At 50.2% G+C, this 500,486-nt stretch overlaps 2 protein-coding genes across 2 annotated transcripts; one reads left to right on the top strand and one right to left on the bottom strand.

Annotated features, from left to right (window-relative positions):
- Positions 1 to 76,561: 76,561 nt before the first annotated feature.
- Positions 76,562 to 352,475, top strand: Ulk4 (unc-51 like kinase 4). The gene is made up of 38 exons (XM_051202614.1): positions 76,562 to 76,663; positions 89,320 to 89,422; positions 89,804 to 89,986; positions 94,222 to 94,321; positions 94,637 to 94,776; positions 97,106 to 97,274; positions 97,993 to 98,094; positions 98,622 to 98,705; positions 99,588 to 99,663; positions 101,764 to 101,856; positions 105,018 to 105,139; positions 105,287 to 105,356; positions 106,908 to 107,001; positions 107,934 to 108,038; positions 110,251 to 110,311; positions 111,657 to 111,838; positions 113,141 to 113,187; positions 115,976 to 116,054; positions 129,560 to 129,667; positions 131,928 to 132,011; positions 138,655 to 138,816; positions 139,215 to 139,397; positions 148,897 to 149,024; positions 155,874 to 156,007; positions 159,940 to 160,061; positions 160,226 to 160,282; positions 163,791 to 163,842; positions 163,940 to 164,034; positions 170,020 to 170,071; positions 170,272 to 170,416; positions 178,475 to 178,567; positions 196,174 to 196,222; positions 233,373 to 233,478; positions 254,348 to 254,514; positions 261,018 to 261,116; positions 286,360 to 286,545; positions 351,025 to 351,110; positions 352,404 to 352,475. Exons 3-38 carry the CDS (start codon positions 89,849 to 89,851, stop codon positions 352,465 to 352,467), a joined length of 3,834 nt encoding a protein of 1,277 aa, XP_051058571.1. The 5' UTR covers positions 76,562 to 76,663; positions 89,320 to 89,422; positions 89,804 to 89,848; the 3' UTR covers positions 352,468 to 352,475.
- A 3,279-nt stretch (positions 352,476 to 355,754) lies between these two features.
- On the bottom strand, positions 355,755 to 365,306 carry Ctnnb1 (catenin beta 1). Its single transcript, XM_051202604.1, has 14 exons — positions 365,279 to 365,306; positions 364,567 to 364,794; positions 364,155 to 364,408; positions 363,800 to 364,038; positions 363,515 to 363,716; positions 362,341 to 362,485; positions 359,918 to 360,021; positions 359,494 to 359,832; positions 359,182 to 359,340; positions 358,799 to 358,918; positions 358,316 to 358,466; positions 358,099 to 358,220; positions 357,450 to 357,510; positions 355,755 to 357,012 (listed from the first exon to the last, which is right to left on the bottom strand). The coding sequence occupies exons 1-14, from the start codon at positions 365,289 to 365,291 to the stop codon at positions 356,804 to 356,806; spliced, it is 2,346 nt and encodes a 781-aa protein (XP_051058561.1). The 5' UTR covers positions 365,292 to 365,306; the 3' UTR covers positions 355,755 to 356,803.
- Positions 365,307 to 500,486: the final 135,180 nt, after the last annotated feature.

Here is a 500,486-nt window from a genome sequence, read left to right as displayed (position 1 = left end):
GGAAAAGGGTCAGTGCACAGCACGAGCTACCCAAGATTCCTCCCTGTTTCAAGAGCAGCCCTGCATCTTTCCGGACAGCGCTGGCCCCTGAGAAGTTAGCCTTCCATTCGGTAGGGGTCCTTCACCCACCCCAACCTCCACACACATCGCAGGGCTGCACACACGCTCAGACACATGGCAGTGTCTAATGGGAGTGTGAAGAACCTACACCTACTGTAGTGCCTGGGGCAATGGCTCAGAGGATCAAGTCCTTGCCAGTCAAGGCCTGAGTTCAAATCCCCAGAGGTCATGTAAAAGTCAGACATGTAAGTCTGGGATCCCAGCATTTTTAGTGGGGTGGAAGGAGGAAGAGCCTCACACGCCAGACAGCCCAGTGTACAGAGCAGAGAGCAACAAGCAAGGCGGGGGTGGAGACTGGCGCCCAGGCTGCCCTTTGACCTCTACCACTGTGCTGTGGTACACACACTTGCACACACACACATACACACACATACATACACACTCATACATATATACACACATACATACACATATAATACATATACATATACACACATACATACACATGCATACATACACATACATGCATACACACATGCATACACATGCATGCATACACGCGCATACACCCACACACATACATGCATACACACGCATGCATACACATGCATACATGCACACACAAATTCAAAAAGGGGTACACACCCTCCTGAAACTCCAGAGCCAGGGGCTCTGACACAGCTTCCATAGGCACCACATGCACATGGTACACATGAACTCACACAGACGCGCGTGCGCGCACGTCAACAGGATTTAAGCAGCTGAGAAATACAAAATTGGAAGAGAGATGCTTCCATACACAGCGAGAGAAGCCTGGAACCGGGGTGCTTCCGTAGGGTGACATGTGAACCACAACTTGACCATCCCTCCCGGTCAGGAGTGGAGAAGCAGCCTCATGAGAAAGCGCAAAGCATTCTGGGCACCAGGGCTTGAGGGCAGCATGGCAGAGGTCCCCCACTAGCTGCCAGCCATGCTCAGTGTGCCAGGATGGGGATCAACCCTCTCGGGAGCCCGTGCTCCCCATGGCTGTCCTGAGCGGGAGGTGGCTTCCCCTGTGCCCGCTGTGTCCTGACCCTGGGTCTTCACAGAAATGGGGGAAAGGCTGAGCTCCCAGACGCGGAACCGTGAGGAACTTGAACGCGGGGGGGGGGGGGGGGGGAGAAAGGAAAAAAAAGTGAAGGCAGAGACGAAAAGGAACAAAACACAAAAGAAAAAAAAGCACAATGAATTTCCTAATTTTCCTAAGATTCATTTATTCCATGTGCATGGATGTTTCCGCTGCATTTTTTATTCCATGTGCATGGATGTTTCTGCTGCATGTCTCCTTGTGCACCACATGTGTGCCTGGTACCTGAGGAGGCCAGAAGAAGACGTCGCATCGCCTGGACCGGCTGTGTGGGTGCTGGGGATCAACCCTGGGTCTTCTGGAAGAGCAGCCTGTGTTCTCAACCACCGAGTTTCACCATCACTCAATAACCCATGTGATCCCCCCATCCAGTTACTGGTCTGAACAGTCAATCGCAGTACCTGGGGTTGTCCCAGGGATCGTGGGGAAGGGTGTGAGCCTGCTGACACCGTATGTCAGCGTTTCTACTCAAACCAAGCCTTCTGCTAATGACTCAAGATCTCTAAGAACTCAGAGAGCAAAACAAAGCAAACAGCCAGGATGGTACAGCAGAAGAGGTCAGAGGTGAGGAAACAGCTGGGTGGCTTCTCAGGACCTGAGTTCCCTCCCCAGCACTGGCGCAAGACCCCGGTGGCGCCTACAATCCTAGGGATGGGAAGGCAGAGACAGGTAGATCTTTGGGGATCACTGGCCAGACCACCTCCCTTAGAACTGGCAAACCCCACGTTCAGCGAGAAACGTCTCTAAACATACAGTGGGAAGAAACTGGTTGGCACCTGACATCAACCTCTGGCCTCCTCACGTACACATGCGGAGCACGTTCACACTTGCACACACAACGCTTCTTCTGGCACCTTCTGTGGAGACCAGAAGAGGGAGGAGCTAAGCTTCCGGGCTGCGGAGTGAGACACAAGCTCAATCTCCCCAGGCGGCTGAGCCCAGCGTCCTCTGCTCATGCCTGAGCCTGTGGTGCGGATGATGACCGTGTGCGGCACACAGCAAGCTCATAAGCTCTCTGTGCCAGCACACAGCTATACACCTGTGCCACCACCAACCCTAGCGGAGCTCATGGCGAGCACAGGGAGAGCTGGCCATGGAGGAAGCTTTAACTGCCCACCATCACTACCCCCATGTGGCCAGCTCTTCTCAGCGGAATGTAGCTCCCAACCCCACTTGGAGGTAAGGAGAGAATTCCCAGACATTCAGTAACTTTCAAAGGCCATGGAGCCAGCAGAGGGGGTGAGTGTGAAGCTGGCTTGTGGCCCTCGGCTGATGCTGTGTGTCCTACCTTCCCCCGCACTCAGACAGGCTCAAGAGAAGCCCCTGACGGCTCCGGCCACAGCAAAGCCCGGCACACATAAACATACACACATACACACACCCAGAGACATACACACATATACACATACTAACACACACACACAAACACACATACACATATACACATACAAACACAACACACAGACACACAACACATGCATACAAATATACACACACATAACTACTGTAAAGATACCAGTCGTGGCTTTCTTGGGAAGCCCCCCCCCACATACATGTATATGTATGTATATGTATATATATAGTCGTATGTGTATCACATATATGTATGAAATCTTTTTCCTAAGCGTGCCTCTCTCGTCTCCATCCCTCCCTCCTTCTCTCTCCCCATCAGTTTCCCCTTGAAACACACGCTCTCCCTTATCTGTATTTAATAAACTTAAAAAAAAATAATCTCTGCTCACTCCCTCACTCACTCCTTCACTCTGATGCCTCCTAAAATTCCTTTCTGCTAAGAAGCCAGGGACCCGGCTTTACCTCAGCAGAGGTCGCTATGGGGAGGGGACTCCAGGCCGCCAGCAATGCTGGCCGCGTCTCCCTGCTGGCCTAAGGAACCCTGGGATTGCCTCCTTCTCCGCCCGCCCGTGGCCAAGCTTCCTCTCGCCACTGCATGGCCACTGCTCCTGGCACCTGTCTCGAGGTAGCAAGGCTAACTAACGCCTGGAACTGGAAGATGAGCTGCTGTTGGAACGTGTAGTGTTGTCTAACACTCATAACCCACCAAGTGGCACTCACATCTGCTTTCTACGGGAGAACCTGGCTCGGGGAGGTAACCCGGCAAGAAGTTGAGCCTCGCTCTGAATGGATCCAAATGTGTGCCTGCTCTGACTGAGCTGTACCTAAAGGAGAGTCAGGTACACCGTGTGGCCCCTAAAAGTGAACCACTCTGTTCCCTCTGCCCGTCTATACAATACACTCCTGCCACAGCCGGGTCACAGGACCTCCATGAAGACCCATGGGACCACACCTGTCAGCCAGAAGGTGGGGCTCCAGGAGCCACACAACGGGTGGACAGCTGGTGGGCAGCCACTCGGGCACTGGGGCCTCCCATAATTGCCCGTGTTATCATACTCTGTTACCGTCTATGGCCTTGCTGGCACTCCCATGAGTCCGGTCTGGCTCCTTAAATAGCTGGGCAAGAGGCTAGTGGAGCTGCCACCTCCGCAATGAATGGTGGCACAGGAGCCACGGATGAGTCACAGGAGCCACGGATGAGTCACAGGTTTGCAGGCAGGTGGGGTCAAGAGCCTGACCGACGAGAAGCCACCAGCTGGCAGAACACTCACACCACCTAGGACCCACGACAGAGCCACAGCCGAGCTACATGCAGGGTGCTAACCGTCCAGTTCATAAAATGGTTTTAAGTTAGCTCCCAGTAGAAGCAGCTTCATATGAGAGGGCGCGTGGAAAGGTTTGGCGAAGTCCTTGGAGTCACGGCAGGCGGAGGGCTAGGCGGCGCCTCTCTTCAGTAAAAGTGAACCTGTGCTATGCCACTATGCCATCTAGGTTAGCAACACCTTGGCAGGGCCACTCGTGTGACCAACCACAAATGACAAAGACGAGAGGGACCCATATCAGACTAAGCGGCTGGCAGAGGCCATGGTGCAGGCCTGTAATCCCAGCCCTGAGGAGCTGAGGCAGGAGGATGAGCTGGGGCCCAGCTTGTCTCACACAAAGCAAAATGCTATCTAAAGAAGGGAGCTGGTGATCATTGTGGTCACCAAGACACAGACACAGAGCTGACGCACAATCTCAGTGACGGCTCCTGGAGCTTCTTATGACGGCTGTGGGAGTCCCTAGGCCCTCAAAGGAACAGAGTAGGGCAGTTGAGGCCAAGTGGACACTGTTTCGAGTTCTGCCAGGGGGACTTTGGGACAGCCTTGCACCTGGACAGACAGCCATTTAATTTACAGCAGTTGTCCTGAGTGCCTCTCCCCCACCCCACTGGATGTCCACACACAAATTCAATGCCACTATTTGGTTCTTGGAGACGGGGGTCTTACTCCACAGCTCAGGCTGGCCTGAAATTCATAATCCCCCTGCCTCAGCCTCCCAAGTGCTGAGATGACAGGCCCGTACCACCACGCCAGGCTTAATGCCATTTATTGCGTATGTCTCTTGCTGTACCCAGAGCTTGTCATTGCATCTGTGCACCCCTGCACTGTGGCTACGGGCAGCTGCATGGCTGGCTCTCACAAGGGCTCTGGGAGCCTGAACTCAGAGCCTCACGGTGGCCTCTCCAGCACCTCAGCGCAGTCATGTCTATGTAGTTATTTTATTTTATTTATTGAGATGGGTTTTCGCTCTGCAGCTCTGACTGCCCTGGAACTCGCTCTGTAGACCGGGCTGGCCTCAAATTCACAGAGACCCACCTGCCTCTGCCTCAGGGCGCTGGGATTAAAGGTGTGCGCCATCACCCTCTGGCTATGATTAATCCTTTTTAAATTATGTGTGTGAGAGAGAATGAACATGTATGAGTGTGGGTACACATGTGTGCATACATGTGGAGATTATGGACCAATTTTGAGCATCATCCCGAGTAACACCACGAAGTCTCACTCACTGTCCTGGAGCTCATGCACTAGGCTCGGCTAGCCAGCCAGCCCCAGGGATCTACCTCCCTGTCTCTGCCTCCCAGGGTCGGGACAGTATTCCATGCCACCACAGTCAGCATTTTTACAAGGTTTCGGCGATCAAACCCGGGTCCTCGTGTGTGCATGGCTTGCGCTTTGCTAGCTGAGTCATCGCCCTCAGAGCCATTTCAAAGCCAAGCCTTTCTCTAACTCTAGAGTGTCTGCTGCCCCCGGTACTAAAGCAACCAACATCACTCATTTAAAGAAGGACGTGACTGGCCTAGTTTAACCCCAGCTCTCCTTCCTAACCCAGAAGCAATTTCCCCAACACGCACAGGCACAGGGCAGGACAGACAGACGGACAGCTCCATCGACCCATAAAGGATTCATGAATGAGCGCGCTGCTGTCACATGACCAAACCCCCCATGTCCAAAAGTAACTGTTGCAGTTGAGAGGCCGGAGAAGCCCAGCTTCGCATCTCTGCCTTCTAGAACAAGGGAGAAAAATGAGAACAGGCCCAGAACAGCTCTGCCTTACGTAACAGTCTCATCTCCTTTTTAGCTGCAGCAGCAGATTTTTCAAAGCCCCACAAATAGCTCTCTCTCCTGCAGGAGGCCATGCAGCCACAGAGCCTGGGGCAGCCGGCCTCTCCTCTTTCTTCTGCAGTGGAACCTTCACAAGCCTTCCAGCACAGAGTAAGGCAAGCTCACCTGGTCCAGGACAGACATGTGTCACTGCAGATCCCTGAGAGCTGGGCAGGAGATTCAAATCTTGGCTAAGCAGCGTTTCCAGGCTGGCATTGGCAGCAGGGACTGAGGGGCCCTACACAGGGGCTTCTCCTGCACACCTGGCCAGAAAGGTGCCCTTCGGGATCAACATCAGCCCTTGGACATTTAATCCTGCCAATCAAGGGGCACAAAGCCAGCCTGGCAGGCAGCAGGAGGGAGGCTCTAAAAGGCCCAGCACTGTGATAATAGGTCAGGGCCTACTGCAAGCCACAACCTAAGCCCTTCACATCCCAGAATCGAGGAGGAATCTTGAAGACTGGTCAGAGCTAGGAGAAGATGGCAGGAGAGACAAACTCTTACCCCCAATCCCTTAAAAACGCTCATGGACACCAGGGACGCCAGGTTGGAAAGTTCTTGCCTTGAAAAGTTTGGCCTGAGATGGGCCCAAGGACGTCAGCTGGGGAGTACTGCCGTCACCTTGAGGGGTCGTTGTTTGGAATGGACAGAGAATCCCTGGAGGGGATGCAGGCCAAGATCTATAAGAGGTAGGCATGCGGGCAGGGGTCACGGCCTGCCCTCAGTCTGGGCCTGAGTTAGTCACCGACCTCACCCAACCAGGAACAGTGGCTGCTGAGCCTCAAATACCGGAACAAAAGGATTACAGGAGTCTGGGAGAGGATGAGGGCAGCTCTGTCCATGACGCAGCCTTTAATGTACTCACAACTCTCAGTGAAAAAAAAAAAAAAAAACTCCCAAGAGTCCCACCCACAAAAAAAAAAAAAAAACACAAAAAAGATGTCATGACTGGGTTCTGCCAGGTGGGGGCACTGCCAACTCTAAAGTCAGCTGCTGGAGGCTGGCACGCCCATTCTCTTCCCAGTGGCTGCTGGGGAAGCTGGGATTGGAAGTCAGATGCCCACAGTCCTAAGAAACTCCGGGTTCCACAACCCAGGGCTGGCAAAAGGGCTCAGAGGTGCTTGCTGACAAGCTGAAGCCTGAGGCCAGTCTCTTGAACCCACAGGGAAGGACAGAACAGATTCTTCCGAGTTGTCCTGAGTGCTCACACTAGCGCTATGACATGTGCACACACACACACACATGCACATGTGCGCGAACACACATACTCGCGAACGCACACATGAACACATACACAGAGTAAATGATTTTTTTTTTACCATTATTAAAACCACAACCCTTGGCATATTGAGGAAATCCTGACAAAGCTCCCCACCCCTCCTTACTGTGTACATAGACTTGAATTTTTCAGAACATGCTAGGACACCGTGAAGAGCAACCATACATGGAAAACAGCTTTCTCGGGTGCAAAAGGTGATGCCAGTTTCAAGACAAGTGCATTCAAGGAAATTACCCCAGCACGGGCCACCCCAGCACAGGGCATGCTATGTCTAAGTTGGAAGGAGAGGACAAGCTTCTCCAACAAGCCAGTATGGCTCTCAACCTCCTCTGAGAAGCTTCCATTCGAAGCGACGACGGTGGTTAACTCAGCGAGACATGGCTACCCAGGAAATGAGAGCTCTCGGCATATTCAGTGCAAAAAGAACATACGTACTGCACACCACCAGCCCCCCCCCCCACCCCCTGGCAAGGCTCAGGGATCCCTGCAGAAGAAGGGGCTGGGAGACTGCCGGCCAAAGGCAGTGGTGATTACACGTGAACATCTGGTTATAGCATGAACTCACAGCGCTTGCAACCTGCCCAGGTCCAAGACAGACAACACGCTAGCGTGGGGAGGTGGGTGGGCACAGGGTCCCACCACTAGACACGGAGCTATGGAGCTAATGGCAACTGTTAGCTCCTGGGGGGGGAGACATTTTCCCCTGGAAAGTTGACTACATGCCACTGGAAGACCACATATCTCAGTTAGTTGGGCAGCACAAAGTAATCTTGAAGGGAACAGCAGCTTGGGTGGGCTAGGAGGGGGTGACAGATCAGGCTGGGGATGAGGAGGGGGAGGGGGTGAATCAGATCAAACAGGTTGTGTGGAACTCTCAAAGGACTAACTTTTAATAAGACCTAGGACGGCGTGGCTCACGTACCTGCCCAGCAGAATTGCATCACCACCAGCCCCACCCAGCGGCTCTCCGTGACCCCTCCTTATAGGTCCTTGGTCAGCTTCCAACACCAAGGTCCTGCCCTCTCCTCTCACAGCTGAGTCACCCTTACAGTGTACCCCACCCACACCTTTCCAGCAGCCTGGAGGTGAGCAGGGCTCCTCACCACAAGAGCACACACACTCCCACTCGCCGCGGAACGGTGATCACGGTGGTGGCACCAGGAAAGTCAATGAACACCTCCCCACCCCCACCTCCACAACACTAGCTCCTCCCAAGAAAGTGAGGGGCAATAACGGTACCAAACAGTAGAGGGCGCTACAAGGAATAAACGAGGTAAGTATACAGTAGTTGTTGCGTAAATGACAGCTCTGTAGTTACCAGAGATAAAACCCACCCCCCAGAGGAGACGTCACCACGAGGGAAAAACAGACCGTGTGACATTGAGGTAGGCATTTTCCTACAATCAGAGAGAGGTCTGCCCTTGATGGCCGGGACTGGGTTTTTTAAAAACTCACTCGCTCTTGCATGTTTCGGTCACCATTGGTCCCTCAGTGCCTGGAGCACAGTAAAACTCAATGTCCCGTGACATTCAATGATTCACCCTTTATGCCCACCCCTGTTGAAGAAAAGTCACCCAGCCTCCCTGTCCTTACGCCGTGTGACAGGTCAATTACAACCCCAGTAATCACTGGTGCACAGACTGTCACTGTGTCATCGGTCACAGCAGGAAATGTCTGAGGGGCTTCCTGAGTGACAGGCTTGAATGACATCAAGCTCGAAAAGGGAGGGAGGGTTTCCCACACAGATACCCAGAGAGGCCGCGAGTTTGTTTTAGAACTCGTTTTCCATTTGTATATCGGCCCTCGATGTGCCTGAATAACAGCAAAAATCCCAGCCTGGTGTTTTCCAAAACAGATTCTGCCGCTATGGAGACGCTGGCTCGCTATGACTTCAGTGTCGGAGACTGAGGGAGCAACCCAGCGTGGCTATGCCACCCACCCACCCACAGTAAGATATGCCTCACCATTCAGCACACAGACCCCTGACCTGACTGGCATGAGTACAGTGTGTGTGTGTGGGGGGGGGGGGGTCATCTCCTGATCCACCAGCTCTAAATGACCCCCGGGGAAGCCAGTGGTTCTTCCATGGACTGAAGGCAGGAACAGATTCTGGATGATCCAGTCTGATGAAAAGGAGGAAGGTTCTAGAAGCTCCCATCAAAGGCTTCTGGGAAGAAAGGGAATGGTGGCTTAGGGTTTTTCAGCCACTTTGAGGAAATAATCTAAAGCAGATCTTAGGAAGGCCTCAGAGTGGAGTTACTGGGGAATGATAGCTCAGAGCCTCAGCATAGGAACACCCAGGAAACAGGCCGAGGCCAGAGCTTCCGGGAGCTAAGGAGGTACAGCCCACTCGGGCTCAGCCTGTATTCACCAGGGAGAAGGCACTGGCCGGCCTTTCCTACTGAAACAAGCAGCTGAACATAAGGAAGAGGTGGAAACTGCCGGCCTGGCCGCTTGCTGTCACGCACTTCCAGGACAGCCTGATCGCCTTAGGGTGTGCGGTCTGAGCAATCACAGCCCGGACAACACAGTGATCAAGCAAAGGCAGGGAGAGACAATGGTGGGAACAGAGGGGTGGGGAGCAGGGGGACTAAGTCATCCCCAGCAGCAGAGTGCTCCCGGCACCAGCACCCCCAGGCACTAACAGCAAGGAGCTCTACGCTGGCCCCTACTCGGGGATGACAGCCATGACAGTCATGACAGCTGCTCACGGGTTTTATAACCTTGACCGCTCCACCTCGCTCTCCCTGTCTCTGTCGGTCTGTCTGCCCCCCCACACACAAATTCTAACTTTTGAGACACACACACACACACACACACACACACACATACACACTCACACACACGAATTGCTAACTTTTGTAAACCTTAGGACGGGGGACGTGGCTCAGTGGGCGCCCAGTAGCCCAGCATGCATGAGGCCCCGGGTTCCATGCCCAATACTGGAAACCCTGGACTCACACGTCAGCGGTGCCAGGGAGGCATGGACAGGAAAAGCAGGAGCTCTCAAAGTCATCCTCAGCCAAAGAGTGAGCCTGGGCCAGCCTGGGCTACGTGAGACCATGTCTCAAAAAAAAGAAACACTAAACAAATAAACAAAAAGCAAAGGAGGAGGAGAAGCAAGAGAAACCGTCCACAGATACAATCACAGGCCCAGAAGCAAAGAGAACTCAGCTACACAGACAGTTAGATCCACCCCCAAAGAATCCTTATATCCATAAATAATAACCAGGTAGAAGAAGAAAATAAATCCCACACGTTACTGCCTAAGTAAGAGACTCAGAAGCAAAACGAGATGTGTAATAAATAAAAAGACAGAAAATTCTCCTGAAGATCACTTTGGAAGAACCTGCTTAAAGAGCTGGCTCAGAGGTTAAGGGCACCTGCTACTCTAGCACAGGACCCAGGTTCGATTCCCAGCACCCATGTGGCAATACATATACACCTGTAACTTCAGCTCCGGGAGATGTGAAGCCCTCTCCTGCCCTCTGTGGGCACCGCACACTGTGGCATTCACGTATAGAGCAGCTAAAACATAAGGACACATGAAATAAACAGATCTAAAAAACACTTGCTGGGTACTTTGTTACATCCTTCCCTCTGGTCGTTTCAATTGAGTATTCAAAGGTCCCCGGGATCTGTTGCTAAGTTAACAATGAAGGGATAAAAAGACAGAGGGCTTCTGGGGCCAGAGAGCGCGTTCATCGTGGGAACGTGCTTGCTGCCAAAGCCTCAGGACCTGGGCTTGATCCCTGGGAGCCACATGACGGAGGGGGGAGAACTGACTCCCGCACGCTGCCCTCTGGGTAGGAAAAATGAAACCGCTAACATGTAAGCAACATGAACCAGCCACTGGGCCGAGTCGGGGGGAAAAGAGAGGGCGTGGGCGGTACATCACAAGCTGCGTGTGTAGGAACAATGTAAATGTGTTGTTTATAAACAGATTTTTTTTTCTTTTTTTCCCGTGGGAGGAGGGGTGGGCATTAGTTGGAGGGGCAGGGGATGTGTTGAGGGCAGGAGCAAGAAAATCCATAAAAAGTGAATGCTGAAGCCAGGCGGTGGTGGCGCACGCTTTTAATCCCAGTGTGTGGGAAGCAGAGGCAGGCAGATCTCTGTGAGTTCAAGGCCAGCCTGGTCTACAGAGCAAGTGCCAGGACAGCCAGGGCCACACAGAGAAACCCTGACTCAACCTCACCCCCCCACACACACACACACAAAAGAATTCAGGAAGTTTCTGACACCAGGAATGGGCAGCAGAGCTGACCCCAACAGGCTGGCTCCTGTGGAGGGCACGGTTCCAACGGCATGATCCACCTCAAGGCGCTGGGCCTGGCATCCACTGTTAAAGAGACCCAGGCCTTGCCCAAGTAAGCAAATAACCCACCATGGGAACCCTGGAAACGCTCAGAGATAAAGCCCGCAGGGAGATGCTCGGTGAATTACAGGAAAGCTTGGGCTCTGACAAGAGAAAGCCTCAGGCCCACGGGGTCAGGAGTGCTCAGAGCAAACAGGGCTGTGGGAAGACACAGCCTTTAGGAACTCCCCTGTCTCCTCCCCATCTCCAACCAGAATCAAACACAAAAGCGCACACCCTCGGTATTGGCCTGGTGCATCTTAGATCACTTCCAGGATATCTAGTACAAACACTTCAGCCTTGCTTTTTTAGGAAGTGTTCCCCAAGCTGCCGGAACCATCCATTCGCCTTTGCCAGGCCCTGCTTCCCAGGGTGAGCTTATCACCACGCCATGCTCCTCTGTGCCTATGGGCGGGGAATCACATGTCAGCTCTTCAGTCTCCAGTTAGGAAGGTTCTAGAGCCCTCATCTGGGCAACCCAGCAAGTCCAAACACCTGCTTCACGGGCTGTCAGCGGTAAGAGCCACAGTTTTGCTGCCTAACGCTCGCTGGCCCTTCAGAATGCACATTGACCTTCCCTAGGCCCCGGGCCTCAAAACCTGAGGTCTTGAGTCTGAAGCCAGCCGGGCTGACAGAGTGAGACCCTCCTCTCCACACTCACTCTATCAGTCAATCAGGGGACAACGACAGCCATCTCCCAAGCTGGTTACAGGTGTTGAGTGTCCAGAGGTGAATGTGCACTCTGCACCCCCGGGGCAGCACACCCCTATCTCCAGGGGCAGAGTTTGAAGGACACACGGCTGGTCCAGGGCGAGGGACAAGGGACAAGGACTTCCAGGCACTGCTTTCCCATGAAGCAAACCAAACCCTTCATTAGGGAAGATTAGATTTTACAGCAGACTGAGCAACACTTGTTAGAGACCTGAAATTGGACTGCGCTTTCTCAACAGCAGAATATCTCGCTTAAAGTATCACAGACGGCCCGGACGCGACCACGTCCCACAGCTAACCAGGATGTATGGTTGGTGGCACCGTCAAAAACAAGCCTCAAAGGTCAAATGTCCTCGGAGCCACAGCAGTGTCACATGATGTACGTGAACAAAGACCCCTGCCGGATGCACAGCTATGCTTTTGTGGTTGTTCTGACAGGGAAGCATAAACTTTTTCCTCAATTGGCCCTGGTAGAAAAAAATCTCTCTCTCTCTCTCTCTCTCTCTCTCTCTCTCTCTCTCTCTCTCTCTCTCTCTCTGTGTGTGTGTGTATGTGTGTGTGTGTGTGTATGTGCACACATTCCTGTGAATGCACGGTGTGGGTGTACTCGTGCACACGTGCAGGTCAGAGGTCAACATCACGGGTCTTTCCCGTGCCCTCCACCTCGATTTTCAATACAAGGTCTCTCTCGCTGGGATCTGGGCTCACTGATTAGGCCACACTGGCTGGCCCAGGAATCTGCTAGTCTCCACCTCCCTGGGATTATAAGTGCACGCCATCGTGCCTGACTTTTTAGGTGGGTGCTGGGAAAAGACTCAGGTGCTCATATTTGAGCCGATAGCACTGTGTAGACTGAGCCACCTTACCCCAACATTTTCATTTCAGTCTAATGCTCAGCCCAATGGAGCCCAAAGCCCTGGTGTCCCTGTCACTCCAGGAGTCACCAAGAGTCTATTTCTACCACTGGCAAGAGGACATTCTAACAGCTGAGAGCTGCAGGGTGGCCACGCCCAGGGGCAGGGACCCTCTCCGCTCTGACTTCTTTCTGCAGCTTTACTTTCCCTGAGCAGGCCCAGCCAGGAGCAGCGGCCTCACGCTGTCACACACAGAGCTGCATTCTAGAGGAATGCAGTCACAGAGTCCTGGAAGGGAGGGAGTTCATTTGACAAGGGTGGTCATCATTTGAATGCAAAACAAGTCCTTTCCAAAAGAAAAGACTACTGGGCAAATCCACAAGCCCGCAGGGGGAGGGCAGAGGGCGGGCGGGAGCTGAGGATGGGAGTGTGGGTGAGAGTAAGGACTGCCGGACGGACGGACAGCTGAAGGGATGGGCAGACAGACCGGGTGGGTGTCCTAGGGCTATCATTGCTCTGATGAAACACCATGACCATAACAACTTGGGGAGGAAAGGGTTTATGTGGCTCACACGTCCACATCACTGTCCATCACTGAAGGAAGTCAGGACAGGAACTCAAGCAGGGCAGGAACCTGGAGGCAGGAGCTGATGCTGAGGCCACGGACAGCGTGGCACAGAGGAACAGTGTTCACTGGCTTGTTCCCCATGGCTTGCTGGGCCTGCTTCCTTACAGCACCCAGGACCACCAGCCCAGGGGTCACCACGCCCACAGAGGTCTGGGCCCGCCCCCATCACTCACTAATCAAGAAAACTCCCTACAGTCTTGCCTGTGGCATTTTCCCAGTGGAGGCTCCCTCCTCTCAGATGACTGGAGCTTGTGTCAAGTTGACACAAGCCCTTCCAGCACAGTGGGTGAATGGATGGATCGATGGGATGACTGAATGGGTGGGGGGGGGCGGGACTGATGGATCGTCTGCTCCTAAGTTACAAACTGGCATTTTTGTTGGTCTCCTGGTTCACAAAGGAGATGGGAAACGAGTAAGGTGACTTTAGCACCAGCAGAGACACACATTCCTAACTTCCCTGTCCTCACACTGGGGCAGAGTGGAATTCTCACAGGACAGCAGAGCTCCATCTATATTAAGCATCTCAGGCCAAGCGTCCACTAAATAAAGTTCAAAGTGGCTCTGGGTTCACATGACCCCGAGATCACATGACCCCAGACAGCCTACTGTCCTTGAATCTCCTGCTAAGACCGATGTCCTGAGCTTTCCAGGACACTGACTATCCTTGGATCTCTGCTAGGGCTGCTGGTTCCAAAGTAGCTCGCGGCCTGATTTCTCCCTGGACACAGTCTGTGCTGGACCCAGGTGAGCGTGACACCTTCAAAAGGGCGTCGGAGCCCGCCTCACCCTCAGTGAGCATGGTCACTCATAAATGAGGTCAATGGTCACACTAGATGTTAACATTAGGGGAGGCTGGGTCAAGGGTCCATGTCTGTTCTCTCTCTCTCTAAATTTTCTATTAAACTGAAATTGCACCACAATAAAGATTTTAACATGTCCAATGAACTCCAGGTCAGCCTCCGAGCCTGGGGTGACCATTCCGGTTTTTACAGGGTCCATTCACTAAGTCTGGAAGCTCACTGAGGTCAGGGTTTTAGCCCTAAAATGAAGCTGAAGGTTGCCCTCAAAGGACTGACAGGCAGATGTGACACTGGTATGACCCTGTTCACATTGCGCTGTGCTTCCAGAGGGCTAGAGAGGTGGCTACGAGGTTACGAGAGTTCACTACTCTTGCCAAGGACCTGAGTTCAGGTCCCAGCACCCACATCCGGCAGCTCAGAACCTCCTGCAACTGCAGACCCCGTGGTTCCCTCTTCTGGCTCCTGTGGGCTCTGCACTCACGTGTGCGTGTGCGTGCGTGCGTGTGCGTGTGTGCACAAAGCGTACATAAAAACAGAAGCCAGATCTTAAAGAGTTCCAGGTCTTCCTCCTGACATCCTCGCCTCCTCCCTCAGGTAACGCTTCTGCATCTCTCATATCTCACGGCACGTCCTGAACCTGGGCTAAGCCTGTTTAAGCCGCCACACCCTTCCTCACGAGGGATCCTCTTCCCTTCTTGGCCTTCCATAAAGTTAATCCCTCCAATTTTCTCGTCAATCACAGCATCCTGCATAGGCCGGGCCGCCTGTTTGTTCTCTGCCAATGGGACTCCTTCACAAGCCTCTATGGGCGTCTTTCTTCTTGTCTTGGTCTCTTGGGATTCTGTTTGTTCATTGGGGGACAGGGTCTCATGTAACCCAGGGTTGCCGTCAACTCGCAGTACTGTCTAGGACAGCCTGAGCTCCTTCCTCCACTTCCTGAGATGACGGTGTGCATGCCACACCATCAAGAAGAGTACTTTCCCAAAAGATATTCCTTATAAAAGTGTGTGTGTGTGTGTGTGTGTGTGTGGTGTGAGTGTGTGTGTGGTGTATGTGTATATGGTGTATGTGTGTGTAGTATGTCTGTGTCTGTGTGTGTGTCTGTGTGTGGTGTGAGTGTGTATGGTGTATGGGTGGTGAGTATGTGTGTGTCTGTGTGTGTAGTGTGTGTGTGTGGTGTGTGAGTATGTGTGAGTATGTGTGTGTGTGGTGTGTGTGGTGTGGTGTGTATGTCTGTGTGTGGTGTATGTGTGTGTGTGAGTGTGTGTGGTGTGTGTGTGTGGTGTGTGAGTGTGTGTCTGTGTGTGGTTTGAGTGTGTGTGTGGTGTGTGAGTATGTATGTTTGTGTGTGTGGTTTGAGTGTGTGTGTCTGTGTGTGGTGTGTGTGTATCTGTGTGTCTGTGTGTGTTGTGTGTATGTGGTGTATGTGTGTGTGGTGTATGTGAGTGTGTGGTGTATGTGTGTGTCTGTGTCTGTGTGTGGTGTGTGTGTTTGTGTGTGTGGTATGGGTGTCTGTGTGTGGTGTATGTGTCTCCTCCCATATCCGTGGCATGGGTGTGGGGAGTCATCACCACTCCGGTTCCGCACAGGACAGAGGTGGCAGCCCATGACGACACCAGACACCAGAGTTAGAACCCATCACTCAAGGCCCTGCCTACCACGTCCCCACCATGTGTAGAGAGGGAAACTGGAAACTCTGAAACCACTTACCACCCTTTCCCAGAGAACACCAAGCTTTCTGAGCAGGATGAGTATCTGTGAGTTGGCACATACCCCGCCCCCACCCCACACCCAGACGACGGTGTTCTGGAAACCCGAGGTCTACTGACATGGTCGGGAACAGGCCACCGCTCGGTGATCTTCCTAGACTCTGTGAAGACCGCCCACCAGAGATCCTACGGGCAAAGGCAAGCTGTATGTTTTGAACAGTTAACTCAGCCCTTATTCGGGTGGGAAGAGGGGGTGGGAACCATCAGAGACACAGAAGGGGACAGCAAGATGCAAGCAAGCCGGGTCATATGCCACAGCCGACCACAGGGTTCCGCCTCCCAGAGCCCACGTGGCCAGGTAGAGAATGACTCCCACAATCTGCCATCTGACCTCCACCCTTGCACCTTAGCCCACATGCAACCCACATATTCATATACACACAAACATACAAATACATGTAAACATGTTTAAATAAGCGAGGCCTCCACGTCTGCATGCTGGTCAGACAGTGGCTTCAGTCACTTTGACTGGTTCCCAGGCACCGCAAAACAAACATAAGGACTGGAGAGACGGCCGGGGGTTAAGAGCACTGGCTGCTCTTACAAAGGACCTCAATCAGGGTCTCAGAGGGTTCTGAGTGATGGCTGCTCGCAACGGCCTGTTACTCCAGCTCCAGGGGATCTGATGCCCTCTTCTGACCTCTGTGGGCTCCGTATACACATAGCATGCACGTGCACACACACTCACACACACACATACATTCATACATACACACATACCACCTTCACACATATACACACACTCACACAACATACACACACACATGCACACACACTCACACAATACACATTCATACACACTCATACACTCACACACATACACACACTCACAGATACATACCACCTTCACACACATACACAAACTCACACACACACATACATACACACATATACACACACTCACACAACACACACACATGCACACACACTCACACACATACACACTCATACACTCACACACATACACACTCACAGATACATACCACCTTCACACATATACATACATACACACATGTACTCACACTCACACACATACACACACACCACCTTCACACACATGCACACACACTCACACACACATACACACACATGCACACACACACACACACACTTTAAAAACAAAAGGCACGCATGGTAAATAGAGCTACACCCTGATGCGCTCTCACAGGGCCAGGGGACAAGTGCATGGCCTACACTTCCAAGATGGGGATAGTGGTCTAAGAGCTGGACACTGGCCCAATTCTCCAACCACATGCCCACTGTGGCAGAGACACGAGCCGAGTCAGAGAGAGCAAAGGCGGCCTGGAAAAAAACGTGAGGCAAAGGGTAGCTCCAGGCAGACGGGGAAGGAGGGAGCTGGACCTCGGCCTCAAAAGGAAGCTTACACAACACCTTGTTCCGTTTTAGTGGCGTGTAAAATGAACTTTTCTTTGGGTTGGTTATATTCTGGTTTATTTGCATACTCAGAGCACAGCTGTGGGCGAGGTGGCTCGTCACTCAATGAAGTGTCAAGGTTACAGATCACTTTATGGAGTGAGGATGGAACCAGCCCTGAGTCCACCTTCACCCCGCCCTTCCCACTGGGCCACAGACAGCAGGTTCCTGCCAGGTCACAGTGGGAAGGAAGCAGATAGGACACCACCCACAGTCCTGTGGGAGTCTCTGCACACCTCCTTCCCAGCTGGGATGGGGGCGGGGAGCACACCTGGCCTCATCACCACAGCCGGAGCCAAACCACAGCACAGGTGGGGTGGCTACGCTGGGCTAAGCATGCACTCCATCGAGCTTCAAAGGATGCCAAGGTGTGGAACAAAATCTACCTTCCATAAGGGAAGGAAAACGCGGGGCAGAGGCGGTCAGTCTGGGACACGGCCATACCTTCATTCTTTAGTCAAGTCTGCATTCACTCAGGAGGCATGGCTGTCTCCTGTCACCTCTGCGATGGACATGTCCAGTGACGCTTAGAAAAGAATATCCAGGTAGCACTGGGGATCTCAGGCGTTCTTGCCATCGGGGATACTCACTAGCTACTACAGTGACACACCTTGCTGTCCTGTTTCCATCCACAAAGCATGGCTTCACCTGACTGGGCCCCGAGGACAGAAGTTGCCCTTCAGCATGCCCAGAGCTCTATTAATAGCTGCCTGTGGGACTCGGGTTACAGATTGGTTCCGATCCACACAAAACTGGCTCCGACAGCAGAGGCAATTCCAGTACTTAACTCTGTGTCCCATACACGATTTTTATTTTTAAAATGCCAGTATTATAAATGGAAAGGCTGTGGTTAAAAGGATTAAGAGAGATATGTCTCCATTCAGGATGGCAACGGCAGGGGTGTGAGGGTGTGGAGTAAGGGCTGAGATTTTTTTTTTTTTTTTTTGAGGCAGGGTTTCTCTGTGTGGCCCTGGCTGTCCTGGAACTCACTCTGTAAACCAGGGTGGCCTCGAACTCACAGAGATTCAACTGCCTCAGCTGGGACTAAAAGAGTCCTTTCGAGGGCTGTGAATTCAAGGACTGGAGGAGATGTGACTTGGGAATTGAGTGCCTGCTAACAAGTAAGAAGCCCTGGGTTCCATCCCTGGTACCTCAAAAAACAAACAAGCAAAAAACCCCCAAATGTGAATGCCAACTATTCAATGTGGCATCCTAACACAGCAAACACTTAAAGCTTTATACAAAAACAAAAAGACAAACAAAAACCCACCATACTCTGGGGACAGAGAACACCCACATTTAAAAAAAAAAAACTAGGGTGTGGTGGTGGCACATACCTAGCCATTGGGGGAAGGTGGAGACAGGAGGGTTCCTGGGGCTCAATGGTCAGCCAGCCTGGCACACTTGGTGAGTTCTAGATCAGTGAGAAACCCTGCCTGAGAGAGAGAGGCAGAGAGAGAGACAGAGAGAGACAGAGAGAGTGAGTTGGCTGGGATTAAGGAATGACCTCCAAAGTTATCCTCTGACCTTCATACTTCACATGCTAACTCACACGCGCACACACACACACACACACACACACACACTTTTTTATGGTTGTACATTAATGTTGCATTTGGGACAATATTAAAACAAGGGAATTTTTACTCTTTTCCTAGATTTCTGAATGATGAGAATAAAAATCAATGTTTTAAACTTTGTAATTTCTAGCCAGGCAGTGGGAGTCTTTAATCCCAGCACTCAGGAGGTAGAGGCAGTTGGAGCTCTGTGTGTGAGGCCAGCCTGGTCTACAGAGTGAGTTCCAGGTCAACCAGAGAGTTACACAGAGAAACTTTGTCTCAAAAAACAAAACAAAAACAAACACACAAACACAAGATAAATGAATAAGTAAACTTTGTAATTTCTAATATTCACCCAGGTGAAGTAATCTGGTATCAACTAATTCTTATTCAATACAACTTAAAGAAATGAGGGGGAAAGATAGTGAGATAGTGACTTGTTCACACTTAAGAATATAAAGGAAAGGAAACGTTGAGAGTCAATAAACACAAGGAAAGAGGCTCAAAGCACAGATGGTGAGTACTCTCCAGAAATCCCAGCCCTGCAGAGGCTGACTCGGGAGCATCTGGGCCAGCCTGGGCTACAATGGTGAAGGGAGAGGGGGAAGGGGGAGAGAGAGAGAGAGAGAAGTAGGTGGATAGACACCCATCAGGAAATCAAAAATCCAATCCTAAGACACTGCTTTACCCTGGAGGATGGGCCTAAGCGGTGAAACAGATAATAACAAGTGTTGGCAGAGAAACAGCATTATCTCACACAGCTGGTGAAGATGTCAGGGGTGGCACCGCTGGCCTTTTTGGAAAACATCACAGTATTTCTTCAGAAGGCTCCCAGAGTGAAGGCATCCCCACAGATTGTCTCATTGCAAGAGGAAGGAAGATGTGTCACACAATAGCTTTCCTCTGGACGTCCATGGCAACACAGTAGACAAAAAAGAGAAACAGTTAAAGTTGTTATGTCATGCGCACCGTGGACTATTCCCCTGTAATAAAAAGTACAAAGGGCTCGCACACACCACAGCATGGACAAACGTTGAGAACATCACGCTGAGAGAGAAGCCATCTCACAGGGTCTTATGTTATGACTCCATCTCCAGGAAGTATCTTATCTCAAGGCCTCTTTGCAGAATCGCAGAACCACACACTAAATGGGAAGGGTGAGGGAAGGAGGGAGAGGGTAGGAAAGGGAAGGAAGGAGAAGGAGGGGAGGAGAAGATGGAGGAGGAGGGGAAGGAGGGGAGGAGGACGGGAGGAGAAGTCTGTCCTTCTGCAAGATTGTCTGAAGAAGAAAGTTCCCAGTGCCCCGGGCTCTGGGCACACCCCACTGATGTATTATTAACCAATGTCCAGAGATGATCCTGACAATAATTAATCTGAAACCTGGGGATGATTCGCCTCTGGCTGACCTGATTATATCTGTGCAAGTGAATAAAATGACCCCACTTCCCACGACACATAAAGTTCCACACATAAAACATTTTCCACTATACCGAGAAGTACTGCAGCGACAAAGAGAAGAAAGTCATTTTAGTTACTTAGAGTATGCCGAAGGACGCTGGAGACAGACTCTCCAGTTTGATTCCCGGGGCACATATAAAAAGCCAGGCATGGTGGCAGCTGGTCCCCAGGGCTCAGTGGTCAGTCAGTGAAGCCTACTTACAAGCTCCAGACCAATGAGAGAACTGTTCTCAAAAACAAGGCGGGCAGGGCTGAGCAACAGCAGCGGAGGTTGAGATCAGGTCTCCACAGACAGGTACCCACACGGATTAGTAGCCCAGTCTCCCGTGGGGCGTTTCTCCCACCAGGAAGCATGCAAGGTGTGTGAAGTCCCAGGCTTAGGCGGCGGGTGGCCTGAGGTGTACTAGTCCATATTTAGTGACTGTGAAACACTGGCTTCCGGGCAGCTGGTAAAGCGGCTTCCGTGGGTCACAGGCTCTCAAAGCTCTGTGTTCAAGACTGGGTAGTCCACTGGGAGGGTCCCACAAGGCTGCTCCTGGATCTCCTCACACATTCCACAGGCCACGCGCTCTTAAACACCTCACCCACCCCTGGGAACCGAGCCTCCAACCTTGACCTGGGGACACACTCAAACACGTCCAAACCACGTCAGTGTCCAAGTCATTCCTCGCACACCCTGTGTCCTCCCGTGATTCCCATGATGCTAGAAGTAGGTAGAAGCTTCTTGCTAGTCAGCTTGCACCTGCCTGCCCTTTCTTCACTCAGTTTACCAGGCTGGGACGCCAGACAAGGCAGAAAGCAAGCTAAGACATACCCATTTCTCCAGCCAAAGGGCGCGAAGAACTGAGCCACTCCACAAGTACCAGCTGGTCACGCCAACGTGCTTCGCGCGGTACTTGATACTCAGCAAGTACAGCATACATGCCAGCTGCCATGACTGCTATAGAAATACACCACTTAGCATGTGCTCCCAGACACAAACACACCCCCAACATCCCCCATCTCCCCGGCCACCAATCCCACCCGGCATTCTGGCTTTGGCATCCTCTCAGAGTTCATCTTAGGTACGGCAGACTGGTTATTTCCCATTATCCCCACAATGAAAAGCCGGGTCAGGCTATCACAGTATGCTAACAGTCAGCATGAGATAAAATCAGGCAGACAGCACCCATAAGGCCCACGGGTGGACATAGAAGCAGAAAAAAGGACCTCATTGTGTGAGCACAGCCTGGGGAATAAGAATGCCGAGAGGCAGCCATTGTCTACGGGAAAGAATGTGCAGGCTCAGTGCCAGCATGAGAAGCAACACTGAGCCTTGTGCCGCCAGGGAATCCAGGCAGGGGCGTGGCCTCCGGAGGCCCCCTCCCCACAGGGTCACCTCCACCCAAACACCATATGAGGATGACTGCTGGAGGGTCAGGACACTGGCCCCAACTCCCTCTGGACCCAGGGCCCTGGATGGATGGGTGGTCCTTGAGCACCTTGCCCTCAGCACTGAGAGGTGGACGGTTCCTCCCCGGAACAGTGCTCCACTCTGCTCCTCCCTGGACTAAATCTCACAGCCATCATGGGCATCTCCACACAGACCCTATTCTTTCTCCATCCAATGCACAAGACCGACTCATGTGCCAGGCAGGGGGGCAGGTCTATCTTCCAAGTGTTCGGAAACTAAAGTCAGAAGTTCCAGCTTATTCTGGGCTTCACAGTGATTTCAAGGTCAGTCTGGGCTATGTGGATGGAAGGAGAGGAAAGAGGAAGGAAGGAGAGAGGGAGGGGAGGAGGGAGGGGAGGAGGGAGAATGGAGGGAAAGAAGGGGGGGGAAAGAAAAGGGAGAACTCTCTCAGCAAGGGCATGAGGAATTCTCGGGTGTTGGGAGGGACTGGCCTGGAGAGGCCTCAGGGGAGCCCTCCACATCCTCCTTTCAGACTTGTGCAGAGGAACCAACCTGAAAACTCCACCTGCAAGACCATGGAACCCAAATAGACACTGGACACACATACATGCACACACACGCGCACACAGACATGCTCACAACATACACTCACACATGCATGTAACACACTTGCACATACACGCACACACTCACATGCACATACATGCATGTACACACACATACCTGCACACACCACACATGCACATACACATTCACATGCCATACATACACACATGCACACATACTACACATGCTCACACATATACACACACATGCATACAAACATGCACACACACCACCCACACATGCTCACACACTCACACACACATACATGCATATACACCCCCCCAACCCCTTCCAGGAGTCTTGTGAAACACAGAGGCTGAGCCCTACCCAGGTCAAGAAGTCTGAATAAAGCCAAACACTTGGTTTGTGTTTGTTTTTTAAAGAGATGGTTTCTCAAGTAGATCAGACTGGCCTCAAACTCCCTAAGTAGCTGAGGGTAACCTTGAACTTCTGACCCTTCTGCCTTTACTTCCCAAGTGCCAGGATTACAGGTCCTGGGACACCACATCTGGTTTATATGGAGATGTTGACGGTACCCAGGGCCTCATGCATGCAATCTATCAACTGAACCATATACCCAGCCCAAGAATCTGACGGTCTGTGAGATGATGCTGAGGATGCTGGGACCACACGGAGACCACTGCCCAGAAGCATCACTCAGCCCATATCCCACACTCCAAGAAAGGTCAGACACCATCCCCTCACCGCACCCCATTTCCCAGAGGGCAGTTCAGTTATCTTTACTCAGCTTGAGCCCCATGTGCCTGGGCGGTACTGATGGTCCCTGTGTCTTCGGGGGTCTGGAACAACCATCACTCAAAGCCAGGTGTGCTCTAAGTACTATATTGCAAAAGCACGGGGTGGCTGGGATGACAAGCGATGGGTTAGGAGTGACGCACACTCGGCCAGCCGTGAGGTTCTGAATGCGGAATGAAGCAGCAACCAGACCTCTGTCGTCTCTTCTGCTCTCCAGTCAACCCACACCTTCTGCCTTTCCACATAACTGCAGTGGCCACCGGGTGTCCTCCCCTAGGAGCCTCTGCTGGCTGGTTCAGCTCAGGAAGGTGCAGGGCAAATGGATGGCCACAGGCCACACAAGCCGGTGCAACAGCAGCAATCAGCTAAAGAGAGCAGGAAGGAGGCTGGAGACAAACCCTTGCCCTTGGCACAGGCGCAATGCCACGGCTTCCTTGGTGGGAACTGAGACGGGGATCCCCTGAGCTGGCTGGCTGCCTGCCTGCCTGCCTGGGACACAGAAAGGAGTCTCCATGCTGAACTGTCAACACAAACAACAACTGAAGACCCACACAGCCTGGCTTTCAGAGGCTAACTCAGCACGGCCAGGGAAAGCCGTGGGGCCCTCCTGTGATGAGGAGCTAGGATGGGTGAAGAGAGATGCATGGGCCCCAAGGCCTGTGGCTCCTGTGACCAACCCAGAAGAAGCACAGGGTGGCAGCTGCCATGAACCCAGCTAAATGAACCCGCTGGTCTGTCTGTACGTAGAGGAAGGCGGAGTGGGCAAACTGCTTGAGGCACAGCCACGGGGTTAATTTGGAAGCAAAGCACCCAGGAGAATGTTGCTGGATGCAGAGCGCAGGTTGGCAACCCTTAGCACCAGGAAAATGGAGGGGGACCGGCTCCAGGGCCTGGCCAGGCAGCAAGTCTCACAAAATGACTGAGCTCCAGGTTCCTGTGGAGAGTGGCAGAGGAGCTACCATGCACTGATCTCTGGCTACACATATGCACATGCACACATGCACACACGCATACACATACTGCAACAAAGACAGAGACACATAGAGATATCAGACAGACAGACAGACAAACCAGGAGGCCCCGCAGCTTCACTTAATTCTCAGAAAAGCATTTAAGAACACGGAGGAAGCTGGGCAGTGATGACTCATGCTCACAGAGGCAGATGGATCTCTGAGTTTGAGGCCAGCCTGGTCTACAGAGTGAGTTTCAGGACAGCCAGGGCTACACAGAGATATGTGTCTTGAAAAACCTAAAACCCAAACAAAACAAAACAAAACAGGGCGTGAAGCCTATGAGATAGAACACATTTTTGAACCACGGGAAGTCAAAGCCTGAGCCGCCTGGGAGAAGCAAGGGCTTCAGGACCTGGGGGACCACGCTTTGGAGGTGCTGAGGAGAACTCAGGCTGTATACTGAAGGACTGGCCTGAAGTCCACAAGTCCTGAGCCACCATTCCAGCTTTGGAAGGTCCCGTCGCGTCCATGAACGTCTGGGCAACTGTCCAGCAGAAACTGAAATGGAATCTGTGGGCTCTGCTACACCAGACACAAAAGCAGCAAGGGGTTGGGGGTGGGCATGGGGTGGAGAGGAGATGGGGCAGAGAGGGGTGGGCAAGGCTGAGGAGGGGGCAGGGCTGGGGGACATAACTCAGGGTAGAGCTTTTGCTTAGCATGCACCAGGCCCTGGGCTGGATCTCCAGCACTGCAAAAAACACAATTAAAGAGTAAAATAAGTAAAGAGAAAGGTGAGCCCAACAATGCACAGTAAACAGAGTACATGTAAATCTACATACTTGACATGTGACTCTGGGCACACTTCCTTGTGCAAATCAAACCCAGAAGAGAAGAGGCAGGCAGGATACAGGAGGCGTTCCCTCGGGGGAACTCACCAGTCTCGGATAAAACAGCTACCCACCACTCCCAGAATCCCCAGTGAAAACCGGCAGAGTACCTTCTCGTTAAGGCCCAGCCTGCCCCCACCAGCCCCATCCTGATCTAGCAGCAGATCCCTGGAAAGCCTACCACACATTTGGGGAAAGCTTGAGGTTACAGACAACAGAAAGATGGAACTCACAGACCAGAGACAGTACAGGCAGCAGAAGACAACGTCAAACAAAACACCATCCTTATGATTTCAGAGTCAGGAAGGAGGCTGTAACCAGCAAAGGTGTGGGCGAGCTTTTAGGAACTGACAGTGTAAGGGTCTGGGGAGACGACCTGAGTTCAAATCCCCAGCACCATCATAAAGAGGCTGGCCATAGCTCCCTGGGATTGGGGGACAGTGGAAGGTGGATCCAGTCACCAGCCAGAGAGAGAGAGAGAGAGAGAGAGAGAGAGAGCTTCTAAGTCAGAGAGAAACACTGTCCAGGGCCAACGAATGACAAGATGGCTTAACAGGGGTGTGCGCCACCAGACTCAGTTGCACACGGTACTGAATAGGAGCCCAGGGCCTCAAGCATGCTAGGCAAGCACTCCATCCACGCCTCCAGCCCCAGAACAAATCTCAACGAGCCCCTGCTCTATCCTCTGCAAGGGTGGCTGTTGTGCACATACAAACTTGTAATGCTTCTCTGTGAAGCACCTGAAGATCACTCAGATGCTTTTCAGACCACCTTGCTCTGTCCAAATAATAATCTGATATTTGGCTGCATTCGTTAAAGAATCTGACTCTTTTGAGTGTCATAATGGTTTATGGGTGGGTGAGCATAGGAATACTGAATTTCAGTCAAGATCCTCAATGCCCCATCTCCGCGACAACAACAACAAAAAAAAAAACAATCGAACTAAGGCAAGCCTAAAAAAAAGTGCCTGTGACGGGGCATTGGGGGGGGGGGGTGATTTCCAGGCACTTCGGAAAAAGCTGAGGACACACTTGGGATCAAGAAGCTGGAGGGATGGCTCAGTGGTTAGCAGCACTCACTGGGCCTGTGTTCAGTTCCCAGCACCGGCATGGTGGCTCACAATGTACCTGTCATTCCGACTCCAGGAGCTCTGGTGCCCTCTTCTGGCCACCGCAGGCACTGCAGCATACATGAAGGCAAACATACACACATAACCGAAAGCATACACTTACAAACTACAAAATTTGAACAAATATGACCCATTGGTGTGTGTATATAGGGGGTGTTAGGGCTTCTCTATGTGGTCCTGGCTGTCCTGGAACTTGCTCTGTTGACCAGGCTGGTCTCAAACTCTCAGAGATCCAGCTTCCTCTGCCTCCCGAGTGCTGGGATTAGTGTGTGCCACCACCAAAAGCTAAGATTAAGCATGTGTCAGTTGCCCAATGGCTTAGCTAGAGGCCAGCTGGGCTACGTGAGACCCTGTCTACAATCAACCAAAATAACAGTGCAGAGGACACCCAGATGCAGAGTTTCACATCTACAATGCTGGACTCGAAGCTACATAGGGAGACTGTAAAAAATAAAGTAACAATAGCAAATTTTAAAAGTAAAAGTTGTCCTCCCACCAACCACAAGGCGTTTGAAAAGGGCGGGGACAGCTCTTTGTCAACACATTCTTAGCAAGTCACAGTGCTGTCCTAACAGGCAGAATCCTACAGGACACCTTTCCAGCATGGAAACCAGAGTCCCTTGTACGTCCCGCCACAAGACAAAACAAAACCAGGAGTCTGCCTTCAGAGAGAAGAATGGGCAGAGAGCCGAACAGAGCATGCATCAGGAGCTGTGAAGTCTGCTCACAGGGCTGAGCATGGTGTGTGTGTGTGTGTGTGTGTGTGTGTGTGTGTGAGTGAGTGCCTGTGTGTACATGCATGTGAGTGTGTGTGAGTGTGTGTGTGCATGCATGTGTGTGGTGTGTGAGGGGGCGTGTGTGTGCAGGACAGGGGTCACAGCAAGGACAAAGGACTGCCAAGATGGGGAAGGAGAGGGATTAGGGGAGAAAAGGGGAGATGGGACCAGGGGAATACAAGTGAGGAGAGACTGGGCTGGGGGAGGGGACAGTGACAAGCAGGGCAGACAGCCTGAGGCAGACAGCTGTGCGCCTGCCAGGGTTGCTAAGCTGCAGCCCGCCTGCTGCCCACAACAACTAAACTTTCTGCAGAAGCTGGTCAAAGTTTCAGTGTTTCCCTGAAGGGGGAGGGAGGTTAGAGCGCTGTCAAAGTCAAGGACAAGTTGCTGTCACAGAGGGGGCCTTCCTGACGGATTTGAAGTCTGGCTCCTAATACAGAGCCAGACTCCAGACAATGGGACCAACCCCTGACCGGCCACAGTATCCTGATTAGATCCCCAGCAAAAATAAGATAGTGTGTATGTGTGTGCGTGTGTGCGTCTGTTTGTCTGTCGAGTGGGTTTAGTGGGAAACTATTCACTTCATGGAAGCCCTGAAATAGTATTTAAAAAAAAAAAAAAAAAGCAATGAAGAAACAATTCAAAAGCATCATTAGGAGGCTGGAGAGATGGCTCGAGGGTTAAGAGCACTGGATGTTCTTCCAGAGGACCTGAGTTCAATCTCCAGCACCCACATGGTGGCTCCCAACCATCTGTAATGAGATCTGGGGCCCCCTTCTGCAGTACAAGACAGAACACATATACATAAAACAAATGAATAAATCCTTTTTTAAAGATCATTAATAAGATTAAAACAAAAGTGTATGACTGTGTCAGTAGATAGAGCACTTGAAGTAGGAGGCCACATTTTCCCATCCTTAACGGGACATCTGTGACATCACAGTCAACAGGATGTGTACTCCTAAAATCAGGGACAAAACACTCCTGCCTAATCCAGTCAGCATCCAACCATGGTTCCCGCCATAATACTGCAATTACACAAAAAAGAAAAAAGTCACCGACTAGGAAGGTAGGTGACACCACTTACAAGGACCGCCCATGGTGCAGCTGACCATCCCAGAAGGCTACAAGTACAGGCCCATCCTGCCTACAGAGCAACCTCCAGACCAGCAGGGGCTGCTTAGGAAACTGTGGGGGCCCATAAAGATGGGATTGCTTCATCTTGCCTCAAGAGCAGAGAGTTCAAAACTGTCCTGAATAAGTCAGAAGACCTAAAGGTCTCAGGCCTGACTACTGTAGGATGTTTCGGCCTTGGTAGCAGATGTCAGCTATCTTATCTAAACAACAGGCTTGGGCTCAGGTGTGTTTACTCTTGACCCTCAAGGCCAGATAACAGGTGTGGTTAACAAAAGCTTGGAGGATTAAGGGAAGAAAGTCTATTTGCTCCTTGTACATGATAACAGAAGTCTTCTGCCAACTCCCCCCCCCCCCCAGACTTTTTGGCTGAAGAATAAATTTGGCGAGTTCAGTATTCACTAGATTGCCCTCATGACTCTATCCTGTGTTTCTGTCTTCTTCTTTTGGTCATTACCTGCTTTTTCTCAGGTACGAGCCGGGTAAGTTGGCGAATTCTGACTGAAGGTCCACAGAGGAAACCCTGTCTCAAACATCCAGGGCTGTGCTGGGCAGGGCCGGGAGGCAGAGGCAGAGGCAGGTGAGTTCCAGGCCAGCCAGAGACACAAGTGAGACCGTGACCATAAGGAGTTAGAGATGATACGGTGGTGACAGCACTGGGTTCGGTTCCCAGCGCTCACACGTTAGCTAAGGACCATCCGTATCTCCAGTTCTGGGGGCTCAGATGCCCTCTTCTGGCTTGCACGGGTACTCTATGCACATGGCGCACAAACACACACGCAACAAAACACCAATACACATAAAAACAAGTAAGTCTTTAAAACATAAAATACAAATAAACAAATCCAAGGGCTGGGGATGTGGCTTAGTATAGAACGTTCGAAAGGGTAAGGCTCTGCGTTCTCTCCACATATAGGGCAGGAAAAGACCAGTCTCGCTGACTCTAACCCAATGAGAGATCCTCCATGGCATCCGAACAGGAATGTTCTGGCGCACACACGTGCATGCACACGCACACACACAGAGACACACACACACACTGGTGTGGAATGCAAGGCATTAGAACAGGCAAGCCAATCTTGATGAAGAACAACAAAGTTACAGGATGCACACTGCACACCCTGTGCCACTCTCTAGCTGACTGGTCCAGGTCCAGGCCGTGTGCTACCCACAGTGCTGTGCAGATCAATGGAGACCGCATCGACCACTAAAATCAATCCCTTGTTTTTAGCTTTTCACTGAGACAATCGGCATGGAAGGAAAAGGCTTCTCCATAAACATGCTAGGACCAGGCATGTGGAGGTGGAGGAGAGGAATTCAGGCTCACCCTGAAGTACACAGTGAGCTTGGAGCCAGCCTGGGCTACGTGAGACCCCACAGTAACCAAGTGCACAGACCCTAAGATGGATGTTTAACGTGGAGTCTACATGGCTGGACCGTGAGCGCTGCAGAGCGAGAGCTGTGTCTGCTCATCACTCCCAGACTTGTCCCCAACGCCACCCCAACAGCCCTCCAATGTTACAGGCCCAGGGCACCGCAATGAGAGCTGAGGACAGACCGCAGCAGCCAGCCTTATCCCAGTTCACCCATCACTCAAGTGGAAACTCCCAAAGCAGCTTGTTTTGTATCACAATGTACTAATAGTACATATCTGGGATTCCACAGCGATATCTCTGGCATGAAGTCCCTAGAAGGCTAACAGACACTGCACTGCACACAGTCTGCCCTGACATGCCTCTAGTTCTCAAGAGCCATTTCCAAAATGGCACAGATGTGGGCTTGGAGACAGCTCAATCAAGAACATGCCCGACACATAAGCAGGAGGATCCGCATTCAATCACCCAGACACATAAAAGACCTGGTGTAGCCCAGCAGTGGTGGTGCACGCCTTTAATCCTAACACCTATGGGGGCAGAGGTGGGTGGATTTCTGTGAGTTTGAGCCAGCCCGATCTACATAGTGAGTTCCAGGACAGCCAGGGCTACACAGAGCGACCCTGTCTCAAAAAACAAACAAACAAAAAATAGAAGCATTTGAGTAATGGCCTCATCCGCTTCTACCCCATATGACAAGGTCAGGAATGGCCTTCCCGTTAAGTTCTAGATGCTAGTTCTAGTCAGCCACCTGGGTGTCCCCTGATGACCAGTGTCATCTCTTAAGATGGTCTTCACCTTCAAGTGATCACAGACAAAAATAGCAGAGCCACTGTCAAAATGCTGATACCGACAGGTCACCTGGGGTCAGAGAGCTTCCTGGGCCAACTCCAGGTCCGCCCTCAAAGGCAAGCAGGAGTCAGCTAAGTTACTGGAAGGGGGCGTGCTGAGAAAGAGGGGCACGGGGCACAGGCAGAGGGGACAGGCGGGGTACTGGCTGCGGGGGGCGGCTGCACAGGCAGAAGTAATGGGAAGGAAAGCCCTAGAGGACAGGAAGCATGCCGGATGGGAAATGGAAAGGGCGTGGGCTCCCTCAGCGAGTGAGGGAGAAAGGGCAGGCTTCGGAGCCCCTGGGGCGTCGTGAGTTTATTTCAGGCACAGGGATGATGGGGTCCGCTTTGTTCTTCAGGGTGCTTGTATTATCTTAGCACCCGAGCTGCATAAGAAGAACCTCTCTCCACCTTCACATTACACACCAAAAAGGACAGTCCCAGGGGGATTGGGGACCTCCTGACCAGAGGGGCAGGTGTGGGACAACAGGAAGGGCCTAAATGACAACCCAGGGCTTCCTCTAGTCTCCATTTGCACACATGCGCAAGCACACACATCTGTATACGTGTAGAGACACGTGCATGCAATGCACATGTACAGACACATAGACACATACACACACACACCTACAACACATACATAGACACAAACACAAATACATGGACATACATCTACACACACATATCTACACACATGCACACACATCTATACATATATGCACACACACATACACACTTGTATGCACACAGGCACACATGCATACAGATACACAGACACACATATACAGCTACACACATGTATACAGACACACACACACACAGAGACAAGGATTCAGATAACTCTAATGACTATGCAGAGGTCCAGAATGCCAGGCTCAGAGATGTGTCCTGAACTTGGAACAGGGTTTGCTCTCAGCCAGTGGCAGAGCAATGGCTCCCCTGTCTGCTGGTGGCTGGGTCAAAGAGAGGAGGCAGGGGGCATTGCAAAGAGATGGGAAATGATAGGAAACAGCTGTGGTTTGGGGACTGCATGAGAGGTCCAGAAAGTGGGTCCAAGACATCGTACAGGACAAGGCTGGCTCTGGGCATGATCTTCAAGGGACTCTTCCATACAAAGGGCAAGCCTTCCAGTCAGGTGCTATAGAAAGGCTGGGAAATAAAACAGTCATCACAGGAAAGCCAGACAGCAAGAGAACACTGGAGGAGACCAGCTGACGGCTTTTTACCAGACTCAAGCAGAGACATCTGAGGTTGGCCCCTGGTCCCTGTGTGCACAGGCACACCTGCATACCCATACAACACTCACACAGACACACAGACACCTGCACACACACACCCATAACACACTCACATACACACACACACACCTGCACACCTACACACCCATACACACACTCGCAGACACACACACCTGCACACATGCACATACACACACTCACACACCCATATACACACTCACACACACCCATACACACACTCACACACACCTGCACACCCATACACACACTCACACAGACACACACACCTGCGCACCCATACAACACTCACAGACACACACACACCTGCACACACACCCATTCACACACTCACATACACACACCTGCACACCCATACACACACTCACACACACCTGCACACACACCCATACACACACCCATACACACTCACACAGACACACACCTGCGCACACGCACATACACACACTCACACACCCATAAACACTCACACACACCCATACACACACTCACACACACACTCACAGACACACATACCTGCACACCCATACACACTCACACACACCCATACACACACTCACACACACCCATACACACACTCATGCAGACACACACCTGCAGACACACACACCATACACACACACTCACACAGACATACACACTCACAACACACCTGCACACACACACACACACACACACACACGGAATTGTAAGACATTAGAACAGGAAGGACAACAAAGTTAGAGAAAGGAAGAAAAAGAGGGATGGAGGGAGCAGGGGCTGGCTGCATGGTTGAACGGGTGAAGGTCCCTGCCACCCAAGTCTCATGAACTATGTTTAACACCAGAACCAACGGTAGACAGAAAAAAAAAACCTCCCAAACCCTTGTGCCACACCATGTACAATGCACCTGACCACACTCGTGTACATGCATGAGTAATAAAATAAATTGGAAAAGTCTGGGTTGTTCTGATAGGCCCTGGCTTCCATCCTCTGCACGCATGATACAAACAGGGCCGTGCGGTACTGGGCGGCAGGGGCAGGAGGAATGTGTGAAGTGCCAATGAGCACAAACAGGCAGACTCCGGGTCTCCCCGTCTAACGGCCTTGCGTGAGCACGGCCTTATTCTGTAGATGGAGACACTGAGTGAGGCTCACAGGCTAAGAACTCTACCATGGCTTCACTAGGACTGCAGGTCCCGGCTTCCTGACTCCAAAACCACTGTGCCAGCGGCAGCCACAGTCTCTGGGAGACAGGGTAGATTGCATTATTTATGGCCCAACAGTCACTTAACCCCATCCAAAGCCCCTAATTGCAGCTCACACCAGTCACAAGGCGGAGAGGGTCGGGGCCCTGGAGGCTGGGTAATGAGCCCCGCTGCCCTGTGGAAACCCTTCCTGTAACTGGCTGAGATGGACCACGAGGCTGCACTAACTACCTCCACCCTGTTCTCAAGCTGGGTGAGCTAATGTTTCCAGAAGGAGCACATCCCTGCTGTGAGCTTCTAAGGAAAATGCTGGAAAAGCTGTGCCTCTAGCAGAACTTTCAGTCACTCACTCATTGCCGTCTGGCTCTTCCTTTTGAGAAAGGCAGAGGCTGTCGCATTTAGTTCCAGGTACGGTCTTCAACAAAACCCAGGTGGCAGGAAGAGGGGAGGGGTGTCTTTCTTCTGTTGTTCTGAGATGGGGTGGGGAGTGGTCTGGTGTAGCCTGGTTGGGACTCCGGTTGAGGCCAGTCCAGTGTCGTCGTCCCCCCCCCCCCCCCCCCCCCCCGCCACAGTCCCATTTCACATACTGGGGATCAAACCCGGTGTCCCAGGCTGGCACTCAACCCACAAAGCTGTATCCACGGCACCCCAGAAAGACAAAAACTGAAACAGACACACCTAATATTGAATACAAAAGGCAAAGGTCCAAGACAGTTCTTGATGATTTGGGGTTTATCTGGTTATCAGGAAAACAAAAGATCTAGAGTTCTTTAGCGTTTCTGAAGTCTCAGTGAGTCTAAAGTCTCAGGGAAGCCTGTGTGGGGGCAGAAGGGTGCAGAGAGGAAAGGGGGGAAATTGCCCTATGCTCCTGTGCAGCAGGCAACTGTCAGAATTAACTGGCTGTTTAAAAGAGTTGCTTGATTCTGAATGTTCCCAACTGTGCATGTCAGACCTAAAGCAAATGAATGGAGGAAAGGGTTTATTTCAGCTTAAACATCCAGCATCGAGGTAAGTCAGGGCAGGAACAGCCCTGGAGGGACGCTGCCTGTACAGCCCTGGACAGAGCTTCCTGTACAGATGTGGAGGGATGCCGCCTGTACAGATGTGGAGGGAAGCTGCCTGTACAGATGTGGAGGGAGCTGCCTGTACAGATGTGGAGGGAGCTGCCTGTACAGATGTGGAAAGAAGCTGCCTGTACAGATGTGGAGAGAAGCTTCCTGTACAGATGTGGAGGGAGCTGCCTGTACAGATGTGGAGGGAGCTGCCTATACAGATGTGGAGGGAGCTGCCTGTACAGATGTGGAAAGAAGCTGCCTGTACAGATGTGGAGGGAGCTGCCTGTACAGATGTGGAAAGAAGCTGCCTGTACAGATGTGGAAAGAAGCTGCCTGTACAGATGTGGAAAGAAGCTGCCTGTACAGATGTGGAGAGAAGCTGCCTGTACAGATGTGGAGAGAAGCTGCCTGTACAGATGTGGAAAGAGCTGCCTGTTCAGATGTGGAGGGAGCTGCCTGTACAGATGTGGAGGAAGCTGCCTGTACAGATGTGGAGAGAAGCTGCCTGTACAGAGGTGGATGGAGCTGCCTGAATAGATGTGGAGAGAGCTGCCTGTTCAGATGTGGAGGGAGCTTCCTGTACAGATGTGGAGGGAGCTGCCCATCCAGCCCTGGAGGGAAGCTGCTTGCTGTTCCCTCTCGGGCTCCGCTCTAGCTGCCTAGGGACTGTGCTGCCCACAGTGGGCTGTGCCTCCTCCCTCATCAATCAAGATAACCCTTTACATGCACACAGGCCAATCAGATGGTGGCCATTTTTCAGTGGAGATTCCCTCTTTCCAGGTGACTCTAGTTTTCTGACAATAAAAACAAATCAGAACGCACACACAGAGAAGAGATGTCCCAGCATGGTGGTCATGCCAGATGCTCTCATCTGGCCACTGTACATGTGGATTAAAAGGGGGTGGGGAGTGGAGGAGGAAAGAGGTGGGCAGGCATGGTGGCACATGCTTTTAATCTCAGAACTCAGGAGGCAGAGGCAGGCAGATCTCTGCGAGTTTGCCCTAACCCTAACCCTGAGTCCAGTCTGGCCTACACAGTGAGTTCCAGGCCAGCCAGAGATATACTGAGACCCTGCCTCAATAAACAATACATGCACATATTTTTTTTTTTTTTAAAGAAAACTGGGAACCCCACAAACAGCACAGTGCAAAGGGTAGTCTAGTCCTTCAGCATACAGAAAACAGGATTCCCGTTTTCCACCCCTGGCCCTGTCCGGGAAGCAACAGAATATTCTTGAATAACCAGGCAAAACCTTAACTCATTCAATTTCCCAAGGAGCTCATCTCTGTGGTGGACACCCCACCAGTCCCCACAGGAAAGCGGGGCCTTTCTCTCCCCACGGCTCCAAGGAGAACCAGCTCCTGCCTGAAGCACCCCTTGGCCCTGCCAGCCATTCTGCCCACGGGTGCAGCTGCTAGTCCCCTCCTTGGCCTCTTAAGGAAGAGCCTTTCCCGAAGAGGAATGAATCTCCACCCCACTTGGTAAAGCGAGGCAGCTTCCAGCAAGCTAGCAGAATTTTCCAGTCTCCCTGGCCACTGAGTCTTACTGGAAACCCACTATCCCCGAGCAGGAGGGAAACGGCTCTGTGCTGTGAGGAAGATGGTAGTTCACAGGATAATTTTAATGTAGCGATTGTGGGTGGTGGTTGGTTGGTTGGGTTTTTTTGTTTGTTTGTTCTTGTTTAGTTGGGGTGTTTTGTTCTGTTTTGAGGCAGGCTCCCTTGCATCTGGGGCTGGCCGGCCTCAAACTCAATGTACTCAAGGACGACCTTGAACTGGACATTCTCCTGCCTCCACTTCCTGAGTGCCAGGATCACACGCCTGCACCACCACACCCAGTTCATGTGGTTGCTGGGGATCAAACTCAGGGCTGCAGGCAAGCTAAACAGGCACCCTGCAGACTGGGCCACATTCCCAGCCCCCAGGGTGAGGCTCCGATCAGACTCTGTACCCAAACTTGGCAATGCCACAGCACACATGAAACATCATTACGGAGCCGCTAAGAACCTCTGGAAAGCTCTCAACTTAGATTGGCCGACACCAGCTGTCACTGCTAATGCCCTCATCGGCGCTCAGTCCCTTTCCTGTTTGTGATTTGGTCAACGGTCACCTCATCAGCGATGAAGGAGGAAGTCTAAGATTTTTTTTTCTTCTTCCTTCAAGAAAACTTTGTTGTTGTTGTTGTTGTATGTTCATACTCTAGTTTTATTTGGTTGCTGGGATAAAACACCTGACCAAAGGACACATGGGAGAGGAAGGAGCTTGTGAGGCTTACACTTGCAGACCACAGTCCACCACTGAGGAAAACCACGGGAAGAATTCAAGCAGATCAAGCAGAGGCATGGAGGGCCATTGTGAGCTGGCTCGCCCTCTGGCTCATGCTCAGCCAGCCTTCGTACACAACCCAGGACTGCTGCCCAGGGAATGGTGCCGCCCAGAGTGGCCTCAATTAATAACCAACACAGGCCAGTCTGACCCAGGAAATTCCACCACCCAGGCTCAGGTGGCTGGTCGAGCTGACAAGGCCAACCAGGGTAATGTGTTGTGTGTGACCTGTGCTAGCCTGGAACTCTTTTTATGACATAGGCTGCCTTCATAATCCTCCTGCCTCACCTCCAGAGTGCTGCCAGGATCTAACAGTGTGGCCACCACACCCAACTTCAGCTGCAAAAGGGCATTAGGTTCCCAGCTCACCAGTGTCCCAGCTCTACCCTGAGGTAAAGACACCATTTGCTTCTTAGATACATCTGTCCCCAAGACAGCCTTGCTAAATGCCTGATCAGCAATGCCACAGAACACCTACTGTCAAACCATTGGGCACCAAAGGTAAACACACTCTGATGTCACACACTCCATTAGGAAGGTACATGGATTCAGCTCTGATGCTAGACTCTCTATGTCCACAGCCAGGCACCCCGAGTCCCCACAACCTCCCTGGTCATCCTCCCTCTGAACCCCTCATAGGGCCTGTTCCCACCTCACTCTCCTGGCTCTCCATAGCAACAGGGACCAAGTTTCTCCCGATCACAATCTAAATTCCTCATCTCCTGACCAGGAGTCATAGATGGGATTCACTTGTTTACTGGGCCTGGAAACCTCCGCCTGCAAGCTTCCCACGATTCACCCCATTATTCAGTCTCTGCTCACCCCAACCTCCCCACAGACACCTGTACTGCCTGGCACTCAGTCGTCTCCCCTGGCTGCCGTGTGGCAGCTCCTCGGCAATCACACCATACTTCACACCGCCCTGTACCTTCTCCTCACTGTGCCAGGAATCCCCCGGCTCCAACCGCGGGTGATTCATACCCACTTTACAGAGGTGAAATAAAGAAAAACCATGGAGGCCAGAAGAGGGTGTCAGATCCCCTGAAAATGGAGTTATAGTTGGTTTTAAGCCACCACTCCATGGCTACTGGGTACCAACTGTGGGTTCCTATGGAGAGCAGCCAGTGCTCTTAACTGTTGAAACATCTCTGTGGTCCAATGCCTGGACATTTAAGAAGAGGGGCAGTAACTGCAATCAGAGGCCTCGTATTCTATGATGCAGACACAGGAAACCTTAGAAAAGGCAAGCACTTGCTCCCCGGTTAAGAGGAGTTAACCACTAAACTCCGTTGCTGGGTTCAGTATTTGTTCATCTCACCACATAGTCAGGTTTGGGGATTTTACCCCCCCCCCAATCTTTGAAATTTTTTTTAATAATTCAACAATATTTTTAAATGCATAAGTATTTTTCTAAACCAGATACACTGGCTTCTCTTTGAAATTCTCCTTGCAGCGTCCTTCAGACAGCTGTGACCACAATTAGTCACAAATACTACACATTTGTGCGCGGACCACTTCCTTGTTATCTATGATCCAGAAAGTTCTGCCATAGTTACAAATTTAAACTGACCAAAATTCCTGAACTTTGAAATAAACATTAGGGAGCACCTACAGAGAAGCTGGAGCCTATGGAGAGGCTGGAGCCTATGGAGAAGCTGAGCCTGTGGAGAAGCTGTAGCCTATGGAGAAGCTGGAATCTACAGAGAAGCTGGAGCCTAGGAGAGGCTGGAGCCTACAGAGAAGCTGTAGCCTATGGAGAAGCTGGAGCCTAGGAGAGGCTGGAGCCTACAGAGAAGCTGGAGCCTATGGAGAAGCTGGAACCTATGGAGAAGCTGGAGCCTATGGAGAAGCTGGAACCTATGGAGAAGCTGGAATCTACAGAGAAGCTGGAGCCTAGGAGAGGCTGGAGCCTACAGAGAAGCTGGAGCCTATGGAGAAGCTGGAGCCTATGGAGAAGCTGGCCCCACTCTGGGCTTGGAAGAGGCTGTGCCCAGGCTATATCACATCATAGTCCCCAGACAGCGGCCAGTGGGACCCAGGACAACAGCTGCGGGAGAGGTGACCAGCTGGCTAATGTCACACAGGCCCCAGGCTCACTTCTCAGCCTGCCACACTGTGCTAAGTATGAGCACAGGAAGGAAGACAACCTGCAATTCAAACCAGGCAGGCTCCTGTTGAGCGCAGCTCCAGCCCAAGATGACCCGAACTCTCCCGGCACATCTGACACTTCCCGTGCAAGGCTGAGGGTCGCAGTTAACCCAGGACGGGCAGACTTTGCGTCTCAGTGACCAAGTTCCACACAGGGTTAAATAAAAAAGGGTCTCAAGGGAGAAGAGAGGCTGCAGAAAGGGGCGGGGTGGGGGAGGGGCGGGGTGGGCGAGGGGGAGGGGCGGGCAGAAAGAGAACTTGGCAAATGAAGTTGGAGAGGGAGAGGGGGAGAAGGACAGACGGAAAGACAGAAAACGGGGAAGAGTGTGAGAAAGACAAACAGGAAGAACAGACAGAGAGAGCGGAGCGGGGAAGGTCTGGTAAAGCATCGCGGTCCCCTGGGGACGCTATCGACTTGCATGAACCCCTCGTTTCCACACGGTGGGGGCCACACGTGGGAAACGAGCGAGGCTGGAACCTCGCCTAAGAACATCTGTCCGGGGCTCTAAACGCCCTAATAATAGCACAGCTGGTGTCCCAGGCCTAATGAGCTCACCCCCACGTGACTGCGTCTGCCTCCTTCCTGACGGTCCAACCCTCCCCCACTTCGTCTCTAAGCCCTTCCAGAAGCCACGCCCACCGCCTTCCCGAGCTGCGCCGCTCAGACCCAGTAACTCGGCACCGAGCGGCCTCAGCGTGGAAGGGCATCACCGCAAAGATGCGGCCAGCAGCGGCCAGCACGCGGGAGACGCTACCCAGGCTGGTGAATGGACCAGTTCCTTGAAACAGCCAACTTCCCAAAGTAGTTGTTACAAGAAGGATGCAAATAACTGTGTACACGTCTACAAGTAAGGAAAGGTTAGTCCCGAGACTGAGATGGAGGGGGCAGGTGCAGCACCCCCTGAGTCTGAGTCCCAGCACCCACAGAGACAGGCATACCGAGGGTTAGTGAGAGGCTACCTCAAAACACAAGGCAAAGCACTGGTGGTCCACGCCTTTAATCCCAGCACTTGGGAGGCAGAAGCCGGCGGATCTCTGTGAGTTCAAGGCCAGCCTGGTCTACAATTCGAGTCCCAGGACAGCCAGGGCTACACAGAGAAGCCCTGTCTCAAAAGAAAAAAAAGAAAGAAAGAAAAGAAAGAAAGAAAAGAAAGAAAGAAAGAAAGAAAGAAGGAGGAGGAGGAAGAAAGGCAGAGGTCCCTGAGATGGCTCCGCGGGTAAGGGCACTCACCGAGCCTAATGACCTGGGCCCACAGGACAGAAGGGAAGAGCCCATGTGCCCTCACATACATAGGTGAATAAACAAATAAATGTGAAAATTGTTATCCATATAATGAGGTAGAGAGACTGAGGAAGACACGGAGACAGTCTAGGGGTCTCGCTCCGTCAGAACTGTCTTCATTGTTGGTTAAAGATGAACCGGCAGGGAAAAAACTGCCTAGAGGAAAAAACTGCCTAGACTCTATCAACACCGCACCGGACATCAGCCCCGGACCGCCCCGCCCCCCGACACACACAAGCAGAGGCATTCACACACAACTGAAAGAATTGAAAAGACAAAGGACAGAGGGGGGAAAGGAAGGAGGGAGGGAATTCCCAACTAACTAGGAAAGGCCAGGAAGTCCCAAGGGTCTGCTGGCATAGCAAAACATCCCTCCAGGAGCCCTGGTGATGGGTCTGGGGCAGCCCAAAGCTCACCAAAGCTCATTTCCCACAGATTGAGAGCATTGCTATGGGGACCAGCACTCCAGATGAGGGAAGGGGGCTGGGAGGTAAACAGAGCAGCATGGCGACAGGCTGGTTAAACTCTGGAAACTAAAAACAGCACCTAAGCACAGGGATGGGGAGCCCTGGCTAGAACCCACAGGAGGGGATGCCTAGTGGTGCTGAGGTTGTCTCCACGGCAACACATCCTGACTGCCATGCCAGACAGACATCCAGCACACATAGGGCTTACTCACTGGAGAAAGACAAAGAGCCCTTTGCAAAACCGCACTCCGTAACACACAATAGCACACACAAATGCAGCCTTAAGGTTAACAAATTACCAGATTCCACCCTGTCTACCAGGTAATTATACCCATAGCAATCACACAGCTACCCAAAAGGTGGGCAATGATTAACCACCAAATGGTGTTTTCACACTAAAACCCATAGTGTTGCCCTCTTTGTTCAAGCCCTGGCAAAGCTCGGGTTTTGATGTATAATATCCTGGCAGCTCACACGTTAACACTGAAAAAGAAAGAAACAAATAAACTAAATAAGAAAAGGCACATCTCCAAGACAGTAACTGCAGGGCTGGGGACACAGATGGGCAGAGGAGCTCTTGCCTGGCTCGGGTGAGGCCCTGGGCTCGGGTCTTTCTACTGCAAACATTTGTTTACATTACTTTAAGGACAGCATAAATACTAAGCTGGACGGTGGCGGCACATGACTTTAGTCCCAGCACTGGGGGGGGGGGGGTAGGGGGGAGGCAGAGGCAGGTGGATCTCTGTGAGTTCGAGGCCAGCCTGGTCAACAAAGCGCCACAGAGAAACCCTGTCTTGGGCAGGGGGAGGGGGGATATCATACATACTTTGTACACTTCAGTCTCTTTTTGTGGAATGTTTAACACACTGGACGGAACCTGCTGCTGGACCCTACACAGGTGTCTCCCTTCACAGGACACAGCCAGCCCGATCACGGAACATCGCTATTTCGGTCTCTGTCCTTCCAGTCTTACCCTTTCTCTTTCTGGGTCACATTTCCAGGCCAAGCTTCTCTTTCTCAAGTCTTGCAGACTCCCTGGTTGTGTCTTCAGTTCCTACTGGGCTACACTGGACACTGAGCCAAAATTAAAACCAACAATGCCGACCCTGTCACGAATTAAGCTTCTTTATTTTGCACCCCATGAGGTTGTCTTCTGTCTGTCTTTTAGACTTCAAAGCATCGTATTAAAAGCACCAGTTACCCTGGGCTAAAGATGTAGCTTCAGTAGTAGACTGCATGCTTAACAGGCTTGAAGCCCTGAGTTCAATTCCTGACTCAAAAAAAAAAAAAAAAAAAAAAAAAAAAAAAAGCCTGACCTTAATTCCTGAGATTTCTGTCATTCTCCTTTAGATTCTGAACCCTAGGCAAGTACACAAGAACAAAATGCCCTGGAATGGGAAAACAGGGAATAAAGAATAAACACTTAAGGTTCATTACCCACTCCAGAGATTGAATAACAGCTTGCCCATCTGTCAAAGAGTGAGTGAGTGTGTGTGTGTGTGTGTGTGTGTGTGTGTGTGTGTGTGAGGGAGAGAGGGAGAGAGAGGGAGGGAGAGAGGGAGAGGGTTTGTGTGTGACTGTGGATGACTGTGTGTGACTGTAGGTGAAGGGTGTGTGCCTATGTGTCACAATGTGTGTGTGTGTGTGTGTGTGTGTGTGTGTGTGAGGGAGAGAGGGAGAGAGAGGGAGGGAGAGAGGGAGAGGGTTTGTGTGTGACTGTGGATGACTGTGTGTGACTGTAGGTGAAGGGTGTGTACCTATGTGTCACAATGTGTGTGTGTGTGTGCGCGCGCAAACCTGCCAGCCATAGTATGTGTATGGAAGTCAGAGGACAGTTTTGGAGTTGGCGCTCCTCACACATTGTGGGTGCCAGGGACAGAACTCAGGCCCTCAGGCTTGGCTGCAAACACCTTCCCCTGCTGAGACACCTTGCCAGTCCCTTGTCACCTCACCACCTGCTGGGTTCCCACCTGAGAGCTGACAAATTAACTGGAACTACCTTACAGGCTTTCATGGCATCTTACACTGGCAACGCCCCTTTGTCTACTGCATTGTGTAACACACCCACATTTCCGGCCTCCATCAGTGTGAAGATGGCGTTGCCTCCTCTGAGATCCTCCAGCACGGATTTGTACATCCAGCCTCCTTTGCTCAGCATTTTGTCTGTGACATCCAGGTGTTGGTTGAATGCGACTCCACTGTGTAGCCGCACCACACACAGCTTGTCCCTGTAGTCGTCCGCTGGAGGGTGTTTGGGGTCCTGTAGTCGTCCGCTGGAGGGTGTTTGGGGTCCCTGTAGTCGTCCGCTGGAGGGTGTTTGGGGTTTTAGTTTGGGAGGTCTGCAGAGTAAAGCTGCCATGGCGTAGGTACAAGCACCTGCTCCTGTTAGGAGACGCTCGGGCTCATTGCGCCACTGGGCACAGGGGCAATAGGTTTCCTAGCTGCTGACGCTTTTGTTCATTTTTAAAGACAGGGGCTTCACGTATAGCCCAGGCTGGCCTGGAATTCGCAAGGTAGATCACCCTGACAGGACTGGAGAGCTTTCTAACCCTGTCTCCAAAGCACTTGCATTCCTCATGAGAGGACGCCACACCCTCCCCAGCTGTTCTTTGTGGGCCCAGGAGACACATTCCACACCCTCCCAGCACTCGGTATTGTCAAATTTCTCATTTTATCTGATCTCTTGGGGACTGCAGAGGAACCTTTGCTAACACCGCTTCTGATTGGCTCTGACTTAACCATGATTTCACAGGTCTACCGTGAAGCTCTCCAACCCCCAGGTCACAGAAAAGGACAGGAATGTCCCTAATCCGGGCTCTATCCTCCAGAAACCAGACAAGCATGGATGATGTCCGAAAGGAAACCCCCATGCGCCACAAGCTAGTGTAAAATGGCTACAAGGCTGAGGCTCAGAGAGCCAACTGCGTGGCTAGCACACAGAAGACCCTGGATTCAACCCCCAGCACTGCATAAACCAGGTGTGGCAGTGTGTGCCTGTAAACCCCAGGATTCCAGGAGTGGGGGGAGAGGATCACAAATTTAAGGTCATTCTTGACTACATAGTGAATTTGAGGCCAGCAGGGTGCACCCAGAGCCAACTGTGATGGTCTACCAACTCACAAGCTCAGCCTTGACCCTGCCTCCTCCCCCACCCTCTAGGACTTCCTGCACCTCCCAGACTCCTCTCTTTTCCTACAGATCACCTAACCTTATCAGCTCCTTCCCAACTGGCCAGGGCCCACCACTCAAGCTGAGGTCACAACTCCCCTTTCTCAGCGGGTCTCAGGCAGAGATGGACGGAGCTGTGGACACTCACACTGGCCTGGAACATTTTTACCACAGCAAAGACAGCCACCTCACTCCACCACGAGGCTTTTGTTTGGTTTCTGTTTATTACGTATTTTATCTTATTTTTTAATCTGCAGATTCAACCACTTTGTACCCCAGGGACCAAGTAGGGATCTGGTTATTGAGGTGGCACTGTCTGCCACGACGCTTGCTGTCCTCTACCAAACAGAATTTGACATGTACGGAAATAACCAACCTCTAAGGAAAATTTATAAATTCCTTTTCACTTTCTTTTGTGGGGCTGGGACTTGAACCCAGGGCCTTATGCAAGCTAGGTTAAGTGTTCTACCCTAGCCGATGCACCCCCAGCCCTGAGCCACAAATACAGCCCTTATATAAGCATCACTGCTTTCCGTCTAACAGCTGGGCTGGGGGGTGGGTCAAACACTTGCCGTACAAGCTGAAGACCTGAGCTCAAACCCCAAGAATCACGTGACACAGAGCACAGAGGTTGTCTGTAGCCCTTCTAGTGAGATGATAGAGAAAGACAGATCCCCAGGAGCTCACAGGCCAGCGAACCTGGGGCACAACAGCAAGGAACAACAAAAAAGAGACCCTGTCTCAAATAAAGCGATGTCCGAGGTTGTCCTCTGGCCTCTCCGTGCATCCACCTGGGAGTGTCTCCAGGGACCATCGGTAACAAAAGCACCTGCCACAATATTAACCTCTGCAGTACTGATCATGTTTACGTTATTCAGTTGATCCACTGAGTCACTCCTCCTGCTTCTCGGCCACTGGGATAGACACCAGAAACAAAAGAATGTGGGGAGAAGAAGGCGCATTCACCTACACGTCCAGCTCCCACGCCGCCACTGAGGGGAGCTGGGGCAGCGTCCTGGAGGCAGGAGCTGAAGCAGAGGCCATGGAGGAATGCTGCTTGCTGGCTTGCTCTCCCTCTGTGGCTTGTTCAGTCTGCTTTCTTAAAACACCTAGTAGGCTGGTCACGTCAATCACTGATGAAGGAAACGCTCTACGGACTTCCCAGTCTGACAGAGGGGATTCCTCAGCTGAGGTCCCCTCTCCCAGGGTGTACCCAGTTGACAAGACTAACCAGAACCGCCATTATGCCCACCTTAATCATCTCTATGATGCAAATGACTCCTACCGCTCATACACAGCACAAAGACATTTACCGCAAAGATTAACATTTTGTACGTTGCTTTATTTCCCCAGCGATGTCTTCATCTGCTGTCACAATAAAAACATCAGGATTGTTTTCTCAAATAGCAAGCTGTCTCCTTAAATACAAGCAGGATGCTTCCCACAAGAGATCTTTGGAATGTCATCCTTTGTATCCAAGTATCATGTCCAAAGGGATTTTCCTATCGTCTTGGGACCAAGGCAATGTTAACCCTCAAAGCCCAAATAGGGAAGCTGTCAAGTAAACAAAAATGGCGTCCACACCAATGCCTGACAACGCCAAGGCCTTTTCTTGTGGTTGCATCGAGGGAAGACAGCGCTCTGGCCAAGGGATAACAGAGCAGGTGCCCTTGGGGAGCCAGAGCCAGGTGTAGGTACCAACTCATGTACTGGTGCAATCCTGACCTCTCTCCCAGATTAGCACACCAGGTAGATTCAGGAGCTGTCAAAGAGTGCCAGGTGTTGGTGACAAGACTTTCCTGGGGACCCTGGGGAGATGTAACACACACATATGCTCACCCCAGACAGGGAGCCACAACCCCCGAAGTGTGCATCCCACCAAAGTCCAACCTGGTGAACCAGGGGTTTTTTGGGGTTACTTAGAGGAATACGGTGATGGGTCACTTCCAAGAGCAAAAATGACTCAGTCAACTGCATCTGCAAAGCCCACCCCGGCACGGGTGCCAGCTCACAAAGCTGGGACCGTGGGGCATACACTGCACAGGCTGCAGGCTTCTGGGCAGGCTCTCCCAGGCAGGTCAGCAGGCTTCTGGGTCTTCTTTGAGGCTCAGCCTGAGATGGTCTCTCGGCTTTTCTGCTTGTTTGCTTGCCTTTGTAATCCTCGCGCACAAAGTTCACTAATTCCATCTGCAGAACTTGGCAAGCATCTGCCCATCCACCGTAGTCAAAGCTGAGCTTCAATCTTCTCCCCGGGGTTTAGCAGTAAAACAAGGCCTCCCATATGTGGACCCATGGAGAAAGGCCCCGGATATCATGATCAGACTCCCCAAGGCCCCAACTCAAAGTCACAATCTAACAGGTTAGTCCTATTTGCCAAATGAATAAGAACAGGTAGCTGGGGTGTGGCTCATGTTCAGCCCGTGAGAAGCAGTGGGCTCCATCCCCAGGATTGCAAAATGAAAATCAAAACTCATAACAAACTAGTTTACAGAACTGCCTTTGCTTCTCTCCTAGGCCCACCAACTGGAATTCTGGGCACATACCAAAAAAAAAAAAAAAAAAAAAAAAAAAAAAAAGAAAAGAAAAGAATGCAAAGACCCAGTGTTATCCTTACACCAAAGGCCAAATGATAGGGAGCCCAGGTGTCCATTGTTGGGGGAAATATTCAGTCTTACGAAGGAAGGAAATGTGACAGAAACTTCAACATAAAAACAAGAACAACAGCTGGGTGGTAGTGCACAGCTTTAATCCCAGCACTCGAGAGGCAGAGGCAGAGGCAGAGGCAGATCCCTGTGAGTTCAAGGCCAGCCTGGTCCACAGATCCAGTTCCAGGACAGGCTCCAAAGCTACAGAGAAATCCTGTCTCAAAAAACCAGACAAACAAACAAACAGCCAAAAACCCTTGTGCTGGGCAAAATAAACCAGATGTCGAGGAAAGACTGTAGTTGCGTGGAATTTCTAGTTCAGAGAGATTGGGGGTGGGGGGTGAGGGCAGGGAATAGAGACCGGAGTGCTACAGTGGGGAAGATGAAGAAGGTTCTGGAAATGCAGGTGATGGTCTCCACACAACAGAGAAACAATCAGTGCTACACACTGAGAGTGATTAAAATGGCACATTCATGTAATTTATAATTCGTCAGTGTTTTTAACTAAATAAAGGATGGCTAATCGAAAGAACTCTAGGTCCTTAGTTATCTCACATTAAGGGACTTGGACAGAGGTGGTGACAGGAGTTGGCATTGGGTCTTCTTACCGACCCATTCTGCCACTGTGCTGTGAGCCACCTCTGCTAATAGTGTGACTGACCCAGAACTTTAGATCCACTCAACAGCAAAAGGGGTGGGTGGGCCAATGACCCCGCTAACAACTAGGCAGACCTGGCGAACCCTTCAGAGCTCAGGAAACCTGAGCTGGGGCTGGAGCTGGGGCTCGGTCACCGGCACTGCATAAAACTGCACATGGTGGTGGACCCAAGAGGATCAGAATTCAGTCATCCTTGGCTACACGACAGGTTTGAAGCCAACCTGGGCTACATGAGACCCTGTCAAACAACAACAGTCTGTCTATCTTTGTGTATGTGTCTCTACATGTGTATATATGTATACATGCGTGTGTGTGCACATGTATATCTGCATGAGCATATATGTATAGGCATGTTTATATGTGCATATGCAAGTGTACGTGCATGTGTGTGCATGTGTAAGTATGTGTGTGCATGTGTAAGTATGTATACGCATGTATAAGTAGGTATACATAAACTGTGCATATCTTGCTCATGTTGTAGATCCCTGTTGAGGCATGGGGAGAGGGACTCTCCCGGCTGCTGACAATGGTGGTTGGTCATCCACTCTCAGCTCCTCCCACTTCACAGAGCACCGAACCCCAGCTCTGTCAAGCAGGGAGGAGGCTGATGCTAGGGACTTGGTTTTTCCCAGCAACCACAAGATCTGGCCAGCTCAGAAGAGAACCCGTCTGTGTAAATACAGAGACAAGCCTGCACAGCTGCCTGGAGACGTGTTTAAAATGCAGGTTCAGATTTAGCAGCGCTGACACGCCAGGCGGCGTTGATGACAGTGATGATGTTGACAATGGTGGTGGTGGCGATGCCCTCTGGCCGTGTTCTGAACAATGAACCCTCTAGGTTCCGGCAGTCTGCCTGTGACAGGGACCAAAGAAACAGACAGCAGAGACACAGAGACCGCAGAGACATCAGAGACACAGAGCCGGCAGAGACACCGAGACCGCAGAGATATCAGAGACACAGAGACTGCAGAGACACAGAGACTGCAGAGAGACCAGAGACGGCAGAGACACAGAGACTGAAGAGACAGCAGAGATACAGAGACTGCAGAGACGGCAGAGACTACAGAGACACCAGAGACACAGAGATGGCAGAGACATCAGAGACACAGAGACCGCAGAGACGGCACAGACACAGAGACAGAGACACAGAGACTGCAGAGACGACACAGAGACAGCAGAGACTAAGCCCCTCTCATAAACACCACCCTCTCCAACCGTCTCCTCGCCAGGACACAGCCACCCCTTCCATCACAAGCTGAGCTCTTGATGTCCTTGGCACAACAGACCAGCCCTCTGTGGCCACTCCTCTCTGACACTCCTGCAGGTTAGAAGGCTCTGTCCTCCCTACTCCCAGCGAGCTTCAGAACCTCCTCACTCAGGTGAGGCCACACCACTCCAGCATCGGGGAGACTTCCTCTCTGTGCCCGTACCCCAAACTAGAAATATTTTCTTATGGATCCACAAGAAAAGGAGGCAGCCTACGCCAGGCAGAATGGGTTGTACTATTTTCTAAAACCCAATGCTCAGGACTGGAGAGAAGGCTCAGCAGTGAAGACTGGGACTCAGGTCCCAGAATCCACATCAAGTGGCCACAGCCGCTGTAACTCCAACTCCAGGGAACGATGCTCTCTTCCGGCCTCCACGCATACTGCTCTCGAGAGCAAGCTCACAGAGAGATGCACCTATTATACACACCACTTTTTAAATTAAATAAAACCCTGACAGCTCCCAGGATGTTACCAATGCAAAACGTTGAGTCCTATGGCATGCTTTGTTGGTAAGAAAGAACTTCCTAAACTTCCTCATAAGGACTCACTCGTTCTATCAGCCAACCAGGGAACCTACAGAGGGCACCTACAACCCAATGGCTCCTTCTATGTAGACGGCTCTCCAAATCCAGAGGAAGTAACACCAGAGTCTCACATCTCTAGTCTAATTAACAGGTAGTCAGTTAGGAGCAAGATGGTTCAGGTTGAACTTTCCCATCAGCTTGTTTCTGGGAACCTGTCAGTAGATGGTGGATTATTTCAATCAACATGATCGTGTTATCTAGTACCAAAGTCCTGGTACTAAGGTGCAGTGTGATTAGGAGTGAGGTGCCGGAAGGTGAGCTAAGGACACAGTTTTCAGAAAATGTCAAAGCATGCAAGGCATGCATTCAGGGTTATCTCCAACTAACTGTGTGTGTGTGTGTGTGCGCGCGCGCGTGTGTTTCCTTAGGAACTGTCTGCTTCACAGGGTCTCTCAATAGCCTGGAGCTCTACTACCAAGCTGGAATAATCGGCCAGAGAGCCCTGGGATCCAATTCTTCCCTGCTAGAACTTATCGACTCGGGCCACGTACCGCATTTCTGCCTGGGTCTGGATGGAACCCATGTTGTACTTTACTGATTGTTGTTGTGTTGTCTTTCTGTCTGTGTAGCCCTGGCTGTCCTGGAACTCACTCTGTAGACCAGGGCGGCCTTGAACTCACAGGGATCCGCCTGCCTCTGCCTTCTGAGTGTTGGCATTAAAGGTGTGCGCCACCACCGCCAGGCTCCTTCCTTAATTCTTGAGAGAGATGAGATGAGGTGAAAGATAAAAGATGAGAGGAAACAGAGAGCCAGAGAGAGCCCATGACCAAGCTAGAGGGAGGTTGATCTCAAAGTCCCCTGAATACACAGAGCGTGGCCTAACGTTGCAATCCAAGCCGCTCCTATCTCAGTGGCTACTTTCAATACGTATCTCCCCAAGCTATTTACCGCATCCACAACACTGCCTCTGGTGAATTCTCCTCAGCTCTTGAATGTCATGCAGTCTAGAGCTACAGGAATGAGCCACCCCAGCAGGCCTCTCAAGCTGGGGGGACATGAATGCATCACTTTCTACTGATGTGACAAAACACCGTCGTCATGGCAACTTAGGGAACAGAGTCATCTTTGGGCTCATGTCCAAGAGGTGAGGAGTCCATCATGGCAGGGAGGCATGGTGTGGTAGGAGGTGAGGGAACCGAGAAATCACATTTTCAACCACAAGCACAAAAAAAAAAAAAAAAAAAAAAAAAACAGAAAGAACCGGAAATAGGACAGAAAGTCCCACCCCCACGTCCAGTGACGTACTTCCCCCAGCAAGGCTGCTGCACCTCCTAAACTTCCCCAAACAGCACTGCGAACTGGGAACTGGTGTTCAGAAGCCTGAGCCTACAGGGACACCCTCGCATTCAAACCATGCAGAATACTTACTAAGCCCAACAGCTTTCAGTGCATCAGAGCAGGCAGGCAGGATGCATTTTCCTAAAGCACATCTCAGCTGGGACAGGGAACCCAAGTCCCAGCGGGGGCACAGGGGCTCAGGCATGCAGGGCTGCAGCGGGGAGCCTGAGGCTGGAGCCCTACAACCTGCTTGGAGCAACACGGACATTCTCAAAGAGTAAACGGGGAGGAATTCCCGTGGCCTGTATCCCAGCCATGGGAGGTAGGGGCAATTAGGAGTTTCAAGATTATCCTTGGCTCCATAGCAACTTTGCTGTCTGCCCCGACTGCAGGAGAACCCATCCTCACCTCCAAAAGATGAAAACTACATCCTGGCTTTCATCATAGGAATCATTAACTCAGAAAAGCATGGCGGCTGGGGCTGAGCTCCCAGCCCCTCTGATGGTCACAGGAGGTAAGGCCTCCTGAACAGGTGGCCCACCCGGGAGCTGGCAGGCTGGCCCAGAGCCTAGGCAAGGCTTTCTGAGACCCGCCATCCTCCATCTAACCCTGGCGCACCTTCTGCCTGTGAGTTGTGCCACACAGTCCGTCTGTCTGTCCGCCCAGAGGCAGCTCAGCAGCACCAAGTCTCGTCCACCTTCAGACAGGCGTGCGGGCTCTCACGTACATCACGTTCTCAGAGAGACCTTGGGTACCCTTAAGAGGTCAAGCTGGATCAAGAAACATTGTTCAGAAAGAAAAAGAAAAGGGGGCGGAGCCAGAGCACTCATTCATCAGAGCTCTCCCCAACCCAGCAGAGGCAAGCCCCAGACTGCAAAGGAGTCAAAGGCCCAAGGGCCTTCCTGTGGAGACTGCATCTCTGAAAATGAGCATCCTTTGCCCCTCCCCCAAACCACACAGGCCCGAACAGATGGGGTCCATTTTCAAAGCAGGTCACAGACCCAATCTGGAGAGGCTGGCCTCCGTAATATATTCTCAGTTTATGGAGCTCCTAAGACAGAGAGATAAAGTACTTTAAAAGGCCAGGCCGTGGAGCCATCTGGGAAGCCCTCCGTGAGGTGGAAGGAGATGACCTCTGACCTCCATACGATATCATACACACTATCATACACACAGTAATAACTGAAAGAAAATGCAAAAGGTCCGATTGTGTGCGTGTACAGGCTGCAGCGAGTTTAAGGGAGTACCTCATTCAAACCGTGCTCACCTGAGCCCTGAAGGAGAGAGAGAAAGGCCCTCCCCTGGCCACCCACTCTCTTATCAGATGCTTGGGTTAACTGAACAATCAGGCCTTTATAAAACTCCCAGAGGCCTGCTCTGTCCCTGGGGAGCAGGAGGTGCAGGGCAGGGAGCCCAGGAGGCTCACGCCAGAACCATGTAGCAATGTAGATGACTACAGGTATACAAGACCAGAGGCACCCTCGGAATGGCAAGAGAGGTGTGTTCATTCAACTCACTGCGAGTCATTTGGAAACTGAAAGTTTGAAACCCCTTTCAGTGTGACCCACATGCCAGCCTCTCGCTCTCAAAGCCTGGCTACACTACCTGACCCACACCCTAAACCTAGAAAAGATTTAACCGCCATAATGTCCCTTAATCATTCACATTAGGACGTGCAAAAAGTTACCAAGCTACCAGGACAGCCAATGTCACACTTGGCGGAATAGCACCAACTCTATTCCTCCCATTGGTCCAGCTGAGTTTGGGGGACAGCCAGGTAAGAAAGGTCGTCGGGGCAAGGTCACACAGACTGCAGAGGAAGAAAGAAGCAAGGCTATGCATGTCAGCTTCCCCAACATAAGACCAGAGACCAGGGTCCTTACCTCACCAGGGTGGAGAAGCCGGGCTCTGGGCAGGAAACCGGACCCCAACCGTCCCTGGGGCATCAAACAGGAAATGGGGCTGGTGCCTTGCCAAGTGGCCAACAGCAACCCAGCCCTTGGCAAACCTACTGTGCCTTGACTAGGCTTTCTAAGTCACTTCAGCATCCCCCGGGGCCAGCCCTGATCCTCAGCTACTTCTCAGTTTGCCTGGGCTTCTCTGTGAGCAACTGGGAGTCAGAGATCACAGAGGCTACAGCCTTTAGTGTGACCAAAGGGGAAGGCAAGCTGTCTGTCATCCAGGTCCACTTCACCTGTCATCTCCACCCCAACAGGGAGGGTGCCCTGCTGCACCTGCGTGCGCAGACACACACACACACACACACACACCCTCAGGGTCGCTGGAGGCTGGTCAGAGCTCAAGCTGCCCTCTCCTTCTTTGGCTGTTCTGGTAGATTAGAAAATGGAAAAGACCCTGTAACTAGCCTCTTTCCTTAAGCTCCCTCCCACCTCCCCCAGACCAGAAAGACCAGGTAGGAAAGGGCATGGGTTCTGGCTACAAACCGCAGACTGTACTGTCAACGTTCACACACCGTTTCAAAGTTTGGAGAAACAGATCAGGAAACAAACAAAATAACACCAGAGGCCTGGGCACTCAAAGTGGGCAGTAAAGTCTCCGTCTAACCAGCACGGCAACTGACTCCAAAACTGAGGCTTAAGGGGTTGGGGAGGGGCACCCAACACCCAGCCAGGGAACTTTTAAATATTTCCTTAATAATAATGAGACACTTCATGACGTTTGCTTTCTACGCGCAGGAGGCTGACCTTGGAGACGACAGAGAATTGTAAACCAAAAGTCAAAAAAAAAAGTGATCCAAAGTGAACTCCTGCACTCTCAGGATGGAAAGAGGGGTCCCTGGGCGCCTTTACACCAAGTTCCAGGCGGCGAGTGGAAACGTGCGTGCTGCGCGCGCTCCGGCCCGGGGCTCTCTGAAGGTCGCCCGACTGTCACCCAGGTTGCCGGGGGCCCGGGATCCGAGTGCGTGCACGCGGCGCGGCGGGACACGGTGGCCTCAGGGCACCTTCCTGGGTATCCCTGGCCCTGCAGGTGCCACGGGGGAGCGGTCGGGCCGTGGCCCCTCCCCAGCCGCAGGCCGGGAGCACCGGCGACTTACCCGCAGGAGGCGCGAGGGCGGCGGGCGCGGTCCCGGGGCCGGAGTCGCTGCTCCGCGTCGTGCTCGGCCCGGCCCCGGCCGCCGGCGGCTCGCGTTCTCGGGGATGCGGGGTTCGGCGTAGGCGGGTGCCCGGGCGATCGGGGACGCTCCTGGGGGACCTCGCGCGCGTGTCACGGGCCGGGGGCGCGCGGGGGCGGGGGCCGAGTGGGCCCCGGAGCGGCGGGCGGGGGCGCGGCCGGGGACTGGGCCGGGGCCGGGGACGGTGTCGCGGGCGCCGCAGCGCGGCCTCTCGCCATGGCTCCGCGCGGCCCGGCCTCGCGCCTCCCATCGCGCTGCCGTCACCGCCCGACGCGCGCCGGGCCGGCCCCGCCCCTGCCCCGCCCCGCCCGGCCCGGCCCGGCCGCCACCTGAGCGACAGTCCCCGCGAGCGATGCTCCTCGTCCCCCGCCGCGAGAGGCTCCGGGACCCCCGAAGCGCTGGCACACTCGCCACCCGGAGCGTGCGTCACGACACGCGCGCGCGAGGGCTGCTTGGGGTCCCCACTGCCAGCGCTGCCGTCCTGGGGAACCTGCCCCGGAATCAAGCAGAGTTACGAACGTAGGAGGGCGCCTGTGGTGGGGGTGACAGAGGGGACAATAAAGCCCTCGGGGAGCTTTCATGAAAATAACGCGCAGACGTTTAACTCAGCCCAGCCCACTCGTGCGAGCTGGTTTCCAGTGGCCCCTTCCAACCGATCAAAACGGACTTGGAGCGGACTCCAACCTTAACAGAAGATGCAGAGGAAATACCCCTCCAGACCCTCCAAGTTTCAGGGCTGGATAGGAACTGAATAGGAAAAGTGTTCAGGCAAAATCTTGAATGCTGGGAATGTGTGTGTGTGTGTGTGTGTACACTTTGACCTCCTGTGAGCTAGGTGGATATGGTCCTGTCTATGCGGCATTCCCAGGAGAATGATGTGTGTGTGTGTGTGTGTGTGTGTGTGTGTGTGTGTGTACACTTTGACCTCCTGTGAGCTAGGTGGATATGGTCCTGTCTATGCAGCATTCCCAGGAGAATGATGCTCCAGCAAATCCCTTATGAGCTAAATCTGTTGAAATGGGGTGAGCTGCGTTCTGAAATCACAATGCCATAAAAAACGAAGAAACAAAAGTAGATACCTGAGACCTATCTGGAATAGGAGGTCCGAGTAAGTGACTGATTACATGATTCGCCTCTATAGCGCTGGGTGATGCACAGAGCATCCTGACCAAGCTGGAATCTGTGCTGTAGATCTTAAACTATTGGGCCAGTGGTAAATTTGCTATGTGCACAGACAAGACCACCTTTATTTTATTTTGTTTATTTTTTATTTCGTGCGCATTGGTGTTTTTGCCTGCATGTATGTCTCCATGAGGGAGTCAGATTCCCTGGAACTGGAGTTACAGACAGTTGTGAGCTGGGTGCTGGGGGTTGAACCTAGGTCCCCTGGAAGAGCAGCCAGTGCTCTTAACTGCTGAGCCATCTCTGCAACTGTCTTCTTCAGAGCCGCATACATGTAAACAATGAAATACGGTCAGATATGTCACCATGCCCGTCTTCCAACTCCCTCCATGGCCAACTCAACACATTCCTCTCACAATTTCACGCCTTTTTTCTTTCAATATCCCTGTAAATCTAGTCGGTGCTACCCCATGAGTACAAGGTGTAGGACATCCACAGTAGCAAGAAGGGATACAGCTACATCCTCAGAAAAGAATGGTACATCTTCCCACCCCCACCCCCCCACCCCACCCCCACCCCACCCCCCACCCCACCCCCCACCCCACCCCGAAGCTGTCAGCGGCCACGAGCTCCACCGCAGGGGTGGGGTCTGGAAATGATCCCCTCTCTGCCCACTTCTGTGCAGCTCCATCTTGTGCTGTGAATCCATGCGTATGACAGGCAGGCTGTGTCCAGAGGACAGCACTCCACACAGGGCCCTCCTCCTCTGGCTCTTACATTCATCCTGCTCCCTCTAACGTGGTGTGAGCCTTGGGGAGGGGCTGACATGAGACAGGGTCTCTCACTGAACCTGGGGCTCACTGATGAGGCTCTGCAGGCCAGCAAGCCTTTGGAATCAGCCCGTCTCTGCCCCCACCCACCTCCCACACTGCTGTGACAGTCACACACAGCCATACCTGGCTTTTTATGTGAGTGCTGGGGTATCTGTGCTGGGGTTGTTTTATTTACATGGCCAGGATTTGTCCACTGAGAGTCGTCTCCCCAGGCCAGTTTTGGGTTCCAGGGTGGTTGGTGGGTTTGGGTTTTTTGAGACCATTTCATCTCATATAGCCCGAGCTGGCCTTAAACTCACAATGGAGCTGATGCTGGCCTTGGATTGGCTGAGCATCCTGCCTCTATTTCTCAAGTGCTGGGATTACAGATGCACACCACTATGCACACACAAAGCATTATTTTTTTTTTATGATGGAATGTAAGTGTGTAATTATCTTAATAAAAATTTCAATCACACACATACACACAATCATCAGACAAGGGACATGGCTGGCTGCCAGGGTGACACGGGAAAGCTTCAGAACCCAGTTTTCAGCAGGAAAGGCCCTACATCCAGCAGCGAGGGTCTTAAAGCGGTACAGTCAGATTACCTGAAGAGAAACCGGCAGATCGATTGCCTTCCAGTTCGGGGAATTTAAGAACAGAGATCTGGCCCAGCCCACCTCCATTCCCTTGGGACATGGCCGCCGTTTGAGGGGCAGACCGAGGATACCCCTAGTGTTTTGTTACTGCCCTCCTCAACTACTCCCGACTCCTCACTCGTTGCAGGGTCCCCAGGAACACCACAGCTACAGTGCTTGACTGGGGTCCAGAGCAGCGCCTTGCTTAGAGAGGCTGCTCCTCACAGTGGATGAGAACTCACAGGGAGAGCACGAGTGGTCAGTGTGCAGAGAGAGACCTGGAGCACCCAGCTATGAATGGGATGTCTGCATCAAACCCCTCCCTTCAAGGCTCAAGGACCTCTGCAAAGGTGGAGCCGGGTGTTGGTGGCTCATGCTTTTAATCCCAGCACTCGGGAGGCAGAGGCAGTGGGAATCTTTGTGAGTTCAAGGCCTGCCTGGTCTACAGAGTGAGTTCCAGGGCAGCCATGTCTACACAGAGAAACCCTGTCTGGGGGAAGGGAGGGACAGTGGGAGAGAGGGATGAAGGGAGGGAAGGAGGGAGGGACAGTGGGAGGGAGGGAGGGAGGGAGAAGTGAGGGAGGGAGGGATCGTAAGACCCAGAAGTGATGGATGACTCCAAGAAAAGGGTGTCTTCCAGGCACAACTGGAACTAATGCAGATATGAACTTCCAGAGACTATGGTAGCAAGCACTAGACTTGCACAGGTCCCAGACAGACAGAGTCCCAGCCCTGAATGAGGGAAGTGAACACAGGCTCCCACCTCTAACCCAGAGGCTATCTGTAACCAGTTTACATGGCTGGTAAAGACAAAATCAGTCAGTCAGCTGGGCAGTGGTGGTGCACGCCTTTAGTCCCAGCACTGGGGAGGCAGAGGCAGGCGAATCTCTTTGAGTTCGAGACCAGCCTGGTCTACAGAGCTACACAGAGAAACCTTGTCTCAAAAGGTTAAAACAAACAAAAACAAGGAGAACATCAGACTTCTCCAATAGAATGTCACTGGGTGCATCAACCACACTCCAAGACAGGCTCCTTGTCCCAGAGTAGTTAGCCAAGACAAAACTGACTTGCACACTCACGCACACTGGCACACGCACTTTTAAGACAGAAAGAATATGAAACTGGATAGATTGGGAAGGGGAATCCTGGAGGATCTGAGGGGAGATATGACCAAAATGAATATATAAAAAAATAAAAACAAAAAACTCTAGGACTGGATGGGAACCAGTGTCCTCTGAGCCCTTTGTATCCTGTTTTACACATGCCTCCTGCAAACGGCCATGCCTGCCAGAGGACAACCCGGTATGTGGGCAACACGGAGTGGTAAGAACTTACCAAAAACACAAGGCGTCTTTGTGATTTTTTTTTTCAGTTTAATTTTTTGTAAGATGACTGTGCTTGCTAGAGCACAAACTCTGTAGATGACAACATCATGTCACAATGTCACAAAAGTCAGGACACCTCTCATTTGCAGGAGACCGCGGGCAGAAAAGTATCGCAGACCCACGGAAGCATCAAATTAGTGGTCAGCCCTTAACTGCAGCTGCCCCGTGTTGCTGCATTCTTAGGAGCTGTCTGAGACTCGATTCCTACAGCCATGAGACGCCAAGCTGGGCAGAACTGTGAGCTCGCTCACTCACTCGGTCCCAGTCCTTGTCTGCGGAGGCGGAGGCAGCGTTTTCTATGGGCCGGGCCCTGATTCTTGGTACCAGAGCACAGACACATAGTTCCTGCCCCTGATGAGAAGGAGCTCACTCCCTTTTCCCAGCATGGAGGAAGGAGGTGGAGGCAGAGCCCCTCAACAAGTGCCCAAGCCACTGTCCTGCTGACACAAGCCAGGAGCACAGGGATGAGGAAAATGGTAAATGCCCTGGAAGGTCTCATCTTTACAGAAGGCTAGGCAGAGTGTCTGGCTTCTACTGGGCCGAGAGAGCCACTGTACTCCTTGCTTTTGTTGAATTCAACGAAGACCAGCCCGTTGGGGTTAGTTGTGGCATTTGTTATTGGTCCCGGCATTCGATGGGTGGTGGCGCACACCACTAATCCCAGTACTCAGGAGGCAGAGGCAGGAGATCTTCATGAGCTGGAGATAGTCCTACTCCCAAAGTTCCAGGCCAGCCAGGGCTACGTAGTAAGACCCCGTTTCAAAAGAAGCCAACACATGTATTGGTGTTTTCCAGGTTCTGCGGTGGTAACTATAGGCAAACACAAAAGGAGTATCTGCCCTATGCTGGTTAGAAACCTGTGACATGTATGGCCTGGGAACCAAGATCAAAATGCAGACCATGACTCAGTCATGTCTTCACTGTGTTAGCCTGGGCCCCAAAAGCAGCCTTTCTCCGGGGCTAACACATAGGAAGTTTCTTCAGGAAAGTCAACCCACAGGAGGGGAGGGAGAGGAATTAGGAATAGAAAGAACGAGAGAGGGTTATGGGAGTCACACCAGGGCTTTGAGTCATCTGAACACCTGGGGCTCTGTTCTGCTAACACCTTGAGGAAATGGACAAGATGCAGGAGGGAACATCCTTCAGTCTTTAATCCCTCGGCTCCCAAAGCAAAGGGATGCCTAGAGAAATAAGTAAACATGATGAAACATGGGACAGAGGAAAACAAACAAACAAAAACCCGCTAGGATTCCTGTTTGTTTATTCATGGTCCATTCCCAGCACCCAGAACCGTGCCCGACTCACAGCCAATGGACACTGGCGGCTGAAGAGACAGAAGAAGCAGGTGCCGCTGGGCATGGAGCTTTCAGGGCTGGGGTTTCAGCACCACAGTGACCAGAGCACAAGGGATGCTTGGTGTCAGGAGTTAGACCAGCCTGAGCACTGTGATGAGATCCCATCACGTAATCTGCATGGCATGTGTGTGCTGCTTATGGGGTGCATTAGGTCAGGCTAGTGTGTGCAGGTGTGTCCTTCTACCTGGAAATTCCTTTGCAGAGATAGGAAGGAAGCTCGGAAGACTGAGGAGGCTAACGATGCTGACAAGCCTCAGGAAGTTCACAGAGTCAGGCCGACTCGATGGCTCAGCTCTTGCTGCCAAGCCTGACAGTGTGAGTTCAGTTTCCCGGAACTCACATTGTGGAGGGAGAGAATCGATCCCAGAAAGTTGTCCTCTGACCTACACACACACACACACACACACACACACACACACACACACACAATATATATATATATATATAATATATACATACAGATATATACACACATATACAAAAACAGACACAGAAACACACACACACATAGACAGAGACACAGACACACACATAGACACATACATGCACAAATACACACACAAATATATACACACATACATACTGACACACAAACATGCAAACACATGCACACACATATATACACATACAGAACACATATATGCACACATACAGACATACACATATACACAGACACAAAAAAAATTAAAAATGGGCCAGGTGTTGGTGGGGCAAGCCTTTAATCCCAGCACTCGGGAGGCAGAAGCAGGCGGATCTCTGTGAGTTCAAGTCAAGACTGGTCTACAGAGCTAGTTCCAGGACAGGCTCCAAAGCCACACAGAGAAACCCTGTCTCAGAAAAGCAAAACAAAAAATTAAAAATGGGCTGGTGCCTTAGGGTTTCTATTCCTGTGAAGAGACACCATGACCATGACATCGTATAAAGAAAAACATTTAATTGGGGCTTACTTACAGTTTCAGAATTTCAGTCCATTACCGTCATGGTGGGGAGCATGGTGCATGCAGGCAGACATGGTGCTGGCTACATCTTGATTAGAAGGTAATGGGAAGTGGTTTGTAACAGTGGGAGCAGCTTGAGCATAGGAGAACCCAGAGCCCACCCCCACAGTGACACACTTCCTCCAACAAGGCCACGCCTCCTAACAGTGCCACTCCTTTGGAGCCATTTCATTTATTTCAAACCACCAGGGCTAGAGAGAGATGCCTGGGTGGTTAAGAGCACTCGCTGGTCTTTCAGAAGACGTAGGTTTGAGGGGCTCTGTAAAATCCATAAGTACCATGAGAATGGCATACAATTCTGCCTTTTGTACAGAATTGTAAGGGCTTTGAACCACTTTACTAATTTTTCCTGATTTATATCCTGCCTTACTTGATTTGTTTGCATCAGTGTAGAATGTAGGAACTCCAGAAATAGGTGTTTTTCTTACAATGCATGGAAGAATCCAAATCGTTTTCTTTATGAATTTGATTCTCTCAGTTTTGGGATAATTGTTGCTAATCATTCCCAAAAAATTACTGCATGCTCTCTGCCAATATTCATTATCTTTACATAAGGAAGAAATTTCCTCATTAGTTAAAGGTATTATAATTTCTGCTGGGTCCCTTCCTGTTAGCAGACGAAGTCTTAATTTACCTTTTATAATAAAGTCAGAGATCTTTTCTATATACGTTTTTAGTTTTTTATTCTGTTTATTTGGTAGGAATATCCATTCTAATATGATATCTTCTCTCTGCATCAAAATCCCTTAAGGATACTCTCTAGATGGTAATATAACCAGAATACAGTCTAGGTTTGGATCCACACGGTCCACATGTGCTTCTAGTAGCCTCTTTTCTACCCATTCTAATTCCTTTTCAGCTTCAGCTGATAGTATTTGTGGACTATTCAAGTCTTTATCTCCTTTTAGGGCCATTTTCAAGTTTTTCAAGTCATGCCCTTCTATTGCAATAATGGTTTGCAATTGAGAAATGTCTCCTAGTAATTTTTGAAGATCATTAAGAGTCTGGTAGTGATCTCTTCTGATCTGTACTTTTTATGGTCTAATTTTCTGTAGACCTATTTTATATCCTAAGTAGTTGATAGACTCTCCTTTTTGTATTTCAGGTGCAATTTGTAATCCCCAGCGAGGTAAAACTTCCTTTATTTTCTCAAACATTTTTTCTAATATTTCTCCTTTAGAGTCAGCTAACAATATATCATCCATGTAATGATAGATTATGGATTGTGGAAACTGTTTACGAATTATTTTTAGCGGTTTTTGTACAAAATATTGGCACAGGGTGGGGCTATTTAGCATTCCCTGTGGCAAAACCTTCCATTGCTATCTCTTCACCGGTTGAGAATTATTGTAATTGGGTACCGTGAAGGCAAATTTCTCTTTATCTTGTTCTTGTAAAGGTATAGTGAAGAAGCAATCCTTTAAATCAATAACTATAATAGGCCATTCTTTGGGTATCAAAGAAGGCAAGGGCATTCCAGGCTGTAGAGAGCCCATTGGCTGGATAACTTTATTGATGGCTCTTAGGTCTGTAAGCATTCTCCATTTACCAGATTTCTTTTTGGTCACAAAGACAGGAGAATTCCAAGGGCTGGTTGATTCCTCAATATGTCCACCATTTAGCTGTTCCTGAACCAGGCTATCTAAAGCTTCTAACTTCTCAGAGATCATAGGCCATTGTCCTACCCAGACAGGTTCATCTGTTAGCCATTTTAAAGGTAGGGCTTTTGGTTCCTCTGTTTGTTCAGCACTTGTATTCTGTTTTTGTACCGGCTGGATATTTGGTATGTCTTGTATAGTACTTTATAATATTTTTCCACAATCATGAGGTTGTTTATGGTTCACATCTAATACTGGAGGAATGTTAACCTGTGTATTCCATTGCTGTAATAGATCACGACCCCATAAATGTATCACTACATCAGCCACATATGGTCTCAGCCTTCCTTTCTGTCCTTCTGGTCCTATACATTCAATCCATCTCGTGCTCTGTTTTATCTGAGACAGGGTTCCAATCCCAAAGAATTGAACATTTACCTCATGCAGGGGCCATCTTCGAGGCCAAGATTTATTAGATATGATAGTTACATCCGCCCCTTTGTCAAGTAACCCGTCAAACAGTCTATTATTCATCTTAACTATCAATCTAGGCCTTTGACTATTTATAGAGATTTGCCAAAATATACGTTTTTTTATTTCCTTCTGTCATGTTTGATTCAACTTCCAGCACTAGTTTGTCATCCAGAGCAGTATGAGTTTTTATAATAGGCATAGAATTTTTTAATTGTCCTGTGGGAGATTGTCTTCCACTGTGACTGGGAATGTTCGGCCCACCTGTGACATGGGGGCCTTCGAGAGGCCCCCCAAGGAGTTTCCCGATGTTTGATCTACACTCATTTGTCCAGTGTCTGCCTTTGCCACACCTTCTACATAACCCAGGAGACTGAGGCCTTATGTTTGATTCATTCCTGGAAGTGTTATTTCTAGGGAAGCTTTGTCTATAATTTCTTTTTAGATGTCCTATCTTACCACAGTTATAACATCTGACATGTTGATATCTCTTCAAACCTTTGGAGGTGGCTTCTCCTACCCAAACTTCTAAGTCACCATAGTAAGGAACTCTGTTATCTTGATGTCTTCTCTGACCTTTAGATATGGCTTCTCCTACCCAAGCTTCAGTCTTATTGTCATTATATTCAATGTTGCCTGTATATAGGACCCATTCATCCAAGGGTGCTGATCGCATTTTTAAAGGACAAAGCACCTGTTTGCATTGAGGATTTGCATTCTCATAAGTTAAAGATTCTATGAGTATTCGACTAGAATCTATGTCTGCTACCTCTAATGGTACTGCCCTAGATAATCTTTCTAGAAAGACACTAAAGCATTCTCTAGGTCCTTGCCTTATCTTGGTATAGGGTTCTATCCTCTCTCCTAATTCATGAACCTTATCCCAAGCATTTAAAGCTGCTGTACTGCATAGAGACAAGATATGTTCATCATAGGCAGCTTGAGTTTCTGGGTCAGCATAAAGACCCTTACCAATAATTTTATCTTGGGGAGCTTTATAACCTTTCTTTAAGCCCTGAAGTTCAAGAGTTTTGCTTCCTCTCTCCATAAAGCCCTCCATTCTAATTGAGAGGAGCTTTCAAGGACAGCTGATATTAATTGATCCCAATCCTTAGGGGTTACCTTGTTATCCCTTGCCCATGATTCTACTAATTGCTTCACATATGATGAGTGCATGCCATAAGAGTCTATTGCTTCCTTTATACCTTTTAAATCTTTCATACGTATTGGTTCCCACAGATATGCAATGACACCTTTTGGGTGTTTTTTCGTTGCTGGTTTTTCATGAATAGATACAGGGAAAGCTCCTCTGACCCTAAATTGTGTGGAACATTTTAAGTCTTTTTCATGCCCTGTTACCTGTAGTTCTTCTTCTGATGTATCAGACTGAAGGTCTTCTAAAGCCTGAAATCTATTCACCATTGTTTCTTTGAGTGCCTGAACTTCTTGAATCAAATAATTTTCTAGAGACTTCATTGCATCAGTCAGTTTCTTACTTTCTCCAACTACAAATGATTCCATGTTTTTAATCTTCTAGTCCTTAGATATTATCTGAATGGCATGTAAACTGCCTTCCAGAAACAATGTTCTATCCGCTAGCTTTACATTATCCTCAGACATGGAAGAGATTCTATCATCTAGTCTTTCTATCTGATGTTCCAGTTTTTTAAACTTATTAGTAGCTTCCTCCAACCAGGAACGAGCTGTTTCTGCTAGCGTGTTAATGCATTGCATTGTTTCTGTTCTGGTTATTGAGGTATCTGACATGAAACAAATTCTGTTTTCTACATTTTTATGTTCCATGGTTTGTATTCTACCTGTCAGCTCTCCAATGCCATCTGAACCTTTTTTTTCTATGCTTTCTATGCTTTGAATTCTATCATTTTCAATGTTTTGAATCCTTGTTACTAAGTCTCCTATGGTTTGTACAAGTTCTTTATTGTTTGCTGTAATCTCAAACCATTTCTTTAAGGATATCATGTTAATGATGAAACCCATTGCTATTACAAAATAAAAGTACATATTGGTCCAGTCATAAGTTTCTTCTGCTAAAATCTCTTCTACATATGAAGTAAAATAATTCCTAAAGTTCTGCATAGTAAAATTATCTGCCATAGTTATGGAACAATTTATCTCAGATATTATATCAGCTTAAATTGCAAAGGATGTTACAATTACCTTAGGTGTAATTCTGCTGTCCTGGAACTTTGATGCTTTTAGTTGTAGATCTCAGCTTGTGGTAGTTACGCCTGGAGGTGTGCCACCAAATAGCATCCAGCAGCAGAGGACCAGGTCTGACCCCGGTTCTGCCCGGAAGTGTACCGCCAAATATCATCAGGCAGCAGATGATCCTTCTGATCCCAGTCCCTGTAGAATAGCTCTTAACAAACTATGGCAAACGAAATTTTGTTAGACAAATGAGTAAAAGGAGTCTTGTGGAACTGCTGGGACCGCAGGGCTAACCGTGGGAAACGCACAAGAAGGGTGGGTGGCTCTGAGCGACTGCAAAGTGCGGAAATGGGCAAAAAAAAATGAGAAGCAGTGAGTGCGTTCTCAGGGTTGCTGTGGCGGCAAAGGAGAGGCAGATGTCCCAAAGCTGTGGTGAGTCTACCTGGTTAGGCAAGGGACCCTGCCCATTGGGGATGGTGGGGGAGGGGAGTGGTGTCTGCCGCCTGGGTGAAACCCAGGTCCCGTGAAAATCCTAATCCCGCTTCTGACACCAGATATTGCAGTTAAATAAGGATCAGGATAAAGAAATAGGCTGAATAGATGTTTATTCAGGGAGAAATAACTTACAACCTAGACAGATGAACACCAGCAAGTTCCGGATGCTCTCCTGTCCGAGTGTGCCAGCAAGAGAGCATTCCCCGCTCTTCCTCCTTCCACATGTCACTTCCGCCCATGGCTCCACCCCCAATGGGCGTGGTCAGTGCCACAGAAGGAGACAAAGTAACTATCTCACTACAGGAGCGAAGACCCAAGATGAACAGACTTCCATTTTTCTGGGATTCAGGAACATGTCAGCCAATGAGATGCAGCCCCTGTTAACATCAGCAAGAAGCAGCCTGCATTGCATCGCCCCGGACAGTGATGAAGGCGGTTTCGTTGGGGAAGTGTGACCAGGGAAGGCAGTTTACTTTGTCCCTCAATCATCCAGTCCCAGAGAATGATGACACCATAGTAGAAAAGACCGGACCAGACAGGATCGGACAGCTGTGGAGATGATGGCCCTTGCCTTTCAGAAGGTGATATGGCAAGGCAGCAAGGAACATCCACCTCACAGAAAAGGACACTGCTGATGATAGCAGCACAGAGCCAAGAACAGCCAAGGGCAGGCTGTCTGTCCAAGTGTTCCAGTTGCTGCTAACAGATGGATCTTTTCCTTAGCACTGAGTCAAGCTTGGGTTTCCATCTAAGCAGTTTCATCTTGGAAGGCTGAGGCAGGAGGGTCGTGAGTTCAAGGCCAGCCTGAGCCACACATCGAATCCCAAGTCATCTCAAGCTATTAAGTAGACCTTTAGAAATCACTGGACGATGGTGGCGCACACCTTTGATCCTAGCACTCAGGAGGCAGAGGTAGGGGGAATCTCTGTGAATTTTGAGGCTGGCCTGGTCTATAGAGCTAATTCCAGGATATCCAGGCTAAACAAAGAAACCCTGTCTCAAGAAAACAAATGCCCAATGGGGGTGGGGTGGGGAGTTTCCTTTCAGGTTGCCCAGTCCCCTGTTGGGCAGAGGAAGCTGCTGCAACATTATGACCCACAGGAACCTGTTGTTTACTTCCCCTGATCTCCTTCCAGAGTTTGCTTGGCCTGGCATGGTGATACACACCTGTAATATCAGCACAGAGGAGACATAGAAAGGAGGATCAGGAGTTCAAGGTCAGCCTCAGCCACGATTTAAGTCAGAAGCCATCCTGAACTACAAAGGACCCTGTGTCAAGAGACAAGCAGAAAAAGTTATGTTTAAACAGAAAAATATCAGTGCATTTAACACTGTACTGGCTTCTATTAGCAACCTGTGCGGTTCCTGTGGGAAGAGTGGCTGAGAGATCTAAAGGGTATGGCAGAAGGGTTTTCATGTGGCGCCTGGGTCAACAGGTAGAATAATGCTAAATGGGCATTTCTTTCTGCGTTATCAATGCCCCTCTGTTAAAACAGAAGACCCCAGGATCACTGGGCCTCATCTGGTTGCTTACTTAAAACTCCCACATTTAGGAGAACTTGTTTGAAGTTTAGCTTCAGATTTCGGGTGTGTGAGTCAACGTATGCTACTGTCCTAAAGTACCTGAACTTGTCGGCCAGACATGGTGGCCAACATGTGTAATCTCAGTACTCGGAAGACAGAGAGGGGAGGGTTACAGGGGTCAACACCGGCCTGGGATGAAGAATAATTGCATTTTGTATCCAAGACAAACAGGACGAATCATCTAAAATGAAAGCTAAGCATGGTGATTCATGCTTGCAATCCCAGCCTTGGGGAGGTGGAGGCAGAAAGACTCAGTGAGCTGAAGGCTAGCCTGGGCTACGTGAGACAGGGCTCGGGGGTAAAAGTGCTTGCTCCCAAGCCTGAAGACCTGAGTTTGATCCCTGAGACCTAAATGACGGAAGGAGCAAAACTAGTTGTCCTATGACTCCCAAACACACACACACACACAAACACACACAAACACACACATACACCACACATACCACACACACACAAACACACACAAACACACACACACTCACACACACAAACACACAAACACAAACACACACACACACAAACACACACACATACACCACACATACACCACACACACATACCACACACACACACAAACACACAACAAACACACACACACACTCACACACAAACACACAAACACACAAACACACACCAAATAATTTTTAAAAAGAGTAAAGTTCTTCCAAGTAGAGCTCCAAAAAATTATACAGATTTCTGTTCTCAAGAGGTAGAGTAAAAAAAACTAGGCAGGGTGATGCTGTTGGGAGGTAGAGGGAGGAGGATCAGGAGTTCAAGGCTACCCTATGTAGCAAGTTCAAGTACAGCCTGAGCTACATGCAACCCAGTCTCAAAAAGAAAGAGTATAGTTCACCGTTCTTTAACTGTGAACCATACAGGCGCATCCCTTGAAAGAGGTAAGAATAGAAACAGGTGAGAAGATGCAGAGGAGATACAGGACACACACACCACATGCGTGCAGTGCCCACAGAGGCCGGAGGAGCGCATCAGGTCCCCTGGGACTGGAGTTACAGGCTCTTGTGATCCTCTGTGAGAGCATTAGTGTCTTTAGCTGGTGAGCCATCCCAATCAGTGAAATTTAAACTATAGGTGTTCTGAATAAAATTAAGAGGTTCAGTATACTTAATTAGCAAATCACTTATTGAATATAAAAAATGATCATAGCTTGAAAGAAGGCAGTTATGACAGCTTCAACTCTGCGCAACGGGTGATTTTTTTTTTAATGGAGAAACGCATGTTTTACCTGTGTGTGGGGGGGGTGTATGAGAAGTGATGTATCCTTGCTGCAACTGAACATAACAAAAAACATCTAGAAGGAGAAAGGTTTGTTTGGGCTCATGGTTTGAAGGTGCATCTACCATAGTGGGGAAGATTCCTGGGAGGAGCAGCTCCTGGGCATGGGGGCAGGCCGAGGATGCTTGCTCACGACTGAACTGACTAGCAGACTCGGGGCAGGAAGTGACATCCGGCTATAAACCTCAAGGGCCAGCAATTCACATTGTCCAGCTTCCTCCAGGTTAGAGCCACCTCTGGCAAGTTCCACAAGATCCAAAGCCAGCACCACCTGCTGGTGACCGAGTGTTCGAATACGAGCCCGTGGGACACCTCACACTCAAGCCATTAGAGAAAGCTCATGGGGAAAGCTGCAAGAGATCCATTAACAAAGCTACAAGAGATCCACTAACAAAGCACAACAGAGTCAGACACAGAAATGTGTTATGAGCAGTTTTGTTTTTGCCAGCCTGGTCCCACAGCTGTGTCAGCCCCCAGATAACACACAGATGCTGTATTAATTATGAAACGGTTGGCCAGTGACTAGTGTTTCTTATTGCCTAGCTCTGTCTTAATTATTAACCCATAATTACTAATACATGTATTTCTACATGGCCTTATCTTAACTGAGAATGCCAGACTCTCGTGTTTTCTCCTCCTGAGATCACATTGCAACTCCTCTCTCCTACATCTCCCAGAATCCTCCTTGTCTCCTACTCCCGCCTATCTTGTCTCCCTATTGGCCAACAGTGCTTTATTCATTAACCAATAAGGGAAACATATTTATTGAATGACATCTTCCATCAGAAATGTGCCAACAAGACCAATCCTGATTCTGGGGTTAAGAAATGACAAAGGTTGAAATCCTATGTTAGACGATTCCTGGAGCTAGAGAGAGGTTCAGAGGTTAAGAGTGCTGTTGCTCTTCCAGAGGACTCCAATTTGGTTTCCAGGAAGACACATCGGGCAGCTGACAACCGCCCTTAACTCCAGCTTCAGTGGACCTGATGTCCCCTTCAGGCCTCCACAGGCACATGAGAAATCTTTAAAAGTCTTTTAAAAAATATTGCTTGTTGTTGCCATGTCTACAATCCCACCATGGAAAGGCAGAGGCAGGGGGGTCAAGGGTTCCAGGTCATCCCTGGCTACGTAGTGAACATGAGGCCATCCTGAGCTACATAAGGCTCCATCTTAACCAACCAGTCAATCGGTCAGTGAGTAAGACTCTCAGTGTGTGTGAAAATGGAAATCCAGATGTGTGGTGTTTACACAGATGTGTCTAAAGACTATTGCACTTAAAGGTGATAATAACGAGAAGAATAAAAATGCAATAAGAGAAGATACGATCAGGTTGGAGAGGTGTTCCTGTGGATAGGGACACAGGCTCTCTTGCACAGGACCCAGGTTCTTTTTCCAGAACCCACATGATGGCTCACAACTGTCTGTCACTCTAATTTCAGTGGATCTAATACCCTCACCTCACCTCCTGGGGCACCAGGCACACATGATTGTGCACAGACATACATGTACACATACGTGTACACATAAAATAAAATAAGTTAAAACTAAAAAATAAAGCATGTGTCAAAGCCACACACACACACACCACACACACACACACACACAGACACACACACACACAGACACACACATGAAGAAATGAATGACACCATTGCTAAACATCAGGACCCCATTATTCTGCATTTGTCTGCCTCAGGTGTGTTCTGCTCTTCCCTATTCCCCATTAAAACTGAGAATCTTGGGAAAAACCAACATCTTCAGAGATCCTTCCCATTGTTCGCACTGCCCCCTTCTCTAGGCCTGTGAATGATGCAGGTCTGGAGCCCTCTGCCTGTCCACCGGGCTGATAGGAGACTGCCGTGGCTTATTACAGTTGACTAAGACTCAGGATAGCAATGGATGCCAGCCAGGTCAGCCGGGCGGACGGGCTTGGGGCCTCTCATCCCGGGCTCAGTAGGTCTTACGCAGTTCCGTTCAGATGTCAAGAAAAATTTAAGCCAATGGCTGTATGTTCTACAATCTAGAGGGGACAGGAACATAAAACCTTTCACGACAACGATGTGTAAAAGTGCCAGAATGAAGGCCATGTGACTTCACAGGATGACTTTAAAAAGTTAATAATAGAGCTGGACAGTTGGCTCAGCAGTGGAGAACACTGGCCACTCTCAAAGTAGACCGTGTTCAACTCACACCCCACGCACAGCAGCTCGCAGCTGTCTATAACCCCAGTTCCTGGGGACCCAATGGTCTTTTCTGCCTCTGTGGACACCAGGCATGCACACAGCACACAGATATGTATGTAGGGAAGGCATCCACAGATAGAAATTTTAAAAATTATTTAAAGTTAATGATGGGAGATGTCATTCTGTAAATATGTTTCTCATACTGGTTAATGAATAAAGCACTGTTGGCCAAAAGGAAAGCAAGATAGGCGGGACTAGGAGACAAGGAGGAGACAGGAAGGAGTAGGGAGGAGTCAAGATGGAGAGACCGGGGAGAGCACAATGCCAGCCAGCTTTCTGGTAAGATGAGACCATGTGGAAATACGTAGATTAACAGAGATGGGTTAATAATTAAGACAGAGCTAGCCGATAAGAAACTAATACCTGGCCAACAGCATAATATCAAATACAGAGTCTTGATGTGTTAATTGGGGCTGTTGTGGCGGCGGCGAGACAAGACCAGAGCTGCAGGAGGAAAAACCTTACTCCTTACTTATGGCGCCTCAACATGGCTAATATGAACTTCCATTTAAAACTTAACAGAAGTTAGAAAAAGGGGTTTTACAAACCAAAAAAGCAGACAAAAGCAAGGTTTCTTGTTAGCGGCATTTTTCTCGATTGGGTTCTGTTTTGCTAAAGACAAACAGAGATTTGTGCGGCTCCTTTAAGGGAAGTTTCCTGACTCAGCATAAACAGAAAAACAAAACAAAAAAAAAAAAAAAAAAAAAAAAAAACTGCTTATGTTAAGAAACGCTGCTAACAATTCATTGGTGTGTATGAGAGCTGGCAATGGCAGTGACCACATCTCCAAGCTGGCAACATGCTGCTGGATGGCAGCGTAGACCAAGGCAGTGAGCACAGCTCTCAGTGCTGGCGGTAAAATAACTCCTTACAAGTTAATAATAAAAACACGATGAAAAACTTATAGAGGTATAAATTATGTGGAACTTATAAGAGAAACAGTAGTCAGGGTAACTTAAAGAATGGGTCTTGCCTAGAAAGCAAAATATAAGTCATACCAGTCAAGAGTCTCTCAACATTGCCAAACAGAGGCTGAGAAGCCGCTACGAAAAGTGGATGTGTGTCTAGGCTCCTTTTCAGTAGCCAGGTTCTGTGGACAGGAGTAAAAGATTTTAGTTTGCAGAGCAGGAAAGGGGCAGGAGAATAATTCTTGCAAGCGGAATATAGAAAATCATAAAGCGTGGACGTTGACATGGGAGGAGAGAACAGAAGATATGAAAACAAGAAATTTACTATGGTGAGGGGGCTATTGGTCATGTTAGGCTGATCTTGTTAAATAGGGCGAGTTATTAAATCATCAAACCTTTGTGGAATAACTGAAGGCTCTAAATGTACAGCCAAGAGAAAGCCAGAGTGTGAAAAAAGTTTCTCACAGGTCTTGGCCCACAACAAGGAAATCAGCCCCCAACCATGGAACAAATGATTCCAGATGAGCAGCCCTGTTTGGGTCACTCCTGGCCAATGGACAGTGTGGGAACTTTCCAAGTCATTCTATGGTTTATCCTTTGAATAAGAACAGGTCATACCTGGGTGATCTCTCAAACATGAGATCATACTTTGGAATCATTCACCTTGTTCCCCATGCATGTGTGCTGATTTGCAGTTTGTCTCTATAAAAAGGAGCCTGAACCCTTTGAGGGGTGTGCAGCTTTCCCGAGATTGCTCTCACCTGAGTGCACTCGTTCAATAAACACCTCTTGTTTGTTGCATCTCCTGGTTTTGGTGTTTGTGTCTCGGGGCTCTCCCACCGGCCCATCAGGACCCCAGAATTAGGGTCCAACAGAGGGTTAGGATTCAACTCATGGAAAGTACATTCCAAAAGGAATTCTTTCTCTCCATTACTCCCTAACACCTTCCCAGATCTTCCTGTGGTAAAAGAAACGAACCTGGTACTATATGTCTAGGGAATGTGGCTCATCTTTTGGTGTCCTGAGATTGAAATCACCACATACAGCAATTGTGTGTGTGTGTGTGTGTGTGTGTGTCTGTATGTGTGTGTGTGTAGCTAATGCATACTAGACAAGCAGTCTACTGCTGAGTTACACCCCTAGATATTAAATAGTTGTTTCTGAGACACGGTTCTCTGTGTAACAGCCTTGGCTGTCCTGGATCTCCCGCTGTAGATCAGGCTGGCCTCAAACTCACAGAGATCCGGCCGCCTCTGCTTCTTGAGTGCTGTGACTAAAGATGGGCACTGCCACTGCCATACAAAAATAGATTTTATTATGACATCTTTCAAGGGGGAAAAAATCAAGGCTACTGTATTACATTCAAGCACACATCACAAGCTTAGACTGTTTGCTTTGGTCTCTCTGTGCCTGCCAACCCTGTGCAGCAGCAAATTCTGACCTCAGACCCCAGTTCCGTCCGTAAGCACTGCAGTGTCTCTGGACTGTAGTAAGTCCTTCCAGGACATGCTCTTATCCATGGTCACAGGCTGAGAAGAGTCACCCGGATGCAACTCCGAGGCCCTGGCAAGGGTTCACACACCTTCCTCTTCTTCCTCGGTTGTTGTTTTCATCTTCTGATCTCCAGTCTCTTTTTTTCCGGGCTATGTGGTTAGTTTGCATTTGGCTAAGAATATGTCACCTTTATCAGATTTTCCTCACTCACTTTTGGGAAATGGCATTTAGCAGGAAGAAAAAATCCAATATAGCAACTTACCAGGGCTCAGTGGCTCAGAACATAACTCCAGCCTCCTGGGATGTGAGGCAGGAGGATTGCCACAATTCTGAGGTACGCCTAGGTCATATAGTAAGTTCCAGACCTTCCTGAGCTACAGGGTAAGGCTCTGCCTCAAACAACAAGGCGAAGAGCTGTAGATATAGCTCAGTTGGTAGAGAGTTTGCCAGCCATGCACAGAGTCCTGGGTTTCATTCCAGCACCACAGAAAACAGGTATAGGAGTGTATACTTACAGTCCCAGCACTCCAGAGGAGGGTGGGGAGTTAAATACCAGCCTGCGCTTCACACATAGCAAGTTTGAGGCCAGCCTGGCATACACTAGACCTTGTTGTAAAACAAAACTAATGAACCTGTAAGCAACACTTCCCTCCCCTCCCCCCAACCAACCAAACAAATAAAAGTGCCCGGTGTAGCAGTGCTATCCTTGATATAAGCATCTGGGAGGCAGGAACAGGAGGGGCTCTTGTGAGTTAGACTCCACCTGTGCTGCACAGTGAGTTCAAGCCCAGCCTAGAATTCGTATTAATATAACACACAGTGATGCCTCTAGGCTACACTCACCGCGGCATCTCAGCCACGCCACATGTGTGGAGGTCAGAGGACAACATGCAGGAGTTGGTTTTGCCCTTCTATCATGTGGGACCTGGTGATGGAACTCAGCTCTTCCGTCCTTAATGACGCCACCCACATGTTACGAGTATCCCGCCATCCTGGTCTCACAGCCATGACAGCCTCAAATAACACACAGAGATGCTGTATTAGATATAAAGCTGTTGGCCTGTTACTAGCGTTTCTTATTGGCTAGCTCTGTCTTAAATAATAACCTATTTCTACTAATCTAAGTGTTTCCACCTGGTCTTATCTTACCAGAGACAGGGCCTGGACCTCTGCTCTCTTGGTCCTAGATGTTGACTCTCCTCCTCTATCCCCAAATCTTCCTTGTCTCTTAGTCCTGCCTATCTTGCTCTTCTATTGGCCAACAGGACTTTATTCATTAACCAATAAGAGAAACACATTTACAGAATGACGTCTCCCATCATCTCCTCTTTTCTGTCTAAAAAAGAAGGGTTTTAACCTTAACATAGCAAAATATATAACAAATCAATTATCAAATAAGAACCACAGTTAACAATATTTAGTCCACTAACATTTAGCAAGATTTAAAGAAAATATTCCATCATCTATTCTGTCTTTGTGAGTCTAAAGTCTTATATGTAACTCATCTTTAATCCTAACTAAGGAAAACTATCACCATAACTATCTGTCTTCAACTCCATCAAAGAACACAGAAGTATAATATATAAACTGTAGAAATGACAGAGACATCTTGCCTTGTCAGTCACCTGAAGTTCTGTAATCTTCCTTCTTCAGCTCATAGGCCATAGTGTGTCTGGCAGACTCCTCAGCAAAGCAGGAAACTTTAAACTGTCTTCTTGTATTGGCAGTTTGTCAGTCACTTTTCTCTGTGTCCTGCAGACTGTCTGGCAGACTCTTCCATGAAGCAGGAACCCTGTAGCTTTTCAAAAATGTCCTCTGGGGGCTGGGAGAGAAGGCTCAGTCACCACAAGCACTTGCTGCCTTGCGTGGTCTCCAAGGTTTCAAGGACCTTGGTGTCCCCAACACTCCTGCAGAAGACCTGAGTTTTTGTGCCAGCACTCACATGGTGGCTCAGCTCTAGGGGATCTGATGCTCTCTTCTGGCTTCATGGGGACTGCACACACACACACACACACACACACACACACACACACACACACAGGATCTTGTTTTTAATGAAAAAGTAATGGCTCTAAGAGGTTTCTTTCCCTCCCTCCCTTCTTTCCTCCCTGGAGTGGTTTTTCTTTGTTTTAGCCTTCAACCCCCAATCTCTCTTTGTTTCTCCTATTCTCAGAATCTGGCACTCCAGGTTGGTTGACTTCAACAAATCATCGTGCAAGGCAAGCAGTAATCTATCCATGATTGTTCCCCAGCCATCTGGTGAAAGGGAATGAATCCCCCATGGAGAGATGCCGCAGGGCAGAAAAGGATGGCCAAGCACAGAGAGAAGGCCTAGAGGAGGCGAACAGCCTGCTGGGGAGGGGTGGATGGCATGATGGCACTGTGCACGGACATCTTCACGGCTGATGGATGACACAACACACTTGATGACTGACAGCTCGGTGTCTCAAGGGCCCCTGGTAGCTAACTGTGTCTACTACAGCCTTCTTACAGGAACTGCCCGTCAAAGGGAGTCGCAGAAGAGCAGATGCACCAAACCATAGCTTCCGTGCCTCCGGGTCCAGTGGACATCTTGTGTGATGACAACTAGGTCAGTATACTTGTACTCCAAGGCTGCGAGCTCTTCCCTGTATGTGGAACCTGAAGACGCTTATCTCACAGAGGTCGACAGGAGGCGGAGGCTGGAGGACTGAGGAGAGGGCAGAGATGGGTAAGGGCTGCTCAGCAGGTGCTGTCATAGGCAGATAGGTAAGAGCTGGTACCCTGTTGACCAAAGATGGGCTGTCCATAGCCTCAGTGTGGTCCTTATAAAGCCTAGAAGGACCGATTTTAATATTTCTTTTTTTTTCCCGACAGGTGTGTTTTTTTTTGGGGTGCACATTTGTTTTGTGTACGTGCGCATGTATGTGAAATCCCAAGGCTGCTGTCTTCCATCTTATTTGGTGAGTTAGGGTCCCTCGGTCAAACCTACTAACTTCTGGATATGGTCAGTCTTGGTAGCCAGCTTGGAATGCACATGGGAGACCCTACATCCCAAGCCTGGGATGACAGGCAGCCTGGGACACTCGCTAAGCATTTAGGTGGTGTGGGTGGTGTGGTCGTTTGAGTGAGAACGATCCCCAGGGTCTCCAGACCACACTCTGTCTCCAACAACGTGGTGTGCTCGGAGGCAAGGGTCATTGATTACTGCTGTTTGACAACAGGATGGTCTCTGCCAGGATGCTAGCCCAGCTCAGTGCTTCATTGTTTCCTGTCAGATCCTCAGCCACTTCCCTTCCCTTCGTGTCTTAGTGGCCACCCCACGCCCCTCCTCTCCGCAGGTAATTCAAGTAATTTGAGACAAGGCCTAACTATGTTGCCTAGGCTGGCCTCTAACTTGTGGGCTCAGTCCATACTTCTCTCTTTGCCTCCTAAATATAGGAACACCGTTGCAGATAATTTTCCTTCCTCTTTTCCATTATAAATATTTAAAGCTGAAATTAAGAACTTTCTCCTGCAAGTACAAAAAATAGCTCAGAGGAGAAAAATGTAATATCCTGGAAATAGACTTCAGTGCCTATATTAAAATTTAGAGCTATAATGAGGGAGATATCAAAAATTCCCGAAGAGAGGGACAACCTTACTGCTACCATAATTGCCTAATTATTCCTAGGAGTAACGAAGGTATATTCTAATTTCCTGTGCTTGTCAAATAAATTCCAGGTGGATTAAGTCATTTAAAGTAGAAGTGGAAACAATAATAATTTGAAAGGTAGCCGGGCGGTGGTGGCGCACACCTTTAATCCCAGCACTGGGGAGGCAGATGCGGTCAGATCTCCATGAGTTTGAGGTCACTGCATGGCCAGCTGACTACCTATATTCCTTCATAGGAGGGTACATACGGGTCTTTGGACCTTCACCCGCGCTTCTGGCCACTGCTCCTAGCCTTTATATGCATTTTTGTCCTAATTACAAGTGGAGGGGGTTTACTGGAGAGGGCCTAGATATACAGGGGGCGAAGAGCTCCACATATGTGGCTATGGGGAAGTCATCTTCCATGCTGGGCAAAGACACTTAACAAACTCACTCTTTCCCTAGCGTGAGCTGAGCTGGAATTATTGTATTTTTGTTTATCCGTAGAGATTTGGGAGGAACGTGTAGACATCGATCCCATCTTGCACGCTCCCCCCAACCCACCCAGGAATGAAATTTTAGCCCCTTCTTCCTCACTCCCGATTCTGTAAGCAGAATTCTGGATCAACGGGAGCGGGCTTTGTTACTTCCACAGACACTGCCAACTTGCTCTTTAGCCGGGACGCAAGTTTTAGGTGTGGTGGCGCACTGGGGAGGTCGAGGGAGGAGGACTCCAGTTGGAGGCCATCCTGGGCTGCACAGTTCCAGGAGGACACGCGCGTGGCACAATAAGGATGCGAGGCACCAGATGTGCGGAGCCGGCAGCTCGGTGGCTGGAACTACACGATCAGGCTCCTTCTCGGGCGGGAGTCGCCACTGCGCGCCCTGGTTTGGAAGGCCGATCGCTCGTTCCCAGGATCCGCAGACCCAGGGCTCCAGGACAAGAAGTTTCCCGAGGAAGCGGAGGGAACCGCGCCCCTGGAGATACCGCTAGGCATGCGTGCAGGGCACCGGCTCCAGGCTGCCTATCTCCGGCTAAACTCAGCCAACCAACGCCCTGCGTGCCTCTCGGCGTCCTGCGTGATGCCATGGAGACGGGAGGGCGAGCAGACGCCGAGCGGGGCCGAATGCGGTGCCGGGTGAGCCTCGCATTTCCTCCCAGCTTAGCCTGGGTTGTTTCTAGATAGGATGCGCCGGCCTTAGGGGTTGGGGGGGAAGGTGTGCCCGAGGAGTCCCACTTCCGGCTCCAGCCCATGGGACCGGAAGCTCTGCGCCACTCAGCATCCGGGTGTATTCCGGTGTGCGTGTTGTCATGGAGACGGGATGGCGGCGTCCAAACTCCGTGGGGGTGGGATGGTGGGTGCTCAGACCTGGGAGCTGCCCACGGGCCTCGTCTCTTTCCAGCTGCAGATCTCCGCTTAGGCAGCGAGATCATTCGATAAAGGGCGCGAGGGCCTTAGTGTAGCCGGAGAGGCGGGCGCGCGAAGCCGCTCACTTCCGGGTAGCGATCAGCCAATCAAGGCCTCGGTCCTCTTCCCGCGTATCGCCGGTTGCTATGGTGACGCAGAGGCCGCATCCACGCGTCCAGGGAAGCCGGTGCCCAGGCTGTGGTCACGCAGTGGCGAGGCAGAGGGCGTGGGACGCGGGTCCCCACCATCGCACAGGTGGGTGGGTACCCGAGGCTCCATCGTCCTCGGGCACCTTCATGGCCCGGGATCGCAGCTCCCGCTTGGCTGATGCCGGTGATGCAAGCTGGTTGTGATGGTCGTGAGCTCCAGCGTGGTTGATGACCATGGTGTGCGCTGCTGGTGCGGATCCTGAACTACCAGCCTGCCTGCCGTCCATGGTCCACGTTGGTTGTGCTGGCCACCAACCCCAGCCTGGTCGATGCACATTTCCTTGCTGGTGTTGAGTTGGAAAATGCTCGCTCCTTGCCTCAGGCTTCCCGTGGCCTGTGGGGCAGATGGTGGGAGAAAGGGGATTCTGGCCTGCAGGATTAGTCTCGGGTGATGTGAGGAAGGGCACCTTCTGGCTTTGCCTGCCCTGCCTGACACCTGTAAGTCTCCAGGAAGGCTCCAAAGGGCCAGCAGAGCAGAGATAAAGAGATCCACACTCAGAGGCTTGTGGTAATCTCTCTAAAGCCTTGTTTTGTTTTGCTTTTTGAGACAGGGTTTCCCTGTAGCTTTTGAACCTGTCCTGGAACTCACTCTGTAGACCAGGCTGGCCTCGAACTCACAGAGACCCGCCTGCCTCTGCCTTCCAAGCGCTGGAAATAAAGGCGTGCGCCACCGCCACCTGGCTTTAAAGTCTTATTTTTTTTTAAATCAGATTTATTTATTTTTTAAATCAGGTTTGCTTATTTATTTATACTTATTTATTTGTGTATGCATATGTGTATGTTGAGTGTTTGTGGAAGCCAGAAATGGAGCTGGAGTTGCAGGTAGTTGTGAGCCACCCAGTGTGGGTGATGGGAAGAGAACTCCAGGTCCTCCGCAGAGAGAGCAGTATTTGCTCTTAACAACTGAGCCATCTCTCCAGCCCATTGACATGGTTTTGACATGTGTGTGGGGGGGCATGCACACATGTGTAGTACACACATGTGGGCTGAGCAGGATGTCAGGAGTCTTCATCTGTCCCTGTCCACCATTTTCCTTTGAGACAAGGTCTTTTCCTAAGCAGAAGCTGGTTGTTGAGACTAGACTAGTCTGCCAGTAAGCTCTTAGGGTCCACCTGTCTCTGCCCCCCAAAGCTGAGATTACTGGCACAGGCATTCACTGTGAGCCTCTCTCTCTCTCTCTCTCTCTCTCTCTCTCTCTCTCTCTCTGTGTGTGTGTGTGTGTGTGTGTGTGTGTGTTGAGTCCTCAAGCCTGCAGGGGAAGCACTTTCCACTTGAGCTATCTTCTCTGCCTTGTGTCTGTTTTTTAAAATTATATTTTAAACGATGTGACGGGCTTCATCACGCCATGTCCCTGTGCAGATATCATTGTGTTTTGCTTATATTTGCCCCTTACCCTGCCCTGCTTCTGTCACACCTGCTGCTCACCCTCTTCCCTTTGTGCCTTCACAGCCTTAGGTTTAAGTCTAGATTCCGCCTCTGAGAGAGAGCATGTGGTGTTGTGTCTTCCCCGCCTCTCGCTGCCCTTTGTTCCTTTGTTTCCTTCCCTAAGGCTGCCTTTTCTCTCCTAGAGTCCCCGTCTACTCCCATGTGCTATAGATAGTTCGTGTTTAAATCTAGATTATATACTGTACCGTATATTGTGTATGTTCACATCTAGATTCTACCCAAGAGAGGAAACGCACAGTTTGTCTTCCTGGCTCTGCCTTGTCTCACACAGTCACCAGAGTGATTGCAAATCCTACTCACCTTCCTGAAAACGATGTCATTTCATCCTTCCTCACAGCCGAGTGGCACTCTGTTACTTGTGTAGAACACATTTTCTCTGTCCATTCATCTGTGCAGGGGCGTCTAGGTTGAGTCTACATTTTGGTTATTGTGAGCAAGGCCTCGGTAAACAGAGATGCAGAGTGCTCTTGTGTGTGCTGCTTCAGCTTCCTTCGTGTGTGCAAGTGTGTCTTCACGTACGTGTGCACGCATGTGCACGTGTATATGTTCACATGGGAATATAATGGCTGTACCATAGATCTGTCTGCCTGAGTTTGGGGAATTCTCCATATTGATGTCCTTTGACCACACTGGTCTTCTGTGAAGTACAAGAGCCCGGTGCAGGTTTGCCCAGCTCTAAGAGCACCTCATAGACCAAACTAACTAACTAACTAACTAACTACTTTGTTTCTCCTTCCTTCCCCCTCCTCCCCTCCCTCCTCTCCTCCTGTTTTGTTTTTTGTTTTGTGTAGCCCCCGCCTGCCCCAGAACTCACTTTGTAGACCAGGCTGGCCTGGAATGCAGACATCCATCTGCCTCTCAAGTGCTGGGGTCAAAGGTGTGCGCCATCACCGCCAGCCAGAATGCTGTCCCTTACATTACATTCTCTGCTCGAGGCTCTCTCCTTGCACACACCTTCCCTCGCCGGTGCCTCCTGCCTGGGATGAATCTCGGTATTCTTTAGACTTTCATGGTGCCGAACATTCCTTCATTTATTTATCAGCCATCTGTGTTTCTGCCTGTGTGAACTGTCTGTCTTTTCCCTTCGTTCTCTCATTTGCTCGCTGGTGGCCTGTATTCTTCTTGGTGCTTTTGATGAGTTTTTTGCAGATTGTAACCCTTGATCTTGTGCGAGATGCATTGATAGCAAAGAGCGTCCTGTTAAGCTGCCTTCTCGCTGACTGGATTCTGGCTGCTTGTCAATGGTTATACCTCGGGCTATAGATTTCTTTCCAGAACGTCCTTGCCTCTGCCTGCACATTAATGTTTTCCCTGAACTTTCCCAGAGGTTGCTGCTTCAGCTTATGGAGTAATATCTGGCTGGTTTTATGTCAATTTAGCACAAGCTAGAGTCGCATGAGAGGAAGGAAGGAACCTCAATTGAGGACATGCCTCCACAAGATCAGGTTGCGGGCAGGCAAGACTGCAGGGAATTTCTTTTTCCTTTTCTTTTTTTTTTTGGGGGGGGGTTTGAGTTTTTGGTTTCACTGTGTAGCCCTGGCTGTCCTAGAACTCGCTCTGTAGACCAAGCTGGCCTCAAACTCACAGAGATTTGCCTGCCTCTGCCTTCCTGAGTGCTGGGATTAAAGGTGTGTGCCACCATTGCCCTTCTAGGGAATTTTCTTAATTAGTGATTGATGGGGGAGGACAAAACCTATTATAGGTGGTTCCATCCCTGGGCTGGTGGTCCTGGGTTCTATAAAAAAGCAGGCGGAGCAAGCCATGAGGAGCAAGCCAGTAAGCAGCTCCCCTCCACAGCCTCTGCATCAGCTCCTGCCCCCAGGGCCCTGCCCTGTTTGAGTTCCTGTCCTGACTTTCTTCGATGATGAACACTGATGTGGAAGTATGAGCCACATAAACCCTTCTCTCCCCAGTAGTCAGAATTTTTTCTTTGGCCCACCAATCAGCTTCCAAATAAAGACACAGACTTATTATTAATTATGAATATTTGGCTTAGCTTAGGCTTGTCCCTCCAGCTTTTTAAGCTTACTTTAACATGCTTCTATTCATCTATAGTTTGCCTTGGGGTTTTTTACCTTCCTTTTATTACGTACATCCTACTTTTCTACTTGTGTCTGTCTGTCTGTCCCCTAGCATCTTTTTCTTTCTTCCCCCAGCCTAAATTCCTCCTCCAAGTTACGTTCCCTGTCTAGAACTCTATCATGGTTTAATAAGGGTCAGGATAAACAATTAGGCCGAACAGATGTTTATTCAGGGAGAAATAACTTACAACGTAGACAGGTGAACACCAACAGGTTCCTGCTTCCAAGAATTCCTCTGGAAGTCCTCCTGTCCCTGTGTGGCTTGCCAGAGAGCGCTCTCCCGTGCCTCCTCAGACCTACTTTCCCATGTCACTTCCACCCCTGGCTCCACCCCCAATGGGCGTGGTCAGTGCCACAGAAGGACTATCCCACTACAATTCCCCTTTTAGTCTAAAGAAAATATTTAGGCTTTATACAAAACTATACAAAACAGTGAATAACAAGTGTGCTCTAAGAAAAGGAAAATCGAGAACAAAATGACCTACATATCTAGTCCTAGGGTGAAGGCATAATGGAGTTTACAATAGAGTTGTCCTAAGCTGGAAAATGTAAGTCTAGTACCTAATATATCTAACTAGGAAGATAGAATAATAGTTGTGATAGTTTAATCTCCAGACCTGAGAAAGAAGATAACGATACCAGGGTAGACAGGAAGTGAGGAATCAACTTCCAAAAGGTGCAGCGAGGACAGAAACAGCAAGCTACCTGGACAGTCACCCTAGGTCTCACAGCAATGTTGGTACACCCAGTTTTGGCTAAGGCTAAGAGTACTTGACAGACCACAACAACAGCAGGGAGGTAGAAAGGCTGTCTTACCCTGACTTGGCAAGGTTCAGCAGTCTTCAATATTTGTCTCCTGCAAGCACATAGGACCACATGTCCAAATCAGTGGTCAAGGTGGGGGCAGTTCTTTGCCCAACAGGCCATTAGCTGAGGCGAGAATGAACTCCAGCAGGAGCAACAACATATTTTTGGGAAAGTGCACGGTGCTGTCAGGATCAACAGTGTCTCATGTCAACGGAGTACTAATATTAAAAACATTTAAATGCCATGTTCTGCATGTCTATGAAGTGATTGAAGATTAAGCATCTATGTCTGACTAATCTCATAGGTAAAGGAAACATGGGTGAAGATAATCTGTAATACTCAGAAACTTAGCTAAAAAAAACTTATTGAAACTTCCCTGAGTAAAGCAGGGACAAATACCTAAACAATATAACTATGCGCGCGTGCACACACACACACACACACATATATATACATATATATGTAAATCCCTAAAATAGAGGTAGAATAGAAATGTCCAGACAAGAGGTAGAACTATAAAGGGCAGCATGATAAATATCCCAAATTGTATAAATATACAAAATGTCTTGAATACAAGAAAAGTATACATACATAGACTATGGCAAGAATAAATATGCATAAATTGTATCAATATATGAAATGTCTTGAACATAAGTAAAAGTATACAAACATAGAATATGGTAAAAATAATGTGCATAAAACATCATAAGTGGATAGATTTCACACAATATAACATACAATTCTTCCGGGAAGGGAATATAAACTTAATTTTACATAGCTTACCACAAATAAGAATATATAACAATGTAAGCTGTACAATACTATTATCTTACTCTTACTCAATAATTCACAAGATAGGCTAATCTACCTATAGCCCATCTAAACCATATCTTTCCCAACCATACCCTAATCCTGTCCAAAAGATAAAACAGAGTTTAAGCATCACCTTCCATACCCAACCCTAAGTAACTAAAAGCAACCCAAAGAAGATGACTATTATCCCCAAATTCCAAGGGTAGGGAAAGGGGGCGTCGTTATCTTAAGGTTACTTTCTGCTGAAATGGCACGATGATTGCTCCAATGGATCCTGTAGGAAGAAAATTTTTAGCAACCAAATTTCTCAACAGAGCTGGCTGTGACATATGTAGCTAGTCACTGTGTGGCAGAAAATGCTTGACTGCAGTTCAATTTGAAACTCTGGCCAGGGTGTAATAAGGTGCACCATTGCAGCTAGCTAGTCATGAGCTGTCTCGAGCAAAACAGTCTTAAACCGGTTTTAGGGTGATGTTTGTAGTCCAGATGTATCAGGTTGAGTCAAGTGGAAACGATGACGTGGGGCCCCATCTTCTTTCCGGAGAGTTCAAAGATTGCTGTTAGGAATTGTTAGTATTTCTTGTGGAAAACTTAAACACCAATATTACAGTAAAATTTTTAAGTTTTTAAGGTATGCATTAGGGAAAGGTAACAGTAAGCATTAAAATGTATATGAGGAAATTAGGATTTCAGAGAGAAAATTGTGTATAAGAAATGAGTCCCCAGATTTTGTTTTCTTCTGCCTTACACCATTTGGCTTCCTGATTTAAGGCAGAAACCGTGAATTTAATCTTAACAACATGCTTGAATTTAGAGAAGGAAAGCCAAATCCAACTCCAAAGCCAGCATTGGTTTACATGAGTTGGGACTACAGGAATACTAGATAGTAAAGAGAAATAGATTTCTGTATAGAGATAGTTTACTAGAATTAAATATTTTTACCATTAATCAGATTCCTCTTCATTAAGTGATTGTTTCTGAAGAGCTGTCTTCTCTCTGTAGGTAACTACATGTTTAGTGTCTTTTGGCTGTTTGATGATAGGTTTTCTCTGTTTTCCTGTAAGAACAAGAACAGAAAACTTCCCCTACCTTTGAGAGGTTTCCGCATACCTCATGGGACCTAATTTGTTGGATGACTTGTCATTTCTCTTCATTAAGATGTTTCTCTTGTTCAACTTGGATCTTGATTAACTTAGATGGTATCCATAGTTTTTCTTCTCCTGTAGATACAAATGCGAAACCTCTATCCCAAAGTAACACGTATCCTGGTTTCCGTTCTGAGGTCAATACATCCTTGAAGTACACTGGCTGATTTAGTTCAGAAGTTTTTTTCTATTGTCCAGTGTCTTTCTGCAGCTGTTTTTCCTTTTTCATCAGCATTAAGAAAGTTTAATGTTAAAAGAGCATTATGTAATCTCTGTTTGGGTGTCTTGGTTCCTCCTGCCTGTTTATGGAGCATTTCTTTTAAAGTACAATTGGATCTCTAAACTACTGCTTGTCCTGTAGGATTGTGTGGTATACCAGTTATGTGCTTTATGTTATAATACTCAAAAAACTGTTTCAATTTGCTGGAGACATATGCTGGAGCACTGTCAGTTTTTATTTGTGCAGGTATGCCCATAATGGCCATTACCTCTAATAGGTGTGTGATAACAGAATCAGCCTTTTCAGAGCTCAGAGCAGTAGCCCATTGAAACCCTGAAAATGTATCTATAGTATGATGCACATATTTTAATTTTCCAAATTCTGTAAAGTGAAACACATCCATTTGCCATATTTCATTTCTATTTATACCTTTAGGGTTACTGCCTTTTGGTAAAAGAGTTTGGTTATAGAATGAGCAAGTAGGACGTTTCCTTACTATTTCCTTAGCTTGTTGCCAAGGGATAGAAAAATCCTTTTTAAACCTTTGCTGTTCACGTGGTGTTTCTTATGAAACTCCGAGGCTTCTAGCACACTTCCTATTAATAACTGATCAGTTTCATCATTGCCTTGTGCTAGAGGTCTGGGCAGACCAGTATGGGATCTGATGTGTGTTATATATACAGGATGAGTCCTCTTTCTGCTACTATCTTGTAACTGTATAAACAACGAAGTTAATTCTGTATAATCAGGAATAAATTCTGCAGTCTCAATGTGTAAAACGACTCTCTCTGCATATTGAGAGTCAGTAACTATATTGAAGGGTTCTGTAAAATCCATAAGTACCATGAGAATGGCATACAATTCTGCCTTTTGTACAGAATTGTAAGGGCTTTGAACCACTTTGCTAATTTTTCCTGATTTATATCCTGCCTTACCTGATTTGTTTGCATCAGTGTAGAATATAGGAACTCCAGAAATAGGTGTTTTTCTTACAATATGTGGAAGGATCCAAATTGTTTTCTTTATAAATTTTATTCTTTCACTTTTGGGATAATTGTTGCTAATCATTCCCAAAAAATTACTGCATGCTCTCTGCCAATATTCATTATCTTTACATAAGGAGGAAATTTCCTCATTAGTTAAAGGTATTATAAATTCTGCTGGGTCCCTTCCTGTTAGCAGACGAAGTCTAAATTTACCTTTTATAATCAAGTCAGAGATCTTTTCTATATATGTTTTTAGTTTTTTATTCTGTTTATGTGGTAGGAATATCCATTCTAATATGATATCTTCTCTCTGCATCAAAATCCCTGAAGGATACTCTCTAGATGGTAATATAACCAGAATACAGTCTAGGTTTGGATCCACACGGTCCACATGTGCTTCTAGTAGCCTCTTTTCTACCCATTCTAATTCCTTTTCAGCTTCAGCTGATAGTATTTGTGGACTATTCAAGTCTTTATCTCCTTTTAGGGCCATTTTCAAGTTTTTCAAATCATGCCCTTCTACTGCAATAATGGTTTGCAGTTGAGAAATCTCTCCTAGTAATTTTTGAAGATCATTAAGAGTCTGGTAGCGATCTCTCCTGATCTGTACTTTTTGTGGTCTAATTTTCTGTAGACCTATTTTATATCCTAAGTAGTTGATAGACTCTCCTTTTTGTATTTCTTCAGGTGCAATTTGTAATCCCCAGTGAGGTAAAACTTCCTATACTTTCTCAAACATTTTTTTCTAATATTTCTCCTTTAGAGTCAGCTAACAATATATCATCCATGTAAAGATAGATTATGGATTATGGAAACTGTTTACGAATTATTTCTAGCGGTTTTTGTACAAAATATTGGCACAAGGTGAGGCTATTTAGCATTCCCTGTGGCAAAACCTTCCATTGCTATCTCTTCACCGGTTGAGAATTATTGTAATTGGGTACTGTGAAGGCAAATTTCTCTTTATCTTGTTCTTGTAAAGGTATAGTGAAGAAGCAATCCTTTAAATCAATAACTATAATAGGCCATTCTTTGGGTATCAAAGAAGGCAAGGGCATTCCAGGCTGTAGAGAGCCCATTGGCTGAATAACTTTATTGATGGCTCTCAGGTCTGTAAGCATTCTCCATTTACCAGATTTCTTTTTGATCACAAATACAGGATAATTCCAAGGGCTGGTTGATTCCTCGATATGTCCAGCATTTAGCTGTTCCTGAACCAAGTTTTCTAAAGCCTCTAACTTCTCAGAGATCATAGGCCTTTGTCCTACCCAGACAGGTTCATCTGTTAGCCATTTTAAGGGTAGGGCTTTTGGTTCCTCTGTTTGTTCAGCACTTGTATTCTCTTTTTGTACAGCCTGGATACTTGGTGTCTGTCTTGTATAGTACTTTATAATATTTTTTCCACAATCATGAGGTTGTTTATGGTTCCTATCTAATACTGGAGGAATGTTAATCTGTGCATTCCATTGCTGTAATAGATCACGACCCCATAGGTTTATTTCTATATCAGCCACATATGGTCTCAACCTTCCTTTCTGTCCTACACATTCAATCCATCTCGTGCTTTGTTTTACCTGAGACACGGTTCCAATTCCTAAGAATTGAACATTTACCTCTTGCAGGGGCCATTTTGGAGGCCAAGATTTATTAATTATGATAGTTACATCCGCCCCTGTGTCCACTATTCCTTTAAACAGTTTATTATTCATTTTAACTATCAACCTAGGCCTTTGACTATTTATAGAGGTTTGCCAAAATATACGTTTTTTGTTTCCTTATTTCATGTTTGATTCAACTTCCTTCACTAGTTAATCATCCAGAGCGGTATGAGTTTTTACAATAGGCAGACAATTTTTTAATTGTCTTGTGGGAGATTGTCCTCCACTGTAACAGGGAATGTTCGGACCACCTTTGACATGGGGGCCTTTGAGAGGCCCCCAAGGAGTTTCCCCATGGTAAAGGGTTTCCTTGCTTGTCTCTGGTCGATCTACACTCATTTGTCCAGTGTCTGACTTTGCCACACCTTCTACATAACCCAGGAGGCTGAGGCCTTCTGTTAGATTCATTCCTGGAAGTGTTATTTCTAGAAATAATTTGCCTACAATTTATTTTTAGATGTACTATCTTATCACAGTTAAAACATCTGACATTTTGATATCTTTTCAAAACTTTGGAGATGGCTTCTCCTACCTACCCAAGCTTCTATGTCACCATAGTTAAGACCTCTGTTAACTTGATGTCTTCTCAGGCCTTTAGATATGGCTTCTCCTACCCAAGCTTCAGTGTTAGTGTCATTATACTCAATGTTGGCTGTATATAGGACCCATTCATCCAAAGGTGCTGATTAGAGTTTTAAAGGCCAAAGCACCTGTTTGCACTGTGGATTTGCATTCTCATAAGCTAATGATTTTATGAGTATTCGCCTAGCATCTATGTCTGCTACCTCTAATGGTACTGCCCTAGATAATCTTTCTAGAAAGACACTAAAGCATTCTCTAGGTCCTTGCCTTATTTTGGTATAGGATTCTATCCTCTCTTCTAATTCATGAACCTTATCCCAAGCATTCAGAGCTGCTGTACTGCATAGAGACAAGATATGTTCATCATAGGCAGCTTGAGTTTCTGGGTCAGCATAAAGACCCTCACCAAAAATTTTATCTTAGGGAGCTTTATAACCTTTCTTTAAGACCTGTATTTCGAGAACTTTTGCTTCCTCTCTCCATAAAGCCCTGCATTCTAATTGAGAGGAGTTTTCAAGGACAGCTGATATTAATTGATCACAGTCCTTAGGGGTTTCCTTGTTATTCTTTGCCCATGACTCTATTAATTGCTTCACATATGGTGAGTGCATGCCATAAGAGTCTACTGCTTCCTTTATACATTTTAAATCATTCATACGTATTGGTTCCCACTGATATGCAATGACACCTTTTGGGTGTTTTTTCATTGCTAGTTTTTCACTAATAGATAGAGGGAAAGCTCCCTTGACCCTAAATGGTGTAGAAAATTGTAAATATCTTTCATGCCCTGTTCTCTGTAGTTATTATTCTGATGTATCAGAATGAAGATCTTCTAAGGCCTGAAATCTATTCACCATTGTTTCTTTTGAATGCTTGAACTTCTTGAACCATATAACTTTCTAGAGACTTCATTGAATCAGTCAGTCTCTTAATTTCTCCAACTACAAATGATTCCATATTTTTAACATTCTCATTCTTAGGTATTATCTGAATGGCATGTAAACTGCCTTCCAGAAACAATGTTCTATCCGCTAGCTTTCCATTATCTTCAGACATGGAAGAGATTCTATCATCTAGTCTTTCTATCTGATGTTCCAATTTTTTAACCTTATTAGTAGATTCATCCAACCAGGAATGAGCTGTTTCTGCTAGCATGTTAATGCATTGCATTGTTTCCATTTTGGTTATTGAGGCATTAGATATGGAACAAATTTTGTTTTCTAGTTGGTCATTTTTATGTTCCATGTTTTGCATTCTACCTGTCAGCTCTCTATTGCCATCTTCAATATTCTGAACCTTTTCCTCTAAGCTTTTTATATTTTTCATTCTAATTTTAAGCTCTCCATTGTCATTTTCAATATTCTGAACCCTTTTTCTAAACATTCTATGTTTTGCATTCTAATTTTAAACTCTCCATTGTTATTTTCCATATTTTGAATCCTTATTAATAACTGTCTTATGGTTTGTACAAGTTCCTTATTATCTACTCTAGTCTCAAACCATTTCTTTAAAAATATCATAACAATGATGAAACCCATTGCTATTACCAAAAAAAAAAAAAAAGTATATATTGGTTAAGTCATGATTTTCTTCTGTTAACATTCCTTTTATACAAGAATTAAAAGAATTCCTTAAGTCCTGCATTGTAAGATTATCCGCCATAGTTATGGGACAATTTATCTCAGATATTATATCAACTTAAATTGCGAAGAATGTTGCAATTACCTTAGGTGTAATTCTGCTCTCCTGGAACTTTGATGGTTTTAGTTGTGGTAGTTACGCCTGGAGGTGTCCCACCAAATAGTGTCTGGCAGCAGACGATCCTTCTGATCTTTCTTGGTCCCTGTAGAATAGCTCTTAACAAACTATGGCAAACGAAATTTTGTTAGACAAATGAGTAAAAGGAGTCTTGTGGAATTGCTGGGACCGTAGGGCTAACCGCAGGAAATGCACAAGCAGGGTGGGCGCCACACAGCTCTGAGCGACTGCAAAGTGCGGAAATGGGCAAAATATGAGAAGCAGTGAGTGCCTTCTCAGGGTCGCTGCAGAGACAAAGGAGTTGTAGGGCAGAGGCAGATGTCCCAACGCTGTGGCGTGTCCACCTGGTTAGACAAGGGACCCTGCCTGTTTGGGGATGGTGGGGGAAGGGAGCGGCTTCTGCAGCCTGGGTGAAAACCAGATCCTGAGAAAATCCAGATCCCGCTTCTGACACCAAATATCGCGGTTTAATAAGGATCAGGATAAACAATTATGCCGAACAGATGTTTATTCAGGGAGAAATAACTCACAACATAGACAGGTGAACACCAACAGGTTCCTGCTTCCAAGAATTCCTCCGGAAGTCGTCCTGTCCCCTTGTGGCTTGCCAGAGAGCGCTCTCCCATGTCTCCTCAGACTTAGTTCCCCAGGTCACTTCCGCCCCTGGCTCCACCCCCAATGGGTGTGGTCAGTGCCACAGAAGGAAACACAGCGGATATCCCACTACAGAAGTCCCTCTTATACTCCTCCCTCGATATCGGCCAGTCAGGTTTTATTAGACCAGTCAGGTGCCTTAGGCAGGCAAGGTAGAACAGCAATGCATTTTTACATAACAAAACAAAGGCAGCAGATCTTTGCATAGTTAAACAAATATTCTGCATCAGTGGTGTTTCATTATAGCAATAATAACATTAAAATACAGGGCTACATATTGAGACTGTCTCAAAAATAAAAAGGGTGGAGGAGAGACTAGAGAGAGGGTTCGGCAGTTAGGAGCTCTGGCTGCGTTTCCAGAGGACCTGGGTCTGATTCCCAGCAACTATGTAGTGGCTAACAATCATCTGTAACTCCACTACAGGAGATCTGATGCTGTCATTGGGTCTCATTAGACAGCAAGCATGCATGTGATGGATAGACATAAATTCAGGCAAAACACCCATAAGCATAAGATAAGTGCATTTATTATTTTTTTCTTCTTTTTTCTAGAAACAAGGCAAACAACCCAAATCACACAACTCTCCTCAAGCACCAGTGGTGGCATCTGAATTGGTGGCAACGTCTCCATTTTCCAAGGCAGACTCTGGGGCAGGTCTCCATTTTCTGGGGCAGACTCTGGGGCAGGTCTCCATTTCCCGGGGCAGACTCTGGGGGCAGGTCTCCATTTTCCTGGGCAGACTCTGGGGCAGGTCTCCATTTCCCGGGGCAGACTCTGGGGCAGGTCTCCATTTTCCGGGGCAGACTCTGGGGCAGGTCTCCATTTTCCGGGGCAGACTCTGGGGCAGGTCTCCATTTCCCGGGTAGACTCTGGGGCAGGTCTCCATTTTCTGGGGCAGGTCTCCATCTTCCGGGGCAGACTCTGGGGCAGGTCTCCATCTTCCGGGGCAGACTCTGGTGCAGGTTTCCATTTTCCCGGGAAGACTCTGGTTCAGTCAGCTTGCATTTGTCACCTTTGTTTCTGTTTACTTTCCAGGTGCTGTAGATGCTGTTTTACCATACATGAGAAAGCTACCCAGACATGGAAAACTTTATCCTGTATGAGGAGATTGGCAGAGGAAGCAAGACCGTTGTGTATAAGGGGCGTCGGAAGGGGACCATCAATTTCGTGGCCATTCTTTGTACTGAAAAGTGCAAACGGCCTGAGATAACCAACTGGGTGAGTCCTGGGCGTCTCCAGCTGCCTGGAGGTGGCAGAATGCCAGGTGATGGGAGCGTGCAATCCCAATAGTCTTGAGGAAGAGAGGAGGACCGGGAATTCAAGGCTAGCCTGGGCTGCATAGTCTCAAATGAGAAGGGATGGTGTAGAATGCTTGCCTACCATATGCAAGACCCAGGATTCTGTCCCTAGCTCTCAGACAGACAGACAGACAGATGATAGGTAGATGATAGATATAGACAGATGATAGATAGACAGACAGATGATAGTGAAAGACCCGCGGAGGGCGTGGACCCTCATGCCCCGACTCAGGAAATCACTCACGAGAAACGGTCTTGATGCAAAAGCATGAGGTCTTTTATATTTCAGTGCACTGGGGTCCACAGCCATACTCCACATGGGGTAGAGAACTGGGAACCCTGGGTACAGGGTTAAGACAGCTTTTATGGGGTTACAACAAAGCCCGTGCATCACAAACCAATCATCTCATAGCATCCAGTGTGGACCAATCAATTTGAACTATCCAAGCCCACGCTTAGCCCAGGAAGTCTGCTTTTGCTAGGGTTTCTGGGAAGTGTGACAAGGCTCATTTTTTGTTCATTCACTCACAGGTGCTGTCGTAAAACCGCCCTGTTGTAAACAGTCAAGAATGTGACCTTTTGCCTACTCCTGGGGTCAGTGGAGAGTTATGCTAAATTTTTCCATCCTTACAATAGATGATAGACCGACAGATGATAGATATAGACAGACAGACAGGTAGATGATACAGAGATGATCGATATAGAAGACAGATAGATAGATAGGTAGCAGAAGCTATTGGGCATGTTCTTACCCTGCAATGAACGCCCTGTTTCTCTTTCTGGTGCCATTAGTCTTGAGCAATGAGTAATGAACATGACTAGGAAGTTGCCAGCTCTTTTGCTTCTGGGTACCAAGGGATCTAAAATAGATATTTATTTTAAGAGGGTTGGCAAGATGGCTAGGTGGAGAAGCACCTGCCACCAAGCTTGATGAACACGAGCTCCGTCCCAGGGACCAACGTGGTGGAAGGAAATGCCAGCTTCTAAAAGTTGTCATCTGACCTCCATACACATGCTCCAGCATGCAGCCCTCATGCACATACAACATTCCTGCAGAGGTCACAGGCTAACTTTTGGGTTGTGTGTGGTACGGGGATTAAACTGCTGCCATCAGGTTTGGTGGCAAGCACCTTTGCTCACTGAGCCATTTTGCTGGTCCAGTGTGTATTTCACATTAGAGGGACATGTTTGCACTTTATTCTGTGGGAAGGGATCTGCTCACATTGGCTGAGAAGGAATACAGACCAGTTGGGTTGTACAGGGTGATGTGACGATGAGAGCGGATGAGAGACCACCTAAGCAGAAGGGCAAAGGAAGGGTTGGTAATGCCTGCTCGGGCTTCCCAGATTGCCAGCTGTGAATAAAGCACAGATTACGCCCTCCACTCCTGGCTCTGTGCCGGTGGCAGCAGGGCCGGGTGCTCATACCCCGCTGCTCAGGTAACACAGGCAGTGTTCTTGACGCCTGCCTACAGCCTTCCTGGCCCGTTTCCTCCCCGCCTGCCGACACTCCCCTCTCACAGAACTGATGAGTCTTGTGGATTTTCGTGTTGTGTAAACAGGGAGCCTGGATCCCCTTGTGACGCGTAACTGATGTTTTGGACATTAACAGGATATAAGAATTGGGAGAGAAGCAATGGTTACGTTGGGCATCTTGCCAGATGCCAGTTACCGAGAGGGGAAAGGAAGCCCAGGGAAAGGGCAGAAGGGGTCTGGGCTCCTGCATTACGGCACAAAGAATGTATAAAGAGACAGAGATGGTTGGAGACCCAGCAGGGGAGAGCAGAAGACAGTTCCCAGCAGGAGCAGAATGGCGAGGCAGTGGGCTTACCACACTGAGTGGCTTCTCTGCTCCTTCCGAGGCTACTGACTACAGTCTTTGGAGCTCATATTCCGGGCTCCACCCTGCTTCTCTTAACTGATGTGCGGGGAGGAGATTAACGTTGAACATTGATACAGCTGAGGCACAGAGGTGCCTTCCATCCAGAGATGCAGGGGAGAGAGAGAGAGAGCTAGCTCTGCTGGGCAGCTGACAGGGCGTCTGCGGACTTGGGGGACCAGTGGCCTTCAAGGCCAGGCTTCAGTGGAGACTAACACTGGAGCTCGGGCGTTCAAGATGGGAGGAGAAGGTAGGTACTGCTCTTAAGTTCCTCTGTGTGAAGAAGGACGGCGGGTGTGTGTGTGTCTGGGTGAGCATCTGAGGCTATCACGGAAACTTGAAATAGCACGGCCTGAGGCAGAGTGTTTGTTTTCTCCCATGTGAGGGGGATCCAGCACAAGTAAGCTACTCCCTGCTGCTATCACACACACCCACCCCCCCCACCCACCCCCGGTCCTGGCTCTTGCTCCAGGAGTCTCTTCAGCGGCACCTGCTCAGGCAGTTTGCCGGGAGTGCGGGAGAGATCTGCTCAGGGTTGGCATCTTGAATAAAACCCCTTTGCAAGTTTCCTAGGAAATCTCAGGCAGTGCCTCCCTCCCCCATCCCCCCAGACAGGGTTTCTCTGTGTAACAGCCCTGGCTGTCCTGGAACTTGTTCTATAGACCAGCTGGCCTCTAGCTCACATAGAGCCACCTGCCTCTGTCTCCCGAGTGCTGGGATTAAAGGCCTGGGCCACCACAGCCCTGCTGGGCCAGTGAGTTTTAGTAACACATTTCTGCTGTCTACTGGAGGCGAGGAAATGTTTTCCAGCTAGGCACGGGGTTGCCTTGGACCATCCAAGGCTTCTCTTGCTACCACCATAGGTGAAGCGGATGTCAGGTCAGCCACCAGGGGCCTTTGCCAGGGACTTAACGCTGGTGGAGGGGACAGACTGTGTAGACGGGTGGGGAGTGCAGACAGCTGAGACCCGTGGGTCTGCGGTAGTCTGTCCTGTGTGGCCAGGCAGAGGCGAGATCCACAGATATGGACAGGAGGGGAACACCCGGGCCACATTTTAGACGTGTGGTTTCTTTTTCTCATTCCACCATGTCTACAACACACCCGTGTGTGTACGTGAACCATGAGACAGTTTATTGTAGAGTAGACATCGTGCCCGGGTGTGCTCAGGGCTGGTGAGGCGGACACACTGAATTCAGATTAGGCTCTCTTCAGCCTCCATGGAGGCCATCCAGTTGGGATCCTGTAGATCTGACAGGTCATGTGAAGTAGGGACTAGGGCTTCTCTCCTGTCTCTAGATTAAGGCAGTTATCCCTCCATGGGGGATGTGTTCGCAAAGTCCTTTTGTGCACCAGGGATACATCCTGGCTCCACTGTCTGAGGTCCCTTAGACTGCTCAGACCTTCTGGCTGAGACCCATATTCAGGGGGGCCTGAGTCAGTCCCATGCTGACTTCCCAGCTATCAGTCTAGTGGCCATTAGCTCCTCCTTGTTCAGGTAAGCTGTCTGTATGTGTTTCTGCCGCATGGTCTTGTCCTCTCCATCTGCATCTGGGTTCTAGTCCGACTCAGTGTTTATGTATGGGTGTTTGATCCTGTTTTCAACAGGCATTAGTTGAGGGCTCCATGGAGAAGTTAGTTGTTGATCTCACTCTCCGGGAAGGGCATTTATGATAGCCTTTCCACGGAAGCTCAGATTGTTAGTTGGGAGCAGTCTTGTAGTTCTCTAAACCTTTCTTTGTGTTCAATTATATCTTCAAACCAATATTGTCTCCCTCTTTTATGTTCTCTCTCTGTCTCTGTCTCTCTCTTTCCTGTCTTCTATTCCTAACCAGGCTCAATCTTCCTGGTCGCACATGTTTTCCTTTCCTCCCCCTCATTTTCTCCTACTTCTCTCTCCATTCGCTGCCCCCCCCCCACTTCCCCTGAGCTCTGGGGGACTTGTCCCTTCCCAGTTCTGTGAGGGACTTTATATGAATCTCTTAGAATACACCTTGTATCCTAGTTCCTTTTGTGAAGTGAATTATAGGCTGGTGATCCTTTGATCTAGGTCTAAAATCCATATATGAGTGAGTACGGCGGTCCCTCCCGCGGTGGCCGTGTTCCCATGTTACTTTCCCGCATCTGCCATGAGAAGCTCTTTGCAGTTAGCGCCTGCACACTTTTGACTTCGAGACCGCGCTTGAGAACCCCCGTTCTGATGACTCGATAAGCCGCACCCACGCACAGTTGGTCTGCTCTTCTGGTCAGATGCCCAGGGGACGTTGCGTGTTTTTGTAGGTCCGTCTTACCCACAACATCCAACACAAGAACATTGTGACTTTCCACGAATGGTACGAGACCAGCAATCACCTCTGGATGGTGGTGGAGCTGTGCACAGGTAGAAGCACCAGAGGTGGGCGGGACACAGCGGGGCTAGAGGGCTGCCAGGATGGGTGGTGGGTGTGGCTGAGCCGAGCTCACTACCCATAGGTGGATGGGTGGTGGGTGTGGCTGAGCCGAGCTCACTACCCATAGGTGGATGGGTGGTGGGTGTGGCTGAGCCGAGCTCACTACCCATAGGTGGATGGGTGGTGGGTGTGGCTGAGCCGAGCTCATTCCTATTGGTGGATGGTTGGTGGGTGTGGCTGAGCCGAGCTCATTCCTATTGGTGGGTGGGTGGTGGGTGTGGCTGAGTCGAGCTCATTTCCCATAGGTGGTTCTTTAGAAACTGTGATTGCTCAGGACCAGAACCTCCCAGAAGATGTTGTAAGAGAGTTTGGCGTGGACCTGGTCACCGGGCTGCACCATCTCCACAGGCTCAGCATCCTCTTTTGTGACCTTACTCCTGGGAAGGTAACGCCCGAGTTCTGACTTCCCAATGCCTCACGTCTCAGTGCCAAGGCCTTCTCACTGAATAAAAGGACCCGTAGTGCCTGTGTGTGGCCGCCCTTCCTCGCTGCAGAGCTCTCTGATGTTTCACACCTCGCTTTGTGTGCCATGAGTGATGAGCCCAGTACTTAGGGATGGCCACGCCTTTGGTTTGATAGTGACGTTCCTGACTGCATAGACCGCGCTCTGTTTTCCACGAGTAGATGCCTCTGTGTTTGTTTTCAAGAGCAGTCATCTCCGGGCTGATCTGGAAGCTGTGTGTGATCTTGCCCGAGTCACTTCCTTACTTTGTAGCTTTCTTCTCTGTGGCATTTGCAGACCGTTCAAAGTTAGTGCCATCCTGCACTGTTGCATAAGTCACGTTCTTAGGGATTGCACGCATCGCTGGCCTGAGTTTTTCTTGTCCCTATGTAGCAAAAGTGAAAGCTGGGTGTTTGGTTTTGTGGCTTTGCTTTGTCAGCCGTCTGTATATGAAGAAGAAACTAAAAACGGAGGGGCGGGAACCAAAACATCAAAGAGTGAAAGGAAAACTCAATGGAGATCTTGTAAAACACACAGTAATTCTTGCTTGAAATATTCACAAACGTACCCAGGTCTGAAGCCACGCAGCTGCCACTGTAGTGCAGAAAGCAAATGGGGACGATATGCAAATGTGCAGGTGTCTGTCATTTGTAGACTCTGAAATTTGAATTTTATAGAATTTTTCTTGTGGTGGTGGTGCACACCCTTAATGTCACCCCAGCACTTGGGAGGCAGAGACAGGCAGATCTCTTGAGTTCCAGGTCAGCCAGGACTGTTTCACAGAGAAACCCTGTCCTGAAAAACAAAACAAAACAAAAAAGAAATGAAATACCATTTATAGCTGAGCATGATGGCTCATGCCTGCAATCCTAGCACTTGAGGGTTGAGGTGGGAGGATCGTCATAAGTTCAAGGCTAGCCTGATGTACACAGTGAGTTCCAGTACAGCCTGGACAATGGTTTGAGACCCTGTCTCAAAAAAACAAAAACAAAAACAGAAACAAACAAACTCTAACACCCCCCCCCCCAAACCTGCTCAATGTTTACTTATCTTTACAAACCTCCTCACTCACAGCTCTTTGAAAGCAGGTGGGAATATAGGCTTTGGGCCCGAGGCTGTGGGGCCAGTGGGACTTTTCTTTTTTTTGGTAGGGTTTGATGCAGAACTTTGGGGGAGGGTCTGTCTGCCCTGGTAAGCCGGGGTTTGGAGAGAGTTGCAGGCTCTCTGTTCCTGCCAATGAAGGGTTATTGAAACACTACCCCGCTCTGTAGCTGTGGATGCAGGACATGCTGTGTTTAAACAGGGTCTCCAGAGACTCTGATGGCAGCTTAGCTGCCACCTTTAGGGAGCTTTAGTGTCCGGGAGGTAAGGCTGACTTTAAACTACACTCAGCAGGAGATCACCAGCCCCACTGCGGTTGTCCAGCAGCCTTTTAGAATGACGAGATTGGAAATGACGCAGTTTCCTGGGCTGGTTCAACAGTTCACAAGTCAACGTCTGATCACACAGGGCACTGGTCAGCTTGAGTCAGGCCCAGTTCTTTGTCTGTGAGACGTCCACAACTCCCACAACTGAAAAAGCAGGGCCCTAGCTTCCCTGTTGTACACCGTGTGAGAAGCAAGACTCCAGGGGCTTCCATACCCCCTGGGCTCAGGCAGTGGGTAGCAGGTGACCCGGGCCAAGTCTCCAGGCCAGCATTAGCTATGTCCCTCAGTTTGGCCTTGAGTCCCATCAGATACCCACATCCCACAATGCTCAAGGCTTGCACACTAAATAGTGTGGTTGCCTCATATAACTTGTGCACATCAGAAAATCCCCACCCCCATTATTTTCATCCCCAGTTGTTTGACTTTGTGGGCTCAGAGCTTGGGGATACTGAGCGCCGGCCATCTCTATCTTCATTCCTTATCTGCCTAATGAGTCCTATCAGTTGCTATCTTTCCTATCTTTCCCACTGCCGAGGCTCCCTGGTGGCCCTGTGGTGCCCGGGAAGGGACACTCGAGAGTGGGCGGTGTCGCCTTTGATCCTGCTGTTACTGAAATGTCATGTTGGCTGTTTTTTTTTTTTTTTTTTTTTTTTTTTTTCAGGGGGTGGGCAGTGTCCAAGTTCTATCTAAGCCACAACTCTCGGGGTAACTTCTGTAGTTCATTGGGTTCTTCTTTAGAAGCACGCCATGTCGGCATTCTTGAGAGCCGTGCGCGCCCGGGCACTGTGGGGAGAGGTCCCTCAGAGCCTGTCTCTGAAGACGCTGGTGCTCCCCCACCCTCACAGATCCTCCTGGAAGGACCCGGGACCCTGAAGTTCAGCACTCTCTGCCTGGCAAAGGTGGAAGGCGAGAGTCTGGAGGACTTTTTTGCTTTGGTCGCGGCAGAAGAAGGAAGCGGCGATGGCGGGGAAAGGGAAAGCACGCTGAAGAAAAATGCGAAAAACCGGGTCAGAGGTAGGTGGGGGCCAGGCGGCTCACGCACCGTGCATCAGTTAACCGTAACCCCAGCTCCCAGCCTGGGAGGTGGCACTGGCCTTCTGCTCTGCTTTGCCACTCGCGCACCGACGGGATTCAGGACACAGAGTAGCTTCATCCTGGGGCTATGACGGCGAGTCAGCATTAGAGGTCTTGGTCAATGTGGGCACCTTGTTGCCACCCACCAGAGCCCGGGCCGGCTCAGTCAGCTCTCAGAACTGGCCTGGCACACACCAGGGGCTCCTTCAGTGTAATCCACCCTGTCGAGGGGTTGCTCTTTGCAGCCCAGGCAGATCTCTGGGGCGTGTTCTTGGCAGGTGGGTTTCACAGTGAGATGGTGCCAGCGGAATCAGGTTCTTGTGCTTATGGCTGGGGCTGGGGTAGCTCAGGGAGTAAAATGCTGGCTGCAAAACCGGGAGGACCCATGTGAAGAGAGCCAGGGGTCCCTGGGGCTGGCTGGGCAGACAGTCCAGTCAGACCAGTGACTTCCAGTGAGGGACCCTGTCTCAAAAGCCAGGAGGAGAGTGACTGAGGACGGGGAGGTCACCAAATGCCAAGTCAGCGTTTACCCTCTACCTGCATTTGATACACGTGCGCCCACATTTCTCTGTTGCATGAAGTCTTTCCATCACCGTGGCTCTTTGTGCTGGAAATGATTCAGTTGCCTAACCAGGCTATTCTTGTCTTTGGTTTTCAGGCTCCCTGGTATATGCAGCCCCAGAAATCGTGAAGGGAGCCGACTTTTCTGTCGCAAGCGACCTCTGGTCTTTGGGCTGTCTGCTTTATGAGATGTTCTCAGGTTTGTGTCTGGTTCATCATGAAATCAAAACCAAAACCCAGGACAAACTATTAGCTTAGGGTGTCATTTGCCAGGTCCTGACCTAGCAGGTATCACAAAACTGGCTTGAGGCGATTTTTGTGTAGACAGTTTCAACTTAATTGCTTGATGCTAGACTCAGGGAGGCTCTTGGGCATGCTGACATGTCTTCTTAATTATCTGCAATGTTGAAGTGTGCCTGCCCACTGGAGACTATAAGTGGAAAGTCTGACTGCCCTGTGAGCAGATGGCTCTGGATGTATTAAGGGGCCGAGGAAACTCTTGATCACAGTGCTTGCCCTGTGTGACCTTGAGTGTGGACTTGGAAAGTTGATTTTGCATTTGAGGAGGATGGAAGTGCATGGTCTGGTGTACTAGTCAGGCATTGCCCTTCCCCCGTGAGTCATGTGAATCTTGTTACAATGGTGTAAACTCTCCTGGCATACCTGTAGTTGAGCTTGGGATTGGTGCAGATGGCAAACTGACTGTGCAAGCTCATGTGATTTCAGGTACAGCCCCGTTCTTCTCAGAAACGGTGTCAGAATTGGTTGAGAAGATTCTATATGAAGACCCGTTGCCGCCAGTCCCGAAGGGTAGGTGAGCACAGCTGATCATCTTCCCTGACTGGGAGCCCACCCACCTTCACCCAGTTCTCACCAAGCAACACTAACAGCTTCCCTCACTAAAAAACACAAATTAGCACAGGAAGTCTGTTTAAAGATTTAAAGGTGTGTGTGAGTGTGTGTGTGTGTGTGTGAGAGAGAGAGAGGGTGTGTGTGTGAGAGAGAGGGTGTGTGTGAGAGAGAGTATGTGTGTGAGAGAGAGAGAGAGAGAAAGAGAGAGAGAGAGAGAGAGAGAGAGAGAATGTGTGTTGCTTCTCAGTAGGAAGAAATGAGGCATTTCTCAGTTCTATTGGTGAATCCAAATACTTACAAACGATGCCGGTGGCTCATGGCACAGAGCGTGTCCTCGTCCTCAGACTGTGGCCATGGTGCCCAGCACTCTGTAGGGGACTCAGCTATTTATTCGGTCTTACTGTCCCGGCCACTTCCTCCAGCCACAGACTGGAGGTGGCCACCGTGCATACTGCCCTGTGAGACCCACGGTGTGGGGACAGCACTGCTGAGCCAGGGATCATTATTTCTCTGTTGAAAACTTTCCAAAGAAAGGAGGGTTTCCGGATCAGGGCAAAGCCTCAGAGCGTCAGGTCCTGCTAACCACTGGCTGTGAGGCTCCGGCTGGCCACACTCAGTGCCGTTGTTTCAGGGAAGGGAATGTGAGTCGTGGAGATGCTCACGTGTCTCTGCTCCGCACACCCGTCCTCTGTGGTTCGCCCTCTGTACCGTGTGGTTCATGGATTCAGTGCTGTCCTTCTGTTAATCAGTCTGAAGACTTGTGCTGTTGCTTTAGACGTTGCTGATGGACAATAACATGAAGTCGATGTTTATGGGCTCCTCTCAATCATTTGTCCACAGATTCTACATTCCCCAAAGCATCCTCAGATTTCATTAATTTGCTGGATGGGTTACTGCAGAAGGATCCTCAGAAAAGGTATGGACAGTGCTGTGCGTGTGAGAAACTGAGACCAACTTTCCTTTACATGGCTGTGAAGCTTTCCCCTCCCTCCCTCCGTCCCCCTCCCTGCTCCTCCCTCTCCCTTTCTCCCCCCCCCCCGAATGTTTCCTTGTGTGGCTCAGGTTGGTCCCTCCCCAGCCTCCTGCACTGTGATCACAGATCGACACCACCTTCACCGCCCTCCCTCCCTCCACTCTGTCCCTCTGCCTCCACCTCCTCCTCCTCCTCAGGCTCCTCTTTCTGCTCCCTGTAACCCATGGGTGTTGGAGGAGTGTCCTCCCCTGAGCTCAGCGTGCAGTGCACACTTGGACAGTAACGGGGCTGCTTCTTGCCGCAGTGACAGAACCTTGGAAGGGCAAGAGAAGGAGGCAGGTTGCTTGGGCTCACAGTTCAGGAAGGCACAGAGGCTTTCATGGTGGGACGAGGACAGCAGCACGAGACAGCTGGTCACACTGTGTCCCCAGCCAGGAAGCTCCAGGCAGACAAGGAGTGGGCCCAGGTCATGGAATGTCTAGGCCTGTCTGCCAGCCCGCATGACCCATTTCCTCCCAGCTAGGCCCCTCCTCCTGAAGGCTCTAGAGCCTCCCTGAACAATCATCAGCAGGGGATGAGCGTGCACACCAGCAGGGAATGAGCGTGCACACCAGCAGGGGATGAGCGTGCACACCAGCAGGGGATGAGTGTATACACACCATCAGGGGATGAGCGTGCACACCAGCAGGGGATGAGCGTGCACACCAGCAGGGGATGAGCGTGCACACCAGCAGGGGATGAGCGTGCACACCAGCAGGGGATGAGCGTGCACACCAGCAGGGGATGAGCGTGCACACCAGCAGGGGATGAGCGTGCACACCAGCAGGGGATGAGTGTATACACACCATCAGGGGATGAGCGTGCACACCAGCAGGGGATGAGCGTGCACACCAGCAGGGGATGAGCGTGCACACCAGCAGGGGATGAGCGTGCACACCAGCAGGGGATGAGCGTGCACACCAGCAGGGGATGAGCGTGCACACCAGCAGGGGATGAGCGTGCACACCAGCAGGGGATGAGCGTGCACACCAGCAGGGGATGAGCGTGCACACCAGCAGGGGATGAGCGTGCACACCAGCAGGGGATGAGCGTGCACACCAGCAGGGGATGAGCGTGCACACCAGCAGGGGATGAGCGTGCACACCAGCAGGGGATGAGCGTGCACACCAGCAGGGGATGAGCGTGCACACCAGCAGGGGATGAGCGTGCACACCAGCAGGGGATGAGCGTGCACACCATCAGGGGATGAGCGTGCACACCAGCAGGAGATGAGCGTGCACACCAGCAGGGGATGAGTGTGCACACCAGCAGGCGATGAGTGTATACGCACCAGCAGGGGATGAGCGTGCACACCAGCAGGGAATGAGTGTGCACACCAGCAGGGGATGAGTGTGCACACCAGCAGGGGATGAGCGTGCACACCAGCAGGAGATGAGTGTGCACACCAGCAGGGGATGAGTGTATACGCACCAGCAGGGGATGAGCGTGCACACCAGCAGGGGATGAGTGTGCACACCAGCAGGGGATGAGCGTACACACCAGCAGGGGATGAGCGTGCACACCAGCAGGGGATGAGCGTGCACACCAGCAGGGGATGAGCGTGCACACCAGCAGGGGATGAGTGTATACACACCATCAGGGGATGAGCGTGCACACCAGCAGGGGATGAGCGTGCACACCAGCAGGAGATGAGCGTGCACACCAGCAGGGGATGAGCGTGCACACCAGCAGGAGATGAGCGTGCACACCAGCAGGGGATGAGTGTGCACACCAGCAGGGGATGAGCGTGCACACATTCCAACCACAAAACCAACTGAAACAGTCTTGCTCATTTAGTACGGTGAAGGGGGACAGGACTGTGATTTGGTAATTATTTACTTTAAAACCCTCGTTCTTTGCTGTATAGCTGATAATGTTTCTGACTTCCTTTTGCTGAGGGAGATGAATTTCACACAGCCCCAGAGGTGGGGGTCTGATGCCGCAGTGCGCTGTGGGTCAGCTCTGGACTCCCCTTAACAAGCTGTGCCCCTGTGTGTCCTGAAGGTTACCGTGGGAGGGCGTCCTGCAGCACCCCTTCTGGAAGGATGCCCTGCGGAGAGAAGACTTGGACTTGGCCTCCGAGGACAGCAGCTTCAGGTAGCATGCCTGCCTCAGGGCTGCTCACTCTGCCCTCTGGTCAATGGCACCCAACATTTGCTTAATTAAGTATTCATCTGAGTCGTGATGTTTTAGTCTCGTTTTTTGTTCATCCTCTGCTTTGTTTTTTTTTTTTGTTTGTTTTTGTTTTTGTTTTTGTTTTTTTTTTTGTTTGTTTGTTTGTTTCTTGTTTTCCAGACAGGATTTCTCTGTAGCTTTGGAGCCTGTCCTGGAATGCGATCTGTAGACCAGGCTGGCCCCCAACTTAGAGATCACCTGCCTCTGCCTCCCGAGTGCTGGTTCAAAGGCGTGTGGCACCAATGCCTGGCCTTTTTTATTTAATCCAGTCAGGGGTGTAATGTGGCTGTCGCAGTCCGGCTTGCTCCGCTCCCATGGTGCCTGCCCTCTGAGCACGGGCAGGACGACGTCATTCAGTGAGGTGTGGTCATGAAGCGTGCATAGGAGTGACTAGGCTACTGCTGTGTGGAAACCGTAGAGCCAGTGTGTGGCCCGCCAGCACGTATGCCCCTAATGGTCATGTGACAGGGAAGTACAGGGGCTGTGACAAACTTGGCTTTCCTGCCAGCCTTCCGTGGCTGTGTACCCAGGCGACCCCCGAGTTAGGAGATTGTAAGCTCGGAGGATGTGGTGGCCATGTGTGAGCACAGTTGCCTGGTGTTGCCGGACGACTCCCCCCACCCCACTCCCCATGTAACAGTTGCTATTGTTTAGAGAGAAGCCTCATTCTCATCCCCTGCCCCCCGCCCTGGGGACCTTCAGCCGGGCTGGAGCTCCACCTTCAGGGTCAGCCTATTGTCTCCAGGCCTTACTTATTGGTGTCCACAAGTCAGGACACCTCCGACCTTTAGTTCTTCATCTGAAAAGTGTGTGTGCACATGCGCGTGCAGGCGTGTGTGCACGTGAGTGTGTATGTGCGCGCGCACATGTGTGCATGGTGTGCGTGTGTGTGCACGTGAGTGTGTGTGCATGCACACGTGTGTGTGCGCGCGTGTGCTTGTGGTGGGTTGGGGGAAGAAAGAGTGGGAAGGGAGAGGAGGGATGGGGTAGAAAGGGAGAGAGGTGCCCCACCCCATGCTGTCCCGCCACAGCTGTAGGGTATAAATACTACACAGCACACACACACGCACGCACGCACGCACACGCACACACACGCACACACACACACGCACGCGCACGCACGCACACACACGCACGCACGCACACACACACGCATGCACACACACACGCACGCACACACACACGCACACACACACGCACGCACACACGCACACGCACGCACGCACACACGCACACACACACAGCACACACACACAGCACACACACACGCACGCACGCACGCATGCACACGACACTTAGAAAGTTGTAAGAGGCCGTTGATTGTGACTAACTGGAGACTCGCCTACCGATATTTGCCTGTATTCTAAATAAGGAAGACATGAAAGTGTCCCCTTTGCCGCTGTATGGTGGCCTTTGTCCCTGCCTGTCTGTGTGTCCTGTTTGTTTTTCTGATGAGCTGCTCCTGTGAGGACTTCCAGTGACACGCATGTGTTGCCAGCCTCCTTCCTTGGGTTTTGGGCTGAAAACACTCGGCCTCTGCTCGGTTGGTTTGGCGATGTGGGCTGTGGGCTTGTGGAGCCACTGTCTTTCAGACTGAGGGAATGCTAAGCAGGGTGAGATGGGTCATACCCCTGTCCTGCAGTTACTGTGAGAGAGTAGGGTAGCTGGTCTTTAAACATGGAGCCAACCTGATATTCTGGCCCCTCGGGGGTGTGTGACGGTTTGTGTGTCTTGCTGGGTGCCTTTGGAATGATAGGGAGGAAGGAGGAGGGATGGGGGAGGAGGGGGGTGTGGCTGGTGTTCCTGGAATCCCAGCTCTGCAGAGAAAGGATTCCTCTTTCAGGGCATCGGGTAGTGGCCATAGTTACTGCTGCCCCCAAATGGTGGTTTCCTGGCTGCCAGGGACAAAAGCAATGTGAGCAAACGAGGGGATTCTCTGCGCTCTTCAGCGTTAGAGCCCCCTCACTTCTGTCCCTTGGGACACCCGCAGGCCAGTGCAGGCAGAACCTTCTGTCCTGCCGGCAGCTCCCAAATAAGGACACTGAGGCTCATATCAATGTAACACGAATAAATGAGCGACCCAGAGAGTGGTACTGGGGTTCAACCTTCAAGCTGAAGTTCAGAGAAGCAAAGTAGCCGGCCACTAGCTTCTACCTCTCCCTCAGGCTGAATGGGCTGGTCCTGTCCCCACGGGCTCTCACCAAGCCTCAGACCGTAACCTCCACTCAGCGTGGCTGGGGAACGGATGCCTCCTACCGACTCTTGCTCCTGTCATATATACCTCCCTAGTGCTGGGATTAAAGGTGTGTACCACCACCTCCGCCTCCTAGCTTCTGGCTGCTGGGATTAAAAGTGTGTGCCTGGTTTCTGTGGCTTGTGGCTGACTTTGCTTTCTGAGTCCTCAGACAAGTTCTAATATATCATAGATAATATATCATCCCATATTAATTATAAGTGCCTGGTCAATAGCTCAGGCTTATTACTAACTAGCTCTTACATTTTAAGTTAACCCATACTCCTTATCTGTGCTTTGCCACGTGGCTTGGTACCATTTCTCCGTACAGCATGCCCATCTTGCTTGTCCCTGCAGCTGCTGGTGAGAACCCTCTGACTCCACCCTTCTCCCCCCCCCCAGTAGCCTCAGTTTGGCTCTCCCACCTAACCTTGTCTAGTTCAGCTATTGGCCAGTCAGCGTCTTTATTAACCAACGAGAGTAATACACACTCACAGTGTACAGAAGGATCAGCCCACAGCAGGCCAGCTTCTCTTACAGTTAGTTCCCATGGCTTGTAGACTTTGACCGCAGGCCAAGTAGTCAGGAAGGGAAACGTGCTGGTTTCTGTGGTACTCCAGGCTCTGGTGTCTGTCTGTCTGCTACTATTTGTGAGAGAAAGGGTTTTTAGGTACAGATGCCTGACATCTAGAAAGGGCTCATTGTAGCTGCCCCGTAGAAAGCCGTCCTAGCCCAGTTCTGCTACATTGTTCGATAAGACACACAGTGTAATTATGCCCTTACGCCTTCCGTGCTATTTGCAAAACCACAGGCAGTCTGAATTGCGTGTGTCTTGATTTCTTCCATCAAGCAGTAGAAATGTCATGGAATGTTCAGGACCACATGATTCCAGGGAGCGTTTGCAGAGCCCTCAGAATGGACAAGGGAAAGGGCAGAAGGGAATTCATCGACTCAACCAATCTTTCCGGCTAGGTAAGGCTTGGTTGGGGCAGCTCGTGGGCTGTGGTCCATTTGGAGCTCCAACCTGTGCATGTGCTTGCTTTCCATGTCTCTGTGTGTCATGCTCTGTTCATGGTGATTTCTGTCACTTGTGGTTAACATATTTCTCTCCTACCACAGACACCCCGACTGAGCTGAGGCCCAAGACTACCACAGGGGGCCAGCTGAACGAATCCGTATTTCTCCTCAGGTGTGTATAACCCTGCTCTGAGAAGAGCCAGGTCTGCAGACCAGTGCTTGGGGGGGCTTAGAGATAGAGAGAGGGTGGTGTTCGTGCCACAATCCACCTCCACCCCACTGTGAACGCTGCCCAGGGGACTCTAATTTTTGTATGTTTTAAACGTTACGTGTTTTGGGTCTAAAGAGATGGATCAATGGTTAAAAGTGCTTGATTTTCTTCTAGAGGATCCAAGTTCAGCTCCCAGGACTCACACTGGGCAGCTCACAACCACCTATAACTCCAGCCCCAGGGCATCAGATGCCCTCTGCTGGCCTCTAAGGGCACTGAACTCATGTGCATAGACACACTTATGCATACAATTTTTAAAAGCTGCTTTGGTGTGTGTGTGTGTGTATTTGTAAATATTAAAATCTTTTCTCTCGAAACTTTATCTTCTGGTAAAAGTGAGTTTAAAATTTCAGAAGTGCAGCCTCCTTATTTGGGCAAGGTTTTATAGAGAGGAGGGGCTGTATTTCTCCTTTGTCTGAGTCCCCTCCCACCTTCCCTCCCATCCTCTCTTCTTTTCACATTGCCTTTCTCCCATTCACGCTGGGTGTCTTACATGCTAAGCAGAAGCTGTCCTGGTGAGCGACACTGTGGCCTGTGTGTTTTTCCTGAGATGTATTTTCTGTGAGACGCAAGCAATATTTATAACCATTGAAAGAATAAACAACACCCGATTAAACAGCAGCTGCTGGAACAACCCAGTTTGTCTGTGAGTGATCAAAGGCAGTGAATTCAATAGACTTAAGATTATCTGGGCGTGCAGGTCTCTGTCTTTCTGGTCCAATCCAATCCTCGGTGTCATTAAAGGGAAAGACAGCCCTTATACAGGAGGAGTATTGTTTCATTTAATCTATAACGATGCACTAGCATTTATTGATCTGTTTTGTGCATATTTGAGTGTAAAGCACGATACATCCATTTATATATACTTTAGGCACTCTAAGCCGACTCTCTTAGAACCAGGTACAACCTCTGGTGTTTCATGTTCAAAACTCACGTAGTGACTGAGTAAGCGGGAAGTGGAGGAGACGTGAACCCCGGGGATTTGAAAGAGGTTGTGATGGGAAGGGTAGAGTGGGGGCCGGACCAGGAAGTGACAGGTGTGTGTGCATGCCTGGAAATGCCACTGTTAATGTGATTAACAGATGCTTGTGAGGCGGGAGACGTGAAACATGCAGGACATTACAAAAAGGACAAGACCGGATGTAGCATGCATTCTGGAAACAAGTAGCTGGCTACCCAGAAAGTTACCCGCAGGGCAGTTACGGGGCTGGTGAGGGGAGGGGCTCAGCGCGTGAAGGTGTACCCACACGTAACGACACTTTTAAAAGAAGCAGCTACGAAAATTATAGTCATTAAACACAAATTAGGCTTGAAGATTTTTATGTGCCGAGTGCCCGTGCAAGAGGCGTGGGGTCCAGCCACCTCCATGCCGTCCATTCTTCCTGCCAAGACGGGGTGGAGGGTCGGTGTCGCGCCTGCACCCTGCTGATGAAAAGCTGTGGTGTTTTCCAGTTCACGGCCCACTCCAAGGACTAGTGCCATGGTGGGACTGAGTCCCGGAGACGGTGAGGACGCCAGCTCGCCACAGACCTCTCCTTTATCCAAGGTGAGCAGCCGTGGGATTTATGGTACATTACAGAAGCTCGTAAAAATAATTAAAGTGGAGGTGTGAGCCCTACCGCGATGGTGACATTGACCATGACCGGGTCCCCGGTGGTTGCTTGGAAAGTGATTGTTTTTCCGCAGTGATTATCGAGTTCACCCATATGAAGTGGACGTTTGGTAGGCTTTTCCAGGATCCCCAGGTTGTGTGGACATTATCACAGTCAGGCAGAGCTTTCTCGTTACCCTATGAAACAGCCCTGTAACTGTTTGCTGTCAGCCTCCCTACCTCCGCATCTCCTCTCCTGCCCCGTGGGTCTTCCTCAGTCTGCCAGCCTGTTCTGGACATTTCATGTAAATGATTACAGAACACGTAGTCATTCATCATTTTATTATCGTTTGTGTGTGTGCATGCATGTATATGTGTGTGCACCTAGTGTGTACCTATGCACGCTCCACAGACACAATGCAAAATATATACATATTGGTGTTAGCACTTTTGCCAGAACTTTTAAAATACTAGAATTTAATTAATTTTGTGAATATTCAGTAAGACAGGAGTAGTTGTGTGTTTTGTGGATGAAGGATGGGGCGGGACCCATCCATCATAAGAAACAAAACTAAGCCAAACTCCAGCTAGTGTGAAGTTGCCTTTCCCTTTACCTCAGTGTGGAAGGTGTGCACTGCAGGCCTGACCAGCCCCGTGGTGAGAACGCCTGGTGTGTCTGACCAATCAGCGGTGAGAACTCTTGGTGTGGCTGAGCAGTTGCTTTCTGAGACGTTTCCGTGTGTGAAATGGGAACAACACACAGCGTTCAGGATTTGTGTGACCATCAGCCAGGCTGAAGGTGTCTCCGCGGCACTTGAAGTCACTGACACAGGTGCCCTGTCGCTCTCCATTATACATGCAAAGTGTGACTGTTGTCCTTGTTCCAGATGGCGTGTGGGCATCTGAGCCAGGGGGCCCTAGAATCCCAGATGAGAGAGCTGATCTACACAGACTCGGATCTTGTGATCACCCCAATCATCAACAACCCCAAGGTGCACAGAGACGAGAAAACTTGGGGGCAGCGTGGGGGAGGGGAGGTCACGTCTCTCTCATTTCCTCGTCTGCGTGTCCCGTGTGCCCACACTCTGCATGTGGCTCTCTGCTCCCCCCCACCCCCCTTCGCTCGCACACCTGTCACGTGCCGAGGTGGCCACCGACCTCAGCCCCATCTCGTCCCCATTAGATGCTCAGGTCCCTAGCGTGCGTGTGGCTGAGCAGAGCTCGCTGGCTGGGGAAGAGCAGGCAGGTCGCACGGACCCAGGCTCTCGCGTGGTGTCCACACTGATGGGGGACAGCCTGGCCCTGAGGTCTCCCCGTGTGCCCTCGGCTTCTGTATTAGCGGTGTGTTGCTGAGCGTCACAAGGACTCACTGTATGGCATCCTCCGTCTGTCTGTCTGCTCTGACTTCCAGCCCCACACACTCACCCTCTACTTCCCACTCTGTTTCGTTCTTCATTGTCTGAAAATGTCTTTCCACATTGATTTGTGGTGATTTCCCCTGCCCTCAATTGGGAGGGAACGTGTCGATTCCCTAGACAGACAGCCTTTTCCTTATACAGCCTTCTCCCAGAATGGAGTCCTTCCATTAAGTCAGACTCCGACAGAGAGCCGGGATCTGCTAGGCCTGATGGGTAATGGCTTGTTCTCCCAGTGGGCTTTCCAGAGCAGCCTGGGGTTCCGCTGGCAGTGAGCCTCTTGTTTCCTTAGTTAAGGTCTCTGGGAAACGTCAGCAAGTAGAAATTTGTTTTCTACATTACTTTTTTCTTTTCTTTCGAGACAGGGTTTCTCTGTGTAGCCCTGTCTGTCCTGGAACTAGCTCTGTACACCAGGCTGGCCTTGAACTCAGAGATCCGCCTGCCTCTGCCTCCTGAGTGCTGGGACTAAAGGTGTGCACCACCACTGCCGGGCCTTAAACTATTTTAATCTAAAGCATTTTAAGCTGTATTTTAAAAATGAGTTTTACACTCAGGGAGAATATTCAGGGTTTGAGGAGGCCTTGCTTGCCGTTAACCCTGCCTGCTGGAGTCACCTGAGGCCCTCGGATTGGCAGGCCCAAGTTAATGGCGCCAGGCTCCCAGTAATTGCATACACCGTGGCTCTGTTGTCCATTGTTCGCTCTAGGCCCTCCCCCACACCACACTACCGCCCCCTGTAGTCTGTTCCTTCTGTCACGGCTGCTGAAACTCAGGGTTTCCTGGTTAAAGTTTATCTGAGGATTTCTCGTGGTTGGAATAGAGAAAGACTGTCATTTTATCGTTTTTGTCAAGAATGCTGTCTGTCTGTCTGTCTGTCTGTCTGTGAGGGTTTAAGACAGCAACACAGAGTTCTGCAGAAGTTAGACTCGATCAGCTCCCAAAGCGTAGGACCCACTCATCCAAATTCCGTAACCCCCGCTGGTCTCTTCCACACCATTTCTTAAATGAAGCGTGCGATAAACTATGTATGTGTTAGTATCTTCTGGAATGTCTCTTCCCTTCGCAGATATAGCCAAGTCCTGACAGTGTCTGATCCCCTGTCCGTGTCACAGCAGCCTAACCTCTGGCCTCTTTACTGTTCTCAAGAAATTGCTGCCTATGAAGTGTCTGTCTATGGTTTTGTTCTTCCTGTTTTGAACTGTTAAACATTAAGGATCTTATTGTTTAACAGACATTTTACCTTGTTTTTCCATTTAGAGTTTCAGCTCTCTGAGAGTAGGGTCATGTGTTTTCTGACCTCCTTAGGGCAGGACCCAGTAGGTGCTTTCCAGATGCCTTGATTTCTTTTTAATATTTATTTGTTTTACGTATGAGTGCTATCTGCATGCACACATTTATGCCCAAAGAGGGCACCAGGTCCCATTAGAGATGGTCGTGAGCCACCAAAAAGTGTGGTTGCTGGGAATTGAACTCAGGACCTCTGGAAGGTCAAGCAGTGCTCTTAACCACTGAGCCATCTGTCCAGCCTGCCGCCCTGGATTCTAATGAGAGGCAGATTGAGCCAGTTGAGCTAGGAAGACTACGGGCAGATCTCTCTGAGATAAGGTCTCATTTGCCCTCCTACCTGTAGGCCCCGGGGCTGGAGCCACAGGGTGTGCCCCACACCTGGCCTGGATCCTTTTGATGACAATTAAGTTTCATACGGTTCTTTTGTGGCCTTGTTGACCTGTGGATACAGAGACAACTGTTGAGTTGAAGAGGTTTCTCAACAGTGTTTTTCCTGCCGTAGATAATCAAGCAGCCTGCAATCAAGTTTGATCCAAAAATCTTGCACCTACCGGCATATTCTGGTAAGGTCACCCGGCTCCTCACACATGCTGTGTGAGCAGATGTAAATATGAACTTTATTTGCTTGCCAATGGAGTGTCTGTGTGAAGAATAACTCATTACCTGTTTTTTTGTAAGAGATTCCGGGCTGCATCCAGCACAGAAAGAAGTCAACTGCAAATGTATCTTTGCCAGCTGTTGGCTTTCCTCTGGGCCAGCGCCCTCTTGTGGTAGGGGGAAGCTCCTGGGGTGCTGGGATAGATGTGGACTTAAAGAAAGCAACTTAAAGGTTTGTATAGGTCAAGCAAGCCAGGAGGGAGCCTCAAGGAGGGGTGTCTTGAGGGACAAAGGGAAGCAGAATCATAGTGTGGCCAGCACCAAGGACCTTTATTATGAAGACCCAGGGAAGCATTCAGTCTTTCCCTGAGAGTTGGAGAACATTTGTAATTTTAAAAAACGATTTGTTTATTGTGTGTAGTGTTCTGCCTGCCTGTGAGAAGGGGGCAGCAGATCTCATAGATGGTTGTCGGCCACCATGTGGTTGCTGGGAATTGAACTCAGAACCTCTGGAAGAGCAGCCAGTGCTCTTAACTGCTGAGCTACCTCTCCAGCCCCACATTTGTAATTTTGTAAATGAATCATCTATAGATGGAGATCAGCCCAAATCAGAGCATTTAGATGCGATTCCTGTGTTTGCCTGGTTTGTGTGGGAAACTACAGGCTAGAGTCCAGGTTTTGACAGCGACACTCCTGACCTGGGTATGTTTAACAGTAATTTGATTAGACTTGTAAAATATGTGTAGATGTGTGTGGATATACCTGTGTGTGCGTGTGGGGGGGGGCTTACACATTTGCAAGTGTGGGTTCCTATGCCTGAGGATGTGTTATCCTTAGACATATGCTGCCTACCTCTTTTGAGACAAGGTCCCTCATTGATGTGGAACTCATCCATTAGGCTAGAACAGCTTGCCAGTGAGCCCCAGGGATGCCCATGTCTTCACCACCTGAGCGCCAGGATTACAAGTGCTAGCTTTTTTTTATGTGGACTCTGGTCCTCATGCTCACAAGGCCAGCCATCTCCCTGGCTCTCTGACGTCTAAAGATGTTGCTATTATTATTATTATTATTATTATTATTATTATTATTGCTGTTGTTATTTTGCAGTTCACTGACATAGTTAAGAAGTGTCTCTGGGCAGAGGACAGTCAGGTGGAGTGTCTCCTCAGGATGGGTGTGGGGTCTGCTGCCTTTCCGGCTGACGCTGTCGTGCAGGATTTCATCCTCATCACAGCTTCTCGCACAATGGCTGCCCAGCCTTCCCCGTCACGCACCACGCATGCTACCGCCTCTGTTTGCTCCCTTCTGCAGTGGACAAGTTGCAGCTCCTGAAGGACCAGAGCTGGAACGAGTTTCTGCAGCAGGTTTGCTCTCAGGTCGACTCGAGCGAGAAGAGCGTGGGGACATCGCGGGCCAAGCTGAACCTCCTTTGCTATCTGTGTGTGGTGGCTACTCACAAGGAGGTGGCCACCAGGCTGCTCCATTCCCCGTTGGTAGGTACTGCAGGGTGATGCGCCCCCCCCAGAGATGCCCCCCCACCTGCCTCCAAGGACACTAGTTCAAGAGCTGGGGGCCCGGGGTTCAGCTCAGCCATGGAGCGGTTCCGTAGCCTGACCACAACATGGGGTTCTGCCCTGGGCACTGAAACAGACAATAACAACAGTAAACCACGGACTATTTATGTGGTGACTGAGGACTGAACCCCGGGGCCTTACACAGGCTAGGCATCTGGTCTTAGCTTTTCTTTTGAGCTGCTGTGTGAATTTCCCACGCTTGCCTTGAATTCACTCTGTAGCCTAGTTGGACCTGGAGTATATGACCCTCCTGCCTCAACTTCCCAAGTAGCTGGGATTATAGGCCCATCTCACTAGGTCCAGCTGGTTACAATTATAACTTGATTACAAACAAAAAAGGTGATTTGTTGATATCGCAGTTTCCTGAGAATTACCCGCAACTCCTTCTTTAAAGCAGTAGTGATTTCCAGCTGTGGCCTTCGTAGTATTCAGCTTTCCATTTTTGTTATGTGTTGATCGGGAGCCACTGTACCTGTCCTGGACTCCTGCTCTGGGTCACCCGGTAGACAGCGGGGTTTCTGATGTATAAAAGGTCATAAACCTTCTGTGTCTTCTGTTTCTCCTGGGAGAATTATGCCTTGGCGGGCCTCGTTGGTAACCCCTGGGAATTTGCAGAGTTCCTCAAGCCACCCTCTGGAAGGAGCAACAGGGGTCAGTGGCACACTCCATTGGTCCCCACAGTCGACTTGAAGAAGTTTCAGTTTATTTTGCTCCTAAGTCAGTGTGACAGTTGCCTGTGGGTGTCTGTTGGGGGGTGGGGAGTCAAATATTAGGGAGCATTAAGTGGAAGGACAAACCAGACATCTTGCTGTTTTGCTTTTTAATGATCAGTTTTGTTTTTTATTTGTGTGTGTGTGTGTCTGTGTATGTCTGTGTGTGTCTGTGCCTGTGTGTGTCTGTGTGTGCACTTGGAGGACAGAAGAAGGTGTTGAGTTCCCCTGGAGCTGAAGTTACAGGTGCTTGTAAGCCACAGTGTGGGTGCAGGAAACTGAACCTGGGTTCTCTGTAAGAGTGCGTGCTCCTAATTGCCGAGCAGCCCTGTTCTTAGTTTCCGTTTATGTTTATCTTGTTGGTCACTGGCTGCGTTTGCTTGTCTGTCATCTGCCCCTGGGGGCAGGTCCTACTCTCCACTGTACAGATTTCCCTGTTAATATAGACATTGCTTTGGATGCCCTTCTGAATAAAACTTACATTTTGATGTTTTTGTTTCTTAAACTCTAGTTCCAGTTGCTAATCCAGCATTTGCGAATAGCTCCGAACTGGGATATGTAAGTAGCATTTGTATCTTAAGACACATTTTTGGGGGTTTTATAGTTGTTGCCATTGCCGGACTAAGCCACCCTCAGTGAACCTGAGGCGACCGTGTGTCCCTCACGGATGAGGGTGGAGAGAGGTGAAAGCAGCTGTCTCCTTCTCCCAATCCCGAGTGTCGCACCCTGAGTGACCATCGTTGTGAGGAGGATCCAGCCCTTTCGGGTTGAGCCATCTCTGCCTTTCCGTTCCCCGGGCAGGAGCTTCCCCCGCGGTGTCATGGAAACCTACAGGGCTGTCCTGCAGTGTTTCCTCTCTGGGTGCTGCAGGTGCTGGCTGCCCTTGCTGGAGGGACTCGAGCATCCCCACTTTCTGAGGAGTTTATGTGGGATACACAAGTGTGGGGTCGGGACCCAGATCTGCCCCTGGGCAAATCTCGCTCACTGTGGGGGTTGGGCCACCTCCTCAGTAGATCCTTGTCCGACTGAGTGAGGCCAGAAGTCGGAGCTGCTGGTTCTGAGTGTGGTCCACGCTGGGGAGTGTTGTGATTATCTGGTCACTGTCACCGTGGAGGACTGTGTGGCTGCTGTGGCTGGCAGAGGTGTGACAGTACTTACTCCTCCATGCTGGTGAAATACTTGTGCAACCATGGGAATTTACAAAAGGCTTTGGAGATGGAGGGGATTTTTTTTTTTTCCTTGTATCTCAGCTGCTGCTCTCCACAGACAGAACTGAGATGCTAGGTTAACAGCCGACCATTTGGCAACCATAGAAACTGCTGCTGTTCATTGGGTTTTTTTTTTTTTTTTCCTGGTCTGAAGCGCCCCCTGCTGACCTGAAAGTGCTTCTATTCTTTTCAGGCACTGTTAAAAACCTTTTTTACTATTTAAATTGAACTTCATTTGAAAAAAAAAAAGTGTTTTAATATTTCCTTTTTTTTTTTTTGAGGTTTAGGGTCTTACTATGTAGCCCAGGCTGGCCTTGAACTCCTAGCTTTATGCCTTCGTGAGTGCTGGTTTGAGGTGGTGTGCCACTTCGCCCAGCCTCGGAGTGTTTTGATTGGGTGAAGCAGTCAGTGGACGGTGGGCAGCTCCCTGCTGGGCCTTCGCGTTTTCTTTCAAGCGCTGCTCTCTGGTTCCTCCCCCCCCCATCGGTTTTCCAAGTTTGTCCCGCATAGAGGAACACAAGCTTAGTAAGGCATGCTATGATTTTTATGTCTGTTTCCCACAACACCTGTGTTGTTAATACTGTTGACCGCTTGAGACGGTTCCCATCCTCCTGCCTCTGCCGCCCTCCCCCCCCCCAGCACTGGGGCACAGGTGTGCACATCACTGATCACTGCGTCTGGCTTGTTACATGCGTGCTGGGGATTTGAACTCCGGCCCTCAGATACCGCAGGCATGACTCCCCACATCTACCCCTGTGCCCTCCCCAGAACAGATGGCCAGCTGGGGATGCCTCCTGTTTTCCCTGAAGGCTGCTCCTCCCAGTGGCTCCTAGGAGGGTTATTTTTCATTGCGCTCTGTCAGCTTCAGTCCTCCGGGTCACATAGGTTCCTCCCCCACTTCCAGCCTTTCCTTTGGTTGACGGTTATCTCACAGCCAAGCGGACCTTTCTTCCATCTCCGTAGGCTGCTGAGGTCTGCGTCTATAGTCAGCCTTCATCAAGGAGAGGGGTTCCTTGTGTGTCTTCACCTGTGGGACTTACTTGATTGTGCTTTAAAGTTTTTGGTTTTTGATGTACAAGACACACAGAGGTAGCCAGGCATGGCAGTGCTCAGCTGCAATCCTCAGGAAGCTGAGGCAGGAGGATCAGGGGTTCAAGGCCATCCTGGGAGTTGTGTAATAAGACCCCATCTCAAAGAACCAGCAAGAGTTGAAGAAGCCTGTCAGGGCCGGCTCTGCTGTGGGAGGTGGACACATGCAGCCATGGCCTCACTTCTGAGTCTGACTTGTTTCCTTGAGAGAGTCTTGCAAAGCTTTTTCTAAGAGACCAAGAAATAGAGTGTGGCTCCTCACTCTCCACCATGCTAGTTTTCAGTGAGAAAAGGGTTTTAAAACTTACTTATCCTGTTAGCATTTCATACTTAAGCAATCACCTCCCCCGCCCGCTGTTATCCCTTCTCACGCCTCTGCTTCCCACTAAGCCCCGTTCCCAACAAGTCCGTCCTGCTTCCACGCTTTTCCCCAGTGAATTAATGTAATCAACATGACTTCCCTACATTGCTTCTTTCATATCACGGTGGAGCATTGCTGTGTACTTTATCAGTGTCCTTTTCTGTGGGACACCAGAAGCCACCTCGTTAAAAACCAGTGTTTATTAACAGAGGAAGAGAGGCCGGAGGGTTACCGTGCTGCAGGTCAGTGTCCCAGCTGTCACAGAGATCCAGGGTCACATGCCCCCTTCCGGCCTCCAAGGGCATTGCAAAATAGGAAAGCATTTATAGACTGCTATATGATTTATAAGCCAGACTGTGTAAACTTGGACACTGATTCATGATCTCTATGCGTGTGGTAAGGCATTTCCCCGGACCGTAGGCCTGACCTGTCACTGTGTGTGCGTGAGTAGGCGTGTGCAGGCTCTGGAGGACAACCTTCAGGAGTTGGTTCTCTCTTTTTTCTGTGCGTGTTCCGGGACTGAACTCAGGTCACCAGAGTTGGTGGCAAGTTCCTTTACCACTGAGCCCTCTTGCCAGCCTCACCTCACCATCTTACAGCTAACTGGGTGTCATCCGTGGCGGCTAGCGTGGTGATTGTTTGATGCCTGACTGCACCTCTCTCTCTCTCTCTCTCTGCCTCTCTCCAGACGGTCCAAGGTCGCTCGAGTGATTGGCTTGCTGGCCTCACACACGGCAGAGCTTCAGGAAAACGTGCCCATTACTGAGGTGATGTCCCATTACTGACACATTGAGTGTGGAAAAGATCGCCTTTGGTTTTGTAGTTCAGAGTGTGCAACTGTCACATTCAGACACATGTAGAATGTGGCCGGGCTGGTTTGGATTGTAGCTCACATTTAAGTCATTTTCTTCTGGGGTTTCACTCTGAATTTAATATCTTCCCTCTTGTCCCAGGACAGCTAGCTGCTCTGTCAGGTGAGCCCAGTGTTTGGAGGACATTTCTGGTTGCCATCCCCACCCTTTTTTAGTGCTGTTAATCTCACCTAGGGCCCCTGCTCGCTAGGCGAGGACAGGTATTAGAAAGGGTTTTGGCAGGTGTGGTGGTGCAGGCCTTTAATCCTAGTAGAGGCAGACCTGGTCTACATAGGAGTTCCAGCTCAGCCAAGGCTGCGGTGAGACCCGGCCTCAAACAGCTGAGAAAGGAAAAAAGGAAGTGAGGATGCCACGACTGTGGTCACCGGGGACCCCAGGCCGCAGGGAGGGTGCCACCACTGTGGTCACCGGGGACCCCAGGCCGCAGGGAGGGTGCCACCACTGTGGTCACCGGGGACCCCAGGCCGCAGGGAGGATGCCACCACTGTGGTCACCGGGGACCCCAGGCTGCAGGGAGGATGCCACCACCCGGGGACCCCAGGCCACAGGGAAGGTGCCACCACCCGGGGACCCCAGGCCGCAGGGAGGGTGCCACCACTGTGGTTACCGGGGACCCCAGGCCCTCAGGGAGGGTGCCAGCCAGCTCTGGGCACACTGATAGCTCCCTTCTGTCTAGTCTCGCCTGCTCATGGCAATTGTCCTTGTCCTCAAGAGCCAAGTAGCTGAATGAAACTTGGGTAGGTGGAACATTTGAGGGCAGAAGCCGGGATGTGGTGCTGAAACTGTAGGAGGATCTTGTAGTGAAGACGAATTCCCGTGGTGATGGTTTCCCCAGTGAGGCTGAGGGATGGAGTGTGAAGGAATGAACGTGCCCACAGGGTAAGTGACCACCGAGAAGACGCGAGCGTAGGTAAAACTGGCTGTGGGGACCGGAGGGAGGGCCAGTGAGGTGTCCGAGGCACGCTGTAGAGACTTGTGGTGGGGTCTTCCTGGGGCTCAGGATTTGATTCTGAATGAGAGGGGGGATCCAAGTGGGTTCATGAGCCATGAATTCCTGGGCGTGGCTTCCGTCTGGTGTAATCCATCAGCTAAAGTGATGGTGAAGGCTCAGTCAGAGGATAGGGACACTGGTGAGTTGCATCATGTTAGCATGGTCCAGGGTGGGTAAGTGCTGTGAGGAGGGGTTAGACCGACTTGTCTGTGTCAGGCTGGCCTCCACAGAGTAGCTGGCTACACTCAGGAGAAGCTAAGAGTTTGTCGTCTTCCTATGCACGAGGCCGGACCAGATGAGGCTCAGCCGTCCTCATCTGGTGCTGAAGGCCTGGAACATTCCTGGAGAGACACTAGCCTTTAGTCCTCTTTGGAAGACTGATGGAGTGTGATGTCAGCCCAGGGTGGCGGCGGCGGCAGCAGGGTAGCTGAGCCGGCCAGTTGTGGAGGCAGCAGGCAGAAAGCAGAAAATGACGGGGGGGGGGGGGTTGGCTTTTCTGAGGACCTCCTCATGCCAGGTTGCTGGGACGGTTTGCGCTTAGGGTGTGCCATCCCACAAGTAAGCTAGCTGAGAAAGCCCTTACAGGTCTGCCCAGAGGCTTGTCTCGGCCTTGACGCCAGCTCCCGTTGATAGCCTAGGCTAGCATCACTCACCTACCCGGTCACTCTGATGGCTGCTGACAGATTTGCTAATCACCATGATAACGTTTGAAAGCAGTGTGAATGCTGTGTTTAATATTCAATGCTGCATCTTCCCATAGACCTGCAAATGAAGCCAGGGCATGTCAAGTAGTCACCTTGCCTAAACTCCGAGCTCCGCACAGTCGTAAACGCTGGCAAGTGCCGGGAGGCGGTGAATTTCCCAGGCTGCTGGTGGGAATGCATAAGGGCCAGCCATTCCAGAAACCCTGCGGTGTCCCCCATGGCTCAGTGTCCCCCATGGCATTGTGGGGGATGTGTATCTGTGGGTTACCTGTACCATCCCCGCACATGACAGGACAGACAGAGTGTGTGTGTGTGGGGGTGGCATGCTTGCCCCATGGGCCCCAGCAGCACTGACGACAGGGACTGCAGCTCTGGGGACTTACATGAAATGACATTCGTGGTATCGAGAATGTCCCGGGCTATGGCTGCGCTTTGCACAGGGAAGATCTTACTTCCTCTTTCAGGGAGCTGAGCTGTTGACTTCTTGCCCTGACCCTGACCCCCCTCTGTGGGGACAGCTCCCCTCCTTAATGGAGCACATGGCTTCTGGGGACACACACAGAGCCATGAGGGAGAAAGGGGACACCCGCCTCTCTAGCCAGGTCAGCCGGATCAACCCAGGCTGTCAGTGAGGTGACAGATGCCACGGCCAGGTCCCCCTCACACCCCCGGAGGTGTCTACAGGGAGCTATCACGCCCATCTGAAGATGAGGGCTGCCTGGTGGCATGATTAGGGGAAGCCAGGCCAGAGATGAGCCCTGAGCTGAGAAACACACATACAGTTGTAGCACAAATAATAAAAACCCGGACACAGATATTGGGGTTAAAGCTGGAAGATCAGAGACTAGCTCTTACCTCTGCCTCAGACCGAAGGGGAAGCCAGTACCCACGAACCCTCAGACTGGATCTGACTACATCTGTCTCCACCAAAGCTCAGGGTGCAGTGAGTTCCTGTGTTCTGCCTTATAGTCCTCTCTCCGCCCAGTCATATCACCTGGCTCCACCTCCCTAGTGCTGGGATTAAAGGCGTGTGATCCCAAGCACTAGGAGCACCTTTGTATGAGCTGTTTCTCTTTTAGACTGATTCACTCCCGGGGTGGCCTCGAGCTCACAGAGAACCATGTGCATCTGTTTTCCAAGTGCTAGGATTAAAGGTGTGGCCATTACACCACGCTGAATGGACATTTAAAATTTTATTTCTTTTATGCTCTTTTAAGCACTTTTAAGTACTTTTGTTGCAAGTAGTTGGCTGTATCAATTTCAGCAGCCACTAGGGGGCAGTCAAGCACCGAGGAAAATGCGGTAGGTTGGCAGTTTGGCTCTGGTGTGGGAGTGGGGGTGGGGTTAGCAGGCACAGGCATTGGTTACATTGTACCTTGTTTAGAAGTTTCTGCTCAGTATCTGGCTGTTGCGTCCTCAGTTTCCGCTTGAGGGTTACCAAGATCAGCATGATGCCTGGCAGACTTGGCTGCCTGCCTGCCGTTCCCAGGGGTGCTGCCAGCGAACCTCAGGCTCAGAACTCTTGAGGTCCAGTCTGCAGAAGGACGATGGCCCAGCCCAAGTTTTCTTCTCCTGCAGTTTAACATGCTGACCAGTCTGGAGCCTCCGAGGTTCCTGGGCAGCAGCTCAGGATGAGCCCTGGTGTGTGTGTGTGGTCTGTGTGTTCAGTCTCAGGAAGGCACTGGACGCATTAGGGTGCTGAACATATGGCCTAGCTTAACCCTTTCATGAAGATTTTCCTTCTCTCTCTCTCTCTCTCTCTCTCTCTCTCTCTCTCTCTCTCTCTCTCTCTCTCCTTTCCTCCCTCTTTCTTCTTCTTCATTTTATTTTTGTTTTTGTTTTGTTTTTCGAGACAGGGTTTCTCTGTAGCTTCCTGGAAGTCACTCTGTAGACTAGACTGGTCTCGAACTCACAGAGATCTACCTGTGTCTGCCTCAGAAGTGCTGGGGTTAAAGGCGTGGGCCACCACTGACCAGCTTCATGAAGATTTTCTTACTCTGGAAAGTTTCAGAACAAAAGTACAGTGTGTAGACAGAGGCAGCTCACTCGGTAACTGTTGACGCCTGGCCATCCTGTGCTCCTCTGTCTCTGTGCCCCGTCCTCCTCCTCCCTTCCTCTCCCGTCCTCTCCCCTCCCCTCCTCTCCTCCCCTCCCCTCCTCTCCCGTCCTCTCCTCCCCTCCCCTCCTCTCCTCTCCCCTCCCCTCCTCTCCTCTCCCCTCCCCTCCTCTCCTCTCCCCTCCCCTCCTCTCTCTCTCCCTCCCCTCCCCTCCCCCTCTCTCCTCCCCCTCCCCCCCTCCTCTCCCCCTCCCCTCCCCCTCCCCTCCCCCTCCCCCCCCCTCCTCCTCTCCTCTCCTCCCCTCTCCCTCCCCTCCCTCTCCCCTCCCCTCCCCTCTCTCTCCTCTCCTCTCCCTTCCCCTCCCCTCCCCTCTCTCCTTCCCCCTCCTCTCCTCTGCTCTCCTCTTCTTTCTTCCTTCTTTCTTTCTTGTTAGAGAATTTTAAAGAAAATAATACCAGTTTACTTACAGTTAGCCTTTGTTTATTTATTTTTTTATTCATATTTGTGCGACTTTGTGTGAGTACAGATGTCCTGGAGCTGGGATTGCCAGGTGGTTGTGAGCCTCTTAGTGTGGGTGCTGGGCATCAAACCCTAGGTTCGCAAGAGCGGCCGGTGTGCTTACGCTGAGCCACTTTCCCGGGCCACGCTAGGGTCCCGGGCCGCCACTTCGCGCAGCCTCTCCGACTCTGCCTGAAAGAAACCCCCTTGGCGCTGAGTGGTGTGTGCCACACTTTTGGGGATACCTGTGTTTCATATGTACACGCTTGAACCAATTCCTGTACATTTTTTCTTTGCAGCGTTTATTATTGTAAATATTCTGATTATAAAAGTGTGTTTTTCTATTTATGACAATTTACCTATGTAAATCTTCCAAACATCCCCCTACAGTAAACCAAGAAAAGACATTTGGAGACGCAGGATAACCTTGCAGTCGGCTAGCCTTGCAGTCGGAGCTTGGGCGCGATCATTTACAGCCACAATGTGACTAATTTTAGTGAACTTGTCCATGGGTTTTTCTGGTAAACAAGCTTTTGTTTGTTTTCTGTTGAAAATATGTTCAATTAGTTAATTACACCTCAGTAAGCTGGTGAGGGACAGGACATAGTTATTGAAAGCCAAAGAAGGCATGAAACAAAGAGACAATAACGCATTTTATTAATTCTTTGAGAATGCCATCAATGCATTTTCACCCCCGTTCCTAGCTTCCCACCTCAGCTTTGTTTCTCTCTCTCTCTCTCTCTCTCTCTCTCTCTCTCTCTATCTGTCTCTATCTGTCTCTCTCTCTCTCAGCCCCATAAAACCCAGTTTGTGCTGTGTACTAAAGGGTGTGGAATCATCCACTCGAGTGTGCTCGGCCTAGCAGACAGCAAACATCCCCGAAGGGACCATGTGGTCAGAGCCTCCCACCCATGATGAGGTGACCGTTCAGCCAGTGAGAATAATGCACAGGGCTCATGGCCAGGGCAATGACTCACCTAGGGCCCCTGGGGGTGGGGTGAGGATTGCTGTTACTCAGGTCCATGGTGGTCGATGGTGGTGGTGGGGTTGGAACCCAGGGTGAGCCGTGTGGTGGAGGTGAGCATGTGGATAGTAGGACCCGGCCTAAGCTCAGTCGGTAGGGATGTCTGACCCTTTCTGTCCCCTCCAGCATCAAGGTCTGTGACATCACTAGCCTGCTACTCGGGGGCCTCATGGCGGCTCAGAGGCCCAGGCTGGCCTGTTCTCCGTGGGTTAGGCACTCCACAGAGGCTGTGGCCGGGTCAGCTGGAGTGAGCACAGGCCTTGCTTTCCAGCTCTCAGAGAGCCCCAGGCTCCCATGAAGGACGCTGGCCATGTCGGCTCTTGCGCCTGACCGTGTCCGCCCTCTGGTGGCCGCTCGTGTGTAGCACCAAAGTCTGCAATGTGTGCTCTCATGGAAAGGCTTCCTCCACACTGGGCTTAGCTTGTATGTTTAAATGTATTCAAATGCAGATTCTCTCTAAGCTTGTGACCCACTGGCTGCAAGCCACCAGAGCTGGCCCTCCTCTGTCCTGCTGTCTAGTATAGATGTGTGAGTCCCAAGGTTGTGGCTCTCAGGGTGCCTTTCTCCACTGTCTTTCTGTGCCCTGTTTGTTTGTTTGTTTTTTTGGGGGGGGGGAGCTGCAGAGATGCAGCCTTCTGATCTCCACGGATGTCACCATATTGTGCAAACGCCCCCTATGACCAGTGCTGTTCCTTTGTGTGGGGCTGGGGACAGCCACGCAAGCGATGGCATGCATACCATGGCATGAGGGTGTCAGCTGTGCACGCAGGCAGTGCGGGGCTCTGCTAGGCCTGGTCTTACAAGCAGTGTTTGTGGTTGGTCCACGGATCGGCCCAGGCCCTGTGCGCTCGAGGCAAGTGTGCATTGCAAGCTGTGTCCTGACCCTCACTCCTTTCCAGTGGAGCAGATGGCGCGGCCTCCTCCTGCCCCTCGTTACGGTGACAGCCGGTGCACGGCGGGTGCTTTTGTTCCATTTTATTTCAGGCTGCCATGCTCTCTCAAAATGGCAGGCTCACCAACACACCAACGCTCAGCAAGAGGGGGCTCCTAAACCCAAAGGGACCCCCCCTCCCGTCGTGGTGGATCTCCTTATCGTGGAGGGCAGCACACAGCCCAGTAATTTCTCTTTTAATATTTATTTGTGGTTTTTTTCAAGACAGGGTTTCTCCATGTAGTCCCGGCTGTTCTAGAACTCACACTGTAGACCAGGCTGGCCTTGAACTCACAGAGGTCAGCCTGCCTCTGCCTCCTGGGTGCTGGGGTTTTAAGGTGTGTGCCACTGCTACCTGGCTGTTTTTGTGTTTATTTTCATTTGTGTGTGTATGGGGTTTGTATGTACACCGCCTGCAGAGGCCAACAAGGGCGTCAGATCTCATGGAACTGGACTTAGAGGCAGCTGTGAGCCATCTGATGCGAACGATGGGAACCAAATCCAGGTCCTCCGTAAGAGCAGCAAGCGTTGTAACCACTGAGCCATCTCTCCAGCCCTTGTGCGCCAGGCAGGTCTCTTGAGGTCACGTCCAGTGCGGACACATGGTCTACCCGTGTGTCACGTGGTACAGGGTCCTGCTCTCCAGGTCCAGTTAGCAGAGTGATAGACATGAGATGGATTGGTTAGGGTCCTGCTGGGTGGGCACACTCATCTCTGGCCTGGAAGGCTGGGGCCCTCAGAGGCCTTCAGGCCTCCGCTCCTAGGCACGCCCGCCACTTCTGCAAGGCGGCTCAGAGGGTGGCAGGGAAGACAGTTCTGGATACTCAGAACAATTCCGTCAAGAATGTCTCCAGACCACTTAGGATGCACTGTGCGGGCCAAATGAGCCCCTGCTCAGTGTCCCCCCCCACCCCCCCATGTCATTTCAGCTGGGCTGTGGGAGGCCCTGGGGATCCAAGCACTCTTGACCTCAGGAGTCCGAAATCGTGTTTGACCCCCCTTGCCGCCTAGCCGTCCCCTCGTGGCTCAGTCCCTGGGGGGAGGGGAGGGAGGCCCTAAGTGGGGGGTGCATGAGGCCTGCTTGGATGGTGTCTGGGGAAACGTTTCCCTCCCCGCTTCCCTCGCGCCAGGGTCCTGTGTCTTGGCTCTCTTGCAGGCTGGCCCGTTTCTTATACAGAGTGAGGGTCTCTACATATCCTTTGAGGATGGGGGGAGGGTTGGCAGCACAAGCCTGCAGCCAAGCTCTCTGGTTTCCAGGCAGGCAGACGGCAGGGAAGGGGTTGGACGCAGGGCATGTGGCCACCAGTAACCACTAGAGTGGGTGCCTGTGTCGTCGGTGAGAGGAAGGGATGCTGGCCGCAGGGGCCCGTGCTCGGGCAGGCAGGCGTGAAGACAACTAACCCGTTTTACCTTTTCACTCTGCTTTGTAATGGCCTTTCTTTCTCAAATGCACTTGTACCTCAGTCAAGAAAAACACATTTCCTCCTTGTTATTGTCCATTTATTTGTTCTGTTTTTTCCTTTTAAAAAAGAACCTGGCTATTTTACATGTGTGGGTGTTTGCCTCTATCTATGCATGTGTACCATGTGCACGCGGAGCCTGAGGAGGCCGGAAGAGGGAGCCAGATCCCCCTGGGGCTGTGAGCTGCCGTGTGGGTGCTGGGAATTGAACTTCCGGTCCTCTGGAAGAGCAGCCAGTGTGTTTAACCACCAAGTCACCTCTCCAGCCCCTTTCCTTCCTTTTTAATGCTAATACTTATTTAAAATGTGAAGGTAACGGGAAACTGTTATCACGACACCGTTAGCTATGTTAACTTTTTACGGGTGGGATGTGAGGTCACCGGAGTGACTCACCTGTGTGATTGTTTACAGGACGCTGGTGACGGTCCCTCGGGGTTATGGCTTTAATTAGAATGGTCTCGATTTCCAGGGGCACTTTCCTGCACAAGCACCAGTGGATTATAGAGGGGGAAAATGCTGTAAACCCCAGCAACTTCCTTCGGGAACAGTAAGATTTGAGTGTAGGGCATGTTTGACTTTTTGAAAATTAGCCTTTTAATTCAGGGTTATTGCTGATTCTCCGTGCAGTTATAGTAATTCTGCCTTCCAGCGGCGTCCCATCCCGCGGAGGTAGCGCCTTCGCCTTGGGACGCTGCCTGGAGGAAAGCAGCCTCTGTGTTTCCAGGGCCCTCCGGACCCTGCCGCGCCTGCCTTCACCGCGCAGGTGCACCGCGCAGGTACAGGCCGCCAGGCTGTGCCCGTGTCTCTGTTTCTCCGTTTGAGAGGACTGCATAGGGAGCACACATGCGCACCCTGGCCTTTCTTCCCCTGCAGCTCCGGCAGTCGGCGCCCGCTTTTTATTTATTTAGTTATTCGGGTTTTTCTGAAGCGGTTTCCATGGCACAGCCGTGCCACACTGTGTGTCACCATTAGCACTTTGATTGACAGACATCTGGGTCCTTTCCAGCTTTGGGAATCACAACTACAATGGCTACAGACAGGCTTCTTAATAAACCCTTTCTTGGGGTAAATGTTCAGGGGAAACAATTGCCAAGGTTTAGTTTTTCTTTTTGGTTGTTATTTACTATTTCTGCAGTGTTGGAGATTGCACCCACCACCTTTGCGTGCTAGGCGAAGGGTCCACCACCGAGCTGCACCCTCAGCCCCTGGCTTCTGACGTGGGGTTTTATGTACCGCACAGACTGGCTTTGAACTCATGACAGTCCTGTTACTGCCTGTACAAGTGTGCTGCAGTACACACTCTTGACTTTTAAAGGCACCAAGCTGGTTTACAGCGTGGCTGCCTGGTTCACACCCCACTGTCAAGGTGTGAATCAAGTGGCTTCTCACCACCCCAGTTGGTTCTGATGCTGCGTCTGGGTTATATTTTGGCTGTCCTGATGGGGGTTGGTTTGCATTCCCCTGATTTCTGTGGTACCGAGTTTAACGGCTGTCCATCCTCTTTGGAACAGTGTCTCTGTGCCGTCAATGTTAGATCAGCCTTTACTAGCCCTAGACAGTGAATCTTCACCTCATGATCCTTATCCAGACAGTTTGAAGTTTGTTCAGGTTTAAGCTGGCGGTCCATTTGCGTTAATGGTTTGTACGTGGTGTTGGGTTGAGGTTGAGGTTCACCTGTTTTTCTTGGTGGGCTGTCCAGTCTCCCCGGCCGACTGTGACTGTGGGTCTCCCTGTGGGTTTGTTACACTGGTTGGATCCACTCTTGTGGGTTTGTGTGTGTCCGCCTTTCTGTCCGGCCATGGAATCTGCTCTCCCCGTAGTAAGATCTGTGTCTCTCGAAGCAGTGTTGTGTAGTTTCACACACACACACACACACACACACACACACACAGCCTCTCTGACCCTCACTCTAGTCTGTATTTCAGTGTCTCATGTCTGTAACGAGTACGGTTTTTCTGCCCGCCGCCGCTGGTCTTGTCCCGCCGCCACGCCGCCAGCCCCAAATAATGCACAGAGACTCTGTATTTGATACAATGTTGTTGGCCTGGTTACTTGTTTCTTATCGGCTAGCTCTGTCTTAATTATTAACCCATTTCTGTTGATCTATGTATTTCTCTTACCGGGGAGCCGGCGGCATACTGCTTTCTCCAGACTCTCCATCTTGACTCCTCCTTACTACTTTCTATTTCCTCCTTGTCTCCTAGTCCCTCCTATCTTCCTCTCCTATTGGCCAACAGTGCTTTATTTATTAACCAGTATGAGAAACATATACAGAATGGCATCTCCCATCATCTCCTCTTTTCTGTCTAAATAAAAAGAAGGGTTTTAACCTTAGCATAGCAAAATATATAACACAACAGTTATCAAATAAGAATCACAGTTAACAATATTTAGTCCATTAACATTATCAAGATTTAAGAAACTATTCCATCATCTATTCTATCTTTGTGAGTCTAAAGTCCTATATGTAACTTATCTTTAAACCTAACTAAGGAAAACTATAACCATAACTATTTGTCTTCAACTCCTTAAAGACCACAGAAGGATAGTATATAAACTCTAGAAATGACAGAGACATCTTGCCTTGTCAGTCACCTGAAGTTCTTCTGTAATCTTCCATCTTCAGCCCATAGGCCATAGTGTGTCTGGCAGACTCTTCAGCAAAGCAGGAAACTTTAAACTGTCTTTTTTGTATTGGCAGTTTGTCAGTCACTTTCCTCTGTGTCCTGCAGACTGTCTGGCAGACTCTTCCATGAAGCAGGAACTCTATAGCAATGTCTATCTTGAATCAGCAGTCACTTTTCTGTGGATCCTGCATGTCCAGTTTATACAGTCAGACAGTCCAGTTTATACAGTCAGACAGTCCAGAGCAGTATCTTGTCCAAATGGCTAGTCTTGCCATATTGGAAGCAAACTTCATAATGCATTTCTTTGATGTCCATCTTCCTTTCTGGTGCAGGTGGTATTGCCAAGAGCAATTATGTCTCACTGTCAGGAAAACCCTAAACCATTTTAAATGCCATATTCTGTAGGTCTTTGAAAGGTTTGAAGAATGCCTATCTATTTCAAATACATCTCTGTGTATCTTGAAAACCTAACTAACTTAACTCTAAGCTTTGACTATCATACGTAATTATCTATAATCTGTACTACATTATACAATATGTTTCTGAATGAACTATATAAACACAATGCCTAAACAAAAGGAGAAATATACACATCACAAAATTGACCTTAAATTATATCAATAAATGAAAATCCATTCCAAAACAAAGTAATCATATCAATACCATATATATATGTCTCTGTATAGGATATATGTATGTGTGTATTATACATGGACACTGATATATTTTTATGTATGTATATTATGTAAGCAGTATGTGTATATATGTCTGTGTATGTGATGTATGTACATATGTATGTGTGTATGTGTATAGTTTTGCTGAACTGACTACTATAGTTTATCTTGGTCTTTAACAGGTTTTGTTTTGTTCTGAAGTCTCTGCATTCAGTATAGCCATCATTGCTTCCCATTTACTACTGCTGTTACATAATTTTTCATCTTTCACAGTCCATCTACCAGTTTTACTAAATTTTTATATGAGTTTCTTGTAGGCAGCTTAGAGTTGGGTCATACTTTAATTCTACTCTTCCAGTCTCTGTCTTCTAATCGCTGTATTTATGTCATTTATATTTAGTGTAATTATTAAAATATCCGATCATATGTGTGACAATTGACTTTTGTTTCCTGTTTTTCTTAAATACTTTTCTTCTTTTTTTTACTGCCTTCTTAGAGTTGTTGAACATGCAGTTCCATTTTGACCTTTTTTCCTGTGGCATTACTAAATTATCCTCTTGTGTAGATTTTGTTTTAGTAGTTGCTCCTAGTTTTTAATTATTGTGGGTTTTCCTTGTCCTGCCAGGTCCTGTGGCTGCAGCTGCTTCAGCCCCAAATAAGCACACAGATGCTACATTAATTGTAGGGCTTCTTATTGGCTAGCTCTGTCTTAATTGTTAACCCATTTCTATTAATCTAATTATTTCCACGTGATCTTACTTTACTGGAGAATGCCTGGGCCTGTTACTCCTTTGTGGTCTCCATAGCGACTGTCTCTGGCAAAGTCTCCTTCTAGTCCTGCCTATCTTTCTGCCTCATTGGGCGGACAGTGTTTTATTGTCAACCAATAAGAGAAACACACACACAGAAGGACATCCCCCATCATTTTATACCAACACGTCAAAGTCCATTAGTGTCATCTTTTTACTAATCCAAGTGGGGTATAGAAAATTCCTCCCATTATGGGCGCTGGAGAGATGCTCAGAGGTTTAGAGCACTGGCTGCTCTTCCAGAGGACCTGAGTTCAATTCCCAGCACCCACATGGAGGCTCACAGCCATCCGTAATGAGATCTGGTGCCCCCTTCTGGCCTGCAGGCATCATGCAGGCAGAACACTGTATATGTAATAAATAAAAATAAGTAAATAAATTTAAAAATATAAAACCCTCCCTTTTAAATACTTTATTTTTTTGTGTAATTGTCTAAATGTAATTCCACAATTGTTGCCTTAGCCATCAAACATCATCTAGACATGTCCACCTCACCTCTGCACCTTGCTCTCCTCCCTACACCCCACGCTTCCTCATTCCATCTTTTGCTCTCTCTTTAGAGTTCCGGGCTTTCACCATCATCTGGGGTAACCCGTTAGCGTCCATATTGCGTGGTAAATAGGAATCCGGGAAACGATAGGGGAGAAACCACTTTCCCGGAGACAGATGGTTCCCGTCCCCAGGGTGCCCCACGCTCTCTGCGTGCGTGCAAGGACGGTGCCCCACGCTCTCTGCTCTCTGCGTGCGAGGGCGAGCTCACCTCGTCCCCCAGGTCACCCCCGCCCCGATGGGCGCGGTCAGGGCAGCAGGCGCGGGCGGACGGGCGGGCAGCCACCACACGGCCAGTTTGCTACTTTTGCAGCCGTCTGTGTGTCCGTCTCACGGGACTGAGGGTAACTTAATGGCGGTCAGTGGAGACGGAAAGGAAGCCTGACCCCACCGCCGCGCGGTTCCCCTCCGCAAGCGCCGTGTGGCGAGTCCGTGCAATGGGAAATCATGTGACATCGATGTGTACACATCATGGGCAAATCCCAAGTGCGGGGATACGAGAGGCCGGGAAGAGGGCACACGGGGCACGGGCACGCGCACTGAACTTTACAGACTGAACTGCAAGCTAGAGGCAAAGACTGTCCTCGTCGTCATCGTCGTCGTTGGAGCATCGGGGCCTGAGTTGCCAGTGGTGGATGCCTTGCGAATGTATCTCACTGCAGACTTTACAGGGGCTGGCGAGATGGCCCCGCGGGTACAGGAGCTTGCCTCCAAGATGAACCTGAGTTAGATACCAGGACCCCTGAAAGCTGCCGGCTGTCTTCCTGAGCGCTGTGGCGGGTCGTGCCCGCACTGACCAGAAACAGCAAGGACACACACGCGTGCACACACACGCTCGCGCACGCGCGTGCACGCACATGCTCACGCGCACACGCACAAACTCACACACGCACACACAGGCACACACGCGTGCACACACATACACACACGCGAACACGCACACGCGCACACACACGCACACACACACACCCGTTGCTTCCTCGTCAGTTCTGCTGTGGTGTGGCTGCATGCAGGTGCCTCGGTCTCCAGGCCCCGCAGTGAGGCTCCCTGGAGTGACCCCTCCTCCCCCCTTGCAGGCGATCACGCTCCTGACTGAACTGATCCGGGAGAACTTCAGGAGCAGCAAGCTGAAGCAGTGCCTCCTGCCCACGCTCGGGCAGCTCATCTACCTGGTCGCCACGCAGGTGAGACCGCCGTGGGCTCTGGGTTGTCCCGTCTCCATCTCACTGGGGAACTTCAGATACTCACAGGGTTCTCCACTCTGAAAGCTTTCTTCCCCAGCCTTGCCCTGCTGAGGCCCCGAACCTGTGCCCGCGCTTTCTCCTGCTTGTGCATTTTCTCCCTCCCGTGACACCTGCCTTCCCCTCTCAGGAGGACCTCGCCAGCCCCGTCCCCCCCTGGACGTCCTTTGTGACGCTCATGTCTGTCTCGATCCATCTATCTCTTGAGTATCCGTTTCTGTCTGCGCTGCCTCCAGCACGCACGGCCTCTTCACGCTCGCACAGCTGTTTGGGAGTTGCAGGTCGAGGGACATGTTAGTTACATGTCCTGTTGAGGGTTGGGGACATGCCCCAGCCTCTGAGAGAAAGGACGGAAGAGAATCTCCTGGGTGGTGATGTGAAAGTCACTGGGGACCTGGGTCTTGGGAGACAGAGTGATGGCTCAGCTCAGCAGCCACGTAAATGCCAGCTGGGCGTGGTGGCCGTGGGATCCCAGTGTGGGAGCCGGGCTCCCCAGAGCAAGCTGGGTTCAAGTGAGAGACCGCCTCAGTGTGGAGGGTGCAGGCTCAAGAGGTGATGCCGTCATACACGTATGCACGTGAACACCAACACACACCACAGAATGGTGGGGGCCGACCACTGTCTGCTCGTGCATTTTCACCTGGAGTGGGATGCGGACGGAGTCAGGTAGAGCGGGCTGAGGAGACCAAGGAGCCAGCAGAAAGAAGGCGGTTCTCTGAAGAGATGAAGCGGAAGGAGGCGGCTCCCCGGAGCCCAGGTGGGCTGGGAGCACACTGTGTAGCCCAGGGTGTCCTCAAACTTCTGACCCTCTGGAGAGGGAGACAGTGAACTTCCTGAGGTGGAGATTCATCGGAGAGAAGACATGTTGTCTAGGAGAGACAGGGCTGGCGGTCACCCCTGGGCCTGGAGAAGGATGGCAGAATGGGAGAGAAGCCCTGAGCGCAAGCAGGAGGAGGGGGCTGTCCCTCTGGACAGTGGGGAGGAGGGGGCTGTCCCTCAGGACAGTGGGGAGGAGGGGAGCTGTCCCTCAGGACAGTGGGGAGGAGGGGGCTGTCCCTCTGGACAGTGGGGAGGAGGGGGCTCTCCCTCAGGACAGTGGGGAGGAGGGGAGCTGTCCCTCAGGATAGTGGGGAGGAGGGGGAGCTGTCCCTCAGGACAGTGGGGAGGAGGAGGGGGCTGTCCCTCAGGACAGTGGGGAGGGAGGGGGCTGTCCCTCAGGACAGTGGGGAGGAGGGGGCTGTCCCTCAGGACAGTGGGGAGGAGGGGGCTGTCCCTCAGGACAGTGGGGAGGAGGGGGCTGTCCCTCAGGACAGTGGGGAGGAGGGGGCTGTCCCTCAGGACAGTGGGGAGGAGGGGGCTGTCCCTCAGGACAGTGGGGAGGAGGGGGCTGTCCCTCAGGACAGTGGGGAGGAGGGGGCTGTCCCTCAGGACAGTGGGGAGGGAGGGGGCTGTCCCTCAGGACAGTGGGGAGGGAGGGGGCTGTCCCTCAGGACAGTGGGGAGGAGGGGGCTGTCCCTCAGGACAGTGGGGAGGAGGGGGCTGTCCCTCAGGACAGTGGGGAGGAGGGGGCTGTCCCTCAGGACAGTGGGGAGGAGGGGGCTGTCCCTCAGGGCAGTGGGCATTGGTAAAGCAGTGTTCCCAGTGTGTGTGACAGGTACACAGTGGACGTGGTTATTTCGTTCTCACAGATTCCCTGAGGAGGGGAGAGGGCACAAAGTGTCAGGAGGGTTAGGGTTGGGGTTGGGGTTGGGGTTAGGGGTTAAGGTTAGGGTTAGGGTTAGGGGTTAGGGTTAGGGTTAGGGTTAGTGTTAGGGTTAGGGTCAGGGTCAGGGTCTGGGTCAGGGTCAGGGTCAGGGTTAGGGTCGTCACTTTCCCAGCCACTGTGTGTTCCCTCCCTCTAAGTATGTGTTTAGGGGTTGCACAGAGCGAGTGGCCCGGCCTAGACTAATCACCCCAGATAACAGGTGCTGCTCGGCGGGCTGGGGGCACAGCCGGCTGTGCGAGGGTCTGCAGGGCACCCTATGCAAGACAAGAGGCAGACGTACCGCGTGTGCACATGGGAGTGAAGGCGTAAGAGGCCCCGGGTCGGGAGTAGGCGGTGATCTCGGAGGGACCTGGAACGCTTCGCTTCGCTTCGGACGTGCGCTTGGGACCCTCAGCTCCAGTGTTCACTGTCTTCCCTCACTGTCTGTCACCTTTTCAGGAAGAAAAGAGACAGCGTTCCAGGGACTGCTGGTCTGTCCCCTTGGCTGCATACACTGTGCTCATGAGGTGCCTTCGGGAAGGGGTAAGGAGCCTTTGTTGTCCTCTGTAGACGGGCAGCTGCGGGCACCCTCCAGGCGAGGAGTGAGGAGTGTAGCCACGGCAGCGCAGGCTTGCTTCTCAACCAAGCGCTGCTCCTGATCTTAAATAATTCGGGCAAGCTGACATCCTCATTCCTTAAGTGTCCCGTGTAAAAGAGGACGGGAAAGCCAGGTGTGGTGGTGCTCGCCTTTAATCCCAGCAGTACAGAGTGAGTTCCAGCACAGCCAGGGCCGCACAGAGAGACCCTGTCCCTGGTGGGTGTGGGGATGGATGATGGCTGACCATATTCTACAGCAGTGGTTCTCAACCTGTGGGTCACACATCAGATGTCCTGGGTGTTGTGTATTTACATTATCATTTATAACAGTAGCAAAGTTACAGTCATGAAGTAGCAACAGAATAATTTTATGGTCGGGGTCAGCACAACACAAGGAACTGTGTTAAAGGGTCGCAGCATTAGGGAGGCTGAGAACCGCAGCTCTATAAGATGCTGTTAATATCCTGCCTCCGTCCAAGATTTTTCTAGGGCAGCCCAGTAGTCAGGATGTGTGCAGGACCCTCTGTGAGCCACCTGCCCCATGATGAGCTTGTATGAGCTTGTCACAGCTGTCCTGAAGGCCACACAGATGGCCGCCCTGTGACCCATTGTCATGTAGCTTCCCCATGACCCCGCAGGCAGAGTTCCACCCAAGGAAAAGCCAGAGGCTAAAGACGTTAATTACCGCAAGAATGAAAAAGACAGGTCAGGATGAGCGGTTTCCTTCCGTGTCCCACGGCATGGAGGACGGTTCCAGCAGAGCGTGTGCAGGCTGAGGCACTCCCGAGTGGTCGGTGTCTTGGCCCGTGTCCTGTTGCTGTGAGGAAACGCCATGACCACAGCACTCTTATAAAGAAAACATTTCATTGGTGCTGGGTTACAGTTTCAGAGGTTTGGGAAGCATGGCGGCGTGCAGGCAGATGTGACACTGGAGGAGGAGCTGGGAGTCCCACATCTGGATCCTCAGGCAGCAGGAAGAGGCACCGGGTGTGGTTTGAGCTCCTGAAACCTGAAAGCCTGCCTCTTGTAACACACACACTCCAACAAGGCCATGCCCACTCTAACAAGACCACGCCCACCCCAACAAGAACACACCCACTCCCACAAGAACACGCCCACTCCAACAAGGCCACACCTCCCAATAGTGCCACGCCCTGGGGACCAAACATTGAGATCCACTCAGATCTGCAGGCTCTTAGTCTATAGGTCTCGTGTCATGATGGTGCGTGTGACATGATGGTGCATGTGACATGATGGTTCATATGATACAATGGTGCTTGTGACTTGATGGTGCGCATGACACGATGGTGTGTGTGTGACACAATGGTGTGTGTGTCACGATGGTGTGTGTGACATGGTGCGTGTGACATGATGGTGCATGTGACATGATGGTTCATATGACATGATGGTGCATGTGACATGATGGTGCATGTGACATGGGTGACTACTTTATCAGTACCATGATAATGCGGTCCTCAGCTGCAGCAGGAGCCGTGCTTGGGCTTATCACTCAAGGCCCTAAGCTAAGACCCCGGGGAACACAGGTGGAGAAGGGGACAGTCCTGATGACATGCTAGCCTCACCCTGTGGGGAGACGATGAAACAGGAAGGAATAAAAACTGCAGGGGTGTGAGGACCAGAGAAGCTGGTGTGAGCCCTCAAGCACCATGGTCCTCTGCCAACAGTGAGCAGGGCAGGATGGCCTGTCTTTATTTCTAAAGTCGACATTGACGCCTCCTGGGAGGTCAGTGCCTGTGGGTGTTTTCTCACTGTCTGATTGCTGAGGGGGACAATAGCCAAGTCGAGATGGTTTTAAATATAAAAGTTTTCATGAACAGTAGATACTGCAGGCAGAAACACAGTGTGTGTGTGTGTGTGTGTGTGAGAGAGAGAGAGAGAGAGAGAGAGAGGGAGAGAGAGAGGGAGAGAGAGAATGAGAAGTCGTGAATTACCCGTCTCAGGGGAAATGGGGATTCTCTGTGACACCATGTCCATAGTGTGTGGACTTCTGTCACTGTCATTTGGGGTAAATCATCTTATGTGGCCACTGGTCTCGTTGAGACTGGACATTTTGGGTGGGGACTTGGAGACTTTAGGAATCAGGCTTTGTTTGCATGGGCATCGCGGTCACTGGCACGGTCACTGGCGTGGGCTCCGTGGCTATGAGGGAGGGTGTGGGCATCACGGTCAATGGGTGGACTCCGTGGCTGTGAGGGAGTGGATACTCTGCTTTTTAATTTTTCTTTTGGTTTCTGTGTGCAAGTTTTGCAGAGGACAGAACGTGTGTGTGTGTGTGTGTGTGTGTGTGTGTGTGTGTGTGTGGTGTGTGTGTATGTGTGGTGTGTGTGTGTGAGTGTGTGTGTGTATATGTGTGGTGTGTGTGTGGTGTGTGAGTGTGTATGTGTGATGTGTGTGTGGTGTGTATGTGTGATGTGTGTGAGTGTGTGTGTGTAGCTTTGTGCACATTAGTGCAGGTGTCCACTGTGGCCAGCGGAGTGCATCAGATCCCTTGAAGCTGGAGATACAGGCTACCCCCACCCCCCCACATGGGTTCTGGGATCACAGATGCTCTTAATAGCTGAACCAACCTTCCAGTCCTATATTGTGGGTACTTTTAGTTTGTATAATCTGCTCTTTACTCGTTTACAGTATCTGTTGACAGCAGAAGGTCTTAAGGGTGGATGAGGTGGCTTAGAGGCAAGGCACTTGCCACCAGCCTGATTTCTGCAAGTTGTCCTGTGACCTCTACATGGTACATATACACCATTTTCCCAAATAAATAAGCATACAAAAAAATTAAGCCCTTATGGTACTGACAGGAGCGTGGATTCCCAGGGGCAGCTCATCTCCAACGACAACCCCCCACCCCCAGCATCTTTTAGTTTTTGGTTAATCTCCATCACCAGCGAACACTGCATGCATTCAATTCTACAGTATTTCCTCTCTTCAATTCACAGTTAGTAGTCCATATTCTGTGCCTTAGAGGGCCTCTTGGTCTTCTTCCCCTTATGTGGTGGTTTGAATAGGAATGACCCCCATACTACAGGGAGGAAGTGTGCCATTGTGGGGGTGGGCTCATATTTCCTGCTGCCTGTGGATCAAGATGTAGAACTCACAGCTCCTTCTCCAAAACCACGTCCACCTGCAGGCTGCCATGTCCCGCCACGATGATAATGGACTAAACCTCTGAAACTTTAAGCCACATCCAATTAATTGGTTCTCTTTATAAATGTTGCCACGGTTATGGTATCTCTTCACAGCAATAGAAACCCCAACCAAGTCACCTTATAATTGTAACACCGACCTGCCCTTGTGCAATTATTCAGACAGCGCTATTGCAAAGCCAAATCCTTCTGTTTAACGATCTAGAGGCAGTGGGACCTGGTGGAGTGGAACCTAAAAATGCGGTCTCACGTAAATAAATAAAAATATAAATAAATAAATAAAACTATAAAAAAATAAAGTCTCACATAATAGCCAACTTTATTCATCGCATCAAACAATTTGTAGTCTGGGGGGTTAGGGAGAGTCAGCCAAGTAAAGTGTGCACTCACAAGGACAAGACACGTGGTAAAAGCATGTTTTTCCATAGGGGCATATCAGTCAATAATAGCCAATCGTAATAAATAACCCAAAGTAAGCTCACTCCTCTCCGCTGCACGGGGGGGGGGGGGTCACAGAAGCACATTCCAGGGGCAATTCTGTGCTTTCCATGAAGCTGAGGCCACGAGACTCTTGTCTTGTTTTCTTGCGGTTTTCTCGAAAGCACGCAGAATTCCCTCACAGAACCTCACCCTCGGACTGTGCTCCACACCCATCTAACACTCCATCTGGATACAGACACGCGCATTTCTGGTCAGGATGGCGGCGTGGGTATGAGGCCTCCTCTGTCCTGCAGCACAGGCATCTATCTTAGCCCTTGGTAAAAAAAAGTTTCATTCCCCACGGGCACACTCCTCAGCTGAGGAGTCATGCCGGGTGGGCCATGGTAGCTCAGAGCTGTGTTCTCCGTCGCTTTGTTGAGTGAGGGCTACCTGGTTTCTGGAAACTTCCCCTCTTCCTTCTTCATACGATTTCTTGTAAAGGAAGATTTCATTTTAAATAACAAGGACATCTTTTACTGATATCTTTGTAGCTTTCTTTTGTGTCTCGTCAAATGTTCGGTAAAACAAACATCTCTGGTCAAATCCCGTTTGTGTCTTCTCCCCCGTATGATTTTCCTGGTGTTGGAGATGGGGCCAAGTGCCTCCTACCAGACTCACCCGCACTCATTGCGTGTGCAGGACCCCACTGTGCAGCCCAGATGGATAACGGGAAAAATTCCTACAGAAAGCCCTCCCGCAGTGATCACATTTGTAGGGTTTTCCTACTTCTGGGGATTCTCGGGTGTAAGATAGGGAAAGAGCTCTTTATAAACGCCGTCCCACATCCATTTCACCCGTATGGCTGTCTCTCTCCAGCACGAGTTCTCCTTCCCGTGTGCGGTGAGTTGAGAGCTACGGAGGGTTACATTTGTGAGGCTCTCACCATTATGACCCCCCCCTCAGAAAAGCGTCAAGGTGCCAGCTCTGGCTGAAAGATTCCCCACATTTACTAAATCCATAATTTTCTAACAAACAAGCAAACTTTGTTTCCTGAAAAACTGGGCCATCTGGCTATAGAGTTTCCCATATTTTTATTTACATTAATCGCTATTAATTTCAGAACGGCTTCCTACCCAGTGAGGGCTGAGCATGCTCTGAACAGCCTGTCACACTCCAGCTTTTGAAGGCTTTCCCACATTTAGCACTTTATTCCAAACCAAGTTCTTCTGTGCTTTGCTACGTCACTCACCTTTGTTGCTATGATAAAATCCCCGGCTTCTGCATCCTGAGGGAGGAAGGGTTGTCTTGGCTTGTGGTTTCAGGGTACATAGTCCCCCAAGCAGGAAGGCCTGGTGGCAGGCGGCTCCACAGTAGTGGGAACTCGTGGCTGGGCCTCCCGAATTCTTCACCTCTCAGCGCATCAGGAAGCCGAGAAAGAAGATGCCAACTTTCTTTTCTTTCCATTTTTTTCTGTTTTAACTTTTATTCAACCTAAGATCTCAGGTCACGGTATGGTGTCACCAGCATGGTCAGTGGGACTTCTCTCCTGAGTTATTTGTCTCTGGAAATGCTCTCATAGATTTGTTCAAAGGTGTATCTCCTAGGTGATTGTAAATCCAGTTAACGTGACAGTGAAAATTAATGATTATATTTTCTTAGGGTTGGGTTGAGTTACCCTAGAAACCTTTCCACATTTTTTTTTTTTTTTTTTTTTTTTGAGACAGGGTTTCACTATGTAGCTTGGCTGTCTTTAAACTCGCTTTGTAGACCAGGCGGGCCTCGAACTCGCAGAGATCCGCCTGCCTCTGCCTCCTGAGTTCTGGGACTAAAGTGCGCCACCACCGCCCAGCACCTTTGTTGTTTTTAAAGAGTCTTTCTCCAGCATGCTTGCTTTTCCATGTAGTCCCTAGCGCGGGAGTTCCAGCTGCAGCATTTTTAAGATTCGGTGCATTTCAAAAATTCATTTCCAGTGTGAGCTCTCTGGAGTCCTGTAAGCGGAGAGAGCTGTAGCTGAAGCACCTCCCATTTGCTGCCCGGCATGTTCTCTTGTATGAATCCTCTGTGTGAAGAATTCCACCGGAGCCGAGCCCTCCCCACATTTGTTACACCTGGCGGTTTTACTCCACTGTGAGTCTGTTCATGTTTCAAGCGAGGGCCGAGTACGCCCTGCAGATGTCTCTGCCCTCATCACGGTCACAGGGCTCTCTGCTGTGCCAGGTTTTCTGGTGTTCAATGGGACGGCAGCTAGCTCGCAGTGAAAGACCCTCCACAGGCATCGCACTGCACGCACAGGGCTTCTCTGTGGTGTTACGCTTGCGTGTTCGCTCAGGGACGGGCCACTCACCAAGACCTTTCCTTCCCCGCTGTTGTATCATTTTTTTTTTTTTTTTTAGCAGTACTGATTTGTGATGTCCCATCAAGGAGGGCTACGATAACGTAGTCTCATACGCTTTGTAAAAGCCATGTCGTTTTTAGTTTTTTAAAATTATGTTTGAGTGAGTGAGTGTGTGTGAGTGAGCGCAGCGCCCAATGGGGGCCAGAAGAGAGCAGTGAGCATTGTGTCCCCTGGGTTTGGAATCACAGGCAGCTGTGAGCTGCCCAGTGCGGTTGCTGGGAACAAAGTTGGTTTCTCTGCAAGAGCAGTTCCTGCTCTTGTCCTCTGAGCCATCTCTCCAGCCCCAACCAGAGTCTATGAGCTAGAACATTATCGTTGGATTTTTTTTGCTGGAGTCTTTTTTCTTTTCCCTGAGACAGGGTTTCTCTGTGTTGCCCTGGCTGTCCTGGAACTCACTCTGTAGACCAGGCTGGCCTCAAACTCACAGAGATCTGCCTGCCTCTGCCTCCCGAGTGCTGGGATTAAAAGTGTATGCCACCACTATTGCCTGAGCGTTAGTTATCTGCATTGGTTCTGAGGAAGCCGCAAGCTGGTTTCTCACTCTGAAGAAGACCCTCTGCAGGGTGAAGCGGCATTTTTTGAATCTTCCCGCTGTTCGTTGGTTCTCCAGGAAGAGCGGGTTGTCAATCACATGGCTGCGAAGATCATCGAGAATGTTTGCACCACATTCTCTGCCCAGGCGCAGGGTTTCATCACGGGAGAAGTCGGGCCTGTCCTGTGGCACCTGTTCAGACACTCCACCGTGGACTCCCTGAGGATAACAGCCATATCGGTAAGTAAAGCATCTCTGGGGATGTTCCCAGGGGCACAGGCGCTGTGTCTGAAGAAATGCGCCCGAGTGAGGTGGATTTAATGGGAAAGGCAGAAACGTTGGGGAATAGATAGCTCAAGAGGGCCTGGGAGAGTTTGGGGCCTCGTGGGATGTGACATCCATTTCTGGTCAGACTACCTGGAGCTGAGTGTGGACGTCCTTGATGGCCGGCTGGTGGGTCCCAGTCATGTGCACTCACATGTCTGACATTAAGGCTCTAAAACGAGTGCCCTCTTTTGAGCAGGGCCCTGTGGCACTTGTAGGGGTGGGGATGCCCGGTACCCCTCCCCTTCTCCCCTCCCCCCCTCCTCTCCCTCTCTGCCCCAGTCTGTGATGGATCTGCGCTCCTGTTCCCACAGGCCCTGTGCAGAATCACACGCCAGTCTCCCACGGCCTTCCAGAACGTCATTGAGAAGGTGGGACTCAATGCTGTCATCAGCTCCCTGGCCTCTTCAATCTGCAAAGTGCAGCAGTACATGCTGACCCTGTTCGCGGCCATGCTGTCCTGTGGGATTCATCTCCAGCGGCTGATCCAAGAGAAGGTCTGTCTCTGCGCTCAGCTTTGCTGGAAAGGTCCGTCTTCCTCCCACAGCGGTGCACTTGACACGGCATGTCATCCCTGTAGGGTTAGGTGTCATCCCTAGGAGGCCTTTTGGCCTTTGCCAGACCCTGCATGGGGCCACAGAACACCCAGTCAAAGATGCACGCGGCCGCTTTCGGTGATAAATGGACAGGGGCACCCGGCCCTGCCATCTTGCTTCAGTGAGAGGCCTCCTCCACACTGCCGTTTTCACGCGGTGTCTTTGCAGCCTGGCCCTCTTCCCGGGTGCTCTGTTGTTAGCGGGAGGGGCTCCCCTGTCTCTCTTCCCTCTGACCGCGTCCAATCCTCCCCAACCCGTGTCACCTCTTGAGTCGTCTTCCCCTGTTTTTGGTTTCATCTTCCTTGTGTCTCTTGAGGTTCCCAGTGTGCACGGTAGCGATGACTGGGCCTCTGTACCAGCCTTCCTCCACCTGTCCCTTCTTGCCCTGATGAAGAGTGGTGTCTGCTACCATCTCCTCTATGGCTGTGGCCTGTTGGGAATGCAGACACTTTCGCCTGCTGCACGCTCTGCTGCCTCGGAGCCCACAGGAGCATGCTGTGTCTGCTGAGTATTTATTTTCCCTAGTGTTTTAGAAGCCCATGTGCAATGTGTGTACAGCGACCTGCCAACAGTTTAAAAAAAAAAATAAAATAAAATAAAAAGAAGACCACGCTTGTATGCAGGTTTGTAAGGTAATGAGTCAAAGGGTGACGTGTTCTCGGTTGTGTAGTGTTTCTAAACTGTAAGTGGAGTTCTTAATTGGTCCAGATAATAAAAAGCCACAGTCAGATATAGAGGGAAATGCCACACCTTACCTCCTTAGTGTCTCAGCAGACAAGAGAGCGGTTCCTGTTTCTCCCTGCTTACATCCTGTTTGTGCCCAGCTACGTCATTTCCTGTCTGTCTGTACAGACCTCCAGACCTCTATGGTTAGCTAGTGGCAAGTTCCATCCTCCGACCGCCAACAGGCTTTATTTGTACAAGCGAGATATCACCACACCCAACTTCTTAAAGAGAATGTTCCTGTAGCTTTCTATACACCTGAGTCATTTGTCCGTCTGTCCATCCACCCATCCTTCTGTGTTGGGAATCCTTTTCTCTCACCGTTGCTCCTGCCCTCTGTCACAGAGCTGCACCCCAGTCTCAGATCAGAACTTTGTAAATCTCCATGGAGGACCTTGGAGTGCGGCCGTTGAACCCACTGTTGGCTGTGGCCCTACTGCATTAAATATATATATATATTTATATATATATATTTAGAAGCTTTACATTAATAATATACTTGCATGGCACCTTAGTTTCTGTGGCTGTGATAAAATTCTCTGACAAACACACTTAAGGAGAAGGATAAGGTTTATTTTAGCTCATAGCGAAGGTTATAGTACGTCATGACGGGTTTGTGAAACTCTAAATAGAGAGCAGAGCGAGGCACACTGGTGCCTTAACTCCAGTTTGAGGTTCAGATGGCTGTGGCTGCAAGCAAGCGTTGTTCAGCAGTCTGCCTATCTAGGTCTGCTATTCAGTTTCCCAAGTTATTAAATGCTACGATCATTTTGTAGAAATAGTCACCTTTGGCAACTTTATTGTGAGAGTTGTGGTTGGGGAGGCTGAGGGTCTTAGCAGAATTAGTTTTAAACTCTCAGTACACTGTATAATATGTTATACATTGTATAATATTTTAAAAAGAAAATGAGATACATTGTTTCATGCTATGTAACTATGTTTCCATGTCTGTTAAATGAATGAATGGACGCAGGAGGGTGAATGCTCACTTTTAATTAGTACTGGCCCTTTCTCCCACCCAAGTACCAACAGGTCCCACTCTGCCTTGCTTCTGAGATCAGATGAGTTCAAAGTATTGTGGCTAAGGCATGGTCCGACCTTTCTTTCTTTCCTTTAAACTTCATTGCAGTGTGTGTGTGTGTGTGTGTGTGTGTGTGTGTGTGTGTGATCACATGTGCACATGCACCATGTCATGTATGTGAGGTCAGAGGCATTTCATGGATTTGTTCCTTCCCTTCTTGCAGGTTCTAGTGACTGAATCGCCCGTCTTGAGTTCCCCACAAGTACCTACCCACCGAGCCATCTCGTGGGGCCAGTGTTGGCAGGTCACTTCCATCTTGAATACGGAAACTCAATATGTAGACAACATCTTGGGTGGCATGTCGTAAGACTCTGATAACAGTTAAGCTCATACTTCTGTAGGCTGCCTGAGGCCAAACTAGCACGGGGAAGGAGATGTTGTTTCTTCACTGCTGGGTTGGGCAGCTGTTCAGGTTCCCCGTTGAGTTCACTGATACCTGATTAGGGCATGAGTGAACGCCTTATGCCCCTTTGTCTTCTCTGATTGGTCACCCGCGTGACTGGTAGATAGCTGGCTCCTGGAGATGGCCTGCACTAATGCTGGTGTCCGGGAAGGGACTTTCATTGCTGTTTGTCCTATTGGCTTACTATTGCTATTAACTAGCTCTTTCAACTTAAATTAACCCATTGCTACCTCACATCTTGCTTCCTTGGTGGCTGCCAGCATCTCCCCGTGACTTCTTTCTCCCTGTATCTCTGCATGGGGTTCCCCACCTAGCTATATTCTGCCCTGCCACAGGCCAAAACAGCTTCATTCATTAACCAAAAAAAGCAACACATATCTGTGTTACAAGCAGATTTTCCACCAGCCTGGCCCACAGCCTCGCCAGCCCCAAATAACACACAGAGACGCTGTATTAGATATAAAGCTATTGGCCTGTTACTAGTGTTTCTTACTGGCTAGCTCTGTCTTAAATATTAACCCATTTCTATTAATCTAAGTGTTCTTATCTTACTGGACAGAGGGTCGGGACCTCTGTCCTCTTGGTCCTACATGTTGACTCTCCTCCTACCTCTTCCCGAATCTTCCTTGTCTCCCAGTCCCACCTAACTTGCTTTCCTATTGGCCAACAGTGCTTTGTTCATTAACCAATGAGAGACTTATTTACAGAATGACACCTCCCATCTTATCTGTAGCAAGCAAAGGGCATCCCACATCATACTCTTCCTTTTTTAAGAGGCCCTTTCCCAAGTACTTTATTTTTGATAGCATGGTTTATTATATTAGAAACCGCTGCAGTGCTAGCGAAGTGCCCAACGGTGGCTTGTGGCGGATGTGCCAGGTGTCAGAGCTGTGCGGGGGTTTATGGTCAAAGCCTCTTTCTCCCCTTCACTGTATTTTCCTGTCTCCGCCCAGACACACAGTGGTCCCGCAGTGAATCCCGGTTCTCTTCTCTTGGCGCGCCCTCCGTCCCTGTGACTTGAGTGAGCCACGGAAGTTAGTTTCAGGATGTTGACAGCTGTGGCTCTTCTGACATTTTGCCCAGAAATCACGCAGGTCTCAAGTCCTCTCTGCCCTCTCGCGTTAGCACTCAGGCAGAAGGCTGTCCTTCAGAACTTAGAGGAGAAGGGTCCGGAAGGCTGCTGCTAGGGACACGGGTGCTGGCATCCAGCCTCGGAGGAACTTGGCATGCTGGGTAGTTGTTACTGAGTGACACCATTAACTGCAGAAACAGAACCACCCCCTGAGAGAGACTGCCGGAGCTAACTGTGACAAGGACCCGAACACCGGCACCAGGTGTAGCCACAGCCATGGGTGCTCAGAGGTGTGTGTGTGTGCCTGGCAAAAAGCTTCGCATATGAACTTAGTAGAATAATTCAAAATTCCATTCCCGTGCACATCTGTCACTAACAGTCAAACGCACACAACTAATGTCATTTGATTCAAGTACATTCTTTTCCCTCTGCATTACCGCTAGGTTTTAAAAAAAAAAAAAATCCTGGCACCACCTCAGTGTTCAATTCAGTAACAACTTAGGTCTGTCTTACACGTATTTGTGTGGGTGCATGCCTATAGTTATGTCTGTATAAGAGACTGCATACCTCAGCATTCATGTAGAGGTCATCATACAACTAACACCATGTGGTTCCCGGGGGTCAAATCATCAGCGTCAGCTGTAAAAGCCTTCACCGTCTCGCCGGCCCTGCCAGGCCTTGATATCCATCGGGGTCTCAGTTTCTTCATTGTCTTATACGTGACTCTTTGATCGAGATTTGAAGTGGGGTCTAACCAAGGATTCTGCCCCAGCTTCACTGATGTGCTTATGCCTCTCTGCACTCAGGTCCCCTACATATTTTTCCTCCTCCATAATGGATTTTTGAGCACAGGATTCAGAGTTCTGGGACTTTGCCATACCTGACCTTTTCTGGTTGGATCTAGCAAACGCCGTAAGAACACGGCATAGTTTGACATGGTATATATGCGTGTGTATGCTTCTTGTACTGTGTATTTACAGGTTTGGGTTCCTGGGGGAGGGTAAATTCTACCAGGGAGTAGATTGCTCCCAGGAGAAGAGACAGCTGCCGCTCGCCTGCCTGTTTTCTCTCGTGTGGAGCAGTAGTGGCTCGGGGTACCAACCCATCCGCGTCTGGCTTTAGGAGGTTTCGGCAGCCTTGAGTGATGCTCGCCTATGCTGGGGTCTGCTTGGTTCGAGCTCCAGCGCTTATCTCCTTCACTCAGGGTTCCTCCGTTGGAAAGATGTCTGAGGAACAATCTGGTGCGTTTTACTGGAGCAAAGGCAGGGTAAACACTTTGTTCATGTGTTTACTGGTTTGCAGAATAATGAGTTGGTTGCTTAGCGGTCTCCAAAGGCTGCTTCTTTGAGCATTCTTGAGCTTGCACAGATTTCACGATTGGGCTGTCAGTGCAGCATAGAACGGCTTCCTTTTCTAAAGACTGAGTTGCCTCCTGGGTCTTTTTGTCTTGACTCCTGTGGTCCTTGCATCTTGCTGTGTGATATGACAATAGTTTCCGACTTGGATGTCTTGTCTCTGGATCTGAAGCAGTCTGTCTCTCTAAGGAGTCTGACAGGGGCTCTCCTTGGGCTTGGGCCAGCTATTGTCTCCAGTCTTTTTGATTGACGAAGCCAGCGAGCATCTATTTAAAAATATGTCACCTGCTTGTGGTGGCATTTCTAACTTCATTTTTATGTTAGTCTCCTGTTTTTTGTTTTTGTTTTTGTTTTTTTTAATTTAAGCCGAAAATCTTAGTTCCTATTGTGGTAAAATTTTACTGTTTTCTAATGTTTGGTCAGGATGGTAATACTAATATAATTCCAGATACGATTCTTATTTTCGCGTGTATGCTTGGGACACTTGCATAGGGATGTGTAATTATGCTTTACATTCTCTTATGCTCTACTCTGTGACGCCAATAATTCCATACACACTGAGGTATTTACTTAACTTTTTAAATTAGGAGTGTATTTAAAAGTAGTTCAATTTGATTTTTCCTTTGAGGCAGGGTTCCTAGAATCCTAGGCTGGTCTTGTCCTCCGTAGCTCAAAATGACCTTGATCTGACTCTCCTGCTCCCAAATGCTGGGGTTGCAATTGTCACTTCCAAGTCAGGTTGTGTGGCACTGGGGATGGGACCCTGGGTGACCCAATGCATGCTGGGAAAGCACTGTAACACTGAGCCACAGCCCTAGCCCTTCGCGTGTCTTATAATCATTTAAGATACTAACTTGTCAGCTGGGAAATGGCTCAGTGGGAAAGAACACTTGGTTTGCACTTGTGAGGGCCTGGGTTTCAATTTCTAGCACCCACTCACAAAGCCGGGCGTGGCTCCTCCGTTGTCTGAGGGGCTTGGTGGCTACAAGTTCAGACAGGCGACATTGTCTCAAAAGCAAAGATAAGGCTGGCACTGAAGCCTGCCTGCAGCCTCCATGTACACACACAGGCATGCGCACTGCCCCACCCCCAACTTTGATTGACGGGTCACTTGACGAATCACGAAAGAGCCATGTGGATCCTGTGAGACTGCTCAGTGGTTAAAGACACTTTGTGCCAAACCTGAGGACCTGCATTCAATTTCTAGAATCCACACAGAGGAAGGAGAGAACCAGCTTGCAAAGGATATTCTCTGACTTATACACATGTGTGCTGTGGCAACACATGCACACACACACTCACACACACATGCACACACACATACATACTACATACGCACATGTGCACATACGCATACACATAACCACATATACACACATGCACACATACACTACATACACACACGCACACACAGACACCACATACACACATACACCACACACATATGCTCGCAAACACACATATACACAAACCACATATACACACTACACACACACACAGAGGCACCCACACTACACACACACTACATACACACACACCACATACAAACATGTACACATGCGTGCGCACACACGTGCACACACACAAATACACTACATACACACGCGCGCGCGCGCGCACACACACACACACACACACACACACACACACACACACACACGTGCACTGCCTCTATCAGATTGGCCTGCAGGCCCATCTGCAGAACATTTTCTTGATTGATGGTTGATGTGGGAGGGCCCAGCTCACGGTGGGCGGGGCCACCTCCTGGCTGGTGCTCCTGGGTTCTACAAGAAAGCAGAGTGAGCTTTGGAGAGCAGTTCCCCTCCAGGGCCTCAGCCTCAGCTCCTGCCTCCAGGGTCCTGCTTGAGTTCCTGCCCCCTACTTCCTTCCTGAGGGGACTGTAAGCTGTGAGATGAGATTAACCCTTCCCTCCCTCAGTTACTTTGGTTGTGGTTTTTTTTTTTTTTTTTTAGCTCAGACACTTGTTTCCTTCCTCAACTGTAAAGCTTTCTGTTGGTTAACCTGCTTTAATCTCCCATTAAGAATATAAACACGCGGGCTGGAGAGATGGCTCAGAGGTTAAGAGCAGAGGTCCTGAGTTCAATTCCCAGCACCCACGTCCATGGTGGTTCACAGGCATGTGTAGTGAGATCTGGTGCCTGCCCTCCCTCCCTCCCGTCTTTCTGCCCACCCGTCCGTCCGCCCGCCCGCCATGTGCTCACGTGGCTGCTCTTTTCCCTGTCTCCCCCGCATCTCACTGTGCTTCTCTCCTCTCCTCTGCATCTCTGTGGGGAAGATGTTGATGTAGCTCTCCCCACCGCTGCCCGGAATGGATCAGGCACTGGCAGAGCCCAAGCTGCTCTCTCTCACCAAGCACGACTTCTTATAGAAAATGGCTCTGGTTGCCAAGTTCCAGTGGGCTGGAAGGACAGCAGTCTGTGTGGGAAGACAGCTTTGCGCAGTGTGGACCCTTGTCTCTGGAGATCCCGTCACTGTGGCATCTGTGCCTGGGGTGCACAGTGTCCCCACGCCCTCTTGTGTCACCCAGCACCCTGTGGCGACAGTCAGGGATGTGGACTCCCGTCCCGCAAGCCCTGGACCCTGGGCTAACTGGTAGGAAAGGCAACCAGACTTGTGCTCTGGGCCCGTGTTGAGCTGAAGCCGAGATCTTTGGTAGCGGCTGTGATGTTCTCCCTTCCTAGGATAAAAGGCGGCATAGGCTGCCCCATAGACACCCATTTCTATGGTTTGTGGTGGGGTACAGGGTGACAAAGAGTCTCCTTCAAAAAAATCCTGTATTTACTAAAAGCTAACTGAGTTTACCACCAACATTATTAATAGGAAAACACACAACTTGTGAGTTCGTACATGTATATTTTTTAAATGAGGAATAGGGTCTCAAAAGCCAGCAAAAGAGTCAGAGACAGCCCCTGCTGCAGCTGTTGGGAGCCCCCTACAAGAAGACCAAGCCAAACAACTGTCACATATATGCAGAGGGCCTAGGTCAGTCCCATGCAGGCAGGCTCCCTGGTTGTCGGTTCAGACTCTGTGAGCCCCTGCGAGCCCAGACTAGTTGATTCTGTGGGTTTTCTTGTGGTGTCCCTGACCCTTCTGGCTCCTACAGTCCTTCCTCCCTCTCTTTAGCGGGGTCCCTGAGCTCTGCCTGATGCTTGGCTGTGGGTCTCTGCATCAGTTGCCGGATGAAGCCTCTCTGATGACAGTTGGCCTAGGCACCAACCTATGAGTGTAGCAGAAAATGGTTAGGCATCATTGCATTGACACTTTTTCTCCGGTCATGTTTGGTTCTCTCCTAGGTCTCTGGGCCATCCAGCCTCTGGGTCCTGATGCTCCAGGCAATGTCAGGCGTGTTCTCATTCTCGTGGCATGGGTCTCAGGCTGGACCAGTCACTGGTTGGCCACGCTTAACCCCAGCACATCCAAAGGCAGGGCAGACTGTAGGTCGAAGTTATGTGGCTGGGTTGGTGTCCCACCCCCTCCACTGGAAGCCTCTCGTGGTCACAGGAGATGGCCAGTCCAGGCCACATGTCCACTGTTGCTAGGAGTCCTTGCAGCAGGCTTCTACCTTCCCCTGAAATCCCCCCTTTCCAGTCCTCCCTTTCTCTACTCTCCCCCTTCCTCCCTCCCCCACCTGATCCTTCAAGTTCCCGTTCCCACCCACCCCCAACCCACCCCCAAAATCTTTTATTTTCAGGAAGTGCCCCCACCCCCGTCCTCCTTGTTACCTAGCCTCTGTGGATTGTAGCCTTATGAGTGAGCCCATACCATGTTTGTGTGTGTGCATGTGTGAGTGCATGTATGTGGTGTGTGTGAGTGTGCACGTGTGAGTGTGTGTGGTATGTGTGGTGTGAGTGTGCATATGTGAGTGTGTGTGTGTAAGTGCATGTGTGTGCATGTGTGAGAGTGTATGTGGTATGAGTGTGTATGAGTGCATATGTGAGTGTGTGTGTGTGTGAATGTATGTATATGGTGTGTGTGTGAGTGTATGTGTGTATGTGGTGTGTGTGTGCATGCACACCTTTGCTATTTGCATTTGGGTCTAGAACCTGCCATAGTTTTATTCTGTCTAAAAGCGTCACTGTCCATTGCTCGGTGTGGTGAGACCTTTAAGTAAAATGTTAGGACCGTGTTTCTGTTTGTGTCGGTCACCATGTGCGACTCTTATGCCGTTTGTTAAGCTCTGTCACTGGAGGTAGGAACTGTGTCTGTGTGGGCACGTGTGCCCCTGCTGAGACTCGGGTCAGCATGCTCCCCGGGCCTCCTGTGCGTGGTCCATCTACTTCCTCCACTTCCTGTTGTGTACCCGAGGCCTTGTTTTCCAACTGGGCTGGATTTGAACTCAGCTTAGAATTTGAGCAAATCATTCACCATTTGAAGATTTACCTTTTTATTAAAATTTTTGAATATTTTTAATTAAAATATCACCTTTTCCTCCCTTCTCTTCCCTCTAGCCTCTCCATCGACCCCTCTCAGTAACCGCTCTGATAACTCCCTTACAAGATACAGTCTAGGAAATAGGATTCCCTAGTCCAGGAACTAAGGCTGACAATCATCAAGAGGGACCGTGTGAAAATGAATTGCTTTTGCCAAGACACACGGGCTAATTTCAGGTTTAAGTGAGAGAGTACACATGGGTTTGGACCAAACTAAGAATGCAGATGCAGCTGAAGGGTTTTATCTTCTGCCTCCTGTTTGACCACTCTAACCCGTGAGCTATTGGGTTGACCTTTCCATTGTGTCTCCTCCAGGACTTTGTGTCTACGATCATCCGTCTACTGGACAGTCCGTCCACGGCCATCAGAGCCAAAGCCTTCCTGGTGCTGCTTTACATCCTCTCTCATAACCGGGACATGCTGCTCCTGAGCTGCCAAGCGAGGTACGGTGCCTCCCAGAGTGTCTGCCTGCCGGGCCCGGCCATCCCTGGTTTGTATGTGTCCAGGGGACAACTTAGTGGCCTTTAGGTGTCTGATATTGAAAACATTTGCTCAAGTTTTCCAAGAGTTGAATCTGCCTCTCTGGTATCCTCATCTTGGAAGCCCAGAGAGAACCCTGAGCATAGGCAGGTGAGGTCTCAAGGCTGAGGGGTGAAGGTCCCTCTGTAGGGGAGTGGTTTCCAGAACAGTCTTGGACTAGTGTCTGTCTGTCACGTTGAGATTTTCTATTTTGTTTGTTCCTTTTAGAAAGGGATTGGCTTTGTAGCCCAGGCTAGCCTTGAACTCCTGGGCCTCCTGCGGTGGCCTCCCCAGTCCTGGAACTGCAGGTGGGAAGCACCATGCTGGGCTCTCTGTTCCACCCTTCCTGTCACAGGAGGAGCTGTCCTGGGTGGCCCCAAGTTCTGTCTGTGCTGGGCTCGTTCTCACAGACATTTCTTCAGTCCCTCAGCCCTGCTCCACTGGGATCCAGAGAGTCCTGGGCAATCTAGGCGATGCCTTTTCATTTGGAGCTTGGAGATCCCTGTGTAGCCCAGGCTGCCCTCGAGCTCACTGTGTAGCTCAGGCTTGAAGTTGTGATCTTCATGCCTCAGTCTCCCCAAAAGGTGAGATTACAGACTCCCTGGAAACCCAGGGGCATGCTCGGTTAGGGCTAGGGTCCTCCGCCCCCTCCCACGAGGGGGTGTCACCACTGTAAGCAGCTGGTGACCTCGGGGAAGATGGTGGCAGTTCCTCGTGGAGGATTCTGCTGTGTGAGTTCTCCCAAGGCAGTCTCTGCTGTGACCCCTAAGCTTCTAGTAGTGTAAGGATTGCGGCCTGAAGGGGCGCAGCTCTACACACTCTGGAGCCACACAGTGAGCGGGGTGGCCTGGGCACAGGGTGCAGACTGCAGCAGAGACGGCCCCACTGTGACACCAGCCCCCGAGGCCATGCAACCCCCAAGCGTGGCTCCTCCTGTGGAAGGTTGCGTGACCCAGAGCAGGACTCACTCACGTGGCCGAGGGCCGGTCTGTGAGGGATGGTACCTCACCTCGTCCTTAAGCTGAGAAGTTTCCTCAGCCGCTGAGCTGTGAGGACACCAGCAGTCTACATCCCCGTGCACGCAGGAAGCCTCTAGGAGAAAGAACAGCGTGAACATGCAGCCTCCAGCAAAGCAACTGACCGAGGAGACAGGGGAATCCCAGCTGTCAGTGTGACCCAGTGAGAGGTTTTATCAATGTCAGAAGAACTGAAAAGAGATGGCCCCCCACAGGGACGGCCCTGGGACCTCCAAAGGCCACGTGAACCAACGGCAAAGACTCAGGGGTCAAGATTCAGAACAGGTCCTGGAGGCCTCAAGCACCAAGTGCTAGGGATTGTGGGCGGGGCCTGGGGCAGGTGACTTGTGACTCAGGAAGTGGTGCAGGATTCTTCCAGATGCAGCCGCTCTGTTGATTTTACTTGACCTAGGGGCGACGTTAGAAAGACCAGTGAGAAGAACTGAGGCAGAGTGGACGATGGTGGCCAGGTGGCTCTGTTACCACAGCTGTGCCTTGAATGCTGGGAGGCAGCTGACAGCACACTCTCCCCCAGCGGGAGGAGGAGGCATCCCTCTTGCCCTGGGCTCCGCTTTGGAGACTGACACACGAGGAAGGGAGGCAGGCCTTAGTTAATTGTCCTGTTGCTACCAGGCCCTCTGCTTTTTGTTCACTCTGGGTTTGGGGCTTTATAATTTCAAATGATCGCTTTTCAGATTCCCCGGTAGAGCAGCCTTCTCTTCTCCACACTGTTGAGTCGAGCCCATCTGGTGAAGGGTTTGCATTTTTCATCTGGCTCATTTTCATGAACTTTTAAAATAACATTTAAGACGTTAAATTCTTTCCTTTAAGAGCATTTTCAGTGCTTCTCGGAAATTTTATTTTTTTAAGTATTGGGACCACGCATGCCCCTACCACTCACATAGAGGTTGGAGGATACTTTTTGGGAGTCCATTCCCTCCCTCCACCTTGTGAGTCCTGAGGAGGGAACCTGGTCGTCAGGCATTGCAGCAGCCGCCTTTACTTGCTGACTCCATTGGTTGGATGCTGCCATCAGCTTCCTCCCAGCAGGGGGAAGCAGTCCTGCTGCAGCTGAGGACCTGGAGGGGAGGATGGGGGAGAGGTCCTGCCTGGCTTCCCTTTGATCTGTCAGCTCGGGACTGTTCTGGGATGGAGGCCTTGGGAACATGGCGGCGGTAATAGCTGAGGGACCAAGGGAATGAAGGGGACTCAGGCTGCACTGTCCCTCACATGGGCCCGTCCCCCCCCCACCGCGGTTCTCCAGGCAGGACGCCTCCTGTTTACTCTTTGGAGTCTAATTAGGCTTGTGTTAATTCTTTAAAACTTACGTTACCGCGATGTCCAGTGGTTCTTGGTTGTGATAGAGAACTCAGAAGAGCGAGGCTGCTCCATCTCAGCAGATGAGGGAATTAACAAGTCACTTTTGAATATTGCCCGTGGAAATTGTAGTTGCTGCAGCGTTCAGGGATGGGGCAGGAAATGTCCTTGACAGTAAACACACCATCACCTTGGCCTTGGCAGTTTTACATTTGATACGCAGCCACTGTGGATGTAAATGGCTGAGGCTCCATGCCCCAGGGTGTCCAGTGGGTGTTGTTACAGCCAGTACTGATGGTGTGGGATCCTGGGAGCCGTAGTCATTGATTTACCTGGAGTCCTCATTAGGTTTCGATAAGGAAGGCAGGGAAAGGCTGGTTCTGTGTTAATTGTGAACATATTTTGGTAAAAGAAGACCCCTCAGTGACAGAACACATCTATTTTCATGTATCTGTATAAAACCCTTCAAAAGTAGGACCCAAAGGATGATACCCAATTGATTATCTGGGGCGGGTGGACAGGGGTGAGCGGAGGGATCACTAACCTCCACTCACCTGTTTTTAGGCAGTTACACTAAGTGTGATGATTTCAGTGTGAAGGGACCATAGTAGCTCAGGGCTCTAAATACTTTGTCCCCAGGTGGTGGGGCCAGTTTGAAGGCTTGTGACAGGCAAAGCATCCTTCCCCTGGTTCTGGCCTAGCTTCCTGCCTCCTGTGAGCGGGGAGAGCTGTCTCCAGCGCCTGTTGCTGTGAACTCTGCCCTGCCGTCTCTACTGTGTGGGGCTCTCTGACACCAGGTGCCCAGATGAGGAAGGTCACTAAGCGGTGGCGGTGGCACTCCTGTAATTAAAAACACATCCAAGCCAGGTAGGGGAACAACATTAGCAATGGCAGTAACTGGTATCAGGCAGTCATAAAGGACTAAGGGGAGGGCTTTTGAGGGGTCTCAGCAGGTGAAGACACTGGCCCCCAAAGCCTGATGATCAGAGTTTAGTCCCTGGGGCCCACATGGTGGAGGGGAGAGCAGATCCCTGCAAGTTGTCTTCTGAGCTCTACACATGTGCTGTGGCTTGTGTGTAGCTGTGCCCCACACCCAGATGATCAAAACAAACAAACAAACTTTACAGGACCCTCGAGACAGTAAGATTGATTCTTTTTCTAGACTTGGAAGTTTGACTTTGTTCTCAGAGAGAGGGAGAGAAAGAGAAGGAGAGGGGGGGGAGAGAGGGGAGGAGGGAGAGAGGGGAGGAGGGAGAGAGGGCGAGCGCTGAGGTGGACAGTGGCTGGCATTTGTTGCCTTTGCCCTGCAGCCCAGGCGCTATGCTGTGTCTGTAAGAGTTGACAAGGAGAGCACACACTATGGCACCATTAAAGCTGCTGTTTGTACGGAGCAGTGCCCCCCCCCCCTTTCCTGGCCCCTGCCGCTTCACCAGCAGCAGCTGAGCCCGAGCATGTCATCTTGTCTGTCTGTCTGTCACTGATGGACACTTCCCAACCTCAGCCTGCCATAACCTTTATGGCACTTGGTGGATATTTGTTCTGAGTCCTGTCATCACCATCATCTCTCGATGGTCTGGATTGCAGCCCTTTTCTGTGACGTCAGCTCTCGCATCCATCTACCTTGGAGCTGAGCCATCAGCACCCGACAGGAATGACATGACAGCCCCCAAATGTCCACCCATTTCTTCAGATTGAGTGTGGCAAGTGATAAAATGCACCTTCAGCATCTCTGGGTGTGACTGGTACTTCAGAGGATGGATACTCCTCCAAGTTCACGGTGAGGTGTGCAGTGAGCTGGGTGTGAGAGCCTCCTGAGGGATCAGACTTCCTGGAGGCTTTCTCCCCCCCCCATCCCCTCCCCTGCTTTGATCTTAAAAAGAAAGGTTTTCTTAAAGAAATATTTACTCTGGATAATTAGTTAACTGTGTGGGAAAATTTATTTTCTATGCTTATACAAAAGTTAATTCCAGATGGATTAAAGAATTCTTTCCCCCAAAGAAACCACAACCAGCTGGAAGAGAAAAGAAAGCAGAGAAGCAAATGCTTAGCTTGCTTTTGTATATCCTGGAAAATTTCCTATCCCTTAAAACCCATAGGCAAAGCAGCGGGTATTCCCGCAGAGAACCGGGGTTCAGTTCCCAGCACCCACGTGGCGCCTGGAACGGAAAGCGGGGTGAGGTTGTGAGGCCGGCCTTCATGTCCTAAGCATTCCACAACTTCCCTAAACAGCGCCACCCAGCACTTGTGGGGACATTTCTCCATGTACATGTGTGATGCACATGTCTGCCTTTGGGCACATGTAGATGTGGTTGTGTGTGCATGTGTGTGTACTTGCATGTGTACACATGTGTGTGCAATGCAGTATGGGCATGAGTGCGTGTGTGCGTGCGTGCTTGTGTGCGTGTGCGTGTGCATGTGTATGTGTGTGTGTGTGTAGGCCCAAGGCTGAGGCACTAGGCTGACTCAATCAATCAATCCCAGAGCTCCTTTGGTAGGGCTAGACTTTGGATCCCATCTTGGCCCTCTGAGGCTGGAATTGCAGGCGGGTCACTACGCCCCCTTGGCGTAGTCTCTGTGGGATCTGAATCTGGTCTCCTTGCTTCCACAGCGTGTGCTTTGCCTACTGGACGGTCTCTCCGGTTCTCCCCCCTGGAGCCTCCGGTCACCGGTATTAAGTCCCGAGTTTCTAACGCCTGTCAACTCTTTCTTGCCCAGTGCATCAGGCACCTGTACGTTAGTCATGCTCACCTGGAAGGCAGCCAGCTGTGGTTTGCAGTCCTGCTCACTGGACGGTGTCTCCCAAAGGCCACATTTGATTGGGTCTGAAGTGTGTTGTGTCTGCCCACTCAACACACAGACTCTGGATCTCAGCAAACAGAAGGCTGTTTTCTTATTTGGTCACTCTGCAGTAGGCTTTCAAAAGGTGTCTGCATCTCAGATGAAGGAAAGATACTTTACACTTCAGCAATTAAACAGCACATCATTAAATTTTGTGAACAATTTAGATTTTAGAGAAAAATTGAACCCTTAAAGATATGTAATAATGTAATTTTGTACACGCTGTGGACTTGGGGGTCAGTGCTGGGATTAAAGGGGTGAGCCACCACTGCCCAGCTTTGGGGGACAGTTTTTCTTTTTATTCTCTGACTACCAAAAGCTAAGCTTTGGCCTGTCTCTACATCTGGAATAGCCATTATTAGGGGGCTTTCCAAGGCAGGCGGAAAAACTCACTTTGAAGTTAGTCCGGTCTTCATGGGTATTTGGGTGGGCCTGGCCCGGGTGTTCTCCCTACGTTCCAGAGGCAAGTGTCAATGTGGTCTGCAGAAGTCTGATACAGGCTGCTACAGACTGGGGTCCTCTGGGACCCGTATTCAAAGTCAGGGGGATAGAAAGAGCAAATATGGAACCCAAGGAGCCTGGGGGTGGGGGTGGGCCACCGGAAAAGGTTGGTGCTGCTTTATGTGAATGTCAGTGGAGGAAAAAGACGCCTCTCCCTAAGGTACACCATGCAAGACCAGGTAGACAGGTAGTACCTTTGTGAAGGGGTGACAGCAAATCAGACTCACGACAACCGTGGGCTCAGCTCATGATTCTGCTGACAGGACACACAGGCACCAGCCTAAAGGAAATACTGATACATATTAACTTAAAGTTGGGGATCTCTGTTAAAAACAGAGTTAAAAACAAATAACGATTCAAATCAAGTTGTAGACCAGGGAAGACACTTGCCACACAAATAATTCCCCAAAGGGCCAGAGAGTCCAGGAGAAAAGCAAACGTGACTTAATGGGCCCTTCACATATGTATCTATTCACACACACGTTCAGTCAACTGGCTGACTGGCTGCTTAGTCAACACACAAGAAGATGCTGAGCTTCATGAGTGATCAGGACAGCTCATGGCACATCTGTCTCACGTGCGTGCCTGTGTGTGTGTGTGTGTGCGCGCATGCACGCGCGCACACACACACATGCACAGCAGACATCTTACACTAATGAATGGAGATGTGCAAACGTAACTGTTGCTTTGGGTCCGTGTCCATAGTTTCCCAAAAGAACTGAGTTCATTTGAAAGGCCGGGACTTCCAACCAAGTTTTAATATTAATGACCAACCAAAGGGCTGGCTCTCCCTTGATCCTGGGACACCGAGAGCCTCTTGTGTGCAGATGTCTTGGTTGGCCACCATCTGTCACTTAGAGAATGTGTCTTTGCATTGGGCAAAGGCGAATGGCATCAGGGTGGTGTTTACCACACAGGCAGAGACCTTTAAAACAGCCTTTGATGCTGCATAATTGTCTGAGCTTGAGCTTGTAAAGCACGGCTGACTAAGCCTGGCCCATCAGCCTGGCTAGGATCACAGCTCCTGCCTCAGTGGCATCTGAGACGGACGCGGCATCTATCTGGTCGTGAGCAGTGACCTTTGCCCGGTGCTCTTTGCAGGCTGGTGATGTACATTGAGAGAGACAGCAGGAAGACATCGCCAGGCAAGGAGCTGCAGGCCGGGAGTGAGTACCTGGCCAGGTGCCTGGGCCTCCTCATCCAGCACATGGTACAGGAGCCACCGCGGATCCTAGGTAAACCACAGCCACCTTCTGCAGGCCCGTAGCTGTTTATTTACCTCTGCGGGTGGCTCTGGCGTCCCCTGTTCTTCATTCTTGTTCTCTTCTGTTTTAAAATAACTTTAAAGGTTAACTGCTTGGGAACTTGTATGTTTTGAACACGTTCCCCCCTCAGCCCTCCCTTCCCCTCCCATCTGCCCCGCCCTTTGGCCTCTCCCTCTTCTGTGTGATCTTTCAAGCCTCCCCCTCCTCCTTTGTTTCCCAATCAAGCCTGGCTTGCATTGCCCAGTCGGCCTTGCCTTGCGTTTGGGGCTCTTAGGTGTGATCAGCCCACCAGGATATTTCAATAAAACAAAACTGTTACGAGCAGTTTTCCCGCCAGCTTGGTCCCAGAGCCACATCAGCCCCAAATAACGCACAGGGACTCCATATTAGATGTAAAGCTGTTTGCCTGTTGCTAGCGTTTCTTATTGGCCGGCTCTGTCTTAAATGTTAGCACATTTCTATTCATCTAAGTGTTTCCACGTGGTCTTACCTTACCGGAGAGAGGGCCTGGACCTCTGCTCTCTTGGTCCTACATGTTGACTCTCCTCTATCTGTCCCTGAATCTTCCTTGTCTCCTAGTCCCTCCTATCTTGCCTTCCTATTGGCCAACAGTGCTTTATTCATTAGCCAACAAGAGAAACATATTTACAGAATGGCATCTCCCATCATCTCTTTTCTCTCTAAAATAAAAAGAAGGGTTTTAACCTTAGCATAGTAAAATATATAACAAAACATTTATCAAATAAGAATCACAGTTAACAATATTTAGTCCATTAACATTTAGCAAAATTTAAAGAAAATATTTCATCATCTATCCTATCTTTGTGTGTCTAAAGTCTATGTATCTTTAATCCTAACTAAGGAAAACTATAACCATAACTATCTGTCTTCAACTCCATCAAAGACCACAGAGGGATAATATATAAACTCTAGTAATGATAGAGACAACTCACTACCTGGTCAGTCACCGGAAGTTCTTCTGAAAAGTTCCATCTTCAGCCCATAGGTCATAGTGTGTCTAGCAGACTCCTCAGCAAAGCAGGAAACTTTAAACTGTCCACCTGTACTAGCAGTTTGTCAGTCACTTTTCTCTGTGTCCTGCAGGCTGTCTGGCAGACTCTTCCATGAAGCAAGAACCCTGTAGCAATGTCCATCTCATATCAGCAGTCACTTTTCTGTGGGTCCTGCATGTGCAGTTTATACAGCATAAAGTCAAACAGTCTGGACAAGAGCAGTATCTTGCTCAAATGGCTAGTCTTGCCATATTGGAAGTAAACTCCATAATAAGTTTCTTCGATGTCTATCTTCCTTTCTGACGCAGGTGGTGTTGCCAGGAGCAGTTATGTCTCACTGTTAAGAAAAACCCTAAACCGTTTTAAATGCCATATTCTGTAGTCTTTGAAAGGTTTGAAGAATGCCTATTCATCTCCGTATATCTAGAAATCCTAACTAACTTAACTATAAGTTTTGACTATTATAGGTAACTATCTATAATCTGCACTAAATTATACATTTCTAAATGAGCTATATAAACACAATACCTAAACAAGGAGAAATATACATATCACAAAATTGACCTTAAATTTGTATCAATAAATGAAAATCCACTCCAAAACAAGGTATTCATTTCTATACCATAATCCCCTTTTTACATTTAAAGAGATTGGTTGGAGTCATTAACCATTTATAACCAACCCCATTTAAATGAAAACAAACATTTATAAATAATATTTGGGAATTTGGGCATCGTTCTTTCTAAACTGCTTCCTCATGGTAGGGGGCTCTGTCGTCAGGGGGATCCTAAGAAGACACAGAAATCGTAGCAGTAGTGGTCTGCAAGGCTGCCTTGTCCCAGCTGTTTTGAATGTTGGATCACCAGGAACGCTGTTTCAGGGGGTCTTGCTTGATCAAACCATGTTAGTCTGGAAGGAATCCACAGCTTTTTATTTTCTGTGGAAACAAAAATAGAAGTTCTTTTCTCCAATAACCTGTCCTGAGACTTAAATTTGGAAGTCGAAACATTTTTAAAATATATAAATTGGATTAATTTAGCAGCATTGATAATCAAGTGTATTTCTCGGGAACACATGGCTTCAAGACTTACATTTGCCTAGTGTGCTTCATAGGATTGAGATGTGTCACATTTGGGTGTTCCCTGAGGTGGACGGTTTCAGTTAGGGTTTCTATGGCTGCGAAGAGAGTCCATGAGCACATCAGCTTCTACGCAGAGAGTATTTAATTAGTGCCATTATCATCATGGCAGGAAGCATGGTGGAATGCAGGCAGACATAGTGCTGGAGAGGTGGCAGGCAGCAGGAAGAGACTGCCAAGCTGGGCCTGGCTTGAGCATCTGAGACCTCAAAGCCCGCCCTCAGTGACACACTTCCTGCAACAAGGCCACACCCACTCCAACAAGGCCACGCCTCCTAATGGTGCCCCTCCCTATGAGCCTGCGGGGGCCATTTTCACTCAATCCATCACCATGGCAACTTAAGAGAATTATGAAGTGGAAACCAGGACATGGTCAGTCTGTGCTCGGCTCACATGTGTGAAGCCTTGCGTCCATCCCCAGCACTGCGTGGTGGACTGTGGTAATGCCACCACCGCCCTGTAATCTGGCATATGGGTGGTAAAGGCAGGAGATCAAAGTTCAAGGTTACCCTTAGCTACATACTGAATTCTCAAAATAGAGAAAATAAAACCCCAAACAAAAACCATGTCCAACAGCAATAGCTCAGTACTGGATCTCATATGGTCAGTTTGAGTGAATTCTTTCTGCCCGTATATGCACTTGATCCTAACCAAAAGACTGAAAAGTGGTCTGCCCATATCTTAAGAAATAATTTTTCTTGAAATTAGAGCCCTAAATATATTTATTATTATTAGTATTATTAAAGGAATCTTTAAGGTGTGTATGTCCTTTCTTTGGTTGGATTTGTTGTGGTTGTTGTTGTTTGAGACATGGTCTCGTTATGTAGCTCAGGCTGGCCTAGGACTCTGAGATTCATCTGCCTCTGCCTCTCTTGAGTGTTGGGATTTAAGGTGTGTGACATCAGACCATTTGTTGTTGCTGCTGCTGGTTGTTTTTTGTTTCACTTTGTTGAGACAAAGTTTGGGTTGCAATTGATCCCACTATGTAGCAGAGGCTGGCTTTGAACCCCTGATTTTGTGCCTCCATCCCTCAAGTGCTAAAATTTCAGATGTACAGCACCATATCCAGAAGCAGTTAGGTTTAAGTTCCTAATATGAAACCTTAAAAAGTCTGATGTCACAGATTTTGGTGGTTTGGCTCGTTTGAGGAAGTATCTTTGATGTTAGAGCGTGTAGGGAAGATCTGCAGAGGATGCTAATTGCGCCGAAGGAAATGCCTCGCTTGTTATTTTTGGAGATTAAAAGTGACGTGAGGAGGGTTCAGGGCTGCCCTGGCTCCTTTCCCTTGTGACCCCAGCAGGCTCTAACCTGGAAGTGTTGAGCACATTAAATTTGATTCAAGCCATCTTCGCGGAGATGCTTCAGAAGTAAAAGGAAAGACAAGGCTCTCATAACTGCCAGTAACTGTTTCCTATAATCAACTGGGAAACATTTTCCGTCTAACGATGGAAAAGACAGCACCTCACAATTAGCCAGCAAAAATGTTGGAAATCGGTGGTGGAGGCGTCAGAATGACCCTCAGCTACATATTGAGTTGGAGGCCGGCCTGAGCTACATGAGACCCTGTCTCAAAAAAAAAAAAAAAAAAAAAAAAAAAAAAAAGAAACGTGTGAACAACAAGGCTCGGTGGCTACTCACACCTGAAGTCGGAGGCGAATTACCTCACCTGCTGGGTTGTGATGGAGCCGCGGCCAGAGGTTCCTGTCCCTCTGCGGCCTCTCAGCTCCATACCTCCCCGATGTGCTTCACAGGTGACATTCTCAATGCCCTGGCCAATGTGTCTGGGCGGAAGCATCCGTCCACAGTCCAGGGGAAGCAGCTGAAGATGTATCTACCCATGATGCCTGTGGTGCTCCACCTCGTCATGTCTCAGGTATCCCCGTCTGGGTCTGGGGAAGATGTCGCACACGCACACACTGGCCGCATCCCTGCCCCCTGGAGTGGAGCCACCCCTGCTGGGATGGCTCTTCCCCTTTGTCTTTGAGTAAGTTTGCCCGTGGCTGTTGGGATCTAATCCAGGGAACCCTCGCCCCTCAGGTGTTCCGGCCTCAAGTCGTGACGGAAGAGTTCCTGTTCAGCTATGGGACTATTCTTGTGAGTAGCAGGGCTCCTGTCTGGCTAACAGTGCTGCCGTTGCTGCGGGCTGTGGGACAGGCTGTGAGAAGGAAGGGATTAAAGGTCTAAATGGCATTTGTTTGTAGGGAAGTGACCTTTTTACATTTTTATCTGTTCACTGTGATAAAATTTGACATTTGGGGAAAATGCATTCTCTCCTGATAATGTATTTTGTTCAGGGACAGCCCCTCATAGGGTATAAAAAGCCCACATAGACACTCGGTAGACACCAAGTCATGGACTTGAGAGGACCTGGGTAAGCGTGGGGCCGGAATTGCTGCGATTAAACTTGGGCTCTCGTCCAGCCACACACTGGCTGTCTGTGATGACCCTTTGTGAGGTTAAACTCAGCTTTGCTCCTTCCTTAACTTGACTTTGACAACGTGAGAAGACGTGGAAACCAAGTGAGTGCGCTACTTTCCACTCTGGTTCTGCACACACGTGTCTTCCGGATGATTCTGTGGTCCAGGAATACAGGGTGTGCTGAGGGTGTGTTGTGGTGTGATGAGGGTGTGTTGTGGTGTGATGTGGGTGTGTTGTGGTGTGATGTGGGTGTGTTGTGGTGTGATGAGGGTGTGCTGAGGGTGTGATGTGGGTGTGTTGTGGTGTGATGAGGGTGTGCTGAGGGTGTGATGTGGGTGTGTTGTGGTGTGATGTGGGTGTGTTGTGGTGTGATGTGGGTGTGTTGTGGTGTGATGAGGGTGTGCTGAGGGTGTGATGTGGGTGTGTTGTGGTGTGATGTGGGTGTGTTGTGGTGTGCTGAGGGTGTGTTGTGGTGTGATGTGGGTGTGTTGTGGTGTGATTGGGTGTGTTGTGGTGTGATGTGGGTGTGTTATGTTGTGATGTGGTGTGTTGTGGTGTGATGTGGGTGTGATGAGGGTGTGTTGTGGTGTGATGTGGGTGTGTTGTGGTGTGATGTGGTGTGTTGTGGTGTGCTGTGGGTGTGTTGTGGTGTGATGAGGGTGTGCTGTGGGTGTGTTGTGGTGTGCTGTGGGTGTGTTGTGGTGTGATGTGGGTGTGTTGTGGTGTGATGTGGGTGTGTTGTGGTGTGATGTGGGTGTGTTGTGGTGTGATGTGGGTGTGTTGTGTTGTGATGTGGTGTGTTGTGGTGTGCTGTGGGTGTGTTGTGGTGTGATGAGGGTGTGTTGTGGTGTGATGAGGGTGTGTTGTGGTGTGTTGTGGTGTGATTGGGTGTGATGTGAGGGTGCTGAGGTCAGATAAGCCATGGAAAAGTTAGTCACTTCGCTAGGCACTTGGAGCCTGACCTTGACATCCACGAGAAGCCCTTAGTAAGACTCACAGAGCCCCACGGACGGAGTACAGTACCGTTTCATTGTGGATGAGCAAAGGTCGCTCGCTGCTCATGAGTGAGAAGGGGTTTTCTAGAAGGTTCATCCTGGAGGATAAGGGTGATGTTTCTCAAACACACACTGAGTGACATCTGAGGTCAAGTATCATGGCGGCCACGAGGGGCTCCGGCACTTAGTTTTGACTTTATCCTCGTGCTACGAATCCTGAAGTCTAGAAAATTCCTGCCGCGGGCTGTGCTTTTCCCTGCATCTGCAATCCTTGCACTGGTCACCGTCTGTCTTTGCACATTTTCTGTCTCGTAGCAACGGCAGAACACACGTGTCCAGGTCTAGAACAGCCTTGGTCCCTGTAGCCCGCTACGGAGTGCTTTGCAGTGTCGAGTAGACACACGTGGCCTGTGTTTCTAAGCTTCTCTGCCCCCCCCCCTCACTGCCCCCCCCCCCCCGCTCCCTCCCTCCTCCTGACTCTTCTCAGGTTTTTGCCTGCAGTGAGCTCACTTGCATAAGTGTCCTTCCTGGGGAGGCGGAGGCCTCTGTGGACTTGCAGGAGTTCAGGGAGGGAGACCTGCTCGGGCTCAGAGACAAGGCCAGAGGCCACACTGGGGAAGGGCCTCCTCGCTCCTCCAGGAACGGGTCTGCTGCTTGTTGGTCCTCTGTAGGGATGCCTCCCTCCGTGCAGGTGTGTGTGGAGAATTGAAAACAACTTGCCTGGTTCTCTATGACAAAAACCTCCACGTTTCTTTGCCTTTGGTTCTCAGGAGGGAGTTTAAACAAATAGAATGGTGAACATTGTATTTTGAGATGGCCCGGTGGTTAAAAGCGCTTGTAGCCAAGCTTAATTGATCTGAGCCCCAGGAGAAGGAGAGGCCGGACTCCTGCAAGTTGTCTAAGTGCACACGTGTGTGCATAGGTGTGGGCACACGCATGCGTACACACACCGTGAACTCAGGGTGTCTGGCTTGGTGGCAATCTCCTTTACCTACAGAGCTACCTCACCTCCACGTCTCTTCTCAAAAATATGTAGACGCTTCTTTCTGAATTTTTAGTTTGGCATCAAATTAGTAATCATTTTAGAAATTATGTCTCATTTTGGAAAGTTGTGAATATTTCAACCAAGTCACACTAGAAAGCTTCTGTTCTCCCCTGTGCAATGTGTTAAAGTCCTTTAAAACCCTTGCTTGCTGGTGATCTGAAGGGGATGAGCTTTTGAATTTCTGCGTTTTGAAGAACTCCGGTTTCCTGGATTCTCGGGTTTTGTTTTTGACAGACACCTTCACCTTCGATCTCTCCTCCTTCCCACTGAGCAAAAGCATGTGCAGGCTTGGGGAGCCCAGCCACTTGTGACAGGGGTTTTCTCCCGGGATTCCCCCATGGTCACATATTTATGAGTAAGGTGCTCACACACATGAAATAAATATTAAAAAGTTAGAATGTTTCTTTTAAATTAAGTATGTATATATATATATGTGTGTGTGTGTGCGCGTACATGTATGTGTATGTATTTATGTGTGGGTGTGTGCACATGTATGTATCTGTGTGTGTGGATGTGTGCACATGTATCTATGTATTTATGTGTGTGGGTGTGTGCACATGTATGTGTATGTATCTGTGTGTGTGCACATGTGTGTGTATATATCTCTGTGTGGGGTGTATGCACATGTATGTATCTGTGTGTGTGTACATGTATGTGTATATATTTATGTGTAGGTATGTGCACATGTATGTGTCTGTGTGGTGTGTGCACACGTATGTGCATGTATCTATGTGTGTCTGGTGTGCACATGTATGTGTATATCGGGGGGGGGTATGTGCATGTGTATGTATCTGTGTGTGTGTGTTGTGCACATGTGAGTGCAGGTACCTGTGGAGCCCAGACGAAGGTGTCAGATCTGGAGCTAGAGTTAGCTGTGAGCCATCTTTGGGTGCTAGGAATTGAACTCTTACCCACTCAGCCACTTTTCCAGATATATGAAAGGTATGCTATATGTATATACTATGTATAGAGTTTGTACAAGCACGTTTTTAACTGATTGCAACGTTTAATGTTTGTATATATTATTTAATTTTTTTCCCATGAGTTTAAGAATCAAATATGTGTTTTTAGGCAAAATGTTAACTATTCAAGTTTTCCTTCAGAGTTATTGAAACCCGTTTATGGAACACTGCTTCCTTTTCAGAGTCACATTAAGTCCATTGACTTGGGAGAAACAAACATAGACGGAGCCATAGGTGAGCGGACGCAGTGGGTGTGAGCGGACGCAGTGGGTGTGTGTGAGCCATGAAGGCCACCGGTGCACACCTGCGCTAATGACCTGTGTGACCCTAGGGCTGGCGGCGTCGGAAGAGTTCATCAAGATCACCTTGTCGGCATTTGAAGCGGTGATTCAGTACCCCGTTCTGCTGACCGACTACCGCTCTACGGTCAGTTTCTGGGAAAGCCCTCGGCCGTTGACTTGATAATCCTGTGTTCACGTTGTGCCAGATCGTCAGTACCATGGAGGAACCGTTCACAAAGGCAGGGGCACCCTTGCACAGTGGGTTCCAGTTTCGTTGGCTGGAGAGGTTTTGCAGGCACCGAGGACGTGCCGACTCTGCCGCGCAGGGGTTTCTGGCACTCCTGGTTCCTCCCGTGCTCCAGGTCCCGCGCTCCAGGTCCCGCCCAAGCAGCCGCTGACTGGGTTGTTCTCTTCTGAAGTAGGAAGGCACTGTAGACGGTTTGCTTGTGTTTTCTCTCCACACCCACACTGCTGTTATGTTTCCTGACCCCTGTAGACGGGGGTCCCACTTGGTGACGTGTTTGTTTACATTTGTTTCACAGTTGCTAACACCAGCATCCGAAGACAGCCTTTCTCTACGGTGTCAGTGACACAGTGCTTCTGGCTCAGTGGTCCTGTGTCTGTGAGACTGCTTTGTTGGGGCCCCGCGTGTCCTTCCTCTCAAAGCCTTCTATGTGCACGCCTCCCTCCTCGGATGCCTGGTGCTGGTCTCTGTCAGGAGCCTACTGTCCTCATTGAGACCCTGTCTAAGCACAGGCTTCTCTGAGGACGCGCTCTTCCGCGTCCTGGGAGTGATGTGTGAACAAGGTTTGCTGGAAGAGCTGGCGTTCCCGCTCTAGAGTCAGATCCCATCCTTGCCACAGACCCACCCACCTACCGGTGGCTCAGTAAGTGCTGGGCTGGCAGGAGCCGGTGACCCCGGCAGCCCTGTGTCACAGTTCATCACGTCCCACTGCAGACTTGTATGTAGAAGTAGGTCTGCAAGCCCCGCCACGTCGTTTCAGGCGTCGGTAATGTTAGGCCTTGGGGCTTTTGTATCTCGTCCCTGTTGTCAGTGATAGAGTTGGGCCACATTCCCGTGCACACCTACCATAACCGGAAGGAGGAGGTCACCTCCCTTCAGCGGTGAGTCCCAGGCCTCCGATTGAGATGTCACTTATGGATCCTGTTGCTTAGTAAACGATAACCCTAGGCCTAATTTGTGCAGACCCAGTGTTTATAAATATCTGTATTGCATTTAAATAGAAATTCAATCAGTGTGTTTTTTAATCATGAAAACAGGAGTGTAATTGCCGCCACAGCCTCGATTGTGATAGAAAAGACATCTCGCAACTCACCACTTTATAAAAAATGATCCCTAGTGCCGCAGCTCATGGGGAATCTTCTAATTATCTCTTCTTGGGCATGGCTGGAATGCTTGAGGAAAAAGACCTGTACCCCAGGGAGCCTCTGTGATTGTTTTAGATTTCAGTACATACCTCCTTCAAGGCTCCTGGTCGATAACCTGCTTACAGGGAAGCAGCTGACTGTGTTTAACTCTTGCTGAGCTGGGAGCCTGCCCAGGAGCTTCTGCGGGGGTGTCTGAGCCCTTTACCCCAGAGCCTGCCCAGTTTCCCAAGGAGGGGTCACTTAGGACAAGGCAGCACCAGGCCTGCCCTGATTGCCAACGGGGAACTGTGGAACTTTCTAGATCAGGCTCCCTGTGGGCGTGTCTGTAGGGATTGTCTTCATTGCGGCCACTGTGGGGGGTCGGGGAGAGCAACCCTGGGGAGGGGTCACCATTCCTGGGTCTGTGTCCTGGGAAAGTGAGGGTGAGCTAGCTCAAATCAGCATCGGGAAGGAGGAGGGAGTGGCCCCCGGCCTCAGGTTTGGGTGTTCCTGCGATCTTCCAGGAACGGGAAACACTGGTTAGTTCTAATCCAGGCTTCGGGGTAGGACGTCAGTCTAGAGGGACCGTGTCCGGGATCCTGACAACTTCTGTCAGCAGCCCAGAAGCTCCCACCTGAGTGGGATGAGGTGCCCTTCCTGGCTGACAGCGACGAGACTTTCAGCAAAGGTTAAGTGCAGCTAGTGGTTTTCTAAACTTCTCTCTTACCCCTCCTCTCTGGCCCCTGTAACTTGAGACAGTTTGGAGCTCCTTTTACCTGTATTAAAGTTCTTGTGAACCAGACCTTTAAAGGAAGGCTGTGGAGTGCAGTGAGTTGAGGCATGCTTGCTTTCTTCCGCTCTCATCCAGCCTGGGCCTGTAGGGGGATGGCATGTGCGCACGCGTGTGCGTGTGTATGTGTATGTGTGTGTGTGTGCGCGCATGTACGCGCACACACACACTTCTAAGAAAGATAGAGAGCAGGCTCAAGGTATACAGGGCATAGTATGCAAAGGGGACCCTCAGGGTGTGGGCAGCCTTAGGCAGTCTGTTGATTTGTGTCTGATTGTGTAAGAATGCAATTCTTCTTTTTGGGCGTTTCTCTGTGTATCTCTGTCTGTCCTGGAACTAGCTATTATGGACTAGGTTGGTCTCGAACTCACAGAGATCCGCCTGCCTCTGCCTCCCAAGTGCTGGGATTAAAGGCGTGTGCCACCACTGCCCAGCTAAGAATGTATTTGTTTTTTAACTGAGTGTGCAAGGGGATTTAAGTGTTACTCAGGATGAGAAGTGTCTGCTAGAGGCAGAGGGTGTGGGTGGGAGTGTGTACGGCTCTGCTTGGCCTGGCATCCTGTCCCTTGGGAGAGCTGATTAAGAAAGGACTCCTGAACAGGCTGTCCTAAGGTCGGAGCCACTTGCCCAGAATGATCTTGCCCGGGAGCCGAGGAGTGATATCGTGGGCATTTTGGGGTGTGTAAGGTGGTGGCTTCTCATATGTAATCATGGAGTGTTACGAGTAAGGTTTTCCCCTCCCGCCGCTGGTCCCACAGCTGCACCAGCCCCAAATAACACACTGAGACTCTGTATTTGATATAATGCTGTTGGCCTGTTACTTGTTTCTTATCGGCTAGCTCTGTCTTAATGATTAACCCATTTCTATTAATCTAAGTATTTCCACGTGGTCTCATCTTACCGGAGAGAGGGCCAAGACCTCTCTGTTCTCTTAGGTCTCTCCATGCTGACTCCTCCCTACTCCTTCCTCGAATCCTCCTTGTCTCCTAGTCCCGCCTATCTTGCTTTCCTATTGGCCACCAGTGCTTTATTCATTAACCAATCCCAGAAACATATTTACAGAATGACATCTCCCATCAATGGAGGTGCGGAATTAGGTGCACAAGTTGTTTTTATGCTCTGCCCGAGGAAAGGCTAGTTAGAGGCGAGGGCTGCTGTGCTCAGAGAAACGCCGAGGGTGGGTGGTGGATTACCATCTGAACCACTCAAGCCTGATGTCACCTCACCTCGTGGAGACGTCTCTATCTCAGTGACCCTTTGTTAGACACACTGGTGACACCGGTCCTTTCAAAGTGTGTGTGGATTGTGAGGACCGCCACCTATCCCCGTGTGGGACAGGGCCGAAAGCCCAGCCAACCCTGCAGAGTGGTTTTACTGGCACTGGACATTGATTCCTTTCGAACTTTCCTTCTCACGATGCTTCCTTACAAATAGGCACTACAGTGCGTGCAGCTCCAAGGAAAACCACCACCCTGGATTGTCGGTTGGTGGCACGCTTGCCCCGGTGCTGGGTCCATGCCGCCACACACTGCGCTCCTCTTTGTCCGAATGACGTGCCGCCGTGGCCTCAGCACCCTGTGCCGCTGCCTGTTTCCCGTCAGCGCCTGGGGGTGTGGGTGGGAGGAGGGACGAAAGCAAGAGCTTGCGGGGTCACGGCGAAGGGCCAGGCCGCCTCCTTGTCCGGTACCTTCTGGACGGTGCCTCTAGATAACTGTTCTGACTCTGCCTGGGGCATTTTCAAATGAACACACCTAGTACTTCCATCTGCAGAACTGTACCACCAGAAAACAGTGACGGAAGAAAGACCAAGTGGCCAGGCCGGCCCACGGCCAGGTCATCAAGTGGCTCCCACGGCCGGGCTGCCACAGGCTCTAAAGGACCTCTGGTGTGATCCCGAGTGGCTGTGTATTTCTGAGGACCAGAGTCAAGCCACTGAGTCACACATGCCTGCCCTTCCCAGGAACCCTAGCTCACCGGCCCTTCATCGCTTACGTGTGTGCACGTGTGTGTGTGCACATGTGTGTGCACGTGTGTGTGCCCATACTATAGGTGATTTAGCACTGAGTAACTGCTGTGTTCTGAGAGTATCGGTGTGAGTCCGTCGGCTCATCTACATAATTTACTTTGTGTTTGTGTGAGCAGTGTGGCTGACGGTGTTAGCACAGGGGTCACGTGATCATGTGTCGGTTGCCACATCCTTCAACCAATATCGTCTCCAAAGTAGAGACAAAGATGCTTGAGAAACGTCTGCAAGATTGCTTGTTGAACATTGTGTGTGTGTGTGTGTGTGTGTATGTTTGTGTGTATACAACTCCAGGGACCAAAAACATTTCCTTGGCCCTGCACCCTGAAGATTACAATTACTTAATATTTTAAATTATGTTTTCACATTTTCCTTTTTGCTGGGGTCACTGTATATTAAGGTGCTCATTCTGTCAAAAGAGAAGTGGTCTTTTCCTTTTGGGATCTGAAACACAATGACCTGTTGTGTTGAAAACCACAACTTATGAAATCAGATATTAACAAAAGCTGGCGACCAAATTGCTTTTCTACTCTTCCAGTCCTTTACCGTGAATTGCTGAGTGGACACCCTTTTCTTCACCTAATTAACTTTTTATTCATTTCCTTATTGGTGTGTTGTGTGTGCATCCTTGCAGGGGTACGCACACATGGGTGTGGTGCCCACAGAGGCCACGAGAGGGTGCTAGATCCCCCTGGAGCTGGATTACCGGTGGCTGTGAGTGATTCAACATGGTGCTTGGAACAGAACCCGGGTCGCTCTGCAGGAGCAGAGCTCACAACTGCTGAGGCGTCTCTTCAGCATGCGCGCGCGCGCTTCTGTTTGTAGACTTCTGACAAAGAAATCCATGCATGCGGTAGAGTAGGAGGGCGTAGTCTTCTCATTCACGCATTTCAATTCTCGCCTGCTGCGGGTTTCTCTGCACAGGTTTTCTCACTTGCGAGGGCGGGGTTTGTAGCTGTCCACACTGCTACACTGGTCTTGAGACAGGGAAGAAAAGCAGAATTAGGTTCTCAAAGTATTTGACCACGTGCACAGGGCTGCCAGCAGCCGCCTCCATTCACAGTGGGGACTTCTGTGCCTTCTGCCTTCTCTGGAGAATTGATCCCCCCACCCCCCCCCACCCCGCCAAGTACAATAGTGAGATTTCACCGCCGCGTAATCAGGTCACAGAGGAGTGGAACTGGCGAGTCGTCTGGGTGTGGTGGTGGCGTGGGGCAGCTTTCTGGCTTTCTGTGTTGCGTTCTCATTAATTGTTTGTAGTTTCTGCCTCCTGGCTTTGCATTGCGCGGACTTTGCAGGCCCTGGCCCTGTTTTGTCTGGGTTTGAACTAGCCGCGTTGAAGTGTCATCTCTGAAATCCCACGTGTCTGACGCCACTGGGACTGAGTGATTCTGTGTGTCTGCCGGCTGCGGAGGCTGCTTCGCTTTGGGCATTGCGCTCTTCTTATCTGTTGTCTAGTTCTTGGCCTGCCTCCTTCACAGAGTTTGTGTGAACGTATTTTACACAGCCATGCACCCTCAGTTCCCGGGCTGCAGACAAATTTCCAGCCCTTGCTTCTCCATTAGCTTAAGGGGAGCGCGATGCTTGACAGGATCCAGAATGGCTGCTGGCGGGCCTCTGGATGTCCATGAGGGAACATCTAGACCAGGCTGGCTGACGTAGGAGCACCCACAGGTGGGCGGCACATTCCTCGGGCAGCGTCCTCTGCCAAGCAACCTGAGCACCAGCGTTCATCTCTCTGCTCCCTGACGGTGTTCATGTGATCAGGCCCACCATGGGGAACCGCACCATCACCCCATTGCCCCTCCCCCCCCGTGACCTCTCCCACCCACGTCACCTTTGGCCTTCTTCTCCGCCCTTTGATAGTGATTCTGCTGGTGGACGGATGGGGGCTTGTGCCCATAACCATTTTCCGTACGGCGCTCTGAGCCTCTTGTCCTTTCTTCCAGGTCATCGATTACATTCTGCCACCCTTGGTCTCCTTGGTTCAAAGCCAGAACGGTGAGTGCGACTATGGTACTGAGAATCTGGTACACGTTCTTGGTTTTGTTTTTTGGAGATAACTGGGTGCTGCTGGGGATCTGGGGAGGGCCTGGGGGGACCTGGGCCTCACCACCCTCCTGCCTTGGAGATGAGGACACATCCTGTCTTGACTCTGTCGGCGTGGACTCACGTTCTCGGCATTCTCTCCTTCATTCCAGTGGAGTGGAGGCTCTTCAGCTTGCGGCTGCTCTCCGAGACCACAACCCTGCTGGTGAGCCAGGAGCCAGAGGATGGCGACGAGGAGGCCAGCTGTGATTCCGACAGCAGCCTTCTGGTGCTCCTCAGGGACGAGCTTCTCCCCCAGTAAGCACCATGCTACCCTCTCGCATGGGGATGCTTCTGTCCAGCTGGCCCGACGGTGGGGTCAGGTCTTATGCACGAACGCTCCTGGTCTCCAGCTCGAGAGGTCTAGACACAGGCTGTGGCTGTCCTACTCACTGTGAGGGGCTCAGAAGAGTCTCAGCCTCACTGCACAGCCTCTGTGGGGCGTGGTGTGCTGGGTATGGTACTGTGACACACACCGAAAGGTGTTCCTAGCTGGGGGCGGATGGAGTGCTGGTTAGGACTCAAGATCATGGAACTGAGACTTCTGGCACAAGAAGTCTGGACAAGAGTCTTTCTTTCCTTCCCCCGACTCTTTCTGGAGGGGAGTCAGCAGCCCCGCAGCCCCGGTATCCCCGGCGAACGATAGGAACACAGGGGCATGCTCTTCCTTACCCTTGCTGCCGCGTGGCTCACACAGCAGGGTCACAGCGGCAGATTCCTAGGAGCTGGGGGGGGGGGGTGCTGGCGAACTCTAAATGGAGTCGTGTGGTACAGAGAATCCTGAGTTTGGTCAAACAGAGTATTTCTTGTTTTATTTATTTATTTATTTATTTATTTATTTATTTATTTATTTGAGAGGCTCTCTCTGTGTAAGCCAGGCTTTCCTGGAACTTGCTGTGTCACCCAGGCAGGCCTTGAGTTGACAACTTCAGCGTCACGCTGACGTTGCAGGCCACACCTGTGAGCAGGTCTTCTCCCCTAAGACTGTTGTGATGGGAGATGCCATTATGTATATATGTTTCTCATACTGGTTAATAATAAAGCACTGTTGGCCAATAGGAAAGGAAGATAGGAGGGACTAGGAGACAAGGAGGAAATAGGAAGTAGGAGGGAGGAGTCAAGATGGAGAGTCTGAAGAAAGCAGTATGCCGCCAGCTCCCAGGTAAGAGAAATACATAGATCAGCAGAAATGGTTAATAATTAAGGCAGAGCTAGCCGATAAAAAACAAGTAACCGGGCCAACAGCATTGTATCAAATACAGAGTCTCAGTGTATTATTTGGGGCTGGCGGCATGGCGGCAGGACAAGACCAGGAGGTGGCAGGCAAAAAAACCCATACACGTTACACTGTTGTACACGGTTAGATGTATGGTTGTGTGTTTCACATCACTGTGCCTGGTTATGGCTTCCCTCAGGCCCGGGCTGTGGTTAAATGAGCGGGTGTTCCAGAATGGCAGCCTCGCCCGAGGCGTCCCTCTGTCTGTTCAACAGTTCCCTGTCTGTGGCATGGAGGGCAGTTGCCACAGAAGAGACCGGTGGAGAGCTTGAAACGCCTTACGTAGAGTTGGATCCACTCTAAAATGTGAAATCAAAATCTAACATTTCAAGTGGGGTCTGTCAGTCCTTGCCTGACCGCTGAGCAAAGTGCATGATGGAAGCTCCTCCAGCCAGCTGCAGGGCAGTGAACTGCCAGCCTCTTTGTGTCATTCTTCAGTTCCTACAGTTTGTGTATGTGAGCAACTATGTGGTGTGTGTGTGTGTGTGAGTGCCTGTGTATGGGTGAGTGCCCGTGTGTGTGTCTGTGTGTGTGTGTGTGTGTGAGTGCCTGTGTATGGGTGAGTGCCCGTGTGTGTGTCTGTGTGTGAGTGCCTGTGTATGGGTGAGTGCCCGTGTGTGTGTCTGTGTATGTGTGTGTGTGTGTGAGTGCCTGTGTATGGGTGAGTGCCTGTGTGTGTGTCTGTGTATGTGGTGTGTGTGAGTGTGAGTGCCTGTGTATGGGTGAGTGCCCGTGTGTGTGTGTGTGTGGTGTGTGTGTGTGAGTGCCCGTGTGTTTGCCCGTGTGTGTGTGTCTATGTGTGTGTGTGTGGTGTGTGGTATGGGTGTGTATGAATGTGCACCTGTGTGTCCAGAAGTCAGAGGACAATTATCAGGAACGGATTCTCTTCTACCCTGTGAGTTTCAGGGACCTTGAGTCATCAGGCTTGGCAGCAAGCCCCTTTACCCACTGAGCCCTCTTGCTGAACCTTCTGCTCAGCTTCAAACACAGCTGAAGCCTCATTTTGCCAATGGCTCCCATCTGAGGGCTGTGGGGGAATCTGCTTCCGGCCTCGATGAGCTGTTCCTCCTGCCTCATCTGTTCCATATGGCTTCTGTGAGATGTCACCACAGACCACTGGCGTGGGGTGACAGGCATGTGCTCTGTGTTACTGCACAGGCTTCTGGGCGAAGCTCCTCAGGCCATAGCTGTTCCATGACTTCCTGCTGGGCTCTGATGGCTGTGCCAGACCCAAGCCACACCCAAGCCCCCTCCCCCTCATCTCCAAATCTCACATTCCCATTCCGTCCATCTGAGATTGAGTGGCAACAGCCCGAGATCCTTAAGGTTTGGGAGAGTTTCTCCATGGTGGGGCCATTCACATGCTCTGTGCTAGGAGGGGACAGGACCTTTGCTCCTGTAGCTCAGCTGCCCTCGGACACACACTAAGCCAGTGGCTGCCACACCCCACTGTGCTCAGGGGTGGGATTTTAACCTTAGGGTAACTAGGCCACACCACACACGCGCGCACACACACACACACACAGAGACACACACACGGGCACTCACCCATACACAGGCACTCACACACACACACACACACACACACAGACACACACAGACACACACATGGGCACTCACCCATACACAGGCACTCACACACACACACACACACACACGGGCAGTCACCCATACACAGGCACTCACACACACACACACACACGGGCACTCACCCATACACAGGCACTCACACACACACACACACACACACACACACGGGCACTCACCCATACACAGGCACTCACACACACACACACACACACACACACCACATAGTTGCTCACATACACAAACTGTAGGAACTGAAGAATGACAAAGAGGCTGGCCGTTCACTGCCCTGCAGCTGGCTGGAGGAGCTTCCTTCCCATCATGCACTTTGCTCAGCGGTCAGGCAAGGACTGACAGACCCCACTTGAAATGTTAGATTTTGATTTCACATTTTAGAGTGGATCCAACTCTATGTAAGGCGTTTCAAGCTCTCCACCGGTCTCTTCTGTGGTCCCCAGTTTTTATTCCCAAGCGGGGTCCTTTTTACCCACTTGGAATTGTGGAACTGGAAACAAGACCCAACAGTTGCTGACCAATTGGAGTAGACATTGTCCTTGTCCAGGAATAGAGGTGGGAGGTAGGTGTTTGGGTTAGCCTCTCTTTAGGGAGGAGGTTGTGGAAATGCAGGGGTGAGGTTGTGGATACAGGGTGGAAATCCAGGGGCTGAGGCTGTGGATACAGGGTGGAAATCCAGGGGTGAGGCTGTGGATACAGGGTGGAAATCCAGGGGCTGAGGCTGTGGATACAGGGTGGAAATCCAGGGGTGAGGCTGTGGATACAGGGTGGAAATCCAGGGGCTGAGGCTGTGGATACAGGGTGGAAATCCAGGGGTGAGGCTGTGGATACAGGGTGGAAATCCAGGGGTGAGGCTGTGGATACAGGGTGGAAATCCAGGGGCTGAGGCTGTGGATACAGGGTGGAAATCCAGGGGTGAGGCTGTGGATACAGGGTGGAAATCCAGGGGTGAGGCTGTGGATACAGGGTGGAAATCCAGGGGCTGAGGCTGTGGATACAGGGTGGAAATCCAGGGGTGAGGCTGTGGATACAGGGTGGAAATCCAGGGGTTGAGGCTGTGGATACAGGGCAGTGTAAGGAGTAAGGTTTTTCCTCCTGCCGCCAGTCTTGTCCCAACGCTGCGCGAGCCCCAAATAACACACAGAGAATCTGTATATGATATAATGCTGTTGGCCAGGTACTAGTTTCTTATGGGCTATTATTAACCCATTTCTATTAATCTATGTATTTCCACATGGTCTTCTTACCGGGAGCCGGCTGCCTTTCTGCTTTCTCCAGACTCCATCTTGGCTCCTCCTTACTCCTTCCTCTTTCCTCCTTGTCTCCTAGTCCCGCCTATATTGCTTTCCTATTGGCCAACAGTGCTTTATTCATTAACCCGTATGAGAAACATATTTACAGAATGACATCTCCCATCATCTCCTCTTTTCTGTCTAAATAAAAAGAAGGGTTTTAACCTTAACATAGCAAAATATATGACACAACAGTTATCAAATAAGAATCACAGTTAACACTATTTAGTCCATTAACATTTAGCAAGATTAAAAGAAACTATTCTATCATGTATCCTATCTTTGTGTGTCTAAAGTCTAAGTAACTTATCTTTAAGCTTAACTAAGGAAAACTATAACCATAACTATCTGTCTTCAACTTCATCAAAGACCACAGAAGGATAGTATATCAACTCTAGAAATGATAGAGACAACTCACTGCCTGGTCAGTCACCTGAAGTTCTTCTGTAATCTTCCATCTTCAGCCCATAGGCCATAGTGTGTCTGGCAGACTGTCTTCTTGTATTGGCAGTTTGTCAGTCACTTTTCTCTGTGTCCTGCAGACTGTCTGGCAGACTCTTCCATGAAGCAGGAATTCTGTAGCAATGTCCATCTTGAATCAGCAGTCACTTTCCTGTGGGTCCCGCGTGTCCAGTTTATACAGCATAAAGTCAAATAGTCCAGACAAGAGCAGTATTTTGCCCAAATGGCTATTTTTGCTATATTGAAAGCAAACTTCATAACGCGTTTCTTCGATGTCCATCTTCTTTTCTGACGCAGGTGGTGTTGCCAGGAGCAATTATGCCTCACTATCAAGAAAAACCCTAAACCATTTTAAATGCCATATTCTGTAGGTCTTTGAAAGGTTCGAAGAATGCCTGTCTATGTCAAATACATCTGTATATATCTAGAAATCCTAACTAACTTAACTCTAAGATTTTACTATCATAGGTAACTCTCTATAATCTGTACTAATTTATACATTGCATTTCTAAATGAGCTATATAAACACAATACCTAAACAAGAGGAGAAATATACATATCACAAAATTGACCTTAAATTGTATCAATAAATGAAAATCCACTCTAAAACAAAGTAGTCATATCTATACCATAATTCCCTTTTTACCTTTAAAAAGAATTGGCTGTGATCATTAACCATTTATAACCAAGTCCATTTAAATAAAAACAAACATTTATAGACACTATTTGGGAATTTGGGCGTCATTCTTTCCAAACTACTTCCTGCTGATAGGGGGCGCTGTCATGGGGATCCTAAGAAGACGCAGAAATCCTGGCTGTAGTCTGCAAGGCTGCCTTGTTCAAGCTGTTTTGAATGTTAGATCACCTGGTACTCTATTTCAGGGATCTGGCTTGCTCAAACCACATTAGTCTGGAAGGAATCCACAGCTTTTTATTTTCTGTGGAAATAAAAATAGAAATCCTTTTTCCCAGTAACTTGTCCTTAGACTTAAATTTTGGAGTCAAAGCATTTTTAAAATATATGAATTGAATTAATCCAGCATCATTTCCTTTAACAGTTGTTGGTTCCTCAGCAGTCAAACAATACAAAGACAATATAATACCATACAGTATCCAGATTCTCTCCATCTGTGGCTTTTTTATTACTGTTTCTTTTACTTCTATTTTATTATTTTTTGAGACAGGGTTTCTCTATGTAACTCTTATCTGTCCTGGAATTTACTCTGCATACCAGGTTAACTTTGCAATCACAGAGCTCTGCTTGCCTCTGTCTCCTGAGTGCTGGGATTAAAGCTCTTCCCTGTATTTTAAAAACCATTTTATTTCTTTTCTCTCCCAAGGCTACATATATTTTAGAACTGTAAACCGTTAGTGCTTTTTCTTAATGTGAATCTGTCTTTACTGTGAATCTTTCTCTTTTTTTTTGGCCACGAGTCTTTATCTGTTAAACAACAACATTGCTAAAATGAAAGTCATAGCTGTGTCAGCCACGGTTTATCAAAGATTGTGGCGGCTATTTTACCGTCAGCACTGAGAGCTGTGCTCACTGCCTTGGTCTACGCTGCCATCCAGCAAGCATGCTGCCAGCTTGGAGATGTGGTCACTGCCATTGCCAGCTCTCGTACACACCAATGAATTGTTAGCAGTGCTTTTTCTTAAAAGCCTTGTGGGTTTTTTTTTTTTTTTTTTTTTTTTTTTTTTTTGCCGCTTATGCTGAGTCAGGAAACCTCTCTTAAAGGAGCCCCGCAATCTACTTGTCTCTCGCAAGTCAGAGTCCAACCGAGAAATATGCTTCTACCAAGAAACCTTGCTTTTCTCTGTTCTTTTGTTTGTAAAACCCTTTTTAAAGCTTTTGTTAAATTTTAAGTGGAAGTTCTCATTAGCTACGAGGGCTCCATATGTAAGGAGTAGAGTTTTTCCTCCTACCACCGGTCTTGTCCCACCGCCGCGAGCCCCAATTAACACACTGAGACTCTGTGTTTGATATAATGCTGTTGGCCAGGTACTAGTTTCTTATCGGCTAGCTCTATCTTAAATATTAACCCATTTGTGTTAATCTATGTATTTCCATGTGGTCTTCTTACCAGGAGCCGGCTGCCGCATACTGCTCTCTCCAGACTCTCCATCTTGACTCCTCCTTCCTACTTCCTCTTTCCTCCTCGTCTCCTAGTCCCTCCTATCTTGCTTTCCTATTGGCCAACAGTGCTTTATTCATTAACTAGTATGACAAACATATATACAGAATGACATCTCCCATCAGGGTGGAAATGCAGGGGTGAGGCTGTGGATACAGGGTGGAAATGCAGGGGTGAGGCTGTGGATACAGGGTGGAAATGCAGGGGTGAGGCTGTGGATACAGGGTGGAAATGCAGGGGTGAGGCTGTGGATACAGGGTGGAAATGCAGGGGTGAGGCTGTGGATACAGGGTGGAAATGCAGGGGTGAGGCTGTCATTGTCCTGTAAGCACCCCACAGAGGTGGCTGGGTTCTGCAGGGCTGCTGGGTTTCAGTCTCTCAAAGATGGCGCCAAGGAAGAGGCAGGGGCAATGGACCCGATGTGGGCAGGGAGGGTGTGAGGAGCAAGTGGGGAGCTTCATGTCTGGAGTGAGCGGGCGGGCGGGCTTCAGTTATTTATGGGGCTGCAGGGAGGATGATACATGATGTTGGTGGAAAGGCATACGGAATGACAGTAAAAGCATTTCTGTCTCAACCTCGCAGTCAGGGTGAGTGAGCAGGCCTGGGGGAACGTCTGCTGCTTGGCCTGACTTTGGTCGTGTGTGTGTGTGTGTGTGTGTGTGTGTGTGTGTGTGTGTGTGTAAGCAGTGTTGAGCATGGAAGGGTCATACTGATAAAATGTGTTTGCAATATGACAGAATGGCACCCAGCATCCCTCTCCCGGGAAACGTAAGCACAGCCTTTCTTTCTTTTTCATCTTTAAAAAAGAATCCTCCCGTGACCCATAACATCACCAGGGCTCCGTTCTTGGGAATGCAGAGGAGGAACATATTCCTCCTCGGAGGTTAGAAGGCTTTTTCTGTGAGAATTTGGGATTCAGATGGATTCCCAACACACTGTAGGTTCGTTTAGCTGTTGTAGGAAATCTGTCCCGCAATGACCGTGACTTGCACTTTCTAATTTCTGTTCCTGTGGCTCAGAAGACATCTGGAAGTTTCTCTGGTTCCCTCAGATACAAGGATAGCGCTCCCATGTGCACAGCTCCGTGTGGGGGCACTTGCCCAGCAGGTGCAGGGAGACAGACAGACAGACAGGAGAGAGAGAGAGAGAGAGAGAGAGGGAGAGAGAGAGGAGGTGAATGGGCCCAGCAAGAGAATGCAGTGGTGCAGTGAAATGCGGGTGGGATTGTGGGATTCTTCCCTCACCTTCGTCTTTCCCCTTGTGACTGAGCTGAGCTGAGAGCCCTGGCTGTCACCGTGCTGTGTCTTAGCCAGGGATATAAGTGTAGGCACAGCCCTGGGTGGGATCCCAAAGGCGGGGTGGGTGACTCAGCGACAGCAGCACCAACGCCTCCTGCTGGCTGCACCGCTCAGTGCCGACTTTGCCGTGTCCCAAGGAGTGGGTGGCACCACCCAAGGCTCCCCTGGTCTAACCTGTGCTCACACCCAGATGTGGGCATGTTACAGCCTGTGAGGGGGAAAGCAGTCACTTCTGGAATTTTATTCCTCAGGTATGAGCACATCCTCACGGAGCCCGACCCAGTTCCCGCCTACGCTCTGAAGCTGCTCGTTGCCATGACGGAACACAACCCGGCTTTCACCAGGTACTGGGAGGCCAGCGCCGCAGCGCAGCTGCCGAGGGGGTCACTGCCCAGGTCCCCTGCTCCGGGCTGCCATCCTTGCTGCCGTCTTGGCCCGAATTCACAAGTTTTAACTCCTTACTTGAGTCTGTGCCCCCATGGGATGGGTGATTCTTCAAAGTGAGTGATGAAGCTGGGTCACGGGGAGATGGCTCAGAGGACTGAGTTAGAGTTCGAAAACTTAGGTAAAACTCAGATTCACACACGAGTGTCTGTAGCCCAGCACTCCCAGAGCCAGGAGAATCCCCAGAAGCCGGCAGGCCAGCTAGCTCAGTGTACACGTGGGAAATCGACGGAGAGACACTTCATGAAGCAGGGTAACAGAGGCCGGAGCAAGCTGGGCTTGTGTCCTGTGTGACAAGTGTGGCGTGGTGCATGTGTGGCGTGGTGCATGTGTGGCGTGGTGCATGTGTGGCGTGGTGCATGTGTGGCGTGTTACGGGGTAGGAGCATGCTGGCTCACACACAAGTGCACACATGCACATCTTTCACACACACACAACCCAAACTCTTTAAAAGTAAAAAAACAAAACTCAATACGCAGGCAATAGCATCTTTTTGTGTGCATGGTGATTTGTGTTTTTTCTTTTTTTTTTTTTTGACACTTGGTCTCACTCTGTAGTGGAAAGCTGGCCTCTAACTCCCTGTGTCCCCCAGGGCTGGCTTCAGACTGGCACCTGTCCTGCCCGCAGGCGTGTGGCGTGTGCCACTGTGTCCAGACTACAGTACACGGTTTTAAATGTCAGGGTGCCCTGCTCCTCAGGGGAGGGGCCGTTATGTCTCCGTGCAGTGTGTTGGTGTTTTTGCTCTACCTGGTTTAGCCTGTGTGCCTTTGGGCAGTGCAGAGTCCTGGCCTGTTAGGAGCTCTCAGACAATGCAGGCAGGCCTCACTTTCTTAGGGCCGTACCCAGGCACGGCACCCAGGGGGCACCAAGCCCGTGCCCCGTTCTTTTGCCCATTTTGAAGCTGTGTCGTGGGAAAGGAGCCCCTCAAGTGAGCACCAGCCTCCCTCACTTTAGCCCGTGGGCGCATCTGTGGGGCGTTTCCTGGTTGATAATCCCTGGAGGTCTCAGACCCCTGCGAGCAGCACCGTCCCCAGCAGGTGGCCTGCGTGCAACATCCCACTGCGGTTTCTGCTCCCAGCTCCTGCCTGAGGTCCTGCGCTGGCTCCCCTCCCTGACTTGTAAGATGAAATCAGCCCTTTCCTCTTGGCTTGCTTTGGCCACGGTGTTTATCAGCCACCGGAGGGGACAGGACAAGAGTGTCTTTTCAGGCCCTCACCCTTTGCCCATCTCATGTACTCTTTTCTGGGCTGGGATCAAGGCGTGGCAGGCAAGTGCACAGCCCTCGTTCCCATGAACTGGGGTCTCTCTGCACCGCAGGCTGCCCTCAGACTCGCCACCACCACCGGCAGGCCATCCTCCCCTCCAGACCTGCTGGCCAGTCTGTTCTTTAGTAAGGCTTGCACTCACTCCCTCTGCTCAGATGAGCCTCCCCACCCTGAAGAAGCAGGGACACACAGAACTGCCTGATTTTGAGAATGGTTACAGCAAGGCTTAGACGTGAACTCACCGTGATCCCCCCCCCCCATCCCATAAGCATTTTAAGCACAGGAGTCAGTGGGCTGGTTTTTTAGAAGCGGTTTGTTTTGATCTGAACATGTAAACGTTAGGATGTATTGTCTCTGTCTGAAATTCTAACAGCAAAGCCCCGAGGTTCTCTTGCCATCACGTCCATCACGTTCAAGTGCAGGAGTTGGGATTTTGGCATGTGGCCACCCCGGACAGCTCATATGTCATATGCATACCCTCAGGGAGACATGTGAATGCTCTGAGTCGTTGTAGCTTTGCATTGTGGTGGTTGATGTTTTTAAAATGTAGACTATCTTTCCTTGTTTTCTTGAAAATTGATTTTTTTGTTTAATTTATCAAAACACCTCGTTGCTCTTTGCCCTTTGCACACCATTGTGTATTTGCAGTCATGGTGATGTCTTTGCTAAACTAATATGTAAAAATTGGATTTCACTTTATGTAGCATTCACCCACCTACTCATAATATTGAATCTTCTCCTCGGTTTTTATTTTCCGCGTCGGATTAAAATAAAAGAGCTACGTTGCCGGCTGGGTATGGTGGCACACTTCATTAACCCCAGCATTCTGGAGGCAGAGGCAGGTGGACCTTTGTGAGTTCCAGGGCAGCCTGATCTACATAGTGAGTTCCAAAAGAAGAAGAAAAAACGTTGAGCATTGCACAACTGAAAGCAAGTTGGGGACGTTTATTTACACTTCCACATCACTGTTTATTTCTAGACAAAGTCAGGACAGGAACCCAAGCAGGGCAGGAACCTGGAGGCAGGAGCTGAAGTAGAGGCCATGGAGGGTGCCGCTTACTGGCTTGCTCCTCATGGCTTGCTCAGCCTGCTTTCTTATAGCACCCAGGAGCACCTGGCCAGGGACGGCCCCACCCACAATGGGCTGGGTCCTCCCCCATCAATCACTAATTAAGAAAACGCCTTACAGCTGGATCTTACAGAGGCATTTTCTCAGTTGAGGCACCTTCCTCTCTGATGGCTCTAGCTTGTGTCAAGTTGACATAAACCCTTATGGGCTGGAGAGATGGCTCAGTGGTTAAGGGCATGACAGTGTCTCTAGAGTAGCTAGGTTCAAGTCCCAGCACCCACGTGACAGCTCACGACCTTCTGTGATTTCAGTTCCAGGGGTATGATGCCATCTGCTGGCCTGTGTGGGAACTGCATGCACACACCACACACACACACACACACACACACACACACACACACACACACACACTCTACAGGCAAAACACTCATGTAAATGAAAAAGTCACATTCCCTTCGGTCTTTACTATGTCTAAGAATGTTCCTGGGGGGGAGGGGAGGGATTCACAGGTTTCTCCTGAGGCAAGTGATTTTTAAAATGGGAAGATTTTATATAACTCATAAAGTGTATATAGATATAAAATTAAATGATGACATAGCCATGACTCCGTTAGGGGCAAGGCATATTTTAAATACTAATACGCAAGAATAGCTGAGTCATTTTATTAAATGAAGTAAGTTATTTGCCTCCTCATTTGTTGATTGGCTGATTGACTGATTGACTGATTGACTGATTCTGCTTGAGAGGCGTCTTCACGTGTAGCCCGTACTGGCCTTAGATTTGCGGCACTCCCCCGGCCTCAGTCTGAGGCTGCAGGTGTGCACCGCGTGCCTAGCACCCCTCCTCCCCCAAACCACCACCAGATGCTGGGATCAGAGCCTCCAGGAAAGTGCTCAGACCTGCACTAAGCGTTCAACACGATGCCTTCCCGTCTCCCCCTTACCGAGAACCTGCGTGCAGTTTTTAAATGTGCATCCAGCAACTCTGAGGGAGGGAGAGGCATCAGAAGCATGTAGCTAGACTTTGGGTTTTGTTTTTATTTCCAGAACTTGGTTAAAAACACACTTTGAGTAGAATGCTTTGCAGTTATTTTTCTGGTTTTTGTTTTTGGACTCTCATGTACTCTAGGTTGTCCTTGAACTTGTGATCTCCCTGTGTGCACCGGCCTAGGCTGCTGGCCGGCCGCCTGTCCCTGCACCTGCTGTGTACCAGTGAACGCTAGGGGTGTGCTTTTGCGTAGTTGTTACCCTGCATGAAAAGTGAGTGGCGTTGCTTCCAGCATAGTTGCAGAGTGGTGTTTGTCGTGTCTCACTCCAGTGTGTCCTTGTTTGCTTTCTTCTCTGTGTCCGAGTGGCGTGTTGACCAATCTTCTGTTTCTGTTTGGGACCTGTGCTGAGTGAGGAGCTGTCAGCCCTAATTCTGCCAGGCGTCTGCAGGCTCATTCTGTTTCCACTGACTTGGTGGCCATGGGCTTGTGTAGATGTGTGCCATGAGAAGCGGTCTTTAAATGTTGTGTGCAGACGTGTTTCTTGTGAAATCATAACCAGGAGCCGTTTGTAATCAACACACCGATTGGACCATCACAGGAGCCATTTGTAATCTACACAGTGATTGGACCATCACTCTCAAGTCTCAAAAGAGCATCTATCTTGTCCGTATTGAGAATCAAATCACTGTCGGGGTTTTTAACTACCCCATGCCACATGGACATTTTTTTACTGTATTTATCTATATTTTAATTTCCATGTGTGCACGTGTGTAGCGCGCAAGCGGACTTGGGCTGTCTCCTTCCGCTGTGCTGGTCCCAGGGATTGAACTCAGGTCCTCAGGCTTGGCTGCAAGTGCCTTTGCCTGCTCAACTGTCTTCATCCTCCTGACACTGATTTTTTTTTTTTTTTTTAATTTTATTTTGTGGAGTTTTTAGCGGGTAAAGCAACCCTTAAACGCTTGGCATCTTGGCATTAGTACCGTCGAGGATTTACTTTCCTCACTTGTAAACAGAATCTCATCCGTGATTGCAGTAGTTTGAATGAGAGTGCCCCCACCCCACCTCACCCCTGCCCCACCCCACCTCACCCCTGCCCCCACCCCACCTCACCCCTGCCCCCACCCCACCTCACCCCTGCCCCCACCTCACCCCACCCCTGCCCCCACCCCTGCCCCCACCCCACCTCACCCCTGCCCCACCCCACCCCACCCCCTGCCCCCACCCCACCTCACCCCTGCCCCCACCCCACCTCACCCCTGCCCCCACCTCACCCCACCCCTGCCCCCACCCCTGCCCCCACCCCACCTCACCCCTGCCCCACCCCACCCCACCCCTGCCCCACCCCACCTCACCCCTGCCCCCACCCCACCTCACCCCCCTCCCCCACCCCCCCCCCCCTGCCCCACCCCACCTCACCCCTGCCCCCACCCCACCTCACCCCTGCCCCACCCCACCTCACCCCTGCCCCACCCCACCTCACCCCTGCCCCCACCCCACCTCACCCCTGCCCCACCCCACCTCACCCCTGCCCCCACCCCACCTCACCCCTGCCCCCACCTCACCCCACCCCTGCCCCCACCCCTGCCCCCACCCCACCTCACCCCTGCCCCACCCCACCCCACCCCTGCCCCCACCCCACCTCACCCCTGCCCCCACCCCACCTCACCCCCTGCCCCCACCCCCACCCTCACCCCTGCCCCCACCCCTGCCCCCACCCCCACCTCACCCCTGCCCCCACCCCACCTCACCCCTGCCCCCACCCCACCTCACCCCTGCCCCCACCCCTGCCCCCCACCCCACCTCACCCCTGCCCCCCACCCCACCTCACCCCTGCCCCCACCCCACCTCACCCCTGCCCCCACCCCTGCCCCCACCCCACCTCACCCCTGCCCCCACCCCCACCTCACCCCTGCCCCCCACCCCACCTCACCCCTGCCCCCACCCCACCTCACCCCTGCCCCCACCCCACCTCACCCCTGCCCCCACCCCACCCCACCCCCTGCCCCCACCCCACCCCTGCCCCACCCCACCCCACCCCTGCCCCCACCTCACCTCACCCCTGCCCCACCCCACCCCCACCCCTGCCCCCACCCCACCTCACCCCTGCCCCCACCCCACCTCACCCCTGCCCCCACCCCTGCCCCCACCCCACCTCACCCCTGCCCCCACCCCACCTCACCCCTGCCCCCCACCCCACCTCACCCCTGCCCCCACCCCACCCCACCCCTGCCCCCACCCCACCTCACCCCCTGCCCCCACCCCACCTCACCCCTGCCCCCACCTCACCCCTGCCCCACCCCACCTCACCCCTGCCCCCACCCCACCCCATCCCTGCCCCCACCCCACCTCACCCCTGCCCCCACCCCACCCCCACCCCTGCCCCCACCCCTGCCCCCACCCCACCTCACCCCTGCCCCCACCCCACCTCACCCCTGCCCCCACCCCACCTCACCCCTGCCCCCACCCCACCTCACCCCTGCCCCCACCCCACCTCACCCCTGCCCCCACCCCACCTCACCCCTGCCCCCACCCCACCTCACCCCTGCCCCCACCCCACCTCACCCCTGCCCCCACCCCACCCCACCCCTGCCCCCCACCCCACCCCTGCCCCACCCCACCCCACCCCTGCCCCCACCTCACCTCACCCCTGCCCCACCCCACCCCACCCCTGCCCCCACCCCACCTCACCCCTGCCCCCACCCCACCTCACCCCTGCCCTCACCCCCTGCCCCCCACCCCACCTCACCCCTGCCCCCACCCCACCTCACCCCTGCCCCCACCCCACCTCACCCCTGCCCCCACCCCACCCCACCCCTGCCCCCACCCCACCTCACCCCTGCCCCCACCCCACCTCACCCCTGCCCCCACCTCACCCCCTGCCCCCACCCCACCTCACCCCTGCCCCACCCCACCTCACCCCTGCCCCCACCCCACCCCATCCCTGCCCCCACCCCACCTCACCCCTGCCCCCACCCCACCCCACCCCTGCCCCCACCCCACCCCACCCCTGCCCCCACCTCACCTCACCCCTGCCCCACCCCACCCCACCCCTGCCCCCACCCCACCTCACCCCTGCCCCCACCCCACCTCACCCCTGCCCTCACCCCTGCCCCCACCCCACCTCACCCCTGCCCCCACCCCACCTCACCCCTGCCCCCACCCCACCTCACCCCTGCCCCCACCCCACCCCACCCCCTGCCCCCCACCCCACCTCACCCCTGCCCCCACCCCACCTCACCCCTGCCCCCACCTCACCCCCTGCCCCCACCCCACCTCACCCCTGCCCCACCCCACCTCACCCCTGCCCCCACCCCACCTCATCCCTGCCCCCCACCCCACCTCACCCCTGCCCCCACCCCACCCCACCCCCTGCCCCCCACCCCACCCCACCCCTGCCCCCACCCCACCTCACCCCTGCCCCCACCCCACCTCACCCCCGCCCCCACTCCCACCCCAGGCTCCTATGTTTGAATGTTCAGCTCATAGTTCGTGGAAGTCTTTGGGAAGGACACGGAGGTGTGTCACTGGGGGCTCTGTGATTTCAAAAGGACGCAAAGCTCTCAGCTACTGCTCCGGAGCCATGTCCGTTTGCTTTCTTTTTCAACAGTTGCCTTGGTCAAGGTGTCTCTTCACAGCAGCAGAACAGTAACTAGGAAATGGCCAAATCCATGTTCTAATTTGCTGTGGTTTGAGTGTTCTCAAAGCCCATGCACTAGGACTGCGCCTGCGACTGCTCAGGGCTGTTTGTGGGGGGTGGGACCTCCGGGAGACGCTTGAGTCAGTGGGGCGGGTCCCAGGGACTCGTCTGTCTCTGTGGGATGAGACATTGTGGGACATTGGCCCCTTTTCTGTCGTCTGCATAAGCCCCTGTTCCTTCTGGCTTCTGCCACATTCTAGGGCCTAGAATCTTGGCCTTCACCATCATAGCCACCCACTCTGGGCTTCCCAGTTCTGTCCTTTATTAATCACCCGCTCGTGGGTGCTCTGTTAAGGCAACATAAGGTGGACTAAGACATGAACGATGGGGATTTGATTTTATTTTATTAGCACTGTTGCCCTGGTAAATCTCACGTGCAATTGAGTTCATAACAACGGTAAACCGTTTCCACAGTAGCTCTTTCTGACCATCAGAGGGAGGAGCAGACTCCCCCGGGCCCTGTCCATTTGCTTCTTAAATTGGCACCGGCTGCAGCGAACCATCCCTCGGAGAGAGCAGCGCTCTGCTTCCCTAGCCTGTTTGCCTTGCCAGCCCATTGGCTCCCAGTTGCTGTCTGAGTCCTTTTGTGGCAGGACTGAACTTTTTCCAGAATCATGGCGAGGTCATTTATGTTCTGTATCTGAGAAGAACATCGTCTCAGTTTGTTCAAAATGTTAATGGTGCTTTGTTTTATGGCAAGATTCATAAAGATGCTTTTCTAGAGAAATGAAACCTGATGTCTTGTAAATGGAGCCCCCAGGAAAACGCTCAACCCTGCTCCCTGCCTCATGTACTCAGGATGTGTGGCTGTGGTCCCCGGTTACAGGGATTGGGGGTGGGGGTAGGGGCTGGGGGCCCAGTGATGGAAAATGATGATAGTGGCTGGGGTTACGTTCTCAAGAGGTCTCAGTTCCTTTGAGATGAGGTCTCCCTATGTAACCCAGGCTGCCCTCTACCAAGGTCGAGGTCCTCCCGCTTGGAGCCAGGTGGCATCTGACCTTACTGCTCATGGATGATAAATTGTTTATTCTGGAGCCAAATTCGAGTGGCCATAGCCAGAACCCAGAGTTAGACAACCCTAAAGAGCAAGTTCCAACACAGTAACAGTATTAGTGAGTTTTCATAGTGATGGATAGTGACGAAACCTGGAGGGTCACCTTCCAAACACACCGGTGGAAACGTCAGGCAGACATGTGACAGGGATGCAGGAGATGTCAGCTCCAGGCATTAGTAGCCTTCTGTGGTGGAGCTAGGGGGCTGTTTGTACACTCGTAAGGATTTACCTCATGGTTGCAGGATGTTAGGTCAGACTGCCTCTTAATAGGATTGGGCTCCGTGCTGTTTTGGTGCGATATGGTGACAGATGGTTCACAGGCTGCCTTGTGACCAAGGTTAGGTCATGGACTGCATTTCTAATGTTTCCTAATAATTGCCAGCCTGTGTGTGTTCGACAAACTTAATTTTATCTTCAGTCCAAGAAGCAAAACTGTTGAAATTATTCACAAAAATAAGAGAAGCACAAAAATATTTTAATTTTGTTAACTTTTCACATCTGAGTTCAGCCAACCTCATAGAGGAAGGTAGGTACCTTGCAGGCTCATGAGACTTTCTTTTTTCCACATCCACCCCCAAAGCCAGGGACAGACCCAGGTTAGAAATGAAACAAACCTCCCCTAAGTTTCCATTGGATGCATCGTGTCAGACATGGGTGGGAAAAAAGGATGGAGCTGGAGAACTATCTCCTGGATGTTGTGTTCTGAGCTCATGCACACACACCCACACACACGCTACCTTCCCCCCACCCTCCACACACACACACCCACACACATACACCACCTTCCCACACCCCCCACATACCTCTCTCTCTCTCTCTCTCTCTCTCTCTCTCTCTCTCTCTCGATAGCTGGCAGAGGGAGGAGATGTTATCGGCGATGGGGAGAATCCCCACGTTTGCCTTCAGCGCACCAGCATGAGATTTAGATTTCAGTGAGACAGAATTACAGCAGAGACAAGAAGCCCCTGAGCAGGGGGTGGCAGGTTCTCCCATCGGAGCTCTGGCCCTGTGTGCGGCCCTGCAGAAGCTGTGAGCCCATTTAGAAGAGGCTGATGCTACACTTGGTGCAGATTCCCTGCCCTGGGAACTGGCCTGGCCAGCAGAGTGCCTTCACCGGCGGCGGGATACTTTCTCTTCCGCAGAGGCGGGAGTTCAAGGTCATGCAAACACCAAGCAGTTACTCTGGGCCAGAAGTGGTGTGTGGTTTACAAGGAAACCACCTAAGCAGTCATTGTAGACGAAGGTTGCAGCTGTAGCTCAGTGGGTAGAAAGCTGGCTGTGGCCTCAGTGTGGACGCTTTAAAAAGAGTTCATTGTAGACAATCACTGAGAGCAAACTACAGGTGTGAAATCGTCTAGCGCAAGGACTGCATCTTCAACTGGAATCGGAAGGCGCCTGGATGTGCAGGATGTGGGATTCTCCGTGATCGTGCTGGTCTCCCCCGGACACACTGTAGGATCCTCCATGACTGTGCTGATCTCCCCCCACAATGTCTCTAGGATTCTCCATGACCTTGCTGGCCCCCCCCCCCCCGCCACTGTGGCCATGTCTCCTCCTAATAAAATTCCTGTCCACTTGTCAGCCAGCTCCCCAAGTCAGCCGGGATATGCCCTAAGTTCCGCCCTTAGTCCTCTCCGATTGAGCCACCACTTACTCAGACTTGCTCTCCTCACTTACCTTGGTGCAAGTGTCAGCATCTGTGAACCCCATGTCCAGCCGTCCGGCCGTTACGGCCCAGGGTTGCTACTTCCTGTACTCCTGTGTCTCTGGGAGGGTTGAGGGAGAGGCACCCACCACCCAGGAGCGCCGGCGAGTGAGCAGCTGACTGTGCTCACTCTGGGGGTCAGTGTGGGCCACTGCTCAGACAACCAAGAGCTCTGTCTGTCATGCTCAGGTCTCCTCCCTCCCCCCTGCCCTGCAGGTGATCGGGTTTGAGGTTCTGCCAATGGGGCGGTACGCCTTGTTAATGCATCCCAGCTTGCCTCTTGCTGTGGGTCCTTGCTTTGATTTTAGCAATTTCTTCTTCTTCTCCTCCTTCTCCTCCTCCTTCCTTGTAGCCCTGGTGATTGAACCCCAGACCCTGACACGCTGGGCGAGTGCTCCCCCACCCTCTACCCCCCCCCCCAGATCTACAGTACAGAGCTCCCAGCACAGCAGGCTGGGTTTCACTACAGTGTTTATGTATGAATTTCATGTAATTTCCATGTATTAAAAAAGACATCTTTTGATTTCTTTCAGTCCTTTAAAAAGCTAACAACGGTTTTCAGCCCCTGGGCGGCAAGCTGGCCAGGCTGGCTAGCTGGGTGTCTTGGAACCTTCCTGGCTCACCCCTCAGCCCGGCCTTTGGCTCTACCATCTTTCTTCCTCCTCATCTCAGCTAGCGAGCTTGTGTTTTAAACAAAACACTCAATTTTTAGAAATTTGCATGTGTGGGTTCATATGCTACGCGAGCTTATATTCACAGCGTGAGCACGGTGCCCATCGAGGAGGACACTGGATCTTCTGGAGCCGGGGTTACAGGGAGCCAACTGATGTAGGTGCTGGCGACCGAACCTGGGTCCTCCGCAAGAACAGGTCAGGCTCTTCACCACTGAGCCATCTCTCCAGCTCCCTGAATGTGTATTTTAACTGCCTCTCTTTGAAGGAACAACTGTGTGTGTTGAGTATGCCAGGCTCCCCTAGTGCGATCTGTGAACCCTCCGGCCTCCGGGCCTCCTGCGTCTTCCCACCGCTCTCTCTGAGCTACCTTTTGCTTTCGTCTTGTTTTTCTTCACCCCAGCCACACTGATGCGGTCTGCTGCCTTTTGCTTCTGCTGTTCCCTGTACCCCGTGAGCGGCCTGTCCTCCCCTGGTCCTCCTGCAATTCCCATCACAGCTCAGTCCACCATCTGCTGTCAGACATTCTTGTTTGTGCCTGGATTTCTTCTCCGGACGGCAGAGGACCCAGCGCCTCCCACCCTGCCCTGTGAATGGTAGAATCTCACTCCCACAGACACCTGACTGTATTGACCTGCTGTAGCACCTGTAACGGTCAATGCGTCTCTCACGCACCCTCGTGCGCAGTGCGTGGGGATCGCCGGCTTCATGTTTGTTGACTGAGTGTCGAGAAAAGGCAGAAACTTAGCCTGACCACAAGTGCAAGTAGATTCCAAGCCCCGTACTCCAAACATTTCATGAAGTAAATGGAGACCAAAAAAAAAAAAAGGAACTGAATAGCTGGTTAAACTGAACACATGTTGGGAAACGTTCATTATATTGGTTAGTTAGTTACTCGTTTATTGTTGCTGGGCTCCTATGTGGAGGCAAGGGGACACTGCTGGCAGTGTGTGCAGCTTGGGGACTCCCCCCCCCCCCCCCCCCCGTCCTTACTGCCGCTGATGCTGTGTTTCTGTTCAGTGTCTTCTCACCTCACCCTGTAGCAGGGTCATAGTCACCAGGGAAGGTCACCAGCTGCAGAACCCAGTCCAGAAAGAGGGTGAGCATGGAGCCCATGGAGTGTGGCGCTGGCCCCACAGCGCAGCACTGTGCAGTAGGGTGTGTGACTGGTGAGCCCGGGACCTCCGCTAATGACGGAGAGGAAGGCCCGGAGGTGCATCATGGCATCTGGTGTCCAGGGGTGACTGGGGGTGCCTGTGGGGTGCGGCCCACTGTGGGGAAGCCACCCTGACTGCAGCTTCCCTTCCCTTCCCCCTTCAGTGTGTGCCATGAGGAACAGCCTCAAGTCACTCAGCAGATGTGGCTCATCCCAGAGCTGGGTTAAGTGCCCGCAGCCGGCTCGGCTGTGCCATGTTAGCGTAACATAGAATTCCCTCCCGTCTTCTCCTCCTGTGTCCTTCCTGCTGGAAGACATTTACTTTTAACCTGACCAAACTTGGTCCTGTGGAAATTGTTATTCTTTCCACCATTTTGGCCGTGGGAGATTCCCAGTGTAGACTGGTGCTAAGGTTTTCTCAGAGGGTGCGGCCTTCAGCGGTAAGTTTGTGTCCCCTGGGGTGTGAACTTCCTCCAGGAAGGACTGCCCTGCTTGGTCAGATGGGTCTCTGCAAGATGAACATGCGTTTGAAACCGTGGAAACCTCAACTCTGACATTTGTGTATGTATGTGAAATATATTTTACACACACACACACACACACACACATGCACACACACGCACACAGACACGCACACAGACACACACACACACACAGTGAGATCCCTGCAATCCTCCGCAAGTGAATTAAGAAGCATGTCAAGGAAGGGCAGATGTTTGAAGGAGAAAAGCCACAAATATTATTGCTTTCATGGTAGACGACATATTGCCCTGTAACTTAACATTAAGAAGCCATTTCTTTTTGAAGCTGACTCACTGAACAAATAATTTGAAATGCTGCTTGATGTTGGAGATTTTTAATTTAAAATGGCTGTCACTGGCCCACTACACTGGTAAATTATGTAAACAAAAAAGCTTTGTTTATAGTCTACTATTCCTTCAGTCAGAATAAAAATAAAGTCTAAAACTCCCAACCGATGTTGTTGGAATGTTAAGCAACTGTGCCTCTAGCTTGGTGTGAGCCTTCGGCTCGGTGTGCTCACAGATGGGCTAGGAGCAGTGTCTCCAGAGGAGGAACTTACAATTGTTCTTTTAAAAGGAGGCAGAGGTGTGGTGGAGCTGAGTGGGGTGAGGTGGGGTGAGGCCCGCGCAGCTTCCCAGTCTCTGGAAGATGCCCCTCACCCAGCTTTACATTTACACAGTAATTTAAAGCTGTATGGGGTTATCGGAGCTGTAATTAAGAACCCTAATAAAATGACCATAAAATATAGAGAAGGTCACAGACCCCTCAAATCTGGCCCAGAGTTCAGGGTCAGGTTCAGGTCAGTGAGATTTGAAGCTTGCAAAGGACTGGACACACATGAATGGGTCCTTTGCTGACTTGGGAGATGAGGAGGACCACGTGGCAAGGGCTGGGGTAACTCTTGGAAGATATCTCTAGAGAGACATTTGTGGAGTCCAAGAATAACACTTACCCAGAGATCCTGGGGGTGGGGCAGGGAGGGAGGGAGGGAAAGGCTAGACCCTCATGACAGTCAGACGCACGCGCACACACACACACACACACACACACACACACACACACACACACACACTTCTGAGACTTGTCCGAGCTCCTTGCAGGAGAGGCAGAGCCCAGATGGTGATGACCAGGACTCCTTAGCTCTGCATATCACCTGCCATCTATTTAAACCCAGGCCTCGGGTCAGACTCTGAAGATGGACTTGGGGGTCCCTGGACCCCTTGATTTGTTAGTCTTCACATTGTGGTCTCCTTGAATAAATCACCCTTTTCTACCTTTCACTATTAATTATTTCCTTGATTGGTATAGGGGAAGGGTGGCTGAACTTAGCTTATTGGAACTGTGTGGGCCCAGGCTCTGACCCTAAATTAAACTCCAGTTACAGCAGGAACTTACTGGGAGTCTTTGGCTGGTAACCAGAAAGCATATGGGGACCCGAGTCCTCCTGCAGAAACTTGACCCCTCTGAGGGATGCCCCAGGCATGCATAGCTAACTGCATGCCCAGAGAGCACAGAGCCCATAACTGGGCACCCTTCAGCTCTTAGTTGGTGACAAGCTGTTATGTGACCACAGATCGTCATGGGTCACTGTCTCTCCAGTTCTGTGAACCGCTGCTACTCGGACTGAGGGTTCTCTCTACTTCAGCGTCACAAACGGACGCTGAAGAAGTATGTGTTCCACAAAGACAGCAGCGTAGACCTTTCCCACCTGGGCCCACAGTAGCATGACTATGTCACGCCACCGGCAAAGGGGTCTGCTCTGGTTTCCATCTCTTTAGTTGGAATGCTTCTTACCCAGGCTTATTGCTTGGGCATTGGCTCTGGGTTCCCAGCCACCATGCCGTGTCCAGGTCCCATAGAGGGGACATGGTAGATGCCCCAGCAAGTAGAGTTAAGCAAGGATATTTTAAACCACGTGCAAGACTTGTGAGTGGGGTTCTTTCCCATACCCTCAGCTCTCCTAGGCACCCATCCCCTGTCTTCCCAGCTGTGGCCTCAATCACTGGGGATCGAAGGCAAGGCCTCCCTTGTGCCCTTGATCCAGATTTCTGGCCCATGGAGCCTATGGACTTTGGAAAAGAATCGTCTTATGTAACCACATTTCTAGTAGTTACTTGTTTCCCTAAAATACCATAACAGAAGGGGAAATTACAGATGACCAGCCCATGCCACCTCATGGGTCAAAGCAATCACTACCCTGTCTAGATTCAGGAGGCAAGGCCTGTCCCGGGGACAGCGCAGATGCCTAAGATGGAGAGGTGGGTGGAGGAGGCCCTGGGGGAAGCCGTGTTCCTCCTGGATGGAGCTGGATCGTGGTTCCAGGCCTTGGCTTCAAGCATCTTGCTTCTCTCATTGCTGGCCTGGTACCTAATGGGAATGACTTAAGGATGAATGATTAACTTCAGGCACTTTTTTATTATGAAGGTTTTCCTCTTGTATGGTAATTGCATGCATGTAATGTATCTTGACCATGTCCACCCCAGCTCCCTCTTCTACTCCTGGGCCCTCCCCCTCCTCCCCTCCCTCTCACCTTACACCCTCTTCTTGCTTTGTGTAACACACGAGTCTGACTGTGCTGCCTGCCTGGCCTCCAGGGACATGAGCATCCCCAGCCAGGTACCTTTGACCAGGTTTACAGTGCCAGGCAAAAATTTCCTCCTGCGAGGTTGGCTTCACATCCAACCGGAGCAGGTCTGGCCCCTGCTCTCTACATCTTTGAGTGTGACTTCTTAGATTCCATGTGTGTTGTGGAATATTATTTTAAAACATGTTGGATTTGTTTATGGCTGTGGAAATTTGTTTAGTGGTGCAAAGATGTATTGCATTCTTTTATGCTGCATCTGTTTAACTCTGTCTGCCTAAAACATATGATTGATCTAATTAAGAGCTGAACGGTCAACAGCTAGGCAGGAAAGGCTAGGCAGGGATGGCAGGCAGGGAGAGGAAACGGGAGGAGAAATCTGAGAGGAAAAAGGAGCAAGAACAAGGAGAGGAGGTTGCCAGGGGCCAGCCACACAGCCAGCCAGTCAGTCAGCCAGCCAGCCAGTCAGCCAGTCAGTCAGCCAGCCAGTCAGTCAGCCAGCCAGTCAGTCAGCCAGCCAGTCAGTCAGCCAGCCACACAGCCAGCCACATAGCCAGTCAGCCACACAGCCACCCAGTCAGCCACATAGCCAGTCAGCCACCCAGCCAGCCAGCCATACAGCCAGTCACACAGCCAGCCAGCCACACAGCCAGCCAGCCACACAGCCAGCCAGTCAGTCAGCCAGCCAGTCAGTCAGCCAGCCACACAGCCACCCAGCCAGCCAGCCAGCCAGCCAGCCACACAGCCACCCAGCCACCCAGCCACACAGCCAGCCACACAGCCAGTCAGCCACCCAGCCACACAGCCACACAGCCACCCATCCAGCCAGTCAGCCAGCCAGCCAGTCACACAGCCAGACACAGAATAAGAAAGAAATAGAGAAATAGAGAAAAATAAAAGCCCGAAGGCAAAAGATAGATGGATAATTTAAGAAAAGCCAAGCTAGGGCCAGGCACTCATAAGTAAGAACAAGCCTCCGTGTATTCATGGCCAGCCCCTCAAAGAATAAAGAGAAAAACTAAAAGCAAAACAACCAACAGCAGTGAGGTCTTGCAGTGTTTTCTTCACTGAATATGGCATCTCCCCTTGAGCACCAGACAGACCGGCCCTGTCCTCTTGATCCCGCTGCTTCAGCCTCCCCCAGTCTGGGATTGTGTGAGCCTGGCCACCACGTGCAGCCTCCCGCAGTGCGCAGTGCGTGTCTCTGCCCGATTGAGCATCGTCACCAGCGACAGCTTCCGTCCTTTGCCTTTGCTGACTGGCATCCCGTCACATGCCCAGGTCACCCCTCCGTGCTCTTACCCTCCGTGAGGGGAGGAGTGTGGTGATCATATTCACTTGTGCCAACACTGTGTTTCAGCCTGGGAAGTCCATGTCTCTTGTGCCCATTTGGAGAATAAAGTTTTATTGGTACCCAGCCTGTCTGTTTCAGCATCACTCACGGCTGCTCTCACGTTACTCTCACTGAAATGCCTCTTGTTAGTTTCACAGACACTTCTTGTATTTGTGTATTATCGCAGACAGACAAGCTCCTGGGTGTGGGGAGATACTGCAGCCCTGTTTCTACCTGCCTGGTACTGTCTGATTCAAACAGTGTATGTCTACAACAGAGGCAATATGGTCGACTCATTCCACAGAATAGATTCTAACAAGATATTTTAAAAGAGCATTTTTTTGAGATTTATTTTTAATAATTGTGTATGGTGGGCGTATGTGGTTGTGTGTGTAGATGCCTACAGAGGCCGTTGGATCCCTTAAAGTTGGAGCTAAAGGCCACTGTGAGCTGCCCAGTGTAGGTGCTAGGACCTGAATGTGGACTCTCTGCAAGATCAGTATGTGCTCTTAACCACTGAGCCATCTCTCCAGCAGCCAAATATAGGACCGTTATTAACCAAAGTAGAGCTTTAGCCTGTGGCCCCAGAGTGGCCCATTTGGAGAATGAAGTTTTATTGGTTCGCAGCCTGTCTGTTTCAGCATCAGTCACAGCTGCTCTGAACGTTCTTTGACCGAGCTATGGTTGCTATAGAGACTGAGAGGCTGCACAGCGTCCAGTACCTACTGTCTGGCCTGTCACCGGAGAAGCACCTACCCTACCTTGGACTAAAGGGGTGCTTAGAAATAGAAACACTGTTTCACTTTGTTCCTTAAAATTACCTTTTGTAGCTCTCAGTGTTATTACCACCGAGCTGTGTCCCCGGCCCCAGATTGTCAAGCTTCGTAAACCCCGAATGACTTGGATAGTTCTGGTTTCATCTGGCAACTTTCTCTGAAATCTCATGAAATAATTATTCTGTTGTAACTGATGACAATTTGTAACCAGATTTGACGAGAGAAAGTGCCTAGAGTAGACTGGGTGATTGGTGTCCAATTTTTTAAAAATTAAAGGCCATTAAAATTCATTGTGCATTAATTTATTTATGCTGAGAAGACAGCTAACAGGGCAGAGATAAAAAATGACGGTGTCACATGCCAGTGGTTCTGCGTGCAGTGAGGACCAGATACATTATTTCACCCGGCATTACCTTGGTTGGCTGTCTTTATAATGATTGTGAATTTTAATTAATTTCCACATTAAAATAGCAATAATATGATGGCCACGAAGATGTCTCATGTGATGTGTGATTGCTGGAGTTCTGTGTGTTAAAGTCACCATGTATTTACTTAGACTGTTTCTCCATCAGAGTCTGAGTAGTTAGACGGGGGGGGGGGGGGGGGGGGGGCTTCTGCCACCTGTTAGGCTAGCGGTTTGAAGGTGTACTAGCTCACATGTACTCACCCCCCCTTTCCTCCCCCCACAGGCTTGTGGAAGAAAGCAAACTGGTCCCGCTTGTTTTTGAAGTGATTCTGGTAAGAATGCAAGTGTGTCTTCTGGAATTCAAGTGAGCATTTCAAGTTTTAAAGTTGTGGGGTGAATTGTCGGGTTGTCTCTCTAGCCCAGACTCTGTCTTGTCCTTAACTTCATCAGGCCTCTTCTCTCAGACCCGCGCAGGATGCCACATGCTCGAGTCTCTAGATCGGCCCTTTGAATGCAGTTTGCATTTTTATTTCTGTTGAATTAAGCAATGTGTGTTTTTTTATTCTTCCTTTCCTCCTTCCCTCTCTCCCTCACTCCCTCTCTCCCCCTCCCCCTCCCCCCTCCTTCCCTCTCTCCATCTCTCCCTCCCCCCTCCCTTCATTTCTTTGACTAGAGTCTTACTCTGTAGCAGCATGGCTCCACTCTTGGGAATCCTCCTGCCTCAGCCCCTGAGTGCTGTGCTGGGTTATAGGTGTGTCCCACACTGCCCAGATGATACCTACTTTCTAGCACAGGACACTACCTGGTCTAAGGCTGGCTCGTGGAGGGTGACTCGGCTCCTGAGGCACTGGTGTGTAAGCCTTTAGCGTGGACGCCGCCCATCAGATCAAATCTTTGCTCTGTGGTTCCTGTGAGGAGAATGAAATGTCTTTCTTTGTGAAGAGCCTTCTCACATCCGGCTGATCCGAGAATTGGGCTGGAAAGAAAGAGGACAGAGTGTTGCCAGCCAGGGGCAGGTTCCCTTTTTTACCAGTACCCTAACCTGCAAGGCTCAGAGATGGCTCAGGGCATGGGGAGGGATGAGCTTCTCTCGCTCATTTCAGACATGCCTGCCAACTGTGTGTCTACGTGGGAAAAGCAAACCAAGCGGCCCCTCCTCAGCCCTGGCCAGGGGGGCTGGTCGTGTCTCCTTGAAGGTGTCTGTGGTGTTCAAGAAAACACCACACCACACGCTGGGGTGCGCACAGAGAACCGAAGGCCAGTTCTCAGGGTTCTGACGGCTGGGCAGTTCCAGGCTCAGGCCTGCGGAGGGCCCTGCTGTGGCCTCACAGGGCAGAGGGTGGGGAAGCAAAGACCGGGCTTTGTGGCGCCCCCTAGTGGGATGGAGGACTGGGGAACTCCCAGTCGGCTCTTAGAGGCACGCCTCCTAGTGCTCTGACTCACATCACTTGCATCGGCCCTGTGTGAGTAGAGGCGAGGGTAGGCGTGTTACTGAGCATAGATGGGGGCCAGCTGTCAAGGGCTACACGGTAAGTGCCATGTACAAGGTTGGAGGAATTGCTCAGTATGCTAGAAGGGGGTCCAGAGGCAGCGCCAGAAGGGAGAGAGGAAAGGGAGAAGATGTGTGTTGTAGAGCAGCCCAGTGGGATTTGTAGGGGTGGCCACGCCCTCCCTATGCGTGTCTCTTGTGAAGACTGATCTTGGCGAAGTCTGCCTGAGTGTGTCTGTGAGGGTCTTTGTTCCCAGAGGGGTTGAGACACAGTGGACAGCTTAATCTGTTGATGAGTTAAAAACTTGGAAAGACCGTTGGAAGGTGGTGGGACTGTGGAGATCTTTATCGAATTCTGACCCTTAGTCTGTGTCCTGCCGCCATGGTGGGGGCTTCTCTATCATGTGCTCCCTAGAGACAAAACCTCCTGGAACCATGAACAGGACAGAACTTTCCTCCTTGGATCCATGTCTGAGGTTCCCAGTCAGCACGACTCCTTCCGCAGAGGCAGAGGCAGAGGCAGAGGCAGAGGCAGGCAGAGGCAGAGGCAGAGGCAGAGGCAGAGGCAGAGGCAGAGGCAGAGGCAGAGGCAGAGGCAGAGGCAGGCAGAGGCAGAGGCAGGCAGAGGCAGAGGCAGAGGCAGGCAGAGGCAGGCAGAGGCAGGCAGAGGCAGAGGCAGAGGCAGAGGCAGAGGCAGAGGCAGAGGCAGAGGCAGGCAGAGGCAGAGGCAGAGGCAGAGGCAGAGGCAGAGGCAGGCAGAGGCAGAGGCAGAGGCAGGCAGAGGCAGAGGCAGAGGCAGGCAGAGGCAGAGGCAGAGGCAGAGGCAGGCAGAGGCAGGCAGAGGCAGAGGCAGGCAGAGGCAGAGGCAGTTCCTTGCTTTGGACGACACTGGAGGCAGAGAGATGCTGAGTTTGGCCGTAGAGTTGGGCACAGCATGAGAAGCAAAGCTTCACAGCGTGAAGAAAGTAGTGAAGCAGAAACCCCAGAGCTAGACAGGTCTATAATGTGTGCTAACTATACACTGCATTTCTAAATGAGCTACATAAACACAATACCTAAACAAGAGGAGAATATACACGTCACAACATTGACCTTAAATTGTATCAATAAAGGAAAATCCATTCTAAAACAAAGTATTCATATCCATACCATAATCCCTTTCTTACCTTTAAAGAGAGATTGGTTGTGATCATTAACCATTTATAACCACCCCATATAGATGAAAGGAAACATTTATAAACAATTTGGGAATTTGGGCGTCGTTCTTTCCAAACTACTTCCTGCTGGTAGGGGGCGCTGTCATGGGGATCCTAAGAAGATGAAATCTTGGCTGTAGTCTGCAAGGCTGCCTTGTCCCAACAGTTTTGAATGTTGGATCACCTGGGATGCTGTTTCAGGGGGTCTGGCTTGATCAAACCGTGTTAGTCTGGAAGGAATCCACAGCTGTTCATTTTCTGTGGAAACAAAAATAGAAATCCTTTCCCCCAGTAACCTGTTGTTAGACTTAAATTTGGAAGTCAAAGCATTATTAAAATATGTAAATTGGAATAATTTAGCAGTATTTCTTTTAACAGTTGTTGCTGTTTCCTCAGCAGTCAAACAATACTAAGACAACACAGTAGCATGCAGTATCCAGACTCTCTCTGTGCTTTCCATCTTTACGTGGCTTTTAATTACTCTATTTCTTCTACTCCTATTATTCATTTATTGAGACACGATTTCTTTGTGTAACTTTTGCCTGTCCCTAGAATTAACTCTGTATACCAGGTTCGCTTTGAAATCACAGAGATTTGCTTGCTTCTGCCTCCCGAGTGCTGGAATTAAAGGCATGTGCCACCACACTCAGTTACTCTCTTTCTTTCTATTTTTTTTTTCTTTTAAACTACTTTATCCTGTTTCTTTTTCTCTCCCAAGCCTACGTATTATGTTACAACACACTGTAAACCTTTAGAGGTTTTTCCTTATCTTAATCTGTCTTTACTGTAAATCTTCATCTTTTTCTTGCCGTGAGTCTTTTATCTGCTAAAGAACATTGCTAAAATGACAGCCACAGCTGTATTAGCTGCCATCTATCCAAGACGGCGGGGGTACATTTACCGTCAGCACTGAGAGCTGTGCTCACTGCTTGGTCTACGCTGTCGTACAGCAGCATGCTGCCTGCTTGGAGATGTGGTTACTGCCATTGCCAGCTCTCGTACACAACATTAAGTTGTTAGCAGGGTTTGCCGCTTATGTTGAGTCAGGAAATCTCCCTTAAAGGAGCCGAATAAATCTCTGCTTGTCTCTAGCAAAACAGAGCCCAACTGAGAAAAATGCTGCAACCAAGAAGCCTTGCTTGTCTCTGTTCTTTTGTTTTTAAAATCCCTTTTTAAGCTTTTGTCAAGTTTTAAGTGTAAGTTTCCGGGCCCTACATTGTACGCACCTGTGGCGCGCCCAGCCCGACCCGCAGGACAGACGGCAACCACACGAGGATTCTTCTCAGATCACACTTTATTGGAGCACTTCTTGGTTGAAGGGAGAGCTGAAGGTGAGGGGCCCCGGGGAGGAAAAACAGCTGCTTATATATGCTACTAGGCAACGGGTCGCAATCTCATAGGCTCAGAGGACCTCGCCACAGCATTGGAGCCACGGCATTGGCTAGGGAACGAGCAAGCGCACCGCACCAGAGTACTACCATCAGGCAGGCATATGCCCAAATAAGGTAAGGCACCGAGGGTGCAAGAAGGAGGAAGTTCGCCATCTTGTAATGGTGTTCTGCTGGCGGCTGCCCACAGTTCCCCCTTTTTATTTTAATATGAGCAGAGCAATGAAAGATGGTCTTATTCCCGTTCAGGTCCTCACCTCATGATGTGAAGACCGATCAAGGGACGCCGTAATCATAGATGGCACACCTTCTCCTGTGCAATGGAACCTTTACTTTGTGCCTTCCCCAGTGCAATGGGGTGGTATTATTCCCCAGGGGGTGCAAAGGCCACGTAGAGAGGTCCTATCTGCTCTTTAGGGGAGGAGCAAGCAATCTTGACCCACACCAACCCTAGTGCAATGAGCCTTACAAGGCTCTAGGGGTGCAATGGCTGTGTGTTAGAGGTATTATTCCTTAAGGGCTGTAAGCCAAGCCTGTGGAGACACTCCAGAATCCAAGGCCATAAGGGCCCGTGCAACTAATTTTCGATCCCTTGCATGCTGGGCCCTGAGTCTACAAATGAGCCAGAGACAAAAACAGCACCCGGCCATAAGAAAAATGCCAAACATCCCCACCCCCACCCATTCCTTAAAGTGGGAAAAAGCTGACGCAATCCAGGACGAAAATCCTCCTGCGAAGGAAAGGTCCACTCGGGTGGCATTAAACTTCACGATCTCTTGTCTTAGCTGTTGAACCAATTCATCAAACTCTTCTGACCACTTTCCTGCTAGATATTGGGACAGATTTCGAGATAATTCAGCAGCATGGGAAACATTATGGAAAGGCACACTAGTTATCCATACACAATCCAGGATTTTTCCATTCACAACCTAATTGAGCTAATTGCCAAAGTGCATCCACTTGTTCTTGCACCAACAGCATGTCAGCTGACCAATGTTGATTCCCTTGTTGTACATTGACCCTAGCTTGTGCGTGGGCTCTATCCGTAACATGGGATCTGAAATCTAAATATTGCCCCGTGGAAAGACAGGCTTTCGCTATCTCAAACCAATCTGCCGGTGTCATGGCTTGAGAAGCTAATCTGCTTAATAACGCCCGAGTATAGTTGACGTTCACTCCATATGTTCTTGTGGCTTCAACCAGATCTTTTAACTGTTTATATGGTATAGGGTCATAATACCGCTGTCCCTGAGCATCCTGAAAAACCGGGAAAGCGGCAGCTAATTGTGATCTGGCACGGGGAGTGAGGAAATGAAAATCCTTGGCTGAGCTTCCGCGATAAGGCGGTGGAGGACGGCGCTTCCGCATATGGCGGTGGCCCATAGCGTTCTTCCTCATACTTAGCAGCCCCTCACCTTCAGCTCTCCCTTCAACCAAGAAGTGCTCCAATAAAGTGTGATCTGAGAAGAATCCTCGTGTGGTTGCCGTCTGTCCTGCGGGTCGGGCTGGGCGTGCCACACGCACCATTTTGTTAGATCAGTTTTTCTGCCAGCCTGGTCTCAGAGCAGACTGGGGGGTGGGGGTGGGGGTGGGGGTGGCGGTAATCTTGACACCTTAGCTCTGCCCTCAAGTGCAAGGGAATCTTGGTGAGAAGAGGTGTGTGACAGTCTCTGACGATGTCTGTGAAGAGGAGTTTCGGGGCTAACTCATGGGTGTGGGACCATCCACTGGGGCATGGTCAGCCTACACTCTTAAAAACCCTACTTCTCTTCCAGCAGCAATCAGCTGCCCATAGCTCCTCCCTGCGCACGCTGGGATTCTGACTGGCTTGATCTTGTGTAGGCAACCGCTGCAGCTGTGTGCTCTGAGTCCATGAGCACCATGGTTTTGTCGTGTTCTGAAGCCCCGCCCCCGCCCCCGCCCCCACCCCGCCTCTGGCTAGTTCAGTCTCTTAAGCCCCTCCTCCATGATGGACTCTGCGGCTTGGGAGCAGGGGCGTGGCTAGTGTGATGCTCTGAGTCCAAGAGGACATTCTGTGGCTAGCTTCCTTGTTGGACATTAGTTGTGATTTTTACACTTATTTGTAGTATGTGTATGGTCACCTACATGCCACAGCCCCTGTGTGGAGGTCAGAGCACACAGTTCCTGGCTTTATCCTTCTATCGTGTGGGTTCTGGGGATCAAACTGCGATCCTCGGGCTTGGCAGCGGCACCTTTGCCCACTGAGCCACCTTGCTGGCCCAGAGTCTTATTTTTCAGGGGGTTCTGCTGCTGTTGCCACCAAGTAAAGAATAAAAGTGAAACCAGCTGCTTTATGAGGTCAGACTCGGCATCCTTGAAGGGCGTTGTTCAGTTCCTGCTCTGCTTCTGTGTTTAGTGCACAGTTTGCGCCATTCTCACAAGCACACGTTTTAATCGGTGCCGTGCCGTGTGGAGCAGTCGCCCATAGCCACACCACATCCTCTGGGGATGTCACCTTTGCTTTCGGCCGCCTGGGTGTTACGGCTGTAGCCAGTTTATTTCACAGCCCGAGAGTGATGTATTATAGAAGTCTGTATCTACACATTCTGAAGAGAACTCTCAGTAAAAAGAAGCAATGCTAAGCGGAACTGTGATATTTTTCCCTCTGAGTGTCTGAGAAATACTTGTGCACTTTAGGACTGGCTGTTCCCTGGAGTGACAGAAACAGCACATAGCTCTGTGTGGTTTGACACCTGAGCCTGAGGGCCTGTGGGCAGGCGCATGACATGTGTATGGCAAGTTTGGGGCAGCCTCTGTCAGTGGTGGGACCCATGAGGCCCAGTGGGAAGATGGTGAGGGGCCCTGTGCAAGTACTGTCTCCTGAGATTCACGGGGAGACACAGAATGGTGGCTGCCTGCCTGCGGGCAGGAGCAGAGTCCGCAGGGGGCGGGAAGGGGGGGGGGTGAGCAGGGCGGTGCCTCCTAGAAAAGTACAGCGAGGCTAGAAGGGTTGCTTGGCCATTACCCTGAGTCACGGGTGGGGCAGGCCAGAGGCAGGGCCATCTCCACCGGCCCGATTCCCTATGCTCCCCTTCTGCGAGTGAGCAGGACTTGCTAGCTGCTTCTCTGCTGCGATGGCAGCCATTGCTGGGGAAGCGAACAGGGCTTTGAATTTGTTGCTCTGTGTGGAACCCTTGAGGGAAATGGGAGTGTCTGGGGTTGTGTGGTAGAACAGGGTCTTCTGTGCTGCTAGACTGCGGTTCATGACCAAGTCAAAGCAACTCGTGTTTGGGGGAAACCCTCACAGCTACCTCTAACTGCTCTGGTTGCTCAGGAGGTGCAGCCCTCCTTCCTCAACAGGGCTGGTGTGTAAGTCCTTGAACCAACCTCTAGGAGAGGTGGGGAGGGAGGGAGGGGAGACAGGGGGAGGGGTGGGGGAGGGAGGGGAGGGTGGGGAAAGGGAGGAGGAGGGGAGGAGGGGAGGGTGGGGAAAGGGAGGGGGAGGAGGGGAGGGTGGAAAAAGGGAGGGAGGGGAGGGGGAGGAGGGGAGGCTGGGGGAGGGGAGGGGGAGGGAGGGGAGGGGGAGAGGAGGGGAGGCTGGGGGAGGGGAGGGGGAGGGGAGGGGGAGGGAGGGGAGGGGGAGAGGAGGGGAGGCTGGGGGAGGGGAGGGGGAGGGAGGGGAGGGGGAGGGAGGACCTTCTATGAGTGATTCACTGGGTAGGAGCTGTTGAGTCCGGGCTGAAGTTATGTGCCAGCTTGTCAGAATCCCGAGCCACTGGGGAAATAAATGGCTCTGTGGACATGCCTGTCAGGGAAGGTCTCGCTTACGTTACCAGTGTGGAAAGACTCATCTTAATTGTGGGCCCAGGAGGGATCCTAGGCTGGGAAGACGAGAAAGCAAGCTGAGCACGGTCAGGCGTGTCCTCCTTGTCCTTGGTCACATGACACCCCTTCCCCTCCACCCCTCTTCCTGAGGCTCTAGGGTCAATGTATTTAACAACACAGGCAGGAAGAGAAGTCAGGCAGAGGGTCAGACATTAGCTTCCACCCCGGAGGAGGGGCTGGTACTGTGCTAAGTGAGGGGGGCAGGGCGGGAGTCCCCCAAACTGACCTTGACCAGGACCCAAGGGTGAGGAAGGGGGCTCTGGGTGACATTGGGAGGCTCAGCTGAGTAGTGAGTGTGGGGTGCGCCCAGACAGGTGTGCCGCAAGGGGCTACAGGACAGGCCTTTGTGCTGTGTTTGCCCTTACTGGTTCTGCAAAGACACCCTTCAGACTCACATGGCAGCCTCCGCTTGGGTAGAACCATCTGTGCCGCGGGAGAAGCGTTCCACATAGGCAGATCAATGGCCTTAGGTTCGGGACTCCATCGGCCTCCGCTGGAAAGGAGTCACTGTGGTCCTCTGTCACTGGAGGATGGGCAGTGCCTGTCCTAGGTTCCATCAGTGGGCCTCATGGGAGAATCACAGGGGCCGTGGGGAGGGAGCACAGTGGGATGCTGGTCCCTGAGGTCTGTCTGAAGCTCCCAGGACACGAGCAACGGACTGCCTCAGCCCTGAGCTTCAGCGGCAGAAGGCTGCCTCACAGAGAAGGCGGCTAGGGACCTGCTTAGGAAAGGGTGCCGCCTGCTGGGGGAGCACTCCTACCCGGCATCGCCCACCCATGCCCCCCTCCCCGGCCTGTGCACCCGAGTGCATGCGTTGAGGTTATCGGGTGGCCTTTCTCATTGAGCCTGGAGCTGGGCTGGCAGCCACAAGACAGCTTCCCCCTGCGTCAGCACCAGGCAGCCATGTGTGGCGGTGACAGAGGGCCAGGCCGCATCATTACATGAGGCGGGGCTGGTTCCCATTGCCGGTTTTGTGGGCCCACGTCTCTAAAGCCCCTGGATGGGACCGGACCGGTAAACATGGCTTCCGGAAGGCTGTGAGGCAGCACCTACCTGGCTTCTGAGCGTAGAGTTGTTGGAAGAACAGGATGGAGGGTGGGGGATGTTCTTTCTCTTTGCCAAGCATTACATGCTGCATTAAAATGTGTTTTAAACGTGAATTTGGATGTAGCAGCCTTTGAACGTTGCTGTAACTCTAATCTCTCATTTTATTTCTGTGGTTTATGTCGTGGCTACTTCAGTAAATCATTTTAATGCCAGGCGATATAGGCAAACTCTATTTTATTGGAAGAAAAAAATCTTTATTCATGGCAGATTTTCCAATATGTGCCCAAATACTGCTGCCATGATATTTTATGCGCCTGTTTCAAAACAAACAGTTGCAAAGCAATTTCAGTGGCGAATGTGAACAATAAAAACTTGATTAGCAGTTCACGAGCCTTGCGGTCAGGTTGCTCTGACAGTTCCCTGGCAGCACAGTGGAACTGAGCCGTAGTCCACCTCTCCAGTCAACCCCGCCTTCAGAAAGGCATTTCTTTATGGACCCCTGGTGCCTAAAGGATGGCGGCCTGGCACAGCCCCGCCATGTTTAAGGAATATCTTGGGTCCCACACACTCATCAGGCTTTTACCTCTGCATCTCGGCTCCATTGTCTCCAGCTCAAGTAAAGTGAGTGCTCCTTGGGATTTCATAGGCTCCTTGGAACATCAGGAATCCAGATGCTTGTGTGATATACTCTTGACAGGACTTGCCTGTGCAGATGGGTAGAGATTTCCCAGCACAGCAAGCAAGTTTGTAGTAATGTAACATTTCTGAGGGCTTAGAAACTTGTCTTTGGAGGGCACCTCCAAATGGGTGTCAGTAATACCTGGGGACAGGGCAGGCTCATCCAATTCTAAAACCCACATCTGTGCTGCTCAGGGCGTCTGTGGCTCGCAGATGCTACAGGCTACACACAGGGGTCCACCTATCGCTAATGTACGGTTTACTGACATGTGGAAATGGGCTGGCAAGGTTGACTCAGCAGGTAAAAGCTCTGGCTGTGCCAGTCTGGCTGTGTGAGCTTGGTCCCTGGCACCCCCATGAAAAACCCTCAGCCCCGAATTCACAGGCGGAAACAAGAGAGACCCTGCCTCGTAACAAGAGTGGACAGAGGAAACTGAGCCCCAGAGTTGTCCTCTGACCCGGACAGGTGTGGTATGTGTGCCTGTGTATCACATGTCACGCACACAACAACAGTGATACATTTAAAAACGAAGTCGGAATGCAGTCTGTGTGCCCACATCACACGCATCACATACAGCAGTAATAAATTTTAAAGTGAGCTTTGAAGGTGGGTTTGGACAGCTATAAATGCATGTTTGAAGAATGCATTTCTGTGGCTGGGGTACGACCTGGAAGTTGGTCATGCAGCAACTGAGCATGTGCCAGAATACATGTAGAATGCATGTGCCAGAGTAACTACAGTATGTGCTATAGTAACTTGTCCCGTTGCTACTATGATTTGGACCTGGAATGTCCCCAGAGCCTTTGTCCCCATTGGTGACACTGACAGGTGATAGTGCCTTTAAGATGTTAGACGCCGTCAAACCCTTGAAGAGGATATTGGCCCATCATCCTTCCCTCTCTGGCCCCTCCCCTTCATCATTTTACCAATACCTGCCTCACCACAGCCAGGAACCCGAGCTCAGAGTCAGCAACGACTCGTGGGAAGGTGGGGGTCTTCAGTGACTTCAGCCGGTGGGTTGCACTTGGGATCTGTTAGAGGCATCAGAGTGTATCTTGGAGCCAGGCTGTGACGAAAAGCCTCTCGAGGCCAGCTACAATGTGGGTGGGGGCTGGCGGGGAACTTCTGAATTTGGAGTTTCAGTAACGTAAGTCACAATGCTCATAACTTAATACAGAAGTCTGACAGGTTGTGAGGAGGATCCTGGTTTCCTAGCCTACAGACCGAAGCGTGTTCTTAGCATTTTACACGTGTAGGTGTAGTGTACTTGTTCAGAAATGGAACTGTGTTAAGGCCTTGATTTCTTCTCTCTGTAAGAGTGTCAGTAGCCATAGTGGTTGAGTGTGAGTGTGCATGTATGTACATTATGCCTGTGTGTGTTCATCATTCAGTGATGTCGTTGTATCGGGGTCTCTAGTTAACCTCACTCGGGGGACATTTTGTGTCTGTTTTATTTTCATGCCCATCCCGCAGTGAAACCAATGAGACAGCTCGCTCCTCTCCTTGGTTAAGTTTACACTTACATTTTGTTTCTGTTTTTGTTGCTTCGTTGTATTATTAATGGAATTCTCTTAGTTTAAAAATGTTTTCATTGACTGAAGTGTATGCATGGTTGTGGGTGTAGGCAGGGGGGACCTGTGCATACACGTAGTGGCCACAAGAGGGTGCTGCCGTCCTCCTTTAATTCTTCATACTCCGTTTGATGCAAGGTCTGGCCCTGGGGTTGGCAACTGGTGTCTCCTTGGCTTGGCTGGAAGCCAGCCAGACCCAGAGACCTCTGTCTGATCCCTTGGAACTTGGGTTGCAGACATTTGTCAGGATGCCTGTTTTATTTCCTGCATGCTGAGTTCCGACTCTGGTCCTCATGTCTGTAGAACGAGCCCTTCTAATTGCTGGGCATCTCTCTATCTCCTTTACAGGCTTTCAGTAACTCATGATTAAAGTGTAGAAATGTAGGAGATTTTTTAAAATTCCGCGTCCTGCAGTTCTACCTAAGAGTTCACAGTGCAGTCAGGCATCCTCCTGTGCAGTTTATGAATCTTTATTTTCTTGCCTAGTTAGTTGCTCTGGCTGCCCCCCCCCCTCCCCCAGTGACGTGTGCTGTAGTGGACATCACCGCCTTGTTCTGCTCCTGGCAGGAAAGCTTTTAGATTTTCGTTGTTGCCATACGTGGGCTTACTTACTTATATCGAGGTACTTTTTTTTTTTTTAGGTCGATGAAAGTTTCTGCTGAGAAAGGATATTGAATGTTTTTTCTTCACCTGTGGAGAAGGTGTCATTATTTTTGCCCTTTATTCTGTTACTTCAGTCTGTTACATTTGTTTCTCTGTGGAGGTTGAGCCATCCTTGCATTCCAGAGTCAGTGCCATCAGTGCGCTGTGCGCTATGCGGCTCTGTACCATTCACTAGTGCTTTGCTGAGGATGTTATTTACCTGCTTGCTCTTCAGGGACAGAGGCCTATAATTTCTTTCTTTCTAGTTCCCGGTCTGACGTTGGTAGGATGGTAGTGCTGGCCTCATCAGATGAGTTAGGAGCATTGTATGATATTTACAAGTTGGAGGAGTATTACATGTTTGCTGACAAAATCCGGTCCTGGGCTTTTTGCTGCTGGGGAGTTTCTTAGTCTCCTCACTCACTGTTGCCATACTTAAGAGTCTTTACTTCCTGTGGTTTACTCTTGATAGATAATACGTTTCTGGGAATTGATCTGCTCCTTGTAGATTACTGAATTCTTGGTATAGAATCGTTCTTACATTTATTAACTATATTTTGGATTTCTTTCTCTTTCTCATCTATTTATTTATTCATTTATTTATTGGTACGGGGTCTCCATATACCCATGGCTGACCTGGAACTTGATATGTAGCCAGGCTGGCCTTGAAATCACAGATATTCACCTATCTCTGCCTCCAAGTGCTGGGACTAAAGGCGTGAGCCACCACCACCCAGATTGATTTTTAAAATGTTAACATAGGTATTTGCAGCTACATAAAACTACATAGATGCCGTAAACATGTGCCTGGATATCTGGTACTCCTGTTTTCTTCCAGTGTGCCTCTTGTGCTTAATAACGTGGTACGTTTGGCTGCTGTTCTGTTCATTGCACACGTGTTTTCTTCGTGTGTGGTGCATCCCCAAAGCATCATACATCCCAGTATCATCCATATCACCCCACCATCTGTGGTCTGCGTCATAATTAAATACTCTTAAATGTTGAAATGCATGGCTGGGTGTAACTCACAGGTACAAACACAGGGCAAAAGAAACCTTCAAGTCACATAGGAGCCAGGCAGTGGCGGTGGCGCACGCCTTTAATCCCAGCACTTGGGAGGCAGGGACAGGTGGATCTCTGTGAGTTCGAGGCCAGCCTGGTCTACAGAGTGAGTTCCAGGGCAGCCTGGGATAGACTGAGGAACCCTGTCTTGAAAAAGAAACTAACAGGAAGGGAGGGAGGGATGTATTTCGTACCGTCTCCTGTCCACCTAGGAACTTTTCAGCACTATTTCCCTTTTGAGTGGCTTCGGTTATGCGCATGACAAAGTGGACTCATGAGAGCCCTTGGTTGCTCCCCACCTCCCCTCCCTAGCCCGGCTCTCCTGGCAATGTTTGCCTAGGGTGACGTCTTGGTTACTGAAGGGACTGTCCACCTATCTGTCTTCTTCCCACCATAGGGCCTTTGTTTCTGCTGTCCTCTCCCAGACATTTGCGCAGAACTTTTCCTCCTCTGTCATCTGAAATGGCCCCACGAGGATGAAGGCTCACGCCTGTCTCCCATCCTCACCCTTCACTCGGAGCACACACACCTCCCACTGTGTGTCTGATGGATTATTACAGACCGGCGCAGTCACTTTTTAATGTTTTGGTGAACTTCATGTATGGTTTCTCTAGTATAAGCAATTCTCCAGGTTGCTTTTTTTCTTTTGGTTTTTTCAAGACAGGGTCTCTCTGTAGCTTTGGAAGCTGTCCTGGAGCTCGCTCTTGCAGACCGGGCTGATCTCAAACTCACAGAGATCTGCCCGCCTCTGCCTCCCTGGTGCTGGGATTAAAGGTGTGCGCCACCAACGCCCAGCTTTCAGGTTGCTTTTGTCCAGCGTTTCCCCACAGCGGCAGGAAGGGAGCCAAGATGTGCGTCTTCCTGGCAAACTCAGTCTGTGTGTAATTTTCCCAGCTTCATTTCACCGTTAGCCAGCGTCCTCATCCCCGCCATTTTCTTCCCTGTGCCGCCTGCTTCTGATGTCCGTACGTTAGTGTTTTCTCCTGTCTGCGCTTTGTGTCCCTTCGACCTACCTGTGGCATTGTATAGTGAAAGGAGTTTCCCGCAGGCAGCGTGCAGTTGGGTCCTTCCCACCCATGGTCTGTGTGTGAAATTGTTTCCTTTCAGCAGTCACTTCAGATCTTTTATACTTAACATGGTGAGTGATGCTCGTTGTTTTACTTATTGGCCGTTTTGTTTGTTTCTGTCCTTCTCCTCTTGGTTTTCTGTGCATTCCTTTAACAGTTTGTCTAGAATTCCATTCCTGCCGTAGACTGTAGAATTAGTGAGAGCCCAGCTGACAGAACCAGGAGGCTGACCCACCGGGGTTGTCCGATGGAGGAGGCCCTGTGAAGCTGTAGGGCTCCCTTCCTATGGTGGGATTCACCCCAAAACTCCAGCAGTGTATTAATCACATTTTCCCCTGTGTATTGGTATATTGGGTGACTCCCCCCAGCAATGTGAGATTTGGGAATGAAAGTAATCACAGTCAATGCTCATACTCTCTCAACCAGGTCTTTGTACAAACTCAGAAGCCTGCCCCGCCCCTGCAATTATCTTCCTTGGCGGTCAGTTGGTCGGTGTTAGTGTCCAGGCAAAGACACCTCAATTGAGACATTCACAGACTCTCAAGGACAAGGATCACATCATATATGAACATACTGAGCCATAGATCTCAGAGAGGCAGAGAACAAGGTTGACTGGGATTCACTCCGTCAGTGGATACGGAAGGGCCATCCCATGCTAACCCCACATTAACCTTTAGCTTATTTACCTAGTCACATTTAAGAAAATAGCTAAGCAAAGATATTCTCCTCTTAGATTTCTTGAGTAATGTACTCTCTCTCTCTCTCCCCCCTTTAAGAAGTTCTTGAAGACCATTCCTACCTTGAGCCATAGAGAAAGACCGACAGCTACTGCTTTGTGTAAAACTTGTGCCTGTTACTCTGACCCTGAAGAAATAACTCCAGCCCTGCACCTGGCTAGAGCTGCAGAGCTGCTGGTTGTGAGTGTATATTGGTTGGAAACTTTGGCAGCACAGCAGGACTATAGGAGAGCAGGAGAGAAGAAGCAGGACAGGATTGTTAGAGTGGGATCAGAACGACAAAGAGCACAGGAAATAAAGCACGACCTGAGCTCAGATCGTGTGTTGTTACCATAGAAATCTTTGCCCCTCCTTGGCTCCTGAGAACCCTTTCACCTTTGGGACCCCGGGTGGGGGCTGCAGCTCGCCGGTCTCTTGGCCTTTATACATTTTGGTTTATATGCAGTCGTTTCGATGAATTGCTTCATAAGGACTTGTAAGTGGTGTGTGTGTGTGTGCGTATGTGTGTGTGTGTGTGTGTGTGTGTGTGCACGTGCATGCTCCGTTCCCTCCCACAGCACACAAAGCTGCCTGTTTTCTCTGTGCATGGACCGTGTGCTCTCCCTCTCTCTCCTCCTCCACTCACTCCCCTTCTTGGCTCTCAGGCTCTCTGTCTTCCTGACCTTCCCCTTGCCTCTCTTGACTCGGCCACACGCCTCTGTAGTTGGAGCTCAGGGCACCCTATGCATCTTACAGGACAGGCCAGCTGGCAGCTTCTCGTTTGTGGAATTGGTTGAGTAAAGTCCCTCCTGACTACAACTTCCCGCAGCCGCAGGAACTCACTCTTGTTGGTCTCTACCATGTCACCGTCACCACACTTAGATCACCGAGTGTCGGTAGCTGGTACTCAGCAGACGCCTGTGTGAGCACGTGTGTGCACAGTGGGTCCCGGCTGTGATGAGCTGCGGAGAATGGACTCCCCTTTATGACCTCTCAGGTGCCATGCAAGCATAGTAAGCTGAGAACCGCCATTTGGAAAGTTCACCCGAGGGTCTTTTTTGTTGGGGGTGGGGAGGAGAGCATTTTGGAGCACACGAGTTAACCGGTGGTCAATAACCAGCCACCTTCCCTTTGTGTGCCTCTTTTCCTGGAATGTTGACGTGTGTGGATGGACCTTCCCGTGTGGAGCTCACAGTCTGTAGCTGAAGAAGGAAGGATCATTGTATTCCTTTCCCAGCAGGGCCATGTCTTAGCTCCTGTGACTGGTGCAGGAGCTTAGGCTCTGACACTGCAGTGAGGGTGGACACGGGACCAGGGAGCTAAGTCAGCTGACCCTGAGATAAGGGGCTTCCCTGGATGACCCCGTGAGTCCTCAGTAACCAGGAAGGTCCCAGAAAACATGCAGGGGGAGGGGCGTCTGAGTTTTGCATGAGAGAGACCCAACTGGCCAGTGCAAACTTTGCTGTATAAGCTTGTGCCTTCTCTTGCTGCTGTGAAAGAGCATCTAGCCACAGCAAAGGACGTGCTTCCTCTGCTGGTTTGAGAGGGCACAGTCTGTCGAGGCAGGGAAGGCTTGTTGGAGGGATGTATCCAGATGTGGAGGGGTCGTGAAGCTGAGAAGACAGGAATTGGGGCCGGAAGGTAACCCTCACAGCCTTCCCCAGTGACCCACCCACTTCCTCCAGTGGCCACTCCCCCCCCTGAAGGTTCCACAACCAGCTGGGACCAGGTTCAAACCCACGGACCCGTGGAGCCACTTCACAGCCAGGATGCCACGGGCTCGAGAACAGAGCCACCCTGGAAGCTGGAAACGATGAGAAAGTGCGCATCCCAGGGACTCCAGAAAGGTACTCAGACCTGCGGACAGCGTTGCGTTCAGTGACATGTCTCACCTCTGACCTCTAAAACTATAAAAACGGTTCCTGTTGTTCCAAGCTGCGAGGCTGCTAACTATTCTTGACGTCAGCAGTGGTGACGAGGACCCTATCCTCTTCTTTAAAAATTATTACTTTGTGCGCATGGGAGTTGGTCACATGTGTGTCTGTGCGCCACACGTATGTGACAGGTGCCCGCAGGGACCAGGGGTGGGCATCAGATCCTCTGGAACTGGAGGTACAGACACTTTAGAAGCTGCGTGCATGTGTGTGTGTGTGTGTGTGTGTGTGTGTGTACACATACACATACACATACACATACATACATACACACACATACATAGTAAGTGAGCCACAAAGGAGACTGTGAGTGGGAATTAAAAAAAAAAAAAAAAAAACAGACTCAGAAACTTCGTCAGAGATTAAATACGAACTTGCTTGGCTCATTTTGTGTGTATTTTGTGGGAAATGAAAATGCCACATACGTTTGATGATGTTTGCTAAATTTAAACCCACAGTGTGATCTTTGCTCCACACTGGCCACAGCAGAGCTGACGTGTCTTCCTGTGTTGTCCCCAAAACTCACGAGTCAGGAGTTTCTGCTGTGCGGAGCAATGGGACAGTTTCTGTGGCACTGTAAAAAGTGATTCGTTGGCTCACCAGGATAGGCTTGCTTTTGAAAGCCATCACTTGTGTGCCCAGGAGGGGAGCCTGCTCACATGTCTGTTTGTCTGTCCTATCTCCTGAGATGCTCCGTATTCACTGAAAGGCTGGTTTTTAATTTTACTTCCCTGTAAACATTCAATAGTGTTTCCGCAGCTCTGATCCAGCTCCATCACAAACACCGTTGATGCCTGTGTGCAGATGCATGCCAGGACACTGCTGTGGCTGAAGCAAGGTTGGGTCTGTGGCTTGTAAGAAGTAAGGTTTTTCCGCCCGCCGCCTGGTCTTGTCCCGCCATGCGCCAGCCACAATTAACACACTGAGAATCTGTATTTGATATAGTTCTGTTGGCCAGGTACTAGTTTCTTATCGGCTAGCTCTGTCTTAAGTATTAACCCATTTCTATGTATTTTCATGTGGTCTTACCAGCGAGAGGCAGCTGGCGGTTCTGCCTTCTCCTGACTCTCCATCTTGACCCCTCCTATCTACTTCCTCTTTCCTCCTCGTCTCCTAGTCCCTCCTATCTTCCTTTCCTATTGGCCAACAGTGCTTTATTCATTAACCAGTATGAGAAACATATTTACAGAATGACATCTCCCATCATCTCCTCTTTTCTGTCTAAATAAAAAGAAGGGTTTTAACCTTAACATAGCAAAATATATGACACAACAGTTATCAAATAAGAATCACAGTTAACACTATTTAGTCCATTAACATTTAGCAAGATTAAAAGAAACTATTCTATCATCTGTCTTATCTTTGTGTGTCTAAAGTCTAAGTAACTTATCTTTAAGCTTAACTAAGGAAAACTATAACCATAACTATCTGTCTTCAACTCCATCAAAGACCACGAAGGATAGTATATAAACTCTAGAAATGACAGAGACATCTATTACCTGATCAGTCACCTGAGTTCTTCTGTAATCTTCCATCTTCAGCTCATAGGTCATAGTGTGTCTGACAGACTCCTCAGCAAAGCAGGAAACTTTAAACTGTCTTCTTGTATTGGCAGTTTGTCAGTCACTTTTCTCTGTGTCCTGCAGACTGTCTGGCAGACTCTTCCATGAATCAGGAACCCTACAGCAATGTCCATCTTGCATTAGCAGTCACTTTTCTGTGGGTCCTGCATGTCCAGTTTATACAGCATGAAGTCAAACAGTCCAGACAAGAGCAGTATCTTGTCCAAATGACTAGTCTTGCCATATTGGAAGTAAACTCCATAACGCGTTTCTTCAAGGTCCATCTTCCTTTCTGACACAGGTGGTGTTGCCAGGAGCATTTGTGCCTCACTATCAAGAAAAACCCTAAACCATTTTAAATGCCATATTCTGTAGCTCTTTGAAAGGTTTGAAGAATGCCTATTTACTTCAAATACATCTCTGTATATCTAGAAATCCTAACTAACTTAACTCTAAGTTTTGACTATTATAGATAACTATCTATAATATGCACTAAATTATACATTACATTTCTACACAATACCTAAACAAGAGGAGAAATATACACATCACAAAATTGACCTTAAATTGTATCAATAAATGAAAATCCATTCCAAAACAAAGTATTCATATCTATACCATAATTCATATCTATACCATAATTCCCTTACCTTTAAAAAGATTGGTTGTGGTCATTAACCATTTATAACCAATCCCATTTAAATGAAAACAAACATTTATAAACAATATTTGGGAATTTGGACGTTGTTCTTTCCAAACTACTTCCTGCTGATAGGGGGCGCTGTCATGGGGGATCCTAAGAAGATGAAATCCTGGCTATAGTCTGTCTGCAAGGCTGCCTTGTTGAAGCTGTTTTGAATGTTGGATCGCTAGGAACGCTGTTTCAGGGGGTCTGGCTTGCTCAAACCACATTAGTCTGGAAGGAATCCACAGCTTTTCATTTTCTGTGGAAACAAAAATAGAAATCCTTTTCCCCAGTAACTTGTCCTTGAACTTAAATTTTGGAGACAAAGCATTTTTAAAATATATAAATTGAATTAATCCAGCAGCATTTGTTTTAACAGTTGTTATTTCCTCAGCAGTCAAAAGATACAAAGACAATATAACATCATACAGTAACCAGATTCTCTCTGAGCTTTTCATCTTTACTTGGCTTATTATTACTCTGTTTCTTTTACTTTTTATGTTTTCATTTTTTGAGACAGGGTTTCTCTGTGTAACTCTTATCTGTCCTGGAATTCACTCTGCATACCAGGTTTACTTTGCAAATCACAGAGACCTGCTTGCCTCTGTCTCCTGAGTGCTGGGATTAAAGGCGTGTGCCACCACACCCAGCTCCTCTCTGTCTATTTAAAACCATTTTATTCCTTTTCTCTCCCAAGCTTACATATATTTTAGAACACACTGTAAACCTGTAGTGCTTTTACTTAATGTGAATCTGTGTTTACTGTAAATCTTTATCTTTTTCTGGCCACGAGTCTTTTATCTGTTAAACAACAACATTGCTAAAATGAAAGTCATAGTTGTTTCTGCCTCGGTTTATCAAAGATGGCGGCGGGTACTTTTACCGCCAGCACTGAGAGCTGTGGTCACTGCCTTGGTCTGCACTGCCATCCAGCAAGCATGCTGCCGGCTTGGAGATGTGGTCACTGCCATTGCCAGCTCTCGTACACACTAATAAATTGTTAACAGTGCTTTTTTAAAGCCTTGTGGGTTTTTTGCCGCTTATGCTGAGTCAGGAATCTTCCCTTAAAGGACCCGCGCAAATATCTGCTTGTCTCTTGCAAATTAGAGTCTAACCGAGAAAAATGCTGTTACTAAGAAATCTTGCTTTTGTTAAATTTTAAGTGGAAGTTCTTATTAGCTACATGGGTGCCATATGTAAGGAGTAGGGTTTTTCCCTCCCTCCGCTGGTCTTGTCCCGCCGCTGCGCGAGCCCCAATTAATACACCAAGACTCTGTGTTAGATATAATGCTGTTGGCCAGGTACTAGTTTCTTATCGGCTAGCTCTGTCTTAAGTATTAACCCATTTCTGTTAGTCTCCACGTGGTCTTACCGGAGAGCCGGCTGCCATCCTGTTCTCTCCTGACTCCCCATCTTGACCCCTCCTTCCTACTTCCTCTTTCCTCCTTGTCTCCTAGTCCCGCCTATCTTGCTCTCCTATTGGCCAACAGTGCTTTATTCATTAACCAGTTGAGAAACATATTTACAGAATCGCATCTCCCATCAGTGGCTTCTCAGGGAGGGCGTGGACACTGAGAAGCCGGTCCAGAGCAGCTCAGCTCTTGTCAGTCACTCTGTATCAGAGGTTCTTGGGTCCCCTGTGTCTACTTGCCCTTCGGGGGTCTTACACTCGTGTTCTCCAGAAAGGCAAGAATGCCTGTCGTGAACAGTGTGTTAGAAATGAGGTTTATTTTTGTAATCAAAATGTTATTAAATGCCAGGTGGCGGCAATGCCTTTAACTCCAGCACCTGCCTGAAGCAGGCAGATCTCTGTGAGTTTGAGGCCAGCCTGGTCTACAGAATGAGTTCCAGGACAGCCAGGGATACACACAAAAACCCTGTTTCAAAAACAACAGAGAGATATTAATTGACATGACTCAGAAAGATTCACTGAAGGTGAAGGGTTTTGGCAACAAATTTTAAACACCGTGGAATGGTGAGTTCCCTGTGGGTTCCAAGGGCTCCTCTGGGTTCAGCTTGTGGGTCAGCCCTCTAATCCTGCTATTTGCAGTCTGTGGTTGGATATTTGCATGTAGCACACATGCATACCTCCACAGGTACCACACATGCATACCTCCACATTACCACACATGCATACCTCCACATGGACCACACACGCACACCTCCACAGGGACCACACATGCACACCTCCACATTACCACACACGCACACCTCCACAGGGACCACACATGCACACCTCCACATTACCACACATGCACACCTCCACATTACCACACATGCATACCTCCACATGGACCACACACACATACCTCCACATGGACCACACACGCATACCTCCACATGGACCACACACGCACACCTCCACATTACCACACATGCATACCTCCACATGGACCACACACGCACACCTCCACAGGGACCACACATGCACACCTCCACATTACCACACACGCACACCTCCACAGGGACCACACATGCACACCTCCACATTACCACACATGCACACCTCCACATTACCACACATGCATACCTCCACATGGACCACACACACATACCTCCACATGGACCACACACGCATACCTCCACAGGGACCACACACGCACACCTCCACAGGGACCACACACGCACACCTCCACATGGACCACACATGCACACCTCCACAGGGACCACACACGCATACCTCCACATGGACCACACACGCACACCTCCACAGGGACCACACACACATACCTCCACATGGACCACACACGCACACCTCCACATGGACCACACATGCACACCTCCACAGGGACCACACATGCACACCTCCACAGGGACCACACATGCATACCTCCACATGGACCACACATGCACACCTCCACAGGGACCACACATGCACACCTCCACAGGGACCACACATGCATACCTCCACATGGACCACACATGCACACCTCCACAGGGACCACACACACATACCTCCACATGGACCACACACACATACCTCCACAGGGACCACACACGCATACCTCCACATGGACCACACACGCACACCTCCACAGGGACCACACACACATACCTCCACAGGGACCACACATGCACACCTCCACAGGGACCACACATGCACACCTCCACATGGACCACACATGCACACCTCCACATTACCACACATGCACACCTCCACAGGGACCACACATGCACACCTCCACAGGGACCACACATGCATACCTCCACAGGGACCACACATGCACACCTCCACAGGGACCACACATGCATACCTCCACAGGGACCACACACGCACACCTCCACAGGGACCACACATGCATACCTCCACATGGACCACACATGCACACCTCCACATGGACCACACACGCATACCTCCACAGGTACCACACACACATACTTAAACATGTACCACATATTCATTACTAGTTTTACTTTACCCAGGATCTCACCATGTAGCTCAGGCTTTCCTGCCTAGCTTCTGACCATTTCACTAGTCCCTACCTGCCCCCTCCCACCTACACCCCACCCCCATCCTCCCTGCAAGCTAGAAAACTTGATATATGGTCTTTTCATAATGTATGTGTATGGGTGACAAATTCCTTCATATTTTTCCTCCCTCTTCCTCTCTTCCTCTCTTCCTCTCTCCCCCTTCCTGTGCCAGGGATTAAGCCTAGGGCATGGCATCATACACAATAGGCAAGCTATCACTCTACTGCTCAGCCATGTCTCCAGCAGGATGCTCACTTTTTGTTTTGAGACAGGATCTGGCAGAAGTCATCTGCATCTTTTTATTTTTACTTTTGGAGATGAGCCATCTTTGTCTTTCTTCCTCCACCTTGAGTGCTGGGATTTTGGGTACGCAGTGGCTCCCTGTCTGCTCGTCTTCTTTGAAGGGTATCTCCAGAGTCTATACATCGTTCTAATCTTTTTCTTTTACTAGAGCAAACCCACTCTTCCAGTGTCCCAGGGCGGGCAAGTGCTGAGGGCATGCCTGGTCTCATGTGGCCCTGGTTCTCATCTAAAATGCTTCCCTCTTTCTCTGCCCTTCTCCCTCTCCATGTTCCTGCTCTCTTAGAGATTACAGCCCTGGGATCCTGCTAGGAATTGTATGGAGTCCTTAGTTACTTGAGGGTTGTGTGGACATTTGACAATGTCAGCGCTTCTCTGACTTCTCTTGTTTAGTGTGTGTGTGTGTGTTTGTGTGTGTATGTTTGCACATGAAAGAGTGTGATCACATGTGTGTGTCCATGCTTGCACATGCTTGTGTGTGCATGTGTGTACTGTGTGCATGTTCACACGTGTGTGTGTATGTTTACACATGAAGGTGTGTGATCAGATTGTGTGTCCATGCTTGCACATGCTTGTGTGTGCATGTGTGTACTGTGTGCATGTTCACAGGTGTGTGTGTGTGTGTGTGTGTGTGTAGGACATGGTTAATTTCAGGAGCCTGTAGCCCAGATCTTGCTGATACAGGCCTGACTAGCTCAGCAGCTTGTTCCAGGGATCACCTGCCTCTGCCTCCCTAGCAAGTACTGAAATTGCAGTCAGACCACTGTCACCACCCAGCCTGTGGGCGAGTTCCAAGGGCCCAAGCTCTAGTGCTCAGTCTCCAACCACTGAGCGTCTTTCCATGGCTGAATTGAAACTTCCATGTGTAAGTCTTTACTCCCTCAGGTTTCTTTTCATACACGCTGTTTTTGCGCTATTTTGAAATTCATGAGATTGTGTTCTTAGCTCTTTTGTAAGCAGCTGTGTCTTCGTTTGGTTTCTGTTGCTGTGATAAAACCCTGATCAAACAAAAGGCAACAAGGGGAGGAAAGGATTTTTATTTCATCTTATAACTCTCAGATAATACTCCATCACTAAAGGAAGTCAGGGCAGGATCTCGAGGCAGGAACCTGGAAGCAGGAACTGAGGCAGAAGCCATGGAGGACACTGCTTACTGGTGATGGGAGATGTCATTCTGTAAATGTGTTCCCCTTATTGGTTAATGAATAAAGCACTGTTGGCCAATAGGGAAGCAGGATAGGCGGGACTAGGAGACAAGGAGGATTCAGGGAATAGTAGGACAGAGTCTCAATGTGATCTTGGGAGGAGAAGACACATGAGTCTGACATTCTCGGTAAGATAACACCATGTAGAAATACATACATTAGTAATTATGGGTTAATAATTAAGACAGAGCTAGCCAATAAGAAACACTAGTCACTGGCCAACAGTTTCGTAATTAATACAGCGTCTGTGTGTTATTTGGAGCTGACGCAGCTGAGGGATCAGGCTGGCGGCAAAGTGCTCGTAACATACTGGCTTGTTCCTCATGGCTTGCTCAGCCTGCTTTTTATACATCGCGGCACCAGCAGCCCCACCTGCAGTGGGCGGGGCCTTCCCACGCCAATCACTAACTGGGAGAGTAGCCTGCAGACCTGCCTACAGGCCAGTATCTGGAGCATCCCGCCCACCTCCCCCCCACCCCCAGGGTTGTCTAGACTTGTGCAGCACACGGCATGTTAGTTACGTTTGTGCTTGGTGAACGTCATAAACAGTGTGCATCCACTGAGGATGCACTGAATCCTCATAGGATTCAGAATCTAGAAGCTGTGTCTTCACGAGCCCCTCGTTCATGCCCTGTCTTCCTGGGTTTGGTTTTCCTCACTCATCTTGGGTTAGCAGAGGCGAATAAAGGGTTTATGAATGCTGTTGGTCTTGCATTGCGCATTAGTAATTCACATTTCCTTGCTAAATGTTTTGGTCAATGATTGAGCTTCATCTGGCTAACCCTTTTTGTCCCATTCTCCTCCTCAGCTATGGCGTTACCAAGGGAAGCGTGTGGATTCCTGTGTAGCCAGTTTCACCCTCCCAGCCCCTTCTCCTCCGTAGGCAGACAGTCTTTTCCAGGGAGGGATCTCCCTCATTAAGTCCCCTGGTCTTTAAAAGCTTCAACCATGGTTTGTGTGGAGAGCCACCGACCCAGTGACTTGTGGGTCCGGTTACACTTCAGGATCCTCTCACTGTGGAGCTTTTCTGGAAGTTCCATGCTGGGCGAAGATGCTTTAAACCAACTGCCCGCCTGGCAGCTGCTTGGAGATGCTTGCTGTGGAGCGGAGAGAGAACCACAGGCCCGTCCCTCTGCAGCTGCCTCTGTTTGCACACCCCCCTTTCCCCCCCCCCCCCCGACACCATGCACGCCTGCTGCAGTCCACCTTGCTGTCCGTGGGGACACATCTAGAGAGCTATGCTCAGCATCCTGCTGGGTGGGTGTGAGCACTAAACACTGGATGCCCAGCAGGGAGCAGCAAGGCTAAGGGCTGAGCAGGTGAAGCTCATGGCTAACACAGGATACCAGCATGGGGGGAAGGGCGGGGCCCAGGGAGCTGCCTGGTTGAAGGTGGTTTCTGCCACAGGTTTGGCGTGGCTGCAAACTGAGCCTGTAACCGTGTGCAATGCTCTTCCTACTGATACAAATATAAAACAGGGTACCCCACCCCAACTGTAGAACAGTGAGATCGTGGGCGTCCATCCCTTCTTATTACCCTCGTGGGGGCTCATATTGGAATATAAATGGGCCTTATTTGTGCTTGCAAATCAAATCACCATGAAAGGTTATTTCAAGAGGCAGAAGCAAAATCATAATAAAATAATTTAGTGGAAACGGGAGCTGAGAGTGTGTTTAATGGAGCATGATGGGGTTTAATTTTCTTACTATTTCCATCATTAAAGCTCCATTATCTTTCCGGAGACCTCATTTAGGCGCCCTGTCGCAGTGCATCTCTGAGGTGTTTCTGGGCACACAGGAAGCTGGGGCGCGCTAGAAGTCACTAATGCTGTTCTGTCCCTTTAATTTCTGTGCTTTGATGGCCGCCCTCATGTCTGAGTTTTCCACCTGCTCGTCCCCGCCTCCTCTCCTGAAAGCTGTTGTGTCTTCATCCTGGAGCTTTCAAAGGAGGAAAGGGCTAGAACAGAAGCAAGTCTCACCATAGAGGGGTCCCCGGGCGCAGAGGCCCCCAGGGCTGGAGTCCTGCCTCAGGCACGGCACAGCAGAGTCAGACTTGACCGTAAGAACACATGCAGCCATCAGCAACCGTAGCGGCCTTTCCCATTTCACACAACTTGATAGATCAGAACAGTTGAGACTTGAAACCTTTAAGAAAATAGCAGAAAAGTCTGGCCGCGTTTGTGGTTTTTGATAGCCAGGGAGAGGGGGGCCAGCCAGAGGGAAGGGCCTGCTGTGTACCAGTTCCTTCCAGTGTCTGCCCAGAGGCCACAGGGGCCACGTACGGCAGAAGGGAGGCGCAAGAGTACTATGATTGCTTTCTGACATGGTGGTAGTGTTTCTCATTGGACTTGAACCCCTAAAGTAATTGATACCATAGGCACTGGTGTGTGTGTGTGTGTGTGTGTGTGTGTGTGTGTGTGTGTGTTGGGTACCTGTGTGCATGCAAAGGCCAGAAGAAGCACGTGATTCAGCAGCCCTGCCGTCTCCCTCTAGCTCTGCCCATGTCTGTGTGAGGAATCTGGACATTAGGGCAAACCAGCAGGATCCTCAGATGAGGGGCCGCTGGCGGGCGGGTGAGGTTGGAGTGGGTGGGCAGCAGGCAGGAACGCTCCAGGTCTGAAGGCCATCGTGTCTCCTGATCCTGATTCTGAGACCTGGGAAGTTGACACACCACGGCTTCTGCTGTGAAGTGGGAGACTCGGAGGCAGGACGTGTGGGTGTGCATGCTTGTGTCCTGTGCGTGTGTACACACGTATGTGATGCCTATGCATGTGTGCATGTGCACAAGTGTGCATTTGTGTGCACATGGGTGCGATATGAAGCTCCTGCTCCCTCTGGTACGTTGCATGGAAGGCAGCTCAGATAGGCGAGCACCCCTGTTGGACTGCTTGGATGTCAAGGTGGGAGTCCCCGGGAAAGGTATGCTGGCGTGGATGCCGTTCTCCAGGTCTGCCCAGACTGTGGTCATGGTGAGAGTCACTGGGTACTGCTGGCCTCTGAGGACCAGGCTGCCGGAGTGACTTTTTAATGGCAGTTGCTGTTTTCATAGCAGCCTTATCCACCAGTGGTGTTTGGGCCAGCCGTTGGACTCTGCCCTCTGAGGGGTTCTGGGTATCTGGCCTGGGGCCAAAATGCAGGCTGTGTTCATAGCTACAGCATCCCCACCCCACCCCACCCCCGTCCAGAGGGGGACTGCACCTCAGCCCTGCAGTAGCAAAATTATTACAAATTACAGGCATTACAAATGTTTCAACTGAAAGGACATGGAAATTCTACCCAGGCGATGTCTGCAGGTGAAGGGGGTCAGAGGCCTTGCGCTTCTGCTCTGTGGGGAGGTACAGGCAATGCTAGGCAGATACCACGCATGACTGAGACTCAGTGACAAGGGACATTTCCCCATCTGGCTCCTGCCATGAGGGTCTCCCAGCAGTCAGACATGTTTGTAGAGAGGTTGATCCCAGAGGAGGTAAGCAGCTACCTCGTATGTGTGAGCCTCCTGCCTGGATCCATTTCTGTCCCTCCTACCCCTGCTCCCTTCTCCCCTCCATGGCCTTCCTACATCCTACCTCCCGTTCTCACATCCCTCCGTTTGGATTTCTGTTTTTCTCTATGACCTGGATGGAGGATGTTTAATGGAGATGTCGCTGTGTTGTTACAGCCGACCCTCAGGTTTGGGGACAATAGTGGTTGAAAATGCAAAAATCACCAAAGCCATCCTCTGCATGCACTCCTGCATTCAAAGAGCTTCTCAAGGCTGGACCAGCACTTTGATTCAGGAGCAGGGCTGGGGCAAGCTGGGCACAGAGATAGGCTGTGGGAGCTCAGCATGTGGCCCCACCCACAATGGGAACTCATCCCAGAACAGAAATGGAAGGGCCTGCGTGGTTCCGACCCATGTCTCAAAGCCCTGGCTCCCAACCTGGCTTGACCTAAGAGATTAACCTAAGAACTTAGCAATTCCCTTTGACATTAGTTTGTGAAGGCTTTGTCATGATTTTATTATAACTGTGCATGTGTGTGCACAAACATTCATGTTTATGTGGGTAAGGGCACACGTGTGTGCTTGTAAAGGCCACACGTGTCAAAATTGAGCATTGTTCCTTAGGTGCCACGCGCCTTGTTTTTTGAGACCTGGTCTCTCACTATCTTGGGGCTTACCGAGTAGGCCAGGCTGGCCGGCCAGTGAGCCCCAGGGAACCCCATCATCGGGTTTACAAGTGGGTAAGACCACAGCCGGCGTTTCTGTCCCCCATGTTTGTGCAGCAGACACTTTACCCAGCAAACCATCTCCTAGCGCCCACCCACCCCCGCTTTTGATATTTTAGGTGTTAGGGGATGAGGGGAGAAGGTGAAGGAGCCGTGTGCACAACCGGTTCGTCCTCCCTGCTTTAGGCTGGCCTTTAGCCCAGCACATTGCAGGCCAGGTTGGTCTGCCGGCACTCCAGGAAGATGATAGACAAGGCTCCAAACATCCCCAGGGACACTGGCCCCTGGCAGCTCCCCTTGGGCTCTGCTGCCATTGCCAGGGTTCTCTGCCTGAGCAGTCTTGGCCAAGCTCCACCACATGCCTTTAGCCCACCCCATCAGGGGCTAGGGCCATGGGAGCTTGTTGCTAGAACTCCAAAGGACATGAATGCACTAGGCTAGGAGCCAATGAACCTTCGGGAAAGGCCCCTGGGCGCGGTCACCGCCGGAACCAGACCTGGAGTTGTAAGGGCGGGGGCAGCCATGAATCGCGGCAGCAGGAGTACCTGCTGACTCCAACCCTCCTGCTCTGCCCGGTAGACAGCGTCACTCTTGGTGATTGGTCCTTGCTGTTGCTCCAGGGCCTCTGTGGTATCTGCCTCTCAGCTTTATCAACAGCGTTCAGTCCCTTCCCTCATCTGTAATCAGAAGAGGAGATGGCGCTTGCCCACACTGACTCCCAGCCACAGACTCTAGGGTGCTTGCAGCGCATGCCTCGGCCCTACAGGAGTGAAAGCCCGACCTGGGGACTCCTTAACCCTTGCCCAGCCCGTGCCTGAGCCCACTCGGCACCCCAAGCTCAGCCTCCTGAGCAGAGGGTCTCTTCAGTTCCTTTATCACTAACACATCAGGAGCCACGGCAGGTGCCCAAGCCTCTGCCATGACACCCCAGGCAGCATCACCAGGAGCCCCTAACCCTGCCCTTTCCTCCCAGGGGTCCCTTGTCTCTGCCTGTGGGTGAGCGATGGAGCTGATTTTAAACTAGCTGACCTCTGAGCCTCCTTCCCACTCCCCTCCCCCCGGGTCGGTGTGTGTGACTCTGAGTCGTGGAATGACTTCCAAATCTCTCAGAAGAAAGTTCCCTGGGATTGAAAGCATAGTAAGACTGGCGGCTTGCATTCCCCACACCCTCCATCTTCTCAGGGTTTAAAGCCCCACCAGAGCTCTGGTCACAAACGGACTACAAGACTTTGGGCTTCCTGTAGACACGTATGTCCCCCCCACCCCCAGCTTGATCCTTCAGTGATAGAAGCCGCGGGGATGGCGGACGAGCCTCCCTTGTTTTAGGATTCCTGGAAGAAGGGGAGGTGATGCTTCTAGGGGAGAGCTCCTATGCGGGAGGGATGGAGAGGGCACTGGGTTGAGTGTGGGAGGAGGCAGCAGAGTCACAGGGCTGCACAGGCGCGGTTGTAAGGGCAGCCAAAGGAAGTTGGAGGGTGGGTCGGCTTAGGTCAGAGTCTGTGGAGCTGGGGCTGCGGGCAGACAGACCTTCTGAAAGTCACCCGTTGAATGCAGGATGTCTCCCGCCTTGGAGTGTATTTATCATTGCTGCAAACACCATCTCCAGAGATCCAGGACCTAGATCTCAAGGGTTTGATCAGAAGAGAGAATGTTTGCAAAGGGAAGTGAGCATGCGCTGTCACGGCATCCTGGAGCCTCACTTTGGTCCTGCCGTAGACGTGCGTGGGCCCATACGTGATGTCATTCAGACATACATTGAGCAGAGAGTGCTGTGTGTGTGAGAGGCAGAGCTGCGTCTCTGGGGTTGTTCTCTCCACCTAGGTCATGCGCTGGATTCCATCTGTTGTTAAAGTCTGGCCCACACTGCGTGTTAGTTTCTGTTCCTGCTGCCGTGACCAGGCGTGTGCCTGACAGAGCAGCTTCTGAAGGGAAGGGTTTGTTTCGGCTCACAGTTTGAGGGGACAGTCCATTAGGGCTGGAAGGTGTGGGGGCAGGAGTGTGAGGCGGCTGGTGGTGTGTCAGCAAGCAGAGAGGGCTGGGGTTCGCAGCTGGCTCCCTCCTGTCCCCTTTACTCGGCCTGGGACCCCAGCCTGTGGATGGTGTGCCTACGTTCAGATGGGTCCTTCCTCCCTCAGTCAGGGCTCTCCGGAAAACTCCCTGACAGGGCGTGTCCTAGGCGACTCAGTCAGGTTGACCCTGGAGTTGAACCATCACGTGTGTAGTGTTTTCCTTTCTTCATCAGGGTTCACTGCACTTAACACACACAGTGTCTTCTGGGTCTGCCCATGCGTGTCAGCTGGCACCCCACCCCCTCCCTTTGAACAATGAGTACCATTATGTTGCTATTCCCCGCTCTCTGTTTCCCAGTAGACCCTTGTTAAGAGTAGTTTTTTCCCTCTGGTTTGGTCCCGAAAAATATACAGAATCTCTGTATTAATATATAATTCTGTTGGCCTGTTACTAGTTTCTTATTGGCTAGCTCTGTCTTAATTATTAACCCATTTCTATTAATCTAAGTACTGCCACGTGGTCTCATCTTACCAGAGAGAGGGGCTGGCGTTCTTCTGTCTGTCCTCCATCTTGAATCCCCTCCCTAATCCTTCCTCTCTCCTCCTTGCCTCCTAGTCCTGCCTATCTTGCTTTCCTATTTGCCAACAGTGCTTTATTCATTAACCAATAAGAGAAACATATTTACAGAATGACATCTCCCATCATCTCCTCTTTTCTGTCTAAATAAAAAGAAGGGTTTTAAGCTTAACATAGCAAAGTATATCACACAACAGTTATCAAATAAGAATCACAGTTAACAATATTTAGTCCATTATCATTTAGTAAGTTTTTAAAAAAAATTCTAAAGTCTTATATGTAACTTATCTTTAACCCTAACTAAGGAAAATTATAACCATAACTATCTGTCTTCAACTTCTGCAAAGACCACAGAAGGATAGTATATCAACTCTAGAAATGACAGAGACAACTCACTGCCTGGTCAGTCACCTGAAGTTCTTCTGTAATCGTCCATCTTCAGCCCATAGGCCATAGTGTGTCTGGCAGACTCCTCATCAAAGCAGGAAACTTTAAACTGTCCACCTGTATTGGCAGTTTATCAGTCATTTTTCTCTGTGTCCTGTATACTGTCTGGCAGACTCTTCCATGAATCAGGAACCCTGTAGCAATGTCCATCTTGTATCAGCAGTCACTTTCCTGCATGTCCAGTTTATACAGCATGAAGTCAAACAGTCCAGACAAGAGCAGTATCTTGCCCAAATGGCTAGTCTTGCCATATTGAAAGCAAACTCCATAACACGTTTCTTCAAGGTCTGTCTTCCTTTCTGATGCAGGTGGTGTTGCCAGGAGCAGTTATGTCTCACTGTCAAGGAAAACCCTAAACTATTTTAGATGTCATATTCTGTAGGTCTTTGAAATGTTTGAAGAATGCGTGTCCATCTCAAATATATCTCAAATACATCTTGAAAACCTAACTAACTTAATTCTAAGTTTTGACTAGCATAGGTAACTATCTATAGTCTATACTAAATTATACATTTTTAAATGAGCTATATAAACACAATACCTAAACAAGAGGAGAAATATACATATCACAAAATTGACCTTAAATTGTATCGATGAATGAAAATCCATTCCAAAACAAAGTATTCATAGCTATACCATAATCTCCTTTTTACCTTTAAAAAGAGATTGGTTATGGTCATTAACTATTTGTAACCAAGCCCGCTTAAATGAAAACAAACATTTATAAACAATATTTGGGAATTTGGGTATTGTTCTTTCCAAACTGCTTCCTGCTGGTAAGGGGCGCTGTCATGGAGATCCTAAGAAGACACAGAAATCCTGGCTTCAGGGGGTCTGGCTTGATCAAACCATGTTAGTCTGTTAGGAATCCACAGCTTTTTATTTTCTGTGTAAACAAAAATAGATATCCTGTCCTTATACTTATATTTTGGAGCCAAAGCATTTTTAAAATATGTAAATTGAATTAATCAGCAGCATTTCTTTTTAACAGTTGTTATTTCCTCAGCAGTCAAACGATAAAAAGACAATATAATACCGTACAGTATCCAGATTCTGTCTATGCTTTCCATCTTTACGTGGCTTTTTTTTTATTACTCTCTGTAACTTTTAATTTTTTTCATTTTTTTGAGGCAGGGTTTCTCTGTGTAACTCTTATCTGTCCTGGAATTCACTCTGCATACCAGGTTTACTTTGCAATCACAGAGATCTGCTTGCCTCCGTCTCCCGAGTGCTGGGATTAAAGGCGTGTGCCTCCACACTCAGCTCCTCTCTGTCTTTTTAAAACCATTTTATTGTTTTTCTCTCCCAAGCCTACATATATTTTAAAACACACTGTAAACCTTTGGTGGTTTTTCTTAATGTGACTCTGTCTTTACTGGAAATCTTGATCTTTTTCTGGCCACGAGTCTTTTATCTGGCAACAACGCCGTTTTTAAAGTGACAGTCACAGCGCTGAAGCTGCGAGGGAGGAGACCCACACTTCAGGTCCAGTGCCACCTTTTTCCTTAGCAGAGGCCACGTGTTTTGGTGGCGTTTCATCTGTGACGCCGAACCCTGAGTTTTGCTGCTTCGGTTCTGATTGTCCCGACTGGTAAGTGCCGTGTTCTGTCAGCACCGAGTGTTATGTTTGGTAAATGTCCCCACAGTGTGGCATCGGGCACGCAAATATGCTTACCGATGGATGGGCTGTGGAGAGAGGCCGTGGGTGTTTGCCTTCAGCCGCACTGGGCTTGCTGCACTGGGCTTGCTGTCTGTGCACAGGCCGCTACAGTGCCTTCTCTCTTGAGCCCGGCTTCCTGATATTTCCGTTAGACTGTGCTAACACCAGTATCTGAAACCGTGAGTCTTAGTGGCAGCTCTAGTCTGCACGTCATTATTTTGAGCGATGTGTTCCTTCTTTCTGTACTGTAGCGGCTAAGAACTAACTACAAGTATCCTTAGAGTTCAGGGATTGATGCCAAGGGCGCTTTGGAAACCCGTAGATCCCAGCGGTGCCAGTGGAGGCTAGATACATTGTAGCACAAAGGTAGAGGGGGCAAGCCGCCTCCTGGTTCCTTCCCTCCTGTACCTCACATACAGCTTGCTTTAGGTTTGTTTTTGACACAAAGTTTCGCTCTGTAGTCCAGGCTGACCTTGAACTCTGGTCCAGCGAGAGCTTGGATTACAGGGGTGTCACTGCTTCTGCCCTCCTTTCAGTTCCTTTCAGATGGCCCCAGGGGTCTGCGGTGGGGGCACGCGGCCCACCCCGAGGGCTGGCTGTAACCTACCTGTCTCAATGTCGCATGCACAGGGGCATGGCCACCGCCCGCCTAGACCAAGCTCCAGTTTTGCCACCGTGGAGCATGGCAGGAGCATGGCAGGTTGTGCGTGGTCATGGTCGCGTCTCCCCTCCTCTGCTTTTGTTAGGGTGAGATGAGATGCCGAGACGGGACACTTGCTGGGCAGGCTGCGGCACCCAGCACACTCTCCATCCTGGGGCCTGTGAGCTAGCCTCTGCTGATTGTGGTGCTAGACTCCCCAAGGCTGACTGCAAGGCCCGGTGTGCTTGCCTGTCCCTTCCTTCCTTGCTCACCTCGGTGTCAGGAGAGCATGGTGGTGTGGGCTCTGTCTAAGGAGCCCAGTAACAGGGGGTGGGGGGGAGGTTTACCCTGCTTCCTGTTACTGTCGCTCACCCTGGACCTTAGGCACACATTTATTTGGTGGAGGGTAAGGGCTAACCCAGAGCAGAAACCCTCGGCAACCCATCCTCTAACCAGAGCCACCCCTCCTCCAGCTCTACCCGGTGTGTACCAGCCCTTTGTCTCCTGACAGATGTCCCCACCGGCTGCCATACTCCCTTCCCCAGACAGTCTTCTGCACTGGCCTCAAGAGATAAATGAACAAGAACACACTTATTAAATCTAAGAAGTAAAGTAACTCAGCTTGATGCATGTCAGTGGGGGAGGCTTTCGTGGCCCTGGAGGTGGCTTCCCCGTGGATCTGCAGGTGGCTGGCTTCCCCGTGGCCCTGAAGGTGGCTTCCCTGTGGCCCTGCAAGTGGCTGGCTTCCCCATGACCTTGCAGGTGGCTTCCCCGTGGCCCTGCAGGTGGCTTCCAGTTTCCCGCGGAAGTCATGACCTGGTCCTCAGCTGCTCTCAGATCTTACTGTGAACAGTCTGCAGACTCTCCTCACCTGCACTGTGTAGAAGTCCGTTACCTACACTTGGAAAAGCTAGCAAAGATAATTCTAGTACATAATTTTTGTAAAGTCCTCTCTGTATGACGGATGAGGTTCAGGTTCTGTGACGGCTTGGAAGAAGGAGGAAACAGTGCTTTGAGCAATGCTGGGAACAGAGGGAACTGTCTGCAGTTTCTGTGGGAGGGGGCATCTCGCCTTTACCCTGCGCATCAAATGCTGGTTCATATCAGATGCACGCACAGTACCTCCCCAGTGCCCGCGATGTTGGTGAGAGCGCGTGCTACCAGGGTGTTTTCTCCAGACACAGACCTCTGTAGAGGAGGTGATGTGGCTGGCAGAGGCCTTCACTCTGCGGTTACTGGGGCCTCCTGGCCGGGAGCCCACCATGGTTGACTGGGATCCGATCGGCTGCCATGTTGATAGAAGGACTTTGGCAAGGAGCAGCCCTGGCCCACAGCTCAGCAAAGCCCCACTGCTGGCCTCTGGAGGGTCAGGAGTTTCAGAGAGATGGCGTTACCTCATCCCCCGTGTGGCTTGGCTGTCCCCTCCCCCCTGGAATCCCAGCCTGGAGGGCCAGAGGCTCAGGGCTGCTGTGACTTCCAGGCCAACACTGGTTTCCTGGCCTGAGAATGAGACAATGGCTTTGAAAACAATAAAAATGAGGTTGAAAAGGTACATTGTGTCCTGAGCATGTACGAATCAATACATTTAACTCCATCGAGAATGGCCTGTGTTTGCTAACGCTATGCAAGGCCCATAAAGAAGGAGTGGCTGCGTCACTTTGCAGAGAGGACCCAAATCGGAGATTGATTGGCCCCATTTTCTTCCACAAGAACAACTTTGCTATGTATCGTTAGCTACTTCATCAAGAATAGCATGTTGTGTCATCTTGGCTCCTATTAATCACCCCTTTCTTCCACCATGGGATTGTCAGCATAACTGGGCAGAGTTGATAGCACGCAGCCACACTCCACATTCATCATTGTAAACTGGTGTCAGAGAAACACAGGATTGTGGATAGCCACCCCAGGAGCGCTGTGTGTGTCTGTATGTCTCTGTGTGTGTGTGTCTGTCTGTCTGTCTCTTTGTGTTGTGTGTGTGTGTCTCTGTGTGTGTGTCTCTGTGTGGGTCTGTGTGTCTCTCTGTATGTATATGTGTGTGTGTCTGTGTGTCTGTGTGTCTGTATGTGTCTGTGTGTGTGTCTCTGTGTGTGTCTGTGTGTCTCTCTGTATGTATATGTGTGTGTCTGTGTATCTGTGTGTGTGTGTGTCTGTGTGTGTGTGTCTCTGTGTGTGTCTGTGTGTCTGTAGGTATATGTGTGTGTGTCTGTGTGTGTCTGTGTGTCTCTCTGTATTTATATGTGTGTGTGTCTGTGTGTCTGTGTGTGTCTGTCCGTGTGCGCACACCTTGTTTTCTGTCGTGGAATCAGGAGGCTCCATGCTGTGGGATGGGTGGGCCCAGAGGAATTTTCCCTGTCATACTCACACACTGTGCCATCTGCCTGGACGTTCCTGGTCTCTGATGGCAGGCAGTGGAAGTCACAGACTAGGTGAGGAGGACGATGCCAGCCAGCCTCGCTGACCTTAAAGCCTTGACCGCGTGCGGTTAATTGGCCAGGGGTTGGGTCACAGTCATGCCAAGTCGGGAGCGAGCGGCAGGGAGACGGTGTGTCCACGTGACTCAGAACTCAGAGTTGAAAATGGAAACAGGTCATTAAAATGTGGGGTGGCTCCCAGGCACGGCTTTCCTGAGTCTGGCCAACCTGAGTGTGGGCAGTGTAAAAGGACAAGGTTAGCAGGGTTCAGAGAAGACTCCAGAAGGCTGGAGCACACTCGGTGTGACCTGAGAACAGTGGGTTTCAAAGCTTCTGCTGGCAGACGGTTTCCTAGGAAAACTAAAAGTCACAAAGTTGGGCCAAGGTGTCCATGCCCAAGCGGAGGAGCCTGAGAGAAACAGATTAGAAAGTTCTGTTGGCAAAAATCTCTCCAAGCCGGTGGCAGTCCTTCTGGGCCTCCCGGAAAGAGACACGAAGTAGCAGCACTACAAGCCTTTGAGGGGCGCAGCCTCTCATGGAACCGGAAGACTAAAGGCAGCCTTATCAACTGGGCGATGGTGGCACACCCTTTTAATCCCAGCACTGGGGAGGCAGAGCCAGGCAGAGCTCTGTGAGTTCAAGGCCAGCCTGGTCTGCAGAGCGAGTTCCAGGACAGCCAGGGTGGCACAGAGAAACCCTGCCTCAAAAAAACAAACAAACAAAATGATGTCCTTACACTCAAGGGGTCTGGGCTATCCTGCTATGTGATGCTTCCTGCTGAGGATGTCAAGTCCGCCTGAGAGCTCACACATGACGGGTTGTACTCCACCGAGGATAGGGCCATCACATCCAACGTGACTGCACAGAGGACATGGCTTGAGTGGCACGTCACAGAAACGCTCATCTGATGAAATGTTTTTATGTCATGGTCTCAAGCTTGCTGCTGTGCATAGTGTCCATACATTTCATGTCTGGTGACCCCAGTGCCACTCACCTGCAACACAGAGGCTGGTGCTCTCTCTCCCTCCCCCTCTCTCTCCCCCCTCTCCCTCTCCCTCTCCCTCCCCCTCCCCCTCTCTCCCTCCCTCTCTCTTCCTCCCTCCCTCTCCCTCTCCCCCTCTCCCTCCCTCTCTCCCTCTTCCTCCCCCGTCTCCCTCCCTCTCTCTTCCTCCCTCCCTCTCCCTCCCCCTCTCCCTCCCCCTCTGTCTCCATCCCCCCTCTCCCTTCCCCTCTCTTCTTCCCTCCCTCTCTCTCCCTCCCTCTCTCTTCCTCCCTCTCTCCCTCTCTCTCCCTCCCCCTCTCTCCCTCCCCCTCTGTCTCCATCCCCCTCTCTCCCTTCCCCCTCTCCCTCCCCCTCTCCCTCCCTCTGTCTCTCTCCCCATCTCTCCCTCCCCCTCTCCCTCCCTCTCTCTCCCTCCCCCTCTCTCCCTCCCCCTCCCCCTCTCCCTCTCTCTCCCTTCCCCCTCTCCCTTCCCCTCTCTTCTTCCCTCCCTCTCCCTCTCTCCCTCTCTCTGCTCTTGGACTCCTGGAAGTTTGGAGGGAAGGACCTAACCTCTCCACCTGCTGTGTGACAGTACAGACAGTGAACCCTTCAGCCTTTTGGAAGATGCCGGAAAGAGGTGGTTGGTTGTCCTGAGGCTCGTGTGATGGCATTTCTATCTGGTCTATTGCAGGAACACCAGGAGAACATTCTGGGTAATACCATGCAGAGTGTGATCGCATTACTCAACAATCTGGTTGCTTACAAAGATTCAAACATGAGGCTGCTGTACGAGCAAGGTAAGCTGGGAATTGAACCTGGGCCCTCTGGAAGGGCAGCCAGTGCTCCGAATCACCCAGAGCTATTGGGCCAGCCCCTGATTGGTAGCTACTGGACTTGGTCTCAGCGGCAAGTCTTAGGCGCTGACTCAGACTATCCGTCACAGTCGTGATACTTCACTCCGGGTGCCAGCACTCTGCTCTGTGTGGTGTCTGTGCTCAAGGGTTTCCGGAGCTTTTCCCGTCCTGGGAAAATATGCCTTACCTTCTATGTCAGTGCCTAGTCATGGCAGTCCCTTGCCCTTCCATGGGTGTAGCCTTGTCTGTTCAGTGTGAGCTATCTCCGGAGGGAGGCAGCTCAGATAACGTGGCAGGCAAAGTCACAAGTCAGAGCGGTGGGCGGCGACCCCTGACCTGGACTTTCAGTCTTGCCGCCCGGTCAGCTGATGGTGAAGGTGACAGCCAGAGCAGAGGCAAGCACACGGCGTGTCCGGCTTTGCTGCAGGGCAGAGGGCGGGCAGGCTGGCAGTGTCCTGGGGCCAGGGCCTGGGTGTTCGGGGACACAGAGGTCTGGAACTTGAGGAACCATCTGACCCCGAAGACCCAAGCAGTACTGTCACGGGAAGTACCCTTACAGCTCAGAAGAACTTGAGCTGGCGACCCTTTGGCTCCACGCCCAAGGGCTGGGATTTCAGGGGTGCAGCTGCCGCTGGACGTGAGTGTTGTTAAAGAGAAGCTCAGTGGTTTTTCCTATGGTTTTCTTTTCCTTAAACAGTTTCATTTTCGAATGAAACATTTACAGGGAGAATTGTTATAAAACAAGATAGGACTGTTTGATATTTGAAAAATATCAGTTATTAACATTTTATCGATGACTCTGGGCTCATCCCTGCACCATGACATTTCTATAATGGATCTGAATGCCAGCTTGCCTTTCCCAGCAGAGCTGTGAGGGTAATGGACTTGGTACCACCAAAGCAGAAAGCAAAACAGATCACCTCCAAAGAGTCTTCTAAGGAAACTCTGTCTTCAGTGTTTCACAGAGTCTCAGAAATCAAACACTGTTTTTTTGTTTTGCTTTGTTTTGTTTTTTTGGTCAGGTTTATATTAATCTGTCTAAATCAGTGTTTACTCAAGAGACCAGAAAATCACTGTGAGAGTTGTTTGTGCTGTAAGAATAAAGAAACCACACATGTGCCAGCCTTCTTAGCCTCCTTTAAGAATAGCTTTTAAAGCTGGGTGACACATGTCTGTCGTCCCAGCACTTAGGAGGTGAAGGCAGGAGCATCAGCAATTCCAGCCCAGCCCAGGTGCGTACTGAGTTCCAGGACTACACGAAACCCTGTTCCAAAAAACAGACTCGCTAGACAGGCTGGCCGGCCTGTTATCAGGCGGTAGAGTGAGTGGCACTTGGGGGACACAAACAACCTCTGTCCGCTGGTTTTGGCTGGCCTCTGGCCTGCAGTTCCTCCTGGTACTTCAGATTGGCCACTAGTCCTGGTTAGGTCTAATTTTTTTAAATTGTTTTAATTATGTGCGCGTCCATCCGTCTGCCTGTGTTGGAGTGTGCATCAGATGTCAGAGCTGGAGTTAAAGGTGGTGTGAGCTGCCTGGTGCAGGTGCCAGGAACCGAATCAGGTTCACCGCAAGAGCCGACCATGTTCTACTGGAGTCACTGAGCTGTCTGCTGCCTACTCAGTTCTGTAGTGAGTGACTGTCATTCCAGTGTCTGACCTGGCGATGGCTGCAGCAGGCAGCTGTAGTTGTTTTCCAGCTGGTCTCTAGGGCCGGGCGTTATCATTGCTTGGTGTTTATCAAAATCTGAGAAAAAAATCCCTTAATGATCTAAAAGTGTTCTCTGGAAGCTTCTAGAAGTCTCGGCTATGCAAATGTGTTAAAGACCTAATCACCCCAACTGGGACAGTTCCCTTAGGCGTGTGCAGAACCACTCTGTGAAGGGGCAGTGAGGTCGAGTCTCCACAGATGTGTGCATGGCACAGGCGCTGCATCCAGGCCCCGAGAAGTGAACCTGAGGGACAGCAAGGGCTGGCGTGAAGACCGCTGGCTTTCACATCTCACCCCGCCATCCAATGTCTTAGTGCCTGTGCCTCTGTCCTCTCATCTCTGTAGTGCAGATGATGACAACACACCCACCCGCCCGTGGGCGGACCCGAGGGAGCCAGCACATGGGAAACCCAATAAAAGCAATCGCTTTCTGGTAAACTTGGTCAGAATCCCCCAAAACTTAGACATGTCCCACTTCTTCCCGATGCTTCACACCTGGAGAATTTATACCTCCCCGATTCTCACCCGATGCTTCACACCTGGAGAATGCTTCACACACAGGATGAAGTATTATGGGTGTGAAGTTTGCACGGGGCACTGCACGCGAGGCCGTGCACACAGTCAGGGTTGGCAAGAGTTAAGGTACAATGACACATGGGAGCACTTAAGAGATCCAGCTGCTGGAGAGTGACTGTGGTACCTGCCACCCCCCAAACGCCCGCCCATCCGGACCTTGTGTCCGTGTGTGTCGCCCATTTGCCAGCACTCTTGGATACACGGCCTCAGTCCTTCCCCCTCTCGGGTGAGGTGTCACTTCAGGCTGAGGGACTGCACTCATGGACTTCATTCTGTACTCAGCTCCGGTCCCTCATACTCTGCAGTTCAAGGGAGACTAGATGGCAGTAAGGGCCACCCCTGGGCTTGTGGCACCCACTGTTCACCTCTGTTCCTCTCTGAGCTGGTTATTTGGCCATCACCCTGCCTCCAGGGTCTGCCCCAGGCATCACTGTGAAAATCTGCTCAATGGAATGCGGTGTGAAAGAATGAAGGACACATTGGGACAATGGTATCCCTTTATCTCTCAGCCGGAGCCCTACCTGTGAGGTTTAGCACCGGCGAGACCTGTTCATATCCTGTGCGGTTCACCGCACATTCCTCAGCAGCAAAGTATTCCCTCTGCCCTCCCTCCCTCCTTGCCTGGTACAGATGTTGAAAACCTACTGTGTGTAAGATAATTATGCGTTTGAAGGTTGGAAGGCCATCAAGATTTCTGACAGCTGGCGTGTTCCTCTCTCTGACCATTCTCCCCCAGTTTTAGCGCCCAGCTGGCTGGGGTGCTGCCTGTCCGTGTTTTAGCGCCCAGCTGCCTGTCCGCGTTTTAGTGCCCAGCTGCCTGTCCGCGTTTTAGCGCCCAGCTGCCTGTCCGTGTCTGGGAGCTGAAGCATCTCATGCGGTGGCCTCATCTCTCCTTCTTTCATTTTGTCTCTGCATTTTGGAGTAGCAACAGCAGCCTGTCAATCACCAAATGCATGTTCCCGTCTGCTATTTCATGGCATTTGTGTGGCTTCCAGCTGGAGCCCACTTTCTCGGTGTTCAGGTAGTTTCTCGGGCCTCTGATTTTAGCAGCCACCCAAAAGGGTCTCAACAGAGGAAATGTAACAACCTTCCTCCTCCCTCTTCTGTCCTTTTTTTAAAGAAAGAAAGAAAGAAAGAAAATATGAAGCAAGGTCTCACTGTGTAGCTCTGGCTGTCCTGGAACTCACTGAACTCACTCTGTAGACCAGGCTGGCCTTGAACTCATAGAAATCCGCCTGCCTCTGCATCCTGAGTGCTGAGATTAAGGGGCGTGCCACTGTACCTGTTACCTGGCCTGGAGTAGACTTTGAAACGTGAAAGTTGGCAAGGGAAATACTCAATAGAACGTGAGTCTGGGGCTCTGGAGGAAGAGCTCAGGCAGGTGTGACCATCAGCGGGTTCCCAGGAACTACCAAAAGGCCTGTCGTTGGGAGCCATCTTCGCTCAGAGAAGCTTGTGTCCCGGAGTTCAGGAAACATTTGAGATGCTCACACGGGCACTGGAGAAAGCAGCGTGGTCGGGTGGGTGAAGTAGGTTTGGGTCTGGCGCCTTCCGCTTTCCTGTCTGAGGCACTCTCTCTAGAGACAGATAAAGGTGCCACTTCCAAATGTTTGTTTTGAAAGCCAAATGGTAATATATATAAATTTTCAGTGCGTAATCGCCAAAATTAGTATGCACACTTACATGTAAGTAGTAAAAGCCAGTGAGCCTGTAAGCTTGACCCCTGGCCAGGTAAAGATCACAGGAAGGAGGCAGAGCTGCAGCTGAGTGACTAGAGGAGACTGTGTCACCTCCAGCAGTAACTGAGTTCGCCTTTGCCACCCAGCAGAGCAGCCGGTGCGCCAGAGCCCCTGCTGCCGGTAAGTGGCCAATGGCTCACTTTCAGAAGGGGTGACGGTAGGATTCTGAGCTAAAGCACAGTGCTGTCAGGAGGTGATGACTGAAGTCGGGCTTCGTCGGGAAGATCCGGAACCATGTCTAAACGCACGGATGGTGGTGAGGTCCAGGAGGGAGAACCATGGGATCCTTTCTCACCACTGGACTGGACTTCTACACAGGGGACTCTGGCCCGATGACAGTTTGTGGAGAAGATGAACCACATGTCCGGTGGATTGCAATAGTGCCCGTTTAGCAGTAGTTTGGTAGCGCTCCAGAGCTGGGGTTGGCTTTCTACGCTGTAGCTGGTGCTGGTTGTCATGGCCCATCATTTTCCGGGGTCTTAGGATTCCTTGCACTGATCAATGGAGGAGTGGAGAAGGCATCCTTCTATTTCAGCAGAGGGATATATGTCTCTAAACCATATATTTGAAGAGAAACTAATATCCATAATATATAAAGAACATCTACAGCTCGATGATGGGAAAACACATAGCCTAATTCACGAATGAGTAGAAGATCTGAATAGATAGTTCCTCCAAAGGAGATGCACAAGTAATAGAAAACTTAATAGCAACAGCCCAGCAGGCAAGTCCCTCCAGGGACCGAAGGGAACGGGTAAAATGTCTGGGCATTCCTTTTATTTTTTTACTGATTGGGATGTGTGTGTGTGTGTGTGTGTGTGTGTGTGTGTGTGTGTAGAATAGTGGGTTTCATTGTTACTTTCCTCTTTGTATTATTTCTATGTTCATGTTGGTTCACTCACCACAGTGCACATGCGGAGGGGTCAGAGGGCAACCCCAAGAAGTTGATTGGTTCTCTCCTTCTGCCGTGGAGATCCTGGGGACCGAGCCAGGTTGTCAGGCTTGGTGGCATGCGCCTTCACCTGAGCCACCCTGCCAGTGGTCCGTGTGTTTGTGTGTGTGTGTGTGTGTGTGTGTGTGTGTGTGTGCAGCTTCATACTGTTCAAAACATGTGTTACAGGTGTCTCGTGTGTCATTTTGAGGACATGCACTGACCCTGATCCTCTCTCCCCTGTCTCCCCCCCCCCCTTCCCTCCACATTCCTGTGGGTGTGCCTCTTCACGTTCTCTGCAGGGAGAACTGCTGTCCTGACTGAGGGTGTCAGTGCTGATGACAGTGAGGCCACCTGTCCTGAGAGCAGCAGGGGACAGCGGGTGTCTCCAGACCCACACCTGCTCGTCCCTTGGGTCAGGAAGTGTGGTCAGACTTGAGTGGCCCCGGAAGGCTGCACCCTGAGTGTTTCGCGGTGGTTTTATTTTTCGTTGCCTTTGTTTCAGCTTTCCTTTGGTACATGCAGAGCATCAGTTCCCCACCCCGGGGGGTACTAAGGTCCACAGCTTCTCAGGTAGTACGGCACACAGTCTGCATGTAACTTAGGTACATACATGTACATACATGTAGCTTAGGTACATCTTCCTGGACATCTCAGATTCCCCCGTGGGTCCCTTACACCAGAGCAATGTCACAGATATGAGAACCCAGGTTCCACTGGAAATCCCCAGGCAGCCACTTGATGTTCAGCTGGCTGGAGACTGGGGTCCGCTGGACCTGGGGATGCATTGCACTGAGACCAGGGTGACAGGCTGGTCTTCCTTCCGTTGCTGCCCCGTTTGTGGATCCTGCAGCAATGAGCTTCGGTAACTGCCGCCCGCCCGTGTGGGAGTCGTTTTTCCCTCCAAGGACATAAAAGAGGGGGCAGGGCAGAGCTCAGCAGCACTGAATCCATCGAGGAAGGATGCAGATGCTGGCCGCCTTTCCTGCATGAGTCTAGCCTGCTTCCTTCCATCTTCAGCTCCCCAGTGTGGCAGCCTCGACAGAAGGGAATAAAAGCAAATGCTCGCCCGCACACCAGGAGAGCTCTTACACACAAAACAATTTACATCTTAATAGCCCACTTTCCTCACATTAACTTCCCGCCTGCATTTCATCTGGGAGATGGCAGGGATGTTCAGTAAACACGTGGCGTGTGTGGGTGCCTGCGTGCGGTGCAAGCAGAAATCAGCATCTCACATCCCAGCATCCCCGTCCTGTTGCAAGAGTTGTTCACATTTGGGTTTGTTTCCTTCACTTCGAACAGATTATTTGCTTTTTCAAAGTGTGTGTGTGTTTAATCTATGCACACTCATGAGCATGTGAATGCATGTGTGCAGGACAATCTCAGGTGTTGGGCCCTACTGCCTCTCATTAATTGCCACTTCCAATGCCCGGCCAACTGGCCCAGTGAGCTTCTGAGCACTCCCCTGTCTCAGCTTCCACAGTGTGCTGGGATTGTAGGCATGTGTCACTGTCCGAACTTTTGTGTGGGTTCAGGGATCCAAATCCAGGTCTTAGTTCTGTGTTGGGTGTCCTGTCCTCAGCCGTGAACAAACCATCCTTGAATCACAGAAATTTAGAGCCACTGTTTTTTTGTTTGTTTGTTTGTTTTTTGAAGCTTTTCGATGTCCAAATGACAAAGAGTGGAATAATGGGGCCAGACGTTTGCTCGGGAGCCTGAGGCCTCACTAGGAAGGACTGAGATGAAGAGATGTGGAGACCTGGCCCAGCCCCTTCTCCTGTGTTCTCTCCAAGGCCAGTGCTTGGCCAAGGCGCCACTGAGCATTCTGTACCATCTCCAGTCTGTCCCCAGCTTTTGCTTTAGTTTTTGTGAAGTGGATGGAACAGTACACACACACACACACACACACAACACATGCACACATACTACACATGCATAATACTATACATACCACATACACACACATCCTACACACATGCACACACACACTACACACTACACATGCACACATACTACACACACTACACACACACTACACATGCATAATACTACACACACTACACACACATGCACACACACAACACACTAAACACACACTACACATGCACACATACTACACACTACACATACACACTACATATATACATTACACATACACACTACAACACAATCCTACACACACTACACACACACATCCTACACACACACACTACACACACTACACATGCACATATACTACACACACTTTACACACACATCCTACACACATGCACACACACTATACACTATACATACACATCCTACACACAGACACACACGCTACACACACATCCTACACATACACACACACACACACACACATCCTACACACACACACACACACACACAGCTTGGCCTTTGGTTTTGAGTTTCCCTCCCTAGCCAACTCGATCAGACGTTTGTTCTTGCATTATGGGGTATGCTTTCTAGTAGGAACCCTGGCATGCCGTCGTTGCTCAATAAAACTGGTCAGGAGCGGAAGCTATTAACAAATGTTGATATTGGAGCAGGAGCCTCCTGCAGAGGTATCAATGTGATTAGTTCTTTTTTGCCTAAGTGCATCTACATGGAGGCTGAGGAGGAGAGGCAGAGGCTCCTCAGCTTCCAGCTTCGGCCAGACAATAGTGCAAGATTCCCTGAGGAACCCACGGGTGAAGAGTGGCCTGCGCTGACCTCAGGCCACCCGTGGATTTGTGGCTCACCCGTGGATTTTTGTGGCTCGCCCTGTTTTGTGGCTCACCCGTGGTTGTGTGGCTCACTCATGGTTTTGTGGCTCACTTGTGGATTGTGGCTCACCTGTGGTTGCGTGGCTCTGGTTCTGCCACGGTGCTGTGCTGGTTGAAGTGGGGTCTGCAGCCAGGGAGGGACCCCAGGGCACCATATTCCTGGCTATGGGTTTGCCTGTTCCTTCCCTCTCTCAACCCTAGGATGCTTCACACGCAGCCATCACCCCTTGTGGAATGAAGAGAGAGGCAGCCATAAAATTGTTGTGTAGTCATACAGCGTCAGTGACTCCCATATAGGGCCAGACAGACTCCCGCCACGGCTGATCACATGCTTAGATTTCAGTATGTGTGTTTTGGTTCCCTTAACTTGGCAGTATGATCTGAAATCAGGAATGCAAAGGTTCCAGCCTCCCTCTTCTCGGGGCTGCTTTGACCTTCCAGGCTCTTTGTGCTTCTGTGAACTTCAGGGTTTAATTCTCACTCTGTATGGCGAGCCACTGGCGTTTGGCTGTGATTCTGTGAGCCTCCCGGCATGGATGTCGGGAACTGTTCTCCACCAGAGAAGCTTTCTGGGGCCATCTCTCCAGCCCCATGTGAGTTTTGTTTCATGTTGGATTTGACATGCTCTGACGTCTGCAGAGTGGGTGTGCATCTGTGTTTGTCCACACACGGGTCTTCCTGTGTTCACTGTGTGTACCCTTTCCAGGTTTTGGTAGAAGCTAATGATTTGTCTCACAAGGTATTTAAGGAGGGCATTGTCTCCCTGGGTAGTTTGGGAGGGCCTTGTGTCATGGGATGGTTTGGGGAGAGGGCTAAGTGTAGCTATTGTAAACCCCATCTGCAGTGGATACATAGCTATGCGTTTGTATCGGGATCTCTCTGTGTATATGTATGCAATGACAAATGTAACGAGTATGGTTTTTCTGCCCGCGCCGCCACTGGTCTTGTCCTGCCGCCCATGCCAGCCCCAAATAATGTACAGAGACTCTGTATTTGATACAATGTTGTTAGCCAGGTACTAGTTTCTTATCGGCTAGCTCTGTCTTAATTATTAACCCATTTCTATGTATTTCCACGTGGTCTTACCGAGAGCGGAGGAATGGCAGTTCTGTTCTCTCCAGGCTCTCCATCCTGACTCTCCTTACTACTTCCTCTTTCCTCCTTGTCTCCTAGTCCCTCCTATCTTCCTTTCCTATTGGCCAACAGTGCTTTATTCATTAACCAGTATGAAAAACATATACAGAATGACATCTCCCATCATTCCGTGTGTCTGTGGTTAAGAACAATGTTAGACTTTTTCTTTTCTTTAAGATTTATTATTTATTTAGTGTGTGTGTGTGAGAGAGAGACAGACAGACAGACAGATAACTGCGCTAGTGCCAATGGAAGTCAAATGATTGCCTGAACTGGAGTTACCTTGTGAGTGTTGGGAACTGAACCAGGGTCCTTCCACAAGAGCAGCTGGTGCTTTTAGCAGCTGAGCTACCTCCCAGCTCAATGCTAGTTCATTTTAAATTACAACTTTTGATTAGACTGAAAATTACCTAGACATGAAATGTTATCTCTAAATGTATGTTTATGGTTTGCATTTCTAGATGTAAGTGTAACCCTGAATCAATGTGATGTATTCAGATGGTGGGTGCAAATTTAGACTGAGCATTTCCACAGGGAGATGATGGTCATGTACTTCCCCTCTGAGAGCCATCATGTACAAGGAGGCATGCCTAGTTCCTCTCAGGTCACGGGTGGGGGGGTGCCTCTCCCTTTGCAGCTGTCAGGGTTAATCAGCAGCTGATCCGACACTGATGGGAAGTGAGTTCAGAATCTGAGTCAGTCTGGAGGCCTGAGCCTCTCGTAGACCAGAAGCACAGACCTGGTGTTATTTCCAGTTGCTCATCCTTGATGTTTGTTTATTTCATTGTTGAGGACTGACCAGTGGCAGCCGCTGTTACAGACTGGTCACAACCGGGTAAATCAAGGCTCCTTCCTAACAGCTGTGCTGCCTGGAGAAGACTGGCAGCCAGCGGTGCGGGGCCAACGGCCAGGCCTCTGCTCTCATGAGCACATTTGAGGACAGGAGGGAAGGAGAGAGGATGAAGGGAGGGGAGGGGGAGGGCCAGCCGGGCCAGCCTGTAAGTGGCAGGCACTCTGTGGCCACCTCAGTATTCCTTCCCATATTCACACTAAATAGAATAATGAACACTTCTATGTAGAGTAAGAGTTTTGTTTGTAAAAACACTGATTTGGTTAGTTTTCTAGAACTTTAAGGTCTAGAATTAGACATTTCTAATGCAGATCTGTTTTAGTTTCTAAGTAAAATTCAGACCCTACATGGTGCTTCTGTGTTGTGTCAGGGTGTTGAAACGCCAGGTAAGAGTGACCAGGCTCCTGCTTTCCTTCTGGAAAGCCCTCCATATGAGGATGCCTAACTGGGATCCTACAGTTTTTCTATGTTTGCCAAACTCCTTGTGCTTATATGTTGTTTTGTTACTAAGAAGAAAACAAAAGCTTTGGAAGGGGCTGGAGAGGTGGTTCGGTGGTTAAGACGCTCAGTTCTTGTCGATGAACTGAGTTTGGTCCCCAGTACCCACATCGGCAGCCTACAGCACTTAAAACTCCAGCTCCAGGGATCAAACACCTCCTTCCGGTCTCTATCCACACTGTGTACACACACACACACATGCACACACACACACACACACACACACACACACACACACATACACACACACGCAAGCAAGCACACCTGAAAAATAAACTTTGGCAAACTTGGGATATTTAGAATATTTTCCTTCCCGTGTGTTCCCCTTTCCTGCTAAATCTCCGTTATGATTCTTACGAAACAAATATATATACTTATGTATATATGTTCTTGAATCTCCTCCAGCCAAACATGGTCTCTGTTTCCCATTTTAATCTTCCTGCCTTTCTTTAGACCGAGTCGTTTCTACAGCTCTGTCTTCAGGTGAGCTAAGCCCCTGACTCCATTATTTCCAGTCCCCCCTTTCCACCTGGGATGCACAGACCACTTTTTGTTCTAGAACATCCATGAATCTTATATGTTAGGGTCCAGTTAGTTTGCTACGACCATGTTTTCTGTGTCCTTGGCTACCTTAAAAAGCTGCATCATCTTGAGGTCTCTTCCTGCCCTCCGTTGGTCTCTCCCAGCTTGTAGACTGCATTCCCTTGCTTCCAGGGGATCCTATTCATTTTATTTTTGCAGGTGTTTATTCCAGGGCCTGCGCTGCTCATCTGAGTTCCGTAGACAGGATGCCAAGTGTCCTCTGGCTGTCATTTAATTTATAGGTGGCTCAGCTTGATTCTTTCAAGGCTCATTTTAAATTCTTGTTGCCTTGGCCCTGCTAATAAGGAGTGGCATTTGGGGTCTTAGGGAAATACGCAAGAATCTTCAGCAAGGCCTCCCCTGTGTTGTCAGAACTGTCTCCAGGCTGTGTGAGATCAGCAGCTCCCACAGGACTCAGGCGTGCAGGGCGATGGTCAGCGCACACCCCTCCTTTTCATACAGGGACATCTTAGAACTTAGCTGGAGACTGTGCAGGTCTCTGCCCTTAACCTCTCTTTCTCATAAGACACTAACCCCGGGCCCAGCTCCCCCTCCCCGAGGAAGACAGCAGGCACGCTCTGTTCAGGCCTGTCACCCGCATCTGAGCTGGGAAAGGAAGCCCCACTAGATCCCTGCTCCGGGAGCGAGGGAGCTGGATTCAGGTCCCCCGTCCCCCTCCCCCAGTCAGAGCATTGACCTTTCTGTTAATCCATCCCACCGGGGGAGAATAAGACCATCACCACAGTTTTTGAGCCAAATTTGAAGCCAGCTTTGTTAAATACTATCCAGTATTAACACTGGCCAGGATGGACACTGGCCAGGTCCGTACTTAGGATCCCCAGACAGTGGTACCAGATTATGCTAGGTGCTTATAAAGGCAAACCCCACGTGGCTTCAAACTCCCTGCCTTTGTCTATCTGGTCAGGGGCAAGCGTATGTCTTGATGTACTTCCTGGCTACGCGCCCCACCCCCACCCCACCTATGTGTGATCCAGCACATTCAGTGCAGTTGGGACAACCAACCTTGTTTACAGAAGTGGAAACCTGTGGCTTGTCATCTTACATAAACAACAGCCCCAAGAATTCCAGGAAGCTGTCTGTCCTTGGGCAAGTGGAGCTTACAGGTTAGAGGCATTTTTGTTTTTTTGTTTTTTTGTTTTTTTTTTGTTTGTTTGTTTTGTTTTTGTTTTATAGACCTCTTAAGCACAGTAGCACAGTAATTTAAATCAATACATAACTTTAGCCTTCACATTTCTTGTCTAACATTTGAGGAACACTTATCTTTTGTACTTGATCTGGGGCAAACCGCACCAGTGTGTAGGACCAGTTATAGCATCACCTAGAATTAACATCATGTATCACAGGAGGTCTGGTGTGTGCCAGTCATGTTTTTTCAGTGTGTGTGTGTATGTGTGTGTGTGTGAAAACACTCCTGTTTGTGGGTCATAGCTTTCCCCTAACTATCATTCCTGTCCTTTGTCTGTTTTTCCTGCCGCCAAACTCACAGACATTTACCTGACATGGGCGTTAGCTCTTGAGAGGCTCTGGGCTGAAGGAAGCAGGAGTTCTCTCCCATACCCTGAGCGCTGTCATTGTGCCCATCTCTTTCATTAAGTCAGCTTCCTTGATGACTCACTGTAGAGCTCAGAAAGGACCCCGCTCACTTTAAATACATGTCCTCCATTTTGAAGGTGTGTTCCTTCAGTAGATGTCCTTCCTGTGAGGAGCTCGCAGTCCATCTGGGAAGAGATGCCTTGTTTGGGAGGGTGGTGTCTCAGACCTGGAAAATGTGCACAGATGCTATTAAAGGGGAGAGTGATGAGTGCAGGGGGTGGGTTGAGGGAAGCCAAGGCTGTGGTGGTGTACGGCAGTGAACCTACACCTGCACAGGGCAATGTGAACATGGTACCTCGGTGTGCTGGAGACCATGGAAGGCGGTGTGAACAGGCTGCCCTGGTGTGCTGCATGACCATGGAAGGCGGTGTGAACAGGCTGCCCTGGTGTGCTGGATGACCGTGGAAGGCGGTGTGAACAGGCTGCCCTGGTGTGCTGCATGACCATGGAAGGCAGTGTGAATAGGTTGCCCTGGTGTGCTGGATGACCATGGAGGTCGGTGTGAACAGGCTGCCCTGGGGTGCTGGATGACCATGGAAGGCGGTGTGAACAGGCTGCCCTGGTGTGCTGGATTACCATAGAGGGCAGTGTGAACAGGTTGCCCTGGTGTGCTGGATGACCATGGAAGGTGGTGTGAACAGGCTGCCCTGGTGTGCTGGATGACCATGGAAGGCGGTGTAAACAGGGTGACCTGGTGTGCTGGATTACCATAGAGGGCAGTGTGAACAGGTTGCCCTGGTGTGCTGGATGACCATGGAAGGTGGTGTGAACAGGCTGCCCTGGTGTGCTGGATGACCATGGAAGGTGGTGTGAACAGGCTGCCCTGGTGTGCTGGATGACCATGGAAGGGGGTGTGAACAGGCTGCCCTGGTGTGCTGGATGACCATGGAAGGTGTTGTGAACAGGCTGCCCTGGGGTGCTGGATGACCATGGAAGGTGGTGTGAACAGGCTGCCCTGGTGTGCTGCATGACCATGGAAGGCGGTGTGAACAGGCTGCCCTGGTGTGCTGGATTACCATAGAGGGCAGTGTGAACAGGTTGCCCTGGTGTGCTGGATGACCATGGAAGGTGGTGTAAACAGGGTGACCTGGTGTGCTGAATTACCATAGAGGGTAGTGTGAACAGGTTGCCCTGGTATGCTGGATGACCATGGAAGGTGGTGTGAACAGGCTGCCCTGGGGTGCTGGATGACCATGGAAGGTGGTGTGAACAGGCTGCCCTGGTGTGCTGGATTACCATAGAGGGCAGTGTGAACAGGTTGCCCTGGTGTGCTGGATGACCATGGAAGGTGTTGTGAACAGGCTGCCCTGGGGTGCTGGATGACCATGGAAGGTGGTGTGAACAGGGTGACCTGGTGTGCTGAATTACCATAGAGGGCAGTGTGAACAGGTTGCCCTGGTATGCTGGATGACCATGGAAGGTGGTGTGAACAGGCTGCCCTGGTGTGCTGGATGACTATGGAAGGGGGTGTGAACAGGCTGCCCTGGTGTGCTGGATGACCGTGGAAGGCAGTGTGAATAGGTTGCCCTGGTGTGCTGGATGACCATGGAGGTCGGTGTGAACAGGCTGCCCTGGGGTGCTGGATGACCATGGAAGGCGGTGTGAACAGGCTGCCCTGGTGTGCTGGATTACCATAGAGGGCAGTGTGAACAGGTTGCCCTGGTGTGCTGGATGACCATGGAGGTCGGTGTGAACAGGCTGCCCTGGTGTGCTGGATGACCATGGAAGGCGGTGTGAACAGGGTGACCTGGTGTGCTGGATGACCATGGAAGGGGGTGTAAACAGGGTGACCTGGTGTGCTGGATTACCATAGAGGGCAGTGTGAACAGGTTGCCCTGGGGTGCTGGATGACCATGGAAGGTGGTGTGAACAGGGTGACCTGGTGTGCTGAATTACCATAGAGGGCAGTGTGAACAGGTTGCCCTGGTATGCTGGATGACCATGGAAGGTGGTGTGAACAGGCTGCCCTGGTGTGCTGGATGACCATGGAAGGTGGTGTGAACAGGCTGCCCTGGTGTGCTGGATGACCATGGAAGGGGGTGTACAGTAAGTAGCAGCTGGAGTATGGAGAGAGGTGGATGTGGGTGAGTGCAGGGCTGGGCTCACTCTCAGCCGGGTAGTTGTTGGCAGCAGCAGAGGCTGCTGTGATGTGGTGGTGAGTGCAGTATTGTCCCAGGAGTGGGGACCGCAGGGCCCTTTGACCTACCGGGCTCTTTACGGGACTGGGCTCTACGATCAGAGGAGAGCCACTCAATGACCATGAGGCACAAGGACAAGCATGTCAGGTCACAACACGTCATCACTGCCCCTAACGTCTCCCGCTCTTCAGAAGTCCCCATCCCTATCCCCCTCTGCTTCCAATCCAGGATGGTTCCCAGCCGGCTAGCACTGAGAAAGCAAGGCAGCGGAGCTTAGGCAGGTGGACCTGGCCAGCACTGTGGTGTCCCTGTGGTGTCCTTCGGGCAGCCAAGCAGCACGTACCGTGCATCTACCTTTCAGTATGTGAATTTCAGTGCCGACTCTGAAACTTCCTTTAAAAGTGGGACAAGCCAGGGGAAAGTGTGAGCAGGCAGGAAGAATTTCCCCCGCTTCCCAGGGCTCAAACCAAAGCCCCACGCTGAGCTAATTAAGCTTCCAGCCCCGGTTTTTAAAAGTGCTTCAAGTCCTGTCAATCATTCCTTTTGATTTTTTTTGAAAGATGTAAAAATATCTGTATTTTTTTTCCTGATCGCCCAAGCAATGCATATTCATTATAAAAATTTAAATAATGCAGAAGTACATGAAGGTAAAAGCTAGCTACCCCAAGAGGTGAGCCACACTGTGTCTCCACATGCAGAGAGCTTGCTTGCTGAGCTGAGGTGTGAGGAAGGATCTAGGAGTCAGTCAGCTTCCCTGCAGCCTGGCCAGAGCCGATTACATCTGTGTGTGGGTACCGTGCACAGCACAGGCGCCCTTGACGTGACTTCTTACAGGAGTCACGCCCGGTGCCTAACAGGCAGCCGGAGGAGGAGTCTTAGCACACCGCTGTCTTCTGCTGGCTTCCCACGTTGGGTGCCAGAGGTGTGTCTTAATTCCTATATTAGTCTATGTCTTTGTTGAGGTCAGATTGTCCTGTTTTCTTGCTGATGACTTTCCCGGCCTCCTCTAAGGCTTCAGTCAGGTGGGGTTGTAGAACTTAACCCCTGAGGTGAGTGTTTTAAAACGATGAAGTTTATTCCTATGAGGGCTTAAAAGCCATCTACCCATTTCCTTGCTCATGCGCTAACTCACCTTGTCTGCCTGGTTCCCCTGGCTTCTGTCAGCACTCTGTCCCCTGCGGGAGCTTTTCATTCCTGTGTCGGAATCGCAGCGTTTGAGGAAACATTGCATGGATAGTGACTTACCTCTTTAAAAACCCACCCAGCTATCATTTACACTTACATCTCAAACAAACCTTAAAGCCCGAGTGGTAAGGTCTCTTAAAACTTGGGTGAGATTCTGAGCCCTTGTGGAAATTACACGGACATGTGGGTTTGGTTTTATCCACCCTTCCGTTTGTTCAGGCCTCATCTGTCTTTTTGTTATGTGTCTGATATTTCCTTCCATCATCCTGTGTTTCTCCTCAAATGCATCCCTGGGCCACTGTTTAGGGCCAGATGTCACTAGACCACGAAGGGGACTTTCCAGTTGTATGGGAATCTTTACAGCTCTGGCTGGTAGGGGACGTTTCTCCGAGGTTCAACTACAGAGACACTGGTAAAGCTACTGTGTTTCTGCTGTCTTCAGCTTATTTGCTGCCCAATAGAATCTAGAATGGCGTTCAGGAGAGGCCTCTTTTCCTTCTCTTAGCTTCTGTGGATTGGACACGTGTGCCTCGGGTGTTCCCCCTCCGAGAGTGCACACAACCAAGTCAGTCAGGACATGGCCCATGACTGCCAGCCTCTGTTTCAGCCTCAAGTTCAACCTCAGGGCCAGCCACAGCCACAGGAAGCCAAATGTGTGTGTCCCTGGCTGGAAAGAAGGTGCCTTGTGTCCTCCAGCCTCCTCACACCCCTCTCTGTGTCCTTATGACCCTCCAGCCCCTGGCTGCCCCAAGGCTGAGACCTGGCTCCCTCACTACAGCAAGCGCTGGGGCTGCCTTTGCAAGCTCCCCTTCGGGTGACCTCGGTTTGTTCTGACACAGCCACCTTGCCAGGGTCAGTGGTGGATCTGCTGGTGAATAGCAGTGAGTTTCTGGGTGTCCCAGGTCTGGCAGCCTGAGTATGGGTATGGAGAAGCTGTTCCTGAAGGACCTGCTAGGAGCCACGGGTGCACAAGCTTTGGATGCCAAACGATTTGCCCCTGCCCATGCAGCTTTTGCAGCTGAGTAGGAAGGCATATATGGATATTCCTCAGATGAGTGAGCAGCTTGCTTCTGTGTTGAGGTGGGGGTGGGGGCTCCAGGAGGTCGAGTGGGGGGGGGAGTCCCCTGGGAGCCTGGTGTCTGCAGGCTGCGGGAAGGTGGCGCTGTCTGAGGCTCAGGGCACAGAGGGGAGCGAGCTCCGCACCCATTCTTCTGCTTTCAGTGTGTGTCCTCACATCTGTCCTGTGTGGTGGCTGTGAGGCTTCATTGGGTGCGTTTGGATGTAGGTGAGCATGTACAAGTCCCCTCATGACTTGAATTGATTTTCATTGTAGCTTCAAATTCTTCAGAAACTTGACATGTCAAGGCCGTCAGTTTTTCCTAAGTAATATTTTCTCCACAAAACAACCACCTTCCCCCACCCCACCCCACCCCCCAAAAAAATAAACTCCCTGAAGATGCCGTGCACTCCCCACTGAGTGTCCCTCTGCAGGGTCTGAGACCTGTCTGTAGCTGCTGCACCAGCTGGCGTGGCACCTGTTAATTAACTGTTGCGGGAGATGTCACCGGAGTGACAGTGGCTGTGAGAGTATGGGCTGCTGTCTACACAGGGTTTTTTTTGTTTGTTTGTTTGTTTTTTTTTTTTTTTTGCACTTCCCCCTCCCCTCTCTCTTTCAGTGTGTGTGTGTGTGTGTGTGTGTGTGTGTGTGTGTGTGTAAGTGCAGTTCGCTTGGAGGCCAGAAGAGGCTTGGAGCTGGAGTTACACGTGGCTGTGAGGCCCTGTGTGGGTGCCGAGAGCTCAGTTTGGGGCTTCTAGAAGAGCCACATGTGCATTTAGCTGCTAGTCCCACGTTTACTTTAGAAGCTAGCATAAAACAGAGTGACTGGACCACCCACATGGAGCCCCTTCCTCCCCACAGGCTTCATTCCTCCCAGAGACTTGGTTTTGTGCCTCGGAAAGGTAAGCTGGAGAGCTTCTGCCCATTCTGTGTCTGCTTAGCCCTGATCCCTTCTTGCCAAGTTCCAGCATTTTGCTTCTGAGGTCACAGACGTTAATGTCTCAGGAGACCCTGGGACCCACTGAGTCCACCTGGGTCATCTGGGTCAATGCCTCAGCTTTGTTCGTTTATTCGGTCACGTGTTTGCAGAATCCTGAGGCTGTGTGAAGCCAATTCACAGGTTCCAGAGATTAGCGTGAGGGCGTCTGTGCTCAGGACATGTGGCATGAAGCTAGACCACGATGGCTCCGAAGCTTTCAACCCAGAGAAATGTGGACTTGTGTTCCCCATGGCTGCTGTGGGTGGTACTTGTTAGCCCCAGGACAAGGGAGGCGGGGCCCTAGGATACTTTGTGACCTAGAACTTACAGTTCTCCAGAGTGCCAGACTCACCCTTCACATTCTACCGAAGCAGTTTGAAGCTGGGTGTGGTGGTACATGTCAGAAACCCTAACTCACAGCAAGTTTGAGGCCACCAGTGTCTATTCAGTGATTTCCAGGCCACTGGGGGTTATGAAACAAGACCTTTTCTTTAAAACACACACATACAGGGGGGGGGGGGACGGAGGACAGAGGGGAGGAAGAGGGGGAGGAAAGGGGGAGGAAAAGGAAGGAAGGAAAGGGAGAAAGGGGAGGGAGGGAGGATGGAGGGGTGGAGTTGGCTTAGCCTGTGGACTGGCTTCAGTGGTAAAGCATTGATTGATTGTAGAATGTTCCCCACATTCCCTGTACCCTGACCACCTCTTCCTACAGAGGCAAATGTTAATGAACCCCAAGAGACATGGCCACAGGCTAGCAAGATGCGAATGTGAACTGTCCCAGAGGAGGCCGGTGTCTGCTCAGGGTCACATTCGCCTTTAGAGACAGAACAGCAAAGTGTCTTCCACAGTTTTAAACAATCTCACAGTGCTCTGGGATCCACTTTCCACTCCAGCAGACCACAACAAAGTAACTATGTAATAAGGACGCTGTGACCGGAGCTGTGACCAGAGCTGGGGCAGCCCATGCTCATTAATATTCCCAGAACTCTGAATGCATGGAAATGGCTTGTGAGGGAGCTCCTTGAGGATTTGCTCATAATTAATACAAAACCGTTCTCAGAGTTTTTTGATGAGTTGGTTATAATGAATGCAGAATAATTCCAGAGTTCTTTGACTTAATGAAGTTTGGTTTCTTTTAGAGATCTTAGGTTGGAGCAGTAAACTGTTGTGATTGGGGCTGGAGAGATGGCTCCACGGTTAAGAGCGCTGGCTGCTCTTGCAGAGGACCTGGGAGGTGGCCCACAACCACTTATAACTTCAGTTTCATGGATAGGATGCCCTCTTCTGGCCTCAGCCGGCACTGCAAGCTGGTGATGCACATACATGCATACAATCAAAACACCCCACACATAAAAATTTTAAAAATGAAAATAAAAAAGATAATTATTACGCTAGCACATAACCTGATGGCTGAGGAGTGCTAGAATGCTTTTCATGTGCCTTTACAGGTGTGTGCATGTGTGCTCCTGTGTGCACATGTATGCATGTGTGAGGGTATATGTGTGTGTGTGTGCTCATGTGTGTTCACGTGTGCTCATGTGAGGATATGTGAGTGTGCATGTGCATGCATATGCCTGTGTGTGTACGTGTGCATGTGCATCATTTCCTCTTGTTGCTTCTGACTGAGGATAATGCTGAATATCTTGATAGTAACAGTAAACACATTGACATAAATCTCAGAGCAGCACAGTGTGAAATGCCCGAGGCATCACTCTACCACGCTAAGGGCTGGTAGTGTGAGGTGTGCAGAGATTGCAGCAGACCCACTAGTTCATAATTCAGATGTTCCTGTAAATTGCAATTAATTGTGTTGCTTAAATGCATGAAGAAAAAAATTGTTTGTGTTACCTCCTGGAAATCACCCAATTGTCCCTGTACATGGCTCCTGGGTCTCACTTGGTCCCTGGCGGGTTGGCCTGGAGACCCCGACTTCTGTCACTTGTGTGTAACATGTTCTGCTTTGGTCAAGCCTGCTGTGTGGCTGTGTGTTTCTGGTATGGTTTGGGGCTCTCTGGCCTCAGGGGGCCCCTTGGTGTGAGTTCCCGTGTGCAGCTGTCCTGCTGTGTCCTGAGGAGGCTGTTCCCTTGTATTTACCTACCACCTCAGGTCTTACAGCCTTCTACCCCAACCCCTCCCACAGTGACCCCTGAGCCTTAGAAGGAGGGGTGAGATGCCGATGTCCCACCTCGGGCTGAGCACTGCTGTGGCTCTCTGTGTTAACTGGCATCCACTGCAGAAGGGAGCTAGAGGTCAAGACAAGACATTGTGATAACACGCACAGCAAGCTCCAGCCAGACCACATCTCTGTAGTGACATCTTGTGCAGTGGACTTGTCGGTGGTGGCTGCATCCTAGGGGCGTGGCTTCAGGTGTGCACAGGTGACCTCTTATAAGGAAGAGGAGGGGCTGGCCCACTCTCTTGGGCCATAGTTGGAACTCCTGAGGGCCGAGACTTGCATCTTCATGAGCAGGAAGGCCATGGTGGTTATTTACTATTAATTGTATAAGTGCATCCCTAACAAATACCTGTTAATCATTCATCTTGGGTCTTGTGGACACATTTAAACCCGCCTTCACATCTCAGCATGGACGGGGGGGGGCACTTGTGTCCCCCCCCCCTTGGGAGCTATTGGCAACTGATGGCTCTCAGGAGAGAGTCAGTTTTGAGAATGTTGCTCGGGGTAAGCTGACCACATTCCAGGGAAGGCCGCCACGCACCCAGGAATGTATGCGCAGCAACACAGATTGGAGTTGGTTAAAATAAAGAGACACAAAGTTGTGTAGGAAAGGGGAGTGGCTCAGAGAGGAGCTGGGACATGGGTGACAATGACCAAAACACATTATATGAAATTTGCAAAGAACTTAGAAAAGAAAGAGATCCCTTGGCCCATTCCAGGCTCCTGAGCAGACGCTGGGGGTTTGCGGCTTGGAAACCTTTGTTTTACGCAACTTTCCCAAATTAACTACGAGTGTTCAAGTCCATGCCACACGAGTCACACGGCATGTCGCTTTTATCGTCTTATGACGAACACTTTTCCTTTTTTTCTACCATCAGGACTCGTTGGTCACATCCGCAACATGTTCACAGAAACTGCCACGCTGTGCTTGGATGGCAACCACAAAAGCAACACAGAGCCAGCGGCCACGCTGCTGGTGTCCCTGCTCGATATCCTGCTGGGCATGCTGACACACACCTCTAGTGTCGTTCGGCAGGCTTTGCAGGTGAGTCACCCTCGGGCCTGGTCACCCTATCGCTGCGGTCCCTGCTTGGTAATCTTCCTGTAGCTTGGCTTTGTATTTTCAAAGAATGTATGCTGTAGATGCAGCCTACCCAGGCCGTGGGAGGCGGGGTCGTGATCAAGGACAGCACAGTGGGTCGAGGAACCGTAAGGGAAGGCAGGGAAGCCCCGGTGGGCATCACCTGGGAAGCCACTCATGCGTGAGGACAGCTTTTGCCTTGGGTGCATCTGGGGTTGGCCAGTGGTGGGCTCATCTCTTTACCCACCCTCAGCAGGAAGCTGAGCATGCTGGGAGCAATAGATGGTCACACGCATGTCATATATGTGTGCTCTGCAGGAAGCTAGCCGAGCATGCTGGGAGCAACAGGCCGGATGGTTATACACACGTCACATGTGCCTGAATCTACAGTAATTGTATTCATCCTTGTCACTAAAAGCAGCTTAGGGACGGTTTCATTTGGCTCACAGTCAGAAGGGACGTAGTCTGTCATGGTGGCCAGGCATGAGGCAGGAGGGTGGGGTGGCTGTGACCGTTAGCAGCGAGGCGCAGGGTTTCTCCATTCTTGTTCAGGGTTGGCCCCAGCTCATGGGACACCTTGGTCTCTCAGGCTCTTCTAAGTCACGCCAAGTTGTCAGCGAAGTTTAACTATCCCGGGTGTGTCTGTCCGTCTGTCCGCCTGTCCGTCCGTCTGTCTCCACACATATTCCCCCACTTCCTTTCCTTTGTAACTGATGAATGGTCAGCACTGTTAGACGAGCCTGAGGATCTGGAACGTGTCCCACAGCCACAGATAGTGCTAGTCAGCCATGAATATGACCCATGTTTTGCACTGTGCTCTGTGAAGGGAGAGACGGGTTTTAGTAGATACTGCTGTGCGGAAGGCCCATTTCATTTTAACTCACTGACCAGCCAAGTCATGTGACACTTAGGTCAGGACAAGAGCATGGCGCTTGGGCAAATCACTGGCCTGTGTAAAATCCTGGAGAAAAGACTGAGTCGCACGTCCGCTCCTCAGCTCCGATAGAAGCAGATGCCGAAGTCGGGGCAGAAATGTGGCCCCCAGTCTCTCCTCTTTGCCTGTCCCACCCATGGGTCCCTCTTTAGACAGTGCTGTTCTCACGCCTTGATGATCGAGCGCAGTCGGTGGAGGACTGGGCCCCGAAGGAAGACGGGAGTTAAAGGATGGGGACTAGATAGAGACCCGGCCTTTAAAAGCCAGAGCTCCTCAACACAGTTTCCCGGTTCCCTTCCCATTGCCCACACCCACCCCAGTGCCCACCGCCCTTAATTCTCTTTGCAGCCCCCATCCCCGCCCTCCTCACTCACAGTGAGAGCCGGGAATGGCTTTCCCAGGCGGCCGCTGGCTTCAGTCTCCGTCATGTCTAGTGTCCACCCGCAGGACAGCGTCCTCCAGGCTGAGTTAGGGAAGGAGTTGGGAGGGAAGCTCTCAAAGACCAGCCCACCCATCCGGGCCTGGACGGCTGTGCACCTGAGGGCTTTCCCCGGCACTTTAGAACCCTGCGTCCCACACGGGGGCTGTGCCCAGCCCACCCCACACGGGGGCTGTGCCCATCAAGCCTGTGCCTGCATCTGACAGGAACTTCTTCACAGGGGCAGTGGAAGGGTGCAAGGTTCGAGTCTCGGTCAGCCATGTGAGCAGCTTTGCTTCCTGGGAGAGAGAGGTTCGGTGCAGGAATAGGGGTGAGTAGGGGAGGGAGAGCGGTGTAGCGAGAGTCAGGATCTCCATCAGTTCCTACCACAACGGTTGCACGATTCAGAATCGGTCCTAGTCCGTCTCCCCAAGTGTGGGGTGTGAGGGGCAGGAAGGCACAGAGACCTCACGGGTATCCCGAGAGACACGGGGACGCCATCTGTTCAAACCCCAGACGCACCACCTTGACCTGTGTCTCTGAGCCACACGCTGTGAAACCTAGGAGAGACGATAGAGCGTCCTCCATGATCATGTGTAAGCATCTTCCACGTGCCTGGTTTGGGGAACCTAGCAGTAACCACTTCTTGTGTCATGAGCTCCAGGGAGAAGAAAAACTCTTACACACACATACACACACACACACACACACACACACACACACACACACACACACGCCCGTTGGCAAGAGGCTGCCTTTGCTGACCAGTTGTGGGTCTGTGTGTTGGTCACCGTGTGCTGGAAGAAGCAGCTTCGCAGACGAGAGTTGCCACACGCAGTGATCTGTGGGTACAAGAGTCATGAGGGGTCCTTCTATAGGGATAACGGTAGTAGGGCCTTCATCCTCACGCCCAGGCTCAGGGATCATTGAGGCCTGAGAACCAGAGGCAGTGGATGAGCAAGGAAGCCGCCCTCCAGACCTGAAGGGCAGAGATGCTCACGTGAACTCGGTGACTGCGATAGCCAGCAAGACCCACATGACCAAGCCAGACAAAACCCAGGTGTGGGAAGCAGAGGTGGACATGAAACTCCCCCCAACCCCCAACCCCCTCATTCCCCCACCCCCACCCCACCCCCGCTAAAGAGCCATTGGCAAGTGATAGTCGCTTGGAGAGAGTCAGTTTTCCTTGGGGGTGGCTTCTGGTAGGTATGTCAACCACCACCCAGGACAGGCCCCACCCCAAGAGTATTTGAACAGCATAAATTGGGTGGGCTTAACAAATAGGAGGAATAGCATGGAGTTGGTGGTCAGGGAGGTGTGGGAGGGGTCTGGGAGGAGCTGGGGGGGGAGGATGGATGTGGTCAACGGATTGATAAAAATGGGGTGGTTTGGTTTTAGAAAGAATGGAACATTAGCTTTTAGGGACCATCCAGATGTTTGGTTGGGGAAGACTGTCAATATGCAAATGCTTATACATGTGGCAATGATCTGAAGGTCAGGGCACTCTCAGATGGACAATGGCGGGGGAGGGGGGGCTCGTGAATCCAGCTTTGAGGCTGGGCAGGACATGGCCCCAGACTTCCCGGTTGGGGTTGTGTGTCTCAGTGCTGAGGGGGCATCGAAAGCCTGCCGCAGGGCTCTAGCACTGGGGCAGTCAGACCATACTGGCCATGCACCGAGCTGTGCTTGGTCTCTCACAGAGCCTGGGGCGGCTGGGGCTGTCTTCTGCGGCTGAGGTGCACGGTGGAACCTGTCACTTCCTACCTCCGTGACCTTCCCTTGTGACTCTGTCCCATGAACTGAACCACCTTCTGGTTGCTCCTTGGATATAAGTGACATTTTCAGCACCGTCCTGGACAAATCTCTGCTTTCCCTTAAAAACGGCAATGGTGCGTCCTTCCCTATGGCATGCTTTTCTGACTCAGGAGGGGGCAGTCTGGGCCTTCACCTCCACCCGACCCCAGGGTGCCTCTGCAGCCTGCCCTCTGCCTGCCCAGCCCCAAACCAAGCGCGTTCATTGTGGCTTCCATCCTCCCTGCCCGCCTCAGTGCTGGGATGGCCCTGGGGCCCCTGTGCACCTGAAGCAAGGTCCCCACCACAAAGCTATATCCTCAGCCCTTGCAGTTATCTGCTCACATTGATATGGGCAGGACCCTTTTGTGGTTCTAGAATTTAAACCCGGGGCCTCATACATGCGAGGTAAGCCGCATCAGCATGTGTTGGGGCCTGGGTAGGACCTCAGCATAAGTGACAGAATCTTCTTGTTGTCCCCTCCTTGTGCAGAGATTCACCTGGCCTCTGCTCATCAGGACCTATGTGGAGCTCACCATTTGCCCCCAAAGACCACTCCCCCATCACAACCCACCCCCTCCCCTACACAGCAACCCACGCTAGCCCTTTCCTGCTGCACAAATCAGGGGCCTGGGTATTTTCCTCTTTTTATTTGTCCAGATCCATTATTTCCTTGAGCAATGTGGAATTCTACCTCAGGTGTCTAACAAATGTAATTACTTCTCTGCAAAGCTCAGCCAGGCTTCTGTCTTCTCTTGCCTGGACTGCAACACCTGGGCAGGTCTGGGGACGCCTAGTGGCAAGGGACAGAGGCAGAAAAGACCAGAGGCAGAAGCAAGGAGCTGGATGGGGAGGTCAGTGACCGTGTCATGTAGGGACCGGAGCCAGCATACCCAGGGGACCAGAGAGAGCTGGGTGTCAGGGAGCCAACCCAAAGAGGGAGACGCTGAGGTGTGCAGAGAGGCAGACCTGGAGATCTGTGGTCTCTCTGGGCCTCTGGGGGGGGTGCCATATCCATGAGAGCCCCTTGATATGCAAGACTCCATCACAGGCCGAGTGAGTCCTTTGTGAAGGGTGACACTAAGTTTTTAACGTGTTCCTTTTACAAACTGCAAAGTTATGTACAGTTGAGGTCTCTTTCTGGAACCCCTGTCCACTGCAGAGTGTCCACGTGGGCTTGCTCCGTGGCCTCACCTGGCAGCTCAGAAGGCTTAGGTAGGGATTGCTGGCCCCATGGCATCTGCTGCAACCCACACCCCAACCTGCAAACCTGTCTTATCCTTACCAGTAGACATCAGTGTCAGCTCCAGGATGATGTGCTAATGTTTAATGTGCAAAGTCTGCTACTACGCGTCCACCTGTGCCTCAGAAGGCGGTAGATCAACGGCCACGATGCTGAGAGGTCCAGGTCATCAGGAGAAACTGCTTTTCTCAGAAAGGCAGGCGGGGAGCAGGCAGAGGAGAGCAAGCTAGCAGTTGCCACTCTTCCCCTCAGCCAGGAAAGGTGTGAGGTGTTAGGAGGGTGTGGGATCCTCAGCCAAGTCCTCGGCACCAGAAATAGCAATACATTAATCAGGCAGGTGAAACTCCGTTTGCAGGCCTAAAGCGTGGGAATCTTAGCTTCCTGGGGAGGACCCTGGAGTCCAGGTTCATGATCTGGGGCGCAGAGGCCTGCTCTGCAAGGTCAGGCTAAGGTCATGTTCTAAAAGCCAAGACAGAGAAGCATCCTGAGCAAAATGTGGTCATCCTAACGCTGAGGTGGTAGAAGATCCGGTTCTGAATGTAAAGCTCTTCATCTCTGCCGTGGGAATGCTTGAAGAAGGCCCGAGAGCTATCTCAGGGCAGCAGGACTCGACTCTTACTCCAGGGCAGTTAAGCTTCCTGTGATCTGGACTCACCTGGGAAACAAGCCTCTAGGCGGAGCTGGGAAGAACTGGCTGTGCTGAGTAGGGCTCCCTGCTTCCTGATTGTGGATACAATGTTGCAAGCTGCTTCACGCCCCTGCGGTCTTAACTTCCCTCCGCATCCGGTACCCGGACACTGAGAGAGAATAGAGGCCTTTCCCCTTAACCTGCTTTTGTCAGGGTGTTTTTATCGCAGGCACAGGAAAGTAACTAAGACGGGGTCCAGAGGAGTGGAGAGCCATCCTCGAAGCCTGTTCATGTAGGTCGGGTAGATACTCTGGCTGCTATGTGTCATAGATGTGCATCGAAGCACCCAGGGGAGATGAGTGGTGTGACTTGGCACTGGATGGCCTTGGGTTGCCCTTGGCCTTGTTACATATTGTGTGACTTTAGATAACAACATTGAAGTTTCTTCTCCCCCAAATGTTTTGGTGTCTGTGTGTGTGTGTGTCTGTGTCTGTATCTCTGTGTGTGTGTAAATGCCACGTATATGTGTGCTGTGTGGCATGCATGCATTCATGTGCACTCACAGGCCAGAGGAGGCGGCCAGGTGTCTTGCTCCTTCACACTCTGCTTCCCTTCCTTCACGTAACCCTGAAGCTAAGATGGAGGCCAGAAAGCCTCAGGGAGCCTCCAGCCCCCTCCCCAACAGCCATGTCTGGCTTTTTATTTGAGTCTGGGATCTGAATTCAGGCCCCTTGTGTTTACAGCAAACACTGTAAGGCACTGAGCATCTCTCAGAGCGGCTGTCACCCAGATTGAGATTGTCTAGATCTTAGTTTTGTCACTTAGATACTAGGGTGAGAAGCCTGGAATCTCACACTGGCCGGGACGATAGGGCGCTTACCCACTGCAGGGTGGACGATGTGTGCACTTAACCAGGAGGCGTTCCCCTTGGGCCCCACCTCACTGCACTGTTTGGGGCCTGCAGGGGTGAGGCCTCCCTAGAGGAAGTGGATTGCTGGGGGCAGGGCTTGAGGCTTTCTAGCCTAGCTTTGCTTCTTGTCTACGCTCTGCTTCCCGTCCCCAGAGTTGAGGGCCCCTCCCACCACCGCCCCTTCTACTGTGATGGACCGGACCCTCAAAGTGCGTCCATCCTCCCTACAGTTACTCCTTCACATTTCGGGGGTGGGGCGGGAACTGGGGTGCGGGTAGGGGCCGGTTGTTTTGAGACAAGGTATCACTACCTAGTCTTGGCTGGCCTGGAACTCACCGAGACCGCACCCCAGGAGACTTTGTCGCAGGGGTGAGGTGAGGAAGGTAGCTGCTCCATCCTTGCCCGGTTGTCTCGGGATCTCCGGGGCCTCCGCCCTTCCAGCGCTTGGGGACCAGGGCAGCATCCTTGGCCCCTGTCATCTGCCTCTCGCTGCCAAGCTGACCAGTCACCTAGACCACTGGCGTTTCTTTTCCTTCGTTCCAGGCCCAGAAGTCAGGCTCGAGAGGGGACACACAGGCGGCAGAGGACCTGCTGCTGCTCAGCAAACCGCTCACAGACCTCGTCAGCCTGCTTATCCCGCTGGTGAGGGCGCGCCGGTGTGAGGACACATGTGTGGGCTCTCCTGTGTGAGGACACGTGTGTGGGCTCTCCTGTGTGAGGACACGTGTGTGGGAGCTCTCCTGTGTGAGGACACGTGTGTGGGCTCTCCTGTGTGAGGACACGTGTGTGGGCTCTCCTGTGTGAGGACACGTGTGTGGGCTCTCCTGTGTGAGGACACGTGTGTGGGCTCTCCTGTGTGAGGACACATGTGTGAAGACACGTGTGGGAGCTCTCCTGTGTGAGGACACGTGTGTGTGAGCTCTCCTGTGTGAGGACACGTGTGTGGGCTCTCCTGTGTGAGGGCTCGCCTGTGCCAGGGAACCTGTGTGCTTTTCCAGAAACGTTGAGACTAAGGGCTGGGGAGACGGCTCAGAGGTTAAGAGCATTAACTGCTCTTCCAGAGGCCCTGAGTTCAATTCCCAGCAACCACAAGGTGGGTCACAGCCATCCACAGTGAGATCTGTTGCCCTCTTCTGGCATGCAGACAGAACACTGTACACATAACTAATAAATCCTTAAAAAATAACTTTAAAAAAGAAATGCCGGGACTAAAGCAAATTTATCTGAATTTCAAGGATGCTCGAGTTCCTGTTACTTTAATTCCCTTCAAAACTGGAACCCAAAGGAGCTTCCAGAGCCTATCACTCATTAAGACAGTATTTAATGTCCAGGCAAGATGGCACACACATGTTACGTGAGCTCCAGAGAAGCAGATATGTCTTTGTGTGTGTGAGGTCAGCCAGGAGTACACAGTGAGGCCCTGTCGGAAAAAGGATGGATGGACGGACGGACAGATGGATGGACGATTCACATACATTCATATACACATGCATTCACACATTAGATACACACTACATATACACATATAGATAGGTAGATATATACATACACACATACACTCATAGACAGAATTAATTAATAAGTAGGTAGGTATACACATATACACTCATGGACAGAATTGATAAGTAGGTAGATACACACACACATGTACACTCATAGACAGAATTGGTTAATTAATAGGGCGAACCAAGACTGCAGTGAACTCCAGTAAGGAAGGACAAATCTTCTGAGCATCCATCCAGTCCTTCCAAGAGGGATTCTGAGCTGTACAGGACACCACGGAGTTAGAGGGGGACAGACCCAGCCTCCCCCGACCGTGACAGCGCAGACGTGAAAACAAGCAGGAGGCCCCTAATTTCTAGGCGATGCCACTGTAGTGAGATAGTCCTTCTATGGCACTGACCACACCCATTGGGGGTGGAGCCATGGTCATCCCAATGGTTTCAGTAAAATTGAGAAGAACCCAGACATGGAGACAGCTGACTCCCCTTAGGCAGCAGCCAGCTGGGGTCCATTGGTGGAATTCCATAAACCTCATAAAAAGCAAAACGCTTGAGGGAGGCCCACGAAATCAAGGTCTGCTTGTGCCTCCAGTACCAGATGAGAGCCGTGTCCCTCTGACTCCCTACCCCTGCGAGGCCGGCAGCTCATCGGTCAGGTCAGGGCAGCTGGTGTTTGGAGTTTACTGCCCTGTGGCCTCAGGATCATAAATGCAGTTTGGGCCAATAATTGTACAGGTTTGATTGTATCCAGGAAGTAACGATGCAGTTATATGTGATTGCCTGTGATCCCAGGACTTGGGAGATGGAGGCAGGAAGATTGATATGAACTTGACTCCAGCCTGGGCTGTGTGCAAAGTTCAGGTCAACTTGAGTTGCAAAGTGAGACAGACCATGCCGTATCACTCGAACAAGCCCAAATAAATAGACAAAACAATCCTCAAGGCTCAGCTGGAGAAGGTTTATGTCATAAATTACAAATGGTAAAAAGAATACAGGAAGCGTGGAGTAGGCGCATGTGAACTCGTTAGGTTGCTACAGCAATAAGTTCATGGGCATGGGCTTAACCTAGCTGTGCTCTTACCAGCAGGGGGCAGACTGACACAGCAGTATGTGACCTTATTGGTTGGTTCCAACAATGGTAACTAGTTATGAGAAGGCCGTGGCTGCTCAGTCAGCTAGACTTGGCTCCGTAAGCACCATGCAGTCTGGCCAGCGCTGGCAATACTGAGGGTCTTTTTCTGCTTCAGCATGGATCTTACTTAATCCCCCCTTTCTGTGATGTGCGCCCACCTTTACTTTACAGAGAAGGCCCTGGAAAATGTCTGCTCTCAACACCCACGTGTTCCTCACCAACATTCTCACTGGCCTCTGGATTTGCTCTGAACCCATGAAGCCCTAAGCTCAGGCACACCCAGAAATAGCTGGACTGGCAGGAAGTGTGTTGGGTTAGACGGCTTCTGTGGGTCTGGTATTGTTATAAGCGTGAGGGGGGTTTGCAGGCCTGACTGCAAACACCCTTCACAGCTGAGGTTCCCGTGGCTTCGGAAGTGCGGAGGGGAGGCTCTGCCATCCTGCCCCAAAGACAGTGACACACACATTGATGGGAAAAGGTGCTTTCCAATCTCTCAGAGGATTTTTGTTTGGGAATGATGGAAGAGGATTTTTTACACTCCTGCGATGCACTCTATCCCATTCCCTGGCAGAGGTTAATCAGGGAATGTAAATGGTTAAGAGGTTAATCAGGGAGGATAAATGGTTAAGAGGTTAATCAGGGAGGATAAATGGTTAAGAGGTTAATCAGGGAGTATAAATGGTTAAGAGGTTAATCAGGGAGGATAAATGGTTAAGAGGTTAATCAGGGAGTATAAATGGTTAAGAGGTTAATCAGGGAGGATAAATGGTTAAGAGGTTAATCAGGGAGTATAAATGGTTAAGAGGTGCCTTCAGAGTGCAGGTGCAGCCACACACAGCCACTGTTTGCCAGTGCCATTTGTCCCAACCTCTCGACATTGCTGGCGTCGAGGGACAAACTTATTCTCAGTGGAGGAGAGCAGTCAGCCCTACCCCCTCCTCTAAAGAACACTGCCTCTTTCGGAATACTTGCTTCGGCAGGTGTCTGTACAGAGTGATCAGGTCTAAAGCATAATATGCCAGCTGCGGTGAAACATCTCACCTGGAGCGGAGCAGACCTGGACTTGAAAAGCCTGGAGCACCCATGTTTCATGTTCTGAGCTGGCCTCTCCTGTAAGCCGGCAGTTCCTGAGGTCAAATCATCAGGTGGATCTTTGATGTAGGCAGACATGGCCCGCCCTGCCCAGCACAGCTGCACTACCTGCAGTGTGGCCCGTCAGCTCGTATCTCCTGTAGCTCCCCTCTGCCACCTCAGGCCTTCGGAAAGCTCCAAGGCCGGCACAGGCATCTTCTTATCTTACATGCTTTTATATGTTGCATCGGAGCATTGGAAACGGGCACTCTCCTGGAGCTCGTGTGAGGAATGGATGACAAGCCACTGACTAACACCACACATGGTTCCTCACTTGAGGGGGAGTCTTGTGGCTCAAGGCTGGAATTGGCAAGGGGTGGGGCCGCCCAGCCTGTGACCTCCGGTGAGGGGCTCTGTCTCTGAGGCCTTGGAGGATTGACAAGAAGAGCAGGTGATGGTGCCCAGCTCAGTGATGGTGCGTCAGGAACAACTTGACCCCCATTCTGTCACTGGCTCATGTTGTCACATGTATGTCATTGGCTCACATTATCATGTATGTCTTTGACCCACACTGTCACATGTATGTTATTGGCTCACATTGTCACGTGTGTCATTGCCTCACGCTATCACATGTATGTCATTGGCTCACAGTCACATGTGTGTCATTGGCTCACAGTCACATGTGTGTCATTGGCTCACAGTCACATGTATGTCATTGGCTCACAGTCACATGTGTGTCATTGGCTCACACTATCACATGTATGTCATTGGCTCACAGTCACATGTGTGTCATTGGCTCACAGTCACATGTATGTCATTGGCTCACAGTCATATGTGTGTCATTGGCTCACACTATCACATGTATGTCATTGGCTCACAGTCACATGTGTGTCATTGGCTCATGCTATCACATGTATGTCATTGGCTCACAGTCACATGTGTGTCATTGGCTCACGTTGTCACATGTGTGTCATTGCCTCACACTATCACATGTGTGTCATTGCCTCATACTATCACATGTGTGTCATTGGCTCACAGTCACATGTATGTCATTGGCTCACAGTCACATGTGTGTCATTGGCTCATGCTATCACATGTATGTCATTGGCTCACGCTGTCACATGTATGTCATTGGCTCATGTTGTCGTGTGTGTCACTGTCTCATGTTGTCACGTGTGTCATTGGCTCACGCCGTCACGTATGTCTGAGTTTTGCCTCAGCTTCTGCTCATTTGTTTTGTTGTCCCTGCCTGCTCTCCCCATTGAGCACCCTTCCCCTCCCTTGTCAGCCCTGCCCCCAGCCTGCCTGAGATGCTGTGCTCGGCACACCAGAGTCTCTGGCACAGAGTCCAGTGTCTCCTTCAAAGTCTGTGCGTACAGTTCTCCCCAGAGCTCCTCCCTTGACACCGCTACTCTACGGATTTTCTTCTGGACAGAGACTGCACAGTCACGAGCTTAGCTCCTGTCACCGGCCGATAGTCTCCTGTGTTCACATGCAGCAACCCAGAACACCTCCTCATATTGACTGCTATAGAGTGCCGGTGTGTGTGGATTACCCCAGGACAGCACTGTCCCCGGAGGGACCCAGGCTCTCTGAGGTGCTGGCTGCCAGCCTGAGGCTCCAGAGCATCGCTGGGCATTTGCCTAATGTACGAGAGCTGCATTGTGTGCACCCAGGGTCTCACTGGAGCCTTGAGCCTCAGCAATGGCCCGCGACACTCTGGGAAGGGTTAACACACATTTATAGCTCTGCATAAAGCGAAGAAAAATAGTAATAAAGCTACTGAGCACCTCACTAGAGCACGCACCGAGTAAAGATAAATTTTACAACGGCTGTTTGAAAATGTAATAGGCTACAGGAGAAGACACCTGGATTGCTTCCCTACGGGACAGAATAAATGGATTTTGAGTTTTTGTTAGACTCGGATGACTCTGGGAGCGTCGGCCTAAAGGCAGGAGGATGAACTTGGGAGTTTTGTGGCTCTTTGCAAATGTGGCCCAGGGAAAGTAAACATACCCTGAAGAGACTGGGACCGGTCAGCCCAGAGTCATGAGCAAAGTGATGTTTCCTCGTTTGGGGTGAGTGTCTAAGACCCTTGAGGATGCCTGAGGCCCTGCATGAACTCAAAAGCGAGCTAGCCCCCTGCTGACCGTCACCCAGCCGCAATGCCTCAGCTGCACAGGGGTGTGTGGGATGTTAGATTATGAGACTGACTGCTGCCTGCTACGCTAAGAGGGCCTTGGTGTGTGGGGTTTCAGATGGGCTCTCTTCCTGGGTACATGACGTACAGTAGTTTCTTTTTATGTTGGGCCATGGCATTGAGCTGCAGCTGCTCCCAGCCTCCCATCATGGGATGAAACAACCCACACAGCGCATGGCACTGTAAGCTTTGATGTTTGGTGGATGAGGCATTTAAATGCATTTTAACTTACGTTTTCAATATACTATGGGTCTAGCTGGAGCAGTAGTCCTCAACCTGTGGGTCTCAACCACTTTGGGGGTTACCTAAGGCCATCGGAAAAAGTTGCAACTCATAACCGTAGTAAATTTCAACTATGAAGTAGCAATGAAAATAACTTTGTTTGGGGTCACCACAACGTGAGGAGCTGTATTAAAGGGTCACAGCGTTAGGAAGGTTGAGAGCCACTGATCCAGACATAATTCTGTTGTAAGTCAGGAAGTTTCTATACATCATGCGTTTTTTTTTTTTTCCTGTGACAAAATGTAGCATGCACATTAGGCATAGTTGAGGGTGATGTAAGCGGTTAGCAGCAGAGCAGTGATAGTAGGCGCATCGCTCTAAGAGGCTGTCACCAGCCATGGGCTGTTCGCATCCCTCTCGTCAGGTACGGGTGACACAGTGCTACATGCTGAGCTGTAACAGGGAGGATGTCGCGGCTGCCGTTGCCCTTCCCTGGGGTCTCTGGGAGGGATTGCCCACTCCCTGGCTCCATCTGGGTGGAGAGCTGGCACTTGCCCAGTATCCACAAGCGGCGTCAATCCCTGGTGTGTTCTGATAGCTTCGTCGTGACTCCATGTCCTCTTTGCATGAACACTAGTTTGCAGTACTCTGCACATAATTCACCATTTCAGGGCTTCCCCGATCCTCACATGGCGTCCGTCGTGTGCAAACATTGGTTTCTCCGCCTTTCCCGCTGGATGGCCAGCCCTATTCTGGCAGAGGCGATATCTTGTTAACGAGCATGTTTGCCCGTCTGGTCCCAGAGCCATGCCAACCCCAAATAACACACAGAGACGCTGTATTAGATATAAAGCTGTTGGCCTGTTACTAGCATTTATTGGCTAGCTCTGTCTTAAATATTAACACAGTTCTATTAATATAAGTATTTCTACGTGGTCTTATCTTACCAGAGAGGGGGCTGGCGTTCTGCTCTCTGTCCTACATTTTGAATCTCTTCCTACTACCTCCTTCTCGAATCCTCCTCGTCTCCTAGTCTCACCTATCTTGCTTTCCTATTGGCCAACAGTGCTTTATTCATTAACTAATAAGAGAAACATATTTACAGAAAGACATCTCCCATCGATATCTCTCTGTTCCGTCTTGGGCCCTAGGACGGAGATTCAACACCAAGAGCCTAGGAAAGGGAGGATAATGCAGCAAGTCCTCACACTGTAACCGAGGAGAAACCAAGCCTGCTCACCTAACTGTATGCCCCTCCCCATGGCCCTCTGCTGAGCTGTCTCCTTCTCAGAGGGCAAGCAGTGGGCAGCTGGCGGCACTCACCTGAGCAGCACAAAATCTCCCCGGTGCCTGCTCTCTCCTTGGAGTGTAGGCCTGCACTGGCTTTCACTGGGCAGCATGTTATTATCCATCATTTATTTATCATTATCATTATCTATTATTTCTGAACCCGCTTGTACCCTACCTCTGATTGACCAGAAGGCACACAATAGCTCTGACCAGGGACCATGTCCTTCTAGATTACTGTACTTGCAGTCTGTGAAAACAAAACACAACTCTAACATCCCGGCAGCTCTGGTGAGAACAGAGGCTCCGAGCATCGAACACGGGCACCTTTGTCTACGGCCATGACATCCTGAATGTGCCCAGTCTCTTCCAAACCGATGCCGCACACTGTCACCCACTTCTACAGGGAGACACCCGGAATGTGGCAGGTGGAGTTTAGACTCGGTAGCTCTAGGAAAGGACATTTCCAGGTGTGCTCCCTCCTGTTACTCTACGAACATTTTTTTTCTTTTTTTCTTGATGTGGTTGCAATGTAGGCTTTTAACAGCATTTTGTTCTTGGCTGGGGCACCCTGATCTAAGACAAACAAACAAGCAAAACCCACAAAGAATTCACTGACGGGTCACAAACGGTCCTGAGAACAGTTCCGCCAGAGAAAGCTTGGCCATGGATGGCCCACAGTGTAGCAGCCTCGTGAATCTCCCATGACCACTGCCACATAGAAAAAGCTTTTATGTTTTGTGACTTCCTGGGGAGACATGAACCAGCGCCTACTCGCCCCAGAGAGGACATGGAGGAGGGCAGACCGAATCTAGCTTGGGGAACTGGGTCAGTCGTGGTTTCTTACCATAGCCCCAGTGACTCAAAGGCAGAGGTATCAGCCAGTGCCAGCATGGCTGATAGCCCAGGAGAGCTGGGTCCTACGGCTCCGCCCAACCTGTGGGCAGCTCCGCTGAAGTCTCCTCCCCAGAAACTGCTGCCAGTTAGGTATAAAACCTTTCGGGGGTGGGGGCGGCTTGTGAGTCTGGAGGGCTAGCTTCTGTGTAAGTCCTCCTGGGCTGCCTAGGGGAGGCAGTGGGGCTCACTGGGGAAACTGGGGAGTGGGGGTTTGGAGGACAGAAAACGCCTGGACTGTGAGAGATGGCCACGCCCATGCACTGTAGCTGCTAGAAAGGTTTCTAAACCTGTTCTGTGTTCCATGTATGCATGCGTGCCTTGACTAAATATGACAAGAGCGCAGTATCTCTTCGTGGTTGTGGTTGGGTTTGGTTGGCACCCATGCGGACAGAGTGCAGGGTTGGAAAGGTTGAGTGTCAGAGCCAGGGCCCGTGGCCAGGATTCACTGTGATTTTTTTTTTTTTTTTTTTCCTGTTTACATGTCTCCCATCTTGTGACCGGTGATGATGGTGAGCTGTGGGTTAGGGAGATGCAGAATTAATGATTTCACTTTAGGAAGATCAGAAAGTGGTTCAGATCAGTGGAGACAGACTCAAGGCAGCTGTTCACAAGAATCACGTACTAGATCTCACAGCAAAAATAGTGGCATTTGTACTGGGCTGTGGCTCCGTGGTGAAGATCTGGGCTAGCAGCGAGCCCTGGCCTCAGCTCCAGCCCAGGAAAAATAAAACAACAAGCCTTAACTTCACCACGTGTATCAAGCTCATTTAAATAACAAAGGGAATTAAATTAGACAAAACCCAGTAAACATGGGTTTTTACCTTTTCAGTCTTTGGAGTTGGAAACTGATTATGAGCTCTTAATTGGTAAATTAAAATGTGAATAGGTTCCTCAAAAGCTTTCAAATTATCCCTGCCTTTAATCCCACTTCCAGAGACCAGACTGCACGGGAAATGATTTTAAGTGCGGGGTATTTGTGTAAATAAACACACAAACTCATAACATTATTTTTAACATCAAAAAACTTATTTAATAACTTGCTGATTGCTCAATTAGAAATCAAATTCTGGTTTTTACAGTTTCTATTTGTGTGTGTGAGGGGGTCAGAAGGTGACTTTTGGGAATGTCTGTAGCTTTGCTGAGGTGGAGCTTCTCTCTATCCTGCTTCTGCACTTGGTACCCCAGGCTAGCTCACCTGCACTTGGTACCCCAGGCTAGCTCACCCCCGAACTTTCTGGTAGTTCTGTCTCTGGTCCCATCTCACCAGAAGCGTTGCAGATGTATGGCCGCTGCTTCTGGTTTTTATGTAGATGCTGAGGACTCTAGATCATGTTGCCAGCCTGTGTGGTGAGTGCTTTTCCCTAGTGGTCCATCTCTCTGGCCCTAAACTCTAGTTTTAAGGTAGAATTCTATGCCACTGAATATGATTTTCAAAGCCCATTTAACAATGCAGGAAAATATAACATGACATCAAGCAAAGTACTAGGATGCTATCAGCTGCTAATGTATAGTTTATAGGGTCTGTATAACTGGAAGATCTTATACATATATGTTAATCTATATTTAGAATAAGTACTGTTTACATTTATTATTTTGTGTGTATGAGCACGTCAGAATACAGGTGGGCGGTCAGGACAACTTGCAGAAGTCGGCCCCTTCTACTGTGTGTCCTAGGGATCAGTTAATTTGGTGGGAAGCTCCTTTACCTGCTGAGCTACCTCAGCAGCCCTTAAAACCAGTGTCTTCTAATACAGGGCACATACCCAGCATCCCTTAGGCAGGCCACGCAGCCCTTATTTCAGGGGCCCCACTTCTGTCTGAAGCAATTGTGTTAACCCTGAAGCATGGAGAGATGGCGGTCTTAGCTCCCACCTAGAAAGAAACACCTTAACTGCTGCCGGCACGTGTCAGCTTGCCCAGACACAAGCTGCTGGGTCATCAGGGCAGCCTGTACTGCATCTGAAGAAGGCACTGGGAGTCCCCAGGAGACTCAGGGAGAAAGCAAGCTAAGCCAGAGTGAGCAGAAGCAGCAGTGAGGATTGTGGCCAAACCCACAATATATAGACATACACATACACACACAATACACATATGCATACACACACGCATATATACACACTTATATATACATACACTTATACACATACATACATACACATATATACACACATACATACACACACATATACACACACATACACACACACACACACACACACATATTTACATGTTAGACCGTATCTCACTATGTAGCATTTGCTGGCCTGTAACTCACAGACATCTGCCTACCTCTGCCTTCAGAGTTCTGGGACCTGAGTTCGATTCCTCCCACCCTGAAGCCCACATGGTAAAAGAAAGGAACCGATTCCCACAATCGCCCTCTGACCACACATGCACCTCAGCGTGAGCATGCCCACAGCCAGGAGTGTGCAACTGTTCCATCTTTCAGACAATGACCTGTGTAGAGAAATGTCATCAGTGCTGTGAGTCTGATTCTTCTAGCCAAGGGGCAGTTTGCCAGTCCAGGGCATGTAGCTGAAAACAGCTGGGGTGGCTCTCTGCGGCCACAGAATGTCTCATGGCACCATGATACCCCGTTGAGCATGCCTGAGAAGAACATGAAGCCTTGCGTTGACTTTGAAGATAATACTTTTCTACTTTAGAGTAAATTCTATGTGTTGTCACCTGGTTTATTTCCGTGAATTTATTTTGAGAGAGAGACATGGAGGGGGGAGAGAGAGAGAGAGAGCGCCCTCACGTGCCGTTTGCCCTTGCCCTAAGTCCTGCTGGGCCTCCCTTGTGTGGTGGACACGGGAGCTTTGGTTTCTGACAAGAGCATGTCTGCAGGGTCTACTCTGTCTTCACCACTAGAGAATTCAGCTCCTGCTCCCTTCCCAGCTCTGTGTGCTGCAGGTGGAGGCCCACACGAAGGCCTACTTCTCTGCTTCTCCTGAATCCATCATGAGACAGCGAGGCAAAGATAAGGAAAAGCAGTCAGCATGAATTTGAAATGGCACTCAGCGATTTAAAAAGTATCCACTGGAAATCTTGCTGAAGACGGGTCGCTCTTCTCCACTTCTGCTTAGTCAGGAGTGGCAGGCAGAGCACACGTCCAGTCCAAGCCTACTTTCCTCTTACGTAGGCCATGACTTAGCGTCCCTGAGTGTTTCAGAGCTCTGCCACTTTCGGCCTTGTTGGCGCCACTTTTCCGTTGTGGTGAGAACGTACCCAACAAGAACAGCACCGGGGAGGCCGTTGGAGGGCGCAGTCCATCGTGGGAGGAAGGGCCTGGCAGCAGGGGCTTGAGGCGCTGGTCCCTCTACATCTCTAGCAGGAAGCAGAGAGTCGTGGACCCGTGTACCTGCTCTACTCTCTCCCCTTCCAGGACCCAAGTCCATGGACTGGTACCTCCCTCCAGCATTAGCTCAGAGTGGGGCCTCCCAGCATCAGTTAACCTAATCAAGACGGTCCCCGACAGGCATGGCCATAGCCTGTTGGTTCTCAACCCTCCTAATGCTATGGCCCTTTAATATGGTTCCTTCTGTTGTGCTGACCCCCCTCCCCCCCAACAATAAGCTTTTTCTCGTTGCTACTTCATAACTGTAATTTCACTACTGTTGTGAATCGTAATGTAAACATCTCATGTGCAGGATATCGGGCACGTGACCCTTGTGAAAGGGTTGTTCCAACCCCCAAAGGGGTCGTGACCCACGGGTTGAGAACCGCTGCCATAGGCTAACTTAAACAAGGTGATCCCTCACAGACATAGACAAGGACTAACGTAGTCAAGGCAGGGGTGACAGGTGGCTGTGCATGTCCATCTGTCCGTCTGTGCTAGGACCTCACCTGGCCTGTATGTGCTGTGGGAGATGGATCAGTGCCCTTCCTTACACTGGTGAGTCACCGTGTGTGTCACGTGTCTCCGGAGTCGTGAGTGTTTAACACGTGTTCGGGTTGTTGCCGTTAAGAGTTATTTTATCCTTTTTATGTGTACGTGTGTGCCAGTGTGTGTCCATGCAAAGATTCCCTGAAGCCTCCATGTGGGAGCTGGGAACCGAACCTGGGTCCTCTGCAAAAGCAGCAAGTGTTTTTAACCACTGAGTCATCTCTCCACACCCAGCCGTTGCTTTCTGAGACAGAGCCTTACTCCATAGCCCAGGCTGGCCTGGAACTTAGAGTGATTCCCCCGTCTCACCTCCCAAGTCCTAGAACTATAGGCCTGAATTATCACACCCGGCTGCTGTGTGTGGCTTACGTGCTGTTCTCCATTGAAACAAAGACACACATGTATGTGTATGTTGTGGAGATTTCCTTATCTCGCCAGGTCTCACCGCCCCTCTCAGCCCCAAATGAATGCAGGGACGCTATATTAGTGATAAAGCTGTTGGCCAATGGCTAGGGCTTCTTATTGGCCAGCTCTGTCTTAATTATTAACCCATTTCTATTAATTTAAGTATTTCCACATGGTCTTATCTTACTGGAGAAGGGTCCGGACCTGTTACTCCTTTGTGGTCTACACGGTGACTCTCTGGCGGGCTCCTCTGCCTACCTTTCCCAGAATTCTCCTGGTCTCCTAGCCCCGCCTGTCTTCCTGCCTCTACTGGCTATAGGTCAAACAGTGTTTTATTCATCAACCAATAAGAGAAACGTGTGTACAGAAGGACACCCCCCATCGTGTGTATGTTCCATATGTAGGCACCATGCATCTATAAAAAATAATTCAAAATATGTAGGGCACAGCGCTCTGTGAGTTGTGTGTGTCTTCCGGCCTGTAATGGAGGTCATGGTGGAATCTTCAGCCCAGTTTCCTCTCCCTCATAAGCACAGCTTTACTGATGACTTTCACGAACCCAGCAGAGCTGAGTGATCAAGGCCCTCCCTTGACTGTGTACCCTTCCAGGCATTCATATTTGAGACAATAGATCCCGGGTGAGGTGGACTGGGACTGCAGTGGGGTCTGTGGGGTCTACTAGGTTCAAGGTTGGAGCGTTCAGTTTTCTTCTGCCCTCCCCACAGGGTGCAGGACAGCTTCCATCTCTTAGACTGAGTTTTGTGAGCTTGCATCCCTTTTGTTGTTCAGACCTGCTGAGTCCCGAGTCCCTGGAAATCTTGTGTTTCTTTCTTTGTGAACGAAGGAAAAAAATATTTTGTCTGAACTTGCTCTGTAGGCCAGGCTGGCCTCAAATCACAGAGATCCCCTGCCTCTGCCTCCCCAGTGCTGCGATTAAAGCTGTGTGCAATGGCTAGTTGTCTTAATGTCTGCCTCTCTGATTGCTTGATGTGTCTTCTGCCCACTTTTCCTGCTTCATCTGCCTTGAATATTAGGCATCTTTGAACAAAAGGAAGGAATTTGTATCATAACAAATGTGCTCTCTCATTTTCTCCTTGCTAGTCTTTATTTTTAGAGGTATTTTCATTACAAAGATAGTGTCTGTTATGACAAGCAGCTTTGTGCCAGCCTGGTCCCAGAGCCGCGTCAGCCAAAATAACAAACCCAGACTCTATTAGTTATAAAGCTGTTGTCCAATGGCTAGAGCTTCTTACTGGCTAGCTCTATCTTAGCTGTTAACTCATTTCTACCAATCTAAGTGTTTCCACGTGGTCTTATCTTACCAGACAGAGGGTCCAGACCTCTCCTCTCATGTCTTGGCTCCTCTCTACTACATCTCCCAGAATTCTCCTTGTCTACTAGTCCCGCCTATCTTGCTTTCCTATTGGCCAACAGAGATTTATTTATTAACTAATAAGAGAAACATATTTACAGAATGACATCTCCCATCATCTCCTCTTTTCTGTCTAAAATAAAAAGAAGGGCTTTAACTATAACATAGTAAAATATATAACAAAACAGTTACCAAATAAGAATCACAGTTAACAATATTTATTCCATTAACATTTAGCAAGATTTAAAGAAAATATTCCATCATCTATCCTATCTTTCTGAGTCTAAAGTTTTATATGTAACTTGTCTTTAATCCTAAATAAGGAAAACTATAACCATAACTATCTGTCTTCAACTCCATCAAAGACCACAGAAGGATAGTATATAAACTCTAGAAATGACAGAGACAACTAGCTACCTGGACAGTCATCAAAAGTTCTTCTGTAAATTGACACATCCATCTTCGGGCCCATAGGCCATAGTGTGTCTGGTAGACTCTTCAGCACAGCAGGAAACTTTAAACTGTCCATCTGTATTAGCAGTTTGTCAGTCACTTTTCGATGTGTCCTGAAGCAGAAACCCTGTAGCTCTGTCCATCTTGTATCAGCAGTCACTTACATGTCTATTTTATAAAGCATATAGTTAAACAGTCCAGACAAGAGCAGTATCTTGCCCAAATGGCTAGTCTTGCCATATTGGAAGCAAACTCCATAACCAGTTTCTTCGATGTCCATCTTCCTTTCTGACGCAGGTGGTGTTGCCAGGAGCAGTTATGCCTCACTATATAGAAAAACTGTAAACCATTTCAAATGCCATATTCTGTAGGACTTTGAAATGTTTGAAGAATGTTTATCTACCTCAAATACTTCTCTGTATATCTAGAAAACCTAACTAATCTAACTATAAGTTTTGATTATTACAGGTAACTATAATCTGTACTAAATTATACATTTTTAAACAGGCTATATAAATACAATACCTAAACAAGAGGAGAAATATACATATCACAAAATCGAACTTAAATTTGTACCAATAAATGAAAATCCATTCCACAACAAAGTATTCATTTCTATGCCATAAACCCCTTTTTACCTTTAAAAAGAAATTGGTTGTTAACCATTTATAACCAACCCCATTTAAATGAGAACAAACATTTATAGATAATATTTGGGAATTTAGGCATCATTCTTTACAAACTGCTTCCTGCTGGTTGGGACTGTAATACCATGGGAACCCTAAGAAGACACAGAAATCCTGGCTGCAGTGGCCTGCAAGGCTGCCTTGTCCCAGCTGTTTTGAATGTTGGATTACCTGGGACATTGCTTCAGGGGGTCTGGCTTGATCAAATCATATTAATCTGGAAGGAATCCACAGCTGTTCATTTTCTGTGGAAACAAAAATAGAAAAAATTTCCCCTGGTAACCTGTACTTAGACTTAAATATTGAAGTCAAAGCATTTTTAAAATATATAAATTGGATTAATTTAGCAGCATTGATGATCAAGTGTATTTTAGCAATTGTTGTTCCTTCCTTAGCAACTGAGCAATTCAAAGACAACACAAAAGCACACAGTGTCCAGACTCTCCGTCTATTTCCCATCTGTAGGTGACTTTTTTATTACTCTATTTCTTTTCCTTTTATTTATTTATTACTTTCATTTTCTGAGACAGGGTTTCTCTGTGTGTTTTTGCTTGTCCTGGGATTCACTCTGTACACCAGGGTGGCCTTGAAATCACAGAGATCTGCTTGCCTCTGCCTCCCGAGTGCTGGAGTTAAATGCATGTGCCACCACACCCAGCTTCTCTCTCTATTTTTCTTTCATTAAGCCACTTTGTCCTGTTTCCTTTTCTCTCCCAAGCCTGTGTATATTTCTAAACACACTGTAAACCTTTAGAGGCTTTTCTTTATCTTAATCTGTCTTTACTGTAAATCTTTATCTTTTTTCTAGCCACAAGTCTTTTAGCTGTTAAACACCATTGCTAAAATTAAAGTGGCGGCCGTTTTAACCAGCTGTTTGAGCACACCATTCAGTTGTTATCAGGGCCTCTTAAAAATGCCCTGTGTTTTTTTCTGCTTATGCTTGAGTCAGGAAACCTCCCTTAAAGGAGCTGCGTGAGTCTCTGCTTGTCTCTAGCAAAACAGAGCCCACTCGAAAAAAATGCTGCTACCAAGAAGCTTTGCTTGCTCTGTTATTTTGTTTTTAAAATCCTTTCTTAAGCTTTTGTTAAGTTTTAAGTGGAAGTTCTTAGTACCCACGTTGGGCTCCATTTTGTTACAACCAGCTTTCCTGCCAGCCTGGTCCCACAGCCAAGTCAGTCCCAAAATAACACACAGAGACTCCCATATTAGATATAAAGCTGTTGGCCAATTACTAGCATTTCTCATTGGCTTGCTCTGTCTTAAATATTAACCCATTTCTATTCATCTAAGTGTGTCCCCATGTTCTTATCTTACTGGAGAGAGAGGGTCCGGACCTCTTCTCTCACAGCCAACATCTTGACTCTTCTCTACTACATCTCCCAGAATCCTCCTTGTCTCCTAGTTCCACCTGTCTTGCCTTCCTATTGGCCAACAGGGCTTTATTCATTAATTAATAAGAGAAACATATTTACAGAATGACATCTGCCATCAAATGTCTGTCTGATGGATAAATGGGTCAGTGACCTTTACCCTCAGGAGCTTCATGTCCAGTTTTTACTGATCCTCCCAACTTAGAAGACAGTTGTAGCCAGTCACTTACGTTTCCTTCAGGGTCTCCATGGTCTTGCCCCTGCGTGTAACCATTGGGTTTACCCAGTGATATTTTGTTGTGATGGTTGAGGTGAGCATTGCGTGTTGGCAAACGTTTCCAGGTATCAGGTGCTGAATAGATTTGTACCACGTGGGGTCTTAGCCCCCATTTCACAGGTGCAGTCGGTCGTCTTTACTATTTAGACCACAATTTGGAATAGTGCACATCCGGGGAGATGGCAGCCAAGCTTCATCCAGGAACCCTTTGCTCCCTGGCCCGTGTTAACCTGTAATGACGTAAACACAGGGCTGGGTGTTAGGAATTCCATTATAGCACAGAAACAGGGGTGAGCGCAGTCAGCCTGAAGCCCCGCACATTCTGTAGCCTTGGATTCAGCCAACCATGAGTTGAAATCACTTGTGAAGAAAATCATGTCTGTGACAAATGTGTGCGTATTATCCTCCTCGTCACTTTCCAGTTGTACAGCACAGCAGTGCTTTACATCATGTTTACACGTGCTGACCCAATAGGTGTCCCGAGATGACCCAGAGTCCATGCAAGGGTGTCGAAGCTATTTGCAGACACTGGGCCCTTCCACTTAAGTTAGCATCTGCACACTTCAGTAACCTTTGAGGTTCCTGATCTCCACAGACACTGAGGGAAGATGGGGGCATCCTCCATGTGAACGAATTTTTCTAGTATATTCCCCCAGGGTCACACTGCAAGCCTCTATTACAGGATTCCCCTGTGGAGATGCGCTTGCCCCCAGACAGATTCCATCATGCACTTGGGATGATGAGGACAGCCATGGCAAGCTGGCGTGCTGACGGTCTGCAGCTAACGTGCAGTGACTGCACTTGTGGAATTCTATTAACGGTCCCACTGACTGCATTTCTCCTCATCCGTGCTGACTGTCGGCAGCTTGGTCTCTAAAGCTAGGATCAACCCCTCCCTTGCCACCAGCAGGGCTGACAGAGCAGCCACAGAGCAGGTCACTGGGAAGAATTGTTGCTTTCGTGGACTGACATTTCACATGAAGGTCAGGCTGTTGAGCAGGAGACCATGACCTTGCCGGAGTCTGCCGGATCCATTCTGAACATCATGCATTCAGCTGTGGTTGCACTGGCTTCACTGGTGAAGGACAAGTTAGGCAAATGTGTGCAAGCTTTCCACCTCCAAGGAGGGATGCAGGGCTGGCAAGATGGCTCAGAAGACCAAGGGGCTTGCTGCCAAGGCAGACAACCTGAATTTTATCCCTGGGACCTACATGGTAGAACCCACAAGTTGTTCTCTAACCTCCACACACGAAGTAAATGCACCTTTAAAAGGAGGCAGGGTAATTAGTGCTCTCTAGAGCTGTTGGGAGACCAGGAGGGTTAGGCACGCAGGGTCTTGGCAAGACCACGGTGCAGGGTGTTGCACGGTTCTTGCGTTACCTTCACCGTGGTACAATACTGCGTAGTAAACCCCACCATGGTGACAACCGAATTCCCAAGAGTCTAGAAGCTGTGTGTGCTCCCTTTATTTTTGCCCCCGCCCCAAGCCATTCGATTGTAGATGCTCTCTGAAAGGCCGGCTCTGTGTCAGGTTTGAAGCCACTGAATGACATGTCTGTTCAGTGGCTTGGCCGTTCACCTGTAACTGTGATGCAGGGGGCTAGCTGTTTTGATAAACAGGTTTGGCCTTTTGTTCTGGCTTTGTGCCTACAGCATTACCCTGTCGATGACTCCCAGGGGCTTTCCCATGCTGCATGCTCTGTAATCATATTACCTCCACCTAATAAACAGCCAGCTCGTATAATAATAAGCCCCCTTTGCACACAGCCTTGTTAATGTGCTAAAATAATGGACCCGGGGGCTTTTTCAAAGACTGTAACTCTACAATTAGCTTTGCCTCACGGCTCGACGGAGCACTCACTGAGCTCTGTCTGTCCACACTGCAATCACGGGGTCCTCAGAGCACACCAACCACCTGTAGAATTGCCTCTGGGCCCTAAGGGTCCTTCAGTCCTGCAGTCTTGTTTCATTCACTCTGAACATTTCTTGGATAAATGCACTACCCGCTTTCAAAGATCCAACTTTGCCTTACAGAATTCATGCTTGCCACCCAGGTGATAAATGAAGGCTTAACTTCATATGCCATGGCATTGTACAGAGTCTGTTCTATTGTAAATCACCTGCTTGGATAAGTTGTTCTGGTGTTAGGGGGCAGTTTTAGTAAAGGACATCTATTGTCTCCTTGGAAATCACATGTGATTTTTTTTTTTACCTCTTATTTTCTTTGAGGGCATACCTTCTGCCTCATACCTATATTTGTTAGATCTGAATTCTTCAGAAAGGATTTACCTTAACACAAGGGAAAATTTTCACAGTCTTGGAGTCAGTCAACGGTCATTTTTCTCTCATGCACGTGGGCTTATGTTCATGCTGGAGTGTGCATGGGCACATGTGTGTCAGGTGTGAATGTAGGTGTGCATGTGTGTGCACATGTGTGCACGTGGAAGCCCAAGGGCCAACATCAGATGTCTCCCTCCAGTGCTCTCCACCTTATTCACTGAGGCAGGGTCTCTCAGCTGAACCCACTCGCCAGTGGGGCTGGTGTTGCTTGCTCACTCCGAGAATCCTCTTCCCTGTCTCCGAGTGCTGGTACTGCAGGCAGGCCGCCATATCTGATGTCTTGTACGTGGGCCCTGGCATCTGAAGTCCTATCCTTGTACCTGTGGTGAAGCACCTTGACCACTGAGCCATGCCCAGACCCCTGTCTGCTTCTGGGCTCTATTCCTGCAATGCACTTTCCACCCTTGTAACAACAAATCCTAGCATCTCCCTGCTCCCTCTTCTGATGGTCCTAATGCGCGTACTGTGCTTCCTTCCCTACGTTTTTGGAATGGTAATGTATATCCTGCGCCATTATATGTGGGAAGTATGTGATCTGCTTTTTATCTTTATTTTACAGGGGATTACAGTTAAGATATTGCATGAATCTCAGAACTTCGGACTTCTAAACATTATTGAGGCTGTGATAGACCATGTAAACTTTTGAAGATTTACTAAATGCATTTTTGCATTATGATATTGTCATTAGCTTTTGGGGGCCAGGGAGTAGAAAGCGATAGTTTGAATGTAACTGGCCTCCATCAGCTCACAGGGAGCGACACTATTAGGAGGTGTGGCTTTGTTGCAGGAGGTGTGTCACTGCGGGGCTGGGCTCCGAGGTCTCATATGCCCAAGTCATGCCTGGTGTCTCAGCCCACTTCCTGTTGCCTTCGGATGTAGTACAAAAGTAGCTTCTTCTCCAGCACCATGTCTGACTGACCGCATGCCACCATGCGCACAGCCATGATGATAACGGACTGAGCCTCTGAACTGTGAGCCACCCCAGCTAAATGTTCTCATTGGTCAGAGTTGCCATGGTCATCATGTCTCTCCACAGCAGTAGACACCCTACCTAAGACCCTAACTAAAACAGTAGGCATCATTATGCTTTTAATTAATACCAATTAGGGTGGGGCTTCCTGATAGATTCCCTCTCTGCCCCAAATGTTCGGTGCCCCCATTTCTCCTACTTTTCCCATGACTGCGGCTTCTGAGTCTTCTTAGCTTTGCTATTTATGGATGGAAATTCGACTCATGAAGTTTTCCGTCCGGATTTTTCTGGCTATAGTATTAGGAAGGAGCCACACAATCGCAAAATGCACACACGACTTCAAGACATGAAAATTGGCAATGTGGAAAAGTAGACGACTTTAATAGAATAAAATATAAATTACCAAAGTTGGCATCAATGTGAGTAGATGTCGCACTCCTGAACTGCACGTGTGGAGGGCAGAGGGCAGCTCTGTGTTGCTGGTGTCCTACGAAGTCGTGAGACTGAGTGTGGGCCATTTGGCCATAAAGCCAGTGTCTTTACACACAGGGCTGTCTCACGGCCCCAGTGAGGACCTGGCTCTCCGTGGCCGAGGAGTCGAATGGCACACTTCTCTTCACTGTCCCCCCAGGGGTCTCTCACAGTTCTGAAGAGCACACTACGATTCCCTTAGTCACGACCAAACACAGAGAACTCTGGAAAAGCAAGCGTGAACTTGGTGTGTCCAGGGTCAGGGATGTCTCTTGCACTCAGATTCCTGAGGCACACCCCCGAGCAGAGTCTTTGTGGAGGGGAGGAAGCAGAGAGCAAGACAGGAGGAGACCATGGGCAGTGTACCCCTAAGAACTGCCCCTCACACCTGCCTGGTCTAGCTCAACCCTGTTGCCTACAAGCTGCACACTCTCAGAATGGCGCCACCTGTTGGGGGCTAAGTGCTCCACACAGGTGCTCTTGGGGCCTACTCTTCAGTAACGGCCATTTTGCATCTTTGGGCTGACGTTAACATGTTGCCTTGTCGTTTACAAGTGAATCCTAGCTCCTAAAGAAGCAGAAGACCCAGCCCGTGTTCCTCTTATGATCCAGAACATAAAGCCAGTGGGAAGACTCCCAGTTCGTTCATGCAGTGGTAGTGGGCTTCATGATCCATTGGGAAACGTCTCACAACTGACGGCCATCTTCACTTAGGGTGCAGATGAGGACTTTCAACTTATTTGTTTGTATTTCATGCACATTGGGTTTTGGCTGCATGTATGTCTGTGTGAGGGTGTCAGATCCGCTGAAATAGGAGTTACAGACAGCTGTGAGCCGCCATGTGGGTGCTGGGAATTGAACCCAGGCCCTCTGGAAGAACAGCCTGTTTTCTTAACCGCTGAGCCCTATCTCCAGCCCCAGATGAGAAATTGTTTTAAAAGAAAATCTAACCTGACGGAATATTGGAGGATCGGTGTCAACAGAGAAGGAAGGTCCAACTCAAGAGCTCTTCGGGGTCCTTCGGTCAGAGGACCCTGGCTGTGCAGTCCATGGTGCTCCCGGGGAAGCCTGCCCTCTCAAAGCCATCCCTGTCACATCTGGATGACAGAGCCTTCCAGGCTCTTCGGCCCACCTTATCTCCCTGGTGACGCCTTTCCCGGGTGAAAGCAAATTGCACCCTCTTGCTCCTCTACTTCCCTGTTTGGAACCTGTCCTTCCTGCTCCTCCCAGCATGCCTCCCTTCTTCCTGGCTCTGCTCCTCATCTCCCTCTCCTCCTCTTTCCTTTCTTGGGCCGTTGTAAACCGAGTGGAGCCAGTGAGCTCTCTGTAAAGTGTTTAAAGGACTGACGGGAAGCCAGCAATTGTGTCATTTCGGGGGGAGGGGGAGGATAGCAGTGGACAAGTCAGCTTATAAGATGGGCGTGTGGCCCAGAGGTGAGGACAGTGGGATTTGGGGGCTCCGGAGAACTCATGCAGCCATGTTCACTGTGGGGATGAGGGTTTGTGGCACATATTTCCAATAGTGGGGGAAAAAAAAATAAAAACACCGGAGCCACTAAGTCCTAGTTTTTGTGTGACAGCTTGCTATTATTAAAGGTAATAAGCCAGTGTTTGCTCTATGAAGCGACTGCCGACACCCAGTCTCTCTGAAGCTCCGACCGTTCCGTGTGAAGGTGAGGGCCTTTCAGGGTTGTGTTTCCCCGCCATCCGGCAGTTGACAGCACACTCTGAAGGGCATTGTGGATGCTGCTCAGGGCAAGTCAGGACCCATTTGTGCAGCCCGTGCCTCTCGGGCTGTCTTTGGGATGTGTTCTAAATCTATGATGTGTAGACTTAGAATGGAATCAATAAAGGGAGTGGCAGGGCTTTGTCCTTCCAAATCCTCGTGTTTAAGTGTATGATGTATGCGGGTGGAGAGCCGGCGGCATCCCTCACTCTGAGGAGAGGGAGCAGCGTCAGGGACACTGGGAATTTCCAGCACTAAGTGATATTCTCACTGCAGCTGGGTGGGCAAGCTCAGCGTCAGGATTGATGGCCTTGGGTGAAATCCTGTAAACGATGTCTAACAGTGTAGAGATCCATCTCCAGGTGCCATTAGCAACATCAAAGGGGCAGGGAACATTGCTGTGAGGCTATTTTTGTTCTCTCTTTGTTAATGTATTTTCTTCTCTGGAACTAAGTATCCCCATATAGTTTTTGACAAAGCACTGTGGTAGGTAATATTTTTAAAACAGAATACACAATGAGAAAGATTTTTTGAAATGCATGGTGTTGGATATATTGATTAATGAGAAACAAACACACCACAACTGTGATTTTAAATCACTTTAGAATAGTTCCTAGAATTGAAGTGTGCGTTTCCTTAGAATTATGTCCAGGTTGCATGTGGGTATCTGCTTATGTCTCATCGTCCTACGACGTACTCAAGAGAAAACACAAGGTGCCAAATGGGTGTGCTTAAATTATAATGATGACATGTTTATTTTAAGTTCAACTTTAATTGGATGTGGTTGAGTCTATAAATAAAGTTGTTAGGAGGAGTGTGGGGAAACACTGAAGATAAAACCCATAAAGTTTCTAAGTAGAACACGCCACTTTGTAACAGTGTTAGTTACGGGTGACAGAGCCTGGAAGCACTTGGGAGAAGGGCCCTTGCAGGTGGCTGTGGTTACTACCATTGCATTGATAGAGGTGTGGCCTCCTAACTGTGGCTGTCTGTGAGCAGCTGCTTTCAGTCCCTTCCTGACCATCGGCACCCTTGGGCTGTGAGCCAGAGCTAGCCCTTCTCCTAGAGTTGTTTCCCTGGCAGAAGTCAGTAACGAAAGGACATCAAGAAAATTTCTAACGTCTAAAAGCAAACACAGCTGAATTCTCAAAGGAAATTTTAATACGTAGAGTTGAACTAAAATGGAAATACATCAAAAACGTGTAGGCTGTAGCTGAAAGTATGATTGAGAGAAAAATTTATAACACCAAAAACTTAGAGTAGAAAAAGGAAAACCCAGCCTGGAGTGCTGTCGCTGTGTGTGACCCAGCACTTGGGAGGCTGAGGACAGGGAGGATGCTTCAGATGCTTTGGAGCCAGCACTTTGGAGCCAGCACAGTGAGGTGGTTGCCAGGCATTCCTGGGGCCCAGGGCTTAGTTCCCAGTGCTGCAAAGCAAACAAAACTCATCAGAGAAGGGAGGGAGGGAGGGTTGGACGGAGGAAATGAGACTGTTTGGGGGTAGGGAGGCCATCAGCAAGCAGGGAGGGTAATGGATAAGAGCCAAGTACAATAACGCATATGAATAAAAATGCTGCTGTACTGAGTGGAGCCCACTCTCTATGGAGAAACACCGTGCTCAGCCTAGGCACGGGGGTGCAGGGAGGGGGTGGGGGGAGCGGTGGGTGGTGGGGAGGCGCCTTGGTCCTGCCTCAAGGAGATGATGGGACAGACTTAGTAGACTTCCTAGGGGAAGGCTTGCCCTCTTTGAGGAGGGGGAGGAGAGGAGGGAGGGGGGACTAGGATTGGAACATAAAAACTAAATTAATAGGGAAAATGCTGCTGTGAACTCTTACATGCTACCTTGGGAAATAAAATAAGTAAATATGAAATCAGCTTGAAGCAAACAAACAGAGGAAAAGCAGTTTTTAAAAAATTAACTCTTGGTGGGGGAGCAAAATTGAAAGCTTACAAGAAACTGACAAAGATCAGAGAAACAGAAATAACTGATGGAGGATGAAATGGGAAGCATGGGGCACAGCCCTAGGCAGAGCCCTGGCGAATGTTCCAAACAACTCTGTGCTCATGAAGAAATTAACCTGTTCTTTTACAACCACAGACGAACACTGAGTCATTCTAGAATCATTAAAGAAATTGAATTTCTAATCAGTCGGTCCAGACCCAGATAATTTTACCAGAATATTCTACCAAACAGGAGATTGGGTAACCGTTTTACATGATTTCTTACAGAAAATAAAAGAGAGGAAAATATTTCCCAATCCATTTACTGAGGATGGAATCAATCTCATGTTGACTTAAAAAAAAAAAAAAATGACCAAAAAAAAAAAAAAGAAAAAGAAAAACATCAACACACACACATATATGCACAGACACACACACACACACACACGTATATGCACACAAACATATATGCACAAGCATACCTATACGTGTGCCTTAAATACACAAATAACACGAATCAGACCAAGCACAGGCCGCTATCTTGCCGGTCCTCAGTGCAGTGGTGCTGGATTTAACACATCTGTGTGTAGCAGAACACAGTGGCCCAGCAGGGTTTTCTCTAGATATATGAGGTTTGTTCAGCAAATGTCAGTTAATATGTCCTACCAGATTCACGGTACTACGAAGAAATTGGATATGACATGAATCCATAACGAAAAAGCAATTGACAAAGTTTCGCGATAGTTTCCGACAATAATTCTCCTCAAACTAGGATTAGATGGAAAACCTCCCCAAGCTGATAAAATGCCTATGAAAAAAATCTAGAGCCAACATCATATTTAATAGTGCACGGCCCACTCAATCCGGTTCTCCTAAGATTAGGAGAGAGTCATGATGTCGTGGCTGCCATTCATAGTTGACATGGTACTGAAATTCTGGGTGATACAGTAGGAATGAGAAGAAAGGCAGGCATTCCCAAAGGAAACCTTCCCTGCCTGAGTGTGCAGACCATGCTAGAGCTGAGTCATTCCATCCAGGCTGCAAGGTACAGACAGACAGACACAACAGAGAACCAACAGTCAAGCACTTCAAAAGGTTTGATCATAAATAATCACGTTTCTGCAACCTGGAAATTCATTTTTTTAAAATCCTGGGTGTGTAAGCTAACAACAAGTGTGCAGAAACTCCAATTTAAAAAACAAAACAAGCAAACAAACAAAACAGTACTATGTAAAATTGCTCCAAAGAGAGTGAAGCGCACCATAGCCCACAAGTGGCGGGCATGCCCAGAACACTGCAGAGCTCTGGAGGAAGACACTCACTCCTGCATGGAAGGCTTGCCAGCATATTTCTAGAGACAGGCAAACTGGTTCTAAAATGTATAAAGAAAAGCAGACACTCTTGAACAGCCAAAGTCATTTTTGAAAGAGAAGAAAGGTATGGGAGGGAAGTTCTCTATGGTGTAGGAGGCGGACAGCATGTGACTGTTGGGGGTGGTGGACATCTGGATGGACCAATCGGAATAAAGAATGCAGAAAGACGAATTGTGTGTATGTGTGTGTGGGGGGGGATGCACACATGTATTTGGGGGCTCATGGAGGCCAGTGTCATGGGTTCCCCAGGACCTAGAGTTACAGGTGGTCGTAGAGCTTACCTAGTCCTCTCTGCCCGCTTCCAGCTTCCCAGTGAGGACCCTGAGATTTCCGAGGTGTCGTCCAAGTGCCTGTCCATCCTGGTGCAGCTGTATGGCGGAGAGAACCCGGACAACCTGTCCCCAGAGAACCTGCAGACCTTTGCCCATCTCCTGGTGACCAAGGAGGACCCGAAGGACCAGAAGCTTCTGCTGAGGGTCCTCAGGAGGATGGTGAGTCTGTCCGCCGGCCACGGCCTCCCAGCCCCTCCCAGCTGCCCCTCGCGCAGTCATCCGTGGCTGCCTTCCGTCATATTCTATATGTGTTATGTTGTTTCTGGACCATTTGAGAAATGTAAGAGACGTCATTCTTGAAGGAAGGAAGGAGAGGGAGGGAGGGAGGGAGGATTCTCTGGCTGTGGTAATCCTAATTAGGAATTTAACGTTGGTTCGATTATTTCACACCTCTGACATATGTATTCCACTTCTGCCGTCCGCCCCAGTTTGTAACTTAAGTGATTTTTTTCCTACTCTAAGATACCATCTTGTGTGTTCTGTTTTAATCTGGAATGGACCTGCCCAGCTTTAAACGTGGTCTTTTACCAGGTTTTTAAAGAGCACGGCTGGCCACTGTTAGGCTGCATGACCTTCACTTTAGGTCTGTGTGATATTTCCTTCCCACATTCGTGGGTTTCCAGAAGCAACGGTGATCCTCTCCAGACCAATGGTGATCCCCAGACCGACGGTAGTCCTCCCAGACCGACGGTGATCCTCCCCAGACCCGACGGTGGTCCTCCCCAGAAGCCCCGACGGTGGTCCACCCAGACCCGATGGTGATCCTCCCCAGACCCGACGGTGGTCCTCCCCAGACCCGACGGTGGTCCTCCCCAGACCCGACGGTGGTCCACCCAGACCCGACGGTGGTCCTCCCCAGACCCGACGGTGGTCCTCCCCAGAAGCCCCGACGGTGGTCCACCCAGACGCCCCGACGGTGGTCCACCCAGACCCGACGGTGATCCTCCCCAGACCCGACGGTGGTCCTCCCCAGACCCGACGGTGGTCCTCCCCAGACCCGACGGTGGTCCTCCCCAGACCCGACGGTGGTCCTCCCCAGACCCGACGGTGGTCCTCCCCAGACCCGACGGTGGTCCTCCCCAGAAGCCCCGACGGTGGTCCTCCCCAGAAGCCCCGACGGTGATCCTCCCCAGACCCGACGGTGATCGTCCCCAGACCCGACGGTGATCCTCCCCAGACCCGACGGTGGTCCTCCCCAGACCCGACGGTGGTCCTCCCCAGACCTGACGGTGGTCCTCCCCAGACCCGATGGTGGTCCTCCCCAGCCCACCACACCCTGAGGCTCAGCATGCGTATCTGCCCATCACTGGCATGTTAATTTTGCTTCTGTGTGATGCTGTTGTATATTTTAATTTTGAGGCAGTTGAAAAATGTAAATTCTACTGCCCAGCATTGTATACTAAGGGGAAATATCCCCTCCACTAATTTGTTTTCATTTCTCTTTCCTTATGCTTTGGAGGAGTATTCAGCTTTTGCCTCCTCAAAGCATGGGCTTCCTAATGCCGTGACCCTTTAATACAGTTCCTCATGTTGTGGTGACCCCCCCCCCGCCATAAAATTATTTCCGTTGCTGCTTCATTTTGCTGCTGTTATGAATCATAATGTAAATTATCTGATGTACAGGATATCTGATATGCGAGTCCTGTGCGAGTATTTTAGTTGTAAGAGGTTACAGAGGGAAGACCTTCCCCCAAGGTCCTGCCTCAGACAAAGTCATTAGATGCCTGCCCACGCTGGCCAGGAGCACATGGACATGGCTCCACATCTTTTAACTTCCTGAGGTAGGTGTGCCCTGTGGGTTCAGGGAAGGTGGTCTGAAGTACAAAGGCCCTAGTGTGTCACGACTGGAATACTGTGGCTGTCACCAGTGAGTTTGGGGGTGTGGTCATCAGAAGAAACACTCCGGTGTTTCTGTGTAGGTCCCCAGTCTCGGGATAAGATCTTTCTTCTGGAGCCGTGATTTTCACTAGCAAAGGAGCAGGCTGTTTAATCTCTGCTGATAGACTTGAATGTGCCCCAGGGCCTCTCCCTCTCTCCGTCCATATTTAGTGTGTTCAGAAAACAGTGCCGAGCCCATGGACCCTGAAGAGATAGCTCCCCGTTTCTATGTACCAGGAGACCGGGAGGGTTTCCGTTACACTGTGTGCTTTTGTTGTAAATCTGTGGTGGGCATTGTCCCAGTCCCTCCCAAGCCTACGTGTTGCTCAACCCTAGGAGGGTTGCAGGCTAGCCTCCATGTCTATTAGCTAAAGCTAGCTCACTCCAAAATTCAAAATGTTGAATGCTTATGGAGTACTGCCAACCTATCCGTGGCCTAAGACTGGCGGAAATATGGCTGCTAAGTACTCTGCGAGAGCAGTCAGCAGCCATGAGAAGGTAGCTCCCGCCGTCTTCAGGCCATGTGTCTGGGGCAGTGAAGGTGTCGGGTGTGGCGGGGGTAATTCTGGTAGGCCTGTCGTGGAGTGAGTGGAGGTGAGGCTTAGAGGCGCTGTGACACCTGCCTCTGGCCTACGTGTTTAGGCATGATTGACCAGTGTGCACAAAACTAGCCAGCAATCCCGTGTTTCTGCTCGGACATGAAAGCAGCCTGAGATGGCCCACATGTCCCCTGGCATTATACGTGATGACAAGCTGAGGCGCTGGTTTGCTGTGTAGCTGGTGCCATTAGGTCAGAGTGAACACTGCCCACTTTTCACAGGTGTGTGTGTGTGTGTGTGTGTGTGTGTGTGTGTCTTCCCTCGTTGCCTGAGTCACGTGGAATCCCTGAGCCGTGTAGAATGTGGCAAATGCCTACCAGTCATTTGCCATCAAAGTTCTAGTGTTGGTCACCAGGCGCCTTCCAGCCACGCCACACAAGGACAATTTGTCCTGTGAACTTGTGTGACATGGCCGAGCCCTCGAGGGTGCGTCCAGATTGCAGGCCCTCGGCATCCCAGGATGGTCATGAGTGTGTGGCTTAAGCATTGCAGACAGCAGTGTCACGTGTCACGTGGCAAGCTTTAAGGAGCAGACAGTGCATAGATGCTCTGTGACTACAGGTGTGGCGGCTGCTTATTTGTTCTTGTTTTCCTGTTTATAAATGGGTTACAGAGCTCAACACTCAGAATGGACCCAAGTTTTACTACAAAAGTAAGGAAATATTTCTGGAGGTTAGCAAGACGAAATGAGGTGTCTCCCTGTCTTGGCTTATGTGTCTCAAGGCCGTCCCTTCTTTCCTTCCTTTCCTCTCTCCCTCCTTCCTTCCTTTCATTTTTGAGACAGGGTCTTTCTTTGTAGTTCTAGCTATCCTAGAACTTGTTATGGTTATGTAAAGCAGACTGGCCTTTGAACTCACAGAGACCCACCTTCTCTGCCTCCTGAGTGCTGGGTGAGATTAAAGGTATGCACCACCAAGAATGGGTGTGAATCCAGGGAACTGTTAAGGGTAGTATCACTTACCCAGATTAGTATATAGCAAATGTGAGAGCTGTAGGAGTCATGAAACTTCTCCTGTAGTTCTGGTGGAAGGTTCTGGAGAGTCCCCTGTGGAGCCCCCAGGACTCCGTGTTTGTTGGTCATAAATGTGCTGGGCAGATCTTCCTGCAGTGATTGCCAGAGGCTGCAGGTTACAGTGGGAACTCCCTGAATGAATTCCTTGTATCATTTAAACAAACAAAAGAAAGGAAAACTCTTGCATAGATTTCTTAATTATCAGAGGAGGACATGTGCTAGAAACTGTGTGTACATGTGCTCACGTGCAAATGTTTGTAAACTTCTGCATTTGACTCCTCCTTTACACATGAGAAATTCCCACACAGCGCTGGGCATGTAGGTATATAAAATAGGAACACAAATAAAACATTTACTGACAATACGTCACAAATAAATTTATTTTAAAACAATTATTTGGCATACATTTAAGTTTACCATTTACTAAAGACAGACATATTTGCATACTAATGAGAGGGATGAGCGCCTTTATTTTTACATGGTGAATTAATCCTCAGCTGGATGTGGCTGCAGGAGCATCTCTCACATTGGTCAGGCTCCAGCTGTACCTTGGTTTTGCTACTATCAATCCAAGCACGTGGCAGACTTCAGAAACTCTGTTCTAATCTCAAGCTGGAATTCATCAAACAATTGTGTATGATACTCAAACAGCAATTTTTAAAACCAAATATTCTAAAGTAATACAATCCAGAGATAGACCAATTTTCTCCTTATACATTGAGTCTGTGTTTGCCCACATGCTCCACCCACCACCAGGTGAGGGTGCTCCACCGATCACAGGTGCGGGTGCTCCACCCATCACAGGTGCTGGTGCTCCACCCATCACAGGTGCGGGTGCTCCACCCATCACAGGTGAGGGTGCTCCACCCATCACAGGTGCGGGTGCTCCACCCATCACAGGTGCGGGTGCTCCACCCATCACAGGTGAGGGTGATGGGGCTCCGTGCATAGTGCACAGGACTTGAGCGTTCACAACCAAGGCTTTACATGGTCAAATGCTGCAGACACCTTCATTTAATCACACTACTTCTCCCTCCCTCCTTTCCCTCCCCTCCCTCCAAACCCTCCCAGTGTACCCCCCACACACACACACACTCCTTCAAACTCTTGGCCTCTTTTACACTAACTGTTACTGCATGCAAACGCGTATTTGTATATACATATTGTTATGTCCCTGAATATAAGCGGCCGAGTCCATATCGTGTTACTTGTCTCCAGTTTTACTTAGCTGAGGCGCTGGATTGGAGTAGTTTGCCATCACACCCACCCTCTCAGCAGCGCTCCCCTGACCCTCCCCTTCAGCTCCACAGCTCCATGTGGGGTCATGACCCTCAGCTGAGGAGCTTGGGCTAGACCGAGATCAAGTCAGAGATCCATCCAGGCCCAGAGTCCAGGGATCACATGCTTAGTTTTTTATCGGGGCCCCATCGAAGCTTCCCTGCTCCCAGGCATTTGCTCCTGCAAACGTCCCCTAAAGGGCCCATTTCCAGAGTGTTCCAGAGATTGTGCCCCTTGGCATCTCGGCTTCTATTACCGCTGAGCCGCCTGCTGCTATCAATTCCTCCTTGAAGCAATGGCAGACCCTCACTTCATATCACCTGTGCCTCCCGCTCTGATTTACACATGGAGTGTGTTTATCCCTGCTTCAAAGGGGCTCTCGGATTCCCACCCTGCATAGGTTCTTTCCTGGACGGTAACCACTTTTATTTACTATAAACCAATCACACTTGCCGTCTTTCTAGGAATGGGCACTAGAAACAGTATAGATTGTATTAGTTGCAGCTCTGGAATATTTGCTTTTTAAGTACCATAGAAGTTTTGATGCCACTTTAAAAAAAATCATTATTATGTCCAGAACCCAAGCCTGGTTATGAACTCTCCTAACGGGCCTTTTGTGAGATGGGTATGAGCAGGTTTTAATGAAATTTGAGTGTCTCTAGAGATCACAGATACTTGGGCCTTTAACATTGTGGCGTTGCTTAGCAACCTGGAAGTCATTACCTCCCAGGCACTGTAACAACAGGCTGCGCTTGTCTTTGCTGGTCTCTGATGAAAATGTAATGGAGACTATTCCTTTCTAAGGGCTGCACTCTATGAGCAGCAAAATGGATTTTTTAATTCTCTTTACAGCCTGGGCAGTTTTTAACCCTGTAGAGCCTGTTGAGCCCTGACTGCCTTCCGTCTGTAACCGAGAGCCTCATCTTCTCAGATGATGTTTCCAGAAGCAAAGCCTCCTTGCTGTGAAGTCCGAGAAACTGCTCACAAATGTCTTTGTGGTCTCAGCACATTGGAGAGACAGATTCCCTGTTGGCTGTGGTCTAACGCACGGATGTCTAACTTAGTTCATTCTCCCTAGATATTTGAGTGTCTTAGGCGGGCTTGAAGGGTATACCAATGTCAGACGCCTTACAGGGTTAAGAGTGACGCTAGGCTGGATAACTGAAAAGTGGGACTTACAAGAAATACATCGCTCAAAGTTTGTTTTGCAGAAGTGTCTTTCATTATGTAATAAACAGACTGTCATTGTTTATCATGTTCCAAAAAGCGTTGTTCACGAGAACGGAAAGGACGAACAACAAACATTAGTTGCCGGGTGGGTAGGTACAGTGTGCTGTGTCCATGTAACAGTATTACCCGTCCAAGGCAGTGACGTAGTGACATGTGGCAACACTTTTTGAGGTGGGTCTTGGAAGCAGTAAGTGACTACAGAAAAACACAGCAGTCCGGCCATATGATTCTGTTACCTGAGAGCTCTAGGATGCATGACCAAGCGAGTCTCCAGAGCTACAGACTGGCATTGCAGGAGGTGCAGTGGGGGGGGGGTGCAGAGTGTGTCTGCTAATGGGCGTGTCTCTCTCTGAAATGAGGGGATCCTCAGGAAATGGCTGCGGAGACAGTGGTGGCCCCGTGGATTTGCATACTGTAAGATGTTAAGTTTCCGAGTATGTGGAGCCTACTCCGTAAAGATGACCTCTGGCCTCCACACATGTGCCCGGACACATGCACTCACACACATGCGTCACACATGCAGGCAGGGCTCAGAGGAAGGAAAGGGCATGGGCTCCGCCCCACACGAGAGAGCTGCTTGCTCCCCAGCCTCTGCCATCCCCCTGCTTCCCTGCAGATGCCCACAAGGCTCACTGAGGTCTGTCTGGGCCTGGCTCCCAGAATCGCCACACCCGTGAAAGGGAGGCTTAGCCTCTGCCCTGTTCCTCTGGGACTGAAAGATGCTATCACTGCTTCACCAGCCCCCTGCAGGGACAGCACACCGCCCTGGCTTTCAGCAGGCTCAAGGTAGGAGGAGGGTCCTCAGAGAGGCAAAGCCAGGCCTCCCAAGCTGGTGACCAGGTGACCGGTGTCATGACCCAGAGGACGAGTCTGGAGGACGGTGCAGACCCAGAGTGTGGCCGCACAAGATAACCTAAGAAACAGGCAGGCTGGTGAGAGGTGGCAGCTGCCGAAGGTGCTGGCCACCAACAGCCTGGGTTCGGTCCCTGGGACCCACACGATAGGAGAGAACCGGCTCCCCAAAGCTGCTCTCAGACCCCCACACATGTGCCATGGCTTGCAAGCACACACATGCACAATAAGTAAACACATGTAAAACCCTCGCCTCTGGGCTGAGTAGTGTGAAGACTTTTGACCTGTGTCCCTGAGCCTGGTCACTCAGACACCCAATGTGGGGTGTGTTTCCTGTCCCCAGCCCCTGTGAGTGTGGGGTGGTTAGTTTTGCCTCCGGGGCTCTGACTTTGAGGCTAACCCTGTGAAGTGTGTGGAATGGGTAGCGTGCCTCCCTTGACATTAACCCGCCTTCCAGGGGTGATTCCCAAGAAACTCACCTTGCAACTTGCAATAGGATTGTTGGGGCGGGAGGCGATTTGCATCTTCCACTGGGAAGCCCAGCCCTAATTTCATTGACATTTTTTAGTTTATCTGACAAGGTTGAATGGTTCCGTCATCTTTCCATCGGTGCGGGTGAGAATCAAACCCTTCCCTGTGTGTACCAGGGAGGAGGCGGGTGTGCCCGTGAGGTGAGGAGGCTGAGCGTCGAGCCGGGTCTTGCTCTCTGGCTTCCTCGAGATGATGTCTCCCCGACCCTGGAGTTTCACTGTTTTCCTGGGATCCTCCTGTCTCTACCCCAGTGCCAGCGCTGGGGTCACAGGCCCACAGGGCCACTCCCAGCTTCTGCGTGGGTACTGGGGAGACCTGTGTCCAGCAAGCTTTTTAACCCTGAGCCGTCTGCTCAGCCCCTTTTCCTGCAGGTAAACATTGTAGTTGCAAGAGGAACCTTGGTTATTTTCCAAACGCGCAGGACTTTGTACCCTCTTGTCGTAGAACACACCAGGATGTGAAATGCACCCCACGTATACGGGCGAGATGGCGAATATGCCTCACTGAGTTTTCACCAAAGTTCTGGGCCTCCACATCTTTTCCAGCTTTATTTTCTTCCTTCTCTCAAATGAGGTGTTATCGTGAACCATGACCCAGGGAAATGCCACCTCACCGGCTCTGACAGGAGGTGCAGACTTCCCGCCTTGGCTGTTGATGACTAAGAGCATAGGAGATGCTGGTGGCCCAGCTCTTGGTGTGCTGGAGCGACAGGACTCCAGTCCTTTCTTCCTAAGAATTGCTCCTGGCCTGTGGCCGCAGAGCTACCAGGTACCTCAGGCCTCACGGCAGGGTTGAGGAGCCCCCCCACCCCCACCCCGTGCTTTCTGTGCCCACCGTCAGCGTTGTGGAGAAGGTGCTTCTGTTAATCCAGCTTGGATGCATGGGACACAGGCCTGAGAGACGCCCTGTCTGGAGCCCGGGCTGTGTAGTCCGTCCCACGCAGAACCCATGGTTCGCCAGGAGGAGGGCAGTACGCAGCTTGCTGTCTACCCAGTGATTTCTAGAAGGCTGTTCTCATCTCCATCTAAACAGCACCGCCTCCTGCTTAATTGGAAGTGGTCAGGACATTTCTGTTAGGGTCGTGTGTCCCTAAAGCCTAGCTGATCCCGCAGAGAACACACACACACACAGGGAACCTTGGAGCAGAGCTAGAGAAGTCTCGAGCAAGAGTGAACTCACAAGCCCAGGGGACTCGCTGGTCCCAATCCCAGGTTCCCTCAGATGGTTCCCACCCTGCCTGCTGATGCCTGCGACCGTTGCCATTGGTCAGTGCAGGGGTGCAGTCAGGAAAGGGGTGTGTGTGTGTGTGTGTGTGTGTGTGTGTGTGCAAGAGGAACGCTTCCACTGAGCCCAAACAGGCCCTTCCAGCTAGCGTCCTGTCCCTCGCCCAGTGTGTGTCCCTGGGTGTACCACTAACCGTCTCAAGGCTGAATGCTTTGCCGTGTGACCGATTGGAGGGCCACAGGACAGAATGATGAAAGTGTCTGTCACAGCTTGAAGTAGAGAAGGCATCCATGAGGACTCAGACTCACAGACCCGTATGCAGATAACGACACACTGTGGAAGAGGCAGCCACATGACCCAAGCAGAGCATGCGCATCTGCCCATTGGCTCCTGGTAGAGGGCCAATGTCTCCATTTGCGTACAGCCCTCTGCCCAGGGTTCGGTGACGGGAGCTAAGCATACCATGAGATGCGGTCCAGGGTTCCCTGTGCATGCGGCTGTGCCTGCGGCCATAGATGTGGGAAGGCATGTGGGCCAGCAGGTGCTTCTCAGCCTAGAGGAGGACCGTCACCGTCTCCAAACCAGAGATGGGACCGGCCTCGCTGTGCCTTGCTCAGGAGAGCTCAGGGCCATCAGCAGAGCTTATGGTTTATGCATGAGCACAGGTTACCCATCTGGCCTCCCTCAAGGTCTTGACCTTCCCCAGCCCTCTCCAGCTGCCAGTACATAATCCCCAGCAACTGGGGAGCCAGAAGCCTGTTACCAATTACTGTGGGCATCTCTCTATGCCCCCCAGAGAGTACCTTGTGCCTTGTTAGGCTTAATTGCATGGCCACGGAGGGCTGGAGCCTCTGGCTGTGTCTCATCAGTGGCCCTGGGGCATCCTGAGGATGGGCAGCTTGGTGTAGGGGAGTCTGCTGCTTAGCGAGCTCAGGCTGAGGGAGTCCATTACCACTACAAAGGCTGAAGAAGGGCCTCAGCTGTGGGGAGTGACCCAGACATGCTTGCACTAAGCTTGCTGGGAAGCTCTGCAGCTGGAGTGAAGTCTTCACTGCCAAGCACTTCTCCCAGGCTGATGAGGTTATCAGCCCGGACTAAAGGCCAGGAAGTGGTCTCCTTCACTGTTACTGTTGTGGTTGCACGGTGTACGAGTCGTAGCATTTAGAGCCAGCTGCGCCCAGGAGGCCATCACGCCGAGCTGATGTAGTAGCAGTGGAGAACGGCGTTAGCTCCGTTTTATAGTTTCAGAGAGGTATGCAGGAGGCCAGAGGGGCTTGTGGAGAGGCCAGGGTTTGAACCTGGACTGTGTGTGTGTGTCTGTGTGTATCTGTGTGTCTGTGTGTGTGTCTGTGTGTGTGCATGCGTGTGTGTGTGTGTGACTGTGTGTCTGTGTGTATCTGTGTGTCTGTGTGTGTGTCTGTGTGTGTGCATGCATGTGTGTGTCTATGTGTCTGTGTGTGTGCACACGTGTGTGTCTGTGTGTACATCTGTGTGTGTCTGTGTGTGTCCATGTAAGTGTATGTGTGTGCATGCATGTATGTGTGTCTGTGTGTATGTATCTGTGTGTGTCTGTGTGTATGTGCACACGTGTGTGTCTGTGTGTACATCTGTGTGTGTCTCTGTGTGTCCATGTAAGTGTATGTGTGTGTGCATGCATGTGTGTGTGTCTGTGTGTATGTATCTGTGTGTGTGTCTGTGTAAGTGTCTGTGTGTGTCTGAGTGTGTTGTGTGTCTGTGTGTCTCTGTGTGTGTCTGTTTGTCTGTGTGTGTGTCTGAGTGTGTGTGTCTGTGTGTGTGTGTGTCTGAGTGTGTATGTGTCTGTCTGTGTGTCTGTGTGTGTCTGTGTTTGTGAGTTTATGTGTGTGTGTGTGTGTGTGTGTTTATAGCGCAGCTGGTCTTGAATTCACTCTGTAGCCCCATTGCTTTCAGACTTGCTACGCAGCCTAGGCTGGCTCTAACGTCTGTGATCCCCTGCCTCTGCCCTGAGCAGATTCTTAACCTTCAGCCGTCCTTGTGGTGCACGATGTGAAGTCTGCCCCCAGAGGAAGAGCGGCCAGAGCCCCCTGGGTCATTTTCAGGGTACCAGTGAATGCTCTTCAGAACCCGCACTGTCCTCTGTAACCATGCTGGCCTGTCACCTCCCGTCAGTCTCCGCCTTTTCTGTTCAAGTGGGGTGTCCTCAGAGACGGAGGGAGAGGAGGGGGAGGAGAACACTCCCCCCCCATAACTTTGTGCCATCACATACAGCCGGCCCATTCATGTACTGTGACCGGCTTTGACCTGAAGCTGCCCTTTTTCAGGCTCATGGGCCAGGCCTGTGGCTGTCACACCTGATGTCCTACCATATTACACGCCAGGAGAGTGGGCTCTTCTGTTAATGGAGGCGTCAGACCTGTGGGCCTCACAGGAACCACACCCTAGGGTGGTGTGCCCATCTGCAAAACTCCCCTGGGCAAGGGTCGCCTAGGCTCGCTGCTTGAAGGCTCTGAGGTGACACTGACTCAGGGTCCTCACGTGCAGGCTAACTCCGGGACTTCGCTTCACCAAAAACACGGAAAGAGTTAGTCCTCGTAAATATTTCGTAAATATTTCATGGCAGGGACTTGTATTAACCCAAGTCTACCATGTCCTGATGAGGAAGGAACTTGACCGTCTATGCCTAGTCACTGCCAGATAAAATGCTGTTTTAAACAGTATCCTGGTGGAGTGCTGTGCCAGCACTGGCCTGTAACCCCAGCTCTCGGGAGGCAGGGCCAGGGTTTCCCTCTCTACACTTGAGACCCTGTCTCAAAAACAAAACAAATCTCTGGCTACAACAAAATAGTAAGTACATGCAATCTGCTACCCAGTTTTAAAAAAAAAAAAAAAAAAAAAAAAAAGCCTTTAATTTAGTTCTCACTGGTTGTATGAGGATGTAAAGCTTTACCACACAGTGGTATCGTGGCTTGGATAGATCTCCCAGGGATCGTGTCCTTTGAGGGGTAGCTTTGAACCTCTCCCAAACGGCTTGTGGCTGGAGACCGAAGAGGCTCTGTGGCACACTGCTGAGTGTGCACCTGGCTCCCTCCTGTGTTTGGACACCGGACACGTCGCCACTAAGCCTGTCTCTGCCCTTCCGGTCTCCCCTGGAAAGTGAACCGGGCTCTCACGGGCCGCTCGCTCTTTGGGTAGGGCTGTTGATAGCATGTGAGGATTAAGCTTCATCATAGCTCTATGGAATCTAGAACTGGCTTGACGATGAACCTCTGGACATGGCCTGCCTATGACAGTGTTTCCAGAGGACTTGGCTTAACTAGAGGAAGAGCCAGCCTGAACGCAGGTGGCCATCCCACGGGTCAGGGGCCAGCCCAAGTAAAATGGAAAATGCAAACTCAGGACCGGCCGGCATTCATCTTTGCCTCCAGGCTGCAGGTCATGTGACCAGCTGCCCCATACCCCTGCCACACACCCCCAAGGACGGCCTGCACCTTCAAACTTTGAGCCCAAATAAGCCCTTCCTTAAGTGCAGCAGCTGGGGCAGTGCCCGGTACCTGGCAGGTGCTTGTCAGGCCCACGTCCCCTGGGAAGTTGGTGCTGCGTTGGTGGGCAGCAGACTTCTGAAGCCATTTCCAGTCACGAACGCCAACACTGGGTGTGAGTTCTGCCATGTGCTGGGCTCTGCCCTGGGCATTAGGAGAGATGAGCAAGTCCGACAAGAGCCTCACGGCTCTGAGGAAGCCAACAGCGGCACCCCATATGGTGTTAGGCTCTTGGTGTCCTGCTCTGAGGTGCTGGCAGTTCAGGAAGCAGACTTCCTGTAAACTGGTGTCTTACAGTTCCCGATCCTTCCAGAGACCCCCCCCCCAGTCCCGATACCCCGGGAGGTGTGTCATGCCCGCAGGCTGTGAGATGTTCTCACGCTTGGCCCAGCCCTGTGATGGCCACGTTTATTCCTGAGATCCTCAAGGCAGAGTGCCGTGCTCACCCTAGCACCAGGCCTGAGTCTTGGCTCTATGGCTGGAAGGCCTGGCCAAGCGGCCTCTCCTCGATGGCCATTCATCAGTAAGATACAGGTCCCAGCATCAGCCAACAGGTCCCGCAGAAGTTAGAGGCTCACCCCGCACCCTCACATCCTCCAAGCTGCTGGGCGCCGGGGCCTCTCGCTTCCAAGTCCAGTGGCCCTTGTCCTGTGGCTGCCGCCTCGCTCCGGGTCTCTGTTGCTCTGGTAAACACTAAGACGAAACCCCAGAGGAAAGAGTTCATAGTTCATCATGAAGAGAAGTCAGGGCAGGAACTAAACCCGGGACCCCGGAGGAACCCAACTTAATGGCTTGCTTCTGCTTGCTCAGCCTGCTTCTTCCACACCCCAGGACCACCTGCCTGGGGGAGGAGCCGCCCACAGTGGGCGCACCACAGGCTCACCTACAGGCCAGCCTGGGGGAGGTGTTTTCTTTCATCATTGAAGCTCCCTCCCAAATGACGCCAGCTGTGTCGGGACACAAAACTACCCAGCACAGATGTGACATGGTTGGGTGGGTACAGGGGTCACCATGCCTGACACCTGGAAGGGCCTGAAACCGTACCCTAGATTCTCACTGGTCACTGTCACGCTCCCTCTGCCCCTGTCCCCCAGCCGAAGCCTGGGCCCAAGTCCCACCCCTCAGAGTCCCCCTCGCTGAGTGTTGGGAGGGCTGTCACTACAGCCTCTTCCCTTCTCCACCAGGCTCCCAGGACTCCAGCCCCAGTGAGCTTTGCCTGTCTCACCTTCCGTTTCCTCCCGTTCCAGTCAGCGTATGGACCTGAAAAACATGTTATCTTAGCAAAGTTGACTCTTTGTTTTCATTTGCTGACTGAATAGCCAACATGTGACCTTTGAGGTACATGGAGTCAGGCATTGCAGAAATGACGGCAAAGTGAAAAGTGTCCATCCTTACAAACAGCTGAAAACAAACAGGACCCTCACTGCTCACACTGTCCCCCACATAGTAATCTCACTGTTCACACTGTCCCCCACACAGGACCCTCACTGTTCACACTGTCCCCACACAGTAATCTCACTGTTCACACTGTCCCCCACATAGTAATCTCACTGTTCACACTGTCCCCCACACAGGACCCTCACTGTTCACACTGTCCCCACACAGTAATCTCACTGTTCACACTGTCCCCCACATAGTAATCTCACTGTTCACACTGTCCCCCACATAGTAATCTCACTGTTCACACTGTCCCCCACATAGTAATCTCACTGTTCACACTGTCCCCCACATAGTAATCTCACTGTTCACACTGTCCCCCACACAGGACTCTCACTGTTCACACTGTCCCCCACATAGTAATCTCACTGTTCACACTGTCCCCCACATAGTAATCTCACTGTTCACACTGTCCCTCACACAGGACTCTCACTGTTCACACTGTCCCCCACATAGTAATCTCACTGTTCACACTGTCCCCCACATAGTAATCTCACTGTTCACACTGTCCCCCACATAGTAATCTCACTGTTCACACTGTCCCTCACACAGGACCCTCACTGTTCACACTGTCCCCCACACAGTAATCTCACTGTTCACACTGTCCCTCACACAGGACTCTCACTGCTCACACTGTCCCCCACACAGGAATCTCACTGTTCACACTGTCCCCCACACAGGACCCTCACTGTTCACACTGTCCCCCACACAGAACTCTCACTGCTCACACTGTCCCCCACACAGGACTCTCACTGTTCACACTGTCCCCCACACAGGACCCTCACTGATCACACTGTCCCCCACACAGGACCCTCACTGTTCACACTGTCCCCCACACAGAACTCTCACTGCTCACACTGTCCCCCACACAGAACTCTCACTGTTCACACTGTCCCCCACTCACACTGTCCCTCACACAGGACTCTCACTGTTCACACTGTCCCTCACACAGGACTCTCACTGTTCACACTGTCCCCCACACAGGACTCTCACTGTTCACACTGTCCCCCACATAGTAATCTCACTGTTCACACTGTCCCCCATACAGGACTCTCACAGTTCACACTCTCCCCCACATGGGATTCTCACTGTTCACACTGTCCCTCACACAGGACTCTCACTGTTCACACTGTCCTCCACACAGTAATCTCACTGTCCACACTGTCCCACACACAGGACTCTCACTGCTCACACTGTCCCCCACATGGGATTCTCACTGTTCACACTGTCCCCCACACAGGACTCTCACAGTTCACACTGTCCCCCACACAGGAATCTCACTGTTCACACTGTCCCCCACACAGGACTCTCACTGTTCACACTGTCCCCCACACAGGACTCTCACTGTCCACACTGTCCCCCACACAGTAATCTCACTGTTCACACTGTCTCCCACACAGGGCTCTCACTGTTCACACTTTCTCCCACACAGGACTCTCACTGTCCACACTGTCCCACACACAGGACTCTCACTGTTCACACTGTCTCCCACACAGGACTCTCACTGTCCACACTGTCCCACACACAGGACTCTCACAGTTCACACTGTCCCCCACACAGGAATCTCACTGTTCACACTGTCCCCCACACAGGACTCTCACTGTTCACACTGTGCCCCACACAGGACTCTCACTGTTCACACTGTCCCCCACACAGAACTCTCACTGTTCACACTGTCTCCCACACAGGGCTCTCACTGTTCACACTTTCTCCCACACAGGACTCTCACTGTTCACACTGTCCCCCACACAGGACTCTCACTGTTCACACTGTCCCCCACACAGGACTCTCACTGTTCACACTGTCTCCCACACAGGACCTTCACTGTTCACACTTTCTCCCACACAGGAATCTCACTATTCACACTGTCCCCAACACAGCACCCTCACTGTTTACACTTTCCCCCACAGGACTTTCACTATTCACCCACCAGCCCCCCCCACATACACAGCTGCCTAAAAAGGCAGTTTTAGATGGCATAGGGTTTATGCCTGCCCAATCTAACAATAATAAAGTAAGCCTGTATTTTGGGGACCTCTGTGAGCAAATGTACCTAAAAGGAACTACCATGGTCATTGAAAATTGGGAGCTGGGACAGTTGTGAAGGAAGTGATGGGCTACAGATGACACAGTTGACAATTGCAAATCAATTGTATCCCTGGAAGGGGCTTCAGGCCCCATTTGTGTGTCTGAAACACCCGACGATTGCCACGCCTGGGCCCGTCCTAATGAGACTTGATGGGTCTTAGATGATCCCCACTCCTTATAGGAAATCGTGTAATATCACCAGCAGTTAGGCATGGAGCCCAAGGGGACAGGCTTGTCCCCGGGGTGGCCTTAAATATGGAAACACACTGAATTTTAAAGCCAGCTTTTTTCATCTTACCAAGGTCAAAATGATAAGCAATTTAAATTACATGTAAGGGGGGGGGAAGTACCTGGAAGTTAAATGAGATCCAGGTGTTTATCTGCAAGAAGCTGCTGCATTGCCTTAGGGCTGGAAAACGGGCTTTCGAACGTAGGGCATTTGTTCGCCAAGTTTTCTGTTCCGATTTTGATGACATTTTTAGGCTTTTTCATTTCCACACACCTAGTAATGAGATAAACAGCGTGCAGACTGCAGGGCAATGCTAGTTAAACATTTATACACTCTACCCTGTCATTCCTTGAAACTATTAAAATGTAATGTCCTTATACGAAATCATTATAAATTTATAAGCAGTCTGACGGGCGTTGAGGCGCCGTCCTGCAGCCCGTGGCTGGCTGTTCTGGATTCAGGCGGCAGCTGCTCCCGGAGTCGTGGTTCTGAGGTGATTAGATCCCATGATGCCCTGGGAGATGCCGCTGCCTCCTCGTTTGCATGAAACACGTGGCCGATTATGCCTTTGGGTTTGAGACCTTCTGAAATGCTTCTCGAACAACCGTCTTGACAGCTCTCTTACAGCAGGAAAGTGACTGTGAAGACTTCCTGCCTTGGGATCTCTATTAAGACTGTATCCCAAAAAGAGGATACAAGCAGGGGAAGGTCATCTCCTGGACCGTGCGTCTCCCCAGGTCTGCTCTCACGGCACCACGGTGCGGTGACGTGAGCCCCGGGGAGGATGGAAGTGAGATCCGGGGAGCCTCCCTAACACGGAAGGGACCTCTAGCAACAGTGTGGTTACAATTTCTGTCAGAGCACCCAAACTTTACAGGGAGTTTGTGGTTTTTCTCTTCTCATGCCCCATTGGTACCCGGGATGAAGGATGGGAGCTACGTGCATCCTTGACGGTCAGCAGAGGAGTCCCGTAGCTATAGCGAGGGTTTTACCACTTTGGGAGGAGGGTAGCCAAAAATTTCTGAAACCGGGTGGTCACCAAGAATCAAGTCAGAAGACAGGGACAGCCATAGCCAGGTGTCCCAGGCTGTGCCCTTCCCAGCCCTTTTTATCTCGTCCTTAAAAAAGCTCAGTGACTCGGAAAGTAAGAGAAAGCCGGCAAGCCAGGCCGCTGGGAGGCTGCTCCTTCCGTTTCCTTTCTCATCAGTCTGCACTGACTATGAGGATGCTAAGCTTGATGAATAGTGAGCTTGCATAAAATACGGGCATGAGCTGTGTTTGTGAAGAAATGGCTCCCACAGACCTCATTTATCATAGTGTAGTATTAAACGATGAAATATACACCACGAGCATAGAAATTGCACCCATGATATAGCCTGGAGAATTCACATCCATATCAATAATGGCAAGATGGACAGACTGATCTACAGCTGGTTTTTTTTTTTTTTTTTTTTTTAAGGTTGTGTTGCCTTATAAGTGGCACTGTGGGGATATTTCTTTCTCTTTTATAGGAAAAAGAAATACATGAAGAAAAATTATGCTGTTTCGTTCAGAGTTGGAATTCAGGGCCTTGGGCCCTGAATTCCATGGAGAGACTCCTCCAGAAAGAAGCCCGTGCATCTTATGTGTTCCCTGAACTCCGAGGGAAGACCGGGGTCCCTGTGCACCTGCTAGGCAGCCTGTGTGTGGGAAACACTGTGTTGTACCCTTTCAGCCGACTTTGCCTTCCTTAGAGCCTGGTTTTACAGGAGGTAGAGGCGCCCACAGGTTGCTATATGCTGACTTTTTGCTGTGGGAGTCAAAACTAGGGCCACTGGCTGCTTTGCACACGGGCCCACGGAAGGCAGGTGGCGGCAAGTAGACACATTCCATGTTGCCAAGTGCAGGCTGAAGGGACCATGAATTCAAGTTGTCCCCAGAAAAAGGGACCCAGATATCGGCTCCCAGGTCTCTTTAAGAATGTCTCCAGGGCAGAGTTAGGGGACGTATGTCGTCCAGAAGGTTCCTGTGCCCATCCCTGGGCCAGCACTGAGTTTGGGACTGACCTGTGGGAGCTGTACTGGGTATGAGTGGGAGCGTGGCTGGATTTCCAGGGACCTTGGTATGACGGGGATGATGGCCTGTGTGGTGGTATGACGGGGATGATGGCCTGTGTGGTGGTATGACGGGGATGATGGCCTGTGTGGTGGTATGACGGGGATGATGGCCTGTGTGGTGCTGCCGTCTTCCAGAGGTGAGGTTGCTGGCACTGATGTCTCTCTTAAGGAGAGCAGCTCAGTAAGGGTCCCCTGGGAGTACCTGCCCTACAGGACCCCAAAGTGGATGGCCCAGTGCAAGGTGACAACCGACCCTTAGCTCTGGAGATAATGAAACGAGTGTCTCGGAGAGTGTGCGTCCCCGCTGAGGTGAAGTGTCCGGGGCCACCATGAACTGCAGCGCTGAGGCCAAGTGACTGACAAGGGCCATGACAGGAGGGGCTTAGAACAGAGCGTGACATGTGTAATGGGGGGAGGGAAGCAGACAAGGACAAGCAGAGCCTGCCCCAGGAGAGTCTTGGCGCACGGGGAGTGTTGAAAGCTGGGAGACATGGGGCCTGTCTTCATGCGTTTGCCTTCACTCGTGGGCCGCACGGAAGCCCTCCAAACAGAGTTCCTTATTTCATAGTTTTCCCAAAAATGACAAGGTGCTTTGCATACTAAAGCAGTATGTGCATGTGCACTCGGGCTCACACAGGCGCAGCCGAGACCGAGTTGGTCACCGGGGTAAACTTTGAAGCTATGGAACCGGAGCCTTTGAACTCAGCTGGGGCCACCATGATGCTTTCCCTTGGTGCCTGTTCTATTTAGAGAAAGGTATAAATCTTGTGAACCATTTTTCCCTCTGTCTCTCTCTCTCTCAAACTCCCTTCCTCTGTCTAACGTGGGGGATTCCAGTTACCATGTTCTGTAATTGGCATTCTTTGAAGATAAATCCTGGGTAATAACTCATGTTACTTGCTAGTCGTTAGAGGAGTTTGAGACACCTCAGAAGAGGCGGCGCCCCTGTGCCCTAGGCCCTCCGGTCCAAGAGAGCACCGTGTCCTCTTCCCATGCAAGGTGCAGAGTCCCTAGAATAATTGGGAAATGATTCCCCAGATGGATTTTAAATTGTTTAATTTTTGTTACTTTTTTTTTTTTTTTTACAAACCAAGGACCTAACACCTGCTCACCATCTTCCTGTCGTTTGTCTTATTTCGCATTTGCTTTTGGCAACACGAAAGGCAATGGCCCTGCCCTCCCGCGTAGTTATTATAAACGGAGTCTTTCCCCCATCCTGCCCTTGCCCACTCCCCAGTCTCCGGCCTCCGTGTGACACTTCTGTACTGACTCGCCTCACCTGCAGGCAGAGAATGGAGGACAAACGCTCCTGTGTTCCTCAGGGTTATGGCTAATATCATCAGAGAAGAAATCCATTGTTACCTGTGGAAGGAGTGGGAGAAGACAAAGGTGAATGAATGAATGAGTGAGTGAGTGAATGAATGAGTGAATATAAAGGTTGACCCTTAGTACCCTACCTAGCTTGTCCCCGGATGTGATGGTGAGCTGTAGGATGAATGAGGAATAGAGCCAGGGGGCCAGGGGAGCTTGGCCACCAGGATGCACCAGCCAGAGTTAACCTTAGAACCCCAGAGGAGGGGCACGTTTCCTGGGTGGGAGGGGCGGGGCTGGGTGACATGTTGTTTGTCCCCTAGAGTGTTTGACAGCACTGCTGTCCCGTGCCTTGCAGCAACCGCCATCCCCAAACCCTGGCATTTAGTCAGGGTGTGGCAATGACCAGGAGAACAAGCTGACCATGGCAGAGACAAACGTAAGGACAGGCGCTACAAGGCAGGGACGTGAGAACTGAGAGCCAAGGATAAAGCAGGGGAGGGGAATGTCCTGGCACACAAGGTGTCCGTAACCCAACGGAAAGAGATTTCTACGGGATTACTGAAATCTCAGTATGATGTGCACGCCAAGTGGATGGCTCCTGGCCCGAGTCTTGGCGTGGGTCTCAGGAACTGGCTGAGGGGACCCTCATCCAGAGTGTTGGTTGGCAGGCTGCCATAGGTAGCCCCAGGTCACCCCAAGACCAAGCCCATGCTTGGTGCAGGGCCACCCTGGGGACTCTGGCACTTTTCTGCTCAATCCCCTTGGGGGCAGGGATTTGCTGTCATGAGCTCTCCCAGCGGAGCCAGCCCACCCAGGCTGGTTTCCGTGGTGCTCACCAAGGCTGAGCCCAACTGTGATCTTGTTTGAGCACCTACAAATACAGAGCAAGGCATGACGGTACGTGTGATGGTACATCTCCACAATTCTCACACTCTGTGTGTGTGTGTGTGTGTGTGTGTGTACATGTGTGCGGGGGGAAGGGGAGGACACGCACGACAGAGGGATCTCTGTGAATTCAGGGTCGGCCTGGCCGCACAGTCCGTGCTTCACAGGAAGGTCCTGTCTCCAAATTAGAAACAAACAAACAAGAAAGAGACAGTCTTGTTGAAGTGGGTTAGTTTTATTCCCCTTTCAAATAAATCGTGTGAAACCGAAGAGAAGACAGGCCAGCGCGGCTGTGGCCCCTTGTTCCTTCGACCTTCCCCATCAGTAATCTCTGTGGAACTTGGTGGAGAGCAGATAATTATTATCCTGGGTGCAGGAGAAGCCGCCCCCGACCGACCGAGCTCACCTGCCGTGTGTGGGAGCTGAGGGATGCTGAGTGTGAGGATTCCAGTGAGAACGAGCTGATCAGGCCACTGCCCTGACTGATGCCTTCCTTCCTCAGGGTCCTCTGACACCGGTAGGGCTGTCCTTCCTAGCTTTCCTGGGTGCGAAGTGGCTGCCACTGTGGATTCTGTTCCCACCCGAGGCTTTTGCTTCTCCCCCAACACAGAGACCTTCGCTGTGACAGAGACCTTCGCTGTGACACAGACCTTCACTCTCACAGAGACCTTCACTGTGACACAGACCTTCACTGTGACACAGAGACCTTCGCTGTGACAGAGAGACCTTCGCTGTGACACAGACCTTCACTGTGACTCAGAGACCTTCGCTGTGACACAGAGACCTTCGCTGTGACTCAGAGACCTTCACTGTGACAGAGACCTTCGCTGTGACACAGACCTTCGCTGTGACACAGACCTTCACTCTCACAGAGACCTTCACTGTGACACAGACCTTCACTGTGACACAGAGACCTTCGCTGTGACTCAGAGACCTTCACTGTGACAGAGACCTTCGCTGTGACAGAGACCTTCGCTGTGACACAGAGACCTTCGCTGTGACAGAGACCTTCGCTGTGACACAGAGACCTTCGCTGTGACACAGACCTTCACTCTCACAGAGATCTTCGCTGTGACACAGAGACCTTCACTCTCACAGAGACCTTCGCTGTGACACAGAGACCTTCGCTGTGACACAGAGACCTTCGCTGTGACACAGAGACCTTCACTCTCACAGAGACCTTCACTCTCACAGAGACCTTCACTCTCACAGAGACCTTCACTCTCACAGAGACCTTCCATCAGTTCTCTCTTCCTCTCTTCCCCTCTGCTCCCTAACCTGGCCCCAGCCCCAGCCCCTGGAGGAGGGAGAGAGGGAACCCCGCCTATCAGGGACGGTTATTCAACCTTGTCCGTAACATGTCACAAGCCTTATTATGATGGGTTTTTTTATAATACCCGTCCTAAAATGGCATCAATTAGCACATGTTGAAATTTCATGCTGCCGTCACTTTTACTGTGGACAAAATTACCTATAATTACAGTGACCCAGGAAACTGTTCTCAATTATGAGATCATTGATGGGTGCTTCAGACTTCATTGTGTTCCTTAGACAACACGAGAAAAAACGATCTGAAGTCCAGAGTGTGTGTGTGTGTGTGTGTGTGTGTGTGTGTGTGTCTTGTGTGTGTGTGTGTGGCATGTGTCGGTGTGTGTCTGTATGTATGTGATGCGTGTGTGTGTCTCTGAGTGTGTGTGTGTCTGTGAGAATGTGTGTGTATCTGTGTGTGTGTGTATGTGTCTGGTATGTGTGTGTGTATGTGCACACACCAGAGGACAATCTGAGGGGTCATTCCTCAGGGACTGAGTCTCTCTCTAGCCCTGTGGGATAAGCTGGCTGTGCTGTACACCTGACAGGTCCACCTGTGCCCACCTGCCCAGTGCTACAAGCATGTGCTACTCCACCTCTTTTTTTTTTAATTAGGCATTTTTATTTATTGGGGGGTTGGGGAGTCCTCTGTGCCACAGCGCAAGTGTGGAGCCCAAGTGGCAGGAGTAGGCTCTCTCCTTCCAGCATGTGGGTCCTCAGCGCCAGTCTGGCTAGCAGGTGTCCCTCTGAGTCACCTTATTAGTCCTATGTGTTTGTTTGTTTGTCTATTTATTATTTGGGGCTCTTGGGGATCAAACTCGGTTCCTTGTGCTTGCAAGGGAGCACTTCCCCAACTGAGCTGCCTCCCAGACCCTGAAGTGCGTCCTTGCTGCGCATTTGGTGACTTGTGCTTCTGCTCTGAGAGGGAATGCCATCCGGCGAAAGCACACAGGGGCTGGGGGTCCCTGAAGATGCTTGACCGTGTGTGGCTCCCATGTCACCCTCAAGCCCCAGGCTGCCCACCTTCGTCACCCCCTGCCGTGCCCAGCTATTGGTACAGCCATGCCTCATCAGGAGCACGTGCTGATCTAAACACAGCTTCAGAAGTGGGGCTCAGTTTGTGTAACAATATGGGGGAGTCACAAAATTTGCTGACACTGTAAGTTTTCTGAGACAAAAATTAATTCAAAATCTACTGCCTTGGGAATTCTCAGTGTTCCTGGAGGTGTCCAAGTGTGCTGTGTTGTATGAATTCACTGCAGCCTTGGATTTGACTATACAAGCACACACACACACATACACACACATTCACACATACCACACACACATACACACACTCACTGCACACACACCACACACACATTCACACACTCACACACATACACACTGCGCACACATACATCACACACATTCACACATACCACACACACCACACACACATACACACACACTTTCACATACACCACACACACATACATATACTCATACACACACACACTGCACACACACACACCACATACACACACCACATACACATACCACATACACACATACATACACACACACACCACACACGCACATACACATACACCGCACATACCTCACACCTCCCACACACGTACAAACACACACACACAGTCATACACACACACATACACACACCATACACATACATACCACACACACATTCACACACACATACACACACCACACACACTCACATACACACACCACCCACACACACCGCACACACACATTCAACACCACCAGGGTGTGCTCCTGGAATGCCTGCCTGTATTGGGGCTGGCAACTATTTTGCTCTATGACCTGCATGCTTTCCTGGAGATAAGAGACACGAGGCTTCCTTATACCATTAAACCTAACAATTATGAGGAGAAAATGGTCAGCTGGCTCTCTCACCTTAAATCAGAAATTTTGAGCAGCCTGGATGTGAGGGAGAGGAGGGTTTTATAGCTAAAGGGTAGGGGGTTTCCAAATGGGGCATTTGGTGGGCAAAATAGGTAGGGTTTCAGCAGCAGAACATGAGCCTAACAAGTTAGTCATAAGGACATCCTGACTGCAAGATGGTCGCGACAACAGGTGGTCACAACAAGGTAGCCATAGCAAACCTTAGAGACAAAGGTAGACTTGCAAGATGGTTATTAACTTTTTGAAGCAAAGACATGTTTGCCATTTCCTAGAACAGAGAGCGGAACCATTTTTAGTTAAGGTTACAGGTGGGGCAAAGCCCGATCAAGCCTCGAGAAACAGAGGCTTAATCGTAAACTCGAAGGACCTAGTTTGTCTTGACTGTATGTAAGTCGGCTTTTCTTACGATGGAGCCAGGGTGCTTTTTAATACAGATACAAGGGCTTTAGAAAACACAGTACCCATTTTCCTGCTGACCCTCTCTAGTGGAGAAGTGTCAAATCAGGATAGCTTTGAAACGTGCTGTTTCAGGCTGTTTGCTTTGTATAAATTACTGCTTGGGTTGTTGACTTGAGTTTCATGAAGAAAAAAAGAATGCCCTTTGAATTTTGCCTTGAGATAGGAACCGAGTATCCAACAAGTTCTGCCATCTAGTTGAGCACCATCTAGAGCTGTCCGAACTGGTGGACAAGTTCTCTCTGTGACTGCCCTTGGAGTAGCCATGGACCATGGTGGCTATTGAGTACTCTACACGTGGCTAGTGCTGCCGAGGCATGGGAGTTCAGCCTTATTTAGTCTTAATTAACTTAAACTTAAATTTCCGTGCCACATTCGAGTAGCATCTATTACGTTAGACCCTGCCATCTAGTTAATCCCTTTGTAGCCAAGAGCAATCATCAAATGCATTCCCTGTCTCCTCATTCCCAGCAGTAGAGCTCAGGGATCTGTGTGTGCTAGTTCAGCATTGTGCCATTGAGCCACCCCTCCCCCAAAGTGAATGAATGAATAGATGAATGAATGAATGCAGAGAAAATGACCCTACCCAAGTTCAAACAGCAACTCATGACCCTGGGGCCATGCACAGGTGATCCAAGCACTTCCCACCTGCCTGGCTTTCCCACCAGTGAAGGGTTATTTGCACTAGTCCGGCCTTAATCCTGACACTGAATCCCAGTGTCTGAATACTTCATGGTCAAGTAGATTGAGGGACAAAAAGAAGGCCAGGAAGACAAAACCATTTTTCTGTCATTTGTCATTTTGAAGGGTGAGCACTGAACCCCAATCACATATCAAATAGTTTTTGCAAGTAGAAATATATACATCTTGTCACCCAAATGAAAACACGTGCTCCCAGCAATTTAATTATGCAAATGTGACCCAGCAATTTAATTATGCAAATGTGACCCAAGCAGCAGAGAAGCTGGGTGTAAGGGTAGAGTGTTTCTGGTGACATTTCCCTTGTTCTTTTCCTCTTTGTGTTAAACTGCTCTGATTCCGATGCGCTGTGTAGGCGGATGCCGTATTTCCTTGTGATCCTGTCCCCTGCAACTGTGTGCAAATGTTGAAAATCGCCGTAGAAGACATCACAGCACCTCCTGCTACCCACAGGATCCGATGGGTCTTGTGATGCGACCCTCTTAAGTGCTACAGCGAGTTCAAAGCCAAAGCCTGGAGATTTTCGTGGATAGAACTTGTCCTGTCCCCTCCAGATTGGAGGCACCCTGCCCCTCCTGAACCTCACCGGTTAGAGCTCTAGGAATGGCATTTCAAGTGTGGGTCCCAAGAGCCAGGCTTGGGTCCCAGGTACATGCACACTGCGGAGGTGTTTGGGGGAAACCAGGGACAGGTGGGTAAATCAGGGCTGAACAGGAGAGGGAGGAAGAAGACAACCATGTCTCAGACAGTGACCCCACTCCAATCCCAGGGGCAGACAGACATTAGGCCTCAAAATGTGTCCATTTGAAAGCAAGGAACTGGGCGTCGAGTTTGGCAGAGGCTACCTTGTAGACCCATAGCCCCTGTGTATTTGAGACTCTCTGGAAAAGCAGCTATGGTTAACAAGCCAAGAGGATGACTAAAGTCCCTGAGAGGCTGGGTATCACCAAGCTGCTGAGGGCCTGCAGAGGCAGAGGAGGCCCCATTCCTCTGGCTGATGGCTTAAGTGGGTCCATGGATCTGGGCTGGCCACCTCGCTCCTTAGGCAGTCACAGCTGGTCTTGAACCAGTGCTGTCGGCTCTCTGACCTTCAAGCTCCCCCCACCAGCATTCCCAGGTCTTAAGCTCACAACAGGTCAGTGGCATCTCTAGTCTCCACGGTCGCCTGAGGCGGTCCATCACAGAAAACTTCCTGTATGGAATCATGCCGTGCATTGAATGTGTTGATGCACAATGCACAGTCCTTTACTGTCCAAGTCCTTTACTGCCCAGCCCAGACTGACGCCCGGCCCCACCCTACGAAGCCTAGATCTGTCCCTTCTCTGGGATCTTCCAGGGGGGGCTGGAAACTTCTAGGTAGATTAGGTGTGGGCAAATGGATTTTTTCCCCCAAATCATTTTTTATTCTACCAGATCTCATTTGGATCTTGAGAATTTGAAAGGACGGGGTAAATGATGACTGGGAGGAAGTTGTGGTGACGCCGGTAGGAAAGGAGGTCCCCACAAGGGGTGGGGAGGGGGAGGCTAATTAGGGATACACCGGATGCACAAACTGAGTTTGTGACTTCCTCTGCAGCACCTTAGAACTCCTTCCTCAAGATCCAGTGTTGTGTTGACGCCTACCTTCTCACTCAGCGCTTCGTCTGAGGTGTCTTCCATGGTCCCTCCCTCCTGCCGTGCCTACCACCCGTGTTTCAGTCAGGGGCAGGGAGGCTGGAATCCCAGGTGCCTGGCGCCTTCATGTTGAGGCACTCTGGTCTCAGTGAAGAAAAACCGTCTGCAAACCCTTTTCTCTGCCTCCTTATTTACTCCCTGCCTTTTGAAGCAGGTCCCCCCCCCCCCCAGGCTCTGTGTGGAGCACAGGTGCTATTTTGAAGGTGACATAAAAGCTTTCTTAGTAAAGAAATTGCTTTGTTCCATCTGGAGGCTCTCCGCCTTTGAGAGAAGAGAGCCTGATGAGCTCTCATCGTCTCTGTGATTTACAGAGCGGAGGCCAGACAGAAAGGTTCCAGGGACACCAGTCCATCCCCCATATAGAGGGACTTCAAGGGTCACCACATCCAGAGTCGCCTGACATTGGGTGACTTCGATCAGGATGGGGAGCCCAGAGGGCTGGCCTGGGGGTCCATGCAGAGGGAAAGGAAGCGAGGTGGGCAACAGCCTGTGGTTGAGGCTCCTTCTCCTGCTACAGGGCTGAAAGGTTTGCCAGAGCACGCAACCCTGTGGGAAGGTATGTTAAATCATATGGCCTTTCGAGGCTTCAATTGGTTGTGAGGCCAGAGCCCCAGGAAACTGTAATTGTGTGTGTGTGTGTGTGTGTTTGTGTGTGTACGTGGGGGTGTTTGTGTGTGTGTGTGTGTGTGTGTGTACGTGGGGGTGTTTGTGTGTGTGTGTGTGGTTGTACACATGTGAGTATGCCTGTGTATGTGTATGTCTGTGTGTGTGCATGTGTATGTGTATGTCTGTGTGTGTGCATGTGTGCATCTGTCTTTGTGTTTGCGGATGTGTGTGCGTGTGTATGTGTGTGCACGTGTTTTTGCGGATGTGTGTGCGTGCGTATGTGTGTGCACGCGTGTGTTCGCCTCTGCCTTCTGATGCCAACGCTCCCCCTCCTTCCCTTGGCCCCTCACACACGTGGGATTCCACTTCCTTCTAGACAGTGACAGGCACAAGGTGACTTTCATTCTTGGACTCCACCTTCCCTTCCCTTCACACAAGGGACCTGTGAAAACAATATTGACTTTAATTTATCCAAACAGTCCGAACTTCTCGTTTCCATACGGCCACCCCCTTGGCATCTCAGAGAGATCCACCCGCCTCTGCCTCCTGAGTGCTGGGTTTACAGGCGTGTGCCACCACACCTGACCATTTCCTTCTAATTCTCTATCTACGCTTTCTCTTTAACATACATTGACAATTGTTTTCTAAAAAGGCACCGAGACAGGTTGGCATGTTCTTGACAGCCAGACAAGAGACCAGTTGGGTTACTGGGAAATATTCACGACGCCGCTCAAAGGGATGAAACTGCCGAGGAGTTAAAACAACTTTGGAGATTTGGTTTGCTGGACAAAGGTGCCTGACCGTTTCTGATGGACAGTGCAAGCCATCATGGTGAGAAGTTTGAGAGGGCGTCTCATACCATAGCCCAGGCTGGCCACCTTGAATTTGAACCTGTCTTCCCCACCTTGGCCTCCCAGATGCTGAGATTACACATGTGGCCCCCACTCCAGCTGCTGTGAACAGCTCTGCTGTGTACCTGCTGAGATCGCCCGGGGAGGGAGATTGCAGGGAGGGGAAGGTTCATATCCATCCTGAGCCCGTGTGCAGGACTTAAGAAAAAGTGAGGGCCTCAGGTGGCTTTGTGGCAGTGTGACACCTTGGTCACAGATGTGATGTGGGGGACAATGTTTTATTCCCTCCCTGAGACCCAGGCACCTGAGTTAGTCTGTGGTGTTTATTCCCTCTCTCAGACCCAGGCACCTGAGTTAGTCTGTGGTGTTTATTCCCTCCCTGAGACCCAGGCACCTGAGTTAGTCTCTGGTGTTTATTCCCCTCTCTCAGACCCAGGCACCTGAGTTAGTCTGTGGTGTTTATTCCCCTCCCTGAGACCCAGGCACCTGAGTTAGTCTGTGGTGTTTTGTTCTGCATTTGCACCTTGTGACCCTCAGCAAGCACACAACCCTCCACTCACCCGGGGCCTCCACCCTCCACCGTGGTGGTCCGTACCCCCTAAACCCTGAGTCCGTGTCCTTAAACGCCTGTGTTTTCAGTAGCCCTGGATTGTTTCTTCTAGGATTAAAATTAAATACCAGATAAAAGACAAAGAAAAGGCAATAAACCCCATAACTCCCTGAAACTGGATTCCTAACTCCGCAGACTGAGCCACTGGGTGGGGGATTTCAGTGCAGCCAAGTCACGTTCCCAAGAATCCCGCCTAGGATGCTGAACTGTGGACAAGTACAGCGACTCTCAAAGGCCTCTTGCTAGGTGAAGAGAGCCAGTCCCCAAAGGTGGCATAGGGTGTGGCCCCCTGCATCTGATATTCTCCAAACAGTACAGCCATGGAGACGGAAGAGACTGGTGGTTTGGGGAAAGCGGCTTGCACGAGGAGGTGATGGGGAACTGAGCCCTGTGGTGGCAAATGAGACATTACCGCGTTAAAATCCAGGACGTTTGGTACACAGGAAAAGGTCAGTGTATTGCAAGCTAATTTAAAACAATAACAACGTTCAAAGATCAAAAACAGTGAGGCACAAGGAGGCAAGGGAGATTGCAATGTCTGAAATCACACGAGCACAAGGCTGTGGTTCCCGGTTGCTCATCAGACGTCCGCCCCTGCTGCTCATCAGACGTCCGCCCCTGCTGTAGGGCTCACAATCCTCGGCTGAGTCCCAGGAGCCACCTCAGCCTCGCCTCTGCCCAGGGACTGCAAGCCCAGCTCCTGCATGTGTTCACCACCTTTCTTGGCGCTGTGACCGGTTCCTGCTGGGAACAATTTAAGGACACACACTCATGGTTTGAGGGGTGCAGCCCATCATGGCCACGAAGATGTGCGGCACAGTGCGGTGGGAACGTGTGGCCAGGATTCTTCGTGTCTCAGTGGGCCAAGGGAAAGGGGATGTTCCCGGGCTCCTCGCTCCCTCCCTTTCCATCTTTTTTATTCAGTCTTCAGCCCCAACCCACTGGATGGTCCTGTCACGTGCAAGGTGGGTCCTCTCTCATCAAACCACCGTGTAAAGGTCAGCACAGACAGACGCGTCCAATGGTGCGTCTCGTTAATGCCCAAGGTGTCGCTCAATCCCATCGAGTGGGCAGTTACAAACAGATCCCGATCAGATCCCGCTCATGAAATCTTGCTGATTTTAAAACTGGATGTTGGGTGTACTTGCATGCCTTTCATGGAGACTCAGGTTCCACCCGAGGGGTCCGGTTTTGCTTGGTGGCATCGCGTACCGTCAACCCCTCCTCTGTAACACAGCTCTGTAGCTTGATCTGAAGTGGCCTGGTGGGAGGCCTTAGGTCATGGGGGGAGGCCTTAGGTCATGGGGGGCCTTAGGTCATGGGGGGGCCTTAGGTCATGGGGGGGAGGCCTTAGGTCATGGGGGGGGCCTTAGGTAATGGGGGGGGCCTTAGGTCATGGGGGGGGCCTTAGGTCATGGGGGGGAGGCCTTAGGTCATGGGGGGGCCTTAGGTCATGGGGGGGCCTTAGGTCATGGGGGCCTTAGGTCATGGGGGGCCTTAGGTCATGGGGGGAGGCCTTAGGTCATGGGGGGTTAGGTTATGGGGGGCTTAGGTCATGGGGGGCTTAGGTCATGGGGGGCTTAGGTCATGGGGGGCCTTAGGTCATGGGGGGGCCTTAGGTCATGGGGGGCCTTAGGTCATGGGGGTCTTAGGTCATGGGGGGGCTTAGGTCATGGGGTTGCCTTCAAAGGGAACAATCCAGCTCTACCTTTCTTCCATCTTTCGCTCTCCACTCTGTTCTGCCCCTTGCCCTACCCCAGCCCCAGGAGCACCTGTCAGCCAGGACTGTGAGATCTCTGAAATCATGAGCAGGAATAAACCCTTTCTCCCCAGAAGTTGGTTGTTTCTGGCATGTGTTACAGTGGCGGAAAGCTGACCAACACACACCCCGCCCTGCCTCCTTCCGTCCTCACCCCAGCCCGTGTTGGCGTCCACACCTTCCCCTGCTCTGACCTCTTGGCCACGGTCTCTCTCATCTGTCAGCGTCCCTCTCAAAGTGCCCTGTCCAGATGTGACTGGATTCTCTGTGAAGTGGTGGTGGCTGCAGAGCACAGGTTTCCTGTTGATGGTAACGCCCCACCCCTAAGAGCCACACCCTCCAGGCGCCAAGCATTGGGATACTGTAGTCACCCCGTGCTCCGCAGCGCCTTGTCCTCCCCACGCTCTATTCCTTACATCTTCCTTAGGGATGGGCAGCACAGGCTGTCCAGGCTCTGACATCAGGCATGCCTTGTTCTTGCGGCTTCATGCTCAGACATGCTGAGTTGGCAGTGTGGCCGTCTTTACAGAAGACTTGAGGAAGGGAAGCGCTCAGATCTCAGTTCCCCCACATCCAACAACTCGCTGGAATAGCCGGCTCCCCAAGGAAGGAAGTGCCGCCTGCACCGAGCCTGGCTCTGATTCCTTTCCAAAAGCTGCTCTGTGCTGAGCTGTTGCTCTTTAGACTCGATGGTTAATTGCATGCCGCCTTGATGCTCATGTAGGTGGCTGGGGCAGGATGGCGCCACATAAACACACGTTATCAAGGTAATTAGCACCGCCACGTATTTAAGTAGGCTGGAAACCCTGGGCCGCCGCTGGCACAGAATGGGTGTGTAGTTATGATGCCACATCTGGACTCTGATTTCTGCAATGGCTGCACTTGAAAGGCGATGGCAGTGATGCCTGTTCCAGAACGCAAAGGTGTTAATTACATTAATCAGGATCCTGAGGCCAGTTCTGTTAGTGCAGAGAGGGTGTAGCTTCTGGAGACCACAGAGAAGGCAGGGGGCCATGACCAGGGACCATCGTGGGCAGAGGGGATGTGCAGAGGATGTAGAGACTCTGCCAAGGGAAGATGGGGATGGCATCCTAAGTGGCCCCAGGGCGTCTGCTGCAGCTGAAATGCATTGGTATAATGAAGTCAACTCAACTGTTTGAGATTTGCTGTAATTTGCTCTTGAACAAAGTGCCCTGGGGACTTCCTCCGGCAGGACAAGGTTCCCCGGATGCCACTGAGCATGAAGGCAAGCATGAAGGAGGCTCTCAGGATGTCCTTGTCCTCCCCTCCCAGAGGCCAAGCTCTTCCTTTCTCCCAAGTTGTCACTGCGATGCTGCATCCAACTCAGCATCATTCGCCCTCGCAGAGGCTTTCCAGATAACCCTGACACAAACTGTCGTCTGTCTGCCAAGCCAGCCTCCCCCGTCTTTGCCTTGAGACAGCGTCCACCCAGGGTAGCATGGTAGAGTGTGTGACCATCCTTCCCCGGGTAGGGTGACGGAGATGCAGCAGAGAGCTGGGGACTGTCACTCATCAGCTCCATCATTGCTCCTCAATTGCACCGTAGTCGATAATGAAACTCTTACAGGAATTAACTGCAAACCTGTATTCAGGGATCAAAGGTGAAGTCATCCATATAGACCTGTGAGGTGTGATGCTCCTCAAAACCAGACTGCTGTATCTGCTGCTGCTACACAGAGAGAGCTACACAGAGCATCACAGCTGGGGGAGCCCTAGCTGCATGCAGACACACTCACAGCAGGCAGGCACCCACACTCACAGACACACTCACAGCAGGCAGGCACCCACACTCACAGACACACTCACAGCAGGCAGGCACCCACACTCACAGACACACTGACAGCAGGCAGGCACCCACACTCACAGACACACTCACAGCAGGCAGGCACCCACACTCACAGACACACTCACAGCAGGCAGGCACCCACACTCACAGACACACTCACAGCAGGCAGGCACCCACACTCACAGACACACTCACAGCAGGCAGGCACCCACACTCACAGACACACTCACAGCAGGCAGGCACCCACACTCACAGACACACTCACAGCAGGCAGGCACCCACACTCACAGACACACTCACAGCAGGCAGGCACCCACACTCACAGACAGACACACACACTCACAGACACACACACTCACAGACACACACACTCACAGACACACACACACTCACAGACAGACACACACTCACACACACACTCACAGACAGACACACACTCACAGACAGACACACACACTCACAGACAGACACACACACTCACAGACACCCACACTCACAGATAGACACACACACTCACAGACAGACACACACTCACAGACAGACACACACACTCACAGACACACACTCACAGACAGACACACACACTCACAGACACACTCACAGACACCCACACTCAAATGTGTGGTTAATTTATAAATATGCATGCATGGATATATGAATGTATGAATATTGTAGGCATTTTGTATATAAGAATAAAAATCCTTCTTTTACTTAAAAATGCCTCCTTCAGGACCTAGAATGTCCTACCTGCAATCTCTGTCTGGATCTTGTTTGTTGGAGGCAGGGACTCATGTAGGGGCTGGCTTCAAACTCTCTTTGTAGCCCAGGGTGGCCTTGAACTCCTGATCCTCCAGCCTCTGCGTCCCTAGTGCTGGGGTCATGGGCCAGCTCTTTCATGCAGCACTGGGATCAGCACTGCGTGCATGCCAGGCAGGCTCTGAGCTCTATTGCAACTCCAGTGTCCCTGTCTCTGGAAACTGCGTCTGCACACATGCTCAGGTGTGCACGTGCTATGGCACACCCATGGATGTCACGGGACAACGCCGGGCAGCTGGTTTTCTTCCTCCCACCATGGGGTCCAGGGGAGTAGGCAGGTTGTTAGACAGGCACAGGACACACCTTTGCCTGATGAGCCACCTCACCAGCCTGCCTTTCCAGTTCAGACTCTAACTCTTAAGAGTTCCCACTGCTCCTCCTGTAAGCTTACACTGGCACTTCGGCTCCCACGACATCCATCCTTCGGGACTGCTGTCAGCGGCCTCGCTTTTCTGAGTGACCAAATTGGTATCACCTTTTGTTGAGAGAGGACAGTGTCACCTTGGGAATTCCCAGGGGATATTCCCTGAACGTGTGAGGTCAAGCTGGACTTAATTGAGAAACACATCTTTTCAACCAATCAGATCATTGTAGGCTGTACCCAAGGACCCCGGGGGCGTCCCTGCAGCCGGAACCCTCCCCCTACCCTCCCCAACCCCTCACCCAGGGCTCTGCCGTCCCAGATGATCCATCCTGTGGGGCTGGCTGGATGGTGATCTGTCTATCATGGAGATGAACCTGAGGTCTCAAACGTAACCATGGCTTTCTGAGGAGGCACCCGAGCATGTCACTCCCGCTCCACCCTGGGCAGTGTGTCGGTCGTCAGATGCTGGGTGCAGAGGAGATTGTCCAGAGGCCACCGTGTGCAGCAGTGGAGGGAGACGCCTCGTACGAAACACGCAAGGCAATGGGGGCACAGAGGGCGCCACCTCCCGGCGACCGAGTCAGCCCCGGCTCTGCTATCTGTGCCAGGGTGGCTGCTTCCCAACTGGGCCCTTTCCCCCTCTGCCCGCTGGAAGTTCTCTCTGCCTTGTGTTCGGTCAGTCGCCCTTCTTTTCTGAACCTTTCCCTCTAGGCGAAAGCAAGGCTCAGATCCTTTCTGCAGGATGCCCTTCCTGTTTAGCTCTGAGGAGGGAGCCCACAGATGCCGTGCACAGAGCCAGCACTCCATAAATACCCTGAATTTGGAAAAGGCCCAATTCAGGGAAGCAGGTGTCCAATGGCCCTCTCAGGGGCTTCGGCAGGGGCTTCGGCATCCTTACTCCGCAGACAGTTGACTAGAGGCCACCGAAGAGCAGAAGTGATCGACAACAGCTGTGTGTTCTCTCTGGGGTCAAGGCCTGTATCATTTTGGTCCCTGTTTTCTCTAAGTTCAGCAGAGCCCCAGGCCCTTCTTGTTGAATTAAAGGGAGAGGAAGGGCTGCCTGCTGGAGCTAAAGTCCCAGCTGAGGTGGCTGCCACATGGGAATCCTGGGCTGGGGCTCATGCTGCAATGACAGCCATTCCTCAGGACAAAACTGTGGCGATGCTGACCGATCCAGGAAAGCCCAAGGTGCCAGGGCAAGCTTTGCCAGCTTCCTGTCACCTGAGCCCAGGAGACTGACTCTGCTACATAGCTCACACAGGAACTATTCCAAACCCATTTCTTCTCTTCTTGTGTCCCCTACCCTGAAGTCTCCCGACTTCACTGCAGCTGTTGTGTGGTTTCTTGCTAGTGACGCAGGGAAGACACTGTTCGTGCAGCACCCTTCCACCTCATCTGCCCTTGACCCCATGCACGGATGTCCGTGGGCGGGAGTAGGATGTGGGAGGGGCTGGCGGCTAACCAGTGATCTCTCAGGTGTGTTTACAGCCAGCCCTTACCTAGCTCCTGGCCAGGTGTTAGGATACACGCAGTACCGTGGTATTGTACAGTATGGCAGTGTATAGTATGGAGGTCTGGGGCTCTGGGACCACTGATATGTAGTCAGGAATATGCATTTAATTAGAAAGTACTCTTCTCTCCTTGAGCTGTGCTGACGTTTCTTTCTCTAGGTAGACTGACCTCGCTCTATCATTAGCCAGAGGAGGAGGGGTTTGAAATTTATTTTCTGCGTCCCCTCCCATGCGAACATAGTTAACGTATGTCAGCTACTCATTCTTGGTGTGCGCGGGTTCAAGTGTGTGCACGTGTGTGTCTGTGCACGTTGCAACATAAATGGAGTTTAAAGGACTACTGTGCAGCTGCCATGCATGTGTGCTCCTGAGGAATGGCGTGCGCTTTGTTGTAACCTATCTTGCTGATGCCCTCCCCATCTTAACTGTGCTCCGACCACGCACTAGACCTTGGCCCTCTGCCCTGTTGCTGTGTGCCCATGCCGTCTTTACCTCTGGTACGGAAATCCATGTGCAGGCCTGCTGGGCCTCAGGGCAGGGCTGCGCTTCCTCCCTCCGCTGTCGGACTGTCCCACTGAGGACTTCCACCAGGTCAAAATCTCCACAGTGGCTCTCGGCGGTCGTATGCTCATCGCCACCAGACATGCGTATCCATGGTGAGGGATGCAAATAGCAGAGTAACCTCAATCTGCCTTCTCTATGAGCTGGCGCGCTTCTCTGGAGTTTTCTCTTTGCATCTCCTCACCCTCCCGACTGGTTGGCAGGCATTGCTTCTGTTTTAGAGATATTTTCATGCCTAGATCCAAAAGGGCGGGCATCATTTTGATGACGAGCGTGCGAGTTCGCTTTACCCACGTTGCCCTTCATTCACTAGAGAAATCTCAACTTCGGTTTTCCGTTTCTATTTTAGAACCTGGCTGAGCAGTCTCCCTGACCCCCGTCACAAGGATACCCTCCAACCACCTCAGACTTGGCATGCAGACCCTTGACTCTCAACTATTTCTGGCTCTATATAACTTGAGGGAAGCAGTCGCTTCCAACACATTTTTAGTATGTCTGAGACTATTTGATAAACAGTGCACTCGGGGTGATTATCCACGCATCGTTTCTGCACCGGTGGCTCTGTAGCTCTGGTGTTCATGGGGGCCACGGGGAGCCTTGTGAGTCCACGGGGACCACGGGAAGCCCCGTAGAAGTGCAGGTTCTTGGTCCCATGTGAGGTTCTGGCTCCTTGGCTCTAGAATGGATCTGGGGACTGTTTTCCCCCCATGCAGGCCCTTTGTGAACTTACCTGCAATAGCAGTCCAGCCTGAGTACTATGTGGCCATGGTAGATAGATACAGTTTGTAGGTGGATTTTTGTGTCCTCTCTGCCAGCTCCCAAATAACCACAGAGAGACTTATCGTTAATTGTGAAAGCTTGGCCAATAGCTTGGGCTTATTTCTACCTAGCTCTCATAACGTAAATGAACCCGTTTCTATTAATTTGACTCTGCCTCGTGGCTCTATTCCCTTAACTCTGTAGGGCCCATACTTCTCTCCCGCCTCCTCCGTCTCTGGCTACATGGCACCTCCCTGACTCTACCTTCTTTCTCTCTGTTTAGATCTCCTGCCTAGCTATATATATTCTGCTTGGCCATTGGCCAAATCACCTTTATTAACCAATAAAAGCAACACATATCCACAGAATACAGAAGGACATCCCATATCACAAACCATTTCCTGTTTTTTTTTTAAAATACACAATTTTTAAAAGCCAATTTGGCAGCTTGGTACAAAGCAGAAGGACACTGGAGTGTGAGGCTGGCTTGGAAACAGAGATGTAAAGCCATTTATGCCACAGAACAGACCCCACCTGTTACTGTCTGTCACACAACACCGTGGGAGAGAAGCACTTAAAAAGACGTTTTCTCTGCACGTGCCTTTACTCCCCTACATTTGCCCCCTTAGGGTTTTCTCAAGAGATAGTATTGAAAAGTTAAGAGCCATGTCTGCCTTTTAACTCATTAATAATTCACCTTCCTCCTGGTGCAGAAATGTTGGCTGGACCCGTTTAGTTGTAGGGTCAATACAATGCTACTGGCAGCAGGAGAAGGTCGGCGAGTTAACAGTAAGCAGATAAGGAGGCCAGGGCACTTGGCCATAGCTGTACCAGCCCAGGAGCCCAGCACACATGCTCATTGTTTGTGCTGTTGTAAACAAGCTCTGGGAATATCTGTGCGCCTGTTCCGTTTTCTCGGCACGTGGCGATGTATGGCTGCTGGATGGCTGGGAACCTAACCTGGCAATTGTGAATGCCCCTGCCTCCGAGCCGTCTGCCCCCAGCCCTGCTAACCTGGTAGGTTTCCTGTGGGGCAAAAATGGCCGGCCCTTCTGGGTGTTTATTTAGTTCTGGCTGGCAAAGAAACTGGGCTGCGGTTTTGCTGGAGCATCCATAGTCTTGAACTTGGTAAGACTGTGTGGAGGGAGGGCAGTTCCTATGGGTTTCTGATTAAATACATAAATAAACAAATGCGTAGGCCTCACTCTGTAGCCCAGGCTAGCTACATACCCCACACTGACTCTCCTGCCTCAGGGTTACTGGCATAAACTGCCTCGCCTGATTTGCAGTCCTTATTCTCAGGGGCTTCCTCTTCCCCGGCACAAAATCTGAGCATTTCAGCTCCGAAACTGTGGACAGACACCATGGCCCATTCAGAGTGAGCACAGTGGGAACCTCTGGCCTTGCTGATTGGCCTAATCCATAGTGCAGCCATGCTCTGCGAGCAAACTGGGGTGAGGGCCATCAGTGCACCAACTCCCCTCCCCGAGTGGGGACTGAGTGGAGGGAGGAGACCCCTGCCACTTGTCTGAACTTGACCTGGAGTGTGCGTCCGGAGAACCTCCTGGCTGTCACCCCTTATCTCTGTATCTGGTAGTGCTCGGTTTCTCGGTTCCAATCCCAGTCACGGTTTTAGGCTCCCAACTTCCCAGACAGCTTAGTCTGTGCTCCCAGAGCAGCCCTGAGTTGTGGCCTGGAGCATCAGAGAAACTGCTGTGCAGAAAAGGATGTGCAGCTGTGATCACTGCTCGTCCCGGCCCAGGAAGCCCCTTACCCAGAGGGCCCTGCAGAAGCAGGCAGAAGCTCCACTTCCATTGTGCTTAACTGACAGCTGTCTGTATTTTACTGTGTGGAGACAGACAAGGAACCAAGCCGAGGCCTCGGTAACCTGACTGGGTCCCTGGGGACTTGTGCGTGTTACTCCTGGCATGCTTGCATGTACATGTCATGTGGCCACAAGATCTTAATTTGAATGAACACCGCTTCTCTTGTGTTCTCTGGGAAGTAGAATTAGCGCTCCAGCACAAGCTGGAAATGCTAAGTAGTTAACAACCTGCCTCCCTGCCTCCCTGGGGCTTCCCCTCCTTGCACAGACTCTTTTAATGATTTAATCTTAATTTAGGCAGAATACGACATCCCCGACCAGCACACAAGCTGGAAGCTAAAAATGTTATTAAAAATAAGGCGGACTTTTGAAATCTGAGATGTATGTCAAAATCATTTAAGAACAAACTTATTAATAGATGCAAAGCTGCAATTGGATTTTAAAATGCGGCTTGTTCACTTGTATCTATCTGAGTGTTTGGCTTCTCATCACGTTTGAATATGATGCTGATTATATTCTGACATAAACGCACACTTGTATCTTCTAGTCTCTAGCTGTGGATTCTTTCAGCATATTCCATTTTTATGAAAAGTTCACTCATTCTTTAAATATTAAAAAATTTTCCTCCGTCTGCACTGAATTAGTTAGGCATAGATTACTTAGATTTTTGAATATTTTGAGTTTGTCTAAATTTCGACATACGTAAATCCACAGGCAGATGCTTGCTAACATGGACCACAAAATGATTAAATTTCCCCCAGCAGATGCTCAGCATAATTTTTTTTTTTTTTTTTTTTTTACTGGAATCAAAACTTTTTGTTGCCTTCATTGAAAGACAGTCTGTTTGATTTGATCAGTGCGGTCTGCAACTTGGAATCTGAACTGTTGGGAGAATAACTGGGAAGAAAGTAAGAGTGCTGGAGAGCGACACTGTGCTAAACATTCAGGCGCTTTGCAAACAGCTGTTTCAGCGTTTCATTACAACATGACAACCTCAAAAAAAAAAAAAAAAAAAAAAACGCCACAAAGTAGCTGTTTTCTGTCCAAGTTAGCTTTGGCACCCTGACTCAGCCTAGAGTCACCTGAGAAGGGTCTCCCTGAGGGACTCACTGGGCCTGAGGGCTTGCTTGTTTTGAATGTTAATTATTGCAGGAGGGCCCAGCCCAATACGGGCAGCGGCATCCCCTGGACAGGAGGTCCTGGGCTGTACAAGGAAGCTCGCTGAGTACCAGCTTGGGAGGAAGAGCCTGCAAGCCAAGCTCCCTTCATAGCTTTTGCCTGACACGCATGCTTGACCTCCTACCCTGAATTGCCTCCGTAATGGACTCTGACCTGGAATTGCGAGCCACACAAATCTTTTTATCCCCTAAGTTGATTTTGGCCAGATTTGGTCTTGCTTTGGTTTTTTTGTTTGTTTGTTTGTTGTTTGTTTGTTTTTTATCATAGCAACAGAAGGAAGCTCACACAGGGCTGGGTCAGTGGTCCTGACCCACCTTGGTCTGTGCTCGTCTTGAAACGTAGCCAGAGCTTGCTGAGTACAACACTCTTGGTTCATTGGCAGAGTTGAATACGTCATTCTACACTTCCCTTGCTTTTAGGGATCTGCCTTTATTCTGACAGTGCTGACTTTGTAAGTAACTTGAGAACTCCCCCTTCGGTGTTTAACATTGTTTCTCGGCTCTGTTATGTTGTAGTGTTTCTTTGGTCAGGGCTGTTGAGGTTCTAAATGCCTCTTGTGTTTGGATGTCTGTCTTTCTATCAATCTGGAAAATCTTGTGCTCATGGTTTCACTAAATAAATTCTCCACATCTTGAGTGTCCCTGAGCCTCTTCCGTCCTGTGGATTCTGCATTTCGGTCTCTGGATTGTATCCCAGAGCTGGGGGGGGGGGGGGGTATTGTGGCCACGCCCATTTATTTCTTTGTTGGTGTTCAAATGTAAAGTTCCATCACCCTGTCCGCTGTCTCTCACACGCTTCTGCTTGGCTGGATCGCTCGCTGATGGCGGGCAATGCCATCTTCGGTGACTTTTACTTGGCTTGCTGAATTTTAAATTCAGGAATCTGTTTCCTTGCTGAGTTCCCTTCTGTTCCGTTGTTTTTCTCGTTCATTTTACTGACTTTTTCGGGAATGGGGCAAAGATATGCTTAGCTTCCCTGATGGCAGACGGTGTGTTTGGGACTCAAGAGGTCAGACCTGTTTGAGAACCTCAAGCTGAGCCTCACCGCAGTGACCGGGCCAGCACTGTGGAACTGTGGAAGGTGGTGCTGGCGGCATGACGGATTCGAACTCACCTCCTCCCTGGGCAGATGTTGTCATGCCCCAGCGGTGGCACAGACGTCGGGGCGCACCGAGCGGTTGTCAGCTCCCTTTCTTAAGTTCGGTGGGAAGCAATGGCGAGCCACTCACTCCCAGGTGTTGGTGCTGTCCTAGCATGTGGTTGAAATTTAAAATTTAAATAAACCAGGGTGGTGTGAGATCTCTCCAGCCACCTACACACTTCAAGTAAGTGGGTGCTGATGTGCCGTGGCCACCCCTGGCGTGCAGCCTCGAGCTGGTCAGAGGGCATCCTGAGCCCTGGGGACATCCTGGTCACTTCTGTCACTCACTGCATTGAAGTGTACATTCTCCCCAATCGTAAGAGACTGAGCAGTAAGCATTTCACTTAAAATGAAATAAAATGATAGCTGGTTAAGTCCGTCTAACGTTCTCCCCACAGGCATACCCACCCTCAGTGAGTTGGTTGCTTCCATCTGCTTGGCTCTGTCCTCATAATAGAGGCAGCAGGCAGCATGCAAGGCCCACAGGCAATAAATGACCAGGACCTTTGCTCTTATCAGATCCGACCGTCTCCCCGCACCCCCTCAAGTCCAGCCTTGCTCCATCCATACATGCTGCAAAGTCCTGGGTAATCTCAGGTCTGAGGGTTTAGGTTGAACCACACAGCGTGCTTGATGCCTTTGCCTTCTGGGTTTAGCCACTTTGTCCCCATGACTTTGGGTCCCGGTTACTATAGATCTGACCGAAGCCCAGAACACGTGACATGGTCAAGCTTTAGCTGTAATGAATAAACAATAATGGTCCCTTATCAGCTTAAAGGCTTGAACTGGTGTCAGCCACAAATTCTGTCCATGGCACTGTCCTTGCTAGAGCCATCGGTGTGCTCACATGCATGTGAGTGTGTGTGTGAGCGAGTGTGAGCATGTGAGGTCAGAGGACACCCTCGGCTTCTCACCAAGTTTGCCACAGGCTGGCCGGCCCAGAACCTTCTGAGGGTCCTCCTGCCTGTACCTCTCATCTCACCACAGGGCTCCGGGATTACAGACATACCACATCACCACATCTGGCTTTTACACGGGCTCCAGGGGGGATTAAAACTTCTGATGGTCTCAACCTCCGGTGTGGAGCTCTGCTGAGCATACATCAGTAGAAATCCAGCAGGAAATACCTCAGGAGAAACAGGGCAGCGATCTCAGGGAGCATCTGTGACCTGCCCCGTAGAAAGAAGTCAAGAAAAGCTCTGGCCCTAATCCTGCTGTGCCAGGACAATGTGCTAGAACCTTCTTGGGATGCTTGGGAACCACATCAAACTTAGGTTAGCCAAGGCCCACCCTCTGTTCTGCCTTCAGAGGTCACAGCCAACCCCACCGCGGTGGCCACCCAGGCTCCTGAAGGAGTTGCCAGCCCCTGTGAAGACACCCCTGGAGATGTGAGGCGCCCTGGGGATGGAGGGTCTTCCCTGAGGCAGGGGAGTGGCTGGGGCCGCCTCTGCGGAAGGCCAAGGCAAGGGTGGCCTTTGCTCATGTGGCTCTCCCCACACTCACCCTCCTGTCCTGTCTCGTGTATTCATCCCCTCCCACCCTCACTCCAGGCTAACCCCCACCCTGCTTCATTTATCCATTGTGTTTATTCTTAGCCTACCGTTCCCTCGCCCTAAGGCCTGTGCAGTCTGCCCTTGTCTCTGCTACCAGACCTAGCTGCTTCCTCTGGCCTTTAGTCATGTGAGGACGCCTTCCAAAGGCCTCTGGTGTCTCAGGAATCTCACACACACACACACACACACACACAGAGAGAGAGAGAGAGAGAGCACTGAGAGCCAGCAGCCTCCTGCCCAGTTTTCTCACAGGAACACAGAGCTTCCTTCTCAGATTCAGCAAGGAAGCTCAGGTCAGTCTTACCCACCCTGGGGCCTGCGTACTGAGTGTCCACCAGGCTAATGCTAAACACCCACCCTTGGGATGGATGGCTGAGGGCCGCAACGGGTTCAGTTCCCACTGCCGTCTGCTCCCTCTGGGGCCCTTCCATGCTGAGTTATGTGGTTCCTCTTCTATTTCCACTAGGGACTATTTTTAGATCCATTTTATATTCATGGCAACATTAAAAGGAAGGTGCAGAAGTTTTTCAATACCCACCCACATGTCTGGGAGAGAACAGGGCCTTCTCAGCCACCTCCAGAGTCCAGCTGTGAACATCTTGGCGGCTTCCTTGCGCCTGTAATTATCTCAGAGTCACTTGGCCTGGAGGTTGCCGGCTCATTCTGTACAGCTGATGACCCCTGACACCATGCAGTCTGCAGTCCACACTGGGGTTCACACTGGGATTCACACTAGGGTTCACACTGGGTTCACACTGGGGTTCACACTGGGGTTCACCCTGGGTTCACACTGGAGTCCATACTGGGTTCACCCTGGGTTCACACTGGAGTCCACACTGGGTTCACATTGGGGTTCACACTGGGGTCCACACTGGGTTCACATTGGGGTCACACTGGGTTCACACTGGAGTCCACACTGGAGTCCACACTGGGTTCACCCTGGGTTCACATTGGGGTCACACTGGGTTCACACTGGGGTCCACACTGGAGTCCACACTGGGTTCACCCTGGGTTCACACTGGGTTCACATTGGGGTCACACTGGGATTCACACTGGGGTCCACAGTGGGGTTCACATTGGGGTCACACTGGGTTCACACTGGGGTCCACACTGGGTTCACATTGGGGTCACACTGGGTTCACACTGGGGTCCACACTGGGTTCACATTGGGGTCACACTGGGTTCACACTGGGTTCACATTGGGGTCACACTGGGTTCACACTGGGTTCACCCTGGGTTCACATTGGGTTCACACCGGGTTCACATTGGGGTTCACCCTCGGTGTGGGGCATCCTGTGGGTTTGGACAAATGTGCAGCGGCACACGTCAGTTGGAATAACCAAGAGTATCACACTACCCCAAACATGGGCCCTACCCCGCCCTACTGTGTGTCCCTTCCTTGTCCCCAGACCTTGCCAGCTGTGATCGTTTTTACTGCCCAGTAGTTGGTCCTTCTTTCTGTACAGGGTCACAGGGTCAGCGCAAACAGTACGGACGCCTTTCGCACTGGCTTCTGTCCCTCGTGATACCGCACTGACATTTCCTTCATGTCTTGTCTCTGCTTGGCAGCTCTTCTCTGTCGACATGGAACAACCTTCCTCAGCCCTTCGCCTTCTGGAAGGTGCCGGGTTTGGTTGCTTCCATGTTTTATCAGTTTTCTGTAAGCATGTGTGAGTTTCTGTGTATACGTATGTTTCCACTCCGCTGGGTAATTACCCAGGTGCGTGGCCCCGAGAGCATATCTGCAGCATTGACACGGTGTGTGAGAAATGCTCCAAGAATCTTCCGAAGCAGCGACTCTTTTCTGTGTTTCTGGCAGCAGGGAAGCACTCCCTGGTCACTGCCCGATGTCATCAGCTCCTTAGGTGCCACCAGTCCAGTGCAGCGGCTGTGCAGAGTAAAGGTCTCAGCAAGTTATTGTGTTGACAGCCCCATTATAAAACAATAGACCTCTCACAGCACAGCACAGCCCTGCACAGCCCTGCACACACAGCCCTGCACACCACAGCCCTGCACACACAGCCCTGCACAGCCCTGCACACACAGCCCTGCACAGCCCTGCACACACAGCCCTGCACACACAGCCCTGCACACCACAGCCCTGCACACACAGCCCTGCACACACAGCCCTGCACACACAGCCCTGCACACCACAGCCCTGCACAGCCCTGCACACACAGCCCTGCACAGCCCTGCACACACAGCCCTGCACACACAGCCCTGCACACCACAGCCCTGCACACCACAGCCCTGCACACAGAGCCCTGCACACACAGCCCTGCACACACAGCCCTGCACACACAGCCTTGCACACACAGCCCTGCACACACAGCCCTGCACACACAGCCCTGCACAGCCCTGCACAGCCCTGCACACACAGCCCTGTACACACAGCCCTGCACACACAGCCTTGCACACCACAGCCCTGCACAGCCCTGTACACACAGCCCTGCACACACAGCCCTGCACAGCCCTGCACAGCCCTGCACACCACAGCCCTGCACACCACAACCCTGCACACACAGCCCTGCACACCACAGCCCTGCACACCACAGCCCTGCACACCACAGCCCTGCACACCACTGACAAGGGCTTTGGAACCAGCCTGTGAGCACTGGCTTCCCAGCTCCTTGACTTTACAGCTGAGTTGAAGTCACTCACCTCTGTAAATGGCGGTGCTGTCGAACCTGTCTGCTCCAGGACTGTGGGCATAGATGTAAAACCCCATCCACAGCAAGCCCTCTGGAGAGATCATACACCTTCATCTTACACCACCATCTTACACTGCTGTCATCTTACACTATCACATCTTCTTACCAACCCAGAAGTGGCAGACGGCGGCTACTGCAGCAGGCCTGTGTGACGAGACGCAAGGCCCCAGGCCGGCTCGCGCTCTCCTGTGGCTTTCCTCTGCTCCTTTGAGCCCTAAGCTCAGTTTCTTGCACTGAGGAGAACTTAGGTGGAAATTCTCCAAGATCCTCCTGTGATACCTATTCTCTGTGACATCTGAGCCAGGCCAGATGCCCGGGGGGAGGGACTCCGGGTTTTCATTATAGAAAACGCCTTGTAGATGGAGTTTCTGTCCCACCTGGTCCCACAGCTGTGCAGCCCCAAATAAACACACAGAGGCTTCTATTGGTTATTAACTGTTTGCCCCATGGCTCAGGCTTCCTATTGGCCAGCTCTCCCTTAATTACTAATCCACTTTTATTAAACTGTGTATCGCCACGAGGCTGTGGCTTACCCATAATGCTCCAGCATGGCATATTACTCCCGCAGTGGATACATGGCGTCTCTCTGGCGACTCTGCCCTGCATTTCCTCTTCCCCGGAACTCTCCTAGTCTGGTGGCCCCACCTGGCTACTGGCCAGTCGGCGTTTATTCATCAACCAATAAGAGAAACCTGTGTGCACGGCACGGACATCGCAGTCACTGCCTTAACCTCCACCTTTGCAGTACAAGTGTGTGCGTTCAGGTGATGATGGTGAACTCATGACTGCAGCATCTAAGGGGAAATTTGGAGCATGTGGAATTGCCTTTGGAGGTGACTCTAGTCCTGTTGCTGTCCTGTGTCCCCTGGAAGCACTGGCCGTAACTGAGTTCAGAGCGCTCGATGACATGCCATTACCAAATCAGGGGTGTGGTAAGGTTGCAGTTTATGCTGTCCCAAACCAACAGGCCATCCGAAAGGTTTTAGATGGAAAAGTAGATGCGGTGCCCAGGAGGGGACATCTGGTTCCACCGCCCACCTCTGGCACTGTGAGACACAGTCAGATGAGGAGCTCTGTGCAGGAGTGCCTGTTGTACCGGGAACCAGAACACGGTGGGACCCTGTGGCCCACTGTCTTTGACCAGTATTTGCTAGCTGGGCACCTTGTCCATTCAAAGAGGGGTCCTTCCCTGGAATACAGCCCGGAGATGCCACACAAGTAAATTGGGCACGCCCTTTTACTAAGTACCAGGTGCTGAGCCCATCCGGGCTCTGGGAGTTGAGGTGTCAGTATTCCGAGGGCGGCGTGTTAGTAATTACTTCCATTATCAGCAGGAAATAGGTCCTGCGTGTCAGCTTGGTAGAGACAAAGTGAGCATACAGCCACTAAAGCACCAAGAGCCCCACCGGAGGCTGCGCCCGGCTTTTGAGAGTTCTCCAAGACACAGGAGACCTCAAAGAAAGGAGCCTTCTCCCAACGCCTCAGCAGTCGGGAGACAAATCAATTTGTCAGGGTTAGCTCAGGCTGCCCAGGTGCTACTTTGGGGCTCATCTTCTCTGGGGCAGGCTGTGTGGAGAAGAATGCTTGACATCATTGCGTTTGGAAGGAAGGGGGCGCTGGATTTTGCAATCAGGTGCTGTCCACGGCCCACTGGGCACACATCAGACTCACACTGAAATTTAACAGGTTCTCTTCTCATCAAAGAGGTCACTGCGTTCCCCATAACTCATCTCTCAGCCGTCTCGGATGCTGACAGCTTGAAAGTAACTCCGAAGACATTTAATCCTCTGATTGTATTTACACAGGCTCACGGGATCAAGGTCCAAAAGGCTTGTCAGCCAAGCTTAAGAAAACAGAGCGTGTGCGCCCTGTCCTCGAACGTCCCTGTGTGTAACCCTGGTAAATACGACTCACAGGAGTAAACACTGGTGACTAAATGTGGCCTCCCCTTAAGTGCCTCGGGTGACTGGCTGCTCTCACTCACCTGTATGCAGGGACTCTGGAAAATTAAGGATGTCATTCTAGGAGGAGACGAGGTTCTTCTGTGGTTGAAACCAGCTCTCTAGGCTTGGACCTTGTCCCCGGAGATCAGGAGATATTTATTTCTCCAGGGCTAAGGCTGCTACCCTTGAGCTGTGCTTGGGTCATGAGGCTCTGACCGCGGAAGGAAGGAAGGGCCTGGAGCTGCTCCTCAGGGGGGGCTCCTGTACACTGGAATGTGTTCCCACCTCCCTCTGCCTTCACCCTCCCTGCTTCCCTCCCCCCCGCCCCACCCTCTCTTCTCCCCCCTGCCCCCCTGTCTTCTCCCCCCCGCCCCACCCTCTCTTCTCCCCCTCCCTCCCTGCCCCTCCCTCTCTCCTCCCCCCTCCCTGCCCCTCCCTCTCTTCTCCCCCTCCCTCCTGCCCCTCCCTCTCTTCTCCCTCCCTGCCCCTCCCTCTCTTCTCCCCCTCCCTCCTGCCCCTCCCTCTCTTCTCCCTCCCTGCCCCTCCCTCTCTTCTCCCCCTCCCCCCGCCCCTCCCTCTCTCCTCCCCCCCCTCCTCTCAGTCTTCCTCGATCCCTCCCTCACCTTCCATCTGTCACCCTTAGTGACCCGGGAATGGCTGTTGCACGTGGTAGGTTCTCAGACTCAGCTTCCCATCCCAGAGCCAGGAGGCATACGCTTGGTTCTCTGTAGCTTGCCTATGTCCTGTGTGTGTCTGTGCCCTGGGGGGGGGGGGATAAAAGGGGGACTGAGGCTGGCTGCCCTTCGTGGTCCTGGCTCTTAGCAGATCAAAGTCACACAATCAAATTTCACCCCTTGGAGGCCCTTTTGATCTGATTTCACTTCTGAATTTTGGACCAGGAAAAATCAATATAAAGATAAGCATCCTGTTCCACTCACAGCTGAAGTCTGTACCCCAGGGGTGTAGCCAGGGGAAGCTGCACCTCACATCACCTCAGTTCTCTAGCCAGCAGGAAACCTCACCCCTCTGTCTGCCCTGAGTCCTGTTTTCCTTCCTTCTACCAAATTAAACAGATTCATCTTCCTGCTTGTTAGAAGGGGGAAGTCCCTAAATCATGTGCTTGCTCAGTCTTCATGCAACCCAGGTCCTATCCGTGTGTGTGGGGGGGGGGTGTGGGGGGGTGTATGGGTGTGTGTGTGTCCGTGTCCATGTCTCTGCATGTGTATGTATGCACATGTATGTCTGTGAGTGTGCACATGTGTCTGTGTGTGCACATATGTGTCTACGTCTGTGTGTGCACATGTGTGTCTATGTGTGTGTGTCCATGTCTCTGCATGTGTATGTGTGTGAGTGTGTGTGAATGTGTGTCTGTGTGTGTCTGTGTGTCTGTGTGTGCTCATGTGTGTCTGTGTATGTGTGTGTGCTCATGTGTGTCTGTGTATGTGTGTGTTTCCATTCTCCACTCCATCGGTTGCTGCCAGGCTCTCTGGGGTTCAGGATTGCTGGGGCATCTTTGAAAGCCTCTGCAAGCCTCAGTGAGCGGTCTGCACGCACAATGCAACATCCTACACCAGGAAGGTGTGACTGTGGCCCTTACAAAGACCAGTCGTGGGGAGACGGCAGACACCTGACTCCTGAGCACCTGCCGCTGTCACATGACCGTCTTGCAGAGAGAGAGAGAGAGAGAGAGAGGGGGGGGCAGGGTAGGGTGGGTATTATACTGGAGCACGGAATAGAAGGAAGGTGACCTGTGCTTTCAGCAGGAAGCCATTGTCCCAGATCTCCTTCCTGAGGCCCACTCCATCTTCATTCACCTGCCCCCAGCCTCCCCTCTCCAATGCCATGGCCATGGCCGCACCCTTGGGTATTTCCTGGGCCCTTAAAAAAGTGTCCCCCCTACCTTGACCCTTGGTGTTCCCCGCCGCCTCCTCCCTGTCTCCTCCTAGATGGACTGGGGGGGGGGCATTAACTGACAGCAGGTTTATAGCCTCAGAGTTCCCACCTGGGCAGACCTGAAAATCCAGCCTTACTCACTCCGCTACCAGACTTGTTTGTGGGATTTCACTTTGAGGCCTTACTCACCCAACTTCTGAAAAGCAAAGACCCAAGATCCTACCTCACAGGGGTCTCACAGGGATACAAGGCAATAACGTCTGGAGGACCTTCACGGGCCATAATGTACCCTTATCAACCTGTAGGACATTGTTAGGAATTTATCTTCAAAGATGGAAGGAGTCCCTCATTCAGTCAGGCCTGTCAACGCGAGGCTCCAGCAAGGATATTCTCTCAGGGTTCCTGCTTTAAGCCAATTTCTCAAGTTTCTGTCAACAGCCTCCATCCTGTCCTGTTCTCTGGGTGTCTTCTGTTTGGTTGAGCTGGACTCATGTTCACAGATTTCTGTCACCCCTTTGTGCAAGAAGGAGACCTTTGTGACAACCACTGCAACTGTCCTGTCGGCCTTTGGTTCTGTTCACACCGGCTGCCTCCATGTGGAATTTGATTTTACGGTGTTGGGTTTCTGTCCGTCTGATTTTTAAGAAGGGCGGCTGAGCTCCACAGACAGCCCTTGGACCAGCCTGTCTTGACCTTTGCCACGTCTGTCATTTGTGATCACCCACTGTCACCCTCTGACACATGCCCTTCAGCCAAATGAAGGATACATCAAGAACTCTGGCCTGAGGTGCCCAAGGAAGCAGCAGCAGCCATAGATGAGCTTGAAGTGAAGCACTCCCTCCAAAGGGAACTACCCCTAACTCTGAGGCCCTGGGAAAAGGGTGTTGTTGGCTAGGTTGGGTGTGAGTGACAAGCTTAGCACACACCAGACCACTATGAGAGCGAGAAAACCTGGTCAGGGAAACCACTGCCTGAGGCCAGCCATGCAGCAGAGCGTGCGGTTGAGGAGGACATTTCCAGTGCAGTTTCTCTTCTGAGGTGTGACCACATCAGGCCCATGCCTGAGTCTCCCTTTGCATCGATGTCCCACACTGCCACTGCCTTTTAACTCAGACTTGCACCATGTCCAGGGACAGCGTGTGAGCCACCTGCTCCTCCTGGGTACCAAGCAGAAGCTTGGTTGAGGGGCGTGGCAGCATCCGGTGTCACCTAACCCTTGGCCCCTTGAAATGTGAGGGAAGAATCTGACTTCTCCTGAGTCCCCTAGCATCTGACTGATACCTCCACTTGTTGGGTCAGGGCAAGTACCAGAAGTTTCTCCCCACCCTTGAGCCATCCTTTAAGGGTGGGCCCTCATTTTTCTTTGAAAAGGGTATTTCTCAGAAGACACGCTCTCTGCCTCTGCCAGACACCCCTGCAGTCAGGGATGGGACGGACTCTGACCCTGTGGGCATCCTTCAAAGTTTGATTTTTTGATCTGCTGTTTAGTTTCTCTCTTCCTAATGGCTTGCCTCAGAATTGCCTGAGTGGCATGTGATGCAAGGCAAATACTTTCTAAAGCAAAATCCATGTGCAAACGTTGCCACAGAGTTGCCAACCAGACACGAGAACTTTACCCTGGAAAACTGGTGGGCTGTGAGTGCGGGCATCTGCCCTCCTCTGGTTGTGACCATGACCCAGATGCCCCCAGAGTCCGGGTGACCTCAGAGTCCATGTGACCCCAGACTCCAGACCCAGGTGACCCCAGAGTCCGTGTGACCCCAGAGTTCAGGTGACCCCAGAGTCCGTGTGACCCCAGAGTCCATGTGACCCCAGAGTTCAGGTGACCCCAGAGTCCAGGTGACCCCAGACTCCAGGTGACTCCAGACCCAGGTGATCCCAGAGTCCGTGTGACCCCAGAGTCCATGTGACCCCAGAGTCCAGGTGACCCCAGAGTCCAGGTGACCCCAGACTCCAGGTGACTCCAGACTCCAGGTGACCCCAGAGTCAAGGTGACCCGAGTCCAGGTGACCCCAGAGTCCAGGTGACCCCAGAGTCCAGATGACCCCAGACTCCAGGTGACCCCAGAGTCAAGGTGACCCGAGTCCAGGTGACCCCAGAGTCCATGTGACCCCAGAGTCCATGTGACCCCAGAGTCCATGTGACCCCAGAGTCCATGTGACCCCAGAGTCCGTGTGACCCCAGAGTCAAGGTGACCCCAGAGTTCAGGTGACCCCAGAGTCCGTGTGACCCCAGAGTCCAGGTGACCCCAGAGTCCAGATGACCCCAGAGTCCAGGTGACCCCAGAGTCAAGGTGACCCCAGAGTTCAGGTGACCCCAGAGTCCGTGTGACCCCAGAGTCCAGGTGACCCCAGAGTCCAGATGACCCCAGACTCCAGGTGACCCCTGGCCGCTCTGTCTGCTCCATCACTGTCTCATTGGTCTCTTTAAAAAACAGTAAGGAGCCTTTGCAGGACCTTCGCCAAGCACCATGGGCTAGGAAGAACTCACTCACTCACTCACTCACTCACTCACTCATTCATTCTCTCTCCCTCTCCCTCCCTCCTGTGTCTCCTCCCTCCCTCCCTCTCCCTCTATTCTCTCTGCTGGGATAGCACACTTCTCTGCTCTGGTTCCTGTTGCAGGGCAGTGCAAGGAGCAACCGTAGCCTACAAGTGCATGTAGTCTGACCCAGGATCCCTAGCAGGCACAACCCTGACCCTAGGGTATCTATGCTGTGTGGCTGTGCGGCAGCCTGTCATCTAAACTTTTCTCATAAAAGAAGCGCTAGGCGCCCATGTCCGCGTGGGGCCCCGAGAAATGACAAGAACCAGAGCGATACAAAGCTGGAACCCAGCTCCTTAGGGTGGAAACAACCACACTGCTCACTAGAAACCCTAGCCACCCATAAGAACTGGTCACCGGCCCATGGGCATCTTTACTCCGGGCCACTATTGTTATAGCCGTGGGTTCTAGGCCAGGGCTTGACATTAATTTGGATTTGTCACTGGCAAATATCTCATGAACAATTTAAGTTAGGATTCTAAGGACACCACCAGCATTCAAGAGCCAATCCTTGGGCCTTTTAGGGAAGTTAATTAATCTCTATCTCTGGAAGAAAAACGACCACCATGACGGAGTACTGTGCTGTTGTCTGTCTGTGTTCCCGGGTGACGTTAAAATATACCGTAAGCTGGGGACAAAACCGAAGAACTGCAAATTTCCCATGTGGCCAGCAGCAGGGGCTCGGGGAGGCGGAATGTTACAAATTAATATGAGGATTTCTGCTTCTGGTCCACACGGAGTTGTACAGCCCAGATTTACCCTCCTGTTGAAAACAGCTAAAAGGAGGGATAGGGGTGTGTGTGGAAGAAGGGATGTGGAGCCCCAAGCTCTTATCAGACAGAGCCTGAAGGGTTTTCTTTTGGATTCTATTCTGACCTTTAGCTTTACTCCACTGAGAAATGTGCTGGAGCCATGGAAAGGCCAGCCAGCCTGTCCCTGGAGTCCCCACACCTCCACAGGTGTCCCACGTAGATTAAGAGGGAACCTTGCCCCTCTCAGAGCTCTGGGTGGGACTGGCCTCTGTCACTTCCTTGTCCAAGTCTCTCTGTGGAGCAGAGGGGAGCTGTTCCAGAGCCTGGACTCCACCCACACGAGGAGGCTCAGCCCAGGGCAGCTTGTGTTTAAAAGAGTCCAGTGCTTGCCAGGAGGGCACAGGACAGGCCGCCTGGTGATCACAGGTCCTAAACCCTGTCACAGCAGGGCACCAGTGCCCCCTGTCACCCCACACACGCATTTCCCTTCTGCTAGGTCCCCTGAGCACCCGGCAGGCAGAGGCCAAAGGCCAGCTGGCGCCCGGCCTCTGCATATCACTGAAGAGGCTGAGGTGCCCAGAGGCTCCAGGCCTTGCTTTAGTTAATAATGCATGAGGAGGCCAGTTCAGCCCTTGGCCAGGAAGTCCATTCCTGTGTGAGTCAGCTGACCCCCATGTTTCCCAAGCCCCGCCCCCATAGTTCCTTATCTCCCTCAGCCAGGTGTTAGCTCTCCTGCAGACCACCTTCCTCAAAGGCACCCCCAAAGACAGCCCCTAGGGTAGGGCCCTGGGGAGGGAGGGGAATCGCACAGGAGTTGCTCACGTGGGTCACCTTTCGGGTATTCCCAAAGCCCGGCAGCATTTGATCAAGACCCTTGACAAAAATCACAAGAGCATGGGGATTCTGCGGATCCAGCCGTCAGGGCAGCTTAAATTCTGAATAATTGGTGCTTGACGACTTTAATCATGAAGCCAAAATAGACTTTAATTCCAAGTTCCCTTTCTGTTTTATTTTCCTCCCAGTTTTGCTAGCGGGAAAGAATTTTAGGGCCCCTTAGAGACAAAGACGTTCAAGGTGGTTTGGAGGGAAAGTATGGCCGAAGAGGCCCTGAGTCTCTGTGGGCTCGGGTGGCTACCCTGGCTCCTGTGTTAGTGGCTGCCCAAGTGTCCAGCTGGTTTCTCAGCAGGTCCTGAGACGAGGGTGAATGTCATGAAGGGGCCTGCCCGCTGCTGTACCCAAGAAGCATGTGGGCCACTCCCCGGGCCCACGCGTTTCTGCCTCTGGGTTCCGTGGCTATGTACCTGCATACCGCCCACGCGTTTCTGCCCCTGGGTTCCGTGGCTGTGTACCTGCATACCGCCCACGCGTTTCTGCCTCTGGGTTCCGTGGCTGTGTACCTGCCCATTGGCCCACGCGTTTCTGCCTCTGGGTTCCGTGGCTGTGTACCTGCGCACTGGCCCACGCGTTTCTGCCTCTGGGTTCCGTGGCTGTGTACCTGCGCACTGGCCCACGCGTTTCTGCCTCTGGGTTCCGTGGCTGTGTACCTGCGCACTGGCCCACGCGTTTCTGCCTCTGGGTTCCGTGGCTGTGTACCTGCGCACTGGCCCACGCGTTTCTGCCTCTGGGTTCCGTGGCTGTGTACCTGCGCACTGGCCCACGCGTTTCTGCCTCTGGGTTCCGTGGCTGTGTTCCTTCCCACTGGCCTAAAGCAGCCCCTCCCTTGCCTCCCTGAGTGGAGACTCAGGCCTGGCCCACACTGGAGGGGTGGCAGGACACTGCCTAGCCACCAGCTTGGCCACTGTGGCCTCCTCTCCCACCCCTCTGACCCCAAGACCTTCCACTTTGTATTAAAATCCCAACTATGTCCAGAGTTTTGTGCACACAGACTCCTCATAGAAGTTTGGGGGACCGGGCCCACCCTGTCCCCTTCCTTAACTGTGGGTGGCATGCTTTCCTGCAGCAAAGGTGTTTCTGCTTAAAGTATGAGCTGGCCATAACCGCTGTCTTCTTACCCACTGTAGCATGACTCAGAGGTTCATGTCCCACACTGAGGTAACAATTTTGTGATGTGTTCAGAAGCGATCACTTACCAAAGTGTTCATGGAGTAAGTCTATTGAGAATGTTATGAAAATTGTTAATTAGCTGATGTCCCCTCTACCCCAAGAATCAATATACAGCCGCAATTCCCATCTTCACGTGTAAGCTCCATGGCCCACCCTGGCGTCATCTGGAGGGCACAGAGCTACCTCAGCTGTCATAGAAATGGAGTGTTGTACGTATAGACGGTGAAGGAGTCAGATGCCCCCCACCACCACCACAAGGGCGACGTAGATGTTTAACCCGACAAGAGAAAGGGCTGTAAGGTGTTTGGTGACTTCACTCAACTAGACATATCCCGAATCTGCACAGGGCCACTCTAATCTCAGAGTCCCGGTGACGTCTGCAGGACCCTTGAAGGCCGCCTGAAGAGCTGCTCACGTGTGCTCACCACGCCCATGCTGTGTGTCCTTCCTGCCCATCTCTGATACTCTGAGGGTCTTGAACTTGAGGACTCACCCGACCCTTGAGCTTGGAGTGGCCATTCTTGCTGCAAATGCCCGGGGGGACTCATTGTAACTGGGGGAGGGGACTCCGTAGGGATTTCCCCGTTGCCCTTACCCACAGTGGCTGAGCAGCACAGAACAGTTACCTGTCTCCCCTTCGCAAAGAGGTGAACCGAGCAAAGAAGGATGCTGTGGGGTTAACTTAGCCTGTCGGCCTGACCTAACTCCGCTTAGCTTCCCTCTCTCCACAGGCAAATGCAGAGACATGGCTGAAGATAGGCGTTAGGTTACGCTCTCCCTCCAAGTCTCCTCTCCCTTGCCCTCCCCACATACACATGCATATACACACATTACATACATGCATGCACACACATCTCCATATATACACACATACACAGACAAATAGACATGTACATACATACTCACACATACCCTCTGACGCTGAGCACCAGCTTGCTGTGACGCCACGGCTTGCGTGTACACAGTCTACTCACTTCTTCTGACCCAAGTCCTCAGGCTTGTCAGGTCCCCTGATGGCTACTACCTGTAAAGTTCTCTCTGGTGAGGACTAACCCCAGCCACACCCCACGTGCCACCTGCTGTTGCCTTGGAGACTCTTGGTTTTGTTTCTAAGCACTTAGTTTAGGTCTCTTGGCAAATATGCAAGAGGCTGGGCCCTCTACTTCACTAGAACTTTCTCTGGGTAGGCTCTAGTTTATGTGTAGTCCCACAGGAGGTTCACAACTCCCATTTCTTGCCGATTAAAGCTGTTTCTCCCTCTCACTGGGCTGGCTGTGTGTGTGGCTGGCTGTGGTAGGCAGGTAGTTCAATCATCAGGCCTAAAAGGTTTCCCAGACCAGCTCTTACACGCAACACTTTAAGCATACTGGACTTAATGGCTGGAAATGGATGTAATTATGAGCAGTTTCTGAGCGATAAGAGCATTTTTTTTTTTAACCTGCCCCGAGGACAGCTGTGAGAACTGGTTGGTACTCATGTGAGAGAGGACGCATCTCGCATCTCCTGGATACATTTCATCTAGAAAATAACTGTGTCTTATGGAGTGAGAAACAAAAACATTGAAACCCTCACCTTGCCATCCGCGGCCCCTGGGGCTGGGCAGGCTCAGTGCAGTCTTGAAGAAGAGCAGTTAGGCCTAGGCAGAGCAGCCAGGAGCAGCCAGGGGGAGGCAGGAGGAGGCAGGGAAGGCCGCCAGCATGAGGGCCTAGCTGGAGCCTGCTCTCCCAGCCTGCCCTCTGCACCGCACCCTTGTCCTGACACCTCAGATCTGTGTGCCACATCCCCTTTGACCCCAGTGCTAAGAGCCACTGCCCTGAACTCCACAGGCCTCTTACCCTCCCTCCCTGCCCTCATGACTCCATTTGTTTCTGCCTTCCCGTCAGACCCCACAGGTGAGGGAAATTAGTCTTTCTGAGGCCAGCTTACTTAAGTGGACCCGATGGGCTCTCCACTGATGCTCCCCCATGTTACCCATCTGCCGCCAGTCGGCCAGCCGTGTGCTGGCTTAGATGCCTGTGGGTGGGTGGGTGCGGCGCCTGGGTGGCTTGCCGCTCACACGCTGGGTCTCTGTTCAGGTTCGTGAGCAGGAACTCAGCTGATTCCCACAGTGGCTCTTCCAGTTTACACTCCCACCAGCAGAGCTAAAGCATCATCTTCCCACACCCTTTGGTTTTCTTTCTTTTTCTAATTTCAATTCATGTGCATGGGTGTTTTCCATGTATGTATGTATGTATGTATGTGCACCATGTATGTGCAGTCCTCCCCACAGAGGACAGAGTGGGCACCGGGTCCCCGGAACTGGAGTTACAGCTGGTTATGGGTCCTTTGGGTGCCTGAGGATCCTCTAGGAAGGCAGCCAGCCGCTGCTGCTGACTGCGAGCCTGGGTAACCCTTGCTTGCCTCTCTGACTGAGGGGAGATGGGATTTCCGTGTTTTGATTTTCGTCTCTTTGATGTCGGAGGAGTGGAGACAAACAGAATGGCTGTTTGTATTCCTTCTTTTGAGAACTGCCTGTCCATTCTGTTGTCCACTTACCGACGGGGCTGTGGAGGTTTGAGTAAGAATGGCCCCGTAGGCTTAGGGAGTGGCATCAGGAGGTGTGGCCCTGTTGGAGGAAGTTCGCCACTGAGTCTGCTTCAAATGCTCAAGCCGGGTCCAGGGCTTCTCTCTCTTCCTGCTGCCTACGGATCTAAATGAGGGGCTCTCAGCTCCTTCGCCAGCTCCATGTCTGCCCGCACGCCATGCTGCCCGCCATGATGATAAGGGACCGAATCTCTGAACTTGCTAGCCAGCCCCAGTGAAATGCTTCCCTTTAAAGGAGTTGCTGTAGCCATGGTGTCTCTTCACAGCAATAGAACACTGACTGAGACACAGTTGATTTGCCTTTTGAGACCTCTCTAGATTTCTTTCAGTTCATCCCCCACATGCTTTTTTTTATAAGACATATTTTTTATTAATTTAATTTTTACATTCTAATCCCAGTCCCCCCTCCCTCCCTCGCCTCCCACTCCCTCAACTACCCCCCCCAACTTTCCATCTGCTCCTCAGAGAGGGTAAGGCCTCCCCTAGGAAGTCTAAGTCCGTCCCGTCATCTCACTGAGGCAGGACCAAGGCTTCTCCCCACCCCCACACCCCTGTGTCTAGGCTGGGCATGGTATCTCTCCATACAGAATGGACTCCACTAAGTCAGTCTGTGCATTAGAGTTAGGTCTTGGACCCACTGCCAGTGGCCTATATATTATTCCAGTCACATATTGTCACCTATACTAAGGGAGTCTAGTTCGGTCTTATGCAGGTTTTGTCAGACCTGAGTCAGTGATCTCTCACTAGCTCGGGTCAGCTGACTCTGGTTTCCCATCATGGTCTTGACTCCTTTGTTCATACCATCGCTCCTCCCTCACTGCGATTGTACTCCAGGAGCTCGGCCCATTGGAAGCATCTGCTTTCATCTGTTTCTGGAAGAGGGTTCTAGCTTCTCTGGGGTTGTGGATTGTAGGGTGGGTATCTTTTGCTTTATGTCTGGCGTCCACTTATGAGTGAGAACATACTGTGTTTGTCTTTCTTGGTCTGGGTTACCTCACTCAGGATGGTTTTTCTAGTTTAGGATATCACGGTTTCTTACTGCTGAGTAGAACGCCATTGTGTAAATATACCACATTTTCTTTATCTATTCTTCAGTTGAGGGGTGTCTAGGTTGTTCCAAAGATCTGGCTATTACAAATAATGCTGCTATGAACATAGTTGAGCAAATGTCCTTGTGGTGTGAATGTGCCTCCTTCGGGTAAATGCCCAACAGTGGTATTGCGGGGTTTTTATCAGTTGTACGAGCTCTCTGGTAGAATTTTTGAAGTGACTTATATATCTTATATATACTGTATATAAGATATATATACTTATATATACTGTATCACCAGCAAATGTCAAGTGTTTGACTTCTTTTCCAATTTGTGTCCCCTTGATCTCTTTTTGTTGCCTTATTGGCACTAGCTAGAACTTAAGAGTACTGTGTTGAATAGGTATGGAGAGAGTGGACAGCCTTGTCTTGTTCCTGATTTCAGTGGGATTGCTTGAGTCTCTCTCCACTTAGTTTGACGTTGGTTTAGTGTATATTGCCTTTATTATGTTTAGGTATGTTCCTTGTATCCCTATTCTCTCTAAAACCTTTATCATGAAGGGGTGTTGATTTTGTTGAAGGCTTTTTCAACATCTAGTGATGATCATGTGATTTTTTTCTTTCAGTTTGTTTATATGGTGGATCACATTAATGGATTTTCATGTGTTAAACCATCCCTGCATCTCTGGGGTGAATCCTACTTGGTCATGGTGAATGGCTTTTCTGATATGTCCTTGGATTCAGTTTGCCAGTCTTTTATTGAGTGTTTTTGCATCTATGTTCATTTAGGGAAATATCTGTAATTCTCTTTCTTAGTTGTATCTTTGTGTAGTTTGGGTATCAGTGTAATTGCAGCCTCATAAAAAGAGTTTGGCAATATTTCTTCTGTTTCTATTGTGTGGAATAATTTGAGTAGTATTAGTATTATCTCTCCTTTGAATTTCTGGTAGGATTCTGCACTAAATCCATCTGGGCCTGGGTGTTTTGTTTTGTTTTTGGTTGGAAACTATTGATAATTGTTTCTATTTTCTTAGGGGTTATAGATATGTCTAAGTTGCTTGTCTGTTCTTGATTTAATTCTGGTATGTAGTACTTATCTAGAAAATTGTCCATCTCCTTAAAGTTTCCCAATTTTGTGGAGTACGGAGGTTTTGAAGTACAACCTGATGATTCTCTGGATTTCCTTAGTGTCTGTTGCTATGCCCCCCCTTTTTATTTCTGGTTTTGTTAATTTGGATATTCTCTCTGTCTTTTGGTTAGTTTGGATAAAGGTTTGTCTACTTTGTTGAATTTCTCAAAGAACCAACCCGTTGTCTCATTGATTCTTTGCATTGTTTTCTTTCTATTTTATTGACTTCGGCCCTCAATTTCACTGTTTCTTGGCTTCTATTCCTTCTGGGTGAGTTTGCTTCGTTTTGTTCTAGCGCGCTCAGTTGTGGGATTTTCCCAGCTCCTTTACGCAGGCATTTAATGCTGCACCGCTTTCGCTGTGTTCTGTAAGCTTGGGTATGTTGTGCAGTCATTTTCACTAAGTTTTAGGAAGTCTTTAATTCCTTCATTTCTTCCTTGACCCAGTGGTGGTTCAGTTGATCACTGTTCAGTTTCCATGTGTTTGCCCCACATGCTTTTATGAGGAAGAAGAAGGAAAAAAAAAAAACCCTCTAAATGGACTGTGGGGAACCTCCACCTCCACCGCTAATGCAGCTCAGCATGAAGACTGAAAATTCTCCATCCATCCCTCTGGGATGCACTCAATCAGCACCCAGTGGAGGCAAAGAACTAGAGCCTTACACCCAGCAGTGTGGGCGAACACAAAGTGAGACCTTTGCAGCTGCCAGAGAAGCTTCTAGAACGATCCAGCATGTACCCCACAACACGATGGAGGGCATGAGAGGGACTGGTCCATGCCGTCACATCATCCGTCTGTCCTGGCATCAGATGGCAGAAGGGAAGGCGAGTGTGTCCTGAGAATCAGTCTAGAGAGATGACGGGAGAAACATTACCGCGCAGCTGAGACGACAAAGGGTGTGTAAGAGGCTGGTGTGAGGCCGGGTGAAGAGATTTATTTTTGAAATTTTAACGCTGTGAAGTAGAGTTGTCATAGTTACCTGCTTGTCTTTGCTTGTACCTGTGAGATCTGAAGCCACAGAATTAAAAATAATCCTCCTTGTGTAATGCGTGCATCTGGGACAAGTACCGCAGAGCACGTGGGCCACCCCTGGGGCGTCCGTCCCGTCTCTCAGCATTGCCCGGGCCTGTCAGAGACGCTCAAGAGTCCTGGCTTCGTTTTGCCACACAGGAACACCAAAGATATTAGCAGTCATAAACAAACACTAGAGCCAAGGCCTGTCCACACTAGACTGTTAGAGCAGGTGCGTGCATGCACGTGTACGTATACACACACACACACACACACACACACACACACACACACACACTCAGCTGGGTGGGAGCAATTTGCCTCCAAGCTTCATGAAGGAATTTATTGACACAAATTCCCGAGGCCTGTGAAGATGGGCAGCATAGTCCACACTGATACGCAGTCTTGAATCTGTCTCTGAATGGCCAGCAAACGGGTCCTCTGTCCTGCACACCAGACAGCCTGGCCACCTTCAAGGTCCTGCCACTGCCAGAGGTCCAAGATGGCTCCTCACGCCGGCTGCTGCTGTGTTGGAAACTGAAGTCTAGATCAGAGAACCGGAATCTGTACGAGGGCCATCCTATAGGACAGCAGTGTCTCTCAGCAACACTGGGGGTGTTTCAAGTACTCTGCGCATACTGGTTTGATGGATGCTAGCTCGGTAAGCCATGGTGAAAGGCTGAGGAGTCAGGCTGGGTATACCCAAAGCATGTTTCCAGGTTTTGTGTGTTTATATAGACTGTGTGTGTGTGTGTGTGTGTGTGTGTGTGTGTGTGTGTGTACGTACATATGTACACACAGACATACATGAATATCCATAGCCCCAGAATGACTCTTGAACTCTTGGTTAAGTCCCACTGAGAGACTGTCTGCACTTGAGTGTGCCCATGGGAAATGTCTCAATTAAGTCAGCCGAGAAGGGAAGGCAGGGGCCACTGTGGGCAGTTCCACTCCCTAGGCAGGCATCCTCCACTGCTCGGGGTCAGGTAAATCCAGCTAGGTACTAGCTGCCAAGCAAGCATTCATCCACCCCGCCCCTCCGCTCTTGACTGGATGTGATGCGTCTTAATGTTTGAAATCCCTACCTTGAATTCACCTGCAATTTTAAGCTGAAAGAGTCGCCTTGCCTTCTCCCCAAAGCTGCTCTTTGTCAGAGATTTATCACAGCCACAGAAATGGAACTGCATAAAACTGGCCTTAATACTGAGTTCTGAGTTCAAATCCCCCAAGTCTCAAGATTGGGTTAGCTTCGTGTATTCAGTGGAGTTTTTGTTTCTGTTTTGATCTGATGAGAGTTGAATGCTACCCATCACCTTACCAGCATGGAGCAGTGACTGGCATGCTGGACCTGGCTGATGTAGCGAGGTAAAAATAAAGCTGAGAAAATGGGTACCTGCCATGTGACATTCTGAATACTGGGATCTACTCGCGCACAACCGAGCGGGCCTGGCTTCTGGGTGTGTGGGGCCTGGTGACCCCTGGAAGAGTGCTCCCTCTTAAGTGTTCTTCCCAAAGTCTTTGTGTAAGGAGTAAGGTTTTTCCTCCGCCGCCGGTCTGGTCCCGCCGCCGCCGCCGCCGCCGCCGCCGCCACCCCCAATTAACACACAGAGACTCTGTATTTGATATAAAGCTGTTGGCCAGGTACTAGTTTCTTATCGGCTAGCTCTGTCTTAAGTATTAACCCATTTCTGTGTATTTCCATGTGGTCTTACCGGAGAGCGGGGGCCGACGGTTCTGTTCTCTCCCTTCTCTCCATCCTCACTCTTTCTCACTACTTCCTCTTCCTCCTTGTCTCCTATTCCCTCCTATCTACTTCCTCTTCCTCCTTGTCCCCTAGTCCCTCCTATCTTCCTTTCCTATTGGCCAACAGCGCTTTATTCATTAACCAGTATGAGAAACATATTTACCGAATGGCATCTCCTATCATCTTTGTCCAGCCGTGAATTCAGCAGAGGACAAGTGTCCGCTCACCCCTCCCCCACCCCACTCTGAAAAGGTGCCAGCTCCTTCCAGGCCTGCTTGCACAGAACAGACCCGGTTTGGGTTTTGGTGAAATTCAAGCACTGAAAATTCAGTCAAGAGAGAATGAACCTTCTCTCCTCCAAAAGGTTTGTTCCCAGCTCAGCTCCACACCCTGCGTCAGGTGGCGAGACCATGCCCTGGGACCAGCTGCCACTCACACCCAAGTGTCCTTGCGTTCTTTACCTACCCCTCTCGCCATTCTCATACTGCGAGTTCACCCCAGGCCCAGAGTGGACCTTAAAATTACCTGAAGAAATTCTTCCCGGGGACTTCCATCTTAATTTTATTAAACATTTTGAGCTTAGTGGGATGGTATGTTGTTGGCCATTTTAAGTCATTTAGAAACTTCCCTGCTGTGTGTAAGTTACCTACTCCGTGCGGTTCTGCCAGGATCTAGTCCTTTTATTTGACTTGTTGACTCCCAGCGTTCTCTGCCTTTCTCCTTTCTGCTCTCTTTCATTCTGCTTGAGCCCGTGCAACACTGTACCTCAGTTGTTACTGTGTCCCTGCAAGCTTTAGTGGCAGCACTGGGACTATCAAATACTTTGCACAGGGAGCTAGAGAGATGGCTCAGCAGTTAAGAGCCCTCCATGCTCCTCCAGGAGGGGCAACCTGCGGTGGTCAGCTAAAGGGCCACCTAAAATGCCAGCTCCAGGAGACCAAACACCATCCCTGTAGGCGCCAGCACCGGCACCCATGGACACAAGCCTGCTTGTCCTGAGGCAGGGCCTCAGGGAGCCCAGGCTGACCTTGAACTCCCCTTGAAGTCTGCCTGTACCTGGCAAGTGCCTGGCATGCTTATGGGCTATTTGGGTGTGACGTGGGGAGTGTCTGGGGGGGGGACCACCTGTGCTTGCCACACCTGGACCAGCCAGCAGCAGCTGAGACTCCTCAGGTGCTTTCACACAATCCTTCCCCATCCTCCTGTTCTGCAGCTCCTGCAGCAGCAACCTTTCACCTACATCCAGACGGTTGACAATACATCGCCTTCTGTGTGTTCAGACTGATGGGCTCCTGCGCTGTCTCCTCTGACCTTCCCTTACACTGCTGAGCCAGTCCTGTCGTGGTGGCTTTGTCTGTTTGGTCGGGTTTTATTTGGTCCTTTTCTTTAATGTTTGAAAATTGTTTGTTTCTTGTGTGTGATGTGGGAATCAGTTCAGTCTTGCTCAGATGAGCGGAAGGCTTGTGTGTTTCACCACTGTCATGTTTGTTTGAGACAGGGTCTTCCACAGAGCTCTGGCTAGCCTAGGACTTGCTACACAGCCCAGGCTGGCTTCGAACTCGAAGAGCTTCACCCACCTTTCCCTCCCAGGTACTGGCACAAAAGGTGTACACCACCATGTCCAGTCATAATTATTTACTGTAATGCAAGTTCAGACTAGATGCTTGCATGCTAATTTTAAATTTCATCCTAGTCCTTTAAAGTGTCGCGTTATTAAGTTCTGTCTGGTTGGAAACCCACTGGCAATACTATATGTTTTAGCAGCAGAAGTTGCTCTGTAGATTCAACCATGAGTTGAGACTCCTGCTTCAGACCTGGACCAAAAGATCCCAAGTGCTGTGTGATGTGACTCATGGTGCATCCCTGCCCGCCCCGGGCTCAGGCTGGGATGTGACACTTGGAGGTCTTTGGGATGCTGTGCTATAGGCGCATCCCGTCCGCACCGTCAGGTGGGGTAAGGGAGCCCGGGCATAATGTGCACGGCCCTGTGGGCTCACATTCCTGAGCCCCCTCCCAGGTTAGTAGCACCCCAGGACTGCCACCAAGGGGCCACAGAGAGGACACACCAGAAAGGAGCAGGAAACCCTGCGCACCCTGGGAGCCTGTGAACTCCCTTCCCATGTCTGCAGCTGGGCACCTCCTGGAGTTCTCTGTCCACGTGTCTCTGTGGACTTCTGGGGATGGATGGGGCTTGTGGAGTTCAAAGTGGCCACGCCCAGCCAAAGCTGGTGCTTACGGCTTTCTCCCCACACTGGCCTGCTGTTCTCGGCTGGACAGCCTCGGGGATACAGAATGGGTGGCATGTTGGTTCTCTGTCTCGCCCAGCAGCTCTGGAATTTTCCATAGCTGTTAACATCCAATGTACTCATTCTGTAAGACAGCAATTGCTTAGTTCAGGTGTACCTCAAATCTCATTGTTTGCAATGAGTCCTTTCAGCTTGCTTTAAAAAGTTATTTCTTTGTTGAGAATTTCATCCATGTATACAATAAATATGGCCATGTATACCCCCTTTCTCCAGCTTCTCCCACGTACTCCCAACATGTCCCCTCACCCAGCTTTGTCCTTTTCAAAAAAACATCAGATCCCGTTAGTGCCCATATGTGCTGGGTGTGAGGTCATCCACTGATCATGGGAAACCGACCAGTGGGGACACAAAGAATGACTCTTTCCCCCCCCCCCCAGCTGCCACCTGCCCTCTCCATGGAACCCTGACAGTGCTCCATCCCCACTCCCAGCCATGTGTGGGCCTCGATCTTATGCAGGTGACTTCAGCTCCTGTGAGCTTTTAAGTGCAGCAGCCACGTGTCCAGAAGACAGCCCTGCCCTGCCCTCTCCTCCCCGCCCCTTCGGCGTGTGCCAGGAGATGAGGGTGGGCACTGCCATCATGTCCCATCTAAAGATGGGAGTGCCTAGTCTCTTTTGATCAGTTATGTCTTCACTGATGGCCACAAACCGCAAACCGCCCGGTACCGTCCTCTCAAGGTGACTTCTTGTATCCTGGGTTGGATCCAGTCCACTTCAGCTTTCTTTATGCCCGTGTTGGTGAGCTACAAAGGGTGTTATCGCTGTCCATTCCCTTGGCCACTTAATTGTGCCTCGTGGGTAAGGGCGGTCACCTCCCTGCAGTTTATGGTGATTTCCCAGAGGCATCCCCATCACCATGTCTGTACGCACAGCAGGGTCAGCCCCCTCGGAGGGGCCCTAGATGTGTTTGACTGATGCCGCCTCTAAGTTTGTGCTTACTCCGGCCACCAGGGAGCCGCGCCTGCCATTTTCAGGCAGCCATGTTTATGTGCAGCTCCTGTAAGTCACGAGTCCGCAGGACCACAGTAAATGGCGGCTAAACTGACAGCTCGTCTCTTAGCACAGCCAGCCCACCGTTCCTGAGAATGAAGGATGCTACCCTCCTTGCTGTGACCAAGGAGACAGGCATGGAATTCTGGGGCAGTGGGGTGGGTGACCTGAGGCCACAGTCAGCTTTGTGGATGGAGACAGGAGCAGGGCAGTCGTATCCACTAACCTCCACGTCACCCAGGCTGTGTACCTGCCTTGCAGAGTGGCCATGGGGCACTGTGTGGGTCTCACTCATCCATCAGGGGCCGGTGGGTCAGAGAAAGAAGGGGCAGCAGAATGCTGTCTTGTCCTTGCCTTGCAGGTCACCTCCAATGGGAAGCACCTGGAGAGCCTCAGGAACACAGGCAGCCTTCTGCAGGCTCTGGAGCGCCTGGCTCCAGCTCACAGGTATGAGGAGCCAAGTGTGTCCTCTCCCACCAGGGGCCACCTTCTCATGCAAGACAGTGCATGAGTCAGCAGAGGGAGTCTTGGCCCTGAGCACAGCAGGAGGCTGACCTCCCCAGCCCATCTTCAGGGGGATCTGTACCCAGCAGTGAAGGTGGCGTGGCGCTGCCCTACCTCCCTGGACGTGAGGCCTACTCATGAAGGGTTTGCCTGTCAGACAGCAGCTTACACCCCAGTCACACGAGGTTATTAATTAGCAAGAGAAGCTGGCTTGGGTGGCGGGGCCCCATGGTGTGAGTGAGGTATAGAGCACACTGCCCAGTGCTCAGGGCAGCAGGAGCACCAAACATTGAGGCCCTTCCTCCTTCATGGCAGCCACCTGGGCCTCCACACCTGCTGAGCTGTTTGCCCCGAGGCCAAAGGTAGATCATTTTTGTGCTGGACTTAAATTTGGATCAAATGTGTCCAAAGAGGCTTAGTGTTCTCCAGGCTTGCGCCCTCTCCACCCACACCCAGGATGCAGGCAGCCGTTGCGCGTCTGTCTGGGGTTTGTTCCTTATGTCCCCACCTGCAGGGAATGGGTGAGTGGGTGGCACTTTGTTCAGATCCAGCCCTGACCGGAGGCTGGCCTTCCATCCATGCCAGCCTCTCTGGGGCTTTGGTGGGCAGCGTGGCCCCACAGGACTGGTCTGGACTCTGCCAGAAGCAGGCCAAGTTCAAAGACATTCCACCACTCTTCAGGCCTTTGATGCGGAGAGCAGGAATGCACAGCCTTGACTCCGGGTGGCAGCCCCGTCCCATGATGCACCCCACCCACCCATCCTTGTATTTGCTAACAGCTCTTTCCTTGCCTCTGAGAGTGTGGTCTAATCTTTGTCTCCAAGGGGCTGCCCTGTGTGTCATGCTTTTCTTTGTTCACAGCCTGGTTTACGTGTCTCAGACATAACCAAATCCTATTTTAAGCTCCTAATTGCCCACTTTCTATCTCCAAGAAGGATCCCACAGTTCCTGGTGGACAAGGCCCATAGTGGTCAGGAGCTAGCAGTGCAGAGCGAGGAGGGGCGGGGTGGGTGTGGAGAGGTCTGGGAAACAGGGGCTTGGGCCAGGAAGGCAGGCTGGCCGTGTCTGTCCCACACAGGCAGACCCAGATGGCAGGTGGTGCCCAGGGCCTGAGGCTGAGACACACTGGCTCAACTAGGACTGTGGCTCTTGACAATGGTCTTTGGGGCCCACCCGGCTTAAAGGGGGCATTTGACACACGTGTGCCTGTTAAACGTGACCTCTGTTCTTCCACAGCTCACCTGTCGACACTGTGGTGGCTTCCTTGGCGCTAGAACTCCTCCAGGCTGTTGGGCACTAGACAAGGTCGTCCGGTGGCTCCCGTGAGGTCAGACCCTGCACACTCCTCTTTCCCACCATTCTCAAGTGGAGCCAATAAAATCACAGGGCCAGAGCACTGCCTGAGTCCCCTGACTGCATGGCTGTCCTTCTTTCCCTCGGGAGAGCCACAGCTCTGGGGCAGCTCGAGCCTCAGCTTCCTCTGGTGTTCTGTAGCCACCCTCCCCCCTTCAGGCACAGAGGACTCCAGGAACTGTAGGGAGGCCTGGGTGAGACTGACCGTTTGCAGGCAGGAGTGCACACCGCTGGGTCTACTACCTAGCTAGGGGCCGGTGTTGCCAAGGCAGGGCTGCTTCTCCCGCCTGGCCCCTCGCGCCTCCCTCAGGTCTGGTGGATGCGGAAGGATGAGGGGCTGCTGTGTGGGGTGGGCCTGAGCAGTTCCAACTACATGAGCTGGCAGAGGCCTTTGGAACTGCTTCTCTGGGGAGGGAGTGTGCACAGAAGGGCCGCCTCTATCTGCAGCTAGCCCAGGGCGGGCAGAGGGTCCCTCTGGAGCAGGGAAGCCCTGCTGTGACATGATCTGGGTAGGCTGCCAGCTCCCATCTAGCCCCACGATGCAAACAGCAATACAGCACTGTGCTGACCACATCAAAGGCACCCACGCCAACCACCTTTACTCCCGTAAAGGCCTCAGCATCCTCAGCCAGCCCCTCCTCTTGAGTAGGCTCCATGGCAGGGCTGGATTCGGGATTGATTCCACTGTCCCGGGCATCTCTCTCCAAGCAGGACGTGGGTAGGGTGACAGACACAGAAGCTCTAAGTGTTTCACACAGCTAGAAGTGGTGTCTGTCACCAGGCTGTGCGACCACGTGGGCCGTGCCTGGCTGGCTGCGTTATGGACTCAGTGGCTGGGTGCTCTAAGGGAGTGGAGTAGCCCGGGTCACACACACACACACACACACACACACACACACACACACACACACACCCTTTGTTCAGTGCTTGAGCTCTGGAATCCTGCAGGGAACTGCTTCAAAGCACTGGGACATTCCTCCCCCTCTCAACCCCTTTCAGCAACAGGAAGGCTTTAACATTCCAGAACATTCTGTTGTGTGGCTGTCTTTCAGGATGGGCCTGGTGACATGAAGCAGGGCTGCTGTGTTGCTAGAGGCTAGGCCTGCCCAGACACATCCCACCCCCTACTCTTACATGATGCTCATGCTGGTTGGGGAAGACGGTAAATACCACCCCTCCTTGCCCTCCCTCAGGACAGCAGATAAAGCTGGCCTTTCCCCGAGCTCTACGGGGCCAGGTGCGGCAAAAGAGACCCAGGCTTGCCAGTCCTTAGCTTCAGCCTCCACTAAGCACATCAGTCACAGGTAGGTGACTGCCTAGGTTCTACCTCCTCTCTCTCCACCAACTGCCCCCAGCTCAAACCCTTTGCCTTAGCCCACAGCCTGAAAGCAGGTGCTGGCTGTGTGCCCCTCAGGAGACACCTGCCCTACAGGGTTACGAGGTAGCTGTGGTCGGCCTGTAGGCTCGCTCAAGGCCATGTGTCTGTCCGTCCACTTTTTGTTTTCTGCATGGACTCACAAGATATTGACTTAGTCCAGAACAGCTGCTTTGGTGGCTACGATTGTCGAGTAAGTGTAAGATCTGGGTCTCCCCACCTGACAGCTCACAGGATACCTAACTACCTTCCCCAGGCACTGAAAAATACAGTATGCAAACTAACGTCCCTGGTAAGCTCAGGTGGCTTCAGCTGCAACAGCCTCAGCCTTACCCACACCAGGGACAGCATAACAAGGGACGTTTAGGCCTCTGACTTTCTTGGTCCATGACCTAGCCAGCACTAGGGGTCCTGGTGACAGATTACAAGGTCTAGCAGTTTTAACAAGAGACACCAGGCTCAGAAACGCACCTTGTGTAGCAGATGTGCGCTCACAACACTGACCCAGGCCCTGCTTCCACTTTTTTGTAGGTGGGCATGTTCAAGACCCCATACACCCCAAGGCCAGCAGCCACGAGTGCCTTGTCTTTTCTACCTATCAAAGCCCAGCTCTGCGGTATTGGACTCTCTCCCATGAAGAATGGTCCGGTGACAGCTTGCTTGGCTGCTGGGTCCGCTCTTGGGTGCTTTTCCTTCTGGCGGCACCTCAAGCTCTTAAGAATGTCTGGCCCCGCCCCAAGCAGGGTTTCTAAGGCTCTCACACACCCACATGGTGCTGTTCCCAGCCTAAGTTGCCTGTGCCTCTCCTCTTGAACACCGGTGCACGCCCTTCCAGTGCACAAGCGACATCAGCGCACTGCTTTCTGGGATCAGTTCTTGCCTTCTCCCTTGTTACCTTAACCCCACTGGCGTCTCTGTGAAGGACTTCCTCACAGGGCTGGCTCTCCTGTGGGTTAAAACTAACAAGACACTACCTTAAAACCCGGGAAACGAAACAGCTTTCTCAAGCACAAAACATTCTGTTTTTAGAAGACCAAACATGAGTCTAAACAGGTGTGTGTAAGAGATGTACAGAGCCTGCTTATCAGACCCACCACCAGGCCACACGTCAGGCAGCCCACTCTGGTTCTGATGGTTTCAGATAAACACTAGCATTTAAACATAATTACTGGTTCAAAGGCGTGGAAGATTGCCCTCTCCAAGTGAGCCAGACTCACAATGAAGCGTGATACAAATCCAGGCAGGCCTTCCTTACTGCTCAGTGGGGCGGGACCACACTGTGCAAAGGGAAGTCTTACTTGGGGGCCCAGCCTTAGCGAGTGCTCAGTGTGACAGAGACTACTGCAGGGAGCCTTAGCGAGTGCTCAGTGTGACAGAGACTACTGCAGGGAGCCTTAGCGAGTGCTCAGTGTGACAGAGACTACTGCAGGAAGCCTTAGCGAGTGCTCAGTGTGACAGAGACTACTGCAGGAAGCCTTAGCGAGTGCTCAGTGTGACAGAGACTACTGCAGGGAGCCTGCTCAGGTTCTTGGGCCAGAAGGGTAAACTCAAGGAGTGCCAGCTACACAGGACTGCTAAGCCCTTTGGTCAGAAGTGCCAGGACTTCTGACACAGAAGCCCAGTCAGTCAGTCAGTCAGTCAGTCAGTCAGTCAGTCAGGGCTGGAACACACACACACTTCCTCTGGTGTGACACTGCTAAGGGACGCTGGAGAAGGAGGAAGCAAGCACTCCTATCCAGGCTCACATCTTCTCTACCCTGACAAGCTGGGCACCTTGGTGACACCGGCTCCTCAGGGCAGGCTGGGTGCCGTTATCACCCTCACCAACCGTCTCGTGACAAATCAAAGTGACACAAGCAAATGAATTAAAAGTTTAATTCTGAACCATTTTTATAACCGTATCTCTTGAAGCATTGTATCACAGCAGGTTACAACAACTTTGGGATAAAAGGCAACTGGTAAACTGTCCAAAACAAGGCTCAAATAACACCTCTTACTGATTTACCCTACCGCACATATCCCCGATAAAGTTTTTGTTCAAAAACATGAAATAGATCCACCTGCTTATTTTAAGCATATTAAAAAGGAAACTAATCGGACCATTTCTATCTGTCTATTTATACAAAAGGCTACACAATGTTACACGTCTCCAGATTACGATTAGCGTGATTATGAATTAGTGTTCTACACCATTACTCAGTTCTTAGAAATCAGAAATCGCTGTAGCAGGTTCACTAGAATATAACACTACAAGACTTAAAACTAACAGTTACTGCAAAAAAATAAGAGCTACTTCAAAGCAAGCAAAGTCAGTACCATTACAGATATTAAAAAAAAAAAAAACAAAAACAAAAAACAAAAACCAAACAGGAAAAGAAACCAAGCAAGGCTAGGGTTTGATAACGCCATCTTGTGATCCACTCCCGTGCACTCTTCACTGCGTGAGTCACTCCCCAAATCCATTTGTATTGTTACTCCTCGACCAAAAAGGACCAGAACAAAAAGTTTACTTCGACTGTTCCCATAGGAAACTCAGCTTGGTTAGTGTGTCAGGCACTTTCTGAGATACCAGCCCACCCCTCGAGCCCTCTCAGCAACTCTACAGGCCAATCACAATGCAAGTTCAGACAATGCAGCTGTACAGAGAGAAAGGCTGCTATTAATTAATGTTGAGAACAGCAAATGTTACTCTTCATGAGTATAACGCTGCAAAAGCTGTGGCAAAAACATCAAAGTGAAAAACTTCCACACATGGACATCTCCTTCCAAGGTATGCATCTGTTTTGTGGCAGATTTACAAACAGGCCTAAAACCATTCCCACCCCACCAAGTCTTTCTGGAGTTCTGCAGGCAGAGTGAAGTATTTCACCCACACCGGCTTTTATAAGCTGCTTACCTAAAGGTCGATTTACAGATCAGTATCAAACCAGGCCAGCTGATTGCTGTCACCTGGGGGCAGCCCATCCATGAGGTCCTGGGCGTGTCCCAGATCTGGCAGCCCATCAACTGGGTAATCAGCACCAGGGTGGTGGCCACCCATCTCATGCTCCATCATAGGGTCCATCCCCAAGGCATCCTGGCCATATCCACCAGAGTGAAAAGAGCGGTAGCTGGGATCTGGAAGAGGCAGTATGTCCAAAAGACAGGCAGACAGGTTAACCATGGTTAGGACATCTTGCCAGGAACATGCTTTCCAAGTAATTACACAACACCTGGCCTCCCAAGAGCTCCAGAGACCGCCACACACCAGTCTGCCTTCAACACATTTACCACGGCAGAGCAGGAAGCAGCGGTTCCCTGTGCCTGACTCCCTACTCCGAGGCGCCCTCAGCAGGCCCACCTGGCTGGCAGGCAAATGGCCTAGCCCAGTTCAGGTGAGAAGCCAGAGAGCTGGGTCACTTTCCAGAAGGTCTGACAGACCAGCTATGAATCACCCATCCTAGACCCTCCCTTCTCTGGCAGAACAGCATGCATTGGCACCATGCAGTGACACCCTTCCTGCAACCCAGGCTCCAGCAGTGGCCAGCCCTGTGGATGAGAGCTTTATGACGTACCATCCTGGCGATATCCAAGGGTTTCTCCCTGGGCACCAATGTCCAGTCCAAGATCAGCAGTCTAAATGGGTACAGGACAGAACATACATTCTCAAAACCACACTTGAGAGTTTAAAAACATAAGATCAAAAGACAAAGAGTTCAAACTGAACACAGCACCAAGATGTTCACCCCTTTATGTAAGAACAGCCTGTGCTGTTGCAGAACTAGAGGTACAGCAGTAAACAGCAGGGATGCAGACCGCTCCCACAGAGTGGGGAGCCAAGGGCTCAGGGCACAACATGGTAGATGCCTACAAATGCCTGCTCAACAAACATCAGCCCCAGACTCTGTACCCTGGCTGGGGACCAGAGTGTCTAAAATGTACTGCGGGCAAGTTTACCACAAAGAGTGGTTCAAAGAGTGGTTCAAAGAGTAAGCCTACTGAGGGCGAATTAACAACAAATTCCAGAACGCCTTTGTAAAGCAGGCTGTTTAAATGAAATTGATAAACCAATTGCTCAGCAGACGATCTTTGCTTCACCCCTGGGAGACTTCCTTCTCCTCCATGTCCCTGTGAGCTCTGGGGGAGATGGCTCATAAGCACTGAAGAGCCAAGTGGACGCACAGGAACAAGGCTGACTTGCCGAGCAGGCCTCTGCTTGCCTACCTCATTCCAGGCCATGGGCTCTGTCCTGAAGAGAGAACTGGTCAGTTCTACTGAAAGACGCTTCTTGTAATCCTGTGGCTTGTCCTCAGACATTCGGAATAAGACAGCAGCTGCATAGGTTGCTGGGAAATGAAAAACGGGAAGCGACCCTTCAGGGTAGGCCCAGCACCAGCACACAACACACGGCAGCTACTGGGTTGACGGCTCCTCTACTTACCCACGCCTTCATTCCTGGAGTGAAGTAACTCTGTCAGAGGAGCTGTGGCTCCCTCCGCTTCAATGGCCTCTGCAGCCTCCTTGTCCTGAGCAAGCTCACAAAGGACCCCTGCAGCTACTCTTTGGATATTTTCAATGGGGGAATAAAGCAACTATGGGAAAAAACACAGAAAAAAGACACAATTAAACCCAAAATAAAGGGACACATGGTGCGACCTGCCCAGCGTGGAGTGTCGGCAGCACCCATTCACTGCACTGTGTTCCAGGTCTGTGTTCACAGGACAAGGCTGCTCTGGAATTAATTCCCAGAATCCCACTCAGCCACGAACCTTTTCTTGGGGGTGGGATGGGGGCTGTGCTTTAGGCCCAACCCCCCTCCTGAGGCTCTAGTCCCAATGCTCCTAAAAGTTAAGGGCTTCTCAGTCTTCAACCCTCAATTTTTAGGGCCTAAAGTTGGAAGGCTCTCATCTGAAGATGAACTTACCTGCACAAACAATGGGATGGTATTGAGCCCTCGGATCACAATGCGGTTGTGAACATCCCGAGCAAGGATGTGCAGAGCCCCGGTGCAGCCTTCCACTATCTCCTCCATGCGGACGCCCTCCTACGAGAGAGGCATTGAACAAGCTGGCACTCTCCCCCTCTGGCTCCTAAGCTCTGAGCAGCAGATGCTACCTATTCACACTGTCCCCAAAGGTCCTCACAGCTTGCCCAGTGCTCGGCGCCTTCCGTATCTGCAGGTTCAGCCAACGTGGACCAAATGCAGCTACAGAAAAGCCTACACCTGTGCCAAGAGCCTCCTGTAGATTATGTATTCACTCACACAAACACCTCCAAACAGCCAAGTGTCCCAGAGTTTACACGTACCACAAACTGCTGCTGTGTTCCACCCATGGAGGTACGCCGTTGGGTATCCTGATGGGCACGGACAAGCAGCTGAACTAGTCTTGGAATAGCACCTTGCTCCCGCAAGGGTGCATGATTTGCTGGGCAAAGGGCAAGGTTTCGAATCAATCCAACAGTCGCCTACACAGAGAGAAGAATTGGTATACAACACAATCAAATCACAAGCAGCATGGAGCACACAAACCCTTGGGAATCCCACCACACTCCTAGTATCGTCCCAAATCACAATGTGTGCCCAGCATCCGTCACTTCCCACCCTCCCTGACAGTTTACCTTTATCAGAGGCCAGTGGGATGGTGGGTGCAGGAGTTTAACCACAACAGGCAGTCCATAGTGAAGGCGAACGGCATTCTGGGCCATCTCAGCTTCCTGATGCCGGCTGGTCAGATGACGAAGAGCACAGATAGCGGGCTCGGTAATGTCCTCCCTGTCACCAGCACGAAGGACAGTGCGCACAAGAGCCTCTATGCCACCCACTTGGCACACCATCATCTTGTTTTTGTAGTTATTGCAAGTGAGGTTAGAAAGAATTCCAGCTGCACAGGTGACCACATTTATGTCATCTGAACCCAGAAGCTGCACCAGAGTCCCCAGGAGACCTTCCATCCCTTCCTGTGGAGACAAAACATGCTGAATGAGTTCAGAGCTCATGGACACCCTAGCACCAACACAGCAGCGTCTGCAGGACAGAACGTACCTGTTTAGTTGCAGCATCTGAGAGATTTCTAAGAGTCCAAAGACAGTTCTGAACAAGTCGCTGACTCGGATCTGTCAGGTGAAGTCCTAGCGCCTGCATCCCACCTACAAAGTCAGACAAGACGATGGCTCTTAGCTAGGCGTACCCGTCAGCTCTCATAGTGTCCCCTGACAGCAAGGCCTACCCCCTCCTCCCTAAGGGCTTAATTTCCTTCCATTTTCTAGAATGTCAGCCTTTCCACTCTACCTGGCCAGTGACAACTGTCGGATAGCTCATCATGTTTTCCTTCCATCTCTTGTGGAAATAGTTTCAGCATCTCTATCTGTTACCTGTGGGTAACTCCTTTCATTCACTCAGCCACTTGCAGAATAACCACTCAGCCACTTGCAGAATAACCCTCAGCACCAGGCTCTGCTGTAAGCTGGAGACACAGCAGTGCATAGAGGGCATGGCTGCAGTATGCGTTACAACCCTGAACTAAGTCATGTGACTGGGAAGGGGGTGTCTGCAGGTCTTGAAGCATGAGACACTCTGGTACTGTGGCAGCTCCAGATATTCAGGACTGCATGGGCCACACAGTGGCAGCGCATATGTCACTTGAAACACAACCCTAGGTTCATTTCCAGTTTGGGCCTTTATTCTGAGAACCCCTGCACAGCAACACATCAAACCCACCATCTTCAACTGGATCACCCTGAGCGATGGCACAGGCTTTCACCTCCCTGTCCACCCCTTACACACATTTCGTCTCCTCAAATCTGGCTGATACACCTGCACTCAGCCCACCTTCCCATCATAATGAAGACGGTCTCTCGAAGATTCCTTTCTCAGATCACCTAGCTGCTGGTAGCAAACTGGGTTGAGGCGGAGGCTACGCCTTTGTTAAATGGCTGGCCACTTCCCCAGACTTCCCTCTTTCCCCTTATACAACTATTAACTCAGAATATTACTCAGAACGCACCGAGATGCCCCAGATGCTCATCAGAACAGCTGAGGAGACTCAGGTCGCCCTTCCTGTCATAAACTCGGGCAACTCCTAACTCTTAGCCTGGCTTCCTGTCATCCGAATCCACTCTTCAGGCTGCTTGCTGATTCTTTCGTCATTCTGAATGTTCCCTTCTAAAGTTATGTTATTCACAAATTAGCAAAACCCGACTGGTTCCACGTAACCTGCACCATGCAAATGACCTTACCAGGGTTCCCATTATATGGCTGTCTGGCTTGGCAAATCTGGACAGCATCTCACTGCCTCTTCTAACATGACTGCGTCACCTTTAGGATCTTACCTTACCAAGCTTCCAAGGGAGCTCTACACATGCAGCGTCAGAACAGCAGCAAATACCCTAGCCAACCCCATGCGCCAGGGCCCTGCCCAGCTTGCCCTGGAATATTAACTCTACTGCTCACACTGCATTCTGCCAGCACTTTCCTCCCTCTCAGACAGAGCCCACACAACACCCCGTGTCTTCTCCCTAGAGAGCACCTGACCGCCCCAAGGCTGCAGTACTGTGCATGCAGCACGCTTTCTCAGGGGCCCTTCAGTTAACTGTCACTGCTATGCACTGTTCCCCTCTGTCACAATGCACATTTCCTCTCTTCTAGTCTGAGACAGGCCTTGATAAATATCAAGCAGTCCTAGAACTCTGCCCTCTGCCTGTGGCAGAGACTACAAGCCGTGCACTAAGCTCAGTGCCTACCTTCATATCTTGTTCTCATCAGCACAAGACTTAGGCACATGAGCCAGCTCTCTACTGTGCTACCAGACATGCCATATAATGTCAAACTACATGTGTTTACAGTATTTTTAGTGCCAAGTATCTTATTCAAGAGAAACACATCAGAGTGATTGGGGTGGGGGTCTTAAAAGGCTTCCAGCCACCAATATACAAGAGGGTGAATAAACAGTCTTACAGCGTTTCTAGAAAAAACTGGCAGAACGGCCACACTTGTCTTTGCTAGGCCCATGGTCTCACTGTTAGCAACTGTGTCTGTAACCCTCACACCCTAAACTCTCAAGTGTCCCAACGAGCAGGAAGATGTCTTAATTAACAAACAGCGTGCTTCACCTACAGCACTCGCTTCTCCTCCCCCAATGCCTTCACCACCTCCTCCTTCCTCCACTCAGGAGCTGAAGCTTGGTTCAACAGCCGGGGCAGATGCTCTTAGGCACTTACCGATAAGAAGCCAGAGAGCTGCAAACAACTTGATTGGATAAAAACAAGAGGCTTGAGTACCAACCATCTATTGTCTTTTATCAGCAGATGCACAACACAAATTACCACACACAAGTTGTCCCATTAAAAATACTGGGGGGGAGGATAGCAAGGATCACTTTATTCAATAACCCAGAGACAAGCAAATGCATATTCTAAGTATGGATTCGGGTGTTCCTTGAGTAATAACCCAAGCATGTGTGTACTCACCAGCTTCCACAATGGCTGGCTTGTTGCTGGAGCAGACAGATAGCACCTTCAGCACTCTGCTTGTGGTCCACAGAAGCTTCTCGTAAGTATAGGTCCTCATTATATTTACTAAGGCTTGGGGTCCACCACTGGCCAGAATGATCAGCTAGAAAGATGTACAATCATTAGTCATAAAATTCCAGAAATGCTGGAGAGGAACCCTATCACCAAGTTACTGCTTGATATTAAATGTATTTCTGGACCCCTCTGACCCACGGTCTCAAACTGGGGGTCCTAGGTATGTGACTTCTTTGCTACAATATTCTGCTCAAGTCCAGGCACGACATTGCTTTCAAGAATACACCAACTTGGGCTGGAGAGATGGCTCAGTAGTTAAGAGCACTGCTTGTTCTTCCAGAGGACCTGGGTTCAATTCCCAGCACCCACAACTGTCTCTTAAGTCCAGTTCCAGTGTATCCGACAAACCACCCCAACCCCAAGACATACACATACATGCAGGCAAAACACCATGCACATAAAATACAAAGAATATGAAAAGCAACCGTGTTTGCCTGTCGTAGTGAAAGTTGTCAGAGCTGCCAGGGGAAAGCGGGCACCTGGAGCCCGTGGCCTCTGACCTTGATCTTCCATGTTGTGTACCCTGTCAAATCCTGCAGAGTGACAACTCCCTCATCCTTCAATCCCTTAAACATTTCCACAACAGATCTATTTCACACCTATGCTCAAAGTTATCTCATCTGGACTTTGGTATGCCTTACAAAACCTCACATCTACCCAGCCTGTCTATATGTAGCCTTACCCCAAACTTTATCAAGCGCTCTATTTCTTAACTCTCCCCTCCCCCCTCAGGGCTGTCACACGCGTCCTCTCGTCTGCCTCCACCTAGTCTGAAACACCTCGCTTCCTCTCAAAGATCCCCATGAGACCCTCAAAACAGTGTTTCCTCTGTGTACCGAGTCCTCTTCTTCCAGTCACATTGGTAATTATTTCAGGGTACCTCCCGCCCCAGTGTAAAACTCAAGAAGCCTGCTTCCTGTCCCTTCAGCGCAGAGCACAGCACTGTACATACAGACATTTAATGTTTAAAGAAATGAATGTGCCACTTCCCTAGGCTGCACACAAAGGGTAAGGCAGCAGTCGGCGGGCTGTGTGTGGCTCTGCTGCCGTTCGTTACCTTGCTCTCTTGATTGCCATAAGCTAAGATCTGCAGGCAGTCTGTTGTAATAGCCAAGAATTTCACGTTTGTTTTGTTGAGCAAAGCAACCATTTTTTGCAGCCCACCGGCTAGGCGCACTGCCATCTTAGCTCCTTCCTGGTGCAGCAGGAGGTTGTGCAGGGTTGTGATGGCATAGAACAGTACAGAGTCCACTGGTGAGCTAAGAAAGAAAAGAACCTTTGTCAGCCACACTGGCGCCCTTCTCCTTTCTACCTTCCCAGTTAGAAGGCCACACTTTCTTACCCAAGCATTTTCACCAGAGCAGGGATGCCTCCAGATTTAAAGATGGCCAACAAGCCCTCACGATGGTGAGAAAGGTTGTGTAAAGTTCCAGCCGTACAGCGAGCTGTTTCTACATCATTTGTGTTCTGCATGGTGCGTACAATAGCAGACACCATCTGAGGAGAGCGCATGATGGCATGTCTGGAAGCTTCCTTTTTGGAAAGCTGATGAACCATAACAGCCGCTTTATTAACTACCACCTAGATAGAGTACAGGGGATGAAGAAGCACCATTAGTTTCCAAATGCTGACGCGAAGCAGCCACTGTCATCCCCAGTTTCCCTCACAGTCAGTGGAAAGCGAGTGAAACTGCTTACCTGATCCTCATCATTTAGCAGTTTTGTGAGCTCGGGAATTGCCCGTGTGGCAAGTTCCGCATCATCCTGATAGTTAATCAAATTAACAACTGCATGCTTCAGCATCTGGGATGGCTCAGCCAAGCGCTGGACATTAGTGGGATGAGCCGCATCAAACTGTGTGGAAGGGATCTGCATGCCCTCATCTAGTGTCTCAGGGAACATGGCAGCTCGTACCCTCTGAGCCCGAGTCATCGCGTACTGTCCGTCAATATCTGGGAAAGAAAGGTCAATGCGCTGAGACTTCACTGTCCTGAGTGCTAAGTGACACTGCACTCACTTCTACTTTTACGTGCCCCTATGTGTAAGCCTTCACACACCCTTGCTGAGAAATCCAAGCCCGGCCTTTAACACACAGGCGCCTTTTACTTACCAGCTACTTGCTCTTGCGTGAAGGACTGGGAAAAGCCTTGCTCCCACTCATACAGCACTTGCGAGGTGTCCACATCCTCTTCCTCAGGGTTACCCTTGCCACTCAGGGAGGGAGCTGTGGTGGTGGCACCGGAGTGGATCCCAGAGTCCAAGTAGGACTGCTGCTGCCAGTGGCTAACCGCAGCTTTCCTGTCCGGCTCCATGGCCATGTCCAACTCCATCAGATCAGCTGCAGACAACACATCCGGGACAAGACACCCTGACAATAATGACCCGCAGAGACCCTGGGCAGCACACCCTGACAATAATGACCCGCAGAGACCCTGGGCAGCACACCCTGACAATAATGACCCGCAGAGACCCCTGGGCAGCACACCCTGACAATAATGACCCGCAGAGACCCCTGGGCAGCACACCCTGACAATAATGACCCGCAGAGACCCTGGGCAGCACACCCTGACAATGACCACTGAAACACTTAGAAAGGCAGCCAAGGACATGAGAATGACAGCCAGTGTGTCTTTCATGATGGGAACAGAGGTGACCCAATGGCACTCAGGTTCCAGAGTTTTCCATTCAAACTACACTCCCATCAGATTATTTTACAATGCTGGCCATGGTGAGCAGAAAGAGCAAAAGTGGGTGGCAAGCCAGCAGGGGCAAGAAGTGCAGCAGGGGCTCCAAGGCGGCCGTGTAGAGGCCAGAGCACAGACCTTGAGTAGCCATTGTCCACGCACGAGTGTCGTCACAGCAGTTATGCACTGAGCTTCAGATAACCCTGAAAGAAGGAAAGAAAAATCAACTCACTGAAATTTAAGCTTGACTTTAATTGAGGTCACTGGGATGCCTGCTGTATGTGTCAGGGTACACCCCACCAACACAAGACAAAAGCCAGTTCAGCGTGGGACCCTAAACCACAGCTCCAGCAGCAGCAGACACACAGGTGCTGATGGAGAACGACTCGTTCACTCATAAAGGAGCAGTACTCAAATTTCAACTGCTCTGTGCATCCCCAAAGGCACTCAGAATGGGCTGCCCATGAATGAGACAGCAGAATTTTAAAAAACACCAGGTATTAAAAAAAAAAAAAAAAAAAGTTGTTCTTCCTGATACAGCACACTAGCCAGAGTGGTGATTTATGCCACTTAAAAAGCAACATTACTTGTCAAAATCTGAAGAACAAATAGAAAGACACTTATCAAAAGATTTGTCTAAGTTCAAGCAATGATGTACACACCATGACAACTGGTACGGTTGTCCCTGTGATCAACGGAGTATAACATTTCTCACCGGTAAATTTTAGTTAAATTATGCCTGCATTTTAGTTTTAGTGTATTCAAGAAAACTATCAAATCACCAAGAATAGACTGGAAGCCTGGGGCTCATGGCCTCGGCCAGTCTCCCTGCGATCACACTTCCATTGCTGTTTGTTCCAAGCAGTTCATCTTACACTGCAGCTACAATACGTCCTTACTAATTAATGCTGGGTGTATAAAGACACAGATGGGAAGGACCCTTAGGTATGACTGCATTTTCAATTCATGCAAAGGTGATTTTGAATGTCTGATCAAGTTAGAAACCTCGCACTAATGACCTTTTTTTTTCTCTCTAAACAGAGAGAGGCACGTTGACTTTCTTCTGTTTTCTGAGAAGCTATTACTCTGAAGCCCACGCTCGCATTCCCTCTGCTCCCCCCCCCCCCATTCCATCATTCCTCCTAGGCTACGGCAAGTAAACTCAAGTTGGACCCTTGCTGCAGGCTCCACATACAAACTGACAACTGAGGGGGATTCTCCCTCAAGAATCCTGTGCCCTGCTGGGCAGTGGTGACACACTTTAGTCCCAGCACTCGGGAGGCAGAAGCAGGCAGATCTGTGAGTTTGAGGCAGCCTGGTCTACAGAGCTAGTTCCAGGACAGCCAGGACTACACAGAGAAACCCTGTCTCTAAAATCCAGAACCTTGTAGCCTAAGATGAGGGGCACAGCTGGGTGGTGAGGCACGGCATTCCATCTTTAATCAACAAAGAAACCCACTCCTCTCTATGAGGACAGGGGTGTGGCCTCACTGTGTTCACCTTAGCCAGTGCCACTGCTACAGGCTGAGCACCTGCCCCTTTCCCCTTACGGTGCACAGCTCAACACTTAATCTCTTCCTGCTGATTTGGAGCATGACTTAAACCCACAGTATCTGCACAACCCTGAACACAACATACATTTAGCGTAAGTACTAGCACCCTAAAGACATGGAATATACGTGAAAACCATTCTTCCTCCTCACAGCGACCGTAAGGTAGGAGACAACAAACAGGAGGAGAGGGAGCTGTCAGGGTAAGCAGCAACATGTGGGCCAAAGCAAATAAACACAAGAATTCTTAGCATTACCCACGAAAAGAAACTGGTGAGTGCACCCTGTTCTGAGGGGAGTGAAGTGCAGCACGGTCTCGCCCCCAAAGGAGACTTCAGGCCAAGGGCTGGCTCTTTCCCAACACCCCCCCCCCCCGCCAATTATTAAGGGACCAATCTCAAGTTGCCAGTAATCGAGGCTTCCTATGTGACACTGTGGGAGACTCAGCATCAAAAGAGCTCAAGAAGAGCAGACTCAGCAGAAAGGGACAGTGCCTTTAAAATGCATTAAGTCCACACCACACATTTCAACCCAGCACCCAACAAACTTGGAACAATAAATGCAAGTTAAATATTAACAAAGTTGCAAAATACCCCTGAAACACTACATGGAAAGACCTCAAACATAAAGAAGAAAAGGATATGGATCCAGGAACCCAGGCATGTAAGCAGGAATCACAAGAAAGTATCAGAACTAGCATCCTTCAACAAGGTGCTAGGGATCACCAGCTACCGTGTCTGGGACCTCTGACAAGGTGCATGTGGGGCTCACAGCTTCTCTTGCATCTCAACCAATCTAAGAAGCCTGTGTGCACACTGTCTCAGCGCTTTTGGTTTTCCTTGCTCTTTCTTTAAATGTATGCATTCTTTACTTTTCCACTTATCTATCAGCACAAAGATCATCTGACTTTAACCTAGCTATAAATGCCTCTTATATGCATAAAGCATATACATTCTAACACTGGCAGTTTATGCCAACAATTCACTTCTCAAACTGTACTAGAACAAATCCAATTAACTGAAGACGCTTTTCTAATTCCTCAGGACTTAAAGAACTCTTTAGTAAGGAGTGCATATTTGAAAACCACAATTCTAGTTCCCTCCCCGCTCTTCTCCAGCTGTGTGTTCTGGAAGGAGTCCTTCTGATATGACCCTGGAATGAAATGTCCTCAATTATGGACATGCAAATGGCAGAGAAACAAAAGGTGGACTAGCAAGGAGATCAGGCCATCGCCTCCAGCCCCAAGTCACAGTGATGTGCTGAATACAATGACGTTTTCCTTTGGCCATTTCTGTAACATCAATCCTACAATTAGTGATAACATTTTGGTATTATATAAATTTACTAAGTATTTTTTCAAATAAAACCCCCACATGTCAACCTATAAAACTATAACACCTGTACTGCAGTGAATGACCATAGTTGAACCGAATCCTACCGCCAACTCTTGAAATTTTGTTAGTCCCTCCTCACTTGCTTGTTCTAATACCAGGGCACAATGAACATCTTAACCAATTCCAATGACAGAGACGTAGTAGCACTGTGGGTTTTAAAGAATAAAAGAACAGCTAAGCCTTTGATTAATAACATTGATCGATCATCAATCAACACGGCTCCAAAAAGTGACAGAATGTGAGTTAACACCAAGTTCATAGAAGGCAACATACAAGCTGTCCACTCACCAAGGGCTTGCCATAACCAACCATGATCCCAGCCCGCCTTAGCAGTTATCCCTGCCTACCCCCACCCAGGCCTACTACAGGATGTAGTCGGATTGAAATCTAAACCCTTGCTGTCTTGTCTATACTACAAGTCTGAGTTGTCAGGTTGTCACTGTGGCACCTTTAACTTTATGAGCATGCATATGCACTACACCTAACAAGTTCTTTGAATATGCATTTAGGAGTACTGTTCACATACTTCAGTTTTACAATTGTAACTTTGCATTTACAATCAGACTCACCAATGAGTACAAGATAGCATGAACCCTTCAGACCAAAAAAAAAAAAATTCAAAGGTCTTTTATAGGTATTATCAATAACATGCTTTTATTTAAAAAAAAAAAAAAAAGTAGGTATGGGCTGGCAAGATGGTTCAATAGGTAAAGGCACTTGCTGCCAAGCCTGGCAAACTGAGTTCCATCCCCAGGACCCACAAAGTGGAAGGAAAACACCAACTTCCTTAAGTAACTGCATGTCCACCATATGTGTGTAGAGACGCATGCGCGCGCGCGCGCGCGCGCGCACACACGCATGATTCCATTCTTTGAAAAGCAGACATGAGCACAAGAGCAATCCAGTAAGCATTCCAGCACAGCGGGCAGAGGCCCCCAAGGCCCAGCCGGAGCCGAGGAGCAGCCGGTAAGCACTAAGGAAAGAGACCTGTTTTCTTGAAGGAGAGGGACTCCAGTTGTAGGTCAACCATGCTCCCGTAGAAAGCCCTACACCCATGAGCAAAAGGGCAGCATAAACTGGAACCTGGGGTTGTTACCCAGAGGGGAGGACCTGGGGTCTGCAGGGCTGGGGTGGTGGGTAGGCCTGGGAAGCGTGAAGGGAGAAGGACTGTGGGGTGAGAGCCATCAAAGCACATTATTAGTGTTCAAAATCCCCAACTACAGAAACAACTTGACAGCCTTTCCCTTCAGCTCCCCAGGGCTTAGCAGCAGAGTCCTCAGGAACACCCAGGACGGGAGCACCCCACATGGGAGCAGGCCTCACTCATCACATGTGAGCACTTACAACTCCAATTCACAATGTGCGAAGGCTGCATACCAGCTGCCTCAGCAAGGACAGAGACAGGACAATGCCAATTCTTCAGCAGGGTTTAGTCAGACACAGAAAACTGTGTCAATTACAAATGTCAATTACAAAATGATTATTATTGGAGTGGTGCTTTGTTACAGTATTCCCCATACCTTACCTAAAACCAAACTAGTTTATGTTTAAAAAAGAAAAAAAAAGTACCTATTAGCATTTTAAATAAAAATTAAGCCTGGTGTTATTTTGAAATTAAAAAAAAAATTCTTTGTATTTCTAGAATTCTTAAAATGGAGCCATCCTAAAAAAAAAAAAAATCCAATTCTCTCAACTTCACAAGTAACTGCATGTCTTAATTTGACAACGCCTATAAATACTCCCAAGGCACTTTTATGCCCATTAAGTGGGTTTTTATAGTCTAATAAGATTGAAAAGAAAACTCAGCTTCAATGAAATAAAAAATGGCCACCACAATTATACGCAAAAAATATTTTCCTTCAGAACAAAAGAGTTTGTTTTCTGGCTAGAGACGCACATGCCATCTCTCTCTAACCTGGTTACTTCAATGTACTTAAGACAAATTCTAGTCTGATTTTCTTTACTTAAATAAAATCACTTTAACTCTGAAGCTGAGTTAGGGAAGCCACTCCAACACTTGCCCGCCCTGCTCTATGAGCCTCCCAAAGCTCCTGCGGGGCGGTAGGCATGGCCAGGCTTCCTGAAGCTGGGGCTTCCTTAGGCTTTACACGCTCACATCCTTGTAGCACTAACAATGCAGCCTCACTTTCCTATGGACAAGAGGATACAGCAAAGCAAACAATGCCCTGACAGGACCGGACAGCCAGTCTTCCAACACTCAGCAAGAGCTGGACCACTGGACAAGATACTAGAAAATCTGGCTTGTCTCAGTAAAGGCATCCTCACCAGGACCTGTGGCACTAAAACCACACCCACATTCTAGCAAACACAATGAAAAAGTAAAAATCAAACTAAAGTAGTTATAAAGTATGTGTTAAAATTGAAGCCCTAACAAAAAGCATAAAGGATGTATGCTAACCTTCATACATTATACATTCTAGTTAAAGTTCTAGGCAGTGTACCACTACCTACAAGGTAATTTTAAAAATAGCATACTGGAAACATGATTAAAGGCAAAAACCCAACAGCACACAATGAACAGGAAAAGGGAATCTTTATAAGAAACAACATTTCAAAGAAAAAATGGAAATAAGAAGAATGAGCCCCAGTTGGTACTTTGCTTGCCCCACACAACCACAACAACCACACCGAGGGCTCACTAAGCTTGTTAGAAGCACATTTAACACCTGTAAGAGTCTTGGAAGTCAAGGGCATATAGCTAGTAATGCCTCCATTTTTTTATTAAAGGATGCTTTCAGACAATATTTTTGGCCACGTTTCTCCCCTCCCCCAACTCCTCCCCACCCAACATGGGAAGGGAGGGCTGAGAGATGCAAAGCCACCCAGTGTGGTGCCAGGGGGCTCCCGAGGCAGCACTAGGCAGAGAGAGGGGCAGGGCAAAGCATCTCAGAAGTGAAGAAGCGTCTTAGAAGGAATGCACTTGGTGTGAAAAAGGTACTAAAATGGTGACCAGTTTAACACAAACGGAGCTGTGAGCAGCCTGGGAGTCAATAAAAATGCAGAATAAAAGTCAGAGTGGACCAGGAAGCATTGAGCAAGGAGTGCTGTGAGTCAGAGTTCCTGGGATTACGGAAGCCTGGCTGAGCAGGTCTCAGGTCCAAGTCAGCCACTCCCTCCACCCCAGAGTTCACAGAAGTTCTGCAAGACAGAAAACAAACAAGGTAGACCAGGAATGTGGTTACCATGGCCAGGCAAGACTTAATCTCTCACACAACTTTCACAGTCATTAAAGAGTGAGACTATTCCCACCCAGTTTTCTACATTATCAAGTACACAATGTCTTGCATATATATAACCTGCAGAACCAAAATAGACAAATTGAAAACAGTGTGGTTCATGTGTGCACACATACACAGAATAACTGTAATCAAAATAGAATAAAATGGTACTTGTCCAAGAATAAGTTCTTGGCAGCCAAATACTGAGATGCAGCATTGAAAGTCTAAAGGCTAACCCTAACCAAATGGACTCTGTGTAGATATGGAAACCATTCTATTTACTGTCTTGCTTCAGTAAACAAAGCTGCTGTATTCTCTGTTGGGGGGACATCTTACTGATGTAACCAAGTGTGTCTACAAACTAATGAACCCTTCTGTTCCAAGGCTGGCCTGTCTGTGGCCTGAGTCAGGTACCTGGCCTTGTCAGCTCAGTCTACTTCTGGCTTCTCCAGAGCTTCCGATAAAGAAACCCCCAGCTTCCTCCACAGTAGCTGCCGCTAGTACCCAAGGTGCAGTGTTTCTCTGTGGTGAATCACTCCACCATGAGGCTCTAAGCATGCCCAAGAAAGGGAGTGCTGCATTTCAAGCTGGCTTCCTCTTTTAGACTATAGGCAGAGCTAATGGCAGGGCTCCAGAAGTGCCCCTCCCTTCCTTACCTGTACTAGTTACAAGTTTCTCTTCCCCATCAAACACATCACCACTCTGGCTTGCTTTCAAGACTTCAAGGCATGAGCTCTGGGAGGGCTGAAACAGCCTCCAGTCCCTAGCTAAGTCTGCAAAGCACTCAGCACACACTCAGCTCGAGGGTCTGATGGACTAGTGTGCGATCAAAAACTAGAACACTGCGCTCTAACTGCTCAAGCCCACTACTGTATTGTGAGAGACACTACTGACACCACCACACTAAGGCGGTGGCTTTGCACCCACCTTCACGCTTCCCATGTCCACTCTTGTTCCAGGCAACACCGTTCTTCAGCTCCGGGCTCACAAAACGGGCATCTGCATCCCTCACTGCACCACACACTCAGCAAGAACAGTAAGTGAATTACCTTTTCATTATGCAGATCAAGCCAAAACAAGAAAAACTGAACAGAAAGGGTTTTAAGTTGGTTAATAGGCTACAAAAAAAGGCCATCTCTTAGTTGTTTTCATATGAACTTTCAAATCAGGTGCTGTGAACGACGGGACAAAATGATCTATGAAAGCCACAGCTTTTATCTGGGAAAAATATTTCAAGCTATCAAGGCCAGTATGTAATAAATCAGAATTGAGGTTCAATAATATAAGACCTCTAACACCTTTAAAGACCAGCAGGACCCACAAATGTGTTCCCGTGTCCCCGCACACTCTCAGGGGTCCTTTGTGTGCTTGCTGACCAAGAACTGGGGAGCCAGGATGGGCTGATACCGTGCCCTGCATCACACGGGACATGGGACACTGACATTACAACCCATCAGGGAGCAATAAACAAGATTAAAAAGCACACAAAGGACCCAAGAAAGAAGGAAGAATAACCCTAGCAGTAGACCCCGGGGCAGCAGCTGCTCCCAGGCCCCAAACCTCATCAAGTAGGACTGACATTTCACTGTCTGGCAGGCAGGCTTCCTTCTAGAACAGCCAAGCTTTACAGCTCTTAAGTTTGTGATATTTAGAGTATTATAGAGAATAGAGATTTTTAGTGAGAATGCAACTGCATTTTATTATTTTGATGCAAAGAACTTCAAGGAATAGTAACTCATCTTTGTTCTATTTCAACACACTAGTAAATGAGTTGTTACCTGGAGTACACATGCATACCCCACTGGTGTTTTATTTTCTCAATTTGCCAAATTGTTATACAAAAGGAACAGTTTCACAACATAAGCACCATGCATTTAACACATACATCCCTTCATTTATTTAGCACACCATTCAGTAACCCCCTACATGCCAGGAGGCTAACAGGCTCTGGGATGGCCCCACTGAAGAGCTGCCAGGTTTTCTGAAGGGTAGCCTTCAAGCTGGGACCAGAAGGACTCAGGAAACAGGCAGCATGTGGGAGCAGAATAGAAACACTAAGGAACTCAATAACCTGTGCAAAGGCCCGACACATGTGGTATGCCATCCTTTAAGAAACACACTTTGAGCTCAGTGGTTTAACTTGAAGAAAAGAGGGTAGAATGCAACTAAACGAGGCTGAAATGGCCCGGTCCCAGAAAGTTCTGTAGCCTTCAGTAGGAAATGGCAGCTTGTGGGCTGGGTCACAGCCACTGATGGATGGATGGGTCTCAGCAAGAGCTGACTCAGTATGAAGCAGAAGGGGGCTGAACAGTGTGAGCCACGCATGACCTCACACCCCAGGGCATTAGCCCAAAGTAAACAGCAGGGAAACAAATCCACAAGTACCTGTCAGGAGGAAAGACAGGAGTAAGTACTGCCTTATCAAACCAAATAAGGGAGGATGTGTAAAGGATGGATGGCGGAGGCGCACTGGGAAGGCAGAGGCAGGAGAATCTGAGAGTTCAAGGCCAGTCTGGCCTACAAAGCTCCACAGAGAAACCGTTTCTCAAGGAAAAACTACGGGGTAAAGAGGTGAGAGGGGAAGGAGGTACATGGCACCAGCCCACCGTGCTTCACCGTCTGAAGAAGACTGGGCAGACAGCACGATCAACACGGGAGCCTATTATGCTGCGGTGAACTCCGTTAAAGCCCCATATTCTGCCCAGAAGCTGCGCCACCTCTGCCATGCACTGAAGGGGACAGGGTAATAAGCAGCAGGAGGTAAAGGCCTTCACAATGTGAGTGCCAAGACTGATGTGACATGGCTATGGCTAGAAAATGGCCCAATGCTGTAAACCCTGGAGAAAGCAGTGGAGGAGACTTCAGAAGAGTAGAAGCCACACAACAGCCCAGGCAGCGAGAATGGGAAGAGCTGGGTTAGTTTCCAATTCACTGCTTGGGTCGCTTCTTACAAATGCGCCATGGTGGTAAACTAAGAGTTTACAGTGCAGAGAAACCAAGGCATACATCTGCAAATCACAGTATGTATTTAAAGCCTGTTTGTGAGTATGAACCAAACTGGAAGGTTCAAGAACCAACCCCTCAGCTCAGCTGCTCCAGCTCAGGTCAGAGTTGAGGGCAAGAGTCAAGGAGCTAACAGTCAGGGATGTGGAAAGCGGGCCCAGGTGTGGTGACCTACAGAGCAAGTGAAAAACCTCCAAGCAACTGCAGCAACTGGGCTGATGCTGCAGGAACTGAAGGAGGCCCAGTGTGAACAAGGGTCCTTTTATAAGGAAGGGAACATTTAAAAGAGTCAGTAATGGTATAAATCACAGCACATCTGTCTGTAAACATGAGAGCCAGGCAGGCCTGGGGAAGTACCCAAGTGCAGGACAGTGGCAACCACATCCACAATTACCAGCTCGTCCAGGGAAGACAGTGGAAGGCCTCTCACAGAGGGCGGTCCCTGGAAGTCAGTTCATTACTCTTAGCAGCGAAGACACTGGCCTGGCGAGCGGGGGCAGAGGAGAAGGCGCTGCAGCGGTCGGGCGAAAGAATATAGCATCAGGTAAAGGTTAGGGAGCGGGGAGCGCTGGCCATGAAGGCAGCAGTGGCTGTGGGCCCACAGACTGTCAAGGCGAGGACTGACTGTTACAGGATGGAGAGGCTGGGTGCCTGAGGTAGGCAGGGCAAAGTTCTGAGCAATGTGTGGCTGAACTGAGATAGAAAGCAAGGTTACTAGGAGAAATAAGGTAACTGAGAGGACAAAAATGCCCAAACAACACCGTAAACAAGTTTTCGTCATCAGTCTTCCTTGGGTTAGGGGTGGCTGAATTACGCAGTAAAAGTAATTGACCTAAAAGCCGTTTACCCAATGGAATCATAGTACTAGGAAACAATTCAAAGGCTAGACCATGTGTGAGTTGACACAGTTGTAAACGGGTCCTGGTTATCACCAGGAATTATGGCAGGCCTAAAGGAGACAGGGTCTGAGACCCGTACCCAGGGCAGGAGGAAGCAATCCAGGTGGACACCTGCAATATGGAAGACCATCAGGGGAGGTATGGAAGTTATCAATATAAAAGTTTAGAGGCTGACAGAGTGATCCCAAGTAATCAATAAGGAGCAAGATCCTTGGGTTCAAGGGCACAAAGTAGGTTAAAAGGGATTTAAGAGCACAGGGAAGCAGCAACCACTGGGGAACTGCTACAGAAACTATGTCAAGCTTGCTAGTGACCAGATCCAGCCAGGAATGGAAAAAGGAAGCAGGTGACCCATCCCCAGGCAAGGTGAGAAAATGACCCGTGTAGGGAGAGTAAATGGACCCTTGGTTTGACTGATAAGGCCATCGGTTCCAGCTGTGCCTCTAGCTATCAAAGTCTTTTCAGAGAAACTCACAGAGAAATATGTGCTGGGATAGAACAGCAATAAAGAAAAGCCCAAGGCCCTTCAGTACATGGGGCGTTAACCCAGCACTCCTTCAGAAGACCAGCTCTTTCTGTTACAAGGTCACAGCACCCTACTCCCTCAGCCTCCACAGGGCTAGGAGTACAAAAGTGAACCGCCACTCCAGGCAACATCTGCTCTGGCCATAACACCACCACTTTCTTTTCTCTTTAATTAATTAGTTAATTAGTTAATTAGTTATGTAGTGTTCTGCCAGAAGAGGGCACCAGATCTCATTATAGGTGGTTGTGAGCCACCATGTGGGTGCTGGGAATTTAACTGGGGTCCTCTGGAAGAGCCAGTGCTCTTATCCTCTGAGCCATCCCTCCAGCCCCCACACCACCACGTTCTTAACTATAGCTCTGGCAGTGAACTTCGGGCTTTATTTTGCAGCAATGCCACCATGTTAACAGTCCTGATTCGCCCCCATGTCTGCTGCTCTTCTGGTATTCTAGACTTCCAACTGCAGCATCCTAGTGAAAACAGCACCAGACAGACACTGTCAGGAGCTCTGCTTCAGGACCCAAGACTATAACAGCACAATTAAAAATAGGTGACAATGGTCTCTGGCAGATAATTATCAGACATGGAATCACAAAATGGCTGGGTTAAAACCCTAAATTAAAGTAGTAAGACATTAAGCTTATGAATCTATTTAAAAAAAATAAATAAATCAGCACACTGTCCCCTAATACTTGCTTCTACTGCTGCATCTAAATGAAACTTAATGCCATTTAATGCTGTATTGACGTTGTGCAGTCTTTTCACTGGCACAAAAAGAAAGCTTTTTTGCACAGCATTAAAAAAAAGTTCAAGAAACCCTGTGATGTACTTACTAACTATTGGTTTACAACAGTACATTCAAAACCTGAAAGCAACCTCACCCCTGTGCCCATGTCCCCAGTTCTGAACATGGGCATGGCTCTGGCTGTTTCCTCTGTGTTGAATGAGAATGCTGGAAGCACTCTGCAGCCACCACCCTGCATGTAACCAATTCTTACTCCAACCTAAACTTAAGATCTTCAAACTGCACTCCCAAGAACCTCAGTGAACGCTGCCTTCCTTACATTTTACGCAGCTGGTACCCATAAGCACATGTGCACTTAAAGGAATATACTGCCCACCCCTGCAGCTCCTGCTGGGAAGCCCCAGGGATACACCTCCTGCTTCTGTGCTCTTTCTTCCCCTCCAGACAACCAGCTGGCAAATCTGCTGACCAGATAAAGGGCCTCTGTCACGTGAAGAGTTAAGAACATACACAACGATTATAAATCATACTGTTAACTGTTAACACATATCTGTTGTAGATTTGCCTTAAAAAAGAAAAACAGAAAGAAAAAATGTAAAGGAAACTTCCCAGTGGTTCTCAACCTGTAGGTCTCAACCTCTTTGGATTAGTTAATCCATCCTTTCCCAGGGGTCTCCTAACACCATTGAAAAACAGATATTTACATTACAGTTCGTAACAGCAGCAAAATTACTGTCGTGATAAGAAATGGGACAGAACAGTCTCATGAACCAATGCTGATACACAACTAGGAAAACGGTGATACCACAAGACACACTAGCCAGGTGTGGGAGGTGCACACACGCAATCCAGCAACCCAGAACCCAGTCCAGGCCAACCTGAACCACGTAAGGAGACCCTGTCTCAGGAAAGCAAACAACCTTTTCCAGCAGCTCCACAAAGATGCAGGGGACCTTGGGATGGGTTGGGTGCCTCAGGCTGAGTTTTCTAGGAAAGACACACAGATCCATGTATTAAAACCACAGCTGCAGCACTACATTCAGATGGTACCTTGACATTTGTTTTGAGATGGTCTCATTCCGTACTGCAGGCTGGCCTGAGACTCACAAGAATCCTCCTGCCTCAGCCTTTTGTGCTGGATTGTAGGATGAGCCCCCCTCCCCCAGGTTCGGGCTTATAATGCTTTTGAACACCAGCAATGTATTTATTTCAGCCAGAATCTGCCATTTAAACAAAGACCACTTTACAAACTGGAGTAAATATCCGGCTAGATAGATACATTAACTGCCCACCCAAACCAAACTGACCAAGAGGGATGCACTGCTAACATAAAACACACTTAGCTGACTTCCATCGCAACACTGTTTCTATGTTTGGAATGAGCCTAGTACTACACTCAGCTAAGAGGCTCAGGCTTCTAAAGCAGGAAATGGTTTAAATAAGCTGAGTGAGGCTAACAGAACACGCACATCCCATCTGTGGGGGTCTGTAGTGCATTTAGGTGCCTAACACAATTGAATTTGGAGACTTAAGCCCACCATGAAGAGCTGGACACAAACTGCATCCTCCAAGACCATGAGGGCATTATCAGTCTGGGCAGCTGGCTGTTTTCTCTACCAGGCATGTCTCTTCTTGTTGAACCAGTCGAAAGCCCAGTTAGAGAGCTAGATGCTGATTACCAAGCATGCAATTGCACGACCGTACCCTCAGGGTTCATCATGCCATGCTGGTCATTGTAGGCTCGATGGCATCATAGCTGGGTACTGTTGGCTGCCTCCTCCAGCCTCCTCTCCTTTGTGAGCTTGTTACTTTGTGTCTGGTTCCATGAAAGCTAGTCCTTAGGTAGAAGGCATCCAGGTCAGTACAGCTCAGGGGCTTACCTTCCACATTTCAGGGACAACCAAGAGTAACAGCAATAAGTGATGTTTGGGAGTCTACTAGAAAGATCTGGCCAGCAACTCACAAGAGGGCTTCTCATGCCTAACACTGGGGTTTTGTTGGATAAGCCTTTGGTTTTTGAAGGGAGCACTCAGTCCAGATGAGAAAACTGTGTTTAAATTATGTGTATATTTATGTGCTTATGTGTATTATAGAGTTTTTTTTAGGTAGACAGTTAATAGAACGTGGACATGGGGGAAGGGCTCAGACCCCGAGGCCTTAGCAGTATCATAAGGGACTAGAGGCAACTGCAACTGAGGAGCACTGAGTGGGAGGAACCCTTCCCTGGGGAACAGCACACTAGACAGTACCAAAACCAACCGGTCAGTCCTGAAAACATACAGACAGCAGGCTGAGGTTAGGAGTGTGTGAGTGTATGTGTGTAAATGTGAGTGTGAGTATGGGTGAGTGTGAGCATGGGTGTGAGTGTGGGTGTATGAGTGTGGGTGTGAGTATGAGTGTGTGTGGGTGTGAGTGTGTGTGAGTGAGTTGTCTGGCTGTGAGTGTGGATGTGAGTATGAGTGTGTGTGTGTGTCTGAGTGTGTGTGAGAGTGTGTGTCTAACAACAGTTAATGAAAACATACACCCTGAATTTCAATGAAAGTGAGAGGGATATGGAGGAAAGGGGAAAATGATAATTATTTCAAAAATAAAAAAGTAATAAAAAGTCACATTCAAATGTGACAATACACCCTCAATGCAAGAAACGGAGTCCTGACAATTAGGAGGGTCACCGCCTGTCTCCACACAACTGACATTCTATTCATTTCAGTCAGTTTCTGGAAAGCAGAATCCAAAAACAACCCAAACTCTACAGAATCCTTCATAAACTGACCATTTATTTCACTTCAAAAGCTAATTTGGCGTGGGCTTTACTCCTGCCGGTCTGATGTGAAGCTTTAAGGAAGGCCTGTCTCCTTATTTAAGGAGAGCCGTGAGCCTGACCAACTGTAGGCAATCCTCCTGACCTGTACTGTCGTAGTCCACAGGAGGAACTGGACTCATTTGCAGCTGACATTCCTCATTAGCCACTCCTTACAATTCTCACCCCTAAGGAAGTCATCAGCATGGCCTTTATACCCTGGGGGCACCTGAGCATTTGGCCTCTCACACTGTAAGCAGAGGTGCCCTAAACACTGGCAGCTGCTTTTCCTGCAGAGAGGGGGCCGGGCCGCCTCTCCATGGCAGCTCTGCACAGCTGGTTCTCGTGACCTGTGTTCTGTCCACTGGAGGGCGCTCAACAAGACCAGAGCACTGCGGCCTCAACTGAAACTGGGAAATGTCTTAGGAGACCACAACTAAGTCCAAAGAGGTGGCTAAGCCCTGGACAGCCTGCTCCCTCTTTCAAAGGCTTTTCTGCCTTAAACACTGGGAGCATTCCTTAGGGAAGCAAGGGGATGGCACACACCACTTCTCGTTTTGTGACTCGTCATGTCACCCTGTTAGTGATCTATGGGTCACACCCTCTGCAGCCTCTCAAGGGCTGACTTGTCTTCGAGCTGTGTCCTCCACAGGCCTGACACCATACAAAAAAGTCAACATTTGCAATGTTTTCTACAAACAAGTTGTGAACAAGTGTGTCCCACTTCTGACCAAGTCCAAAACACAAAAAAAAAATTTACCACCTGCGCACCCAGGTGATGGGCCCAGTCCACTGCCTCAACTAAACACCAAAACTTCATATTACTGATCTACTGGTGCTGCCCACTCCACCCATTAGCAGTGTGATAAGGATCCAAACTCCCCACCGCGTCGTGCACAGGCTCTGGTCTGCCCTGCACTCATTTGTAAAAGGCCCACCAGTGTTTGTCTCTGTGTCCCCCACATTGGCGGTGGCATTCTGAAACCAGTGCTAAAGCTTCATTCCCAACAATTTCTATCCACACCATCACTACAGAAGTAGACAGATACCCCCCAGGAGACATTTAATACCTAAATACACATTCTCCAGGCCAGTGGCTTTCAACACTCTCACAAGGAACACCGAAGACCATCGGAAAACAGATACTTATTTACATTATGATTCATAACAGTAGCAAAATTAGTTATAAAACAGTAACGGAAATAATTACTTTTTGGTGGTCACCACAACATAAGAACTATGTTAAAGGGTCGCAGTATTAGGAAGGCTGAGAACCGCTGCTCTAGACAATTCCACGAGTCAGTATTGACCCCTGAGCAAGACTACAGGCTACCCTATTTGAGGCTGGTCCTCCTGCGACCCGAGCAAGCTAAGCTTTGCAGGCATCCTGCTTCCTCGAGGACTTCTGTGTTCGAAGGTCTGGGAAGCTACTGTTTCCAGCGTCCCCTGCCACCACTCGGCCTTCAGGACAAAGGTTAGGTCACAGAACGACCCTCCCCAGCACGGTCATCAGTGCGGTCTGCTGCCAAGGGTGTTCTTAAACCTTGGAGGCACTTGTTTTTAATTCGGGTATTTCTGAATATTTAAAGGCAAAGTGAACTAAATGTAACAGCGGCCATAATTCAAATAAAGTTCGGGCCCAACACATCGAGATACAAAAGCCACAAGCTTAAGCAACATTAAATTAGAAACCAGCAGTGCCAGCTGTATTCCCTCTTTCCTGGGACGAGAAGAGCCTGCACCGAGACGTCTGCAAGCCACAAGCAAATGGTGAAACGGCTTCCTAAGCCCCAGACAAAACGCTGCACATGTGAAAAAACATGAGGCAGACTTTAATCAAAGGCAAGGCTGCCGTCTCCCCAGCCTGCTGTCTGCTCTAAGCCACCATTATTCACGGCACAAAGCTCTCGTTTCACTAAAACCACTCCTCGATTTCCTCTCGCCGACCTCCGCATACCAGCAGCCCAGCCACTCTCCATTCAGCGCTCGGGCCCGGGGCGGGGGGGAGGGGAGCCCACAGATGTCTGCAGACCCGGGACCCAGACAAAGCTGCCCCGCAGCCCGGCGGCGCAGCGGAGCGGGTCTGGGGCACCCAACTTAAGTGCGATCCCCCCCCCCCAAACACAGCACGCTCGGACCGAGTCGCCGCGCTCCGGCCAGGGAGGAAACACACACTCCGAGCGGACCCCACACTCGGTGGCTCGCGTTCCCGGCTGAGGACGAGCCCCTCCCTCCCCCTGGCCCAGGCTCCCGAATCCTGCGCGCCCCCCTCCCCTCCACCAGGAGTGCCCGTCGCTCGCCCGCGATCCCACACTCCCGCCAGGGAGGGGGTCTCGGCCCCGCTGCCACCGGCCCCACGCGAGCCCAGGACGCCACCCCCGGAGGACGCACTCCCGACGCATCCCGCCCGCTGCACCCAAGAGTTTGGCGACTCCGCCGCTTAAAGTTGTTTGGATTCAAACTCACACAGTCAGGGTCGTTGCAAAGGGGGAGGGGGTGGGAGAGAAAGAAAGAAAAAGGAAAAAAAAAAAGATCTGCACTCCCCCCAGGACGGACGGAAGGACGGACGGAAGGAGGCGACGCGCGCCAGCCCGGCGTCCCCCTGTGCGCGGGGGCGCCCGCACCCCCGTCTCCGCGGGCCACGGAGGCGGAGCCCCCGCCCACCCCGCCCCCGCTGCAGCCCCAGCCGGGACGCGAACCGCGGTCCCCACCCCCACGGCGGCCAGCCGTCCATCCGGGCTCCGCTCGGCCGCCCGCCCGCCGCCCGGCCCCGGCCGCCCCGGCCCCGGCCCCCGCGGCCTCCCGCCGCCACCCGGCCCGCGAAGTTTCCCGCTGGCGCGGCCCGGGCCGGCCCGCCGCGGCTCCGCACCTCGGGGCCGCGCGCTGCTCCCTCGCGGCCGTCCGCTCGCCCTCGGCCTCCTGAGCTGACGGCTCGGCGCCCACCGTGCTCCGTCCCCGTCTCCGCCTCCGCCTCCCCGGGCCGCGGGCTGCGCGCAGGACACGAGCTGACGCGGCCGCCACCGAGCGAGGGCTTAAGATGGCGCCGCACAAGGAGCGCTTTATAAGCGGCGCGGGGCCGCGTGTCCTTCCGCCGCCGCCCGGCGCGGAGCGTTCCGCCGCGCGAGGACGAGGGGCGGGGCGCGGGCGGGGCGCGGGAAGTAGTCCCCGCCGGCCCGGGCCGCTCTGCGCATGCGCAGCAGGGAGGGGCCGGGCCGGGGCGTCCCGACGCCGCTCCAGTGGAAGCTGAAGGGAGGAGTGCGGGCCGCCTCTACGGGCCGGGTGGAGCGCGGCCCCCGGAGCGCACCAGTTCGAGTCCTGAACCCGGCTCTTCCCCGACGTTCAGGAAGCCACCACCTTCCTGAGTTGCGACTCCACCCCACCACCGTTCACTGCCTGCAGGAGCATCCGCTCCCGCTTTCTGTGTCGCCTCCTGAACCCCTCCCCCCCCCACAGGGATCCCTGGGGCTCAGCCACTTCCCCTCCCTACCCCAGGAGGCCAGGACAACCTGTAACTAGAACAGGTGATCAGCTCCATGACACCGTTCACCAGCCTGGTTCCTAGTAATCCCGTCTCACTTGGAGATGTGGGGACTTCTCCCCAGGAACTGCGATTTTATTGTATTGTTTGAGAAACTCCCAATTTTTTCAAAGCTAATTTTGTATCCTTCGAGAGCATTTTATCTGAGTCATTACAATAGGCTGAAGTTGGGTCATCTCTTGGAAATGGTCCCATTGTTGCCTGCACGGCTGGCGCTGGTCATAACTGAAGCAGTTGGGGTGGGATGGCTGTCTCCAAGTCTATTATCGTGTGCTTACGTCTCCTCCCGAACAATGGCATCAGTGAAAGTCGCCCCCCTGGCTTCTTTCATCCCAGCACTGTAATTAACGCAAGCAAACAATAGGCCCTTATGTACAGGTACTGGCAGGAAGCCTGTCCAGCCACTGAGCCAGGGCTAATGCTGTAGGGCCAGCTTATTTTTTAAATGACTCATTTTTCTATCTTAAAGATACATCGCCGTAGCTCTGTGAGGACCATTGTCTAGATCTTTGCCCTCTGCGTCTCTGCTAGGATTTCCGGAATAAACGCTGCTGCTGCAGGCTGCTTTGGCCTGCCATAACTCAGAGAGATGGGCAGGGGGAAAAGGTATTTTATCAGACTACCAGTGCTGGTTGCAGCTACCAACCCTAATTTTCATCCTCAGAGGCTGAGTTAAAGTATTTGGTCAAATGGATTAAAGTCCTGCTCTTAAAATTAGATAGCTGACTTCACCATGTCAGAGGGTTTCCCTCTTTTCTTCTTTTTTACACACTTGCTTTTTCTGTGCCCCAGTTTTACTATAAAAAAAGGAAGGAAGAAAGAAAAAAGGAAAAAGACCAGTTAAATGTCTGCACCATTGAAAGATCTAAAAGATAAAGCCACGCTTATATTTGTATTTCTCTCTAGCCAGATGCCAATAAAAAGCATAAAACTGGGGTCTTTTAGTCCCGGGTTAGAATTAAAAGTCTCAGTTCCTCTGGATAATTCACACGAAGCATGCTTCAGAGGGAGGGTGGAGTAAGTATGTGGCAATGCGGAGTGCTGTCTGTCTCATCCGGTGTTAAGTCTGCTAGAGAAATAACCAGCTGACTAGCCTTAACACCCACTAGCTGATTTTAAAATTGCTCGGGATTTTTGTTCACTTCTCATAAAGCAAAACTGTTCCATATTTTGTACAAAAAAAAAAAAAAAGATGAGTAACTTCTGTGAAATTAAGACAAATACTGTCATTACACCAGAAAGAAAAAAAAAAAAAAAAAAAAAAAAAAAAAAAAACACGTTCAAAATACCTACTGAATAAAGAAATGTGCTCCTCTCTGAGCTAATCTGAAAATAAAGCAAGCAGCTAAGAAGTGATGCGGTTTTATGAAATTAATTGCTGAAAACTGTTGACCCTATATAAGACATCCCACAAACACAATTGTTCTCTCTCCTACATCCCTTCTCCCAAGAGTCAACCCAGTGGGTTTGACAAAAATTCATTGCAAGCAATGGGGGCAGACAAATGCCCATCTCCAGCTGGCTTAACACACTCAGGATCGATTGTCCTGCAGCCGGGCCACAGGCTTTGGCTACATGGAATTTGAGCCTCTAGAGCACACTCACTGACACACACACAGCCAACATTGGTCTTTCTGCATTTGGATACTTAGCTCTATCAGATCCATTACTTAAATGTTTACTGCACACCTAAAACAATGAGCCTGTTTTAGAGAGCAGCTGATGGTCTCTGCTTTTGATTAATGCCTTCATTTAAAGTAAAACTGTAATTGTGAGTCAATTCTACTTGACAATAGGCACAAATGATGGGAAAACAAACTGAAATTAGGGTGTGGTCCACACTGGATTCCATCCCGATCCCCCTGGGGAGGAAGAATCCTTTCCCAGCACAAATGTAGCAATACTCCATGCATTCAGAAACTGCCGATACTGATTCTCTAAGGAGACCCATTAAAAAAAAAAAAAAAAATCACAATCAGCTTTTAGTTCTACATGTGTCAAGTGGTCTATTTATGCATCCAGACTTTTGATTTGTAAGACATCGTGTCAGGATTGTATCATCTTTTTGTTAATTTCCAGCTGAACAGGCTAAGCAGTTGTAAATACCTCTCGTCAGACTGTGTGGCTTATTCTCCCACACAGAAGCCGTCTAGTAACCCACTGGGCAGATTCTGCAGAGAGTCACCAGGCAAAGATCCCAGCACATATACAACTGCAGAGCAAAGGAGGGATCGTGAAGGTGGCAGGAGGTGATGGCCATGGAGGTGGCCGTGGCCTGGTCCTTTAGTTACGCTGGCACCATCCTTCACGCTTGAAGGTTCCTGTTCTCCAGGCCTTCTTTGGTTCACCGTCCTGAAGAAGTGTTTTTTAATGGCTGCCGTGGAAAGTGTGGTGAGGAAGCAATGGAGACTCAACATGACAGGCAAAGGATGTGGAGGTATACGTTTCTTAGCATTTCTCTGAACTAACAGATATCGTTGCAAGACTAAGAAAGCATGCTCTGACACACCTACCCCCCCTCCACTGCCCACACGCGTGCAAAGATACACAGACACATATGCATACACTCTCTCACACACACAGTCCCTCTATTAAAAATTTCAAAATGGTTGCAGGTATTTCATTCACGAGAAGGTTAAAGGCGTTTCCCATCGAAAGAAGGATTAACTTACCGGAGGATTCTGGGAATGCAGATGTACACTGCGGCAAAATCCTAAATTCGTCGAAAAAAAATCATTTCTGGACCCCAGCTGCTAAAAATAATAGAATTATAGCAAATCATGAACGAGATGAAAACAAGCCTTTTTTCACATCTCAAAGTGTTTGGGGTGGTGGTGGGGATGATTCTTTCCTTCTAAATGATGTCTTAAACAATGCAAATTTTAAAGTAGCTTTTCTTTTCCAGGACACGCAGCGCCATGAAATCGATAATTTTTGATCTTTCGGTTAGTAGGCAACATGGTGAGCTGTTGCAGGGACTGCAGGCAGCAGACATGTTCTTGTCAGCTAAAAAATTTCATATTGTTTTTGAATCCATTGAGATCTCTAGGAGGGAGATAGCACACTCGTTTTTGTTTAGCTTGCACCAGGCTATGGGGGGGGCGGTGACGCGAACCCTCAGTTTATCGACATATACATGTCTATTGCTTTATATATATTAAAAAACAGGGGGTCTTACTGGATCTTAAACAAAAAATTATGTAAAAGGAGTGGCTGGTGTGATTATAATCCCATCATGCAGGGTCCACGGTTCCCATTTAGTGAAATTTCGCAGAGGGCAACTTCTTAAGAACATCCCCGCTGTGCTGAATGAAAGGCATGAACCAACCACAGACAGAACTCATCTGTGTTTATATTTTACAAACAATGAGAAACCCACTCTTTGTATTGCTTCTCTCTCCCCCACCTTATTATTTCATGAAAACTGCAGCATCTTCCCCGCCCCCTTGCAAACACTCACCCACCCCAGCACCGCAGTGTTCCGTCCTCTCTTGCTTGCCCTTCCTCTTCCTTTCTTGCTTTCACAGATTCTGCACGCGCCATCTTTGTGTGTGTGGGTGGGGGGGGGGATGCTCTGCTAACTTCACTCAGCCATTCCCTTACAAATCCGTTCAGAAATAGGAAATTACAGTGCGCTTTGGGGGCTTAGTTTGCCCGATTTCTCTTCCAGTCTTCTCTTCTGCCATTGAAAAATGGAAATGACAAGGGCAAAGCCCCCCCCCAATAGAGATACTTCTATTCTTTCCATAACCTGTTGTATACAGTGATGATAAAAATTATTATTAACATAATAGCAACAGCTGCAGCCTAAATAGAAGCTATGAGATAATTAATGTGCTACAACAAATTAATTTGGCGCAGGTGTTTCTGTTGTGAGCCGGGTAACCCAGGCCATATAAAGTCTAAATACAGCGACCATCCCCGTCTCTAAAACAAAACGCAGAACAAAATGTCCTGTTCGACAAGTGTGGCTGTTATTTAATAAAGAAAAAAAAAAAAAAGAAAAAGAAATCCTCCCAAATTCAACCCCAATGGTTACTGTGGGTATAGTGTTCTGTGGTGTGTGTGTGTGTGTGTGTGTGTGTGTGTGTGTAGCACAGTCCAGAGTATGTTATGGTATGTTTAAACACATGGGAGTTTTATGCTGTCTCTTTTAGAAAACATATGGACCAGCAATAGGTTGTCTTTTTTTTTTTAAATTAAAGACAGACTGTCATATTTAAGAGCTCCATTAATTTAACAACAAAAATTAAGTGTAGCTGAGAAGAAAAATAAGCACTGAGTAGTTCCTTATCTGGAGGAACACCTTTTAAAGACAATGATAGTCATCTGCCTTAAAGGAGACATTTTTACAGGGTGACCCTCTCCACTGATGTGACCCTCACTTGCCGTCAGGATGAGCATTTTAGGGAGAGCTGTTGCTGGCTAAACCAGGAGCACAATCCCGGAGCACCAGCCGGGACCTGGAGGAGGTCACGATGCCACCAGCAAACGTTTGCTTTCTGTTTTATATCAAACAGCAACAATAACTCTGGGTATGGAGACACAGAGTACTGATTGATTTTTTTTTTTTTTAACTACTTGGCTAAAAAAATTTTGCTTAAAGATATAGTCATTTCTGGTTTTTCTTCCAATAATGCTTTACAGTTCTCACAGCAATCTTAATTTTGTTTGTTAAAAACTAACACACACAAAATCATGGTCAAATTTTGATGGGTTTTATTCATTAGATTTTATTCTATTGAGTGACTTTTACCATTTATTATAAGCCTTCAATGGAATAAGTTGGTTTCTTATAGAATCCCTATGCTTTAATATTTTAGTACACTTTTGCAGAAATTTTAGCTCTACAATATTTAAAATTATTCAAACTACACTGTTTTACACACACACACACACACACACACACACACACACACACCACTGCATTGGTATATTATCTCTTTAAAGTCTGTCTTACTTCTAATGCTTGAGCTTACCCACCCCACCTCCTACACAGAGGTATTGCGTGTTTTCTGTCCAATAGTCTGACATACACCTTACTCTTCCCTTCGTTTTTATCAGGGCCTTTTTCTCTGTTCCAGTCTACTGGGTTTCAAATTTACAAATCTATGATTTGTATTAGAGAATGAGAGAGAGATAAGTGGGCGGGGAAAGACCATGGTAGTTTTCTTTTTTAAAGGAGAAGGAAATGGCCAGTTCTCTGAGAGACATACGGAAAGTTGACAGGTATGGAAGTGTGGGTATCTGCTGGGATTTCCCGGTGACTGCTACATTAGCCTAAACCAATCCAGGAAGTAGTGTGATTATGAAACCTGTGTGGGGAAACACGAACGTGCTTTCATGTATACTGTTGCCCACAGTAAACATTTCTCCTTGTGCTGTTAGTCCCTTGGGACACTGGAGCCGACCCAGTCAGTGCCTGCTGCCCATGCCCCTTTATAACCCGGCAAACCGGGCTCCAGCAACCCTCCCTCTTCAGAGTTCCTTTTCAGAAAAGGCGACTGTGCAGGTTTGAAACAATGTTTCTGAAATGATGGCCACAGTAAGTCAATTTGTTTCTGGGTGACTTGTTACATGGGAAAAACAAACTAACAGAGCTGGGATAGTTCAAGTGGTGGCTTCAATGGGACAGTCACGCCACACCGCCACACCGCAGCTTTCTCCTGAGTGTGCATTGCAATTTCTAAGTATTTTTAATTTTACAGTGTGCTTATTAATCTTATACAAGTAGCTCTTGGGTGTATATTTATTTGAATGGCACCAAATTACTGTTGTCAATACTTAGACTAAATATCAATGAAGCTGAACACATTTTAAGATTAAAGACATAAATACAACTGTTATATTTTATTTCTGTATCCCCAAGCTACTTGTGTACACATTTAGAAATCTATTTGCTCCACTCACCCATTGTTCTAGAGCTCTGAAATCATCTACGTAATCTGTTAAGCCAACTTCGTAACCATTCACAGCCTGTGTAATTTATGGCTTGATTTATTGTCATTGCTGATTTTTGTGACTCTATAAGAAGTCACACCCCATCTCGATCCTTTCTACCAGCAGATTCAAATGAGCCCCCATGGAGATAGAGTTCCACTACACACGCAATGGAAAAGATACACACAGTCTCTTGCATCACCAATTTTTCTTGATATATTTAACTCCTTTGTGTGGATCTGTAAATATCCTGTATCTTTCTCATCCTTACTCCTATTTTTAAAAGGAAGTGAGCAATGAGGATGTCTTTTAACGTCAACAGATTCTGAAATATCTTATTTAAGAAAAGTTGCCTTTGGGGGCTTGAGAAGTAGCTCAGTAGTTAAAAGCACTTGCAGCTCTTTCAGAGGACTGGAGTTTAGTTCTTAGCACCTGCCACAGGTGGCTGGCTCACAAGTGCCTGTCACTCAATCTCCAGGGTATCTGGCCTCTGTGGTCACAACTCTTAATGTACACATACCCACAGACAGGCATATTTTAAAAAGAATGTCTGCCTTTGGTAGCTGGAAAGATAACACAGTAGGTAAAGTGTTTGCCATACAAGTGTGAGGACCTGGGTTCAATCCCCAAAACCCATATAACAAAGCCAGTCATGGTAAACACACATAATTACATCACTGAAGGGAGAGAAATCCCTGGGGCAGATCCATGGGGCTCACAGCCTGCCTAGCCTAGTTGGTGAGGTCCAGGTCATGATCCCAAAATAAGACCTATCTATCTATCTATCTATCTATCTATCTACCTACCTACCATCATTCTTCTATATAATCTATCTCCCTACCCATCTATCTGCCTACCTATCTATCTATGTATCTATCCAAGTAAGTGGAGAATTTTCCATAAGTTTCTATTTAGTCTGGGGATGCAGCTCAGTGATAGAATACATGTGTAGCATGTACAAGGCTCTGGATTCAGTTACATGCAACAGAAACCCCCGACCCCAGGAGAGAAGAATCCAAATGAGGCTCTCAAATGGCCAGTACACACTAGGTATTCACAGTAAACCCGGGTGTTGTCATAGTTTTCATTTTCATCAGCAATAGCTGAGTGTCTAGTCTCTGATAGTTCATCAAGGGAGGGCATGGGAAAGACACTACCTTGGCCTGTCCATGCCCTAGACGCCCACGCTCCACTATAACTGAGTACAACTGCCCAGGGCTTTCTTTGGACATCAAGAAGCAGGCTTGGCTTGTGTGTAGCGTGTGAGGGGAGATGGGTAGACAGGAGTGCTTGAGTTAATTCCCTACTGCCACCAGCCAATGGCAGCGACTTGTGGGCCAATGCCATTATTTTCTCACTTGCAAACTTCTGAAATGCTCCCAGACTGTCTCTCCCTCAGTTTCACATGAGTTCTACAAGCCTGTGTCGGGTGCTGGTGGGTAACACAGCCTGTCTTTACTTCTGTTTATCTGCTCTTTATTCCTCTACTGGTTTCCCTTCAGTCGGGGAGGACCTGGTGGGACAATATGTCATCAAACTTCCACAGTTTCATAAGTGATATTTTGCAATTTGAATAAAGCAGAGTGTATTTTCACACACCTGAGTATCTTTCACTGTGCTTCCTTGGCTGTTCATTTTGCCTCTTGGTCTCTTCCATTCCTACAAAATTTCTGCATTAGAAATATGTGAGCCAGACGTTGGTGGCTCATGCCTTTAATCCCAGCAATCAGGAGGCAGAGGTAGGCAGATCTCTGTGAGTTCTGAAGCCAACCTGATCTACAGAGAGAGTTCCAGTTCCAGGACAGGATCCAAAGCCACAGAGAAACCCTGTCTCAAAAAACAAAAACAAAAACAAACAAAAAAAACCAAACAAAAGCAAACAAATACAATTTAAATAAAGAAAGAAAGAAAGAAAGAAAAGAAAAAGAAAAAAGAAAAGAAAAAAAAAGAAATATTTGGTCTATGTCAGTAATAAATATTATTTTTTCCAGTTTGTGGGGTTTGTTTGTAACTTGTTTGGTTTTGTTTTACTTTTTCTTATCCCCCCTTTCTTTTTTAGCCCTTTGGGAGAGTTAATATTTATTCATCTATTTGTTGTTTAGTTAGTTGGTTCTGATTATTGAACCCAGGGTCTCACACATGCTAGGCAAGTACATTCCTAGTTCAAGATTTTATTCTATGTAGACAAACGGATGAACCTCTCTTTTCATCTCTTCTGCACCTTAGGTCACTATCAGAAGCACTGCACAGGGCTGGCAAGATGACTGACTCATCAGGGGAAGGTGCTGGCTGACAACCCAGACAACCTGAATTGGATCCCTGGGACCCACATGGTGGAGAGAACAGATGCCTCCAGGCTGTCCCCTGACCTCCACATCCATGACTCGGCATGTGCATGTGCATTCATCTACCAACCCAAAAATAACATTCTAAAACATGAAAAAGAAGCCCTTTCCTACATAGCAAGTAAAAGGAATTCTGTGTTTTAGAATAGCATGTGTATTTACAATTTTTATCTTTATTGGGAATTTAGCCTATGAGAGGTTCTCAAACACCCATTTACTATAAAAGTCTGGTCTATAGACCCTTCCAGAGCCACCCTTGGATTAATTTGTGTCTGGTGCTATGACTGGCCACCCAAGCCTACTTCCAGTCCCTTGTTGCAAATGGCCGAGTCTCTTGGCTTTCCTCCTCACTTGGTCTATATCTCCCCTGAGGCACAGGCATATTTCCACATCATCTCTACCTACAGTGGCCTCCAGGCATCCCTTGACTTCCTCAGGTTCAAATATCCCCTACTTATTTGTTCTGTGAAGGCAATGTGATTCCTCCCCTGTGTCTCTAGACACTCTCGCTCCTAAAATAGGAGTGCTCTTTTTTATTTCAAAACACATCCAGATGGCTCCTAATTTAATAAGTCTTAAAAATGGCAGACATGGTACTCGCATCTTGATCAGAAGGCAACAGGAAGTGGACTGTCTCACTGGGAGTAGCTTGAGCATATGAGACCTCAAAGCCCGCCCCCACAGTGACACACTTCCTCCAACAAAGCCACACCTCCTTTGGGGGCCATTTTCTTTCAAGCCATCACATCAACTAACAACATTTCTTAGGCACTTGTAGTGTTTTTTTAATGCTACCCCAAGCCCACTCCAGTGACCTCACTGTCTTGGGTGTTTGAAGCTCCATCTGCATTGTCTTGAACAGTACACTAGACACTCTTGCCTATCTCTACTCACCTAAACGGGAAACAAGCTGTGGTGACTGATATCGCCAACTTGATGGGATCCAGACTTACCCAAGAGACAAGCCTCTTGGGCATTTCTAGATTGCCTTGAGGTACGAAGACACACCCCGAAATGTGGATCGTACTATTCCACGGAGTAGGGCACTGACTAGAAAGGAGGAAGTGAGCTAAGCATCGGTACTCACAGCTCTCTGCTTCCTGAGCGGGAGGGCACAATGTGCCCTGCTGCTCCCCTCCCCCGCAGCCATTCCTTCCCCATCATGGCGGACTGCGCCTGTGCGCCAACATAAACCTTCCCTCCCTTAGTTTGGTTTTGTCAAGTATTTTGTCACAGCAACAAGGAAAGTGACTGGCACAATAACAGTTCTGCCTGTGAGGACCACATAGCTGCAGATTCTGCCTCCCCGGGCAGTTAGCCACCTTCATGGCTCCTATGCAACCAAGAAAGAAAAACCGAGTGGCAAAGTGCCTGTCCCCTAATCCCTCTACAGGTTAAAGTGCAGACTTCTATCGTCATCGCCCACCCTCTCATCAGAGAACTTCACCCCAGTGTCCCAGGCTGTGGCAGTGGCAGATCTCCAGGAAGTGGACCTCCAAAGGGAGGGGGGGGGGAGGGAGGGAGACAGAGAGAGAGAGAGAGAGAGGGAGACAGCCACCTCAGAGGCGCTGGGCTTGCCAGGCAGCCAATGAGCATGCAGAGGGCCTTTCTTGCTTAAGCCTCCACAGAGCCTTCCTAATGCGGCCTGCCGATGTGATGCTCCGAAAATGCTTTGCTCTCATGCTCCAGGGGACATGGTACTCACAGGGGTGTTTACTGAAAGCACCCACACGGTAAGTCCACAGGGGTGTTTACCCACACGGTAAGTCCACAGGCTAGCCAAGACTCTTACACAACGGAGTCATGCACACACAGGCTGATTACTCTTAATTGACTTAAGTGCCTTGAGTTTCATGGATAAGGTTTTCTGGCCTCCCTGCCTCAGCTGAAAGAATAAAGATCCCTTAGTACTGTTGTCAATTCATTTCTGAATGGCCTCCACCTTGACTGGGGGATGTGGCCCTCAGCAGGGAGACACCAGGCATTGTTCCTTGGTATCCTGAAAGGAAGTAAAGCCACCCAGTCCTGCCTCGGGGGCTGCATGCGGATGTGGATGTGGAAATCCCCTAGGCCTGCACCCAGGACTGAATCATCAACCTTTCCCTTCCCTTTCTCCTTCACGGTCACACACAGGGGCTGTCCCTCAAGCCTGGCAGTCAGAAAGGCAGAGATGCTTCAGTGCAGTGGATTTCAGCAGCCTTTCCAGGAGGCTTTCTGGTAGTTTCTTGTATGAAGGACAAGAAGGAAGGTTCCCATCCATATCCAGTGTTTGTTTAGAAGCTGGACTCTGGGGAAATGAGGAATGACTGCTACTAAGGATTTCTGTTTAGCAGGACAGGAAGGTTCTACACTAAACACAACGCAATGGATAGACTGACATCCACTGAGCCGCAGGTTTTAAATGAGAATGATGGAGTAAATTAACCCTGTCTCCGTGAAGCTGTGCTTTTCGTTTGTGTTTGTTTGGAGACAGGGTCTCTCTATATAGCCACAGCTGGCCTGGAACTTTCTATGTAGATGGGTCTGGCTTGGTACTCACAGGGATCATCTTGCCTCTGCCTTCCAAGCTCTGGGATTAAAAGTGTGAACCACCGCCCGGCTCTCAATGAAGCTGTTAGAAAATTATTCACCTATTTTATTGTTAACAGACCTCTTCTCTTGAGTCACTCCATGAAGAACCTGGTGGTAGGCATCCCAAAAGGGCAGCATGTCTTACCCATGACTGAGTGCAGGTATTCAGAGCACAGAGCCTGGGCAGAGTTTGCTCCTCTGGGGAGGGGGGTGTCAAGCTACATTTACAGTTCTTTTGAGGCAGTCTCATTTAGCCCAGGCTGGCCTGGAACTTGATGTATAGCCAAGGAGAACTTGAATTTCTGATCTTCCTGCCCCCAGCTCCCAGTGCTGGGACCACAGGGCTACCCCACTGTATCTGGTGCAGGGAATGAAATTCAGGGTCTCAAGAATGCTATGGAAAACACTTCACCAACCCAGCCACACCCCAGTCAGGCTCTTAAAAACTTTGATTAGTTCACCTTAGAATAGGAATCTGGTTATTTTTACCTTCCTTGATGTTAACAATGTAACAGCTTCTCCTTCAAGCCTCAATTTACATTCATTTACATGTGGAGGGCAGAGGGCAAGTCCTGGGCATAGGTTCTCCCTTCTACCCCGTGGGCTGTCAGCTTGTCAGGCTTGGCAGCAAGCACCTTTACCCTCAAAGTCCTCTCGCTGGCCCCTGATGTCACTTTGTCAAGCATTGGATGGATGGATGGATGGATGGATGGATGGATGGATGGATGGATGGATGGAAGCACAGAATTGACTTATCAGGTCTCACCTCTCAGCGGCTGGTGTGTCCTGACTGAAAGGATCCACAGACAGACAGACATCCCCTGGAAACTCTGGGGCTCCATTCATCAGCATTTTATCAGGACTGCTGAAGGAAGGTTTGAACCTGGAACACAAATCAGACCCCATGGTATGATGCCTCCCTGACTTTGGTGCCTGTGTGGAAGAATCAGCACCTCTATTCATTACTTATACTTTGCTCCCCATCTGCTGTCTGCGGGAATCCATTCTGACCACTTGCCCAGACACCCAGCAATGCTGGAGAATGTTTGTTCTACCTCCATGGGATGGGTTCTTAATTGGTTGTGGGGGGGGGGACGGCACCAACCCCGGGCTCCCTGAACTCAGACAACAGCTCTGAGGTGTCAGTCACCGTCCAGAGGCTCCTGAGGGTGGAGGCTGAAGACACTTTCCAGGTGACACACCCTTCCTGGGCTTCTTGCTTCTTTTGTTTCCTCCCAGGTCCCCTGGGCAGCACCTCTGACTAATTGCAGGCAGGCAGGGCCAGCCTTTATCTCAGAGTCTGCTCTTAGAGAACTTAAGACCACAGTCAACAGGCATGGCCAATCCGTGCGCTCGGGGCGGTCCACATGCCTGGGCATACACAGGTGAGACCAGCTGGTGCAGTCTGGCCTGCTGTGGGAATCTGGGTGGGCCTTGCTCTCTGGAGCAGGTAGGGAACAGCAAAACCTAGCTTTTCCTGTTTATCTTAGAAGGTTTGATGAAACCCAGCTTAGGACCCTTAGGCTGAGGCCATCTGGGCCCAAGCAGACACTTGCCTCCTTCATTCACCATGCTCCAGGAATAATGTTCAGGTTGGTTCACAACACAGGTCTTCCATTGCTTCAACTCCAACCCGTGCTCCAGCTGAATCCTGGAAACCTTCCAGCCTCCCAGGTCCTACCCAGGTTTTCCGTGTCCCCAGACCCTCTAACTTCATGGCTTAGATGTGTTCTTCACTACTCTTCACAGCTTTGTGCTATGGGGACCAAGCATGGGTCCTTCTGCCAGGAGATCCTGGCCAGTGAAGCCTGATGCAGACGGCTTGGGTTCACCCGTGGTCATTTTCTTGCTATGAGACCTTGGGCAGGTCGCTGCCTCTTGGGATCTCACCTCCTCTTCCGGGCCAGGAAGCCATTGCCTCCCAGGGTATCTGCAACAATGAGATGGAATGATGCATGTAACAGGCAACCCTGTGTCTAGCACAGAAAACCACCAGTAAATACACTGATTCTGGGTATTTAACCGCCAAGCCCAGTGACCCGAGTTTGATCCCCAGTTCTCAGCTCCTGGAAGGAGAAAACCACCTCTCACAAGCTGTCCTCTGGTCTCTCCATGTGCTCCATGGCGTTTGCATGCCACCCACTCACACATACCACTCATCCACACACATGCTCACAAATTAAATACGTGCAATTAAAAAATACTAGCGAGTATGATTTTTTTCTTTTAAATATTCCTACCAGTGTCTGTGTCCAGTTGGATGGAGACATGCGTGATTAGCTAGATTTTAGCATGAATGTGCCCTGTGTGCCCTGAACATAAAGCACACACTGTCTGAGTCGCTTAAACAAAACTTGCTTTGGGGATTAGGAAGGTGCTTCATAAAGAGGAACAGTAGCTTTCCGAGCAGGAGAAATGGACAAAGCACGGGGAAAGACTGCGGGCTTAGGGAAAAGCAGCCGTCGTTCAAACTCGGAGTGACCCAAGCCCAGGAGTTTACATGCAGGCGAGATTCCAGGTACAGTGGCCGCTCAGTCGCCTGTGGACGTGCGGCACCAGGGACATAACCTGAAGGTGAAGGCAGCACTATCCAGAGCCTAACGCACAGACGCAGCTGCTGAAGTAACAAAACCTCCCTTTGCTCTTCTCTCAGGCGGAAGTATAGTTCCTCCCACAGAAATATTGTCTCACAATGACGTCTTCATACATGTTAAATGCATTTTCCTGGGCCGCAGAGATGGCTCATCAGCTAAGAGCACTGGCTGCTCCTCCAGAGGACCTGGGTTCAGTTCCTAGCACCCACAAGGTGGCTCACAGCCATCTGCAACTCCAGTCCCAGAGGAGCTGATGATGCCCTCTGCTGACCTCTGAGGTCACTGCATGTATGTGCGGCAAAACATATATGCAGCCCAAACACCCCTACACATAAACTAAATAAATCTAAAACAGTTGAAATATATTTCCGATTGCTCCCTTGTCCTCTCTGTCTCCTGCAGGCCTTCCTCTTCTCAGCGAGCCACACCCCACCATTTTACTGATGTGTGTGTGTGTGTGTGTGTGTTCTTTCATCTAGATTCTGCATATGAAAGAGTACGTGGCATTTCTCTTTCTAATTCTGGCTTATTTAACCACATGTTGGGCATCAGTCCCATGCAGTTTCCTACAAACAACATCGTTTGTTCTCTGTGGCTGAGTGAACCTCCATTGTGTCCATAAATCACATTTCCTCTATCCATTCATCCTCGATGAGCATCTGCATTGAGTACGTATCTATTGCGAACAATAGAACAATGAACACAGGCATGCCAGCATCTCTGTGGTACATTGACTTAGAGTGTTTGGGGTATATACCCAGGAGTCGTCTAAATTAGCTCACATGGCAGTTCCCCTTCCCCCCACCCCTGGATCTCTCCCTCTCTCCCCCTCCTCCACCTCAGACCTCCCCCACTGATTTCCATAGTGGCTCTACCAATTGTGAGAATCCCCACCTTCCTGCCCCCACCCCCACCCCGTGCCCTCCCCAGCACTTGCCGTCGTCTGTTTTCTCAGGAATGGTTTATCTAAACTGCCAACTCAACGGAATGTAGAATCAACCTCGGATAATGCTCTGGGAGACGGTGAGGGCGTGTCTGGAAAATCACCTACAAAGGAAAAATCCACCCAGAGTGTGGACAGCGCCACACCATGGTCTGAATAAAAAGGGAGAAAGCGAGCTGGGCATTACCATCCCTCTCTCTCTGCTTCCTGCCTGCGGGTGCCATGCGACCAGCTGCTCAAGCTCCTGTTAGCATCCACAAAGGACTGCCCCGACTGTGAGCCAGAACAGCCCCTGCCTTAAACTGCTCCTTTTATAGCGATGAGGAGAGTCTCGAATATCACTTAATAACACAGTGGCCATTCTCACTGGGGAGAGATGGAATCTCAATGCTTCGGTTTACATCTCCCCGATACATAAATATGGTGAATATTTTTCGCATACTCGTTGTCTATCCAGTAACATATCTGGATGCAGGTTGGTTATATTTGGGAGAGCAATGTAACGGACCTTGTTGATCGACCCAGCGCCTGCTCCTATCCCGCCTTTGAACCTGCACTGTGCGGGGCCACCTCCCTTGAGCCGTGACACAGTTATAGACCAGCAAGATGAAAGAGCTGCTAATCGGACGCTCCGTTTAAGCCTCAGAGATGGCCGCCATTGTGTTTGTGTCTCTTTCCACACCTTAAATGGGGCTGTGATACCTGGAGTCTCAGCAGCCACATTACAACCATAAGGGAGATGGCAAGAGAAAGCCAGAGACATTGGCCCTGAAATCTTAACATTTGTCACTCGGGAAACAAGTTTCTTTTGCTTAATGTACATTAATTAGCCTTCATGATGCCACTCCCGTCCCTCTGGGAAAGGATATATTCCGAGTGGGTTGATGAGAATCCCACCCCACCCTCCTCATTTGATTTGGTGTTTAGTCCAGTGTGAGCAGGAAGCTAGCCCAGAGTCGGCTGCAACTCTCTTTCTGGCTCTGTAGTAGCGGAGAGGCTACTTAACATGTACACAACTGTGTTACCTTTCTGCTAGGCAGGCAGAGAGGCGGCACCTGCAGGTGTTACAGGGAAAGAGGGCCCTGTGGTCTGATCAGCTCAGAAAACACAGAGTTAACATGTGAGGAAATTCCCAGAGCCTTCCCTGGACTGGTTCCCAGCCTCTCTACTTGGCCTCCGAGGTGCTCCCTCATGGACAGGGTCCAGCGGCAACCCAATTTTCCAATGACCAGCTGAGAGTCGTCGGGGGTGAGGTGTCAGAATATTAATTCTACAGAGGGGTCATCTGGTGGACTTTGGGCCCTAGGGATCCCCGTGGAGGCTACAGTGTGCCCTGTGTCCCGGGGGGGGGGGGGAGTCACACTGCCTGACATCGGAAGTCACAGGCTCTCTGGGCACCATCCACACACACACACGCCTCCTTTCCCAGTGTACTCAAGTCTACCCGTGCTTCAGATCATGCTCTTGTTCCTGTCTCCTCAATAGTGACCCACAGAGCTAGTCGTTGCCAAGCACCAGCACCAGGCAAGTCTCACTGCGTTTTCTGGAATGAACCAACCTTTAGAAATCCTAAAGCCTTGCGCTGCTGTGATAAACAAACCAGAAGCCACAATTGCTCATTTAAAATGCATTTCTTTATTCTATTATAATTTATTTTGGTTTTTTTTGGAGACAGGATTTCTCTGTATAGCCCTGGCTGTCCTTGAACTCACTCTGTAGACCAGGTTGGCCTTGAACTCACAGAGATCCACTTGCCTCTGCCTCCCGAGTGCTTGCATTAAAGTGTGCACCACCACCACTCGGTCATAAAATGCATTTCTTGGGCGGCTGGAGTAGTCTGCTATCGTGGTCTTTAATCCCAGTACTTGGGAGGCAAACACAAGCTGATCTCTGTTCCAGGTTAGTCTGAGCTACACAGCAAGTTTCAGGCTAGTAAAGGCTACATGGGTGAAACCCTGTCTCACAAAAATAAAAGTGCTAAAGGCTGTCCCAGAACACCAGAATTCCATTCCCAGCACCTATTTGGGGCAGTTCACAACTGTGTATAATCCAGGCGAATCCTGTCACCTTCTTGCCTCTGATAGCACTACATTTAATGTACACACACAATATTTTTTTAAAGAACAAATGTTTTAAAATTAAAAAAAAAAAAAAAGGGCAACACATTTCTTGCTAATTGTTAAGGTTTTGGAGGAAAAATCTTCCGAGATTTGTGTGTTTAAGCATTTGGTTCCCAGCAGGTGGCGTTGTTTTGGGAGGTTGTGGAGCCTACAGGAAGTGGGGCCTCTTTGAAGGAAGTGAGTCTTTGGGAGCCTGACCCTGTTCCCTGTCTGGTGTCTACTTCCTGTTCCACCAAGGTGTGAGGCGTGGCGGAGAGAGGCACCTTGCACAGAGCCAGCCCCCCCCCCCCCCCCATCGTGCCTTCCCTGCCTGGACCGACTGTATCTTGAGTGTGAGCCTTCCCCTGCATTCTACCTGCACAAAGGAAAGTGGCTATCATGCTGATGTCTGTGCATCAGGCCCTAACCCACCAGCTTATGATGTTCTAGAACGTGCGGCTTCTAGCGGGGTAGAGAATAAAGGAGGGACATTAGCTCCTAACTGCGTTGGTCAACTGTCCAGAACTTGCTTGGCCTACTGAGCAGAGGCTGGAAAGAAAAAGAGGTTCTCCTCCTGCAAGATTCACTCGCTGGGGCAATCACGGCACAAGGCTGTGGGAGTGGCCAACCATACCCCCCGTTGGATTTAAGGCTCACTCTGTGAGATGGAACTCATCGCTGGTGCTGCACAGGTGGCCAAGAACCCCAGACCTAGAGGAAAACCAATGAATGGCACAGTTCTGCTAAAGGGACATAGCAACAGCATGACTCCTAACGACACTGTTTTACCCAGATCCATGCCTTGTGCAGCCATCATCAGAGAAACTTGTTCCCCAAGCAGATGGGAGCATGCGTAGTGACCCCCAGTCGGGTAATACGCAGAGGGTGAGAGATCTTGGAACACTCAGCTCTAAACCGGGGGTCTCCATCAGCTCCCTCCCCTCGGGGCTCAGGGAACCCTGCATAAGAAGAGGTTGGAGGAGCGTAAGAGTCAGAGAGGGCGGAGAACACCAAGGGAACCAGGCCTTCTATACACAGCAGGACCAACGCACATATGAACTCCCGGAGACTGGCATCCTGCACACAGCCTGCACTAGATAGAGGTGAAGGGGGAAGTGGACAAGAACCCTGGCCCCTAACTCAGACACCACCTCCAACTGATAACCACATGCAAATGAAAATTCTGTTTTCTCCAAGGGAGTCTCACTGGGGAACATGCAACTCTTGAGGTTGTCTGCAGGCCCAGCAGTAGTAGCCGGTCAACCCAAAATGAACTAACTCAACAGCATCTTTAAAGGTTCTTCGGCTCAAAATGTTGAGTCAGAGTTGCTTGGTGTTTTTCCTTTCCTGGTCCTTTGCGTATGTTATGGCTTCCAGCCTTGTGTTTTTATGAGAATCCTGTGTGTGCACGTGCGTGTGTCTCTACGCTTTTTGCGCTTTCTCTTGGCTTCTTTTTCTTCTGTCTGTTTTGCCTTTTCAGCCTTGTTTGTTTTTATCTTATTTTGTTTTGTCATTATCTCCGAGATGCTTGTTTGTTTTCTAAGGAGACGACAGAAAGGGTGTGCCGGTGCAGGTTCTAGACGGAAGGGGAACTGGAGAGGAGCTGGGAGGAATGGGAGACGGGAAACCGTAATTAGAATATATTCTGTGAAAGAAATCTCTTTTCAATAAAGAAAAAGGAGTGTACTGGAGACTATTCACAGTACCACCTGATTCGCATGGCCACACCTCACGTCTCTTACTGAGTTATGGGCACCGTAGGAACTAGTGTGATTTGGGCAGCAGTCACCAGCCTTACCCCTTTACTCCATGGTAGTAGCATCTTGACTTGCCTTCTGGATTTGTGTTAGTGGTCACACCCCCTTTGGGCGTGGCTTCAGGTGCTGATTTGACCGGGAGGTAGAGGGGGAGGTGCTGCAGGCTCTCTCTCTCTCTCTCTCTTTCTCTCTCTCTCTCTCTCTCTCCCTCTCTCTCTTTCTCGGGTCGTGGAGGGCATTGGGAGGACTCCATCTTCTGAAGCAGGAACGCCGCGGCAATTATTTCCTGTTATCTCTGTAAGTTGTTCCCCAATAAAACACCCATTTACCATTTATCTTGGGTCTAGTGAACTAATAATACCCCGCCTCCACCCCCTTTGTTGGCATAGTTCACTGATGAGCGTCCCACCCTCCACTCAGGTCACATGTCTCTCTTCCATGGTGGGTACAGCATACCAGCCTGGCCAGTCACAGATGCTTAGCCTTTCTCCTTCAAGTCTCCTATAAGCACCTCGTGGGAGTAAAGCCCCAAGACACCTTGCCTGCTCCTTGGCAGCCAGGTGCCTGGGCCACAGTGATTCTAGTTTCCTCCTCAAGTCAACATCACAAGCCAGGAGCTTCCCTGAAGACAGGAAGGGACACCGGAAGTGACATCACCCATTCCTTCTGTAAATGTGTATTTTACTGAGGTCTGTGTGCCAGCGAGTAGTCAGCTGGGGCACACAGGGCCCTGGCCCTCGCAGAGGGCCACCCCAGTTACAACTTACGCTGCCTACCCCTTGATGTCCCTTTTGATGCTTTCCTACAAACCGAGCCCTGTTTTACAGAGCCTTTAGGGTGTCTGCCCCACCCCCGGGAACAGGAGGGGAGCCTGCTGAGTACACACACCTAACTGTAGCTGCTTGGTAAGAGCCCCATCCCTGTAGCTGGCAGTAAGAACCCCCTCTCTGTAGCTGGCAGTAAGAACCCCCTCTCTGTAGCTGGCAGGTAAGAACCCCATCTATCTCTATGCGAAAGGAGCATCCAGTTTGTGCTAATATTTTTATGCCAGTTGCCAGCCCATTCCTAAGGAGTATATTTCAAAATCAGCTGTTAACAAAACAATGCACAAAATCAAATGTACAGTCGGCAATTATCAGTTCCCTTTGATGAATCTGCCCTGGAGTTTGCTATCGTCTGATGTTACATGAAACAACAGAAGAGCACCTTTGGGAGGGCCATGAAATCAGCATTTAAAAACAACTGTTGTTCTACCTGGGGCCTTCACTGTGAATGCATTTACTCTGAGAGCCATGGGTTCGCAGCATGGACCGTGCTGAGGGTCTGGTGGATGCTCTCTGGATCCCGCAAGGTGAAAGGATCCAGGGAGCCTGAGGAGGGCGTGTTTTAGTCTCAGAGGGGGTTTGGGTGGACACCGGTGGGTCCCAAATGACACCTGCAGCATGAGCTTAGGGCCAGGTAAGAGTGAAGGGCAGCCCTGTGTTCTGCCCCTCTGCCCAGAGCCACCAACGGGCTCTCTTTTGCTAATGACTCAGCAAGGGTTGGCGTGAACTGAGGAGTCTTCTGTACACTGTGCCCTGTTTCTTAGTTGAAGGGACGATAGGCCAGCCAGGCGTTGCAACAGCCTTGAGATTACCACAGTTATGTGGCCCATGCTCTGGTTTCCTTTCTACGGCTGTGATAAAACACAATCCAGGCCACAGTCCATCAAAGAGGGAAGTCAGGGCAGGGATTCAGATAGGCTCTTAAAGCAGAGACTATGGAGGAATGTCTGTAGCAGGCTGGGCCCTCCTACGTGGGTTAACAACCAAGGCAACTCTATAGACACCACCACAGCCCAATCGGGTCTGGGAAATCCCTCAACAGAGATTAATTTCTCAGGCAACTCTAGGTTGTGTCAAGTTGATAGTTAAAGCTAATCATGACCCCCCAGTATGGAAGCAAGTAGGAAGGTGCTTCCCAAAACTGGAAACAAAATAACTATGTGATCTAGCCAGATCGTTCCTGGATGTGTACTCAAAGGACTCTGAAATCGGCATGTCACAGAGACACTCACAACTGTGTTCACCGTTCATGATGGCCAAGAATAGGTAAGAATCAGCCCAGATATCCATCCGGGAGTGAATGGATAAAGACAGTACAAAATATATGTATAATAGAGCTTTGCTCATCCATAAAGAATAAATCACACCACACGGAGAGAAGTGGATAGGAATGAAGATCATGTCAAGTGAGACTTCAAGACTTTTCCTTCATACATGGAAGCTGGGTTTAAAAAAAAAAAAAAACAAAAAAACTCAGCTATGAACATCAGATGGGGCCTGTTTGGGAAGAGGAAGGGGCCAATGGAATGGGGGCAGAGAGAGTAATAGAAGGGTGTTGTTGCTAAAAGTCCTTCTGTGGGGGAGACGTGAATAATGTCGACTCCTAGGGTCCTAGTGACCAGCAGGGATACAGTTTCTCCGTTCACTCCTGGGAACTGATGAGTTTACTGGCTTTCCCACAGAGCCTGGATGGAAGCATGGGTGACCCGAAGGCAGCCACATGGAAAGGTCTGCACCAGCGTAAATGAGGACGAAGCCCCTTCCCAAGGCTTCCCTCCCCTGTGCCTTCTAGCCCCTCCCCCAAAGCCCTATCCTATGCAATTACAGCAGAATTTCACACAGCTGGCTGGAACCTCCAGTGAGCCCCACCAACCCTCCTTCTAGGGAGTGTCAGCACCCTGGTGGCCCAGCTGTGGTGATGATCTTCAAGAAGGCAGGCACAGCTGATCCCGCAGACCTGAGGGCAGTGTGGCTCAGAGGATAGTCCTGTACGGCAGGTGTGATCAGAGTATAGGATCTGCGCGTGTGAAAATGTCAGAAGTGTAGTGAGCCTCTAAACTATAGTTATGGCATCTCATGACTCTACTCTTGAGAGTACTTGCTAAGCTATCTTTAAAAAACTGGTTTCTGGTGTCACTTAGATCAGCCATAAATGCCTATATAATATGTTCTTGACCTAAAGGTCATGAAACTTCCTGCTGGGCATCTGGAATTAGAACCCTGTGGGAATGGCTCTTGTGTCTCTCTCTATCTATGTCCATATATCTATATCTATATCTCTATATCTATATATATGCATATGTATATATATATCTATATATATATAGAGAGATATAGATATATATCTCCAACCAAAATCCTTTCCTTCTGTGACTTCCGGGTGTTACCACATAACATATCATAAACTGGTTAAAATATGAGCCCTGCAAGCTTTTACCAACCTGGACCTCAATGAGAATCAGTGATTTGGTTTGTGTGATCTGGAGCCCGTGGGAAAGGTGATGGCTAAGGGAACTCCTTGCTCTGCTAAGCATCCATCTTGGTACCTAACGGTCATTTGTCTCTGACTCAGGTTCCTGGAAGGTTTAAGTCCCTGCAACTCTGACTCTTTGAACCTCACCCAGAAATGACAGCCATGATCATCTGTTGCAATATAACCAATTGCTGATTTGGGCTTTGATAACCTGCTTATTCGGAATTCCAGGACCATTTTGCGGTCACCTGACTGCCTAATCTTGGCAGAGCAGAAAAGCTCCTTGTCTCCTGGAACTTGCTTTTGTAGCTATCCAAGGACTTCTTGTGGTTTTCGACTGTCAGAGCCCTTCCTTCATCGGCTTCTGTGCCCCTGTCTCTGACCCTGCTAGTGGTTTTAATAAATTTGGTTAATTATAATCTAAACTGAGTCTGGAGGTTTTTTTTCCTGGGGGTATCAAACTCCATAACATGAGGAATGAATAGATAATAAGTCATTTTATGCTCCCAAACAATTTGATCTGGATATCAGTCAGAGGTACAGTAACTGTTGAGTCAGCCCCCAGGAGTGACACGTGTTGTAACAAGTCTTTCTCTGTCCCTTCAGCTCTCAGATAATGACACAGAGACTTCTTATTAATTATGGAAGCTAGGCCTTAGCTTAGGCTTATACCATTAGCTCTTATAACTTAAATTAACCCATTTATATTCATGTACATTTTGCCTCAAGGCTTTTTACCCATCTTTCATCGTGCACCTCCTGTTTCCTCTCCATCTGGCTGGTGACTCCTCCCCACCTGTATCCCTGGCCTAGCTATTGGCCATTTAGCTTTTGTTGTTGTTGCTTTTGAGACAGGGTAGCCCTAGCTGTTTTGAAACTAGCTCTTATATGCCAGGCTGGCCTTGAACTCACAGAGATCTGCTTGCCTTTTGCCAGTAGAGTACTGGGATTAAAGGTGTGCACCACCACCGGGAAGCTTCAGCTTTTTTATTAAACTAGCCACAGCAAATACATCTTCATGCAGTGTCGAAATATCCTACAACAATTTGTCCCCTGCCTTCACAGCCTTCAAGGGTGCTGTTTTTATTTCTTGGAGCATTTGTCCCCATTGCTTGCTGCCCATCAGTCATGAAGGCCACGTGGAATTCTGACAAGAACCATTAAAGCATAAAATGAAGCCCATAAATCTTAAGGGCCATTCTTTGTCGAAGGCCGGGACCGTGCGTCCACCCCATGCTGATGTCCTGGGCCACACTCACCTCCTGCCGGCATCAGCCTGGGGCACAGGGAGGGGGAATGGTGACATCCTCCAAGGCCGGTCTTAGATGACTTGTGCTGGGCATATTTGTAACCCTTTAAATAAACACAAAAGAGATCAGGGCAGCTGTGGATGAGGACAGCTGGGGGCATTCGTTCCTCCAGGAATCAGGAGCCTCTGGGAGATTCCCATCCTGGGAGCAACTGAGGGCCTTGTCTTTGGTGAAACCCGATTGGAGACTTGCTCAGCATCCTTCGCTGCTGTTACTTGTGTCGTTGCTGCGATACAAAACCCAACAAGAAGCCACCTAAGGCAGGAGCGGCAGGGCTGGCTCAGAGTGTGAGGGGAAGTCATGGCTGCATCCACATTCAGTAGAAAGCCAACAGGGTCAGGCTACAAAGCCCCAAGACCCACCAGTGATCCAGCCAGGCTCTACCTCCTAAATGCTCTTCCCAAACAGTCCCACTCCTTGGGGACTAAGTTTCAAACACGTGCACCTATGGTGGACGTTTCAAATCAAAAACACAATGCTGGGCTATGGTCTCCACATTCCTCCCTCTCTCCCCCTCCCTCCTTCTCTCTCTCTCTCTCTCTCTCTCTCTCTCTCTCTCTCTCTCTCTCTCTACCTCCCTTCCTCCTCCCCCCCCCTTTCCTATTGACTCATCAAGTTATCTTCCCTCAGGGCTTGAGTGGCCAAAGAAAAGCTTAAGAAAGGTCTTGATACCGGGAAGACCTTTTGTCTTGCACTAAGGAATTTGAAGTTTTCCAGAAGCAAAGGTAAGTGGTCGAAGGGCTTTAAGAGAGCTGTTTCCTAAGGATCACAAGGTTGGGTGCTTGCCTAGATGCAGGATGCAGGGAGACCTGGGGTCAGTTCCTAGCACCACAGCTGTAAGCCCGGAACTTGGGAGGTAAAGACAGGAGGCTCAGAGTTCAAGGTCATCCTTTGCTAGTTTGAGGGCATCCTGGCACTCATGAGACCTGAGAGAGAGGGAAGAGAGAGAGAGAGAGAGAGATAGAACTATGCAGGTCTAGACAAAAGGTCAAAGGGTCACAAGGTAGTGTAGCAAGCCAGTTACATCAGCAGTCACCCAGATAAGAGACCTCTCCAGACCAAGACAGTGTGTGGGGTAGGGGGTGGGGCGGGTAGAGACTAGAGTGAGGAGGACGGTTATGAGTGAGATCTAGGGATGGATCAGCTGGTCTTGGTGGCCGCCAGATGTCACATTAAAGCTGGTTAGCACCAGGGTGGACGAGGCACACAGGGGGAGAAGACAAACCATGATTGTGGCAGAGTGAACGCGAGACCTAGCATGGGTGTGTTGCTGCCCTCTCTCGGAGTGCTCGGCCTGTCCAGGTGGCATCAGCTTCCTGAGAGCTCTGAGAAGCTTCCATGCAGGGCCAGAGGCGGCTGGGGAGATCAGCTTCCTGGGAGAGTATGGGCCTCTTAAACATTTCCCTGGCTGCGCCCGCCCCTGGCTACCCTCCCCCTCACCTTACACACACCACTGTCTCTAATGGGATGGGAAGGGGGGGGGGGGGAGATGCCTGTCCCTGAGAGAATTCCCTGCCAGGGAGCAACAGGGCCTCCTGGACATTTGGTTTCTGTCCTCAGAGGCTCTGAGTCCTGGCTGTCAGCAGGAGGCAGGGGGCCTCTTCCCTGGGGCTGGTGGCTATCATGAGGGAAGCTTACTGACCCTGGGAGGGTCCACCCTGGCAGACAAAGGCCTAGAACAGGACAGGGGAGAACAATGGGCCGTCTTAAACACAGGTGCAGGATATTGGCTTGACCCAAAATAAGTGATAAATAAGTGTTTTAATGGGGAACAACTTACACAGATAAAAGTAAATAACTGCCATGGCCTCCCTGCTCCAGAAGATGCAGTCTCTGCCTAAGAGAGTGCACACCCGCAGTGGTTAGGGTTGGGGTTAGAGTTAGGGGTTAGGGTTGGGGTTAGGGTTAGGGGTACGCACCTGAAACCACGCCCAAAGGGTGTGGCCACTACTGCAAGTTCACTGGCAAGGCAAGATGCCAGCCACTACATTGGCTCTGCACGACCAAGTAAAGCAGATGTGGGTAAGGGGACCAGGCCACCCTCAGAACCCATTAATGGCACAAGGTTGCCAGTGGGGTAGGGTAGGGACTGGAGAGATGGGTTAGCTGCTGTGTAATGACCGCCTCAGTTTAGGTTCTTAGCATCCATGTATAAACCCTGGCACTGGCAGGCGAAGCAAGCAGGTCCGTGAAGCTGGCTGGCCAGTCCCACTACCAAGTGACTGCTAGGTTCAGGGGGAGACCCTGTCTTAAAAGCCAAGGTGGAGAGTGATTAAAAAAAAAGTTACCTGTTGGCCATCTCCAGCCTCCATATGAGGGTGTGTGTAAAACACACACACACACATACACATACATACACACACACATATACACATACACATACATACACACACTCACACGCATACATACACACCATACACACACATACATACACACATACACACATACACACACACTCACACACATACATACACACCATACACACACATATATACACATACACACACATATACACATACACATACACACACTCACACGCATACATACACACCATACACACATACACACACATACACATACACATACACACACACTCACACGCATACACACACACATATACACACACACACACACACACACACACTCAGAAGACTGACGACAGAGTCCACCACACCACAGAGAGGTCACAAGAGGGCACTTACGTCAAATGACACAAATGACACGTCTTCATTGTGCCTCTCCATTTCTGTATTGCTAACCATCTCTGTGACTTGTGGATAAGGGGGCCTTTCCCCGCGGTCTGGCATCTCGGCTTTGTACAAGGAGGTGGCTCTCTTTGTTCTAGAAGCCTCTATCACCAGTAATCCTGAGGAGAGCCTCAATGTTAAGGACGTTTTTTGATTCGAGCCCAGGCTGTGGGCGAGCTGGTTTTCTGTTCTCCAGCTGCGTGGACCTTAGGTGTGCCAGGTGTGAACACAGCGCCCTCTCTGCTCCCCCTCTGCCTCACTCCACTGCAGGGTGTGATCAGGGTTACTCAGTCTTGGTCCTATTGAGTTTGGGGGCCAAATGAGTCTTAGGATGAGTGACAAGGACTGGCAGCAATTCTCCTCTCCAGACTGCGATAACCAGAATTGTCCCAGACATTTCAAATGCCTTTTGGAGGGTGGGGTGGGAACACTAGGTTGAAGCAAGACCTCTGGCTCTTACATTGAGCCCAACCCTGCTGTAACAGTGGCCCAGTGAGATGGGACACTGATCACTGGCCTTTTCATAGCCCGGGCTCTCAGGTCAGCTTTGTGGGACCAGGATGGTCAAGATCCGCTGCCCGAGACCCTCCCTTGTGCCCCTCTCTGGCTACCTCCTACCCATCCTTCGGCATCCCTCCTTTATCTGTGCACCCACAGGCCACCTGCCTCCAAATGAGGACCCAACAGTGAGTGCTGAGGACTGGGCAGGAAACACTACTCCCTAGAGAACTCTACACGCCCTTTAGTAGGTCGGTTGGTCGGTCTGCTGAATTTTGAGACAGCCTCGTGTATCCCAGGCTGATCTCAAACCCATGCAGCCAGGAACAGCCTTGAGTCCTCCTTCTCCCACCCGAGTGCAGGCATGTGCCACCACGCTTGATTTACATGGTGCTGGGGATTGAACCTGAGGACTCATGTATGCTAAGCAAGCATCACTCTACCCACAGAGTGACATCCCCAGTCCTGACTTTCCTCTCGGTAGAACTTCACATCACTACCTTTAGCTACTTTCTTTTTCCTGTTGCTGAGATAAAATGCCTCCACTTAAGGGGGAGTGGGATTGTTTGGTTCCAATTTCCATCTCCCTGGCGCTGGGGTTAAAAATGCCATGCCAGCTTTCCTTACGTAGGTACAGGGGCTGGACTTAGGCCTTCAAGTTCCCCCAACAAGCTATCTCCTGAGGGTGCCCATACACTCTTAGGAAAAGAAAACGTACACTCTGTAAGTCAAATGACCAGCCGGGGGTCACTATGTAGGGACCTCAGAGCTAGACGATGGCCGTGGAATACACAAATGACTCAGCACATCCGCTGTGCAGGTTAACCAACAGAGGCCCAAGGAGCACAGAGGGTCCAGAGTGGGGGCCCAAACAGCATCAGCACCAGAACTTTGAAAATGGCCAGAGATCTTCAATGGCCTCTCTCGAAAAGCATTATCCCCTGTTGTTCACATTAGTGGGTAGATGCTCTCCTGGGCCACTACCCTGTCTTTTCATGTGACTGGCTGGAGATTAGTCAATTAATTCAACGGTGTTAGCTAAACACAAACCTAAGGGTCAAGGTGAGCATCTGCTGCTAAGATATCGAGAGGTGTTAACATAAGGGGGCTGGCTTTGAACTCCTGATCCTCCTGCCTCCACTTCCCAAGTGCGGAGATCACAGGTGTGCACCTTCATGCCTGGTTTTGTGTAATTCTGGGACTTGAACCCAGGGCTTTTTGCTTGCTAGGCAAATGCTCTATCATTTTGGTCACAGCCTCAGCCTGGGACTGCCAGATTCCAACACGTGTGTTAAAAGGACTATCCGGGGTTAGGTTTCTAGACCTTGTTTTTCTAGGTTTCATTTTCATCAAGAAAGTTTGCAAAGAAGGAAGAAAAGAAAAGAAAAAAAGCGGAGGGACTCTGCGGGAAAGATGGTTTGAATGACGCCTGTTTGGACGCTGTGGTGTGAGGTCTCTTCCTGGGTGCAATCCTACACTGCTTTTGCAGATGCACCCACGTACGACGTCCACAGGCGGACTTTGTCCCCTAGAGCAAAGCAGCCAAAGCAGCCCTGGGAACCTCTGTCACAACTACCTGGAGTCATGTCCTGGAGCGGTTTCTGTAGGAGTCCTCTCTGCTAAGTGGCTTTGCCCTTTGACCCCGAGCCCTTCCTGGTTCTGCCTCGGGATCAGCAAACCAGTTCTCAGTTCATTCTGCACGTACTTTCGGCCTCTGTTAAGCATCTAGATTACAGCTGTCCAACACATTTTTCTGGAATGATGGAAGCAGTCTGTAAATAAGCCTGAACAGCATGACTTTGTAACTATTTTATTGTCCTAGTATGTGTGTGTGTGTGTGTGTGTGTGTGTGTGTGTGTGTGTGTGTGTGTGTGTGTTTGGGGTGGGGTAGTAAGGATGGCCAAACTCTTGGGAGGGAGAGCCTAAACTATGGAAATTACATCCATTTGTTCTTATTTGCTCATAACTCGGTTCTATTAGAGAAGGATTTTTAAAAGCCCTGAGTGGTTTAAATTACCTTTCAGAAGTATGTAGGTAAGCAGGAATGCCAAGATCTCAGAATGTACGTGATTTCTTTAAGACCCGAGTTAGGATCCGTGGGTCATCTGTCACGTTTTGTGTATTGTGACCCTCCCCAACTTTGTTCTGGGGACCCATACCTTTTCAATTCCAAACGTGGCATGTCTGGCCTCAGGGAATCGTGGCTGACCCACACAGGGACGGATGACTTGCCTCAGGGGTCATGGCTGTCGCACATCCTCCTCTGAGACTTTTCAGAAGGAGCTGGACAGAGGTTTGTCCTTAGGGTTACAAGTCAGGGATGACTTAAAGTTGGAGTAGATCAGGACCTGTGTTCAGCCTCCTCAGGAAAATCCACCCCCTCAATGAGAGAGTGAGGCCAGCGGACAGAAACAGGGCGGAGAGGACAGGCTCTGACTTACTTTTCAGTCCTGTGAGGACACATCAGAATGAGCCCTGATAAGTGTACAAGGATTGGAGAAAATAGGTCAATTAAGGGAATCAAATGTAAGTGTCCCACTCAAGACAATTCAAGTAGTTGAGTTACAGACAGGAGATATTTTTCCCAGTCAGGTCTGTGCTCTGTGCCATCTACTTTCCTCAGCCTTTAATTTGTCTTGGCAGATTCCATTATTTTTCTGGCCACTTCTAATGGTTAAACACGGCTAGGCCCCGTTACAAGTACCAATCTTGAATTTATTGCCGTTTCTTCCATTCCATTTCTGTGTGGATTGGTGGCTCCAAGGAGATATGTCAAGGGCACACTTTCTTTTCCTTCACTTGTCTGTCCCCAGCCTGCTCATGCTGGCGTGGTGAGGAGGGCTGGGAAGCGGGGATCAGCTTACCTGACTCTCTTGTGGTGGGGTGCTCCCCCATTCAGTCTGGTTCTGTCTCTGACATGGTCCTTCTGACATGGCTGTCTCCGTGGAGCTGTGACCCGTAGCCATTTCCTCTGAACGGAAACCTTCCCTTCTGGAGGGGAGACTTTTAAACCAGGAGGCAAACAGACAGAAGCAGGGAAGAGAGGACGATCTCTGGACTTAATCTTCAGCCCTGAAAGGGCACATAAGAATGAGCTCTGATGTAGAAATGAATACTTTGCATTGGTGTGGACTTTGGCTTCTTGATACAAATTTAAGGTCAATTCGTTGTATGTGTATTTCTTCCCTTGTTTAGGTATTGTGTTTGTGTAGCTCACTTAAAAATGTAATGTGTAATTAAATACAGATTATATGCAGTCACCTATAGTAGTCAAAACTTAAAGTTAGGTTTTCTAGCTATATAGAGATATATTTGAGATGGATAGGGTTTTTCTTGACAGTGAGACACAACTGCTCCTGGCAACACCAATTACATCAGAGAGGAAGATGGGCATTGAAGAAACGCATTATGGAGTTTGCCTTCGACATGACAAGACTAGCCATTTGGGCAAAAAACTGCTCTTGTCTGGACTGTTTGACTTTATGCTGTATAAACTGGACATGCAGGACCCACAGGAAAGTGACTGATGAACTTGCTAAACAAGAGGGTTGCTGCTTCATGGAAGAGTCTGCCAGACATTCTGCAGAACACAGAGAAAAACAACAGACAAATACAGGCAGACAGTTTTAAATTTCCTGCTTCACTGATAAGTCTATCAGAAACTATGGGTTGAAGATGGATGCCCCAACATTACAGAAGAACTTCAGATGACTGACCAGGCAAGTTGTCTCTGTCAATTCTAGAGTTTATATATAACATTCTGTGGTCATTGATGGAGTTGAAGAAAAATAGTTATGGTTATAGTTTTCCTTAGTTACGATAGAAGATAACTTACATATAAAACTTTAGACTCACAAAGATAGGATAGGTGATAGGCTTTTGTCTTTAAGTTTTGCCAAATGTTAATGGACTAAATACTGTTAACTATAGTTCTTACTTGATAACTGTTTTGTTATATATAATTTTACTATGTTAAAGTTAAAACCATTCTTTTTATTTAGACAGAGAAGAGGAGATGATGGGGAATGCTCTTCTGTATATATGTTTCTCTTATTGGTTGATGAATAAAGCACTGATTGGCCAGGCAGGAGATAGGCAGGGCTTGTGCTTAGAGTTTACAAGTCAGGGACAACCTGGAGTTGGAGTGGAGCAGAACCTGTGTCCAGCCACCGCAGGAAAGGTAGGCAGAGTTTCGATGCTGATGGAGGTGTAACACCATGCCGGGGAATTACAGGGCAAGCCACAGCCTCATGGCAATACATAGATTAATAGAAACAGGTTAATAATGAAGACAGGGCTAGCCGATAAGAAGCCCTAGCCACCAGGCAACATTTTAATAACCAATATAGCATCCGTGTGTCTATTTGGGGCCAAACGGCTGCGGGAAGCCCCAGCTCAGAAAAACGCATACTTACAGAGCACTGAAAAGCCAAAAGAGATTAGAGAAAATAGGTCAATTAAGGGAACCAAATATAAGTCAAAAGTCTCAGAAGCCCCTGAAAGGTAACAAGATTCATGAAGCCCCTCCTCAAGATTATAGAAACAGTAACAATTGCAGGGCAGAAGAGATGCTAACTGGCACAGATGCTGGCAGATGTTTTACAGACAACTCCAGGCACTCAGCTTCCCTGAGCTACACGACAATGTACGGTCCCCCCAAACCCTGCTTTTGCATCATCCATGCTCTTATAAGTAACCCCAATATTTTTCTGGTTCACTAAGAGGAACTGACTTTTTTGTTCTGTTTGGCGTAAGTAGGTGTCTGTTCACGTCTCTCCAGGAGAAGTCTCACAATAGTGCCAGTGGATTCCATTGAGATGGAGTAGGTTTCTTCTCATCTCCATTGCTGAAGACTCCTCAGAGGTGGCCCTGCCTCTTGTCTGTCCCACTGCTGGCCATGTCCTCAACACCTGCTCTGAGAGCATCACCTCTCCAGGGAAGCCTGAGAAGCTCTACAGTTCCTGCCTCACCCTCTGACCTGCAGACCTTCACCCTCTGACCTTTAGACCCTCACCTTCTTATCTTTAGATTCTCACCCTCTGACCTTCAGATTCTCACCCTCTGACCTTCAGACCCTCACCCTCTGGCCTTTAGATTCTCACCCTCTGACCTTCAGACCCTCACCCTCTGACCTTTAGATTTTCACCCTCTGACCTTCAAACCCTCACCCTCTGACCTTCAGATTCTCACCCTCTGACCTTCAGATTCTCACTCTCTGACCTTTGGATTCTTACCCTCTGATGTTCAAATCCCTTTCTCCCACCAATCTTCACCAGACTCAGAACCCTCTACTCCAAGATGAGGATATTTACACAGGTCTTACCCCCCTCACATTCTCCAAGCACAGCCCCTTGTGCCTGTCACTCACATTGGGAAGAACATGGAGGGAGGTGGCGTCTTCTTGTAGAGAGCCCTGCTCTCCAAGGTGTTTCCTAGAGTCCACCTTCACTGAAGTGGAGAAGCAGGGTGGATCCCCTTGTCAATCCTTGGTGGTTTTATCTCTTCCATGTCTGTATGCCACCACATAACCACATGGATTCTCCACAGCTCCTGGGGTCTGCATGCCCACCACATAACCACGTGAACTCTCCATAGCTCCCGGGGTCTGTATGCCCACCACATAACCACGTGAACTCTCCATAGCTCCCGGGGTCTGTATGCCCACCACATAACTACGTGAAATCTCCACAGCTTCCATGTCTGTATGCCACCACATAATCACGTGGACTCTCCATAGCTCCCGGGGTCTGTATGCCCACCACATAACTACGTGAAATCTCCACAGCTTCCATGTCTGCATGCCCACCACATAACCACGTGGACTCTCCATAGCTCCCGGGGTCTGTATGCTCACCACATAACTACGTGAAATCTCCACAGCTTCCATGTCTGCATGCCCACCACATAATCACGTGGACTCTCCACAGCTTCCAGGTCTGTATGCCCACCACATAACTACGTGGACTCTCCACCATTCTCCTCTGGACTCATCTCCCGGTGCTCTCGTTAGCATCCAGGGATGGTAGGCATTTTGCTCACTTTGGCAATCTCTGGTGCAAGGGGTGGAGAAGGTTTTGTTCTGAGACAGAATCATGCTGTGGAGACTACACTACATTCAATCTTTTCCTTACCCCCTTGCCTTCTTCCTGCTCCAGATTATTAGTGTGTCCACCTACACTGGCTTTCTATGTTCTCACATTATAAAGGGGGAGGGGAGAGAAAAAAGGGGGAGAGAGAAATGTTAAAATCAATAAAGTGGGGACAGCTTTTATTCTTTATTTTATTTCATTTAAGATTCTTTATTTTTATTTTATGTGTATGAGTGTTTGCCTTCACATATGTATATGTAACCCACATGTGCAGTGCCCTGGGCGACCAGAAGAGGGCCTAAGATCCTCTGGAACTGGAGTTAAGGATGGTTATGAGGGTCCTGGGACCAAATCCAGGTCCTGTGCAGAGCAGCCAATGCTCTTAACCACTGAGCCATCTCTCCAGTCCCGTCTCGTTTTATTTTACTTTTGTATTCTTGGCAGTCAGTCAGGAGAGCGGGGCTTGCCACAGAGCACTGACTGGTAATACAGTTGAAGAGAATACGGCAGACCACGGCCCTTCCGAGGCTCAGGTGTGAGTGCTTGGGAAGGATGGTCAAGAAGAATAAGCCCAGGTGGCCTCTGGGATCAGGGCGGGGCTCTGAGAGTATGGGGAGGAAGCATCCGTCCCTCTGTGGGTAAGGAGTGGAAAGAGGGGGCTCTCTTGTTTGTTTGTTTTTTGAGGCAGGGTTTCTCTCTATTGTTTTGGAGCCTGTCCTGGAACTAGCTCTATAGAACAGGCTGGCCTTGAGCTCCACAGAGGGGAATCTTAAAAGGTAAATAGGCTTGTCCTGCAGTCAGGGGATGAAGAGTTGTGGTGGTTCCCCGTGGGGCATGCATCCTCAGACTCAGCCTCACGCGTGGCCCAGACCCTCCTTCTGCAGAGTCGTGGGCAGCACAGCACTCAGCCTCTGCCGGATTCCAGAAGGAACCCTGCCCTTCTTTCCCTTGATTAGGGCACCTGGGAGGTGGGTCCTGAGGTCTCCATGGGAATTGGGTTTCCTTGGCCCCCAGCAACTTCCTTCCTTTCCTGTCGCCTCATTTCCTGTCTAGCATTTAATTAAAGCTCACTTCAACTTTGGCTTTCAAATGTGGTAGTGGTTTTATTCTGGGCTGGCGGGATTAACAGTGAGCAGTGCCTCTCTGTAGTTCCTGCCGTGAGTTCCCTGCCCTGACTTCCCTCTGCAGCTAGCGTGCGCAGGCCAGGCATTGTCAGCACCTCGGTGTCTCTGCAGCTCCTTTATCATCCTTTCATTCCACAGTTTTCCTTCTCCCGCAGTCAACAGAAGAGAAAACGCACTCCTTTTATGGGAGCCCAGTTGTGTGGAGTTGGCTTTGGAAAATGTCACCAGAGACCAGTTCCAAGGGACACAGTGTGTCACACCAAAAAGCTGTCTAGCCTTCACATCAGGAGCTACTGGCTGTGGATGGGCGTGGCAGTGGGTGGTCCAGGCAAAGAGAAGGAAGAGTGCTCAGGAAATAGAGCTGGGACTATTCCGGTGAAGTCTCCTGGACTGAGTGGTGAGTTGTTTCAGAGATAATTAACTGCTACCCAAAGCAGGGGCAATCAGTGCTAGGATGGCCTCTGGGTGGAGGCCACAGGAGAAGTGAGTGCTCTGAGAAACAAAGGCACCCTCATGGGGCTGTAAATCTTCCCAGAGAAGGAGGCTGAGACCTGGGGGGTGCAGGTCGGGAAGGCTCCAGCGTGCTGTCCTTAGATAAGGGATGCTGAACCTGCCTTGTCACCCGGAGCCTGAGAGGAAAATCAAGCTGCCAAACCACATGCAGCTGCAGCTGGAGATGTGGAGGAAGATGGATGTTACTTAAGGAACAAGAAGAGCATGAAATCAAACTATTACAAAACCATTTGCAGACCAGTCAACTCCTGGAAACTTCTTTTCACTGTGAGGGAGCCCCTCCCCCAAGGGATTGGGCATGGCCCCTTTGATCTTGCTCAGGTTGGCTGCTGGGCTTCTGACCACTCTGTGTAGACAGAGTTGCTCAGACAGGAGCTGCTGGGATTGGGGAATGCCATCTCTAGGAGAAAACAGGCACGGGGGGGGGGGGGGGGCTCATCCCTTCTACTTTCCCTAAGAAGTTATTCCATCCAATTGAAGCTCTCTGTCACTCTCTACCTCCCATCCCCACCCTGCAACCACCGCAGAGCAGGGCAGAGTGAATTTGGGTTAGTTATGACCCCCACACAGGATGCCTTTAAATGTGGTACTGGTCACGGCGGTGGTGACAGGTGTTACCTAGGGTGTCATACATTTCTTCTGTCATGAGGGCTCAGCTGTTGGTTTTTTTTAGTTTAAATTTTGGCTTTAATCAGAGGAGTGATAGACAGATACATTCTTGCTGTGAAAACATGAAATCAGAACACCGTATAACATTGAAGGGTTAGTCAGTCAGCATTCCTCACTTCTGTCCTCCGCAAGGGAATGGCAGGGCAGACAAAACTCCTCTAGTCCTCCATCTCATTAGCACACAGGGTACATTTTATTTAAACAATGCGTGCTTAACTTAGTCAAAGGTGCAGAGCTTTGCACTTCACTCTAGAACCTGTTTGTCCGTTCAACTGACTTCCCCGGTTGATAGGACAAGACTCACAGCTGCTCCTGGTCACACAGAAGAGAATGGATGAGAAAAGTTGAAACTAAATCCAGCTTCAGTAGCTTGTCTCATGCAAGGAACTAGCTTTCTCTGGTTGGGTCACACCGAGAGGAATATCTTTTTTCTCATTGCTATAAAGATACGCCACGTGCTGTGGTGGCCGTGCATGAGCTTCTTGCTCTATCCAGGGGCTTCCTTCCATTCCAGAGTGTGGGCATGCCATTTCACATGTGCATCTCTGTACTTGGATACATATATGTCGTTTTTTGTGTATGCGGATTATACATGATGATACAGTAAACAGCCTCATACATGGGTCCTTGTACATACACACATGCAAATTCTTCTCTAGGGAAATAGTGGGGTCATTGAGCTGTAGCTAGGCACATTTTCTAATCCCTTAGACAATTCTAAATTGTCCTGCAGATGGTTCCATTGACCCCCACATAAGAGCACTAGGGTCCGTTTTCCTTGTCAATACACAACGCTTCTAGGCTCCAATTTTTTTCTTAATTGCTTTACACTTCCATATATTTGGGTTGTTATAAGAAAATAATTTAAAATAGGCGCTTATAAACCACAGGAATTTATTTCTCCTGCTTCTAGAGGCTGGGAATCCTGAGATCAAAATGGCAGTAGATCCTGCATCTGGGATCGGCCTGGACCACAGACAGGTCTATCGAACAGAACTGGTGGAAGGAACTGTCTGATGTAATTAGTTAATCAGTTGTGTGCATATACGTTCATGCATGTATGCACATGTGTCCACACATGTGGAGGCCAGAGGTTAACACTGGAATGCTCCTCAATCACTCCCCAGCTCATTGTTTGAGGCAGTTTCTTAGCGATTAGGCTAAATTGTCTGGCCAGTGAACCCCAGGGATCCTCCAGTTCTGCCTCCCCAGGGCTGGGATTATGGGTGTGTGCATCCTGTTGAGGATCCAAACTCAAATACTTGTGGAGGCCAGAGGTCTGAGTCTTTTTTATAATGCCATGTTGCTAAAATTCTTTTCCAGGGAGATGTAAACAGCATTTACCTCTCCTCTCATGGCCCCCATGACAAACCAATGAACGATTCCACCAAAATTCACTGGGGCAACCAATGAGCCATTGGGCTTTATTGCAGAGCATAGATGGGGGGGGTTACTTACAGGGGTGTGGGCGCTCCCAACAGGAATGGTGGCTTCCGTCCGCATAGCTGTGTAGACAGAGCCTCTCTCCCCAGTCTTCTCAGACCCGCAGACCGTAGCCCTTCCCCGAGGCCACGGCAACCGAGGCAGATTTACACACCAGGTGGTGGGGAGCATCAGGATACTCAGGTGGGGTCTTGTGGGCCCCCCACTCCTCCAGGAGGGGGTTAAACAGTCATTAAGCCCAGCTGGGCTAATCCTTTTGCAAGAAGGTGCAGCTGAACTTCCTAAGGTCGAAGTTGCTCAGCTTGGAGGATAGTCATACAAGGCACTAACCCATCACGGGGCTGAATCCTATGCCTCTCTTCCCTGGGCCCTATCTATTGATGCTGTCACCTTGGCAACGACCAGAGTGCTGGGGGACAGGAGCATTCAGACTATAGCAGCTTTTCCTGCTCACCACAGCCTAGTCGATTTTATTGCTCTTAACATGCTGTTTAATTTTGCTCCTATTTTTTTTCCTCATTAACTTGTCTTCAATTTAGCTTTCTGGTCTCCCAAGCTACCTACTCTGAGAAGTGTCTGCTCTCCTCCTGGCCTGAATTCTAGGTGACAGGACAGCAGTGGGCCAAGATGGGTGTGACGAAGGATCAGGTACTAGAGAGGAGCTCCATGTCCCCATGTGTGCTGTGAAGGAACGGGATTACAGAAACTCCAGGCCCGGTCGTTTTGAAAGCCACTCCTTCCCTCCCCAGTGCTGGCCAGTGTTCTGGTCTGGTTGAATTGTCTTGCTGTGAATGCCTGGATACATGAGTCATGGGAAGAGGCCACGGGTGGAGATGGACTTTCATCGCTCCCGTAAACCCTGCTACCATTCATTTCTGTGCTTCCAGGGGGCAGGGACAGGTACTGGAGGAAGGGCGTTCCGCCCTACGCAAGCTCCCAACCAGCTAGCAAACGTTCCTGTAATATATCGTAGCCACTTCCTTCTTGACTTCACGGTTTCCCCACACACACAGGGACTGTCCTAATGTGTGGCCGCTTTCAGCAGGGAAGGGACACAGGTAGAGGAAGGTGTTTCCATGACCTGCCTGCTGGCTTGGATGGCTTAGCTTCTTGCGACCTGAGAGACCTGGCTGTGGAACTGGAAGGGTTCCAGAAAAATCTATGCCATCCAATACAGCGATGATCACTTGATATGGAAAGTGTGGCTTGAGTCCCTGGAGAAATACAAACAATTTAGTTCTGGGAGGAGGGAGGCTCTGGGCAGCAGATTCCCAGAATTCAGCCCTCACCGCGCTCTATCTGAAGCCTCAGTGTCTGACTCTGTTGAGAAATGCCCTCACTCGTGGTGGTATTCTTGTGTGGGTTCTTGGGACTGATGCCTTTTTCTGTTTTTGGTTTTTTGAGACAGGGTTTCTCTGTAGCTTTGGAGCCTGTCCTGGAACTCGCTCTGTAGACCAGGCTGGCCTCGAACTCACAGAGATCTACCTGCCTCTGCCTCCTGGGTGCTGGAATTAAAGGCATGTGCCACCAACACCTGGCTAAGGGACTGATGCCTTTTTAAGGTCAGGGAAGGATTCAGTCTCAAGGAGAAGGGGCCCGGAGCCTGTGAGGGTGGGAGGAGCCAACTCAAGTAGGCAGGGCCAGAGCCTCATTTGTGGGAGGAGCCATCTGGAGAGGCCACAGTCTGGGGATTTTTAAAGGGGGAGGGGGACGCCCACCTGCGGGGGGGGGGGGAAGTGTGCAGCATTGTGTATGCTCAGTCACTAGCTGTGGGTGGTTGGCGACTCTGGAGGTTCCAGCTCAGCCTCTCCAGGAAAACATGAGGACTTAGGGAAACAGATGGGTGAATGTTGGCTCTGCTGATGCCTGGCTTTGGGATCCTGGCAAGCACTACTGAACCTTCTTTGTGCCTTTGTTTCCCCTTTTTACCCAGTGGGACCTTAAGGTTCTGGAACCTGAAATACAGCATCCATATTACTTAGGGACATCCTGAGGCTGGGCATAGGCTGTGGGTATGCATTTCTCCACGCCAGGGTTAGCCCAGGTTGGTCAGCTGGGCTCCCACATCCCTCCCTGATTCCATACAACAGGAACTCTGGGATTGGCTTCCTGTGGCTTCCACGCAGGTGGGGAAGTATTGCCTTTGCTCTCTTGACCTTGCCATACAAGCACCACAGAGGCAGTCACAGTAAGCAGAGACCTGAGTGGCTGGCTAGGACATCCAGGACAAAGAAGGGCTTTTATTTAGTTAGTGTTATTTCTTCATAAATATCAGCTGTTTCCTTTTGACAAGATAGATTGCAACAGTAGTGACTTTTTTAAAAAAAATCCTGAAACAGAAGAAAATGTGAAATAAATTCTCTCCGACTTTGATGAATTCGAATCATCAATTTTATTTCTTTTATTCAAGTAATGTGATAATTTTGTGCCAAGTCTGTTCGGCTGTGACTGCCGAGTGACATGTAAGATGTACAGCCTGACCTCTGAGAGTCCACAGTTTATAAGAGTAGGATGAAGAACAAGCCAGGGGTGTTGTTTGCTGCTGTCTCACTACTCGAGGGGCTAAGGACGAGGAGTTCAGGATGGATGTGTCTTCAAGGTCAGCCTGGGCTGCAGAGGAAGACCCCATCTCAAAAACAGGCAGACAGACACACACAAAAAAGGACTGAGTGTGTAGTTCAGTTGGTTGAATGGAAGCCCTGGGTTCATAACCAGCGCCACATAAACTAGGCATGGTGGTACATGCCTGTAATCTTAACACTCAGGAGACAAAGGCAGAAGGACCAGGAGTTCAAGGGCATCCTTGGCTACCTGTCAAGTTTGAGGCCATCCTGGGCTCTACGAGACACTGTTTTAACTTCAGCCGAGCCTTAATCTACTGCTATTTCAGCCAGCAGTTGCAACTCAAAAGGTTACTGTCCTGCATGTCTGGCAGCAGCCTGGATGCTTAGGCCACAGCCTAGGGGAATTCTGTTCCAGCAGACACTGGCTCTGCTCTGCCACTAAGAGAGGTTGAGTAGCACCTAGCCAACCTTCTCTCCTTGCTGGTGTCTCCCCAAGAGAGCAGTGTCCTTCCAATCTGCCAAAACAAAACAAAACAAAAAAAAAAAAAACAAACAAACAAACAAAAAAAACCCATGCCACTTAAAGTCCCTCCCAGCTACTTCTCACATCTCTGTCTCTTCCGGATGACCTCTGATGCTCTGTGACTGCTTCCCCGCAACTAGTTGCTAACTCATCCCCCTAACCCAAGGTTAATTTCATTTAATTAATGCAAATGCAAACTCAGGTTTCATGGTGTGGTCCAATGTCCCCCAACCAGACTGTTTCAAAGAAGAACAAACAAACAAACAAAAAAACCCACCTCCCCTCCCCCACCCCACCCCGCACACTACAGGACCGAGCTAGAGCTCATCGGAGCTCATTTGTTTTGTTGCCATGTCCCTGTGGAAATGACAGGACCTGGAAGGATGGAGGACTTCACAAGGGAGGAGGCAGAGGGAGGGGAGAAGGGACTGAGAAGTGGCTTTTGTCAGCACTGAGATCCAACGTCAACAAAATCCAAAAACTAACCTTGAACCAACTCCGGACGTTTGAAAATTATAGAGAAAATTTCAAAGAGAAAATGGTTACCTATGGTCCTACTGTGCAGAACCCTCCAGCTGAGACTTTGGGTGCTGTCTTAACAGCTTCTGTCACTGCTGAGATAAAATACCCCAACAAAAGCAAGGGGCAGAAGGAAGTTTATTTGGGCTCTATCTGAGGGTCCACTCCATCACGGCAGGGGAGGAAGGCATGGTGGCAGGGTGTGAGGCAGCTGCTTACACTGCAGCTGTAGTTAGGAAGTAGGGACAGATGAACCCCGCTTCTCATTTTTCTCCTTTCTTCTCTGGCAGCTAAGGTGTGCCTTCCCCCCTCAGTTAACCAGACAGCTAAGGTGTGCCTTCCCCCCTCAGTTAACCAGACAGCTAGGGTGTGCCTTCCCCCCTCAGTTAACCAGACAACTAGGGTATGCCTTCCCCCCTCAGTTAACCAGACAGGTAGGGTGTGCCTTCCCCCTCAGTTAACCAGACAGCTAGGCTGTGCCTTCCCCCCTCAGTTAACCAGACAGCTAGGCTGTGCCTTCCACCTCAGTTAACCAGACAGCTAGGCTGTGCCTTCCACCTCAGTTAACCAGGCAGTTGGGTGGGTGATGGGAGATGTCATTATGTATATGTTTCTCATACTGGTTAATGAATAAAGCACTGTTGGCCAATAGGAAAGGAAGATAGGAGGGACTAGGAGACAAGGAGGAAAGAGGAAATAGTAAGGAGGAGCCAAGATGGAGAGACTGGGGAGCCAAGACGCTGGCCCCTTTCCCCGGTAAGAAGACCACGTGAAAATACATAGAAATGGGTTAATACTTAAGATAGAGCTAGCCGATAAGAAACTAGTAACAGGCCAACAGGATTATATGGAATACAGAGTCTCTATGCATTAATTGGGGCTGGCGCGGCGGCAGGACCAGACCAGGCGGCGGGCAGGAAAAACCATACTCGCTCTGGGGAGTTCCAGAGGCCATTGGCACCTGAGCAGTAACTAACCAGGAAGACCCCCCCCCCGCTGGATGTGACATCAATGCCCACCAGGATGGGGGCCAGGTGAGGTGACAAAATGTGCTGTGGCTGGAACATGCCATGCCCTCACAGGCCCATGTTTTTGAGACTTTAGTCCCCAGCGGGTTTGGAAAGTTGTGGGACAGTTAGGAGGTGGGGACCTGCTGGGCCTTGTGGTGGCTTGATTGAGAATGTCCCGTTGTCCCCGTCACCTCTGGCATCTGAACACTTGGTCCCCAGCTGGTGGCACTGTCCCGGAAGGTTTAGGTGGCGCAGGCTTGCTGGGGAAGTCCACCAATGGGGGTGGGCTGTGAGAGGAAAGTGACTTGCCTGCTTCCGGTTTGCGCTCTGTCTTCATGCTTGCAGAGGACGTGCACCCTCCGCACCTCCACACCCCGCTCCCGCCACCTCCTGAGCCCATGGGTTCCCCCTCGGAACTGTGAACTGAAATAGACACTTTCTTCCGCAAAGTGCGTTTTATCGCAGCAAAGGCAAAGCCGCTTTTGCTCGCGCCACCGTACCTTCCCGTCCCGTCACCGTGCTCCGTGACAACCAGTTCATAAACTGTAAGCCGAAACAATCCCTTCCTCCCTTACGCCTCTTCTTGTAATTTTGTCACAGCGAGGAGAAAATTAACTAACAGGAAGAGGAGAGGAGAAACCACCAGCCTACACGCGCTGCGCCCCATTTGTCTCAAGCCGGTGTGTCTCTGCCTGCTGCCATCTGGGGTGGGCGTCAAACTCCAGCTCCTTCGTCCTTCCCGTGGGGACCCACAGCAGCAGCATTCCAGAGTAGCTCCAGGCCTCCCCTGACCCTGGGACTGTCCCTGGATCCGTCCTGTCCCGAGGCTTCCAGCTCTTCAGACAGTCACTAGGTTCCCTGGATCTTTGGTATGGACGCTCCAGGCTCTGATCACACAGGTCCCTTCATCGTTACATGTGAGCCATTGGTTTGTTCCTTACAACCCTAACATTGCCCTTAGCTCTACGTTCCAAAATCCTCCTTATACTACATTCTTGTTTACAGTCATTTTCCAAAAGCAGGAACATATACCTTTTTGGCTAAGTGGCAGTCGAGTCCCGTAGCTGTTGAGATGGTGAGCCTGGGTGGGACAAACTTCTTCTGCCTCTGCTCTGTGGAGTATGCCTGGAGGGCAGGAGTATCGGTGACCCCTTGCCAGTGTTCTGGTGGGTTTCCTCGAAGCCCTGTGGCGTGTTCCTCTTTCTGCCTCCATGAGACCTCAGTCCTCCACATGGTCTCATTTTAAACTATATGCATGTGCGTGCCTGTGTGTAGGGGTGTGCATGTGCGGGCAGGTGCCCTTGGGGAGCAGAGGAGGGTGTCAGATCCCCTAGGGCTGGAGTTACAGGAGATATGAGCTGTTTGTTGTGGGTGCTGGGAACTGAACTCAGGTCCTCCGTAAGAGCAGCTCATACTCGAGACTGCTGAGCCATCTCCCCAAACCCCACGTTCACCCTTTTAACCCGAATTGATGATCGATCTGCTTTGGTCTGGCAATTAGAACTTGTTGGTTGGTAATGACACCATCTTTGCTTATTATTGAATTCAGTATTTTCTATAACAAACTGCCCAGGCTCACCATCAAAGGCTTTTTATCCTTCATCTGATATGCTGCATTTAATAACCCTCCCCAGTAGTGATAAAGCAAAAATAATGATAGCTTGCATCAGCTGAGTGCAACGGCGACCTTTCATGTGCTTAACATACAAGAGCCTTCCTAACCCTGACAGCCCCACCTCAAGCATGAGAAGGTCAGGCAGCTAACTGAAGCCTTCGTACTGAATATTGAGACTCATCCATACAGCTTTAAAACCATTGGAATTTTCCATGTGCAGAAATACCTGTTCACCCCATTGACCTTCCCAGAACTAACTCCAGTTCTCTGTCCCCTCTCTCCCTCTCCCTCCCTTGCTCCCTCACCCCCCCTTTGTCTGTCTCTCCTGATTGCCCCTCCCTACCCCCTCCCTCTGGTACAAGAACACACATGGGAGTGTGGTATTCATGTGTGCAGGAGCAGAGGGCAGAAAAGAACGCCACACGCCTTGCTCCATTGCTCTGCCTTATTCCTTTGAGTCAGGGTCTCTCAGTGGCCCTGGAGTTAAGCCGGTCCCCAGCCCCAGTGAGTCAGTCTCCTGTCTCTGGGCCTGGATTTTTATGTGGGCACTGGGATGCACATTCAGGCCCTCAAGGCTGACTGTAAATGCTCTTATCCAACAAGCCGCCTCTCCACTCACCCCCAGCTTCCACAACCATAAGCCATCTGGGGTACCCAGGCATGGAGCATGATCTCAAATGCCACTCATCTAACCCCTTGGCTGGCTGCTGCTGCCCACCAGCGAAAGCAGCTGCTTTACGCTCTTTGCCAGAGCCCAAACACCCTTCTGCCAGGCTGGAGCAACCTTCTGTGAGGGGCACTTCTGTCTGCATCCGCCTGCTGTCCCTGATTCCTTGGCCCAGTTACTGCAGGGATTCAGGGACTGGCTGCATGTGAGGCTCTGCAAATGTTAGCCAAGGCTTGCTCTGGGCTTCAAAGGCTTCATCCACGAGGCAGGCATGGCCACCCACCTCCAGATAGAGGGCGGATGTCACTAAGAGTCTATGAGTGCAGGCGGCACAGCTGTTAAGTATTGGTGTGACTGTGTGTGTGTGTGTGTGTGACTGTGTGTATGTGTGACTGTGTGTGTGCAACTGTGTGTGTGTGTGTGACTGTGTGTGTGTGACTGTGTGTGTGTGAGAGAGACTCTGTGTGACTGTGTGTATGTGTGACTGTGTGTGTGTGTGCAACTGTGTGTGTGTGTGACTGTGTGTGTGTGACTGTGTGTGTGTGACTGTGTGTATGTGTGACTGTGTGTGTGTGCAACTGTGTGTGTGTGTGACTGTGTGTGTGTGACTGTGTGTGTGTGAGAGAGACTCTGTGTGACTGTGTGACTGTGTGTGTGTGTGTGTGTGCAACTGTGTGTGTGTGTGACTGTGTGTGTGTGACTGTGTGTGTGTGTGCAACTGTGTGTGTGTGTGACTGTGTGTGTGTGTGACTGTGTGTGTGTGAGAGAGAGACTCTGCATGACTGTGTGTATGTGTGACTGTGTGTGTGTGTGTGAGACTGTGTGTGTGTGTGTGTGAGAGAGACTCTGTGTGACTGTGTGTGCAACTGTGTGTGTGTGTATGTATGTGTGACTGTGTGTGTGTGACTGTGTGTGTGTGAGAGAGAGACTCTGTGTGACTGTGTGTATGTGTGACTCTGTGTGTGTGTATGTGTGACTCTGTGTGTGTGTGTGTGTGTGAGACTGTGTGTGTGTGTATGTATGTGTGACTGTGTGTGTGTGTGACTGTGTGTGTGTGTGTGAGAGAGAGACTCTGTGTGACTGTGTGTATGTGTGACTCTGTGTGTGTGTGTGTGACTGTGTGTGTGTGTGACTGTGTGTGTGTGAGAGAGACTCTGTGTGACTGTGTGTATGTGTGACTGTGTGTGTGTGTGTGACTCTCTGTGTGTGTGTAAAATGTCACTAGTAGTCTATGAGTGCAGGCACAGCTGTTAGTCCCTGGTGTGAATGTGTGTGTGACTCTGTGTGTGTTTATACGTGTGTAAGTGCACATGAATAGAGAATACAGACACTTGCCATGTGTCTGCAAATGGAGGTCAGGATAACTTGAGGCCTCTTTGTCAGCTGCTGTCCGCCCGCCCTGTTTTCTGAGACGGGGGTCTCTCAATGGCCTGGAATTTGCCGATTTGACTAAACTTACTGGGAACTGAATCTCCACCTTCCACATTCTGGGATCACAAGCATGTGCCACCATGCTGTGAGTTCTGGGGCCATCATGGTAGTAAGCAGGCACTGGCCACCTCCCCAGCCCCTGATGACACATCTCGACTCTTGGTGCTTCCCCTGGGCATTTCCATAAGTCAGTCAACCTGTTTGGATTCCCTGTATCCTTTGACCGAGATGATATTCGCATTGCTGAGGCCAGACTGCTGAGCCATTCTCTCTGAACGGTTTTATTTTGAATTCCACGGTCATTTTAACTCATGCAGTGCCAGAGGAGGTAAAAATAAACCTACATATAAGTGATCCTGCAGGGTGGGTTGGCTCCCTTAGTGTGGCGAGTATACACCACTGGAGTTGATAGTGGGCCGCCATTCCCCTCCAGGGTCCCATAACTCCTAGAGACAGCCAGCAGTACCGCTAGCGCTAGCTATCACTAGGGCTGCCTCTGCCCTGGGGCCCTGCCCCTTCCGTGTTAGAAGAGAACGATGTCCCACCTGCTGGAAGGGAGGACTGGAGACCACAAGACAAGAGCTGATGGATGCAGAGAGCTTGGCCAGAGGGCTCTCAGGAGGCGTGAGGAGACGGTTGGTGGCCAAAGGGTCAGAGGACCAATGGCTCCCAAAGTCAGCTGGCATCCAGGGTCCTGAGCTATTGCTAGGCCCAGGGAGGAGACAGTCAGCTGGTGAGACACCTCAGAAGCATTTTCCTTTCACAATCAGTCAGGTAAGGGTAAATAAAAGTAACACGGAGACAACGCACTCTGCCAGAGAAAGAGTAAGTGGACCCTGGCCCACAGGCCTTTATCTGAAATCCCTGGAGCCCAGTTGTGTTAGAGCTCAGAAGTTTCTGACTGTAGGTGAATGCCATGCACATGCTGTACACATGCAACCTTCCTTAGGTGGCACCATGCATGCAGCCTTCCTTATGGGGATGACACAGTGCACATGCTGTACACATGCGACCTTCCTTGCCTTCCTTATTGGGGAGGCACCATGCATGCAGCCTTCCTTATGGGGAATGGCACTCCGTGTCTGCAATGAAATATACGAATACTCACACTAAGTGTCAGGACCCATGAAAAGGAGTCCATTCCATCTTGCCTCAAGTTCAGAGAGCTCAAATCTGCCTTATCACCTATAAGACATTTGTTTGGCGGCTACAGGATATTTTGGCCTTGGCAGTGGATGACTCTCTTCAAAATAACCATGGACTTGGGCACAGTGCATTTACTCTCAACCCTGAATGCCGGATGGCAGGTGTGGCTACCACATACCTGGAGGATGAAGGGGAGTAAAATCACTTTGCCCCTTATAAGAGATAATAGAAGTCTTCCGCTATTTTGTTCCCACTGTTGGTTGAAGACATAAGATCAAGAAGGAAAAAACTAAGGGTGCATTCAGTATGGAGTGAATGTGTCTCTGTCCTGATTCTTAACCCCTTAGCTGCCTTTCTCTGGTCCACACTCCCCCTTTCAGATATGAACCTTCCGGCTGCTCGGCTGGCTCTGACTGCAGCCCTGCAAAGGCAGCCCCCCCCAGACAACCCCCCCCCCCGACTAAGTGAGAATACAAGACTGATAGCCTGGTGTTCTCTGCTCAGGGTTACTGCCCCATGAAGGCAGGTACTAAGCTTAGGAAAGCATTTCCAGTTGTCAGAGTCCAGTGTGGACGGGAACCGCGGTCTTTGGAGAGGGCACCTTGGAGACGCAGACTGGCAATCCTAACACGGAATTACTTTGAAGATAACTGGTGGCAGCCTGGGAGTTCACCGCAGCACTGTCCTTGCTGGCAAAGCAAGCAAGAGCTGTCCGAGTGCCTGTTGGAGGAGGTTGTCACAGAAACCTCACACGCCCATAGAAGGGAAGGAGATGGTTTTTAATAACATCATGTTTGGGGCTGATGAGACGGCGCAGCATCCCTGGAATCTGACTCCCCCGGTGCCCTCTCACGCGCGCACACTCCATGTGCTCTGCAGCATGCGGGTGCACACACATACGTGTGTGCATACCCACACACAAGCAAAGCAAACGTGTGTGCATGTATACTGTGTCTACGCGTATGATGCTAGGAAAAGTAATTGGAGAGCTATGCGTGGCTATTGAGAGTCATTTGAACGACAAACCACTTAGGTCGCATTTGCCCAAGGAGCCCCGGGAAGTCCATAGCATAGCTCACCTATAGGCTCAGCCCCACACTTCTGTGTGGTTTTAAGTTATCTATCTCTTATGTAGATTTTTCTCATCTACCCTTAAAAGGCAAAACTTAGTAGTCCGGAGTTACAGAGTACGGAAGTCACTAGAACAAAGGTTTGTGCTCTCCCCCCCCTCTCTCCCCATTTCTCCTCCCATTCCCCTCCCCCTCCCCCTCTCCCCCTCCTCCACCTCTCCTCCCCTCCCCACCTGCCTGCCTCCCACTTTTTGGAGATGACACCCATCAGTTCTCAGATGTTTGTTTGCAATCATACATGTAGACTTTCAGGGCAATGCCTTTCATGTTGTCAGTCATTTCGTTTCTGTTCATTTGTGTTCTCGGTGTGGCAGTGAGGACCCCCGTACCTGTGATTTGTGATTTGTGGACCCATGCACCCATTGGTGCGGAAGGCATTTCGATGGTTTAAAATGCTATGGGGTGTACTGAAGGATTTGACTAGTCTGAGTCTCTCAGTCGGTCTGTTTCCTCCTCAGCATGAACAAGCTACTCATGCTCACCACCTTGTAAATAAATTCCACATATTCTTGGACCACACATATTTTGTTCATGGTCCTTGTCCTCAGGAGCATCTGCTTCCCTGCAGCACCCAACATGTCCTCCTGAGTAGGTGCCCAAGGAGGCAATGGCCTGTCCTTGGATGGCTCTGAGTGCCTCTTTCACAGGCTGTCTGGGAACCTGAGGGCTTGTTTTTGGTGGTTAGACCCTGGTCACTGCCCTCAGGCTTTGGCAGCAGAGGTGGGAACAGAGTCTTCTGTGTGGCTTGGACTTGGTAGGAGTTCTGTAGGATGCAGGGCTGCTGGCTCCAGATCTGGGGAACTCCCTGGATGGAAGGGGAGGGATCTCCGAGGCTTAGAACTCATCTCTGGCCTTTAAATCCCTTAGCTTTCCCCTTCATTCATGCTTGCAAAATATAAGCCACATTTCCTCAAATGTGCAGATATGTATTTCTCTCGTACATCCCAGAGCTGGGCAGAAGCACTGGACGAGAGCGCCCCTCACCTTGGCTCTTCGGAAGCCTGTTATTAAACAGGGGGTGTCTTGTACAGCTTGGGGGAGGGTTATCCTAGATTAGGGAACACAACACGTTCATCTTTTGTTCCCCTTCGAGCCAAGCCCCAACACACACTCAGCCCCAGACCCCAGACGGCGTGGAGAACGCCATCCTTGGTGTGGATACTCAGGCAGACAGCTCATTGAATGTTTTCTGGAATTCTGACTGAACTTGCGCATGAGGCAGAAGCTGAGTTCATCTTTTCTTCCCATGGGTGCTCCAGGCCCACCCCTTCCAATAAAGCCGCCGCTCCTGTCTGTGTAATTAACGGGGGCATAATTAACCAGAGAGGAGCTCTTTTTACGATGGGGGGGAGAGGGAGGAGCCCAGGCTTCCAGGCTCCTAAATGCACGCACGCTTGGCTTTTCTCTGCTTGGTCATCACCTTTCTCGATGTCGTATCAGTCAGATACTCGACAAAAGCAGGCAGGGAAGACAAGATTTACTCACAGTACAAGAGCATATATACGGTCCCTCGAGTCACTGCAGGTGTGGCTGTGAGGCGGCGGGTCATGTGGCATTCATAGACAGGAAGCGGAGAGAGATGGATGCCGGTGCTCAGCCCCCTTTCTCCTTTTATCTGGTCAGGGACCCCAGACCACAGGACGGTGCTGCCCTCCTCCAGGAGGGGCCTCCCCGCCTCAGTTAACCACATCTCTCTCTTTCAGACGCGCCCGTCCACAGGTGTGTCTCCTAGTGATCCCAGACCATCAAGAATAACCACCACTGGGGCTGGAGAGATGGCTCAGCAGTTAAAGAGCACTGGCTGCTCCTGCGGGGACCCGGGTTCAGATTCTCGCTCCCACATGGCGCTCACAACTGTGACTCCTGTTCCAGAAGATCAGTGCCCTCCCTTGGTGTCTGAGGGGACCAGACATGCACACAGTGCACATGCATGCACTTACACACATGAAATAAAAGTAAATCTTAAGATTGGCTACCTGAGCCATGTGTGTTATTTAGCCCTGTGGATGGGCCGCTGCTGCACAGGACGGCAAAACTAGAAAGACTTGAGAAACCGCTCCAGGAGCCAGAGAGCCTCGGTTTCAAGAGGCGGTGTGTGTGGAGGGAGTGAGTTTTCAGTTCCAGTAAGAGAATCCACAGTGTCCAGGGTGTAAACCGTACAATCAAGGGTCACAGTTGTCTTAATCTTGAGGATTAAAGGAATTGTCACCATGGTGGCAACCCGAGATTCCTTCGTTCATCAGTATCCCTTCTTTACTCCTTTTTCCTCTGACCCCAACGGCCTATCATCTTGTCCCAACTGGTTTTATGTCAACTTGACACAAGCTAGAGTCATCAAGGAAGAGGCAGCGTCAGCTGAGAAAATACCTCCATAAGATCCAGCTGTAGGGCATTTTCTCAGTTAGTGACTGATGGGGGAGGGCCCAGCCCATTGTGGGCGGGGCCATCCCTGGGCTGGTGGGCCTGGGTGCTATGATAAAGCAAGCTGATAAAACCAGGGGAGCAAGCCAGTGAGCAGCTCCCCTCCGTGGCCTCTGCAGCAGCTCCTGCCTCCAGGCTCCTGCCCTGTGGGAGTTCCTGTCCTGACTGTCTCCAGTGATGAACTATGATGTAGAAGCATAAGTCAAATAACCCTTCCCTCCCCATCTTGCTTTTGGTCATGGTGTTTCATCACAGTAAAATAACTCTAACTAAGACACATGGGTAAGGCAAACCTTTCAGAATCGTAGCACAGAGGATTCCCCCATTGTCTGGCTTGTTTCCTTGTCTGGCGGCCTCCTTGTCTGTGGAGGGAAGAACTCTTTGCCCTCAACTTCCTCTTGCATAAGGGGAGAAATGGCCGCAGTGTCTCTTGAAGCCTCTCTGGGTCTCATGGCCGTGGTCTTAGGTACCGCCTGTCTTTTGAGCTTCTGTCTCCCTCGGGGCACAGAGTGGTGTCCTTGTCCCCAATCTCAGCTGCTGTTTCCCTAGCCACCACTCTGTCTCCCACTTCTGCCTGCCCATTGTCTCTGTGATTCTCACCCCCCTCTGGGGAGATATCATCCCACCACGCCCTCCTTACCTTCACCTTCTTCTTTGCAGCTCCGAATTCCCACCTTTTAGCCCAACGATCTTTCTAGAAAACTGAGATGACCGCATGCCTTCCTCATTGGCTTCTGTGTTCCTTCACAAGACTCAGGAGGCTGCCATCTGGCTGCTAAGACTTCCCCAGCTTTGTATCATGCATTTCTCTTTCTTGTCAGTTTCGCGCGCGCGCACACACACACATACACACATACACACACACACACTCTCACACACACTCACACTCACACACACTCACACACCTTACTGGAGCAGGCGGGTGCATATGAGTGTGTGCATGGTGGGGGGGGGGAGACACTTATCTTTTCCCCGAATTCAGCTGTGAAAAAAATTGAAGTATAATTTTCCCATAACTTAACTCCTACTATCACAAATGTTCTTGGTTTTGCTCCATACTTAAAAAAGAAAAATTGCCAATTCAAGGTAAATTTGTCACTGCTATTTTTAAAAATTACTGTGATGAAAATAAATATAAGATTTTAACCATTTTAAGTACGTAGTTTATTGACGCTAAGCACATTCGTATGGTTGGTTGTACCTACCATTGCCGCCATCCATTCCAGAATGTTTTCATCAAACTTGAAACCCTAAGGTGAACCTCCAAGATGGAAGATCCTCGGGAACTGTGCTAGCCAGAGTAAGCCCCGCCCCCGCCCCCGCCCCCCCCTCCACCTCCCCCCCTTCCTGTGTTACCTTTGCCAGGCATTTTACATCGGCAACTAAAAAAGCAGCTAAGGCGGCAAGCACGGGAAATCACAACAGGTTAGGAACTCCCTGCAGCTGCTGACGCTGGGCCATTCCAGCCGTGCTGGGCCGGGGCCGTGCAGGGTGAGATGGTGGAGAAGGCCTCAGCTAGGGAGGTTATGGCTTCCTTTCCTCAGGTCTCCCTCTCTATCCCAGATCTGTGTGCCGCTTGTTAGGTAGCCTTGGGTCCCCTTTCTCCCCAGGCCGGTGGATTTGTATTTATCTTTCAGATGTCCCCGCATAGACAGCCCTTTTAGGATGCCTTAGAGCCATTGCCCCCAAGCTGGAGTTGTGGATTTGCTGAAGCCCTGTTGTTCAACCTCAGGACAAGATCGTGCCTCAGCCTTATCTTGTTCCCAGGAAGGCGGTTCCAGCAGGCAGTGGGGGGGGGGGGTAGGTTCTCTGTGTGTGTCTCCCTTCTGGACAGCCTCAGCTAGCTCGGTCAGCTGCTTCCTCCCTCTGAGTTCTTGTGAGAAGCCATTACCGAGGCTCAGTTTAATTCCCATTTAATACGGTGTCAAGATAAAGATGGAGAATTCATGGGCTCGGCCTGTGGAAGATGCCGTGCGGAGATAAAAATAATAGCATGCTCACCCTCAGAGACGAAGCTTTTTGTTTGTTTGTTTTTGTTTTGTTTGTTAGGAGTGGGGTGTCTAGTGACTTTTTTCTTTTTGGTTGTTGCTATTGTGGTTGTTGGAGCATTAAATTTAGAAGACAGCGTGACTTGTCAGGGCTGGAGCCAGCAGGGTCATGAGATGATGTAATCTGGAGATAGCCAGAGTTCCCAGTGAATCTGCAGCCCTGCGGGGAAGGTTCCAGGCCCCTTCCACCTGAGCAGAAGTGTGTGGAGTCATAGCAACGATCTACACCAATGGGGATGTCTACAAGCACACCCCAAGAAGCACATGAACGGGATGCAGAGAGGAGCAGGAGGCTAAGGGAGCCCGGCCATGTCTGCTAAAGCACAGCTTGCCTTTGCTGCTCAGTCCCCAGGACCCTGGAGAGTCTGTCCCCAAGTGGAGTCAGGAAGGCACTTCTGTGAGCTCATTGGTGGAGGCTGGCTCTGCATTACAACCCTAACGTGGTCCCTTGGTTTTCAGTTACTCTGGGGTTGCCCTTCCTCATGCATATCTGTTTTCTTAGCTGTCTGCTCTCTCATCAGACCTCGTTTTTTCCCACTTCCTTGGTTGTTTTTAATTCCACTTGCATTTGCTGGTCGGGAGAGATGCCTGGCGGGAGAGTGTTCATCACTTTTGCAGAGGACCAGAGTTGGGTTTCCAGCACACTTCAGGAGGCTCACAATGCCCGAGGCTCCAGCCTCAGGAGGTCTGATGCTCTCTTAGCCTCTGAGGGCACCTGAACACATAAGCACACTGATACACACACACACACACACACACACACACACACACACACACACACACACACGGGAATGGGAAGTAGATATAATCACATTGCATTTGTACATGCATGAACTTCTCAAAAACAAATGAAACATTTAAAAATTAAAGATATAATAAAAAAAAAATAAAAATAAAACCTTACAAAAATGCTCATTAACTGCTGGGTTGGGTAGACTTGTACTTACCCTCTAAGTCTGTCTACCTTTCTGTATTAGCAGATTCTCAATTAGACCCTGAGTTTCGCAGCCTCTCTTAGCACGCTTTGCGGGTTGGCCAACTCTGAGCCGATATGAGCACAATTGTTGGTGTGACTCTTATTTCCAGCTTAGAAGCTACGCCTCTTGCTCTAGACCCTTTTGCCTGGCTGGGATACCAGCTGAGCCGAGAGGTGGGTTGCTTTGCAGAGTCAGGTGGAAGGACAAGATGAGACAGGGCTGGGCCCCCCAGTTGCTGTGGGAACAGAACTATCCCACAGCAAAAGTCCCTGCATTAAGCTTTGGGATTTAGAGTCTCTTTGTTACTTTGTTACAACTTAGCTTGTTAATTAATGAGCCAGCCAGATGGCTACTCTTTCCAGGTCCCAAATCAACTTCACTTTCCTACTTGGATGACCCTTAGGTTCCCATTAAAACTGAGCCCTTAGGATAAACTTCCTCCTTCCCCCCAAGAGAATTCTTCATTGGCCTTCGATGCTGGCCTGATGACCTAAGAGGATAATAGCAGTGCTTTTTTATGTTTATTTTTGTGTATATACACATTCACAGAAACACACATTTATACACACACATTCACAGGCACACACACATTCACACACACACACATTCACAGACACACACACACACACACACAGTGCCCTGGAGTCCAGAAGAGAATGACGGATTCCCTTGGAGCTGGAGTTACAGACAGTTAGTTCTGAGTTTCAAACCTGAACGCTAGGAACTCATGTTGGGACCTCGGAATGAACTATAAGCTTTTAAGCCCGGGCCATCTATCTCTCCAGCCCCTGGTATATTATTCTATATTATCTATTTATTTAGTGGTGAGCACCTCATTTACCAAAAACTCCTTCATGGATCTGAATGTGAATCTTCTTCCTCCCTCCCTCCCTCCCTGCCTCCCTCTGTCCCTCCCCCTCTCCCTCACCCCCCTTATCCCCTCCCTCTCTCCCTTCCTCCTTCCCTTACCACCTCCCTCCCTCTCTCCCTTACCCCCTCCCTCTTTCCCTCCTTTTCTTTTGAGACACATCTTCTGTGTAGCTTAGACTGGACTGGATTAATGGCCCTGCCCCTCCTGTCCCAGCCTCCAGCGTGCTGGGATTATAAGTGTATGGCACCACAGCTGCTCTGGGATGAGTACCTAGAACAGATCTCTGCCCTGCCCTCTCCCAGGCGCAGGTACTGTCACTAAGTAACTGGGTTGCCCCCCCCCCCACCCCGTGGCTGCAGCCAGTCTAACTTTACCCTTCGTGCATAGGTTCTTTCCACCCAAGTGTTTGCTCTTCATGGCCAAGATATCAGCACCATGTGATGTCTTAACCTGGCTAATTTTACACATAGGAAATGGTCTCACAATTATTTCAATTGCTCATTGAATTAATCACATCATTGTGGGCATCCATTCACCCGGCTCCTCAGCTGCTCAGGATTTGAATTATCTGTTCATACCTTTGCACATCTTCCTTGTGTCTCCTGCCCACTCCCCCCTCATTCTTGGTGTGCAGGGTGGGGGTTATTCATTCCCTCATGGCAATGGTCCAATCCTGTTTACATCTGTATTAATCAGCATGTAGATGACAATGAATCCCAAACAAACACACTCCCAGGAGCCGCGGCGTCCCAGGGTGTCACACAGAGGAAGGAGGGGACCGAGCTATCACCCTCACATGGTGGTGTAGCACACTGGGAGCATCAGCTGGAACCGCCTCAAAGTGGCTGCGCTGCATGAACTGCCTTCTTTGTGCAGGCCAGCCTCCCATAGTTCATTAACAATGAGGGTATCGGCAATTATACACTGATGAAGTTTTTGTTAAATGGCGCTTTAAAATTTTCGGTACTTTATTTCTGAGTGCACTATTAAATTGATTGGCCCATTAAAATCAGTACTAAAAAAAAAAAAAAAGAGTTCAGCATTCAAAAGGAAAATACAATGATGATGAATACCGACGGTGACAGAAGTGAGGAGCCATCCGGCTTGAAATCAAAAGAATCAGACCATTAACATGCGGAATGTAAAACGCAAAAGAGAGTTTTCCTACTATTAGGTCCGACATTGGTAATTTACTTTGAACAAAACAGTGTCATTAATCATGCTAATGACATATTGGTTTGAATTCCATTCGTTTTAGAGTTTTGCTTGGGTTTAATTTGCACATTAATTTTTATAGTTTTTTTAAACAGATTTTTTTTGTAACTATGGGAATTTTATAGCTATTTTTATGTTTTCTGTATTTTAAATAACATTATAATAAAAACGGCTTCCACAAATAGAGGCCCTGAAGCAATTCTGATTTGAGACCTGCGGACTTGGTACACGGAGATGCCTATCTGCGGATTATTTTCATTGTGTGGCAGAGTTAAGGTGAGAGTTAAGGTGAGCCATGATCACCAAGAAGTATCAGGTACCCCTTAATTCAAATTTGGCTGAGTAAAGGGAACATCAAAATCACAACAAATACATCTACAGATGTGTGGCAAGTCCATGGCCCTCCATAGCCATTACCACCCTTCCAGTGTCTTCTCTTCCTGTAGGGGCTGGGAAAACCAAGAGTTAATATTTCCCAGAATCTCTAGAGGTTTAAGTTCTGACAGGACCTTAAATTCCACCGCTGAAGTGTTGTTTGCTAAATGTGGAGAAGCTGGAGGGAGCAGATGTCTCATCTGGCTCTTTCTGTTACTTGTGGAGTAATTTCTTAATTCCAAGACCCCCTTACTGTCTACGAGGACGCCGAGAGACAAAGTGTGGCGAGGCAAGCTAGCTATCCTGTGAGCTTCCAGGGAGTCTGTGGAGCCTGGGATTATAGAGGCACCAGTGGTCTGGCCTTAGGTGGGTTCTGGGATTCTGACCTTCGGTCCTCACACTTGTGTGGGAGATGCTTTCATCTCTGAGCTGTCTTTCTAGCCCCCACGTGCCTGTTTCTTTCATCAAATCAGTATGCATCCAGACGGTTTTATTTATTTTCGTGCGTGCACGCACCGCTAAGCTCGATGGAGGCGTAGCTAATTCAGACGCTGCTGAGAGCAAGGTGTAAGACTGACCCGAGCAGAGACGACTCTTCCTTTGGATTCGACTTTATGCTGCACAGGAACCCACGACCCGTTATAAGAGCAGGTTGAGAGGACTAAAACCTTACAAATTACCGTTCTTTGACATCACATCTGAAGTTCAGAAATGACCCAGGGTTGTCCGGAGATAAGTACAGAAAGCCTGGTCTCTTTCCAAGGTGAGAAGTTCTGTTTTGGATCATATATAAGGTATGAAATCAAGTGAGACAATGAGTCGCTTGCATTTGTTCTTCTAAGCTGGGCAGGGCACAGCATCGTGCCTTTTAAACTGTTGAAGACTTAAAACAAACAAACAAACAAACAACAACAAACCAAACCAAACCAAACAAACTAACAAGGACAAAAACAGTGCGTCCTTCCAAGGTGGCCATGTTGAGAGGAAACATTTGTTTGGGTATTTAAGTGTGTATAATACCACTGGTCATAGGAAATCGTGGCCACAGTTCACCCCTGGGTGAACACACACATCTCCAATGCTGTTTTCTTCCTCCTGTGTTGAACAGATTCTGTCATTAAGAGGCTACGGGGAAGAGGCTGGGCTGCTGCTCACTGGGTGGAATGCTTGCCTGGGACGCATCGAGGCCTGTGTGGCAGTTGCAAGGCTGTAACCCCAGAGCTAGGAAGGCAGGAGCAAGAGGGTGAGACATTTAAGGTATATAGCTGAGTTTGAGGCTAGCCTGCCTCTAAGAACAAGGATAAAGCAACTATAAGAAGCAACAAAGATGAAGAACACGGAATCATAGGGACACAAGTTTTCAGGTTTAAAATTATCGAGTGGGACTGAAGAGATACCTCAGTGATCAAGGGTGGACCGATTTCAACTCCCAGCACCCACATCAGGCAGTTTACAACCATCTGTAGCTCCGCCCTCAGTGAATCCAGCGCCCTCTTCTGGCCTCTCCAAGTACTGCATCCTTATGCACACATCTCTTCCTTCCCATTCCAGGGACCCAAACACACAAATGAAACCTTCAGAAATTTTTTACAGTTATAAAGTGTCACTTCTTTATCACCATTGAGAAGGTGATCCAGCATCTCTACTATAATGTCACGAGTTGGTGAGCTTTTAGGGAACCCACAACACACAACTCAGCAATTCTCATGTGTACTTGCTATTAACTGAGGGGTGGGGGTGGGGAGGAACTGGTTGAATTCCCAGGGATGAGAGACAGCTATCCGAAGTGCACTTTCAGTATGGGTTAACATTGGGCTAAGGTTGGTAGAGCCATGGGCTTTGCCTCCCAATCCCTCTTTCAGGTCTTGTGTTAGGCTAGAGACTTTTATTCATAGTTATCACTCATGGGTCGCAGCTTCCCCAGCCTGGCACCACTGACATTTGAAGGATAATTCCTTGATTTGGGATTTGTCCCTTGCATTGTAGAAGGCTCAGCGACACCCCTGGCTTCTACTTACCACAGGCTGGTAGCCACAGCCCTCTGACCCTTGTGACAGCCAAACATGTTTGCAGGATTTGTCATAGTTAGCATTAACTGTCAACTTGACCCAGCCTAAAATCACCCGAAAGAGTCTCAATTGGGCAATTGTCTGTCTTAGTCAGGGTTTCTATTGGTGTGAAGAGACACCATGACCACGGTGTCTCTTACAAAGGAAAACATTTAATTGAGGCGGTGGCCTACAGTGTCAGAGGTTCAGTCCATTACCGTCACGGTGGGACTTGGAGGTGTGCATGCAGACAGGGTGCTGGAGAAGTAGCTGAGAGTCCTACATCTTTCAGGCAACAGGAAGTGGTCTGTCTTGCTGGGAGTAGCTTGAGCATAGGAGACCTCAAAGCCCACCCCCACAGTGACACACTTCCTCCAACAAAGCCACATCTACTCCAACAAGGCCACACCCTTTGGGGGGCATTTTCTTTTTTTCGTTCTTTCTTTCTTTCTTTCTCTTTCTCTCTCTCTCTCTCTCTCTCTCTCTCTCTCTCTCTCTCTCTCTCTTCCTTCCTTTCTTCTTCTTCTTTTTGGTCTTTTGAGACAGGGTTTCTCTGTAGCTTTGGAGCCTGCCCTGGAACTAGCTCTGTAGACCAGGCTGGCCTCGCACTCACAGAGACCCTCCTGCCTCTGCCTCCCGAGTGCTAGGATTAAAGGTGTGTACCACCAGTACCCGGCAGGGGCCATTCTCTTTCAAGCCACCACACCGTCCTTTTTGGGTTAGTCTGTGAGGGCTTGTCTTGACCAACAACTGATGTGGGTGGGCTCAGCCCACTGTGAGCAGCGCCGTTCCCTGAGCTGATGGGTCTGGGCTTGATAAGAGAGCTAGCCAAGTCAGCACGAGCCTGGGAGTGAGCCATCAAGCAGCATCCCCCATGGTCTCTGCTTCAAGCTACTGCTTGAGTTCCTGCCCTGACTTCCCTCAGTGAGGAACTGTGAGCTGGAAGTATAAGCCAAATAAACCTGTTCCTCTCCAAAGTTGCTTTTCAACCGAGAGAGAGAGAGAGAGAGAGAGAGAGAGAGAGAGAGAAGAAAGGGAGCTGGAAGTGTTTATCATCATTCCCCTGGTGTAGAAGGAACAGGACCATGCTTGCCACTCACCTGTGATGGGGAATGTCCTTCTGTATATAGGTATCGCTTATTGGTTGATGAATAAAATGTTGGTGATTGGCCCGTAGCCAGGTAGAAAACTCTGATTGGCCAGTAGCTAGGCAGGAACTATAGGCAGGACTACAAGAGGAAGGAGAGAGAGAGAAGCCACAAGAGAGAGAGAGATGCCATGTAGAGAGTGGGAAGATAGGATGTGCCAGGTGTTCTCTGATAAGACAAGACCACGTAGAAACACCCAGATTAGTAATTAATAAGTAATAATTAGTAGTTAATAATTAAGAGAGAGCTAACCAGTAAGAAGCCCTAGACATTGGCCAACAGTTTATAAATTAATATAAGTCTTTGTGTATTTATTTAGGGCTAGTCGGCTGTGGGACCAGGCTGGAAAGAAACTCCAGCAACATACCTGCCCTGGCAGCATCTCTCCCGAGAGGACCATGGTGTGGCTGGTAGAGAATTTCACTCCCAAGCATTGTGGAAACCTGTAAATGGTGTGGCTTCATGAGTCCTTAGAGAGAAATGCAAACTCCTGAGGCTAATGTCCTATCAGTCTAGTGCTACACCATCTGACTATAACTGAAGCTGCCATCTGGCTATGCCTCAGGGATGCCACCCGGTCTGCCTAGCTGAGCCCACTAATGCACAGAATCCTGAGGCCACTGTGAGTGGCTTTGAGTCACTGAATTTTGAGGCAGTTTGTGTTGTAGTCTGAGTTGACATTTCTTTTTTAAAAAGTGCTATCAACTTATGAAGACATGGGTTCTTCATCCTTGAAGGACAACTCTAAGACCAAGATGCTGGCAGCTCTGGCATCAGATGAAGGCTTTTCTGGGTTATGGACAATGTCTTCTGTCTTCCCATGATGGAAGGGAAACATAAGTTTCCTGCAACTTACTTTTTAAGGGCATTAATATCTTTCTGGAAGTTTCCATCCCTCCCAGAGGCACCCACCTCCTAATAGCCCCAAAGCCATCATCTTGGGGGCCTGAGTTTTAAAGCATGGATTTTAGAGAGATGTAAACATTTATTTGAAAAATTTTAAAAATTATTTGTATGTGTATATGTCTGTGTGTGGGGTATGTTCATGTTAGTGCAGCACCCAAAAGAGGCCATCAGATTCCTGGGTGCTGTGGGACCGGGAACAGATCTCAGGTCCTCTGTAATAGCAACAAGTTCTCGATGCTGAGTAAACATTCCGGGCCTGGGGCGCAAGAGTTTAAACCACCATGGTCTGCTTCGTGGCCATAGATACAGAAGCCAGATAGATATAAGACCCTGGCTGTAAGAGCTCACCAGTGGGCGCGATATGGAGTAGAAGTAACCTGTTAGTTACTTTTCTGCCAAACACCTGGCAAAAGCTCTTAAAGAATAGCTTGTTCTGACTCCCAGCTTGGAGGTACAGTCCGTCAAGCAAGGAAGGCTTAGTGGCAGTCGTGGGCACTCACAGAGCACCCGAAGTCAGGAAGCAGAGAGAGTTGAAGGCAGGTGCTCAGCCCGTTTTCTCAAACTGTTCATTTACTCTGAATCCCAGCTCCTGCCTGTGTGCTGCCCACATCCAGGGCAGGGTCTTCCCTCACCACTTAACCAGTCTAGAAGCTCCCGCACATACATGTGCGGAGTTCAGTCTCCAAGGCGGTTGTAGGATCAGGCAATGGATCTTATGTAACGAGTACGGTGTTTCCTCCTGCCGCCAGTCTTGTCCCGTCGCCGCGCCAGCCCCAAATAACACACAGAGACTCTGTATTAGATATTATACTGTTGGCCAGTTACTACTTTCTTATCGGCTAGCTCTGTCTTAAGTATTAACCCATTTGTGTTAATCTATGTATTTCCACGTGGTCTTCTTACCCGGAGCCGGCTGCCGCATACTGCTCTCTCCAGACTCTCCATCTTGGCTCCTCCTTACTACTTCCTCTTCCTCCTTGTCTCCTAGTCCCTCCTCTCTTCCTTTCCTATTGGCCAACAGTGCTTTATTTATTAACCAGTATGAGAAACATATACAGAATGACATCTCCCATCAATCTTACCCCATACAAGTGTCTGCGTAGAAGATAACATACATCTGTCTGTGCACAGGTGGTGGGCAGTGAAAACATGGGAACAGAAATTCGAAGTTGGGCTGGTTCTTGTCCAGTGTGTGTCCCCTGCAGAGCCCTGGAGATGAGTGGTCATGTCACTTGCATGACCTCTCTTGGCTGGCTCTCCTAGCTAGTTGTTTATGTGGCATCTTCAGAAGCACAGCCATCAGCCAGTCTAATTAGCTGTCTGCCTTCTAAAAATGGGTTTGTGAAAATGACACTTCCCTGTTCTGGTCTTATTAGCTTTCTCTGTGAGATGTTAGCAACTCTATAATAATCTCATTCCCAACCCCCGCTGAGCAGAGACAGAAACCCTGGATTATCCTGTCTAAAATCCCTCCCCTGGCGGCCTCCATGTCCGTACCTGCTTACGTTTCTGCCATCACCCCTCACTCCATCACACTGTGACCTATCTTCTGTCCCCCACCACATTTATAGAGGACACATGCACAGTGCCCATGCAGAGAGGCCAGAGGGGTGTGTCAGATCCCCTGGAAAGTGAAGTCATAGGTGGATGCTGGGAACCAAACCCTGTTCTGTGAAAGAACAGTAAGTGCTCTCTTAGCGTCTGAGAGTGCTCTCCATCACACACCCACCCACCCACCCACCCACACACACACACACACACACACACACGCACGCACGCACGCACACAATCATTCTACATGGAATGGCAGTGAACGGTGTCTTCCTGTGACCTTGGGCAAGTCTCCCGATCCCTTGATCTCTTTGACGTGTCCCCTGTAGAGACCATCAGTGTTGCAGGGAGAGGGTAGCATCCCTCATTCCTGACTGTGGGGTCAGGAGGGATGGCAGGGCGATACGGCACCATAGGCAGGATGTGTGGAGGGAGGCAGACATAAGAGGAGCAGCAGTGAGCATTAGCACGTGGGGAGCCAGCAATGGCTCGGGGTGACTCCCTGCCTGGATCCTCTGAAGAGGTCTTCTGGGTTGGCTAGGTCAGAGGCGAGCGGTGAGACCTCGCCAGATGGTGGAGAGTCGAACCTGGTCATGAGGGGCAGTGTAAGGATCACTGGGGGCCCAAGGTGATGGACAGAAGCACACGGGATCCGTGGGGCTGATGAAAGTGACTGCCAGCATGGCAAAGGTATCTCCATTGCAGGGGCTCACCACTCCATTTCCTCTGGCACAGGAAGCCCGGGCTCAGACAGGCAGGGCCTCAGCCTCTTTTTAGTCTCACTTTGCAGTAAAGAGTGGACAGGCCTCAGGCTCTGAGCTGGACGCAGGGGAAATTTGCAGGTGGGATTTAATAACCTGATTTTGTTTTATCTGAAGTGTGAGTGTGTGCGCACACGTGTCTGTCTGTGCACATGTGTTTGTGCACGTGTGTATCTGTGAGTGTGTGCACAAGTGTGTGTCTGTGGATGTGTGTATCTGTGTGTACATGTGTGTCTGTGTGTGTGCATGTGTGTGTACCTTCTCTCCTGGATCCTGAGTTCTTCCTGAAGATGGATGGCCTGGCAAGCTCAGGTCTCAATTCACTGATAATGAAAGCTGGTCCCTTACCCGAGGCTGGGAACGCTCCAGAGTCACTGTCATTCCCTGATAATGAAAGCTGGTCCCTTACCGGAGGCTGGGAACATTCCAGAGTCACTGTCATTCCCTGTGTCACAGCTGCCACCTCCGTCCATGCTTTGGGCGAATCATATAGGATCCATGCAGGATCAGAGCACATCAGGAGCCCGAGTCGCCGAGAAACCGGATGGGCAGTTGTGGGGATTCAGGTAAAGGCCTTGTGTGTTAGGAGACACTTGTTCCTTGTTTGAAGTCACTATCCCCAACAAATGATAGCAGTCATTGACATTTGCACGCCTGTCATGTCCATGGTCCCTCTAGCTTGTCAAAAATGTGCATTCAGCAGCCAGCACCATGGTGGCATTTTCCATCAGCCAGTAACTGTGCTGTCTCCCCAGTGGCAAGCCGCTACTGTGACATCTATCCAGTGGTCAGCTTCCCGAGACGATGCCAGTTCAGTGGATGGATGGTCCTTCCGATGGCCAGCACCACAGTAGTATCCCTCCTATTGGTACTATTCCCACAGCCTTCCAGTGGCCAGCTCCCCAGTTATATCCATCCAGTGGCTAGTGCCCATACATCTGTCCTGGAGGTATTCTCTGCAGCAGTGTGCAGAAGCCCAAAGAGCCAGAGGACTCCCACCCTCTTCCCAGCAACCTTGATGGAGAGCCGAACAGTGTGTGAGAACACGGGGGTTCAGGGCCCTCCCTAAGCAGCTACTCTGAGGCACGCTCCATACTGACTTGCAGTTCTTCAGGGATTAAACTCGATGCCATGTCCTGGGGTGGCTCATTGGCCCTGTCTCACATCCTCTAAAGTATTTGCAGGGTCTCCTTAGAGATAAACTCATCCTCCTAGAATCCTGATCTAGGACCGGCCCCCGGCCCCCGACTCCACCCAAGGGACTTACATTGAGACTGACCACATGGTGTATGTAGAAAGAAAAGAACTTTCCATTTGCACAACCAGGTGAGCTACCCGGTTTACTGACTTGGTGAGAATGACTGTCAGCCAGGCAACAGGCATGTAATCCCCTCCATTTCTACCTTTGGGCACCATGTTCATCCCTAGGCATTTGTTAAACATCCCCCTGACTTCTGGAGCCTGTGAAAGGGAACCGGGCATCAGAGGCTGGGAGCAAAGGGGTCTGCTGTGAGCCGTGGGAAGAGCGGGGGGGGGGGGGGAGCGCTGCTTGCTGGTTCAGTCTCTTCCTTTCGTGTAAATAACAAGCATAGCTTCCCTTTCCCCCTGGCAGGCAGGCAGTCTGATCACTCAGAACTCCCCTCTGGTGGGTACCTTTTTCTAGAACACAATAGACGGTGTGATGTCTTATGAGATGCGCCAGCCAGCATCACTTGGAGGAGGCAGCTGTGGGCCTGAAGGAAGAGGTGACAAGTTCTTGGGAATATTAAAGATTAACGCCAAGTGCTTTGCTGCTGTTTAGCTCTCTGACGATCCGAGTTGCTGGAGCCAGAACAGAACATTTCCTTCCCTCCCTCCTATTTATCCCTTCCCGTCTCTGTTCTGGGATCCAGGAGATGTGGATGTCAGATGCCAACTCCTTGAGGGCTGAAATGGTTTTATATAATAACAGAGAGGGGAGCCTACAAGACGAAGAAAGAGTCTAATTCAGCTCTGAGGCTGAAATGGGAGCTGGAATGAAGTGTGTGGTGGTGGGGGGGGTGGGGGGAGAGCATTGGTAAAAATAGCTCACTCAGAGAGAAGAACTGGTCTCCCAGCGGCGGCTGGCGCAGCCCTTGGGTGAATTATAGCAACCTACTGTATGCCTTGTGCATTCGCTTTTGAAATGTTGATCACGGCAAAAAGGGGCCCTCGAATGGAAGTCTGTTGATGACTGACACTTTGAGTAGTGCTTGGTCATGGACGAGCCTGTCAGGATGCCATCTGCCACCAGCATAGGCAACACGCCATTGGGATGCATGGGCTCCATTCCCTACCTTATGCGGCTTCGAGTGCTGAGCCGGCAGACCCTCCCCAGAGGTGCGCAGGAATCTCTCAAAGAGGGGGCCTTGGCGAGCCCTGGGAAAGGCAGGGAGGCCACAGAAAAGATGCGGGAGAAATGTGTGACAGGAGATAATGATGGGGTCTCTTAGACATGTAGTGGCCCGGAGACACACAAAGGGGAATAGGGAGAGAGGGAGAAAGGGGAAGAGGGGTGGATGGAGGGAAGGGGGGAGGAGTGGAAGGAAGAAGGGAGAGAGAGAGAGAGAGAGAGAGACAGACAGACAGACAGAGAGCAGATGGAGACAGAAGAAGCCCATGGGGACCGCAGGAGGTATCGCACAAACAGAAGAAAGGTCCGTGGTAGAGAGAGCAAAAGGCATTTGGTCCATTACTGGAGGCATGGATCCCAGCAACCCCTCCCCCCCAGCCCCGCCCCCCAGCCTCCCAGCCCCGCCCCCAGCCTCCCAGCCCCGCCCCCCAGCCTCCCAGCCCCTGATCCCTGGCCCCAGTTGCACCAGCCCCTCTCTGCTCTCCTTCTCCATGACTGCCTGTCAAGAACGCCATAGCTCATGCACCCAGAGTACTGAGGCGGCTCAGGGTTGACCCCTCTTCTCTTTCCTGCTCAGCTTTCAGGAGACTCTAATTTCAAATCAGTGTGACTCTCTGCCTCACCCGAGATCACTTCAACCTAGGCAGTGGCTGCTTCCTTAAGCACTGGTCTGAGATGGCCGAGGGGGTTTGCATGCCATGTGTGAGGCTACCCAGGGTCCCTGCTACTGTTATGAATCGTAATATAAATATCTGATGTGAAAGCTCCAAATGGGATTCATAACAGTAGCAAAATTACAGTTATGACGTAACAACAAAAATAGTTTGACGGTTAGGGTCACCATAGCTGAGGAACTGTATTAAAGGGTCTCAGCACTGAGAAGGCTGAGAACCAGTGGCCCCAGAACTCTCTGTCCCATGTTTGAGAGTTTGGCGTGCCTTGGAGCAGGTGGACGAGGCTCCGTTGTCCTTGTCCTGCCCCCCTCTTAGGCATGCTCTGTGGAGTGTCCCAGAAAGGCCTCTTTCTCATTTCCCTACTATTCTTCTAGAACTTTCTGAGATTGCCTTCCACATAAACTACATGCCTTCAAATGCTATTCCAGGGTGCCACAGGTGCTGTGCTCAGGGAAGCTTTCTTTCAGCTTTTATGGCGGGTCTCTACTGTATGAAGGCCTTCAGCTCTGAGGCGCCTTTCACACTGGAGGGGTGGGGGGCCATTCTGCTTTGGGTTTCGTTGGGACCACCCAGGGAGGAACTGGAGCGTCTGTCACTCATAAGTGACAGGTAAACAAGATGATTAAGGGGGAAAAACCCACAGTGATTTTTTTTTTTTTTGTACTTTAAGTCTACATTGTGTGAATTAACAGCCCCAACCAAGTAGAGAACCCTTAAAACAGACCATGAAGGTGGGCATGACCCAACCTGTCCTGCTTGAGCTCGTCTCAAACTCTGAGTGACCATGGCCACCCATGAGAAGAGATATAGATAGTGGGAATGCAGATGGATGGCTAACTCTATCCCCAAGGAGTGCTCATGGGGTCTTTTCTTGAAAATTACACTAAATTAATGAATTGATTAATTAATGTGCGTGGTTGAGGATGTGCCTTGGGACACACGCGGAGGTCTGAGGACAACTTTTAAGTCTCAAGTCTTTCCGTCTACCACGTGGGGCCAGGGATCAAATTCAGGCCATCAGATTCGGCAGCAAGCACCTTCACCCGGTGAGCCAGCCCATCTTACCAACCCTGACCCTGGGGTCTTGGGAGAGTTTGGAAGTGTTGAAGGAGACAGGCTGGGGTCAAACTCTATCTCTCCATACCCTAGGTGTGTTATTCTGGGCCACATAGGATTGAACCTCTCTGAGCCTCACTTCCCTGCCCGTAAACAGAGGGCTACAACCCTCTTCAGAGCTGTCGCAATGATCAAAAGTGTACAATACGTAAATGGGGGCTGATACCAGGTACATCTCCCGTGTGTCTCTGTCCTCCACTCACCCCAACACTTTACAGAGACCAGGATTAGGGTGAAAGGGAAGATGCCCTGAGAGCCCAGTCTCCCAGTCTGGCGGCCACAGCCAGTCTGCCTGTGTGGGCGTGAGAAAGAGACATAAATGCTGGTGAGCATTTAACACGAGTTAGACATGCCACCCTGCCACCAACACATTTCAAAAGTGCGTATCACAAGGCCCTTGTTGAGCCCTGGCAGCTGGCCAGAGCAGACCACAAAAGGGTGTTGTTTCCCTGCTGGAGCTGCTGGGTGGCCAGACTGACCAGGGCTCTCTGGTGACTTCCTGCCCTCCCAGACATCCTTTCTCCTGGTGGCCCTGTTGCAGACATCCCAGGTGGCAATGCCCTAGTCAGCCAGGAAAGTGTCCTTTTACCTGACCCTTCCCTGCATCACCATGAGCACCCACGGGGGAATTTCACATAAAGCTTCCACTGTGGATTCGGCGGCCCCCACCTCTACCCTCACCCAGTTTGGTGTTTTCTTCCCTTGACAGACTGAGGGCAGGTTCTTCTATCTGCAGTTGGTGCTTGTGTCACAGACGTCTGCCAGACAGCCACAGGCAGGAGATGGCAGGAGATTGTGACGTAGCAGGCGGCCAAAGTCAGGCCTCCTTCCCAGCAGACCGATCTGCAAATATTTATTGAGGGTCTGCTGTGTGCCAGCTCTGTGCCCGGGTATGCAGGACACACAGACGCCCTGTGTGAGATGAGGAGCTTACATTGAGTGGGTATGCAGGAAGCAGGGAGTGAGGCGTGTTCTGTGGACCCCAACTGTGCTCTTAATGCTTGGCTGTGTCTGGTAGGAGGGGGTCAGCAAACTAAACACTGCCTCAGTAACTGGGTGTGCTCTGTGAGCCTGTGGGAACTGAGGAGCGTGAGGTGTGTGTGTGTGTGTGTGTGTGTGTGTGTGTGCGTGTGTGTGTGCGTGTGTGTGTGTGCGTGCAGATGCATGCATGACACAGTACAGGAAGGGCACAGGACAGTATTGGATGTCAATCTTCGCCCTCATTGTTTCAGACACAGAGGCTTACAGTTTGAAGCTTTGTGCTCCAGGCTGGTTGGCCTGTGGGCTTCTGGGGAGTCTCCTGTCTCCGCAGTCTGCCTTGCAGAACTCGGGGCTACAGACACACACCACTGTGTCTGTTTTCTGTGGGTCCCGGGGACTGGGGCTCAGGCTGGCCGGTACACTTGCAAAGCGAGTCCTTCCCTGTCCCCACTTCCCCGCACTGAGCTCTCTTGCCAGCCCCATTTCCCACACTTGTCGACTATTTGTACATCAGCCTCTGGGAAGTATCTGCCTACCTACTGATTGAATCCCTCATTTATTTGGATTTTAATTTTTGGAGTTCTTTACACATTTTACATATGGAGTCACTCTCCACAAACATGGCTTCTGTAACTCCACACGCCTCAGGCCCACCTGTCTTGGGGACAGGTTCATGGGTAGAAGGCGGACTTGTCAATTGCCCTGTCCAATGTACAGCTCCAAATAATTCTTTCCTACTGTATCGCTGCCTTCTCACCCTGTTGTTCCCTTTGCTGTGTGGCTTTTAGTTTTATGCAGTCTCACTGGTCAGTTCTTGCGTTTATTGTTGAGCTATGAACTTGTTTCACTCTAGATTGTCACAATTCCATGTTTCCTGCTGGGGTTCTAGAGCACCATAATTCCATGTTTCCTGCTGGGGCTCTAGAGCATCACAATCCCATGTTTCCTGCGGGGGCTCTAGATGGTCACAATTCCATATTTCCTTCTGGGGTTCTAGAGCTGTACAATTCCGTGTTTCCTTCTGGGGTTCTAGAGCATCACAATTCCTTGTTTCCTGCTGGTAGAGCATCACAATTCCATGTTTCCTGCTGGGGTTCTAGAGCATCACAATTCCATGTTTCCTGCTGGGACTCTAGAGCATCACAATTCCATGTTTCCTGCTGGGGTTCTAGAGCACCACAATCCCATGTTTCCTGCTGGGGTTCTAGAGCATCACAATTCCTTGTTTCCTGCTGGGACTCTAGAGCATCACAATTCCATGTTTCCTGCTGGGGCTCTAAAGAGCCTGATCCATAACATGCCCCACTCTCACTGGGATTCTGATCCACTGACTGACCTGTGAGATATTGCATCTGAACCAGTGCAGTGTATTAGCTGCATGGCGATGCTGCAGCCCCTGCCTAGGCAAGCTGAGCTCCTAACCAGGCCTCCCTGAACCACCCCAGTAGCCACATGAAGGGATGGGCCCTACATCTTGGGAGAGGGAGGACGGGGTTTCTCTTGAGGACTTCTCAGCATCCTCTTCCAGCCTCACCAAATCAGAAGGAAGTTCATAAGGGTGAGGAGCAGTGCAGCTTATTCCACAGAGAAAGCCCTTTGTTCAAGGATGGACCAATGCCATAGCAACATAAATGGTGAGTCAGTCTCTATAAGCGCGGCCTTGTGACTCCATGCACCTCAGGCCCCGTTGTTCTGGAGAGCTATCAGGGGTTCATGGGTTGAAGGTGGATTGTCTGTGTTCCTTGGAAAGGGGTGACTGAGTGGAAAATGGACCTTGGTGGTCTATTGCACTTTTTTTTTCTGTTGAGACCCCCCCACCCTGTCTTCTCCTTTCCCCTCTCCCTATCTCTCCCTCCTTGCTTCCCTTTGACATCCACATTCCTGCCCTCCCTCATTAGATTAGCCCTCAGCCATGGGCATGGACACCCTCACTTGAATTTTTCAGGCATTGGAAACCAGCCCTGACTGTGTTGTGATGTTATTTTTGACAAAACTGCCTTTTAGGTAAATACTTTTTTGGGCCAATCTCACTGAATCAACTATCTGGGTCATTTGAATTTCTTCTGCAGGAAATAATTATGGCCTTTGGGAAATGTAAAGTGTGCTTTGGTCTTGTGAGCTGAAAGAAAAGACCCTCCCACTCCCCTGTGTTACCCACTTCCAATTCCATGTGACCTGGGAGCCAAATTAGCAGCAATTCCCTTCTCAGGGTCTAGAGCTACTGTTGATCTCTAGGGAGGTCCCTTGGGCACTTTCGGTGACTGCATGTGAGAGTAGTGACTTCCTTCCATGTGGCTAAGTCCTCTTTTGAGAAGTATCACTCCAGTATTCCTGTTCTGGCTCTAGAAGGTGAAACAGAACAGTAACTGGTAGCATTCCCATTACAGAAGCAAAGACCAGGGCTCTCTTCACAGGACAAGGCAGAAACCTGTGAAAGCAAATTAAAAGCATGCTGACTCAGGAGCCCACAGAGGCCTGTGTAAGGGAGGCTGCGGTGTGTGTACTTGTGCAAGTTGTGGGCACCATGCTTGTACCCTGCAGTCATTGGGCTATGTGAGAAAAGCAGCCTGGGAGTCGGGTTGCAGCCTGTGTGTCAGGACAGCTCAGTATACTCCGTGCAATTCTGTGTGATTGGTTTTTAATGTGGCAGCAATGTAAGTCATAGCAGAAAAGCAGTTGGTCCTACTCCTTTAAAACAGATCTGTGTGTGCATGCACACACACACACAGACACACACACACACACACACACACACACACACACACGGGTACTTAAAGAGGCTAGAAGAAGGCGACAGATCCCCTGGAGCTGGATTTGCAACCAGTTGTCAGCCATCAAATGTAGGAGTGGGGAACTAAACTCTGGTTCTCTACAAAAGCAGCCAAATGCTCTTAAGTACCAAGCAGTCTCTCCAGCCCCAGTAGTGGACGCATAAGTAAAAATGAAGAACACAGAGGTAAGGGAAGAGATGGTCCAGAGGGGGACTTCCCTTCTAGATAAGGACAGAATTAAGTGTTGGAACATAAGGGGCCCCTATCTTATACCAAAGTGGGGCAAAGTGACCTCATCAGTAATACCAAAGACTTGTTTTGTGTGTGTGTGTGTGTGTGTGTGTGTGTGTGTGACTGACACATTTTTGAATGAAATTGTAAGCATCTAATGCTGTGGTGTAAACGTGAAGGGTTTCCCACTCGGTCCCCAGCTGGTGCTCTTTGGGGAGTCTGTGGGGCCTAACTGGGAGATGAAGATCTCCAGGCCACAGTCCTGTAGCCCAGCTCCACTTCCTGTTGGACTCTGATTTCAGGTTCAGAGATTTGAGTAAGCACCTTCCTTCATCTTTTTGTTGCCATGGCACCTTCACCTTCTTGCTACAATGGCATCCATGCTGTGATGGACTGTACTCAATACAGCCTAGTAACAGACCATTCTTTCCGTAAGTCACTTCTGTCTTGAGAAAAGTAACTAATACATCTAAGTGTCTATTTTGGTTTAAATGTTGGTCCGCATATTTTGTCAGCAGGGAAGAGTCGTATGCTAGGCACAGCACCTTGCTCATGAAGGAGAAGGGGCTTGAGGTACTGAGTCTAGCATGTCTCAGCTATAACCCTTCCCGCTTTGCATGGGCTGAGATGATGCTTCCAGAAGCAATTGAGAAAGGAGTGAGGTGGGTGCTACAACAAGGGTGTGATCCATGGCATCGCCCTGGTCTTGGCTTGGTCCTATGGGTGTTCTATGTGACACCTCAGAATTTGTCCTGAACCAAGGCCATCTCTCAGGGCTCGCAATCTGCAATTGGTCCGTGCCTTAGGGGAGATGGTGCATGTCGGGTACTTTGAGACCTCTGCTCCTGTGAGCAGCTTGTGGTGGGAGCTTCCTAGACTGCCAGTCCTCCTGATGATGGGACCATGTGGGGTGATGGGAATGAAGAGGAACAGGGATGCAAAGAAAAAGGCAAAAGGGACGCTTGGGGTCTGGGCACAGCTCTGTGCACAGGATCCTTCTCCATACTACAGTTTGAGTTTCTGCTGCTCCTTCCTCCTACAGCTCTCTCTCTCCTTCTCCCTCTCTCTCTCCCCCCTCTCTCTGCCTCTGTATGTGTGTGTGCATGCATACACATGTGCATGCGTGTTGGTATGTGTGAAAGTACATCTGTGCAGATGGGTATACATGGTGTGTATGCACACAGAGACTGGAGACCACCCCAGGAGACATTCATCTTGCTTTGGAGATGGGTTCTGGAGCTGGCCAAGCAGGCTAAGGTAGCTGACTAGAAAAGCCGAGGGATGCCTCCTGTCTGGGGCTCCTCACTGCTGGCCTTAGAAGTTCACATCACCACAGCTTATGTGGGTTCTGAGACTCAAACTTACTACATGCTTTCAAGTCAAGCTACAGAACCATCCCCCAGCTCTGGAACTCTTTCAAGACCCAATTCAGTGGCCAGAAACACCAAGGTACCAGATGACCCCAGAAGCTTAGTGACCTTAGGCCGGTGACTTTGAACTTCACTGTCCTGTGAGTGGCAAGGTCAGGGAAGCGAACCATGCTGGGGGCTGTCTCCCTCAGCGTGGGAAGGGCTGTGTGAAGAGCGGACTCCACAAGTACCACGCCCGTTGGAAAGTCCCTGTGACCTGCTCATCTTGTTTAAGTACCGGTCTGGGGAAGGTAACATTTTAATTGGCAAATTGCACTGCCAGATCTGGGAGTTGCTGCATGAATTCCCGAATATTTACTGCGACGGGTTTAGAGCCTAATATCTCAGGGAGCGCCGGGCTCCCACTCCACAGCATACAGAACGGGAATGGCCAAGATACCTCACGTGGCTTTTTATCCTGGCGGTTCATGAAACTCATGCTCCTATTAGCTCCTACACTCAGGGGCCCTGGAGCAAGATCTGGGGAGCACCCAAGCTCTGACTGACTGCTACCTGTCCCCCCCCCCCCCGAGTGAGCCCCTGGCACTGGCCTTCCTGTGGGGGAGCCCAGGCAGGTTCCTGCTTGATGCCCTGTAGCTCCACACTACTTGGCAGTGGAGGGTGATACCCACTTCAGTCAGGCTGTGAGGGGCCTGGAAGGCATCACTAGCGACATACCATCTCTGCTTCCAAATTCAGCCTGGAGCAAGCGTCCACATTAGTGATTCGTCTGCACAGTGCTCACCAGTGTGCTGTGGCTCAGGCAGCCTCCTCTGCAAAAAGGATGCCCCAGCTCTGCAGTGGGCAAAACTGGGTCTCACACTATCAACTCTGCCTCCCTCCATTACTGTCCACAGATCTGTGTGGAGAGGATGAGTTGAGGGGCCTTTCTACATCATATGAGTGTGTGTGTGTGTGTGAGAGAGAGAGAGAGAGAGAGACAGAGACAGTGATACAGAGACTTACTCTGTAGCCCAGGCTGACCTCACGCTCATAACAACCCTCTTGTCTTGGCCTCCTGAGCTCTGAGATGACAGGTAGGAAACAGCATGCCTAGCAAAATAAATTGTTACAGAGAAATTGGTGTGAATTTTTTTACTCCTTGGGCATGAGCTTGGCTTCCTAGTTTGAGCACCATCCTGAAGCATTTCTCCCCAACAAGTAATGTCTAGAGAATGGGAGAATGTTTTATTTACCCAAATCCTCACCCTGTCTAAGGTAGCACCCAGGGTGTGGGGTTGGGGGAAGGCAGCTGTGGTTAGCCGAGGGCCAGCACCTGGATCCTCAAAGGCCGCTCATGACTACGGCCCCTGACAGCCTGTTCAGGTGGGATGTCCCCTTTGTGTCGTCCATGAATAGAAGGACGTACTCCGTTTCAGGCCTGAATTGGTTTGTAGAAAGGTAATTACAAAGCAAAGGTTCCTGGTGACAGCTGGGTCTTGAGAGGAATCGTTCTGTGTGCATGGCCAATCGAGCTTTCTGCCGAGGTGGAAATTTTCTAACCCTCATCATTGAACACAATAGCCATGGGGCACCCGGAGCAATGGAGTGCTGGGGGAGGGGTGGTGGTGGGGCGGGGCGGCAACAAGTGAACTGAGGACGTGGATTTTTAATTGGAGTTCATTGAAATCTAGAAAGCTGCGTGTGGTTGATTGGGAAAAGGGGCACAGTCAGGGTGCTGGGCACAGGCTGTGGCTGCTGAAGGGACATCACAGGCAGGGCTCAGAGCAGGCCCGGGGGGTGAAATGCTTGCTGCCCAGCATGAGGACTTGCATTTGGAGCCCTAAGGCCCATGTGCCGCCTCCCTGAGGATCCCAGGGTCTTACTTGTTGGTCAGCCAGTGTAGCTAAAACAGTTTCTTATGCTGAGAAAGACCCTGCCTCAAAAAATAAGGTGGGGAAGTGATTGAGGAAATAAACCGTACTGTCAACCTCTGGTCTCCACATGTGTCTGCATGGGCAAGGGAACACACACACACACACACACACACACACACACACACACACACACAGGCATATGCACACAAAGACACACAGTCATACACACACACACACACACACACAGACACATACAGAGGCATACACACAGACATACATACAGACATACACAGACTTATAAACATACTCATACATATACACACATAGACACAGACACACACAAACATACATACAGACATACACAGACTGATACACACACATATACACACACACAAACATACATATACACACACAGACACACACACATATACACAAACATACACACAAACACACATACACACAAACACATACACACAGACATACACACATATACACACACACAGATACACACACGACACACAGACATACACACACACACACACACATGCACACACGTAACTAAATGAGTAAACAAACACAAAGAGGTGACTGGCACAGGTGTAGCCCTCATTTGAAGACACTTACAGAACACACAAATGTTCTAAAATAATCACTCACTAGGGTATCTGCCCTAACAAGGCTAAAAACCACGGTCCTTGGTATTAAAAGACCTGTTGGACATTTCTGGGAGATGCTTACGGCATGAGGTCTGGCTTACAGGTTGGCGACAGACCCCTGCCAGAGGACCACGAAGTCACATCTGTTGACATTGAGCACAGGAAGTAAAGACACCCAAGCCTCTTTGAATTTAAAGACTACAGAGATGTTTCCTGTAGACATATTCTAAGCCTTCCTTCCAACAGTGCACACTTAATACAGCGTCCTTAGCTTTGAACCCATCAACTGCATATCTAGAGATGATACTGTCAAACACAGGAATACACAAAGATAATAATTACAGCAGTACTTACTTTAGCAGCCCTTTGGAAACAGGCCATACATTCATTAAGAGATGGGCCAAAGGAACAACTCAATAAAATACTGGAAATAACTCAAGTGGTCACAGAGAAATGACAAAGAAATTACTTGATATAAAAGTGATAGAATATTCTATACACATTAAAATCATGTTTACATTATAATGGTGCCCTTTTTGGATCAGAGTTTCAGAACATTCTCGAGTGCTTAAAATGCATAGAGATCAGATTGAACAAAATGTGTTCATTGGATCCGTTTCTGAGAAGATGTGTTGGAGATGCTTCATCCTCCTGCTGAACATGTCTAAAAGCTTTGGTCATTTCAATATGAAACAAATGTGGGGCCAAAGGTAGAGAGGATGGCAGATCAGCCAGAGCCCTGTGGACCCATGGGTGGGCATGGAGTGGATTTTCTAGATCTGTTTTCGATTCAAATATGCCAAACACAGGACTGAAGAGACTGATAGCCAATCCCAGCAAAACCCCAACTTCTTTTGTTGCAAGTCTTTTTCTGTACCGCCAGCTCCCAAATAACGACACAGAGGCTTATTACCAATCACGGAAGTTTGACCTTTGTCCCATTAGCTCTTATAACTGAAATTAACCCATTTATTATAACCTATGTGCTGCCACGTGGCTCAAGGCTAGGATCCCCTGTGCCTAGATTCATCTCATCTCTTTCTCTGCCCGGAAGTCCCGCCTAACCTCTTCCTGCCTAGCTACCGGCCATTCAGCTCTTTACCAATTGGAAGGCAGTTTGGGAAAGATGCATCTTCACAGTGTACTAAGAGATTATTCCACAACGTTCTTTAGACCAGAAGGTTGTTGATTATTAGCAAGACAAAAATAAATTTAGATGATGATGGCTCTGTTCCAGCCAGATGCCGCAGACTCATGTCACCCTGGTGCAGGTGAGTGAGGAAAGGTCACATGAGAATCTTCAGGTTCTAGTCCTCTCTGAACACCCTCAGCCTGGTGGTGGTCAGGGGTGGTCATGCCCTCCAGCCTGTGGTGAGCGCCTGCTCTCCCAAAGCAGCTGAAACAGAAAGTTTCAGCAGGAGCCAGGAGCTAATACCATGAGAGCGTGTATGCTTTGATAGAATATCACCAGGCACTGAGCTTCTTGGTCACACACAATGCTTCGAGGAACAGCAAGCAGGCCTGTTTCCAAGTTCCTGCCTCGATGTCCCTCAGTGGGGGACCGTGACCCGAAATCATAAGCCACATAAAGCTGCTCCTGTTCAAAGTCGTTTATAGTGGGGACATTTTGTCACAGCAACAAAACAGAACCGAAACAGATCAGCTGGGCGTGGCAAAGGCAGACGTAAGGCTCACCGGCCATTACAGATGTCTAGGTTTGACTCTTGAGACCCTGGGGAACTGCGGGCTGAGATGCCCTGGGCCCTGGCGTTTTGCAGGGACCACTCTGACTGCTGTGTTGAAAACAATTGTAGAAGGGGAGAACTCCACATGCTGGAGGGTGACCTGGAAAAGGCCTAGGGGTTGCTTGGGTGGGTGGTGGATGTGTTGAGCTTCTGAACAGCCAGAGAAGGAGACCAAGTATTTTCTGATGAGTCAGACTTGTGTGAGAGAGAAATATAGGTGACCTCATCTGTGAAGGCCTCTGCTCTGGTTTGAACATTTGTTCTCCAATGTTTGGGGAAAGAGAGCCCTTGGGGGGGTGGAGATTATGGTGGGAGACGGTCCCCAGAGGTGTACACAGAGGTCTCACAGCTTGAACTCACTTCCTGGTCACTCTCTGCTTCTAGAACAAGGATGCCCCAGGCTCCCGCCACCCACTGGGAGGGATTACACTCTCAAAAAATCACCAAAATAAACAAAATAAACCCTCCTCTAAGTTGCTCCTTGTCGGGTATTTGTATGTGCCTGTGCCCTGTGTGTGCAGTGCCCGTGAAGGCCAGAAGAAGAAGCCAGAATCCACTAGAACTGAAGTTACAGACTGTTGTGAACCGCCATGCGGGTGTTGGGAATAGAACCAAGGTCCTCTGCGAGAGACTTAACCACTGAACCATCTCTCAAGATTGCCTCTTTACCTCGTTTTATTCCCATAAGTGGAGTTCATGAGATGCTAACCTAGAACAGTTACTCGAACACGTGGCATATTTACCAGCACCGAGTCCCGCTGCTCTTTCTGAGTAGCTCTGGGACCAAGCACAGGTAGGTCACGACAAGTCGAACTGATGGGGTTTTTCCAGTTGCTACGAGAAAGAAAAGCCACTCCTATGTTCGAAACCCTTTTTACTCACACCGAGTACTCAAAACCCAGACTCCAGGGTTACCTCCAGCCTGCCCTTGGCCACCACACTAATGCAGAAGGCTATGGAGCAGCATAATAGCGAAAACTGGGGTCCTGGGACGAATGTGCCAAGGAGGGTCCTTCTCCCAAACCCAGGAATATCACGTGAAAGAAAAAAAGGAATCATTTTAAAGTTTCCCGGTAGTCCTTTCCCTGAAGCAGCTCAACCGTCTTCCTACCTAAAACAGAAGCAATTCTAAAGCAACCCCACCAAAGAAAGCCCTCAAATGAAGCAAGCAAGGAAGCAGAGAGTAGCCCAAGCTCAAGAGGCACCCTAGGCAGACACTCTCACAGTCACCACAGAGGTGGGCAGGGATGACCCAGTAGGTCTTTTGAAGACTACGCCTTTTATGGTCATGCGCTCATCTTGATCTACAACAAGGGTGTTGGGGGAGGCACTCAGCGACATCCCCCATTATAGCTAATGGGGGAAATCCCCTATCAAATCTAAGGGCGGATGACGGCATGATGAACCCGTATGGTTATTTCATGAAGCTTCCAGAAGACAAATAAGTCTCTTAAGGGACATGCTTATTGGTGAGCAATTTACACAACTATATGTACCACCAGCCTGAATGTAATTGCTAAGAATAAGGTGGGAAACCATTACGAAGCCTGACTCCAGCTAGTGCTGCACCCCTGGGAATGCCGTAAATAATCGCCCAATCACAGTGCGTATAAATCGTCTCGGTGGGTGAATACTTCCAGTGAGGCACGCACTTCCTCAGGCTTTAGGAAGCAGTGTTCCCTGGCACCTGGGAGAAGCTGCAAAGGACCACTTTGAAGGCCAGAACAATGCGTTCAACAGAACCAAGGGAACCAGGCTTCAGCTTTGTTCCAGGTTATCCCCACCACCCCCTCAAGACTCCCACCTGGACATTGTGTAGACACCCAAGCCCATCTGGGCAACACTGATTGACATCTGTGACAGCCTGGGATTATCTTTTGTTTTGGACTCCTGTTGGAGAGTAAACCCGAGTAGACCCAGTCACCTATACTGGAATGTCAACCCTCACCCAATCAATCCACAAATACTGCCAACTGTTACCTATGAAGGAACTTACCAGTAATAACACCAAGCATACGCACTGCCATTGCCCAAGTCCTGGCCATCTCACTTGTAGTTTGATTGTAACTGGGCCGAATAAGTTCAGGGAGATATTAGGAGGTGTGGCCTTGTTGGAGTGGGTGTGGTCTTGTTGGAGGAAGCGTGTCATTGCTGGGGCGGGCTTTGAGGTCTGCTATGCTCAGGGTACCACCCAGTGTCTCAGTCAACTTCCTGTTACCTGCAAGATGTAGGACCCCCAGCTACTCCTCCGGTACCATGTCTGACTGCAGGTCGCCATGCTCCCTGCCATGATGCTAATGGGCTGGACCCCTGAAACTGTAAGCGAGTCCCCCTTTCCCTTTTAAGAGTTGCCATTGTCATGGTGTCTCTTCACAGCAGCAGAAACCCTAACTAAGACATTCACTCATGACAGTCCCCAAGTGACACAAAGCCAGAATGATATAAAATAAGTTCTGATCCAATCCCACCCTTAATGCCTTTCAGCCCCACTGTGTCCAGCACAAAGCTCGGAACCGACAACCGAGCTCACAAGTCCCCCGGCCCCAACTTCCACAGTAGCCTCCTCCTGTGCTCCACCGCTCTCTCCGGTCCAGCGCATGCTCTTTCCCACTGTTATAGCTTCTTCTCCAGGTGACGCCTTCCTACGGTTTGTCCTCTCTGGGCGTCTTGCAGGCATCCGCCAGCTTACCTTCCCTCCCTGCACCCAGTGACCCAGCTGGCCTGTAAGCTTCTGTAGACTGCTATCTCTGTGCTCATAGCTACGTGTGGAGTAGCATCTGCTTGCGTCTGTTTCCCCACAAGAATGTGTGCTCCGTGTCAAGAACTCCCCTCACACAGTGACAGGCAGATCCTAGAGGCCCATGGACGCATTCTTAAATCAATGAGTGTATGGAAAAACCGATCGGGTTACGGTGAAGCTAACGCCTCCTAACGGAGAGAGGTAACAGGACTGTTCCCACTCTAACTAGGTGTGTGATGGTGTATGTGTACCCGTGTGTGTGTGTGTGTGCGCATGTATGTGTGAGCACAGGTGTGTGTGCGAGGGTGTGTATGTGTGAGTACGTGTGTGTGCGTATACGTGTGAATGTAGGTGTGTGTGTTTATGTGTGAGTGCATGTGTGTGTATGTATAAGTATGCATTTGTATGTGTGTGTGCATGCCTGTATGTGTGAGCGTGTGTGCGTGTATGTGTGAGTGCATAGGTATGTGCATGTATGTGTGAATGTGTGAGTGCATGTGTGTGGGTATATGTGAGTGTGTGTGTGTGAGAGTGTGTGTGTGTGAGTGCTTGGTATATTTCTTTAGGTAAAAAAATTATAGACTAGTTGAATTGGTTAACTTTTCTTACTGCTGTGGCAAAATGCCTACCAAAAGGAAGGAAGGAAGGGTTCATTCTCAATTGGTCCACAGCCTGAGAAGATGCATTTGTTGCATCATGGAAGTAAAGATGACGGTAGTGGACACTGAGTATTGGGGGAGGAGAGGGTGAGGCTGCTGGTCAGGCTCCACCCACAGTAGGGCAGCAGAGCGATGGCTGTGGACGCTCTTTTCTTTAGTGTAGGACTCTAGTCTGGGTGATGGAGACACCGTCGGATGGGTCTTCCTCCGTTAAACTTCTCTGGAAACGCCCCCACAGACAGATTTAGAGCTGTGTCTCCTAGGTGATCCTAATTAGAACCACCACAAGAATTGAAGGAGCCTATTGGGTGCAGGAAATGGGATAGAGATGATGGGGGAAGGGGACTCAGCATCCGCCCCGTTGCTGAGCTGGATTGCGAGAGTCGGCAGTGAGGGGCATCTTGGAGGAAGCATGAAGCGAAGGGCAGTGGGGGCATGTCCTTTGCATGGAGGTGACCTGACTGTGCTTCTCTGCGGGACGACTGCACAGCTCCCCTGCCAGGAGCAGCTGTGTAGTTTCCCACGCCTGAACTTGGGTTGGCTTTCTAACATGCATTGTGTGATAGAGAGCGTCAGAAGTATAATGCATCGTTTCTGAATCTTGGCCTCGGGAATCCCTGTGGACTCTCCTCTAAAACTTGGCCAGCTTGCCGGGCTGAGGTGGAGGCAGCTGGAAACAAGAGGCCAAGAAGAGCAGTTATCCAGGGCAGGCCTCAGAATTGAGAGCACTCGGGGGCCAGAGACAAGGCCAGCTCACAGTGGACACGTGATTGACAGCCAGGCTCACCCCAAACTGCCAACCAGTGACATAACTTCAGCAAACAGTGGGACCCTCGGGACCCTTGGCTTGGGATTGTTCGTTCATTATGTGGCAACAGATAGCTAATTACTAATGCCGCCATTTGACAAGGCGGGAACCAGAGAGCTGTATGCCACTCCTTAAAACAATGTAACTGCCATTTTATCTTAATTTTATCGGGTTAACTGTTGGTCCATGGCACAGCTGACAAACCACACTAACTCTCTCTACACCCTGTCTTCAAGGACCAATTCCAGGGCCCCTTGAGCCTTTGGACATGAACCCTATAGATAGTCAGCCACCATGCTACTCAGGGCCCAGCTCAGCACCTGTCATCCTTTGGAGGTGTTCAGTGCTGGTAAGCAGACCGTGACAGATCTAGATTACCCCTGACACTGGCCAGCTGTGGGAATTAACCTGTCAGACTGTGAGCATGCACGTGTGTGTGTGTTGCACATGTGTGTGGAGAACAGAGAACAATCTGGAGGATTGGTTCCTCGGGCGCTGCCTTCCTTTCTTTTTGAGACAGGGTCTTTCATGGGAATACCCTGCGTAGCCTAGGCTGGCCCGTAAGCCCCAGGAACCTGCCCATCTTTACCTGGGATGATGAACACACCTGACTTGTGCTATGTGGTTCTGGAGGCTGCACTCAGGATCATGGGCATTGCATGCCAAGCACTTTACTGATATATTTCCTAAGCCCAGACCCCAGCTTCTTCATTAGTGAAACGGATGCTGATTTATGCCCACAGTGTCCTTTAGGATTGAATGCCATTTTAAGGGGCCCAGCTATGAAGAGAGTGGGGTGTGATGGAGGCGTGGGCCTTCGTTTAAACAAGGAGCTTAATGTAAGTGGCCTCTTCCCACACAGACGGTGGCTGCAATTCTAAATTGAGATGGCCTGTGGGTCATTCGAAGAGGACAGTGACAAACTAGTCCCTCCCACCCCCACCTTCAAGCCCCATGAGCCTGGCTGTGGGTCTTGCCTCTGAAGACTTATTCGATAACCCAGTTAAGCCAGGGCCAAATTCTTGGCGAAGCGGCTTCGTGCTGTGGTGTAGTGTTTAGTGGATTTCTTCCTGTTTTTGAGCCCAGGAATGATTGTCTTGGCAGCCAGAGCACATGTTTCCCTCCCAGACGAACATGTGAGTGGAGAATGGTTTGCTCTTCAGCTAGTTCCCTCCTGTTCCCCACCAGGCCCACACCCCATCCCTCAGCACGGCTCCAATTCCTGAGGATCTGCACGCTGAGCCCAGGGTAAGACTGACATCCACTCTAGGTCTGATTGAAGGTTAGGGCGACCATCTGGGACTCCATGACTGTCAGAGGCACACATTTGAGAGTTGTGGCTGCTGTTTCTTTTCTTAGACTGTTCCCAGGGGGCTAGCTCGGGAGCTGCCTGTCTCCTCATGGCTACAGGGGGCTTCAATGGGGGAACACATGAGCTTTGGGTCAGCTTCTCATTTTCCTCACCCAAAACTGTACACTCCATAGTCTTCTATGAGTTTTGCATGCTCGCATGCATATGTGTGTGTGCCTGTATAGACAGACAGACAGACAGACAGTCAGACACACACACACACACACACACACATGCACAAACATAGATTGTGTCTCTCTGCGTATGGGGAGAGAGAATATACATGTGCAGATGGGATCATACTAATTGGTTCCTTTTCATTTAATACGCCACAAATCTTCTCTGACCAGTATATATATATATATTTAGAGCAGTAAATTTTTGTTAAAAGGCCAGAAAGATGGCTCAGTGGCTGAGTCTTGTTGCTCTTGCAGAGAACCTGGGTTCAGCTCCTAGAGCCATTTTAGTTCACAGAAGTCCCCAATTATTTGGGACCATTTGTATGCTGTAGACATTTTGTATCTTTGGCTCTCATCTACTCAAGGCTGGGGGTTGAGTCTAAGTCTATATGACTAAAAAAAAAAAAAAAAAAAAAAAAAAACTTGACTCAACCAGTGGCCGAAAGAACCATCACCATTGACTTGGGCTAATGATGAAATGACCATAAAGTGCCCTGCCTGCGTAGGTTGACGTATGATGACCTTGTGTGCAGGCTGGCCTTGTTCAGTCCCAGTCATTGGACTGATGTTTACTCATGACCTTTTACTCCCAGGAGCCCACTTGTTTGGACAATAGACCCGACAAGTCACAGTGAGTGTGAAGCTCCACAAACAGCTACAGCCCACATTCATCTCAGAAAAGACGGAGGGGAAGGGGCTGTGGGTCTCAGACAGGCAGAGAACCCAGTAGCTGTAGCCCATGAGGCTGGTGCATCCTCAGCCCCAGGAAAGGCACTGAAGGGCTGGGGGACGGCTAAAGAGCCCATGGTCTTCAGTCCACATTGGAAGGTTAAAGAAGCCGGAGTCTGGTGTTAGCAAAGGGTGGTAGCCCAGCAACAGTGGCAATCAAGGCACTCATGGGGGGAAGGCAAAGGCAGCCAGGCAGCCATACTGTCTTGTTCCCAGATCTCTCTATTATTGGGAGCACCTATTGGAAGAGTCCAGTCATCATTCACTAACTAAATAACTAAGTAAGTAAGTAACTAAGTAAGAAGCCCTTTCCTCTTAGTACGTCCTGAAAGTACTTTCACAGATCCATCCAGAGACACCTCTCTTTAAGTCAGTTGCAGAGCCAATCAAGTTGACAGTGAGAATCAGCTGCCACTGTCCCCCAAGAAGCTTGCCTTCTGTGCTTGGGAGCATTTTCCTGCAGGAGCCAGGCCTGCAGAAGGGGACATTCAGCCTCCTGACTTCAGGTTTCCAGCAGGGAAGGTGGCTTCAGCTGACCCCACTTTTGCCAAATGCCGTTTCTAGATGGATTTTCAAGTGTTCTGAGCAGGAAGTACATCCTGCGCTGGGAGCCAAGATCCCTGCTATTGTTTTCTTGTTATTTTTGGCCCTTTATGGGACCGGGAACTCCTTTAAAGAGAACTATCAATCAACCATTCTTTTTTGGGTAGTGTGTACCAACACATGATTTTCTCTGTGTTGAATGCACATAAAATTGCTCAAATCCGACAATTTACAAGAGGAGGCACTGTTCTTTCCCAAGTCTCTTTACTGTCCCCCGGACCCTGGTCATCTGACTTAACTGAGGACTCTTCACTAGGAGCGGTGCTTGCCCCTGAATATTGAAAATCAAAATTTTCTGTACAGGTAGGGCAAGAAATATGCCAAGAGAGTAGTAATAAAAGTTACTGTACAGAATTAATTTAGACAGTGGTACAATCTGGGTGCTCTGTGTCAGGCCTGTGCTAGCCATTTTCATGGCTAAACTCCATACAGATGTAAATATCATTAGTTCCCTCATCAAAGAGCACTGATTCTCAATGTTCCCAGTACAATTCAGTTCCTCGTGTTGGGGTGATCTCCAGCCATAAAATCATTTTCATGGCTACTTCATAACTGTAATTTTCATCTGATGTACAGGATTACCTGTTGTTTGACCCCTGTGAAAGGGTGGGTTGACCTCCAAAGGCGTCTAGACCCACAGGTTGAGAACCGCTGGTGTAGATCTATAAAACCAGTGCCTGGAGAAATTCAGTAGCTGGCTAAGCAGTGCATAGTTTCCAGGCAGGCGGGGGAGGTGGCTTACTCAGTAAAGTGTCCGCTGTGCAAGCATGATCACCTGCGTTTGGATTATCTGCACCCATGTAAAATGTGAATGCAGCGGTGGACGCCTGTGAGCATGGGCTGAGGAAATAGAGACAGAGGATCATGTGGCTGCTGAACTGGATTAGAGACCTTGTCTCAAAAGTCACAGAGGAATGGGATTGAGGAAGTCATCTGATATTGACCTCTGACTTCCACATGCATGTGTGTGCACACACAGATGCATACAGACACATGCACACATACGTGCATACACGCACACGCATGCATACATACACACACATACATGCACACACATGCATATGTACACCCCCATCTCTCTCATATACATATACAGACATACCCATAAAGTACACAGGGACTAAACATCTGAGGCCAGATTAAAATTCAGGTCAGCCTAGTGCAGGTCCTGACAGAAAGAGCAGCTGTCCTCTTGTGAGGTGTGCAGCATTCCTGGTAGCTCTGGTTGCCAGGGGTCTCATGTGGGGTCCTGTTTACATATGTAAAGAGGACTCTCTGGCCTGACGTCAGAAGATCTGGATATGAAAAGCAAGACCTGCCTAGTCTTTATTAAGTTTTTTGGGATGTTTGAATGCTATAATGCTCATGACTAAGGTCTTCATAATTGTAGGTTCTGAGGCTTTCATTATGGATACATGCATGTTTCCACCTGCCTGTACTGAACATGGACACATGCACATGCCCCTTCCACGTGCACGCACGTGCGCGCGCGCGCACACACACACACACACTCACACACACACACACTGACAAATACATTTTCATCTTGATTCCCCCATGATGTCTTCAGACTTCCCACCCAGCATGTCTTCCCTGGAGGTCTAGGTGACCCCTCACTCCCTTTTCCTGATCTTCCTGCAAATGCCTGGCCCCAATCCACACCAGATGAGAGGGTCCTGGTGGAGACTCATAAGGCCACAGCTGAGCAAACAACTCACAGCACATATACTGAACCAGATGGGGACTGAAGGTCAACGGTGTCACCTGTCTTTATGGAAGGGAGCGTGTTATTATGTTAATTACAGTGTACTGGCTTTACTGGGAGCTGAAAATAGACATACTTGGCTTCTAGGAACAGCCACCAACATTCCTTTGGCTTCTGCTATGCGATTTTTTTTTTTTTTTGAGCAGTCTTAGCTTTGATTTAAAACGCTAAAAGGCTACCAAAAGCTGTGCTGTTCCAAGCATCTCCGGGAGGGCAGTTTACTGGGTCACCATTATGACCATTACAGTCATCATGTCCATGGCGCTGTGCTCAACCGTGAAGTGCCTTAGAAGAGGGGACAGAAGGGGCAGCCCCACCCCGTGGACCTATTCCAGCCTCTCCCATTTCTGAGCTCTTCAGCTCTGTTAATGAGGAAGCATGCACTACAGCCCATCATGGATGGGCCCAGGAGACCTTTTCCCTGGAGGAGGTTTTGGGAGAGGTTCAGGCTGACTCTGCAGGGAGAGGGGGGGGATGTAGCAGGTACTTAGTTCCTGCCCTAAGCTCCTCCGAGCCAAAAACTCTTGCTGAGCACAGCACAAAGTCTGGAAGGCAAATGAGTTGGAGGTTCTGGATGCGGAGGAATATGGGAGAGAGAATCTGCTCCACGTCTGTCCATCCCGAGCTCTCCACTCTCCCGTGTTACATCAATGTACACTCAACCCCTGGCCTGGAAGGGTGGGGATCTGTGTGCCCCTTACTGCTCAGGCAGAACATCTTAGGAGAGAGAGTTGAGGTTAAGAAGAAAAGAATAGGAACCAGCCTGTGATGGCTGTCATCATGAGGGCCCTGTGTGCTTATGTCTGGGGACGCTTATGTCTTTGGTGGCATGGTGGTGTGTGGAGTGTGACAGCAGGGTTCAGGGCTGTGATGGTGGAGTAGGACCCACGTATGTTTGCGGGTCCAAGACAAAGGGACACGAGCAACCTCTTCCCTCCTCACCTGACCCAGTGTGACATGAAGGGACCACATGAAGGAACATGTGGCTAGGGACCACACAGCTGGTGGGTGGCTGGTGTCCCTGCAGTGGTCATTACGGAGGACCTGAGGATTTTGACACTTCAGGTCAAACAGCTGGGGCCGACATGTGTTCATTCTGATGATAAATCGCTTTCTCTGGGCAGAGTAGAGTCTAGAGTGTGCCTGATGGGAGCTGGTTTTATGAAGGAACTGTTTCTGCAGCTAGATGAGAGAGCAATGGGCCAGACTGAGTCCCCTAAGCACGCCAGTACCCTAAAAGATAATATAGCCATGAAAACCACAGCTCCCACAGCTCCAGAAGGTAAAAACCTTGAGAGTCATCTAGAGGAGTAGAGGTTGCAGATCTAAATGGGGCATGTGACCAAACAAAATTCCAAAGAATACCGTGACGGGTGAGCCCCCAACCTGGATCAGCCAGGAAGGCACTCACTGCCAAGTCCAATGACTTGAGTTCAGTCCCTGCATCCTACGTGGTGGAAGGAGAGGACTGACTCCCACAAATTACCCTCTGACCTACACACACACACACACACACACACACACAGAGAGAGAGAGAGAGAGAGAGAGAGAGAGAGAGAGACTGACAAAAATACACAATACACACATATATGTAACACCATACTGAGGACTAAAGCATCTAGTATTTGTTTCTCTGAGACAGTCTCACACTACCTCTGGTTGGCCTAGAACTTGCTATATATCCCGGGGTGGCCCCAAAACAGGGTCCTTCTGCCTCATCCTCCTGGGTGCTGGGATTGCGGGCGTGAGCCACCACACCTGCTTGCCTCTATGCTCTTAAACACCGCTGATGGAGGATGACTGATTGTGGTACCCAGCGCTGTTAGCATCTACTGATGATGAGCACATGCTTCCCAAGACCTCACATGCTCTCTGTCTCTGATTCCTCTATGTCTGCCCAGCACTGATGGGATGGGGACCTGTGGGGCATTTAGACCATGGGATGATATCAGCAGGACTGGACCACCGTCAAGCACCTGCAGCCACTCAGGTGAGCCTCCTTTATACCAGCAAAAGGAACCAGACGCAAGAGAATGCATGGTGTATGGCTGACTTCATAAAGAATCAATCAACCCAAAGACCAGCCAAGCTAATCGTGTCTGTCAAAGCTAATACCGTCATTATCCACAGGTGGAGACAAGGGCACGGATGGGCGTGATGGGAGATTCTGGGACACTGTGGATGCCAGTAAGAATGCATGTTCAACTTGCCAAAAACTCAGTCGGTATCCCTGACAGGTGAAATTTTCTGTACATAGGTGTGCTAGCTAATTTGGGTTGTCAACTTGCTTGGATCTGGACTCAGTGAGCAGACATGCTTCTTGGTAGGCCTGTGAGAGTATTTCCAAGAAGGATTAACCGAGGAAGGAAGACTGCTCCAGGGTGGGCAACACCTTCTGACAGCTCACATACAAGGAGTCAGCGGGAAAAGCAGGGCTGCTTTGCCTGCTCACCTTAACGCCCTGCTGGCGAGTGCATCTACTCTTTGCTGCTTCAGCAGCATCCATCTTTCACTGACTTGCAACTTTATGGCTGGCAGCGTGGTGACACTTCCATAATGAGTTAAAAGAAGGAAGTCTCTGGTTCCTCCACTCATGACTCATCTCTTCTGAGTAAATATTGAGGTCAGGGCTCGAGAATATTGATTTGAAGTTATGACGTGTCTTAGTTCGGGTTTCTATTGCTTCGGTGAAACACCATGACCCAAAAAAAAAAAAAAAAAAAAAAAAAAAAAATAAGTTGGGGAGGAAAGGGTTTATGTGGCTTATATTTCCATATCATTGTTTGTCATGAAAGGAAGCCAGGTGAGGAACTCAAACAGGGCAGGAACCTGGAGGCAGGGGCTGATGCAGAGGCCATGGAGGGTGCTGCTCACTGGCTTGCTCCTCATGGCTTGCTCAGCCTGCTTTCTTATAGAACCCAGGACCAACAGCCCAGAAATGGCCCCACACACCAAGGCCTGGGTCCTCCCCCATTGATCACTAACTGGGAAAATGCCTTACAGCTGGATCTCAAGGAGGCCTTTCCTCAGCTGAGGCTCCTTCCTCTCTGATGACTCCAGCTTGTGGAAAGTAGAGTATTTGTAAGCGTTGCTTTGGCCATGTTCCTCATGTGCCCAGGCAATTTCTGTTTCCTCCTCCCCCCCCCCCCCCGCACATCCCTTCCTGGCTCCTTTCTCCTTTTCTCTCTTCCTTTCATTCCCTTCCTTCTCTTACTGTGGCTCTCAGGGATAGCCTGAGCATGTTCTCAGGCTCCCATGATGCTCTGCCATTCATTCCAGACTCTGTGATTTGTCCAAGAAGGCAGATCTGAGTTTGAAATGTGACAAGCTTCCAGCAAAGAGCTAAAATTACTTAGTTTCTTTCTACTTGTTTTCCCATCTCAATAAAAAAGGAAGGAAAAAGAACGTAGTATCTATCTCACCAAAAAGGAACTTAGTGAATTGCCCATCATACAATAGATGCTTGGTGCTTACCTGCCTGCTAACACACAACAAATCCTTTAAAAAACAAGACAAACTTTCTCACTTTATGTTATGAGTGTGTTTCCTGCGTGTACATGCAGCGTGTGCATGCCTCGTGCACCACGGAGAACAGAATTGGGAGTCAGCGCCGGAGGGAAGCTAGCTGCTCAGCATGACCTGATGGTAGAATCTAGACTCAATTTTATAGACTAATTAATCTCCTGGGAAAGGGGGGTTCCAGGTAAGCCACGCTCACTGACAACAGCTTCTCATCTTAAACATCTGACCTAACTCCAGATTAACGGAAGTCGGTGTGTGGACAGTGACAGCTCTGGCGTTGTACTCTGGAGAGTCCCTTGTTCATCCCATCGCTGCAGCCCTGGCTGTCCTGAAACTTGTGATCCTCCTGCCTCTTAGCGCTGGGATTGACAGGCATGTTCCAGCACACCCAGTTCAACAGGAAGCCATCCTTCTCCTCCTCTCCCCCCCACCTTCCCCTCTTCGTCCTCTGCAGTGCTGGAGTGCATCAGCTCAGATGAGAACTTTTTATTTTTATGGTGTGGATGTGCAGGGAGGTAACCTCTTTCCTTTTTTTTTCTTCACTTTGGAGAGGGCCCTGCCTCTAACGGCAACTCTTGTCCCAACTCAGATACCCAAGATGTTCCCTGGAGGACAAAATGTGAATGGAGGGAGGGAGGGGACTCACACAGGCACAACAAATCAAACCCACCAACTGGACAAATGTCTTCTAATGTTCAGAGAAAAGTTATTCAGACCTCTCCTCCACTTTCCCTGAGCGGAATAATCTCCAGTTTAACTCTGAACGGAGGGAGTGTGGTCCCTTCTGGCCTCCAGCTTCTAGAAGGGTCAGAATTTTAATCTTTTTTTGGCTATATGGAAAGCTATCTTTAGCTCCCATAAGACTCCCCAGGCCCACTGTCTTTTTGAAGAGAGGTATAAGGAGCCTAGATTTTTCCATAGACAGGAGCATTGGCTGTATTCCCAAGGAGGTGAGTAGAGAAGATGAGACAGTCCGTGAAAATATCACAGGAAAACAAAGGAGCTGAACTCCAGATGAGTCCACGTGAAGACTGTTGGAGAAATAGGAACATCAAGATTTAGGGCAGGGAGAGACCCATGGGAAAAGACAGACAACAGCAAACTCAGTTTTGCACACCTTAGTTGACTTCATTTGTAAGCCTAGACAGAGTCAGGCAGTGGTATAGACCCACACTGCCGGATGGATGTCGCAGGCTGCCTGAAGGTGGTGGGGACAGCTGGCTGCGTGGGGTTTACTGAGTGTCCCGCTCACTATATATCTCCATCTGGCGTCAAACCTGCGCTCTTCCCACCTCGCCCTCCCAAGAGTAGGGCTTGCACGTGGACACGGACTCCACTGACTAATGGAGCTGTGGTTTTGATTGCACAGCATCACCAAGTGCTCATTACTGACGGGAGTGTGACTCAAAGCGGCTGCGTAGCTTGATCCTCAGTGCCCGGAACACCACGGCACCCGGAGGAGTCCGCGTGAACCGGGTGTCCTGCACGCAGTCTCCCCTGCCCAGTAGTCTCTGGACAAAGGGCAGCTGCGATGTTGATAGTCCAGTATTGATCTCGTTCATGATGGAAACACTCAGCAAGGAAGGCCCTGGCCGCTTTGATGCCGGCTGACCGTTTCCTTATGCTTTATGACAGGTGTGGCTCAGGGACCTCTTCTCCAAGCCTGTGAGACTGATTGCTACCGCTAGCAACTCAATCGCTTCTTATTCCTGACATTTTTTTTAACCTATCCACAACTCCTTCCTCCTCTATGACTGCTGCTCACCCTCCAGGCTGACTGCCAGGGCTGGGAGCCTCAGGCTGATGGACTGCCCAGTCCACACTGCCTTTGGTAGGATGTAGTTTACAGAGCTGGGGTGGCCACCTCATTACTCTCTTTACAAAGCAGATACTGCGGATCCCAGGAATAAGCTGAGGTTTATGGAACCTGTCATGTGACAGATGCAGCTGCCTAACCCCATGCTGTCTCTGGTATTTTGTTTTTGTTTTTGTTTTTGTTTTTTTTTTTCTTCACCTCCTACAAGAGAGCTCAGCAAAGGGGCAGGAGGAGGGGACGGACGGTGGAGCCATATGCAAGTGGGATGAGTATATTGTGATGACGGTGACTCAGATGCAATGAGAGGGGAGGGGTGACGAGGAGAGGGACAGTTTATCTAAAGTTTCTGCAAAGCAAAAGCCCTAGCTGCTGACAGAGACCCTCCACACACACCTCAGCCTGCCTCTTTCTCACATGCCCTGGAGGGTGTTGGGCCACACTTGGTGTCTTTTTCTAGTTTGACCTGTTTTCCCTAGAAACAACAGAGCTGTATCGGAACCAAGAACCCTTAGAGAACAAGATGGGCTGTCTGATCTGCTAGAGCAAGAATCCCCAGGGCCCTGTCCTCTGGGAAACTCAGCCCCGCCAAATGCACACTTGGCCTCTTTTGAGGACTGCAGTGAAGTCTGACACCACTCTGACTCACTGAAGATAGTGAGCATCCCAAGCTGGCGTTGGAAGCACCAGCTGGCAGGGTCTCGCATGCTGGATGTTGACGTTGAATCCACAGGGTGCTTTGACTGTCTTTAGTGACTCTCTGTGATGAGCATGAGAGATACAGGCTGCCAGCTCACCTTGCCACCTCAGGTAGAACCAACCCACAGTCCTGGACCGCTCTGCTCAAAGGCGGAATGGCAATGTTACCAAAAGCGGTCCAGAGGTTCACCACAGTCCCTATCGAAATTCTGAAGACGTTCTTCACCAACATAAGAAAAAATAGATCCTAAAATTCACATGGAACTACAAAAGACCCAAGATGCTGAAAGAACCCTATGGGAGCAGACTACTGCCAGAGGCGTGACTGAGCCTCGCCCGTCTCCAGTCAGACGGCAGAGCTATTGAGAAAAAACTGTGGCATCAGCACTGAAACAGACATCTCGACGGGCGGAACAGAATAGAGGACACAGAGTATGGCCGTCCGGTTTTTGACAAAGATGCCTGCACTGGTCAGGTTTTGTCAATTTGACACAAACTAGAGTTTGTGGTGTTTGAGGAGTTGCCTCCATCAGATTGGCCAGAGGTTATGACTGATGGGGAGGGCCCAGTCCACTGTGGATGTTGCCATCCTGGCTTTGTGGTCCTGGGTTGTATGGGAAAGCAGGATGAGCAAGCCATGAGGAGCAAGCCAGCATGCAGCTCCCCTCCATGGCCTCTGCATCAGCGACTGCCTCCAGGCTCCTGCCTGCTTAGCACCTGCCCTGGCTTCCTTTGGTGACAGAACCTGTAGCCAAATGAACCTTTTCCTGTCACACGCTGTTTTTGGTCAGTGTTTTATCACTGCAGCAAACAGGAAACTAGACAACAACAAAACAAACCACAAAAGAAAAATGGCATCTTCTTCAGCAAATGGCACTGGGAACACTCGATGCCTGTATGCAGAAGAGTGAAGCCTGTCACTCTCCTTGTACACAGGGCGAACATGTCAAGACACAGGCATTGGCAAGTAGTTTCTGAAAACAAACCAGGTAGCTCAGAAAATAATAGCAAGGACCGATAAATATAACCACGTAAAATTAAAAGAGCTTGCTTATAGCCAAAGGAACAGCTGAATGGGACAGGTTACAGAATGGCAGGAAGTCTTTGCACGCTTTATATCCAACAGAAGAGTAGTATCTAGCCTGTATGAATGGCAAACAAAACCCTGTATACCAAAGTGTCGAACAACCCAATCAGAAAGTGGGAAAGTGAAATGAACCGTTCGCAAGAGATGAAGTACAGATGGCCAATAAACGCATGGAAATACGTGGAGCATCCTTAGCAACCAGAGAAAGACAATTCAGAACGACATCAAGATTCCATCAGAATGGCTGTTGTAAAGAAAGCAAGAGCAAAAGATGCTGGGGAAGACGTGGTTTTGAAGAGGGGGCCTCTAGTGCTCTGCCAGCAGGCTGAGGGAAACTGGGAAGGAGGCGACTCAGGGCAACAGCTTGCACAAGTTCGGTTTCCACGGCTACGATGGACTACTCTGAGCAAAGCTACCTGCCGGAGGAGAGGGTTTATTTGGCTTGCAGTTCCTGGTCCACCATGGAGAGTAGCCAGGGCAGGAGCTGATACAGAGGCCACGGGGAACGCTGCCTCCTGGCCTGTTCTCCATGGCTTGCTCAGCCTGCTTTCTTATAGAAGCCAGGAGCACCTGCCCAGCAATGGTACCGCCCACAATGGGCTTGGCCTTCCTACATCAGTCACCAATCGAGAAAATGCTCCATAGGCTTCCCCACAGGCTAGTCTGACGAAGGCAACTCATCAGCTGATGCTTCCTTCCTCTCCCCAGATGACTCCAACTCGTGTTAAGTTGACTAAAACAAAACAAACAAAACCCAGCCATCGCATTACCCCTTCACAATCCGGCAGACACTGAGCCCGGATTTCAGTTGAGTGGCTACACACGTCGTCCCCAGCGCCAGAGAGTCGAGGGACAGATCTCCAAGGACTCAGATAATTAATTATTTATTAGCAACTAAATTCTTTTGTTGATGAACATATGCACAGAGAACTCTGAGTTCTTCCCTGTGGGGAAGGGAAGGCTTTCAGAAAGTAGAGGCGACCTCTGAGCCTTCCTTGATGGATGGAGAAGTAGGCCTCAGCACTCAGTGTGTCTAGCCAGCCATAAGCAGTCTGAGTTGGTCTATCTGTACATGCGGGCATTTGTGTGTTGGAGATGGAGGCTGGGTGGGGACAAGAAACGTGACCGTGGAGCCGTCAGGACAGACAATGGCCATATTTAACCCCCTGCGTGTTGCTTTTTTATCTCTCTGTGTGCGTGTGCCTGTTCACACCTGCACTTGCCGCAGCGTGTATGGAGAGGCTAGAGGACAACCTGAGGTGTCACTTCCTACCTTCCACCCGGAGACAGGGTCTCTTGTTCACTCCCTGAACACGCTAGGCTAGCTGGCCAGTGAGCTTCCCGGGGCTCTCCCGACTCTGGTCCCGTCCCCATCTCACAGAGGGGGCACTAGAGTTTAAGACTAGAACCGTTCTGGGATTTGAAGGTAGTTCTTCACGTTTCCATAGTAGGCCGCTTACCCTTGGAGCCATCTCCCTAACCTACCTTTCATTAGACTGTAAGGGGGTAATGAAGGAGGGGATGTGGTCCTCAAAGCATCCTGTAGCCTGAGGACTGGCCTGAAGGGCTGAGTCTGGGAGATGCAAACAAGAAGCTATGAGAGCTTCCTGAGTCACAGCTTGCACTGACCTCAAATTTACAAGTCCAGGCTTGCTGGAGGCTCCAGGGAATGTTCCCAGGTACGGGCCTGTGAGCCTCTGGCTGCGGCTCACCTGTATGGCGGTGTAGCGGGATGGCAAGGCACCGTGTCTGCTGTGGCTCTGAGTTAACTGCATAAGAAGCTGACGCCAACAGACTGAAACAGACAAGGGCCCAAGGGAAAGGAGGTGTGGCCGGAAGAAGCAGGAAGGTGGCTAACAGAGGTAGGAGACAAGCACCCAGGAGCAACGTCCAGAGCCACGTGACAAAGGGGTCTGCAGAAACTTCTACCGATTGGGTCACTGAACCCTGGGTATCACCGTCACCATCTCTGTGACATGGGCTTGAATCTGAGAAGGGGGGCAGGGTTCAGAGTTGCAAAGGCTCCTGTGAGGTCATTCGGGGGTCTTCAATGGGAGAAGGCACCAAAAACCAATAAAAGTATAAAATGTAGCATTTGGGTGGGAGGGTGACTGGTGGCTAAGAGCACTGGCTGCTCTTCCAGAGGACACGGGTTCAGTTCCCAGCACCCACGTGTTGGCTCACGACTGTCTACTTCTAGTCCCAGGGGACCTGACACCCGCTTCTGGCCCTCCCCAGCATCCCGGTAGACACGTGTTTCACAGACATACACTCAGGCAAACACCCGCACATATAAAATAAAGCAAAGGGGAACTTTAAATAAATTGGAGACCGTAACTTGTTTTTTTAAAAATAAGATAAGTAAAACACAGGTCTTGGCAAACAGAAAGGGCATGCAGGTAGCGGGTGGCCAAGCGGCATGAGGCTACAGTAGCCTCGGCTGAGAACTGAGGGGCTGGGGTGCTGAAGCAACGACACACTGGGTGTCAGGGTTCGAACCCTCACTATCTACGATGAGACTACAGAGCAGTATCTCACCGAAACCTCTGGGCAAATATTGCAGCATTCTGCCTCTTTGCAATGAGGTGACTGCGTTATGGACACCTCCGTGCCATCGACCAGGGACGGCAGGGCACAGAGCTGCTCACCGGCTGCCTGGCCTCTGAGACCATGCTGACACACTGATGAAGGCGTGGAATACTGAGAATCTGATAAGATCTAGAACTGCCCGAAGACACACCTCTGGGCGCGCGTGTGGGGGAGTCTCTGATGGGCTAACTGAGGTGGGAAGACCCACCCTGCATGTAAGGGGCACCATCCTGTGAGCTGAGGTCCTCCGGGAACAGAAGAAGGAGAACCAGCTGGATGCTTTGCTCACCTCTCCGCCTTCCCGACTGCGGATGCCTCGTGACCAGCTGCCTCACAATGCTGGCGCCGTAACTTCCCCACTGTGGTGGACCCGTACCTCAAACTTCACGGCAACAAGTCTAGGAACAAGTAGAGGAGTTTAGGATATTGTAACCAGCTCTCCCTGGATCTCATCCTGTGCAGACAAATGAGATCACGTGGGTTGTCAACATGACCTCCTGAGAATTCCATTGCAAGGTATTTTTGGAAGTCTCTAAGAACAGCTCACACAGGCTCATGAGTCAGGCCAAGGTACTGGAGGCCACCACACTTGTCATCGCGCTCTGACGACCACAGGCCTGCTACAGGAGCTGATGGCCATGGTGGAGAAGAGGCCCCATGGTGCACACTCGGGTAGGTGGGCAGTCTCTTGTAGCCACGCTTGACCAGGCTAGAGATACCCCACCTCGTAGCTGAGTCATTCCTGGTGCATGGTCTCTGCCGACGAGACCTTCTAGAATGAACTGGCCCATCACCCAGGCTATAGATTGCTCAGATCAGTCCGGCCCTGGATCCCCTGGGTGACAGGAACCCCACTGTGTGTGTGTCCTAATTTTGCTTATTTGATGGCATATGGTGAGGGGAAAGACTCCAATACATTGGGAAGCTATAGTCATGTCTTCCCCTGGCCTGCATAGACATCCGTGCAGGGACATTCGATGTGTTCAGGGCCAGGGGATGGAAACAGCCAGCTGTGACAGACACCCTCTCTCCTCTGCTTTCTTTTAAAGAAATGTCCTTCCTCCCCCTCCCTCCCCCTCCCCCTCCCTCCCTCCCCCTCCCTTTCCCTCCCTCCCCCTCCCCCTCCCTCCCTCCCGCCCTTATTTCCTTTGCTCCGTTTCTTTCTTTAGTGTATATATGCATGTACATTTGTATGTGTGGGTGCATGCACACATAGGCCAGAGAAGGAGGTTGGGCGCCTTCTTTTTTTCCTTCTCTTGCTCTCCTGAGATGTGGCCATGCCCAGCTTTTTATGTGGGCGCTGGGGATCTGAACCCAAGTCCTTGTACATTGTGTGGCAGGCGCTCTTACCATCTGAGCCATCCCCTACCCCCCCCCCCAGTCCAGGAAACTTAAAAAAAATAATTGCCTCATATTATTTTCCTTCCATCCCAACTTCAGGTTCAGTAATTCATCTGGCCAACATCCAGTAGTCACTGTTGGCCAATTAGCTGTAAGCTGGGTAGCAGGGGGAAGAGCTCTGCCTGGTCTGGATCCCCTGAGGTAAAGCTTGCAGCATTCTGTTTGGAAAATGACCCCAGGAAGCAGAAGCCAGGGAGCAGGAAGGATGAATGGGCAAGGAAGAAAACAGGTGCATTGTGGGTTACTGCTGCTGGCAGTGGGAACCCCCCCCCACCCCACCCAACTCTGTACCTCCAAGGTAATCACAGACAGACACCTCCAAAGACTGTTCTAAAGGAAAGAAGGCGGGACCATTTACCCACAGCTCCGTACACATGGGAGTTTATGTGGGGATGGGTGGAGGAGCTGTACTTGCCTTGCCCTTCACAGGGCTGAGCTGGAGTCCCTAAAGCAGAGAGCAAGAAGCCAACCACAGGAGTTACTGTCCTAGGAGGAAGCTCTCCATCACAGTTAAGTAGAAGTCGAGGACAGGCCAAAAGCCATGGCATGGTACCAAACTCCTCCATGGGGTTGTTACAGTCAGGTGGAACGCTCCGTGTTGGTCACAGTACCTGCTTGAGAAGTCCCTGTGTTTGCTGCTGACATTTGTGTGACTGTACTGTATGCAATAGGCTCTGGAACTCTGCGGGCTCAAGTTCCGCTCATCAACTGTTGAGTGTTGCTTTCAGACCTTCAGTGAGTGACACCATGCAGGTCATTTTGCCTGGAGGTACTCCAGGCAAGGGCCCTGATCTGGGGGACTCTCAGGACCCCGTCCCAAGTCTCCATGTTCCATCATGGAGACCTGTGTGGCCACATCCTGCTCTGCCAGATCCCCCAAAGGGTGTAGGGACCAAGGTTTAACTCTGAATGTGGACTAAGCAAGCCCCACTTGTCTGCTGTGGGACAGGAGCAGACAGACCTTCCTACGGGTTCCTTAACCTTTCCAAAAGCCCCACCAGCAGGGGATCAAGTTTTCAAATACATGAGCGTGGGGGGGGGGGCAGTTTACTTCCAAACCACTGCAGCTGGGATTTCAGACTATACTAGGAGGAAGAGCAGGAAGAGAAAAGCAAGCAAGCAAACAGGAAGTTAGCTGAGCCCGGCTCTCAAGTCTTTCTACCTTCTGCTGGTGGACACACTGGGGCCAGCTGCCTCAAATACCCGCCACAGTGCCCTCCTCACCACCACGAACCACAGCCCCATGAGCAAAATAAACCCTAATTTCCGTGTGCTACTTCCGTGCGTTACTAGTTGTTCCTGCAAGGAGAAAAGCAGCTAATACAAACTTTGAAATCCAGGAATTTTCCTGATCTGTGCCATTTGAGAGAGGAGGGGAGCTGGGTTGCTGATTTCAGGCTGTGGCTAGGCACACTAACTGCGCCTAAGAATCAACACCATTGTCCTCCCAGAGCCCCCTGAAGGCTTACATAGGATGTGGTCCATGCACCAATACATCCTGGATTCTACAGTGTCTCTGGCCCCGGGAGTCTTAGATGAGGGGTTGAGGGTCCTCTCGGGATACTGAGGGTCTGCTGCAAGTGATCACCGGGTGGCCTTTGTCCTCTGTGCTTGAGAAGGCAAAAACACAGGCAAAAAAACTGAAGCCAGAGAAAATCAGCAAAATGCCAGCAGACACAGTTGCATCTCTTCCAAGAGAGGAACTGAAAACCCAGCTCCCTCTAAGCGAAACCCATGAATTCAGCGGCCCCTGCCCTGCAGTAGCTTGACTCCCATGACCCAACAGGATCTGCATAATGCCTTTGGGTCTTTGTCCTTTTCTGTCCCTTCCCCTCCCCCTCCCCTCTGCCATGACACCCTCTGGACTTCCTATCCTCTACTCTTAAGAGAATACATCACCCTCTTTGGGTACATGCTGGTTAGAATACAGCGGTTTGGTGGGCTGACATGGGTATCTATAGGACTCCACAGGGTTCACCTCATCCTCCATGGAGACTCTCAGACACCCTACTGGGAATTATGGGACATCCCCAGAACCCTCCGTTAACCATTCGTCAAGTCCCCCGCAGCCATCATGTGGAAGATGATCTTGGAAAGCCTCTTAATGCCGTCTCCACATATCACCCATCAGCCCCTCATCAGATGGCAGAAGCCAGGTACCCTTCTCACGGTGCCTGAAATCTAAGTTCTGTGAAATGAACTTCAGAGTTGGGTTTGGGGTCTTGTGCCAGATGAATACTATAGGAGGAACAGAGAACGAGAAAGGAAGAATTGTCTGATACACCCTCGAGTTTGCTGCTTCCCCTGGCTATCTTGCCCGACCTACAATGACAGGGTGGCGCAGGAGAGGCAGAACACAGTTGCTACTAACAGCTCTGGATGCAGGGATGAGGGGAATCAGTACCAGCCCAAAAGGAGGCAACGGCAACCACAGAAAATCCACCCAAAGATTTGCCGGAAAACCAACGCACACACGCATGCACGCACGCACGCAGCCTTCCACTGGCGAGGAAGCCCCGATAGCTTGGGGCATCGGGTCATTTAAGATGGACCGGATGTGGTCGTTTCTTCTGGGTAAAAGAATCTGCCCACACTGCCAAAATCAATAGGTTGTTCTACCGACCAACACCAGCCATTATTGGTAATTCTTTGGTTGTGATTGAAAATCAACAATTCAGCAAAAGCCAGGTCCATCTATCAAACTCTTAGAGACCCCTCCTCGTCAGGAAGCGGCTGAGGGAAGCATAAGCAATCAAGGGGAGACCCCCTTGGTTGTGCCCAACCTGAGGCTCCAGGACCGCATGTACCTCAGGATAGCAATGAATGCAGCCCAACACAAAACTGTAAACTTAAGACATTAAGATTTTTGTTTATTGTTTCATCTGTACTGTTTGGGAGTGTGAGCTCTGTGGATAGTGACTGCCACAATATTAAAAGGGCGGACAGGACCACAAGGTGACTGACTTACCCCAGTGCCTGGAGACTAAAGACCCAGACCAGGGAAGTCCTTGGGAAGCTTCGATGACTGCTCGCCCTAGGTCAAGCATTCCAGTTTGCTTTTTAGATTCGTTTTCATGTTTTTAATCCTGTGTATCGCATGTATGTGCACAGGAGTGCAGGGCTCTTAAACGGCAAAGGACGACATCAGATTCCCTGGAACTGGAGTTCCACTCGTGCATGCTGGGACTTGAACTCTGACCCCTGCAAGAGCAGCCAGAACTCTTGGTTTTTGCTTGCTTGTTTGTTTGTTTGTTTGTTTTGTGACAGGGTTTCTCTGTAGCTTTGGAGCCTGTCCTGGAACTCGCTGTATAGACCAGGCTGGCCTTGAACTCACAGAGATCCGTCTGCCTCTGCCTCCTCTCAAGCACTGGGATTAAAGACTCTTAACCACAGGTCAATGGTACTTAACTGAGGTAAACCCAACCCAACCCCCTCCCAATCAATGCTAACAGAAAGTTTCAGTTTCTGGGTTAAGTTTTAATTTTAGAACATATATATTCTAAATTTTATTTCATATGTTTTAGAGTATAAAATTATATATAATGTATAATTGCATAATTAATTTATAAATAATTATTTTTTATGTAGGGATATAATGATGATGAAGATTGAGCCAAGCGTCTTACACATGCCAGGCAAGGCTCAACCACTAAACTATACCCCTAAGTCTCCAACAATGAACATATTTTTAGTAAAGTGTGTCTCAAATAATATAATGGACATGCTTTATAGTAAAACAAACAAACAAACAATTATTAGTTATATGAAATTCAAATGTAAGTGACTAATTTGGTAAATCTGTCGACCACACCCCAGGAGATATTCGGCCCAGCACGGCTTATGGGTGGGGGTTGCTGCTGGCATTAGGGCTAGAGATGCTGCTTAACAACCCACAATGCACCACTGCACTTGATGTCTCCACAACGAAGAACTGTGTGACCTGAGTGCTCAGTGACTGCTGAGGTTGAGGGAGCTGCCCTGTGTTCTTGAGTTCATTGAAGCCCCACTGTCCCCTGGAAAATACTGAGGGGCCACATGGCTTCCCTGTTTCACACACAGACAGACACAGACACACACACACACACACAGACACAGACAGACAGACACAGACACACACACACAGACACACACAGACACACACAGACACAGACAGACACACACAGACAGACAGACAGACAGACAGACACACACAGAGACAGACACAGACAGACACAGACACAGACAGACACAGACACACAGACAGACACAGACACACACACACACAGACACAGAAACACAGACACACACAGACCTAGACACACACAGACACAGACACACACAGACAGACACAGACACAGATAGACACAGACACACACACACAGACACAGACACACACACACAGACAGACACAGACACACAGACACACACACAGACACACACAGACACAGACACACACAGACACAGACACACACAGACACAGACACATAATGTACATTCCTGACTTTTAATGCCCTAAGTCAAAACCAGCATCCACCCACTTAAGGAGCGCCTAGCAAGCAAGGCATGCTGGGAGAACAAGGCGGGGTTCTGTGAAGCTGCAGAGCAGGGGGAAGCAGAGTCAGGGTGGTCTCCAGGAGCCTCCATCTCCCCACACATCGATGGGGATGTTGCACCCCAAAGCCTGACCTTGGCTTTGACAGGAGCCTCAGAATGTCCTTATTGTTTCACACACACTGGTACTGACCGCGCCCGAGCGTTTCCTCAGGGAAACGGCAGCAGCAGGGATTTTACGCAAAGCTGGAATAAAGGGCACTTTATCCACCCAGAAACACATCCTCTCTCCTGCAGCCCATGCAGCTCAGGACCATAGAGGGCTTTGTGCTCTCCTCTCCCCTTTCCCTCCCTCTCTCTCTCTCTCTCTCTCTCTCTCTCTCTCTCTCTCTCTGCCCTTCATTCCAAAAAACAGGAGGCAACCACTCTGTAGTCCACAGGCAGCCTTGCCAGCTTGAAGAGGTGGAGAAAAAGAATTTTGAAGGAATAAATCAGGTGTCAACTCTGCCTAGTTCTCTAGGGTGTGAGCTGCGAATGTGGACCTGGCCTTCTCCTGAGAAGACCAGAGAGCGACTTCCCTGGTGTTACAGAGAAGTGGGAATTAGTGTCAGGGCGACAGAGCAGGGGAGAAAGCAGATGTGCCCGAGAGGCTCCTCACTTGTGATGAGCGAGTGACGATGTGGCTGTATTTAATAATAAAGATTGTACGCATGAAAGTGTCTGTCCCTGAGAAACCATGTGGGTAAGACTGGAAGTCTCCTCCCTCCGCATGTCCGTGGGAACAGAGGGCTCCCAGGGTTCCCTGTGTTAGTACATTTGCCACAGCGAGGCATTGTAACCACTCAGTCACATACACCCTTCCACTCCGATGTCCCCATGTCACATTTCCCCTAAGGCTGGGCAGGTGGAGCACCCACAAACACTTGGGGCCTGGCCAAAATGGAGGTGGTTGGGTTGCTCCTTGAGATGGGTGAGGAAGGGCAGAGTTCGTGATTACACTGGACTTTGCTAAGTCATGCCCAAGGCCTCTGCGGAGTTTATTGCCACCAACACAGCTGACTCATCTGGCACCGTGCCCATGTGACCACTGCCCATTGGCCACTCTGCCTTAGCTACCTGCCTTACCTACCTACCCTACCCTAGTACCTTGTGGAACACTCTTTCATATGATTCCAAGCATTGGCTTCAGTCCTAGGCTCAGAGTCCTTGGCTGGGGATCAGGACCTGAGGTTGTCCCATGGTTGGGAATTCTGGTGGATGGCAGTCCCATGGCTGGGAATCGGGGAATGAGGCTGTTGGAGATGCCAACATAAGATGGGCCCATGGCTGGGAATCCTCGTGGAAGGCGGTCCCAAGGTTGGGGATCCCTATTGAGGTTTTCCCACGGTTTCTAGACCAAGCTTCAATTCAGAACAGTGTTTATGTCTCTACAGGGGCAGGCCCTCTTTCTCTGGGTCTTGTGTAGGGAGGAAGGAGGCTCTCCACTAGCTGCTCATCTTAGGGAAGATGTTGAGAAGATGGATACTGTTTTGTTTCATCCTCCAAACCTGTGGCTCTTAGGACATTGAAGCCCTTACAGGCATGTACAAAGCTAAGTCTCTGCTCAGGGCTTGAAACACCAGGATTGGCTGGCTCTGCTACTGGCTTCCTGTGATCATGGGAAACAAGTAGACCTCTTTGATTATCCCTTGGATAGCCCACAGAACAGCACTCCCGGCATCTACCTTGGGGGCCATTGTGAGTATAAAACATGGAAGTCAATCAACACTCTGCTTGTTGTAAGAGCCTGATGAGAAAATGCTAATATCAGACCTGGGGAGGGGGTTGTCTACTACATGCGGTGTTAGTCAAGGAGAGTTGACAAAGAGGTGGCCAAACAGGTGCACTCAGAAGTGAAGTTGGACAAGAAGGCATGGCGTGGCTTGTGACAAAGTGGACAGTGTAGTCCCTGCCCAAGACAGCAACTGCTTTCAGATCTAGCCAATGGATGCCAGGAAACAAGGGGTTTGAGTGATGTCATTTTTTTTAAAGTGAAGCCAGAAGCCCAGTTCCCCTCTTACTCCAATCCTCCTAATTGTTAAGTGTTTTCAAGTAGTTAAAAGGTAATTAAAATCTCTACAGGTCAAACAAGAGGGCTGGCAGAGCCAGCCCTGACACAACATCAGTTCATTATATTTGCTGTGAGTCTGGAGGACTGCAGCCTGTGTGTACCAAGTGCCAGGGCCATGTGGCTTTTGGCTTCACTCATGTTCATGCATGCATTCATCCACTTATCTATCCATCCACCCATCCACCTGTCCATCCATCCATCCATCCATCCATCCATTTTATCCATCCATATTCATCCACCCATCCATCCACCTGTCTACCCATCCACCCTCACCCTACCACCCACCCCCATCCATCCATCCATATCCATTCTATCCATCCATATTCATCCATCCATCCACCCATCTATCCACCTGTCTACCCACCCATCCACCTGTCTACCCATCCACCCATCCCTCTGCCCATCCATCCATCCATCCATATCCATTCTATCCATCCATATTCATCCATATACCCATCCATCCATCATCCATCCATCCACCTGTCTATCTATCCATCCATTCATCCATCCATCTACCCATCTGTCTATCAAACATCTATCCTGGTCAATGTTGCAAGCAGAGGCTTTGCATAGGCAGGGGCAGATCTTCCCATGTGTAGACAGCTGATGACATGCTGTAAAACCCATCAAGGACAAGAGGATGGCAGGCAGAGAGTGAGATCAAAGCCCCAGCCTCCCTCCTCCTCATCCACTCGTCTGTCTCTGGAGAGCCTGAAAGTCAAACAGCTTTAACTTGATTCTCGCAGTTACATTTCGTAAATGTTGACACATGTGTAGCACCAGGCTGGACTATGGGGATATGTTTTTGCATGTCTAGTGTGTGCAGAGGCAGTGTTGGGGGCTTTCAGTCTCATGATACCATTGCTAATTACACCTGAAGAGTAGGAAAGGCTTGAGCAATGAGACCACTTGCCTGGAGCCCCTGACTAGTTGATCCTGAGCCGGCTTTCATATGCTGGGCTGTGTGTCTCTGGACTTGTCTTCAGGTTCTTGTTCTTTTCTTGGACACAGACAAGAATATAGACAAGTCACAGCAAATACAAGGAGCTGCCCGTCGGTTGTGAAAGACGGCAAAGACAGTGCCAGCCGCGCAAGCTGACGCGGCGGTGTGCACAGGCCTCTGGCCGCAGTCAGCAAGTGGCATGCTTCGGGTCTGGAATATTCTCTGTGTTTGTGCACTAGGGACCTCATCCTCAGCCTATGGCGCTAGCAGGAGGTGATGGACACTTTGGGAGGGGAGGTGGGAGAGCTTCTAGTGACTGTCAGTGTATTCTTGAAGAAGATGGCAGGACTTAGTTCCTTCTTCCTCTCCAGTCTTGGGCATGTAAGCTGTTTGATTCTGCTGTGACAGGCCACCTCATCACAGGGCCAAAGCAGAGGCCAGTTCATCACAGACCGAAACCTCCCAAGCACCAAGACAAACCTCCCCTTGTTATAAGTTCATTGACTCAGGTGTTTGTCATGGCAACAGGAAACATACTAACACAGCAGGTCTGCTGGGCTCCAGCCCGCATTCCTAACAATTCCCCAGGGGGGTTGAGCTGCCTGCCAGCTCCATCTGCCACTCTGTGTCACTTTCTTGGAGGAGTAAAGCTGTATTCCCCAGAGATCGGCCCTTCTTGGCCTTTTGAGAAGAGCCACCTGGTCAGAGCGGTCAACTAGAGGAGGGCGTGGCTGGTCAGAGGATGCTGCCATTGTCCCTGGCAAAGCCATCCCTGCCTGGCCACACCCTGTAAAGTCTGGATGCAGTACTTGGGACGAGGGTGTGGGTGTGAGGCGGCCATTAGCATTTTGTGATGTATCTCAAAATAGCTCCAGATTGAAGACGTGTCTCTGCCAACTGAGCAATATGGTTCATTGCTAGAATTGTAGTCCCCCCCCCCTCCACCCAACACATACCGTCCCCAAACCAGGGATGTGTTATAAGTCCTTTTGGGGATGCTTGAAACTAGATGGCACCCACAACTATGTTTACTGAGGCTTCACACGTATGGTATCTACCTATGATTAACGTTTCATTTGTGAGTCAAGTACAGTGAATGGAAAACAATACACAGAAACGGACCTTACGCTTGCCCCTGTGTTCTCTCGATGTCTCAATACCCTGCATTCACTCCCCCCTCCACCATGCTGTGATTCACTGTTCAGGCCCTGGTTGACCATGGGTAACTGAAACCGCAGATAAGAGTGTTAGAAGGGGGTGAGCACAGGGCTACCCCACTCAGAGCCCCTTCACAGAAGGGGCTTCTCACCAGCTGCTGAGAGCCTTGGTCCTGAAGAATCACCCTCAGCTGAGTGAGCACTGAACTCCCGAGGGCTGTCTGGTGATGCCCCCTCCCCCTCCCCCTCCCCCACCGGGGATTGTCTGAAACAGTGTCTGCCCTTGGCTCTAGGAGTCATGTCTGTGTTGTAACCTGGGCTCCAGTCTGAAATCTTCTTCCTTGGCTAATCACTCCCTATTCCCCTGTCCCTTTCCTGTGGTACAGGCTTTGCTGTGGGAACCTTACTTGGGATGGATGTCCCCATAGCTGAGTCCTGTGGGTGACCTCTGAGCCCTCACTAAGACAGTACGGAGTGGGCACTATTAACCCATTTCCCAGGAGAATAAACTGAGGGGCAGGGAGAAGTCAATGGTTGGGTGCAGAGAGGTGACAAACAGCTGGGACAGGACCGGTGGCTGTATGTGTCCTGCCTTGGCCATGGCCTCCGCACTGGCTTACATACTGTTTGCATAGTTCCAGGCACATGCCTCAGGGTTTGCCTGGAGGTGAGGCCCTAAGTGAGCAAGACACAGCGGGAGGCTGTGGAGGTGGCTTCTCTGTGGCTCTGCTCACAGGTCACACACACACAGACAGGACTCTGTGCTCACAGAAGTCTCAAGGAGGGGCGTGATGGGTGTATCTGATGCCTCACCCCGGACAGAGGCTGTTCTTTTTGCAAAGGCCTTTCATCCCTATTCATTCCTCTGGACACATTTTCACAAGGGAAAATGGAGCCTGTAGTCCTAGTCTAGATTCTAAAGGACTTTTGGGGCAAAACAAGACTAAGAGAGGGCCCACAAATATGTTTGTGAGCACGTGGATGGCTATGTTCAACCTCATCTTCTGGTATCTGTGTGTGTGTGTGTGTGTGTGTGTGTGTGTGTGTTTACGTGTGTGCACATGTGCCTGGTGCATATGAAGGCTGGGGTTGGTGTTGTATGTCTTCTTTAATTGGATTCCACCTTAGTTTTTGAATAGGGTCCCTCACTGAACCTAGACTGGCTAGGCTGCCTCGCCCATGAGCTGGACGTGTCTGCCTGTCTCTGCTTCTCCAGTACTGGGATTAAAGATGTAACCACCATGTCTGACTTTGACATGAGTTCTTGGGAACTGAATTTATGTCCTCATGTTTTCGGTGGCAAGCACCTTATCACCTGAGCCACCTTCCCAGCCCCTCACTGGTCTGAGAGGTACATGACTGACTTTGGGCAAGGGTGTGGGACTGAAGCCTCAACAGGGACAAGTCATCGAGGGCAGCAGAGGGATTGTAGAGGGACAGTGAAGCCTAGCCGGCAAGTCCTCTAACACTGAGCTAGAGGGTGTCAGGAGGGTGTGTGTGACCTGTGTGGTGGGGTGTGTGGTGAGGGGGTTCAGGAGGTGTGTGTGACCTGTGTGGTGGGGTGTGTGGTGGTGAGGGGTTCAGGAGGTGTGTGTGACCTGTGTGGTGGGGTGTGTGGTGCTGGGGTTCAGGAGGTGTGTGTGACCTGTGTGGGATGTGTGGTATTGAGTCACTCACTCAGGAAGCCTGGGGACTTGCCTCAGTCTTCCAAAGGCAGGGTGGGGGTGGGGCAGTGCTGGTCTCCCAGCTTAGTTCTGATTGTGATGCTCCGCCCTGGTGACCTCACTCCTTGGCTCTGACAGTCTCAGAAGCCTGGCCTGTGTCCCCTTATTTATGGTTGCTTGTGTTTACCTGCCCAGCAACATCCTTCCCTGGGTGATGGCTTCCCCAGATGCTTACAACAAGACTGGCCTGGTAGCATCCTGTTTTCATACCCTAGGAAATGCTGGGGATTTTTTTTAATTTTATTTTATTTTAAGGATATGAAGACAGTTGGGGAAGTGGGGACATATTGGAACCTTTGGGATTACATTTTTAGATCCAGCCTCATGAGAAGTTCTGGGCCTTAGCAGGGGGTCTTTTAGGAGAATCACAGGGATGGTAGCTTTTCACTGCCAACTAGGCTGGATTTCAAATATCCTAGGAGGCACAGCCCTGGAATTGTGTTAGGAAGAGCAGTTCCAGAGAGCTGTGATGAGGAAGGAGGACCTACCCTGACCGCGTGGACTGGAGTCCGGGGCTGAACAAAAAGCACCAGCATCTGGTCAGCATCTCGCGCTCACCCTGCCACCCCTCCCCCACCCAAACAAACCTTGCTTGAGTTGCTTTGGTTAGGTGCTTTGTCACAAGAGGCGGGTGAGTAACTGATGCAGCTTCTGTCCCCTCTCTCTAGCTTGGGGGGCTGCCCCATGGGTATGTCTCCAGTCATCCTGGCACCTCCCTCTTGGGAAAATGGGGAGCACAGCACCACAGGCTGGGCACACCCGACTTTAGCAGAGAGGCGTTGGATTGGGAGCTAAAGAGCCACACACGTGGGGATGCTCTGAGTCCAGCCTTGCTAAGAACATATACTCAGGAAATGAAAGCATCCCCACATTAGCGCTCACAGCTCCCATTCTAAATGCAGGAGCTGAAGCCAGACCTTAGACACACAGAACTGTTTCACAGGGGCCCCTGAGAGAAGAGCAGAGCAGAGCCTTGCTTCTCAAGCCAGCAGGACGTCACTGGGACAGAAAGTCTGGAAGACCCTCATGATCACCAGAGGCAGTGAATCTCGGGATGTGTCCCTAGGACCAAACCTGCCTCTGTCTCCAGGGAACTCATTAGAAATGTACTTTCCTGGCTGGGCATGTGGCTCAGCCTGTAGAGTACTTAGCACAAAAGAAGTCCTGGGTTTGAGCCCCATCACCACAGAACCAGGCACAGTACGGCACAACTATAATCCCAGCAGCCAGGAGGTAGACACAGGAGGGTCCAGAGCACAAAGTCACCCTTGGCTACTTGGTCATCTTAGGCTACAGGAGAACTTGTTTTAGAAAAAGAAACAAACGCCTGTTCCTGGTCCCCACCTCCAGGGAAGCCGTGCTGATCTCTGGGTGTCTACTCAAGTTTGAAGACCACTATTTTATACCAACCCAGGACTAGATGCAGCCTCAAGCTGTGTTTTGATTGACTAACATACATTAGAAATGTTTTTTGAACTGTTTTCTAATATTTCAAAAATCTTTTTTTTTTTTCCCCATGAAGAAAATCTACACCCCTGGCTTTACTTGAGAGAAATTAGAACACCCACATTACTGCCTGCTTGATGCTAACAGGTCTGGAGTTGGGGAGAGGCTATGGGCTGTAGAGAGGAGAGGGACCTCCCTGGAGCAGGGTCTCATTATCCATCTGGCCGGTTCACACATTCCCACCTGGAGGTGTCTGGGCCATTGGGCAACAGTGAATGTAAGATCTCCTGTCACTTAGGCTCAGGGCTGTTCTACCTGCATTTTCAGATCACTAGGATTCCCCACACTCTTATTGCCATCTTCTCTCCTTGGCCTGTGTGCCCTGCCACCACACCCTCACCTTCTTCCACTCTTCACCGACGTGGAGGAAATGGCCAAACCATGTGGTACCCAGAGCACAGCCCTGTCAATCAGTTCCTTTGTTCAACTGCTGCTTCCCTCAGCTGTCACCCGAGAAAGCAACTCATTATCACCTTCAAGTGACCCCTGGAAAGCTTTGATCTGTGCTTTTGGGGCATCTGAGGGGATGGTCCTTAGCTTTGGATTTCTTGGACAGCTGGCATCTGTGAACTAGTCTCTCTGTTGCAGGCACCAGGTTGGCTGCAGACACGGCAGGTGACAAGTGAGAGACTTCTTGGTTTGTCTAGAGAGGACAGGCTAGGTCAGTAGACAAAGGCCGGTCTACACTGTCAACCCTTCCCTCTATTGGGGCAGGCAATTGTGTCCCTTTTTAAAGGTAGATATCCCTGCCTGAGGGCCACTGGGTCAACTGGACAAGGAAGGTGTGGATTCTAGGGAAAGAATGCACACATTGGGAGGTGCGATAGGGTTAGTAGAGCATATTTATGTGGGAAAGGATGGAGTAGTGAGAAAAATAAATGTGTTTGCCCTAGATGTGAAAAGTCCAAAGCACCCTTACCTGAAAATAACCTTTATCTCTGGCTTCTCATCTCTGAAGCCAGCTTCTGAGCTGGGTATCCACAGGGGTCTGATACACTTCCCATGGGGACTAGATTGACCAGGTTCTTCCAGAGAGACAGAACCAAGTAGCTGTATCACTAGCTAGCTCTTATCTGTCAGTCTATCTGTCACCCTCCATTTAGCTATTGTTAATCTCCCTACTTATCTACTATCATCCACTATCAGTCAATCAATAATTATCTGAGTATCTGTCAAAAGCCTATTTATCTATTCACCTACTTATTTAACTATCATCCACCAGTCTGTCTATCATCTATCATGTATCATTGATCTACCTCTATTTATCTACCTATCAATCATAAGCTTATTCATCATCTACCTATCTATCACATCTAATATCTGTCCCATATCTATCTATGCATCATCTGTCTACCATCTACCTACCTACCAACATATTTATCTCTATAACCGCCCACCCATCTCTCTATCATCGGGTGAGGAGGCTCATTAGAGGACCTGCTCACATTATTATGGTGTCTCAGAAATCCCATAATGGGGTGTCGGGACACCTCAAAACTCTCTACTGTAACTCTTGGTCTGAGGCCCAAACCTGAGGAACTGGGTGGTTACTGGTGCCATCACAGGAGTCTAACGGCCCAAGAACCTGGAGCTCTGATACTCAAGGCCAACAGACGAGGTAGTCTGAACTGCACGCAGGAAGCAGAGAGAACAAACTAGAAATGGCAGATGTCTTAAACTCTCAAAGCCCATCTCCAGTCACACTCCCTTTAACACCTCCTGAGAATCCCCAAATGGTGTTGCCAACTAGGCACCACGCACTCAGATGTCTGAGACTATGGAGGGCACCTCATTCAAATCACAATAAGGTCTCCGAGATACCGGAACTCAATAGGCTAGGTTGGCTAGCCAGTGAGCCCTGTAGACCCACGTGTGTCTCTGCCTCCCCCGGGTTGGGATAACAAGTATATAGCATCATACCTGGCTATTTCGTGTGGGTCCTGAGGATCGAAGGGATGTGCTCAGACTTGGGTAGCACACATTCAAACAGAGAAGGCTGTTTGTGGTGGCACATGCTGGTAGGATTTGCTGAATGAGGCAGAGGCAGGAGGATCATGAGTTCGAGGCCAGCCTGGGTGTAATAAGAAGGTGCACCATTTCAGCTAGCTAGGCTGGAGTTGTCTCGAGCATTACAGTACAGCGTCTGTACTCTCCAGCTGCCTCTCCTAGTTTTCAGCTCTTTCACTGCTGAGGATGCTATTACTTTCTACTGTGTCCTTATGGAACATTCCCTGGGCCTCTTCCCTCATTAGCCAGAGTTCCACCAGAGTGATTGCCTGGAAAAAATATGGAGGACACTGTTGTCAACCAAAATGACAACCATTTCACCCTCCACAAGATCTTCCAGGTGAAGATGTGGGCTCTAGAAGATTAAGCACCTTTGCTAGATGGAGTTTCTGTGCTGTTTGTGGAGACTTCTAACACCATTATTTAGTTAATATTATCCATTTGTGTGTTGCGGGGTGTAGACACACACCGATGACATTCTCACACAGGCCAGAGGAGGGTGTTAGATCCTCTGGAGCTGGAGTTGAAGGCAGTTGTGAGCCGCTAGCAGTGGCTGCTGGCAACAAACTCTCTTAACCACTGAGCCTCTCTCTGCCTTCTTGGGGTGAAGTTTCTTACTGGGGGGGGGGGGGTGTTTGCATTCTAGGAAGCAGGAGTTACGAGAGGCCTTGGCTTCCTGCTTCTTCCAAGGTCCTTCTGCTGCTCGCTCCTTTCAAGCAAGGTCGTGGGCTCGAAGGCTCTGCTGCGCCCAACAGACATTTTATTAATTCGTTCTTTGGGGAAAACAGCCATGCGTGTTGAGCAGGCCCAAAGTACTGCACGGTCAGCAAATTCCATCCCCACAGAGACAACGCGCCCGCACAGCGCACTTCTCTCGGTTTAATACGCGGCGGTATGCTGTACCTCGTAGCTCAGAATCAATAACGTCAAGGCAGTTTCCTTAACATCCCATCAATAAGAGATTATGAAGGGGGAGGGTTTCCTTTAGAAGCTAATGCCTACTAAAGTTCAAATGAAGCAATATATAGTAAAATAAATTCAATCTCTATTTTCACTCCTTGGCGATTTTAGTGGGGACTAAGTGAAACGGAACTGTGTTGATCCGAGCCTGCTCAATCTATCTTTGCTTCCCAAGAACCAAGGTCATTTTTACCTTCACGGGAAGGAAGGAAATAGAAAATACTCACCCATACCTAACAGAAATGCATTTTGCCAGGTTTTTTTTTTTTTTCTCTTTAGAGTCAGGTAGAGGACTGATATATTATGTAATTCACTTCATGGCCCAGTCGAAAGTGTCTTATAGATAGTGTTTAACCTTGCCAATTCTGCTCCGAGATAACCCCCCTCTGAGGATAAAAACTATATATTTAACACAAAGGGGGGTGGAGGGAGGCAGCATAGTGTGCCCCTGTCCAGCAGATGACCAAGTGGCTTGCATACAATAGTGATCAGAGTGAAGCCACTTGATTAGTAATTAGCTCACCGAGGCCACCAGGACAAAGGTGGTAACCACTCCAGTGGCTCTGGGCGAATGGCGGAGAGCATGTGGCTACAGATCACAAGACCCCACCTGGGCCTCTATTCTGCCTTGCAGGTGTTCTGTTACAGGGTAATTTACGTATCCTACCTATGACCTTCCCCGCCCCAGAGTCAATTCCTTACTGTCACACGAAGAAACACAGAAGTCCCTGTAGTTGATAGTACTGGGACTTAAGTCTCATCCATCTTCCTCCTTTCCAATAGAAGTGTGAGTTTTTAATTACAGATTTTTCTTTTCAATGTGTGTGTGCTCACACGTACGGGTGTACTTTTTTTGTGCAAGTGCACAGCTGCACGTATGTGTATGTTCATGTGGGGGTCAGAGGACAATCCTACGTGCCGCCTTGTGTATTTGGAGACAAGGTCTCTCACTGGCCCGGAGCTGGATGACTTAAGCTAAGCCCTTGAGCGAGGGGGATCTGCCTGTCTCTGCCTCCCTGGAGCTGGGATTCCAAGGCTTTTTCTGCACGGGTTCTGGGAATTTACCTCAGTTGTCATGCTCGGAAGTCGAGTGTTTTCCTCCCCAGGTTCAGGTTTTCTCCCCTCCCGACCCCCCTTCACAGAGGGTTTTGATCCATCCTGATCACTTCAAGGGTGTCTCTGGTCCTGTAATCGGGCCAGGGAAGGGCTGTGGTCCTTGCTCCAATCAGATCGGAGGAGAGATACGAATGAGGAGGACACACAGGGTTCCAAATGCCTTGGGGCATTTGCTGTCACACAGGTTTGATGTGCAGACACTGGTGGGAATAATTTCCATGGGAACCAAAGAGTGTTGGGAGCTTTCCAACCTCACTGACCACACTGTGCCTGGTGCCACCGGTATCCCGACTGCAGCCGTGAGTGGCTATGACTAAAATGTGAGGGCAACGTGATCATTTTGCGCTGGGATTTTCTGTTAGGGGTAGTCCAGCACTTGAACTAACACACTACCTAGAAGGGAGTAAGAAAAGGCAGACTACATGTGGCTCATCCAGTGGGAATTTCTGTTCTCTGGCTGACCGGTACAGCAGCCACTGGCAGTGCATGACTGTTAGGGATCGGGGATGTGGCTAATGGCGCAGTTGAAGGACTAAACTTTAACTGTTTCAAGTCTATAACTAATCAAGTCTATAACTAATTAAAAGTAGAAATGTAATTGGCTGTGTGTGGCTGGTCACAACTGTGATACAACACAGATCTATCAACACTTCTGGCCCGGTACTGGGAGCCCAGAGTCAGTCAAGGAACATTGCCTTTCTCCGCACCCTCCCATTCCATCAGTCCAGTTTTGTTTCTGTTGCTGCAATATAATATCCGAAAAGACGCAGTGTTAGGGAAGAAAGGCTTGTTCCGACTCACAGTTCCAGGCTACGGCCCGTCACCCCAGGGAAGTCAGGCAGGACCTCGAAGCGGCCGGCCCAGCCTGCAGTCAGGAGCCTGTTTGGGTCAGCAACAGAACCAAAACCGCAGTGGGCGGGGCCTTCCCACTTCAGTTAATGCAGTCTTGACAATCAGCCCTCCACAGGCCAGCCTGATCTACACCACACGGGCCAACTTGATCTATAAAACTGTCGTCCAGACTTGCTCCATGTGAGTCTAGAGGTACTATGCACACTATTCTGAAAACTCACTTGCCCACACCCTCTCAGAATGCTGACAAGGGCAAGTTGGCGTGGAAGGTGAGGGGAGCCGAGAGCCGGAAACAGATTTGAGTGCCAGGATCTAACTGAATCGGTGTTTCTAAAGTATGCTTGAACTTTGGCATTACCCTAGTGACTCCGTGAAGCCAGGCCCCAAGACTGTTCTTGCTGGTGTGTAACTGTGGGCAGGGTTTGATGCCTCCAGTCAGGTAAGGGATGCTTTAAGATTAAGCAGAGCAGGAGCAAGCAATTTAACAGCCTGGGTGGTGTGACAGAGATTTCCCAAGATGCCCTCCTCCTGGTGGCTCCGATCTATGAGGCAGTCCAGGCCCTGTCCTGTGCCCTGTCCTGTGTAGACCACATCCCAGGAGGCACTGTCACCTCACAGAATGGCCTTTAGGGGCACCCTTGGATCCTTCCTTGGATAACTGGGATGGTGCCCATTCCCCATGGCTCTCACTCTTTGCAGTCAAATCTCAACCCTTATCTTTGCTTCCCTGTGAGTCTCTGTCCTCTCCACATTCCGCCTGGCTACCACCTGGGAGTTATTTCACTGACGAAAGGGAACTCTTGAGGCCCCTAGAACCCAGGCCAGTGAAGTGCCAATGTTGCAAGGCCAGAGGGTCTATTACCAAACCTCCCAAGCTCACCAAGATTAGAAAAGGTTGTCCCCAAAGACAAGCTCAGCCCCGGGCCTTGCAGTGTGAATTCTGCACTTTGTGACTTCCTCAGAAGGTGTTGAATTCCGAATCATCTGCATCATTTGGCAAAATAGAACCGGTGAGGTGGTTCAGTAGGTGAAGGCACTTGTCACCAAGCCTGCAGGAAATTGAGTTCTAGAGATTCACAGGGTAGAAGGGCAGAACTGACTTCCTCAAGCTATTCAACTTCTAAGTGTTCTCCATGGCACCTGTGCTCACAAGGACACACACACACACACTCATATGCACACACACGCACAAACACACATACACCACACACACATACATACACACACTCATATGCACACACACGGACAAACACACATACACACACCACACGCACAAACACACATACACACACCACACACACATACATACACACACTCATATGCACACACACACACACCACACACACACACTCATATGTACACATGCACTCTGTGCTGATAGTTTTATGACAACCTGACACAAACTAAAGTTATCTGAGAGGAGGGAACTTCAGTTAGGAAAATGGCTGTGAGGCCAGGCTCCAGGCAGGCAGGCCTGGTGGACATTATTAGTGATTGGTGGGGAGGGCCCGCGCCATTGTAGTTGGTTTTGCCCTGAACAGGTGGTCCTGCTCCATGGCTTCTGCACCAGCGCCTGCCTCCAGGTTCCTGCCCTGCTTGAGTTCCTGCCCTGACTTCCTTCAATGACGGACAGTGATCTGGAGGTGTGAGCCACATAAACCCTTCCCTCCCCAACTTGCTTTTTGGTCATGGTGTTTCATCATAACAGAAACCCCAACTAACATACACACACACAGTCAAAAAATATAATAGATATATAATAAAACACACATACACACATTCTCTAAAAAGACGTTGGCAAAGTGTGACCTACCAAAGTAATCCATCCCTCTGTGTGCTTCGGATATAAAGTTTAATTGAGCACCAGTAAGCTGGATCAGCGGGTAAAGACCATTGCCACTAAGCCAAGCCTACCATGTGAGCTTGATCTTTGGGGCCCCACAGTGAAAGGAGAGGATTGGTCCTCACAAATTGTCCTCTGACCTTTGCATGGGGGCAAAGACACACGTGCCCATCCCTGCACTCACGTGATTCCCACCAAGAATGCTTTGGTGGTTGAAGAGTGATTGGATGTAAACATTTTTTTTTTTACCCATGTGGCTGGTGCTTGTGTGTGTGTGTGTGTGTGTGTGTGTGTGTGTGTGTGTGTTTGTGAGGGCGCACATGCAGCACATGCAACACATCAGGTCAGAGGACAACCTACATGAGTTGATTTCCTCCTTCCACTATGTTCAAAGAACCAAATTCAAGTCATCGGCCTTGCCAGCAAAGCACCTTTACCCAACCCAACGAGCCATCTCGTCGACCCAAATGAACGGATAGGAAGCCTCTGTCCTCATATCACGGCCGTTCCCTGCTTGTGGACTTCAGAGGTGTCTATGGAAGTTGCAAGATTTCCCAACTTCCAGGAGGATTTCTCCCAATAGCAAGTGTAGAGGCTGAGAGACAGCCTTCCTCTCAAGAGCCAAGGAATCAAAAACAAGGACAGTCTGAGAAACTGTCACAGTCAAGCGGAACCTGAGGAGGCAAAACATTCTGGGTGGGTACCTGGGGCAGGAAATCGGCGCAAAGGAAATGTGAATTTTTATTAATTAAAAAAAAAAAAGTACAGGAACCAAACGCCCTTGTCACCCAAGGAGCTTCGTGGGCATTTGCCACCCTCCCACCCCCACTCCCTCAGCCAGTCACAAAGTAGGTGCTGCCTGCATTTTCTGCGATTGACATCGGCCCTCAGCCCTTCATTTCCTCTCATAGTTCATTTCTGGCATGGGTGTCCATGAAGATCTGACTGAAGTCATTACACAAGACCTTGGTGTTGAGAGCTGATGAAGGGCCAGCATGATTCCCACACAGCCTTATGCCACCAGAGCTCTGACAGCGAGCAGTCTGGTGTGACCATAGGAGTGTGTCTCATCCTAGTAAGCTGAGTGGAGGTGATGGCTCCCTCCTGTGAAGCAGGAGCAGGCACAGAGCATGCTCAGTACCTGGAAGAGGAGGCCTACCCTGTGTGGCTAGTTCATGCTCTCAAAGGTGTGACTAGATGGATGTCTAGCTATTTCTGCCCAATGCAGTAGGCATGCCCAAAGGCCATGTTCACTCTGAGCTTCCCATACTCCAGAGGTCCGGATGGATGAGGGTTCTCTGCTCTTCGGGTCAGCCTTCCTCTGCTGGGCCTCTGACTGTGTTTTGGCCATGCTTCAGCTCTTCATATCTGCTACTGCATCTTCAGAAGGTCCTGTCACCTTGGCATCACCTAGACCTTTGTCCTCTGTTTGTCTGGATGACCTTTACCCAGCTAAACTGCAAATGTAGAGTTCATGGAAAGAGATGCCAGGAACCATCCTAATTGGGCATCAGGACCCCTCGCTAGCTCACACGTTTCAACATGTGGTCCCCTAGGAGAGCCAAGCAAGCCTGGGATCCCAAGTCCTCTTTCCTTTTCCCTGTACCCACGCACACACCTTTAACAAATTACCAGTCCTTGTCTCGTCATCAGGTCTTTGGACAGCATCTTCACAGCCACACAAGGCCCAATCCACAAGGGCTTCTGAGGCCCCAGGTAACCATCTGACTGGCCTGCAGTTACATTCTCTTCCATGCTTTGGATTACTTCAAGAAAGCACAGCCCTCCAGTTGATGCTTGACTTGTGAGGGACTCTGTTTCCTTGGAAACCCAGGCCCAAGAGAGAGAGAGAGAGAGACCAAGTAGCTACGCAGGCCCACCTAAAGAGAGCTCTGACTGGTGGTGGTGGGGCTGTGTCCTCTTTTGAGGTAGAGTTGTACTTTCTTTGGGCCTCTGCCAGCAGGAGTTCTCACAGCCCTCTCTTCCTTTGATGTGGTCATTGTCCCCCATCTCAAAATTAGATGCTCATTAGGAGTTCAGGGATGTGTCTTTCGAGCTTTTGATGAATAGCTTCCTTTATGAATTCAAATGAAGGCCAAGCGTCCTGTCCTTGGCTCTGCCAAAGAGCACAGCAGAAAATGGCTTTTCCTGAAGGTTCTTCGCTTGCCTGACCGTGCTTTGACATGGTTCACGTCTTGCATGTATTTCCAACCGGGCCAGGCAGTGAGAGAGGTATACCTTTCTTTCATTTGAGTGCCAGAAGCCTCCTACAATGCCCACAGGCCTGGGTGGGGAAACCTGCCTCGTGTCCCTGCAGACCACGACCACATTTCACATGTAGTTTGCTAGTTGCCTATGAATTTGACTAGATGATGACAGTGAATGAAAGCCTGTGGGTATGAAGTAGTCATGGAACCTCAGTGAGGTGATGAGTTTGTGCTTCCTGGCCCTGCCCACTTGGCAACGGAGCCACAGCCCGAGGGAGTACACAGGGGTGTAATTTGGACATGCAAGAAAATAGGTCACCCTTCCTGTTCATAGGCTATGTTTTTTAAATTAAAAAGAAAAGTCAGCACAAATCTCCCACAGCCCCTCAGGAAGTGTGGGAGGCAACACTGATAAGTCCAGGATAGGGTCCCTTGTAATTAGACACAGCATGCCTAACCCTCTAGCCCCATAGCTGCCCAGCACCAACACTGGTCCCACCTCCATGTTTGTAGAAAGTGGTGGAGGAATGGGGAGAAGGTGCAGTCAGCAAAGTACTTGCCATGAAAGCAGGAAGACCCGAGTTTGATCTCTGGACTACACCTTTAAAATAAAGTAATGTGTGGTAATGTGCTCTTAAATCCTAGCACTGAGGAGGTAGACCAGATGGACCCCCGAGGCTCGCTGTTCAACCAGCCTAGCCTAATTGGTGGGTTTCAGGCCGTGAAGATCTGTCTCAAAACAAATAAAACAAAACAAAACAACACAAAAGACTATGGACGCCACCTAAGGAACATTGTGCTGGCTATTTTTATGTCAACCTGATATCATGATCGGAAAGGAGGTATCGTCAATTGAGAAAATGCCTCGTAGCACTTTAGGCAAGCCTGTAGGGCATTTTCTTAACTAGTGATTGATGGGGGAGGGGCCCAGCCCATTGTGGGTGGGTCCAGCCCTGGGCTGGTGGTTCTGGGTTCTATAAGAAAGCAGGTTGAGCAAGCCAGTGAGCAGCTCTCCTCCATGGCCTCTGCATCAGCTCCTGCCTCCAGGTCCCTGCCCTGTGTGAGTTCCTGTCCTGACCTCCTTCGGTGATAAACAGTGATGTGGACGTGTAAATCAAATAGGCCCTTTCCTCCTCCACACTTAGGTCATGGTTCTTTGTCACAGCATCAGTAACCCTATGACAAACATTGTCCTGTGGGCTTTAGATGCACACACATGTACACACTCACACAAATGGTGGAGACTGTGTCTCCCTCCTCCACCCACACCTGGCCTCCTGGGGAATCCTCCAGTACATTTTGCACCCGGTCCCTGTGGTCTTCCACTCCTGGCTCTGGATGGCTGTTGGCACCATCCGCGGAGCTACTGTTGACTCTCTGCCTTCGGAGAAGCCTGTCATCCATCCAGGCTCCCTGATCTCCGATGTCCCCAATGCACTCTTTGGATTCTGTTCTTTCTGGTTTGGGACCCCAACAACCAGCCTTCAACATGGTTTTACTTTCACCTTCATCTGTAGGGGGCATTAACTCTCCTACTGGACAGCATGCCCAACTCCACAGCCTGTACCCGGAAATCCTTCTCTGCTGTCTCCAGGCCTATGTTGCTTGTGAGAGCCTCATGGCAACTTGGCCTGTGCCCACACGACAGCAGCATGAGTATTGTGTTTAGTTCTTGCTGCTCTCCCAGCACATCTGTCCCAACTGTGCACGATCTTTCTACGCCACGCCACAGAAGTCCTCAGCACGAGTTCCCCCCTTTATTGAGAGCCTCGTGTGTTTCGTCTCCTCTTCCTTCCTGTATCACCCGTCTCCTGTTTAGGAGAACCAGGCTAATGCTACACACCAGCTTTCCCAGGAGTTGCCCCTGGATCTCCTCCTCACTGCCAGCCAAGGCTGGTTAGGACCCCTCTTGCATTACCATACAACCCCGATTTACCTCCCCACTCCTGCACAGGGGCGGTTCTGTCTCTTGCTTTGAGCTCCACGAAGGTAGAAAGTATTTTCTTTTACATTTTATTTAGTGTGTGTGTGTGTGTGTGTGTGTGTGTGTGTGTGTGTGTGTGTGCATGCCACAGAGGAGGACAACTCTAACTCAGGGTTCAAAATTAGGGCACCG

This window comes from Phodopus roborovskii, unplaced genomic scaffold (assembly GCF_943737965.1).
Source record: "Phodopus roborovskii unplaced genomic scaffold, PHOROB, whole genome shotgun sequence".
Classification (NCBI taxonomy): Eukaryota; Metazoa; Chordata; class Mammalia; order Rodentia; family Cricetidae; genus Phodopus; species Phodopus roborovskii.
The sequence above is the reverse complement of the archived record's forward strand: the minus strand, read 5'-3'. Positions and strand labels throughout refer to the sequence as shown.

Bases quoted from the DNA above. Each gene is read 5' to 3' on its own strand.
- Ulk4 (XM_051202614.1), top strand. From the start codon at position 89,849: ATGGAAAACTTTATCCTGTATGAGGAGATTGGCAGAGGAAGCAAGACC. The intron at 113,188-115,975 runs GTAAGTAGCATT...GCCTCTCTCCAG, and splicing joins ATAGCTCCGAACTGGGATAT to ACGGTCCAAGGTCGCTCGAG. The intron at 138,817-139,214 runs GTAAGTAAAGCA...CTGTTCCCACAG, and splicing joins TGAGGATAACAGCCATATCG to GCCCTGTGCAGAATCACACG.
- Ctnnb1 (XM_051202604.1), bottom strand. The intron at 358,467-358,798 runs GTAAGTTCATCT...TTTTTCCCATAG, and splicing joins CCATCCCATTGTTTGTGCAG to TTGCTTTATTCCCCCATTGA. The intron at 357,013-357,449 runs GTACGTCATAAA...TGCCTCTTCCAG, and splicing joins CCTTGGATATCGCCAGGATG to ATCCCAGCTACCGCTCTTTT.